The sequence below is a fragment of the Diabrotica virgifera genome, chromosome 2 (genome assembly GCF_917563875.1).
Source record: "Diabrotica virgifera virgifera chromosome 2, PGI_DIABVI_V3a".
Classification (NCBI taxonomy): domain Eukaryota; kingdom Metazoa; phylum Arthropoda; class Insecta; order Coleoptera; family Chrysomelidae; genus Diabrotica; species Diabrotica virgifera.
Genome location: NC_065444.1, coordinates 99,821,529 through 100,398,244, shown reverse-complemented (window position 1 = coordinate 100,398,244; position 576,716 = coordinate 99,821,529). Strand labels below are relative to the sequence as shown.

Genomic DNA, 576,716 nt, shown 5'->3' with positions numbered 1-576,716 from the left:
GTTTAAATCCATTTTTAGTGTATTCATATTTAAATAAAAAATTCTGCTTTTTTCCAAAAAATGGTACATGTTTGAAGGGCGGCTACTAGAGAATTGCCTAGGGCGTCAACTGACCTAAACGCGGCCCTGGATGCAAGGGGCACAAGATCAAAATAGATGGAAAATTATGACGGAGAACTATCTTACGCAGTGGACAAGCGAAGTTTGAATGATGAGACTTCGATACCAAACGGGATAAAAACAACTTAAATAATCTGCTATGCAGACGACGCAATACTAATTTCTCAAAGTGAAGATGATTTACAACGTATGCTGCACCAATTTAATATAACCGCCAGAAAATTTAACATGTTAATTTCCCCAAAAAAGAAAAAATGCATGGGTATAATAGCAAATCCAATAAGATGTAAATTGGAACTAGAGGGTCAGATAATAGAAAAAGTGATGGAGTTTAAATATCTAGGCATTACACTATCTAGCTACAGAAAGCTCAAAACAGAAGTGAAAGATCAAGTGAATAGAGCAAACAGAGCCGCAGGTTGCCTTAACGACACAATATGGAGAAATAAAAATATCGGAAAAGGAATGAAAGGCAGAATTTACAAAACAGTCACCAGAACAATGATACGCGGCAGAAACACGACCTGACAGTCCTGACACAAAAAGATTGCTCGAAACAGCGGAGATAAAAACCCTTCGAAAAATCGATGGCAATCAACGGTAAAACACCATGAGTCAGAGCTAGAAGTACAGATTGATATACGACGGAGATGCATAGTGGAGAACATTAATAACTGGGTAAATGACCACGTAATCCGAATGACAACAAATGGAGTAGTAAGGACAGCGAGAGACGGTCCCCCAATAGGAAGGCGATCAGTGGGAATACTCCGAAAACGATGGAATGACAACTTACTGGAGGCACATTGAAAGAACAGACATAGATGTCTATACAAAAAGAAGAATAATAAGACGCTGAGACTTCGATTATTCAATTACATATTCATATCGAGTCGGACAACTTTTCTAATACGAAAAATTTTCGGGATGAGGGAGAGGTGGCGGGGGGGGGGGGGGGCGTTTTTTGTGGGATTCAATGAAAAGTCTTCGATTTGATGTATTCAAAAAATGTATGACCTCAATGAATATTGAACTGATTCCTGATAATCGGAAGTTTTTTTTTGCAAAAAATGAACATAATTTTGTGGGAAAATTAAAGGGAGTATTTTTGCGCGTCCGACACCCGAAACAAGGTAAAGTTGTGGACTCTTTAGGTTTTTTCCATAAAATTATACTCCCAAAAGCTGATTTTTGGTACCTCCCCCAAAATTTTGATTTTTTACTTTTGATGCGAATACTTCTTATCTCGCAAAATCGTATTGAGCGTCATTCAAAAATCGTGACGCTAGTGAGCTAACCTTGAGGTATACCGTAATAAATATATCTATACACCTACTATATTAATATTTTAAACAAATTAAGGTATCGGTACGTTATATTAATGCCCATTACATTTTAGCAATTGCTGTTGATGCACAGCAGATTAGCATGCAAATATTCCAATGTGTGTGTTTCTACGACATAATTGGGTAGGACTTCAGTGTTAACAATTTGTAACAGCGCACCTAGTCCCTTTTAAGAGTTTTTTCGTGGTAGCAGTACTAGCAGTAGTAGTGGTCTGCTAAGTGGTTTTGTTACATTAGACTCTTGTACGACACGTAAGTACCATTTCGCTTACTAGGTTATCGCGCAACTTGTTGTTTTCCTGCCACGGTACCCCCAAAAAACGCTAATTTCTCGAGATATTGTGTGGTGTGGTGAACACGGTGTGGTGAATGGCTAATTTTGGTCATACTTTATGTTTTTTATGGTGCTGAGAACGAAAATTAGGTCTATTTTGAATTTTACGTAGGGAAACATTGGCAAAATCGCAATTTTACCCTAAAAATAAAAAAAATGAATTGACATTTTTTGTGAAATTACAACTCTGTTCCATTTTAATATTTTTTCTGAAATTTTTATAGTATATAGGTATTTGTTACCTTTCTGAAGACAATGGTACCTGTTTCAATCTTTCTGTCTTATTATAATAAAAGTTATGAATTGATTAAAGCAAAAGGTGTAAATTCTTGAATTGCAAAGTTTATTCGCAAAAGTTGAGTGAGAAAATTTGAAATTTAGCTTTTTAATCAAGTTGATGTTAAAATGTGGTGTACAGAGAATAAAATGTTTTATAGAAAAACAATGGTGCAACTTTTAATTAAAAAAAAACGTGATTTCATTTTTTTTATTTTTAGGGTAAAATTGCGATTTTGACAATGTTCCCCATCTAAAATTCAAAATAAACCTCATTTTCGTTTTCTGCGTCATTAAAAATATAAAATAAGACAAAAATTAGCCATTTACCACACCGTGGTCAGTATCTCAAGAAATAAACTTTTTTTTTTGTGGAGTACCACTCATCTATAAAGTCACATAACTTTTTTCCTGTTACATAATTTGACCTGAAATTTTCCAGAAAACATCTTTATGAAGTATATTTTATTGCTGTTGGTTAAAATTATAAATTAAAAAGTATGTCACTCAACTTTTTTAAGAAAACATGCAACTAACAAAATCTGAAAACAAAATTTTTAAGAATTAAGAACTCCTCTTTTAATTTGTCTAAACGTTTTGAACAAAGCTCGTTGTTATCTAAATACTTCAAAGATGACACAGTAAAATTTTCAAAAGGAAAGATTTACAGCGACCAAAGATACAGAGAGGTAAATAAGTTTACAATTATACAAATTGATTTTTCGCATTTTTGCATAAAATTTAATTTTTGAACATGTTTCACCAATTCTAGATAAAAATAATCTTCATATTCGGATTCAGCGACTTCGAAAATATAAATAATGACCAAAATTTGCCATTCACCTGTCATGGTCGCTTTTTCGATTTCTAAGCCTCAAATTAGGGGTGTGCCGCTCGCCTATTATCTGCTGTGAGCTCGTAGGTAGAGGGGATATTTAAAAGTTCGTGAGCGCCAGTAGTGACAAATCAGTGAACTTCGGTTGGAAATTTGACATAAATGTCAAAGTGATTAATGTAAAACATTAAAATTAAAAATAATAATAGGAAAAATATTAGTTGGCGAAAGCTGTGTTATATATTTTTCCTTAAGGGGAACGGAGCACAATAAAAAATTTTGACAAATGTCAAAATTTTCAATGTGTTTTAAATACATTATTTTTTTTTCGAATCCTGATATCGCTGACAAATATTTTTGAAAAATTTAAACGCTGAATGAAAGACCACTTTAGTAACGAAGGCCAAAAGTCTCTTAGAATAAATAAAAAAGTTTCTTTTGAATGAAATATTTGCAATTAAAAATCACACTAAATTCTCTCTTTTATTTTCACCCCTGTAACTTATTAAAATAAACATTATAGAAGTTTTCAGGGACTTTCGGCCCTCGGTAATAACGTAGTCTTTCATACTGCGTTTAAATTTTTCAAAAATATTCATTAGTTTTCTCAGGATTCGAAAAAAATTAATGCATTTAAAACATTCGTCAAAGTTTTGCATTTTGCTGTGTTTCCCGTTATATATACCTACTTATGTTTTAAATACTACAATTTGGTTTTAAACATTTTGTAATTTAATTAGGCCCGGTCTTCTCATCTCCGAATAACTATTTATTGGGAAGTTTATCCGGCAGATTACATGGAAATCCGTCAAATAAACCTCCTAATAACTTTTATTCGGAGGTGAAAAGACCGGGCCTTAATCTATTAATCTAAGCTCCATCTAAACGATAATTGTGAAAGTAACGGAAGTAAGAAAGAAGGAAACTAATATTTCATCAATAGAACGTCAAAATGATAAGCAAAATCTTACAAAAATAATCATTATTGGCGAGGAACCGCAAAGTGGGCGACGCCTAGTGGCGAAATTGAAAAGCATCAACTCAAGGAAAACATTGACTTTGCCATTAACTTGTGTACATATTTGCGGTCAGTTTATGTTGTAATTAACAAAAATTTCGACTTAAAAAAACTATTGCAGTGTTCCTCAGTATTCATTCCTATTATACTCTACGTAATGACTAGGAAGCGGATTTTATGCTAAATGCATATTGCATGCATATTTCGCATATTTAAGAGCTTTACTAAATTTTGCATATTTTTAAAAAAACATGCATATGTTGTGCCTATTAAAAACATTTAAGTCAAAAAAAAAATTTTTAATTCGACACAAAATATTTCCCCGTACAGGCTGTTCTATTAATTCGAGAACTACCTGAAGAGAGACGGCTCATTCACTTCCTTTTCATTTTTTCTTAGAAAATACCCGATCTTTACACAAAGTACTTATTTATAGTACGCCGTTATAAAATGATTGTAGGATGTAAAATGATGAAGGATGGTTTACCGGGAAATCCGAATTTTAATTACTTTTATTATATTTAGCAGGTATTACCTACAATTATTATTCTGGTGATTCTTTTAAATCCCCTATTGTTAAGAGAATTTACACATTTAACCATGACCATAGTTTTACGATTTTCTAACGGGAATTGAAATATTCATGCTTTAGATCAGATCCCGTCTTTAAACAGCTTTAAAACTTTGGAGAACATATTTATGCGAAATCTTTAAGGAAAATGTTGAAATTGATTTTGGTGCAGAATATTCGGCTTTAACAAGTTATTTTAAATACGCCCCCAATTACTTCTATTGATGTTGAAAGGAGTTTTTTAAGTTATAAAAATATCAAAGAAAATGTTTCCTCGTAAAAAATTTGGAAAAACACGTTGTAATGAATTACAATGGAAGATATAACAACAATATCACTATATATTATATAGTGATATTGTTGTTTTATTTTAAATAGGTTACTATTGGTATCAGTTTTTGTAAAAAATGTGACGAAATTGCTTATTATATTTAAAATAATGATTTTATTTGAAAGATAATAAATAATATTGCCGCCCCCTATAAAAGAACCCGCTAGAATAGAATAGAACAGAAAATTTGTAGTTTCTCGAAATGCGCATTTTTTGAATTTTTTTGCATATCTTGCGCATATTTCGTAATTTTTTACTGCATATATATGCGCATATTTCATCAAAATTGATCGCATATAAATCCGCTCCCTAGTAATGACCTAAATTAACCAATGCCAAATCACACATTTTGTTAATTTAACGTTTGTATTAAACGTAGTATTTTTTAATGTTTAAGCGACTGCAAAATTAAATAAATGAATAAAATGTAGTATATATTATGTACATAGAATGTACATTGTTATGAAAAATATCCCGACCACTTCGTAATTTCCAGAACACAATTATTATAAAATAAATTCACCTACTTAGTTTCCAAGTTTCCAGTTTTTATTTAATTAAAAATTGTTATATGTCGGTGTAAAATAAACTGTAGTGCACCTATTAATTAAATTAAAAACAAAATTAGAAATCCTAAGATAGATTAATAATTTTTAGAACGCTGTGTGATTATCGGGGGCCAGATTTTTTTATGAAAAAAAGGTAAAAACAAATCAGTAGTTAGCATCAAATTTTAATGAATGCATACAGATTAAACATAATTTTGAGTCGTCTTTAACTTATAAGATGTCTTAGTTGCAAAACTTAGTGGTTACTTTGGCAAAACACTCCTGTAAATGATTTTAATTTAACGTTTTAGAACTGTGAATTCAAATGACAAAATGAATTGTTTTCCTAGCGTTGTCGTCCATCTTTGAAATTTTGAGCGCCCTCTGTTGGAATTTAATTTTGCGAATGGGTGCGTTCGGACCACAAACCATACATACTTATAGGGCTTTTCATTCACAGTCATTTGTTTCGAGCTTCTGTCACATGTCGTATAATCCGTGTATATTAATATTATACACAGATTATACAATATATGACAGAAGCTCGAAACAAATGACAATCGATGAAAAGCCCTATAGATGTTTCACGATCATATTAATCTTTCGGATCGAATTAACGCCATCTCTTGATTGGAATGGTAACTAAATTGACAAATTTTAGTTATGTAGGAATTTAAAATTATAAATTTTGCGGGATTTTTGATGAAATTTCGCAGGAAATTAAAACAACAGAAAGAAAATTCAATGTTTTACTGAAAACTTTAAATGTTCCAATTTGTTTTCAAAATGATATAAACACTACTGCCATGTGTCACGTGAAAGCACTGATGTGTAATTGAGTTGAATGAAAATTTTTGAAAGAATCTTGTAGGATGATTGTTTAGATAAATACCTTATATTCTTTTACAAACTTCCAAAAATATATAGGCCCAAAATGTTGATGACACACTTGTCTATTAGAATAAACTGTTTCAGGATCTATTATATTCTTTTTTAAATGTGGAGAAACACAACACGGGATGATCAATGTAAACTAAAAATTCTACTCACAAAAACGGAGAGGAGGTTAATATAATTGATTAAACGTAACACCACTATAATAAAATATTTAAGCCACAAACTGTAAAATAAAAAGTAAATAACAAATTAATTTAATTGTCAACTGTCAGTTTTAAATATGACAAGAGAACTGACTGACAGCGACATCTCTGGATTGGAATGGTAACTAATTTGCTGTCTTGACCTTGACAATTTACGTGAAACGTCTACGGACGACCATAGCGGCTGGCTGTCAGCAGAAATCTGCTGAGTGGTTGTATCCAGCGGTGATAAGGAAAGCTAGTAAATCTCTCAGCGGCTGGCTTCCAGCGGTGACGTCTGAGAGCTACTGCTGGCTCAGCTGTCCAGCCGCTGTGGTCGTCCAAACGCACCCAATAATGATTCATAAAAAAAATATAGGGTTTGTTCCAACACAACGAGAACCGTGATGTAACGATCACTTTACTATAAAATAATACGTTCCATCCGTTCTCTGTCTGTATGGACCGTGATAGTGTGACGTCAAAACGTCAAAATTTTTCCAAACACGCTGTGTCTAGGGTATACGCTAACGTGTACGCAAATAAAAAAGTTAGGTAGAATGGGTAGAATTAAAGGTCATAACAAATATTTTTCTATCAAACAAACACTAAGGGCCGGTTGTTCGAACGCTAATCAACAATGATCATTATCAAATAATTAATTACTGTCAATGTCAACTTTGTTTGGGTTGCTAAAAAGTCTGTGGAGTCTATAATCAATTAATATAACAATAATTATTAACATAATTAATAATAAATCTCATAATTGTAATTCATTATGTTTTCAGCAACCCAAACAAAGTTGACATTGACAGTTTTGGTGACAGTAATTAAGTATTTGATAATGATCATTGTTGATTAGCGTTCGAGCAACCGGCCCTAAACATATCAAAATAGCGTGTATCAAAATATACAGTCACTGCCCACGCTAAATAGTCACTAGCTTGATGAAGTTTAACTTCTTTATTTGCGTACATTTTAGCGTGTACCTAGACACAACGTGTTTGGAAAACTTTTTTTTGACGTTTTGACGTCACGACTATGGGAGAGATTAAATATCCAGCACGCAACCGCGCTGTTGCCAGATTTACATCTTTTCTTTTAGCGGGAATTTTAAAATTTCTAATGCGAATTGGTTTAAAATTTGACATCCGAATCTTAACCTTACTTTTGTGATTATTTATTTACAAATATGTAAATAAATTGAATAAATTGAAACAAGTATTGTATGTACTGTGTTATAATTTAAAACGCTTAATTATGTTAGTCTTACAAAAATTAAGCTCAAAAAGATATACTTGTTTACAGTGCAAATTTATGGCAATAGGGATTTACGATTTCATTTGCAGGAAAAACATGGGCAACCTACCCAGTTGGTAAAATTTCAATTCAAAAACTCTTTAGGTAGGTATGGAATAACTTCCACATTATTATTTATTTTTTAAGTATTAAGGTTGATGTTGATATCAAAGGTAGTTTTATGTAGGTAGATACTAGATAAAAGTAAGCTATAAGTAGTATAACCACAGTATAGGAGGAATTCCTCCTATAACTAAGGAATATAGACTGGTGTAACTTCCCATGTAATAATCTGTTGTTTTTGTAGATTTTACTGTGTGGATGGCACAGGAAGAGAAACAAAATAATATTCAGTACTGCAGTCGCAGGAGTACAAAAACATGAAGCATCTCATTATGTATGTATGCCATTCTCAAACAATAATTATTGTACAAAACAAGATAGAGACAGCTTTAAAATCCCAAGGATCCTGCGAAAAGAAAAGTGAAAATGGTGTCTCAATTAATGTAGTATAGATAGACACTTTTCTTCATTTTAGTAGTAAATAGAGAGAGAGAGAGAGAGAGAGAGAGAGAGAGACATACTTTATTGATACAATGTACCAAAAGGCCATCGACCGAAGTCTTTCAGCCAATTTACACAATTAATATACATTATTACAATATATGTTTTTTGTTAATATTAATACAATACAATAATTAAAAAAAAATAAAAATATTTGTATGTGGCGGTAATCACAATATCACTGACAATTAGTTACAATACAGATGATGACTTGAATAAAGTTGTTTATTGTCTTGATGTGTAGCAGATTTCTTCAAAAAGAGTTCTTCCTGGACATCTACGGGCACTGTCCTCTGGTATCTTCACAATGTGGGGCTCAATCAAATTTTTGTTACTGTCATTAATAAAGAGATAATTAAACAGCTTATTGAGTCTCTCATTAATAGGTTCAATTCCAGTTTCCTCGTACAGCATTCTGTTGGATGGATTGTGAAGTGGATTATCAGGATGACGCATTCTAGTAATTTGTCGAAGGCTAGTTGTTTCAGCCACTTTTATATTATTTTTGGCAGGGCCTTTAGAATTATAGAAAATTGCAGAACCATACTCCAGCATGGGCCTGCAAATCATTTTATAAATATTGGCTGCTGTTTCAATCGTAATTCCCTCATTCTTGTATGTTAAACTTCTGAAGTGTTTTGCTCTAGTTATAATTTTCCTTTTTATAACTGCTGTGTGGTGGTTGAACGTCAATTTGTTATCTATTTCTATTCCCAAATACTTAACAGTTTGGGAGGGTTTAATAATATTGTCGCATATGTTTATAGTTGGTGAGTGATCTTGGATTCTATGGTTAAATATTATTAGTTTTGTTTTAGAAGGATTTATTGTTAATCTCCATTTATTCATCCAAGTAGTAAATAATTATATAATTATTTAGAATATTAATATGTATTAGTTTTAATAGTATTAATATGTATTGTATGAATAATTTCCATCATGTATCTGCTGGCTAAAGCAACAAAATAAATAAAAATGAAAAAACATTTCAGTGACGTAGCACCTTTACTTTACCTGGGGGCGAGGTGAGTTATTAGGTAAATTCTATTTTCTTACATAATATACTTAAAAATTAATGGTGGTATTATTCTGGTTTATATTGAAAGCCAAAGCAATTAAAATAATTTTTTGTTTTAATTATTTAACACATTTAAGTCATTTACTCCATAAGAAGACGTGGCTACATGCTAAACGTGTCCGTAAATGTGTTAATAATAATAATTTTACATCTATTGCGTTACACATACATTTTACTATTAAAGACAATTATGATAATGTCAAAAACGCCTACAAAGTGGCTTTAAGTTTTATTACACAGTATATGGACTTCAAATAGGACGATTATGTTAAGTATGAGCAGAACAAAGACTAACAATTTTGATGTTAATGTTTTATTGTCATAAGTTGTCTTTTTTATTATATTTAATGCATCTTTCTTTAAAATTCAGTAATCCGTGTATTTCAAATCCTCTAAATGACCAGCCAACAGAGTGAAGTGACTTGTTTTTTTAGTCTTAATTGATAGGCGACATAAACATGACTAAAATATGATGTCAGGTTTAATGACCAATTTGCCATCAATACATCACATCTAACTTGAATGACATTAAATTAAGCAATTAGTGACAACGTTTTATTGTGGTAATTTTGTGACGTAAGACATATAAATGACGTCTTTAGGATGAAATTTTGACCATAGAAAGACGTCTTTATGACATGTATTTACTTCATATTCATCTGTATTACATCAAGCTAGTTTTTGGGTGTACACAACTAAACAACAGTTTTTTGATTGATAGGTTTATTTGTTAAATCAAAACTTAAATGAATATAATTAAAATAAGATAATAATAACAAATATTATTTGCTACCTACAAATGGGTTCAAAAATACATAAAACATGACATTACACACTTTGACCTAAATCTAAACTAAAAAGTTATTATTGTTAAAATCGGAGTTAAAAAATATAGTAACAAAATTTATGAACGGGTTTAAGACTGTTCAATAAAGTAATTCCTAGCTATAAAAATAGTTTTTACTTATTATATATACAGGGTGAGTCATGAGGAACTGTACATACTCCTACCTCGTATAGAGGCTCCTATGGGGAATAACAAATGACCATTAAAAAGTGTCTGTTCCCATTGTTTAATAATATACAGGGCGAGTTTCGCATTTTGACAGAAATTTGTATTTGTCATAATTTTTGAACGGTCAGATCGATGTGTCTCTTATTTTGGCCAATCGTTACACTATTACCACCTAATCAACTAATTTATTCAAACTAGAAAAAAATCAGGTCCGGCTTTAAAAAAATTATTTCGTTTGGGTCTTAGAAAAAATTTCACCCTGTATACGCTTTTTGAAAACTCTAATATGAATTTTACAAATTAGACAAATAGGCAATTAAAATGGCATATTTATTTTTTTCCGCACACGATTACTTAATTTTTTATAAAAAATCAAATTTCACTATGAATTAAAAGTTCGGTAAAGTTAACCATAGATTTAAAAAAAATAACTTTTATTACAAAAATTATTTTTTTTTGCACAAATAAGTAATTTATGTTACCATCCAACCAACTGATTTATTCAAACTAGAGAAAAATCAGGGCCGGATTTAAAAAATTTGTTCGTTTTGGTCTTAGAAAAAATTTCACACTGTGTATACGCTTTTTGAAAACTCTAATGTGAATTTTAAAATAAGACAAATAGGAAATTAAAATGGCATATTTATTTTTCCCCACACGATTACTTAATTTTTTATTAAAAAATCAAATTTGTCAAAATCGGAATTTTAACCTAAAAATGAAAAAAAATGAACTCACGGTTTAACTCGCTACAACTCTGTTCCATTTTAATATTTTTTTTTCTGAAATTTTTACAGCACATACCTCTTACCATTGTGAAGACTATGAAAATTGTTGTAGACTTTCAGTCTTCTTCTTGTAAAAGTTGCAAACTTGTAAATCGCAAAAATTAGGTGGAAAAATTTAAAATTTATCAATTTGATCACGTCTATGTTAAACTATAGAGTCCAAAAGAAGTGTTATGGGAAGTTTTAGATCTAGACATGTTATAGAAAAGAAAAATGGTAAAACTTTTAATTTTAAGAAAAACGTTGTTTTTGTAAATTAATTTTTGTAAAAAAAGTTATTTTTTTTAAATCTATGCAAAAACTTTGCCAAACTTTTTATGCATAGTCAAATTTGATTTTTTAATAAAAAATAAGTAATCGTGTGGGGAAAAAATTAATAAGCCATTTTAATTGCCTATTTGTCTTATTTGTAAAATTCATAATATTAGAGTTTTCAAAAAACGTATACAAGGTGAAATTTTTTCTAAGACCCAAACAAACTAATTTTTTAAATCCGGGCCTGATTTTTTTTAGTTTGAATAAATCAGTTGATTGGGTGATAACATAAATTAAATATTTGTTCAAAAAAATTCATTTTTGTAATAAAAATTATTTTTTTTAATCTATGGTTCACTTTACCAAACTTTTAATTATTCATAGTCAAATTTGATTTTTTTTTATAAAAAATTAAGTAATCGTGTGGGGAAAAAAATAAATATACCATTTTAATTGCCTATTTGTCTAATTTGTAAAAATCATATTAGAGTTTTCAAAAAGCGTATACAGGGTGAAATTTTTTCTAAGACCAAAACGAACTTTTTTTTTAAATCCGGGCCTGATTTTTTTCTTGTTTGAATAAATCAGTTGATTGGTGGTAACATAAATTAAATATTTGTTCAAAAAAATTATTTTGGTAATAAAAGTTAATTTTGTTAAATCTATGGTTCACTTTACCAAACTTTTAATTCATAATCAAATTTGATTTTTTTATAAAAAATTAAGCAATCGTGTGCGGAAAAAAATTAATATGTTATTTTAATTCCCTATTTGTGTAATTTGTAAAATTCGTATTAGAGTTTTCAAAAAGCTTATACAGGGTGAAATTTTTTCTAAGACCCAAACGAACTAATTTTTTTAAAGCCGGACCTGATTTTTTTCTAGTTTGAATAAATCAGTTGATTAGGTGGCAATAGTGTAACGATTGACCAAAATAAGAGACACATCGATCTGACCGTTCAAAAATTATGACGAATACAAATTTCTGTCAAAATGCGAAACTTGCCCTGTATATTATTAAACAATGGGAGCAGACATTTTTTAATGGTCATTTGTTATTCCCCATAGGGGCCTCTATACGAGGTAGGAGTATGTACAGTTCCTCATGACTCACCCGGTATATGTCGTATACAAAAGAGGTAATTTCTTATAAATATATTTCCGAAAACATTTGTATCTTGTGCCGCATATGGTTGATTTATTAATTTTCATTATAAAAATAAAATAAGTACATAATTAAGATATTTAATACAAACAAGACAGTTCGAGAATTAATTACTAGACTAGATTACCTAGAGAAAGAGAAGAGAAATATGATTACGTCATCGTAACAGGTTTGGATATAGACACTGAGGAACCGGAAGTGTTGAAATTGTTCATGGGAAAAATGATAAACTTTACAGATACCTACAAGTAGAGATTAAATCAGCTCTTAAGATAGAAGAGAGAACATCTCTGCATTTTGTGTACTAATCAAATACTAATATCTAAAAATATTCAAACTGATTGTTGTGCAGGAATATTACAATACATACAAGTAACATATTTTAAAACACATTATGGGCATATTCAAAGATGTAAGTAAAATATTTACATATAGCTACACAATATAATTTAAAACAAAAATGTTACCAGTAATCCATTTTTTAAATATTATTGAGAGTTGATTTACTTACAAGAAAAGATAACACGAACATTAAACACTCCTATGACATTGATTTGAAAGATGGATGTAGGCATAAAGATGCCGCAACCAGTGTTGATTTGTGGGTAAGTGAATGCTTACAGACTGGGTTATGTCCAATATTATTTTACAAACAACAGGGCATACTAATTATTGATAATCCTCCCGAATTTAACAATAATGATTTTTGTCTTATGTGTTTCCATGAATGCTGTGCAAAAAGAAATATTAATTAAGTTTGGTAAATCGCTTATCGCAATTGATGGAACTCATGAGCTCATTTCTAATGACTTTGAACTTATGATAGTATGGATTTCCCATTGCTTTCTTATGTTCAAATACAAAAGATACTTTTATTTATCAACTTTTTTTGAAAAAATACATGAGTGTACTAATAGACTGTTATGTCCCTGGTACATAGACAGGGCATGGCAAGTAAATCTTAATGAAATATCTGATTCTGAAAAAATTCTATGTATACAAGACATTAAAAGAGCTGCAATACATGTTAGATTCAGATAGAGTATTAATAGGTGTTTGGGTAAAATTCTAAATGATGCAGATACATACAATTTTGGTAAGTATTTCCAGCAGAACTACTGTAATATCTTCCAACAATGCACCTATTGTTATAGAAAGGATTATGGAATTAAAATACCAATAATATGGCCATTGAAAATCAGTTGTTATTGTTTTTAAGGAATAAAACTATCGAAAGGATTATAAAGCTTAAAAAAGGTAAACCTGTTAAATGCTCCATAACGTCTAGATACCGAACTGTATTAGCTTGCTATTTTACAAGATAATAATGTGTATATACTAAAAGAAAAAAAAAACTGAATACCTTGTTGAAACACAAAAAAACTTGCTGCTCTAAAAAACTAAATGCAATGTCTGCAATATATTTATACATTAATTTAGTTGTTCCTGTATAGATTATTCAATAAAAAATACCATATATAAACACATTCATTATGTAGCAGTGCAAGATACTGCAGATCGCATTCAACCTAAAGACTTTTCATTTTCTAAAAACTAAACGGTGTCAGGTGATGTTGAACAGCTTTTTTCTTATATCTCTACTATGTACTCCTGTGACTACAGTACTGAATATTATTTTGTGTCTCTTCCTGTGCCATCCAGACAGTAAAATCTACAAAAACATAACAGGTGATTACATGGGAAGTTATACTACTCATAGCTTACTTGTATGGGCCATTCCACAAATATACGTCTGTTCATGGAATAGCCTCTATCTAGTATCTACCTACGTAAAACTACTTTTGAAATCTAACTTTTTGATATCAACATCAACCTTAATACTTAAAAAATAAATAATAATGCGGAAGTTACCCATACTTACCTAAAGAGTTTTTGAATTGCAATCTGGGTAGGTTGCCCATGTTTTTCCTGCAAATGAAATCCTAAATCCCTATTGCCATTAAAAAATAATTTGCACTGTAAACAAGTGTATTTTTTGAGCTTCATTTTTTTTAAGACTAACATAATTAAGAGTTTTAAATTATAACACAGTAAGTACCTACAATACTTGTTTCAATTTATTTACATATTTGGAAATAAATAATCACAAAAGTAAGGTTAAGATTCGAATTCGAGAAAACAACTGTCAAATTTCAAACCAACTCGCATTAGAAATTTTAAAATTCCCGCTAAAAGAAAAGATGTAAATCTGGCAACAGCGCGGTTGCGTGCTGGATATTTAATCTCTCCCCACGACTATCGCGGTCTATTTCGTGCGTTATATGGGTTGTTTTGTTTATTGCATGCTCAGGACAGTGATCATTAAATGGACGGTTTTTCGTTATGTTGGAGCAAACCTTTTCTATGTAGTTATTTATATTACCCATCGATTATAATTTAATTACTTCTTTGCACGATAAAAAAAATTTTTTAACCGAAGTTGCATTAGTACTCCGCTAGTTGGCGACACCAGCGAAGCACACAGAGTATACCGCGTTGGCAACATTGGCAATATGACAATCATGATTTTAGCTTTGACATTGACATTTGACATATGAAAGGTTAAGTCAAAATTGAAAAGATGACTGGTTAATTTTGCAATTTCAGAGAGATATACTTTGTTTTTAATAAATAAGTAGAACAAAAAGTGTACAATGGTAAGAGAAACATTCCTTAAGTATTTTGGTATCTATAATTTATTTTTCCTTTATATTAGGGACAAAATCAATCTGGACCAGGAGGTGGTGACAAGAAGGAAGAAAAGGACAAAAAGAAAAAGTATGAGCCCCCAATTCCCACTCGCGTTGGCAAGAAGAAAAGGCGTACTAAGGGACCCGACACAGCTTTAAAACTACCAGCGGTTACTCCTCATACAAGATGCCGGTTGAAACTATTAAAGTTGGAAAGAATAAAGGATTATTTGCTTATGGAAGAAGAGTTCATCAGAAACCAAGAAAGGCTGAAACCACAAGAAGAAAAAAATGAGGAGGAGAGATCGAAGGTTGATGATCTTAGAGGTAAATATAAAGTAAATTGTTTTATCATACACCAGAGGAGCTATATAAATGTGGTACTTAAAATTTGCCAATTATGAGATATTTTCATAGATTCATCAGACAACAAAGTTCATAAGATTTGGTCATTATACACTTTTCGAGACCACTTTACAACAGCTAAATTTATTGAGGTTTACCAAAATTTCTTATTACAAAGTGAAGTGATTTTTTGTTTTGGAATAATTTGATTTGTTTAACCCTTTCAGCCCCGCTTTAATATTTTCAACCCCAGCTCCACAGAATTAATTTCGTTTGAATACTTATGTGCCATGGACGTAGTTATGCATCCACTGGCACTGGTCTATAGTTATATTTGGATGCATGTACCTATCACCGGAGCTGAAAGGATTAAGTGTATACTTAGAGCTAGAGTATTACTTTATTTAGTAAATATCTTGTTTTCTGAGCTTAGTAGATCCCAGATGAACTTATGTTAGTCTTGTGTGAATCAGTGTACCTGCATTTAAGATTTTCGTTTAGAATGTGCACATTTATATACAGGGTGTCCCAAGAGTAGCGGGAAGGTCGAATATTTCGCGAACTAAACATCAGATTGAAAAATTGAAAAAGACATTTTCAATAATTTTTAAATATCTATTCAATGACACTAAACACTATACCCCACTCCACCTGCTGGATGTCGGGTGGAGGTAACTTTAAAATCTTAAATAGCATCCCCCGCTTTTATAGCAGCTTTGGATTCCTTATGTAAAAGTAAGCAACTTTTATTCGAGACATTTTTTTCGAATTCATATCGTGATGCTACAGGTAAATTATAGAAACAGTCTAATATCTCGAGAAATACACTTTCAAATGAAAAATAAAAAAACACATATTCGATATTTTTCAGAAACCTGTCTTATAACATCAAAGATGACCCTCCACCCCACCTCCTAAAGGTGGGGTGGGGGATAACTTTAAAATCTTAAATAGTAACCTTCATTTTTTTATTGCAGTTTTGGATTCGCCATGAAAAATTAAGCAACATTTATTTGAAACATTTTTTAGAATTATTGATAGATGGCGCTATAATTGGAAAAAGACAACTATTAGCGCCATCTCTGAACAGTTCCAAAAAATGTTTCAAATAAATGTTGCTTAATTTTCCATGATGAATCCAAATCTTCAATCAAAAATGGGGGTTGCTATTTAAGATTTTAGAATTACCCCCCACCCCACCTCTACGGTGTGGAGTGGGGTGTCGTATTTGGTATCATTCAATAGTTTTTTGAAAAATATTAAACGCTATTTTTTTGATTTTCATTTGGAAGTGTATTTCTTGAGATATTATACTGTTTCTTTAATTTACCTATGGTATCAGGATAAATGGTTTTTTCCGATTATAGCGCCATCTATCCATGGTTCAAAAAAATGTCTCAAATAAAAGTTGCTTACTTTTATGTACGGAATTCAAATCTGAAATAATAGGTTGGGATTTCCATTTAAGATTTCGAAGTTACCCACCCCATCTCTAGGGCGTGTTGTGGGGGGTCGTGCTTGGTGTCATTCGGCAGACTTTTGAAAAAAATTTAACACATATCTTCGAGTTTTTCGATACAATGTATATTTCAAGAAATATTCGACAGTTCTGCTACTTTTGGGACACCCTATATAAAAATCAAAATATTCTACTTGCTAGGTATACATTTTTATTCTATTGGGACCGTGCAAGTTCGGCAAAGCGACCCCTATTTCTTCGCTCTGTACTATTATTCGCACTTTTAATTATATTGGCCAATTATATTAGTCCTGGTTACTGGATAATTGTCAAGGCCATAGTCCAAAAAAATAGTATGAAGAAAAAATAAGATTCAGGTTATGTTATGAAAACGTGAACAATTGTATGTAGTAAATAAAATTAGTTATTAAAATGCAGTACTGCACTTAAAACACAATTAATTAAATTACCTTTATATAATAATTGCATATCATATCAATATTGTGGAGCAATATATAATTTTTCTGCTTAAATGACAGAAGGCATGAAATATACGTCAATTTGACAATTTCAATTGACAATATGAATTATTTAAGATAGTTGCAATATTTCTCCGTGACTCGCGCAGTTGTTTCTCGTTTCCCTTTCCAAGTACTTGCACACCGCGAATAAGTGCCTTCCTCCCCATATGTCTATTATGCCCATATAATCTCTGGTACTAAGGATCACCGAAGCATATGGATGCACTTATGTACAAATATAGATAAATAGGGAATTGTTTGAAGTTGCTGTGGTAATTAGGGCAAATATACCCTGTTCCACGAACATATGCCTATCTTGGATTATCGCGACAACGAATATTTTACTGTGCAAATTATGAAGAATGAAAATAAATTGCAAAATACATTGTTGTTTATTGGAACAATTATTAGAGCCATTTATTTTCGCACTTCTTATGTTGCACATTAACATATTCGTTGTCGCGATAATCCAAGACAGGCGTATATTCGTGGAATACACCATAATTCTGTTTCCTGAAATATTTCAATTTAAATAGTGTATTTAGCCTTACTACTTGCAAAAGCCCCCTTTAAGTGTCACCTACATAAGAATTGATATTATTTGTTGAAAATGTCAAACGAAATAGCATCTGTAGAACATCAGTTGTGAGAAATAAATAATTACAGTGGAACCTCGATAAGTCGGATTAATTGGGACAGCGGCCGATCTGGGTTATCGAAAATCCGGGTTAACCGGATAATATGGTAAAAATTAATAAAACACTCTATACTTCCAGGTACCTAAACTCCATTATGATTGCGAAAACATGAAATACATATGGACAATACATCAAAATTACGTACAGTTGTATACAGTATTGTTGATTTCTGGGTAAAAAACGCAGTCAAACTGAAAAAATGCTTGTTTTATCTGACGAAAATCGGTCCGGGTTAGCCAGACTTCTGGGTTATCGAAGGCCGACTTATCGGGGTTCCACTGTACTTATAAAATAAATAACAACATGTAGTACAATTTTATGTGGCACAGTAATCATCTTTAACCCCTTAAAGTACATACTTAAATTAACTCGAGCACACTAAACTGGCCAAAATGTGCACACTCGAGATAATTCGAGCGGCGTTATATTATATGTTTCTATAATTTATCACACTCGAATGCAATCAAGAATTGAAAATAACAATGTAAGAGCAAACAAAGCAAACATTTTATTGATATTTGTAATTTGTATGGGATTGTAAGCTACAACAATTATTACTTATTCAAATATAAAAATTTCATTTTGCTACTTATCACTAGGGACGTATCTCCTTCATATTCATATTCTGTTTCGCACATTTTTCAATATATGTACTCAAATAAAATATAATATAAATGTAATATAGTATATTATACATATACATATTATATTACACTGCGCGTCATAGAAAACAGGCACCCTAAAAAATGGGTCATTTTTGATCTCGCGTATCTCCTTAACGTCTTGTCCGATTTAAGTGATTTTTTGAATATGTTATAGTCTTATTCTTTGTCAATATCCTTGTAATAAAATTTTTGCTAAACAGGTAAATTTTCATTATATACCGGTTGTACGAATCAAACTGTGTTTTTTTCTCAAAGTTCGCAACACCCTGTGGAATATTTTAGCCTTTATAAAATACAGAAATAAAATCCCAACTATAGCCTCACGTTTTCTGAACATTCTGTTTTTTGATTCATTCTCTTATGTTGGACAATACAAAAGTTTTGTACTTAAACAACTAGTCATGTTCTTCATCAGTATAGGTTCTTTGTAAATAAGTGCGACAAACTTTAAGGGGCAATTCTGCATGAAAAAATAATTACCGTTTGCTTTATAAACTTATGTCCGCAAATTCTTCGTTTACGAGATACGGGATGTTAAATTTTTTTTACAAACTGACGATTTATTTTATTGCCCTAAAACCGGTTGAGATATGCAAATGAAATTTGGTAGGTTTTAAGAGATAGTTATTGCGAATTTTTTGACTTGCAATCAAGAATTTTATATTCACTATTGGCGTGCATATGGGTAATATGACCGATCATCTTACCCATATGCACGCCAATGGTGAATATCAAATTCTTAATTGTATGTCAAAAAATGTGCAATAACTACGTCTTAAATCCCACCAAATTTCATTTGCATATCTCAACCGGTTTTAAAGCAATAAATAAATCGTCAGTTTGTAAGAAAAAATTCAACATCCCCTATCTCGCAAACGAAGCATTTGCGGACATACGATTATAAAGCAAACTGACATTATTTTTTAATGCAGAATTACCCCTTAAAGTTTGTCGCACTTGTTTAGAAACACCCTGTACTGAAAAAGAACATGGCTAATTGATAAAGTACCTAACTTTTGTATTATCCAACATAAGCGAATGAATCAAAAAACAGAATGTTGAGAAAACCTGATGCTATAGTTGAGTTTTAATTTCAGTATTTTATAAATGCTAGGATATTCCACAGGGTGTTGCGAACTTTGAGAAAAAAACACAGTCTGATTCGTACACCCGGTATACAATGAAAATTTACCTGTTTAGCAAAATATTATTACAGGTATATGGACAAAGAACAAGGCTATAACATATTCAAAAAATCACTTAAATCGTACAACAGGTTTAGGAGATACGCAACCTCAAAAATTACCCATTTTTTAGGGTGCCCGTTTTCTATGACGCGCAGTTTATAATAGGTATATACAGTAAGACTCACCTTACTAGACACATGGGTATGTACCTAATTCCTATGCTTATGGGCTAATCCGGTCTGTTCTCAGATGTGACTTTCATCCCTGTCATGTTACTGTCAAGAAACTATTCAAAATAATTGTTTTTCGATACAAAACATACATTAATTAATAGTATTACTACTCTGTTTTAAAATAATTGTATTCAAACACCAAGCATAGTACAATACATTAAAGCTTTTACAACTTTAACAAAATGACAACTATAAACGTTAAAATTAGATTAGCTGTATTTAACACAGCTGATCTATTGATTTGTCAATTTTCTATGTTAATATTCAGTTTCTATACGCTGTGAGCTTCACTGGTGTTGCTCCTAGCGGATTACTAATTCAACTTTCACCAGTAATTTTTAAATTTATTATTTAATTGTTATCGCTTAATATTTACAATGCTAAAAAGTAATTAAATTTTAATAGATTTTTTTAAGATTTTGCTAATCATTTTGACGTTCTATTGATGAAATATTAATTTCTTACTTCGGATTCTTTCACCATTATCGTGTAGATGGCGCTAAGATTAATAAATTAATTTATAATTACAGATTACGGAACATTAAAAAAACCGTAAATTCAGTATTTAAAACGTAAGTATATTTAAGGTAAAAATATATACCACAGCTTTGACCAACTAATATTTTTTATAATTAATGTTTATAATTTTAATTTTAAATTAATCACTTTGACATTTATGTCAAATTTCCGGTAAACATTTACAGATTTGCCACTACTGGCGCTCGCGAATTTATAAATATCCCCTCTACGTACGAGCTCACAGCATATACCTTTTCTGACATTCTAAATGTCACTTGACATAAAAATAAACATTGCAGTGAAGGGTCCAGGACTGTAATAGCTCAATGTTGCTAGGTGTCTAGTACGGTGGTTCTTACTGTATATTTATGCATATTATATAATATGACAATATAATATAATATTATAAAAGTATCTAATATTCTGAAAATTAGAAATCATACCAAAATATACCTAATTCAAATTCAAATTCAAATTCAAAATATCTTATTAAAAAAAATTGTAAACAACATACTTACAGCAAATTGTCACAATTGAATAATAAGTGTCTAATATACATACAAAATTACAATTACAAATACTATGAGTTAAAAGTTAAAATGTGTGATTTAAAAACTCATACACAGAATATGGTTCTAAATCCAATAAAATGCTTTTTATTTCAGTTCTAAATATATTAAAATTCTGTTGAAATTTAATTCTAACAGGCAATTTGTTAAAAAATTTTATACACGAATATGTAGGTCCTCTCTCTGTTGCGACTAGCCTATGTATAGGAAAATTGAGCCCTACATACCTAGTGGGTATGCTGTGTTTTGGCTCAGAATGTGTAAACCTATCCCTATTCTTGAACAGGAACAGTAAACACTCATATATATAAAGCCCTGCCACAGTTAATAATCTTAACTCCTTAAATTTTCCCCTACAGGTCCTTCGAGCTTTTATCTTGAGCATTGTTCTTATTGCTCTCTTCTGAGCAATGAATACTCTATCAACATCAGTTCCTCCTCCCCAGAAAATAATACCATATCTGAGCACTGAGTAGATGTTTGCAAAATAAACTGTCTTAAGGTGTTGTAAATTCAAATACTTAGACATTACTCGTAATGAATAACATGCCATGTTGATTCTCTTGCGAACAACACACAGATGCTCTGACCAATTTAGATGTTGATCTATGTAAATACCCAAGAATTTTGTATTTGTTGATAATTCAACAGTTTGATCATCCAACTCAATCTCCTCTGGAATTATCTCATTATTTTGCTTTGTGTGAAAACAAACACAGTTAGTCTTCTCAGTATTTAAAACCAATTTATTTTTTAAGAACCAATTCTGAGCTGTTTTTAAGTGATCTGAATAAATACTCAGAAGATCCTCAAACGTTGATGCTAATGTTAATAAGTTTGCATCATCTGCAAAATTTACAAGGTGAGACTCACTGCTCAGTATTTCGCTACCAAGATTGTTAATGTAGAAAACAAAAAGAAGTGGTCCCATGACACTGCCCTGAGCAATACCAAGTTGTAAATTCCCTTCTTCTGAAGAAAACTGTTGTCCTTCTCGAGTTATAATAACTTTTTGTCGTCTGTCAGTGAGGTAATCTCTTATCCAGTCCCGAGCAGGGCCACGAATTCCATATCTTTCTAGTTTGTTGATCAAAATATGATGATCTATGCTGTCAAACGCTTTTGATAAGTCCAGGAACATTCCCAAGGAAATCTCCCCGTTCTCCCATCCATTCAAAATCTTATCCACGAATTCGTATGTAGCTGTTTCAACAGACCTTCCCTTGAGATATCCATGTTGTGATTCAGCAATTAGGTGGTCATCATTGAAAAAGGCTATAAGTCTTGTGCACATTGCTATTTCGAAAATTTTTGAAAATGTGGGTAGTAAACTGATGGGTCTATAATTTTCCAATTTGGTTTTATCTCCCTTTTTATGTAAAGGTTTCACTAGATCTAACTTTAGTTGGTTAGGGAAAATACCATACTTAAAAGAGTTATTAATAATGTGGCACAATGGTTCTGCAATCTCTTCTGCACAATGTTTCAACAGATTCGCCGAGATCCCATCATAACCTGCACTTTTTTTATTTTTTAGCTTTGAGATGATATTAAGAATTTCAGAAATAATTACTGGTATAAGAAAAAAAGATTTGGTGTTATATGGAATACTGCATGAAAAAGTGGCTTGAGGTTGAGTTTTTATTAAATTAGGACCTGCATGAAGTACAAATTTGTTAAAGTTATTACAAATATCCTCAGGCTTACCACTAATATTCGAAGTTTGATCGACATATTCTGTAACTGTACCATTAATTTCCCTAACAATCTGCCAAACGCATTTTGATTTGCTTTCACTGTTATTTATACGCTCTTCATAATGAGCACTTCTTGCATCGCTCAGGAGACGATTGTATTCCTGCTTCTTTGTTTTGTAAGCCTCACTATAGACCCTGTCAGACCTACTAAGCACTAGAAGGATGTCTAGCTCATTCTTACATGCAGCAACCTGCTGATTAGGTTTTAGTATTTTTTTTGCCGTACATTTTTGCTGAACTGAGACTATAGGAAAGCAATAATCAAAGGTAGACCCAACAATACTGACAAAAGCATCCCATTGCTCATTTACCAGTGATTCAGGGGTAAAAAACACTGAGTCCCATTTTTGACTAAAAAGCATAGACTTGAAGTTATTTTTATTTGTAATTGAAAAAATTCTTTTTTTAACTTTTTTGAGTTTTCCACTTATTTGCAAAGTAAAGGACACCTTCTGGGCAGTATGGTCAGACATATGAGTGCCTATCACCTCTGCATCAAAAACGTTTATATTAGTGTAAATATTGTCAATACAACTTTGAGAAGTCCTACTTACCCGTGTATATTCTAAAATAGAAGGAGCAAAATTAAAAGACTGCAACAATTCACTGAAATCTTTAGCATTACTGTCCTTAACATTCATTATATCTAAATTAAAATCTCCAGCAATAAAACATGTGCATTGCTCATTCAGTAGTATATTTAGAACTGACTCAAGTTTTACTAAAAAGTCATGAACAGGTTTTGTGCTTGTTCTGTATATACATATGATTATGACCTTTTTTTTATAAAATGAGAGTTCTACGGCAGAACACTCAAAACATTCTTCATCGCCAAATATGGTTATGTCACTTCTATGTACATACTCTATACCAGCGGTTCTCAATCTGTGGTACATGTACCACTGGTGGTACATTTCATTATTTGAGGTGGTACACAAAACGCAAAACAGCCAAAATCAGCACCACTATTAAGTTAATTAGATCGCCTAGCTAGATAAGAATTTCAGTTAGGTGGTACCAAAAATAATAAATAAATATTTGGTGGTACATGACTCAAAAAGATTGAGAACCGCTGCTCTATACCATTCCTTAAAAAAATTGCTGTGCCTCCATATCCATTTTGCCTGCAAAATGCTGATGCCAGTGAATATCCCACCAAATTATATGCGGACAATTGATCGATGGTTTTCCAATGTTCGCTCACACACATAGCAAGAACATTTTTTTCATCGTTTAGAAATTCTTGAAGAGCATCATGACTTGTTCCTATAGATTGAAGGTTTTGGTGCACTATACACACCTGGTCAGAAGCAATTTTTTCAAGTTGATTATTTAACCTATCTATTGAGGTGCTAGATTCTTCAGGTTTAAAAATTCACTAACATAAAGACCGACTGGCCAAAAATCAGGAGTTTTTTTTTTTTTTTTTTTTATTCCATTTATTAAAATACGTAATAACAATATACAAAAAAAAAAATTACATTAAAAAACCAAGAGCCGTAGCTATGCTGGTTTTGTGGTAACATAATAAACATAAATATAATTATAATGGTAACAGATTACATAACATAAAACTTTTTAGACTACTTTACACTGAAGGTTAAGTTTTCCTATATAGATTCATTAAAGAAATTGTATTAAAGTAAATGATTAAATTATTATTTATTATTAAATTGTTATAGAATTATATTCAATTAAAGCTATCTGTTGTAGTAGTTAGTAAGAAGTAACTCTTTTAATTCAGTTTTAAATCTTTCTAGCCTGCAGTCTTTGATCTTTGTGGGTAACTTATTATACAAAATCAGACCACTTGAGTATATACTTCTTTGTGCACCAGTAGTTCGCATTCTTACGGTTTGAAAACTACCTCCCTATCTGGTATTATGGTCATGCACATCTTCTATACGTCTTAGAGTAATATTTGTAAGTGTTTGAGAAAGCTTAATTTGATGAATGAATATACAAACTTGTAAAATGTATAGCGACTCAATGTTTAGAATTCCTCTCTGATAGTACAGGTCGTCAGTTGGATGAAGTCTTGACAGTTGAAATATATATTTCACAGCCTTGTTCTGTAACACCATGAGAGGATGTAGCTGTTTTTGATTTGTATTACCCCAAACAATAGTTAGATATGACAAATGTGAATTTATTAAAGAGTGATAGATCATTTTACGCTGTGGGATACTTATAAATTTAGCAATTCTTCCAAGCATACCCACTGCTGGAGCTATTTTTTGACACGTGTTCAATATATGCTGTTCCCATGTTAGTCGATTATCTATGTGTAAGCCAAGGTATTTGGTAACATTTTTTTTAACGAATTTGAATTTTCCAAAATTTAACTGTAACTCTCTGTGTTCTTCAATATTTGAAATTATTGTGTAACTACATTTATTCATATTGAGTGAGAGCTTGTGGTATCTGAGCCAGTCATCTATATCTGTCAGATCTTTTTCTACAACATATTCTAGCTTTTTGGGATCTTTGTCAGCATACAAGAGTCCCGTATCATCAGCATATAAAAATAGCGTTGATTTTAAAGGCAGATTGGAGATGGAGTTTATATAAATAAGGAACAATGTTGGTCCCAATATAGACCCTTGAGGAACTCCACATGTGATGTCTTCTGCTGTACTAAGTACATTATTACAGAGCACTTTTTGTATTCTGCCAGTCAAATAATCCCTGAGCCATACTAAGGACATACCAGTTATACCATATTGTTCAAGCACTGAGATAAGTAACTCATGGTTAACTGTATCAAAAGCTTTTTGTAAATCTAGTGATACAAATACACAGCTTAATCCTTTGTCTAAGTTACTATATATATCTGTAATCAAATCGGTAGCTGCTGACACTGTGCTGGAATTATGTCTGAAACCATATTGTCGATTAAACCAGGCACCAGTTGTATTCAAGAAGTTTACGATTTGAAGATTTACACATGATTCTAATATCTTTGACATAGCTGTTAAGAGAGATATTGGCCGATAACTTCCTGGCTGTTTTGAGTCTCCTCCCTTATAAAGTGGTATCACTATTGCCATTTTCATAGAGCTCGGGATTGTTCCAGTGACAAGAGAAAGGTTAACTAATTTAGTTATAATCGGTAGAAGCTCCTCTTCAAACTCCCTGATAATATCAACACCAAAGCCATCCCAGCCAGGAGATTTGCCTTTTTTTAGTTTTCTTACAACCTCTTGAACATTAATTTCTAAGACTTGTTGCCATTCAAATATATATTCTTTTGGTGATACATTTATTGGAGTGCTTGTTGAAGGTGTTATGTTTTTTGACAGAGATTTTCCTACTTGTGAAAAATATTTGTTTAATTGGTTTGATAGCTCCTCAGATTTATTATATATCGAGTTCTGATAGTGTAGTTCATGTATTGTTATTGTTTTTTTTGTATTTTCGGCATTATGAATAAGGTGATTGATAGTTGCCCATAATTTTTTACTATTGCCTTGTGCATCGGATAATTTATTCGTGAAATAGTCTTTTTTTGCTTTGCCTACTGCTTTCAGTAGTTCATTTTGCACGGACTTATAAACATCTTGTAAGAACTTACTATTAGGGAATTGTCTATGCCTTCTATAATGAAAATCTCTTTTTAAAACAAGGTTATGTAATGTGACATTAAACCATGGTGCACTTTTTTGTCGAAATCGATTTTTAATTGTTTTTGTATTAAGATTATTTAAATAAACACGTAATATTTCATCACATAAAGAATCAGGTTCATTCCAAATCTGATTTTGCAAGCTGTATATTTCATTTTTGAATTTCAGTTTGTTTAAAGTTGTTACTGTATAATACTTGTCAGTGGTTATAAATGATGTGTTTTTTACCTTTAATAGCTGCAGTTGATGATCACCGAAACCTTCATCTACTATATATAACGTTGCATCAAAGTTTAAAGTGTTTGTCATCACATAATCAATACATGTAGCCGAATGATTGGTGATTCTGGTAGGGTTAGTTTTATTTAATATACTAAAACCGTTGGACACAATTGTTTGACAAACTAATTTTTGTGGGATACTCTCTTGAATAAGGTCTATGTTAAAGTCACCTAGTATCCAAACTGGAATTTTTTTATTCACAAATATGTTTAGTGCTGTATCCAGTGCATCAAAAAGTTCATTGCAGTAGAAATCTTGAGGTCGATATACTCCACCCACTATAATACTTCTATCGATCTGTAAAAATAACATTGAACACTTTTTATTATATCTGTAGACTTCTGAGTACTCGTAACAGCTTTTAACAAATAACCCTACACCACCACCTTCTTTATCCCTACAAACAAAAACTGAACTATAACCATTCACATTAAAATATGTTTCTTCACCCACTCTCAGCCAATGTTCGGCCACTACAATTAAATCTGGCATATTTAACTTAACAACTAACGTTTCAAAGTTCAATATCTTATTTCTCAAAGACTGAGCATTCAGGTAGAGTATGTTAAACTCAGTACTATTATCACACTGTACTTTATCCAGTTTAAATTTTATTAGCAATTTACAATCATTATCCATTTTACTAACGTATTTTCCATTTTACTATAATGTTCACACAAATAATATTAAAGAGTTTTGATAATATCCTCATTGTGAATGTAAATTGGCTCAGAATCATCAGATTTTTTTACATATACCCTACCATTTTTTGTCCAACAGTATTTGTATTTCCTTTCCTTTTTTAATTTATATGCAATGTTAAACAAGTTTCTGTTTGTAAAGGTGAGCTGCTCGTTTATATAGATCTTTGAAGTATTCTCTTTGTTTTTGTTGCAACTCAGCATATTAGATTCCATTTTACGATTTTTTCGTGCTTTGATAAACTTAGTTTTTATATCACGTGATCTCATCTTTGCAACAATTATTGCTCCATTTTTGGTTTCTTGTTTGAAGCAGTCTGACACATCTTGACTATTAAAATTACATGATAAAAGATCATTAGCAATTTCCATTAGAACTTCTTTGGGATCTTAATTTTTGATTTGAGTTCCGTGAATCTCTAGGTTACAGGAAAATTCTTTGATTTCTAGTTCACAGATTCTTTTTTCCAGCTGGCTAACTTTGGTTTTTAATTGGATATTTTCTCTTTTCATATCTCGCAATTCCCGTAATGCATTTTGATTTTCCACTGTAAGAGTATCAAATTTGCTGCTCAGGAATTCCATAGATTCTTCCATTTTCTGAAATAACTTTTGAAACTCTGAGATTTCCTTTGATTTGTTTGAAGAAAAATCGACTTCATCCGACTTAACCTCACTTTTTGCACATTGACCACATTTGATTGTATTTCCTTTCATTGCTCCAGATTTTTCTGCACAACTCTCGTGAAAATAATTTCCCTTACAAATACTGCACATTACAGCATGAACTACCTTTTTTTTGCAGAAAAAACAAAATTTTTCTGTAGAGCTCATTTTTGTAATGTTTACTTGTACTTAACCTCCAAAAACCTCAACTGAGTTAGGACTGTGGGCACGCTCTCTTGTGTTACTCCAATTTTAAAAGAGCTAATGAACTTTTTCTTTGTGCGTAACTTTTCTATGACACTATTTTGAACCCCATTTTCTAGCATGTATGATTGCACATCCTTTGCTGTTGAATCGTCAGTGAGACCTGACAAGAAAATCCAACTATAACTAGACACACTGGGGGCAATTTTAAGATTGGAAGTTCCATTTCTTTTGCCTTGAATGGGTGCTGGTCGTTTATTTTTTAAGAAACCCCTTTTTCTTTGAGTTTCCCAACCATCCATATGTTGATTTTTACTTGACGATGATGGAGCATTTTGATTCGTTGTATTATTAATTTGAGTTTGTTTTACAAGATTTTCATGTGAAGACTTAACAGTTAGTCTTGAATCATCAGGTTTTATTGTCTCGTCGTTATTAATGTTTAACACATCATTCATTATTAGCTGAGTTTGTGTCTTCATAATTTCTAAACTAACAACTTGTTCATTTATTTTTGACTGACCTTGTATGACATTCTCATTAATTTTCGTAGAGTTTCCTTGAAGTTGTCCATGTTTGTCTGCTGAAGCCTCTTGTTGTTTTGTTAAAATCAAGGTAGATTGCTGTGGTACAACAAGACTATTGTTTTTATTACCCTTGGGCTGTTTTTTGTCCATCTGTTTATCTTTTTGTAACTGATTCATTTTTTCTTCTAGAGATACTATTTTCTCATTCAAAAGTTTTATTAAGACTTCCTTGTCTACTATTATAGTGTTTTTATCTTGTATTGTTGCTCTTAATAATTTATTTTCTTCTTTTAAAGAATATTCTTCTATTGAAGTTGAGGTTAGGTTGACATCACCTTTTTCAGCATGAAAATTTTCAGTAATATTTTCACTGCAGCACGTTTTTGCTCTCTCTGCGCAACTGGAGTGATAAACTGAATTACATTTAGCACAACACACACCAGATTTTACATTTTTGCTACAACCTTTACAAAGTTTCTTTAGGATATCTAAACCGCGAACTTTATCGGCGGCGGCCATCTTGTTTCTTCCACTACCTACTACCTACTCGGGTTTACTTTCTGTAATCACAAAATGAGTGACTGTTTACAAATAAGCTCATTGTTGTGTGATATTAAAATATTGGAGTATGTTCTGCAATCTTATCAAAATCCAAAATTGTAATAAAAATTTTGATTATTTTTATATGTTTGTAATTTCTTTGTCAAAACATTGTTCTAAATTGTCTCTTTTTACTTAAAAAAAAAATGATTTTTTTGGCCGGTATTTTTCAAAAAAATTGTGCATTAAGGGGTTAAGGTACTAGTACACTTTAGAAGACCAAAAATAATAATTTTTTTCAAGAATTTTTTTCTCAGAACCGTTATTAAAAATGAACATAAAACTTTTTACATAATAATATATAACTCTTAGAGAGTACAAAAAATATATCTTTTTTTATTTACGCACGTACACTACATATTGTAGAGGGCGCAAAAGTCGAGGCCTCGAAAAATGATGGCGGACAGTTCATCTCAGGATTGGGATACCTGAAACAAAAAAATCGTACTGAATTTGAAAAAAGAAGGTTCCTTACATGACAATTTACCACAATTTTACCAAAAAATAAAAAATAAATATTTTTTAACCATGAAAAACTAAAGAAAAACGTGCGATTTTTTCACATTTTTTAGAATTTCCGTAAAATCTTTTTTTGCGGAATTTTTCACTAACGATGGTAAATTGTCATGTAAGAAACCTTCCTTTTTCAAATGCCGTACGATTTTTTTGTTTCAGAGATCCCAATCCTGAGATTAACTGTCCGCCATCGGAACTACTTTTTTTCGAGGCCTCGACTTTGGCGCCCTCTACAATATTAGTGTACATGCTTAAATGAAAATAGATAGGTTTTTTGGATTCTCTAAGAGTTAGGTAGATATTAATATGTAAAAAGTTTTATGTTCATTTTCAGTTTTATGTTCAAAGGTTCTAAGAAAAAAAATCATGAAAAAATGCTTATTTTTGGTCTTCTAAAGTGTACTAGTACCTTAAGGGGGTAGTGCAAGATCTTGGTCCAATGCCATTTAAATGCAGTCTTTTTTTTTCGAATCGTGAGAAAGCTAATAAGTATTTTTGAAAAATTTAAATACAGAATGAAAGATTACATTATTACTGAGAGCCGAAAGTCCCTGAAAACTTCTATAATGTTTACTTTAATAAGTTACAGGGGTGAATAAAACGAGAAAATTAAGTGTAATTTTTAATTTCAAATATTTTATTCAAAAGAAACTTTTTGTTTTTTTCTGAGGGACTTTCAACTTTTGTTAATAATGTAAACTTTCATTCTTCGTTTAAAATTTTCAAGAATATAATACCCCCTTAAATAATAAAATGTTTCAACTGGCCTAGATTCAAATTAGCATCAACTTTTATTTTTTATTTTAAACCAGAAAATTCTATATTTTGGAGTGTCATTTATGCTTATATTTTTTCCCACCTACATATGGAAAAATTATAAAGAATATTGAAAACATGGTATATATAAAGTGAAAAGTAACAAATGGTGTAATAAAACAGAACAAACTCATAAAAGATTGTAACAATAAACTATTAGAGAAAATTGAAATACTATTGTAAATAATATTTCAATCAACTATGATAGTCATTATTTACACTAGTGTAGCTCAGTCTCTCAGGTTGTCTTGTCCTAATCAAAAATATGAACAATGAACATTTAAATGGAAACAATTAAAAACAATAAGTTAACTAATCATGTTTATTTTCCATTAATGACACAATAAAATAATGTATTATCAAATCAAAGATATATACAAAACCTTGCCGAAAGTTAACAGTTCAGATTATGCTTATGTAGGGTTACCATACGTCCGGATTTCGTCCGGACAGTCCGGATTGGCGTCCGGATATGAGAAATGTCCGGATTATTTTCTTTACTAAAAAAAAATGGAAAACACTTGGCCCAACGGTGGGAAACCCATTGTGGGAAATTTCATTCTGCGCTAAATCAAATGGTTAAGGCTACAACGTGATCATACCTGAAAAGAGATGGAAGAGAGCGCTTTAACTATAGTCAGCGTTGTACCGAATTCTGTCAATGTGGATGAATTATTTGATGAGCACTCGTCACTTCTACAAGTTCTAAAAAAGCTGAAACCTAAATGGAATTACTACCTAAAGAAGAAACCCCAAACACTCATGACAAATGGCAAGAAATATTTGAAGCATTTTCTAAAAGCAACGTTTCTTTTACAAATATTTTTAGAATAGTAGAATTCATCTTTTGTCTGCCTGGTACTTCGGCTCCTACTGAACGTACTCGTATCTTTTCGATGATTATATGGACGGCTGAAAGAGGAACATTATCTCTGCGCGTTGTAAAGGAGCTTTTCAATATTAAAGCAAATTCTGTAATGTCATGTTCCGAATCCCATGACAAAATAAAAAATGACAAGCCACTTTTGAGAAAAATTATGTCTATCCCTGGGCCCAGTACAGACTAAGCATTTAGAATATATTACAATGTAGAGGTAGCAACACAGTCAAATTCACATTTTACATTTTCTACAACCCCTTGGACTACCCCTGTCCGGATTTGGCCTTAATAAATTGTGGTAACCCTATGCTTATGGCACTTTGATTTGTCTGTAGCTTCTTGGTATCTTGGCTGCTGGTTGATTGCAGACCTGGGCTTAGATGTTGCTGGCCATCAGCGCTAATGTGCAGCTGCAGTTGTTTGTTGGTGTTCTAGTTGTATCTTGAAGTCATCATGGATGTATCGCTGGCGATAGAGGATTCAGGGATTTCTCCCAAAAGGAGAGACAGTTGCTTTGTGATTTACTTCCAAAAACTAGAACACAAGCTCTGTATTAGATTGACATAAAAAACTGAAAACTTTCCTTGCCATTCTTCAAAATGTAATCAAAAAGTAGCGGAAAGGCAAGGATAAATTAAATGCAAATTTTTAGTAATATTTAAGTAATAAATCCATTCAATATTTTAATAAATAATAGTTAAATTATTTATGATTTCTACATGCATATAAGTAAAGACACTGTACAAATTATGGGATCAACATGTGGCTTGGAGAGTTGAGGTTGAATATGAAAAAATGGTAATAAGAACTGTTAATTTAAATAAACTACTCACCCCAGGAGATCGTCTATTGGAATATAAATGAAGCTACCAGGCCAAACGGGGACTTAACAGTCTTATATTGTAATAGTACATAGCACAGTCTTGTATTGTTCGTTTCTGTTTGCTTAGGTTTGTGTTAGCGTGTTTTTAGTAATTCAGATGTGTAGGTACTGTGCATATACAGGGTGAGTCATGAGGAACTGTACATACTCCTACATCGTATAGAGGCTCTTATGGGGAATAACAAATGACCATTAAAAAGTGTCTGCTCCCATTGTTTAATAATATACAGGGCGAGTTTGTCATTTTGACAGAAATTTGTATTCGTCATAATTTTTGAACGGTCTGAACGATGTGTCTCTTATTTTGGTCAATCGTTACACTATTACCACCTAATCAACTGATTTATTCAAACTAGAAAAAAATCAGGTCCGGCTTTAAAAAAATTAGTTCGTTTGGGTCTTAAAAAAAATTTCACCCTGTATACGCTTTTTGAAAACTCTAATATGAATTTTACAAATTATACAAAGAGGCAATTAAAATGGCATATTTATTTTTTTCCCCACACGATTACTTAATTTTTTATAAAAAAATCAAATTTGACTATAAATTAAAAGTTTGGTAAAGTGAACCATATATTTAAAAAAATTAACTTTTATTACAAGAATTAATTTTTTTAAACAAATATTTAATTTATGTTACCACCCAATCAACTGCTTTATTCAAACTAGAAAAAAATCAGGTCTGGCTTTAAAAAATTAGTTCGTCTGGGTCTTACAAAAAATTTCACCCTGTATATGCTTTTTGAAAACTCTAATATGAATTTTACAAATTAAACAAATAGGCAATTAAAATGGCATATTTATTTTTTTCCCCACACTATTACCTAATTTTTTATAAAAAAATCAAATTTCACTATGAATAATTAAAAGTTTGGTATGTAAAGTAAACCATATATTTAAAAAAATTAACTTTTATTACAAAAATTAATTTTTTTTGAACAATTATTTAATTTATGTTACCACTAAATTAACTGATTTATTCAAACTAGAAAAAAATCAGTCCCGATTTAAAAAATTTGTTCGTTTTGGTCTTAGAAAAAAATTCACCCTGTATACGCTTTTCTAAAACTCTGATATGAATTTTACAAATTAGACAAATAGGCAATTAAAATGGCACATTTATTTTTTCCCACACGATTACTTTATTTTTTATTAAAAAATTTGTCAAAATCGGAATTTTAACTTAAAAATGAAAAAAAAAAAAAAATTAAATCACGGTTTATCTCGTTACAACTCTGTTCCATTTGAATTTTTTTTTCTGAAATTTTTACAGCACACATCTCTTACCATTGTGAAGACTATGAAAATTGTTGTAGACTTTCAGTCTTCTTCTCGTGAATTCGCATCACCTTTTATTTTTAAAAATTCATAACTTTTACGAGAAGAAGACTGAAAGTCTACAACAATTTTCATAGTCTTCACAATGGTAATGCTGTATAAATTTCAGCAAACAAAATATTAAAATGGAACAGAGTTGTAGCGTTAGAGTTAAACAGTGATTTCATTTTTTTTTCCTTTTTAAGTTTAAATTCCGATTTTGACAAATTTGATTTTTTAATAAACAATTAAGTAATCGTGTGGGGAGAAAATAAGTAAATTGCCTATTTGTCTAATTTGTAAAATTCATATTAGAGTTTTCAAAAAGCGTATACAGGGTGAAATTTTTTCTAAGACCCAAATTAATTAATTTTTTAAAGCCGGACCTGATTTTTTTCTAGTTTGAATAAATCAGTTGATTGGGTGGTAACATAAATTAAATATTTGTTTAAAAAATATTAATTTTTGTAATAAAAGTTAAGTTTCTTAAATCTATGGTTCACTTTACCAAACTTTTAATTCATTCAAATTTGATTTTTTTTATAAAAAATTAAGTAATCGTGTGGAGGAAAAAATAAATATGCCATTTTAATTGCCTATTTGTCTAATTTGTAAAATTCTTATTATAGTTTTCAAAAAGCGTATACAGGGTGAAATTTTTTCTAATACCCAAACGAACTAATTTTTTAAAGACGGACCTGATTTTTTTCTAGTTTGAATAAATCAGTTGATTAGGTGGTAATAGTGTAACGATTGACCAAAATTAGAGACACATCGATCTAACCGTTCAAAAATTATGACAAATACAAATTTCTGTCAAAATGCGAAACTCACCCTGTATGTTATTAAACAATGGGAGCAGACACTTTCTAATGGTCATTTGTTATTCCCCATAGGAGCCTCTATACGAGGTAGGAGTATTTACAGTTCCTCATGACTCACCCTGTATATATTTCATGTTATTTCAATTATAACGGAGTTTATCTGTAAGTATACCGTGTTTTATTAATTTTTACCATATTCTCCGGTTAACCCGGATATTCGATAACCTGGATCGGCCACGGTCCCGATTAATCCGAGTTATCGAGGTTACACTGTACATCCATGTTGAGATGAGCGGGACTGACTTAGAATTAGTTAAAGGGGGCTTGACGTTGATATGGAACGTGTTTAGAGCATAGAACGATAGAACAAGAATGTCCTGTCTTATAATAGAATAATTAGATGTTTGATACAGATATATGCCTATAAAAAAAAAGAAAGCAGGCGCTAACTAATTGTTTAACGAAAACGAGTAAAAACAAATAGAAGAAGATAACAAATGAACGAATTATTAAAGAAAATAGAATAAAATAATTATTTAAAAATAAAATAACAAAGATGCGACATTTATAAAGTTACAAGATTGGAACTGCAATGTGCTGCATAGCATAGCTGATGATTCTTTTGGAAATATGTACGTAGAACTACCTTGACAAAAACCAAAAATAATAATGTAATTTCAATACCAATGTAAATCTTTCAATTTTTATTTCGACTTTTGTGTAATATTTCTGGTTTAAAAATGATATTTAACAGTTCAAAATTTAATTTCTTTTTAGGAACTCCCATGTCTGTTGGTACATTGGAAGAAATCATTGATGACAACCATGCAATTGTTTCCACATCAGTAGGCAGTGAACATTACGTGAGCATTTTATCCTTTGTTGACAAGGATCAACTTGAACCAGGATGTTCAGTACTTTTGAACCATAAGGTAAGTGATTTTTTGGTATATAAAAACTTCCAACTATAACCTATTTTTCTCCATGAATATATGACTGTGGTATGAAGGTATGATTGTAATGATCCGTTGTGCTGAATTGTACAAAAGTAAATTCTTCCATTTTTTAAAATATGGTTGTAAAGTTTAAACCAAACCCTTCTTTCAGTGTTTATATACACTGTGCGTCATAGAAAACGGGCACCCTAAAAAATGGGTACTATTTGAGCGCGCATATCTCCTAAACCTATTTTCCGATTTAAGTGATTTTTTGAATATATTATAGCCTTATTCTTTATCAATATCCCTGTAATAATATCTTTGCTAAGCAGGTACATTTTTATTGTATACCGGGTGTATGAATCAAACTGTGTTTATTTCTCAAAGTTCGCAACCCCCTGTGGAATATCCTAGCATGTATAAAATACTGAAATTAAAACCCACCTATAGCCTCAGGTTTTCTCAACATTCTGTTTTTCGATTCATTCGCTTATGTTTGGATAATACAAAACTTCGGTACTTTAACAACTAGCCATGTTCTTTTTCAGTACAGGGTGTTTCTAAACAAATGCGACAAACTTTAAGGGGTAATTCTGCATTAAACAATAATGATAGTTTGCTTTATAATCGTATGTCCGCAAATGCTTCGTTTTCGAGATACGGGATGTTGAATTTTTCTTACAAACTGACGATTTATGTATTGCTTTAAAACCGATTAAGATATGCAAATGAAATTTGGTGGGTTTTAAGACGTAGTTATTGCACATTTTTTGACATACAATTAAGAGTTTTATATTCACCATTGGCGTGCATACAGGTAATATGAACGGGCATACGGGTAATATGAACGGTCATATTACCCGTATGCATGCCAATAGTGAATATACAATTCTTAATTGTAACTCAAAAAATTCGCAATAACTATCTCTTAAAACCTACCAAATTTCATTTGCATATCTCAACACTCGCGTCTAGAAATTATAAAATATTTTTGCTCCTTGGCTTTTTCAAGGTCATATGATTCAAACGTCAAATAAAATGCAGCGAAATTCAAACAAGATTATAAGGTTATGTTTTATTATTATTTGAATTTGAAATTATTATAATATGTAAGTATTAATAAATATTATTGGTGCAGATGAAATTACGAATTAATGTTACAAGACAGGCATAATATTATAAGTTGCTTTCAGAGTAGGTACATTATTAGTAAATGTTTTTAAAGTTTTTTTTTTTGTTTGGAGTTGTATGACTACGGGCCCTTCAAGGCTCATTCGCCGATTCACCAATTGTGCTCATTTATTTTGCAATATATTTTCCTATACTTATCTACTTAACATTTTCTATCCTACTTATTCTACATACTTTATAAGGAACGGCCACTGGTCAGTGGGAATACCACATCAGGCAAAAACACACACAGGTTTACTTATAATGCCTACAATATTTTCAATATTAATTAAAAAAAAATGAATTAGAATAGGTGAGAAAATCTGAAAATCAAACAAATTAATAATGTATACAAATAAAGATTTTATTCTAATTAAATGGCACATTATTTACTTGTAGCATTAATTGATTTGCTGTCAAATTTGTTTCGTCAGCATCTGGTTTTGATAACAGCTTTTTTTTGACTTTGTAGTTTTTTTCTTGGTGGAAAATAAACGTTTTTGAGGAACTTTTTTTATTGTGTGGAACGTTTTGTGTGCCATGAGATAGTTCCATAATATTAAGTTAATTTCCGGAATGTTCTGCCAACGTCCTTAATGTAGGAACCAAGGGTGCTGTAATACTTTTAAATGCCTTAAGTTGTTCAAAAGTTGTTATATTTTGAATTATTTGGGTTTGTATTTCTATCAATTTCTGTTTTTCAGCTTCCAGTTGTTTGGACGTTTTTTCTTGATTTATATTACAAGACTTACAAATTCCACAAATTTAGCTTGCTCTGTAGCTTGTTTAATTTTTACCTCATCTGTATTTATTATATGTTCTTCATCTGCATTAGTATCTTGAATTTGATGGCCTTTCATAAATCGACACACAAGATGTATGTGTTTGCACATATTCCATCTTATACTGTTATCCAAGCATGTACAGGAATATGAATGTAGACAGGATTCGCACAAATCACAGACTAATTGGCAGTCACAACTGGGTTTGTTTTTCTGAACTAAATAGATATCATTGGTTGAACTTGATGGTATCTCCCAGCCCATTTCATTGACAATGGTGTCCATATCTAAATTAAGACTTGTTTTGTGCCTTTTCCGTAACTCTCGTAATTTGCTAGATATTTTACTTTTATTCAACGTAATAAGCTGTTCAAACAATTTGTCTTTAATTAATTTACTCAAGATATTGATAGTTTTATCCAGCCTTCGTACTTGTCTTCCATTTAAATACAAATATTTAATCATTTGATGCATTCGTTGTATGCTCATATTTGTATTTATTCCTGCGTACAAGTGATAACAGTATGCCCAGGATTGCATATTGTGCAGATAACATTTTTGAAAATATTGACCAAATTCTTGTGTATTACCAGAAGATAGAAGAGAAATTTGAAAATTTTGTATCATATCCCTAAATGAAGTAACATCAGTCTCTTGTAATAAGGTACGTAGCTGTTTTTATGGGATAACCTAAAAGACGGATGATATGATGAGTGGGCAAAAAAATTAAATATTTAACACATTCGCGGACACGCTGTCATTGTATACACGTATTCTTATGGAGTAAATGACTTCATATGCAGTCATGACCGCGAATGTGTTAAGTTACCTTTTGCTCTTGGCCATCAATTTTATTTTAGATTTTTCCGCCACACTTTATCTATGTGCCAGGAACAAAGTAGCCTAAAATTTAATACCCATAATATAGATTTAAGAATAAGAATATATTGCACAGTTTTCTACCTGAATTTAGCTGGAGTCATAATTTTGAGCCATGCATTGTAGTAATATTGGGCCATGTCTGACATGAAAACCATGGGTTTGATTACTCTTCCTAAATTTTCTTTTATCTTCATGAAAAAAATAGTCATTATTTCCTCATCAGACCGATTTCCAATCATAAAACAACAAGGAAATCCCTCCCTCATATCATCCAATATTAACAATGTAGTAAGTTCAAAATCATGAGCATTAAGTCCATGTGTTCCGTCGATACAAATTACATCTTCTGAGTATTTGTAACACTTCCAGTTGACCAGGATGCATAACAATTAAAAGAAAATCTTCATTTTTTAAACAAGAAAAATCATTACATAAAGCCCCTTGTGGCTTGTAATATAAAATTATTCCACTATTCTTGGCTTTTTCAATTCAGGATTCAATACTTATAACTTCATTTTTATGGCGAATTCCATCAGAATTTAAATTAAAAGTTTGTGATATATTATGAAGATATTTTCTTGTTAAGATATGCATCATTTCCAACTTATTATTAGTTACAGAATCTCTAATATCATCTAATATGGAAACAAGAGGAATTTTCGAAGCAATTTTACTAGCTATTTCTATTTTTTCATTTTTAGTAATATTCAAATGACCCAAGTCATTGTCATGACCAATGTGAGTTTGTATAAAATTAATTTTAACATTGCCATTTTCTGGTAAAATACAAACTTTCAATCGAGAAGGGCATATTCCATTAATTTTTCTGCTTCCTTTGGTTTTTAAATATCGCATATCCTTACCCTTTTTCACATAAAAACCTGAACGATGGCAAATATAACTCTGTTTCTTAATGGCCTCTGCAGTCGTGTATGGATACACGAATTATGAAGACAAATGAAGACACTGACATGAAGAAAATTGTTTTTTTTCCATGTCACTTTTCCATTTTTGAAATTCTAGTTCACTAGAAAAGTGAAGATCTTGTTGCTCTATTTTAATGGCATGCTATTCTTCGAAATGAAAAATTAAATTGGATTTATAGAATGTTCGTAGTTCCACAAACTGCACTTGAAGTTTTGTTGCTTTTTTCCAATATCACTGTCTTTTGCAAGAATTTTTTGATGTTTTCTAAGATTTTGTAAATGTGAAAACTTTTTCTGGCATTCACTGCATTGATATGGGCAAATCTTAGATGAAGTCAGCTCGTTGATATTTTCTGAAACAAAATAAAATATGTTCGCTATTATTTCCTGTATAAAATAATAGCACTAAAAAAAGCACTAAATAGAAGTTTTGCTTTAGTTTTGTACTCACCTGGATGAAACTTAGTGACATGCTTTTTTAAATTGGAATATTTAGAGAACCTTTTGGGACATTTGTTACAAAGTGCAATAGACTTAAATGTTTTGTTGGGTGCAATTATGTCGAGTTTATCTAAAATTACAAGAATTAGGTATCATCAAAATGTAGATATAACAACGGGAAGTCATCAAGTTCGTAGATTGCACAGATATCCAGTGGATTGTAAAAAGGTGTGTTGTAAATCAAAAACAACTTACCAGGATGAAACGTTTTCAGGTGACTTCTTAAATTAGAATGTTTTGAAAATGTGAGCTTATACGCCGTTCATATATGTTCCATTATATATATATATTCCCACTTTAGCCGAAATAGTTTTAAAATAAGTAATCAGCACAAATAATATTTTTATTAATAAATATTTCAAATAATGTCAACAGTTGAAACATAACCTTAGATATTATACATATTTGAATTTCGCGGCATTTTATTTTACATTCGAATAGAACTGTCACAACTTTGACCTTGTGGAAGCCAAGGAGCCAAAATATTTTATAATTTATAGACGCGAGTTATCTCAACCGGTTTTAGGGCAATAAAATAAATCGTCAGTTTGTAAAAAAAAATTCAACATCCCGTAACTCGTAAACAAAGCATTTGCGGACATAAGTTTATAAAGCAAACAGTCATTATTTTTTCATGCAGAATTGCCCCTTAAAGTTTGAATGAAAAGAGAATGAATTAAAAAATGTTAAACCTGAGGCTATAGTTGGGATTTAATTTCAGTATTTTATAAATGCTAGAATATTCCACAGGGTGTTCTGAAATTTAAGAAAAAAACACAGTTTGATTTGTACACCCGTTATACAATGAAAATTTACCTGTTTAGCAAAAATATTATTACAGAACTATTGACAAAGAATAAGGCTATAACATAATATTCAAAAAATCACTTAAATCGGACAACAGGTTTAGGAGATAAGCGACATAAAAAATGACCCTTTTTTAGGGTGCCCGTTTTTTATGATGCGCAGTGTATTTTAAACTAACAAGGTCAAATATTAAATTCTTTTTCTGGTCTCTGAATCATTGTTCTGCCAATTTCTTTTCATTTATATTAAAAAATAGTAGATTTCTTTTCATTACAGTTATAGTAATAAAGTGATACATAGTGTAATATTAAAGAAACCATAAACTGATACCCTTCAGCAGGCCTCTTTAGTGTTTACATTTCACCGAAAGCCAACCCAAATGTCAGATGGAAGACATTGTATGAGCGTTTTCGTAAATTTTTTTGTTATTTTCGGATTAAATATCACAATAAATTTTGTGTCTACCTGAACATCCACCTATAACGTAACTGAAATCATTAAAGTTGTTAAAAATTTTAAGTTAACATATTTATTTTTTCCCTTCAATGGGCACCTCCCTTAAACAACACTTTATGTGGAATGACTACTGTCCATTCAAGCGAGAGTTCACTGTATTTAAAATTATTAGAGTTTAGTATGATATATTAAATTATCTTAAACTGACAGTAGATCCCTTTTATTGGATTAATATTAGACCAATTTACTTTCATACTTCTAGTTGCACAGTAAAATATTCGTTTTTGCAATATTCCAAAACAGTCATATATTGGTGGAATGACCTATAACTCAGAGCCCTTTTCCATCTTAGTTTGGCCAACTTAAAATTAATTGTTTGGCCATTGTAAACAATTGTATGCACTACATGCTTTTGTCGGTTAGTACTCAGTATACATGCGGATAGGTTGCTTTTATTGCTATATCGTAACAAAATTGTATATGCTTTAAAACTAAACGTATTCTATATCCAATCATTTTCAAAGATTTCGCCCCATAAATTGCCATATTGCTATAAAATGAAAGAACATTGTTCTTTCTCATAACTTATTTTTCAACTCTCTATATCACTATGGTATACACAACACTCGCCGAAGGCACGATTACAAATGATCAAGCAGTGTAAAATGTAAAAAATGCAAATCCACGAATAGACAGGTTGCAACAGGAAAGTGCCGCACTAGTTGCATGCGCGTGACCACAGCCAACAAAAATATTTCTTTATGTTCTGTGGCACTTAAGCTGTAGCGCAACATAAAAAATGTTTTATTTAACTGTAAAAAATAAAACTGTAAAACAGCTGTAAAAAAATGTTTTATTGGTAAAATAATACTGCAGCTTTTCTGAAATACATTTGAACCTCCTTATTGGAATAACCTTCGTGCCAAGCAAAAATATTGCTATAACTGGGATATTCTAATAACCGATAATTGGTGGCTAGTAATAACGTTTCGGTGACCTCAAATTTCTATTCCTTAAACCGGGATATTCCTATACCAGGTATTTTAATAAGCGGGTTAGACTGCATATTCAACTTAATATTGATGTGAATTTAAAAAATCACAAGGTGGCCTGGATGGTAATTCTTTTTTATTTAACTGGCGATTAATGTGTTAATAACATTCAATAGAAAAGAAAAAGCAGTTAATCAGTTATATCAAACAACAAAAGAAAATCAAACAATCAACAATCATTAGTTGATTATTTCTATACCACTGACAGAGAGACAGGAGAGAATACTAGAAACAGTGGAAGAAATTAGTCAAGGATGGCTTGTAGAAGGGTATATCTGGATTCATTCAGATGTGATGGTGGTCAGTACCTCTCTGTTCTTCTTAATTGTTCTGAGGACCTCCTCATTTATGACTCGGTCAGTCCATGGGTATTTAAGTATTCTCTGATATAGCCACATCTCAAATGCTTCCAATTTTCTGCACATATCTTTCATGGTCCACGATTCCATACAATAAAAAAGAACAGAAAAGACATATATCATCGCAACATTCTTACTTTTATTGCAAAGAGGTTGTGACTCTTAAAAAGGGCACCCATCCGGTTGAAGGTGTATCTAGCTTTTCCGATGCTCGCTCTTATTTCTAGGTTGTTGGTCCATTCTTAATTTATTATGGTGCTGAGGTAGTCGTAGTGCCTCACTCATTCTATAGATAGGGGTTTGGTTGACGTAGAGTTGACCGTTACCTTTTTCTTGGCAATAATCATAAGTAGAGAGCGGAATATATGCAAAGTGCATATATATGCATATATTGCATATTTTCAGACAACAAACACAACATTGCATATTTAAGCTAAACACGATTTATTTTGCATATTTTAAAAATAAATTATATAAAAGTTTAAAATTTTCCTCTCTTAGTTGGAATTTTATAACTTCGATATGAACGAGCTCGTTATTTATCTATCTATCGCTCATCTGGACTTTCCCATTACTACTTGAATTTAACAATTATGGGTGTTCCCAGAAAAATATTATTTTATTAGCGTAGCAAGTCGTAGGTACCTACCTGCTTTTAAGGGTCTAATATTTATTTTGTCAGTTTCCGGCCAACATTTGTTTAAAGTAAACGTTGTATCGTATTTAGTGTTTTTGAAGTGATTGGTATATATTAAATTTAAATATGTCTACCATTCAAAAAAGTGCTTGGATAAAGTGTTTTCCCGAGTTGAAGCTAAGTGGAGACAAAGTATTTTGCAAGGCCTGTTCCAAAATCGTAAGTTACATTCATTTTCACATTTCATTTTTTAAATCAGGAACTGACAAACAAAAGCATCATGTCCCACAAAAGAAATTTTTCTGGAAAGAGTGTTTTTATTCGACAAATTCGCTTTTACTTCTATAAAGACGGACATAGAGAGAAGCATCAAAATACAAAAATTCATCAAATTGTAGACAATTCCGCTTTTGTTCTTCAGCTTAAGTAACATACTTTGTTCTTTAAGTAACGTACAAATTGCTAAAGAACTTATGTTCATAAAAGTTAATTTTAGTTTTTTACCAGATCTAATAAAGTCATTAGAACAAAAATTCTTGGTGATTGCTCATTGTCAAAAAATTCCCGGAAATACAGGGATTACAATTAGAAATAAATTAAAAAATGTTTTAGAAAAAAATGAGGGCTTCGATTGTTTGAGGAAAGTTGTACGTATTTTTGAAGGCAACTTTTCTGAAGATCTTACGACTTAATATATTGTTTTATTTTTGAGTATTTTTAATATGCATTTGCATATTTAGACAAATTTAGAAAAAATACCTGCATATTTGTAGTAAAAGTAATGCATATATATGCGCATATTTTGGTAATGTTGTGTTGCATATATTCCGCTCTCTAATCATAAGCTTTGTCTTCTTGACGTTTATAGTGAGTCCATATTGTTGACTGTGATATGTGATTTTGTCAATAAGATCTTGTAGCTCTTTTAGGTTGTCCGCAAATACTATAGTGTCATCTGCGTATCTGATGTTTTTTAGCCGGTACCCATTTTTAATAGAATACCTTTTTCAGTTTCGTACAAAACTTTAATATATATTTTTTAAGTAAAGATTGAAGCTTAGAGGAGACAAAATACAGCCTTGCCTCACTCCACCCATGATCTTCACATATTCAGTGTGTTTACCTTCAACTCTGAGATTTTTGGTCTGATTCTAGTAAAGATTACTAATTATTTTCAGATCTTCGTTATTACTTCCTGCTTCTTTAAAAATTTTCATCATCTTAACGCACTGAACTCGATCAAACAAATTGCAGATATGCGCATACGTCGCAATTGATGTCTCTGCATCTCTGGAATAAGACTTGTATTGAGAACAAAACCTCTCTCGTCTCGTACAGTTCACCAAATATAGAAAGTGTGAAATTCCCATTGCCTGCGGTAACAATGAAGTGAGAACGCACATACAAACGGTCTGGACAGTCAGTGCGAGTGCGAGGTCCGTCTTTAGGTTAGGTTAGGTTAGCGCATAGGTTAGAATGCGCATCATGATCGTAGCTTTTTTCACACTTTCAGCTATATTTGGTGAACTGTACCAACAGCATTTATGAACCCAAACCAGTGTATTATACTATCTACAAAAAAGATTTTAATAAGTGGCATTTATATGGCATTAATATTGTTTGTTGTTTTAGGTGCACGCCGTTGTAGGTGTTTTAGGTGATGATACTGACCCAATGGTAACAGTAATGAAGCTTGAAAAAGCTCCTCAAGAAACCTATGCCGATATTGGTGGTCTAGATACACAGATTCAAGAAATTAAAGAATCTGTTGAATTACCTCTTACCCATCCTGAGTATTATGAAGAAATGGGTATCAAACCACCTAAAGGTGTTATCCTTTATGGCCCTCCAGGTACTGGAAAAACTCTTCTGGCAAAAGCTGTTGCTAACCAGACTTCTGCAACATTTTTGAGGGTTGTTGGTTCAGAACTTATACAAAAATATTTGGTAAGCATATTTAAAAAAAAATTTGCACTTATTTTTAAGATATTTCAACATTCGCAAACATTCGGTAAGCACATTCGTTAACGGTAAAATATTGCAAAACCTGTGAGTTTTAAAGAACCGTTTAGATTGACATGAAATTTGGCATACACATAGCTAATATGTCAAAGAAAAAAAGTGATATTATGCCGATGTGTGCTTTTGCCTAGGGGGTGAGTTTCAACCCTTCTTGGAGGTGAAAAATGTACGTTCAAAATAAGTTTGGAAATGGATAAACTGACTAATGCTAAACAACTTTTGTTTTATAAAGTTTTTTCAACAACTTAATAATTTTCGAGTTATTTGCGAGTGAGTATGTTAGTTAAAACAAAAAAAAAACACGTTTTTAGATGGTTTTTCGCAAATAACTCAAAAAGTAAGTATTTTCTCGAAAAAAAAACATTCGAGGTAAAAATATAGCATATACAGTATGTCCCTGTAAGTTGTAGGTATCCATATGGAAAACTTTTTTATTATTAATTTTACGAAAAAAAGTTATTCTTCATAAAAAGCTCTGCATGGTCCAAAACCTAAGATTCAACCATCAGATATAAAATTTGATGAATATTATACGAGGTATGTCAAAAAGTTTGAATTTCACTCAGAAGTAAAGTAGCTTCATTTTTCACAATATTGAAAATTCCTATTAGGAAAAGTTGTTTGGAATTAAAAACTATATTCTAGTATGCAATTACATCCTTCTAATTAATTTTTTTTTTTGAAAAATTATGGATCACTAACATTATTTTCAGTTATTTCAATTCTGATAACTCTTTTGTTATTAATTTTACGAAAAAAAGTGATTCTTAATAAAAAGTTCTGCATGATCTGAAACTTAAAATACAACCATCTCATGTCAAATTTTATCAATTTTATACAAGGTATGTCAAAAAATATGAATTTGGCTCAAGGGTAAAATACCTTTATTTTTCACAATATCGAAAATTGATATTATGAAAAGTTATTAAGAATTAAAAACCATGTTTTAGTTGTAATTACATCCTTCTAATTGAAATATTTTGAACTATAAAGGTACTTTACTTTTGACCTAAATTTATCTTTTTTGATAAACCTCGTATAAAATTGACATAAGATGGTTGTATTTTAGGTTTTAGAGTATTTTAGACCATGCAGAACTTTTTATTAAGAATCACTTTTTTCGTAAAATTAATAATAAAAGAGTTATTAGAATTAAAATTACTGAAAATAATGTTAGTTATCCATAATTAAAAAAAAAAATTTCAGTTAGAAGGATGTAATTGCATACTAGAATATAGTTTTTAATTCCAAACAACTTTTCCTAATAGCAATTTTCAATATTGTGAAAAATAAAGCTACTTTACTCTTGAGTGAAATTCAAACTTTTTGACATACCTCGTATAATATTCATAAAATTTGGTATCTGATGGTTGAATCTTAGGTTTTGGACCATTCAGAGCTTTTTATGAAGAATAACTTTTTTTCGTAAAATTAATAATAAAAAAGTTTTCCATATGGATACAACTTACAGGGACATACTGTATAAAAGTGAAAAAATGGTGCATGTATGAGGTCTTTGGACCCAGTATAATCAGAGTTATAGCTAATAAAAAATAGGTTTATATTCGTCAAATTCCAAATCAAATATTTCAACGTGAAATAACCAAAAAATTAAGCAATTTTTGGGGAAAACTCATTGCAACTTTTTTAAAAAAGCTCTCTTTGTTTTTTAAAAAGTTTCTAGCATTAATATTAAGCCACGTTCAAAATAAAGTTTGTCCCTTTTTTTGGTAAAAAAATCAGTAAAAATCACCCCCTAATAAGTATCTCAAATGAGATTAATCGTTACCGAATCACAAGTTGCTTTACTCGTATATGTATTGTTTATATTGTAAGTTTCATTGTATCAAAGTGCTTATTTTTGTGCTTATTTTTATTATTATTTTTGTATCAAAGGGCTGTAGTTGCAAACGCTTGAACGAGTTACTATTCACAAGTGTATGCAAATTTAGAAACACCAAATCTTTACACCAATTTTTCTCTCACAGAAAAAAATCCAGAATATTCAGAAAAGCAAAGCCTACATTTTTGAGATTTTTGGTATCACTAACAATTAGAAGTTATTTTGACAAAAAAAAAGCATTTTTTTTAAATTAACATTTAAAAAAAATCACTTTAAAACCAATTTTTTTCAAAACCAGCACTTTGAACCGATGAAACTTACAGATCATATAAATATAACATAAGTAAAGCAACTTGTGAAGCGGTAACGATTAGTTTAATTTGAGATGCTGATTAGGGGGTGATTTTTCCGATTTTTTTTTACCAAGAAAAAAGAGACAAATTTTATTTTGAGCGTAACTTGCTTATTTTTGATACAAGAGACTTTTTTAAAAAACAAAAATAAAGTTTTTTTTAACATTAAAAAGTTATAATTAGTTTTCCTCAAAAAGTGCTTCATTTTTTGGTTATTTTATGCTGAAATATTCGATTTGGAATTTGACAAATATTAATATGTTGTTCATTAGCTACAACTCCGCTACTACTGGGTCTAGAGACCTCACACAACCACTATTTTTTCCCTTGTTTATAGTCTATATTTTTGCTAAGAAAATTTTTTGTGAAACATTACTTATAGTCCATTGAAATGTTACATTTAGTGTGCATTTCTTAGAGGAGTCAATTTTATTTTTTTAATGTGTAGAGGGGTTCAGTAAAAGCTTAAGTTCAAGTTTTTGGGGTTGAGGCCCTTGTCCCCCGGCCGCCATCTTGGAAAAAGAGGTGCAAAGGGCTTTCGCGCTGTATCTCATAAACTAGCTACCCTACAGAAAATTTAATTTCACATAAAATGAAGCAAATTAAATTTTCTACAATTTTATATCTATTACTTTTTATCGTAAAGTGACCAACAAAAAAGTTATAAACAAAAATAAGAGAAAATTTTGTAAGAAATTTCTTTTTGGAGGTTATAACTTTTTTTATGTTCATTTCATAATAAAATAACATCATACCGATTTTGTAGAGGATTTTTCAATAAACAATTTTCACTATAAAGTTGTTTAATTTTATTTAATATCTAGGTTTTACAGCGCTCCAAACTTGACCAGATTCTGGAATTCTCGTAGAAAAATAATGCTTTTCTATCTATATATTAGACGAGCGGCATTAACCGTTATGCCAACCACGAAAATCAAATTTAAGGTGAATGATCAATTTTGGTCCATTTTTATGTTTTTGAGGTCGCTGAATTCAAATATGAAGTTTATTTTTATCTAGAGTTGGTGGAAAATGTTAATAAAATAAATTTTATATAAAAATGCCAAAAATAAATTTTGATGATTTTTCAAATTTACCTCGCTGTATCTTTGGTCGCTGTAAATATTTTCTTTTAAAAATTTTACTGTGTCATCTTTGAAGTACGTAGATAACAATGAAATTTGTCCAAAATGTTTAAACACATTAAAAAAGGAGTTGTTAATTTATTAACATTTTGTCATCATATTTCGTTAGGTTCATGTTTACTTAAAAAAGTTGAGTGACCAACTTTTTAGTTTATAATTTTAACCTACACAACAATAAAATATAGTTCATGAAGAAGTTTTTTGGAAAATTTTAAGTCAAAATATATAATAGGAAAAAAGTTATGTTACTTCATATACAAGCGGCACACCCCAAAAAAAGCTTATATCTCGAGATCCTGACCACGGTGTGGTGAATGGCTAATTTTTATCATACTTTATGATTTTGATATCAAAAATCGTTTTAGAATTTGCTCTGCTTAAGAATTTTGCATTTTGCGGTTGCGTCGTTCTTCTTCTGAAGCGGCGAATTTGTCCTCAAACAACTTCTTGGGCCTTTTCTATATATGCTTAGAGTTATAAGTTTTATAGTGGGAAGAAAGGTCAAAAACAGATTAATAATAGCATAGGATTGTTAAAATCATAATAAATTGTATGAATAAAAAATATATATAGATAGAAAAGTAAGCCTAACTTTTGTTTTTATTGTATCCCTATGAGCATTCGAGAATCTGGTCAAGTTTGGAGCGCTGTAAAACCTATATAAATAAATAGAATTAAACAACTTTATAGTGGAAATTGTTCGCTGAAAAACCCCCTACAAAATTGCTATAATGTTATTTTATTTTAAAATGAACAGAAAAAAAGTTATAATATCCAAAAGGAAACTTGTTAAAAAAAATTTACATATTTTTGGTTATATCTTTTTTGTTGGTCACTTGACGATAAACAGTAATTTAAACAAAATTGTGGAGAATTTAATTTGCTACATTGTATGTTTAATTAGATTTTCCGTAGGGTTGGTAGTTTACGAGAAATAGCGCGAAACCCCTTTGCACCCCATTTCCAAGATGGCGATCGGGGGACAAGGATGGCGACCCCAAAAACTTGAACCTAAGCTTCTACTGATCCCCCCTACACATTAAAGAAATAAAATTGACTCCTCTAAGAAATGCAAGGTACGGCCTAAAAAATGTAACATTTTAATGGACTATTACTTTTTGAGTTATTTGCGAAAAACCGTCTAAAAACGTTTTTTTTTTTGTTGAAAAATATTTACTCGCAAATAACTGAAAAAATATTGACTTGACTTAGTAAAAAATCTGTATAGAGTTGAACAAAAGTTGCTTAGAATTAATCATTTTATTCATTTCTGGACATATTTTAAAGGTATATTTTTTGACCCCCAAACTCACCCCCAGGGTAAAAGCGCACATCGGCACAATATCACTTTTTTCTTTGATATGTTAGCTATATGTATGCCAAATTTCATTTCAATCCAAGCGGTTTTTTAAAACTTAGAGCAAAAACCCGTGTGTAAACGTACTATATGTAAGTATTTATTAAGTATTTATGTACATGTTAAATTATGGATCTATGTAGAAATTGAATCAGATACAAATAACTATTGTGATATAATATCGCTAAAATGGGTTAATTATCAGGATGTGTGGGAAATGTGTATATTTAGTAATAGGTCTGGATCCGCGTATGAAAAAAAAGTTGATTAATAGCAAGCTGAAAATTTGTTAATAGCTTAAGGGTGTCTAGTCGGATAAACTTTGATATATGAGAACACTGGAACAGGGGAAGTTTTAATTGTGGAACAGGTTAAAAATTTGGAACGGTCAGACCACGAAAACGGCACATGTATTTTGTCCGACAGAACAGACTTAAACTCTCCGAACAGATTTTAAACTCTCAAGCAAAAATCAGACTGCTATTTATCATCAAATGGGCGTTTTAATGAGTGGAACATGTAGAATATGTCAAATGACAGGAATTATGACAGGTGATAAATAGCAGTCTGATTTTTGCATGAGAGTTTAATCTCTGTTCGGAGATTTTAAGTCTGCTCTGTCGGACAAAATAAATGTGTCGTTTTCGTGGTCTGACCGTTCCAAATTTTTAACCTGTTCCAAATTTTTAACTTGTTCCACAATTAAAACTGCCCCTGTTCAAGTGTTCCCATATATCAAAGTTTATCCGACTAGACACCATTAAACTATTAACAAATTTTTAGCTTGCTATTAATCAACCTTTTTTTCATACGCGGGATCCAGACCTATAAAACTAACATACGATAAGCTGTTTAAAGCTATAAACACACTGCTACGCTAATCTCGGCTTTGGAAAAAAAAGATAGTCGAAATTAGCATGTAATTTGAAATAAAGAAAAGAAAGTATAGAATAGAGAAGAAGGAAGGAAGAAGAATAGGATAGAGCACCGGCTAAGTAGCTCGAAAAACCAGAGACTAAAAGAAGGTGGGATTCGAGGGCCAGAAAAAGGAATAAAATTAAAACAGATTTCTTTCTGAAATAATTTTGGCGTGAAAGACGGGGAGCTGGAAGAATAAAACAGAAATTAAACAAATAAAAACAGACAGAGATCTTGAACAAACCAAATGGAGGGCGCCATCGGTCTTACTCTTCAGCAAATTAACAAATATATACATAACTAAACTTTCCTGATATAAAATTTATGTTGTTTCGTCCTAAATCAACTACCTTTTGAAGTGAAATTGGAAAGAGATAATGTAATAAGCCAAAAAAAAAAAAAGAAAATATACAATTTTACATGTGATACATATTACAGTGTTACATGTTACAGTGATACATATAGTTAATAAATAATTGAAAATAAAAATCCTAGTAAGATATGATGGTTGAAAAATGGAATAATCAATTAGTTTTTATTGTTTGTACTGTTCAATGAAATTTAAATAAACCCAAAAATAACATACAGGAATATTTGAGATATATATTACACTCAGACACTAGATTGTTACCAAGAATTCTGCATTCTTACCTAAAAGAGAATTTTCTCTTTTGTTTATATTTTCTTCTTTTTGTAACAGGGTGATGGACCTAAACTAGTCCGAGAATTATTTAGGGTAGCTGAAGAGCATGCTCCTTCCATTGTATTTATAGATGAAATCGACGCTGTTGGTACGAAGAGGTACGATTCCAATTCTGGCGGTGAAAGAGAAATTCAGAGAACTATGTTAGAGTTATTGAATCAGTTGGATGGATTCGATTCAAGGGGCGACGTAAAGGTATGCAACTTTTACTTTACTTGATTTATCATGAAACCAGTCAAACACAATTATTATTGTAATTTATTATTATATTATGTATGGACCGTTCACTCTTGTTAGAGTATCATCGTCATCAATCAGCCAATTGCGTCCACTGCTGAACATAGGCCTCCCTCAGTTATTTTCAGTGTTCTCTACACTGAGCCGCTTGTAGCCAGTTTCCTGTCACTCTTTTTATGTCGTCTGTCCATCTAGTCATGGGTCGTCCTCGGCTTCTTTTATAGTTTCTGGCCTCCATTCCATGATTCGTCGTGTCCACGTTTCATCTTGTGTTCTAGCTAAGTGCCCTGCCCAGTTCCACTTAAAGCGTCATAGCTCTTTCGATGACGTCTTGAACTCCTGATCTCATTGCCTGAGTTGTTGGTTTGTTATGTGGTCTCGAAGGCTCACGTTCAGCATTGCACGTTCCATGGCTCATTGTGTAGCTCTGAGTTTATTCGCGGATTTTTGCGTCAGTGTTAAAGTCTCTGCTCCATAAGTTTGTACAGGTGGTACAGTTTGAATGGTGTTATACTATAGGTCGCTCAAATACCATGAGCTCTTTCAATTCATTTCACGAGGTGGATTAGTCCGCTGTTTCCTTTAGTCGTCGTTCATAGGTTGTGATGTTTTTTTGCCTTCTCTACTATCTTCTTCCACTCTCTCCAGTCCTGAATCATTTCTCTCCAGTTTGCAATTTCCATCTTTGATATATCGTCTAACAGTTCATCTTCTCATCTTATTTTTAGTCTTCCTCTTGGTCTATTTTTATTGGTTTCCAGTTTATTATCTTCTTGATAAATTTTTCTACCCCCCTTCTTTGTTTGTGCCCAAACCATCTGAGCCTTTGTGCTTTAATGAATCTGACTATATTTTCTCCTTCAGTTATATTTAATATTTCATGGTACATCAGCTTTCTATCTTCCCCTGTTTCTGTCATTACTGGGCCATATATTCTTCTCATAATTTTTATCTCAATTATTCTTAACTTTTATTCGTCTTTTTCGTAAGGCACATTACCTCTGTTCCATAGGCTATCGCTGGTCTAATTGCATCTGTATATATTTTTTTGATTTTGTTGTTTTGTTCAGGTTTTTAGTATTCTATTTACTGAGTGTGTAATCATACAATGTTCATTCTTTTCTCTTATCTTTTGTATAAAGGGTCATTCCATATCAATTCAACACACCTATTTTCCGCCCCCTCTTCAGATTTGGAATACTCACAGTGGCTAATAAGAGAAACAAAAATTCAAAATTTTAAATTTTTATCTCAAGCCGTTTCCGAAATATGGTTATGTAAAGTTTTCCAAAAAGGTCCAAAACACCCCGATCATACTTTATTGGAATGGTTGTAGAAGCTGACCTAATTGAGCTAGAATGCTGGGAGAGGAATATCTTTTGTATAAAGGGTCATTCCATATCAATTCAACACACCTATTTTCCGCCCCCTCTTCAGATTTGGAATACTCACAGTGGCTAATAAGAGAAACAAAAATTCAAAATTTTAAATTTTTATCTCAAGCCGTTTCCGAAATATGGTTATGTAAAGTTTTCCAAAAAGGTCCAAAACACCCCGATCACACTTTATTGGAATGGTTGTAGAAGCTGACCTAATTGAGCTAGAATGCTGGGACAGGTATCATTTTGCAGCATTTTAAAAGCACTTTACAGTGATATATACAGCATGATGCTGCGATAAACAAGTTTTTCTCAAACAAAAAAAAAATATATTTTGATTATGTTTTTTTTTTCAAAAAGTACATAATTTAAAATTTTCATAATAGTGGAGTCAATGAAGGTTTTCACCTCCGATTTCGTTGAAACTCCATCGATTTTCATGAAAATTAGTACGTATGTAGAGGATACCTCAAGAAAGAAAGGTGACATGGTGCCAACTTGCGCTTTTACCCTGGGGGTGGATGCCACCCCTTCTCGGGGGTGAAAATTATTTTATTAAAAATAATACCACTAATCGATAGAGGGATAAATTATAAGTAAAATTTGTTATATAAAGTTATTTCAATAAATCAATAGTTTTTGAGTTATTAAAGATCAAAAGTTTTGATTTTTCCTGAAAAAATTCCATGTTTTAAAGCAGTTTTTCATAAATAACTCAAAACCAATAAGTTTCTTCAAAAAAGTTGTTGTTACCATAATCGAAGATAATATAAAAATAAATAAGCTCCTTATTCGAAAAATCCCTTTTACATATACAAAGTGAGTTATATGCAATTGAATGTATATTTTTTTTCCGCGAGTACTCAAATCTTATTATTCAAGCTTAAATAACAGGAAAACGATGCACTTTGTTAAATAGAGATACTAAACATTTTAATAAAGTACTTAAAGGTAAGTATCAAAAAGCTATATAAGAAGTCGATAGCATCAAAATTAAGCAAGTTATGATGGAAATAAGAGGACCCTTTCAGATTTTTTAGGGAAGAATGAAAAATGAAACCTACGTCATTTCCACAAAAATTAAAATTTATAGTAACCCATTTAAAACTTTATTTATTTTATAATGAGTAATAACTTCAACAATTTTGACCGGTTTAGAATGCATATTTTTGAAAAAAATACGATTAAAAAAAATTAGAATTTTTCAAATTTTCGTGAAGTTCATTTTCTTTTGATAATAACTCCAAAAATACTCGTTATACTTAAAAAATGGTAGAGAACAAAATTTTAGTTTTAACTTTATTTAAGCTTTTTCTTTTTTAATATTTTTTTATGACAAAAAATAACCCAGATAGAAACATTTAAAACGTAAATTTTACTGCGAGAACCATGTAACCGGGGCCCTTTCACCTTGTATTTAAAAAAAAAATAAAGGATTTACAAAATTATGTTTAATACAATGTCATAGACCTTTCACTTAGCTTTGTAATGGTTTTTGGATAATTCTCATATTTCAAAAATTAACAAAGTTATTTAAAAAAAACCAATAACATTTTCTTTGAAAAAATTTTATAGCGGAGATTTTGTATGTATACAGGTTGTGGGAAGAAGTCCAATTAGTCGTTTGTTGTAGGAGATATAAAAAAAGTTTATTTAGGTGAGATTGGGGCATATATAATATCAGAATTTAAATACATTTCCAAATATACAGGGCCACCCATATTGACAGGGTGAAACAAAATTATCTTTTGTTTAATGGAACAGCCTGTATATTTTTACATTTTTGGATTCTCCTTTATGTTTTATTTCTTAAAATATCAGGTTTTGTGATGTTATACGAAGTAGTTTAAAAGATAATTACGTTTTTTTTCAAATTTCATAGCAATATTCACCCCCTGTATAATTGTAGTGATTTGATATCAGAAAATCAATTTATGTTCAAGTGATTTTTAATATGGTCTATTATTGTTAAAAATTATTAATCTAGCAAAACGTTTAATTTTAGGTAATGCAGGGTTGGTCGAAACTGAATGAGTGAAACTGTAATGTGCATTGTAATGAAATGCTATTGTATGGCACTTTATTATTTCCCACCCTGCCAATGAGAACTGAATTTATTTTTGAAATTCCTAACTTTATATCTTTAATTATTTTAAATATTGTAAACGATTAAAAAACAATCAAATTAAATTGAAATGAATATCCAGTGTATATCTTCCACATTTACTTCATATTTAACGTAGCCTGTACCATAACATTGCACAGATTATTATCCCTGTATAGCAACGATATACCATGAATGTGAACTCATACTTGAGAAATGTCCTACATCCAGTCTCGCAAAAAAAGGGATTCCTCAAACATAATATATATGCAGACAAAATCAGCCAAAGTGATTTGCGATATCTAATGAAAGGTCTGTTCCGTTTGTTTGTAGAATTTTATTTGATTGGCTTTAATTACTAAAATAAATAAATTTTCAATTATATTTTATGTATTTGTGGAAAAGGAAACCTAGCATTAGTGGCCACATTTCCATAACGGCCAATTGTTTTTTATTTTTAGTTGCCGTTATTGACAGGTTTTACTGTACCAATAATATTTTATTAAATTATAAAACATTATTTAAATAAAAAATTTATAAACTTGATAAAAGAAAGTTTGTTTAGAATTTACTCCTCTATCTAATTATGGGGTTATTTTTAATAAAATAGTGTTCACCCATGAGAAGGGGTAACATCCACCCCCAGGATAAAAACGCAAGTTGGTACCACATCACTTTTGTTTCTTGAGGTATGTTCTAACTACTTACTAATTTTCATTAAAATTGATGGAGGTTCAACGAAATCAGGGGTGAAAACCTTCAGCGACTGCCTTTTTGGAAATATAAAAGAATAATTTTTTTCGTGATTGTCAATTTGCTAATTTTCTGATTTTTGGTTCCTATAAGGTTTGAAAAATTAACAAAAATTATAAATCATGCACATAAATGTAAAAAAATATTTATTTTACTTAATTAAACGAGATTGCTTGAGCCAGAATGCTGAAATCTGCATTTTATCATTAAAAAAAAGGTAGATTTCACCCCTAAAATGCAGAAAGCGCAACTTGGTGCCATATCACTTTTGTTTTTTGAGGTATCCTCTAACTACTCAACAATTTTCATGAAAATCGATGAAGGTTCAAGGAAATCGTGGGTGAAAACATTCAGTGACTACACTTTCAGAAATATAGAAGAATAAGGTTTTCGTGATTTTCGACTTGTTAATTTTCGGAATTTTTGGTTGCTATAAGGTTCGCAAAATAAAAAAAAATATAATTCATGCACATAATTATAAAAAAAATATTTATTTTTCTTAATTAAACGAGATTACTTGCGCCATAATGCGGAAATCTGTATTTTTTACAATTTAAAAATTAGGGGTGTATTGCACCCCTAAAAGGCAAAAGCGCAAGTTGATGCTATATAACTTTTATTTGTTGAGGTATCCTCTAACTACTTACCGATTTTCATGAAAATCGATGAAGGTTCAACGAAATAGGAAGTGAGAACTTACAGTGACTGCACTTTCAGAAATCTAAAAAATAATTTTAAAAATGGGGTGTATTTCACCCCTAAAATGCAAAAAGCGCAAGTTGGCACTATGTCACCTTTTTTCCTTGAGGTATCCTTTAACCACTCACCAATTTTTATGAAAATCGATGGAGGTTCAACGAAATCTGAGGTAATAACTCATATCCACCTTCATTGACTCCACTATAATATTCCTACAAATACATAGTACTGTTGTTAATAACATATAAAAATTTTATCATGGGATGGTGATGGGTTCAACATAAAAACAATAAATTTCACACATACAGTATTGTGCAAATGAAAGGAATAAATTCATAATGTCATAAGTTGGCAATTTTAAGGAAAAATTCCGAAACAGGTCGATTTTTATTTTTAAATTGTATATTTTTGGCATATATGTATCATACTATTGACGTCATCCATCTGGGCGTGATGACCTAATCGATGATTTTTTAAATGAGACTATAGGTCGTGTGTTAGCTCATTTGAAAGGTTATTTAATTCTCTGCTCAGTAATATAAACAATAACATAATTATTTATACAGAGTGGCAAAAAAGTTGTTTTTAATTAAATTAATTGACAAAAAAGAAAAATGTATGCAATTCATCTGTTTCTGGCAACAGTAAAATATATTTTAAATTAAATAAATTACATACACTCTTCTTTTTTTTGTCAATTAATTTAATTAAGAAAAAGTTTTTGCCACACTGTATAAATAATTATATTATTGTTTATATTACTGAATAGAGAATTGAATAACCTTTCAAATGAGGTAACACACGACCTATAGTCTCATTTAAAAAATCATCGATTACGTCATCACGCCCAGATTGATGACGTCACTAGTATGATGCATATGCCAAAAAATTAAAATTTAAAAATAAAAATCGACCTGTTTCGGGATTTTTCCTTAAAGTTGCCAACTTGCGACATTACGAATTTATTCCTTTCATTTGCACCATACTGTATGTGTGAATTTTTTTTTTAAGTTTAACCCATCAACATTCCGTAATAAAAATTTCATATGTTATTAACAACAGTACTATGTGTTTGTAGGAATATTAGGAAAAATTTAAATTATGTACTTTTTGGAAAAAAACTTAATCAAAATATATATTTTTTTGTTTGAGAAAAACTTGTTTATCGTAGCATCATGCTGTATATATCACTGTAAAGAGCTTTAAAAATGCTGCAAAATGACACCTCTCCCAGCATTCTAGCTCAATCAGGTCAGCTTCTACAACCATCCCAATAAAGTATTGTCGCGGTGTTTTGGATCTTTTTGGAAAACTTTACATAATCATATTTCGGAAACGGCTTGACATAAAAATTTGAAAATTTTGTATTTTTCTTCGCCTAATCATCCACTATAAATACTCTAAATTTTAACAAAATCTAAATAGGTCAGGAAAAAAAATTCAAAGTATTTTGATTTGACCTGGAATAGCTCTAAAGTGTTGGTTAAAAAGCTACAATAATAGCGATAGATTAAATAAAAGGTTTTGAAAGAATGGAGGACAAGCTGTTCGCTTGTTCTCCATTCTTCTGGTATTTTATTTGATCTTACAATATTGTCAATCAATGTTGACAGTTGATCCCTCATTACCGCTCCCCCATTTTTCAACATGGGGTACAAAATTTTCATGTAGTATCTCATCTTTATCTGCAGCTTTTCTGTTCTTTAGTTTTTCAAGTATTTTTTATACTTTATGCTTGCTTATGCGAACTTCTTCATTTATGGTAATTTCTGGTGTTTGTGGTTCCAACGTCATTTGTTGTTCTTCGTGCTCCAGTTGTTTGAGAAGCGTTCCCAGTGCTCGTTTTTAATTCTACTCACAAGTGCATGTTTTTATTTCTTATTCTCTTGTAACCCTCATACGCTTGTGTCTTATTTGAAACGTACTTCAGGTAAGCTTTTTCTTTTCCTTAAGTATTTTTCCTTCACCTCTGTACAGAACCACTATCATTTTTTACTTTTCCTACAAGTGCATGTATTCAGTTTTTTATTGTCTTGTAATTATCGTATGCTTCTTGTTTCTTGGTTGCGATGTATTTCAGGTAAGCTTTTTTTGCAACTGAATAAAAATGGTATACATTTTTGTTTTATATTAGTATTACTCCTTTAGAGTAACTAGGTCCATTTTCCGTTGGAACTTTACCAAGCTGCAGACGGGGGTTGTGAATTGCAACGTTTAGAATTCCTTCATTTTGTCTTTACTGTGGCATCCATCTGGCTTGCAAATTTTAGAAGCCTTGGAGGTGTCACCAGGGAAATGGACCAATAAGTTTTCAATTTAAAAATCTTTTAGTAATGTTTTTAATATTTTTCAATATTATTAATGTTGCTATTAGGATTGAAAACTTTACCTTACCTTTTTCTTTCTTTACATTTTCCTGATTTTTCAACTTCTGTGCAAAACCATGGAATGGATCTTCATCTTAGGAATGATATATTTCTCCGATAGAGTTGAAACCAATTTCAAAAATCAGAAGATTGCAACAGGTCGCTAGAAGCCGAACAGAAAGACGATGAATCTTGGAGCTGGCCAGGATCCACAAAGGATTGTCAAGCCAAAGATGATGCCGATGATCTTGTGGAGTTATCCTGTAGGCAGATCAACCATGACCTTTGTGGTATATTGGTGTATTCTGCTTTTTTGTTAATATCGTGTTTGTATTCACATTTTGCACAGTACCAATCTATGAACGCTTCCTATTTCTGCTGATATTAGTGCACTTACATCCAAGACTTGATAAGGGTGTAAGTCTCTGGCCGAGAAAACTTAGTCTATCATAGATATTTTGGTTTCAAAAGTGTATTTGTATTGCTCTTTGTGAGAGAAAAAATTATTATTAATACGTAATTCATTTATGCTGCAGAGGTCCATAAGAAGACCAGAATATTAACATATACACGTGACATTCGAATAGATTTTAAACTGTACTGATACAAACATCTACCCATTTAGCAGGATTTCTTTTCTGTTTCTGTTTGTATTGATGATTAGCCTTTGTATTTGAGACAAATAATTTTTTATTTTTAGGTTATCATGGCGACGAACCGTATAGAAACTCTAGATCCTGCCCTTATTAGACCTGGTCGTATCGATAGAAAGATCGAGTTCCCTCTCCCCGACGAAAAGACAAAGAAACGCATTTTCAACATTCACACGTCTCGTATGACCTTGGCTGAAGACGTCAACTTACAAGAGCTCATAATGGCCAAGGACGATCTTTCAGGAGCAGACATTAAGGTAATTATTTTTGTTTTGTAAGTAGTTTGGGGAATGATATTAAAATTATTAAAACCACTAACTGATTACATTTATCTTTGAAACAGTGTTTTTGAAGAAAAAGTCTTGAACTAAAAGTTTAGGCAAAATTATGAAACACTAGAGCGACTTAAGACCAGCGCATTTATAAATAGATTTTTAAATACAGCACCTATCAACTAAAAATACCAAACCCTTCTTTCAGTGCGTCACAGTTCATCGAATTCTCTCTAACGCATTAAATTGCAAGTGACAGAAAATAACGTACGTCCATGATTATTACACATAAAGAATTAGAACAGAACTCATAAAATTATGTATTTGTTGACGGTAGTCGCATACTTTCACGATGTCAAGGGTTAAAATTACAATTGCCATTCTATTAGGTTAGTACATTTCGACATTTTATAGTGAACATTTTATTTTATATTTTAAATTAATATTCAGACAAATATGTATATATAAATAGTTAGATAATTTATATAAATATAAAAATATCTGAAATATACATATAAATATTGTGGCAATTATCAGATTTGAGTAAAATGTCATGCAATGATTTGCAACATTCTTAAAATTCTATATGACGTCAAAATTAATGACGCATTGAAAGAAAGGTTGGGTACAGTTGAGTCCACGAGTCTTTACCCGTGCGTCATCATTGAAAGCATACGAGACATAAGTCGGAAATTTACTAAACGCAACAGCAAGTGACAGAAAGTGGGTATTACTCCGATCACGGGTTATAGTACACTATATTATGACGTTATCAAATAAATAGAATGTCAAATTGAAGTTTTGCTTTAACATTTTTGTGCATAATTACAGCTACATTTGAAGTAGCTTAATAAATTCTTTTATTATCATTGATTAATAAATAAATAAACAATTTATAAAAAAATTCAGCAAAATATTTTCTTTTTGTTATTTTATTCACTTAGGCGGAACATTAAACATAAGCATTCCTTAACTGTGTGAATTTATTTATTTATTTTATTTATCGTATGGCAATTACAACACATTTAGAACAAAATTACAAACACTAGTAATATAGGTATATGACAAACTTTAAATAGTTACAAACAAACATCAAGTGTATTAATATAATCAATTGACTCTGAAGTTGCAAACAGGAAGTCTTCAGGGCTACCATTGTAGGATCTTGAGGGACACTCTTCAATAATGTGGTCAATGGTTTGGTTCTCCCCACAGTCACATTGAGACGGGTTCTTTCCCCATTTATGCAGCATGTATGCACATCTGCCATGTCTGGTTCGGATCCTATTTAGAGTGGACCATGTTTTACGTGGAAGATCAAAACCTGGTGGCTTGTGGGTAATGCAGGGCATGTTATTTTGCCATGCGTTCCTTTCTTGGGACCATGCATTCGTGGTGTTGAACTCCTCATGTATCATTCTTGCCGTTTTTCTCGGTATCCTCGGTATCTTGGTGGATCAGCAGATTTATATTGTTCATGATCTTTTTGTATTCACGTGTAAGTGCGTCAACTCGTCGTAAATGTGGAGGTGGGATGTGACTTAATATTGGAAGCCATTGGGTGGGAGTTAAGTTAATTGTACCAGCTATCATCCTCATAGTGCTGTGCAGCTGAGTGTCGACCTTTTTTACGTGTGGGCTGTGTAGCCAAACTGGAGCACAATATTCAGCGGTCGAGAAAACAAGGGCTAAGGCAGTAGAGCGAAGAGTGGAAGCCGATGCTCCCCAGGTGGTACCGCAGAGCTTCTGTATGATGTTATTTCTTGTACTCAACTTTTGGGCAGTTTTTGTTAGATGCTCTTTAAATGATAGCGTTCTGTCTAGTGTTACGCCCAGGTAGTTAGGTGTTTTGTTGTGGGTAAGTGTGGTATTTTCAAACCGTATGTTGAGTTCCTTTCCAGCAAGTTTATTGTTCAGGTGAAAGCAACTAACTTCTGTTTTGGATGCATTTGGTTGAAGTCGCCACTTGCGAAAATATTTGCCCAATATAATATATAAGTCTGCCGTCAGAACTTCTTCGGACGTTTCTAGTGTTCTGCATCCTGTAGTGAGGGCCCAGTCATCAGCGTATCCGAACTTTCTTGATTGTGTTTCCAGCATATCTGCTAAGTATAAGCTAAATAGTAGTGGAGAGAGCACTGACCCCTGTGGTAGGCCATTCTTGAGTTTCTTTGGTGGGCTGATATCTGTGCCCATCACTACTTGAAACATTCGGTCGTTGAGCATGCTATCTATTAGGCGTGCTATTGGTTTACAGGGGATTGCACGGAGAATTTTGTATATGAGGCTCTCTCTCCATACTGTATCGTAAGCTGCCGAGAGATCAATAAATGCCGCTGAAGTTTTAAGTCTTCTTTGGAAACCCGCTTCGATGTAGGTGGTAAGTGACATTACCTGGTCCGCGCAGCTTCGTTCTGGTCGGACAACTGTGACAATGAGGTTAGCTTTGTACGTTGTCAAAATTAATCGTAAAATAACATAAACTTACCATAAAATTTCAAATTCCAATATAAAATAGTTGTGAAAACAACTGTTTGTATACTATAAAAATCTTTAAAATGCAAAAATTCGACAAAATGACAGCAAAAAATTCAACAAACCGACAGCCACAAAAGTAAACAAACCCAAAACGTCAGAAGTTGTACTTAAAATATGTGAAAACAGCCCCAATCGTCTTTTTTTTGTACCTATCTCTTTTCAATCATAAAAATAACATGTGTTTTTACTTAATAACAGACGGTAGCTGGTTTTCATCAGTTTAATGCATGGAAGAAAATGATGCTAGATAAAAAGTATGTGTTTTATCTTGCCAGGTATTAATGACGCACGGGTAAAGACTCGTGGACTCAAGTGTATAAACTGTAGCAACTTTTTGCATTGTGTTCGGGATGACGTCAGGAAAAAAGTACAAGAGAAAAATGGGTGGAAATAATTGCATTTGTGGTGCAAACAATGCATCCAAAAGTGCATAAATATGTCAAAATTAGTATATTAAGGGGTAGTTTTTGTTATTTCGGGGTTTTGGGGTCGCTGATCACGAATTTGTCAGCAGAGCCAACTCCCTGAGCACCTGGTGCCCACGGTCACTACTGAGACACGTCATCTTACGAAGTTTCGAGGGTTTTCGGCACTGAATTGATGCAAACATATTATTCTGTGGTTTTTGGGGTTGCTGAACACGAATGTGACATCAGAACCGACCCTCAGGGCACCTATCGCCCAAAGTGACTGATATGAACGTCATCTTCTGGAATTTTGAGGTTTCCCGATACAAAATTAATGCAAACACAGTACTCGGGGATTTTCGGTGTTGCTGATTATGAATATGCCGTAGGTGAAAGCCTGTCGAGTATCTGTCTTTCCTGCCAAAAACTCTCGAAACTCCAGAAGATGACGTACCTTAGCAGTGACCCTGAGAGAAATTAGAGAAAGCTCTCAGACTTTCGGTTCTAAAGTTGCATAATTGGAAGTAATGTTTTAAAGTCGCCGAAATAGTACAACCGATATATTTTTCGACGGGCCTTAGCAAGACGACAATAAATACACACCCAAACATGGAATCATCTGATATTTCTTACTATTTCTTGCGAATTTAAAAAAACGAACACACGCAGTCAAACAATATTTATTTTAAAGCAATTTAATAACAAATACATAACAATTAAATAAAACAATAAAGTATTTAACAAACAAATTGAAAGTATTTGCTTTAAAGTAAATAGCATACAAAATTTCAATGTAGAACGAAAAATGTTTAAATTGTTTTTATTTATTTTTTTTTGTATTTTGTGATAGTCAGTGTTATCACCTCTAGTCCTTTTGCAAGCTTCACTTTGCGTGGGCAGGCTCCTCATCAAATTATCAACATTTTGTTGGGATAGGTTGCTCCATACTTTAAGGGGTTACATAGGTCTTGCGGGTAAAAAAGTGACTTTTTAAAAAAATTTAATCTCAAAAACTAAAAATTATTTTTATTTATAATTGGAACATGTAAAAGTATAGTACTTAAGGTACTCTCAAAAAAATTTTCAGCCAAAAATATTCATTTTTGTAGAGTTGACTGCAATTTTTCGATTTTTTTGCGGTGGGCAGCATAAATAGTCCAGTCTCATTTAAAATCAAAAAATCAAAAAGTTTCTTGTAGTTTATACCTCTGGCTAGTGAATGAACGAAGGAATTTTTTTAGGTGAAGTCGTTTGTTTTTTAAAAATAAACTACTTTAAAAATGGTAATTTTTGAAAAAATGAGACAAATTGGTGTCGAAAATGTGTTTAAACTTATGTAAAATCTTCGAATTTAATTCTTTTTTACATTCCTTCATTCATTCACTAGCCATAGGTATAAACTACAAGAAACTTTTTGATTTTAGTTGAGACTGGACTTATTTATGCTGCCCACCCCAAAAAAAATGCTGTTGTCGAAAAATTGCAGTCAACTCTACAAAAATGAATATTTTTGGTTAAAATTTTTTTGAGAGTACCTTAAGTACTATACTTTTACATGTTCCAATTATAAATAAAAATAATTTTTAGTTTTTGAGATATAATTTTTTTTAAATTCACTTTTTTTACCCTTAAGACCTATGTAACCCCTTAAGAGCAACTTGTACTAGCCGTGCGGTATTTTGTGGATTATCCCGGCGAGCTCTAATTTTCTTTTAAGCATATCCCAAAAATACTCTATAGGATTAGGCTCGGGTGAGCAAGCAGGCCACTCCAAACAAGGGATACCTTATGCTTCAATGATGTCTGTAATCACTCGAATGGTATGTTGAGGTCCATTATCATGCAATAAAATAAAATTTTCCCCTGTTGCACCTCTCCAGAGCCTAACTACAGGTTATCAACATACCTGTGAGCAGTTAAATTTGATTGGATGAACATTAAAGGAGTTTTTTTACGGATCACAATTCCTCTCCAGAACATTACACTTCCCCTTGTATGTTTGTGGACAGATCTGACAATTTTTCATTCTTGCTTGTCTTCCTCGACCTCTAAGTACACGATTTCGTGGGTCATCTGATTTTACACAAATCCTGACTTTTTTTGAAAATAGCACATTTTGTCAATTCCCAATGTTCCAGTTTTGGTGGTGAGGACACCAATTTAGGCGATCAATCTTGTGCCGCCTGGATAACTCGGGAACCCATAACTGTCTCCTGCTGTATACTTCTTGGTACGAACTCTTCTTCTTATCTTTTCAACTGAAACAGTTACACCTGTAGCTTTCAAAAGCTGCCTTTGGAGCTGCAGGTGAGAAATGGTTGGGTGTCTTCCAGCTGATTGGACAATTAAACGATCGTGGAGAGCCGTTATTACTTTTGGCGACTTTCTCTTGCTTTATTTTTGAGCTTTCCTAGTTCCTGTTACGTAGCACAGGTTTCGGACAGAACGCCCTGTATTACGATTAATTATTTATATGGGAAATAAGCCACAATTAAAACGAAAAAATAATTTTATTAACGTTTCGACGCCCAAATCGGGTGCCGTTATTATTATTACTGTATTACGCCTAGCTCTACAGTTACGCCCATCTGAGAACATTACTTTCTCCACAAGACCAATAATTTTTCCTCGTTGTAAGGTTTATAACCCCACATGAGGCATATTTTCGTTTTTGGACGCAAAAGTTAGTTTATTTATTATCGTTCAATTTGCAACTCAAGCAAATAACCTATACCGTACCGAGCTGTACTATCCGATTGTCTTATATATTTGTTTATTTTCAATAAAAACTTTTATTCTTCACAACAATTACAAGTTTAAAAAAAAAATAAATATTACTTTTAAATACATGGTGATTCCATTATAAGTGTGGGTGTGTGTATACACTTATGGTTTTTTATACCACATCCGGTTAAAAAGGTGTAACCGGAAGTGCCACATTATAGTCGCAGAAATCGTCATGTGATATATCAATCATCGCGTGTTGAAAAATGGTGCTCGAATATTTAGTTTCGGTTTTGATGTCATTTCCGTTTAGAAAGTTATGATCGAAAATGTGGCAAAACTGACTCAAAATTAGTGAAATCGTATATCAATCGACGCAAAGTTACACGAATAGTTCAAATATCGACTTACAGCTCTATTTCTGGTCACGTTGTATGAAAACCTAGGACTACGAAATCAAATTGCTTGTTTTTGGTTGTTTTCCTCAAAATCATGTTTTTGCTGTCCTGCATGTATAAATAAATAAACTACACTCAGGTGCAAAAAAATCGATCCACTAAAAATTTGGTCATTTTTTGAAGTTTCGAATTTCCTAAACCTGTTGTTGGATTTAACTGATTTTTTTTTATCACGTTATAGCCTTATTCATTGATAATATCGCTGTAATAATATTAGGGGAGTGCAATTAGAACGAGAAGATACAATGTTTCGGAAAAAATCAAACAAGGTTATATTTTTCTAAAACTTTTTTTGTTAGTTTATAAATATGTTAAAGTAAAAAGTTCTACTCACAAATTGCGCCGCTAATTGTTTATTAATTTTTTAAACAATAACAATTGTTTTGTATAAATAATGTTAAGAATATGGGTGAATTCAACATTTTATTTTAATAAAAAATGTTTTTATTATAGTTTTGATTATGCTGAACCCGAATCTGACAATACAATTTGCAAATTCAAAATGGCGGATTCAAAATGGCGGATTTTTTCCTAAAATTCCTTAAAAAGCAGTTGTAAAATCCGAATTTTTTTTTAAAAAACGTGTTTGTTTACATATATGTGGATATTTTTGAGAGGTTGCTGAACCTGAATCAAATTTTGATAATTTAAATTATAAAATGGCAGATCCAAAATGGCGGATAACTTAAAAAATAGTTGTAAAATCATAATTTCTTTACAAAATGTATTTATTTCTACATATATTTATTTTTGAGAGCTTTGATAAACCTAACTTAAATGTTAACATTATAAACTATAAAATGGCGGATTTTCTAAAAAGAACATAAAAAAGAACATTTTTCTAAAACATTTATTGTCTTTATTTTTAACAGGTTGTTGAATCTGAATTAAAGATTAAAAATTTAAATTTCAAAATGGCGGATCCAAAATGGCGGATATTTAAATGAAAAACAAGTAGAATCCAATCAAACAAATATGGAACTTCATTCTTAAAAAAAGATAAACAAATAATTTTCACAAAAATATTAAAAATTAAAACTTATTAGAAAGAAAGAACCAATTATTCAAAATCTATCTCTTCAATATTCAAAAAATTGTTGGAATGGAATCATAAATAAAAAGTTATTCTTAGTAAAAAGCTGTGCATATTCTAAAACTTTAAATGCAATCATAAAATATCAATTTTTATCAATTTTGTACAAGATATGTCAATAAATAAAAATTTCAGTTAGTACCTATATTTTTCACAATACTGAAAATTGTTATTATGGAAAGTTGTTCAGAATTAAAAACGATGTGTCAATATGCAATTACACTTTTATGCAATTTTTTTACATAATACCTCGTATAATATTGATAAAATATAATATTTTATATTTGCATATTAAGTGTTAGACCATGCACAGCTATTTATGACGAATAACTTTCTTCATAAAATTAATAATAAATCAGTTATCATAAATAATAAGTGAAAATTTAATGAGGTTTGGTATAATTAATTTGAAACAATATTAAAAAAAACAAATTTTCGATTAGAAGGATATAATTACATATTGGAACATAGTTTTTAATTCCAAACAACATTTCTTTATAAAAATTTTCGATATTGTGAAATATAAAGGTACTTTACTCTTGAGTGAAATTCATATTTTTTGACATACCTCGTACAAAATTAACAAAATTTGATATTTGATGGTTGCATCTTATGTTATATACGATGCAGAGTATTTTATAAAGAATAACTTTTTTTCGTAAAACTGATATTAAAAAAGTTATCAATAGGTTCCAAGTTACGCAGACATACTGTATAAGAGCTAAAAAAAATTTTTTTTGTTGAACATTTATTATTTTTGAAGCTTATTATTAAATTAATTTTAGGTAAGTTTTACAGAAAAAAGTTTTGATCACTCTGTATATACATTTTTTCAGCTGGTAATTTTCGGTTTTTGTATTACATTTTTGTTATCTTTCTTAGTTTTCTCAAAAAGAAATTGTTTATTTCATTTTTAGTCTAAAATAATTCAGTGTTTTTTAAAGATTACATCCTAGGCTTTAAAAAAATATTAAAAAAATTGTATTAGATTTATTCAAACTTGAGTAATACCGTCTTAAAGTGGTGGGAATTCTGTAGAACTACGAAGTTTTCAAAAATTACATTTTTTGAGACAGCGTGTTATTTGAATTAGATTTTTGAGATTTTTTTTGAATGAAACATCGTTTAGTAAGATTATTGAGAGGTAAGTTGTGCAAATTTGAGAGCTTTGTAAGTAAAATTGTATTAGTTACACATTTTTAAATCATTTTTAAACAAAATTCATGTAAGTCTCACTTTCCGCCCACACCGTACTTATGTCCATACATTTTATTTCTTTTTATTACAACCATAAGATAGCTTATTTTATCTTCTTTCATGTCCAATTTGTAAAATTTCTTTTGATCCATTAGTTAAAGAATTACATTAAAAAAACTCAACCGTGCACTTCTTCCAACGCTAGTTTACATTGCGCCAATGTGTGTGAGAAGGGTGACTTTAGCGTTATAAATAAAAAATTACAGAAGCTAGAGATTTAATTTTAGAAAAATCTTTATATAAGGTTTTTTTTGTAAAATTTTCTGAATTTTTCAATGGTCAAGTCAGTTTTTTTCTAAAAATTATATTTTCGGAGTTATTTAAAAAAACATCTAACTTCGCTGTTCATTTGTTTAATAAAAAATGAAGCACCCACTTATCGAGTAGAACTTTTTGATATGTTGTTTATTAAACATTTCTTAATGAAATTACAAAAAGTTTTATCTTGTTTGATTTTTTCCAAAGTGAAAATCTAAATGCACTCCCCTATATTGTTGCTAGACAGTCAAACTGTCTTTGTATACCGGGTGTACGAATCAAACTGTGCATACATTTTATTTCTTTTTATTACAACCATAAGATAGCTTATTTTATCTTCTTTCATGTCCAATTTGTAAAATTTCTTTTGATCCATTAGTTAAAGAATTACATTAAAAAAACTCAACCGTGCACTTCTTCCAACGCTAGTTTACATTGCGCCAATGTGTGTGAGAAGGGTGACTTTAGCGTTATAAATAAAAAATTACAGAAGCTAGAGATTTAATTTTAGAAAAATCTTTATATAAGGTTTTTTTTGTAAAATTTTCTGAATTTTTCAACGGTCAAGTCAGTTTTTTTCTAAAAATTATATTTTCGGAGTTATTTAAAAAAACATCTAACTTCGCTGTTCATTTGTTTAATAAAAAATGAAGCACCCACTTATCGAGTAGAACTTTTTGATATGTTGTTTATTAAACATTTCCTAATGAAATTACAAAAAGTTTTATCTTGTTTGATTTTTTCCGAAGTGAAAATCTAAATGCACTCCCCTATATTGTTGCTAGACAGTCAAACTGTCTTTGTATACCGGGTGTACGAATCAAACTGTGCCTTTTTCTCAAAGTTCGCATCACCCTGTGGACTATTCTGGCATTTATAAAATACTGAAATTAAAACCTAACTATAGCCCCAGGTTTTCTTAACATTTTGTCTTTCGATTCATTCGCTTATATTGGATAATGAAAAAGTTAGGTACTTTAACAACTGGCCATGGTCGTCATCAGTACAGGGTGTTTCTAAATAAGTGTGACAAACTTTAGGGGGTAATTTTACATGAGAAAATAATCACAATTTGCTTTATAACCAAAATGTCCGCAAACGCTTCGATTCCGAGATACGGGATGTTCAATATTTTTTTACAAACTGACGATTTATTTATTGCTTTAGAACCAGTTGAGAGATGCAAATCAAATTTGGTGGGTTTTAAGACGTAGTTATTGCACATTTTTTGACATACAATTAATAATTTTATATTCACCATTGGCGCGCAAACGGGTATTATGACCCATAATATTACCCGTACGCACATAATATTACGTACCCGTAATGGTGAATATAAAATTCTTAATTGTATGTCAAAAAATGTGCAATAACTATGTCTTAAAACCCACCAAATTTGATTTGCATATCTCAACTGGTTTTAAAGCAATAAATTGATTATTACATATGACATATGATTATTAAGCAAACTGTCATTATTTTTATGTGTAAAATTACCCCTTAAAGTTTGCCGCACTTATTTCAAAAAACCCTGTACTGATGACGAACATGGCCAGTTGTTAAAGTACCTAACTTTTTTATTATCCAACATAAGCGAATGAATCGAAAGACAAAATATTAAGAAAACCTGAGGCTATAGTTAGGTTTTAATTTCAGTATTTTATAAGTGCTAGAATAGTCCACAAGGTGATGCGAACTTTGAGAAAAAAACACAGTTTGATTCGTACACTCAGTATACAATGACAGTTTTGTGTCATTGTAGCAATAATTAGTGACAGTGTAGCAACAATTGTCTAGCAACAATATTATTACAGCGATATTGTCAATGAATAAGGCTATAACGTGCTAAAAAAATCACTTAAATCGAACTACAGGTTTAGGAATTTCGAAACTTCAAAAATGACCAAATTTTTAGTGGATCGTTTTTTTTTGCACCTGAGTGTATGTTGTAATAAACTATTGCTTATTTGTAATAATTAATCATTATTTTTCACCATTTTTAGGCTATTTGTACTGAAGCGGGTCTAATGGCGTTGCGAGAAAGACGAATGAAAGTGATGAATGAAGATTTCAAGAAGTCCAAGGAAAGCGTGCTTTATCGTAAGAAGGAAGGCACTCCGGAAGGACTCTATCTTTAAATACTTAGTTTGAGTTGCAATTATACATTTTATTTAATTTTTGGTAATAAATAATTTCTAAATATTATTAGTTTTTTAACAGCCATAAAATGTCATCAAAAACCGTTACATCCGTCAATATATCGCCGCTTCGCAAGAACGTAGACTTAAGTCAAAATTTGACGAAATTGACTTAATAATTCAGATCTACTAAAAATAAAAGTATCTATCGCGTGAATAAAGACTGATTACGTTAATAATAATAGTCGCTAAGAGATGGCACCAAGTGTCTATATTTGTTTGGCGCGAAAGTAGTTAAATACTTAACATTTTCGTATGAATGCAGACCCAAGTTAGTTACGCCGCAGAATGTGAAGCAATTTGTGTGTTTACTTCTCGTCAAGGACGACTGTTCTTATATTTACGTTTAGTTTTTGTGAAATTATCTCTAAAATAAGGACCCTTTTTGTAGTTAGGTCAGCGTTTTAACAAAGTTGAAGTAAATGTTTTTAAGGAAAAAAGACTCAACTCTAATATGGGTAACAAAATGATAAAATTTAACCATTTTAACACTTTACAAATTTATCTAGTTATCACAGTTTGTATTTAGATATATTTCTAACAAAACTGTATAGGTAATTTCTTTAAAGTAATAACTTGTTCGAAGTTATGCCCATAATCATATCTATAAAATTTTAAAATGTCTCCTCTAAAATCGTCTTTTTTTACTTAAGCCTACGTTCTTGCGAAGCGGCGATATGTGGGTAAACGAAATATACATATAAAAAAAGAATGTGTGTGTACTTTATACGCACGTAGGAAGTTATACTTCTACATAAATTCAAAGAAATAAATATTCTTAACAGGTTATTTGTATTTTATTTAACAATTAAACTAACTTTCTTACCTATGGGTAACACTTTTAAATTTTTTTTATTAAAACGATAAAAAAACAAAAAAAAAAGAATATGAATCGTCCGGGATTTGAACCCGGGCCCTCTCGATCTCCGGTCACACGCTCTCCCACTGAGCTATATTCCCTTCGCTTTGACAGGTTACAAGATTTCTCATACTTAATAGACCAAGTGAAGTATACAAAAATACTTTAAATATACTTTAAATATGTTATTATAAAATATCTTATTCCCGAGGAAGACAAATCCAAAGACACAAAAATTATAATAAATAATACATTTACTAAAAACACTAATATATCCTTTTAATGACTTATTTGCGCTGACAGCGCTGATACATACATATCTTGAAAGATTAGCAACGAACTAAATACTGTGTCTCAGCATTTCATATCGCTGTCCACTCATTACACGTCCCAGATGTAACAACACCTTTAACGTCAATAATGTGCTTTGCCTTTTTAGGAGATAATGCAATCAACACGAGTTGTCGGTTGTCAGAGTTATTTACACAGATAAAAATAAATCGATTTTTAAATACAGAACCTATCGACTTGGAAGTTTTTGCGTTGTGTTCAGGATGATGTGATGTCAGGAAAAAAGTCTACTATAAAAAATGGGTGGAAATGCATAATTGCATTTTAAAGTGTAAAACATGCATCCAAAAGTGCATAAACATGTCAAAATAAGCATATTAGAGGCCAGATTTGATTACTCTTGTGTTTTTGGAGTCGTTGACAACGACTGCGTCATCAGAACTGACCCCGGAGTATTTGCTGCACAGGGTCACTACTAGTGATGTTGAAAAAGTAACTATTCGTTACAAAGTACTCGTTACTTACGAATACCAAAAGTAACGATTACTATACAGAGAGACAAATCGTTATTTTGATTACTTTGATTACTCTGATTACTTCGTACCAATCGTATCAGAGCGAGTACCTATTTTGATTTTGAGTATTTTATCTACTCGGTTGATATCGGAGTTGGACCGGTATTAAGAAGGGCGAAGGCTATGAAGAGTTTTACAGGATTACAGGGCGCTGAGAAGTAGCTGAAATAGAGGGAGGTATATCATTTAACAAAGCATGTACCCAGAAACAGATGTCTATACGATTTGTCGAGATGTATAATTCACAGAATTTCACAGATGTTAGTTCTTTTGAAAATGAAAATGCAACATCTTACATTTTAATAATAAATACACACTATTCTTATCAGGCCTAGAAAAAAATAGCTTAGATTGACCGGAAAATATGTAGAAATGATAATATTTCTAGACTATGATCATTAACTTTAATTTTACATGTATGTAGGTATGGCATTGTTTTTATTAGACCAGGCATTTAACACTAAAAATACCGGAATAAATCTATTTTTAAATATAGTAGATACATAGAGACTTGCAACTTTTTGCATTGTATTTAAGTAGGATTAGGATGACGTCTGGAAAAAAGTATACAATACAAAAATAGGTGGAAATGCATTATTACATTTTAAAGTGTATAAAACGCATCGAAAATTCATAAACATGTTAAAATCAGTATATTAAAGGCCAGATTTTCTTATTTGGGTCACTGAACACGAATTTGTAATCAGAACCGGCCTCCGAAGCACCTGCGTGCCCAGGGTTACTGCTAAGGTACGTCATAGAGTTTCGAGGGTTTGTTTTTGGCATTTAATTGATGCAAACAGATTACTCGAGATAACTGATATTGTGGAGCAGCAATGACAGAACAATTACATATCATTTAATTTCTATCCATTAAATAGATCGGTGAAGGTCGTTATATCGGATCTTATACTTATACGAAATACTGAGAAATGCGATTCTCGATATGATTATCGGTACTCAAATACAAGAGTAATCAAAGTATCCTACTAATACGAATACAAAATATGTACTGAGAAATGCGATTCTCGATATGATTACCGGTACTCAAATACAAAAGTAACAGAAGTAATCAAAGTAACGAATACTCTAAATGATTACTTTATACAAAAGTAACGATTTGTAACGAATACTCGAAAGTAACTATAATCAACATCACTAGTCACTACTAAGGCACGTTATCTGGAGGTTCGAGGGTTATTGGCACGTCATTTGGGGGTTCGAGGGACATCTGCACTAACTTGATATAAACAGATTACTTGGAGGTCTTTGGAGTCGCTGAACACGAATACACCATCAGAACCGACCCCTCGGAACACTTGGCGCCCAGTGTCACTGCTAAGACACGTCATCTTTAGTATCAAGGGTTTTCGGCATTAAATTGATGCAAATAGATTACTCGGGCGGTTTTTGGGGTTACTGAAAACGAATACGTCATCAGAACCTACACTCGACGCACCAGGTGTGTAGGGCCATGTCATATTCTGAAGTTTGGAGCGATCTCGCCACTAAATTGATGCAAACACATTACATTACGGATTTTAGGGGGCATTGAATACGAATACGCCATCAGAACTAACCCTCGGAGCACCTGGTACCCACGGCCACTGCTAAGGAACGTCATATTTAGGAGTTTCGAAGGTTTTCGACCTTGAATGCATGCACATAGATTACTAGGTGGTTTTTGGGGTCGCTGAAAACCACCAATGTCCAGAGGATGAACCTCTATTGATGGACTTGGATTGACGGACTTAGATGGCCATTTAAGTCCTTCAATAGAGGTTCATCCTCTGGACATTGCAACCCACATGTGTAGTGTTGGAAAATTTTCGAGAATGAAAAATCAGAGAATACTCTCGAGAATATTCTCGATATGGAGAATTTTCTGAGAATGAACCCTATGACGCACTTAGGGATATTGTTGAAGATGAAATAGGATATTAAAAATCATGAAATTATATTGTTCGTCCGCTATAACTTTTCATCACGATTAATTTTCAAATAAATTAAGTCAAAACATAAAGTGAAAAGAGCGTCGATGTGTATATATATTTTGTATTATACTGTATACTATATACTACACACATCGGCGTATGTTTCACTTTATGTTTTGACTTAATTGACTTTTAAGTTGCTTCTTAAAAACAAATAAAGCAATTAATGGATGTGGAGATTTAATCAGAAAAACATGAGTCCTCAGGTTCGGAATCTATTTCTATCATTAGCTCATCCTGGTCCTCTACATTCTGCATTTCAATGTACTGATGAGAAGTTGTGGGATTTTATTTTTCACGAGTCGTCAGCTCAGTCATGGATTGGTCTACGTCTAAAGGGGCATTTAGACGGGCTAGTTTTTGAAGCAATATGTTGCCGAAAATATATATTTGGTATGTTTCTGGCAACATTACAGCCATCTAATGAAAATATCGCCGTTTGGCTGAGCCATGTGGCCGAAATTTTACTGGTATTTGAACACTATTGCAGTGCCTAATGCGTTGCCGATAAAGTCGAACTGCTGTGGAAAATTTTGCATGTTACTCTGTATTTGCTCTTTATTTTCTGTACTCTGTTGAAATTTAATTTGGTTTTGTCAAAACATACAAAGAAAAGATGAATATGTGGTCAAATGAAATCACAATAAGGTTTATTAATGCAGTACATTTACGTCCACAGTCGTGGAACTTGCCATACTTCTGGAACTATGAGACAAATGGAAGAGTAGTGCACCTTGAATAAATACATTAAACTAAAACTGTTAGAAGGGGTGGCAGGCTGAGCAGCTGCCCGGGGCCCCCACAAAGCCCGAAACTTAAAAAAAGCTGCACATTATTCACATAGAATAATTTTTGACAATCAATTAATTCCATTTCGTTAGATACATGGAAGATATATTTAATTCTCTAATTCTTCTCTTTCAAGAAGATGATATCGATTTGAAAAACTGCATGGGACAGTCCTACGACAAGGCGTCAGTTATGAGTGGAAAATATTATGGTGTTCAGGCTGAAATTAGATAACATAATATCTTGGCGTTGTGGATTCCGTGTGCCGCCCACTCACTAAATTTAGTTGCAAAAGCTGCAACAGTGTTGTCCTGCTGCCATAGCATTCTTTGATTTCTTAGAAGCACTATATGAACTACATGTATTATTCACTTCCTCTACATATAGATACAACTTTTTAGTCGAATATTTAAAAGCTGCGTCTTTAAGCGAGAGCAGCGCCGACCGTGGCAGAAATATTATAGTTTCTACCTAAAGGAGTAAATACTACTAGATGGTCATCTAGAAGTTATGTCGCAGAAGCACGAGTTATACGTTATAATTTATAATCAGATTAAAGGAGCATAATCCAAAATTTCAGAAGACGACGAGAAACAATTTAAAACTCGTAATAATGCGAATGGTTTGTATAATCGAATGTTTTTACAGGAAACAGGAATATTTGCAATATTTTGGAATGAAATCTTAGAGAGGACAAACAGCACAATATTCTCCAATATCCAAATATTGACCTTAATTCAGGAGTGGCATAATCCAGTGACTCCACTGGATTATGGAACATCTCTAGAGACTGAAATGACAAAATCAGAGAAATTTAGGACTCAAAATTTTATCGCTATTATAGATTACATCATTTCGTCTTAAGTCAGAGGCTTTCTGCATATGAATCCGTTTATTCCAATTTTGGATTTTACATCATTTGGAAAATTTAACTGCCAATAAAATTGAAGCTCACTCAAGCTTACCGACTCGTACAACAATGATTTAGTTGAACACCTAGGTGTCGAACTGGTATAATTTGTAGAATTTTTCAATTCGTTTAAAGAGGAGGTTGGCTCATCAACAATAGGTAAGTACAAGTAAACAGAGTTAACAAAAACCCTCAAGGTCACTTGCCGCGCATAAACGAACGTCTGTTATCTCTTCTTCTCACGGTTGCAGACACATTGGTTTTACTGTAAAGAGCTTCAAATGTTCCGACTGATAAAAGAAAAGAATGTGAGTGATGCGTTTCCAAACGTTGAGGTGACACTTCATTTATATTTAATTCTCATTCTCAAAACTTCAGTTAATTAAAAATCTACTCCGGTCTATGATGAGCCAAGAGCGGTTGAATCATCTCTCTATAATAATGTGCATTTAACATGACGTTTTAAGATATCTAGACATGTCCGACATAATCAAGGAATTTTAAATTAAAAAATGTCGAAAAGTACCATGACTTTAACCATGCATCTTAACTATGTTTATTTTTAATATTTTACTGTAACAAGATAAAGCCCTTGTATTTTTTATTATTTAAAAATATATTCATAAAAGTAAATCAACATTTTTTTAATATTGTTCTGAAGCTATTTGTTTGTGGCATTTGTGTAATTTACTATTCTAACTGGGAAATAAGCCACAATTGAACTTGAAAAATGAATTTACTGACGTTTCGACTTCCACTTCGGACGTCATTATCAAAATACAAAATATTAATTTTATATAAATAAGTACATTAATATTTTGTATTTTGATAACGACGTCCGAAGTGGAAGTCGAAATTTCAATAAAATCATTTTATCGTGGCTGAATGGATCAAGCAATCCAAAGCCAATAAGAAAAGAAAAAAACATTTTTCAAGTTAAATTGTAGCTTATTGCCCAGTTAGAATAGTATTTTTTTAATTTCTAAAAGGGAAAACCCTGTAGTTGACTATGTAGGTACCATAGTTATAGCAACATTTTTTTAGTGGCAGGATGTAGGGCTCCACACCAATTCTGCCCAGGAGCCCCCACTGCCTTAAATCCGGCTCTGACTGTTAGTATATATAAATAACAATTTCTAATCTTGTTGAGATTGGTATTGCGTTTCTCATGTTTGATCTTTCTTCTCTATTCTTGGCCCTATCATATTTATTAATAGTTCGAAATCACTTTTTGACATTCTTGTAAAATTTTTAAACAAATAATTGTCTAGCATTATTTCCATAGTTAAATTACTCATTGTTTCGCGTTTACTTTTACAAAAGCCGTATCCACGTTTTCCGTTTTTCATTTTTCTTTCTTATGTATCGTCTTAGCACGATTAAGGACGAAGCAACTCTCAAGAGAATATTCTCGAGAACGAGAATATTCTGGCCGAGAATATTGTCTTAAGAATATTCTCTTCTTACATCACTACACATGGGGCAGAATTATATATTGCCTGAAGTTAAATCTAGGAAAATTTAAACATTCTAACTTTAAAATAACAATATGTACAATCTTTGTAAACATTAACTACTTTAAAGGGCTTTGACCCTAATATTTTGGTGGCTCGGGAATGCTATGCTGAATTTAAAACATGAAGATGGAATTCTTATTCCGAAAATGTTTGTTGTCTTGATGTACTTGATGATTACAAAAATGATATTTTTTACTTGTGTTTTTGAGCTTTGAAAATAGTCATCTTTCGTTTTTTTTTTCAGTTTTATATTGATTATAACTAGAAAACGATCAACTTTAGAGAAAAATCACAAAAGACCTTTTTTGTTTACAATGATCTAAAAAATGTGAAATAATATCTGCCAGGGTCGAAACTTTTTTTATTTATAAAAAAACTGTCGTTTTTTTATTTATAAAAAAAAATACTGAAAGCCAAGGGTAAACTAATGAACTATAAGCAACATAGAGTATACATAAAATGTGACCTAACATTAAAAGAGATAGAAATACAAAGAAACCTTATCAAGATAGCAGCAGATGAAAAGACTAATGGGAAAAGGACAAAAATTGGATATGGTTTCATATTTATTGAAGGCATTAAGTGGAAATGGAACCAAAAACAAGCCGGATAGAAAAAGTAACATAAAATACAGAACCAACTTGTTAAAAAAACTAGCTGAAGAAAACACAATGACGGACCGAGAAACAGAACAGACACAGAACAGGGACATGAGCAGATTTACAGATAATAGCACAAACCGAAGGAAAAACAAATTGAAGTACAACTTAAACACAGAAAAGAACAGAACAATATTGAAATGGCATCATGGAATGTAAGAGGTATAAATGGGGAGGAAATAGAACTGGGGGAAGAAATTAGAGATAAAAACATTGAAATAGTAGCTATAACAGAGACAAAGAAAAAAGGAAGAGGATCAATAATATTAGAAAACGGAATGTTACTAATATACAGTGGAGTCGAAGAAACGAAGAGAGCTCAGACAGTATCAACAAAGTAAAAAATTGGATATATTACTATGAACGTATACTAAGAGTAGACATTTATATGGATACAGTGGAAACCAATACAAACCTAATCATATGCTATGGACCAGATGAAGACGCAACAAAAAACGAAAAGAATGCGTTCTGGGACAAATTACAAGAAGTGATAAATGATTGTACAGAGAAAATTGTGATCACAGGAGACATGAACAGTAGAGTGGGGAAGAAAGCAGAAAAATGGAACAATGTCATAGGACCTTATGGGAAGGAAAAAATAAACAAAAATGGAAAATTACTACTTGAATTCTGTCTAGACAATAACCTGGTGATTATGAACACACACTTCCAACATAAAAGGATACACAAGATCACAAGAGAAGTCAAATCAAGAGACGAACAATCAATTATAGACTATATTATAGTGCAAAAAACAGAGAAGAACTGGATAAGAGACGTAAGGGTGAAAAGGAGTTATGAAATTGGTAGTGACCACTATCTACTAGAAACCACATTCAAAAGCAAAAGAAAAGAAATAAAAAGAAATGAGAACAAACAGAAAACACAAAGAAATAATAAAAATCTTTAAACTAAGAGAAGAAACAACGAAAATAAGATACACAGAAGGGCTAGAGAAAGAGATGGACAATGAACATGAAATAATAGAAACAATAGAAGAAGAATGGGGAAAATTTAAAAATGCGATGATAAAAACAGCTAAATCAATATGTGGAACTACAAGAAATAACAACAGAGGAAAACGAACATCTTGGTAGAACGATGAAGTGAAAAGAGAAATAAAAGAAAAGAAGAAATTATGGAAAGAATACATACAAGACAAAACACAACAAAAATATGAAAATTATAAGAGACAAAGAACAAAAGTTAAAGAGATAGTTAAGAAAGAGAAGAAGAAAATTTGGGAAAAATTCGGAGAAAAAATGGAAGAAAACAGCACAGAAAACGTAAAATTATTTTATAAAACACTGAAAACCCTAAGAAGCAACAAAGATACGAAACTGAAACAAATAATGAACAAGGAAGGAACAATAATAAATGACGATAAGACAGTAATGGAAAGATGGAGGGAACATTTCCAGCTGATACTGAATGGAAATCAAGCGCATACAATGAAGAAGGACAGCCACATCAAGAAAGTATCCATGAGAAACACGGAAAATCCAGAAACTATAGAAAAAGAAGAACTAGAAGAAGCAATAAAAAAGATAAAGATTGGAAAAGCACCAGGAAGCGATGAAGTAGCACCAGAAATGATGAAATATATAGGAGTAAAAGCAAAAGAAAAATTGTTATATATAACCTAATATGGAAGAGAAAAGTAATACCCAGAGAATGGACAAATGCAGTAATTATACCTATATACAAGAAAGGAAACACAAGAGACTGTAAGAACTACAGAGGTATATCACTACTATGTGTAGCAGCAAAAGTATACGAAACCATAATAGAAAGGAAAATCAGAAAAGAAATAGAACATAAATTAGAGGACGTACAAAGTGGATTCAGGAAAGGACACAACACACCAAAGCCATATTATATTCACCATGCAACAAGTAATAGAAAAAGCATTAAAGAAAAATAGAGAAATATATCTGAGCTTTATAGACATGGAAAAAGCATTCGACTCAGTCAAAAGAAAAGATATATGGGAAAGCCTAAAGAAGAAGGAAGTAAGTGAAGAACTGATAGAAGCAATAAAGAGTATATACATAAAAACAACAAATACAGTAAGAATGTTAAATATACAGTCAGAACCATTTGAAACAACTCAAGAAGATAGAAAATAGGGGAGTCTCAGCCTAGTGCTATTCATGAATGTAATAGATGAGATAGTGAAAGAATGCAAGAAATCTTTCAAGAAATACTGCATCGGTTGGAACAGAATGCAAATGATAAACGATGAGATGTGTATATTGGCAGACGACATAGTATTAATTGCGAAAACAGCAGAAAAACTGAAATACAACTTAGAGAAATGAAACCTAGAAGCAAGCAAATACAACTTAAACGTAAACAAAGAGAAGACTCAGATAATGAAAATATGAAGAAAACAAGGGACGGAAGATCAAATATAAGTAATGATAGACCAACAAAAAATATTACAGACAAATTCATACAAATACTTAGGAACAGTAATCAACAACAAAGGAGACATCGAGGACGATCTTAACAACAGAATGGAAAACACAGGAAAGCTATTCCAAGCACTAAATAGAGGATTCCTTAATAACAAAGAAATATCAACAAAGACCAAGATGACAATATACAAAAAAAATATATAGACCTACGGTGACATATGGAGCAGAAAATTGGATATTAAACAAAAGACATCAGAGCAGAATTCAGGCAGCAGAGATGAAATACCTCAGAAGAACGATCAGAGTAAAAAGAACTGATAGAATCAGAAATGAAGAAATAAGAGAAAGACTCAAAATCAAACCGATACTCGACTCAATCAAGGAGAAAAAATTGGCATGGTTCGGATATCTAACCCGGATGGACAATAATAGACAAGTAAAAAGAGTGTGGGACGCCAAACCAATAGGGAAGAATAGAAGAGGAAGACCCATTAAAGAATGGAACAGTGACATTTCGCAGATACTGCAGAGTAAGGGTAAGACTTGGCAGGAAGCAACACAGATGGCATTCAATAGGAAGGAATGGAGAAAGTTCGTTAAGAGCTAGGACAATTCAGAAGATTGTAAAATATTGTAGTTTAATGAATTGTATTATAAATGGCCCAACACCGAAAGGTACAAATGGGTCTACTGATTAAGTAAAGTAAAGTAAGTAAAATTTTTAAACAAATAATTGTCTAGCATTATTTCCATAGTTAAATTACTCATTGTTTCGCGTTTACTTTTACAAAAGCCGTTTCCACATTTTCCGTTTTTCATTTTTCTTTCTTATGTATCGTCTTAGCACGGGTCTAGGACATTTCGCCGTCGCCGTTTCGCCGTCGAGCCATTTCGCCGTCGCCGTTTCGCCGTCGAGTCATTTCGCCGTCGTCATTTCGTTGTTAGCATTCGTGCTTATAATTTCGGGATGATCATTACTTGTATATAGTCCAGAAAGCCACTGCGCATCCGCTAGGAAAAATATTCTAATTCGGATTTTTTGCACAATCTTACCCAAAAAGGATACCTTTTAACAAATTTTCATGTTGCCAGGACCAAAAGGTGGTCAAAAATTTTTTAAACGTTTTTTTTTTGTTTTTTTCCTAAAACTATTTTATTTGCATGGAAAAAAGTTTTTTTAGGTTTTTTGGATCATTCCAAACAGAAAAGGTCGTTAGTGATTTTTCTCTAAAAGTTATAGTTTTTGACATATAAGCGATTAAAAATTGAAAAATTGCGAAATCGGCCATTTTTAACCCTCAAAAACTATGTGAAAAACTGAAAATTTGAATGTTTCCAATATAGGCAGATATTCTTTAAACATCTATTGATGAAATTCCGAAGAGTTTTTTGCAATACAATATTCAAAACTCCTTTGTTTTTTAATTGCTAATCAAGCGTGCGCGACACTATTTTCCACCGACAGTATGGTGAAAATGAAAGGAATAAATTCGTTATTTCGTAAACCGGCGACTTTAAGGAAAAATCCCGAAACAGGTCGATTGTTCTCATGATCATTTTTCAGTGCGTCATTAATTATGACGTCATATACTGTATTGAGTGTGTCGAGACTTATTTCATGTAATTATTGACGAATCTGAGAGATGCCACAATCGTACTTAGCCATAGGTGAAAAGCTTGTGGAATTAAACTAATTAGTAATTTAGTAGATTTGATTTTTACACAATATGTTAACATGTAGGTATTTTTTATAAAGGGGAATAAAATTAAAAAGTAAACAGTATTGTTAATTAAATTTATAAATATGGAAACATTAAAAAATGACACAAAACTGTCCATAAACTGTGTTTTTATCTTCTTCTCTAGGTGCTGTCTCCGATTCAAAAGTTAGCAATCATCAGAGAGATCTTTATTTCTGAAACAGCGGCTCTAAATAATTCATTGTTATTACATCCAAACCAGTTCCTAAGGTTCTTCAGCCATGAGTTACGTCTCCTTACTATGGATCTTTTTCTTGCATAATGACCTGGAGTATTAGATATACATCTCTCATCACATGTCCCATATATCTCAGTTTTCTTCTTACTTATTAGTTCTCGTTCCTTATGCGTAAGTCTCATTACCTCCACGTTGGCTATTCTATCTACTCATGAGATATTTAACACTCTTCGGTATAAATCGAATGTCTCTAGTCTCCTCACGCCAATGACTAACTTTTAACGAACTAAATTCTAAACCAAAACACAAAATAATGCACAAAGACGTTGTGAAATACAAGTTAAGTCGAATTCGAAATTTCAAAATGACAGGTACACAAAATACTGACCTGAATAATAACCGTCACTTGACTCTTTGACACTTCTAAAAAATGGCCAAAATGGACGAAGTTTTTGTCAAATGTTCGTAATACGTGTATTTGATTGGCTAGAAAAAACGCGCATTCTAAATATCAACGAATCAAAGGTAGGTTAGGAATAGACATCTTATGTATATAACCATTGTAATGCTGCATTATTTTTGTGTTTAATCACGGAGCTACCGCTTTTTCCGTCTCATCTAACTTAATGCATTAGAGAGAAATCGAAAAACTGTGACGCACTGAAAAATGATCATGAGAACAAGAATATTATGGCATATATGGTATACTAGTGACGTCATCCATCTGGAAGTGATGACGTAATCGATGATTTTTTTAAATGAGAATAGGGGTCGTGTGCTAGCTCATTTGAAAGGTTCTTCAATTCTCTATTCAGTAATATAAACATTTACATAATTATTTATACAGGGTGTCCAAAATTTTTTTATTAAATTAAATTATTTGACAAAAAAACAAGTAGAAGGACACCCTATATAAATAATTATCTAAATGTTTACATTACTGAATGGAGAATTAAAGAACCTTTCAAATGAGCTACCACACGACCCCTATTCTCATTTAAAAAAATCATCGATTACGTCATCAAGCCCAAACGGATGACGTCACTAGTATACCATATATGCCGCAATATCATAACTTAAAAATAAAAATCGATCTGTTTCGGGATTTTTCCTTAAAGTCGCCGGTTTACGAAATAACGAATTTATTCCTTTCATTTGCACCATACTGTCGGTGGAAAATAGTGTCGCGCACGCTTGATTGCCAATTAAATAACAAAGGAGTTTTGAATATTGTATTGGAAAAAACTCTTCAGGATTTCATCAATCGATGTTTAAAGAAAATCTACCTATCTTGGCAACATTCAAATTTTCAGCTTTCACATAGTTTTTGAGGGTTAAAAATGGCCAATTTCGCAATTTTTCAATTTTTAATCGCTTATATGTCAAAAACTATCATTTTTAGAGAAAAGTCACTAAAGACCTTTTCTGTCTGGAATGATCCAAAAAACCTAAAAAAACTTTTTTCCATGCAAAAAAAAATAGTTTTAGGAAAAAAACAAAAAAAAAACGTTTAAAAAATTTTTGACCACCTTTTGGTCCTGGCAACATGCAAATTTGTTAAAAGGAGTCCTTTTTGAGTAAGATTGTGCAAAAAATTCCAATTAGAATATTTTTCCTAGCGGATGCGCAGTGGCTTTCTGGACTAATATAAGTTTTGAATGGTTTTCGAACGATTACTATCACTTTTGCATAGTGAAGTTTTTTTATTTTTGATGCAGTAAAAACAATTGAAATTGAAATCTGTAAATATTTTATTTTTCAGACGAAAACAATGTATAGTTGAATACGAAAATATAACTTGGTTTTACTAGCAACATCAGCATTTTATTTACACTGACATTTAGTATAAAAAAAGTTAGTATGTTATCACGTTCTTGCGACATTTAGTATAAAAAAAGTTAGTATGTTATCACGTTCTTGTAAACTTAACCAATGCCGGGATGGCGACGGCGAAACGGCCGACGGCGAACTGGCTCGACGGCGAAACGGCCGACGGCGAAGTGGCTCGACGGCGAAATGGCGACGGCGAAATGGCGACGGCGAAACGTCCCAGTCCGTCTTAGCACGATTAAGGACAAAGCAACTCTCAAGAGAATATTCTCTAAGACGAGAATATTCTGGCCGAGAATATTCTCGTTCTCGAGAATATTCTCTTGAGAATATTATCTTCTTACATCAGAATTACATGGGGCAGAATTATATATTGCCTGAAGTTAAATCTAGGAAAATTTAAAACATTCTAACTTTAAAATAACAATATGTACAATCTTTGTAAACATTAACTACTTTAAAGGGCTTTGACCCTAATATTTTGGTGGCTCGGGAATGCTATGCTGAATTTAAAACCTGATGATGGAATTCTTATTCCGAAAATGTTTGTTGTCTTGATGTACTTGATGATTACAAAAATTATATTTTTTACTTGTGTTTTTGAGCTTTGAAAATCGTCATCTTTCGGTTTTTTTTTAGTTTTATATTGTTTATAACTAGAAAACAATCAACTTTAGAGAAAAATTACAAAAGACCTTTTTTGTTTAAAATGATCTAAAAAATCTGAAATAATATCTGCCAGGGTCGAAACTTTTTTTATATATAAAAAATGTCGTTTTTTAATTATTAATTAATTATAGTTAGAACAATATTAGATCGGCAAACCCTTGTTTTTTGTAATTGTTAACATGCTAAATTACATATTCAATAATTTTTATCCATTAAACAGATAGGTGAAGGTCGACCTTATATCGTATCTTAGACTATAGGTATTTATGATATTTTAATCCCCATATTAAACTTGTTATAATGGCCTATGATTTTTTTTCTGTACATTTTTGGGGGTGGGGGTTCACATTTTGAGACAAAATTTGAAATTGATGGTCTATAGGCCAACCATCACTAGAAGACAGCCGGGGAGATCGACATTTTGAAACTTTATTTTTTCGGAACATCCTAATAAATAATATAGGCAAATTAGTTCATCGTGAAGAGTTTAAAATTATATCTTCCTTCTTCTTCTTCAAGTGCCGTCTCCTAATCGGAGGTTGGATATTATCATCACTATTTTTACTCTATCCACCGCTGCTCTAAAGAGTTCTATAGAACTGCATCTAAACCAGTCCCTTAAATTCTTTAACCACGGCACTCTCCTTCTTCCTATACTCCTTCAGCCTCTTATCTTTCCCTGTATTATCAGTCTGAGCATTTCATATCGCGGTCCCCTCATTACGTGTCCCAGATATTGTAACTTTCTTATTTTTATTGTGTTTACGTTTATGTCTTCCTAATAATCGTAAAATGATAGAGACAATAAGATTTGAAGACGACCCTATTAATTTATATTTAATAAATAGGTAACACTGGCGACGCGTGACTTTTTCTAAAGTGTTACCAGACCCATATGTAGAAAATCTTGTTTAAAAATACCTCGCAAATATAAGTCAGTGGCGGCTCTACGGGGAGCGAAAAGGGGAAATACCCCCCTAACAAGGTCCAAAATTAAGGAAAAAAATTATTGTAACATAAAAATATATTAGCTGGCATGAAACTTAAACCACGGACAGACAAATTCAACCCAATAAACACGCTAGTTGGGAAAATTAATGGAACTTAATGCATATAAGTTATTATTGATGTCTTTTATGTTGTTTTGGTTTATCTTTATTATGTTTTTTTGGTTGGTGTTGCATTGGAAGTTCCCCCTAATTTACCCTACTAAGGGAAATGTCTAGATCCTCCACTGATACAAGTTTTTGTTTATTTTATCTGGAAATATGTTAATAACGTTACTCAATGAAAATTAAAGAAATGACGACATTCAATCTTGCAATTGGGTATTTCTTTGGCATGTTTTAATCCGTATCATTGCTGAAAACCTTCTTTCAACAGATGCACTTGTAGCCGGAATTACTAAAAATAGGTTTGCCAATTTAAAGGGTTCCTGTAATGCATTATATCAAGTTCTGAAGACTTATTATCTGCCGAATACTGCCGAATTATCAGCTTTATTACTTGCGCTAAAATATATAGCCTCTGTTGGTATGGACAATTATATCATTTTCACCGATTGTAGAAGTATTGTGGACAAACTCACTTCTATCCAATCGACAAAAAGTCTAAACCACATTGAGATAGAAATTAAGAGTCTATATTATGATATTACTTCCTCGGGCAGTTTAATTATTATTTGCTGGGTTAGAGGACATTCTGGAATATTTGGAAATGAAGAAGTCGACAAATTAGCTAAATCTGCAGCTTTAACCAAACGAAACATAAACAACATACTTCTACCAGTAACCGATATAGATAATATCAGTAAAAACCATTGCAAACAAAATTGGCAACGTGTATATAACCAAAGTACAACGGGAATAAATTTTAGAAATTGCCAACCACTAATTCCCAATGAGAGATGGTTTAAACAAGAATCAAATAGGCTATTTATAAAAACAATAAACAGAATGAGGTCAAATCACGCACTAACCCCAGCATACAAACACAGCATAGGTATCAGTGATAACCCATATTGCGCCTGTGGTGGAATGGGAGATCTACAGCACCTCATACTGGAGTGTGGACAGTACAGACAAAATATTAAAGTGATGTATGAAAAGTTAATTGATCTAAATTGTCCTTTACCTGTCAATTTAAACGAAATTCTTTTTCCAAAAAAATAAGCAGACGTTAAAATGTCTTTACGAATATGTAACGTCCTGTAAATTTAAATTTTAAATGGGCTTAGTGAACAAACTCCCTTCGTTGGCTCAGTGTAGATGGTCTTTAAGTTGTGATGGAAACACCAAATAATAGTAGCAGAGTTTATTGATGAGACTTACACTATGGATGTTGACCCGGGGTACTTTGAGTAGAGACTTAAATGATGAGCGTTGAAGACAATCACTCGCGTTAATGAATTAATAATAATTGAATTTCTAGACAAGAGATCTTAGTTTTATATAAGTTTAAATTGGGTCAATGTAAACACGGGCCCCGCGTGATTTTGTGTATCTAATTAAGGTAAATTGTTTATCTTATGTCAGCAACTTTTGGCTGATGTCCAAATTATATTATTGATAATTGACCAAATGTGTATGTAATTTAATTAATTACGTATGTGTGTTTAATAACAAATAAATGCATTCGATCTACTGGGTGATAAAATGATACTGTCCAATTTCGGATATGAATACTCATACTGCGGAATCGGGCAAAAACTGGCCCAAGTGTCAATACTCAAAGTTTACATATAAGTATTACATAAAATAGTCAAATTCAAACATGTTAATAAATAAATAGTTTAAGAATAATCAACAATCTTCCAACCGTACTCTAGCTATCAATGTCCGACTCTATCTCTAGATTAAAATTAGGGCAATTGGATGAAAATGTGGAGAGTGGGATGTCGGCCTTTGAAGTCGACGGTACATTGTTATGCCGATTACTACTTAATACAGGTACTTCCTGTTCGTTAGTCTGAGTATGTGGATTCCCTGAACGACATAGTCGTACAACAGGACGGTATTTCCATAACGTGAGTATCCCAATTATTACCATTATAGTGATGGTCCCGGTGGCTACAAAATAATGCCAATTAGATTCTGGAATCGATTGCCACTGCGTATGCGTCATTTCTTGTTCTAGACTTTCCTCCTCAAGTAACGCGTGACGTAGCTCTCCTCCTGGTATGTTCAGGTAGGTGTTTAGAAGCATGTTAAACCTGCGGGGTGTCCTCGCCACCAATTGGGCCACGGGAGTGATTGGCGCCTTCAGGTAGCTTGTTACCGCTCTCTCCATCCCACTGCTAGTGGGGAGTAATGTAATATTTTTCGTTTGGGCGATACATTTGGGTGAAAGTTTCAGGAATGTGACTCGTTCCAGTACTCTTTCGCTCCGATTTCCATCGCAAATAATGGATATGTGTATCGTGACTGGCGTGATAACGAGCCAGAGGTTGGGGGTACCCATCTTACTCCATTGAGCTGTCTGTATTGTCCTGGCTACCACTGGACATGTGCTATTCTTAGATCGCTCATAAATTTCTTCAAGTATGCAGTTTGGTTGGGTATCCATGTTCCTTATAGCCGTTGGTGAGCACGCTATCTGCGTCTTTGTCAACAGTAAACATCTTTCCCTATCTTCTGCGGTCAATTCGAAGTAGTGCAGTGTGTTATAATCTACGACCAGTAGATTCCTTGGGGCGACAAATGTGCGCAACACCGACCCCTCAACGTTAAGTGGTATGGCCGTGACTTTCAGCATGCTGTACTTAATTTTCCCTGTCACTATGAAATAGCCGATGACTGTTATATATCTGTCGTCATGACTGACTTCTGTTTCTATAATGGGCTGTCGTCGTATTTCGACCCCTTGTGGCAGTATATGCCCTGCTTTCTCTATCAATTTGGTTATCTCACCCGGTTTCACTATATCAATGAAGTGTCCGTGGTTATAGTGAAGGTTTAATATTCCCTCGTAAAATTGAGTATATTCGTTTATGAATTCCATAACTTGCAACGCTATCGTTTGTATTCGCAACGTGCTATATTCGGTTTCTAGTCTCTGTGCTTTGTCTTCTACTTCGTTAAGTCCTTTAGATATTTCTTGTAGGCCTGTGATTAGTGCTTTGTTAAACTTGTTCATTTGCTCGTTTATCCTGTTCTCTGTGTTATTGATTGATGTTATTGTTTCTAACATTATGTTCGCTTGATGCTGTGATCCTTTTATTAGCTCCTTTTGGTTATTGTCTAATGCTTCAATGTTACTGTAGGCTTCGTCATTGACTCCAAATACTGAGGTTAATATTGTTCCTAATATTCCTCTTCTTTCCCTTGCTTTTATTTCTACTGTCAACCCCTCGCTTACTGATTCCGCCTTTCTTTGTCCTTCCTCTAACTTCCCTATTATATCCTTACAATTCACGATTTTTATATCCTGACACAGTTCTCGTACTCCTTGTATCATATTTCCTATTAGTTGGTGCTCTGTTCGAATTCTTCCCTTTTCTAGTAACACCTTTATTCGAAATGTTCCCCGGTCTATAACGACCTCTCCAAGATCTTCTGTGAAAAATCCTGGTTCCGGATTATATATTTTATACGGTTCTGCCTTTATGGGTTTTAACATCGTTAAAAACATTATAGCTACTAGTATTTTCTTCCATCTTAGTGCTGCTGCCTTCTTCGGCTTTTCCTGTTTCTCTTCTTCCAGTCGTATTAGTTTATGTATGGGTCTTTTTGTCAGTTTCCCGTTCGCCTTTCTCACTGTTACGACTCTGGTTAGTTCCTCCGCTCCAGGGTGTGTTTCTGTTACCCTCGCTAATGGCCATCTGCCTGGAGGTGTATCTTCTTCTTTTATTATAACTATTTCTTCTTCTTTTATGTTAGAGTGCGCCTTATGCCATCTATTTCTCTGTTGTAATTGGTGCAGGTATTCCTGTTTCCAAATTTTCCAGAAGTCTCTTTTTATTTTCTCCAATAATCTCCACCTCGTCGGCATCTTCAAATAAGTCGTAAGCTCTTCTTCCCGATTTGGTGATATAATTTCTCTCCCTATAAGGAAGTGAGCTGGTGTCAAGGCTATTTTCCCTTCAGGGTCTTCTGATGACCCACATAATGGTCTCGAGTTCATACATGCTTCTATTTGTGTCAGCACCGTACTCAATTCTTCATATGTTAGAACTGTTTCCCCGATGATTCTTTTCAAGTGATATTTCATTATCCGCACTGCGCTCTCCCATAGTCCTCCGAAATGTGGTGCATATGCAGGTATGACATGCCATTGGGTACCTAGTGCCAGTAATCCTTGTTTTATCTCGTCATCTATTTTTTGATTTTCTTTTTTCAACAAATTTGCTGTTCCTACGAATGTGGTTCCGTTATCGCTGTATACGTTGTTGCACTGTCCTCTGCGTGCCGTAAATCTCTTGAACGCCGCGATGAATGCATCCGTAGACATATCGCTTACTACTTCGAGGTGTACTGCCTTCGTTGACAGACACACAAATACTGAGATGTAGCCCTTATAGCTCCTCTGTCCTCTGCCTCTCGTGGTACTTATTTTTATTGGCCCGGCATAATCTATCCCTGTGTTAGTAAAGGGATGACTCGTGTTCACTCTGTCTTTCGGTAGATCTCCCATTAATTGTTGTGCTGCTTGGCTTTTATACCTCCTGCACCTTAAGCATTTTGCTAGATGATCTTTCACGGTTACACTTTTTATATACTGTAGTGTTTGTTGTAATCCGCTATGTAGATTTTTTGCGTGACTATCTGCTATAAGTAACTTTGTTAATGCACTATCCTTTGGCAAAATTATCGGATGTTTTTCTCCGTACTTTAGATTCGTGTGTCTCAGTCTTCCGGTGACTCTTAGAATTCCTTGTCTATCCAGGAATGGTACCAATGACGCTAATTTATTTTTCTTGTCTAACTGCTGTTTCTTCTCCAGCTTCTTTATTTCTTGTTTGAAGTAGGCGTGCTGTGTGTGCTTTATCACCTTTAATAGCGTTTCCTCTAATTCTTGGACTGTCAGCTGACTTTGTCCACTGTCCTTCTTTTTTCTGCATTTGTCTGCAAATCTCCTACAGTATGCAAGTACTCTTCTCATTCTTTCAAAATTTGAGAATCTCTCGCATATGTCCTCCTTTATCGTTGTCGTGTGCACCGTTATTTTCGTTTTGACTTCCTCCTCATTTGTCTCTGGTATTTCTTCTGATTCCTGCGTTAAAGTTTTGTTACTAGTCAGCCAAGTTGGTCCCTTCCACCATAGCTCTGCTTCTAATAATTCTGATGCGGTACTTCCACGTGAGAGGATGTCCGCTGGGTTTTCCTTCGTATCTACCTTATGCCAATTTTTCGGTCCTATAGCGCCTCTTATTTCCTCTACTCTGTTGGCGACGAACATTTTCCACCTTTTTGATGATCCCCTTATCCAAGCCAGGGTTATCATTGAGTCTGACCATGCATATACCTCAATGTTTTCCCTATTCAATGATTGTAGGGTTTTCTTCATTAAATTTGCTAATAGCACCGCGGCACACAACTCGAGCCTCGGTAATGTCGTTTTTCCTTTCAATGGTGCGACTTTCGATTTTGCTATCATTAGATTCGTTTTGATTTCTGGGCCTAACACCCTTGAGTAGATTACCGCTCCATATCCTTTCATAGATGCATCTGCAAATCCATGTAGTTCTACTCTGTTTGTCTTGCTTAAGTTGTTCCACCTGGGCAATGTTATTTTCTCCAGATTTACTAATTGCGCCTGGTATGTATTCCACCTGCTTTGTTGGTTGCTAGTTAATTCTTTATCCCAACTGGTTTTTTGCTCCCATAATTCCTGTATGAACATTTTCGCCTGAATTACTACAGGTGCTATCCACCCTAGTGGGTCGTATAGTTTTGCAACTTCTGACAGTACGTGTCTTTTCGTTATTTTCTTTGCTGTCGTTATCCCTATTTTGAATGTGATTATATCTTCTTTAGGGGACCAGTGTATTCCTAACGTTTTCCGTATTTCTTGTTTGAATGCCTTGGAGTCTACGTTCCTCATTTCCTCCGGTACGTTCTCCATTATTTTTTCTTCGTTGCTCAACCATTTTCTGAGAATGAAACCTCCTTTTCTGAACAGTTGTATTAATTCCTTTTGGGCTATTTCTGCTTCCTGCACTGTCTCCGCTCCTCCTAGTATATCGTCTACATACATGTTTTCTTTGACAATTTTCGATGCCAACGGGAACCTCGCTCCTTCGTCTTCTTGTAATTGCTGTATTGTTCTCAACGCTAAAAATGGTGCTGCGGCCGTGCCGTATGTCACCGTCGTTAAGTTATATTCTTGTATTGGGTCCTTTGTGTCCTTTCTCCACAAAATTTTTTGATATTTTTGGTCTTCTTCTGCCATTCTGATTTGTCTAAACATTTTTTCCAAATCCGCTGAGTATGCTATCTTATTGGATCTCCATCGTAATAGTATATTTGTCAAATCTTGTTGTAATTTCGGCCCTGTGTGCATAATATCATTCAGGCTTACTGCCGATGAGCTTTTACTTGATGCATCAAACACGGCTCTTATTTTCGTTGTAGTACTGTCCTCTTTTCTCACTGGATGATGAGGTAGGTAGTACCCATCTCCCTGGTTTTCTGCTATTACCATATGACCTTGGTTTTTATAATCTTCCATGAATTGTCTGTAATTCGCTTCTAACTGTTTGTCTTTTGCAAACTTCCTTTCTAGTTGCATCAATCTGGCGAATGCCTGCTGCTTAGATTCTCCTAGCTTTGTTACGTCTTCCTTAAACGGAATTCTCACTTCGTATCTCCCGTCTTCATCTCTTTTTACTGTCTGTCGATACATTTCTTCACATTCTTGTTCTTCTACTGATAAACTTGTTTCCTGATTTACTTCTTCTAATTCCCAGAATTTCTTTATTTGTATGTCCATCTCTTGTCTGGATATCATACAGCATACTTCTGCTTTTGTAGTCTCCTTCTCTCGTGCTATCCCCGAAACTATCCATCCTAGTTTGGTGTTTTGACTCAGGAGTCCATTACTTATTCTGTGCATCCCTTCTGTCAATATGTAACTGTATTCTTTTACTCCTAGTAGTAAGTCTATTTTCCCTACCTTGTAATATCTTGGATCTGCCAGTATTGCATTTTTCTCGTTATAGTCCGGTAGAATTATATCGTGTTCCGGTAAATTCCTTGTTATCTTCGGTAATACTAGTGCTTCTATTTCCATCTCGAAGTCACTTTCGTAATGAGTTTCGATTAAAAGTTTCATACTCCAATTGGCTGTTTTTTCTCCTGACGAGCCTATCCCGGATATGGTCGCCTGTATGGGCTTCCTGGTTGTTCCTAGCGTCGTCGCAGCTTGTTCCGTTATAAATGCGCATTGTGACCCTTGGTCGATTAATGCTCTCATTATGTGTGAATCTCCTTTCGCATCTCTTATGCGTACAACAGCTGTCGCTAGTAATGCTTCACCTTCCTTATGGCTTGCACAGTTTACTGAATTCTGTCCTCTTTGGTGGTCTTTGATATTCCTATGCCCATTGGTATCTTGTGTATTTTCTCGCCTTCCGTTATTTTGTTCTTTGGCGTTGTATGGATTATTATTTCCTCCTCTGTACCTATTAGCTTGATACCCGTTTCTTCTATTATTCGAATCTCTTCCATTTCTTTCTTGTGTTTGTTCTCCTTTCGTTTCATTGGAGTTTCTTTTGTTGCCTGTGGTTCCTTTCTCATAATGCAACATATGGTGATGTTCTCCGCCACAGTGTCTGCACCTATATTGTACATAACATTGTTTTTCTTTTTTATGTGCTAGGCAGTTTGCACACAATCCTTTTTCTTTTATCATCCTGTTTCGGTCTCTTACATTGAGTTCCTGAAATTCTCTGCAGTTCGGTACTCCGTGATCTCCGTTGCATATCACGCAACGTGTTCTTGGTTTCCTCCCAGATCCTCCTTGCTTCTCTTGTCTTTTTTCTGACTCCAGCAGTTCCAGTGTCTGGAATCTTCGCTGTAAGAATGTTTGTGTCGATTTGTACGTCGGTATCTCTCTACTGTCTCCAACGTGGTTTTCGTACAGCCTCCTGGTTTCATTGTCCCATTTCGTTATGATAATTCGGGCTACCAATGGGCTCCACGCTTCCGTGTCTGTTCCTAACCCTCCTATGGCTTCCAGACTTTCGTGGAAGGTGTCATGTAGTGATTTCAATGCTCTAGCAGAAGATTCCTTTACTTGCTGTGCTAGTAGCATCCTGTCTATCAATTTAAACAATATCATCCTTGGATTCTCATATCTATCTTTTAGCATGTTCCAGGCCACTTCGTAGTTGGCCTCGGATATGTTTAAGTGTTGTATCATTCTGTTGGCTTCCCCTCTTAGTTGAGTTTTTAGGTACTGCATTTTTTCTGCGTTTGATAACTGGTCGTTTTCATGTATTACTTTTGTAAACAGATCGTGGAAAGTTCTCCACGTTTCATACCTGCCTTCATACACAGGGATTTTTACCTGCGGTAATGTCACACCGTCCCTCCTCTGTGTGCTTTCTGACCGTTGCATTCCTGGCCTTATTTTCTTCAAGGTTTCCCTGACTCTCCTCTTTAGTTGATTTATTCTCTCTACTTCTCCATTATCTATAGCGTCTAGTTCCTCATTTACTGCTGCTTCAATTATTAGTGTATTCACCTTTTCCATGTATTCTCTTAACTCTGACTGCAGCTCTTCATCCTCCTGCAAATCTTGTTCATTTTCTGGCCGTAATAATTCCTCGATTCTTTGCTTCCTTATCTGTATCTCCTTTACTTTCGGTGCTTTTCCTCTTTTCAGCACCCTTCCATATTCTTCCAACAGGTTTTTCCCCTCAATATATGTCTTAAATACCTGATCATGGTATTTTGTTTCAAAATATTTTTCTTTCGTTATACCTCCTTCTAGCAGCTTTTCGTGGTTATTCAGAAATTTTGCCCAATATTCTTCTAATTTTTCCTGCCTATCCCGGATGTATTGTTGAGTCCTCCGAGATTGAGAATCCTTTTTAGTATTTGAAACTAGTTTCGCTAATTCTGCTCCTATCTCCGCTTGCTTAACGTATACACTTTCCATGGTTATTTTTATAAAATTTTAAATTCAGCGGTAAATATATTAAACAATATGAACTGTATTTTATTTATTAAGCAATGTACTTAAATATGCCTATAATGTCTGGCTAATTGGCTAGTCTAAGGATATCAAATTCACACAAAAAAAAATATCTGCTTATTAACAATTATATTTATTTACTATACCTGTACTATCACGCTCTCTCGTAAGCCAGAATGTATATAAATAAAAATGTAATTGTATGCCCTTGTCAAGTTTGCAATTTTTCAACGTTACCGTAGGTCGCTTGCCTGACTAAGTGATTTCTGTTTGTAAATAAACTGAATAGTATTACGATTTCACTAACGCTAAAATTGAAATTCTTTGGTTGGATAATTTAATGAACCTTTGTATTTATAAAAGATCTGTAAATGATATATGTAATCAGGCCCGGACTGGGCCGCCGGCCCACCGGCCCGCGGGCCGGTGCGCCTTTCGCTTTCGTTTATATGCCATTAAAAAATTAAACGCTGAAATTTTTTTTTAAACTTTGCACAAAGATCCGTTGAAGCAAAGATCAATTGAGCATAATGTGGTTGCAAAATAGAACTCTTATCGGGTATTAGATAATCAAAGTCTAGCACACATAGCTATCCAGGGTTTTGTGTTAATAGCTTAGATGCGACGCGCGGCGCCCTCGAAAACCTTCGGGCGCCTTTCGCCTGACTACATTATACATACAGGATTGTTGCGCTCCAGAATCATATAATATCGAAGACAGTGAATACAATAAAATACAACTCATCGTATCAGGTATCAGATAATCAAAGGCCATACATTAAGCTTTTCGCACTCTAGAATCCTACATACCGAAGTCAGTGGATACAACAAACCGCGTCCTTACACTTTAGGTTTTGCGATAAAATAGTAACCGCTAATTACTATATAACCAAAACTGTAGTCTCAGTAAATGGCACCCAAATCCTAACATTGTCTCGCACGCTGTTTTTTGCGCCCAATAAAATATACTCAATAGCTGCGAATTTTACAGTTTCACACTTGAGTTTAATTTAGAAGGTATAGTTTTGAGCCACTAAATTCAAAGCCGTTGTGTATTATGGTTTTAAGTTACTATTCACGATTTTTTGCAGCAATTGTATATATAAATATATTTAATACTTATTATTTTTGGACCCCTAAATTTACGCAAATATATATCGAACTTTATTTTGGCCACTTATGATTTTTAAATTCCAAAAAAATGAAAGTAATAAACAAAAACTTTCTTTTGAATGAAATATTTAAAATTAAATATTACACTAAATTTTCTCTTGTTTTTCACCCCTGTAACTTATTAAAATAAACATTATAGAAGTTTTCAGGGACTTTCGGCACTCGGCAATAATGTAATTTTTCATTCTACGTTTAAATTTTTTAAAAATATGTACTTATTAGTTTTCTCAGGATTCGAAAAAATGAATACATTCGAATAGCATTAGACCAAAATTTTGCGCCTACCCCTTAAGCAAGTTTATTTAGCAATATAAGAGACTAAATTTAATTGTATAACAAAATATAATATTTAAACTCATTTTATAAATCGTACTAGTCCAGAAAGCCACTGCGCATCCGCTAGGAAAAATATTCTAATTCGGATTTTTTGCGCAATCTTACTCAAAAAGTTAACAAATTTGCATGTTGCCAGGACCAACAGTTGGTCAAAAAATTTTTAAACGTTTTTTTTTTGTTTTTTTCCTAAAATTATTTTTTTTGCATGGAAAAAAGTTTTTTTAGGTTTTTTGGATCATTCCAAACAGAAAAGGTCTTTAGTGACTTTTCTCTAAAAATGATAGTTTTTGACATATAAGCGATTAAAAATTGAAAAATTGCGAAATCGGCCATTTTAACCCCCAAAAACTATGTGAAAAGCTGAAAACTTTAATGTTGACAAGGTAGGTAGATATTCTTTAAACATCGATTGATGAAATCCCGAAGAGTTTTTTGCAATACAATATTCAAAACTCCTTTGTTTATTAATTGCTAATCAAGCGTGCGCGACACTATTTTCCACCGACAGTATGGTGCAAATGAAAGGAATAAATTCGTTATTTCGTAAACCGGTGACTTTAAGGAAAAATCCCGAAACAGGTCGATTTTTATTTTTAAGTTATGATATTGTGGCATATATGGTATACTAGTGACGTCATCCGTCTGGGCGTGATGACGTAATCGATGATTTTTTTAAATGAGAATAGGGTCGTGTGGTAGCTCATTTGAAAGGTTCTTCAATTCTCTATTCAGTAATGTAAACATTTACATAATTATTTATATAGGGTGTCCTTCTACTTCTTTTTTTGTCAAATAATTTAATTTAATAAAAATTTTTTGGACACCCTGTGTAAATAATTATGTAAATGTTTATATTACTAAATAGATAATTGAAGAACCTTTCAAATGAGCTAGCACACGACCCCTATTCTCGTTTAAAAAAATCATCGATTACGTCATCACGTCCAGATAGATGACGTCACTAGTATACCATATATGCCACAATATTATAACTTAAAGATAAAAATCGACCTGTTTCGGGATTTTTCCTTAAAGGCGCCGGTTTACGAAATAACGAATTTATTCCTTTCATTTGCACCATAGTGTAGGTGGAAAATAGTGTCGCGCACGCTTGATTAGCAATTAAAAAACAAAGGAGTTTTCAATATTGTATTGCAAAAAACTCTTCGGGATTTCATCAATCGATGTTTAAAGAATATCTGTCTACCTTGGGAACATTCAAATTTTTAGTTTTTCACATAGTTTTTGGGGGTTAAAAATGGCCGATTTCGCAATTTTTCAATTTTTAATCGCTTATATGTCAAAAACTATAATTTTTAGAGAAAAGTCACTAAAAACCTTTTCTGTTTGGAATGATCCAAAAAACCTAAAAAAACTTTTTTCCATGCAAAAAAATAATTTTAGGAAAAAAACAAAAAAAAAACGTTTAAAAAATTTTTGACCACCTTTTGGTCCTGGCAACATGGAAATTTGTTAAAAGGAGTCCTTTTTGAGTAAGATTGTGCAAAAATTCCGAATTAGAATATTTTTCCTAGCGGATGCGCAGTGGCTTTCTGGACTATACACCTTTCATTTTTATTATTAATTGATGTTAATTAATATTTTTGTGCGGTCTCTATTTTCAACATGTTTAAATCATAATGGATTAACTAAACGTTATAAGTGTTTTTTGTACGTTTTTAAAATTTTAATTTTTCAGATTGCAAATTTAACTAAATTTTAGTTAAATTTGCAATCCTTTGCTAGTTTAAGACCTTGTGTATATATTTCATGATATTTGCTATGTTTAATATTATATTTTTAACTGAAGGGATAAGGGATTGAAGCAGGGTTGCTGTATTTCGCCTACCCTTTTCAAAATTTATTCGGAACAAACACTCAAGCTGTGGAAAATAAATTGTAAATGGCATGGGAATCGCTCTCAATGACGAGACAACATTATACACTTTATGTTTCACTGATAGCCAAATTCTGATTGATCAGGATCATGACGACTTGAGTTACATGACGCGGAAGCTAGTAGAAGAATATAACAAATGGGACCTCGCAGTCAACATTAAGAAAACTGAAGCCATGTGTATTGGAGGGGCAAAGCAGTTCATTACATTAGACGATGGGGTAGAAATTGAACACTGTGATGAATACAAGTACCTGGGCATGAAGATCATTCAAGATCGAACACTCAATTCTGCTATAAAAGACAGAAACATACAGGCTAGAAAATCCATATTAACAATGATGAACGGCATTCCGTGGGACCAAACAATATCTATAGCGAACAAAGAGCTCATGTACAATACCATACTTAAAATTGTAAACACATATGGCAGTGAAGTTTCGTCACTGAAACAAAGAACAAAGAAAATGTTACTAGTAACAGAAGTGGACTTCTGGAGAAGAGCAGTAGGCAAATCAATAAGAGATCGGATACCAAATGAGCGAATACGAGAAATGATGTAAGTCAGACATACAATAGTTGATACATAAAGACATAAATAATATGGTATGGCCATGTATAGATAGTGCCAGATGACAGGATCCCTAAACAGATTTTGGCGTGGACAGCACAAGGGAGAAGGAAAAGAGGAAGGCCGAGAAGAAGCTGAAGGAAGGGAATTAAAAAAGAACTAGAGGAAAGAGAAATCCCTCCAGGTCTATGGTTAAATAGAGAAGAATGGCGGTTAAGAGTCGGAAGGCGTCGGAGAACTCTGTAAACCGATAGTAGTATTTCTATTGTAGTACCTATGTATGTATTTCCTATGTAGTACCTATATTATTCTGTGTAGCAGTAGTTGAAAATTACTCACACTTTTCAAAAATTTGTTTAGTGTCTCCAGAGAGTACCAAAGAGTGTAACGGATTAAAAGGGATAGGTACCTACTGGGAAACTGAAGCTATTTTTTGTGGCATCGTAATAAGTTTATTCCAAAGTAAACCTAATATAACTTAAAAACAATCACAAGCAATATTGATTTACTGTACATGCATTGGGATCTCAAAAAAAGGTTGATGTAAAAAATTTAAGAAGGGTGGGTGAAGGGGGTGTCTGGCGCATTTTATTGAGATTGGGTTGGCGCCTTTTTTAGAATTTGGGTTGGCGCCTTTTTGATGAGCCAGTCCGGCCCTGTATGTAATATTAATACTGGAATCTTATTCAAATTTGGCAATTAGATATCTATGTGATTAATTTTTACAGAAATAGGTAAAATATTTTCATTTTCTAAAATAGTGAAAATTTAACTGAAATTATTATATAGAGTGGACTTTTATCGTTCTATAAGTTACGTAGTATTTTAATTTTTTCGAAATAAAGTATTTAATTGAAATTAAAGCAAGCTATATGTTTATGAACGTTTCTTTTTTTCAAATTATTTTTCAAATATATTTTTGTCTCTGTATTATTTATATGGTATACATTCTAAAGTACATTATTTTACTATTGATAGAGTGGAGATTGTTGTTCTAGATTGTTGAGTTATAATAAAAATACAAACTTGTTAAATTGTACGATTGTAACAGTTGGAAGATTTTGTAATTATTCAAAAACTTACGGTTTTTTTTCTTTTCTTAGACGTCTAGGGTCCCTCGCTTCTGGTAGGCTCTGCAATCGGCTCTCGGCTATGGTACTGCTCTTAGCTCTGCAATCGGTTCTCGGCTTTGGTACTGCTCTTAGCTCTGCAATCGGCTCTCGGCTTTGGTACTGCTCTTAGCTCTGCAATCGGCTCTCGGCTATGGTACTGCTCTTAGCTCTGCAATCGGCTCTCGGCTTTGGTACTGCTCTTAGCTCTGCAATCGGCTCTCGGCTATGGTACTGCTCTTAGCTCTGCAATCGGCTTTCGGCTTTGGTACTGCTCTTAGCTCTGCAATCGACTCTCGGCTATGGTACTGCTCTTTGCTCTGCAATCGGCTCTCGGCTTTGGTACTGCTCTTAGCTCTGCAATCGGCTCTCGGCTTTGGTACTGCTCTTAGCTCTGCAATCGGCTCTCGGCTATGGTACTGCTCTTAGCTCTGCAATCGGCTCTCGGCTTTGGTACTGCTCTTAGCTCTGCAATCGGCTCTCGGCTATGGTACTGCTCTTTGCTCTGCAATCGGCTCTCGGCTATGGTACTGCTCTTTGCTCTGCAATCGGCTCTCGGCTTTGGTACTGCTCTTTGCTCTGCAATCGGCTCTCGCCTTTGGTACTGCTCTTAGCTCTGCAATCGGCTCTCGGCTATGGTACTGCTCTTTGCTCTGCAATCGGCTCTCGGCTTTGGTACTGCTCTTAGCTCTGCAATCGGCTCTCGGCTATGGTACTGCTCTTTGCTCTGCAATCGGCTCTCGGCTTTGGTACTGCTCTTTGCTCTGCAATCGGCTCTCGGCTTTGGTACTGCTCTTAGCTCTGCAATCGGCTCTCGGCTTTGGTACTGCTCTTAGCTCTGCAATCGGCTCTCGGCTATGGTACTGCTCTTAGCTCTGCAATCGGCTCTCGGCTTTGGTACTGCTCTTAGCTCTGCAATCGGCTCTCGGCTATGGTACTGCTCTTAGCTCTGCAATCGGCTCTCGGCTTTGGTACTGCTCTTAGCTCTGCAATCGGCTCTCGTTCTCCCGGGTCTAGTGGTCTCTCTCTGAGGGTGTTGCTGGTGTGGACTGTATAGGCTTTCTCAAACTTCCTTGAAGTATTCTTTTTCTCGAAGGACCATGAACAAACTCCCTTCGTTGGCTCAGTGTAGATGGTCTTTAAGTTGTGATGGAAACACCAAATAATAGTAGCAGAGTTTATTGATGAGACTTACACTATGGATGTTGACCAGGGGTACTTTGAGTAGAGACTTAAATGATGAGCGTTGAAGACAATCACTCGCCTTAATGAATTAATAATAATTGAATTTCTAGACAAAAGATCTTAGTTTTATATAAGTTTAAATTGGGTCAATGTAAACACGGGCCCCGCGTGATTTTGTGTATCTAATTAAGGTAAATTGTTTATCTTATGTCAGCAACTTTTGGCTGATGTCCAAATTATATTATTGATAATTGACCAAATGTGTATGTAATTTAATTAATTACGTGTGTGTGTTTAACAACAAATAAATGCATTCGATCTACTGGGTGATAAAATGATACTGTCCAATTTCGGATATGAATACTGAATATTTGATATTGGACACTTAGATAATAAAATTAAAAATTGTAAAATTATCACACAAAATTGAAAAATCTATCCATTAATATATTATAACACCCTGTAAATTTAGATAATAAGTAGGCTTAGATATTAACTTAAAATTGTTATTGTAATACCATAAAAAAAAACCAAATAGTCTGGCTAATTGGCTATGTCAAAGCCATTAATAATAAAAAAAAGAGTTCTGAAGACTTTAAATATTGATACAATTCTTGTACATTTTTTTAAATATAATCTGGGTCATTATAAAGAACTGGCAATTCTGTTTTTTAACTTGACTGTGTCAAATTTTTGTCCATATAGCTGTACAAATTGATTAATATCTGAATATTTTTTGCTTTGAATTAGAAAACCTATTTAAATTGGATAATCATAGTGTCAACAATTTCAAAAAAAAGTCGTCAAAGACACTCTTCCATATAGTCTGGGCTGATTATCGGAGAATAGGCCATTTTTGGGAAAAGTTATTTACCAGCAATTTTATTGCTGGAATCGAATTATAAGATCCTATTTATTAATAATATAGGTATGCAAAGTCCTCAGATAGTGTGCTACTTTTTTTATAAACAAAATGGCGCCCGAAAATCGTGTTTTTTTCAATTATTGCTCTATAACTCCGAAGATTTTAACTTTACAACAAAAACACTCAAATAAAAATTCACCGTGATTAAATTCTGCATAGAGACGTGTTTTTCCCGATCTGCTCCGACGAAAATTTTCCTCGGAAAATGCGGGTTTTCCCAAGAAAATCTTTAACTTTCAAATAAAGTTTTAGATAAGTATTTATTTACCAATAATTAAATAATTTGGTGACTTAAAAGCCTTCTTGGTTTAGATTATAGTTCCAGAAGCTGGTGAAAATTAAACGAATATTTTAGCAACAATTCAATTGTTAATTAATAATTTACGGTCGCAATAATAACCAAAATAATTATGATACACTGATCAAACTTTGAAATCTTATAAAGATGAGATGCCTATTTAACATTTTGTCGACAAAATATAAATTTTTTATTTTTTTGCATAATCTTTAAATGTTAAAAAAAAATAGTTATAAACAAATTAACGTTTCTCAGAAAGTTTTTACTATATTATAATTTTAAGAAATAGCTAAAATGCGCATTTCAAATATCTTGAAAATGAATGCCTTAAAACTTTTTTGCAATCATTTGCAAAAAAGTTATGAAACAGCAAAGTAAACATACGATTACTACGGTATTTATAATTTTTTTTAATTCTTTCAAAGCGTAGAGGTGAGTTTAAAGTACAAGCTAATTATTTATAAAAAAATATCGATTATAAGTTTAATGGTTATAGTTTAATTAAAGATTATAAATATATTTTTTTGTAATTTACACGCGCGAAAGTAGAATAATACAGTACCGTAGCTACCCGCCCACATACACAACTCGCGCGAGTTTAACCGTGTCAGTCGCTTCGAGTGAACATTTTATCTCCGGCTCTGTATCAAGCCTACTTTCGCGCTAAAAATTACAAAAAAAAAGTATTTTTAATCTTTGATTAAAATATAACCATTGCACTAATTTTTGACATTCTTTGTGAGTAATTAGATTGTACCATAGACTCACTTTTAAGCTTTAAAACAATTAAAACAAATTATAAGCAACGGAAAATTCGTATATTTACTTTGCTGTTTCATAACTTTTTTGCAAATGGTTGGAAAATTTTTTTAAAGCATTCATTTTCAAGACCTATGAAATACGCATTTTAAGTATTTTTTAAAATTAGAATATAATAATCAATTTCTGAGAAATGTTAATTTGTTTATAACAATTTTTTTTAAACATTTAAAGATTATGCAAAAAAATGAAAAATTTATATTTCTTCATCACACCTTTATATTCTTTCTAAGCTTGATCAATGTCTCATGATTATTTTGGTTGTTATTGCGACTGTAAATTGTTAATTTACAATTGAATTGTTGCTAAAATATTCGTTTCATTTTCACCGGCTTCTGAATTTATAATCTATCACAAGAAAGCTTTTATTTCACCAAGCTATATAATTATTGATAAATAATTACTGGCCCAAAAAATTTATTTGAAAATTCGATATTTTGTTGGAAAAACCCACATTTTCCGAGGAAAATTTTCGTCGGAGCAAATCGGGAAAAACTTGTCTCTATGCAGAATTAAATTGGGGTGAATTTTTATTTGAGTGTTTTTTGTGTAAAGTTAAAATCTTCGGAGTTATAGAGCAATAATTGAAAAAATACGATTTTTCGGCGCCATTTTGTTTATAAAAAAAGTAGCACACTATATGCGGACTTTGTATACCTATATTAATAATATATAGGATCTTATAATTCGATTCCAGCAATAAAATTGCTGGTAAATAACCTTTCTTTGTACTTTACTAATTAGACCAGCGTATTATAACTATTTTTTTTTCAAAATTTAAAGATTATGCAAGAAAAAAGAAAAATTTATATTTTGTTGATAAAATATTAAATAAGCATCTCATCTTTATAATCTTTATAAGTTTGATCAATGTTTCATGATTATTTTGGTTATTATTGCGATCGTAATTTGTTAATTAACAATTGAATTGTTGCTAAAATATTCGTTTAGTTTTCACCGGCTTCTGGAATTACAATCTATACCAAGAAAGCTTTGATGTCACTAAGTTATTTAATTATTGATTAATAATTACTTACCTAAAACTTTATTTGAAAATTAGAGTTTTTGTTAGGAAAACCCGCATTTTCCGAAGAAGATTTTCGTCGGAGCAAATCGTGAAAAACATATCTCTATGCAGAATTTAATTGCGGTGAATTTTTATAAAGGTGTTTTTGTTGTAAAGTTAAAACCTTCGGAGTTATAGAGCAATAATTGAAAAAAATACGATTTGTCGGCGCCATTTTGTTTATAAAAAAAGTAGCACACTATCTGCGGACTTTGCATACCTATATTATTAATATATAGGATCTTATAATTCGATTCCAGCAATAAAATTGCTGGTAAATAACTTTTCCATGAATTTTGCTAATTAGCCCAGAGTAATATTTAATTGCACGCACACTGTAATAGGTAAGTAACCATTCCAAAAAGTGGTAACGTGCTTACTAATATCCACAGCGCGCTTACGCCTCCGCCTTTCAAAATTATCATATACGAGCCGTCTCCGACCGTTCGACCGATAGCCGATGGACCTTCATGCGTTTGTATCCACATTTAAAAGTGGTAACATTAACCTGCAACCGAGTCGCATAAATTCGCGAATATTTTCGTGCGTCTAGTTGGCTTTTTAGCGAATTACTATTAACGCTCATATTTCTATTGAAAAAAAAAATAAAATGGAATTATTCTACAGTAGTCATAAAATATTTATTTGCAAGATTTTTAACTGTTACCAATGGTAATAGTGGTTACATGGACGCTTCGCCAGTGATAGGCAATAATAAATTATCAATATTTTACATGTTTAATCATAGCCGCTATTGCGTAATAACTTGTTAACAGTATAATTTACTGCAACAAAACTAATTCTTGTATTGTAAGCTTAATGCTTACAGACCGTGATGTATATATTATTAAAGCTTTTTAATGCATTTAACAGGTTTTTATTAAAATGAAGTTCGCCATTTAAGTTATTTAGATCAATTATCTAATATTTTTATAACTGTCAAATAGGAAAAATTATATTTCATTCAAATCATATCCTGCAATCAGATATTGTTCCATTGTTGACGCAAATGTATATATTTATGATAAAGCAGAAGCACTTTCAACCAAATAGGTACATATAGTGAGAAAAAAAGTAAACTTGTAGTTTTTACAGTTTTGGTTGGAGTCTTCAACAGAAATATGAACAGTATTGTTTTATTGGCCGTGTGCCTGTTGATTGTCACCAATTACATGGTAAGTATTTTTATTTTTGTCTTATATACATAGTTTCAAAAGTTATGCATCACCCAAACTTTTCAGTAGTAATTACACGAGAGCTCTAAAATTATAGATTTGTATCCCGAGTGACATTTTGACAGTTTTAATTTCATGACCGGAAGGGGAGTGAAATTATGTCAAAGTGTCACTGGGGGAAAACAAATCACCAATTTTTAAGCGCTCGAGTGCAATTCGATAAGTTTATTTCAGGAATAAAACTTTTTGAAATATTTTAGCTAATATTTTATTGACATCTTCGCCTGAATATTTGCTAAACCTTGGTGTTCTCTGTGACAAGTAAAAAATTAAGTGTCATTAATGTCACTGAATGTATTTTTGCGTAGGAATAGGTCTTTTCATTCACAGTAATTTGTTTCGAGCTTCTGTCATATGTCGTATAATCCGTGTATATTAATATTATACACACATTATACAAAATATGACAGAAGCTCGAGAAACAAACGACAATCGATGAAAAGCCCTATGAAGGACATCTGACGTAATACTTGGCGACGGATGACCCGAGGACATTGATAATTGTGCGAAAAAATTTAATAACAGATTTCAAAAGCTTGTTTCTTAAAAATGACCGACGCTGTAGGCGGATGTCTGTTTACAATAAGCAACAAGCTTAAGAAATCTGTTATTCAATTTTTGGGGATTTATCAATTAGACTAGGAAGGATCTGTTTTTAGGTGGATGTGAGAGGTGGCATTCGGATTTTTGCGGATAAAGTTAGGTGATAACTTCGTTAATAATAATTGACTTATGCTCCTTCTCAAATATGCCCGGAACATTAATAAAAAAATCAAAATATTTAAAAAAATTTCGTTTTTTTTCTTCTAATTTCTTTGCTTATAACCTTAAACCGATTCATTTTGGAACAAAGTCGTATAGGAATATAACAAAGATAATTAAATTTTCTATCAGATACGATTGGTTAAAAATGTCTTAATTTAACACCCTTGCTGCAAAATAGCAATAAATATAAAATAAGGGGGCAAAACAAGCCTGTCCTTATTCAATGTTTTTGCATCACTTAGGTTACACTTGGAACCTTCCTAATTCGCTTAGAAAATTTTTGTAATGTGCTAAAACCGTTCACCAAATTTCATTAAAATTGACTTACTAGATTTTGCATAACAAATTTGCAATCTAAACTTTTTTAAAAAATTTAAATTTTTTAAAATCTTGCACAACAAAAACTAGAACATACAAATAGGCTAATGATTATGTTCAAAATAAGAGAGCTAAAAGGAACTACAACGTTAATGGGATTTTATAATCTCATATAGTCAATGGACCTCTATATTTGAAAAAACCGCGGAGTGCTATCATTTAGATAGGTGCGTTTTTGAGAAAGGGGCGAATTAGTCCCTAGGCTCAGGGTGAATTAGGGTGAGTTCTATGCACTTTTGGTACAAACACATCTACAGGAATATTATTCCAGATTAAATTTACTATCGAAATATCACATTTTAGAGTCAAAAATAGTTTTTTTTACAAAAATATATTCAAAAGAAAATCAAGAAAAAAACACCAAAGAAAGCAATTTTGTTTTTGCCCCATAACTTTTTTCCTCATGGATATAGGTATAGGTATTGCTTCAGTAAAAAATAACTTCAGTTTTTTCTCTTTAAAATGAGGTTTAGTAAAAGTTACTAGGATTTATATTTTCCGAAATAGGATTTTTCAAATTTCGCCGCTCACAGCATTTTTAGGGCCATTTTCCCCATTATTTCGCAAACATTGTTCTGTAACTTTTTTCTACGCATTTCTAGGTATATGTAATGGTACATTTAGTAGAAATAGAAGTCAATTACATTTAAAATGATCTATTGTATAAGGTTGTGCGACTATTTTTAAGCAAGTTATGCTTTTTCAAGGTTTTGTACTTTTAACGATTTTTGATATTTTTTATGATTATTGTTTAAATTTCTTATTATGACCTTTCTCTTGTTCATTTAAATATATACATTGTGCAATAAAAAGAGATTATTTTCTTTACTTTAAAATGGTGTATTGCAAAAAATCCTAGGACAATTTTTAAACAAGATATCCGTAGAATATCCAAGGGTATCCGTAATTTGAGAAAAATTTTAAAATTTTTTATTTTTTTCAATTGGAAGAATATAGTTGGATATTATTACATAATTTTTAATTCCAAATAACTTTTCTTAATAACACTTTTCGATATTGTGAAATATAGAGGTACTTCACTTTTGAGCAAAATTCATATTTTTTAACACACCTCGTACACTATCGATAAAATTTTATATCTGATGGTTGCATCTCAGGTTTTAGATTATGCAGAGCATTTTATAAAGAACAATTTTTTTTCATAAAGTTAATAATCAAAAAGTTTCCATATGGTTCCAGCTTAGTGGGACCTGTGGCATGTGTATTGTGTATATGTCACATTTTGAGAACGCATATCTTGTTTAAAAATAGTCCTAGAATTTTTTACAATACACCATTTTAAAGTAAAGAAAATAGGCTTTCTTTTTCTTTGCACAATGTATATACCTAAATATATAATAAAAAAATATATAATGAGAAATTTAAAAATAATCGAAAAATATATCAAAAATTATTAAAAGTATACAATTTTCAGAAACCATATCTTGATTAAAAATAGTCATACGTCCTTCTACACTAGACTATTTTAAAGGGAATTGACTTTTCTTCCTACTAAATGTACCATTGCATATACCTAAAGCTGCGTAGAAAAAAGTTACAGAACAATGTTTGCGAAGTAACAAGGAAAATAGGTCAAAATCGCTGTGAGTAGCGAAGTTTGAAAAATCATATTTTGGAAACTATAAATTATAGACACTTCTACCAAACACCATTTTAAAGAGAAAGGATGGAAGTTATTTTTCTGTGAAGCAATACTTATACCTATATCTCCATGGGAAAAAGTTATGGGGTGAAAAACAAAATTGCTATCTTTCGTGTTGTTTTCTTGCTTTTCTTTTGAATATAGTTTTGCAAAAAACAATATTTTTCACTTTGAAATATGATATTTCAATAGTAAATTTAACCTGGAACAATTTTCATATAGACGTGTTTGTACCAAAAGTGCATAGGACTCACCCTAATTCGCCCTGTGCCTAGGGACTAATTCACCCCTTTCTCAAAAACGCACCCCTTTAAATGGTAGCACTCCACGTTTTTTTCATATTTAGAGGTCCATTGACTATATTAAACAATAAAACCCCGTTAACGTTGTAGTTCCTTTCTATAATACATAATCAATAGCCTAAAAGATTTGTCAATTTTTTTACATATAAAGAAGCACTCCACCTATCTAATGCACTTTACAGAATTGAAATCGGATTATTTAAGCAGCCTCAGCAATGTTTTAAAGTTATAAACAATTTTTTGGCCTATAAACAAATTAGTGCTGTGTCCAGGAGGGGGTGCTACGGGCTCCTTTATTTAGATGGACTTACCCAAGTTTTTTTTATGTATTTTGACACGTAGAACACGAATTTTTTGGATAACAGTTGATCTGGATGTCGATAATATTGTTATAAACAAAGAACTTGAGGAATTACATAAAATCAATTTTTCGCAAAATAAAACATTTTTTTGTATTTCTGGGTAATTCTAAGCAAACAATGTTCTTACAAGTTTTTTCGTAGAATGCATAGTTTTCGAGATAAACGCGGTGAAACATTCAAAAAATCGAAAAATTGCAATTTTTGAACGAGAATAACTTTTGATTAAAAAATAAAATAGCAATTCTTCTGACAGCATTTGAAAGTTTAAGTCAAATTATACCGGTTTTAATTATTTGCATTGCAAAAAATTAATTTTTTTATTATTAAACAAAGCTATTTGTTTATAAGCCAAAAAATTGTTTATAATTTTAAAACATTGCTGAGACCCCTTAAATAATCCGATTTTAATTCTGTAAAGTGTATTAGATAGGTAGAGCACCTCTTTATATGTAAAAAATTAGCCAACTTCTAAATAGTCTACTTTTTATTCAGAAAGATTTTAAAAAATTTGAACTTTTTTAAAAACATTTATATTGCAAATTTATTATGCAAAATCTATTAGGTCGATTTTAATGAAATTTAGTAGACCATTTAAGTAAGTTATAAGAATTTTCTAAGCGAATTACTAAGGTTCTAAGTGCCACCAAAGTGGTTAAGAAATATTGAATAACAACAGGCGTATTTTGCCCCCTTATTTTGTATTTATTGCTATATTGCAGAAAAGGTAATACCTTAAGACATTTTTGACCAGTCGTATATCATACAAAATTCAATTATCTTTATTTTATTTTTCTACGACTTTGTTCCAAAACGAACCGTTTTAAAGTTATAAGCCAAAAAAGCAGAAAAAAATCGATGTTTTTCGAAATTTTTAAATATTTTAATTTTTTTATTAATGTTCCGGGCACATTTGAGAAGGAGCATAAGTTAATTATTATTACTGAAGTTGTCACCTAACTTTATCTGCAAAAATCCGAATGCCATCTCTCACATCCAAAAATACACGTTTTTTTTAAGATTAGTCCTGGTCTAAATGTTCTAAGGTTATTCGGAAGAACATTTTTTGCTTTTGACATGTTGAATTTATATTGATTTATGTGAAACGTCAAAATTGACATAACTTTTCCCATGCGGTACGATTCTTTTTCAATAAAATTAAGTCAAAACAGAAAGTGATACGTATGCCGATGTGTTTTATAGTATACAGTATACAAAATGTATATACACATCGACGTTCGTTTCAATTTATGTTTTGACTTAATTTGATTGAAAATGGATCGTACCGCATGGGAAAAGTTATAGCGGACGGACTATATCTATAGCAACGAAGTGAAAACAGCCGCCCATTGAGTCTGTTATCAGTGTAATGTTGCTGTAATAGGGCTTTTCATTCACAGTCATTTGTTTCGAGCTTCTGTCATATGTCGTATAGTCCGTGTATATTAATATTATACACAGATTATACAACATATGACAGAAGCTCGAAACAAATGACAATCGATGAAATGCCCTATTGGTTATTTTTATTCACATGACCTCAAATATATAAATTTCATTGGATTTCTAAGTAAGCAAAAAATTTTCACTAATAATACCACTAGAGGTCAAATTATTTTCGGAAATTTTTTTGAGATCATGAATATTTTGAAAATTTCCCGAGTCGCAGACGAGGGAAATTTTCTAAAAATATTCATGATCAAAAAAAAATTTCCGGATATTAATTTGACTTCGCGTGGTATTCGGTAAGAAAATTCCACACCAAATTTGCATTTGAAAATCCAAAGCTGCATGAACAGATTAATAGCGCGCCATAGCTTTGTCAGCAATTATTTAGGCTTTCAAATTCGTAATTTCTACTCATTGTAGTTGCATGGGAATACCATTTCAAGATAGAAAATAGTATATTCTTCAATTTTACATAAGTTTTGAGTAACTACAAGTGATAGAAAATGAATCAAAACTAAATTATGTAAACAAATAAAAACCAGTCTGTCAAAAATGTTCTGTTATTGTAAACGCCAAAAAATTTCCACTATAATTCGCTGTTGGGTACCCCACGAGCAAAAAATTTCCGATAAAATACCTCCGTTGCCATGGTGATCTGTCAAAATAACGTATTTTGATTGGTTCAAAATTACAGGTGTGGAATTTTCAGTAGTAATTCCACGAGAGTTCTAAATGTACCGATTTGTATCCCGAGTGACACTTTGACAGTTTGAATTTCACTAAAGGTTGTAGCTGAAAAACTATTATTGGTTGATGACTCCTCAAACTTGACTACAAAATCTTCTTATTGTCGTCAACTGTCGTCAGATACTCTGACTCCTGCCGCATGCCTGGAGTCTATTTGCAGGGGTGGTAAAGACATAGAAGAATTTCTCCGAACCTGGCTAATTGGCTCTGCCAAACCCATTAAAAAAAATTCTCCGAACGAAAATTTTGATATAACTATTCTGGTATTCATTGCTAACTCGGAGTCTATGAGGAGTTCTTATTCTATATCGAATTTGTCTCCAGAAGCCTATTCCATATCCGTGAGATATCACTCTAAGAAACACCCACTCTTTCCTCCACGAGCCGCATGATTGGCCTTCTTCAACTAATTTTCTTCTTCAAATGTTTACACCTTGGCAAAACCATCTCAATTAAATGGGTATAAAAAATCAAAAAGGTGTATTTTATATGAGAAAAATCTATTAAATATGTGATATTGATACGGATTTATAAAAGTATAAAAATAAAAAAGTGATGCATAACTTTTGAAACTATATGTAGGTCACTTGTCAATTTTTTAATAAAGTGTACCTAGGCACATTTGGTTATTTTGTATTGAACATGATCATTTTTGATCTTGTTATCTTGCTATTTTAATGTTTTCTTTTTTGCTTTATAAATTATTGCTTTTTAATTTTCGTTGTTTTTAATAGCTTTCATGTTCGAATTCATGTTTTCGTTTTATACATCTATAATATCAAAGGACTTTTTTTATATTCTGGCAGTCTTTAGCCAATATACACTGACCGGCACAAAAAACGGCCATCCCAAAAATGGGCAATATTTGATGTCTTGAATTTCCTAAACCTGTTGTCCGATTTAAGCGATTTGTTTAATATGTTATAGCCTTATTCTTGAACAAAATTTCTGTAATAATATTCTTGCTGGACAGGTAAACTATCATTGTATACCGGGTGTACCAATAAAACTGTGTTTTATTCTTAAAGTTCACCACACTTTATTGAATATTCTAGCATTTATAAAATACTGAAATTAAAACTGAACTATAACCTCAGGTTTTAATAACATTTTGTTTTTTCATTCATTCGTTTATGTTGGATAATAAAAAAGTTAGATACTTTAACAACTAGCCATGTTCTTAATTAATACAGGGTTTTTCTAAATAAGTGCGGCAAACTTTAAGGGGTAAATCTGCATGAAAAAATAATGGCCGTTTGCTTTATAAACACTTGTCCGCAAATGCGTCGCTTCCGAGATACTGGATGTTGAATTATTTTCTTACAAACTGACGATTTATTTATTGCTCTAAAACCGGTTGAGATCTGAAAATGAAATTTGGTAGGATTTAAGATACAGTTATTGCATATTTTATATTTTTATATTCTCCGTTGGCGCGCATACGGGTAATATGACGGGTAATATTATCCGCATGCACGCCAATGATGAATATATAATTCTTAATTGTATGTCAAAAAATGCGCAATAACAACCTCTTAAAACATGCCAAATTTTATTTGCATATCTCAACTGGTTTTTAGAGCAATAAATAAATCGTCAGTTTGTAAGAAAAAATTCAACATTCCGTATATCGGAAACGAAGCTTTTGCGGGCATATGTTTATAAGCAAACGGTCAATATTTTTTTATACAGAATTATTCCTTAAAATTGGTCGCACTTATTTAGAAACACCCTGTATTAGTGAAGAACATGGCTAGTTGTTAAAGTACCTAACTTTTTATTATTCAACATAAGCGAAAGAATCAACAAACATAATGTTAAGAAAACCTGAGGCTATAGTTGGGTTTTATTTTCAATATTTTATAAATGATAGAATATTCCATAGGCGTAACCAGGGGGGTTTTGGGGGTTATAACCTCCCCCCCCATTGGAATGTACTTTGAGCTCTATACGCTTAACACCATACCCTTCAGAGACCTTCCAGTAGTTGTAACCCCCTCTTTGAGGTAGTTGTAACCCCCCCTTAGGATCATTCTGGTTACGTCTATGGAATATTCCACAGGGTGTGGTGAACTTTGAGAATAAAACACAGTTTGATTGGTACACCCGGTATACAATGATAATTTACCTGTCTAACAACAATTTTATTACAGCAATATTGTTAAAAGATAAGGCTATAAAATATTAAAAAAATCACTTAAATCGGACAACAGCTTTAGGAAATTCAAGACATCAAAAATTAACCATTTTGTGGGGTGGCCGTTTTTTGTGCCGGTCAGTGTATCTTACTACATCCTCATTATTACCGTCTTCTTAAAATATTTTATACACACACTCTTTTGCTTTTCGCACTCACTTTCTTTCTCTCTTCTTTTTTTTTTGTTTTTTTATATTGAGTTCTCATTAATAACTTTAATTCATTTTGTTTTTAATATTTATGCCAAAATCACGAAGTCTTCGTTGAAAAATTATAGGGAAATGTAGGTATAACCAATAAATTGTTAATAGGTCATAATCTATTCTGTATAAGGACTTTGTATCGGTCTAGATTCCGGACTTATTTTGAACGTATATTTTTTCACCCCGTACCTACCTATTTACCAATTTTTGTAAAATGGATGGGATGTAGAATTGTAAACTTTTCCTTATATAATAATAGACAATTTCAACTACCTATTCCCAAATTTTCATCCTTCCTTTATTTTTTTGGAGGTTTTCGTAAAATTTTGTGTTCCCTGATCGGGCTAATGTGGCTAGTTAAGTTTGTAATGTAATGGGTCTAGTTGTTTTGTAATGTAGCATCCCAGATATTTAAAGTGTGACTCACTTAGGTGTACAAGACACATATAGCGATAATTTTAAAAATCATAAGTCTACTGCACACATATTTTGATTTCTGCAAACTCATTTGAAAGAGAATTTTTACATAAATTCAAATATCAACATACCAAGCATTTCGCAATATTACCAACCCCCTTGTGGCTCAGTGGTAAGAGCGCCTACCTTTGGCTAAAGCTCGTGAGTTCGAATCTCACCTGGGTGAAGAATTTTTCAGTTATTAAAAATTAACAAATGAAAATAGTTTCTATCGTTGAGGGATCGGTACTAACAGGAGGGACCGAAGAAGTTTGGATACAATTAGCGTCTCTTTGCAAAGACAATGACGTGGCCTTTGCTAAGTAACAAGACATGTACTCAATACACACACTACACATTACACTAGGTACCGGATTGCATAAATCCACGTGACCCGTCAAAATGGCCCGGTCAAAACAGCCCCGTCAAAAAAGCCCCGTTAAAATAGCCCAGATACAAAATAGCCTCGACAAAATAGCCCGCAAACAAAATAGGCCCGACAAAATAGATCGCATACAAAATAGCCCCGGTCAAAAGAGCCTCGGCTAAAACAGCCTCGGCTAAAACAGCCCCGGAGAAAACACCTCCAATAAAAAGTTTTACCTTTTAACGGAATACCATTTATTTTAAATTACTGTTCTAATTAAGAAATAAGCCACAATTTAACTTAAAAAAATTATTTTATTAACGTTTCGACTTCCACTTCGGACGTCGTTGTCAAAATACAAAATATTAATAAATTAAACAAAAATATTGTTGCTCAGTAAAAAAATTCTTTTAATAAATTAATTTAATCTGACTCAATCATATCGGCAATTCAGACGTACCTACCAGTATGGTGCAAATGAAAGGAATACATTCGTTATTTCGTAAACCTGCGACGTTAAGGAAAAATCCTGAAACAGGTCAATTTTTATTTTTAAATTACGATATTTTGTTTAATACGTCATACTAGTGACGTCATCAATCTGGGCGTGATGACGTAATCGACGATTTTTTTTAAATGAGAATAAGGGTCGTGTGCTAGCTCATTTGAAAGGTTATTTAATTCTCTATTTAGTAATATTAATATTTACATAATTATTTATATAAGGTGTCCAAAAACTTTTTTTTAATTTAAATTATTTGACAAAAAAACAAGAATGTATGTAATTTAATTTGTATGTAAACAAAAAAAAAAATGTTTATATCACAAATAAACATTGATTTTCGCTTAAATTAAATGTTCAAACTTCCAAGAGGCAGATGGCTGGCGGGAGCTGGCTTGAACATTGAATTTAATCGAAAAGCAGAACACATAATCGAAACAGAAGACAGGACTCGAGTTCTCTGAAAAGACCATTTTTATTTAATGTGGTTAAGATAAACATCTGAATAGAGGATAATTACCATTTTCGAAAAAATGTATTTTTAAGGGATTATTTCATGATGAATAATTCTGAAGGGAGCTTTTTTGTAGGGAGTATTTTGTCGGGGCTATTTTTTGGGCGGGCTTATTTTGTGGGCGGTCTATTATTCCGCGGCTATTTTGTCTGCAGGCTATTTTGTCGGAGCTATTTTGTGTGCGGGATATTATGTCGGGGCTATTTTGTCGGAGCTTTTTCGACGGGGCTATTTTGACGGGGTACCATAAATCCACTGTACCATGCAGATGACCATAAGTTGTCGAGGCATTAAGCTAAATAAAAAAATATTACTAACCAAAATCGTCATAAAAGATTTCATTTCTAAAAACAAGACAAGCAAGTTAAATTTTACTGACAATGTCAATTTTAGGATCCCAAAAAAGATGCAAAAAGGTTTGCCACCTCTACCCCCGGGCTTCTCCCTAAATTCTTCCTCGTAGGGTGGGAGGAAAAGGAAAATATCGATTTACTAGGAACCTGTACGTCGTAAAAAAAGTTTCAAATAAGAATTGTACATAAGATAATTTTGGAAAAAATGTTTATTACTACTTTTTGTGTAGAATGAACCATTCTCTCAGAAACAACGCTTGAAGCCACCGTCGGTTTTAAATGTCAGTTACGCACGCTAAATCAATTTTTAAATAAAATTTGTATCAACTCGACGGTAAAAATTCGTTATCTTTTCATCAAAGCGTCCTATCGACAAAAGTTAACAGGCGAAGATTGTAGATTTCGTACGCAATTTTTGAATTTTGTCACAAAGATCACAGTTTCTATAAAGCTGTTAAATAAATAAACGTAGGACGATTTTTGCTATTTTTTACGATTCTCATGAGATCAGTAAAATTTATTACCTCTACTAATCGATTGCTAATAAATTTTGTTGTTTAGATCGTAATCTCCAAAACCTGTAACACAAAATTTCGATTTTGAGTTTTGACAACAAATATGAAGAATTTGAAATATGCCTAAAAAACGCTTTTTCACATTAAAAATAATGATCTCACGTCACGGGAAATACTTCACAAACACGGCATTAGCTGAAGTTTGCAGTTGAAGTTGAGGCAGTTGAAAAGAGGCAGGACCTCGATTTTTGACCCTTCTCTTCGTCATCGAACGTATTCGCTTCGTATTTGTTTAGTGTACAGATAACGAATGATCGATAATGAAGCGAAGGGTCAAAAATAGAGGTCCAGGGCCTCGATTTTTGACCCTTCGCTTCTTTATCGAGGCCCTGAACGTTTATTAGATCGTTTGTAATATGAAAGTTTAAATTCACAATTTTTTATGCATATACTTCAAATGCCTCATATATTTGTTGCCAGAATTCAAAATCGAAATTTTATGTTATAAGTTTTGGAGATCAGGCTATTATATATTATAATAATGCTATCCATAATAGCTCTTTCCAAAAGAAAACTACTTTCTAAAAGCTTTCTAAGCGATCTAGAGTTTTAGACTCTAAACGCGAGACTTTAAACATGGCGCCCTTACAATCGGTTTAATTCAAATATCTTTAAAACGGTTATCGTCTAGGTGATATTATTCTGTAATATTGTGTAGGTATCTAGTGGAATGTATCCAATAGTTTGACGTGAATACGATTTTCTAATTCAGCCATAAGCGGCTCGTTTAGAAGGGGTATAAGACATTTTTAATAATAACTCTTTTTGTCTTTGAAAATTTCATTATGTCGAGCTATCTCTTCGGGTCTACCCCAAAATCCCGACAGCCAAAATCCCGACATCCAAAATCCCGACGGCCAAAATACCGACATGCCAGAATCTCGACAGGCCAAAATCCCGACACGCCAGAATCCCGACAGGTTTGATAAGCTCCTTTTTAACATATAATTACATTTATTTCTGGTTTTTTGTTTATGGTCATCTGTTTTTTATTTTTTGTTACTTAACAAAAGTATTTACCATTTAATATGAACTAATTTTCTAAATAAAATTTCTAACATGGGTATATAAATTAAATAATTTTTTTTGCCAATATATAGTCTAATAATATATGTATAATCAAATCCTGAATTCAAGTTTACTTTCTTATAATAGATTTTATCATGTCACTTACAACCTTCCATTTCAGTAAGTATAGCTTTTATATTATAAAATGAAGTGTTTAATGATTTTTTCTTTTAAAATACATAATAATTATCACCCGTACTTATTAGTAAGTAATTAATTTTTCAATTTCAATACTCTATAATATGATTTGGTATTGCATTTGAAAAGGAAACAGTAAATATTCAAAATGTAGTGGTCGGGATTTTTGCTTATGCGAGGATTGTTGCATGTCGGTATTTTGGCCTGTCGGGATTCTGGCGTGCCGCGATTCTGGCGTGTCGGTGTTTTGGCCGTCGGGATTTTGGCTGTCGGGATTTTGGCTTTTGGGATTTTGGGCGCCACCGATCTCTTCCTGTAGTATATCTCCTCCTACCTTTAACTGGCACTCAGCTTTCTCTCATGATTTTATTATTTTTAGGGCTCTTTTTCTTTTATTATCTCTTTTTCTGTAGGTTCTTGTGTATATTATTGTTCTGTTTCTTGTGTTCGTTGTTGTATTTGTTTCTTTTGGTCTTTGTCGTTTAATAATTCGTCGAAATACTCTGCCCATGTGTTTTTTTTTTCTTGTCTCCTAGTAACATACCATCATTATTTCTCCAAAACCCGTGATTTTATTTTTTGTCAACCGTGTCTTCTTTACTTCTTGACAAAAATGTCTTTCTTTTGCCTGCATAATCGTCTACCTTCCCTGCTTGTGGTTTTATAATGGTCTTTACTTTTTTCTTAATTACATCTAATATTTTCCATTTTCGCGTTGATCCTCTACGCCAGGATTCTTGTGCAGTCCTCATCAACCCACTGGTGCTTTTCTTTTTCTGCTTTCGCAATGCTACGGTCTGCCGCTTATCTGATGGCTGTTTGTATTAATTATTAATTCCTATTCTTCCTCTAGTTTCCTGTCGTGATTCTTCCTAATTTCTTGTTTATTTCTTCCACTTTTCTTTTTGCTACCTTATACGTTCCCACTTTCAATTCATTTGCAATTTGTTGGTTTTCTTTCTTGATGTCTTCTTTCCCTTCCGTAAAAATAATCGTCCTGATCGTACTCACACTTGAGTATTATATGATTTATTATAAGCATTTTAAGGGGAAAGGCGCAAAGTCTTGGTACAATGCTATTTAAATGAATTCATTTCTGTCGAATCCTGAGAAAACTAATCAGTATTTTTAAAAAAAATAAACGCAGAATGAAAGAATGCATTATTACCGAGGGCCGAAAGTCCCTGAAAACTTCTATATTTATTTTAACAAGTTACACGGGTAAAAAAAGATAAAATTTAGTATGACTTTAAATTCAAATATTTCATTCAATAAAAACTTTTGTTTATTCTAAGGGACTTTCGGCCCTCGGTAATAATGTAATATTTCATTTTGTCTTTAAATTTTTCAAAAATATTTATTAGTTTTCTCAGAATTCGAAAAAAATAAATGCATTTAAATAGCATTGGACCAAGACTGTGCGCCTACCCCGCTACTCAATATAATTAAAAGCCTTATCATATCTATTACAGGCAAATGGCGTGACAGCACCAGAATTAAAAAACCTCTGGGACGATTCACTTCAAAAGTGTAATATAGCGTCAAGCGCGGTTGACAAAAGTTTTGAGACTGGCTCCATGGATCCTTCATTAGTGAAAGGCATTGCTTGCTTATACAAAAATCTGGGAGTCCTCACTGCTGACAATGAATTTAACAAAGAATTATTTAAAGCACATTTATCGTTATTTGTGGATGACGCTGACCAAATTGAAGAAATAGCAGATGCGTGTCTTATAAAGAAGGCTACTCCGGAAGAAAGTGGCATGGAGTTGTTTAAATGTTCAACTAAGAAGATGAAACATTAAGAAGTTATTTGGTACTAACATATAAATGAAATTTCAGCTACTTGTAATTTGTTACTTGTTCTTATAAATAATAAAGTAAATGATTAATGATAATTCTTGCTATTCAGTAGTTCCCTGTTGGAAAAATTTTAAGTTTGGGACTTGGGATAAATAATTAAGGTTGGTAAAGATATGCCTTGTGCGATAATGTTGATCTTACACTCAATATCCACATTTATACACAAACTATCAATATTGCAGTCGAACCGGTAAATCCTCGATCACTATTATCGGTAGTGATACCTTACCAAGTCTTGGCCACTCAGTATTAGACCCCGTACACATGACAGCGTTTAACGCCATGTTTTACCTGATCTTCTTCTTCTTCTTATCGTTGTGTTTATGCCCTATAAGAGCGTCGGACTTTGGTATCACCTATCCATCTTTTACCCATTTCTTCCACGCCTTCCGGTCCTCTGCCATTTCCTTCATCTGTTGCACTGTTTCCCTCTCTTTGTTCCGATTTCCTCGATTTGGTCCATCCACCCCTTTCTAGGTCTGCCCCTTCTTCTTTTCCCCTGTCTTTTGGCATCTGTCACCTTCTTTACTAGTCTGTTCTCGTTCATCCTAGTTATATGTTCACACCAATTCAGTTTTCTTTTTTCAATGTTTCCTCTATTGGTTCCTGGCTTAGCACGTTTCTGATGTTTTTGTTCCTTTCCCTGTCCATCTTGGTCCTTCCAGCTATTTTTCTCAGTTGCTTCATTTCCGCTGCATTTATGGCACTTTCATGTCTTTTATTTGTGACCCATGTCACTGATAAAACCTGATAATCGCGCGTTGCGTGTTAGTCCAGGGCGCATCTGTTTTGAGATGGACGTTGAGAGGTGACTCATATTTTTTCAATTGGGTTATCCTCCCTCTCACAAAATGTCCGGAACATTGTTTATATAATCAAAATGTCAAAAAAAATGAAGGAAAAATTCGATTATTTTATTCGTTTTTTGATTATAACTTTCAAAGTATTCACTTTCCTGAAAAGTTGTACGGATATAAAAGTTGCGTAAATAAATTTCCCACAATATAGGATTGGTTACAGATTTTAAAAATTATCACCCTTGTTGCAAAATAGCAATAATTGCGAAAAAACCATAAAAAAACAAGTATCGGCATTTTACGTTTTTAACCATTTATGCTACACTTAGGACCTTCATATTTTACCCGGAAAAACTATATAATATAGTAAAACAATACCGTAAATTTGATAAAGATTGGTTCCATAGATTTTGCAAAATAAATTTTGAAATCCAGGTTTCGCAAAAAAAAATCATTTTTTCAAAATGTTGCAGGACTGAAAATAAAGCAGATAGCAAGTTGATTTTTTTTACGTATAGAAGAATACCGTACCTTTCATTTCCAATTTTTAAAATTAAAATCCATTAACTACCACGGCGTCAGAAATTTTTTTTAAATAAACATTAATATTTGGTGCTACGCGCAGGACAGCGGTGTTCGATTCACACAAGTTGATTTCCACCAAAATTTCTTCCAATCTTTATCTAATATATTATTTTCTTACACTATATTTTGTTGTATTTTAATATTTTAATTCCACAACAATCAAACTAATTTGATTATTGTCTGTGGAATATTGTTTAAACAGTTGCATATGTTTAAAAATAAAAACTTTTATTATCTAACTTAAAATATGGGAACAAAGAAATTTTTGCCAAAAAAAGTGGTATTTCAAAGGACAGAGCATGTGTTTTTATTTTGCAATAAACAAATTTATTTATTTATATCGAAATGTACTTAAAATTAAAATTTTTCAATCATTATCAAAGGTCATTGGAATGCCCAATCAGAGCAAATTATCCGCTGTCCTGCGCGTAGCACCAAAAAAAAATGTGTATTAAAAAAATTCCTGACGCCGTAGTGGTTAACCGCTTTTAACTTTGCAAATTGCAAATAAAAGGTACGGTACTCTTCTATAAGCAAAAAAAAATTAAACTTGCTACCTGCTTTATATTCAGTCCTGCAAGATTTTGAAAAAAATAATTTATTTTGCGAAAACTGGATTGCAAAATTTATTTTGCAAAATCTATTCAACCGATCTTATATTAATGAAATTCATAGTATTATTTTCTTATATCATAAAGTTTTTCTTGGTAAAATATGAAGGTCCTAAGTATAGCATAAATGGTTGAAAAACGTAACATGCGAATACTTGTTTTTTTTATCGTTTTTTCGCAATGATTGCTATTTTGCAACAAGGGTGACAATTTTTAAAATTTATAACGAATTCTATATTGTGGGAAATTTAATTGCACAAATTTTATATCAGTAGAACTTTTCTCAGAAATGAATACTTTGAAAGTTATAATCAAAAAACGAATAAAAAAATTGAATTTTTTCTTCATTTTTTGACATTTTGATTATTTAAACAATGTTCCGGACCTTTTTGAGTGAGAGGATAAATCAAATAATATTATATGAGTTATTTTCAAACAATTTCTGCAAAAAAATATGAGTCCCTCTCAACGTCCAAATGTACTAATATTTTTACAGATGCGCCCTGGTCTATGTGTACGATACCATTTCTTCCTTGGTATCTTGAAACGCGACGTTAGGCAAACGCGACGTGTAACGCACTCATGTGTTCAGGGTTTTAGACCAGAGAAATAAAAAATAAAAAGCCTCTCTCGCGACACTTTTTGATACAGGTATCTAATCACTGCTTTTGATAAATTTGATGATAATAATATGTAATAATCAAAATATGCAAAATTATAGTCACTTTTTGCTTATAAACCATATAGGTCTGGATCACGCGTACCAAAAAAACGTTGATTATTAGCAAGCTGAAAAATTGTTAATAGCTTAACGGTGTCTAGTCGGACAAACTTTGATGTACGGGAACACTGGAATAGGGAAAGTTTTAATTGTGGAACAGTTTAAAAATTTGGAACGTCCGATTACGAAAACGTCCCATGTATTTTGTCAGACAAAACATTCAATTAATTTGTTACCCTTTCATTAAACTCTCATGCAAAAACCAGACTGCTATTACTAACCAACATGATTCATGTCATTTGACATGTTCTACGTGTTCCACGCATTAAAATGCCCAAAACACCAGTCTGATTTTTGCATGAGAGTTTAATGAAAGGGTAACAAATCAATTGGAAGTTCTGTCTGACAAAATACATGAAACGTTTTCATAGTCTGACGTTCCAAATTTTTAACCTGTTCCACAATTAAAACTTTCCCTCTTCCAGTGTTCCCATACATCAAAGTTTGTCCGATTAGACACCTTTAAGCTATTAACAAATTTTCAGCTTGCTATTAATCATCTTTTTTTTGGTACCTACGCGAGATCCAGGTCTAATATATTATTGAAAAAAATATGAGATCGTTATTTAGACAAGGCGGGTTCGTTGGAAAAAATATTCCCATGAGATTTTTTTGCATAATCACATTTGTAATAGATCCCAGAATAAGGTTCAAGAAGTCGCCCACGAAAAAAGTGGTCCAAATTTTTTTTAACATTTTTTTTTTAATCAAATTGAAAAAAATATTATTATTGGTCTGGACAAATTTTTTTAGGTTTTTTAGACCATTCTGGACAAAAAAGGTCTCCCGTAATTTTTCTCTAAAGTTGATGGTTTTCGAGTTGCAATTTAAGCAATTTAAAATTTGAAAAATGCAAAAATGGCCATTTTTAAGACTTAATAACTCGGTTAAAAATTATTATTATGAAAGTGACTAATCAAAGTTTAAAGCCCGCTCCCCCTACATGCTCCTGAAGAAATTTGTGTCATTAACTTATTACTAGGCTGTTATTTTTAATTATTAACAATAAGCCGTAAGAGCGTATTGACGCGGCTGTAAATGTGAGTGCGAGTAAGATGCCCCATTGGACTGCCGGAATGGCACGTCTCTCGCACTCATCATAGACGGTCGCCTAATACGTGCTGGCGCTCATTATTATTACTTAAAAATAACAGATACGTAATAAAATTATGAACAAAATTTCTTCAGGATCTTGTAGGGGGGGCTTTAAACTTTGATTTAGTCACTTTATGACTTTCATAATAATAATTTTTAACCAATTTATTAAGCTTGAAAATCGCCATTTTTTGTTTTTTTCAATTTCAAATTGTTTATAACTCGAAAACGATCAACTTTAGAGAAAAATTACAAAAGACCTTTTTTGTCCAGAATGGCCCAAAAACCTATCAAAAATATTGTATGGGCCAAAAATATTGATTTTTGCAATTCGATTAAAAAAAATTGTTAAAAAAATTGGACCACTTTTCACGTGGGCGACTTCTTGAACCTTATTCTGGAATGACTCACGAATGTGATTATGCAAAAAAATCTCATGGGAATATTTTCTCTAACGAACCCGTCGTTTTCGTCTTGCCTAATTCGATTTTAAACACAAAAGGTGAAGACCGGTAAATTATGTATTATGGAAAAGTGACAAAATTTTACTGAAAAAGCATACAAAATCCTTTAAAATGAGAGTTTGTAAAGCTATTTTTGTTAATTTGTTGCTTAATTGTTGCAAAAACAGCTTCAAACAGCGACTTTTTTTGAATATTATTAATATCTAACTGTCAAAAATGCACAAAAACTTTAATTTCCCTGACAATAGGGACAATATTATGGTAGGGGAACCCAAGCGGGGATTTTTGCTGTTACTCGAGCGCGTCAGATTATTAGATGGGGAGAAACCTTGTACAGTGTACCCTGAAAATGTGCCTCTACCAAATATTGGCTCGTAATGCAGGGGAGTTCATTAAGGGGAGTGGGGGGCCGAAAAAAAATCTATCGTTAGAAAAACTCGAAATCGAGTAGGTACATGTAAAACTGTGTATAGTACGTTCTTTAACGGTAAAATATTGCAAAACCTCTAAATTTTAAAGAACCGCTTGGATTGACATGAAATTTGACATACAAATAGCTAATAAGTCAAAGAAAAAAGTGATATTGTGCCGATGTGTACTTTTACCCCGAGGGTGAGTTTCACCCCTTCTCGGGGGTGAAAAAGTATATGTCCAAAATAAGTTCGAAATTCGATAAACTGACTAATTATAAGCAACTTTTGTTCTATAGAGTTTTTTCATTAAGTCAATACTTTTCGAGTTATTTGCGAGTGAATTTGTTCATTTTTCAACAAAATAACCACGTTTTTAGACTATTTTTCGCAAATAACTCAAAAAGTAAGTATTTTGTCGAAAAAAATATTCTTAATAAAAATATATTTTTTATAAAAAAATGAAAAAAATGGTGCATATATTAAGTCTGTAGACCCAGTACAAGCAAAGTTGTAGCTAATGAAAAGTAGGTTCTTATTCGTCAAATTCCAAATCGAACATTTCATCGAGAAATAACCAAAAAACGGGACACTTTTCGGGAAACACTCATTTCAACTTTTTTATAGTGTTTAAAGGTTTATTTTGGTTTTTTAAAAAAACTTCTAACCTTAAAAGTAAGTGAGTTATGCTCAAAATATTGTTGGTTACTTTTATTTTTTAGTAAAAAGAATCGCGAAAAGCACCCCCTAATTAGCATATCAAATAAAATTAATCGTTACCGCTTCACAAGTTACTTTAGGTATTCTTTATACTATAAGTCTCAGCGGTTTAAAGTGCTTATTCTTGAAAAGGCTGTAGTTAAAATGGCTTGAACGAGTCACTAATCCCGAGTGTATGCAAACTTTGTACAGCCATAGCATAACCGATTTTTGTCTAACAAGAAAACAAAGAGTCCAAAATATTCATATAATCCAAACGTACCTTTTATTACTTCTTGAAATTTTTGATATTACAAATAATTTTGAAGTTATTTTGAAAAAGAGCATTTTTTTCAAAATTAAAAATTTTAAAATTTTTATTTTAAAATCATTTCTTTTTTCAAAAATACGCACGTTGAATCGATGAAATCGTACAGATCATATAGACACAACATAAATAAAGCAACATGTAAAGCGGTAACGATTAATTCTATTTAAGTTCTTAATTAGGGGGTGATTTTCCCGATTTTTTTATGCCAAATCAAAACGGACCAAGAGTATTTTGAGCATAACTTGCTCACATTTGATGCCAGAATATTTTTTTATAAAATGGGTATAAAGCTTTTTAAACTCTTTAAAAAAGTTGTAATGAGTTTTTTCCAAAAAGTGCTTCATTTTTTGGTTACTTCACGTTGAAATATATTTATTTGAAGTTTGGCGAATATGAACCTATTTTTCTTTAGCTATAACTCTGCTTCTACTAGGTCTAGAGACTTCATGTATACATATACACCATTTTTTTTTCACTTTTTTACAAGCTATACTTTTGCTAACAACGATTTTTTCGATAAAATACTTACTTTTTTAATTATTTGCGAAAAATTGTCTAAAAACGTGTTTGTTTTGTTGAAAAATGAACATATTCACTCGCAAATAACTCGAAAAGTATTAACTGGGTGAAAAAACTGTATAGAATAAAAGTTGCTTAGAATTAGGCATTTTATCGAATTTCGGACTTATTTTGAACGAATGTTTTTCACCCCCGAGAAGAAGTGAAACTCACCCCCAGGGCAAAAGCACACATCGGCACAATATCACTTTTTTTCTTTGACATGTTGGCTATGCGTATGCCAAATTTTATGTCAATCCAAACGGTTCTTTAAGATTTACAGCAAAAACCGTCAAATAATGTACTAGTACTAGTATATTTCAAAAATCTGACGATTTGAGCGGTGCGTAAGGAAGTGGGTGAGTCCCAAAGAGTTTTACAAGAAAAAAGCGAATATTTCGCGAAATGAATGACAGATCGAAAAACTAAAAAATACGTTCTCAATATTTTTCACAAATCTATCGAATGATACCAAAGACGACTTCCCACGGAGAGGGGTGGGGGCAAATTTAATATTTTAAATACGAATCCTTCGATATTTCGCGAAATGAACTACAGATCGAAAAACTGAAAATACACTTATTTAATATTTTTAAAAAAGCTATCGAATGGCACCAAAGACGACCCCTCACGGAGTTGAGGTGGGGGTTACTTTAAAATCTTAAATGGGAGCCCCCATTTTTTATTGCCGATTTGGATTCCTTACGTAAAAATAAGTAACTTTTATTCGAGACATTTTTTCGAATTATGGATAGATGGCGGTGTAATAGAAAAAAACCATTGTTGGAAATGGAGAATTAAATTAAAAAATGGAAAGTTCCCACTAAAATGGAAAACTTTACTTAACTCTTTTTGGTTTTAGGACCTAATCTTCACAACCCAATAGGTCCCTATAACGCTCGAGTGACTGCACATTTAGCATACTTTGCTCCCCTACAAGTTGAAATTGAAATTTCAGCAATATTGAAATTGTTTATTCCAGAGAGCTTTTATTTACAACGTTATTGTACGTAAACTATGAGATTTATATAAATATTTAAAGCACCAGATTAAAGAGAAAGGTATATTTTATTGAATTAAATCATTTTACGATTAAACAGTTTATATTAGACATTGTAAAATAGTAGGTACACTACAAGTACGCTGATTTTAAGGTTATAAACAATTAAAATAACTCAGACGCATTAACATGTAGGAAGTTTGTTTGTAGATGTTTTTATTATTCCAAATTTCCATTTTCACACGAATTAAAAAAAAAAAAATAAAATGTCCGACGACTCTTAGAACCCGAGTTAGCCCATTTTTTTTTTCATTTTTCGATTTTCCCGTTTCAAAAACTGAACTTCAAATCTATAAAAGTGATTGGTGGATTATTTATTTAATATTTTACCGAGTAATTTGTTTAAACAATTTGACATAGATGTTCATTTTGCAAAATTTTACTTTTTCTTTTTATTATATTGAAAAGATTATGAAATGATAGGTAACTAAAAAAATATTGATTATAAGAGTTATAAATATATGTACCGGGTGTCCCAATAAGAATGGCTCTCGGCCATATCTCAGGAACCGTTTATAGTAGAGCTTTGAAATAAAAAATTTTATAACAAAAGTTGCCTCAGGAAAAGCCTGGAAATTATTTTCATAATTGTGGGTCCACCGCTAGAGGGCGTAATTGAATATCAAAAATAAAAAAATCTAAATTTTACAAAATTTTCCTAATGAAGGGGCACTGGAAATCCGATTATTGTATTCTTCATCAAATTCTGCGCATATTTGATTTAACAAGTTTAACTCTACCTTTGCAAATAAGAGGTGGGTGTGAGTGGGAACCTTGTTATGAAAAAATGGCTGTAAGTCCGGTTCTGCTAAATCAAATTTTGAAAACTGGGTCTTGTTGAAGACAGATCTTTTTCTTCAATGTAAGCGTGATAATTTTGAACCATCCTAACAAGTAATAAGCCAGCTGGGAGGCGTTATTTAATTTTTTTCAGAAATCTAGTTTTCTTTGGAAAATATTAAATACAAGTATGCATTTTTAATCATACTTTATAAAATTAGATTAAATTAGCAATAGAATAGCGAAAACCGCATGTCGATATCTTTTTTCTATCTCAAGATATCTCGAGAAACGTGTAAATTTTATACATAACTGTTACTATCACCGGTAAACTAAGTTAATGAAAAGTAGTGTGCTGTGGAAAAAAACAAAACAACATTTTCCAGATGTCAACGTATAAAAATATAATTAATTAAAACAACAATATAAAGAGAAACAATACTATTAAAATTAAATATAACACAGAACAAAAAGAACTACTTAATGACGACCTAAATATTCAAATTGTTGCCCATCATACACTACTCTAGAATACATTATCCAGAGAATACTAAACGCCATTCAAAGCATATCGAGAGCAGAAATTGAGACTGCTGTTCAATCTACTCTTGAAAGAGTAAATGTTTGCAACGAAAATGATGGGCAAAAATTTGGACGTTTATGTATCACTAAATAGTTGTTTTTATTTCTTTGTAATAGGGCTTTTCAACGCTTCTCATTTGTTTCAAGCCTCTGTCATATGCCGTATAATCCGTGTATAATATTAATATACGAGATATGAACGAGGCTCGAAACAAATGAGAAGCGTTGAAAAGACCTAATATACGTTGACAGCTGGAAAATGTTTCTTTGTTGTTTCCATAGCACACTACTTTTAATGAATTTCGTTTACCGGTGACAGTAACAGTTATGTTTTTAAATTTACACGTTTTGTAAGATATCTCGAGATAGAAAAAAGGTATTAACATACGGTTTTCGCTATTTTGTTGCTAATTTTGTTTAATTTTGTAATATGGTATTAAAAATGCATGTTTGTATTTAATATTTTCCAAGGAACACTAGATTTCTGAAAAAAATTAAATAACGCCTTCTAGCTGGCATATTACTCAGTAAGTTGGTTCGAAATCATAACTTTTACATTGACGAAAAAGATCTGTCTTCAACAAGACCAAGTTTGCAAAATTTGATTAAGCAGAACCGGACTCACAGCCAGTTTTTCATAACAAGGTTCCCACTCACCCCCACCTCTTATTTCCAAAGGTAGACCTAAACTTGTCAAATCAAATATGCGTAGAATTTTATGAAGAATACGACGATCGGATTTCCAGTGCCCCTTCATTAGGAAAATTTTATAAAATTTAGATTTTTTAATTTTTGATATTCAATTACGCCCTCTAGCGGTAGTCCCACAATTATGAAAATAATTTCCAGGCTTTTCCTGAGGCAACTTTTGTTATAAAATTTTTTATTTCAAAGCTCTACTATAAACGGTTCCTGAGATATGGCCGAGAGCCATTCTTATTGGGACACCCGGTACTATCTTTTAACAATGTCTTCTACAAAGAAATTAATTGATTATTTAAAAGTCAATACGTGTTAGTTTTTCTTAAATTATGCCTATTATTTTTAAAATTACTTTTCTTGACTGAAAGACAATACAAATACACACACCGGCAAAATTAGCCGAACACCTTAAAAATGGGACAAGTTTGATGTCTCGAATTCCCTAAACCTGTTGTCCGATTTGAGTGATTCTTTTGGTATGTTATAGCCTTATTAGTTAAGAATATCGGTGTAATAATATTGTTGCTAGACAGTTAAATGTCATTTCATACCGGGTGTTAAAATCATACTGTGTTTTTTTTCTTAAATTTCGGAACACCCTGTGGAATATTCTAGCATATATAAAATATTAAAATTAAAACTCGATTGTAGACTTAGGCTTTCTTAACATTTTCTTTTTTGATTCATTTGCTTATGTTGGAAAATAAAAAAGTTATGTGCTTTAACAACTAGCCATACTTTTTACCAATAAATCCTCATAGTAGGGGAGGAAAGTATGCTAAATTTGCAGTTACTCGAGCGTTATGGGGACCTATTGGATTGTGAAGAGTGGGTGCTAAAACCAAAAAAAGGTAAGTTAAGTTTTCCATAAAGTGTGGGACTCTCCATTTTTTAATTTAATTTTCCATTTCCACCAATCGTTTTTTCCGATTAAAGCGCCATCTATCCATGATTGGAAAAATTGTGTGAATAAAAGTTGCTTATTTTTACGTCAAGGATCCAAATCTGCAATAAAAATTCTGGGCTCCTATTTAAGATTTTAAAGTAACCCCCCACCCCACGTCCGTGGGGGTCGTGTTTGGTGCCATTCGGTAGATTTTTGAAAAATATTGAATAGGTGTATTTTGCAGTTTTACGATCTGATGTTTAGTTCGCGAAATATCGCAGGGTTCGTATTTAAAATTTTTAATTTACCTCCCACCCCTATCCGTGGGGTGTCACGAGCCCCCACGGAGGTGGGGTGGGCGATTTAATTCAAAAACTTAAATAGGAGACCCCAATTTTTATTGCAGATGTGGATTCTTTACGTAAAAATGAGCAACTTTTATTCGACACATTTTTTCGAATTATGGATAGATAGCGCTATAATCGGAGAAAAATGATTGTTTCAAATGGAAAATTAAATCAAAAAATGAAAAGTCCCCCTCTTTATGAAAAACTTAACTTTTCTGATTTTAGTACATACCCTTCACAATCCAATAGGTCCCCATAACGCTCGAGTAACTGCAAATTTAGTATACTTTCCTCCCCTAATATGAGGATTTATTGATGAAAAGCATGGATAGTTGTTAACGTACATTACTTTTTTATTATCTCACATAAGTAAATGAGTCAAAAAGGAAAATGTTAAGAAAGCCTAAGTCTATAATCGAGTATTAATTTTAATATTTTACATATGCTAGAATTTTCCACAGGGTGTTCCAAACTTTAGGAAAAAAAAACACAGTATGATTGGTACACCCGGTATAAAATGATATTTACCTGTCTAGCAACAATATTATTACAACGATATTTTCAAATAATAAGGCTATAACATACTAAAAGAATTACTCAAATCGGACCAGTGGTTTAGGAAATTCAAGACATCAAACATGTCCCATTTTTAAGATGTTCGGCTAATTTTGCCGGTGTGTGTATATATTTTAAACAAATTAATTGTTATAAACTTTGTAAAATAGGTATAAATAAAAATAGTAAAAAATAAGTGTGTGCATTGTAATATGCTAATTATGTATACATATTAATGCCATAATTTTTATTTATGATTGTATAAAGTTTATAACAATTAAATTGTTTAAAATATATTTATAATGTACCTAATTGTAATTGTAAAAATAATATGCATTATTCAAGTTATTAATGCCTTTATCAATAATTAGTAAAAAATAATTAACTCGTATAGTTAAATTTAGTTAAATTTATTGTTTAAAGATATTATTTATAACTCTATTTTTGGCCTGCTTATGACTTCATAACCTTTTCTCCTAATAATAATAAAAGAAAAGTAAAATTTTGCAAAATAAATATTTACATTGTTAATGTCCGACTGCAAATAATGACACGATTTCGAAGTCAGTTAAATATGATATAATGCTCTAGGGTGTTATTTTAAAAAATAACGCCCTTGGGCGTTAAATTTAAATAACTAGTTAAATACTATGAAGTTGACAAATAAAAACCTAAGTTACCACAATTACGTTACGACTATTGCTGCTAAATGTACTTATTTGAAAACTAATTAATTCAAAATTCGTTCAAATTTTTTGCATATAAAGAAGAATTTAGTCGGACATTAAACGTTGAAGGCACCACGGGTATTATGGATAATATCGCTTTCGGTCAACGTATATTACCTCAAGCGTTATTATCCTTATAACTACCTTGGTACCTTAATAACTATTAAACAAATAACTCGGTTAAATAAACAATCTCAAATTAATTAATTGATTATTAATTAATTAATTGATTTATGATATACGTGACGTCACGGGAAAATGAAGATCATTTTTTGTAATGTGAAAGTCGGCCTTTTTAGACATATTTACAATGCCTCATAATTGTTGCCAAAACCCAAAATCTAAATTTTATGTTACAATTTTTGAAGATTTAGGTCTAACAATAAAAGTTAATAAGCGATCGCTCAAGGAAGTGATACATTTTATAGGCCTGGATCCCGTGTACCAAAAAAAGTTGATTAATAGCAAGCTGAAAATTTGTTAACAGCTGAATGGTGTCTAGTCGGACAAACTTTGATGTATGGGAACACTGGAACAGGGGAAGTTTTAATTGTGGAACGTGATTTTAATTGTGAAACTTGTTTTCCTGACAAGTTTCTGATTGTGAAAACTAGCAGGTTCAAAAAATATTTGTCCGACAAATATGTTGGGCATTTTAATAAGTACGACACGTAGAACATGTCAAATGACAGAAATTATATTGGTGGTAAATAGCAGTCTGATTTTTCATGAAAGTTTAATGAAAGGGTAATAAATCAATTGGAAGTTCTGTCCGACAAAATACATGTAACCTTTCAGAGCCGGATTTAAGGCAGTGGGGGCCCTGGGCAGAATTCGTGTGGGGCTCTACATCCTGCCAATAAAAAAATTTTTGTTATAACTATGGTACCTGCACCTACATAGTCAACTACAGGGTTTTCCCTTTTAGAAATATAAAAAAATACTATTCTAACTGGGAAATAAGCCACAATTTAACTTGAAAAATTATTTTTTTATCTTTTCTTATTGGCTTTGGATTGCTTGATCCATTCAGTCACGATAAAATGATATTATTGACATTTCGACTTCCACTTCGGACGTCGTTACCAAAATACAAAATATTAATGTACTTATTTATATAAAATAATATTTTGTATTTTGTTAATGACGTCCGAAGTGGAAGCCGAAACGTTAGTAAATTCATTTTTCAAGTTAAATTGTGGCTTATTTCCCAGTTAGAATAGTAAATTACATAAATGCCACAAACAAATAGTCTCAGAACAATATTAAAAAAAATGTTGATCTACTTTTATCAAAATATTTTTAAATAATAAAAAATACAAAAGCTTTATCTTGTTACAGTAAAATATTAAAAATGTGTGTGTTTGTGTTTTATTGGCACTGGTTTTCACAACCAACTGGCCAGTCAATTTCATGATTTTTTAGATTATAACTTATCACTAACTCAGGGGAGTAATGTGTAGTGTGTGTTGAGTAAGTGTCTTGTTACTTTGCAAAGTCGACGTCATTGTCTTTGCAAAGAGACGCTAATTGCATCCGAACATCTGCGGTTCCTCCGGTAAGTACCGATCCCACAAGGACAGAAACTATTTTCATTTATTAATTTATAATAAACGAAAAATTCCTGACCCTGGTAAGATAAATAGACATAGTTAAGATGCATGGTTAAAGTCACGGTACTTTTCGAGATTTTTTAATTGAAAATTCCTTGATTATGTAGGACATGTCTAAATATCTTAGAACATCGTGTTCAATGCTCATTATTATAGAGAGATGGTTCAAATCATGTAAAAATCCAAAATTGGAATGAATGGATTCATATGCAGAAAGCCTCTGACTTAAAAAGACGAAATGAAGTGATCTACAATGGCGATAAAATTTTGAGTCCTAAATTTCTCTGATTTTGTCATGTCTCTAGGGATGTTCCATAATCCAGTGGAGTCAGTCGAATATTCCTTAAAAGAACATAGATTCGTTAAGTGATCTAAGTGCCGCCACTCCTGAATTAAGGTCAATATTTGGATATTGGAGAATACGTATTGTGCTGTTTGTCCAGCAGACTTCATTTTCTTTGTCCAGAAGATTTCATTCCAAAATATTGCAAATATTCCTGTTTCCTGTAAACACATTCGATTATACAAACCATTCGCATTGTTACGAGTTTTAAATTGTTCCTCATCGTCTTCTGGAATTTTGGATTATGCTCCTTTAATCTGATTATAACGTATAACTCGTGCTTCTGCGGCATCACTTCTAAATGACCATCTAGTCCTTTACTCATTTAGGAACGATAATATTTCTGCCACGGTCGGCGTTGCTCTCGCTTAAAGACGCAGCTTTTAAATATTCGATTAAAAAGTTGTATCTATATATAGAGGAAGTGAACAATACATATAGTTCATATAGTGCTTTTAAGAAATCAAAGAATGCTATGGCAGCAGGACAACACTGTTGCAGCTTTTGCAACTAAATTTAGAGAGTGGGCGGCACACGGAATCCACAACGCCAAGATATTATGTTATCTAATTTCAGCCTGAACACCACAATATTTTCCACTCATAACTGACGCGTTGTCGTAGTTATCCCATGCAGTTTTTCAAATCGATATCATATTCTTGAAAGAGAAGAATTACAGAATTAAATATATCTTCTGCTTTATGTTCGTGATTTCGCAAAAATACATTTTCATCAGGAGAGAAACTTTCCATGTAATGAAATATCAGAGTTAATTGATTGTCAAAAATTATTCTATGTGAATAATGTGCAGCTTTTTTTAAGTTTCGGGCTTTGTGGGGGCCCCCGGGATTTGGAGGCCCCGGGCAGCTGCCCAGCCTGCCACCCCTTAAATCCGGCCCTGGAACCTTTTCGTAGTCTGACGTTTGAAACTTGTAACCCGTCCCACAATTAAAACTTCCCCTGATCCAGTGTTCCCGTACATCAAAGTTTGTCCGACTAGACACTGTTAAGCTATTAACAAATTCTCAGCTTGCTATTAATAAATTATTTTTTAATGTTGTTCTAAAGCTATTTCCTTGTGGCATTTTTATAATTACGTATTTTTTATGGGAAATAAGCCACAATTTTACTAAAAAATGAATTTATTAACGTTTCGAAGCCCAAATCGGGTTTCGTTGTCAAAATACAAAATACTACTAAAATAAAACAAACATGTTGTTGCTAAGTAAAAAAATTCTTCTAATAATTTATTTAATCTGACTCATTTATATTGGCAATTCAGACGTATATTATACATTTTAAAGTAGAAGACTTTAAAATGATATCGCCAATATTTATGAGTTGCGTTCCTGGGACGACTTTACTAAAAGATAGTTCATTCGATTACATGAAATCAATCCCAACTCAAGAATATCCGTCGCAAAAAAAATCATAGCATGTGATCTGTCTTTAAAAAGACAACCAAATGCAACGATGACAGTAAAATTCTCGCGTTAGAGATTCCATAGTAAATCACGAGGGAAAACCAGGAAAAAACCTCGTGATACTATCCCGACATCGTAAGTATTTGGTCTTACATTTAATCTACCTTCAAAAAACTAATACCAAATTCTGACTTTAATATGTTTAAATTATAAATAATATTAATATTACATAGATATACAATAAGTAATACTAAAATATAAAATTTGTACTAACTCGATATGTTATTGACTTACTAATCGTGGTATTTTCTTTCTATTGACTTCCTCTTTCAGTATGGGTAACCACATCTTACCGCATTCTACCGAGGAATTTGCGACACAATTGGTTTCATTTAGCATAATTAGAGCCGCTTCTTTGATTTTTCTCTTTTTACTATCTGATTCTTTCAGGACTATACTTGAATCTCTCCACTGAACTCTATGTTCATTATCCCATGCGTGTTGACATATCTGAGATCTATCAAATTCTCTGTTTTTAATATAAGACTGATGTTCACTTATTCTAACGTTTAATGGTCTTGATGTTTCACCTAAATAAAATTGTTCGCATTCACAAGGTATTCTATAAATGCAATTCTTTGTTCTTTCTTGTTCATTGTTAGGTTTAGTTTTAGATAGAATAGATCTCAATGTGTTTGTTGTTTTGAATGTTGTTGAAATGTTGAATTTATTTCCTATCGTTTTAAGTTTCTCGGATAGTCCTTTTATATATGGTATTGTTATTTTCCTCGTATTATTTCTTGTGAATGTTGTAGGATCCCGTTCTAAGTTGTTCTCTTCCATTCGATCTAATCTTGTCAATTCCTTATTTATAAACGATAAAGGATAATCATTTTTTAATAAAACAGATGTTAACAATTGTTTTTCTTCTAAAAATGAATTTTCGTTAGAACAAGTAATTTTGGCTCTATCATATAAGGATTTAATGATTCCCTTTTTAACGTTGATGTTGTGATTTGATTTGTAATTGAGATATCTGTTGGTGTGTGTTGGTTTTCTATATATAAGACTCAAGTGTATAGAAAACCAACACACACCAACAGATATCTCAATTACAAATCAAATCACAACATCAACGTTAAAAAGGGAATCATTAAATCCTTATATGATAGAGCCAAAATTACTTGTTCTAACGAAAATTCATTTTTAGAAAAAAAACAATTGTTAACATCTGTTTTATTAAAAAATGATTATCCTTTATCGTTTATAAATAAGGAATTGACAAGATTAGATCGAATGGAACAGAACAACTTAGAACGGGGTCCTACAACATTCACAAGAAATAATACGAGGAAAATAACAATACCATATATAAAAGGACTATCCGAGAAACTTAAAACGATAGGAAATAAATTCAACATTTCAACAACATTCAAAACAACAAACACATTGAGATCTATTCTATTTAAAACTAAACCTAACAATGAACAAGAAAGAACAAAGAATTGCATTTATAGAATACCTTGTGAATGCGAACAATTTTATTTAGGTGAAACATCAAGACCATTAAACGTTAGAATAAGTGAACATCAGTCTTATATTAAAAACAGAGAATTTGATAGATCTCAGATATGTCAACACGCATGGGATAATGAACATAGAGTTCAGTGGAGAGATTCAAGTATAGTCCTGAAAGAATCAGATAGTAAAAAGAGAAAAATCAAAGAAGCGGCTCTAATTATTATGCTAAATGAAACCAATTGTGTCGCAAATTCCTCGGTAGAATGCAGTAAGATGTGGTTACCCATACTGAAAGAGGAAGTCAATAGAAAGAAAATACCACGATTAGTAAGTCAATAACATATCGAGTTAGTACAAATTTTATATTTTAGTATTACTTATTGTATATCTATGTAATATTAATATTATTTATAATTTAAACATATTAAAGGCAGAATTTGGTATTAGTTTTTTGAAGGTAGATTAAATGTAAGACCAAATACTTACGATGTCGGGATAGTATCACGAGGTTTTTTCCTGGTTTTCCCTCGTGATTTACTATGGAATCTCTAACGCGAGAATTTTACTGTCATCGTTGCATTTGGTTGTCTTTTTAAAGACAGATCACATGCTATGATTTTTTTTTTGCGACGGATATTCTTGAGTTGGGATTGATTTCATGTAATCGAATGAACTATCTTTTAGTAAAGTCGTCCCAGGAACGCAACTCATAAATATTGGCGATATCATTTTAAAGTCTTCTACTTTAAAATGTATAATATACGTCTGAATTGCCAATATAAATGAGTCAGATTAAATAAATTATTAGAAGAATTTTTTTTACTTAGCAACAACATGTTTGTTTTATTTTAATAGTATTTTGTATTTTGACAACGAAACCCGATTTGGGCTTCGAAACGTTAATAAATTCATTTTTTAGTAAAATTGTGGCTTATTTCCCATAAAAAATACGAAATTATTTTTTGGTATGCGGGATCCAGGCCTATTATTGATCTTATAAGAATAGTAAGAAATGACAAATATTTATTTAACAGCTTTATAGAAACGGACTGAATTTGCTGTTAAACAAAAAAATCTCATACAAAAGATGCACTCTTGAAATTTAAATTGCATTGCGATTTTTGTCGATAAAACACTCTGATCAAAAGATATCGAATTTTTACTGCCGAGTTAATAGAAATTTTATTTAAAAAATTTATTTCGCACGCGACACTCAAAATCTCCGGTCGCTTCAAGCATTGTTTCTGAGACAACTGTTCAATCTACAGAAAAAGTGAAGACGTTCTTTTGTGAAGACTTATGGAGACAATTTCTTTGTACTCTAAATATTTTAACATAAATGTGATTAAAAAGCTAAATTTCAAATTTTGTCACTCAACTTTTCTGATTTAACTTTGCAATAATTCACGAATCTGTATCTTATATTTTAAAAAAATCATATCGTTTATTAAAATAAGACTGAAGGCTTGCAACAGGCCCCACAAAAGGTAAGAAATATATCTCTGCTATAGCAATTTCAGAAAAAACTTTTAAAACCGAACAGAGGTGTAGCTAGTTCGAGAAAACCGTGATTTCTTTTTGTTACAATATACAACTAGTCCATGTGGTGAGACCGCTCCCGTCTGGAAAAATTTCTGATTCGGTTTCTTTGTGGATTCCTATTCAAAAATGTCCCCTTTAAACAAATCTGAAGGGTGCCGGGCGGAATTATTGGGCAGAAATTGTTTAAACAATTTTTTTAAACAAATACGAAAGATCACCAATTTTTGATCTGGACCATATATTTTTAGATTTTTTGGGTCATTCTAATCAAGAAAGGTATCTTGTAATTTTTCTTAAAAATTGATAATTTTCGAGTTATAGGCGATTTAAAATCTGAAAAATGCGAAAATACGCATTTTCGAGGCTTAAAACCTCATATTTAAATTAGCATTTTTGAGGTTGCCAGGTACTTAAATTGAAGATTAAACATTCAGCTTCAAGATTCTGAAGAGTGATCGCGTCTAACCTTAATTTATACCGTTGTTTTTTAATTGTTAAATATGCGTGGTTATCCAATTTTTTGGCCGGTGCGGCGCGCTCTATTTCAAAAATCTCCTATTTACCTCCTAAAAATATTTTTTCTAGATCCTTTGGGACATTCTAAATAAAATAAGTTTCTTGACTTAAAACTGTTAACTTTTGAGAAAAATGTCAAGAAACTTATTTTATTTAGAATGTCCCAAAGAATCTAGAAAAAATATTTTTCGGAGGAAAATTGGAGATTTTTGAAATAGGGCGCGCCGCAACGGCAAAAAAATCGGATAGACATGCATATTTAAAAATTAAAAAATAACGGTTTAAATTAAGGTTAGACGCAATCACTCTTCAGAATTTTTTAAGTTTTTAAGCCTCGAAAATGCGTATTTTCGCATTTTTCAGATTTTAAATCGCCCATAACTCGAAAACTATCAATTTTTAAGAAAAATTACAAGATACCTTTCTTGTTTATAATGACCGAAAAAACCTAAAAATATATGGTCCAGATCAAAAAGGGTGATCTTTTTGTATGTATACACCGTTCTTAGGCGTCAACGCCCTTCGGTAGGGATCTATGGAGGAGTATCACCAAGCCGGAAGCCCTTATCCCTTCCCGTACCGCTCCTCCATAGGCCGATCAGACGCCAGTTTATTCCAGACCAAGCCGTAGACTCTATTGAGTTTTATACTACGGCGTTGGCCTTTTATAAATTTCATGACCTAGCTGAGGCTCGAACCAGCGACCGCAAATCGCAAATCCACTAAACTTGTCGATCGACTGAGCCCCAGCTAACTGGACCGTCAAGACCGACCTTGATCTTTTTTATTTGTTTAAAAAAATTGTTTAAATAATTTCTGCCCAGAAATTCCGCCCGGCACCCTTCAGATTTGTTTAAAGGAAATATTTTTGAATAGTAATCCACAAAGAAACCGAATCAGAAATTTTTCCAGACGGGAGCGGTCTCACCACATGGACTAAACGTTAAAAGTGGATGTTGCTCTATAGTTGTACATACTCTATGTAATGACAGTTTAGAAGTTGTAACGTAATGTCAAAAAAATAAGAAAATATAATGTCAGTTATGTTCAAATAAAATGCTTTCCTATTGTCCTGTAATTGAGTGAATTATAATCGTTGTTGGTCATTTACTCAGCTCACCTAACTCAATTTATAACAGGTTACGGGCCCAACTCACGTGGGAACTGAACAGGTGAAAAAATATGGCGACCAGCAATAACGATTATAAAATTCAAGACGACAAACTTGAGGCTCCTGAAGACTGGGCAAAATGGAAATGACACGTTTCGATGTTATTACGAGCGTATGCACTTAAAGACATTGTGAACGGTATGCGTAAGTGTCCTGAGGTTACTGAAAATTCAACTTCATTGGAAGTAGAGAAGCATCAACAATGGTTAAAAGACGATGCAAAAGCGGCAAGTTTGTTAGCAGGCACGCTAGGAAAAACTGTTGCCGAGCTCGTGTTGACATGTACTCACGCCAGTGAAATATGGGACAAATTACGTGCGCGATTTGAACGTAGTAGTACGCAACGGTTAAACATGTTAATTAAAACCTTCTTTAGAGTCCAGCGTGATAAAAAAGAAGATATTAGTACACATGTTGCGAAGTTGCAGAAACTATTTGTAGATTTGAATGATGAATTGCAGAAGCCTGATGAAAAGGTTTTATCCAAAAGAATGTTAAATGGTCGGATCTCATCAACTTTGGGTAAGGACTTTTATAATTTCAAAGATTTGTGGGACACGATACCATCAATGAATCAAACTTTGAACTTATTGATTAAGAAATTGTGTGCCATTGAATTACGTGACCAAAGTACCACAGAATCTTTGCGTTTGTTGCACGCAATAGCCGGACAGAAAAATACAAACAGAGCCAAAGTACAACTACTACGAAGTCAAAGAGAAATGTACATCGTGCAAAAGAGAAATTTCCATGTCACAAATGTAAGAAATTAGGCCATTGGGCGAGAGAATGTTCATTGAAAAAATATGCTGAGAATTTAGATAAGAATAAAAGTAATGATACTGCTTTTTTGTCCGTTGTGTCCGTATTGTGACAGTGGAGCCACAAATAATATCACTACAGATAAACAATATTTCTCATCTTATACATAATTTTCTGAACCCAAAAAGATATCACTTGATAAGAAGGGTGTATGTATGTTAGCCTAAGGACAAGGAACGGTGAAAATTCAAACGCGTCTGAATAATAAATGGAAAGATGCTGAATTTAAGAATGTTTTTTATGTTCCTGAAGCAAGCGCTCATTTGTTTTCTGTGAAAGCTGTTGTGCAAAGGGGGTTCATTACAGTACTCGACGAAAAAGGTGTAAATCTACATGATAAAAATACTCTTGAATCTGTAATGACTGGGTACTTCAGTAATGGCCCGTATGCACTTGATATACGTGTTATGAAACCGACCAATCCCATTCAAGCAAACTTGGTAGAGTTAACAGATATGTTACAAGTGTATCATGAAAGATTTGGTCATTAGCATAAGCAACACGTAAAGAAGGTCTTGAAGAAAATGAATATAGACATTGATGGTTGCAAAGAAAGCTTTTGCGATGGATGTGCAATTGGAAAAACGCATAGATTGCCTTTTGAAACTAGGATCAATCGGCCACAAGTCACTGGTGAGCAGATCCACGCAGATGTGAATGAACCCATGTCTATAGAATCACTAGGAAGAGCACATTATTACGTATGTTTTAAAGATGACTTTAGTAAGTTTCGGAAAGTTTTCTTTATGAAACACAAAAGTGAAGTATGTACCTCCTTAGAAAATTTTTTAAATGAAGCAAACACAAATGGCCATGTAGTAAAGCAACTGAGATGTGATGGAGGAGGGAGAGAGTTTGACGACAGAAAGGTATCTGAACTTCTTGTGAGTAGAGGTATAGAGCATTGTATCACTCCACCCTATACACCTCAGCAGAATGGTGTTGCTGAAAGGGAAAACCGTACCATTGTAGAGTGTACTCGTTCCATGTTAACCCTTAAATGCCCGTGATATGAAAATAACCATAAATGTCCATGTGAGGTCTCCTAGGGACCCCACTAAAATTTTCAATTTAGTAACGTCATTTAGCACTGACTAAAAGGAAAACACGGTTAAAAATAATTTTAAGCATATTTGAATAATTTTTATTTATTTTTCATACAAAATTAACGGCTTTTCTAGAAACAAATTATTTTCAATTCGAACAAAATTAAAATTAAATAATAATATAAGCATATAACTTTTAGTTGCAATTTTTACATACAATAGTTTTTTCTTCTTTTCTGTGCACCTGGCATATAAATTTTTTGCAAAAAGAGCAAACGGTATTCACTTTTCTGTCACAGTTTCGCGGACACTGGTAACAACGAGCACGTTTCTTAGCTGAATGGACGGATTGAGTTGCAACTTCGGTAGTTGGGTTTACCATTGGTATGCCACAATCTTTTAGAGCAGATTTTACATAGGCTTTATGTTTTATATATTTCGCTCTTTTTTCCATGTTGTTTCGAGCAAGCTCAGCCCCTAATTGTAACAGGAAAATACGTCTTCGTGAAAAATTATTTTTCTTCCAATCAGGATTTTTTTCAATGTATAAAATATAGGCATTTAGTGCACATATGTCTATAATATTCATAAAGAGCCTGAATGGCCAACGAGCAGTTCTTCTTTTACAGGAATATTCCCTAATCAGTTTGTCGGCATTATCAACACCACCCTTGGTATTATTATAGTCTAAAATCATCAAGGGTTTGTTTTGAGAGTCTTGACAAATTATATCACTATCGTGTTGACTTGAAAGAAGATGTACCATCCTGTGTATTTTAGGTATGTACGAAACCATAGCTAATTCTTTAGTAAAAGCAAATATTGACGACTCCGCAGGTCTTTTTGTCAAACTTAGTTGTGGTGGTGTATCAGGTTTATTTTTGCGGACGGTCCCAAGTAAAGTAAGGTTTTTAGATAAAAGATATTGAGCAAGAGGAACACTGGTAAAAAAGTTGTCAGTTGTAATTCCTCTCCAACTGCCATGATATGGTTCCACCAGATCTTTCACAACACGAAATCCCTGATTTTTCTCTATTGTACCACCTGGTAGTTTTCCAAGGTACACCTGAAGTTTTGATAAATAAGATGTTTTAACATCCGCGGCAGCCCAAATTTTTATCCCATAGCGGCAAGGTTTTGATTTTATATATTGTCTAAAAGGACACTTTCCTCTAAAACTCACTAACTGTTCGTCAACGGTTATATGTTCATATGGTTCAAAGGCTTTGTCACAGTTAGAGACGAACATGTCCCAAATTACTCGTATCGCCGCTAACTTATCCTGTTCCTTCCGCTCCACCCTGGTCACTTTGTCATCAAACCTCAAGAAACTCGATAATTCTTCAAATCGGTTCCTAGCTAATGCGGCTGTAAAAAATGACCGGCGTATTGAGGTGTCTGTAGACCATATCTCTCGTGTCGATTCTTTCCCACACCTTAAAGCACCAGCTTTGATAAGTGCTCCTAAAAAGCTATCCAGTTCATTGTTGGTAAGTACCGTCCACTCTTTTTTGTTATTCGGATGTTTTTCGTTCCACTCTTGATAACGCCTAACAGCTTCTTCATTAGTATGAAGGCATATGACATTCTTCATCTCTTCGGTCAAAAATAAATTGAAATAGTCTAAAAACGTGTTGGAATTTTTACTATAGTTTGTTAAGCCTGGATGTACATTTATAATATTTTTTTGTTGCCTCTTGGATCTCACGAAAGGTAGGCTATTCCACTGCATTCCAGATTTGGATGTATATGTTGGACCACTAACCTCACTAATATTATCGTCCACTTCGGTAGGTTCTGCATCTGATTCCTCGTCACTGTTGACTTCTAAATTGTCCTCAGTTTCCGAAACATTTTCCTCAAAAACATCTTGCTCTTCGCTATCTGATTCGTCGGTAATCTCATAGTCGAAATCGGAGTCTGATATCCCTTCTTCTATATTTCGGATAATTTTTTCATGTTCTTGGTCGCTTATTGTCATTTTCATTCTCTTACGGTCCATTTTTCAATGTAAACTGACGAAAAATGTTAAAAATAATAAAAATATTCTGGTGCCTCTAAATGCCCAATCGGGGTCACAGCGAGACCCCACTTATCTAAATCTCTCTTACAGACCACTGCACCTCACGAATGTTCGTGGTATACTAACAGAAAACGTAGGAGACACGTCCACACAAATACCTGATTGCGCGGTTGCCAAATGTTTCAAATAAAGATATTATAGCCAAAAATGTATGTCTGGGGTCCCATAGTGACCCCGATTGGGCATTTAAGGGTTAAACCCATGCAAGTTGTATAAAGAATTGTGGGCAGAAGCATGCAATACTGCAGTGTATCTGCTGAATCGCACAGGAAAGTCATCAATTGAGAATAAAAGTCCCTATGAATTGTGGTATGGAAAGCCAGTTGGGAGTTTGAAACATTTAAGAATATTTGGCACTGAATGTTATGTTAACGTAAACAAAAATTTTCGCAGTAAATTTGATGACAAGGCGATACATGGTTATTTAGTTGGTTACGTGAATGACAGGGATGGTTTTAGAATATGGATTCAATCTGAAAAAAGAATCGTATCGAGCCACGACGTACGATTTAAACCTGAGGTTACATGCAATTTGCAAATTTTTGAAAATAAAGCCGAATCAGTGAACCAGAATCAGTCGGAACGTTTTAGTGTATATGAAAACTTCGAAGAAGTGAAAAATGGTATCAATGAAATTGTGAAATCTAAGAATACGGAAAGTGCAGAAAGTAAAAGTGAAAATCAAGAAGTGAATAGAGAAGAAAGAAGCGATGATGGTGTTCAAGAATCTAAGCTTTACAATATGCGTGTTAGAAAGAAACCAAAATTGTTTGGCTTATCTACTTTTCACGTTGAGGGAGAGTGTTACAATATACAACGTCAAAAGTAGATGTTGCTCTATAGTTGTACATACTCTATGTAATGACAGTTTAGAAGTTGTAACGTAATGTCAAGAAAATAAGAAAATATAATGTCAGTTATGTTCAAATAAAATATTTTCCTATTGTCCTGTAATTGAGTGAATTATAATCGTTGCTGGTCATTTAGTCAGCTCACCTAACTCAATTTATAACAATTTTTAGGGATAAAATTGCGTTTTTAACAGTGTTCTCCCACTTAAAATTCAAAATAAATCTCATTTTCGTTTTTAGCACTATCAAGAATATAAAGTAAGGCCAAAATTAGCCATTCACCACACCGTGGTCAGTACCATGCTATTTTGGAGGTGTCTGCTGCTCGCCTACATATGGATATTGAAAATTTAACCTCAAATTAATTTTAATAATTATTATAGTATTATATTCAGTATTAAATAGTAGGTAGGATTAGACTTTTAAAGCAACAAACGATAGTACGAGGGCTGGAGCTCCGGATCGCAGCAGAGACTGTAACAGAAGAAACAGGACATAGTCCTTTAAAAGAAGAAGAACATAAGAAGAAGAAGACTTGCAAAGTTTAATAAGAAAAGCTCAAAATAGAGAAGACTTTGCAGAAGTCATCGCAAGTTAAGAAGACGACAACTAAAGAAGAAGAAGTAGTATTCAAAATATAAATGTTTTAACAAAATAATTAATTTAATCATATAACTACTTAATTAGTTTTTGTTATAGAATAAATACATAGACTTATTTATAAATATGTGAATATTTTTTTGTTGTGAATGATCATAGAAAAAATCATGTACCTAACTTGCCTTTATTTTTAATTATGATGCTCGTATTCTATAATAAACTCGCTCGCCTACATATGGATATTGAAAATTTAACCTCAAATTAATTTTAATAATTATTATAGTATTTAGTATTCAATAGTAGGTAGGATTAGACTTTTAAAGCAAAAAACGATAGTACGAGGGCTGGAGCTCCGGGTCGCAGCAGAGACTGTAACAGAAGAAACAGGACATAGTCCTTTAAAAGAAGAAGAACAGAAGAAGAAGAAGACTTTCAAATTTTAATAAGAAAAGCTCAAAATAGAGAAGACTTTGCAAAAGTCATCGCAAGTTAAGAAGACGACAACTAAAGAAGAAAAAGTAGTATTCAAAATATAAATGTTTCAACAAAATAATTAATTTAATCATAATTATAACTACTTAATTAGTTTTTGTTATAGAATAAATAAACTTATTTATAAATATGTGAATATTTTTTTGTTGTGAATGATCATAGAAAAAATCATGTTCCTACACAACTTGCATTTATTGAAACTCACATCGTAATGACTAGACTTAGGCAAATATGCAAATAAAAAGTTATGAAATATGCGCATAAATATGCAGTATTTTACGCATAAATTTGCATGTTTATCTAGAAAATATGCATGTAATAAAATATTAATTAACATTTACCTATGTATTTTACAAACTAAGTTTATGTAATTCAGTATTTAAGTTTAAACATTTTAACAAATACAGGACATTATTTCGAATTGTCGTAACAACAAATTACTCAATGCTGTTTTGGAGGGGTATATACCTCACAGAGGGAACCATAATTTGTACCCCTCCGACGATCCCTAATAAGGGTGAAACGTACCTAAGGGCGTTTATGGTCCTCTCTGAACGAACTGAAATGTAAGATGTCGCTCATTTTTCTTTTGCAGCGTATTCATTTAAAAATATTAAATAAAAATCGATGTAGGAATCTTAAAATTATCAAAATATTTTAACTTTTATTTGCATAACAATTACAATATTTAAATTAAAATATCCAATAAAAATTGGTCCAGTAACATAGTAATCTAAAAATCTAAAAACAGTAATCTTGAATATCTCAAGAAATGACTGCGCAAGAAGGAAGAACCCCCAAATGTTTGCAGGAGGCCGGAACCTTTCCTTTTTATATTTAAAGAAAAAAATATTATGAACATAAAAAAAATTAAAAGCACTTAATTAATTAAGTGCAATATATATGTTTTTGTGGTTAGTAAAATAAAGGCCAACTAATGGTATTGTTCAAGAAAAAAGTAATACCGACCTTTCAGTGGACTATTGAATGATTTGCATTTTGAAGATTTTTTCATCTCAAGAAATTTAAAAAATGCTTGAAAAAAATACATCAATTTCTTGCAAACCAGCCTTGTGTATGCACTTATTAAAAATATTCACAATTTTTGAAATATGTGTTTGTACCACCGTGTAAATATTTAAAATAAAATAACAAATAATACGTAGATACTTACGGTTTTGTCACAAAATGAGCAATAAACTTTATCCATATCTATAAATACCTCTTTGTAAGGTTTTATAATAGTTGAAGCATTATTTTCGGCATTTTCAAAGTACAATTATTCACAATTACAAAGACACGTGTTCACGGCTTCAATATTTCGACTTCAACAACAAAAGTGAAATTGGCCGTTAAAATAAAAATTTTTACCTAGAGATATAAACTGGCAGATTTTGGAACTCTTACATTCAGTCCCGGCGCTAGGGTATGAGACGCCTGCCTGCAAAACTAGTTTAGGCGCCCTTAGGTTTTTTTTTAAATTAGTATTTTGTATAACACCAGCACAAAAAAACTCACTTTGGCGCCCCCCAAAAAGGGGCGCCCGCCTGCAGTGCATCCCTTGCAGGCCTGTTATCGCCGGCCCTGCTTACATTCAAGGGCAAAACTATAAGCCTCTATCTTTTATTAGTTACTACCTTCGATACCTACCAAAAATTTGAATACTAATAGATTATAAAACAAAATATTGGGATTTTCAAGCTATTTGTTACAAGAATATAAATAATTACAACCAAAATTTCAAATTATATGCTCTTTATGCACACTTTTATAAAAATATGCAAAATTTTACATCTTTGCATATTTTATGCATAATATGCAAAATATGCAATTTACATATTTGTCTAAGTCTAATAATGACCATCATTAAATGCTCGTTGCTCAATATATACTATTATTATTGTCTATTTATGTTTACAGGTTAACGGTGAAACAAAGGCAGAACTAATACAACAATGGGAACAGGCCATTAAAAATTGTAATCTAAGTCAGGAAATTGTGGATAAACTCCTCGGGCCATCCTTGGATGCGTCTTTTGCCAAAGACATTACCTGCATATACAAATCGCTTGAAATTATGAATCCCGATGGCACATTTAACAAGGATAAACTTAGATTGCCTTTACAATATAATATATTGAACGATGACGATAAGATAGAAAAAGTGATGGATATGTGTGCTGTACAGAAAGCTACTGAAGAAGAAAGTAGTTTGTATTTGTTTAATTGCATGGGAAACATTTTCAAACAATAGCAAAAAATATTAACTTCTGCTTTGATTGTGTATTGGATAATCAATTAGTTCAATTAATGTTTTTAAATTAATTTATCACTTTAGATCATTTTTTTTTAAATTATGATTTTGTTTACCTTATATTTTATATAATATTGTATACAATTAAAATTATAAAATAAAAAATTATTATTTAAATAATATTTTATGAATTAAACAGAATTTTTATTTATTACACTATTTTCAAGATATGCTACAAAATCCCTCGCAATACAACATTGAAAGGTATAAATAGACAAGAAAACTAATAGAAAGAAAAAAGAGGGAGTACCGGGAACAAATAATCAGAGATATAGAAGAAAATCGGAAGAACGAGCAAGTAAGCTAATTCTTTAAAGGATTTTCAGAGATCAACGCCGGGTACCAAGCCAAAACAGGAAATTTTCTTCAAAACGACAGCGGGCAGTCTATTACTGATCCTAGGGAAGAAAATCTTAAAATGTTAAACGACAAATCTAGCACAAATACATCAAACATAGAAGTACATACAGCTGAAATAGAAGACTAATACCAGATATACGAAGAAGTAACTCGGGCAATTAGAAAACTGAAAAATAATAAGGCAGGAGGCAGCTATGGTATTGGGACCGTGCAAGTTCGGAACAGCGACACCTGGTTTCATAGCTCGGCAACATTTTTAGCACTTTTAATTATATTGGCCAATTATATTAGTCCTGGTTACTGGATAATTGCAAAGCCCATAGCTCAAAAAAGAATAAGAAGAAAAAGTAAGATTGAGGTTATGTAAACAAAAGGTAAACATTGTACTACAAGCAAAATACCATTAACTAAATTCACTGTAATAATTGCTGTAACAGATCAGCCCATTGCGCACCGTCTATGTAATAAGGGCTTTTTTATATGCAGGCGGTTTGCCAACGTCGACGTCGCGGTTTACCTGTTTTCCCCCTGTTTTACTTGGTATTAGGGTGAAACTTCAAAGGCGGCATTAGGGTGAGATCAAGTAAAACAGGTAAACCGCGCAGTCGACGTTGGAAAACCGCCTGCATATAAACAAGCCCTTGGGAATGCGTCGGTCGGTAAGTCTCCAGCGGGACATATGCCTTTCCGGGAACCGATATCTACTTGTGTGGGCCTAATGCATTAAAACAGAAAACTGACGGAGCGTGGCACTACATTCTGAGTGAAATAGGAAAATGTAACAGAAAAAGATAAAATCTGAAGACGGGATTCAACCCAACGTGAAGTAGAGAAATTTTTGTCAAAATCTGGTATTTATGACCATTAAGATAACACCAAATGCTAAAATTTATTGGCCTGTGGATCGTCTCGTCAACCGAGGGTACGATCAGTGGCGTGGTAATTTTATGGTCAAACTACGTTTTGTTTTAATTATATCCACATAAATATACATATTGGGACCGTGCAAGTTCGGCAAAGCGATACCTATTTCTACGCTCTGCAACTTTATTCGAACTTTTAATTATATTGGCCAATTATATTAGTCCTGGTTACTGGATAACTGTCAAGGCCATAGCCCAAAAAAGAATAAGAAGAAAAAGTAAGATTGAGGTTATGTTATTAAAGGTAAACATTGTATCTAGTAAATAAAATTAATTATTAAAATGCGGTATTGCAAGTAAAATACAATTAACTAAATTCACTTTAATAATTGTATATCATATCAATATTGTGGAGCAACATATAATTTTTACGATTTATAACATATCATTTGCGAGATTCCATTTTCTTCAATGACAGTAGGTATGAAATATACGTCAATTTGACAATTTTAATTAACAATATGAATTATTTAAGAAATATATTTTAAGAAAGTTGTAAGATTTCTCCGTTATTTGCGCACGATCGTTTCTCGTATCCCCTCCAAGTACTTGCACACCGCGAATACGTGCACGATCGTTTCTCGTATCCCCTCCAAGTACTTGCACACCGCGAATACGTGCACGACCGTTTCTCGTATCTACTCTAAGTACTTGCACACAGCGAATACTCGCAGAGTGCTTAAAACACGGAGGAGAGGAGTTGTACACATTTACATATACAGTGCTATACAGAGAAATTTGGAGAGAGGAAATAAACGGACGTAAGCTTCTCAACTAGTCGTAACAGGTGACGCAATAGTCACGATGACGTTACAGCGCCACTGTGACCGATAATTTTAAATGGCACTTTATGGCAAGTGATACCTCGTTTGAAAGGTACAGAAAATACCTATTCAAAGATACTAATTGAAGGGTCACTACAAAAAACGATCAATGTCAATTTTGTCCGAAATTAGGATATAAGCCCCATGTTGTAGAGGGTGTCAGTTAGTTTCGAACTATAAATAGCTACGGCAAGAAAAGATTAAGGTTTGTCAGAAAATAAGGGAAATATATATTGGCCATGAGCCGATGGGTAGAGGGGATTTGACAGCTTTCGCCAGCGCTGTTAGTGGCAGTTTTGTGCATTTATCTGATAAATTTAAATGGCGCGTCATGGGGAGAGGAGAGGGGATTTGACGGTTTTCTCCAGCGCTGTTAGTGCAGCGTTGCCACATTTAGTAGATTTCTACTTTTTTGGTAGATTTTTGATATTTTTTAAAAAATTCTAGTAGGCAATATTTTTTAGTAGATTTTTGGTATATTTCAACATTTTCTTATGACTAAAATAAAATTTGCTTTTTAATAGTATTTACCCCATTTCTAAATTAATTTTTAGACATTTTGTTACAATTTCCCAATGTCATTACCGAAAATAAGATTCAGGACAAAGATGATGAATATTAAACAGAAATGAAACTGCATTCTGGTGTAACAAACTTGGAGATCTCAAGTAGCAGTGCAATCAGTACCTATTTCAGGTGTTATTGAAGAGTTCTGGCATTCGGTGAGCCTGTTAGAAGCTAACGATGGAAAACTAAAATATCTAAGGCCCAGTCTTTTCACCTCCGAATAAAAGTTATTCGGAGGTTTATTTGACAGATTTACATGTAATCTGTTGGATAAACTTCCTAATACATATTTATTCGGAGGTGAAAAGACCGGGCCTAATTATAATAAATGTAACTTTGCAAAACAACAAATGTTGTGTTTGCGTGTTTCTAATGTAAAATGCGAAATAATTGTTTGAAGAATGTGATCCAGACATGCAGATGTTAAAATCAGTGGATGACAAAATATTATATACAAATATTAAATATGAAACTGATAAAAATTAATTATAGTTGGTCATTTTGTTCCTCAGTTAAGATATAAAAAAGTTTGGTTTTTGTTTACAGTCATATTAATTTCTAGTTAAACTCCCTCTGTGGCTCAGTGGTAAGAGCGCATACCTTTGGATCGAAAGGTCCGAATGGTCGTGAGTTCGAATCTCACCAAGGTAGAGAATTTTTCGTTTATTATAAATTAATAAATGAAAATAGTTTCTATCCTTGTGGGATCGGTACCCACCGGAGGGACCGCAGACGTTCGGATACAAATAGCGTCTCTGCAAAGACAATGACTTCGACTTTGCAAAGTAACAAGACACTTACTTAACACACACACACTACACATAACATTAGCTACCTGATTGGTAAAATCCACTGTACCATCACCATGCCAATGCCCATTAGTTGTCGAGGCATTAGCTAAATAAAAAAAATTTCTAGTTAGTCAGCTGTTATTTTTATTATAAAAAGTCCTAAATTATATACAAATATAATAATACAAGTTTTATAGTATATTTTAATTTTTGATAAGTAGATTTTAGTAAGCTAAACTTACAGTAGATTTTCTAAACAAAATGTGGCAACGCTGTGTTAGTGGCAGTTGGCAGTTTTGGTTTGTGCATTTGATAAACTTCATAAACTGAAATGCATAGAAAAAAGTGTTGTGTGATTTGGTAGAATGCGATCTTACCCTTCAAAAAATATGTCACGTATTTCAGCACCTGTTTAATTGGAAGGATACTACAAATCTGGCCTCCACATAAGTGGTCTGTAGCTTCTACATGATAGGTGTGAAATTTTAAACATTCTTGCTGTTGATTGGATAGGAAGAGTGGCATAATCTAGCCTCCATGCTAGGTACATCATAGCCTCCATACGGTACTTCCAATATTTAATATTTTATTTATTCAAGTGGACAATAAAGGTAAAACACAAACAACTTTTGTTTCTTACTTATTTATTTAAACAATAATGTGACATTTTACATAGAAATATTATTTGGATTAAATAAATGTTTACTTGTCGAATTTTTCCACCGTCTGCACAAAACAGCTGAACGGAGCCATTAGACCTAACAACAAAACGTGAAATAAAATGTGTATTTTAAAAATGTTGGATAAATAGTACCTACAATCAGAAAAACTTACCTTTAAAAAGGTACTCGATTATGAAATAACAAAAATATCAAAAAACACGACTGAATATCAGCTTTTTATGGTGACACAAACCAACACAAACACATCACATAACCGACCATATAAAATAAGTGAACGACAACGAACGAACACGAACACAGATTACAGATTCACAGATAGCGCAGGATTTGTCAAAGTCATGTTCCACCAATCACAAGGCCGACATCAGCGCCTCTGACTAAATGGAAGGAAAATAAATACGATTACATGTTTTTTATTAGAGTGAGCGGGGCATGCTGAAATGGCGGATAATATGGATTTTTCAAAAAAGAAAACAAGATATTGCAGCTGTTGTATTGATTCATGTAAAAATATTGAATATAACAGTACTGGATGCAGTTATTATATTCGGAAACATTGCGTACATGTCCTGCATCAACTAAATTCTTTCCTTTTTTGGTGTTGCTGATTGAAATTGGATATCATGCTGGGAAATAAGACTTGAATCCAGTATAATGTTTAATATCCATTTTGATAGAATTCAAACAAATTATAATTCATACAAATTACAAATTTTAATAAGCAAAGCAGTAAGCACACAAAAATAAACAGAGGTAACCTTTAAAATGTTAAATAATTCATATAAACTTATTCTTTTTCTCAATGGTCTCTTGCGTAAGCAGTCATCCAGTCGCAAGAACTTATATATTAAATATTAAAATTATAATGAATAAAATAAAAAAACATAATTAATTTTACTATTAATTCTGTGTATTCGTTTAGTAATCAGGTTACAATACCATTTCAGTTCATAATTTGTGTCTTTCTAGATAAGTATCTATTTTTCTCGTTTTGTATATTTCACATACATAAATTTTATCAGAAAAGTATAAGTTTCAAACCGCGAGATAGCGCTACCGTCGAAACTCACAGCCAATAGGGCTTTTCATTCACAGTCATTTGTTTCGAGCTTCTGTCATGTGTCACATAATATTAATATATCTACGACATACGGTATTTGTATATACAATAATACAAACCAAAGACGTATGACGTAGATATCTTAATATTATGTGACACATGACAGAAGCTCGAAACAAATGACAATCGATGAAAAGCCCTATAGGCTGCCGCCTAATAACAATCAAGATCCAAGCGATCACGGTACACCAACAGAAAGACGATACCCGACTGCAATAAATAGCATAATTGTTATTTATGTACCAAGTCAGTAAAGTTACTCTTTATTGAACGAGTCTGATATTATGAGCAGAGCGACGCGAATAACAGACGAGTTCGATAAAGAGTCTTTACTGAAATGGTGCATACAACATTTTATCGCCAACAATTTGATATTGGTTTTAACACTTACTTACAATTTACAATTTAAAATCTTTTTATATTTTACACGTCATAATAATTTCATGACAGTGATGACAGATAACGTTTGCAACATGGCCGCTTTCAATTTTTAATCGATAGTTATCAATATTGAATAATTACTAAATCGGTAAAGTTTTAATTTATTAAACGCTTTTATTTAGTTCAATAGATTGCGTCAAATTTTTGGATGTTAATTTGACTACCTTTTCTTCCATGCAAATGAATGAAAATTTGCAAACATATGCATTCGCAATGACAATACACGAATAGACAACAAAAAATTTTTGTTTATGTTTATTAATTGTTTAAATAAAAAAAACGATTTTAATGGAAAAAGGCCTAAATTCTCTTGTTTTTTACAATGTAGAAACTTGAAAGTTTTACGGATGGTAGCTAATGATATAACCTATACATAATTTCACTTTTTACGTTAATTGTTTACGTTATGCGTCATAAATAAACAATAAAGTTTTAATTTTGAACACTCATATATTTGTTTATACAGTACGATGCAAGTGAAAGGAATAAATTCGTTATTTCGTAAAAAGGCGACTTGAACCCTGGCATGCTACCTGGGGTACACTTGTACCCCAACCTTGTTTGTAAGTTACACCAATTTGCAGTAGTGGGTGTAGAAAATATGAAAATAAACTTGTGAATAATAATATAATAAAATATTTTTGTATACAAAATAAATTCTTAGCATGTTATCTTAAGATTGTTTTTGTCATAAGTTCTTAAAACATACATATATAAATATTTTAGGTCGATTTTATTTGGGGTACCACTGTATCTCGATGTAGCAAATTCAGTTTAGAAAATAAGTGTAGCAATCCAGGGTTAAGGAAAAATCCCGAAAGAGGTCGATTTTATTTTTAAATTACGATATTTTGGCATATATGTCATACCAGTGACGTCATCCTTCTGGGCGCGATGACGTAATCGATGATTTTTAAACGCTTTTATTTAGTTCAATAGATTGCGTCAAATCTTTGAATGTTAATTTGACTACCTTTTCTTCCATTCAAATGAATGAAAATTTGCAGACATATGCATTCGCGGGAACAATACACGAATAGACAACAAAAAATTTTTGTTTATGTTTATTAATTATTTAAATAAAAAAAAAACGATTTTAATGGAAAAATGCCTAAATTCTCTTGTTTTTTACAATGTAGAAACTTGAAACTTTTACGGATTGTAGCTAATGATATAACCTATACATAATTTCACTTTTTACGTTAATTTTTTACGTTATGCGTCATAAATAAACAATAAAGTTTTAAATTTTGAACACTCATATGTTTGTTTATACAGTACGATGCAAATGAAAGGAATAAATTCGTTATTTCGTAAAAAAGGCGAATTTAAGGAAAAATCTCGAAAGAGGTCGATTTTTATTTTGAAATTACGATATTTTGGCATATATGTCATCGTACTAGTGACGTCATCCATCTGGGCGCGATGACGTAATCGATGATTTTTTTTAAATGAGAATAGGGGACATGCGATAGCTCATTTGAAAGACAATTCAATTCTTTATTCAGTAGTGTAAAAATTTATATAATTATTTGTACAGGGTGTCCAAAAATAATTTTTTAATTAAATTATTTGACAAAAAGAAGAATGTATGTAATTTATTTAACTCAGAATACATTTTACTGTGGCCCGTAAACATAAAAAATGTGTATTACAGAAATAAACATTGCTTTTCGATTAAATTAAATATTCAAGCCAGCTCCCGCCAGCCACCTGCCTCTTGCAAGTTTTAACATTCAATTTAAGCGAAAGGCAATGATTATTTGTGATATAAACATTTTTGTCTGGTTTATGACAGCAGTAAAATGTATTTTAATTTAAATTTAATAAGTTACACACATTCTTCTTTTTTAAAACGCTTTTCTTTAGTTCAATAGTTTGCGTCAAATCTTTAGAGGTCAATTTGCCTGCCTTTTCATCAATGCAAATGAATGAAAATTTGCAGACATATGCATTCGCGGGAACAATACACGAATAGTCAATAAAAAAAATTTGTTTATGTTTAATAATTGTTTAAAAAAACGATTTTAATGGAAAATGCTTAAATTCTCTTGTTTTTTACAATCTAGAAATTTGAAATTTTTACGGATTGTAGCTAATGATATGAACTATACCTAATTTCACTTTTTACGTTAATTGTTTACGTTATGCTTCACAAATAAACAATGAAGTTTCAAATTTTTTGCCGGTTCCGACGACTTTTTATGTTTGTATATGATATGTTTTATATACATATTTTAATAAACATGACGGTATATTTTAATGTTTGAAAAGTGTAAGACTAAAAAGTAAAAAATAAAAAAATATGAAAAAAAAGTTTTTAGGAAACGCTTTTCTTTAGTTCCGGGTGACTAAAATTATAAATATTAAAAAATCAACTAAAAAGCAAAAAATTAAAAAAATTGAAAAAATCCAACACATTCGTTAAAGAAAAGCGTGGGGCGAAAACCGTTTATTCGATGAAGACGCCCCACGCTTTTCTTTGACGAATGTGTTGGATTTTTTCAATTTTTTTTATTTTTTGCTTTTTAGTTGATTTTTTAATATTTATAATTTTAGTCACCCGGAACTAAAGAAAAGCGTTTCCTAAAAACTTTTTTTTCATATTTTTTTATTTTATATGTATAAATATAATTAAAAAATACTACAGAAATTTACTTTTTGACATAGATTTCATTGATAAGATCGCAAATTGTGTACAATATTCTTAATAATTAAAGTAAATAAATTTTAAGTTCACTGAAATACTCGCTATTCGATTACTGCCATCGACCACTTATATTTAATCTCGGTTAATTTGATTATTCGCGCAGGTAAAGTAAAATTTTTCTTTCAGTACAATAAAATGTTACTTTACTGCCGCAAATGACGGCAAATGAGTACAATAATGAATGGCTTTAGTGACGGTTGGCGATAAAACATATTATTGGCTGTTTTATTTTTACAGTTTAACGGTGAAACAGAAGCAGAACTAATACAACAATGGGACCAGGCCATTAAAAATTGTAATCTAAGTAAGGAAGTTGTGGATAAACTCCTTGGGCCAGCATTGGATGTGTCTTTTGCCAATGACATTACCTGCATATACAAATCGCTTGAAATTATGAATCCCGATGGCACATTTAACAAGGATAAATTTAGAGTGCATTTAAAATATATATTGAACGATGAGGATAAGATAGAAAAAGTTATGGATATGTGTGCTGTACAGAAAGCTACTGAAGAAGAAAGTAGTTTGTATTTGTTTAATTGTATGGGAAAAATTTTCAAACAATAGCAAAAAATATTAACTTCTGCTTTGATTGTGTATTGGATAATCAATTAGTTCAATTAATGTTTTTAAATTAATTTATCACTTTAGATCAATTTGTCTTTAGCGCCAACTATTTCTTCGGCGTATGGTAGTAATCACACATGATTCCTTTTTCCCTTTCTTGTGTGTTGGTACAATAATACTACCACACAATTATTTCAGCATTATTTCTTCTTGCCAGGCCATTTTTATTAATTTATGAATTTTACTTATGATTTCATGACCGCCTTTTTTTAATCAACTCGGCATCAATATTGCCCAGACTAAGGACTTATAGTTTTTAAGCCTTTTTAATTTTCATGTCTAATTTCTTCTAGACTTAGTGGGGGTATTTCTAATTCGACTGTTTGGTATTCATGTTTTCCGTTGTTTCCATTATTTTCATTGGTTTTAACGTTTTCTACAGTGAAATTTTTGGATACTCCGACCTCTTCAAAATATTCAGCCCATTTTGCTATTGTTTTGTTTTCGGAGGTGAGCATTCCCCCATTTTTATCTCTCATGTAGTTGGGTGTCCTCATATACGAGCCTCTCCGGATTTACATTCAATCCAGTTGGACAGGGAATTAAGCAGGGAAGTGGGCAAAATGAGTGTGTAAATAGGTAACTCGCGCTTATACTGCTCATGTCGCTGCCATTGCACGGCGCTCCCTGAAAAGTCGGTTTTTCAGGACGGAAGTCAAAGGACAGGCAGCGCGAACGCGAGTCCGTGTTCACATTCAGCCATTCTCGCTCACTTGTCGCCAGTGAAGCAAGACGATGCTGTTTCACATACCTACCATCCCTAAGAGTCGTTCGGTAAATAAGTTGTGATGACTTTGATGAACACTTCACTCGCGTTGATATTGTATTTCGGGCAATATTTCCGGCAGTGGCAGGACCAGCGGTAACGGCTGAGTATAAATTCGGCTTCTTCTTACCTCTTACCTCTATGTAGAATGTCTTACTTTAACTGCATCTGTATTCTCCTTCTACCTTTTAATTTGTTGTTGTAGATATTGAATCTTTTTTTACCTAAATGTACTTCTAGCATGGGCTCTCTCTCTATTGAATCGCATACGTTTCTCACCTGATGGGTTCGACAGTCTTTTTTTTTCGTTGTAGCTTTTAGTGCGCTCTCGCATTCCTCGTCGAACTGTTTTTTCCTTTTTGTTTCCTTCGAGAAAATATGTAGGCACATAATATCTCAGATGGAGAATCTAACAATTCACAAAATCTAAAATATACGTTTATTTTTTAGCAATCTGCGGCCTTCCAATTTTTGGACCTAGTTTTATATAAACAATGATGTTACTGCCTTCAAGCGTTATTATCAAATAACGTTATAATAAAAATTATTTTAAGCATTGTAGTAATGTGACAGACCTTAGTCTTAAATAATACATTTAAATATATCCCAACCAGTCATTCGTCAAATCATTGAAAGTGCTTTGTGCTGCTCAATTGTTTAATTTGAACCTCCGGTCTGAAGACTGAATCAGTATGGAAGCGCTGTTGGTTCATCAGTTAAAAGAAATTTACAAAGGAAGCCACAATATTGTTTGTTCTTTTTGGTTTGCCGTTAAGAAATAACATGAAGATTACGATTTTCTGTGTTTGTTTTGCAGCTATTGTGTCTGCGGTAAGCACATATCATATTCCAAATATATACAATATCTTCCTATGAATTTTATTTATTTACAAATACAACACGAATAAAGTAAAGTTATAATTTTGATAATATCAAGATAAATTTCTATCGATTTACAGTGAATGATTATACATGTTCCAAAGTTTTCTAAAAATTTCACAATTTATTTAAGACTGCGCAGTTCACACAAATTACTGAATACTATAAATACGTATACATATTAGTATGTGTTATATTTTCTACAAGACCTATCCAGTTTTTCCTCAGTACCTCCAGTGTCTTACAGTTTATTCAATATTCAAAATTCCGTTGGCGAATATTTAAACTAGTTTACGACCGTCAATTCTTGAACTACTTAATTCTCTTTCAAGGCTACACTGATAGGTAATTTAGTTTCAAAGAAAACTTTAAATTATAAATATTATAAATTATAACTTTAAATAATTATAAATCAAATACTTTATTTATTTCCAATGAATTTATCTTTTTATAATAAAATTCTTTGATACTTGTATAAAGATACAAATAACTTTTTCTTTACGTGCCATCTCCGAGACGAATGTTGGCAATCATCATTGCTATTCTAACTTTTGACAGTACAGCCCGAAAGAGTTCAACTGAGCTGCATCCAAACCATTTTCTGAGATTTCTCAGCCAGGACATTTTTCTTCTACCTACGCTGCTGCGCGTTCCTTGAATTTTTCCCTGCATTAATAATTTTACGAGTTCATATCTGTCCCCAGGTGTTATATGACCCAAGTGTTGCAGTTTTCAATTTTGATGGAATCCAGTATCTCCCTGCTTCTCCCTTCTTAGTACTTCTTACTTATACACATAACAAAATATTATTAATAAAATTCCTACATACAGTGTTAGTTTTTAGTGCGGGATCGGGGATAATTAAAATTCTAGAAATAATGATTTTTCTCTGATTACAAAATATGACTTTCTGTTAAATGAAGCCTTCTTTGAGTTTTCCCTAGTTTATAATAAAAATCTTAATCTTTACATTATTTGCATCTATAGATCACCTGACTCTCCTGTGGAACTATTTTTTCAGAACCTGCTAAATTTGTTAGATGAATTGCCTCATAGAAGCAGAAAAATTCTATGCGGGGACTTCAACATTAATTATGATGCTGCTTGTGCTACCCAAATATCCTTGGTCAACACATTTGAATCATATGGTCTCTCAATGCACGTTAATTCTCCTACAAGGATTACAAAAACTTCATCTACCATAATTGACTATATTGTCTCAGATTTCTCACCCCTTGATGTCTGCTCTACAATTATTAATGCGGGATTATCAGATCATGAAGCAGTATTTACGAAGTTTAACATCTTCAGCAAACCCTCCTCGAAAACCCGACGTTTAGGTAGGATTTTTTCCGCTCGGAATTTTCATAAATTTCAAAATTTATGCTTAACTTCTGAGTGGCATTTTCCTTCTGCGGACGTGGACTATAATTTCAACGATTTTATAGAAAAGCTTGTCTCTATCTTGAATAAGGCATTTCCTTTAATTTCAATTAAGCCAAAACATCACAAACCCTGGACTACCAAAGGTATCCGCATATCAGCCAAAAATATGCGCTCACTATTGTATATCAAGAAATTTGCTACCAACGTCTCTGTCACTCAGTATATCACCAAGTACAGGGTAACCTATCTAAAACTCATCAATTCAGCTAAAAAAGCCTACTATCAAAATCGTCTGGGAAGCTCTAAAAGTGTTGCAAAAGAAACTTGGTCCATAATAAACGATCTTCGAAATAGAATTCACGCAGTTAAAACATTTGCCCTTCCAGACCCGGAAAATCTAAACGAATATTTCGTTAATGTGAGTAAAAATATAACTTCTACTATTTTGCCACAAAAAGATCCCATTTCCTATCTCCCCAATTCGGGAGTGTTCTCGAATTCATTCTTTTTAAGGCCAATCGATACATCTGAACTGATCCAAACTATCAATAGTATCAAAAGCAAATCATCCTGTAGTACTGATGGACTATCCATAAAAATCTTCTCAAATCTCACAGAAAATGTGTTGGAAATCCTCGTCTCACTAATTAATGATTCCTTTGAAAGAGGCAAATTCCCAGAGTGCCTAAAGATAGCCATTATTATTCCCCTTCATAAGGGTGGTGAAAAATATAATGCTTGCAACTATAGACCTATTGCCTTACTACCGGTACTTTCAAAAATTATTGAGAGAGATAAAAACCCGTCTTATGTCCTTTCTCATTGATAACAACATCTTATCCCAAAATCAGTTCGGCTTTTTAACTAATAAATGTACCACTGATGCCTTGTTTTCTGTGCTTCATGAGGTTAACCAAGCACTAAACAATAATCTTTATACTGTCACTGTTTTCTGTGACTATGCCAAAGCTTTTGATTGTGTAAATCACGACATTTTGATTAAAAAACTAAATTTCTATGGGATTCGAGGTATTTCTTTAAATTGGTTCCAATCTTACTTGAATAATAGGAAACAACTAGTTAGAGCAAATGATACTGACTCTAGTCTCAAAAACATTGTATGTGGAGTACCACAAGGTTCAGTATTGGGTCCTCTACTGTTCCTTATCTTTATAAATGACATCACTAACTTAAAAATCGATGGAAAAATTTTTCTTTTTGCTGATGATACCAGTATCACTTGGAGCAACTCAACTATTGCATCTCTTCATGCAACTATAACTTCTGATTTGCTTATGATAAAAACCTGGTCTGACTCTAATTTACTCTCTTTTAACGTGGATAAGACAGTAGCATTATCTTATAAAAGTGCTCTTCAACCCCAGCTTGTTAATAACAGCCAGATCTCTACCGTTGATTCTGTAAAATTTCTTGGTATTTTTTTAGACAGCAACCTCAAATGGTCCCTTCATATCGATTTGTTAAGTAAGAAACTCGCCTCAGCCTGCTATGCTATAAGATCTGTTTCGAAAGAACTCAATTTAGCATCTTCTAAACTAACATATTTTTCCTTGTTCGAGTCTCATCTTCGATATGGTCTTCTTTTTGGGGTTCTAGTACAGCTGCCCAATTAAATGTTATTTTTAAATTACAAACAAGAGCAATAAGGTATCTGTTTGGCCTCAGAAGAACAACACATTGCAGAAATTACTTCAAAGATCACGGCATTTTAACCCTTACATCTTTATATATTTTAGAAACTGTTTGCTTAATTCGTAAACACATGCATGTCTTTCCAGCAAGGCCTCATCATGACTACTCCACCAGAAATTCAAATTTTGATGTCTATTTACCGATCCCGTCCTCTGAGTTAATAAAGAAATCTATATTATATTCCGCAAAAAAACTATACAACCATCTTCCTTTACAACTCAAATCTGCAACATCTTTCCCCAATTTCCGTAAAATGACAAAAGCTCATCTATCTAAAAGACCATATTATTCAGTAGAAGAGTTTCTTAATGACTAACTAAGAAATTACAGTAATGTACAAGTAACCAAACTTATCTATATTTGGGTGTCACATGCAGCAACTTAAACTTATTAGTTCCTATGTCTATAAATAGTTTACTTTGTTGTATGTTCACTTTGCAATTTCTATAAATTGTTGCAATATATCGATTTTGTTTTTTTTTCTTTACTTTATTAACTTATATTTTGTATTTATGTATATTTTTTTATATTGACGATTTATCAAATTTCAGAAAATTGTATTTGTTATTGTTATTGTTAGATATTATTTATTTATTTTTTCTGACTTTAATTAAGCTTTGTCCATAAAATTTGTATAATTTTCAGTGACAATAAAGTATATTTCTAAATTATGGTATAGAATATAAAAAAAGTTATTTAGAAAAAATGTAGACAATGATATTCTACAGGCTTGAAAATATGCTATATTCTACAGGGTGATCCATAACTGCGTGGTATATCAATAATATAATTTTTTAAATGGGATACCCTATTGACCGTACATATTTTTTCATATTTATATTCCTCTCATAATGTTCTTATAATATTAGGTTTCGTATTACTGTACAGAGTATTTAAAAAGTTATAGTCCAAGTAATGAAGCTTAAAATAGGACAAAACCTCGCAATTTTTACAGAATGGATCGATTTGCTTGAAAATTTGAGAATAAGTATGTAGTAGATAGTCTAAGGATCAAAATCATATCATGCCGAAAGGCGCTTTTACCATGGGGGTGGTTGCCACCCCATCTCGGGGGTGGAAATTTTTTATTTTATTTTGACCGCAAAAGTTGGTAAAAACATTCATTCTAAGCAAAAAACGTTCTATACATTTTTTTGATAAAATTAACAGTTTTCGATTTATTCGATATCGAAAGTGTTAGTTTTATATCGCAAAAATCAATGTTTTTATTCAGTATTTTGCTAATAACTCAAAAAGTTTTCGTTTTATCAAAACAACTTTGCCTAACAAAAATGTACCTTTTGAAAAAATAAACAAAATAGTTTTTTTTGTTTCTTTATGACCAATAGTAATCGAGCTATACTTTATTATATGTTAGCTCTTCTTCGTCAAATGCTAAATATTGTAGTTTCAAATTGAAAAGACGAGAAAACTGTGCATTTTTTGAGGATAACTTGTTCAAACTAATTTAAAGTATTTAAAAATATCTATCTACGAAAATAAAAAAGTCTCTAGCTGAAAAATTGAGTTACTTGTTATGAAAAGAATGTCAGTCCCTATTTTTTTCAGTGAAAAAGTGATCGGAAACTTCCCCCTAATTACCAGCCTAATTAAAATTCGTCATTGACCTTATTTGGTTTTCTATATTTATGTATTATTAATAGGTTCTACAGGTTTGACCGGCTTATAATGATTAGTTTTTAAAAAAAATTGAGTTAAAAGCGAAAAACGAATTTTTGTAGTTTGGTAAAAAATGCCTTTTATTCAGAATAGAAAGATTAGCATCAGAGATACAAAAAAATATATAAACCTAAAATTGTCGCTTATTTAATTACCAACAACAAGGCTAGCAAAAATTTTTTCTATGGCAAAAGCTGAGTGAGCTATTGGCAATTAAAACTTATAATAACATGTAAAAACCACCTATACCAACCCTTTTAAAGTCACCTCTTTTTGCGACTGAGAATTTTAAAACGATTTAGTATTAACAGCCTTATAGATCTTGTAGAAACCTACAAAATTCTTTTTCGTCAAAGTTTCTAGGATAAAAAATAAAAAAGTTACGGTTAAAAAATCAATATATTTTTTTGAAAAAAAAAGAGAAATCCAATTGGAATCTTAATAATGTAAGTTAGCGGTGTTTTTAGTCATTGGCCGTATTCATACTTCTTTATATATGTATTAATAATAGATTCCAGAAGTTTGACTGGCTTAGAATGATCAGTTTTAAAAAAACTGGAGTTAAAAGCGAATAGCGAATTTTTGTAGTTTGTTAAAAAATGCCATTTTCTTCAGAATAGAAAGATTACCATCGGAGATACGAAAAAATGTTACAATATGAAATTGTAGGTTATTTAATTCCCAGGAACTTGGTTTAAAAAAAATTTTCTACGGCAAAAATTGAGTAAATCGTAAATGAATATAATATCGAAAAACATTGATTTTTTTGATATAAAACTAACACTTTCGATAGCGAATAAACCGAAAAATATTAATTTTATCAAAAAAATTTATAGAACATTTTTTGCTTAAAATTAATATTTTTATCAACTTTTGCGGTCAAAATATAATAAAAAATTTCCACCCCCAAGATGGGGTGGCAACCACCCCCATGGTGAAAGCGCCTTTCGGCGTCATATAGATTTTGATCCTTGGACTATCCACTACTTATTCTCAAATTTTCAAGCAAATCGATCCATTCTGTAAAAATTGCGAGGTAAAAGCTTCGGTTCCTGGACTATTATGACCATTTTTATTTCGAAATTCCCATTGAGATTAACACCATGTACATAAAGAAGTAATTCATAAACAATTATTTATTTTATATAAAAAGGTAAACAATATTCTACTAAATTAAATTTAATTGAAATCATTGACGAATATTTGTATACAGGGTGAACCACAAAATTAAATTACGATTTTCTCATTTTTTTTTAAATGGATCACCCTATATTTTATTTTTTAGAAATATTGTATGTATGCCACTCTTTCATTTTTATAGCATTCCCTATACCTTAACTTATTACTTTCGGAGATATTTTTAGTTTTCTCCAAATTTTGGGATTACATTCAATTATTTTTCTAGTAGAAAGTTAGTCTTGAGTGATAATAATATAACAAAATTATTTTTACTCAATACCTAAATAACTAAGAGAAATATAAACCATAACAATATTTAATGAATGTAACAATTAATGTGATATTAAGGAAATTTACGTGAAGGAAGAACATTAGTCTAAAATAAATGTTCAAAATGTACCTTCAACGTCTATGCAGATTTGTAACCGATATTCAAATGACCCAGCCACATTTGTTAACATTTTTGTAAGTCAATATTATTAAAAGCTTCTCTTATTCTATTTTTCATATCATCTGGCGTTATTGGACACTCATGATATACAAGGATTTTTTGGATATTCCCACATGAAAAAATCAATTTTGGAAAATTCCGTTGATCTCGGTGGCCAAACAGTTGGCCCTCCTCTGCCTAGCCACCTCTCAGGAAAGTTATTATTTATATACAGCTAATAATTATTTAGATGATTGTGAATAAAAGCAGTGTGGTGAACTGGAGATGTAATAACCACAATCGTTGTCGAATATTCAGTGGTACATATTGCAGTGGTATTGGCAAATGATTATTTAGAAAAACCAGATATATGACAACATTCCCACAGCCGTCAAAAAATGTGGACTAATTATTTATCAAAATTATCGAAAACTCCAAAAGCCGAGGTAAACAGTAGGTACCCTGGGCACCAGGTACTCCAGAGATGACTTCCGATGTCATATTCGTCTTCAGCGACCCCCAAAACCTCCGAGTAATGATTTTTGACTAATTTTGTAATGAATTTGCCGAAAACCCCAGAAGACGAGGTAAACAGTAGGTAGGTACCCTGGGAAACAGGTACTCCGGTGATCACTTCCAACATCATAATATTCGCTTTCAGCGACCCCAAAATCCTCCAAGTAATAAAATTGAACTCATTTCCGCCGATAATTGACGAGTTCTGAATTTTTTTATTGTTTGTTTGAAATGCACTTTAAGAATGCATATTTTTGTTGCAGTTTTTCAATATTATCTCATGGCTAGGGGTCACAAAGTTTCTTGGCGCATTCACTAATCGAATGCAAAAAGAATTAATCCATCGTGTCGTTTTTTTTTTCGGAGGTAATGCCGATTTGAGTGCTTTATTGCCTCGCCTAATACCATTATGTTTAGCTTTTGCTACTGCTACTTTTGCTTCCTTTGTTGTTACCTTATTACTCTGGGAAAATTAGAAAAAACAAGGAAAAGTTATTTACCAGCAGTTTTACTGCTGGAATCTTTTTCTTCTTCTTGTAATAGGACTATGTCCTGTTTCTTCTGTTACAGTCTCTGCTGCGATCCGGAGCTCCAGCTTTCGTACCATCGTTTGTTGGGTCTTCCTATGTGTCGCTTGGTGTCGGGCTTCTATGTCTTCGCTCATTGCGCCATACGTTCGGGGTCCATCCGATCTACGTGGTCTCTCCACATGCGTCGTCGTGCTCTTGTCCATCTCACTACATCTTGAACGCCGAGCTCAATGTGTGTTCGTTTCGTATTCTATCTCTGAGTGTGATACCTCTTATGGATCTTAGGGTTCATCTCTGTTGTTCTCATTATTTATTTGGTCTTTGTTGTCTCGGCTCTTTATCTCAGCTACGTACGGGTCTAACACATGTCTTATAAATGCAAACTTTGCTTTTGGTGCTCATATATTTATTCCGTCAGATTATATCCCTCAAGAAACCAGATATTCTCGCTTTGGTTGCCTGCTGTTTTGTTTCTTGCCACAGATGCCTGTCGCTAGATAATTCCACACTTAAGTATGTACAATCCATTACCTGTTCGAATATATGGTCGTCCACTACTAATTTACGTCTAATTGGGTTCTTGGATATTACCATCGATTGGGCCTTCTCTGTGGATAGTGTCAGGTTATACCTTTCGGTAGTTATTTTAAATTTTTGTAGTAGGCGTTGTAAGTCATCTTCGTTTTCGGCTATTAAGATTGCATCATCTGCGTAGCAAAGTATTCTAATGGTTCGGTTACCCATTTTGTATCCTTGATTAATTTTGGTAACACTACCTATAACTTCATCCATTATTAAATTAAATAGGCATGGACTGAGGCTGGTCCCCTTGTCTATTGTCGACATTGATTTTGATTTCTTCCGGGAGCCTCTGTGTGGTTTTTATTCGTGTTTTGTTCGATCTATTGAGCTCTTTGATTATGTTTCTATACCTCTGACCTATGTTTTTCTTTCCAAGGATAGTTAGCACGTCCTTTAATCGTACTCTGTCGAATGCCTGTTTCAGATCTACAAAGCATGTGAACATGGACTTGTCGAATTCTATTGATTTCTCAACTAAGTGTCGCATGATGAAAATAGCGTCTATTGTGGATCTGTTTGGGCGGAAACCCTGTTGTTCTTCCGATACACCGACTTTCTTGTATATTTTTTGGGATAGAATTTTTGTCAATAGTTTTGATGTAGAATTGAGTAGTGTAATTCCTCGGTAGTTCGTAGGATCTGTCTTTACGCCTTTCTTCTGATGGGTATTGTTATACGGTTATACTCTGTCTCCATTCCTCTGGTACTGCCATGTTGTTTACATTTTTTTGGAATAATGTTGTTATATCTTCTATTATTTTTGTACTTCCGTATTTAATTCATTCATTTGGTATATTGTACTGACCTGATGATTTTCTATTTTTTGATCTTTTGATTGCTTCGTGTACTTCTTTTGATTTGATGTTGTCATTCTCTGTTTCTTCTTGGTGAATGTTTTGTAGGTCATTTGTTTGTACTTCATTATTATCGTTTTCGTCTTTGTATAGATTCTCTAAATGAGTTACCCATTCTTCTGGTTTTATTGCGTTAATTTGTAATTCTTCGGTAACCGGCTTCTTCCTGTTCCTCAACATGTTCCATACCTTTCTTTGACCTCCTCGTAAATCATGTTCCATGTCATTTGAGAATTTTGCTGGAACCGAATCTTATAATTATACAGGGTGTTTCATTAATAATTGTCCATATAGTAACTGGAGAAACCTTAGCACAAAATACGACAATTTAACCTAAAACACTTAAATAAAATATGGTTCCTTACTAAGTTACAGGATGTTTTATCTAAAAAATTAAAAATTATTTTTCCTCAGTATTTTAAATCTATTCGATGTATTCTTTTAATGCTTGGCAGGAAGTATAGGTACTGTAAAAACTACTAAATTATGTTAATCAAACGTTTCTGGCTATTACCAGAGGCGTACGACGGGGGAAAGTGAATGGTTGGCCCTTTCCAAATTCTATGCCACAGGCAGAATTGCTATTTTAGTTTAATTTTTGGATTCTCCAATACTTTCTATCAAAATAATATATTCTTCATTCGTAACGATAGTCATTAGTTTTCGAGATCTTTGAAGTTAAAAATGAAACGACAAGGTCATTTTGATTATTGAATTGTGTCGCTTCATTTTTAATTTCAAATATCTCGAAAACTAATAATTTTATCGTTACGAATGAAGAGTATATTATTTACATAAAAAGTATTGAAAAATCAAAAAATTACACTAAAAGAGCAATTTTGCGAGTTTCGTAGAATTTGGGAAGGGTCAACCTGACAATATCCCCTGTCGTACGCCTCTGGTGGTAGCTAGAAACGTTTATTTGTCTTAATTTAGTAGGGTCTACAATACCTACACTTTCTGCCATGTATGATAAGGATACGCTTAAAGAACTAAGTAAAAATAATTTTTAAATTTTAATCATAATATGAATCATATCATAAATTAATTAAAATAACTGTACAGGTAAATTAGTCCAAGTAATGAAGCTTAAAATAGGACAAAACCTCGCAATTTTTACAGAATGGATCGATTTGCTTGAAAATTTGAGAATAAGTAGTGGATAGTCCAAGGATCAAAATCTATATGATGCCAAAAGGCGCTTTTACCATGGGGGTGGTTGCCACCCCATGTCGGGGGTGAAAATTTTTTATTATATTTTAACCGCAAAAGTTGGTAAAAACATTCATTCTAAGCAAAAAATGTTCTATACATTTTTTTGATAAAATTAATAGTTTTCTATTTATTCGCTATCGAAAGTGTTAGTTTTATATTAAAAAAATTAATGTTTTTAATCAGTTTTCTGCAAATAACTCAAAAAGTTTTTGTTTTATCAAAACAACTTTGCTTAACAAAAATGTACCTTTTGAAAAAATCAACAAAACCGTTTTTTTAAATTTTCTTTAAGACCAATAGTAATCGAGCTGTACTTTATTATATGTTAGGTCTTCTTCGGCAAATGCTAAATATTGTAGTTTCAAAGTCAAAAGACGGGAAAACGATACATTTTTCGAGGATCACTTGTTTAAACTAATTTGAAGTATTTACAAATATCTATCTTCAGAAATAAAAAAAGTCTTTAGCTCAAAAATTAGGTGGCTTATAATGAAAAGAATGTCAGACCCTATATTTTTCAGCGAAAAAGTGATCGAAAGCAAACCCCTAATCACCACCATGATTAAAATTAGTCATTGACCTTCTTTCGTCTTCTTTACTTATGTATTATTAATAGGTTCTAGAAGTTTAACTGGCTTAGAATGATTAGTTTAAAAAAAAATGGAGTCAAAAGCAAATATCGAATTTTTGAAGTTTGGTAAAAAATTCCTTTTCTTCAGAATAGAAAGATTATCATCAGAGATACAAAAAAATATATAAATATAAAATTGTAGCTTATTTAATTCCCAAGAACATGGTTTGCAAAAATTTTCTCTACGGTAAAAATTGAGTGAGCTATCGATAATTAAAACTTGTAATAACATGCAAAAATCACCTTTACCAACCCATTCAAAGTCACCACTTTTTGCGACTGAGTATTTTAAAAGGATTTGGTATTAATAGTCTTATAGATCTTGTAAAAACCTACAAAATTATTTTTAACAAACTTTCTAAGATAAAAATTAAAAAGGTTACGGTTAAAAAATCAATATATTTTTTTCAAAAAAAAAAAGAAATCCAATTGGAAGCATAAAATGTAAGGTAGCTTTGCTTTTAGTCATTGGCCTTATTAATTCTTCTTTATTTATGTATTATTAATAGATTTTAAAAATTTGACTGGTTTAGAATGATTAGTTTTTAAAAAACTAGAGTTAAAAGCGAATAACGACTTTTTGTAGTTTGGTAAAAAATGCCATTTTCTTCAAAATAGAAAGATTAGCATCAGATATACGAAAAAATGTTTTTATATGAAATTGTTGGTTATTTAATTCCCAAGGACTTGGTTTGAAAAAAATTTTTCTACGGCAAAAATTGAGTGAATGGTAGATGAGTATACATCGAAAAACATTGATTTTTTTTATATAAAACTAACATTTTCGATATCGAATAAATCGAAAAGTATTAATTTTATCAAAAAAATGTATAGAACATTTTTTGCGTAAAATGAATGTTTTTATCAACTTTCGCAGTCAAAATATAATAAAAAATTTCCACCCCTAAGATGGGGTGGCAACCCACCCCATGGTAAAAGCGCCTTTCGGCATCATATAGATTTTGATCCTTGAACTATCCACTACTTATTCTCAAATTTTCAAGCAAATCGATCCATTCTGTAAAAATTGCGAGGTGAAATGCTTCGGTTCCTGGACTAAATATGGAGAAGTGTACTATTGAAGTGTGTAAATTAAATACTTCCTAGCTGAGCACTTTCGGCTTATAAAGCCATTTTCAGAGCTATGGTCAGAAGGTTCAAAATACCACTATGAAGAGAGATGGATCCCATGTATGATATAAAAGTACTTCTATTTTTTATGCAGTTTTTTAATTGATGGAAAAAATTGGAAAAAAACCTTGTCTGATTGTTGAAAAATGCTCAACCCAGCTATTGTTTACTGGTCGGAAAAGTTAAAAACATCTATTACAAGCACAAAGGAATTTCACACGAAAAATTACATTACATGATCAAATACTCGTTTTATGTAATGTAATTTTTCGTGTGAAAGTCCTTTGTGTTTGTAATAGATGTTTTTAACTTTTCCGACCATAAAACAATAGCTGGGTTGAGCATTTTTCAACAATCAGACAAGGTTTTTTCCAATTTTTTCAATCAATTAAAAAACTGCATAAAAAATAGAAGTATTTTTATATCATACATGGGATCCATCTCTCTTCATAGTGGTATTTTGAACCTTTTGACCATAGCTCTGAAGATGGCTTTATAAGCCGAAAGCACTCAGCTAGGAAGTATTTAATTTACACACTTCAAAAGTACACTTCTCCCTATTTACCTATATTCATAAGTGTGTACAAAACTACTCCAGTCTTTACATTTTTCAAAATAACTGTGCCGTTTCATATTTAACTTCAAATATCTCGAAAACTAATGACTTTATCGTTACCAATGAAGAGTATGTTATTTACGTAGAAAGTATTGGAGAATCCAAAAATGGCAATAAATTAGTAATTCCTCTAGTGGCGTAGAATTTGAGAAGGGTCAACCATTCACCATCCCCTGTCGTACGCCAGTGGTAGTAGCTAGAAACGTTTGTTTATCATAATTTAGTAGGGTGTATAGTAGTCGCACTTTCGGCCAAGTATCAAAAGGATACGTCGAAAAGTTTTAAAATGCTGAGCAAAAATAATTTTTAAATTTTTAGATAAAACAACCTGTAACTCAGTAAGGAACCATATTTTTTATTTAAGTGTTTTAGGTTAAATCATTGAATTTTGTGCTAAGGTTTCTCCAGTTACTATATGGACAATTATTAATGAAACGACCTGTATATATTAATAATATAGGTATGCAAGATCGGCAGATAGAGTGCTATTTTTTTATAAACAAATTAGCGCTACGAAATCGTGTTTTATTCAATTATTGTTTTGTATCTTCGACAAACTTAACTTTACATTAAAAACACTCAAATAACAATTCACCACAATTTAATTCTGTATCGAGATGTTTTTTTTCCTATTTGCTTCGACGAAAACTTTCCTTGGAAAATCCGGGTTTTTCCAACAAAATATTTTATTTTCAACTAAAATAATAGTAGGTAAGTAATTATTTATCAACAATTAAATAACTTGGTAATATAAAAGCTTTTTTGGTATAGAATATATACCAAAAAAGCCGACTTCTAAGACACCGCCGTGCCACACCGTGGCACGCGTGCCGTGGTTTGGCCACCCCTGGTATAGATTATATTTCCAGAAACCGGTAAAAATTAAACGAGCAGTTTATCAACAATTAAATTGTTAATTAACAATTTACGGTCGCCATAATACCTAACCATAATAATTATAATACATCAGAGTAACTATGATTTTCGCACAAAAAGGCACTATACCTATCTAATGTACTTTACAGAAATACAATTGGACTATTTAAGCGGTATCAGGAATGTTTTAAATTTATAAAAAATTGTTTGGCCTAAAAACAAATGGAATATCTCTGAAACTATTAGGTTAAATTAAATTAAAAAAAATTAATTTAAGAAAATTGGAAAGGAAGTGGCAGGATGCTTTTTTTTAAAGAAAAAATGTTTAATCACGATGAGCGGTTCCTGAGATACGACCGGTCAAAGTCGACCGGCATGTGCGACGAAGTTATAAACAGTGAGATGGTCATTTTCGCACCATTACCTTTTTTATTTCGGTCCTCTTTCTATATACAAATTTTCATATCTTCAAGAGACTCATAACATATATTAAACTAATAACAAAGATCGGTATTACGCATTAAAAAATACCAAAAACACCAAAATCCCGTTCAAAAATTAGGTTGAAGAAAATACAATCTCAAAGTTCAAAATTATTACATCTTAAAAAATTCTATTTTCTCTGCGTCGCATGGAGCAAATTTTTTAATTTTGTTTTTTTCCCAAGTAACTCTAATAGATCCACCTAATTAACGCACTAGTAAATGCGAAAGGTCCTTTGGTTTTGTTACTTATAATAAATTAATTTATTTGTTAAAACAAAAATCTTTAATTTGTTTAAAAAAAGATTGTTTAAATAATTATACAGCTTTCAAATGAGAATATTTGTATTTTGAACGTTAAAAGGTACACGTGTGGTAAGTTTTTCTAAAAAAGTCAACAACTGGAAAAAATATGTAGTTTTATTTTGTTATAAAAAATTAATTTATTATAACAAACCTAAAGCGTCTATGGCATTTGGTAATAACTTTGGAATAAAAAAAAAATTAAGAAAATTGCTCCGTGGGAAGCCGAGAAAATACATGTTTTTAAAGTAGTTATACCGATTTTGAACTTTGAGATTAAGGTACATGCAGCCAATATGGCCAAGCAGGCAATATGGCCACTTCCTTATAACTCGGTAACTACCTTGAATTTGAAGTAGATGGCGCAATAGATATAAACAGTATGTTCGCCAAATACGACAGCCGCTAGAGTAATCAGCAGTGTTCTCAGACCTCCTGAAATTTCAGGAGACCTACTGATGGCGACCCTCGCCTACTGATCTACTGATGGCGTCCTTAAACCTCCTGATGAAGTGATGAAATTCTGAAAATCATCTGGTTTTGTTCCAACTCGATAGAAAACCGTTTTTGAATGATTACGAGGATGCGCAGTAACGAAAAATGTGTTACTGCGCAGCATTACTCGTCATTGCGCATGCGCGTAACGATTCAAGAACGGTTTTGTATGGAGTTTTAATTTTTCAGAATTTTATCCTATTTTATTTTTTTTATTTTTATGCTTTAGCCGCCATATAGCGTTGCCACAGCCGTCCCTTACAGATTTTATAGAGTTGCATGCCTACCTATAAACGTAAAAATACTCCACCAACTGATTCTACTGATTTTTCGTGGCGACATCTAGTTGCCAATCTATAACGTAAAGACTGAAACTACAGAATTCTACCAATTTTTGAGGCGAGCGAGTCTCCTGAAATCTCCTGATCGTTCGTGGCGACACCTCCTGATCCTCAAAAAAGTCATCTGGGAACACTGGTAATCAGTCTTAAGCCGACATTGTGAGTTTGTGAGTGTGTGCTGCATTACAGAAGAAAATAGTGCCTCGTAAGTGCGTCATTATAAACGTGAAACTTATTATATCTCTTTTTACAGTAACAATCACGTAAGTATTTTTTAAGTAGATATTACGTTTAGATTGTGCAAAGGTACGATGATAAATGAGTGCAGTTATTTTTTGGATCAGTTTATGATAGTGCCTTATATTTGAAAAAATAGTTGATTTGGTTCATGTGAGCAATATGGCCATTATCGATAGACAGCAATATGGCCATGGCCATATTGCTATGCATACATTTTCCTAATAGAGTATGTATCATACCAGTTTTTTTGTAATGTTTTCTATATTGTTTAAGGAATAACGATGGGTCGTATTCGCTCTAGAGGCATAAGAGGGCAATGGAGTGAAGAAGACTTAACCCAAGCGCTTCAAGATGTGAACGCGGGTATGTCAGTAAATAGGGCCAGTACAACTTATAATCTACCAAGGAGAACCCTTAGGGGCTATGTCGAGCAAGGTAAGACAGGAAAAGCCGCCATGGGTCGTAAACCCATCTTAACTCAAGAACAAGAAGCTGAATTAAGTCGAAGAATCATTCGGTTATCCGAAGTAGGTTACCCGCTAACTGCAAGTGTACTTCGTCGATGTGTTTACCGGTATACCAAGTTGAATAATATTCCAAATCCTTTTAGAGAAGAAAAAGAAAAGGCTGGGCGATATTGGCTAAAGGGATTTATGGAAAGAAACCCTCAAATTCGAGTTAGAAAAGCACAAAATCTAAATCCGCCAAGAGCCCAAAAATTAAACAAATTCATTGTAAATGACCATTTCACCAAGCTAGAAGAAGTATTGCGATCTTTACATATAATGGAACATCCTGAAAGAATCTATAATATCGACGAGAAAGGATGCAGGCTCTGTTTGCACCATCAGCAAAAGGTGTTAGCTGCAAAAGGGTCACGGCGGGTACATCTCGTTACGAACGAAAACGCACAAAATGTTTCAATTGTAGCCTGTGGTAACGCTATCGGAACAGCAATACCTCCCGTAATTTTATTTAAAGGGAAGCGCATGAAATAATAATGGAGTGATTCAATGCCTGCAGGGACTTCAGTACTTATGACCGAAAAAGGTAGCATGACACAAGCAGAATTTTCCTGTTGGATAGAGCATTTTGCAAAGTTTAAGGTTCAAGGTCAATGTCTGCTTATTTTTGATGGAGCCAAGTGTCACTTGGACTACAGTATTTTGGAAACCGCTGACAGATTTGATATAACGTTGTATTGTTTGCCCAGTAATACGACTCACGAACTCCAGCCAATGGATAAGGCTGTATTTAGGGCGTTTGAGTATTACTGGGACGATGAGGTAGTAAAATATTTTTCCACGCATCCAGACGAACGTTCAATTAGTAAGATGCGTTTTGGAGGCATATTTTCGGCTGTTTGGGATAAAACAATGACAATGTCAAATATTAAAGCAGGCTTCAGAGCAACAGGGACATATCCTCTAAATCGTGAAGCAATTCCAGAGATTGCATTTGCTCCAAGCACTGCAAGTCAAAATCAGGACCAAGAACCTCAACAGCAATAGCAAATGTCTTAAAAAACAGTTCCATCTAATACATCTAGTTTATTAGAGAATAAGGAAAATAATGTCGATCGCTCAATTTCTTTAGAAGCTGGTCCATCCACATCTGGTGTAAGATCACAAAAGAAAAACGGTAATAGAGCCAGAACTTGTACCCATGATGACAGCAGCAGTGATTCAGACAGTCATTTCAGTGTACACGATGAATCTAGTAACTCTTATTCTGACGAAGAAATTGTACAAGATCCTGCCTTGAACGAGAACAATTCGTTTACTGAGATGCTACCAACTCCAGATATGGTACTAACCAAAGCTAAGAAACCCAGAAAACCTGCTCTGAACAGTAGAGCCCAAGTTGTCACAAGAAACTTGTTCACTAAAGAAAACAAAATTCTTAAGGATATTTCAGTATCAAGTACGAATATAAAAAAAATCAAAAATATCTAGAGCACCAAAACCACAATGTAAAATTTTAAATGAGTCTTGGTATTGTAAACTCTGCAGGGAAGATAGACAAGCAGATATGCGCTTATGTGTTAAATGCAAGGCTTACGTCCATGAGGAGTGCATGGGACTAACTAAAGACGATGTCATAGAAATTTTCATGTGTCCAGATTGTGGATAAAATTTCATTTTTATGAATAAAAAATTTGTTTTTGCAGTTACCCTATATTGACCTGTTATAATAAATTAATTTTTGAGCTTATGTTTTTATTTTGACCTTTTATTTCAATTATTCCCGAATAACATTTTTTTGTAATTCTGTACATAATGAATATTTTTTATGGCCTTATTGCCATACACCCGGTTGGCAATATGGCCAACTCATATTATATCTTATATTACTCATATTTTTGTAACGGTTCTTACGGTTGACTTTTAATTACTTAGAATATCTGTCTAATAATGTAGTTTATACTATAGCATATCAAAAGTTTTGAAAAACTGAAAACATTATTATGTAAAAAAATAAAACGTATTAGCATGGCCATATTGGCTGCATGTACCTTATATTTTCTTTAACCTAATTTTTGATTGGGATTTTGGTATTTTTGTACACTATTTTTTTGACTAATATGTAGAACCGCCTGAGTGACCTCTATTCACCATTCAAGTATTTCCGATTCCCAATAAACCCTGTATAAATTTTATAATTAATTTTTAACGTAGTTAACAGCAGTAGTTATCTAATGTGTTTCATTTTTAGACTTTTGCAGATACCAGGAGATCTCCTAACTTAAAATATCAAGAAGCAAGAAAGAAATGCCAAGACGATCCAGTCACCAGCCTTGATCGAGAAACTCTAAAAAATGCTTTCAGAGGTGACGTTGACGTTGCTAGTTTCGGCGGCCATGCGCTTTGCATATACAAGAACCTACAGATCTTAGATGAAAAGTCTAACATCAACAAAGCAGAACTGAGAAGCAGTTTGGACTATATAATAACCGATGCACATAAACTAGATCAAGCTGTGGAAGATTGCGCTGTGAAGAAAGACACTCCAGAAGAAACTGCGGTTGAAATATTTAAGTGTACTAAGCGAGCTATGGCACCATATTTACCTCACTATGATATGTAGATTTTCCTAAAACTTTTTAACTTGTAGTTAGAGAGCTGGTAGCAGTAAAGGAATATGCTATAGGTGTATTCGCGGAGCAAATCCTGAACTTACCCAGAGGGAGAACGCCTGAGTATTAGGTGTTCAGATAGAGGAAAAAATTCGACCTTCACGCACGCCCAATTTTGAAATGCGCAGGCGTTCTCCCTCCGGGTAAATTTAGGATTTGCTCCGCGAATATACCTAATATATAACGCTCGGATCTCAGAAGTTTATTTCGATAGGGCGAAAGTAATAATATCTTATACATTTTACCATGGTTTTGTGACAGATTTGAAAAATAGCGGCATTATCGTCTTTATTTATTAAATTTGTTTTACCGAAAAGCATTTTACTGACTAAATAATCAAAGTTAACTACGATATGAGATTTGTTTTTAATATTTCTATTCAATATGCTGAAGTTAGATAAAGCAATATACATATATGGTAAAATACACTGCTCAACAATTGAACTGGATATTTTAAACACAAACTTAGCATTCTAACATAGCACCAGCAAATGGCAAACGTAAAGGTTGAACCCGTTAAATGTTTATTATATCGTTGTCCTCTTCCTCTCCACAACAATGGTCTAAATGGCCTGGTTTTATTATTTTACAAATGTAAGTTATATTTTAAAACAAAGTAAAAATTATAACAAAGCATAATAGTTATATTTTGAAAAGTAAAACAACTAAGAAAGAAAAAGTAGCATGTAAAAAGCATTGGCTACCAATTGTTGCTTAGGTCCGTATCCACTACAATTACAAAGTTACAAAAAATAAAAATATACTATCCAATTCTTAAGCAGTATATATTCTGATTTAAATCTAACTCCAAAATATGTACTGTAAAGTAGTCATAACTGTCAAGTCAGTAGAGGACAAAGCGTACAAATAATACCTACTTATGGAGTAAATTGATGCTTTTAAAAATATTTCGATTATCCAGAAGAAAAGTGTCACAACTCAAAAAACAACGTTTTTAGTATATAGTGTCTTAGTATATACTTAAAAGCAAGTAGTTATTGGGCGTAAATTCGTTTTAAACGATCTGCTAAAATTTATAAATTAAAAATGAAAACTATGGATAAGATAAGAGAATGTTTCTAATTGTGTAAGAAGCAAAACCAAAAATACTTAGATATTTGATTTAACAAAGAAACAAGATTTTGAGTTAGGTCACTTTTTTTAAAATATTCGTCACTTTTTTAAACATTAACGAAAAACACCTAGGAAACTTTTCGAAATACAACGGTTTTCGTGACAAATAACGATATGTTCACGTAGTACGTCACAGCATAACCTCAAAAGTGTCATGGTTCCGGAATAATATATTCATTTTACCGCCAAAAGAGTAATGACACTACTGCCATCCAGTGGCGTAGCGTGAGTGTCGGCTGCCCGGGGCGGAAGACAAGTTTGCCGCCCTCTTATTTAGGTATTTTAATTTAATGTATACTATACATTACGTAAATATATTAATTATTATGTGGATCAATAGACAAAATAGCCAAATTAGATAGTCTTAGAGTACTCATTGTCGACCTTAAATAATTTTTAATCAATTTCAATTTTGAAAAACTTCTCTCACAGTTGTCATTGCTTATAGAAACTATAAAAAATATTCGGAACATTATTAAAATATTTTTTAGTAGGTATCTTAAAGCTTGTATTTAACAATAAATTTAAATAATTCAAGTGAGTCTGCATTAAGGGAGCGTTCAAGTATTACGTAACGCGATTTTTGTTTTTTGACCCCCCTCTACGTAACACACTGTAATGGGCGTTTAACTATTACGTAACGCAATTTTTGAAGATTTTTGACCCCCCCCCCAACCTGCATTACGTAATATTTGAACGGTCCCTAATAAATTTATTTTCGTTACCTATAGCAGCAACGAAAGTCCGCAGTTGAACTCTTTCCAGCTTGAAATCCTGCTCGTCAATTTCGTCAGATGCGTAGTCTAGAATACATTCAGTGTTGTCTGGATCTAATAATATAGCCGCGTTACATAAGCAAACTTATCCGATAAATTCTGTAGCTGTTGAAAACGCTCACGAATTTCTACAATAACTCTATCTAACGAAAAAAAAAAAAACAGCTTCCGTCTCAACTCATTGTCACAAGACAAGCTAGCATCTCTATTTCCGTCATCAAAAATATGCTTTCTTGTTATGTGCCTCCTAGGTTTTATGGAAATTACAAGTTCTTCACACATATTTTTTGCATAACGTACAGCGCCATTTGTTCATTCCTCTCTTTTCTCTATCAATATCATCTGCAAAGCATTTACTTTCTGAGCGCACAATCTTATGTCAAGGTCCCCTTGTTTGTAAATATTTTTGTGCATCATTCACTTCATGTAGCATCGGTTGCCACAGGCCCAAAAAACAAAGAAAGGATAATGACTGCATCGAAACTAGTAAAGCACCTGCATCTGTCCTAGTGTTTAAGCTTTCACCTGCCTCTGTCAGTTTTTTCAAAGTGACGAGAAGGTCTTTGTAATGATGCCATGTCACATTATGCACTCCACCGCGTGTCTTGAACCCTTGTGCCACTGAATAACGTATAGGGTAGTGAAATATTTGCCGATGTATGTAATAGAAGTCATTTACGTTGATTGTTAGTCATAAACGGGGAATTCCCACAGGTCAGTATAGACGTTGTTGTCAGTTACCACAAAATATAATTCAAAGGAGAGGAATTCCCCGAATTCGTCACAAAATAAGTAATGAAAAATTCCGTGCTCCTTTCAATCGGTCCAAATTTGTAGTTGCGATCAAAATATAAAATGGTTCAAATATTTACAAAATATTTTTATTATTTATTGTTACATTTTGCCGCCCCCGAAGAAGTGCCCCTGCTGCCCCCACTACGCTACGCCACTGCACTGCCATATTACGAAGTTGGAAGTAAACATCTACGTGACACTTTTCCTTGTAAAAGTATAGGATTTTTGGGGTCAATTTAACAGGATAACTAGATTGCATTTTTTGAGTTGTGTCACTTTTCTTACGGACGAGTGATTTATGAATTTTTAATAAAGGGAATTTTTTTAAACTACTGTCTCCAGCTCCTTAGCTACCTGAATTTGTATCAAAAATCTGCAGTTTTTAAAACATTTGTTTTTTATTATGGTGGTGGCAAAAACAAAATGATATTTTTTGTATAAGATTTTAAAATTTTGTTTAGGTGTCATGAAATAATTTTAGGATCAAATTTGAAATTATTTAAGTTTAAAAGCTGTTTTATTTTATACTGTTTCCAAAGGAAAATTTTAATTAAAAGTTGTTTATTTTTATTATAATTTACTCAAATGAACATTATTCTATTCTATTTTTTGAGTTTTCTTGCAGAAACACAGGAAATAACGTGACTGCTTTTACAAAATACACTATACTAAACAACAGTCAAAAAGAGTGATATTTCATGGTAGATAAAATTTGTGAATATATTTATTTCTATTGGCGGTTTTCCACTAAACGGACAAAACAAAAACAAAACACAAGCTCGTTTCGAATAAAACAAAACTGCAAATTTTTCGCAAACTTTTTAAAGACTGGCGTGATTTTAATGAGATTGGGAGACACAAGGGAACATTTTAATTTAAACCATATTATTAGCCTTTAAACAAATTTAAAAATTTATATGGAAGATTTACATGTATATTTTTGTTATATGTGACATTTAAGAAAAACTAATTATAATAGAATATTTATTAAATAAAATTTAAAAAAATAATTTGGCTCCCATTACTGAGTCATGTTATTTTATGGCAATGGGAGTCACCAGTTATCTTAATAGTAAAAGTAAATATCATTTATAACAAAGGCCATATAATAAACTAAGGACCGGTTTTTCGAACGCTAATCAAAAATGATCAGTATCAAATATTTAATTACTGTCCCCAATTGTCAATGTCAACTTTGTTTGGGTTGCTGAAAACATAATTATGGATTACAATTATGAAATTAGTTAATCAATTATGTTAATAATTGTTATGTTAATTGATTAACTAATCTCATAATTATAATCAATTATGTTTTCAGCAACACAACCAAAGTTGACATTGACAGTTGTGAGAGTAACTAAATATTTGATAGTGATCATTGTTGATTAGCGTTCGAACAACCGGTCCTAAATCTAACACAAATGTTAAAAAAAAAGAACAAAACTGATAAACACTTTGTGGTCCACACTACATCGTCCTTTTTCAAAAATGATTACAAAAGTCTTAAAAATGGTTTTCGTTTAAACACGCCTAAACATGTAGCTCTAACGCGGTTAGGTTTTGTGATTGTTAGGGCCGGTTGTTCGAACGCTAATCAAAAATGATCATTATCAAATATTTAATTACTGTCACCAACTGTCAATGTCAACTGTGTTTGGGTTGCTGAAAACATAATTATGGATTACAGTTATGAAATTAGTTAATCAATTATGTTAATAATTGTTATGTTAATTGATTAACTAATCTCATAATTATAATCAATTATGTTTTCAGCAACCCAATCAAAGTTGACATTGACAGTTCGTGACAGTAATTAAATATAAGGGCCGGTTGTTCGAACGCTAATCAACAATGATCATTATCAAATAATTAATTACTGTCAATGTCAATTGTTCAAACATAATTAATTACAATTCTGAGACTATAATCAATTAATATAACAATAATTATTAACATAATTAATAATAAATCTCATAATTGTAATTAATTATATTTTCAGCAACCCAAACAAAGTTGACATTGACAGTTTTGGTGACAGTAATTAAATATTTAATAATGATCATTGTTGATTAGCGTTCGAACAACCGGCCCTTAAACTATCATTTTTAATTTTAATCAAAAAAATTATGCGTTAGAATAAAATATATTATTTTTGTCGGACAAAAAAGAGGGCGCGATCGTCGAGTCCTACACCCATGCGCGGTGTCGGACTAGCGCGGTACAGTTTTGTTATTCAAACAAAAGTCGTAAACATATCCTTTAAGGCTCTCTGCATGAATTTTTCTTTAGGGGTTTCATCATTTTTTATTTGCTCTTTTTACTAATTGTTTGGTATTATCACATTGTACTACCAGCATGGTACTACACCACTTTATATTATTACTACCACCTTGGTAAAACCATTGTATTTACCATATTGGGTAATGGAGGCCAGAGTGGCTCGTTACTTCAAGGTGAATTTTTATTTCACATGTTTAAAATAAAAAACAGCATAATTTAATAGAAAATCAGATCTAATGCAATGTACTTTTACGAATCTATAGCGATAAAATAATTTGGATCTGACAAAACCAGTAATACTAACGGCGCCAATAGTTATCACGTATCGTTATTATGGTAGGGAAACCCAAGTGGGCATTCTTGCAGTTACTCGAGCCCGTCAGATTATTACATGGCGACCAACCCTTTACCCTTAAAATGTACCTCTACCATAAATAAATTGACTCTTAATGCAGGAGAGTTCGTTAAGGGGGGCCGAAAAAAAAATATATCCTTAGAAAAACTCGAAATCGTCAGATTAAGATATAGACAAGGCGAAAATGGCGGGTTCTTTAAAGAAAATATTCCCATAAAATTTTTTTGCATAATCACATTCGTGAGTCATTCCAGAATAAGATTCAAGAAGTCGCCCACGCAAAAAGTGGTCCAAATTTTTTTTAACAATTTTTTTTAATCAAATTGCAAAAATCAATATTTTCTGCCCTGACAAATTTTTTTTAGCTTTTTTGGATCATTCTGGATAAAAAAAGTTCTCTCATAATTTTTCTTTAAAGTTGATCGTTTTCGAGGTAAAAGCATTTTAAAATTGAAAAAAAAAACGAAAAACTACGATTTTCAATGCTTAATAACTCGGTTAAAAGTTATTACTATGAAAGTCAGAAAGTGACTAAATCAAAGTTTAAACCCCCCTACAAGATCCTGAATAAGTTTTTGTCATTATTTGATTACTAAGCTGTTATTTTAAGTAAAAATAATGAAAATCATGCACGTATTAGGCGGCCGTCCATGATGAGTGCGAAAGAGATGCCACTCAGGCAGTCCAATGGCGCATCTCACTCGCACTCACATTTACAGCCGCGTCAATACGATCTTACCGCTCATTATTAACAATTAAAAATAACAGCTTAGTAATAAATTATTGACACAAGTTTCTTCAGGATCATGTAGGGGGCTTTAAATTTGATTTAGTCACTTTCTGACTTTCATAATAATAATTTTTAACCGAGTTATTAAGTCTTAAAAATGGCTATTTTCGCATTTTTCAAATTTTAAATTGCTTATAACTCGAACACGATCAACTTTAGAGAAAAATTACAAGAGACCTTTTCTGTCCGAAATGGTCCGAAAAATCTAAAAAAATTTGTCCGGGCCGAAAATATTAATTTTACAATTTGATTAAAAAAAATTTGGACCACTTTTCGCGTGGGCGACTTCTTGAACCTTATTCTGGGGTGTCTCACGAATGTGATTATGCAAAAAAATCTTATGGGAATATTTTTTCCAACGAACTTGCCGTTTTCGACTTGTCTAATAAGGTAAGTTAAGTAGGTACATGCAAAACGGTAACCGGTGAATTGCTCGAATGCAATTGCTCGAAATCAATTGCTCGAAAATCAATTGCTCGACATGAAAATTGCTCGAAATACAAATTGCTCGAATAAAACAGAAAATTATATATCTAAAATATTTATTCACAATATTACAAAATATAGACATTAGAAAGATTCTTGAAATAGGACAAATTATGTGATATTCCACGTATATAATCGTAGGTATATTAATTTATGCTGAAAAAGTATTTATTACAAATCTAAAATATCTTTGAGCTTCTATAATAATAAGAAAAATAACGGTTTTGATTTTCACTCATTATGATAATTAGGGATTATAATAATTTCCAGGTATTAGGGAAAGATTAAAATCATTAAATACCCATTAATATGCTTACCCTTTACCAATTTTACTTTATTGGGTATGTACTATTATTATTTTTCATTATTGTGAATAAATATTTTAGAAATATAATTCTCTTTTTTATTCGAGCAATTTGTATTTCGAGCAATTTTCATGTAGAGCAATTGATTTTCGAGCAATTGATTTCGAGCATGGACGTATAAATAAAGATGGACCGGGTTATTTACATCTTTACTTGAAGCCACGAGACCGTCACAGTCATAGCCACAAATCCTTAATTTGACTTTGTCATATTATTTTGTTTTCAAGTAAATATTTAAAAAAAATTTCAATTTTTAGTATACTTACTTAGTCCTAAGCCTTTCTACCTTTAGGTGTAAGGCTATTTTTAGTATAATTTACTTTTAATTTATAAATCAAAATATATTACTTAGTTACTAGAAACCATTTCTAAATATACTTATTCCGCAACCAAGGAATTAAAAGAAAAACATTAATTTTTTAATTATTAAATGAAACTATATTCTGATAATTTCAACTATTTGTGAAACTTGGCCCCACTGGTAATATCAACCAATCATAGTGCTTCAAGAAGAAGGAACGTGGCGTCTCGTGTTGTTTACATTTGTGTTGATAATTTCAGAATTTCCTTATTTGTGTCATTTGAGTGAATTTTTTAGCGTATTTTGACTTTGAATTGAACAATCGTAATCGTTAAGTGTCCTAATATAATCATGGTGCGTAACTGTGTCGTATGCAGGAAAACTGCATATTTACATCCACAACTGTCATTTCATTCGTAAGTATTTATCAAGTACATATTATAAACAACATCCATTGACGTAGCACAGGAATATGATATTACGTAATCCTTGAATTGAAATAAAATAAATAAATAAATAAAACTTAATAATTTTGTGAAGTAAAGTAAATTTTGTAGTATTATAAATACATTTATTTATTTATTTATTTATTCGAATGTACAATATAATTTCTCTAAATTTTCTTGTATATTATTATATTACCTATATAATAATATAAAATTAAGGTTTAATGTGTTTTATACATTGTTGTATATAGGATTTGTTGTTTTGTTGTTTATGTTCTGTTCAATAATAGTTTGTATGTTTTCTTACGTTTATTAATATTTTAATAATTAATATGGTTGACCATTCAAACAATTATGCTCCGTTTTTAAACCAGGAGGAGTAATTCAAATTTACTGCGCCGTAATCCTTATTTGAATTAGGTCCAATCGCAGGCAAGTGTACTCCACTGTTATGAAATTTTGACACTATTTACATTTATGAAATTTTAACACTATTGGCATTTTATAGGTAAATGAAGATATAATAGCGATTTTTGGTGTTTTCTGCGTTACTCCTTTAACTTTTAGATTTTTAGTCGTCCTTTTAAAAACACATTTTTTTACCACAGCAGCCAAGTTTACTCCACTGTTATGAAATTTTGACACTATTTACATTTATGAAATTTTAACACTATTGGCATTTTATAGGTTAATGAAGATATATTAGCGATTTTTTGTGTTTTCTGTGTTACTCCTTTAACTTTTAGATTTTTAGTCGTCCTTTTAAAAACACATATTTTTTTACCACAGCAGCCAAGTTTACTCCACTGTTATGAAATTTTGACACTACATATTTACATTTATGAAATTTTGACACTATTGGCATGTCATAGGTTAATAGGTGTTTTCTGTGTTACTCCTTTAATTTTTAGATTTTTAGTCTGCTTTTTAAAGCAGATATAAAAAATACATATTTATTTGCCACATCAGCTACCGGCTATACCTACTGGTTCTCTTTGTTCTTAAGAGTGTGAAACAAAGTTATCTATCTATACTATACATGTCAAACTCGTATTGTTCTATATAAGGTTATGTAAGATTTTTGTTTAATACATAATTATAAATGCGTAGATATATTAATTTGTAAAATATATTGGTATTATTATATACGGGCAATGTATAAATAACCTGCGATACCCTGATGACCCGGTTATTCTGCCAGATAATGCTGAAGCACTGTAACGTCTAATGGACCGAGTAACGACAGCCTGTAGAGAATTTGGAATGAAAGTGAATACAAAGAAGACAAAAACGATGGTCATCAGCAAGCACCAAAACAGAAGGGTGAAAGTCAGTGTCGACGGAACATCTCGCCAGAGTGACAAGAATAACTTACCTTGGAAGTAATCTTGATGAAACTTGGGACCACTCACTAGAAATAAGAACACTTCTGGAAAAGGCACGTACAGTATTTTACAAAATGCAAAAAGTTCTATGCAACCGCCAGCTGGGTATTTCATTGTGAACTAGAGTATTTAAGTGCTAAGTTTTCTCCACCTTGCTCTATGAATGAAATCAAAAGTGAATGAATTGCTCCCACTTATAATCTAAGGCAAAATCAATAGCAAAAGAGGACCATGACCATAAGAGACATTTGCAATTGACAACATTTTAAGTTTTCTTTAATTGATCTCAGATCGAGTTAGCACATATTTTATTCCAAATAAAATAAATTGAAATTTACATAAAAATCAGAAATTTAATAAAATTCAAGGTCGTTGGGGAGGCAGAAAATTTGTTTAAAAAAAATGAAAATACTATGTAATATGCTAAAAAATAAGACTAGCAACTTTTTCACACTATTAGATATAACATTTCAAACTTTTATTTTTTCGATGCATCCTATTATGTATTATTTTAGTTTAAATAAAATATTGTATAATATAGCATAATAGTAATTTGTGATTTTGAATACTAACTCATCTTTATTCTTTTGTGTAAAACAATGTTTGTAAATATATTCTTTACATTGAAAATTAAAATTTTTTATTTTTCGTTGTTTCTCACTTCTTTCAAATATTTGTATATGTTTACGATACTAAAAATACCATTAGTAATTATTTATTCAAATAAAAAAATTGTTTCAAATACCGTTCAATTATTGGAAGGTACGCCACTGACTAAGAATGAAATGTCACAGTCTATCACCTCGTCCCCTTCCTCGCGCCTATAAACTGTTTGGCTTCAAATTTCGGTGAACAGAGAGTAGAGCATGCCTAGTCCATCTTTATTTATACGTCCATGATTTCGAGCAATTGATTTCAAGCAATTGCATTCTAGTAATTGAACTAGAACCATGCAAAACAGTGTATATTTAAAAAATTTGACGATTTGAGCGGGGCATAAGGAAATGGGTGAAGCCCAAAGTTTTACAAGAAAAAAGATAATATTTCGCGAAATGAATGACAGATCGAGAAACTAAAAAATAAGTGCTCAACATTTTTCCAAAATATATACCAAACACGACTTCCCACGGAAAGGAGTTAGGGGTAAATTTAATATTTTAAATACTATTCCCGCGATATTTCGCGAAACGAACATCAGATCGAAAAATTGAAAAATACACTCGTTCAATATTTTTGAAAAATCTATCGAATGACACAAAACACGACCCCCCACGGAGGTAGAGTGTGGGGTTACTTTAAATTCTTAAATAGGAGCCCCCATTTTTATTGCTGATTTGAATTCCTTACGTAAAAATAAGTAACTTTTTTTCGAGACATTTTTTCGAATTGTGGACAGATAGCGCTATAATCTAAAAAAACGATTGTTGAAAATGGATAATTAAATTAAAAATGGAAAGTCCCCACTAAAATCTAAAACTTTACTTAACTTTTTTTGGTTTTAGAACCTACTCTTCACAACCCAATAGGTCCCCATAACGCTCCAGTGACTGCACATTTAGCATACTTTGCTCCCCTACCATTAGAACAATATTGCACAATTTCACTCAACTCCGGCGATTTAATACGAACTGATTTAATTAATCGCAATACCTACCATTGTATCATGGTACCTACCTACCTATGAGCCATTACTCATAAACTCAAGATCAACCGTAGAGTGCGTTCAGAAATTATTTAAGGTATTCCAATTCGTAATAATATGGTGGTTCCCATAACCCACTGGTTCTCATTACCCCCATCTCTCCCACTGTTCGGAAAGGGTCATATCAAAGGGTTTCGACGTATTTTGAAACTTGTTTTTTTAGTGGAAACAGTCATATTGTGTTTATTATTGTCACCTTATAAGTCTGAAAACGAATTTTTTACTAAATTAGTTATTATTTTGGCTCGGAGAATTTCTCCACATAACTCACACGTTTTAGGGAAACTAAAAAAGGGAGAAAAAGGGTAGGGAGAAAAATAAAAGAGGCTAATGCAGCAGTTTAAAATTCTAAATACTGAATCTGTGACTTAGACTGGATTATGCTGGAATTGGATCAGCCTATGGGGGAGCAGCACGTAAAAGAGTTATGATGATGGTGTGGACTTTAGAGCAATTTGAAGAAGAAGAACGATCTCAAACAAAAAAGATCAGAAAACAACAATAGTGAATCCAATTTAACAGAAACCGTTAACTTTTAATAGTAACAAAAAATAAAACAAAAACAACAAACATAATAACAATTTTGTTTAAATTTCTTATACTGATATTAAAAATAATAATTTAGGCTTAGTTATAGATATAAACCACTACGCTAAAATAAATTTAACGACGCAGGGTGTCCTTTACTCATTTCGCATTTCGAATGATTGTACATATTCCGTTTCCATATAAATAACGGACAAGTCGTCCATTGGTATAAGTTTAAGACTTTTCCATAGCGACAACGAATTTACATAAAATTCGATCGGGAAATAGCGTGCCGCGAAAAGCCGAACAGAACAAACAACTTCAACCCTCAGTCCGTTTTCAACTTTTGACAACATACACAACACAGGTGAGTGAAAGTTGGCTACTTTTTAGTTATCGTAAGCATCAAGTGTTTAGAACATTCTTTGAAATTTTGTTGTGAGAACTCATTCAAGACATTTTAGGTAATCAGCATTTTTAAAAACTGAAACAGATTTTTGGATTAAAATTCAGTTCATATTATTAACATGTTATATTAGGATAAGAGTCAACGACATAATTTCGTATTATATATTACAATTCATACTAAAATAACTGGGAAATAGTTTCCTTTTCTTCTTCTTCTTGTGTAGACATGACTCTGTCTGTTCTTCAATGGGCCTACAGTTGTACAAGTTGTCTTCGATCGTTTTCGTGGTCTTCCCACTGATCGTTTTCCTATGAGAGAACTGTCTATCGCCGTCTTTACTATTATATTTGTTGCCATTCGACTTACATGACCGTTCCATATTCCTTTTCTATTCCTTACCCAATCCTTGGTGTTTTCTATCTTATACAGTGCACTGGAATAAGTGTTACCCCCTCTATTAACTTATTTATTTTTAGCACATAGGCAAAACGCTCGGACAGGTCGATTTTTAAAATAATCATAGTATATTATATCATCAATGTTTCGAGCTTTACGCGATTCTTCTTCAGGTGACAGGCATAACTTTGATTTTTTTAAATGGGAAAGTACATCATGTCTGTGACACCTCACTTAAAAGATTTTGAAATACTGATTACAAAAATGTATGACACTTTAATCCTTTTTGCGAGCGTAGGTGCAAAATTTCGGTCGAAGTCATTTTAAATGCATTCATTTTTTTCGAATCCTGAGAACACTAATAACTATTTTTGAAAAATTTAAACGCAGAATGAAATATTACTGTATTACCGAGGGTCTAAAGGCTCTGAAAACTTCTACAGGGTGTCTGCGTAACTTGGAACCATATGGGAAACTTTTTTAATATCAATTTTACGAAAAAAATCATTCTTTATAAAGTGCTCTGCATAGTCTAAAACCTAAGATGCAATCATCAGATATCAAATTCTTTCTAAATTCATATTATTTGACACACCTCCTATAAAATTAACAAACTTAACTGATGGTTGTTTCTTGAGGTTTAGACCATGTACAGATTTTTATGAAGAATAACTTTTTTCCTAAAATTATTAATAAAAGAGTTATTACATGTCTAATAAATAAAAATGATGTTCGGAATCGGTAATTTAGGAAAATTTCAGAATTTTTTTTTCAAGTAGAAGGCTGTTATTGCATATTTGAATATGGTTTTTAATTACAAATAACTTTTCACTATAAAATTTTTTGATACTTTGAAATATAAAGGTAGTTTGCTCTTGAGCGAAATTCATATTTATTGACATACCTCGTATACTGTTGACAAAATTTGATATCTGATGATTGCATCTTAGGTTTTAGACTATGCAGAGCACTTTATAAAGAATGACTTTTTTTCGTAAAATTGATATTAAAAAAGTTTCCCATATGGTTCCAAGTTACGCAGACACCCTGTATAATGTTTATTTTAATGACTCACAGGGGTGAAGAGAAGAGGAAAGTTAGTCTCATTTTTAATTTCAAATATATCATAAGAAAGAAACTTTTTCTTTATTCTAAGGGAATTTCAGCACTCCGTAATAATGTAATTCCTCATTCTGCGTTTAAATTTTTCAAAAATATTTATTAGTTTTCTCAGTATTTTAAAAATCGACCTGTCCGAGCGTTTTGCTTATGTATAGTGGAGGGGGGGCAGGCACGGATCTAGAAATTCTTAATAGGGGGGTCCAGACTTACTTACTGATCGTTTGAAAATAAGAGTTGACAGAAAAAAATAATAAATAATACAAAAATGCTTATAGACTAAATACAATAGGGGGGTCCATGGCCCCGTTGACCCCCACTGTATCCGCGCCTGGGGGGGGGGGGGGGTACACTTATTCCAGCGCACTGTATATCCGTCGTATATTTGTACTTCTAGCTCTGTCACACATTGTACCATCGATTTTAGCATTATTTTTGTCCTGTCTGTGTCAGGTCGTGTTTCTGATGCGTATGCGTATGCATTATTAGTTTGATGACTGTTTTGTAAATGACGCCTTTGATTTCTTTTCCGACATTTTATTTCTCCATATTGTTTCATTCAGGCGGCTTGCGGCTCTGCTTGCTCTATTCAGCTGATCTTTCACTATTGTTTCTAGCTTTCCGTAGCTAGATAGGGTGATGTTAGTCCAAGCAATAAAGCACTAAACCTCCGAAAAAAAAAACGACAAGACGGATCTTAATAATTCATTTTGCATTCGACTCGTGAATGCTCCAGGAAACTTTGTAACCCCGAGTCATGATATAATATTGAAAAAGTGCATAAAAAAATGCATTCTTAAAGTGCGTCTCAAACAGACAATAAAAAGAATTCAGAACTCGTCAATTATCGGCGGAAATTAGTTCAATTTTGTTAGTCGGGAGGTTTTTGGGGTCGTTGAAAACGAATATGACGTCGAAAGTGATCTCTGGAGTACCTGGTGCCCTGTTTACTTACTGTTTACCTCGTCTTGTGGGGTTTTCGGCAAATTCATTAAAAAATTAGTCAAAAATCATTAATCGGGGTTTTTAAGGTCGCTAACGACAAATATGACATCGGAAGTGATTTCCGGAGTACCTGGTGCCCAGGGTACCTACTGTTTACCTCGTCTTGTGGAGTTTTCTGCAAAAAAAAATATTAAAAAATTAGTCAATAATAATTACTCGGGGGTTTTTGGGGAAGCATTTACTTCTTCTGGAGTTTTCTGCAAATTCATTAAAAAATTAGCAAAAAATCATTAACTTATGGGTTTTTTCTAGTAATAATTTTTGACTACTGTTTTAATAAATTTTTTGCCAAAAACTCCACAAGACGAGGTAAACAGTAGGTACTCTGGGCAGCAGATACTCCGGAAATCACTTCCGATGTAATATTCGTCGTTCGCGACCCCAAAAAACCCGGGTAATGATTTTTGAATAATTTCTTAATAAATTTGCCGAAAACTCCACAAGACGAGGTATAAAGTAGGTACCCTGGGCACCAGGTACTCCGGATATCACTTTCGACATCATATTCGTTTTCGGCGACCCCAAAAGCCCTCGAGTAATAAAACCAACAAAAAAACAAAAAAAATTGCGACTGATGTTCAAATGGCTGTAACGGGGAGTTTAAAGCGTCCTGAATGCGAATTCAAACACTAAAATTTTCCACCACGTATAGATTTTGAGTTATCTTCTTTTTAAGGTGCCGTGCATTTCTGCGTAGGGGTCTACGCATACATTGTCTTGTCAGGTGAAATGTTAGATGTTGAGTTATAGAATGCATCAAATATTGCTGTTTATTATAAAAATTCTTTTATACTATATACACATAAGTTCAGAACTAGAAACAAAAACCATAGTAAAGTCTTTTGTACACAATTTTCTGCCTATCCCAATTTTCCCATAACACTATGTGGATTAATACAAACACACATTTTATCCTGCATAGTAAAAAACTAGGATAGCTCCTGGTTGCGGTTCCTAAATATTATAAGTTTTACTGGCTAGTAAATTCCATTTTAAAAAAATCCATTCGGCTTTTTGGATGCAATAAGTTGCTTTTTCGTCGCTTTCGGGAAAATAAGAATCATTCTTCTCTGATACATCATCGGGTTTATTTTTATCTTCTTCCCAATTTGCCCGGGGGTCTTGGAACTGATAAATCTTCTCCATGTAAACCGGTTTTATTGCTGAGATAATATCTGGATATTCAATTTTATGCTTGCCTTTCCTTGGAAACCCAGACACTTTTTTTGTCATGCAGAAGTAACAGTCGTTAAAACGGTTTAGAACTAGTAAGTTTAAATGGGTAGGTTTACTGATTAAGGATTACCTTTGGTTTATTCTTTATTTAAATGTTAATGTGTTATTCGTAGACATTAGATATCCCAGTGTTGTCAAATTATGCACAATTTTTAGGAAAAACGTTAATTTGACATCACTCATCACTCACCGATATATTACAAATGACTGTTTTAAAAATTTTTTAGTAAAATACTCATAACTCAAAAATCGTTACTATTTTTTTTTTGAAAATTTGTAACTCAAAAATCTTACGTGCTAGGAACTTTTTTTATCATATTCATATTCAGAGAGAAAAAATTAACAAAAAACAACATTTTGCATTCCAGTCACAAATTGGTTGTAAACTAGTTAATTGGCGATTTCTGAATTTTTTTGTATTTTCTGTTTGAGATGCACTTTGAGAATGCATTTTTTGTATGCAGTTTTTCAATATTATATCATGGCTCCGGTTCACAAAGTTTCCTGGCGCATTCACGAATCGAAAGCAAAAAGAATTATTAAGATCCGTCTTGTAGTTTTTTTTTTTCGTAGGTAAGGCCGATTTTACTGCTTTATTGCTTCGTCTATATCTAGATATTTAAACTCCATCACTTGTTATATTATCTGACCCTCCAGATCTAATTTAAATCTTAATAGATTTGCTGTTATAACCATGCATTTTGTCTTTTGTGGGGAGATTAAAATGTTAAATTTTCTGTCACTACAGATGTTTCAGCAGAGTGCCTTTCTCAAGTGAAGTATTTTACTGTGTGTCTGCACTTTGAATAAAGTGTCAAACTGAATAGATTGAGGAGTGGGCAGCTGTTTGTCTCAAGTTGGTCATTCAGAATTATATCTGTATTTTTCAATTTATTAATTTCCATAGATGCTAATAAAGATAGCTTAAGGACTTTATGTCCCTTTTTGTGTTCTGATATCCGTTTGTCAAAGTTTCTGCCAGTTCGACCGATGTAAGTTTTTGGACAGTCGCCATATATCAGTTTGTAAACACCACTCTGTAATTGCTTTCTCTTCCTGATCTTACTGTTCTTAATGTATTTGCTTAAGTTGTTTCTAATTCTGAAAGCTGGTGTTATCCATTCCCTTCTTTTTTATGTATTTCGTTTGTTAATATCCTGCCTGTATGTATATGTGATAGATGAGAAGGTACTGGTTTTTTTCTATGTTTGTGGATAGACTAATTTCAGGGTTGGTTTTATAGATAAAATGAACTTTTGTCAAGTAAACATCGAATCCAACAATTTTCTGGCGTTTACAAAATTTGTACAACATACGTTGTCAATAATCTTCCCTTTGAGGGATTAGTATTACGTCGTTTGCATAGCAGATTATTTTAAGTTGTATTTCTTCCATTTCTTTCCATTTGGTATCCTTTTTTAGTTATTACCTTTTTAATTATTTCATCCATGAATAAGTTTAACAATAGAGAACTCAGAGATTCCCCCTGTCTTATTTCATTGCCAGCTTCAATTGGGTCAGTTAGTTCTTCCTTTACTTTTACTTTTATTGTGTTATTCTAGTAGATATGTTCGATCGTTTTCTAGAGGTATCTCTCTTGAGTATAGTAAACATGTCGGTTTGTTGTATTCTAATGATTTCTTTTGGACTTGCCTCATTATAAATATAGCGACAGTGCATGATTTTCCCGATCTAAAACCTTGTTGTTCTTCTGCTGGTGTCAGAATTTCATTCAGTTTGTTTGTTATCACTTTGGTTGTTACTTTTCTTGTTGGATTTAATAAATTAATTACTTTGTAATTCTGCGAGTCCGATTTGTCTTCATTTTTGAGGAGAGGGTTTAGGATGCTTGATCTCCCGTTTTATTCCATTATTTTTTGGATGAGTTTTATAGTTGTTTGGTCAGATCTGGTGCTCCATACTGTAGGATTTCATTCGGTACTCTGCCCTCTCCGGCGATTTTCTATTTTTAAATTTCCCTAATGCTTCCTTTACCCCTCCCCCGTTAAATTGATTTCTTTGTTTGTCGTCACTTTTGGTGTTGGTGGTTCATTATCGTCACCATTAACAAATAGAGATCGAAAGTAGTCTGACCATGTTTCAACACGTTTTTTTTTTGTAAAATTTTTGTTGGGTGTCCTTATAAAATTATGTTCCAATCAACAATTTTATTTAAAAATGTATAAACATTCTCAATTTCTTTGCAACACGAAAATTCAGCAGCTGCATAATACTACGGTCAAATCTGAGAGTGCAGGAAGAGTCCATACCGGTTTCGGGGGTTGTTTCCCCCTCATCAGTAGTCCCATATCCTCATCTCTCAGATTCTTCCACGTACCACACTTTGGGCCTTTCCGAATTGCAAAGAAAGAAATGTCACGGATGAACTAGGGCCATCTACCGAAAAACAAAGTAAGTTATCAATCGAAGTAGCACAGAAAACGACAATAAATATCGTCTCCATACCACCAGATTGACAACAGGTGGAATACTTTCTTTGGTTACACCTCCTGAGATTTTCAAAATTTATAAATCAAACAGGATGCCGAGGAAATTAAGATGAGAGAATTTTAAATAATTCACAACTCATCTGCTCAGCGTGGTAAAAGCTCCAACAAGAAAGATTCCTTAATACTCCTTAATAACCTTAATTCCTTAATAAACTGATAGTGTTAAAGTCTTCTCTGGTGTATTTTTGGTCGCTGAATCGAATGCGACTAGTCGCGATTACTCAAAATATGTTCTTATTTTGTTAATAACAAAATAATTGTTTATTCGCCCATAAGTTTGAAAAATTGCGCTATCTACAGCAAAATTGTAGTCTTTTTCATAGTATTTTTATACGCTAAATGATTTTATACTGCCACTAGTCGTGATAGCTTAAACTACGTTCCGACTTTGTTATTAATAAATTATTGCAAAAATAACGGTTTATAGCACGTTTACTCAAGGTTTTTGCTCTAAATTTAAAAAAACCCCTTGTACAGCATACACGTAGATAACATGTCAAACAAAACAAGTGATATTGTGGCGATGTGTACTTTTACCCTGGAGGTGACTTCCACCCCTTTTTGGGGGTGAAAAAATATACCTTTAAAATAAGTCCGGAAGTGGATAAACTGATTAATTCTAAGCAACTTTTGTTCCATACAGTTTTTTCACTAAGTCAATACTTTTCGAGTTATTTGCGAGTGAATATATGTTCATTTTTCAACAAAAAACCCACGTTTTTTTTCACAAGTATTTTTTCAAAATAAATTTTCTTAGCAAAAATATCGACTAGAAAAAAGTGAAAAAAATGGTGTATGTGTGAGGTCCTTAGACGCAGTAGAAGCGGAGTTGTAGCTAATGAACAACAGGTTCATATTCGTCAAATTCCAAATCGAATATTTCAACATAAAATAACCATAAAATGAAGCACTTTTTGAGGAAAACTCATTAAAATTTTTTTAAAGCTTTAAAAAAACTTTATTCTTTTTTTGAAAAAGTATCTAGTATCAAAAATTAGCAAGATTTAATGAGTTTATCTTTGGGTTTATGGTAATAATGAAAGGTTTATTTTTCTACACCCCCGAAAAGGGGCGACACTAACCCCCAGGGAAAAAGCACACATCGGCACAATATCACTTGTTTTGTTTGACATGTTAGCTACGTGTATGCCAAATTTCATGTCAATCCAAGTGTTTTTTTTTAATTTAGAGCAAAAACCGTGAGTAAACGTACCATAAACCGTTATTTTTGTAATTATTTATTAATAACAAAGTCGGAACGTGGTTTAAGCTATCACAACTAGTGGCAATCGATTTAGCGTATAAAAATACTATGAAAAAGACTACAAACTTACTGTAGATAGCGCATTATTTCGAGCTTTTCGGTGAATAAACAATTAATTTAAAAAAAGAACATATTTTGAGTAATCGCGACTAGTCTCATTCGATTCAACGACCAAAAATACACTAAAGAAGACCTTAATACCATCAATTTCTTTACAGGGCTTCTAATAATACATGGAAAATACCTAATTTTACCATAATTTGTTAATAACAATGAAACGCACCATACTTGGGCTTCCAGACCACGTCCATTGGATTCAGCCACCCAAAAAACCTATAATACCACCATCAAATCACGGCGAACTAGAATTTCCTACGGGACCCCCTATGTTGCGACTAGACTATCTAGTCTACGAGCTGTTCTAAGGTGTTATATACCAAAAGAGTTAAAGTCTGAAAATTCGTTTTACTATTTCTTGAGCTTTAACTTCCTGGATACAATGTGATAACTTTAGAATTCACATGTTGAGTTGATGTTTATAACTCCTTACAAACTATTTTTATTACTTTGTCGATAGTTTTCAACATAAGGGAATAATTCCAGTTCTTACACACCAATTAGATTTTATAATGTTGTTTAATTCTTTGTTTTGAAATTTATAAATCGGTGTTAATATTTTATAAAGGAGCAATAGCCTAGAATATTATCTCACTAGCCATTAAACAGGGTGTTTCACTGGGAAACGGAAATACTTGAATGCTGAATAGAGTCACTGAAGATATACTAAATTTACTTAACATTTAAATCTAAGATCTAAAGTGTAAGTTAATTTCGTGTAATCTAATTAACTGTCTTCCAATAAAGTCGTCCAGGAACGTAACTCATAAATATTGGCAATATCATTTTAAAGTAGTTTATTTTAAAATGTCTAATACAGTGATGAACGCGCTAATAACCGGCAAAATAACGCAAAAGATGGAAAACCTAATACATCTGAAAAAAAAAACAGAGATAAAACTAGTGGAGGTGTAAAATTATCGATAGCAACGTATAAATTTACATTACATTGCATAGTTTCCCACCTTTAGACGTTTGTCACAGTTGTCATACTCTGCTGATACGTCTAAAGGTGGGAAACTATGTAATATAATGTCAATTTATACGTTTCTATCGATAATTTTACACCTCTACTAGTTTTATCTCTGTGTTTTTCAGAATGTATTAGGTTTTCTATCTTTTGCGATATTTTTCCGGTTATTAGCGCGCTCATCACTGTATATGACTGAATTATCAATATAAATGAGTCAGATAAAAATAAATTATTAGAATTTTTTTGCCAAGCAACAAAAACAAAATTTGTTTAATTTATTAATGTTTTGTATTTTGATAATGATTTCCGATGTGAAAGTCGAAACTCAAATAAATTTAATTCCAAACTTAAATTGTGGTTTATTCCCAACTAAAATAGTAAAAAAAAACATAAAAATACATAGAAAAAGAATAAACATTATGAGTGGATATTGGATATATTCATTTCTGTATTCCTAAATCACGAAAACAAAAAAAAATTGTTTTTAATATTCTAATAACCTCTTCGGAAAAACCCCTTGCTAATAATAGCAGAAAAAACCTTTCCGGTCTACAATTAGTTCAAAAATTAGCTCTATATCACGTATTATTAAACGTATATTTCGTTTTCACGATCCAATGTCCTTGAAATAATCGATATTTTCAGGAGTAATAAACTTTCGTGACTGAATCGATACTTGGAAATTTTAGAGCAGACTTTAATTTACAGTTTTAGCGTCCTTTGATTGTAGTAGATGTTTTACTATCAAATTTATTACCTTTATCATGATTTGGCAGTAGAAATTCGGTGTTGGCTTGAGTACTGACGAATTACTTTCTGACAAAGAACACATTTGTAGATTTTTTCATTAAGAAGTTGGTTTATGAGAATCAAAATAAGGTCTATATTAAACCTTACAAGCATGCAATACGAGTATAATAAGGCTAAGACGGGTCGAAAATATCCTTTTGTAGGATTTCTAAGAATAAAAAAATCACTAAATGCGGTAAAAATTAGTAGCGCACACAATATTCCAGCTACATATGAATGATAGCTGATATGAAAATTACGTGGCGCAAAAATGTATTCTCATTTTGATGGAAAATAAACTTACAGGCTTACTTTGAAAGATTTTTCCATAGTATTTTACTTAAAATTTAGCAAATACTATGGAAAAATCTTTCAAAATACATAAAACTATAATTTTATGTTCCTTCAAACTGAAAATACATTTTTTGCGCCACGTAATACCTATTCATATCAGCTGTTTTGTAGCTTGAATATTGTATGCGCCACTCATTTTTACGGCGTTTAGCGGTTTTTTATTTTTGTTTCAGGGGTTTTTATGGTTTTTTATAAATTAAATTTATGAAATAAAAATAAAAATTTATATCATTTTTATTCAGGGGCAATGCGAAGGCAAAATAATCTTATTTTTCATTTAGAACAGGGAGCGCAGTCCAGCACTCTGAATCGACGATTTTCAATAAGAGTCATCATTGGAGAGGCGTAGGCCTGCTGCTCTCTACTCGAAGTGACCAACCATTAAAGCTTATCCCCACATTGCAACTGACATGTATGGATTAGGTGACTAGCGTCATCTGGCAATTGAAAGGTAAAGTTTTCAATCCTAATTGCAACATTAATAATATTGAAAAATATTAAAAATATTACTAAAATATTTTTAAATTGAAAACTTATTGGTCCATTTCCCTGGTGACACCTCCAAGGCTTCTAAAATATGCAAGCCAGATGGAGGCTGCAGTGGAGACAAAAGGGAAGGAATTCTACACTATGCAATTAGGAGTAATACTAATATAAACCGCAACCGCATAACACAAAAACTTGATTTATATCAACCGGTTGAACAGGCGGGATTTCGAAAAGGGTTTGGTACTAACGATCACTTACAAACCATCAGAACACTGGTAGAAAAAACCACAGAATATAATAAACCCTTACATATGGCATTTATTGACTTTCACAAGGCTTTCGATAGCATTGAAACCTGGTCCTTTTTGCCAGCCCTCTGGGATGCTCGAATAGACTCACGGTACACTACACTCATTAAAAATATTTATGAACAGGCCACATTCCACATCAAAATCAATGAAGACCAAAAAACCGAAAAAATACGCCTTGGTAAAGGTATTAGGCAAGGTGATACTATTTTACCAAAACTTTTTACCTTAGCATTGGAAAATGTATTCAAACAGCTCGACTGGGAGGAAAAAGGTCTAAACATTGATGGTGTACGTTTGAGTCATTTGAGGTTTGCGGACGACATAGTATTATTCAGTAGAGATATCAAGGAACTGGAGCAAATGATGAAGGAACTAAACCAGCAGTCAAATAAAATAGGTCTCAAAATGAATCTTCAGAAAACAAAAATAATGAGTAATGTACAAACTAATCTTGTTATTGACAACGTCAGTCTTGAAAATGTAGACCACTATATATATCTTGGACATACCATTAAAATCGGCAAAGAAAACCAAATAGCCGAAATAAAAAGACGCATACAATTGTCTTGGGTAGCTTTCGGCAAGTTAAGCTTTATCTTGAAGAATAGAGATATACCAATGTGTCTAAAACGTAGAGTTTATGACAAATGTATCTTGCCTGTAACTACATATGGACTGGAGACCATGGCCTTTACAAAGAAAACCTTAGAGCAGCTCAGTATAACTCAAAGAGCGATGGAGAGGGCCATGCTAGGGATTAGTTTAAGAGACAAAATTCGAAATATCGACATTCGTGAAAGAACAAAGATTACTGATTTCGCAGAACGTATAGCAAGGCTCAAGTGGCAATGGGTCGGACATGTTGCCCGAGATAATCCCGAAAAATGGACACAGAGACTAACAAACTGGAGATCAAGAGAGAACAGGCGAGGAGTAGGCAGACCGCAGAAGAGGTGGGCAGATGATATCAAACAAGTCGCGGGCAAACAGTGGATGAGAATTGCCAAGAGTAGAAATCGATGGAAGCAAATGGAAGAGGCCTATGTCCAGCAGTGGACGAACACAGGCTGAAGAAGAAGAAGAAGAAGAATAAGACTAATATAAAATAAAAATAAAAATGTATATCATTTTTATTCAGTTGCAATGCGAAAGCAAAACAATCTTATTTTTCACTTAGACTTACTTTTCACTTATGGACCTAGTTACTCCTTTAGAGTAACTAGGTCCATTTTCCGTTGGAACTTTACCAAGCTGCAGACGGGGGTTGTGAATTGCATAGTGTAGAATTCCTTCCCTTTTGTCTTCACTGCAGCATCCATCTGATTTGCACATTGTAGAAGCCTTGGAGGTGTCACCAGGGAAATGGACCAATAAGTTTTCAATTTAAAAATCTTTTAGTAATATTTTTAATATTTTTCTATATTATTAATGTTGTTATTTGGATTGAAAATTTTACATTTCAATTGCCAGATGACGCTAGTCACCTAATCCATACACGTCAGTTGCAATGTGGGGATAACTTTTATGGTTGGTCACTTCAAGTATGGAGCAGCATGCCTACGCCTCTCCTATGATGACAGTGAGTCGAAAATCGTCGATTCAGAGTGCTGGACTGCGCTCCGTATTCTAAGCAAAAAATAAGATTGTTTTGCCTTCGCATTGCAACTGAATACAAATGGTACCTATACATTTTTATTTTTATTTTATATTAGTATTACTCCTATAGAGTAACTAGGTCCATTTTCCGTTGGAACTTTACCAAGCTGCAGACGAGGGTTGTGAATTGCATAGTGTAGAATTCCTTCCCGTTTGTCTTCACTGCAGCATCAATCTGGCTTGCATATTGTAGAAGCCTTGGAGGTGTCGCCAGGGAAATGGACCCATAAAATTTTCAATTTAAAAAACTTTTAGTAATATTTTTCAATATTATTAATGTTGCTATTAGGATTGAAAACTTTACCTTTTAAATTTATGAACTTGAATGTAATGTTTCTTGATTACACGTTAAGAGTTCTAAATGGTCGCCTTTGTTGCATTACTGCCCAAATAGTCTAGGAGTTATGACACTAAACTTGTGATACGGTAATCCGAGTTCATATCTCAGCCATTCCAATACATATTTATTTTTAAATATTATTCTTTGTGTATATCGAATGTATACTAGATTTTTTTCCATTAGAAATGGATTAAAGAAAATTGGGGTGGCTGGCAAATGAACTCGGATTGTCCGATCAAGTTTAGCGTCGTAACAACTAGACCAGCGGTTCTCAATCTGTGGTAAATGTACCACCACTGGTGGTACATAACATCATTTGTGGTGGTACACAAAACACAAAAAAATTAAAATAGTAGTACTTAGTAAGTATTGGTAATACAATCTAAAAATATAGGTGGTACAAAAAATAATAAAAAGAAATTTAGGTGGTACGTGACTCAAAAAGTTTGAAAACCGCTGAACTAGACTATTTCGGCGATAAAGATTAAATGGATTTTAATGTTGAAATAATAATTATAATATTATTTTTCGATAACTTATAAACGTTTTAGCCGATTTTGATCACTAAACATGAGCTTAAAGGGCATTGACAAGTAGTATCTAATTCATAAAGGTCAAATATGATATCTGAAGGTATTATAGGAAGTACTGATCTTGAAAAACCGTTTTCCCATAGGAAATGGATTTGATCATACTTATGAGGCCAATAAATTAAAAATTCGAATTTTTACAAACATGAGGTATACACGCTTAGACACGTCTGGAGTGCCACTACAAACGCTTAGTTGTTGGTGCCATTTTTTGGTTGAAATTTTGAGTCATCATCATCATCATCATCATCATCATCATCATCATCATCATCATCATCATCATCATCATCATCATCATCATCATCATCATCATCATCATCATCATCATCATCATCATCATCATCATCATCATCATCATCATCATCATCATCATCATCATCATCATCATCATCATCATCATCATCATCATCATCATCATCATCATCATCATCATCATCATCATCATCCAGCTTCTTCTCTTGTCCACTGCAGGATATAAGCCGCCTAAGTACTGAAACGAAAAAAGGCGATGGACTACCCCAGCTAATTTATATATTATTCGAAAATATTATTTCAATCATCCAAGATAACCATCTCTACACCCTCAGCTTAGCTCAGTCTCTCAAGGTGTGTGTTCGTCTTGTCCTAATCTTAGAAATGAACTATGAAAATTCGGAATGAAGCAAACGAAACAGTATTTTTAACTAATCATGTTTATTGTTCGATAAAGGTATAATGAAAATGTGACTTATTAATTGCATTAACAAATATATTCAAATTCTTGCCAAAAACTAACAATTCTGGATTATACTTATGCATGGCTTGTGCTGTTGGTTCGATGGTAACTTCTTGCTGTCGAATGGTACTGCTGTAGACTTCTTATAGATCTGGGCAGATGTTCGGCGTCAGATCCCTGCAGCTGAAGATGTCGGGTGCTGTAGTCTAGACGATTTGGTTGCAGCTGTCAGCCTTGTAGTGATGCATCGCCGGCGATGGGCTTCATTCTCCCGAACGGAGAAAAGTAGATCTTATCCAAAAAACTATAAGATAAAAACACATATCAATCGTCAAGAAGAAAAACCAAAAACGAGCCTTTGCCAAATAATCGTAAACAATAGTCATTGGCAAAGGAACAAAATAAAATTAGTAGTGGCGGAATAGTTAATAGACCAGGGCGCATTTGTAAAAATATTAGTAAATTTGGACGTTGAGGGGTGACTCAAATTTTTTTGCAGAAACTGCTTGAAGATAATTCAAATAATAATATTTGAGTTATCCTCCCTCTCAAAAAGGTCCGGAACATTGTTTAAATAATCAAAATGTCAAAAAATTAAGAAAAGTTCGATTTTTTTCTTCGTTTTTTGATTATAACTTTAAAAGTATTCATTTCCGAGAAAAATTGTACTGACATAAAAGTTGCGTAATTAAATTTCCTACAATATAGAATTAGTTGAAAATTTAAACAATAGTCACCCTTGTTGCAAAATAGCAATAATTGCGAAAAAACATACAAAAACAAGTATTCGAATTTTACGTTTTTAAACCATTTATGCTACACTTAGGACCTTAATAATTCACCCAGAAAAACTTTGTGATACAGTAAAACAATACTGTAAATTTAAATAAGATCGGTTCAAAACATTTTGCAAAATAAATTTTGCAATCCAGCTTTCGCAAAAAAAAATCATTTTTTCAAAATGTTACAGGACCGAAAATAAAGCAGATAGCAAGTTGAAATTTTTATTGCTTATAGTAGTGTACTATACCTTTCATTTGCAATTTGCAAAACTAAAATCGATTAACCACCAAGGCGTTAGGAATTTTTTTAAATAAACATTAATTATTGGTGCTATGCGCAGGACAGCGGATAGTTTGCTCTGATTGGGCATTCCAGTGACCTTTGATAATGATTGACACATTTTAATTTTTATTACATTTCCATATAAATAAATAAATTTGTTTATTGCAAAATAAAAACACATAATTGAAATAACACTTTTTTTAGCAAAAACTTTCTGTGTTCATATATTTTAACTTAGAGAATAAAAGTTTATTATTTTTAAACATATGCAATTGTTTAAACAATATTTCACAAACAATAATAAAATTAGTTTGATTTTTGTGGAATTAAAATATTAAAATACAACAAAATATAGAGTAAGAAAATAATATATTAGATAAAGTTTCGAAGAAATTTTGGTGGAAATCAACTTGTGTGGGTCGAACACCGCTGTCCTGCGCTTAGCACCAAAAATTAATGTTTAATTAAAAAATTTCCTGACGCCGTGGTAATTAGTCGATTTTAATTTTGCAAATTGCAAATGAAAGGTAAAGTATACCTCTATAAGAAAAAAAAATTCAACTTGCTATCTGTTTTATTTTCAGTCCTGCAACATTTAAAAAAAAATGAATTTTTTTTGCGAAAGCTGGATTTCATAATTTATTTTGCAAAATCTATTAAACCGATCTTAAATAAATTTACAGTGTTCTTTTACTATAAAGTTTTTCTGGGTAAAATATGAAGGTCCTAAGTGTAGCATAAATGGTTGAAAAACGTAAAATGCAAATACTTGTTTTTGTATGTTTTTTTTTCGCAATTATTGCTATTTTGCAACAAGGGTGACTATTTTTTAAAATTATAACTAATTTTATATTGTTGCAAATCTAATTACGCAACTTTTATGTCAGTACAACTTTTCTCAGAAATAAACAGTTTTAAAGTCGTAATCAAAAAACCAATAAAAAAATCGAATTTTTCGTTCATATTTTGACATTTTTATTATTTAAACAATGTTCCGGACCATTTTGAGTGGGAGGATAACTCAAATATTATTATTTGAGTTATTTTCAAACAGTTTCTGCAAAAAAATTTGAGTCACCTCTCAACGTCCATCTCAAAACAAATGCGCCCTGGACTATAAATAATTTGATTACTAAAAGCATATTAATAGATGAAATGAAATATTCAAAATTAAGATACTAATACACGTAGAGAGTAACGTCGAGGTTAGGTAAAAAAAAATCATTATAAAAAATTAAAAGTAGACTATAAAAAACTTAGAATAAAAACTCACCCCAAGAGAATAATAAGTCTGGAAATAGATAGCTATTATCAGCTCTGTAATTGCCTTTTATAAGATTACCACCACCATTTTGAGAATTGAAATGACAGCGTGAACTGTAGAAAGGTAGGCATGTTCCGTATTAAGACAGATATTTACAGAGTAAGAATGTAAGGGGTACGTTCAGTATGTTCAATTGATGATTTAAGTGAAAAGAGATATAGTAAATAGAAGATAATAAAAGGGGATAATAAAAGATGGCGACAACGAGTTTTTAACGAAGAAAACAGGTAAAACAAATAGAAGAAAATTATTAATGAAATATTAAAGAAAATAAAGTAAAATAATTATTTAAAAATAAAATATCAAAGATGTGACGTTTGTAACGTTACAGTACCTCTCCAGGAAGTTCGATCTTGTGCTAATTGTATCCATCTACCATCTACCCTTTTTATGTCGTCGGTTCAGCGTGTTGGTGATCTGCCTCTGCTTCTCTTGTCCATGCGAGGTCTCCATTCTAATAGTCGTTTTGTCCACCTGTTATCCTGCAGTCTCGCTATATGTCAGGCGAAACTCCATTTTAATCTGGTAATTCTTTCTATGATATCTTGCACACCTGTTCTTTGCCTTATTTCTAAATTTCTCACTCGATACGTAAGTTTTATTCATAGAATCGATCTTTCTATTTTCCGCTGTGCTATTCTAAGCTTTGACACCTTTGCTTTGGTTAATGTCAGTATTTCAGCTCCGTACGTAATGACTGGAGGAACACATTGATTGTATACTTTCCTTTTAAGGCTTAAACGAATTTCACTGCTGAATATGTCTTTCAATCTCCATAGGCTGTCCAGCCTAGACCAATCCTTCTATCTATCTCTTGGGTCTGATTGTCTCTAGAACTTTCGATCTCGTGTCCGAGGACACACTTAAAGACAACATCATAAAAGAAATAAGTCAGTATAGACATCTCGGGCACTTTAAAATTTTGAGTAATAGTCAAAAAACCAAAATTTTCAAAGTTCAATTTTTCAGTTTTTCGGGTATAATATAGAGCCTTGTGTATGTCGATCTTGACCACTTAGGCACCATTTGAAAGCTGAACTCAAGCACTATTGATTTGGTATATTTGCGGTTTTCCTGTTTTATCCCAAAAATATGCCATGTTGCACCTACCCAGCCCTAGAGCGGGCTTTGGTATCAAAAGTCCCAAAATGCACCGGTCTGAATCGGCCCCAACCCCCTCTTATTCTTCTTCTTAAAGTGCCTATCCGTTCCGGATGTTGGCGATCATCATGGCTATCTTGACTTTGTTTACCGCAGCGCGGAACAGTTCAGTGGTAGTCCGTGTTATACCACTTTCGTAAATTTTGAAGCCAGGAAATGCGTCTTCTTCCCGGTCCTCTTTTACCATTTACATTCCCTTGGAGAATCAGTTGGGGAAGGCCGTAACGTTCTTGATTTCTCATTACATGTCCTAGATATTCTATTTTTTTTGTTTTGATGGTTATGAGAATTTCACACTCTTTCCCCATTCTACGCAGAACTTCCACATTAGTAATTCGGTCAACCCAGGATATACGTAAGATGCGCCTATAACACCACCTTTCGAAAGCTTCGAGCCGATTCATAGATGCAAGAGTTAGTGTCCACGCTTCCATTCCGTAGAACAGAACTATGAATATGTAGCATTTCAACAGACGGTATTTTGTTTTTAATGATATGCCTCGACTGTTGAAAATGGGTCTCATTCTAACGTATGCTGCTTTCGCTTTTATTATTCGCTGTTTAATTTCTGTTGAGTGGTCCGATTGGCTATTACATCGTGCCCAGATAAATATATTGCTCAACTCTTTCGATATTCTGTTGGTTGATTGTAAGTTGAGCGTTTAGTATTGGTTTTTTACTAATTGTCATAAATTTGGTCTTCTTTATGTTTAGAGCTGGTCCGTGTCTGTTGCTGAATTCTGTTATACGATTTGTTAATATCTGTAAATCATTCAGATTATCGGCAAAAACCATGGTGTCATCTGCATATCTAATGTTATTCAACAATTCACCATTTATTAATACTCCCTTCTCACAACCGTCTAAAGCTTCCTTAAATACCCATTCAGAGTAAATATTGAATAGTAGTGGAGATAAAATACAGCTCTGTCGTACTCCTCGTTCTATTGCAATTTTATCAGTCAACTGGTCTTCTAATTTGATTTTGGCCGTTTGATTGTAATAAATGTTTCTGATTATTTCATTCATAGGAGATTCTGACCAATTGAAAGCTACCGAAATCTAAATTAAATCGATAATTTTTGATAATTTCCCGTCGTCAAGTATATTACGTCAGATGCCCTTCGTTGCTACGAAAAAATACATTCAGTGACATTAATGACAATTAATGTTTTAAAAATTATAAAAGTGATGACTTTCAACCGTCAAATAAATATTTATAACAACTGTTTGTTTAATTGTACTAATTTGTTCTTACATAAATAAATTATAATACAATTTTGGTTTTGAACAGTTTTATTCATGAAATAATCGCAAAAAATTGCACTCGATCTCTAAAATTAATATAGAATTTTTGCCCCCGTGACACTTTGACATAATTTCACTCGCCTTCGGCTCGTGAAATTAAAACTGTCAAAGTGTCACTCGGGAAAAATTCAATAATTTTAGAGCTCTTGTGCAATTACTACTGATAATTCTCAGATATTTGTTGTCAATTCCAATTTCTTGCATTAGAGTTATTAATTTGTCATGTTTTAGTCGGTCAAATGCTTTCTGGTAATCTATAAAGCATACGTATATATCACAATTTACATCCCTGCATCTTTGAAATAGCACTTGCACAGCAAAAAGGGCTTCCCGTTTTCCCAGACCATCACGAAATCCGAATTGTGTTCTTGTTAGTTGTTCCTCGCATTTTGTATATAATATTCTTTTGTGAATGACCTTTAAAAATGTTTTAAGTAAATGGCTCATAAGGCTTATAATTCTATAGTCTTCGCACTTTCTCGCATTGGGTTTAACTCCATCTTAAAACATAGAAAAAAATTCAGATCGGTGTATCTTTTCCACATACATACACACCCACGAAGATTTTCCTATTTTTAAATAGAAATTGAATCAAATTTCTGAGCACGGTAACATTTGAATGGCATTGAACTCCTTAGTAGTAGATATAATTTAATTAAGAATCTTAAAAATCCAAATCGATTAAACAAATGTGTTCAGAACGAACGTTTTCGGACCTATCAGTCCATCACCAGTGAACTCTTGTACTTGCTAAATAGCCTCAAAGCCAAACAGTGATGATATGTAGAACTCATATGGTGTATAGGTAGACGTCAGTAGACCAAGATGGTTGTTTGAGATTTCGTGTAGGGATTCTTCATGTTACCGGAAGGTATCCATTAACATCGGCTTTAAGCCTTTCTAATTTTACAATTTAACAATGTAATTTGAATTCTACATATAACCACTGTTTAGTTTTGGGTTTATTTAGAAAGTACAAGAGTTCACTGATGATGGACTGAAAAGTCCGAAAACGTTGGTTCTCAACATATGTATGTAATTAATTTGAATTTTTAAGCTTTTTAATTAAATTATACTTACTACTAAGCAGTTTTTTACTTCGATGTTAGAGTTTTTTAAAATTTTTGATTTTATATAGATTTCTTGGTATATCATCTTTGTTTGTCATCTTCGTTTATCATCGGTTACTTAGGTTTTAATTTGTATCTATTATTTATAGTTTGTAGATGGTTAATTTTTAGTTATTCTCCTTTTTTAGTTTTTTTTGCGTCCAAAATTAAACATGGTTTTTCCTTAAATGTTTCCATTCCTGTCTCTTTTTTGCATCTCATTGTGAGTCTTCCTCTTCTTTTTTTTTCAATCCAACTTTCGTCTTTTATTCTTGCAATATGTCCTGCGTAGTCTCATTTTAGCTTTGTAATAATTATTTGTGTTATATCAGGTACTGTAGTTCTGTCTCTGAGTTATTAATCTTTAATTCAATCTCATAGAGTAACTCCTCTAATGCTTTTCCGCAGTCAACGAAACCTATTTGTAGCGATAGGTTGCATTCGGTTAACTTGAATTTGACATTTTAGTTACCAACTCTGTTTGACTGCATAGCATGTTTTGCATAGCATTTTAAATAATTTTATTATTTAAGCTATTTTTTCTAATGTTTCTTCAATATTCATCCAGATGCAGTCCAAGATGGATACGGAAACGGGCGAGATGATAGTCAAAAGAGTCAGTGTTCCGATAGGACTAGAGGAGCTCATGGAAGGGTTAGTAAAAGAAGTTCTCCTAAAGAAACCTGATGACATCTATCTTTTCGCAGCCCGATATTTTGCTCACCTACTTAGCAATAGGGATAAAAGTCAGATTCCACATTGCAAAGGTAAGCGGTTGTATAAGTTTTTATTTATTTAATTAGGTATAATAAATACATTTTTACAATTTGTAGTAGAACCCCAAATATGTTAATTATCAATTATAAATCTATAAATTATAATATATAAATCAATGATTTTATTATTATTATTTCCACTTTAGAAATCGAAACGTCAAGTATAAAGTAATTTTAATTATTATTATTATCCCGGTTATTAATAGCGTTCTTCGCCTTCCAGTTCCCAGTTTCCAGCTTCGTCGGTCGTTCCATTCGCCAGGGTGAAGATTCTTTTCCGACATTGCCTTCTGAAGCCAGTATTGTTTCAGCCTTCCTATCTTCCATCTTTCCCTTGGCATTCATTTTAGAATTTGTTTTGGCAATCTGCCGTCGTCCATTCTTTCTACATGGCCATACCAAATCAATTGTCTCCTTTGAATTTCGTCTATGATGGTTGACTTGACTTCCATTATATTTCTGATTTGGTCATTTTGTGTTCTTTCAAGCCTTGATTTTCTGGCCGATCTTCTCCCGAAGTCCATTTCCAATGCGAGTAAGCGTCGTTTCAGGGATTTAGTAAGTTTCGTATCCATAGAGCACTATACTTTTAAACATGGAGTTAAAGATAAGATGTTTTCTTTGATTAGATAGTTCTTTTGACCATATCATCGGGTTTAGGCATCCAATCACCCTTTTTCCTTTCACGATCCTCTGCTCTATCTCTTTTTCAGTGCCCCACTCTTGTTAATTGTTGTTCCCAAATATACATATTCCTCACAGTCCTTGATTGCTTCTTGTTCGTTAACTATTAGATCTTCTACTTCAGTCCCGATGCATAAGTATTGCGTTTTGTTTCTATCAAGTTGAATTCCCATCCCTGAACAAGATCGTCTCCAGTGTTTTAGTGCTTCATTTAAATAGATCTTAGATAGTACTGGGGAGAGGCAGCATCCTTGTCGTAATCCTTTTGTTACTGGAAATTCTTCTGATAAGGTGTTGTTTAGTTTGATTTTTGATGTGGCTTTATTGTATAGTTGTTTGACCGCGGCGATGATCGTGTTATTTAAGGAAGATCGTTCAAGGGACTCCCACAGCTTTCTCACAAAAATCGTGACATATGCTTTTGTGAGATCCACAAATAAAGATGTGTTTCCTGGCTTCTTGCAACTTTCTTTTCATTAAGTTTTGTTAGGTTAAATATGTGGTCTAAGCAAGATCTTCCAGCTCTAAAACCGGCTTGCTGTTAAATTTCATGAAGTTCTCATGATAAATGTAGTAGTGACCGAGGTACACCTGTAGTTTCCGCAGATATCTTTTGAACCTTTTTTGTGAGTTGCACTTTAAGATACCTTATTAGTTTTGGTGTTCCGTGTTTTAGAAGTTCTGCTGATATGTTCTCCGGCCCGGATGCTTTGTTGTTAAATTTAATAAATTAAAATTAATAAATTAACGTAATTTTAATTAAAACTGAAATACAGGGTGTTTCATGAATAATTGGAAATATTTTAACTGTAGATTCCTGAGCTCAAAATATTACGGTTTAATCAAAATGCTTCCTATCCCGAAAATGCTTGCTAAGGGAGCTAAATCTCTTTGAAGATAGCGTCTTTTAATTAGGTTTTTTTTAAATACCTCCAGAACGCTACTGTTTTGAAAAACGAAAACTGGAACACCTATTTATCTTCCAGAGATATCCATAATCGATTCCATAAATTGCAAATTTCTAGTACATAGGCTCACATAGGTGTAGAGTGTAGAGAGTTTCTAGTAGGTACATAGGTTTCACGGTCATAGGCTTTTGGGTAAGGCAACGGTTAATTTATTGCATAACTTTTTTGTCTTTAACTTTTAAGCATTTTTGACACTGGATTATTAAATTGTGAGGTAGTCGGTAGGACACACCGTGTTCTAGAAAAATCTTTTTGAAAATTTTTCGTTTTTTGAATTTGAAAAAGATAAAAAAATAATTAAAAGAAAACTGTGTATTTTGCCAACTTAAAAGCAGTAATCGTAACTTTTAGAACTAAAATACCTCATAATTTAATAATCTAATGTCAAAAATGCTTAAAAAAGACACAACAAGATAATGTGGTACAATAACCGTTGACTATTATAACGTTGATTATTAGTCGGATTTGTAAATTCGGCCTTTCATTTCTTTCCCGATATTTTTATTTTACCAGATTGTTTCAATCAGTCAACCTGAAGCTCTGTTTGTTCTATTCACTTTTGATCTTTCACTTCTCTTTCGAGCTTTCCTTATCTTGATGGTGTGATCCTTAATTATTGAAACTCCATCACTTGTTCTATTACATATTTGTTTTTCTAGCTCTAATTTTTATCTTAGTAGATTTGCATATATACCCATGCATTTAGTCTTCTGTGCGAAGATAAACATGTTAAATTTTCTGGTGGATGTATTAAATTGGTGTAGCATACGTTGTAAATCATATTCAGTTTGAGAGATTGGTATTGCGTCGTCTGAATAGCAGATTATTTTATATTATTTGCTCCCATTTGGTGTCCTTTCTTAGTTATTAGTTTTTATTATTTCGTTTATGATCATGTTAAACAATAAAGGGCTAAGGGAATCCCCCTGTCTGATCTTATTGCGAACTTTAATTGGGTCAGTTAGTTCTTCTTCTACTTTTACTTTTAAAGTGTTTTTCTGGTAAATATTTTCGATTGTTTTGATTATTTTTAGACGTATCTGTCTTACGTACAATAGATGGATATCATCCTTTAATTTGGCCTCGTCACATGCGTTGTTAAGGTCCACGAAACATATCTAGTTGTTTATATTTGTTTCCACAAGTTTGAACGAAATACTGTTAGGTACCAGGCACTATCTAGCTCTCTTTAGCTGGAGATAAGAAAATTCCTATGTATCTACACATAATATGTATACATATAAAATACACATGTATATGTTACCGGCCGAACCCGATTTCAGGAAAAACTAGTTTGGCCTAGACCAAACTAGTTTGTCCTAAGCGCGTTAGGATAAACTAGTATGGCCTAGGCCAAACTAGTTTATCCTGATATAAATACACACACTTCGGGCCAAACTAGTTTGGACTAGGCCAAACTAGTTTATCCTGATATAATAAAGACTCACACTTCAGGATAAACTAGTACGGCCTAGTCTAAACCAGTTTAGCCGAGTCGAAAACATTTAGCGAACATGTAATTTTACATGCGGGGTATTCCCAAATCACGTCCCAACGGGGATGTCAAAACAAATTATACATCAATATTATTGTATCATAAATATGATACATCAAATGAAGATATTGATACATGCTATAAATCAATATATTCTTGTATAATTAAATAATATAAAAAATAATAAATAAAAGGATGAGGTTTTCTCCAAAAATTAAAAGTAAAGATAGACTTACAAATAAAATCGAGTACGAATTAATATTGTTTTCACCAATTTTGAAAAACTGTGAAAACTTTGAATTATCCACGTCCGTCTGTCCGTCCGTCCGTCTGCCTGTCTGTCCGTGAACTCAACTTCTTTGTCATTATACCAGAAAGAATGACAAATGAGGTGTCAAATGAAAGCTTATAATCCAAGGATGGTACTAAAGGTGAGAAATTTGACATAAACTATCTGTCCGTCTGACCGCGAATATAACTCATCCGTCACTATATCAGGTAGAATGACAAATGAGGGATCAAATAAAAGCTTATAATCCAAGGATGGTACTAAAGGTGAGAAATTTTACCTAGGCTGTCTGTCCGTCCGGCCGCGAATATAAATCATCCGTCACTATTTCAGGTATAATGAAAAATGAGGTGCCAAATGAAGGGTCTAGGACGTTTCATCGCCGCCGTTTCGATGCCGCCAGTTCGATGCCGATGCCGGCCGATTCATCGTCAGTCAATTAATCGCTATCTGATATATTTCCGAATTTTCGACAGTTACAATTATTAGTTATTTTTAGTATTAATTAGGAATTCTAGGAAATGCGAGATATGACGGCGATGAAATGGACTGGCGATGAGCCGGCGGCATCGAAACGGCCGGTGATGAACCGGCGGCATCGAAACGTCCCATTTCGCAAATGAAAGCTTATAACATAGCACTCTATTCTCCAAGTCGCCATCTCTGAGGTCTCTATCTATCACAGCATTTCCTATGTGAGTTTTCCATCTTACAGCAGGTCTTCCTCTCCATCTTCTTCCCCGCGGGTCCCAGTCCAGTAATCTTTTCGGCCACCTGTGCTCCGGCATTCTTTGTACATGCCCGTACCATTTCAGGGCTCTATTTTTACTACCACAACTTTTTTGTAATTGACCATTCTACTTCTATTCTGTTTCATATTTCCTCTGTTCTTATTCTATCCTACCTGGTAATTTGTAGCCACCTTCTCATAAACTCCAATTCAATTGTTCGTATTTTATTTCGTATTATTGTTGTCACTGTCACTGGCCATTCTTTCGCTCTTGTAGGGCAATATTCAGCACTATGCCCTGAAAAATACTTTCTTGTTTTCTTTAGTTAGAGTGTTCTTACATATCACAATATCACTCCATGGAGTGCTTTCGTGGCTTGTTTTCCCCGTACTATTTTCATTTCTATATCTTTCATACAAGTGCCATATAGGTTTATCATTTACCCTAAATACTTCAAAGTCTTACATCTCTTAATAGTGTCTTCTAAACTTACGTTTAAATCAGCAACCAATCTGTAATCAATTATTTTCGACTAGATTAAAATGGTTTAGATTAGGCTAAACTAGTTTATCTTGATATAAAAACATACACTTCAGGATAAACTAGTTTTTCCTGAAATCGGGTTTGGCCGATAACATACAGTATGGTGCAAATGAAAGGAGTAAATTCGTTATTTCGTAAACCGGCGATATTAAGGCAAAATCCCGAAATAGGTCGATTTTTATTTTTAGATTATGTTTTAGTATATATATCACACGCGTGAAGTCATCTATCTGGGGGTGATGACGTAATCGATAATTTTTTTAAATAAGAATAGGGGTCGTGTGCTAGCTCATTTGAAAGGTTATTCAATTCTCTATTCAATAATGTAAACATCAACATAATTATTTATACAGGGTGCCCAAAAACAATTTTTTAAATAAATTAATTTACAAAAAAAGAAGAATGTATGTAATTTATTTAATACAAAATACTTTGTACTGTTATCAAGAAATGGAAAAAAATGTTTATTTGAAAAATCAAATTGCTTTTCGCTTAAATTCAATTTTTAAGTCAGCTTCCGCTAGGTACCTGCTTTTTGGAAGTTTTAACAATTAATTTAAACGAAAAGCAATGTTAATTTTTCGAATAAACTTTTTTCCTGTTTTCTGACAGTATTAGATGTATTTTGAATTAAATAAATTACAAACATTCTTCTTTTTTTGTCAATTAATTTAATTTAAAAAATTGTTTAACGATGTTAATGTTTATATTACTGAATAGAGAATTGAATAGCCTTTCAAATGAGCTAGCACACGACCCATATTCTCATTTGAAAAAATCATCGATTACATCATCACGCCCATATGGATGACGTCACTTTTATGATATAATATGCCAAAATATCATAATTTAAAAATAAAAATCGACCTGTTTATTTTTGTATTTTTCCGTAAAGTGGCCGGTTTACGAAATAACGAATTTATTCCTTTCATTTGCACCATACTGTATATACACAAACGAGATAGTTTTCTCCATTTTTTGTTAATTTTTAGCCTCTTGGGATGCTAAAGGATGGAGCTTTTTGGCAACCAAAAACTTCGAGTTTTTAGAATTATATATTATTACTTATTAGGATAATAATCAAATAATTTTGTTCATATTATTTATGTATTAAATAATGACTTTTCTTTTAGCGAAAACTTTAAGAAGTGTCCAAACTCTAAAGGATAAACCCGAGCCAGTGAAGTCCTTCAGAACCTCGAAATTATCCAAGCAATTAAGCATCAGAGAGGATCCTTTAGAATCGCCCATCGTTTCCCAAAAACCGAAAATGTATCACAGAAACGAGCTGAAATACAAAAGGAGACACACTGGACCACCAACAAATTTAGACAACAACCAAAAAGTCGACATTCGAAGAAAATATGCAAGAAGTGTATCTACTGAGAAACAGAGACCTCTACTTCCTTTAGTAGAGTCAAACAATAATAAAAATAATATTAAAACAAGCAAAGATTTATCTAGACGAGGTAATAATAATATAACTGAAAAGCTCATGAAAACTAGTGCAGTTAATGAAAAAGAAGACGAAAACATTAATAACAACAACAATAGTGAGACTATAAAAGATACAGAAGATAAGTCTAGTTTAAAAATTACCGAGGAAGATACATACGCATCAGAAATAAATTCAGAAAGAAGTGAAAAAAGCATATCAGATAATACAGAAATTACCGAAAGCATTATTAAAGAAGATCAGAAAGATGAAGACAAGTCTGCAGAAAGCAATCTGATTTTCTCAGAAAGTGATGAAAAGCCAAAAGATACAAACGAGAAAATATTTAAAATAGAAGAAGACACTCAAAAAGATTTTGATACAAAAATTAATAGTCCAACTAAGCAGGTAGAAAGATTGGAAGTACTTGAGAAGGAGTGCATAACTACACATACTGAGAGTAAAAATACAAGTGAAATAGAAGAAGATACACAAAGAGCTTTTGTTACAAAAATTGATAGTCCAACTAAGCAGGAGGAAAAATCGGAGGTAAATGAAAATGAGGGCCTCGTTACACATATTGAGAGCAAGAATACAACAAATGAAATAAATAATTCTTCCAGTACTACCGATCAGCCAACTTTTACCATAGAAAAAGAATATATCCAAAATGAAAATGAAATGCAGGAAAAGCTGACGTCTTCTAGAACTATCAATGATGAGGAAATCAGCAAAATTCTAATCTCTAGCATTTCAACAACTTCAGCAACTGACTTAAAAGAATCAAATAAAATTAAAAGCGAAAATGAAAATGTCACATACCTAAAACAAAATGTAATTATGGAAGGAAGTTTAAATGCAGAGACTAAGGAAGGCATATCTAATATTGACAAAAAAGAAGCTGCTAAAGAAAAGATACTACTAGAGAGTAAAATTAATGATGATAAAGAAGATAACCCAGATGGTATAAGTGATGATAGCTTAGAATTAAATCAAGAATACGATGACGATGTTTTCATTACCGAAGAAGTTGTAGAGGAAACGAACGTAAAAGATTTGGATAACAGTATTGAAGGAAATATAGGAGAATTAAAAACAACTGAAATAGAAGAAAACATTGAAAATCCAGATTTTCGTAAAGAAGTAGTAGAAGATACAATGAATACTAATCAAGTTATTTTGGATGAAAAAGAAATAAATAAAAACGAGCAGACATCTCTTCAAATCAGGGACACTGATAAAAATGATGCCATAAGAATAACTGAAATAGAAATTAATAAAGAAACTACTACGGACCAAAATAATAAGATTTCAGTTGACAATGAAACTGAAGGTCAAACTAAAGAAAAAAACAAGAACGAAATAAAATTTAGCAGCATTGAACAAAAAGGAGATTTAGAGACGGAAAAATCTTACAATCTTGAAAATGAGGAAAAAATGGAAAGTACAAATGTTGACAAAAATCAAGAAATGAACAAAAATGAAAAAAGTGAAAATAAATGCAATGAAGACCAAAATTTAGAGAATCAACCAGAAAAAGATATTATTAAAATTCTTACAGTTACTGAAAAAGATAATGGTAATAAAATAGAGGAAGATATAGTGAAAGTAAGCACCCAGCAGTTATCGTCTTCAACAGAAGTAGAAAATAAAAATACAGGCGACATCTTAGACATAAATACTGAAAATTCAGACAATATACACGAAGTTAGTAAAAACAGTGATACTAAAGTCGAAAATGAAATTAAATATACTGAAAGCGAAATCATAGAAAATAACTCTGCAGAGGATAAAACCTATATTATTGAAGAAAGTAAAACAACCGAAGAAATTGATGAAAACGACAAACTAAAAGAAGAACATGTAAAAGAAATGCTTGAAAATACCCAAGAAAAATTGGAAGTCAAAATACAAACTACAGACGGCACCTTCAAAATAGATAGCCCCATTATATCTAGTGATGCAACTAAGCCACCGGAAGTTGAGGAAATGAGATCTGATTCTAATGTAACTACTGACAAAACTATTTCTCCAACTTTAGAATCTATACCTGATGACAACAGTTCTTTGGAAAAATCTGATGGCCGCATAGCTGAAGCAATCAGTGAAATCAATGAAAATATAGAGCAAATTAATCGTAAAGAACATATTAAAGAAATGAGTGAAACATCTATAGACACTAATGATTCAAACGAGAAGATTATAGAAGATACCGACATAAAGCAAGAAGAAGCTGCAACAGAAAATAGGACTGAAACGAGTACCATTAATAAAGACAAAGAAGATAGTGCAACTTCTAAAAACGACTCTCACAAAAGTAGTGATACCAGTGAACTTATTCAAAACACCGACAATAGTTTATTTGCAGAAGAACATATAGCAAGTGGAGGTAGTTCATACAGAGAACCTCTCTCCGAAAATAACAAAGAGCCCAAAGATGATATAGTTGTAAAAGAAACTGATTTTAAAGTTAAAAATATTCCTTCCAGTTCTAACACAGTTAGTACAGAAAGTGTTAATGCAGTGGAAGAAATTACAAGTGACAAGGAAATAATTGATGAAATAAAAGTTGGTAATGGAGAGAATAATGTTAAAGATAAAGAAGAAACGCAAGTTTCTTGCGTTGATAATGTAGAATGCGTAATTGATAATGTAGAAGCAAAAATTGAGGCTGCTCAAACAATTAACAACAATGAATCCAATAAGAATGAAATCCTTTCAAATGAGAACGAGAAATTACTAAAGGCAGAAAAAAGCCATGAACAATGTAATAAGGATATTACAGAAACTAAGTCTGCTGAAGGAACAACTGAAGTAAAGATAGATACAGCAACTATAAAAGAAACTATATATTTAGGAAACGAAGGGTTATTAAATAATGATAATGATTTTACAAAAAACTCTCAAGATAATAACTTAAAATTGGAAAATAACAAAACAACTAATCAAAATATAATTGCAGTAATTGTGAGTGATGAAAACAAAAGTACAAATAATAAAACTGATAGTAAAGAAAAAGAAAACCTTTCTGAAATATCCTTAGATGTAACAAAAAGCAGCGAAAACTCTAATAAAGAAGCAATAGAAACAGAAATTGATGTAACTAATGATAGAATCAGTTTCAATCAAGGCACAAGTACTACTGAAATTGAAAAACAAATAGAAGATACAGCTGAAGATACACTATTAAGTACCGTCAACGAAACTGTTCAAAATTCTACAGATGGAGACTTACAAAAGGAGAATAATAAGAGCAAAAATCAAGATAAACCTGAAATTGATGGCGGTGATAATAACAAAAGAAAGAAAAGAGAAATTGGCGAAACTGAGACCCAGGATTTATTAGAAAATAGTAGTGTTAATATTAACGCAGAACATAATAATCCAAGTAAAAATGAAAAATCTGTTACTCAAAAAACTTTAGTAAGTTCAATGGAAACTGAAAAACTCCAACATGATATAGTGGAAACGACAGATTCCGAAGTAAAATCAGATATAAAAGATGAAGCTACCCAAGAACCTTGTGTGGCAAAAGAAATACAAGATTCAGAGCCAGACTTGGTAGATAGAGTAGCTAAAAATTACGTTACCTATATTATAGATAATGACAGATTATTAACAGTTGACAAGAACTCAATAATAAACGAGGAAGACATTGATAAAGTAGATATTCAGGAGGAAGTAAAAAATATAATCCAAGAATCAAATACCAATGAAACTATAGTACAAGACAACGTTGATAAAGATGTATTGAAAGAAAATGATAAGAAAGATGGTAAATTAGACGAAAACAAAGAAATTTCCCTAACAGAAATTATAACACAAAAAGGTAATGAGTTAGAATTACAAGAACAAACCCAGGAAAACAATGAATGTGAAACTAAATCCGAAAATATCGTAATTAAAAATAATTTAATAAATGAAGCAATAAATACAGACAATTTAAAAAACGTTTCTCAGTTTAACAAAGAAAAGCTACATGAAGAAATACAGAACGTACATGCAGAGATAATACAAAGTATAGAAGAAGATGCATCAGATAAAGGAGATGTAAATGACGATCCTTTAAAAGTTGCAAAGATTGAATCAGAACCAATTGAAGTTGAGGAGGCTATAACTAAAACAATAATCCATCCATTACATAATGAAAAAAATCTCACCAAATCTACTGAAAAAGACGAGATTAACAAAAACGTTGTGGATATTAAAACTGATAACAACACAGATACTGACAAGAAGAATGATAGTAACAATATAAATTCAAACAGTGAAGAAGCTAAAACTACTAACAGTGATACTGAAGAAGATTCTCATACACAATTAATCAACTCAACACTAGAAATTGCAGAATCTGGCCTTATAGCCCATAAAGTAAAAAAGTTTTTAAATGATTTTATAGACAGGGAACAAAACAATGTTCAACATTTATCCCAACCTTCAAGTGCTAATGGAAATTACCAAAATGAAAAGCCCAAAATAGCTACCGAGATTCCGCCAGTAAATGGAATAAAACGGACCATAAGTTTTGACAGTTCAAAGCTTAAAGAAGAGCTTAAGCGAGTAGAAGAAGAATCAAAGTTAACTAATTTCAAAAGCAGCTATAATCCATATTTGTTACGCAAAGAAATTCAGGATGCAGCAAAGCTTAAAACAGTTGAAGATTCAGTCTTAAATAGTGATGAAAATACAAACAAAGATACTACATCTCTTGAACAACTTGTACCTGCTGTTATAACAATTCAATCTTCTTGGAAAAGGTTTAAAGAAAGAAAACAAAAACAAAAAACTAAAATCATAAATGAACAAGGTATACCAACTGATATAATTAAAATGAATAAAAATAATGAAGCAAGGGAAACAAATGATGCAGTCAAAGTTTCCGAAGCGAATACTATTGAAAATATAAAAGATAACCTGGAAAATAATCCAGAAAATAAAAATCAAAATTGTGATGAAACTATCACCGTCAGTGATCAAGTCAGTGATGAAAAATCGAGTACTAACAATCAGTCTGAAGTTAAAATTTTTGAAGAAAATTTAAAACAAGCCATGGAACATACCGATAGCAATATAATACAAAATAATTTAAGAGAGAAAAGAAGTATTACAGAAAATCTAGATTTTGGAGCAACTGTTCAAGCTGCATTAGCTATCCAACGAATGTGGCGAGGATATAGAGTTAGAAAAACATTAACCAAGAACAACGAAAATAATGATGATAAAGTGCAGGAGCCAAAAAAGAAATCAATAGGTAAGTAATAAATTTGTCAAAAATACTCGCGTTCTTTCCCAGTCAGTCAGAAAAAGTTCTCAGTCACTCCTAAACCAAAGGTTAATCCTTTTAAATCTACAGGTTTAGCCATACAGCTCACACTCCCTCTAAAGGGAAAATTTACATCACTGATATCTACGGTATTAAAAGGATTTAGCTCTGGTGAAACTCTTTCCGTGTATCTCCTAAAAATTTTCGTACACATCTGGTCGTCGCGTCGCGAGTAGTAAAGCTTTCTGCATGGTCATATGTATAAAGATTATTTTCATTTAGATTCAGCTTTTTTATGATTTCCTGAAGGTTCTTCTAAATGACTCCAGTCATCATCATCATCATTTAACCCGGATCTATTCACTGCTGGATATAGGTCTCCCTCAGTCTTTTCCATGTATTCCTGTTTTTTGCTGTTTGCATCTAATTTTTGTCGATCAGTTTTATGTCATCGGACCATCTTGTTGGCGGACGACCTTTACTCCGATATGCTTCTTGTCTTGGTCTCCAGTGTATTATTCGCTGTGTCCATCTGTTATCTGACATTCTAGCTATGTGCCCCACCCAGTTCCACTTAAGGATCATAATTCTTTCTATGACATATGTCACTCTTGTTCTCCGTCTTATTTCCTTGTTCGTAATCCGATTACTATAGTCCAGTCGGGTTAGACCAGACGAATAACAGGCCTAATCTTGCATTAGGAGATGCCCCAAATTTTATTTTTTTAATCTTTAGGGGGGTCAATAGTAGTGTAAATTTAAAATCTCGACTGAATTCCGCCGTTGTGTTAGAAGCCATCTTGATTTTAAATAAGAACCGTTTTTGCTCAATATCTCCGCCATTTTCAACTTTTCGACAAAAAGTATAACAACTAAAGTTGTTGAAAATGTGATTTTCTATCATTTCTATTCTTACAATGTTTTCGTGTTGTCGATATTTTCCGAGTTATGGTGGAAAATAATGACAGTTAGAGCATAATTATTGAATTATCACCTTTATTATTAGTTTTATGACACAAATGTTCCTATACAAAAACAGAGAGAATAAAATTCTACACACTTTTAATCTCTTTCATTTTCTTGTCAAAGTTAATATTTAAGGTAGTACGTATGCAATAATGGCGCGAACGTAAGACCTGATTGCTTTGGTAGCAATTGTTTTTGTTCAATATCTACGTCATTTTCAACTAAAATTGTTCCAAATATGAGTTCCTACAATTTCTTTTTAACAATTTTTTTCATGAGGTTCATATTTTCCAAGTTAAGTGGGAAAATAGTAAAAAGTGGTGGGGGGAGCATAATTACTGAATTGAATCTTGTTTCCGAGCTGCCCTAAATTTTATAATTCTATCCTTTAGGGGAGATCAATAGTAGTGTAAATTTTAAATCTCGACTGAATTCCGCGGTTGCATTAGCCGCCATATTGATTTTAAAGGAGAACCGTTGTTGCTTAATATCTCCGCTATTTTCAACCTTTCGACAAAAACGGTAGGAACTAAAATTGTTGGAAACGCAATTCCCTACAATTTTTTTCCACATTTTTTTTATGCGATCAATATTCTCCGAGTTAAGGGGGAAAAGAGTGGAAGCGTAGGGGAAACATAAGTATTGAATTGTCTCATTTATTATCAACTTCTCGACATAATTGTACATAAAAAAAAATAAAGAGAATTATATTTTGTACAATTTTTGAAACTTCCAATGAAACACCAATTAAACTAATACATACATAAAAGACATAAATAATAACTTATATGCATTAAGTTCATTTACTTTTATTAATTAGCGGGTTTTATTGGTTGAATTTGTCTGTGATTATTAAGTTTCATGTCAGCTAACATATTTTAATGTTTCAACATTTTTTTTTTAATTTTGGACCCTGTTAGGGGGAATTTTCCCATTCCCCACCCCCTCGTAGACCCTCCACTGGTTCTCTCGAAAAATTGTAGTAAATCGTAATTGCAACAATTTCAAGTGTTACACTTTTTGTCGAAAAGTTAAAAATGGCGGAGATATTGAACAAAAACAATTGCTATAAAATCAATCAGGTCTTACGCTCGGGCCTTTACCGCATACGTACTACCTTAAATATTGATTTTATCAAAAAAATGAAAAAAATAAAAATTGTACAAAATTTAATTCGCTTCATTTTTGTACAGGTTAAAATTTGTTGTTAAACTAATAATAAACGATATAATTCAATAAATCAATAATTATGCTCTAACTGTCATTATTTTTCCCCATAAATCGGAAAATATTGACCGCACGAAAAAAATTGTAATAAACGAAATTATAGAAAATCACATTTTCAACAATTTCAGTTTTTATACTTTTTGTCGAAAAGTTGAAAATGGCGGAGATATTGACCAAAAACGGTTCTCGTTTAAAATCAAGATGCCGGCTAACGCAACGGTAAAATTCAGTGGAGAGTAATTTATACTACTATTGACGCCCCCTAAAGATTAGGAAAATAAAATTTGGGGCAGCTCATAATGCAAGGTCAAATGCTATCCCGACTCGCCTACTACGAGAAATGCAAATTATCGAGTGTTCCTTGGCTCTTTGTGCAACACAAATTTTATTTCTTATTTTCTTGGTTACTGTTAAAGTTTCTACATCATAATATGTAAGTACTGGCAACAAGCACTGATTAAAGACTTTTCTTTTGAGATACATATATAGACAGTTCTGACTTAAGGACATAGCTCAGCTTGCCGAATGCCACCCAAGTGAGTCCAATGCGCCGGCTTAGTTCCCACGTTTGATTATTTCCTACTATGTGTATCTCATGCCCGAAGTACTTAAAAGAGGTGGTTGTAGTTTCTCCACTTGCGATACTGCATCATCGATGTTGTCAACAAAAAGAACAATATCGTCAGCGAACCTCAAATGACTAAGTATTTCTCCGTTGACATTAATTCCTTTTTCACTCAGCTTTGCGTTCTTAAACTATGCTCTAATTATGTTGTTAACAATTTTTGGCGAAATTGTGTCCCACTGTCGCACTTCCCATTTAATTTTAAATGCGTTGGTCTTTTTATCTGCCAGTGCCAGTTTCACGCTGGGCTGGCTGTCGCATTTTGATAGATGTATTTATTCATGTTTATATAGCGATGATCTATACGGCACTCTGTCGTCCATATTCTCTATTGCCTCCGTATTTGAATTTCCAAATCTTTGTACTTGCGACCTTTTCAGTACGAAGATTATTGTTGTTAGGTATCGTCCCATCAATAATTATTGTTTGTCTTGTTAATTTCTTAACTAGTACGAGATCTGTAGTGGGATTACGAACAGTCATTGTTGGGCAGGATTCGAAAAAAATGAATGCATTTAAATTACATTGGACCAAGATTTTGGCCCTACACTCTTAAAGATAATATGTATTTACCTTTACATAATATTACTAAGATATTTTACTCTTAATCTAACTTTGATTTGGCTCCTTTTGCTATCGTCAAATCAATTATTTTCATGCTGAGAATATTTGAATTTTTTATTTGAACAATACTTGGTTTTACCAATTTGCTTGGTTTCCAATGAACCAATTCTCTTTAGTTTTTTACATACTTCCTAATAACACCAAACGTTCCATGTATGTTCCTAGAATGTACACACAGGACATTGAAAACATTCCTGGAATGTCCTCAAAAGCACAAGAACGTCCCCTAAATGTCCCAGGAAAGTCCTGTGTCAGCATTTTAAACATTCCTTGAATGTCTTGTTGGAACATTTCATGAATGTCTACGAATGGACATTCACAGTATATTTTTTAGACAGTCCCTGGATATAGCCGCTAATGTGACATAATACCTCCGATTTGTTTTTTCATGAGTTTTGTAAGAGAGACAAAAAACTTTTTTTACAGTCACCTTCTGTTTTCATATGATATTTTTTGACATGTTTTGTAGTAAATTCAAATATCTATTTACTACAAAACATGTCAAAATTTACATGTGAAAACAGGAGATGACCCCTAAAAATGGTTTTTCTTCTCCTACAAAATTCATGAAAAAGCAGATAGGAGGTATTGTCACATCACCGACGATATACCAGAAGTATATGTGGCCATACCAAATAATACATCCTTGATAAATATAAACATTTTTATTGCACACAATATTGTAATATATTTTTTTCCATAATCATCACTACGATGATGAATCATTGTATTGAACTGTACATTACAATTACAATCTCGTCATAACTGACCAATGAGCAATTTTGATTTAACCTAAATTACTACTTTTCCTTAAAATGAAGGGCTTACCCCATAGCGTCTCTTATCTAATCTAACAAAATCCTGCACTATTTTAACATAAACAGGCACACAAGCACTATGCTCTGCTTTTCACTATCACCTATCACTCAAACTAGTTCAAAAGGCTTTGTCCTCTTCAATCTTATAGTTTGCCCAGTAGTATCGAGGAGCTGGATTTCCTCAATATTCTCCTACTTATGAAGTTGTTGCTCGTGACTTCCTGCCATCTTCTTGATGATTATATCCGGGTCTAGGACGTTTCATCGCCGCCGTTTCGATGCCGCCATTTCGATGCCGATACCGGCCGATTCATCGCCAGTCAATTAATCGCTATCTGATATATTTCCAAATTTTCGACAGTTACAATTATTAGTTATTTTTAGTATTAATTAGGAATTCTAGGAAATGCGAGATATGACGGCGATTAAATGGACTGGCGATGAACCGGCGGCATCGAAACGGCCGGCGATGAACCGGCGGCATCGAAACGTCCCATTCCGTTATATCCTGGTTCCATTTCTAGGTCCTTATGGATATCACTGTTTGTCACATACCAAGCAAGGAGCATCTACAATATTTATCAGTATTTTGTTCTGGAATCTTTGTATAATTTTTATATTACTTGGTCTACTAAGTACCTACACCCCCATAGTGGGCATCCATAAGTCCATACAGGTCTTAATATTTGTTTATAAAGTAATAACTTTCTTTCCCTTTCTATTGCCTTTCATAGCCACAAGGCTATACGTTTCCTTCCTGGTTTTTTTGTAGACCACTTTCAGCTAATTCTAAAAAAAATTAAAATGGATGGTAATTTTTTTATTCTTTACAATTAAACATCAAAAGAAATAGGAACTATTTACAGGTAATAATATGCATAAATAATTCGTTTCGTAAAGAATAAAGAAAATTGAAAACGGATTTTATATTACTTACATAATTGTTTAAACAAAAGAGATCCAACCAGAGCAATACTAACATACAGAACAGCAAAAAAGCCGCTATAAATATAATTGTAATTTCCATTTTCCATCCAATAGATAGCGTCCTCACGCGACACTACTTACATAGAACACGCACGGCAAATTTGAAAATGAACACAAGTTGAATAGTAAATGGCCTTACTTAAAATATAGGACATTGGTAGTATGTTCATAGAATGTCTTGTGGTAACATTCCACCAATAATTTAATCAGATGTTCACCGAATGTTCCTTGAATGTCCAGGACATTCAAATATTAATAGAACTTTGATAGTACATTCCTGGAATGTTTTGTGTTGTTAGGGCTTTACGATATTTTTCTTTTGTCCCTAGACAATTTTTTGCGTTTAAACTATTTTTTATATTTCCATAATCAGAGCGTTAATTAAACACCTCTTGTGTCAAAACACATGTTTCTTGCTTTTGCAGAAACGTGTGTTGTTTTGCTACAGTTGGTAGTTTATAGTAAATATGATAAGTCTTCTACAAAGGTTTTAAATACAAATAAAAAATTTGTTTGTAGAGACCCCCGATCCTTCAGAAGAGATACCACAGCCAATGAGTCAAGAATCAGAAAACAAAGTAAAAAATTTGCTAATTGCTATACGGTCTATTATATTTTCTTATTTATTGTAGGACAAAACATCAGATCATCCAAGCAGTAAGGAAGTCGTCACCCTTTTTAGTAAAGATTCGTCTGATTCGGTACAGACAGTGATACATCAAATTGGAAATACTCAATCACCTTTACAACATTACTATTCAGGAGACATGGACCATTTATTGGATGAAATACTAGATTACCCAACAGTAAAAGAAGAGCACCTGCTCGATGATTATCAAAGCAAATTGCTAGATAAAATCTCAGGCAAAGAAAACGAAAATGACGAAGATATTAAAACACTCGAAAAAATCATATCGCCCAAACGCATTGAAGAAATTAGTCTCGTTGATTTAAAACCTAATGTGACTATTTTGCCTAAACCCGAAAAAAGTGACTCTAGAGATCGAAAATTAACCAGATCTATTGGATCAAAGTTGGAAGTATTAGAAGAGGAAGAGCCAACTAGTGAAGATGGTGTGCATAAAGAAGAGGACTCTACAAATAAAACTCATATAAACATTGAACAAAAGCATGATAATGAAATAAAACGCAATGATGACCTTGAAGGTAATTCAGAAAATCAACCAAAACCATACGAAGAGGAACATGACGTAAACAATAAGGCTAACATAAAAGATGACGACAAAGGAGCAACTTCGGAAAATGCAGATAGTATCATTTCTACAATCAGTACTGAGGGTACCTCACAAATTAGTAACAAATATAAAGCAGAAGAGAACAAGGATATGGATCAAAATCTCGATAGCACTTTAACTCAAAATTCTATAACAAATAATGAAGATCACCCTAATGTAATAAATGACCTAACAAAAAAATCAGTAAATTCAAACGACGATAATAACATAGATGTAAACGATAATAAGGAAAAGCAAAATATCGTAAACAATCATGAAAAAGAAGCTTCAATAGAAACTAATAAAGCTAAGGGTAATGCAGAAGACAAGATAGAGAATCCTATAGAAAATAGTGAGTCCGATAAAGCTATGCATAAAGATACAGAAAATTTGACAGAACAAGCTGCTAATTCCAAAGTTAATGATAGCAAAGAAATTAATAATGAAACAACAAAAGCTGTGCGCGATATTATGCAGGAAAATAAATCTGCTAGTAACAAAGAAAACAAAACAGATACCAGCGTTAATCAACAAGAAAGCGTATATCCCACAGGGGTTGAAAAAGCAGAGGACGATGATAAACAAAAACATATTTCACAAGGTAATGATATAATATTATCCGATAACAATGGCTCACAACAAAGTGAAACTTATATCGATAATGCAAGTAAACAAGAAGATATTGAAGACAAAATTACAGATGATAGCAATTCAACAACAGAAACAAAGTTAGGAAATAGCAATGATGAAAAGCTGTACACATTTTGTTCTGTTCCAACTCCTATACCAGGTGATGGAAAACCGTCACATCCTGATGTGGAAATTCTATCTACTAACGTTAGTCCAGTAACGTTATCTTCTGAATCAAAGAATGAGTCATCGGTCGAGGATAACAAAATCCTTACAAATATTAGAAATCAAGCTCTGGTTATTCCTCTTCCACTTGAGGTTCAAAAGACACTAAAAGGTAAGATTGTTTAAATTTAAAGAAAATTATTTTAAATGGTTGTACTTCCTTCTTTCAATTTATTTGTAGCTCACTTAATTAAAGTAGTTTTTTTACTGAAAAAGACATAGGTAACTTAGACTGGACAGATTATCGGCGGATAGGCCATTTTTGGGGAAAAGTTATTTACCAGCAATTTTATTGCTGGAATCGAATCCTATGATCCTATATATTAATAATATAGGTATGCAAAGTCCACAGATAGTGTGCTACTTTTTTAATAAACAAAATGGCGCCCGAAAATCGTGTTTTTTTTTAATTTTTGCTCTATAACTACAAAGATTTTAACTGTACACCAAAAACACTCAAATAAAAATTCACCGTAATTAAATTGTGCATAGAGACGTGTTTTTCCCGATTTACTTCGATGAAAATTTTCCCCGGAAAATTCGGGTTTTCCAACAAAATCTTTAATTTTCAACTAAAATTTTAGATGAGTAATTGTTTATCAATAACTAAATAACTGTGCAATATAAAAGCTCTTTTCATATAGATTATAACTCCAGAAGCCGATGGAAATTGAATGTACAGTTTAGCAACAATTGAATTGTTAATTGAAAATTTACGGTCGCTATAATACCCACAATAGTTATGATACATAAGAATAACTATGATTTTTGTATAAAAGGATACTGTACCTATCTAATATATTTTACAGAATTGAAATTGAACTGTTTAAGCGGCCTCGGGAATATTTTAAATTTATAAACAATGTTTCGACTTATAAACAAATAGAATATCTCGGTAAATATTAAATTAAATTAAATCACGAAAACGGTATTGGAAACAAAGCGGCAGGACGCTTCTTCTAAATAAAAAAACGTTTAATTGTGATGAGTGGTTCATAAGATACAACTGGTCAAATTTGACCGGCATTTACGGCAAAGATATAAACAATAGGATCATTATTTTTGAGCCATCGCCTTTTTAGTTTTATCCTATTTCTTCATACTAATTTTCATATCTTTAAAATACTCATAACATATATTATTATCATAAAATATATCATATTACAAGTGAAAATTGCCAAAAATAGCAAAATTCCAATCAAAAATTAGGTTGGAGAAAATGTAATCTCAAAGTTTAAAATCGGTATACGTTAAAAAAATGCATTTTCTCGGCTTCCCATGGAGCAATTTTCTTCATTCTTTTTTTGTTCCCAAGTAACTCGAGTAGAGTCATATAACTAACGTACTATTAAATGTCAAACTTGCTTTTGTTTTGTTATAATAAATTAATTTATTGATTATAACAAAAATTTTTAATTTGTTTAAATAAAGATTGTTCAAATAATTATACAGCTTTTAAATGAGAATATTTGTGTTTTTTACGGTAAAAGGTACACTTGTAGTAAGTTTACCTAAAAAAGTCTTCAACTGGAAAAAATGTGTAGTTTTCTTTTCTTATAAATAAATTAATCTATTATAACAAAACAAAAGCAAGTTTGACATTTAATAATGCGTTAGTTAGATGGTTCTGCTCGAGTTACTTGGGAACAAAAAAAGAATTAAGAAAATTGCTCCATGGTAAGCCGAGAAAATGCATTTTTTTAACGTATACCAATTTTGAATTTTGAGATTACATTTTCTCCAACCTAATTTTTGATTGAAATTTTGCTATTTTGGGCAATTTTCACTCGTAATATCGATAATTTTTATTATAATGATATATGTTATGGGTATTTTAAAGATATAAAAATTGGTATGGAGAAAGAGGATAAAACTAAGAAGGTGGTGGTTGGAAAAGTATGATCCTATTGTTTATATCTTTACCGTAAATGCTGGTCAATTTTGACCGGTTATATCTCAAGAACTACTTATCACAATTTAACGTTTTTTCTTTTAATAGAAGCGTCCTGCCGCTTTTTTTTCAATACCGTTTTTATGATTTAATGTAATTGAAGATTTCCAGAGATATTCTAATTGTTTATAAGCCAACAAATTGTTTATAATTTTAAAATATTCCTCAGACCGCTTAAATAGTCCAATTTCAATTATATAAAGTATATTAGATGGGCACAGTGTCTTTTTATACAATAGCATAGTTATTCTTTTTTTTTTTTTTTTTTTTTATTTAGAAAGTACAGCCGCATCCACTTTGATGGTGATTAGCGGCGGCTACAGAATACAATGCTAAATTTTATAAAATATTCCTGTGGATTTTAGAAATGTTGTAATATTGTCCGTTGAACAATTAGTGCCCAATAAATTACTTATACATTTAGGTATGTTAAACATGACGCGATAATTGGCAAAACGGGGGCATACAATTAACAAGTGATTAACAGTAATTTGGACATTACATATTTCACATACAGGTGGATCGCTTATAGACAGTAAATATGAATGAGTAAGTCTCGTGTGTCCAATTCTCAATCGAGTTATCACCAGCTGTTCTCTTCTGTTACGAGTTGACGGTTCCCAGGCTATAATGTCATTTTTAATTAGTCTCAGTGAAGTTTGAGACGATTGCCATTCGTTTTTCCACTTGCACAAAACACGGTTCTTAAAGTAAGCTTTTATATCACTCGCGGAATTTCGACACTCATCTTTTTCTATATCGGCACATACGGCAATTTCACTCGCGCACTGGTCAGCTTTTTCGTTGCCTGCAATGCCAATGTGGGATGGTATCCATATAAATCTGATTCGTCTAGCGTTTTCTTGAGCCTGCATCAGTTCGAATTTAACGTGTTTCTCAATAGGACCTTTGGGATAGATCTGTTTAAGGGTTTGAAGAGCGCTTAGTGAGTCACTTAAGATAACTGAATTAGAAATGTCATTAGAATTGATATGCATGATAGCTTTGAGCACTGCATAGAGCTCAGCAGAGAAAATCGAGAAGTAAGATGGGAGACGAAATTGATAAGTATTGCTATATATGCATAGTTATTCTTATATATCTTAATTATTGTGGTTATTATAGCGATCGTAAATTTCTAATTAACAATTTAATTGTTGCTAAACTGTTCATTCAATTTCCATCGGCTTCTGGAATTATTATCTATACGAAAAGAGCTTTATATTACCAAGTTATTTAAATATTGATAAACAATTACATATTATCTAAAATTTTAGTGGAAAATTAAAGATTTTGTTGGAAAAACCCTCATTTTCCGGGGAAAATTTTCGTCCAAGTAAATTGGGAAAAGCACGTCTCTATGAAGAATTTAATTACGGCGAATTTTTACTTGGGTCTTTTTGGTGTAAAATTAAAATCTTTGGAGTTATAGAGCAAAAATTGAAAAAACACGATTTTCGGGCGCCATTTTGTTTATAAAAAAAGTAGCACACTATCTGCGGACTTTGCATACCTATATTATTAATATATACAATCATAAGATTCGATTCCGGCAATAAATTTGCTGGTAAATAACTTTTCCTTGTATTTTGCTAATTAGCCCCGAGTAACAGGATGATTAATTTTGTGACAAAGTCCTTTATAATAACTGATAATATAGACAGATGATACCAAAAAAGTAATTTTTCTACGAGCGTGCATAAATGTCTACTTTCGCGCACTCATTTTAGTTTAGAAAGTTTCACTTTTCCGCACGCGTGTTACTTTTCCGCACGCGGTTTTTACTTTTCCGCACGCGTGTTAATTTAGATATGTTAATATGACTTTAAAGTAATTATATTACATGCAATAAACTAATATTTAGATATTATTTACTAATTTATTTCAAATATATCTTATTGTGTTCCTGTTTTAATGAAATTAACGCGACAATTCGATGAAATAAAATTATTTTGACATAATATTCGAAAGTCAAATCGGTAGACAATAACAGTCGTTTTGAATCATCGTCATGGAAACCAAGATCGTCGTCATGCTAACCAATTATGCTGAAACTTTGGTTTTGACAACCTTGTAAAAGAATTAATTTTTGTATTTATTTTCATATTAATTAAATTAATTGATTAAGATTTGGTCATTTTTTAAAGACTCGTAGAAAAAATATTGTTCCTAACGCTTGCAGAAAGTCTCTTTTCCGCACTCGACTGCTTGTCTAACTCCCGCTTCGCGTCGTTCGGCAAACTGCAGCCGCGTGCGGAAAAGTATGACTTTCTGCACTTGTTAGGAAAATAACTATTGTAGCTCACTTAATTAAAGTAGTTTTTTTACTGAAAAAGACATAGGTAACTTCGGATTTTATTCGCTTGCCCAAAGTGGCACATATGGCACGTACATAACATACATAACATACAAAACTTATTCTTTACAATCGATTGACAAAATGTTGTATATAATATGTTTAAATAAGCAATATCTACAGGGTGATTATTTTGTGACAAAGTCCTTTATAATAACTGATAATATAGATGATACCAAAAAAGTAATTTTAAAAAAGGAAGTAATATAACTGTAAGCTTTACATCTTACAACTAGTTACAAATATACGGGGTCTTTCATAAAATATAATACCGCATCAAAAATAAGTTATTTTAATACAACACACTATATTTTATTAAATTTTAAATTTTAAAGTTATAATGCTTCCAAATGTAACATAATGGATCCGAAATACTAAGGCTAATATTAGGCTAAACTTACAGAGCGTGAATTAAGCTTACAAATGAAGAGATTTGCTGAAGAACAGAAATAGAAGAAAATATAAGACTAAAATCGAAATTTGCAAGATATGTAAATGGAAAGCCTCAGTGATGATAGATAAGACTAAGATATTAGTGGAATAGAGACACCGTAAAAATAAAAAAAACCGGGGAAGACCACCGACGCGATGGACAGTTGAAATACGGAGAATAACTGAAACGCAACTTGCTCAAAAATAGAATTTGCTGGAAGCGTGTAGAAGAGGCTTGTGTCCAGAACTGAACTCGAGAAGTTGGATGATGATAATGTACAGTGTACGAACGATGTATCGTTCAGTTTAAACAAGTAGTTTCTATTAAATTTGATCATTCTTCTTCTTGAAGTTTCTATTCTATATAGCAGGGGTGGCCAAACTGTGGCTCGCGAGCCACATGTGGCTCTTTGAAGGATTATTTGTGGCTCTCAATAAATGTCCCTGAATTAATTTTAATTTTTGTTTCAAAATGTGGCAACAAATATAAAAGACTAACCATAACATCAGGACTTAACCAAGGAGACCCCGTATCACTGTTGATATTCAGTTTGGCCTTAGAATATCTAATAAGAAAAATATCATCTGAGCTGACAGGAGGATTTGCGAATCGAGGATCAAAACTATTGTTGGCCTTTGCTGATGATATAGGTGCAGTCGATCATTCTCAAAGAGACGTGAGAGAGGTGTTTTCACAACTCGAGGAAGAAACAGGTAGCCTGGGCCTTCGAATAAATGAAGAGAACACGAAATGAGTGCTAGTAACCAAAAATCTAAGATCAAGCGGTAGGCAGAACATAACTATTATTGACCGCAACTGCGAAGTAGTAAAAGAGTTTAGATATCTAGGAACGGTAATCACAGATGACAATCACATTATAAAAAGAAGTCTTAGCAAGGATAGCTGCATGAAATAGATCATTATACTCCCTATCATCATTACTAAGATCTAAGCTGCATGCGATGGAAAGAGCAATGCTTGGCATATCACTTAAGGACAGGAAAACAAACACATGGATAAGACAGAAAACCAAAGTCACCGATGTGCTACAAAAATTACTAAAATTGAAATGGTAATACGCTGGACATGTAGCTAGGAGCGATCTTAACAAATGGCACAGAACAATTCTAATCTGGAGACCATACGAACACAAAAGACCCAGAGGCAGACCTCCTATGAGATGGACAGATGATCTGAAACGAACTACCGGGAAGAATTGGCTACAAGTAGCGTACAACAAAAAACAATGCAAAGGAAGACTTGAAGAGGCTTATGTTCAGATGTGGACATGAATGGCTAGACGAAGAAGAAGAAGAGGAAGAAGAAGCTGCTAAAAAACAATCTAAATTAAGACACAGCCAATCATTCGCTCAATTGTTAAACATGGAAATAAAACTTGGACTCTACATCACCGGGAAATAATTCTGCTTCAGATGCAAATCCACTAATGGATGTTAGCGATCGCATTTTTCATTAATTCTTTGTTTCTTGCAAAATGTATCAGAGATAGATTGTCGTTAATCCCTGTCCATTGCCTTATGTTTCGGAGCCAGGACATTTTCTTGCGTCCCATTCTCTCTTGCCTTAAATTTGACCCTCGATTATAAGTTGGATTAACTGGTATTGTTCATTTCGCATGGTGCGAACTTGATACACAGTTTTCCTTTTCTTGATGGTTTCGAAAAGTTGGCGTTCTTGGTTGATTCTTTTAAGGACATCTACATTTGTGACTTTCGCTGTCCATGGTATCTTTAGGATAATATGGCGATAAAGCCACATTTCGAAAGCTTCTAATCTGTTTATATCCCTCGTTTTAAGTGGCCAGCCCTCTACGCCATATAGCAGCACTGACCATGCGTAGCACTCAGTCAACCTTAGTCTCATTGAAGATCGAACTCTGAACAGGTCAGTACCTTCCTGATGCGACCTTTTACTTCCCTGTCCGATAGTCCGATGCCCAGTCTTCAGAAAGCCACGTTCTCAGGTATTTAAATTTGCTCACTTTTTCAATGGACTTTGTATTCAGTGTTATGGTGGAGTTTTAAAATGCATCCATGTTTCTGAAAATGATCATGAATTTGGTCTTTTTGGTATTAATTTCTAATCCCATTCTCTTACTGTATTCTCCGGTTATAGTGACAAGTTGTTGAAGATCGGCTATGTTGTCACAAATTAAATAAATAAGCTACTCGGAAATAAATAAGCTGCTTATATTTGAAAGCAATGTCCTCAGAACGCTATTTTCGTCCTTAAAGAGATGAATTGATAGGAGAGTGATACTGAAAACATCGTCAGACATACAAAAGCTAAGATAAGATGGACAGGCCATGTGGTAGATCAGAGGAAGACAGAGTGTTAAAGACAGTGTTTTTTGAGAGGCGATAGAAGGTCAATAGGCCATCCCAGAAAAAGATGAAAGGATGATGAAGAATCGAAGTATCCTGAATTAGTAAAGGCTGCTTGTAGAATTATTTGCATATTTGAAACAACGATGTGAACCATTTTATTTCACTTTAAAATTCGTGAACTCCAAACGGCAAGAGAAAAATTTAATATCTTTTATCTACGACTGATACATAATATATGTATTATACTTGTGGTGTTTGCAATATAATGCCATATAATAATCCCTTAGGGATTAATAATGCGGGATTAATAGCTATTAATCCCTCTGGCACAACAATCACAAAATTCACCACGGAAACAAAATAATCAATCTCAAAAAGTGTCACTGTCAAACGAATAGTATATTTGACAGTTTGTGTTGAGATGGACGAAAATGAAGAATCTTTTAATTGTACACCACCAGAAATTGTAGAACTAGCTACAGCAACAGCATCTACCTTAATACCTGAAACATCGAAATCCATTTATAATAAAACGTACGCAACCTTCAACGAATGGCGTGTTCGAAACAACGCGAAATCATTTTCCGAAAATGTTCTGCTGGCCTATTTTGCTGAATTAAGTGCAAAATATAAACCGTCTTCATTATGGTCATTCTATTCAATGATTAAATCTATGTTGAGAATAAACCATGACGTTGATCTGGACTACAGCAGATACTATCGCTAAAGAGATAAACAGTAATGTACCATCTTCTTGTTCTACAGCAATCGAGATCCCAAATATTTGTATTAAAAACTCTACTAAAGTTAATGATGATTCTCAACCAATTCAGTTTATTAATTGTACTATTACTAATTTTAATGTTTTTAACAAATAAAGTTGTTCATTAAAAATCTTAAATTAATTAATTTGTCGTAGATAAAGTAGAGTATACTACTTGCAATAATGGCTCTCATTCCCTCGGAATGTTACTCCCTCGCCGCTAACGAGGCTCGGTTCGTAAATATTCCTCGGGAATAATAGCCATCATTATTGACTCGTGGTATAATCTACTATTATACACTTTTTAGATAATTGTTTAATTGCGGCTCGCGAAATATTTCAAATTTTGAAGAGTGGTTCGGACTATCAAGGAACTTGGCCACCCCTTCTATATAGTTTCGGATGTTGGCGACCACAATGGCAATCTGTACTTTACGCAATGTTGATCTGAAAATAATTGGGTTGTTGTACTGAACCACGTACGTAGATTTTTCAGCTAGGAAATCCTTCGCCTTTCTGGTGCTCGTTTCCCTTCTACTTTTTTAATTTTACGTTTAAGTCAATATCTTTGTTAGGCATTGAGTACCTACCCTCATCATTGGGGGGTTTGGGTTCGGGAACTTGGACTCGGGTGTCATGTTTTAGTTGTAATTTTTCTTTTTCCACTTTCTCTAATGTGATTGGTATGTAATCATTAGCTACGTATATAGGATGGAGGTATGTATTTGGTTAATAAGCAAATTTATTGATTTTTATCTGTGATGATGTCCTCTTTGTTAATCTCACAGTGTGCTAGCTGTGTTAGATTTCTGAAGACTAGCTGGTTTTTTAAACCTTTTTATGCATATCAAACGTATCGTGTTTTTGTTTCAACAATTCTACCCCTTCAGACTGCGATTTTAACCAATATTCTTTGTTCTTTAATATTTCGGTTATACGTTTCTCTTAATATTGTTGTACATTCTTTTGTGGATCGTTGACTTTCTTCTTTCTCTCATGAGTTGCAGTACCTATACTACCATTCATCCAATTTTTCTCTTCTCTTTCTTTTCTCTTAGATGCTCTTCTCTGATCTTGTTAAATATTTTATATATATTTTGAGGAAATTCTTGTGCATTATATGTTTGCTTCATGTTACTTCGCTTCTATGGAAGAATCCGTGTGACTGTCTCTGTTGATTCCTTATCTTTTAGCAGTCTAATATTGCATTGTTTGTTTCCATTCCTTTTTGTAACTTTCTTAAATCTAAACCTAAATTTACCAACAACATGAACATGATCTGACTCCCTATATGTCACCACTACAGCAACTTTTAACTGATAGGCATCCATTACAAAATCTCTTGTTCACCATATATAATTAATTTGATTCCATATTCCATTCCCAGGTTGATCTTGCGGATAGACCAGGTATAAAAGCGTCTTGGTGATATTTTTTTCCCAATAACCAAGATACTCAAGATACCCAATCAGGTATTTTTCGTATTTGATAATTTTTTCTAGGCATATGTCTTTTTTTCCTTTGGAGTTGTATGACTACGGGCCCTTAGGCATATGTTTTATCACATGGATATAAAAACATAATTAGCGAAATATACAGGGTGGGGCATTAGTGTGACAAAGTTCAATTACTCGTTTGTCGTAAGAGATAGGAAAAAAAGTTATTTAGGTAAAAGTTGGGGCACATATAGTACCATAATTTAAAAATATTTTCAATTATACAGGGGCGTGCGTATTGACAGGGTGACACAAACTTTGTTTTTTGAAATAGAACACCCTGTATATTTTTACATTTTTGGATTCTCCTCTATGTTTTTATTCTTAAAATATATGCTTTTGTAATATTATACGAGGTAGTTTAAAAGTTAATTAAGTTTTTTTGTTAATTTCGTAGCAATATCTACACCCTGTAGAATTGTAGTGATTGGACATCAAATTTTCCATTTATATTCAAACGATTTTTAATATAGTCTACTGTTAATCATTAACATTATAGCGAAATGTTTAATTTTAGTATACAGGGTGGGTCGAAACTCGGAATGAGTATTTTCTGAGTTTTCTTAAATGGAACACCCTGTATTTTAGTATGGTAATGAAATGATATTTTATGGTACTTTTTTATTTCTTAAGCATTCCCTATACCTAAGTGCTTTAATTTGTAAGTTATTCGTGATTTTTTAAGCCAAACATTAATTGCAACAAAAATTACGTGAAATTTTATTAGGTGGCCGTAAAAATATGCAACCAAAAATAATTTTTCGACAAAAAATACATAATAATCTAGCGTGATCCTTAATTTATTAATATTGGATGAGATATCCAAATACATTCGTAGTTAAAGTTGTTGGTGCTTAAAATATTAATCAAACATACAAAATTCTCTCTAGTTGGTTATACTATGACACAAATTTGCTTAAGCATTTAACATAATATTATTTATATAGTTCCAGTTAATTTTTATCATTACTAATATTAATTTTTCTAATGAGGAACCGATTGAAATGGCTTTGTGCTAGGAGGGTATAACAAAAATGAGCTACTTGCAATAAAAATTTATCATCAGCAATTCCCTGATAGACGACAACCAAAAAGAGAAACTTTTGCAAGTATACTAAAACGGTTTCAACAGACTAGATACTTAGATTGTAAGAACGGTTGTACTAATATGCAGATCCTCAGTGACACTAAGAATTACATTTAATTCCTGTTTTCTTCACTTACAATAGTTTTTGTTCGATCAGATTTATCATAATCTAAGTGTCCAGTCCGTTGAAACCGTTCTAGTATATTTTTAAACGTTTCTCTTCTTAGTTGTCGTCTATAAGGGAATTTCTGATGAAAAATTCTTATTACTAGTAGCACATTTTTGTTATACTCAATTAGCACAAAAATCTTATCAGTTCCTCATTAGAAAAATTCATATTATAGTAGTGAAACTAATTTAGTGTCATAACCGACTAAGTAGAATATTGCATGTTTTTATTAATATTTTGCGCACCAACAATCTTAACTACGAATTTATTTGGATATCTCATCCAATATTAATAAATTAAGGATCAGAATAGATTATGATGTATTTTGTTTGAAAAATTATTTTTGATTGAATATTTTCACGGCCACCTAATAAAATTTCACGTAAGTTTTCTTGAAATTAATATTTAGATTAAAGAATAACCAATAACTTACAAATTAAAGCACTTAGGTATAGGGAATGCTTAAGAAATAAATAAGTACCATAAAATATCATTTCTTTACAATACTAAAATACAGAGTGTTCCATTTAAGAAAACTAAGAAAATACTCATTCCGAGTTTCGACCAACACTGTATACTAAAATTTAACATTTCGCTATACTGTTAATGTTTAACAATAGTAGACTATATTAAAAATCGTTTGAACATAACATAAAAATTTGATGTCAAATCACTACAATTCTACAGTGTGTAAATTTTGCTACGAAATTAACAAAAAAACGTAATTAACTTTTAAACTACCTCGTATAATATTACAAAGTCATATATTTTAAGAATGGAAACATTGAGGAGAATCCAAAAATGTAAAAATATACAGGGTGTTCTATTTAAAAAAACATAAGTTTGTGTCACCCTGTCAATAGGCACGCCCCTGTATATTTGAAAATATTTTTAAATTATGTTCCTATCAATGACCCAACTTTTACCTAAATAACTTTTTTTCGTATCTCTTACGACAAACGAGTATTTGGACTTTGCCATACTAATGCCCCATTCTGTATACAATACAATCGATACTCTCTACCTATATTTCTATTTTAAAACTGTAACTTGCAACTATTGAACATGGACAACTATTTTTTTAATAGGGAAAGACGCCGAAGGCAAAAATACAATAGCTGAAGATCTACAAAACTCAACCTCCCTGGAAAATGTGTCTTCAATATTGTCCAGCGCTGGAATGAACCCCGGCGACGTACACGAAACCGTCATTCTGCCAATAAATCATCATCAGAGCGTGGATATCGGAAAAAGTCAACCCGTAGCTGTTCAGTTGTGCCAGACTTCAGGTCAAGTATTTCTTATAATAGTAAGTAAACTTCAACATCGCATGATCATCAATTTTATTAGATTTAAATTTGTATTTAATGCATTATAGAAAATACAGTAGAAACAACAAAGTTCTTTATAAAAAAATAGTTTACCCTAAAACGACACCTAAAAGGAAAATATTAAGTTGAACAAATGTAACACAAAATGTAGGATTCGACAGAAAAGGTCTTCGTCTCATGCGTCTCCGCATAATGGATCAAATCGACTTTTTTGCTTTTAAAGTTAAAAACATAGGATACCAAAGATTACAGCCAGTAAAAATAGAAGCCTTATTGTATGCGGATGGCATAGTCTATAGCAGATTCCGTGACAAAAATGCAAAAGCTTATAAACATGTAAACAGATAACCTAAAAATTAACATAAAATAATGGGAATAAAATAATGGTCATCGGCGAAAAGGAAGAAAATGAAATATAAAATGCAAAAATACTCAACTGGAAATTGTTATTTTAGAAGTATAATTACCAAAAATGGAAAAATAGACCTCGAAATAACAAACACAACAAAACAATTGAACAACTGTACTACGCACTAGCACCAATTCTGAGGACAAAAGAATTGTCCCAAGAAACAAAAATGAAAATATATAATACGATTGTGATACCGACGATACTATAGGTCTGGATCCCGCGTATGAAAAAAAATTTGATTAATAGCAAGCTGAAAATTTGTTAATAGCTTAAGGGTGTCTAGTCGGACAAACTTTGATATAAAGGAACACTTTAACAGGGGAAGTTTTAATTGTGGAACAGGTTAAAAAATTGGAACGGTCAGACCACAAAAACGTAACATGTATTTTGTCCGACAGAACTTCCAATTGATTTGTTACCCTTTCATTAAACTCTCATGCAAAACTCAGACTGCTATTTATCACCAAATAGGAATTGTAATGAGTGGAACACGTAGAATATGTCAAATGACAGGAATTATGACAGGTGATAAATAGCAGTCTGATTTTTGCATGAGAGCGTAATGAAATTGTAACAAATCAATTGGAAGTTCTGTCGGACAAAATACATGTGACGTTTTCGTGGTCGGACCGTTTCAAATTTTTAACCCGTTCCACAATTAAAATATCCCCTGTTCCAGTGTTCCCATATATCAAAGTTTGTCCGACTAGGCACCCTTAAGCTATTAAGAAATTTTCAGCTTGCTATTAATCAACTTTTTTTTTCATACGCGGGATCCAGACCTACTATATACGAGTGAAAATTTGACTTTGCAGAAAAAGTATAATAGTAGGATAAACGCAATGGAGATAAGACAGCTATAGCCGGAAAGACCAAATGGGATAAAATAAGGAATGAGACAATAAGAGAGATAACCAAACGGGAACCAATAGTGCACAAAATCATAAAGAGACAATTAAACTGGTGTGGACATCTGATGAGAGTGAAACCCAGTAGATTAACGAGAAAAATTCACGAAACAAGAAATATGACAAAAAAGGAAAAAGACAGATCGAGGAAAAAATGTATACATCAAATAGGATATGCGGGATAGACAGAAAACGCTTTAATAAATAACAATGATAGCACAATACAGAAAGAAATGTAAGAGATCGGTGAATATTTAACTAAACTAAACCCAAATCCGCCACCTGAAAGGGTATAAGGAAGGGGAGAAATAAAGAAAGAAATAAAGTTAAAAACTTCCTTTTGGTGGTCATGATATTCGCAAAACGCTCAAAACCAAATAGTCCTGTTAAGGTAAAATAAAGCGTAACTATAATTTTCTGAGCCTACACCAAATTGCACCAACATTTGACTATATGTTCTACTTACTCTCAACTTCAAAGTTGACCTTGTGCCGTAGGGTCAAAGTCCACAATTTTGTACTCTACAAATTTTTGCGTATTTCTAATAGTTTTTTAGGATAATAGAAAAAAGGATTTTTTTTAAATACAAAAATCGTTCTCTCATTTCAAATTTAATTTATTTCAAAACTAAGCATTTTATACCAGACAAACTTCTAGATCCCAGAGCATACTATAAGTACATCAGTAAAGTGAATTATAAAGGTTAACGATTATTTTTAATTAGGGGACGATTTTCACGATTTTTGTCGGCGAAAAAAATACGGACAAACCTTATTTTTGTCATAATTCCCTCAGGATTAGTGATGAAGACTATTACAAAAAATGAAAATAAAGATTTTTCAAGTACTATAAAGAAGGTTCTAAGAGTTTTTCGTGAAAAATGCATTTGTTTCTTCATATTTCACTTTGCAACTTTCAATTTCGGCGTTTGACGTAGAAGAACCAACTTTCAACAAACATGCCTCCGCTTATATTGAGGTTTAAATCGGAAATTAAAATAGATGTTTAAAAAAATCACATTTTTCTAAATTATAATAAGTTTTGATCAATACAGTAGTTAAGTTGTATAAAGTTTGTTGATTCTATTGTAAACCCTGTAATAATATAGTGCATTTTGGTTCAAATATTATTGATAACAGTAAAAATTATTAACTATAGCAATACAGACATCATTATGACATGTCTGGGTTTAGATAGCACAGGGATTCCTACGTATTAATAATTACAACAATTTAGCTCTTTACAGTATTTTTTTAATAATGGATGATGCTTTAATTAGTCACGGATACTGATCACTGGTCGCCGATCACCAGTCACCAGATATTTCACGCTAATTACACTGTAATGGTTTGTTTCAAGACCCAAATTGCATTTTTGCTTTATTTTTATTGATATATTATACTATTTGACAATATTATAATTATTTATTTGAATATAAACAAAATTTGTTCAAAAATACTTGTAAAAAGCCGACGAAACTAATACATTTTCATCAATGTCGAAAAAAATTTAAGAAAACCTTTACTTTACTAACTTTATCGTATTCGGACATGTTATTTATAAGGTTTGTTCCAACTCGATACAAAACTATTCTTGAACGGTTACGAGTATGCGCAGTAACGAAAAAGTGTTACTGCGCATAATTATTCGTTATTACACATGCGCGTAACGATTCAAGAACGGTATTGTATCGAGTTGGAACAAACCTATTGAATTTCGGCCCAGTATCGGGCTTCGTCGGTTCCATCTTTGTTCGCGAAGCAAAACTCTTCGAAGGTTTACCGATGAGGACAGTTTCTGCATGTAAGAAGATGGTCCATATTCTGTATTTCTCCACAGTCACAGTTCACATCATCTTGGTCTATTTTCACCAATTTTACTTTGTTTGATTTTATTGGAGCGACCCCCGTTCTAATCCTATTAATAGTTTTCCACGTTTTAAAATCTAGCGATTGGCTGTTCCACTGAACCTGGGAAAGAGGAAAATACTTAGGCAGTTCATCTTGCACTGTTCCAAGGAAGCTTTTTGTGGATTTTAGCCCCTTTCGTGATGATCGAGCTGTGTATAGGGCATGCCGCTCGTCGGCTATCTGTTTAATTTTCTCTATGTGCTCTGCGACGCCTCTGTGTCTTGAGGGTTCTGCAAAACCCGCTGCTTTATATAGATTTGAGAGTTAAGAGAAAATAAAGGCTCTTCATCTTCTTTTAATGTTACATTAGTATTTTATAATAATAAAATAAGCGAGTCTTCTACAGCTGGCGCCGCTTCTAGCATCCTAACTTCCAGCGTTTTCTGTCGAAGCAATCTTCAGTTTTTAGATCTTTGGCGGTCATTGCATCTTCGACATCTTCTCTCCAGAATCGTCTTGGTCGTTTTCTCCTAGCGGGTGGAGTCCATTTTTCTAATTTTTTGGCCATCTATTTTCAGACATTCTCTGAAGGTATCCTTACTAGTTGAGTCTTTTGGCTTGAATTGTGCCTATTATATCTAGACCAATTTCCATTTCTCATTAGTTCCCCCTAATTTTGGAAATTACATTGGCAAGTTGTTCAGGGTCTTCAACTAATCGTAATAGTTGCTCGGCACTGCGTATTCCTGTTCCAATCGCCAATCGCCATGACATCTGCTTCCTTCCAATGCGACCCTCGATGATAAGCTGAAGGATTCTGTACCGGTCTTCTCTGAGAATTTGCCCAAACTATTATATGAAATTTTTCTTATTTAAGTACGTTCTTTGAAGGTAAAATATTGCAAAACCGCTAAATTTTAAAGAAACGCTTGGATTGACATGAAATTTGGCATACCCATAGCTAACAAGTCAAAGAAAAAAAGTGATATTGTGCCGATGTGTTCTTTTGCCCTAGGGGTAAGTTTGACCCCCTTTTGGGGGTGAAAAATATATGTTCGAGATAAGTCAGGAAATTGATAAAATTACTAATTCTAAGCAACTTTTGTTTTACAAAGTTTTTTCACCAAGTGTTACTTTTCGAGTTATTTGCGAATGAATATGTTAATTTTTCTACAAAATAACCACGTTTTCAGACGGTTTTTCGCAAATAACTCAAAAAGTAAGTATTTGGTCGAAAAAAAATTCTTACCAAAAATATAGAACGTAAAAAAGTGAAAAACATGGTGTATATAATAGGCCACTTTACCTAGCAGAAGCAGAGTTATAGGTAATGAAAAATAGGTTCATATTCGTCAAATTCCAAATCGAATATTTTAACATGCGATAACCAAAAAACGTAGCACTTTTTTGGGGAAAACTTATTTTAACTTTTAAAGAGTTTAAAAAATGCTTATTTTTGTTTTTTAATAAAATTTTTTAGCATCAAAAGTAAACAAGTTACGCTCAAAATAAAGTTGGTCTCTTTTTTAGGTAAGAAATCGGGAAAATAACCCCCTAATAGCATTTCAAATGAAATTAAATGTTACCACTTCACAAGTTTTTTACTCGCGTATGTATTGGTCTAATGATCTGTAAGTTTCGTCGGTTCAAAGTCCTTATTTTTGAAAGATCTGTAGTTAAAAGGGCTTGAACGAGTCACTTATCACGAGTGTATGCAAATTTAGAAACACCGGATCTTAACCAATTTTTGTCTTACAGAAAAGCAAAAGAATAAAAAATACTCAGAAAAGTAAAGCCGACTTTTTTTATTGTTTAAGATTTTTGGTACCTCTAATAATTTTTAAGTTATTTTGAAGAAAAGCATTTTTTTCAAAATTAAATTTTTTAAAAATTTTACTTTAAAACCAAATTTTTTCAAAAATAAGCACTTTGAATCGATGGAACTTACAGATCATATAAACACAACATAAGTAAAGTAACTTGTGAAGCGGTAACGATTAATTTCATTTAAGGTGCTAATTGGGGGGTGATCTTCCTGATTTTTTTTGTCAAAACAAAAGGGACTAACTCTATTTTGAGCGTAACTTACTTACATTTGATACTAGAATTTTTTTTATAAAAACAGAAATAAAGCTTTTTTTAAACACTTTCAAAAAGTTGTAATGTATTTTCCCCAAGAATGCTTCATTATTTGGATATTTTACATTGAATTATTCTATTTGGAATTTTTCGAATATGAACCTATGTTTCATTAGCTATAACTCTGTTTTTGCTAGGTATAGAGACCTATTATATACACCGCTTTTTTAAATTTTTTATAGGCTATAGTTTTGCTAAGAATATTTTTTTCGACAAAATACGTTTTGAGTTATTTGCGAAAAACCGTCTAAAATCGTGGTTATTTTGTTGAAAAATGAACATATTCACTTGCAAATAACTCGAAAAGTATTGATTAGGTGAAAAAACTCTATAGAACAAAAGTTGCTTAAAATTAGTCAGTTTATCCATTTCAGGACTTATCTTGGACATACATTTTTTCTCCTCCTAGATGGGGTGAAACTCACCCCCAAGGCAAAAGCACACACCGGCACCATATCACGTATGCCAAATTTCATGTCAATCCATGTGGTTCTTTAAAATTTACGGCAAAAACCATGAAAGAATGTACTATTAATAGTTTTAAGTAACCCACAAACGATATTTTTACTGCAGTAAACACAGCTTGGTAAACACAGATCTGGTTGGTCTGCATCGCGGTCCAAGGTATCCAGAGCATTTTTCTATGCAACCATATCTCAAACGTCTCTCGGTGATCGATCGTATCAGCCTTCAAATTCCAGGTACTTGTGCTATGTAACAACACTTACCAAATATAGCATTTGATCATAATTTGACGTAATTTTAAGTTTAAACTGTGGTTGCAAAAGAATGATGTCCCTTTTAGAAACGTTGTGCGCGCTTTATTTCGGTTTGTGTTTTCTGTAATGTGGCATCACAGATATTAAAAGTAAGTAATTATCTCAATGTTTTATTGATTAATCTCTAGAGAAGCGTTATCGTAATCTTGGTGACTTAGTATCATATATTTTGTCCTAGAAGCATTCATTTTTAGACAAATTTATCTTTCTGTCGTGTGTACGTAATTCATTAACTCTTGAAGACCCTGGAGACAGTCCCATAAAATAATAGTCTTTATCTTGCAAAGCCTGTTTGAAAATTATATCCCAGTAGATTTTAAATAGCAACGGGTATAAAATGCATTTCTGTGTGACGCCAACTTGAATGTAACTTTCGTTGGTTAATCTCCTATCTACTTCTACTACTTTCTGACTCCAATACAAGTTTTCTATAATACGTATGTGTCTACCATCAATGCCTTTGTTTCTTCAAAAGCATTAAATAATATACCCTGTGAAACGCCTTTTCATAATCGATTTTTTTTCTTAAAAATGGCTTTGGTAGAGCCAATTAGCCAGGATGAAAGCCAAACAAATGCCTTTATGTTGATTGCGGCAATTTTCGAGAAGTCTACACATTACTAAATCCAAACTGGGTTTCATCTACAGTCGGAAAAATGAAAGAATACCCATGAACGAACATATAAAACACGCTGTATTTTCCTGTCACCGTGTCACAAAGAAAATTGCCCAGCACAAGTATATGTAAAAATAATTATTACATGTACTTGCGCTGGCCAATTTTTTGTGTGACACGGTGACAGGAAAATACAGCGTGTTTTATATGTTCGTTCATGGGTATTCTTTCATTTTTCCTACTGTAGGTATCTTTCTCAATGACTTCTTATTCTTCTTTGAATAATGCGAAGAATTCTTTTTTAATTTGTGGCTTATCGGACTAATTAACCCTTATTCGTCACATCATTTTGCCCGCTGTTTCTTCGGAATAGCTATTAAAACAGACCGAAGCTATACCTCGTGTATTTTACCAGTAATATACACGTCAATAAAAAGTTCAACTGGAGCACTGATGTAGTCTTCTCGTATTATTTTTAAGTGTGTACGATAAAGCTTGTACATTTCATCATCATCATCATTCTCTTTGTCTTATCCCTATGCGGGGTCGGGTTCCCTAATTGCATTTCTCCACACAATTCAATCTTGGGTCATATCAATGTTAATCCCCTTTACCAACATGTCCTGCCTCTTTGGTCTTCCCCTCCTACTCCTTCCAGGAATCTGCACTTTAGCTATTCTTCGTATTGGGTGATTAACGTCTCGATGTTGAACATGACCAAACCATCTTAACATATGCTCTCTCATTTTGGCATCAATTGGTGCCACACCAAGACTTCCCCTAATATACTCATTTCTAATTTTATCCCTTTTTGTCACTACACTCATCCACCTAAGCATTCTCATTTCCGCCACATGCATTCGTTATTCCTCTTTCTTTTTCACTGTCCAACGTTCAGTTCACTACATCATAGCCGATCTTATGGCTGTTTTATAAAATTTTCCCTTCAGCTACATTGGAATTTTTCTGTCACACAACACACCACTCGCTTCTTTCCACTTCATCCATCCAGCCCTAATTCTACTGCATGCATCTCCATCTATTTCTCAATTACTCTGTAATACCGATCCTAGGTACTTAAAACTATTGCTTTTCCCAATCATTTCACCATCCAAAAATATCATTTTATTTGTAGTAACTCCATCTTTAAACGAACATTCCAAATACTCTGTTTTTGTCCTACTAAGTTTTAAACTTTTTTCCTCCAGAGCTTGTCTCCACTCTTCCAGTTTTTGTTCTATATCTCTTTCACTATTTTCTATTAACACTACATCATCAGCATACTCGTACATTAGGCACCATGGAATGCTACCCTGTAGTTTTGCTGTTATCTGGTCCGAAACTAATGGGATTAAATAAGAACTAAGCACCGAGCCTTGGTGCAATCCTACTTTCACCTGAAATTTATCAGTCTCTCCCAGACCTGTCCTAACACTAGTCGTTACTCCCTCATACACATCTCTCACAATCTTTACATATTCGCTAGGGACTCCTTTCTTATTGAGTGCCCACCACAGAATCTCTCGAGGGACTCTATCATATGTTTTCTCAAGATCAATGAATACCATATGAGCGTTGGTCTCTTTATTCTTGTATTTTTCCATCAGTTGCCTTACAATAAAAATTGCATCTTTTGTTGATCTGCCCTGCATAACGCCAAATTGATTATCGGATATTTCGATTTCTTCACGCATCCATCTATCAATTACTCTCTCCCATATTTTCATGATGTGGCTAAAAAGTTTCATAGCCCTGTAGTTTGTACATTGTTGTATGTCTTCCTTGGTTTTGTAGACAGATACTAATATACTGCTTCTCCATTCGTCTGGCATTTGTCCAACTTCCATAATTCTATTAAATAGAAGTGCTAGCCAACTTATTCCTGTCTCTCCCAATGCTCTCCATACTTCCCCAGGAATATCATCTGGTCCGACTGCTTTTCCTTTGTTTATTTTTTGAAGCGCTTGAGCCACTTCCTCGTTTGTTATTCTGGTAAGCATTGCTGTTACTGTCTCCATTAACTCCACAGGCTGTCTGTCGAATTCTTCATTTAATAAACTGTCAAAATACTTTCTCCATCTCTTTTTGACATCCTTTTCGTGAATTAGTATTTTATTATTTTCATCTCGGATTCATCTAATCTAATTAAAATCTCTTGCTTTCTTTGCGCTCTGTTTGGCTATTTTACAGTCGGAAAAATGAAAGAATACCCATGAACGATCACATCATGCACATATTTTGTATTTGCGGTTTTTTTTCATAAATAACAAACGAGAGAGATATATTATTAATAATATGAATAATATGTGATTGATGTGATCGTTAATGGATATTCTTTCATTTTGCCGACTGTATACAGGGTGTCCCCGAAAATAGTGCGTTTCTTTAAGGTATGGTATGGTATATAATACACAATGTAGAACAAAAAATTCCTATAACATTTTTTTCTAAAGTTTACCGTTTCCAAAAAAAAAATACATTGTTCGCCATATAAGCGAACTTTTATTTTAATGAAATTAACTGATTTTACATTACTGTACTAGAACTGTTTGTGATTTAGTTTATTGTCACCACAAATTGTATGTCAGACAGGTACACCTGCAAAATAATTGTACCACCCCATGAATGAAATCCAACAAAACAAGAATTTGTTTGTTTGTTTAGGATGAAGACAGGGTTTAATGTAAATACTTATGGCTAAAATCGTTAAAATACTGCAACTATTTTTGAATTGTGATTTGATTGTCTGTTTAGATTTTTGTATACACAGTTGTCAGATTTCAATTTGCATACCAAAATATATTTTGGTTTTTTATAGTCTGGGCTGATTATCGGAGAATAGCCCATTTTTGGGAAAAGTTATTTACCAGCAATTTTATTGCTGAAATCGAATTATAAGATCCTATATATTAATTATATAGGTATGCAAAGTCCTCAGATAGTGTGCTACTTTTTTTATAAACAAAATGGCGCCCGAAAATCGTGTTTTTTCAACTATTGCTCTATAACTCCGAAGATTTTAATTTTACAAAAAAACTCTCAAATAAAAATTCACCGTGATTAAATTCTGCATAAAGACGTGTTTTTCCCGATCTGCTCCGATGAAAATTTTCCTCGGAAAATGGGGGTTTTCCCAACAAAATCTTTAATTTTCAAATAAAGTTTTAGATAAGTAATTATCTACCAATATTTAAATAATTTGGTGACTTAAAAGCCTTCTTGGTTTAGATTATAGTTCCAGAAGTCGATGCAAATTAAACGAATATTTTAGCAACAACTCAATTGTTAATTAATAATTTACGGTCGCAATAATAACCAAAATAATTATGATACACTGATCAAACTTTGAAATCTTATAAACATGAGATTCCTTTTTAACATTTTGTCGACAAAATATAAATTTTTTATTTTTTTTGCATAATCTTTAAATGTTTAAAAAAAAATAGTTATAAACACATTAAGGTTTCTCAGAAAGTTTTTATTATATTGTAATTTTAAAAAATAGCTAAAATGCGCATTTCAAATATCTTGAGAATGAGTTCTTTAAAACTTTTTTGCAACCATTTACAAAAAAGTTATGAAACAGCAAAGTAAACATACGATTACTACGGTGTTTATATATTTTTTTAATTCTTTCAAAGCGTAGAAGTGAGTATAATGTACAAGCTAATTACTTACAAAAAAATATCGATTATCAATTTAATGGTTATATTTTAATTAAAGATTATAAATATATTTTTTTGTAATTTACACGCGCGAAAGTAGAATAATACAGCACTGTAGCTGAAATTTTCACTCGGAGCGACGACCGGCCGCGCGAGACTTACACTTTTATAAAATAATATATGCTGCGTGTCAGTCGCTTCGAGTGAACATTTTAGCTCCGACTATGTATCAGGCCTACTTTTGCGCTAAAAATTACAAAAAAAGTATTTTTAATCTTTGATTAAAATATAACCATTGCACTAATTTTTGACATTCTTTGTGAGTAATCAGATTGTACCATAGACTCACTTTTAAGCTTTTAAATAATTAAAACAAATTATAAACAACGGAGATTTTGTATATTTACTTTGCTGTTTCATAACTTTTTTGCAAATGGCTGGAAAATTTTTTTAAAGCATTCATTTTCAAGACCTACGAAATACACATTTTAAGTATTTTATAAAATTAGAATATAACAAACAATTTCTGAGAAATGTTAATTTTTTTATAACAATTTTTTTAAACATTTAAAGATTATGCAAAAAAATGAAAAATTTATATTTTGTCGACAAAATATTAAATAGGCATCACACCTTTATAATCTTTCTAAGTTTGATCAATGTCTCATGATTATTTTGGTTGTTATTTTGACTGTAAATTTTTAATTAACAATTGAATTGTTGCTAAAATATTCGTTTTATTTTCACCGGCTTCTGAATTTATAATCTATACCAAGAAAGCTTTTATTTCACCAAGCTATATAATTATTGATAAATTATTGGCCCAAAAAATTTATTTGAAAATTCGAGATTTTGTTGGGAAAACCCACATTTTCCGAGGAAAATTTTCCTCGGAGCAAATTGGAAAAGACATGCTTCTATGTAGAATTAAATTGGGGTGAATTTTTATTTGAGAGTTTTTGGAGTAAAGTTAAAATCTTCGGAGTTATAGAGCAATAATTGAAAAAAATACGATTTGTCGGCGCCATTTTGTTTATAAAAAAGTAGCACACTATCTAAGGACTTTGCATACCTATATTAATAATACATATGATCCTATAATTCGATTCCAGCAATAAAATTGCTGGTAAATAACCTTTCTTTGTACTTTACTAATTAGACCAGCGTATTATAACTATTTTTTTTTTCAAAATTTAAAGATTATGCAAAAAAAAGAAAAATTTATATTTTGTCGATAAAATATTAAATAAGCATCTCATCTTTATAATCTTTATAAGTTTGATCAATGTGTCATGATTATTTTGGTTATTATTGCGATCGTAAATTGTTTATTAACAATTGAATTGTTGCTAAAATATTCGTTTAATATTCACCGGCTTCTGGAATTACAATCTATACCAAGAAAGCTTTGATGTCACTAAGTTATTTAATTATTGATTAATAATTACTTACCTAAAACTTTATTTGAAAATTAGAGTTTTTGTTAGGAAAACCCGCATTTTCCGAGGAAAATTTTTGTCGGAGCAAATCGTGAAAAACAAATCTCTATGCAAAATTTAATTGCGGTGAATTTTTGTTTGAGTGTTTTTGTTGTAAAGTTAAAATCTTCGGAGTTATAGAGAAATCATTGAAAAAAATACGATTTGTCGGCGCCATTTTGTTTATAAAAAAAGTAGCACACTATCTGCGGACTTTGCATAACTATATTATTAATATATAGGATCTTATAATTCGATTCCAGCAATAAAATTGCTGGTAAATAACTTTTCCATGAATTTTGCTAATTAGCCCAGAGTATTATCCAAACGGTTGCATTTAGAAAAAATGTTTTTTTTATAAAAAAAAGACTTTTTGCTCTACATGGTGCCTTCTACCTATACCTTTACGGAACGCACTATTTTCGGGGACACCCGAAATCTTTGCTTCGCCGTACCTGGTATCAAGTTGATCGTATAGGTTTGAATACGCTTCTGCTTTAGCTTTTGCTACTGCTACTTTCGCTTCCTTTTTGACGACCATATAGTTTTGAAAATCTATGTCCGATCTGGTTTCTTGCCACTTTCTATATAATTTTACCTTTTCTTTTATTTTTCCTTGTACTTAATTTGACCACCACCAAGTCTCTTTATCCTCAAACTTCTTTCCTGACGTTTTCCCAAGTATTTCAATAGCCATCTGTCTAATAATATTGGCCATTTTTCTCCAAATTGTATTAGGGCTTCCTTTCATGTTCCAACATATTTTTTCTACTATTATTTCCATGAATAGACCTTCTTTCTCATCTTTTAGCATCCACCACTTGATTTTTTGTGGTCCTCTCCGGTATTTTTGTTTAGTTTTGGGTTTTACTTTAAAGTCCAGAACAAGCAGCTTATGTTGTTGGATTACTGTCTCACTAACTATTACCTTGCAGTCCTTGCATTCACTCATTTCCTTATTTCCTTATCATAAAGTAGTCTATTTGAGATTGATGTTGTCCACTTTTGTAGGTAATAAGTTGAGCTTCTCACTTTTTAAAGAATGTGTTAACAATCGCCATAATCAATGCTGTTGATAAAGCTTGTACATATGTGAAATTATAAATATAATTTCAAGGTTGGACTCTATTAGGTTTGCTAGGTCCAAGTGGGAATATATAACGGGTTTATCAACAGACAATATTAATATATATAGAAAAAGTCTTACCAAATTTCTGTGAAACCTTGTCGCGCTTTTTTCTCGAGCACTAATGCCGGTCACATACGAATTGACTGTTCCACGTTCCACGTGTCTCGCGTTTTGACTGCCGCGAACTGACGTGTGCCATGACTCGCGAATTAACCGTTCGTGCACGAATTGTTATTGTTCGTATCGGTTAACGGTTGTGACTGTCTAATTATATTGTCTTATTTTGCGGAGATGTGTTCGCGACTTAGCGGTCGTAGGAGAAGAATTCATGTACCTCCAACGCGTGGTAGATGGCACGAGATTATACAAGTTGACCCTCGAGCGGGCAGTAGCAAAAAAGGTTTATGTACCCTTAAGTGATGAGTGGTACTCAAGTTGATCCTTGGGTGGATCGTAGTAAAAAGATGTCGTTGTTGATCCTCAGGGTGTATTGACCCTACTATTGGAGAGATTAATGTACCCTCAAGTAATGAGCGGTACTTGAGTTGATCCTTCGACGTATCGTATTGGAAGAGAGTTTTTTCTTTCACTCCACTATCCAAGCCGTAGTTGTCTGTATGGTTAAGAGTGAGGGTAAGAAAAAGGAGGGATAAAATGGTACTATTGAACAGGGCTGACTTTGTTATTATTTAAAATTGAGAGGTGTAATTACAGATTTAACACAGTAAAAAATATAATAATATTTTTTACATGTGAAAATTGAACAAAGAATGGAATGTTGTCTATTCCACTTTATTTTTTTGTTTTGGCTGATTTTATTAAATGAACAACTTCATATTTTAAAATCTAAAAGCTATATCTACCGACAAGGATACCAATGTATTGCATGTGTGGATGACTTTCTTACACATATTAACAAAATATTGATAGAGCTAAGGATATTATTTAAAAGGATATACAAAAGCGCTCAAGAATAAATGAAGAACAGAAAAAATATTTGGAAATAAGGGGCAATGAATAATATATTAACAAGATTTTAAAGATATGTATCCAGAAAATATCCACTTCACATAATCAGAAATCAGATAGATTATAAATATATTCTAATAAATAAGAGATTCAAAACTAGCGTTAACAGAATAACGACATATCTTAGTGTAGATATCAGTTTAGATCATAATCCTCTAATAGCTGAAAACAAAGTCAAACTCGATAAAATTTCAAAATGTCACAAAACACCAAAAATAAAAATAACAGTGGATAATTAAAGACAAATAGATAGGACAAAATCTAAATAAACAGCATAGTAAAATAAGACATGAAAACATTGTTATAGAAATATGGAAAATAATATCAACACAAATAATTTAAAGATAATATTTTACAAATAATAGAAGAATATACTACAAAGAATCAAAGACAAAAAACAATGGATGGAAAACTAAATTCTTGAATCGATAGAGCAGAAAAATAAACAGAAAAATAGGAGGGAGTTTAATAGCATTCTGAAATATTAAAAAAATTAAATCCAGTCATCTAACAGAGAAATTAAAAGTGTTACAAACTCAGTTTATTTATTGCGTTTTCTTTTAAGCATAATATGTTCAATATTTACGTTCGCTGTTCCCTACCAACGATTTGTTTTAATTAGATCTTCGTCCAAACGGATAGCCACAATAGCCAAATCACGACTACTGAAATGTTTCAACATTTTACACAGAGTATCTTATACGATAAACTGGCAAGATAGACTAATGTAAAGTCGGAAACGAGTATGATGCGAGTATGACAGGTGTACTCATTCCTTTTCGATCCCGCACCGTTCAGATTTTTACAGCATAATCGTACATGAGTATGAATGGAAAGCTGTGCCAAGCCTTTAAACATCACACGACAAGCATCCCACAGCATGAATAGGAATGGCCCGCAGTGTCGGTTTTATGATCGGAAACAACAGCGGAGACGGGTGGTAGCAGGAGTGGTCAAGTGACGCGACGGACAAGTGTGGGCTGCAGTATTAAAAAACACAGTGTCCTTAGTAGGATCGGAAGGCTGTATGATAGGTATGTCCAAGCCTTCAGAGGTGACCCATGAGCCAATCCCTTGTGTGTAATGTTGTGCCCAAATATTTGGTTCTGATTATCTCTCACATAGATGTTTTTATAGTGCTTGGTCTGGATATTTTGTTTCATTTGACCTGATTGATCTCGTTAATTTCTTGATTATTTTATTTTTTAATTAGCATATCACTATGAATCACGATTTATTCAATGTCTTGAATTAGTCACTGAAGGTCGTTCCATGCCATTATCATATTTTCCTAGACATAAAAGTATTTCGTATTTAAGTATGTTACCATTATATATTTATTGTACATGTATGTTTTCTATTATTATTATTCTGTAAAGTGCATTGTGTAATAAATGATCTTATATAAAATGTTTTAATTGTAGTTATATATTTCTAGAACTAATAATTGTCACTTTTCAAGTATTTTCCTGTCACCATAAAATTTTTCAACATGTTTATGCTTTTTAAAAAATCGTTAATAAACTTAACTAAAATTCATTATAGATTTTGTCATTTTTATACGGAGAATATATCATGCTTTAAACGAACTAGTGTTTTAAATTATAATAAATATTATTAATAGAGTAATAAAACCTATACTGGAGATATTGTTACGCAATAAATATCATCAAATATACCAACATCAGTTTCTAGTGGAATACAGCAGTTAAAAAACACAGTGCCTCTGCCGCTGTTCTTAAGATACCAGGACATGCACCCCATTTACTTTACCGTTAGTTGCCTCAGTCTGGGTTGTTCCTACTTTCCCTCTCGTTTTTATGTAATATTGCCTGTAAGTGAGGCACCGGTCCAGAATAACCCCAAGATAATATCCGGCAGGCCGCACATGAAAGAAACATGAAACGTGAAACATTAAACGTGAAACATGAAACAAATAAATTGTAAAAAAAGTAACCGTTTCATGTGATATGCTAATCGATGAAACAAAAATAAAATTTTTATAGTCGGCAATGGATAGTGACGTGGTCGTTGCTGTCGGCGGCGCACTTTAATTGCTTTTTAATATCAAAGAAACGTGAAACATAAAACGTGAAACATGAAACAAATAAATTGTGAAGAATGAAACCGTTTCATGTTATATAGTGTAGGAAACAGAGGTTGAACTTCGCAAATAACTCCGGTTTTATTTTTTTTTCTAGTGTATCAAGGGGTGCTTTTAATGAGACTAACTTTTTCTTAAAAGATTTTGCCCGAGAACACCAATTTTCATCCCTTTAAATGGGGTAGTTTGTGGTTTTTGCGAAACGTAGCCCTTCCTGTACGTTATTGCAAAAAATTCCCTAATACAAATACGAAGAGGACTATATTTCCTACAATTTCCTACAAATCCTATCCTACGTAGGAACCTACGCGACAGCATATATCTATCACATACCGTTTAGCGGAGGTGGCGCCCCAAAGTTGACGTGTTGTTAAAAAAGATGTTTAAAAAAAAATTATTTTTCCCTAACCTTAATGGGAATCAAGAAGCAACCCAGCGGCAATTAATCACAAATAAATGTCTGATTTTTTGGTATACGTTTCATTTAAGGACAATTGTCCATTTTTTTATTTATTTTTTTATTTTTTTTTATTTTTATAACAAGGCCTTTGATAAAGTGCGGCATGATCAGCTAATCAGACTCCTGGCAGAAAAGAATTTAGATAAACGAGACATTCGACTAATAGCAAATATGTACTACAATCAGAAAGCAGTAGTGAGAGTAGAGAATAATACCACTGAAGAAATTGAAATAAAGCGAGTGTGAGACAAGGGTGTATACTGTCACCAACCCTGTTTAATCTCTATTCCGAAGACGTAATGAATAGAACACTCTCTGAGCAATCCATAGGTATTAAAATAAATGGTGTTAGATTAAACAATCTGAGATTTGCCGACGACACCCTTCTGATCGCAGAAACACTTGAAGAGCTACAGACATTGGTGAATAAGATAGCAGACTGCAGTGAAAAATATGGACTATAAAATAATAAATTATGGTTTTGCTTGTTTTCGATTCAGAGGGTTGCACACCCGCCAGTGGCGTAGCGTGAGTGTCGGCTGCCCTGGGCGGAGGACAATTTTGCCGCCCTCTTATTTCGGTATTTTAATTTAATGTATATGTATACTATACATTATATACATTAATTATAGAGAACTTTATGGCGAGAACAGTCATCATTGTTTTGCATTATACAGGTTAGATTTTAACTAAAAAAGTTTATCTAAGTTTTACAATCACGTTTAATAATTCTCTGTCAATATTATCTGCAAAGCATTTACTTTCTGACCGCACAATTTTATGTTAAGTCCCCTTGTTTGTAAATATTTTTGTGCATCATTCACTTCATGTAGCACCGGTTGCTACAGGCCCAAAAAACAAAGAAATGAAAATGACTGTATCGAAACTAGCATCTGTTCTAGTGTTTAAGCTTTCCCATGCCTCTGTCAGTTTTTCCAAAGTGACGAGAATGTCTTTGAAATGATGCCATGTCACATTTGCGGCATATTTTTTAAGAAGCTTTTGCATGTAGCTGCTATCATAACTTCCCAACGATGTGCCGATGAGGAAAAAAAGAATAGCAACTTTCTAAAGTGCCAAAAAATTTACTGAATCCACCTCAACTGAGGCAGCGTGTAAACAAACTAGGTTTAACGAACGATTTGAGCAAGGTACGAATTCAGCTTTTAGGGCAGATTAGGCTTTTAGGGAATTCAGCAGAATTTAGGGTTTATTTCTTGAATTCTTTGCTGAACTCCTGAATACTTTCCAGCCATAACAGCAGCATTATCATATGCATGGCCTCTACAGTTGCTTATATCTAGGCCATCAGCTTGAATCTTGTCCAAATCATCTTTGAAATTCCTTCAGTAGTTTTTTCTTTAATTTCAATGAACTCTACAAAAGATTCCATTACTTTTACTTCCTGGTTTTCAATTACTACGTATCTTAATACCTGACTCGTTTGATCTTTATGAGAAAGATCTGGAGTGCTGTCGAATATAATTGAATAATACTTAGCCTTTTTATTTGCCCGATGATATGTTGGCGAACATTATTTCTTAAAATGGCAATAAATTCGTTTTGTATTTATGGTGACATATAACATAACACATTTTAGAACTTACATGATGTTCACGAAGTACAGGATCGTATTTTGCAATTAAATTAACCAATTCTAAAAAGTTTCCTCTATTGGTACTGGTGTCGTTTTCTATATGTCCACGTATAAAAGTAAATTTGTAGTAAAGCCAAATTTTGTTTGGTAAGGAATCTTATAATATCAAACATTCTGATAAGAAAAAAAAGCGTCTCACTTCCAACATGTGAACAAGTCATATCCAGACCTCCGATGTTACCTAGGGCAAATTATATAATATTTTAAACATCCAGGCTTAAGGTAGCATTTTATACCTATGTTTCCTTGACGGACTACTTTCACTGGGCTTTGACCCACATATTTTTGTATAATACCATCTTGGTGGTTAGCATGTACATTGCACGTAAGCACTGATGATGACTGGTAAACCAGTCGAAAACTAGTTATGTGAATTTGATGTGGCCCTTTTGAGGGTTTTTTAAATATACCTTTTATAGAGGATTTATTGTTTTTTGTATCACATGGTATACAGCCAACTAAAGGAAAACTTTTTCCTTATGGATTCTGATAAGAATTTCCTGCCATTTCCTTATTTCTTTTGCCACTATGTCTTGCTCTTTTTTGTCAATAGTCTGTCCTTTTTGAAGTCTGCTCTCCAACTCCTTCCATTTTCAATAATTTTGGATGTGTAGTGCACTTGATTCGTGACTTGAAACCTTAGGATTTAATTTCCACCAAGTATTGAATCCATCAGGTGAGCAAAATAATGATGCTTTAGTACATGATGCATCCAAGTACGTAAAACTTTTTCGCCGTTAGTCAATGTACGGTAAAACCATCCCTTAGTAAGCCGTCTTGTCTCTGCTTTTGATTCTAAAGATTCCGTGCTCCTTTCAATCGGTCCGAATTTGTAGTTGCGATAAAAATATAAAATGGTTCATATATTTACAAAATACTTTATTATTTATTGTTAAATTTTGCCGCCCCCTAAAAGTGCCGCCCGGGGCGGGCCGCCCCTGCCGCCCCCACTACGCTACGCCACTGACACCCGCTAGACAGGCTGTTTCTACCATTTCAGGCGTCATCAGTAGCTTTTGTTAGCGTGCACACCTCTGAATCGAAAAATAGCTCTACCATCATTTTAAAGGGAATCTGAAAAATAATTAAAATTTCCCATTAGACGCGATACAGCGACATCTCATAACAAATTGAAGAGTCTCAGATGCAGAATCCACCAATTTAATAAAAATTGAAATGGTAAATAGTAATTTAAACCTGAGACTTTTCGCGTTGGAAGTTCTTACTGGTACATCCTTAATCTGCCACTTTTTCAATTAATAAGACAGCAGACAACGAATATAGAAAACGAAAGGGAAACGATCACATTCCGCCTTCATTCGTCTCGGAAAAGGACAGCAGAGGAACTTTCAGTACTCAAACCGAGTAAAGGAAATAAAACAATAAATGATGGTTTTGCTTGTTTTCGATTCAGAGGGTTGCACACCCGCTAGACAGGCTGTTTCTACCATTTCAGGCGTCATCAGTAGCTTTTGTTAGCGTGCACACCTCTGAATCGAAAAATAGCTCCACCATCATTTTAAAGGGAATCTGAAAAATAATTCAAATTTCCCATTAGACGCGATACAGCGACATCTCATAACAAATTGAAGAGTCTCAGATGCAGAATCCACCAATTTAATAAAAATTAAAATGGTAAATAGTAATTTAAACCTGAGACTTTTCGCGTTGAAAGTCGTCTTTCACGTTTCATCTTTTCAAATTGGTGGATTCTGAGACATCTGAGACTCTTCAATTTAATATGGACTATCTTTGAACAAACTAAATTTATGGTAATATCGAAATGAACACGAAATGTCCAAAATTTATATTTACACAATCTTTTCGAACGAGTTAGCAAATACAAATATTTAGGCACTTTTGTAAATGAAGACAACGATAGCTCAGCAGAAATCAAAATAAGAATAGAAAAAGCCAGATCCATATTCACTAAAATGAAGAGAGTGTTCTGTGGAAGAGATTTGAGCCTTGAAATGAAATTTCGCCTGATGAGATGTTGCGTACTTTCTGTGCTGTTCTACGGAATGGAGTCATGGACGCTGAAAATATTGATATAAAAAAATTGGAGGCATTAGAACTGTGGATGTATCGCAGAATCTTGAGAATATCATGGACGGAGAGAGTCACAAACGTCGAGGTCTTGAGAAGAATGAATAAAGAAAAGGGAGTCATATTTACGATCAAAAAACGAAAACTGCAATACTTGGGACACATTACAAGAGGCGAAATATATGAACTGCTTCGAATAATAATTATGCAGGGGAAGATAGCAGAAAAAAGATCCATATGAAGAAGACGAAACTCCTGGCTAAAGAATCTACGGGAATGGTATAGCTGTAGCAATGGTATAGCTGTAGCAACATCGGTTACCCATGTACAAGTATTATTTACAAATTTGTATAATTCACCCCATATTTACCCCGAAACCACCCAAAAAAAAGGAAAATGAATAAAGAAAATATGCAAAAATTGAGTGTGGGCCATCACTGTGGCTTTAAGGTGCAAAGAAAGTAAAATATGTATAGGTCATAATATGTAGCAGACAGTGTGTTCTTTTATTTGTCATAAGTATTTTATTAATAAAATGAATAGGCGACGAAAAAAAAAAAAAAAAACAAAAGCTCGAGCCTGCCAAAGCATTTCTGAGGTTTGCGGCGCCATTGTGCCGTAACGGTTGCTTACACGAAAAAAATGCATAGGACCTTATTTGTAGAGAAAATAGAGGTCTTTAATTCTGTATAAGCGTTGTTTCAAAAAAATATATAGGCAATGAGAAAATCGTAAAAACATGCTTGCCAAATCTATTTTCAGGAATAGGGGTAGTTTCCGCAGGGATGTTGCAATAACCATAATATATATGTATTTATATAAAACCCTACTGATGGAGTAGGATTTTTCCCTACCCCCTTTAAAGAAATAAAAATGGGTGTTCCGGGGCAAATTTAAAAAAAAAGTTAGTCTCATAATAAGCACCCAGAAAAAAATATACCAGAAATGTACACTCTTAATAGTCCAAGGCGCATCTGTTTTGAGATGGACGTTGAGAGGTGACTCAAAGTTTTTAGCAGAAATTGCTTGAAAATAACAAATAATAATATTTGAGTTATCTTCCCACTCAAAATGGTCCGGAACATTGTTTAAATAATCAAAATGTCAAAATATGAAGGAAAAATTCGATTTTTTATTGGTTTTTTGATTTTAACTTTAAAACTGTTCATTTCTGAGAAAGTTGTATTGCCATAAAAGTTGAATAATTAAATTTACTACAATACAGAATTGGTTAAAAATTAAAAAAATAGTCACACTTGTTGCAAAATAGCAATAATTGTGAAAAAAACCGTACAAAAACAAGTATTCGCATTTTTCGTTTTTCAACCATTTATTCTACACTTAGGACCTTCATATTTTACCCAGAAAAACTTTATGATATAGTAAAATAACACTGTAAATTTCATTAAGATCGGTTTAATAGATTTTGCAAAATAAATTTTGTAATCCAGCTTTCGCAAAAAAGTTCATTTTTTAAAATTGTTGCAGGACTGAAAATAAAGCAGATAGCAAGTTGATTTTTTTGCTTATAGAAGTGTACTGCACCTTTCATTTGCAATTTGCAAAATTAAAATCGATTAATTACCACGGGGCGTCAGGAAATTTTTTAAATATACATTAATTTTTGGTGCTACGCGCAGGACAGCGGTGTTCGATTCACACAAGTTTTTTGACACAAGTCACCAAAATTTCTTCCAATCTTTATCTAATATATTATTTTCTTATACTCTATATTTTGTTGTATTTAATATTTTAATTCCACAAAAATCAAACTAATTTTATTATTGTTTGTGAAATATTGTTTAAACAATTGCATATATTTAAAAATAATAAACTTTTATTCACTAAGTTAAAATATATGAACAAAGAAAGTTTTTGCTAAAAAGTGTTATTTCAAAGTAGAGTATGTGTTTTTATTTTGCAATAAACAAATTTATTTATTTATATCGAAATGTAATAAAAATTAAAATGTATCAATTATTATCAAAGGTCATTGGAATGTCCAATCAGAGCAAACTATCCGCTGTCCTGCGCGTAGCACCAATAATTAATGTTTATTTAAAAAAATTCCTGACGCCGTGGTTGTTAATCGATTTTAGTTCATTGCAACAACACCGATCAGAGTAAATAAACAACAAAATTTGTGAAAAGTTTGTTATTCAATTCAAATGAAAGGTACAGTACACTTCTATAAGCAAAAAAATGCCATCTGCTTTATTTTCAGTCCTGTAACATTTTACAAAATTTATTTTGCAAAATCTATTGAACCGATCTTAATGAAATTTACAGTATTGTTTTACTGTATCATAAAGTTCTTCTGGGTGAAATATGAAGGTCCTAAGTGTAGCATAAATGGTCGAAAAACGTAAAATGCGAATATTTGTTTTTGTATGGTTTTTTCGCAATTATTGCCATTTTGCAACAAGGGTGACTATTTTATAAATTACTAACCAATTCTATATTGTAGGAAATTTAATTATGCAACTTTTATGTCCGTGCAACTTTTCTCGGAAATAAATACTTTTAAAGTTATAATCAAAAAACCAAGAAAAAATCGAATTTTTCTTTAATTTTTTGACATTTTGATTATAACAATGTTTCGGACCTTTTTGAGAGGGAGGATAACTCAAATATTATTATTATTATTATATTATATTATTATTTGAGTTATTTTCAAGCAATTTCTGCAAAAAAATTTGAGTCACCTCTCAACGTCCAAATGTACCTACTAATATTTTTACAGATGCGCCCTGGTCTATAATGAATTAAACTACTCGCCAAGTTAATTTAGAGATTTTTAGTGTATTTAGACAGAATGCTGCATTTTTATGAATGTTTTGCATTAAATATTGTTAGTTTTAGACTGGCAAATTAAAAAAAATCTTAGTCAGAAAAGTAATAGTGTAGTGCAACCTTTAGAAAACACTTAGCCAAAAACCAACTTAAACAGATATAAACATAATTGCATTGGTAAGTTTTGTCTTATTTAGTTACACAATATATTATGTAATACTTCACAATTATAATAATAATACACAATTATTTACAAAGGTAAGTGCTGCACTCGTTCTGCTACGGAATGGTTTAAAAACTTTTGAATTTGAGATTTTGTATAAGTATGTTATAAGGTTAAATACAATAAAATCTCAATAAATTTAAATTTTTCAGGTATTGTCTTTGGCAACTGTGGCAAAAGGTAAACAATGCATTTTTAATAAATAGTCCAAAAATATATACTTTACTATTACATAATAGCGTAATCACATAGTTAGACAGTGTGGCAAAGCCAAATGAAATAAATTCCTTATATCGTGAGTGAGCGATTTTGGAAGTAAATCCCGAAACATGGCGCGGTGACTCTTTATTTCCATGTACAGCAAAATCTGCCGATTGCTGTTAGGCTAAGGCTTCACGGGCGACAAAATTGCGCTAGCAGTAGCCGTAAAACGAACTTAAGGTTCCGCGGAACGGAATAGGAATAGCCGAACTGAACCGACCACAGAACTTGTGCGTAGTCGGTTCAGTTCGGCTATTCCTATTCCGTTCCGCGGAACCTTAAGTTCGTTTTACGGTTACTGCTAACGTAAATTTGTCGCCCGTGGAGCCTTGGCCGAGCCGACCGGTCCTAGCGGATTCAGTGCGCGACCTCCTTTATCCTTGTGCGCCCATCAGTGCCACCCAAACAAAACCTGGATTCATCACTGAAGCAGACAAAATTTCATTGGTCATTCCAGTTTTGCCGAGCTCTGCACCATTATAAGCGTCGAACCTTATACTGTGGTGTCAAAGGTAACACCAAAAGCGGACGGTAAGCTCTCAGTCCCATTCCAAGTAATTTTTGATTAACTATTCTTCTTGCTACTACCCTCCGTGAAGCTGGAACTAAACGATCTTTTACTTGATGTACACTGTCCCCTCTCTTTCTGAGAGCAAGAAGTCTAAGGCAAGCCGCACACCAAAGAAACATGAATCGAAAAACATGAAACATGAAACGAAAAACATGTCTCATGAAAAGAAAACACTGCTAAACAAATCTCAAAGTCCGTCTATCAATGAAACTAGTGTGATTCATGCTCATGACACATTTTTATTTTCGGATAGTCTCATAAATGGCCGGACGTATATTTGCTTAGCAGTGGTTTATTTCCATGAAACGTAATTTACGTTTCATGTTTCTTTGATGTGCGGCCTTAGATGGAGAAAATCACGGCCTTGCAATATTGTAGGACGTCCAGATTTCAACGTCTTCGTGAAATTTTTTGTAAACAAAACCGGCCTCTTTCATGTCCACAATGAGTCCTTTTCGAAGTCGCTTAAAAAACGATGAAATTGTCGACGACCACGAACTCTTGGCATTTTAAATTTTTGGATAAATCAGAAAGAATCCAAAATGACTAAAAATTACAAACAAACTAAATTAAATACACAGAAATAAAGATAAATTTCTTATCTTTTTTGTTTTTGAGAAAAGAAAGAGAAAAAACTTCAGTTAAAAAGAAGATAGCGAGGTAAATCCTTTATCAAATACATATTATATATTTGTAGATAAGACTTATAGTAGGGGAGAAAAGTATGCTAAATTTGCAGTAACTCGAGCGCTATGGGGAGCTATTAGGTTGTGAAGAGTAGGTCCTAAAACCAAAAAAAAAGTTAAGTAAAGTTTTACATTTTAGTGGGAGCTTCTATTTAAGATTTTAAAGTAACCCCCACCCCACCTCCTTGGGGGGTCGTCTTTAGTGCCATTCGATAGATTTTTTAAAAATATTAAATAAGTGTATTTTTCAGTTTTTCGATCTTATGTTCATTTCGTGAAATATCGCGGGATTCGTATTTAAAATTTTAAACTTACCCCCACCCCTCTCCGTGGGGAGTCGTGTTTGGTATAATTCGATAGATTTTTGAAAAATATTGAGCAGGTATTTTTTAGTTTTTCGATCTGTCGTTCATTTCGCGAAATATTCGCTTTTTTCTTGTGAAATTTTGAAACTCGACCATTTCATTACGCCCCGCTCAAATTGTTAGATTTTTGCATGTGTCACTGTTTTGCATGTACTTAACCTACCTTAATCTGACGATTTCGAGTTTTTCTAAGGATATATTTTTTTTTCGCCCCACCCCCCTTAACGAACTCCCCTGTATTAATAGCCAATATATGGTAGAGGTACATTTACAGGGTACAAGGTTTCTCCCCATGTGATAATCTGACGCGCTCGAGTAACTGCAAAAATCCCCGCTTGGGCTCCCCTATTGTTACAAAGGAATAATACTTTGATCTACTTGATCTTACTTTTGATCTAAATAAATAACCGTATACAAAATGTTGCATTTTTTTTGGCCATCAGTATACTTTATAATTGAAAAACTATATAGACAAGGCGGAAACGGCGGGTTCGTTGGGAAAAACATTCCCATGAGATATTCTTGCATAATCACATTTGTGAGACATCCCAGAATAAGGTTCAAGAAGTCGCCCACGTGAAAAGTGGGCCAATTTTTTTGTAACAATTTTATTTTAATCAAATTGCAAAAATCAATATTTTGGCCCGGACTATTTTTTTTAGGTTTTTTGGACCATTCTGGACAAAAAAGCTCTCTTATAATTTTTCTCTAAAGTTGATCTTTTTCGAGTTATAAGCAATTTAAAATTTGAAAAACGCGAAAATGGCTATTTTTAAGACTTAATAACTCGGTTAAAAATTATTATTATGAAAGTCAGAAAGTGACTAAATCAAAGTTTAAAGTCGCCGCTACATAATTCTGAAGAAATATGTGTCATTAATTTACTACTAAGCTGTTATTTTTAGTTAATAACAATGAACGGTTAGATCGTATTGACGCCGTTGTAAATGTGAGTGCGAGTAAGATGCACAATTGGACTGCTGGAATGGCTTCTCTCTCGCACTCAGAATTTACAGTGGCCGCACACGTGCATGGTGCTTATTATTATTACAGTGGAACCTCGATAACTCGGATTAATCGGGACCGCGGCCGATCCGGGTTATCGAAAATCCGGGTTAGCCGGAGAATATAGTAAAAATTAATAAATAACCTCCATTACAATTACAAAAACATGAAACACATATGCACAGTACACATCTAAATTACGTATAGTTGTATAGAGTGTAGAGTTTTGTTCATTTGGTAAAAAACTCAGTCATACTGTAGAGATGTACCGACACCATAATATGGTAGGTCTGGATCCTGCGTACAAAAAAAAATTGATAAATAGCAAGCTGAAAATTTGTTATTAGCTTAAGGGTGTCTAGTCGGACAAACATTAATATATGGGAACACTGGAACAGGGGAAGTTTTAACTGTGGAACAGGTTAAAAATTTGGAACGGTCAGACCACGAAAACGGCACATGTATTTTTTCCGACAGAACAGACTTAAACTCTCCGAACAGAGATTAAACTCTCATGCAAAAATCAGACTGCTATTTATCACCAAATTGGCGTTTTAATGAGTGGAACATGTAGAATATGTCAAATGACAGGAATTATGACAGGTAATAAATAGCAGTCTGATTTTTGCATGAGAGTTTAATCTCTGTTCGGAGAGTTTAAGTCTGTTCTGTCGGACAAAACAAATGTGCCATTTTCGTGTTCTGACCGTTCCAAATTTTTGACCTGTTCCACAATTAAAACTGCCCCTGTTCCAGTGTTCTCATATATCAAAGTTTATCCGACTAGACACCCTTAAGCTATTAATAAATTTTTAGCTTGCTATTAATCAACTTTTTTTTCATACGCGGGATCCAGACCTATGGTAGCATAATATCATATTATGATGCTGCAATAAATTTATTTTAAAGATTCGTCTTTATCAATCCTACCTAATGTTTCTAGTTTCTTTTCCATTGTCACTGCAACATTTTTACGTTTTGTTACCATTACGTAGACAAAGCAAACACAATCTGAAGCACGATTACATTACAGAACGGAAGTGATTAATAGGCTGTACTACACACAATACAAGAATTTTTAAATAGTCACGTCTTTTTTAAACAATGCTAAGACAGTTTGACATAAATAAAGAAAAAGGAATACAGACAGGTGTCTGTTCTTTCCGATAAGCTGAGACGGTCGCTCTGGCTGCCGCCGTGTGCATGAATCATTTTTACTATTGTACTTATGTGTTCAAATTACACAAATACACATTATCTCTGAAATATTATTTGGCCTACATACATTTTTATTTGATAAAATTGTTAAATTGTTTATTTGTTAAATTTTTGTCTGATGAAAATCGGTCCGGGTTAGCCGGACTTCCGGGTTATCGGGGCCGACTTATCGGGGTTCCACTGTACTTAAAAATAACAGCTTAGTAATAAAATAATGACAAAAATTTCTTCAGGATCTTGTAGGGGGGCTTTAAACTTTGATTTAGTCATATATTGACTTTCATAATAATAACTTTTAACCGAGTTATTAAGCCTTGAAAATCGCCATTTTTCGTTTTTTTTTTTCAATTTTAAATTGCTTATAAGTCGAAAACGATCAACTGTAGCGAAAAATTATAAGAGACCTTTTTTTTGTCCAGAATGGTCCAAAAAATTAAAGAAAAAATTGTTCGGGCCAAAAATATTGATTCTTGCAATTTGATTAAAAAAAATTGTTAAAAAAAATTGGCCCACTTTTCACGTGGGCGACTTCTTGAACCTTATTTTGGGATATCTCACGAATGTGATTATGCAAAAAAATCTCATGGGAATATTTTTCCCTTCGAACCCGCCGTTTTCGCCTTGTCTAATAGGATTTTAAGTAGCTCGTTTATCTTAGAGTTTCTGGATAATATAAAACTTCATCGAAGCTATAATTTGTTTGAAACATTATGATATATGCGTCAGTGAATGGTTTTATCATCGTTTTCGTTAAAATATTTAAAATCTATAAATACCTCTAAAATAACTGAAATTAGAATTTATGAAATATTCAGGAAAATGATATGAAAACCTTAAAAGACTTATTCAAGAAATATATAATATACTTATTCTTTTACAGCGGTACACACACAACAAGGTAAATCCCAAGAAAAATGAGATTTTCGGAGTAGGGTGCTCATGTCATAAGATTAAAGAGGTCTCACCTTGTGGAGGCGGTACCTCCCCGATCTCCAGTGGGGACTCCGAGGGGACCAATCGCAGCAGACATAACGTTGGGAAGACTTTACATGTTTTTAATCTTGGATACCCTGGCAAATCGGGCATACGGGAGGCCTTTCTGCTATGATTCCGCTTTCGTATGGGTGGTGTTAAGCGCCTTTCTCCCTTAATAGAAGGCTGCCGATTTAACAAACGGCCTTTACCTTACTCACCCGCCGAGCACCTGGAGAATCTGGCCATCAAACCCTTGCCTAAGGGTAAGAACAGAACTAGTGGGTGGCGGTGGAGGTGGAAGTGAAGGTCGCGGTCGATGTCGACATCCATGTAAAACAAACACATTGTAGTACTTACTTACTTTCCGTGTCCGGAACACCAACAACTTTAAATTCTATATTTCCAATGGTTGGCCACATAGATGGCCCTGTCATTTGCTATAATTAAGTCTTGTTCTGTGCAGGTCTCTCTCATCTCTGTGCATGATAGTAGATGCCGGCTGGTCTGAACCGCGCCACAGTCGCAGGTATCGTCCTATTGGTATCCCCATTTTTTCAGGTTACTAGCGCAACGTGAAACGCCGGTTCTTAGTCTGTTTAGCGCTTTCCAAGTCGGATACGGTAAATTGTGTCCAGCAGCCATTTCCTCCGAGGGAGGAAAATGTGTCGCGGTAGCTGACGCTTGCCATAGGTGTATTCGGCGCGTCTCTGGCGCTTCGGGGATGGATCTTGATGTTTTCAGGAAGCTTTTCCGAGATCTTAGTCTGCTTGGCTGAGTTTGGTGGTCATATAAGGGGTGTCTTCGGTCCGTCTCCTGCTTTTTCCGTTCTACCTCTGACGTGACCTTCCTCCTGATAGGTGGTGGAGCAATTCCAGCAATGGGGTATACCTCTTCGATAGGTGTCGGTTTCAGGCAACCCGATATTATACGGACCGTTTCATTTAGAGCCACGTCGACGTTCTTTGCGTGAGCAGAGTTTGCCCATACTGGTGCTTCAAACTCCGCGGCCGAAAAACATAATGCCAAGGCAGAAGTGCGGAGAGTGTGTGGTTGTGCTCCCCATTTTGTATTAGTTAGCTTGCGGATGATATTATTTCTGGCACTTACTTTCTTCTTGACATATTGACAGTGGTATCGGTAAGACAGAGTTCTATCCAGACGGACGCCAAGGTATTTTGGCGACTTGTTGTGTTCCAGCATCTGACCACGCTATTCCACCTCCAGCGACCTTCGGGCATGCTTGTTTCTCAGGTGGAAAGCACATACCTGGGTTTTTGTGGGATTGGGTTTCAGATGGTTTTTATCATAGTATAGAGCTAAGTCTCCCAGGGCATCTGTCAGTTTCACTTCGACTTCATTGAAGGTTCTTCCCTGAGCTGCCACCGCTGTATCATCAGCGTAAATAAATTGCCTTGTTTGTTGGTGTATGGGTTGGTCGTTGGTGTATATGTTGTATAGAATCGGCGCGAGGACACTTCCCTGTGGTAGCCCATTTTTTTGGTCCCTCCACCGACTGTTCTTGGACTGGAGCGTTACGTAGAAGCGTCTATTCTGGAGGAGACATTTCACTAACCTTGTTAGTCGGAAATCCTTTGTAGTTTCGTAGAGTTTTGCGAGTAGCCGTTGATGGTTAACTGTATCATAGGCGGCAGTTAGGTCTATGAACGCTACTCCTGTTATTTCCTTCCGTTCAAAACCATCTTCAATATGTTGGGTGAGATTAAGAATTTGACTGCAGCAGCACTTTCCGGGCCTGAATCCTGCTTGTTCTGGAATAATTTTAGTCTCCACATATTCTGCGATCCGGTTCAGTATCATTCTTTCAAAAACCTTGAAAAGGTGGCACAAGAGAGATACAGGTCTAAAACTCTTTGTATCCGCCGGATCCTTCCCTGGTTTTAAGAGGGCTACCACTCTAGCTTTCCTCCAGATTTTGGGGATTTGTAATGTACGGATGCAGCAATTCATCATTTTTACGAGCCACTCTACGGTTTTTAGTCCAAAGTTCTTTATTTGCTCTGTTCGTATGTCGTCCAGGCCAGCCGCTTTATTATCTTTCATTTGATGGATCGCGCCTCTCATCTCCTCTAGACAAAAAGAGGTACCTAGAACATCTCTTTCTTCGTCGATATTCCGTTGAGCTCTCACCTTGTTCTTTCTTGATGTCGTCTTACCGTTCATTAGAAGATGATGGGCTATCTGATCGGGTGTGACTTCTGTCATGTTGACTGCCGGAGCAGCGGGATCGTTGCCAAGATTCCGAATCAGCTTCCAGGCACGTCTGCTGTTTTGTTTCATGTCCAGACTCGTGACCAGCTTGCACCACCTTTCCGTTCTGTTGGCGGATATCGCATGTAACATTTCCTGCCCAGCCTGTATTGTCGCTTCCGAGAAAGGGTCTTCTTCATATAGCTGTTCGTATCTGTTAAGTAGGGGTTTAGATTCTTCATTGAGCCCCGCTATGTACTCAGTTCGACAACTTCTAGGGATAAATTTCCGTGATACTTGCTTTACGATTTCTACAAATTTATCGTATGAATCAGGGCAAGGTTCTAGCTGGGAAACTTCTTGATCCAATGTTTCAGAGAATTTTTCCCATTTTGCTTTAGTAAAGTTGAACCTTCTCTTGAAAGGAACAATTTCGTATCTGATTGCCGCGTTGGAAAGACAAATTATTGGTCTGTGCTGTGTCTTTGGGAGGGCGCTTCCAACGATTTTTGTCACCTGGTCTCCAATTCTGTCGCTGACAAATATATTGTCTGGGTTGTAACCTCTGCGCCATCTTCCGCTGTTGAAAGACGCAGGCTGCTTTGGATCGTGAATAAGTTTTAGGTTCATGCTTTCAGCCCATTTTTCTAGTTCTTCGCCATTGGAATCTGTTTCGTTGTAACCCCACGCGACACTGTGACAGTTGAAGTCACCCAGTACGAATTTGATTTGCTGTGATTGAAAGTTATTCGGTTCCTCAAAAGCAAAGTCAGCGTTTGGTGGTTTGTAGATTGACGTTACTGTACAGGAGTTTATCTCCACTGTGAGGATCTCGATGTCATTTTGATCTGTTAGAGATGTGAATGCTACGTCGATATCTGGTCTGACGAAGACTGCGCTACCATATTGGTCGTGTGGTCTCTCCAGTATGAGCTTCATAACCCGAATCCTTGGTCTGCGGCTTGCAGTACCTCTATGGGTTTCTTGAACCAGTAGAACATCGACACCATGTTCTCTGCACATATTAGACAATAGGTCTTCTTTATCTGCTGATAGTCCTTCAATATTAATTGAGGTCGTGATCAAAAATGGCCTTGATAAAGACCGTTTTGATTTTGATTGCATCTGTGTTGTTGGTGCACCGGTGTTGAAAGGATTAGCCGACATTACTCGTTTCCAGGGGACGCCGGATTGTATTCACAAGTGATCACAATCTACGTGGAGGCTCCTTTCATGTCCCCCACATGATAGTGAATGGTAGAGAACAGAGCAGGTAAATCGCGGTGGAAGTTTAGCGCGATGCCATTCAGGAGGTTTACATCGATGCTTTTTAAAATAAAAATAGTTTGTTTTACATGGGTGTCTACTGCGCGGCCTACAAGGATGCTTCCCTGTGATTCGTCCGTTCCAAGCCAAGTTGTCATTACCTGCGCTATCTGAGTTGATACTTTTTATATAATCCCTTTTTTGTATTCAGTTTATTTTTGAATTTCTAAAGTAATTAAATTCAAACAATTTTTGAAATATGAAGGAGGATCTGATTATATACAGCTGACATTTCATCACTATCATCACTTGACTGACACAACATCGCAAAAGGACAGTCTTTTTGTTATTCAAATTTCATTAAACTACTTTACTTGATAGTGATTCTAGCTCGACTGACAGCGCAGGTGACCTCCTTGCTATGTGCTGTTGACATCGACCGCGACTTAACTAGTAGCATCCACCGCGACCTACACCTCCACCTCGACCTACTTGTTCTGTTCTTACCCTAACGTTACACGGCTTTAATGCTCAGGATTAACAGTTGCTTCATCTGCGGTACTTTACTGGTGGAAAAAGAAAAATTTCTAGCCTCTTTATGATAACTTAACACTCAGATAGAAATTGCTCAGGTGACCTCCTTGCTATGTGCTATCGACATCGACCCCGACTTAACTAGTAGCATCCACCGCGTCCTACACCTCCACCTCGACCTACTTGTTCTGTTCTTACCCTAACGTTAGACGGCTTTAATGCTCAGGATTAACAGTTGTTTCATCTGCGGTACTTTGCTGGTGGAAAAAGAAAAATTTCTTGCCTCTTTATGATAACTTAACACTCAGATAGAAATTGTTTAAATGTTGTGAAGTACCTAGTAGTGTTTACCTAGGGGGAGGTCTGCATTCTCAGTTGTATAGTGTTTTTACATGCCTCGTGTATGTTTTTATATTTTTATAAATTTTTTTTCATAAAATTAGTTATTCTATATTATTTATTAACCTATTCTAACTACTTCACTTGCCAGGTCCGGTGCAATGCCAACCCATAGAGTCCCATTTCCTACTACAACTGCCTTTTCATGTTGAACTCTTCGAGTTGATACCTTACAATTTGGTGACTGAGCCCCTGTGCCTCGCCAGTCTATTTTCATGGCAGTTAGGCAAGTTTATTAGACTTTCATTTGGAAGATTTTTTAGTTTGTTGAAGATTCCGTACTCTTTCTCATTTATTTTTATGTGGGAATGTTCAGTTCAAGCCTCCCTTGTAATGTGGTTATAATTTGCTACTTGAACTTTTTCCTGTTGGATTTACAAGTTTGCCCCAAGCTAATGATATATTTATTATAGCTGGTATCATAACGTTGTGTGCCATTCTTAACTTCGTTTTCAGCCTTAAACTGTTATATTTTCCAATAAGAGATCCTAACATGCTTCTTAATGTCTTGCTCTTAGTGATAGCGCTGCTGACATGTAATATATATATATATATATATATATATATATATATATATATATATCGTTCTTTTGTCCAGTAGTTCTCTTAAATATTTTGTGAAAGATAAAGTGAAAGAAAGGCAATTTATGTTTTATTTCGCGTCAGAGGCAAGGCATAATCTGCAGACAGCCACTGTTTCTGGTATAACCTTCATCAGTACAGATGCTCCCCGCCTCTGAATCAACACAAAACCAAATTTAAGGAAAATTCCAAAGATAAATTAAAATCTTCAATTTTTCTACCTTTACTCAGATTGTGAGTACTAAGAACCATTTCTTGTACCTTTTCCTATATGAAGGAAAACGGGATGTGATTGAATATTGTAGAATCCTTTCAGTTTTCTATTTCGTCGTCTCTTTGCCTGGTAAATTGTAGAAGGCAGAGATGCAGGATGTTAACAAATAATGGTTCTAATTAAGGAAGGTTTCTAGATTTAAATTAGTGTATATTATATTTTTAATAATGTGTTCTGTATCTGAGACCTTCCTACTTTTTATTATCTTAAATATTTTGCTTGGTCAGACCATTCTATCTGTGAGTTGAACTTCTTTACTTGGCGGTCAGAACTTCCGAATTTTTTTGGAACATGACTGCTTGTGATTTGTCGTGGATTAATGCTATTTTACATTAAATGCACCTATTTTCCATTAAAAACTAATTTAAAGCAGGTTTCATTAATCCTATAATCCTCTAGGTTTGGGCCCAGACTTCTCGCTCCAATTGCTGCGTCATCGGAATACATACTGAGCATGGTTTGAGGGTTGGTTGGTGTCTCTGCGGTGCATATATGGTATTCAGAAATGGTGACAGTACTGCCCGTTGTGGCATACCAGTCTCAATCATTCCGACTTCAGAGAGGACATGTCCTATCCTGTGTTCCTATATTCCAAAGTTGTAATAGTTGGGACACATTATGAGAGATTAAAACTATAAACTAAAACTGTGAACGAAATTTAATGCAGGATAAAACCAAAGGTAGAAGAAGCGAAGACGTAAAATACTGTGGCTACGCAATCTCCCTAAATGGCTTGGCTCAATTCAATTTTGCCTCAATTTTGCCTCTAGTTCAATTGAAGTTTTCACATGCGTAACCTACAAATTATGATTTCTATAATGATTTCCAATTATTCCGATTACATCCGGCAGTGGAATTGAAGGAGAAAAAGAAAAAGAAGAAGAATAGATAAATGTCATATCATGACAATGCTAGAAGAAGTTATGGTGAAAACCTTGTTAGGTTAGGTACAAGTTTTTCCGGAATACCAGTAATATGTCAACGAGAAAAGACAAATTCCAATAACTACTCAGTTTCTTCTTCTTGTTCCTCTTTATAAGCAATTCTTTTTGTTCATTGGCGGATTGGTACCTCTATGGAAGATTGTCACTCCATCTTTTGCATGGTCGGCCGATACTTCTTCTACCGATTGATGATTTATTTCTTGCTATTTGACCACACGTATCTCCCCCATTCTGCTTATGTGGTTATTTCATTCTTTTACTTATTTAGTATCCACTCGTTTATATACTTCTCCTTCTTCTTCTTCTTTTTGTATAGACATGACTCTGCCTGTTTTTTTCAATGTGCCTCTAGTAAGTTGTCGTTCCATCGTTTTCGTGGTCTTCCCACTGATCGTCTTCCTATTGGGGAACAGTCTCTCGCTGTCCTTACTACTCTATTTGTTGTCATTCGGCTTATGTGGTGATTCCATTATATTCTTCTGATTCTTACCCAGTTATTAATGTTGTCCACCTTGCATTTCTGTCGTAAATAATTACTTCGCATATCTATAAGTTTATATATTCTATATGTATACTCTACGTTAGTTATATTTGCTTCTATGTAATGTCTTCACTTCTCTTTCGATCTCTCAGCCTATTTTCTGCAATTCTTCTCAGTACTCTCATTCCTGCCATTTCTAGTATTGTTTGTGTTGTGGCTGAATCGTGTCTTGTTTCTGATGCATATGTTATAGTCAAAGCCCGAATTTCAGGCACTCCTAGGTTTGACTAGGCAAGCCTCAGGTCCGACTGACGGTCTTAGTTAAAGCCCGAAATAAATTACAGTTTTGGACTTTGAATAGTCAAACCTAGGAGAGACTATAACAGCCGGTTTCCGAAAGGACGATCATCTCAAAAATTATGTAATCGATGGTTAATCGTTGATCAAATGCATTTTGAGTTTCAATAACACCAGTTAAACGGGAGTTCAATAACAGTCGATCATATGATTTAACAAACGATTAATCGTTAGTTAACAGCCGATCATAAGTGTTTTGAGTTTCCGAAACGCTGATTAACCAATTTCGCATGTCACACGGCGACCAAAAGGAACTGTCACCTAATTTGAGGTTATTGGTTGATTAAAGGGCTGTTAATGTTTATAAATAGTTGTTTAGAGTTATTAAATAGAGTTTTTTAGTTATTATATAGGTTAAATAGTTATTAAATAGAGGGTATTTTAGTGTTTACTTAAAATTATTAGTGAGAAGAACCAATAAAGAATTGGAAGAACTATATCAAGAGCCAACGATTACGACGACGATCAAAGCACAGAGAATACGATACTTGGGGCACATAGAGAGAATGGGAAGTAAACGAATGCCAAAAATGGTACTTTCACGAAGACCAATACAAAAGAGGAGGAAAGGCAGGCCAAGGAAAAGATGGAAGGACAGTGTATATGAAGACTTGAAGAAAAGTAACATTGAGAGATGGAAAGAACTAGCATTGGACAGAAGGAGATGGAGAGAGGTGGTGAAGGAGTGTGTAAAAAGACTGAAGTGTATTTAAATAAAATTTATAAGTTATATTAAGTTATTTACTATATTATTTATGTAATCAGAAATGTAAACATTTTAGCCCTAGGCCTACAAGGCCTGTTGCGCTTAATAAATAAATAAATAAATCAAATTATTAGTTATTTAATTATAATTTAATTTTTAAAATTAAATATATAGTGTAATTATACAGTGAGCACGTAAAGGTTGGAATAAATTCATTTTTTCATGAATGGGCAATTTTGGAAATAAATCCCGAAACAGGTCAATTTTTATTTTTAAGTTACGACTTTTTGGCCTATATGTCATACTAGTGACGTCACCCATCTGGGCGTCATGACGTTATCCATGACTTTTTTAAACGAGAATAGGGGCCTTGTGATAGCTCATCTGAAAGGTAAGTTAATTCTCTATTCAGTAATATAAACAATAACATAATTATTTATAGAGGCTGTCCAAAAAAAATTTTAATTAAATTTATTAACATAAAAAGAAGAATGTCTGTAATTTATTTAATTCAAAATACATTTTACTGCTATCAGAATACAGGAAAAAAATGTTTATTTGACAAATAAATATTGTTTTTTGCTTAAATTCAATATTAAAGCAGCCACCCACCTGCCTCTTGACACTTTGAACATTTAATTTAAGCGAAAAGCAAAGAATATTTTTCAAATAAACATTTCTTTCTGTTTTCTAAGAGCAGTAAAATGTATTTTGAATTAAATAAATGACATATTATATTCTTCTTTTTATGTCAATAAATTTAATCAAAAAAATTTTTTTTGGGCAGCCTGTATAAGTAATTATGTTAATGTTTATATTACTGATTAGAAAATTCAATTACCTTTCAAATGAGCCACCACACGACCAATATTCTAATTTAAAAAAATCATTGATGACGTAATCATGCCCAGATGGGTGACGTCACTAGTATGATAATAATGCCAAAAAGTCGTAATTTAAAAATAAAAATTAACCTTTCTGGATTTTTTTCCAAAATCGTCCATTCTCGAGAAAATTAATTTATTCCAACCTTTACATGCTCACTGTATGTTGGGCCACACATGTAGATGGTGCTACAGAGGAGCATTAGTTCAGCTCTATTTCAACATATTGTGTTAGTGTGAAAATAAAAAAATAATGTTTAATTTTAAATATTTAATTTAGAATTACTACTTACCTTTTGTTAAATAATTAAATAAAATAAGGACTCACTACATGGCAAGTAAGCAGATGCACCATCTGCAACTGTTGTATAAAGATTAGATTTGGTTGCCAACTAAATCCAACATTGGGATATGCAATATGATATCTGCTTGATATCACATACAATAGATGACATGAAGAACGTGATAAGGAAGCTGGAGGGAAAGGCAGATGAGGTTGGTCTTAAAATCATCACTAATAAGATAGTAGAGATGAGAATAGGAATAAGTGAGCATGGTAAACTATACATCAATCAAGAAGAAATAAAACAGGTTAAAGAATTCTGCTATCTTGATAGTATAATAGTGCAAAAGTTGGAGTTCAGGCAAACATTAAACATAGAATAGGAAAAAGAACAACAGACAACAGGCCTTTGAAATCCTCTCATATCATATCTCAACATAAATTAGCCAAAACACATTTAATAGTATCATCAAATCAATACTACTATATGTGAGGGATACTACGATATGGGAGTGAGACATGAACAATATCAGAAGGAAATGCAAGGAAGAGTTTTTGTAAATAGATTCCCACAAAATATTCTGAAGATGTATTGGCCCAACACCATAACAAATGAAGAATTGTGGAATGCATTAAGACAAAGAAGCAGAGGATGAAGCTAGTAGGTAATAACTCATTCTAACAGGTGGGTAAATAAACTTTGAAAAACACATTTTGATTAATTTTATTATTTAAAGAAATTACAATTTTTATTTAAAATTACTTTATTAGGTACATACCTAACCACTATTACCGAATAATTTATTGACATCGAATTTTTTTATTTGAAGCTCTACTTCTAAAATTTCTTTTTTTCTTGTTGAAAAATACTATCTTACTTCTTTTTTCTAGTCTTGCTGTTTCAATTTTTTTTGTAAAAGATACATTAAGGGTTTCGCTCCCTACATCTTTTACTTTTTTATTTTTTGAACGAGCCTGAGACATCTTGGCTGTCTTCTTGGGCAGGACAGCAGTTGTCGTGGGTGTACTGAGCAGCACAGTGGAAGTAGAGGGTACATTGGATGTCTGCTATGTGTCTTCCAATTGTAGGTAATCTACTTCCACTTGACTGTCTTGTGCAACTATAAAAATAAAAAAAAATTCAATTGTTTTAGATGTACCAGATAGTTTTTTCTTTATAAAAAAAATCTTTCTCGAATTAAGTAGGTAGTTACTTTTATTTATATACTTTAGCTATCTTAATAGCTAAGTGAATAATCTACCTTAATTTAGAATTGGAATAAATAATTATAATAATTAATTCATATTAATAATATTTATTGATATTAATTCTCATATTTTGAGTTTGCTTAAATTTGGTTTACAAAAGATCTTTTTTTTGTTTAATGATGTCTATAGATAGGCACAAGGTCTGGCTATGGGGAACCGCTTATCACCCTTGTTCTCAGATTTATTATTGATCAACATAGAAATAATATCTTTAACAATCAAACTTTAAACAATAATACCTTTCAAAAAATCTTAAATTGACTTAGAACTGTAGGATACAATATCCAATTTAGATGGAAATCTTTCAGATGCCAAAAACATTCTAGATTCACTCAAAAACTTACATCCGGATGTACATACTTACGGAAACAATGGATAAACTTAAGTTAATCTTTAGAAAACCGACTAGACCGACTATACCATACCTCCCTCTTCTAATCATCCTTTTTAACAGAAGGTGGCTTCTTTCTATTGCTACATCCATAGAATACATAAACCTAGCATTATCAGATAATAGTTTTAAATAGTTAAACTAATGGTCACTCTACTACATTTGTGGATAACGTGCTGAACAAAAAAATGTTCTAATTCAGAAGTTTTGTCCAGATCAAGACCATATACAGGTTATTGTTCAGATAATATTGGAAATATTGATCAAGCTTTATATATATAAATAAATTTAAAATTAGTTACCTTTATTTAAATAAATTAATAAAATAAGGACTCACCAGATGTGAAGAAACCAGATGCACTGTCACAACTGTTGGGTAAAGGTTGGATTTGATTGCCAATCAAACTCAACATTTGTGCTCCTACATCTGTGAGACGAGGCCTAAATGTGCCACCACCTGTTGCAAGTATGTCTTTCTGAAAACAATTCATTAGTTCATTACTGATTAAGAAATGAAAGGGTTAAAATCAAAGTGGTGTAAGTCATATTCTTGAAATGATGTAAGCCCTATTTTATAATCTTGATATTATATAGACAGACCTCTTCAGAGAAAAAGTGGTGTGTAAGTTTTTACTGTAAATACTTACACCACTTTTCCTGATGAAAAAATGTCTATTTATCAAAGTTATAAAGCAAGACTTCCATCATTTCACAAATATGACTTACACCTCTTTGGCGTTAACACCCTCAAATACTAAACTTCTATTGTCTCAACACTAGGTTAGTTCCCATCATAAAATTAGTTTCATTGGATTATATTTTTATAAAAATATTTCACTCAGAAATAGTGTAATTCGACTGACCTGGTGTTAAGAGCTTTAAATTTAAGTATACCTACTTTGTCCGCAGTTTGGTCTCTCTTCAACTGGTCCAAAACCTTCTGCTCATTATATTTTTGAATCTGCAATGTAATTAATCCATATAGCTCTAAATCAACCGAAAGTTTTATACACTTACATTTTCCTCTGCTACTTTTTGGCTAGTGACCCTTTTTAAGTTTATATATGCAGTGTTCAGCTGCTTGGGAGTTCTGGGAAATTCAGCGCTATTTTTCCCAGGTTTCATTGTTTTGGTTGGTGGACATAGCATTGGTACATTATTTGTTTTCAATTTAATATGCTTGTATCTGAAAACAAAAATACAATTAGAAATTTGTTCTGTAAGTTAGAAAATTTCGTACTTACTTTCCAATTATTTCCAACAGCAAACATTTCTCTCTCTCTCTCTCAGTATAATTTTTGCGTGGAGGATTTCCGTTTGTATTGCTCATTTTTAATATATTTTTTAATTATATAAATTATGTAGTTATTTACTATGGATTGAAATTTTTTGGTTATAAAATGAAATTTTGAAGGATGACAGCCGATTGTGACAGTATCGATACCAAATCGTATGTCAGATAATCGATTTTCTACGATCATATAATTTTAAGATGATCGACGTTTGAGAAACTCGTCACTGGTTAACAGTTGATCAAATCTAACAGCTCGATTAGATGATCGAAGATTTGAATAACGTTTCGGAAACCGGCTGTAAGTTGGTCAGGCAAAGGTCGAAATTTAATTTTATGTTTGACTAGTCAAACCCCGATCAGCTATTAAAATGTCGCAATTTGTTAGATTAGGTTTAATAAAACGTCAGTTTTTAATTTTGATGTTTATTATTTGTATACTGTCGTAATTAAAATTAAAAAAAAAATAGTGTTTATTCTCACATGTTGAGGCAGTAGGTATGGCATTTAGAGTTGCACAATACGTTAGACCTTTTACACTTACATGATTTTGAAGAGCAGTTTCCTTATTACAGTAACATTTTATAAAGCCTTGTCTTCCAAGTTTAGAATCTTTTGTTCTAATTTCTCTTAGAGACAGCTTAACATCTGGAACATCTTCGAAATTAGGAAAATTCTCTTGTCTTATTTGATTTCTTGAAAAAATTGTGTTTATTCTTCCGTATTTTATACGAACTCTATATAAACCGTCAGTCAATTTTTTTGATCTTGTATGATACCCAAAATATTTCGAACATCTCCTTTGGCTTTATCAAAGCTGGGGATAGGTATTGTTACAGTTTTTCCGATCGAAATTGAAGGAAATTTTTTTTCACTATATCGTTTCATAGCATTAGCCTACACATGAAGACCTTTAATCGCCTTTCATTTATTTATTTTAATCTTTTCTGTCTGTGCACAACGCATGCATGTAACTTATTTTTCAAAACCTTCATAGTATGCACCAAGTGTGCAAGCGCACACAACATGTACCACCTGATTACAAATTATGCACGTATATGCGTCAGAGCTCTCTTTTCGGCAAATACAACAAACCACATCTGAATAAACTACCAAATTACGTATAAATAAGAATTAAACTTTGTTCGATCAACTCAGACGGATTTTGATAGATTCAGAGTGGGAAACGTACAACACAAAATTTCCTGCCTCACAATATTACAAGCTCAAATAACGTTTCATTAAAAAAAAGAAGAAAAATTGAATATATTGGGAGTGTATAATAACTCATACAATTTTGTGGAAGCTATTTCCTTAAAATATTTTTATTTTGTGTAAAAATTTTATTAATATTTTTAAATATTTCATGAAATAATTTTCTCATTTGTTATGGTGTAACACACATTTGTTTGGTGTATTTTCCTCCAATTTCGATCGAAAAAATTGTAACAATACCTATCCCCAGCTTTGATAGAGCTAAAGGAGAAGCTCAAAATAACTTGGGTATCATACAAGATAAAACAATTGACGGTTTATATAGAGTTGGAACGAAATACGGAACAAAAAACACACTTTTTTCAAGAAATCAAGTAAGAGAATGCAAAGAGCATTTTCTTAATTTCGAAGATGTTCCAGACTTTAAGCTGTTTCTAAGAGAAATTAGTACAGAATATTTTAAATTTGGAGGACAAGACTTTTAAAAATGCTACTTCAATAAGAAATGCTCTTCAAAATTATGTAAGTGTAAAAGGTCAACGTGTTGTGCTAACACTAAATGCCATACTGCCTTAACATGTGAGAATAAACACTAATTTTGTGTGTATTTTGCTTAGGAAACCAGTCTGCACTGAAAGAGAAAAATGCCCCGAATTTGCAAAACAGAAAGGTATTAAGTATTTAATGGTAAATGAAAATTTACCATTTGAGTAAGCTAAAATAAAATATACCAACAGTTACACGGCAGCCATACAATCCTCAAATTCAGGAAACAAATACACAATAACTACTAAAAGAAAGTGGAATGAAGGTACGCAAACTAAATCAGTGTATCCATACATGGAAGAACATAAAAATATTTTAGAAACTCCTGGCACTTCTTCGTTTCCATCTCTACCAGTACCGAAAAACATCTCAATGTATCACAATAAAACGGTAGAACAAAATAAAAATCCAAATAAAAATATTAGTGAAACTATATTAGTATTAATTAAAAGCATTTTAGAAAAAAATTCAATAATATTACAAAATAAACAAATTTTGGAAGAATTTAAATCAAATCTTGAACAAATTTTCAATGGAACTAGCAAGTAGTAAAATTTTACAATGGAATTCACGATCTATAATACATAATAAGGGACATTTTGAAAAATTCGTAAATGAAAACAAATTTTTAGCTATACTATTAAGTGAAACGTGGCTAACACCAAAATTAAATGTTTCATTTTCACATTACAATGTTTTTCGCAAGGATCGATTAGACGAGTATGGAGGAATTGCAATTTTACTCCAGAAAAACATTAATTATCAAAATAATTTAAATTACTATAATATAAATAATGTAATGTGTATTGCACTACAGATTAATTTAAAAAATAGGGTCATGTATTTATACTCCATATATGTGAAACCTAAATTAGGTATATCAAAAAATGAATGGGTAACATTTTTCAATAGCTTAAGTAAGCCTTTCCTAGTTGGTGGTGACTTTAATTGCCACAATAAAGTGTGGGGATGTGATATAAATGATCGTGAAGGAATTAATTTATATGAAGCAATGGAAGAATGTGGACTTAATTTTTTAAATGATGGATCCGAAACATTAATTCGGGGAACAACAAAAAAAAATAAATCGGCTATAGATTTATCAATATGCTCTAGAGATATATATTACTTATTTAATTGGCGCACAGAAACAATAAGCTTAGGTTCAGATCATTATCCAATTATCATGGAAATGATAAATAATAATATAAATGATAATAATAATTTTAGTAATGACAATATTAAAACAACTAGCTATAGTGATAATAATGATATAAATAGATTTAGGACAAAATGGGATATGAAAAAAGCGGATTGGACACTTTTCTCTTATTTGTTAAATAACGAGAATACAGACGACATATCTGAAAATATTGAGCAAGAATATCACATCTTTTATGAATCATTAAATGCATCTATTAGAAGCAGTATTCCAGAGAAGAGAAAAGTGACCAATTCAAAATTTAATAAATCCTGGTGGAACAATGAATGTAAGTTAGCAATAAAACAACAAAAAGAGGCTTTTTTACAATTCCAAAGAGTATCAAGTCATGAAAACTATCTAAAATATCAGCAAGCAGAAGCTTGTAAAAAAAGAATTATTTTGAATAGTAAAAGAGCCTCATGGAAAACCCTATGTAACAGTTTAAATAAAAATACATCAACAGAAACAGTATGGAATGAGATAAGAAAACTAAAAAATGTCTATAACCCTCCGAAGAATCCAATAAATGAAAACGATTGGACTGAAGGATTTTTTAACAAAATTGCCAAGCCATGGGTAGCTGAGCAAGGATTTAGTCATACATTGGACACTACAATAAATCAATCAAATGAAGGAAGCATATTTTTTATTCAAGAATTTAACTTCGAAGAATTTAAAAATTGTTTAAGAAACAAAGACAATTCAGCCCCAGGAATAGACAACATCCATTATAGTATGCTATATAATCTACCTATCAATAAACAACTACACTTACTAAAAATAATAAATCAAATATGGGTCAGCATGTGTATACCCAGCTCATGGAAAGAATATGTTGTAGTACCAGTACTTAAACCACATAAACCTGCTGATTGTGCAGACTCCTACAGAGGAATATCATTAGCATCATGCATTTTAAAAACATTAGAAAGAATGATTAAAAACAGGTTAGAATTTTGGTTAGAAACTAATAAAAAATTGTCCCCAACACAATTTGGGTTTAGAAAATCGCATTCTACAATGGAAAACTTAACACACTTAGTACTAGATGTATATAATTCATTTTCAAACAATAAATCGCTGATAGCTACATTTATAGACGTAGAAAATGCCTATGATAATGTTAACTTCACAATTCTATGTCAACAAATGAAGAAAATAGGATTACCAGATAACTTTTGTTGGAAAATATACAAACTATACTGTAACAGAATTCTCTATTTGCAAATTAACAACAAGTTAATAGGCCCTAGAATTGCAAATAAAGGTATACCACAAGGAAGTATATTAAGCCCATTATTGTACGCTATTTACACGGTAGACTTAGGGAAAGATATAATACGCAGTAATGAAGGCAAAATATTAAAGTTCGCTGATGATATCTGTATATATGTCGATCAAAAAGATGTTGACAAGGGTTGTAAAAAAATAAATGACATATATAATCGTTTATATGTGAGGATTTGTACCAAATAGGGCTATCTATATCAGTAAAGAAATCACAAGTATGTATATTTTCTAGGAAACAAAAACTTCCAACGTTCACAAAAATAAAAAACGCACAGTTTCCAATCCAATCTAAAATTAAATATTTGGGTGTAATACTTGATAGAAAAATGAATTGTAAAGAGCACATTGAGTACCTAATTACACGAGCTGAAAAAGGATATAACGCATTACGTGCAGTAAGCTATACAACCTGGGGAGCAGATGCAAATATATCACTACTCATGTACAGATCTTACATTAGAGCAATTTTGGACTATGGATGCATATTCTACAATCAAGCAGCCAAAACACACCTGAAAAAAATAGACGTGCTAGCAAACAAATGTCTTCGATTATGTATAGGAGCACTGAGAAGTACACCAACATCCAATTTAAGTATAGAGTGCAATGAACCTCCTCTAAATATAAGACGACAAACTCTTACTGAAAAGTTTATAATTAAAATAATTGCCAAAGAGAGTTCAATAGGGGATAAATGCCACACACTATTCTTATACGATCTCACCTGTGAATATTGGAAAAAGAAACAAACGTTACTATTCGTTGATAGTTATAACAACTTAAGACAAATTAAAAATAAATGATATATATCACGAATGTCACCAAATTTTGAACTATACCTAAAAAATATTCCTACTATTCAACCACACTATCTCAGAAATTATTCAATATATCCAGTAAACCTCAGAAATATTATGTTTAATGGGGATATAGAAATACTCTTCCCGCAGTATCATCAAATTTATACAGATGCCTCAAAACTTGAATGTAAAGTAGCTGCCGCCATATGGGATCCTAGAACGAAGTATAAAGAAGGAATAAGACTTGACGAAAATACTACAACGTTTACAGCAGAATTAATTGCAATATTGAGGGCAATGCAATATATTGCTAGAATTACAGACAACAAAGACAATAAATTTGTAATAATTACAGATAGTAAAAGTGTTCTCCTTAAATTGGGAAATTGGCAAGATGGTATGAACTATATATTTATAGACATTATAAAAATTCTTATTGACCTGAAATCCAAAGATACGCAAGTCGCATTTGGTTGGGTAAAGGCACACTGTAATATTCAAAATAATGAAATTGTAGATGGATTAGCCAAGAGTGCCACCGAAAAAGAACCTAATTGCTATTATAAACTAACATTAAATGATTCATTCGCGCATATTAAAAATACCACAGTCAAGAATTGGAAAGAATGGTACAACAAATCTAATAAAGGGCAATTTTATAAAAATATTCAACCAGATATTCCAACTAAATGCTGGTTTATGTGGAGAATTAGGATCAGCAGAACATATGATATTAAATTGTAAAATTAAAAAACAGGAAATTAATAATTTTATTGATCAAATTGTTAACTGTAGTAACATACAAAAACCTTTCAATTTACAATCACTTATTGTCAGTCAAAATATAAATACATATGAGATCCTAATTAAACACATTCTTAATATTAAACTAAAATTGTGAAAACCTATATTTAAGATTCCTTTATTTAACCCAATTGTGTACCCATTTTCCGTGGTCTAATCATGTTTGTGTCTTTTGCTCTGAAAGACCCCTGAGCAACTGTGTTCCTCGTTAATTCCTCTAATCATTAAAAAAATAATATAATAATAAATAATTAAAAATAAAATAAAAAAAAAATAAAAAAAAAAAATAAAAAAAAAGAATACAAAAAAATAAATAAATAGAAAAATAAATAAAAAAAATTATAATAAAATAAAAAAAAATGAAAAAAAAAAAAATAAAAAAAAATAATAATAAACAGCAAAAAATAATAATTATATACATGATTAAATAGCACAAAGTAATTAAAAATAAATACAAATGTAAAAAAAAATATTGAAGTGTAAATCATTGTTATCACGGTAGATAGTATGATATAATACATAGTCAATGCTTGTAAACATATGTCTCTAGAGCAAAATAAGTTCGGCTAATGGATTAAGTCCACAGTCAAGAAAACCAAGGACACACACACAAACACTAATTTTTTATTAAAATAAAAAATGACGTTTTAATAAACCTAATCTAACAAATTACGACATTTTAATAGATGATCAGCAATAAAATTTCATAATTAAATTTCCACCGATTTCATAAAATTAAATTTCCACCTTTGTCTGACCAACTTAGTCTCTCCTAGGTTTGACTAGTCAAAGGCCGAAACCGTAATTTATTTCGGGCTTTGACTAAGACCGTCAGTCAGACCTGAGGATTGCCTAGTCAAACCTAGGAGTGACTGAAATTCGGACTTTGACTATAACACATATTATGTCATTGTTGGCCTTATAGTGGCTTTATAAATTCTTGACTCCATCTCAGTGTTAATATGTCGGTTTCGCCATATAGTGTTATGGATGCATCCTGCCAGTCTATTTGCTTTTTGTACCTGATTTGGCACTTCTCAGTTTACTTTTGAATAACAAACGCTTCTTCTTCTTCTTAAAGTTCCCTCTCCTATCGGAGGTTGAATATCATAATGGCTATGGTCACTTTGTTGGCTGCTGCTCTGAACAGTTGTAATGAACTACAGTTAAACCATTCTCTAAGGTTCCTCAGCCAGGAGATGCGTCTTCTTCCTATGCATCTTCTTCCTTGGATCCTTCTTTGCATAATAATTATCAGCAATTCGTATTTTTCTCCTCTGGTAATGTGACCCAAATATTCCAGTTTTCTAGTTTTTATACTCTTCATAATTTCTAACTCCTTATTTAAACGTCGTAGCACTTCAACATTTGTAATCCTTTGAACCCACTGAATTTTCAATATTCTTCTGTAACACCATATTTCGAACGCTTCTATTCTTCTTATGTGTTGTCTCTTCAATGTCCAAGCTTCCATTCCGTATAGAAATATAGAAAATATGTAGCATCTTAGAGCCCCCAATCTGAGAGGCAACTGAAGGTCTTTGTTTGTAAGCAGTGTCTTCATTTTTATAAATGCTTGCCTTGCAGTTTTAATTCGGACTTTAATTTCTTTGCTTTGGTCATTTTTGTCATCGACCCAGGTTCCCAGATATAAGTATGTGTTTACTTTTTCTATAACAAACGCTGGTAGTCCAATATTAAATAAAGCACTAAAATAAAAGATATTAATTATTATACCTGTGCAAACATTACAAAGAGTAGACTAATTATTCTTAAGCAAATATTTATGAACACCCGGTAAAACAAAAACATACAAGTTCTAGTTAAATATACATATTTATTTATTGCAAGTGTCATAGAAAAGTGCAATTTCGAAAATATTGTCGGTATATAAATAAATTACACTTGAAGGATAGACACAGACAAACTATCTGAGTTGTTTATGTATCTGCACCAAGTGGGTCATGGGGATGGTTTATGAGGCGATTAAGTGTAATGCGTTCATTAGGATTAGCACGTTAAACTTTACTGCTCTTCATTCTAATTGGGATTGTATTTATAAATATCAATTTGGCGTCAAGAGTCAAGAGGATTGGAAATTGTGGATCAAAACAGACGCACAATAGTCGTTTAAATGTATGTATTGTTGTTAAAGCTTCAATATATCTCTACTAATACTTCTGGGGTCTAACCAACCAAATCCAACTAAATAGCCAATTTTAGGCAAAATCAGATTATAAAAAAATTATTTATCGTGATACCCTAGGGAAATTATGAAAACGGTTTAATATCTCGAGAAATAAACTTCCAAATGAAAAAACAAAAAACACATGTTTAGTATCATTTAAAAATCCATGTAATAGGACTAAACACGACCCCGCATCCCCACCCCCTGGGGATGGGGTGAGGTCAACTTTGAAATCTTAAATACATACCCACATTTTTTATTGCAGATTCTGATTCTTCAAAACAATCTTAAGAAACTGTATTCAGTACCTTAAAAATATGTTTGCAGACTTCAAATCTGTATGGGTTTCTGTTATTATTAAATCTAAAAAAAAATCAGATGATACATGTTTAGATTATTGGATGCTGCACGTGGTCCAGTTGGTGTCCGTTCCATCTGCTATTTAGCTGCCTTTTTGCCTCGTGACAAAATATTAATAATTTAAACGTTTTTTAACACTATAATAATATATAACTACTCTTCCCTTTAGATATACTTTAAAAGAGAATAATTAAGATCTAATCGTTGAGCTCTGATATAACCCTACTTTCACATGTACATAATTTTTCAGTTACTTTCACATTTATCCTAACACTAGTTGTAATTCCATGATAACTATACAGGGTGTCCCGAAAAGATTGGTCATAAATTATACCACAGATTCTAAGGTCAAAAATAGGTTGATTTAACCTTACTTACCTATATACAATAGTGCACACAAAAAAAGTTACAGCCCTTTGAAGTTACAAAATGAAAATCGAGTTTTTTTGATATATCGAAAACTCCTAGAGGTTTTTTATTGAAAATGGACATGAGGAATTTTTATCGCAGCAACATCTTAAAAAAAAATTATAGTGAAATTTGTGCACCCCATAAAAATTTTATGGGGGTTTTGTTCCCTTAAACCCCCCCAAACTTTTATATACGTTCCAATTAAATTATTATTGTGCCACCATTAGTTAAACACAATATTTTTAAAACTTTCTTGCCTCTTAGTACTTTTTTAATCAGCCAGTGTTTATCGAGATATTTTGAATATTTGTCGTATCCACCACATATTTGTATATGGTTAAGTATGATTATAGACACCTGTTAATAATCTGAAAATTTATTTATAACTTAAATTTTTTGGTATATTTTGAAAAAGAAGCTATATCTCGATAAAAGTTGACTTATCAAAAAAAGACTAAGAGGCAAAAAAGTTTTAAAAACACTGTGTTTAACTAATGGTACCACAATAATAGCTTAATTGAAACGTACACAAACATTTGGGGGGTTTAAAGGAAAAAAAAACCCATACATTTTTTATGTAAATATAGTAAAAAAAAGCCGCATCTCGATAAAAACTGGCTTATTGAAAAAATACTAAGAGGCAAAAAAGTTTTAAAAACGTTGTGTTTAACTAATGGTACCACAATAATGAATTAACTGGAACGTACACAAAAGTTTGGGGGGGTTTAAGGGAACAAAATCCCCATAAATTTTTTATGGGGTGGACAAATTTCACTATAATTTTGTTTTAAGGTGGTCCTGCCATAAGAATGATACATACCCGTTTTCAATAAAAAATCTCTGAGAGTTTTCGATATATTGGAAAAAATCGATTTTCATTTTGTAACTTCGGAGGGCTGTAACTTTTTTTATGAGCACATTTGTACTAAGGTAAGTTAGGTTCAACCGAACTATTTTTGACCCAAGAATGTGTGGTATAATTTATGACCATTCTTTTCGGGACACCCTGTATATTTCAACAATTTTATCATATATTCACTTAATGGTGGTGGTTTGACCCCCATTAACTTGTCGTTATCTCAAATTCCTCTTTTTCTTAAATATTACTACTATGCTAGTACTTTTTTGTTACAATTAATTTTGCATTATAGTCCAGTCGGGTTAGACGAATAACAGGCCTAACCTTGCATTAGGAGCTGCCCCAAACTTTATTTTTCTAATCTTTAGAGAGGGTCAATATTAGTATAAATTTAAAATCTCGACTGAATTCCACCGTTGCGTTAGCCGCCATCTTGATTTTAAACGAGAACCGTTTTTGCTCAATATCTCCGCCATTTACAATTTTTTCACAAAAAGTGTAGAAACTGAAATTGTTGAAAATGCGATTTTATATAATTTCATTTATTATAATTTTTTTTGTGCGGTCGATATTTTCCGAGTTATGAGGGGAAAATAGTGAGAGTTGGAGCATAATTATTGAATTATTGAATTATCTCGTTTATTATTAGTTTTACAACAAATATGTACCCATACAAAAATGAGGAGAATTAAATTCTACACAATTTTGGTCTCTTTCATTTTTTTGCTAAAATTAATATTTAAGGTAGTATGTATGCGGTAATGGCGCGAGCGTAAGACCGGATTGATTTTATAGCAATTGTTTTTGTTCAATATCTACGCCATTTCAACTAAAATTGTTCAAAATATAATTTCCTACAATTTCTGTTTAACAATTTTTTTCATGCGGTTGATATTTTCCGAGTTAGATGGGAAAATAATAAAAAGTGGTGGGGGGAGCATAATTATTGAATTGAATTTTGTTTCCGAGCTGCCACAAATTTTATAATTCTATCCTTTAGTAGAGATCAATAGTAGTGTAAATTTAAAATCTCGACTGAATTCCGCGGTTGCATTAGCCGCCATATTGATTTTAAATCAGAACTGTTGTTGCTTAATATCTCCGCCATTTTCAACTTTTCGACATAAATGGTGGGAAAGAAAATTGTTGGAAATGCAATTTCCCATAATTTCTGCGGCACAATTTTTTTATACGATCAATATTCTCCGAGTTAAGGGGGAAAATAATGGAAGCGGAGGGGAAGCATAATTATTGAATTGTCTCATTTATTATTAACTTTACGACATAGTTGTACATAAACAAAAATAAAGAGAATTATATTTTATACAATTTTTGAAACTTCCAATGAAACATCAACAAAACTAAATATATAAAAGACATAAAAAGACATTATATGCATTAAGTTCACTTAATTTTATTAACTAGCGGGTTTTATTGGTTGAATTTGTCTGTCGATATTTTAAGTTTTATGTCAGCTAATATATCGTGATGTTTCAACAATTTTTTTTTAATTTTGGACCCTGTTGGGGGGAATTTTCCCATTCCCCCCTTGCAGACCCGCCACTGGTTCTCTCGAAAAATTGTAGTAAATCGTAATTGCAACAATTTCAGTTCTTACACTTTTTGTCGAAAAGTTGAAAATGGCGGAGATATTGAACAAAAACAATTGCTACAAAATCAATCAGGTCTTACGCTCGCACTTTACCACATACGTACTACCTTAAATATTGATTTAATCAAAAAAATGTGCGGCATCAAAATTGTACAAAATTTAATTCTCCTCATTTTTGTATAGGTATATATTTGTTGTAAAACTAATAATAAACGAGATAATTCAATAATTCAATAATTATGCTACAACTGTCACTATTTTCCCCTCATAACTCGGAAAATATCGACCGCACGAAAAAAATTATAATATATGAAATTATAGAAAATCGCATTTTCAACAATTTTAGTTTCTACACTTTTTGTCAAAAAATTGAAAATGGAGGAGATATTGAGCAATAACCGTTCTCGTTTAAAATCAAGATGGCGGCTAACGCAACGGCGGAATTCAGTCGAGATTTTAAATTTATACTAATATTGACCTTCCCTAAAGATTAGAAAAATAAAATTTGGGGCAGCTCCTAATGCCAGGTCAAATTCTATCCCGACTGGGCTATTAGTTTTTATCTTAAATATTATATCCTAAACCCTATTATTTTAACTTCTACCATTTTGTGTGTTATATTTTTTGTTTCTGATATACCTATTTTTTATTTCGCTTCTTACTTCACTGTAGAGTGTAGAGCATAAGCAATTATTTTTTTGCTTACATTATCAATATTTATTATATTGCTCTGCTTACGTTGAGGTATACCTCTCCTATTTTATTTTCAAAATAAATATATATTTTTATTTATTAAGCTCAACAGGCCTTGAAGGCCTAGGGCAAAAATGAATACATTTCTGATTACATTTTATTTTATTCTTATAAATTTTATTTAATTACACTTCAGTCTTTTTATACACTCCTTCACCACCTCCCTCTATCTCCTTCTGTACAATGCTAGTTCTTTCCATCTCTCAATGTTTTTTCTTCAGGTCTTCGTACACACTGTCCTTCCATCTTTTTCTTGGTCTGCCTCTCCTTCTCTTTTGTATTGTTCTTCGTGAGAGTACCATTTTTGGCCCATCTTCTCGATGTGCCCCAAATATCGTATTCTCTGTGCTTTGATCGTCATCGTTATCATTGGCTCTTTTATACAGTTCTTCCAATCCTTTATTGGTTCTTCTTCTCCACTGATTTCTCCATCTTTCTAAAAGGTCTATTTTTGACTGTTTCAGCACTCATGTTCCGCATACGTGTATTACTGTACGGTTGTTCAGTAAGTTTTGGGGTTCGATAAGAGAGGGAGCTGCTACTAGCCTTATTTTTTTTTGGTATGTTGGCACACTCTTTGTATGAACGTATGTGAAGTTTTATTTCAATCTGTCAATTCATTATTTTTTTAGAAGCCATTTATTATCGATCGGTCACAGTATTTTTTACAAATGATATAATCAAGTATCGTACAGTGATTGAATTTTTATTTTTGGAAGGATTAAAAGCGAATGAAATTTATGAACGGATATTGAAAGTGTATAAGCACTCTTCGCCTTCAATTATTATAGTAGAAAGTGAGTTGCTCAATTTAAACTTGGTAGTTCAAGCCTTGAAGATGATCTACGTCAATAACGCCCAAAAACGTGATTTAGTAGAATCCCTAGGCATTACAGTGGGCAGCGTAAGCAATATTTTGGCCGAAGTATTTGGTTTCAAAAAGCTGTGGTCACAATGGGTGCTGCATTTGCTGACAACGGAACACAAACACATTCGAATGGGACTTTCTCAGCAATATTTAGGGTGTTTTCGAAAGGATAAAGTAGATTTTGTGTGTCGATGCATTACAATGGATGAGACGTGGTCTATCACAATGATTCTGAATAAAAACAAGAGGTTAAATATTGGTAGAATCTGATTTTTCGGGGCCAAAACGAGTTTGTGTCCAGAAATCGGCCAAAAAAATTTTAGCATCACTTTTTGGGATATTAGAGGAATTTTTGTGTGGATTACTTGCAAATTGACAAAACAATAAATTCTGGAAATTATTGTAACCTTTTAGACCAGCTGAAGGAACAAAATCGTAAAAAAGACCCTCTTTGCAAAAGAATAAAATCCTATTTCATCAGAACAATGCACCGCATATGAGCATTTTACCAATTGCTAAAATCCATGAAGTAAAGTTCGAATTGTTGGAACACCAACAAATTTGGTTCCATTCTTATCGAACCGCAAAACTTATTGAACAACCTAATAGTAGACCAAGAGGCAGTGCTGAAAAATCTATTTGAATTTACTAAAGCTAGATTTTTCACAGTTGATTACTGTTAGTGTGTAGAGAAACATACTGCGGTCGGTCAAGCGAAACGTAGAACAGGGGTTACTGAGAGGGTATCAAAGTTGCTTTCCTACGAAGGTAATTATTTCCATTTACTAAGGCTGAAAATCAGTACACGCATTCTAAATTAAATATAAATAGAAGTTATTATAGTCGATCAGTTGTATGACGGGACAGAACCGGTCGGTCGGCCCCAATAGTCGATTGAGGAAATGAAGCATTTTGGCTCGCAATTTTTTCGTCCAGCATGGATTTGCTTAAAAGTTTCACATAAGGTAGGGAATAGCTTAAGGATATTTTTCTATATCATGCCGCTATCATACGCTAAAACCTTGGGGTGGTTGCCACCCCATCTCGGGGGTGGGAATTTTTTATTACATTTTAACCATGTAATTAAATGGAAAAAGTGATTCTAAGAAAAAAATGTTTTTTACATTTTCTTCGTAAAACTAATATTTTTCGAGTTATTCGCGCTTGAAAATAACAGATTTTCGACGAAAAAATCGACTTTTTTAGAGGGTTTTTTGAGAATACCTCGAAAAATATGCATTTAATCAAAAAAACTGTGGATATCGAAATTGTATCTTTTAGTAACTCAAACCAAATTCTTTTCCTATAATATCTTTAAGACCAATAAAAACCGAGATACGGCATGTTAAAGGTTAGCTTTTTTCGTCAAATGCACAATTTGAAATATTCAAAGCCAAATAATGGGAAAAATTTGCATTTTTCGAGGAAAACTTAAATAATCTTTTTTAAGTATACAATTAGTTCTTTCAAAAAAAAAAAAATAATAAAAAGTTTTCTAGCATTAATATTAAGCGACTTATAATCAAAAAATGTCGGTACCTGCTTTTCTCTACGAAAAAAATCAGTGAAAACTTCCCCCTAACTACCTTTCTAATTCAAAATTGGTCTTCACGAAATATCTCCGAAAATACTGAAGATATGAAAAAAAATATAAATTACTAAATTGTAGCTTTTTTAATGATTAAAATTACCCTGTCCCAGATTTTCATTACAGTGAACAGTTAGCCAGATATAGCTGTTTAAAACCTCTATTTACCAGTAAACACCCCCTTATTCGAGCCTTTTAACCCCGCCCCAATTAAAAACTAAGGCATCTTACGGAATTTAATTTACACAGTCTTATAGCTTTTTAAAAATCCTACAAAATCATTTTTGAGGCGTCTCATTACTGAGAGGGTATCAAAGTTGCTTTCCTACAAAAATAATTAAATCCATTTACTAATTCTGAAAATCAGTACACAGTGAGATATAATATTTTTCCAAAATTAGGCATTCTAAATAGGTCAAACTCTTTGAGTGTATTGATAATATAAATATAAAAGGAACTACAGAAAGGTGAAGACCAATTTTGAAATAGGAAGGTAGTTAGGGGGTTGTTTTCACTGATTTTTTCGTAGAGAAAAGCAGGTACCCACATTTTTTTGATTATAAGTCGCTTAATTTTCATGCTAGAAACTTTTTATTATTATTTTTAAAGGTCTAATTGTATACTTGAAAAAATATTATTTAAGTTTTCCTCGAAAAATGCAAATTTTTCCCATTATTTGGCTTTGAATATTTCAAATTATACATTTGACGAAAAAAGCTAACTTAACATGCCGTATCTCGGTGTGTATTGATTTTAAAGATATTATTGGAAAAGAATTTGGTTTGCGTTACTAAACAATACAATTTTAATATCCACAGTTTTTTTTGATTAAATGCATATTTTTCGAGGTATTCTCAAAAAACCCTCTAAAAAAGTCGATTTTTTCGTCGAAAAACTGTTATTTTCAAGCGCGAATAACTCGAAAAATATTAGTTTTACGAAGAAAATGTAAAAACATTTTTTTCTTAGAATCACCCTGTCCATCGAATTACATGGTTAAAATGTAATAAAAAATTCCCACCCCCGAGAAGGTTTTAGCGTATGATAGCGGCATGATATTTATAGAAAATGATCCTTGGACTATTCCCTACCTTCTGTTAAAATTTCAAGTAAATCAATGCTGGACGAAAATATTGCGAGCCAAAATGCTTCATTTCCTCAATCGACTATTGGGGCCGACCGACCGGCTCTGTCATGTCATACAGCTGACCGACTATAATAACTTTTATTTATATTTAATTTAGAATGTGTGTACTGATTTTCAGCCTTAGTAAATGGAAATAATTACCTTCGTAGGAAAGCAACTTTGATACCCTCTCAGTAACCCCTGTTCTACGTTTCGCTTGACCGACCGCAGTATGTTTCTCTACACACTCACAGTAATCAACTGTAAAAAATATAGCTTTAGTAAATTCAAATAGATTTTTCAGCGCTGCCTCTCCGTCTATAGGTCTGATAACAGCCATAAATTCTGATTTTTGTTTTTCTTGATACCTACGTATTTGGAATTTCATTAATGGTCGTAATGCTCCATACTTTTATTTCCTTTAGCTATTCTTGCCTTTATCTCTCCTTCCTCACATTCCTCATCCTCATTTTCATCTATTTTGGATCCCAGGTAATTAATTTCTTTGGCTCTTTTGAACGAGTATGTTTTACCTCCATCTATTTGTACTATAATGTTATATTCTTTTCCTTTTTGGATCTCCCATTATCATATACTTCGTTTTTTCTTCATTTATTTTTTGGCCAATTTTTTGGCTTCTGTTATTATGTTCTTCATTAACTTTTGTAGTTCTTTCTTACTTATTGCTAATAGTGAGAGATCATCTGCAAACGTTTTGCATTGGTGTCCGTTTTTAATATCGTTTCTTGTATGTTTATTCTGCTTTTCCTGATTATTCCTTCCAATGTCAGATTGAATGCAGTTGTTGATAGTGGGTCTCCTTGTTTTAATCCTTCCTTAGTTTCAAACGTTTTTGAATGTATACCCTTTCCACGCTATTTCGTTTGGTGTATATTCCATCGTCATCTATACCATCCTGACAATTTTACTTGAATCAAAATTCTTTCATGAGTTCGTACATCTGCCGTCTGTTTACTGTGTCGCAGACCTACTTAAAGTCGATAAACAAAGCATATTAGTACTGTTTTATGTTCGTAATAGGTAGTTTGTATTTCTTTGGCAAATATTTGGTTCGTCGTTTATCTGCTGTTTCTAAAACCTGCCTGGTATTCTCCCAATATTTTTTCCGAACATTGATTAGCCTTTTGCCTATACTTAGTGCCAAGATTTTGTAAATTATTTCTAGTAATGCAATGCCTCTATAGTTTACGCATAGCATTTTATCACCTTTTTTATGTATAGGTAGTGTGACCAACTCCAATTCAGTCGAATTCGGGACACGACTGAAAAAACACCTAAAATCCGGGACATTTCAATGAAAAAGCCATTTTTTTTTAAATGTTATAGAACACTAATATCATGCTTGTATTGATGTAGGATGAATTTCTATTGTTTCGGAATCGTCTTTTTACAAGACGACAATTAAACTACAGAAACGAAAAAAAGTTAACAGTTTGAGTTTTCGTGGACTATAAAGGCGGAGATACATATGCGCTCTGCTCGGTGTGCGAGCCGCTCGCGCGCAGCGTATTCGTCAGATTAGTACGTGTTTTCAAGTGACGCACAAACGGCACGCACACGGCGCACCACGATCTAAATTCTGTCGGTTTTTCAACAAACGCTTTGATGGTTGGCAATACGTATTTGGACGGGTTTGCGAGTGGTTTGTTGGTTTTGGCGCGCATGAGTTGAATATTTGTTAGTAATGGAATGGTCGGAACTGTCGGAAGGAAATTGATGTTTACCGTGGAAAATCATTATTGTGGGATCCTCAATAAAGAACCATTTAATTTAAAGAAACAACTTAAATCCGATCTGAACGGAAATAGAAGCTGAAATAAAAAAATGTACATGCGGACCTTTTTAAAAAATGTTAGTTCATTGTTGTACTAAAAATAACATGTATTCAAAATAAGATTTATTATTTTATTTGGGCATAAGCCACAATTCGAGTTTGAAATCAAGTTTACTTGACCTTTCGACTTTCACTTCGGAAATAGTTATCAATATCAAAAAAACATTCATAAGCAGATATATATTATGTGTCACCGGAAAGCGAAATAGGTAACGCACGACTTGGAGAACCTATAGTTTTCTACTTCGTGTCTGGTGAAGCAACGCAGTTGAAACAAGCGGATATATTATAATTGTGTCACCGGAAAGCGAAAAAGGTATGGCACAACTTGGAAGACCCAATAGTTTTTTAACTTCGCTTCTGGTGAAGCAACAGAGTGGGAACAAGCAGATATATTATAATTGGGTCACCGGAAAGCCAAAAAGGTAACGCACAACTTGGAAGACCCAATAGTTTTCTAACTTCGCTTCTGGTGAAGCAACAGAGTGGGAACAAGCAGATATATTATAATTGGGTCACCGGAAAGCCAAAAAGGTAACGCACAACTTGGAAGACCCAGTAGTTTTCTAACTTCGCTTCTGGTGAAGCAACGGAGTTTGAACAAGCAGATATATTATAATTGGGTCACCGGAAAGCCAAAAAGGTAACGCACAACTTGGAAGACCCAATAGTTTTCTAACTTCGCTTCTGGTGAAGCAACGGAGTTGGAACAAGCAGATATATTATAATTATGTCACCGGAAAACGAAAAAGGTAACGCACAACTTGGAAGAACCTATAGTTTCCTAACTTCGCTTCTGGTGAAGCAACGGAGTTGGAACAAGTAGATATGTTATAATTGTGTCGTCGGAAAGCGAAAAAGGTAACGCACATCTTGGAAGAGCTTACAGTTTCCTAACTTCGCTTCTGGTGAAGCAACTGAGTTGGAACAAGCAGATATATTATAATTGGGTAACCGGAAAGCCAAAAAGCTAACGCGCAACTTGGAAGACCAATAGTTTTCTAACTTCGCTTCTGGTGAAGCAACGTAGTTGGAACAAGCATATATATTATAATTGGGTCACCGGAAACCGAAAAAGGTAACGCACAACTTGGAAGAGCCTATAGTTTCCTAACTTCGCTTCTGGTGAAGCAACGGAGTTGGAACAAGTAGATATGTTATAATTGTGTCGTCGGAAAGCGAAAAAGGTAATGCACATCTTGGAAGAGCTTATAGTTTCCTAACTTCGCTTCTGGTGAAGCAACTGAGTTGGAACAAGCAGATATATTATAATTCGGTCACCGGAAAGCCAAAAAGGTAACGCACAACTTGGAAGAGCCTATAGTTTCCTAACTTCGGTTCTGGTGAAGCAACGGAGTTGGAACAAGTAGATATGTTATAATTGTGTCGTCGGAAAGCGAAAAAGGTAACGCACATCTTGGAAGAGCATATAGTTTCCTAACTTCGCTTCTGGTGAAGCAACTGAGTTGGAACAAGCAGATATATTATAATTGGGTCACCGGAAAGCGAAAAAGTTAACACAGGGCTTGGAAGAACCTATAGTTCTCTAATTTCGTTTCTAGTGAAGCTACGCAGTTGAAACAAGCAGATACATTACAATTGTGTCACAGGAAAACGAAAAAGGTATCGCATGACTTGGAAGTACCTATAGTTCTCTAATTTTGTTTCTGGTTGTAGGAACAAGCAGATATATTATGGTAGGGGAGCAAAGTATGCTAAATGTGCAGTCACTCGAGCGCTTTGGGGACCTATTGGGTTGTGATTATTAGGTCCTAAAACCAAAAAAGTTAAGAAAAATTTTCCATTTTAGTGGGGACTTCCCATTTTTTAATTTAATTTTCCATTTCCAACAATCTTTTTTCCGATTATAGCGCCATCTATCCATAATTCAAAAAAATGTTTCGAATAAAAGTTGTTTATTTTCATACAAACAATCCAAATCTGCAATAAGAAACGGGGTCTACCATTTAAGATTTTAAAGTAACCCCCCACCTCACCTCCGTGGGGGGTCGTGCTTGGAACCATTCGATAGATTTTTCAAAAACATTGATAAAGTGTATTTTGCAGATTTTCGATATGATGTTTATTTTGCGAAAGATCGCGGGATTTGTATTTAAAATTTACCCCCCACCCCTCTCCGTGGGGTCTACTTTGGTATTTTTCGATAGATTTTTGAAAAATATTGAACACGTAGTTTTTAGTTTTTCAATCTGACGTTCATTTCGCGAAATATTCGCTTTTTTTGTGAAACTTTTTGACACCCATTTCCGTACGCCCCGCTCAAATCGTCATATTTTTGAAATATAGACTCTTTTGCATGTACTTAACTTACCTTATCTTAATCTGACAATTTCGAATATTTTAAGGATAGATTTTTTTTTTGGGCCCCCCTGAACGAACTCCCCTGTGTTAAGAGCCAATATATGGTGGAGGTACATTTTTCTCCCCATATGATAATCTGACGCGCTCGAGTAACTGCAAAAATCCCTGCTTGGGCTCCCCTACCATTATATTTGTGTTGCCAGGAAGCGAAAAAGGTAGTTCCCGAAATGTTCCCAAACTGTGGCTTATTCCACATAAAATAGTAAATTGCATAAGATGACACAAGAAAATAGTTTCAGAACAATACCAAAATAAGATGTAGTAGAAGTACAGGACAGAGCCATGATTATCTACAATTACTAAACGTTCGTAAGTTTCCTCTGGATCGTCAAAATGAAAAATTTTAACGAACAATAACCGCGCCACGAACGCGCGGCGCACACACGGCGCGGAGTTCGCGGCGCGGATATGTATTTCCGCCTTAATACCACGATATAAAATGTGGACGTTTTGGATCTGGTATTACCTACACTCTAGAAACTTTCGACCTTTTTTCGTCCCACCAATTTAATTTGATGTGAATTCGTACAAAAATAACGTATTCAAAATCTCAAAGTAAAATTTTACCAAAACGTTGAAAATTCCGAAGCTCGGAAGTCTTATCTGGGACGCCGGGACACGACTTCGTAATTCGGGCCATGGCAAACGGACAATTCGGACTAGTTGGTCACACTAGTAGGGCATAGTCTTGCTTTGGTCTACTCTTCTGGCATTTTGTATACTTCCCATATTATTTTTATCAGGTCATATATCAGTCAATCATTTGTGCCGATATTTGTAGAGAGGGCAATACCCAATACTTAACCTAAAGAACAGTAAACTGTGGGCAATTAATTTTTTTTTGTTTTGTTTAATTATTCGAACAATTTTAATTTTGTTGCTTTTTTCTTTGGGTTATTTATTTTTCCTATTATAACTTTTTTTAGCAGTGACGGTTTAAGGCATCATGGGGCCCTAGGCGGCCATAAGAAGTAGGCCCTTTTATACCGATTATTTACTTAAAACAAATTTACAGATACTTATGTTGTTTTGGGAAGTAGTTACTCCAAAAATAAATTACGACAATGTAAAAAAGATCATTTTTCTTTTTTTTTACATTTCGCAACAACTTCTCATTAAGAGCCCATAGCTAATATGCCAAAGAAAAGAGGGATATTGTGTCGATATGTGATTTTGCCCTGGGTATGAGTGCCACCTCTTCGGGGGTGAAAAAAGATACATTCAAAATAAGTGCGGAAATGAATAAACTGGTTAAAGTAACTTTTGTTCTATCGAGTTTTTTCACTAAATCAATATTTTTGAGTTATTTGCGAGGGAATATGTTCATTTTTCAAAAAAAATTAAGTATTTTATCGAAAAAATATTCTTAGGAAAAATATAGCGTATACAAAATTTAAAAAAATGGTGTATGTGTGAAGTATGTAGACCTATAAGCAGAACTGGAGCTAATGAAAAGTAGATTCTTATTCGACAAATTCTCGGTGAAAAATCATCACAACTTTTTTAAAGTGTTAAAAAAAGTTTTGTTTTTGTTTTTTTTTAACAAGTTTCAAGTATCAAAATTAAGCAAGTAAATCTTAAAATAATGTTGATTCTTTTTTTGGCAAAAAAATCTTAAATTTATGAAAATCTTGAAAAAACTTATAAGTATTTTATTTATATGATCTGTAAGTTTCACCGGTTCTCAGTGCTTATATTTCAAAACATTGCTATTTAAAGTAAAACAAATGTTTTGGAAGTTTGAAAAAAAAATTGTTTTTTTTAATTAACTAAAAATTATTAGTGGTACCAAAAATCTTAAAGAGTAAAAAAATGTAGGTTTTGCTTTTATAAATATTTTAGATTTTTGCTTTTTTCGAAGATAAAAATGGGTTAAGATATGACTGTTCAAAATTTTCATACCATTGGTAGAGAGTTTTTCATTTATTAAAAATTAATAAAATTAAATGAAAATAGCTTCTATCCTTGTGGGATCGGTACTCACCGGAGGGACCGCAGACGTTCGGATACAATTAGCGTTTCTTTGCAAAAACAATGACGTATTTGCTAAGTAACAAGACACTTATTCAACACACACACACACTACCCATTACACTAGGTACCTGATTGGAAAAATTCACTGTACCATTCCATTGGCCATATAGTTGTCGAGGCATTAAGCCAAATCAAAAAAGTGCATACGCTCGTGATTAGTGACTTGTTCAAGCCCTTTCTACTACAGCCCTTTTATAAATAAGCACTTTACTCTTATAAAACTTACAGAGCATATAAACAATACATAAGTAGTAAAGTAGCTTGTGAAGCGGTAAGGATTCATTTCATTTGGGATGGTAATTAGACGGTTATTTTCACCAGTTTTTTACCCAAAAAATGTGATCAACTTTATTCTGAGCGCATCTTGCTTAATTTTTAAGCTATAAATAAAAAAAAACAAGAGTAATAAAACAAGTTTTCAGTGAAAAGTGCTTCATTTTTTTTATTATTTTACGTTGAAATATTCGATTTCGAATTTGACGAATAAGAACCTACTTTTCATTAGCTTCTTCTGCTTCTACTGTGTCTATACAGACTAAACACATACATTTTTCAATTTTTTAAAAGCTCTATTTTTGCTAAGAATATTTTTTCGATAAAATACTTACTTTTTGAGTTATTTGCGAAAAACCGTCCAAAATCTAAAAACGTGTTATTTTTTGTTGAAAAATGAAGATATTCACTTGCAAATAGCTCGAAATATATTGACTTGAAAAAACTCAATCGAACAAAAGTTGCTTAGAATTAGTCAGCTTATCCACTTCCGGACGTATTTTGACAGTATTCACCCCCCGAGAAGGGGTGGACTCAACCGTAGAGCAAAAACACATATTGGCACAATATCACATTTTTATTTGACATGTTAGCTATGCTTATACCAAATTTTATGTCAATCCAAGCTCTTGTTTCAAATCCAAAGGTTCTTTAAAATCCGGAGGTTTTGCAATATTTTACCGTGAATGGACTATAAGGCCCATCGGTGGGTAGAAATTGAAAAAAAAACGTACCATACCTAAATAATTACATTACCAGCTTCTAAGCGAAATTTACTTGCAAAATTGATTACCAAATTGAGGGAATGGTTAGAACATTATAAAAATGCCTTTGAAGATAACTGCTTAATTTGTCTTGAAGTCGGTTGTATTTTCCTGATATTTGATAGAAGACAAAGCAAAAAACTGAGTTTGATTGGGAATCATAAATTAACCATTCTGTTTTTTTTTTGTCGCAATTAGTCCTATTTGATTTTTTTAACATTTAAATTTTATTTTAAATTACTGCTTAAATAATTCAATATTACTCACACATGGAACCCATTAATTATTTGAATTCAATATTAATTAATGCATTTGTGTGGGTTGCGGGCCCCATCAAGTGCCCGGACCCTAGGCGGCCGCCTAGTCCGCCTAATGGTTAATCCGGCATTGTTTTTTAGTGTTTTAAAGAAACGATTTCCTCATTATTTAAACGACTTAGCACCTACAGAATTAAAAAATATACAAAATGCGAATATCCGGACTTTTTGACCAGGAGTGTAGAATATTATCTCCCGGTTTGCTTTCCATACAACTAAAACAATTCGTTCCTTCAGAAAATAATATTGATTGTATGAGGTTAATAACCCCACCAACATGAATGCAACACTTAAAACAAAATAAATGTCCTAATTAAAATACGTTCCAGACTTGAGATTTAATACTATCAATTTAACTTAAGGCTTACATTGTTTACTTTGAAACAATTTATAGGCTAAGAATCTCAGTGTTATAAATACTTTAATTATTTTAGTTTAGTTTAAAAGGATACGAGGCAGCATTTAGTAAACTTTATCAAACATACACAATTTAAATAATTCAAAAACAAATAGAAAATAACAATAAAACACTAAAAAACTTTGTTTTTCTACGGCCGTGCTAAAAGAGCCACTTTCACGCACCCATTGCTTTTCCGAAAGTTGCACTTTCCCGACCGGCGTCCGTGCACGCGGCGTGCGGGAAAGTAAAATACCTCGTAATACGGCATTATAATATATTATAATACATGCAATAAACTAATATTTAGATATTATTTACTAATTTATTTCAAATTTTTCTTATTGTGTTCATGTTTTAATGAAATTAGCGCGATTATTTCATTTATAGGAGATTCTGACCAATAGAAAGCTACAGAAATAAAAATTAAAGAGATAATTTTTGATAATATCCCGTCGTCAAGTATATTACGTCAGATGCCCTTCGCTGCTACGAAAAAATACATTCAGTGACATTAATTACAATTAATGTTTTAAAAATTATATGTGGTGACTTTCAACCGTCGAACATTTATAACAACTGTTTGTTTAATTGTACTAATTTGTACTAACATAAATAAATTACAATAAAATTTTGGTTTTGAACAGTTTTATTCATGAAATAATCGCAGCAAATTGTACTCGATCTCTAAAATTATAATCGAATTTTTGCCCTCGTGACACTTTGACATAATTTCACTCCTTTCGGGTCGTGAAATTAAAAAACTGTCAAAGTGTCACTCGGGAAAAATTAGATAATTTTAGAGCTCTTGTGCATTACTACTGTTTATTTCATTCAGAGGAGATTCTGACCAATAGAAAGCTACAGAAATCTAAATTAAATTGATAATTTTTTTATAAATATATTACGTCAGATGCCCTTCGTTGCTACGAAAAATACATTCAGTGACATCAATGACAATTAATGTTTTAAAAATTGTAAAAGTGATGACTCTCAACCGTCAAATATTTATAACAACTGTGTGTTTAATTGTACTAATTTGTACTTACATAACCAAATTACAGTAAAATTTTGGTTTTGAACAGTTTTATTCATGAAATAATCGCAACAAATTGCACTCGATCTCTAAAATGAATATAGAATTTTTGCTCTCGTGACACTTTGACAAAATTTCACTCGCCTTCGGCTCGTGAAATTAAAACTGTCAAAGTGTCACTCGGGAAAAATTCAATAATTTTAGAGCTCTTGTGCAATTACTACTGATAATTCGATGAAATAAAATTATTTTGACATAATATTTAAAAGTCAGATCAGTAGACAATTACAATGGTTTTGAGTCGTCGTCATGGAAACCAATATCGTCGTCGTGGTAACCCATTATATTGAAAGTTTGGTTTTGACAACCTTGTCAAAGAATTCATTTGTGTATTTTCACTTCTAAATAAAAAGTGATATAATTCTATTTTTTGTGGCTTTTTTTCAAACGTACGGCCCTAGAAAACATATTGTTCCTAACTCATGCGGAAAGTGTCTTCTCCGCACTCGACTGCTTGCCCGAACTCCGCTATCGCGTCGTTCGGGTCAACGGCAGTCTCGTGCGTGAAAGTATCACTTTCCGCACTAGTTAGGAAAATAACTATTTTCTATGACCGTTCTAAAACAGCCACTTTCCCGCACGCATTTCGTTTCCGAAAGTTGCACCAGTGCGGGAAAGCAAATTTTCCCGCACTACTGCGGGAAAGTAGAGTACCTTGTAATATGGCTTTATAATATACAGGGTGTAATAAAAATACAGGTCATAAATTAATAGTACATTGTTTACCGGGTAGGAAAAGCTTAACATTCCTGGACGACTGTGAAGATTGCTAAGTCGAGGCGCAAGCCGAGACTTAGCAACACAGAGTCGAGGAATGTGGCTTTTCCTACGAGGTAAACATACTATTTTTCCGCAAATCGTTTAAAATTCAACAGATATTGATTGATTTAAAAAAAACGCGATAATTTTATTCCCAAATAAATGGTGCTTTGAAATTCCTAATAAAATTACTTGGGTTACTATGGAAACGTATTGAGGTTGAATTGTCAAACTTGACGCTTATAAATTTAATTGCTGGTGTTCTCGAAAGTAAAATGATAAGTGATGATGAAATTTCCATTCCTGGGACTCCTCCAGAGCTGGTTGAGGCAGTGAATACTGCTTCATTAGAATTATTGCCAAAGAAATCAAGAGAAAAGTACGAAAATGCATACAGACGTTTTATGGATTATTAATAATTTTCTATCATTTAGGTAGAACACTAACAACTGTACGGAAATATCATTTCCTTACAGTAAGGAAATGACATTTCCTTACAGTAAGGAAGTCCTGACTTTTTCTTCAAGAAATTTTGACAGGAATGTCAAAATTTCCTGGCGATTTGCGGAAAATCACATATTCTGGGACCAAAAATAGTTCGATTGAATCTAACTTACCTTAGTACAAATGCGTACATAAAAAAGTTATAGCCCCTTGAAGTTACAAAATTAAAATCGATTTTTTCCAATATATTGAAAACTATTGGAGATTTTTTATTGAAAATGGACATGGGGCATTCTTATGGCAATAACATCTTTAAAAAGGATAAAAGTGAAATTTGTGCACCCCATATAAAATTTATGGGGGTTTTGTTCCCTTAAACCCTCCCAAATATTTGTGTACATTCTAATTAAATTATTATTGTGGTACCATGAGGCGGCACACATAGTGGAAGCGGTTTCCGCTTACGGGCAAACCGCGCGGATCTCGCGCGCGGGTTTGGTAACACAGTGAAGACGGGTAAAAGCGAGAGAGATCGTTCAAAGGGTACCCCCCGTTAAGATAGGCAAAATGCCCTCACTCCCAGAATTCAATTTTGTTAATTTTTTTACTTTCTATGCAACTAAAAAATAAGATAACGCGGATTTTTAGCTCGCCACCCCCCTTACCCCTCCCCCCACAGCCAAAAACGTAGATTTTTAGAATTAATTTTTTTTAGTTGGGTTGCAATTGATTTAAAAATTTCAAAAAATTTACACGTGTAGCTGAGGCTTTCACAAAACATGTCCATTTTTTATGGACCCATGGGTCGAGTGTACATAACCTCAAATTTTTTTTTTAACTTTTTTAAAACCTATAACTTTTTTTCGGAGAGAGCTACAGGTCCATTTTTTTTTGCATTTTGTGTATTTTATCAAAAGCTATGTATCTGATTTTTTTCAGATTTTTCTGTCAGGTGCGCCATCTTGAAAAATCAAGAAAACTGTTTTTTTAGGGGGTTTTTGGGGATTTTCTCCATTTTATAGACTGCAACATAGATCAACTCAAGGTTTTATTAATAGATTATGTATAATTTAAAATAACTGAGTATATTAGGATATTCAAAAGTTGGGCGAAACACTTTTAAACCCCCCAAAATCCATGTTTTTTTAAAGTTTTGTAAGGATTTTTGCGGGTCTAATTATATTTTTTGTGGTCGATACAGCCTGAATATTTTTTTAATTTTTATTACGTTCTATATGATTTTAAAAAATAGGAGTCACTGTAATTTTAGCCCACTTCCCCTATTCCCCCTCCCCCACAGCCAAAAATGTCAATTTTTCGATTTTATTTTTTTTTTAAGTTGGTTTGCAATTACAAATGTTATTCTGAAGCTATTTCTTTGTGGCATTCTTGTAATTAACTATTCTAAATGGTCATTTTTTTTAGTTAAATTGTGTAAATTTAATAATTAATAATTATTAAATTATAATTTACAAAAAATTCACACGCATAAGCTGAGGCTTTTACAGATCATCTATTTTTATGGACCCGAAGGTCGAGTGTACATATTATAACCTCTTTTTTTTTGTTTTTAATAGGTACGTATATTTTTTTGGTGATGGCTGCATGTCTATTTTTGTGTTTTGTGTATTTTATCAAAAACTATATTTCTGACTTTTTCAGATTTTTCCGTAAGGTGCGCCATCTTCAAAAATCCGCAAAACTGATTTGTTCGGTGCTTTTTAGGGATTTTCTCCATTTTATATACTTCAAAATAGATTCACTCAAGGTTTTTTTTATAGGTTATGTAGGAATAATTTGAAATAACTGAGTTTTTAGGTATATTTTATATAATTTGCTATTGAATAAACTTAAAAACCACCTGCTAGTTTTCACAATCATAAACTTGCCAGGATGACACGTTCCACAATTAAAATTACGTTTTACAATTAAAACTTCCCCTGTTTCCATACCTACGTCAAAGTTTGTCCGACTAGATACCATTAACGCGGGATCCAGGCTTAATATTTTTTGAGATAAATACAGCCTGAATATTCTTTTTTTCGTTTTTTTTTACGTTTGATGTGTTTAAAAATAAGCCTTAGCTCAATTTTAGCCCTCCTCCCTCTCAACCTGCCCAATAAATCATCATTTTTTCGTTTTCATTTTTTTTTTCTCAGTATATCTGTTGCTTAGTTTGTCCTCAAGTAAACTACATTTAACAAAATAATTTCAAATTTTTGCAATATTTTTGTATAAAGTAAATATGTCATTGTGATATCTTTTAGGTAGGATACAAAAAACCAAAATAAAACAGAATAATCAATTTAAGAAAAATACATTATTTTAATATATCATACTTCTTGTCGTTTTGTGAATCAAAACATTTTGTTCTTTGTTCATTAGTTTGTATTTAGTAGGTACCCTAATATTACCTTACATTATACATATTGTAATTATTCAAATATGTGCTTGTACCATCTACATAACCTATATCTCTGCTCTGCCTATTAAAATGTCATTTTGCTTCACGTTTACTGCCACGTAAAACACCATAAAAAGAATAAAGAATGTATTACCAAAGAATATATAGCTTCGTATATACCCTTAGCGTATTCGGAGAGTATATTCGTTGGTATTACACTTTACAGTTCTAAAGTCTTCATCGCTGTCTTCGTCTATTACAGGTATAACATCTGTATTGTCAAAGAGTTTTGTAAGATATTCTGCTGGCTTGATGATTTTTGTAAAATATCTTCCATGCGATAAATATCATATTATGGCAGCTACATGCGAACAACAGCCTATGGTTATGTTGCCGTTTCCGCAATTCACATCTACAACAGTATCTATCGTTTAATGTTTTCCAAACCATCTTCGTTTGGCTCATATTGCAAATAGTCCATGCTGTATGCTTGTCCCCATTAGGTAAATTATTCCGATTCATTTTTTTGCACAAACTTGCTCAAAAACAGGTCCTTATAACAAATCCACAAGGTGAAAGGCAGTACAGCGGTCGGAAAATTGTTTAAACAATTTTTTAAACGAATTCAAAAAATCAATTTTTTCACTTAGGACAAACTTGTTTTAGATTCTCTGGATCAACCTGAGCAAAAAAGGCCTCTTGTGATTTTTCTATAAAATTAACTGTTGTCGAGTTACATGCAATTTAAAATTTGAAAAACGCGAAAATAGCCATTTTCAAGGCTTTAACTCGATTAAAAATTATTATTATGAAAGTCATAAAGTGACCAACTCAAAGTTTATATGTTTTCGTTATAAAAGGTTTGTATATTGTACACTCGACCTACGGGTCTAAAAAAATCGATATGTTTTTTAGAAGCCTCATAAAATTTTTAAATTAATTGCAACTTAACTAAACAAAAAAAAATAGAAAAATTGACGTTTTTGTGGGGGCAGGGGAGGGGGTGGTGGGCTAAAAATGCGATTAGTCTTATTTTTTAATCACATATAACGTAAAAAAATGAAAAAAAATATTCAGGCTGTATCGATCTCAAAAAATATCATTAAGCCCGCAAAAACCCTTACATAACTTAAAAAAACATGGTTTTTGGGGGGGTTTAAAGGTGGTTTGCCCAATTTTTGATAATCCTAAAATAGTTATTTCAAATTATACATAATCTATTAAAAAAACCTTCAGTTGATCTATGTTGCAGTCTATAAAATGGAGAAAATCCCTAAAAACCCCCTAAAAATACAGTTTTCCTGATTTTTCAAGATGGCGCACCTAACGGAAAAATCTGAAACAAATCAGAGAGATAGACTTTGATAAAATACACAAAATGCAAAAAAAACTGGACCTGTAGCCCCCTCCAAAAAAAAGTTATAGGTTTTAAAAAAGTTAAAAAAAAATTTGAGGTTATGTACACTCGACCTACGGGTCCATAAAAAATAGACATGTTTTGTAAAAGCCTCAGCTACACGTGTGAATTTTTTGAAATTTTTAAATCGATTGCAACCCAACTAAAAAAAATGATATCTAAAAATCTACGTTTTTGGCTGTGGGGGGAGGGGTAAGGGGGGGTGGCGAGCTAAAAATCCGCGTTATCTCATTTTTTAGTTGCATAGAACTTAAAAAAAATTATAAAATTGAATTCTGGGAGTGAGGGCATTTTGCCTATCTTAACGGGGGGTACCCTTTGTCAGTTGCGTCTACTACTTGTAGCAAAATGTCGTCTTCCGATGATTCCGTTTCCTTCCTCTAGATTATGTTTTGACTAAACTGAAAAGAAAGAGAGTTGGTGTACATCCTATTAATCGAGAAAAATTAATTTATGGAGAATATCATCATCTAGTTCAAAAATTAAAGAAGATAATGAACCATTCTTCCTGAATATGACTTTTAATTATATTTTGGAGAAAGTGGAGTATCGTTTAACTAAATACCAACTGGTGTAATTTACATAAATACATATTTACATATTCATTGTAAAATCACTGAACTCGCGCGACAAAAAGACGGAAAAAACTAAATTCTCATTCTAGTAAAAGCGGTCAGGCGGGTTAAAGCGTTTGGCGCGCGCGAACCTGCTTTGACTATGTTCGTGTACATTTAAACACGTGCATTCATTTTGAAAACGTTTAAAAGCGGGTACGCGCGGTTTAACCGTAAGCGGAAAACGCCTCCACTGTGTTCGCCGACTTAGTTAAACAAAATGTTTCTAAAACTATTTTGTCTCTTTGTAATTTTTCGATAAGTCAGTTTTTATCGAGATATTTGGAACATTTGTAAAAAACACAAATTTTTACATGGTAAGTAGATTATAGGGACCTGGTAATAATATGAAAATTTTTATTGTGAACTTATATTTTTTAAGTATATTTTGAAACATATTAATATCTCGATAAAAAATCGTTTATCGATAAAACACTAGGAGGTTTATAAAAGCTTTAAAAACATTGTGTTTAACTAATGATAACACAATAATAATTTAATTGGAACGTACACAAACATTTGGAGCATTTAAGGGAACAAAACCCCATACATTTTTTATGTAAACATATTAAAAAAGAAACTGCATCTGGATAAAAACTGACTTCTCGAAATAGTAATACAGGTAAAAAAGTTTTAAAAACATTGTGTTTAACCAATGGTACTTCAGTAATAATTTAATTGGAACGTACACAAAAGTTTGGGAGGGTTTAAGGGAACCAAACCCCCATAAAATTTTTATGGGGTGAACAAATTTTACTGTTATTATTTTTTTGACATATCCCTACCATAAGAATACCACATGTCTGTGATATACTTAAGTGATGTATTTTACAACGTTCCTTCATATTAAAGTCTCTAGCTGAATAGTGTGAGGATTGGAGAGCTGTTTGGCTCAAGTTGGTCATTCAGAATTATATCTGTATTTTTTTAATTGATTAATATTCATAGATTCTAATAAAAATAGCTTTGATAGAAGAATTTGATACTGTTCATTAAAGGAATGATTACGATCTAGAAATCTAGAAGGTAAAGCGCGTACGTAGAATCTGTTTTTCTATTATTGAAAGCCCCTTGGTGTTCTGCTATGCTTTTATCAAAGGTTTTGCAAGTTTGACCGATGTAACTTTTTGGACAGTTATCACATGTCACTTTATATACACCACGCTGTAATTGCTTTTTCTTTTGGCTTTTATTGTTCTTAGTACATATGTTTGGCTTAAGTTATTTAATCTGAAAAAGTTTAACTTTATAGATAATAATAATGCATAATGAATTTTGTGGAAGCATTGAAAACAAAAGTTTTCAGTGTTTTATTGTTAAATAAAACGAATTTCCGCCAAATAACGGTCAAAACGGGCCCAAATCAATGCTAAAGTGTTACGTTTGGCCTATGCTCTTGTACGGAATGGAAGCATGGACGTTAAAGGTCAGTTCCATTAACAAACTTAAAGCCTTTGAAATGTGGTGCCTGCGTCGAATGCTTAGAATGTCATGGACGGACAGAGTCTTTTCAGAGAAAAAAAAAAAGGTTCTTTTTTTTCGCTACTTTTTGCGAAAACAAAGCCTCTCTTCTTCCCTTGTAAAAAATTATCTAAATAAAATATTTCCCAATGGATAAATTCGACGATGCTATTGATTGGCCAGGCAGATTACCATACCTTACGACGTTGGATTTTTTCTGTGGTGCTTTCTCAAGAGGGACATATACCGCAGCCAACTAGCATTGCAGATCTCAGAGAAAGAATAACAACAGAAATAAAAGTACTTCATCTGAAACTGTAAATATAGTTACAGACAATTTTTATATCCGAATGACTTATTGCGAACAGTCAAGTAGAAAATATTTTCAATATTTCTTTTAATGTTGTTTAATGAAAAAAATCAAGTATTGTTTTCATTCAATTTTGTAAAAAGTAAAAACGTTGAATTATCCACGTCGAATTATCCATAAACACTCCTCCGCCATTATACCAGTAGAATGACAAATGAGGTGTCGAATGAAAGATTATAACTTAAGGATGGTTCTAAAGGTGAGGAATTTGACCTAGGACTTCCGGTTTTAGAAATGCGACTGGAAGTACTGTTTTAAAGTCGCCGGAATAGTACAAGCGATATATTATTCGAGGCGTCTTAGCAAGACGAGAACAAATATATTGTTCTAAAGCTATTTCCCTGTGGCGTTTTTACAATTTTAATTATTTATAATGGGAAATAAACCACAATATTATTAAAAAATGATTTTTATTAACGTTTCGACGCCCAAATCGGGTGCCGTTGTCAAAATACAAAATACTACTAACATAAACAAAAATGTTATTGCTTAGTAAAAAAATTCAATAACATTCAAAACAACCAACACATTGAGATCTATTCTATCTAAGATTAAACCTAACAATAAACAAGAAAGGACAAAGAATTGTATTTATAAAATACCTTGTGAATGCGAACAGTTTTATATAGGTGAAACATCAAGACCATTAAACGTTAGAATAAGTGAACATCAATCTTATATTAAAAATAGAGAGTTTGATAGATCTCAAATATGTCAACATGCATGGGATAATGAACATAGAGTTCAGTGGAGAGATTCAAGTATAGTCCTGAAAGAAACAGATAGTAAAAAGGGAAAAATCAAAGAAGCGGCTCTAATTATGCTAAACGAAACCAATTGTGTCGCAAATTCCTCGGTGGAATGCAGTAGGATGTGGATACCCATACTGAAAGAGGAAGTCAATAGAAAGAAAATACCACAATTAGTAAGTCAATAGTCGAGTTAGTGCATATTTTATATTTTAGTATTACTTATATATACATGTATTATTGATATTATTTATAATTTAAACAAAATTATAGTAAAGTCAGAATTTGGTATTAATTTTGAGAGTAAATTAAATGTAAGACCAAATACTTACGATGTCGGGATAGTATCACGAGGTTTTTCCTGGTTTTCCTTCGCGATTTACTATGAGATCTCTAACGCGAGAATTTTAATGTCACCGTTGCATGTGGTTGTCTTTTTAAAGACAGATGACATGCTATGATTTTTTTGTGATGGATATTCTTGAGTTGGGGTTGATTTCATGTAATCGAATGAACTATCTTTCAGTAAAGTCGTCCCAGGAACGCAACTCATAAATATTGGCAATATCATTTTAAAGTCTTCTACTTTAAAATGTATCATATGTATCTGAATTGCCGATATAAATGAGTCAAATTAAATAAATTATTAGAAGAATTTTTTTACTAAGCAACAAAATTTTTGTTTATGTTAATAGTATTTTGTATTTTGACAACGGCACCCGATTTGGGCGTCGAAACGTTAATAAAAATCATTTTTTAATAATATTGTGGCTTATTTCCCATTATAAATAATTAAAACAAATATATTATACCTCCGGTTTAATAACTGCCTGTTCGTCTGGCCGCGAGTATAACTTATCTGTTATTAATACAGATATAATGACAAGTGAGGTGTTGAATGAAAGCTTATAACCCAAGGAAGGTATTAAATATGAGAAACTTGACTTCAGACTTCCGGGATTTTTAGAGTTGCAACCGGAAGTACCGTTTTAATGTCACCGAAATAGTATAAGCGATGTATTATTCGACGTACATTAGCATGATGAGAACAAACGTATACTTTTGGATTTTATATAATTTCCGGTTAAAAAGTTCTAACCGGAAGTGCCATATTATAGTCACAGAAATAGTATATGTGACATATAAATCGAAGCGTATTTGAAAGTCGAGCTTGAATATTTAGTTCTGGATCTGAAGTCATTTCCGTTTAAACAGCTATGACCGAAACTTTAGTAAAAATGATTCAAAATTAGTGAAATCGTATGTCAATCTACACAAAGTTACACGAAGAGGTCAACTATCGACTTCCTGTTCTACTTTCGGTCACATTGGGTGAAAACCCTAGGACTTACGAAATCCAATTACTGGTTTTTTCATTTATTTACCTATAAAAATTATAAGACATTTCAGAATTCCACTCTGAATTATTCATGTTAACCATAAATATTATGTTCTTTGAAGTCACATTTTAAAAATGTAAAACGATTTAGATCTATAACCTAATAGTCTAAGAGCTAGTGAACCCTCCGACTAACGGTCGTCCTGTAGGGCTAGAAATTTGTCTAGTGATAATTCATAGCACACCAAGGCTAAAAATCATGACCTGGCAGGCATCAGCCGTGCACGTGTATCTACCAGGTGAATCGAAAAGTGCATAGTTTAGGGGTAAAATAAACTTTCTCCTGTAAGTTTTAAATTTAAGTATGTGTTTGAGTAAGTCATTTAGAAAAAGTGTGTACAATGACAGGCGATTCTGAAGAGCATAAGACCTTGCCAGGCGAGGGGAAAGATTAGGGGTTTTTTCTAAAATTATTTTTTTTGCATCGAACAATTTTTTTTTATTTTTTTGAATCATTCCAAACAGAAAAGGTCTTTAGTGATTTTTCTCTTAAGTTAATAGTTTTTGTTATATAAGCGATTGAAAATTTTGAAACTTGCGAAATCGGCCATTTTAACCCTATATCGGACATTTATCTAAAAATTTCAAAAGTTGCCAAGGTAGGTAGATATTCTTTAAACATTGATTGATGAAATCCCAAAGAGCTTTTTACAATACAATATCAGAAACCCCTTTGTTTTTAATTGCTAATCAAGCGGGCGCGACACTGGAGTATAAAAGTGAGGACGTTTGAGTTGGCATAAATTCATTATCTCGAGAATGGGCAATTTTCAAGAGAAATCTTCAGGCAGGTCGATTTTTATTTTTAAATTAGGACTTTTAGCCATACGTATAATACTAGTGATGTCATCCATCTGAGTGTGATGACGTAATCGATGATTTTTTTAAATGAGAGCAGGAGTTTTGTGATAGCTCATTTGAAAGGTTATTTAATTCTTTATTCACTTGTATAAACATTGATGTAATTATTTATACAGGGTGTACAAAAAAAAAGTTTTAATAAATTAACTTTGATTAAATTTGACAAAGAGAAGAAACATTTTTTTGTACACCCTGTATAAATAATTATGGTAATGTTTATATTACTGAATAGAGAATTAAATAATCTTTCAAATGAGCTGTCACACAATCCCTACTTTTATTTAAAAAATCATCGATTACGTCATCACGCCTAGATGGATGACGTCACTAGTATTATATATATGCCAAAAAGTCCTAATTCAAAAATAAAAATCGACCGGTCTGAGGATTTCTCTTGAAATTTGCGCATTCTCGAGATAATGAATTTATGCAAACTCAAACGTCCTCACTTATACTACAGTGTCGCGCCCGCTTGATTACCAATTAAAAGAACAAAGGGGTTTTCGATATTTTATTGCAAAAAACTCTTAGGGATTTCATCAATCAATGTTTAAAGAATATCTACGTACCTTGGCAACATTGAAATTTTTAGATACATGTGCGATTTAGGGTTAAAAATGGCCGATTTCGCAATTTTCAAAATTTTCAATCGCTTATATAACAAAAACTATTAACTTAAGGGAAAAATCACTAAAGACCTTTTCTGTTTGGAATGATTCAAAAAATCAAAAAAAATTGTTCGATGCAAAAAAAAATATTTTAGGAAAAACCCCCAATTTTTCCCTCGCCTGGCAAGGTCTTATGCTCTTCAGAATCGCCTGTCATTGTACACATTTCTTCTAAATGACTTACTCAAACACATACTTAAATTTAAACCTTACAGGAGAAAGTTTGTTTTACCCCTAAACTATGCACTTTTCGATTCACCTGGTAGATACACGTGCACGGCTGATGCCTGCCAGGTCATGGTTTTTAGCCTTGGTGTGCTATGAATTATCACTAGACAAATTTCTAGCCTTACAGGACGACCGTTATTCGAAGGATTCACTAGCTCTTAGACTATAAAGTGTATTGAGAGTACCAGCCCTACGTCAATTACCCTATACAGGGTGTCCAAAAACTCTACCTGCAAACGAAGACAGGAGATTTCTCAGATATATTTAAGACATTTTAACCCAATTCTTTCTAGTCCAAAAATGCTTCCTTCCTAAGGGAGCTACAGCTCTTTGAAGATAGCGTTTTGTAATTAGTTTTTCTTAAATAACTCCAGAACATTTTTATTTAGAAAAATGAAAATTGGTAAGAATATTTATCTTCCAAAGATAAATCGACTACATTTATTGTGAACTTCTATTACCGGTCATAGGCGTCCGTTTTGGGTAGGGCAACGGGTATTTTATCGCATAACTTTTATGTCTTTTATGCATTTTTGACACTGGATTATTAAATTATGATTATAAGGTATGCTAGTACTAAGAGGTAGTTTTGCTTTAAGTCGGTAGAACACACCGTTTTCTAGAAACATCGATTTGGAAATTTTTCGTTTTTTGAATTTCCAAAAAAAAAAATTTAAAAAAAAATATTTAGAAAAACGGAAACTGGTACGTTAACTTATATTCCAGTGATGAATTGATTTCATTAATTGCGAATTTCTAGTACCGGTCATATGCGTCCGTTTTGGGTAGGTCAAGGGTTATTTTATCGCATAACTTTTTTTGTCTGAAATTTTTAAGAATTTTTGACTTTACATTATTAAATTATAAGGTATTTTAGTACTAAAAGTTACTCTTGGTATAAGTTGGTAAAATACACCGTTTTTTTTTTGAAAAATTTTTTCAATTTTTTTTCAAATTCAAAAAACGAAAAATTTTCAAATTGACTTTTCTAGAAAACGGTGTGTCCTACCGACTTAAATTAAGAGTACCTTTTAGTCCTAGAATATCTCACAATATAATAATCCAGTATCAAAAATTCTTAAAAGTTAAAGACAAAAAAGTTATGCCATAAAATAACCGTTGCCCTACCCAAAATGGACGCCTATGACCGGTACTACAAATTCACAATGGATGAAATCGATTTATCTCTGGATGATAAATATGCGTACCAATTTTTGTTTTTCTAAATAGAAGTGTTCTGGAGGTATTTAAAAAAAACTAATTACAAGACGCCATCTTCAAAGAGCTCTAGCTCCCTTAGGAAGCATTTTCGGACTAGATGAATTGGGTTCAAATGTCTTAAAATTATATAAGGAATCTCCTGTCTTCGTTTGTCGATAGAGTTTCTGGACACCCTGTATATTTATAGATTTATTCAGAGAATGTACGTACAATTATTACGTTCAAATGTTGACGTGTCTCTGTATTTACTATAATGTTGTAAAATAGCGCTTAAAATAAATAGAATTTAGCAAATTCAAATAAAAATTTACAGTTTATAGAAATAAAACTAACAAAGTGCTTAAAGTGTTATAAACGATGCAATCTAACGCGTGTTTTATTGCAAATGGAAGTTTTATAGACAATTCGAAATATATTAGGACGTCCTGTGCTATCTAAATATTTGATTGTAGCTCTGTAGTTTTAAACTCGTTACTATAGTAACCATTGCGTCAAAGTCTTAAATGCCTTTAAATAAGAAAATTATAACTAATAAAACTGATATTTATTAGTTATTACGAAGGTTGTACCATTAATTTTGCAATTGATTATATGAAATCCTACATTTTTTGTATAATAATTGTTTATTATACTCATAAATAGTAAAATGGTATTGTTTTATATACTTATTGATACTTATTTATAAATGTATAGGTATTTATGCAATTCCTGTAGTTAAAGTTATCCAATTTGAGGTCAAAGTACCTACTTAGTTTTTTTTCTCTGATTCTGGCCTTGGTTTAGAACTAGAACCTTTAGCCACGTAATTGTATAACTTATCACTAACTCAGGTGTAATGTGTAGTGTGTGTGTTGAGTAAGTGTCTTGTTACTTTGCAAAGTCGGCCTCATTGTCTTTGCAAAGAGACGCTATACCTACTTAGTTCCAATCAATATAAAATTAATAAAAAAAATCTTTTCATGAGCCATCTCTGTAATTGTGAATGTTTTACTGTCATTTTTATGATATGAATAATAAATAAAAGTGTTGTGTGATTGGGTAGAATGCGATCTTACTCTTCAAAAAATATGTCACGTATTTCAGCACCTGGTTAATTGGAAGGATACTACAAATCTGGCCTCCACATAAGTGGTCTGTAGCTTCGACATGATAGGTGTGAAATTTTAAACGTTCTTGTTGTTGATTGGATAGGAAGGGTACCATAATCGAGCCTCCATGCTAGGTACATAGCCTCCATACGGTACTTACAATATTTAATATTTTATTCAAGTGGACAATAAAGGTAAAACACAAACAACTTTTGTTTCTTAATTATTTATTTGCACAATAATGTGACATTTTACATAGAAATATGAGTATTCAATGTGGATTTAATATATGTTTACTTGTTGAATTTTTCCACCGTCTGCACACAACAGCTGATCGGAGCCATTAGACCTAACAACAAAACGCGAAATAAAATGTGTATTGGATAAAGAGTAGGTACCTACAATCAGAAACTCTCTATCTTACAATCAGAAAAACTTACTTTTAAAACGGTACTCGATTGCAAAATAACAAAAATATCAAAAAACACGACTGAATATTATTCTTTTTATGGTGACACAAACAAACACAAAATAATAACCGACCATAATGACTGAACACAGACAGCGCTGGATTTGTCAAAAGTCATGTTCCACCAATCACGATGTCGACATCAGCGCCTCTGTAAAATTTGAAGGAAACTAAATAGGATTACATTGTTTTACTAGAGTGCGCGGGGCATGATATGAATACTCGAATAAAGTTGACTTATGTGTATTACTCAAAAACTACTTTTGCACCTGCAATAAATTTCTCAAAGTGTAATACAAAAAATAAAATGATACAGAAAAGATCAAGTGTTGGAAAATAATTAGTGTTGCCCAAATGCAAGACCAAGACGAGACTTAGACAGTCTTGGTCTTGGTCTTGTGGCAGTACACCTGGTCTTGGTCTTGGTCTTGGTATTGCGCTCCCAGTCTTGGTCTTGGTCTTGGTCTTGCAGCAAGAGTCTTGCAAGTCTCGCAGTTGCCCATTAGCCTATTGCATATCTTAGAACAACGTAACAGAGAGGTACATTTTAAGCTTGAATATCATAGCCATAGTAAAGACTAGCCAAATTAATAAATATCTAAACAACTGACACCGGGTGGGGTTTGAACCCACGATCTAAAGTGATCGCTGTTATGTTCTAACTAACTAAAGTTAAAACTACCTCTTAAAACCCACAAAATTTCATTTGCGTATTTCAGCCGATTTTAGAGCAATAAATAAATCGTCAGTTTGTAAGAAAAATTTCAACCCCTCCCTATTTGGTAAACAAAGCATTTATAAAGTAAACGTTTATGAAGTAAACTGTCATTAGTTTTTCGTGCAGAATTAGCCATTAAAGTTTGCCATACTTATTTAAAAACATTCTGTATTGATGAAAAACATGGATAGTTAAAAAAGTACCTAACTTTTTTATTATCCAATATAAGTGAATGAATTAAAAAACATAATGTTAAGAAAATATGAGGCTTTAGTTGGGCTTTAATTTCAGTATGCTATTATTGCATGCTAGAATAATAAGTTAGCATAATGCTAGAATATTCCACAGAGTGAGAAAAAACACAGTTTGATTGGTACACCCGGTATACACTGACAAAATTGACCTGTCTAGCAACAATATCTATTATTACTGCGATACTTATAAAGAATAGAATAAGACCAAATATTAAAAAAATCACTTAAATTTAAATAACAACAGGTTTAGGAAATTTGAGACATTAAAAATGACCCATTTTTAAGGTGGTGCCATGGACGTATAAATAAAGATGGGTGGTGCGTTAATTTCTTGGAGAAGTGTACCTATATCGTTAAAATAATATTTCGGTATTATGTCTACACGATATCCGGCATATTATACGGGGCCTTGGCGCTGCATGTCGAAACAAAACTTCCATTGAAAAAATTGAACAAAATATTCTACAATTTCCCTAATAAAACGCTTTGAAACAGTGTATTGTTTGGATGTCGACTTTTTCGTATAATGGATTCTTTATCTATAATATTGTATTGTAAATCATAATACATATATCCATTTGCCGCCGTATTCCATAACAACAAAGAAGCTTTGTTTTTGTTTTCAAGTTAGGTACATTTCATGGTTCATTTACCGTTGGCGGTGACACACTGTAAAATGGCCAAATTGCAATTTTTGTTATCGCTTAATCTTGACGATTTGGAACAGTGTGTATATGTATTGTTTTGGGTATATTTGCGTGTACTTAATCTATTTATTGTTTAGCCCATTTTTTCATTGTCCAGTCACCCTTGGCTTATATAACAAGTGTTGTTGAAAAAACTGAATCTGTTTTCAAATCTATTTTTTGAGTTTGGTTTATTAGAGTTTATTAGGTTTATTAGGTTCAATTTGTGCAGTCGATTCAGAAAGTTTAAATTTTAAATTCTGAAAATATTGTGAAGTGAAAAAAATTAGTGAAATAAAAAGAGTGTAGCTAAGTGGAGCGATGAAAAGAAAATGAAACAAAAAAAGGAAGAAGTTTTGAAGAAGATAATACCCAAAATGTCTTCATTTTTCCATCAACCAGATTCTCAAAGTGATTTAGATTGCAATGGTAAGTACTAGATCTAGATCTCTATCTACTAATGAAACAATAATTAATTCTTATCTAATTGTCGTCTATAACAGGGGTGGCCAAGGTCCTTGATATTCTTTGATAGAAATTTGAAATTTTTTAGAAGCCGTCATTAAATGCGTATTAAAAAGTTATGCAAAAGATGTGTTAAAAATTTTTTTACAGAATTTTGTACAGAATATTTATTGAACACGTGTAAATAAAAGTACAACCTATTTGTACTAAATTTAAATATTATAAACTTATTTTACTTCTTTTGATAATTCTTTAAATCTTAGTGAATAAATGGTGACAGCACTTCTTAGTAATTCTTTCAGATGCTGGTTAGTTGGTACTGATGAGTAATTGAATTTCAGGAATTTTAAAGTGGAATAAAATTATTCACACATGTCTTCTTCTTCATGTGCCGTGCTCGATTATCGAGTGTTGGCTATCAAATTGGCTATAGTAATTTTGTTGGCGGCAGCTCGGAAAATGGAAGCTGGAGTTTCTCAAACCACTCTCTTAAGTTTCTAAGCCATGGCGTTTTTCTTCGACCTGACCCTTTTCTTCCGTCTCCTTTGCCTTTTATTATTAAATGGAGTATATTATAATTCTCTGGGTGGCGCATTCTTCTCTAGGTGCCGTCTCCGCTTCGAAGGTTGGCAATCATCAAAGCGATTTTTACTTTTGAGAGTGCGGCTCTAAATAATTCGTTGTTACTACATCCAAACTATGCCCTAAGATTCTTCAGCCATGAGTTAAGGTGATACGGTAGCGATCAATAGGTAGCCAAAACGCGTTCCAAGATTGCGGCTGTAATTTTGAATATTTTTTCGAGATATTTGGCACACTTATTTGTAATATAATAAAGAATGGCGGTACAGAGCCCAATTTGAAAAATATATTAATATTGTGGAAATTACTCTGTAATTAAATAAAATATTAAAAAACGAGGCTGTACCGCCACTAAGAAGAACAAAAAAATACACTTTCTTCAAATAAACTTTTTTATCAGATGCCTAGATTTTGTGTCATTTTGGAACTACTAATGAAATAAAAAATTTTAGTAGTTCCAAAATGACACAAAATCTAGGCATCGGATAAAAAAGTTTATTTGAAGAAAGTGTATTTTTTTCTTCTTCTTAATGGCGGTACAGGCTCGTTTTTTTTAATATTTTATTTAATTACAGAGTAATTTCCACATATTAATATATTTTTCAAACTGGGCTCTGTACCGCCATTCTTTGTTATATTACGAATACGTGTGCCAAATATCTCGAAAAAATATTCAAAATTACAGCCGTAATCTTGAAACGCGTTTTCGCTACCTGTTGATCGCTACTGTTTCCTCTTAAATCAGCTATCAGCTTCCTATAAATCTTTTTCCTGGATTTTACTTACATAATGAAGTGGAGTATTAGATATTTATCTCCTCTCAGCACATGTCCCATATATCTCAGTTTTCTTCTCTTAACTGTTAGAAGTACTTCTCTTTCCTTATGCATACGTCTGTCTCATTACTTCTACGTTGGTTATTCTATTTACCCATGAGATCTTCAGCACTTTTCGGTACACCCACATCTCAAATGTCTCCGGTTTTCTCACGTCAATTTTCTTCAGTGTCCACGCTTCCATCCCGTAGTATAATACGGATAGCACATAGCACCTCATAGCATGGCCAAAAAAATATTCAAGTTTGCGAGTTTTTACTGTTCTGATGACTTCCCGTAATTTTTCCCCTCCAATGTGTAACAACTTCGCCGACCTGAAGATGATCTGTATATTGTAGAGATCGAAACCGGTCGTCAAAGTATAATTAAATGATTGTGAGTAGGTCTGTGTTTCATTACTATATTTAATATGGACTCACATATGCAACCCATTCAATATTTGTAACAACTTTCTTTACGAACTCTATCCACCCAACTTATTCGTAGGATCCTCCGATACACCAAGGTTTCAAAGACTTCCAGGTTTTTGAGAAGGGTATCCGTTAAAGTCTAACCTTAGACACCATACAAAAGAGTACACATTCACATAAGTACGGTGTTCCATCGAGCATTTTCTAGCACTACCTTATATCAGTTCTTGAAAAGGGCCCCGCGAAAATCTTTGATACGGGGCCCCTGTGGGGTTAGCTACGCCACTGCTGCTGAGAAAGAATGTATGACTAAAAAATTTTATTTTTACATTATAATATTGACCTTTCAGTACATGTCAAGTGTTCTTTTAATGGATATTTTGATTCGCTATGTATGTTTATGGTATTGTTCGTAATGCGCATAAGTCCAATTTTCAAAATTTTTGATACAATTTTTTTGTTTCTCATAGAGTATCTAAGAATACAGCCGTACATATATACTCCCTAAAACGACCCTCAGTTCTAACTGCAAGACGCAAGAGTCTCGCAGGCTTAGTCTTGTTCTTGCTCAAGTCTTGCACGGTAAGTCTTGGTCTTGGTCTTGCTAAAATTAGGCGGTCTTGGTCTTGGTCTTGGTCTTGCGAAAACGCAAGAACAAGACCAAGACTGCAAGACCAAGACCGATTTTAGGCAACACTAAAAATAATCCAGTCGCCTGTCACCACAGTCCACCAAATCTCTTAGATCAGCATCTTTGTCAACTGTGACATATCCTCCGTATTGTTTCATTCCTCCTGCCATTTTTCAATTGGCCTTTCCCTTTTATTTTCTCATAGGTATAGGTCTATTCTCTCATATAGCTGTTTTCTTTCCACTGCTAAAATATGCAAAGGAACTCATTCACTGATGGCTCACAAGGCTGCCGCAGACACATGCCTGTAGACACATGCCAATCGCAGCAGAATTGTTCTGTCCACTCGTATGATGAGCCTCCTGTAGGCCAGTATCTATACTACCTACTCCAGACTGGTGCTGCGTAGAGAATGATCGTCTGCATAACACCGTGTTAATAAAATTACCTATACTAAATCTACAATAAAGATGCAATAGAAATAAAAAAACCAAGAGACGTTAAATGCTACTAGGAGCACTCCTAAATCATAATTTACAATGTATAAACTTTGGAAATCATGATTTGGGATTTACAATGTATAAACACTGTAAATTATGATTCGGGAGTGCTCCTAGTAGCATTTAACGTGACTTGGTTTGTTTATTTCTACTGCATCTTGATTGTAAATTTAGTATAACTTCATATATAAATGACGGAATTGAAAATTTTTATAGTTCAAGAAAACTAAACTAGTAGTAAGTATTGCGTTATCTGGTATTTATTACTCTTTGACAACGATCTCTTATACCCAATTAGCATTACCGTTCTTATTTCATCTTGATCAATTTGATCCCAAATTTTAACTAATCATAAAAACAGTTGATGTAGTGTGTTTGGTGCATTAGGTAGTTGTCGTAGTCGTCTCCCTACGATGATCCAGACCTGTTCTCTTGGGTTGGGGTCGGGACTTCTCGCAGTCCAAACCATGGCAGGAATCCCAACTTCATGACGTTATTGCTTGATATTGCACACGATATTGCACAATTCTTGCAATGCGTGACCTGGCATTATCTTGCAGAAGAATGAAATTATCCCCAATAAATGGTGCAAATGGCAAGACGTGCTCTTCTAAAATGTCTGTAATGTACTAACTAACTAACTCCAGATGCTCCAAAATAATCCCACCTTACACCATAACCGAGCCGCCATCATACTTTGCAGTCGCTAACGTATGTCCTTAAAGTTTTCTAAAAATTTTAGATTTAAAAGGATTACAAGAATAAAAAACCGCTAAACGCCGTAAAAATGAGTGGCGCATACAATATTCCAGCTACAAAAGATCTGATATGAATATTACCTACGTGGCGCGAAAATATATTTTCATTTTGATGCAAAACAAAATTATAGTTTAATTTTAAAAGATTTTTTCATAACATTTGCCCAATTTGAAATAAAACGCGCCACAAAAGAGTAACTTTGATACAGTTTGAATTTTGAAACTCTTTTGTTTACTTAAAATCTAGCAAATATTATGAAAAAATCTTAAAATAAATCTAGAATTTTGTTTTGCATCAAAATGAAAATACATTTTCGCGCCACGTAGGTAATATTCATATCAGATCTTTTTTAGCTAGAATATTGTATGCGCCACTCATTTTTACGGCGTTTAGCGGTTTTTTTATTCTTGTATCAGGAGTTTTTCAAAGTTATTTGTAAATTAAATGTATAAAGTTGAATGCAATATTTCTCGATTACACGTTAAGCTTTATAAATAGTCGCCTTTGTCGCATTTTCTCCCAAATGATCTAGTGTCCATCGCATGTACACTTGATTTTTTTTCTATTCGAAATAGATTCAAAAAAATATTGGGATGGCCGGTAAATGAACTCGGATTGCCCGTTTCCAGATGAAATTTTTGTTTACTAAACATGAGCTTGAAACATATTGACAAGTAGTATCTTATGCATCTAAGGTCAAGTATGATAACTGAAGCTATTACAGGAATTATTGTGCTTGAAAACCAGTTTTTCCTATAAGAAATAGATTTGATCATATTTATGAAGCCTATAACTTAAAAATTAGAATTTTCCCGGATATAAGGTATACACCGTTAGATTCGTCTAGAGTCCTTCTACAAACGCTCAGTTATTGGCGTAATTCGTAGGTTGAAATTTTGAGTAATTGTCGAAAAACCAAAATTTTCAAAGTTTAGTTTTTCAGTTTTTCGGCTGTACTGAGCCGTGTATATGTCTGATCCTAACAGATTAGACACCATTTAAAAGCTTGACTCAACGCTATTGATTAGGTGTATTTACTGTTCTCCTTTCTCTTCTTGAACCGAAGATATATACCGCCAAAAAATATGCCATTTTGTACCTACCAAGTCCTATAGCTGGCTTATGGGTAGCCAAACTCACAAACTACACCGGTTCTGAATCGGCCCTCGCCCCCTCTTCAAACTCAGAAAAAAAATTCAGATCGGTTTAACTTTTCCACACACATACATACGTACATACATACATATCCACAAACATTTTCCCTTTTTTAAATAAAAATTGACTCATATTTCTGAGCTCGGTAAGTTTTGAACGGTATAACCGATTTTCAAAATTAGACATGCGTTGGAAAGGTAATGATCGCTTCTATTAGAAGCTGCAAAGGTCGGAATTAAATTTTCGAAGTTTTTGGGAGTTTTGGGGACGAGAACGAAAAACAGACCCTAAATAGGAAGGGCCGTAAAGTCCACACACTTGGACCAAAATGGATGGTTAACATATGAATGGGTGAGTCTTTTCCTGAACTTTAAGATGGGAGTTGGCACAATTTTTAATTCAGTCAGATTTAGAAAATCGAAAATTTCATGTATATATAGTGTCGCGTGTAGGGGGTGTAGGCGTGCGCCACTGGCGAGAACTGCCGTTCTATGGTAATTGGTAGGAAGCATTGAATTAAGTTGCCGTTGTAAACCAAAGTTAGTAAACAACGTAAATTATATAAACAATGTCAGTTTTGATAAATAAGGTTCGTTAAGATACAAACTGAATATTCGTCAAAGCATTTAACCAGACAAGAGTGCGAAAATGGTTTACCATGCCTAAATTTGGCCCAAAAGTGGAAGACCAAGAGTTTTAACTCCTGCTCGGGAACAGAGATTAATTTAGAGTATGGAGAACCAATTAGGAAAGTCTTTGCGAAATGTTGGCCGAAGATATAGTGTTTCACGAATTACTGTAAGATATAAAAGAAAAAAACCTTCTAAGTACACATCAGTCAAGTTAGAAAAAATTCCTAGATGTTGCAGTGCATTGAGACGTATTCATTTTCCTGGTAAAATTCTCATTATGTATGATAAAAATTATTTTATTTTATCCAATTCCGAAATGAAGGGCAGCGATGGATTTTATACACGCAATATACAAGATGCACCGGACGAAGTTATGTTTAAGGGAAAAGTAAAACTTGCCGATAAAATTTTGGTATGGTGTGCCATTTCAGAAGCTGGTGTTTCACATCCGTTTGTTGGGCGTGTTCGCGGTGAAGCTCTCAATGCTGACATTTAGGTTGAGAGGTGTCTTACAAAGCTTGTTCAATTTATAATTACTCATCACCCCAATGATGAAATCATATTTTGGCCCGACCTAGCGTCATGCCGTTACGCCAGGAGAACGACAGATTTGTTAACTGCCCAAAATATAAATTTTGTTCCCAAGCGTGACAATCCTCCAAATGTGCCTCAGGGAGGCCTGTAGAAGAGTTTGGGGCTGTTTTGAGTCGAATGGTGTATAATAGTGGCTGGGAAGCCCAAAATGAAGATCAGCTAAGGCCAAGATTTTTGCAAAAATTTTGTGAGATCGATTTAGAAACAGTGCAAAGACTTATTGCACATGCAAGACCAAATTTACGTGCCATCGAAGATTACGGACCTCTTTCTGTTCTATAAAAATACATTATAGAACTTAAATATGTAAACTTAATTTCCTGTATTTGGTTAATAAAAGAAACCTAATTAACAACTAGAAAATACATATTTATTTTTTCCGAAAACTTTAGGGACATACGTTATAGTGTTACACTTTGCGCGCAGCGTTTCCCAGGCCTTTTGTACCCTCTGTTTATCCTGTCATGAGAAAACAGACAGTATCTGGATTCATCGGTGAACAATATTCTTCCCCAATCGTAATTATTCCAAGCAACATGTTCACGAGCAAAATGCAATCTTGGCCTTCTACGATCTCCGGTCAATAATGGGCGAGTGGGTGCCCATCCAAGGCACAGATCGTTTGATGCAAGTCTTCTCCAAAAATTCATTTAGTAGAGAAGTACTGGTAACAAACCTTTATCTCAGTATACGAAGTGTCAAAAACCGGCCTTGATTAGGAGTTGTAACCCTACTACGGTCTTGACAGGCTCTTTTCGAGTTACTCTTTTTGAGACCGGGTCTTTTGACCAGTAACAGTAAAACGCGTTAACACTCTTGAAATGGTTGACCAAGTAACAATACACCGTTCAGCGAGTTCAACTTGACGGTATCCTTCTTCGCGAAAAGTAGGTAACTATTCTAAAACAGTTTGAAAAATTTCGATTTTCTTGCTGATGGTGGTTCATTTCAGAGGAAACTTACTTAATAAACTTGAAAAACGCCTTTGAATATTCAGCACAACGTAAAGCCAACTAAAATCGAATTAAAATGAAGCACAACTAAATACTATTATTTTTAATTTGTTTGCAAAAAATTATAAAAACAATGTTTTTATAGTTCTTTCGATAAATGTTACCAGAGGTAACAATAATCTACTATCAAAAAAAAAATCGTATCATTAAAATTATTTGACTTACCATGATTTTTAAAATTATTCGTTAATTATGCGAAAAAGGTGACTGATTGGTTTGTATTTATGTACTTACCAGAAATGTGACAGAAGTAGAAAATAAGATTATTTTTTAATCATAATAATTTAAATTTTTAAGAAATATCAATAGCCCTTGTATTCTATGAAACAACGGTATTTACAAAATTATTGGTATAACCCACGTAATAATAGCGAGCATCATTAAAACTACACACATCCATTATTTTTTCGTTCATTTCGATTTTTCACTGCGATAATCCTCACCTTCAACTTGTCCAATGTTTCATTATGCAACAGATGCCGAAAACGTGACGTCGCTCCGTCCACCTTCGACGGCAGACGTCACCGACGCCTCAGACGCCGACGCAGAAGATAGGAATGCGCAGAATCCGGGAAAAGTCGACTTACCAGCGAAGGCGGAAAGTAGCGGCTGCAGCGATGTCAGTCTATCGCAGTCAGAGAGTATGGAAAGTGAAAAACGACGAAAAATCGACACGTCTGGAAAAAACATGGAAGCAGAAGCGGCTACAAAGATCCAAGCTGGGTTTAGGGGGTACCAGGTCAGAAAGCAACTGAAAAATAAGGTAAGTAATTTTATTTATAGTTTTAGATAAACTATTATTTGCACTTTTTATGAAAAGGTATAATTAGTAATTTATATTTTTTATTTTTAAAAAGAAAAATGGGTTCATTTTTAAATCCCTTTAATGATCTTTAAGCTTCATTTTAATCTTGCTATTTCTAAAAATTTTTTGACATTAATACAATTTAAATATCCATTATGTCTACTAATATCTACTCCAGTCAATGAGAGAAAAAATGGATATTACCCCCTATTTCAATCCTAATGAATAGATTTTGATGAAACTTTGGGAAAAGGCTGTATTTACCTCCCCATTTAAAGTCTAACCTTAGTCTATGCTCATATATGCTTATTATTTTTAGGGGTTAAACCTACCCCTTATTGTCAAAATTGAATAAAACGAGTTGTAACGTAAACCAAAATACAATTGAGGCTTTAATATCATTTGATGAAGTTAAATAAAGGTCTTTTTATACTTTAAGACATTACCGCTGGTTGCCTGAATAATTTAGCCCTTACAAACTGCCCCTTTGATAATTAAATGTGTAAAAAAGTGATTTACTAATATTTGTAATTTTTATATTGGTCTTTTGGGTCAATGATATTTTTAATTTTTCAACCCTTAAAAACAACCCCTTATGATGGAAAATATAAAAGTAGAGAAAAAAATTGTATTTGCAGAAAAATAATAATAAAATTTATACGAAAGATGTAAAGAAAATATGTAAAAAAATTTAAGATATTTAAAGAAAAACGGTCACGCCATTAAGTTATTCTAATCTACATCACTGTCATTCGTTCCTTCCTCATCTTTGCCGGAGATTGAAGCACTATCTTGGCAGTTAAAATCTGCACATCCTCTACATATATCTAGCCTTACAAAAAGTCCGATATTTCTGCAGGTGCATGACGCGCTGCATCCTTTATAGTGTAGTATAGTTGATCCAAAAGATGGCATAACCCAGACATCCAAAGTGAAAGTTATCCTTCAATACCAAATTGTTCTATATGGTCCACACAATGTCCAGAAAAAAGTCACACCATTTTGAGCGTCGAGTTTGGGGTTGGGGGGGAGAGGGGAAAGAAATCGGTAAATTCGTAGTTTTTTAAGTTTTTCGCCAATATTTCTAAAACTATGCGGTTTAGCATGAACAACCCTCTATACTAAATTGTTCTACATTAAATTTGAAATAAAAAAGGCCCTATGCATAATCTTTCTAAAATTAATGGTTCCAAAGTTACGGAGGTAGTATAGTATAACTGGTCCAAAAATAGGCCTAACCCAAACATCCAAAGTAAAAGTTTTCCTCCAACACCAAAATGTTCTATATGGTCCACATATTGTTCAGTAAAAAGTTACACCATTTTGAGCATCCGGTTTGGGAGGGAGATGGAAGAGAAGCCGGTAAATTAGTAGTTTTTTTAAGTTTTTGTCAATATTTCTAAAACTATGCTTTAGCGTAAACAATGTTATATACTAAAATATTCTACATGAAATTTAAAACAAAAAATGTTGTATACATAATTGTTATGAAATCAACGGTTCCAGAGTTACGGAGGGTGAAATTCGAGGTTCTCGATACTTTTTATAATTTTTGGGCAATATTTACGATATAAATATGCCAAAAACCCAGACATTAAAAGTAAAAGTTATCTTCCAACATTAAATTGTTCTATATGGTCCACATAATGTTCAGAAAAAAGTCACACCATTTTGAGCGTCGCGTTTGGAGGGGTGAGGGGGAGAATTCGGTAAATATAATAAGTATCGAAAACCTCCACTTTTCATTCTCCGTAACTCTGGAACCGTTGATTTTATAACAATTATGTATAGATCCTTTTTTGTTTTAAATTTTATGTAGAACATTTTTCTATAGAACATTCCTTACGCTAAAGCATAGTTTTAGAAATATTGACGGAAAACGTAAAAAAAAACTAATTTAGCGACTTCTCCCCCATCTTCCCCCCAAACCGGACGCTCAAAATTGTGTAACTTTTTACTGAACAATATGTGGACCATATAGAAAAATTTGGTGTTGAATGAAAACTTTTACTTTGGATGTCTGGGTTAGGCCTTTTTTTGGACCAATTATACTATACTACTTCCGAAACTTTGGAACCGTTCATTTTAGAAGGGTTATGCATAGGGCCTTTTTAATTTCAAATTTAATGTAGAACAATTTTATGTAGAGGGTTGTTCATGCTAAACCGCTTAGTTTTAGAAATATTGACGAAAAACGTAAAAAACTACGAATTTGCAGATTTCTCCCCCCTCTCCCCCCCAAACCCGACGCTCAAAATGGTGTGACTTTTTTCTGAACATTATGTGGACCACATAGAACAATTTGGTGTTGGAGGATAACTTTCACTTTGGATGTCTGGGTTTGGGTCTAACTATACCATACTATTGTTGCAGTTGCAAAAATGCAAAACATTATTTCTGGTAATTTTTGCGGCGAAGGGGATTTATTCATTTTTGTGGGCAGCTAATTCCCATTAACATTAAATTCTATCCCAAATCAATTGGATTGAGACCTTTATCGCCTAGCCAAATTTGAATTTGGTAATATACTTCTTTCTTAATATGCTTGTCCAAAGTATCTGATGAAGGTACGACTGATGCCAATTTTACAGTAGTGCTTTTCTCCAGCAGTTGTGTAAAGTGATTAGTCGGTATGCCGAGATCCCGTTCAGATCTGCTCTAAAATTGAAAAAAAGTTAAAAATCTAATAAGTCAGGAAATAAAATTCGAAATTATTTATTCCCTGAGCTTTTTAAGTTGGAAAAATAAAGCGTAACAGAGTGGCGAAATACTCGACAAGGGACATCTAAATTGCATTTCACGTCCCGTCATTCACCGTGATAATAATTTTAGCGAACTATTTCCTTTAATATCTATCAAAGGTGACTGAAGTATAAACTAAAAGACAAGAAAAGATAAGAAAACTTATACCGAAATAAAAACTTCAAGTTGTATAGTGGTATAAAATCGTTTATTAAAAACTTCATAAAATGTCGTGCAAAACGTTTTCATTCTAATTCAGAATATCTTCAGTGCATTCTGCCAAGTAGTTGAAACTAGCACACTAATTAAAGTGGTGACATCATAATATATGGTTTACATGTTAAATTTAATAAAAATATGGTGAATACCAGTCGATGTTAAAAGATTAAAATCAGTCTTGGTCTGTGCCCATTGAACTGGCAAGTACCTAGTTACTTTTTCGAGCAGGGAAGCATGTTGCCCTTTAAGAATGTACTGATTCTAATCTTTTAACATCGACTGGTATTCACCATATTTTTATTAAATTTATGATAAACCATATATTATGATGTCACCACTTTAATTAGTGTGCTACTTTCAACTACTTATCAGAATGCACTGAAGATGTTCTGAATTAGAACGAAAACGTTTTGCACGACATTTTATGAAGTTTTTAATAAACGATTTTATACCAGTATACAACTTGAAGTTTTTACTTCTGTATAAGTTTTTTTTTACTATGGTATACAACCAACTATTGGAATTTTTTCATTGATTTTAAAAGAAAAGATGATTTATTTTTCCAACTTAAAAAGCTCAGAGGATAAATAAGTAATTTCGAATTTTATTTCCTGACTTATTAGACTTTTGATTCATAGATGGTGCTAGTAGCATCTTTGGTAATTATTTTGATAATTACACGGAAAGGATGAAAGGATTTGATTTCAGTTCAGTGCCTCTACCCAGGTGCTCCGATGAGGAAACGGTTATTCCGAAATACGTATAAGCACAAGTAGAGGCTTTGTACTGTAATCAAATCTGAACCATCTTTTCTTATCTTTTAGTGAAAAAAAGTTGTTTGGTTTTTTACAATAACTCCGTTCATTTTAAAGATACTATATCTATTCAAAAACCATTTTAAAGAAAATTTTAAGGATTATAAAACCAAATTTATCACATTAATTTAAAATCTTTGGTTTTTAAAAGGTAGAGGGTTAAGTGGCGCAAGAAAGGTGATACTCGCGCTATCAATATAAATTAAAATAGTGATATTGCTAACAGTCTTTATGTTACACTAATGAAAAAAAGAGTGTGTGTATTTTGTATGCACGTAAGAAGTTATACTTCTATTATTATGATTTCAACGAAATAAATATATTTTAAAAAGTTTAATAGCATTTTTATTTAAATATTAAACTAACTTCAATACTTAAAATAATTACAATATTTAAAAATAACATTAATAGTTACGTCATTGTTTATGAACTGTATCATTCGGCAGTTGCTTTTGAATAATTACTAAATCGGTAAAGTTTTGATTTATTTTATATGAATATCTCACAATAAAACACTGAAAAACGTTTGTTTTCTATACTTCCACAAAATTTATTACAACTATGTTATTACTACAGCTGTTTCGGCAAAGTGCCTTTCTCAAGTGATATATTTTACAATGTGTTTGTCTTTTTAAGTCTTTAACTGAAGAGGTTGAGGAGTGGGGAGCTGTTTGTCTCGAGTTGGTCATTCAGAATTATATCTGTATTTTTCAATTTATTAATTTCAATTGATCCTAAAAGTGATAGCTTAAGGCCTTTATTTTGAATATGTAGAATTTGAAACTCTTCATTGAAAAAATGATTATGATCTAGAAGGTGAAGTGCGTATGTAGAAGTGTCTGTTTTTCTATTGTTGAAAGCCCTTTTGTGTTCTGCTATCCGTTTGTCAAAAGTTATGCCAGTTTGACCGATGTAAGTTTTCGGACAGTCACCACAAGTTAGTTTGTACACACCACTCTGTAGTTGCTTTCTCTTTCGGCTTTTATTGTTTTTAATATGTTTGCTTAAGTTGTTGTTAGTTATGAAAGCTGGTGTTATTCCTTTCTTTTTTATGTATCTGGCTATTTTTGTTGTTATTTTGCCAGTATATGTGAGAGAGCAGAAGGTACTGGGTTTTTTCTGTGGTGGTGGATACACTAATTTCAAGGCTTTCTTATGGAGTTTTTGGTTTAAAATGTTGTTAACTGTTTGTTCGTTATAGCCATTGTTTACTGCTATTTGTCTAATGATATTTAGTTCTGTCTCGAAGTTATTTTTTGTTATAGGAATTTCTGTCAGTCTATGTATCATGCTATGGTAGGCTGCTAATTTGTATTGTGTAGGATGGGATGATGAATTGTGTATAGTTGTGTCAGTATGGGTAGGTTTATGATATACAGAGAACTCATGTTTGTTGTGTAGTCTGGTAAGACCATGTCCATAAGATTTGTTGTCCATAAGAAAGCCTTGAAATTAGTGTATCCACCACCACAGAAAAAACCCAGTACCTTCTGCTCTCTCACATATACTGGCAAAATAACAACAAAAATAGCCAGATACATAAAAAAGAAAGGAATAACACCACTTTCAGAACTAACAACAACTTAAGCAAACATATTAAAAACAATAAAAGCCGAAAGAGAAAGCAACTACAGAGTGGTGTGTACAAACTAACTTGTGGTGACTGTCCGAAAACTTACATCGGTCAAACTGGCAGAACTTTTGACAAACGGATAGCAGAACACAAAAGAGCTTTCAACAATAGAAAAACATGCACTTCTACATACGCACTTCACCTTCTAGATCATAATCATTCTTTCAATGAAGAGTTTCACATTCTACATATTCAAAATAAAGGCCTTAAGCTATCACTTTTAGAATCAATGGAAATTAATAAATTGAAAAATACAGATATAATTCTGAATGACCAACTCGAGACAAACAGCTCCCCACTCCTCAACCTCTTCAGTTAAAGACTTAAAAAGACAAACACATTGTAAAATATATCACTTGAGAAAGGCACTTTGCCGAAACAGCTGTAGTAATAACATAGTTGTAATAAATTTTGTGGAAGTATAGAAAACAAACGTTTTTCAGTGTTTTATTGTGAGATAAAATGAACTTCCATCAAGTAACGGTCGAATCCATCAATTATTTATATGAAAGTTAAGAAACCAGAACTGCTAAATCACCAATAATAAAAGGACAGCGTCAGCAAGCTTCACCTCGACCACACCTCGGCGTCACCGAGCTTATAAATAAACTTTTGCATTGTATAGCGTCACTCTTATTTTGCATTTAACTGTAGTAAGTAGTCCCTTGTCAATAAAGTTCTTTTTAAAAACGTTGTTCTTGGACTTAGAAACTTCACTGGCGCAGTCAGTAGGATTCTTCGGGAATTACGTCGCAAAATTACGTTACAAAAATCGAACGATTTCGCGAGTAGTTTTTCGTTTTAACGATTTACCGGAAAACCGAACTTTTTGTGAAAGTGTCCAAGATCAGCTTTAGACAAGGTATCACCAAGACCTGGGGAGAGAACAAGAATCGTCGAACCCTAGAGGCAGTAGATTTTAAGCAGTAGTTCAACGAGACCTGGGAGAAGAACAAAATCGTCGAATCCTATAGGCAGAAATGTTGAAATTCTACATTTTAATGTAAGTGTTTCCTATTTTTTCCATTTTATTATTCCATTTTATATTTTCCTATACATATTTGAGAATACTTATAGTCAGAGAGCTAACGACAGTAAATGATTTTTTTTAAGATTTTATGATTTTACAAAGATTTTTATTTTAAATAAGAAAAAGAATATTATTATTATATTATATTATTATATTTTTGAAAATATTTGATTATATTGAAGTTGAAACATATTTAACATTTTATTATAACCTGATATATTATTTGAAAAAAAAATATTTAATGAGTGAAACTGATAGTAAATTAGATTTAAGTAGCCTTGTAGCAGAATTAAATTCAATTTTGGAACCAAATAGTAATAAAAATAACGAAATGGCTCAAACAAACTACCAATTGTTAAAACTATACTTAGATTCTATCCCAGCATATGATGGTAATCCACATACTTTAACCATATTTATTGAAAATTGTGAAAATTTAATAACTAATTTTGCTAGCCAAACAGATGGCACTTTGAATACATTTTTACTTCGAGCTATATTAGGTAAATTAAATGGAAGAGCTCAAATGTTAATAGGCTCTAGGACAGAATTAAATACATGGCAACTTGTAAAGGATGCCCTTAATCTTAGTTTTGGAGATCAGAGAGATCTCGATTGCCTTATCCAAGACCTGATAACGTTGAGGCCTTTCAAAAATGAAACCCCTTATAATTTCGGCATGCGATGCCAAGAAACACGTAGTTTAGTAGCACAAAAATTAAATACCCTTAATATTAAAGCACCAGAAAAATTAATTAGAATACAAAGTTACGATGACTTATGTTTAAAAACTTACATTAGAGGCTTACCCTTATCGTTACAAACAAATATTAGATTGAGAAACCCAGACAGTTTAGAGAAAGCTATGTGCTTCGTTATCGAAGAAGAGAATTTTCTATATTCGTTACAACGCGGAAATAATTTAAACTCACAAAATTCTTTTAGACCCTCATCGAGACATACTCCTACGAGAAACAATAATTCTAATCAAACTTTTATTCCTAGAAATAATTTTCAACAAAATCGCCCTAATATGAGATTTCCACCTTACCAATATCAAAATATCAGACCGCAATACCAAAATAATAATTTTAATCCTAACAATACTTTTCAACCACACCAAAATCATTTCCGAAATTTCAATAATTATAATTCTAACTTCAATCCAAGAAATTTCGATAATAATAATTCTAATTTTCGACCAAGATATTTCCATAATAATAATTCTAATTATCAACAAAGAAATGTTAATAATCAACCCCAAAATCAAAATCAATACCAGCCAGAACCGATGGATACAAATTCACGAAATACTTCTTTAAGATCTAAACCACATTTTACCTCCACGCAATTATTTAATCAACAAATTAATAACGATCAAATACAATTCGAAAATCCCTTTGAAAATAATAATATTCCCATTGATTACGAACACCCGACTCAAAGTTCATTACCCTATTCATTACCGCCTTACGAGAACAATTATGAAACTCAATCCAGTCCTTATCAAACTCAAGACAACACAAATGAAAGATCATATCACAATCCAACTCAAAATGTTGAAAACGTAAATTTTTGCATGACCCAAGAAAATTACAATCCGACATAATATACTTAAATACAACGATAGCAGATTTACCACATATTATTATACCAGAACTCAATGCCAGATTTTTATTAGATACAGGGTCTTCCAAAAGTTTAATCTCTCCACAGTTAGCGCATAAATATTATAAAAATTTTATTTCTTATGAAAATTTTAATATACAGACAGCTCACGGAATTTCCATGCACAATGAAATAATTAATATTCCAGCTTTTAACATTTTTAAAGTAAACCAATATAATAAGTTTTATGTTTTTAAATTTAGCGAAAATTTTGATGGATTAATTGGTATAGATTTATTACAAAAATTAAAAGCTTCAATTAATGTCAACACGAGACAAATGAGAACGCCTTATGTAACAATACCCATAATTTTTGAACCCAGTAAAAAGAATATATTATATCCCAAAGCAACTTTTAATCATACAATAATTATTCCCCCTAGAACTAAGCAAATAGTCAAAATACCGGTAAAATTAAATGAAGGATTAGGTATACTAGAATATAAAAATTTCGGTAAAGGAATCGAAATGCCTAAAGCAGTAGTTAACGTAAAAAATAATTTTGCTATAACCACTATTACGAATATGAGCGAATATAAGACAACGTTAAGTAATATTGAACCCTTAGATATAGAACCATTAGATATAGTAAATACTAATTTTATAAGAAAGATGGAAAATGACGAAGAAACGTCTATTAATGATGATAATATGTTAAAAAGGAATTTAAAAAATATAAGGATAAATCATTGCAACAAAGAAGAAAAAGAATTACTAAAAAAGCTTTGTTTCCAATACAGAGATATATTTTATTGTGAAGGCATACCCTTAAGTTTTACTAATAGTATTAAACATAAAATTAAAGTTACTGATGATTCTGCAATATATACAAAATCATATCGTTTCCCGGAAGTTCACCGAGAAGAAGTTAAATCCCAAATAAATAAGATGTTAGCAGAAGGTATAATAGAAGATAGCAATTCAGCGTTTTCGAGTCCCATTTGGGTGGTCCCGAAAAAACAAGATGCTACAGGAAAAAGAAAATGGCGTCTAGTAATAGATTACAGAAAATTAAACGAGAGAACCGTAGATGATAAATACCCATTACCAAACATAACAGAAATTTTAGATAAATTAGGAAGAGCAAATTATTTTTCGACACTAGATCTTGCAAGTGGCTTCCACCAAATAGAAGTAGACCCACAAGATGTTGAAAAAACAGCCTTTAGTACCCCACAAGGTCACTTTCAATTTAAAAGAATGCCTTTTGGTTTGAAAAATGCACCCTCAACTTTTCAGAGAGTAATAGACAATGTTTTAAGAGGACTAACAGACGAAACATGTATAGTATATTTAGACGATATTTTAATTTATAGCACATCTTTACAAGAGCACCTTGAAAAATTAAAAATAGTTTTCGAAAGACTTAGAAAAAGTAATTTAAAGGTACAATTAGACAAGTCAGAATTTTTACAAAAAACAGTTATGTATTTAGGACATGTAATTACCCCTCAAGGCGTAAAACCAAACCCTGATAAAATCGCAGCTATAAAAAGATTTCCCATTCCAAAAACCCAAACTGAAATAAAAAGCTTTTTAGGATTACTAGGTTACTATAGACGATTTATAAAAGATTTTGCAAAAATTACTAAACCAATGACCAAATGTTTGAAAAAAGGTTCTAAAGTAAACCACGATAAAGATTTTATTGACTGTTTCGAAACTTGTAAACAAATATTAACAAATGACCCTATTTTACAATACCCAAATTTTAGCGAACCATTTATATTAACGACAGATGCTAGCAATTATGCAATTGGAGCCGTATTATCACAAGGAAATGTACCAAATGATCGACCCATCGCATACGCCTCAAGAACACTAAATAAATCAGAGACAAATTATTCAACTATAGAAAAGGAGCTATTAGCAATTGTATGGGCCTGTAAACATTTTAGACCATACCTTTACGGAAGAAAATTTTTCATATACACGGATCACAAACCATTATCTTGGCTTTTTAGTCTAAAGGAGCCAAACTCAAAATTAATACGTTGGCGTCTAAAACTAGAAGAATACGATTATAAAATTATTTATAAAAAAGGAAAACATAATACAAACGCAGACTGTTTATCTCGAATTACAATTAACGCATTAGAAGATGAATCAATAGTAAATAATCCTGGAGACGTAGACGAAGATATTTTAAAGTACCTCCAAAATTTTGCAGAGAATCCATTAGACCAACAACCTTCAACAAGTAACAATAACGACTCAAGAAAAATTAACATTATTTCTGATATAAGAATACCTCCAGACAAAATAAATACACAAGACGAAAGCTCAGACGAATCTACACAACATACAACCGCAAACGAAACAACGAATCAAGGAATACCCATTTTAGACGAAATAATAAATAACAAAGTTCACCAAATCTTAGTATACCCTAACGTTTACCCAAAAACCGATATAACTCATGAAACTTATCAAAACCATAAAATAATTAAAGTAAAAATCCCTGAAACTGATAATGAAAAAGATATTTTTGAATTTCTTATGGCATACACGGACCTTAACACTACATTTTATTTGTACTTCAGTAAAGACAACCTGTATAATGATTTTAATAGATATTACCTAAAACATTTTTCTGAAAATGGTCCGAAACTAATTAAATGCACTAGATTAATTAATACAGTAGCAAACGAAGAGGAACAAATAATTTTATTAAAAAACTACCACGAAGGAAAAACTAACCATAGAGGAATTAACGAAACATTTGAAAAATTACGTCAAAATTATTACTGGAAAAATATGAAGACAACTATTACTAATTACATTAACGAATGTTCTATTTGCCAAAAAAATAAATATGGTAGACACACCCCTTATGTCCCACTAATGCTTACGGAAACCGCCAGCAAACCTTTTCAAATTATTCATATAGATATTTTTACATATGACGGTAACAAATATTTGACCCTCACAGACGCATTTACTAAATTTGCTCAAGCTTATTCTATTCCAGGTAAAAACGCAATTCACATTACGAAATCCTTAATAAAATACTTCACTTCTTTCGGCATTCCCCAATTAATAGTAGCAGACAAAGGTAGAGAATTTAATAATGAAGTAATAAAAGATTTATTAGCAATTCACAAAATCAAAGTTCATTTTACTACTCCTGGCCACCATGAATCGAATTCAATAGCTGAACGAATACACTCTACACTAATCGAACATTTAAGACTTCTAAAACAAACGTATCCTACCGAAGATGACCTAATGGACTATGCTCTTATAGCTTACAATAATTCTATTCATAGTTCCACAAAATTTACCCCATTTGAACTAACTTTCGGACATACAGACTCTAGAAACCCCAACGAACTATTTCTTTCCCAAAATTTCTATTCAGAATATATAAATAATCATAAAGACAAATTAAAACACGTTTACCAAAATGTACATGAAAATCTAACACAAAATAAAACTAAAGTAATTGATAAACGAAACGATCAAGGAGAAATAAATTCAGAATTTAAAATTGGACAAGTAGTTTATAAAGTTAATACCCAAAAACGTAACAAAAAACATCAACCATACTTAGGTCCCTACAAAGTAACCAAAATTCTTGACAGAAACCGAGTAGAACTTGTACGACAAAGACTTAAATATAAAAAAGACATTAACCAGACAGAAATTATACATATTAAAGAACTAAAGAAACCTCCCGTTGCAGGTTCGCCCTCTGGACAACAAACGTCGACGCAAGACGAGACACATCCAAATTCCATAACTTAAACGACAATCCCGGACTTTTACCCCTTCATTTAGGCACAGCCCGAATTCAGACAGATGTTTGGACTTTTATACATATCTATGACATTACAAACATTACTACAAATTTCCTTACTCTACAAAATCAATATAATTCCATGATAAATACCCTTTCAAATACTTCCCAAATTCTAAGCTTTAATAAAGAATTTCAAGACTCCTATCATTTAATCCAAATTTTAGAAAACAAAATTTATCTCGAATTAAGACAATTAAATCCCTTTTGGAATACCAGATCTAAAAGATCTCTATTTGATGGTGTAGGTTCCGCAATAAAATTTATAACCGGAAACCTAGACCAAAACGATGCAAAACGCTACGACGACGCTATATCAACTCTAACAAATAATCAAAATAATATTAAAACTATAGTTAAAAATCAAATCACCTTATTAAGATCTTCAATAAAGAATTTTGAAAATAATACAAAAATCTTAGCTCATAACCAGTTAATTTTAAGTTCACGCATAACAGAAGTTCAAAACTTAATTAAAGATATAAAAGTAGAAAAAGTTGAGACATTTCATTATTTTGCACTAGAAAGACTTGTGTCACAATTTTACACTAGTTTCCAAATTATTTATGATCTACTAGAAAAAATCGAAGTTGCTATCAGCTTTTCGAAACTAAATACATTTCATAATTCGATAGCCGACCCAGATGAACTATTTCTCGAAATATTAAACGTTAGTAAATTCCTTAAAAATAACAAATTCCCTTTTGAATTATCTTTGCAAAATATTTTGTTGTTCGAAAAAATAATAAAGATAAAAAGTTATAGTAAAGCAAATAAAATAATTTTTGTACTTGAATTACCCATTGTTGAGATCAATGACTATGATTATTATCATCTTTATTCCTTTCCGACCCGATACCAAACTCATTTTAGAACAATTATTCCAAAATCCAAGTTCCTACTTTCCAATCGATACCAATATGCACTTGCCAACGTTCAGTGTCAAAAATTGTTAGAAGAAGAATATTTATGCCACGATGTCCAGTCCATTGAAGTAACACCAACAGCCCCTTGCGAAGTTCAACTAATACAGTACTCAAAATTTGTAAATCAATGTCAATCAGTGCCAACAGAAATTAACAATATAAAAATTCAAAAACTTGAAAACAATAAGTGGATCGTAATAACTCTAAACAAAGTGATTAGTATTCAAAAATGCGACAAAAATTCGGACAATATTCCATTAAACGGTAGTTACTTAATCGAACTCAATAGTGCGTGCGAAATTTATATAGACAATTACGTTTTAAAATCATTTGAACTAAAAACTCCAAACTTTGTTAAAATGGAACTGCCAAATTTAGAAGTGTTACTAAAAACCCCGGTCAGTGATCTAAACTTTAAAACAATAAAAATAGACTCAATAAAATTAGACGAATTAAATAATGTTCAAAGTGCTTTAGCAGATCAAGAAAACAAAATAGACAATCTAGACACAGTTCCCATTCATTTTCAACATGTCAGTTTTTATACCATAATTTTATATGTCATAGCAATCATCTTCCTTGTCTACACCATTTGGCAAATATACAGAAAAAATACGAATCCAGAATCACCAAAGGAATCCACAGAACAAGAAAAGAAGGTACCAGAAAATTTTCCATTTCTTCGAACTATGCTACCCCATAGTTCTCATCTAGCCCCGGAGGAGTTAAGAAACCAGAACTGCTAAATCACCAATAATAAAAGGACAGCGTCAGCAAGCTTCACCTCGACCACACCTCGGCGTCACCGAGCTTATAAATAAACTTTTGCATTGTATAGCGTCACTCTTATTTTGCATTTAACTGTAGTAAGTAGTCCCTTGTCAATAAAGTTCTTTTTAAAAACGTTGTTCTTGGACTTAGAAACTTCACTTGAATATAATTACAAAATACTACAGAATTTCACTTTTTGATATAATTTTTATTAATAATATCGTAAATTTTGTACAACATTTTTAATAATCAAAGTAAATAAATTTTAAGTTCACTCAAATAAATAATCGACTACTGCCATCGACCACTTACAATCTCGGTTAATTTGATTAATAATCGCGGCAGGTAAAGTAAAATTCTTCTTTCAGTACAATAAAGTGTTACTTTACTGCCGCGGATGATGGCAAATTAGTACAATGATGAATGCCCTTAGTGACGGTCGGCAATAAAACTAAAACACATTTTTTGTTAGCCGCTATATTAGAATTTTTGACGTGTCATTTGAACACCCAATCAGAGCAATCGTATAACGCATCTGCGCGCAGCACCAACATTTTTTATGAAATCGCGCACATTTACATTCACTCCCTATCGCGCCTAAAGAAGTATACCTTCAAAAATTATAATTTTTGTCAAAAACCCCCTACTTTCTGCACTGAATAATTGTTTTCGTATCTGTTACCATTTTCAAGTTACACGGAGAAAAAGGCAGATTTAAAAAATATATAAAAAAGCGCTCTATTATTTGATCTTATTCTTTCATAAACCATTCACTTTCAACCAGTCCAACTTTTTGAGCAGATAAATAACATTAAAATGAAAGGAATTATAGAGGAAAAACGAAGTGTTTAAATTCTGGTGGATGCGATTAAAATATACTCATTTTTTCTTAAAATATATCTGTGACTAATCAATCTTTCTTGCACAGTACCTCGCTTAGTTTGAATGCAATCGACATATTAACAGTGCTCATTTTAAAGGTATTTTTAAGCACTATAAAATGTGCTGACAGCATTATACGCTGTGAGCTCGTACGTAGAGGGGATATTTAAAAATTCGCGAGCTCCAGTAATGACAAGTCTGTAAACGTTTACTGGAAATTTGACATAAATGTCAAAATGATTAATTTAAAATTAAAAATAAAAACATTAATTATAAAAAATATTAGTTGGTCAAAGCTGTGGTATATACTTTTACCTTAAATATACTTACGTTTTAAATACTGAATTTAAGTTTTTTAATGTTCCGTAATATGTAATTATAAATTGATCTATTAATCTTAGCGCCATCTACACGATAATTGTGAAAGTATCCGAAGTAAGAAATTAATGTTTCATCAATAGAACGTCAAAATGATTAGCAAAATCTTAAAAAAAATCGATTACAATTTAATTACAGTGGAACCCCGATAAGTCTGCCCCCGATAACCCGGAAGTCCGGCTAACCCGGACCGATTTTCATCAGATAAACATTTTGATTTTCAGTACATATTTTGTATTTTGACAATGACACCCGTTCTGGGCGTCGAAATGTTAATAAAATTATTTTTTCAATTTAATTGTGGCTTATTTCCCATCAAAATAGTTTATTATCAGATAAACATTTCAACAATAAAAATGTATGTATGTAATATAATATTTGAGACATAATGTGTATTTGTGTAATTTGAACTATGCGATAGTAAATGACTCATGACACAAGCCGGCAGAAACAACAGGCACCTGTCTGTAGTATTCCTTTATTTTTTATTTCAAACTGTATTAGCATTGTTTAAGAAAGGCTATTTAAAAAATTCTTTTTTAATCAATGGTCTTAGTTTTCACTGTTCTTAATACATAATAACAAAACATCGTTCCGATTATGACTGTATGAATACAGTATTGTATTGTTCGCTTCCGTTTGCTTAGGTTTGTGTTTGCGTGTTTTTAGTAATTTAGATGTGTACGTACTGTGCATATTTATATATATTTCATGTTATTTTAATTCTAACTGAGTTTATGTGTAAGTATACCGTATTGTATTAATTTTTACCATATTCTCCGGCTAACCCGGATTTTCAATAACCCGGATCGGCCGCGGTCCCGATTAATCCGAGTTATCGAGGTTCCAGTGTACTTTTTTGCTCTGTAAATATTAAGCGATAACAATTAAATAATAAATTTAAAAATTACCGGTGAAAGTTGCATTACTAATGTTATTTCTGTTATTTCAAGTGGAATGCACAGATTCGAGCATTTCACAAACACAAAAATTCCCCCGTCACTTATCATAACTCACGTTATTAGAACATTACAACTAGAAGATTTTTGAAATTTTTTTAGAAGTTACAAAAATGTTTTGTACATTTTTTTAATTACATGCATTGTTTTTAATTTATCATATTTATAACAAAAAATCGTCCGAAATCGTATAATTTTTCAATGAAAATGACCAATTTTAAATCATGGACAACTCAAAAACTATTGAGTTTTCAAAAAAAATATATATATGTTTTACTTACAATTAGGTTTTCTAACGACTTCTGGGGTTAATTTAAACAAAAAAATGTCTACCTACGAGAAGGGGTGGGAACCACCCCCCAAGATAAAAGCATATTTTGGCATTATGATAGACTTTGTCTCTTGAGCCATTCCTTACTGTAAAAATATCAAGTAAACCTAAAGCATCAAGCCACGGCCTCACTGGTAAATTTTTAGTGCGTATTGAACTAATGGTTCGTCGCAAGAATTTAACGTCGCAAATGTTTACCAGTAAGGACGCGGTACTCCACCAGCGAAAATGTAAAACATACCGACAGCCGATGGAGTGTGTGCGTTGTATGCGTCGAAAATTCTTGCATCCGATTTATGCCACATTAGCACAATTTACCTCGAGCACGCAAATATGTGCTACGAAAAGCTGGTTTGACGCAAATTTTTACCAGTGAGGACGTGCCATTAGGACTTAGAAATTCTGAGCCAAATCCAAATACACTCTTTGACTGCACTATAGAAAAACACTCAATGTGTTGAATAAAATAATACCCTATTGTGTTTGTCTATGCACTTTGTTCATTATACAATTAATTCTTCCATTAAAAATCTATTTATATATCATATTCGCATGTTTCACAATAGCGTTCATTCAGATAATCGATTTTTATATATTCCGCTTTTCTTTTGTTTTAAATCAACACTTAATTGGTTGAAAACTTGAAAACACATGTTTACATGTGAACAGTCTACCAGTAAATCAAAGAATTGATTATTTACTAATGTAGTCAAGGAAATTGCAAAAAAATTAGTATAATATCTAATAATCTTATATGTCACCATACTTATTTAATTTAATATTAATATTTTTTTTCTACAATCACTTGATAAAGAAGACTTTTTCGCTTGTCAATGGCAACGAAAAGTTGACGTTTACTGAGTACCGTTACTTTATCCCTCTAGCGCAGCGTTTCCCAACCGGTGGGTCGTGGGCGGATTTCAGGTGGGTCGCGGAGTGGCTCTTACAATAGCTGAGTAGCGTACAGTGACCGTACACAATCTGTCAATATCTCCAGTCCGACCAGTTTTCTCCCACTAGCTCTCTCACTCGAACCCAAACACTCGGTTCTTGTTCTCAGTCTGGCTCTTCTGGTATTTGCCTGCGTAATAACATATGACAGTGTAGCTTGATACTCTGTCCAGCGTAATTTTTGTTTAAAATTAGTGAAGTAGCGAACTATTTACAATGGACAATTGGCTGAAAAGTGGGTTTTGTTTTAAGAGAGAACTGCAATCTACTGGCAAACGTGAGCTTAATCGTCCATCTACTAGAAATGCCGCTAAAGTGCCTCCAATATTTTCAAATGTTAAGAAAGGGAAGAAAATGTTTCGAAAATAATGTCCTGAATACCTTAAATACGCAATACGGATTCACGTTGATAGATACGGAAGAAGAACCTATGTCCAATGCGTACTATGTTTCGAAACCTTGGCAAACGAAAGTATGAAGCCTTCAAAACAGAGTAAGAGGAAGAAAAATGAACTGATTTCGCCATGGCTTCGCAGAAAAATTACCATGGCCTCTTACTAGCTGTCTGTGCTAATAGTATGAAATAGGGCTCCGCACACAGCAGGCGAGGGCCTTATTTTGTCCGGGACAGAAATAATTTTGTCACTTCTACTTGACGATAAAGCAGGTCAACAGATATGTAAAATACCAAAGTCCAATCCAATATATCATGGGTGAGGGATGGGTAACGAATATGAAAAAACATCAGAAGGTGGGTCGCCAGACATAAAAGGTTGGGAACCACTGCCCAGCGCATGAAGTTTGATTTTACGCTCGTGTCCGTAGCAACCGTACAGCCATACAATACAAACACATTGAACATTCAAACTGAAAGATATAAAAGTTAATGTTATGACATTATAATGACAGATATAAAATAGTTACAATAAAGTTAATTATTTAAAAATAGTTTCATTTTATTAAGTGATTGTAGAAAAAATGTTGTATGTATTACAAGCGTAAAGTGACATTATTACTCTCAAGCAATAATGTATCACTTTTCGCTCTTAATACATAAATAACATTAAATAATTTTAAAGGGATACAGTTAATAAACTTCTGCAGTAATTTTTTGTTTCGACTCGACTGATCATATCGCATTTTGCAATAATTGTTAAGGTTTTATTTTGTGCGGATTTTTTTATATGTATACATTTCAACATTTCATTTTCTGCTAGTAATTTATATGATCATCATCCTGATGAAACATTAATTGACGTGGTAAAAACAAAATCCAAATTGCAAGGTTCAAAGTTAAGTCACGCGTTCTGTCGAGCAAAAGATATAAAATAATTTAAGAACATTGATTCAGAATCACATAGACTCTATAATTAGATAAGTAGTAAGTGGAAAGGCGCAAAATGTCGCCTGTCAACATTTTCAATGTGTTTTAAATGTATTTCTTTTTTTCGAATCCTGAGAAAACTAATAAGTATTTTTGAAAAATTTAAACGCAGAATGAAAGATTACATTATTACCGAGGGCCGAAAGTCCCTTAGAATAAATTAAAAGTCTTTTTAAATGAAATGTTTGCAATTAAAAATTACACTAAATATTCTCTTTTATTTTCACTCCTGAAACTTAATAATGTAATATTTCATTCTGTGATTAAATTTTTCAAAAACATGTATTAGTTTTCTCAGGATTCGTAAAAAATGAATACATTTAAAATACATTGATCATTTTGATATGCGACATTTTGCGCCCATGCCTTTTAAGTATTTACCGATACTCTAAATCTAAAAGATCCATAGAGCTTGATGTAAATGTCATCCATAATAATCCATGTTATGTTCCAGTTTGCTTTTTTAATATTTCGTTAGCTTTGGTAAATTTTTTTCGTTTGGACGGAATGTCTTTGCTACTGTTATTCAAATAAGTTACTGGTTCGAACCAGAGAGTAATATTTAACATAATATAATCATTAATATCAGGCCGATTGGAACATGTAGGTCCACCAGTATTTAATATTACTAACTCTAGATATCTAAACCATCTACAACCCTTTCTAATTGCTTTCCAACATTGTCAATTGTATAAGACACCAGCAAGGAATGAATATATCAGATACATAATAATATATGCAAATTCTAAGAAATAAACAGCTGCATTAGTTGTCTGTTCCTTACTAAAATCTACTTTATTTAAGTAGCATGCCATAAAGTAGCAATAGCTACATTATAAAACAGAGTGCTTAATGGAGCATCCTGTACATGTCATCAGGTCATCACTATTTGTCAACAAAAACTCTTATTGTCATTTATGATAGATTGCTGAATAAAGGAGTTAAAAATTTAAGTAGGTACCATGTTCTTCTCGAATGTTCTATTCGAATTTTGAATATTCTATTCGCTAATATGAGCGCATTTTGAACTTTGTCTACTGCCTTTCTAGAAAGTATCGATGTATGTATTATGCATTACTAAGAAATGAATAATTAGCCAGATGTTTAGAGCACATTTCAGGAACCTCAATCATAAGTGGGTGTTTGATTTGTTTGAATATTGGATGAACGTATTTGGTACGTCTATTTTTTGGGCAACGTATTTGCCGGAAAAAATTAAGCAATGGAATATTTTAGTGCGTATTTATACAAATCAAATTATGTTATTTTTTAAAATTTCGTTTCTATTTTTTACTTCAGTAAGCCTACTCGCATTTTAACCAACAGTCTTTTAAAACGCATTTCATATGCTTATTAAACATTTTGCTTTATATATAAATCTTATAGCTCCATAGTGGAACAAAGGGCACATCAGTGGTTCAATAGCAAAATAGTTAAACCAAAAGGTTTGATCAGTACCGGCGCTAGGGTATAAGCCGCCCGCCTGCAAAAGAAGCATAGGCGCCCTTCGGTTTCTTTTAAGTTATTATTTTGTATAGCACCGGTAGAAAAAAGCTCATTTTGGCGCCCCCCAAAAAGGGGCGCCCGCCTGCAGTGCATCCCTTGCAGGCCCGTTATCGCCGGCCCTGGGTTTGATGGTAAGATTGCTAGCCTCACGGATCATTGCTTGAGTACCGTCCGATTTTATTGATTAATTTTCTCCACTCCCTTCTGTTCCTCGCAATATTTTTTGCTTCGTTCCATGTTCAATTAACTTGTCTAAGTTCTTTTTCTATTGTTCTCTTCCGTGTAGCTAGTGGACTTTCTTGTTTTCTTTTGCCTGGTAGACTGTAGTGTAATGCTTCTCTCTATATTTGACAAGGGTTTCCGTAACGTGTGACTTATCCACCTCCATTTCCGATTTTTATTGTTATTTCTATATTTATACTTTTCTTTCCTTATTCGCCACAATTCTTCATCTGTGATTTTATCTGGCTTAAATACTTTCAATATTTGTACCAATAATTTGAAATGTACCAATAAGTTTTCAATTTAAAAATCTTTTATTAATATTTCTAATATTTTCAATATTATTAATTTTGCTATTAGGATTGAAAACTAACTTCATCTTTCAATTGCCAGATGACGCTAATCACCTAGTACCTTCACTTCGGTTGCAATGGGTGGGAAAAACTCTCGACGCTAGTCAATTAGGGTATGGAGAACAGTGCCTACGTTCTTTCCGATAAGGCTCCAATAAGAGCCGAAAATCGCGATTCAGAGGACTGGACTGCGCTCCGTATTCTAATTGAAAAGTAAGATTGTTTTGCCTTCGCATTGCAACTGAATAAAAATGGTATACATTTTTACTTTCAATATTATTCGTAGACATCTGTTCATAAAGGATTGCATCTGTTGAAAAAGATTTTTGTTATATTTCCACGTTTCATCTCCATATACTAAGACTTATTTCACATTTGTCTGCAAAAGGCCCAGTTTCATTTTTTACTAATACATACTTGTCGAGGCTTATATCTTGAGTAATGTGTTAAGGGCGTTTGTACTAAACCTATTCTCCTTGGTATGTCTTTTTCCATGCCACCCACTGCCGGATTACCCATTAGGCAAGTAGGCAGTTGCCTAGGTTCCTCGGCCCCAAAGGGGGTCTCGTAGGGCCCAAAACGAAAAAATAATAATTAGAATTAAATAAAAACTCTACATCATATATATATATATATATATTGTTTTGATTCTACTTATTGATATCTACTTTAATTGGGCTAGCTCAAATTAATAAATTTATCTCAAGGTTTTACATCATCCAATCGCAGAAATGCAAAACCAATACTCAGAAAAAACTCATGGAAAAATAAAAATCAAAAAAAAATTAAAATATAACCGTATATTAAAGAAAAATTAATTATACCAAAAAAAATTAAAACACAAATTTTTAATAATAGAATAAACTAAAAAAAACAGACAATCTATGAAATGCTTGTGCAAAATAATGAAAACAAATCTGAAAAATAACGCAAATTATTTTGAAATCGAAATTACCAAGTATGAATACAAATTGAATTATAACTACCTAGTAAACAAAAGTCCATTTAAAAATCGCGAAAAAGTTTATGTGAAAGTTTATGTCCTATTTCACTGGAGTCTTTACGTATAGGTCGATGCAACCAAATGAAACCAAAAGCGTGGCAAACAGAGACTATTTACGGAGAGAATAATGTATATGTTTGGATACCTTTGTACAGCTGTGTTCACTTGATGTTGAATTTACTTTTGACTTTTAAAATAACATTTTACTTTGTACTTTTTATATACGGGTGCCTATAAGGCTTTTTTATTAACGAAGACCGACATTCTTGTTACTTATTCTTCAACAGTACCTTCTATTTCAGCTCTCTAAAACACACCCTGACTCTCGTTCTTTTCTTGTCAAAAAAAAATTAAAACTTCTGACATCCTTCAAACTATATCCTCCCTTCAGTTCCATTCGTCCAAACAAATATCCTTACTACGTCATATATCAACGCCTCCAAACGCTTTTGCCGCTAATTGTTCGTAGAAACACTGTCTATTGAATGTAACCGCACTGTTAACATGATAAACGTATTTGTCCAAAATTCATAGAATTATTTTAACATTATAAAAAAAACTAATACCTTACAATACAATACTGGGTAATTGAAATCGGTATCTAATTTACATGGTGAATGAAAACATTAAATATTAAAAAAATTATTTTAACGTAATACAAAATTATCATACAATTAGATAATTAGATTTTCTTCTTTTTCCTCTCTGCTTTTCTTTATCTATGACAACTTCCCCGACCTTTAGTATGAACAAATTTTTAGATAAAAAAAAATTTTTTTATACCCAAATTACTCAATCCTTTTGCTTTTATCCTATCTCCTATTTCTATACTTAGTATCTAAATTATTTACATGTTTCTACAAGTTTTTATTCAAAATACCGGTATATATCGTTTATATTAAATATACCCCTAATATTGCCATTCTCTATGTGCCCTATCCTATAGCTATTTACCCCATTTGCTGTTTGCACGACGTATGGACCTTCAAATACTGGCATCAATTTCGCACAAACACCGTTATTCAAATTTGACACTCTCAGTGCTCTCACCATTACTTTATCACCTTGTTGAAATGTAACAGATCTTCTTCGCCGTTGTCTTTGCTTTCTTTGGATGTATTTTTCTCCACTTCTTCTTAATCTTGTAGTTACTTTGTTTATTACATCTTCGTATTCTCTTTCTGTTGGTTCTTCCCATGGTCTAAGTGGCATTCTTCCTTTCATAACATACATCGGAGATTCTTTGGTTATTGTGTTTGGAATAGAGTTTATGTATTCTTCTACTTCTTCCAGCTTTCTATCCAATCCTGTATGTTGTCCATTAGATGCAATTCGTAAAAACTTGGTTACTTCCTGTATATATCTTTCCGATGGATTGCTCTGGGGATGTCTGATGCTTGTAAATACAGCGTCTATTCCTCTTTGTTGTAGCTCACCTGTAAATCTATCGTTTCTAAAATACGTAGCATTATCTAGCAATATTTTCCTCGGTGTCCCAACTTCTTCTAAAAAATTGTCTATTTTTCGTAATATTTCATCTCCTTTTGTTGTTCGACAAGGGTATAATTTTACAAATTTCGAAAAAATATCCACCATCACCAAAATGTGCTTATTTCGACGGGGAGTTCTTATCAGTTCGCTCAACATATCTATGGCTACTAGATCTAATTTTTGGCCAGATGTTATATTCTTAGGTATGTTTTCATTTTTAAAGTTCCTCGATTTATATTTTTGGCAAACCTCGCATCTTTTCACAATGTCTTTTGCTAACTTATGATCGCCTTTGCAAATATAATTTTCTCGGAATACCAGAAAGCTTTTCCTACTTCCAACGTGTCCATTGTTTCGGTGTATATCAATCAATATTTTGTTAGCCAGTTCGTTTGTAATCACATACAGTTCTCTTTCCTCCTTTCTTTTTATATAAATTCCATTTTCTTGTATTGCTCTGTTTTTTTCCTGTTCTGCCAGATTCTCTTGGTCTCTCATGACCTCCTCTAATGAATAGATTCCGTCGTCGTCTCTTAGAATGTTCATTCCAACCTGAAATTCCATTTTTTCTTCTTTATTAAAATATTCATCTCTGGTGAGAGCATCGGCGACGATATTATCTTTTCCTTTGATATATTTGACTTCAAAATCATATTCTTGTAGTAATAAAATACCACGGTGTATTCTGTTGTTTACTACTCTATTGTTCATGATGTTAACAAGAGCGGCGTGATCTGTTTCTATGGTGAACTTTGATCCCAATAAATAAAAACGTAGTTTATTCACGCAGAAAAGAATACTGGCAAATTCTAGCTCGGTCGCGCTATATCGTCTTTCGTATGTTTTTGTTACTCTGGACACAAAGCATATTGGAACTTCTATTTCTTCTTGTATTTGGGATAACACCCCTGCAAACTTATTCATCGAAGCGTCTGTTCGTAAAATAAACGGTGCTGTGTATATCGGATAGTATATCTTACTTCCATTTGCAAATTCTGTCTTAAGATTTTGAAATGCTTCTTCCTGCTCTTTGCCCCATTTCCATCTTTCATTTTTCTTCAAAAGACCTATCAATGGCAGTTCCTTTTGGCTGATGTCTGGAATGAGCTTCTTAAAATAGTTTATCATTCCCAAAAATCCTCTCAGTGTTTTTAAATTTGTTGGACGTATGTATTCTTTTATGATCTTGACTCTCTCTTCATCTAGGCTTATGCCTTGCCTGTCTAGTTTGAAACCTAAGTAAATCACCTCTTTTTGAAAGAACTTGCATTTTCCTATGTTTAATTTTAAACCTGCTTTATCTAGTTCTTTGAGAACTATCTTTATGTGATTCATATGGCTAGACATATCATGGGAATAAATCAACAAATCATCGATATAATGTAAAACAAAATCACCGTGTTTATTTAAAATCGTGTGCAATGCCCTTACCAAAGCCGCGCATGCACTTTGTAAACCAAATGGCACTACCCTAAACCTATATACCACTCCGTCGATAGAAAAAGCAGTATAATCCCTACATTCATTTGCTAAAGGAATTAACCAGAAACTATGTTTTAAGTCCAATTTTGTAAAAAAACTAGATCCTGTGATTCTACCAAAAATTGAGTCTATATTCAACGGGGCCTCGTATTGGGGCACTGTACATGAATTCAAATTACGTGCATCTAAACAAATCCTTATGTCCCCATTACTTTTTTTAACAATAACTACTGGATTTATGTATTGTGAATCACATCTTTCAATTATTTTATCCCTCAACATGTTATCTATTTCTTGACCTACATCTTTTCTATATTTAAATGGAATAGGATATGTCTTCGAGCGGAAATTAGATAAGTTTTTCATTTTAATCGTGTGTTCGTATTTTGTCGCTGCTCTATTTTCTGTATTGATTAATCCCGTATGTCTTGCCAGTAATTTTTTTAAGTCATACGTCATTTCTTCTCCACAAACTATTGATGTCTCTTCTTCACTTTCGCAATGCCTTGTCGTTGTACACATATTTAACTCCAATTCTCTCTTCTCCGATTCTTCTTCTTCAAAAACTACAGCTTCTTCTTCATCCAATATTTCAACTTCCTTTTCCGTCATATTTGTACCCACCTTTTGCGGCGCTGTACTGATATCTAAATTTCCTTCTTCCTCTTCTTTCTCTTCTTGTCCTAAAGATGTGTCCACCTGTATCGGCGTCACACTTCTTTTTTTTCTATTTCTTCTCCTCCTCTTCTTCCCCTCTTTTCTTTCATCAGTGTCCATCGTTTGCGATGCCACACTTCTCATTTTCTTATATTCAAATTGTGTTGTCAAAACATCTACTTCATTTCCTGTGTCATCTTCTTGTACCTCTTTATTTTCATCTTTCTTGTCAGTTATTGATGTGCGTACCTTATTCGGCGCTGTACTGACTTCCTGCTCATCTTCTTTTTCCTTTAAACCTTCTTCCATTATGTCCTCTCCAAATTTTATATATTTGTTTGCAAAATTAATTTTCGTTCCATACTTATCCAATTCATCCACTCCAATGACAATATCATACTTCATGTCCTCAATTATAAAACAATTAATCAAATATTCTTTATTTTTAAATCTCAATGTCAAAACAATAGCCTCATTCGTAGTCGAAATCTTTTTTGAATTAGCACTCACTAACCTTATTCGAGAAATATTATACCTGTGAGAATCTAGTCCTAAATCCTTTATCAATTGTTTATTAACTAATGATACCTCTGAACCAGTGTCCAAAAGTATATCAACCTTTTTATTTTTAATATACCCCTGTACCATAACCAAATTATTACGCACGTATTCAACCTTTTTTCCCGCTAAAGTGATAAATTCCCTAGGGTGAGTATATATTCCTGAATTAAATTTTATCCTTGTTTTTAGTGAGTGCCCTCCTGAAAAGACGACCCTGCTCTATTGATTTCTACTTCCACATTGTCTATTTCTTGGTGTCCTTGTTCATTTTCTCCTTCTCTGATGAAACTTAGGCTGTTTATTTCTCTGTTCTGTTCTCTTCCTTGTCCATTGTTGTTGTTATATTGGTTTCCTCTATTACAATTTTCCCGACCTGCATTTGGCTGATATGGTTGATTGTTATAATTTCTCCCACTGTTTTGAAATCTATTTTGATGATATCCATTTCTATTCTGTTCATACCTATTTTGATTAAAATTGTTTGTATATCTTTGTCCCTCATTATCCCTATATCCATTGTATCGGTAAGGATTTTCATTACGAGACTGTCTGTAGTTGTTTGTGCGGTTTGTTTGGTTGTTCCCATTGTTTTCCGTTTGTTTACCGGTCCTTCTTTCTTTTCTTCGAGCTTCTCTTACAACTAAGAACTGGCATAAACTGTCCATGTCCCTATAACCTTGTAAGGTGACATAGTCTTCCATTGTATTGTCAAAATGTCTTGCTATCAATTCAACTAGCTGTTCTTCCGAATAATTATAATTTAAATATTGCCCACTGGCGTATACTTGCAATGCATATTTCTCTTCAGATATTCCTAGTTTCTCATCATATTTTCCATTTTGTAGTTCACTATTCACGACCATCTGTTTCTCTTTTCCCCAATAATATCTCAAAAATTTTCTTTCAAATTCTTCCCAATCTTGCAACTCATTTTGCTTACTCTCGAACCATAATGCTGCTCCATCCTTAAAATGAGTCCTTATCATATCCTTAGCCTCTTCAAACTCTTCATATCCTTGTTTTTTATTTTTAAGCATCCTAATAAACGGGACTGGGTGCTGTTTCTTTATATCCCCGCCAAATTGGACCTTATTTTCTGCTCCATTGTGTATAATTACTTGTCTTCTTTCTCCAGTATTATGTTGTGTTTTTACTTCCAATAGTTTCTTATCCAATTTTCTAAATCTATCCTCTATTTCCTCGTCTCTATCTTCTACATGTTTCTCCAAATTCTGTAGTTTCTTGGTATGTTTTTCTAAATTTTGGCTAATTTCCTTTGTTTTCTGCTCTACTTCATGTTTCATCTGTTTTACATACATTTGTACCTCCTCTTTATGCTGTTCTAGTCTCTGCTCCATTTGTTTAAAACCTAGATCTTGTCGTTTACTGTTTTCATCTATACTTTTTTTTATTTTTTCTGCTTGTCTTCTACTGTTTTCTTCCTGTATCTGTAGCATTTGTAATATCCTATCCATTGTTGACATTTCTATGGTAGTCTCCTTGATTGTTGTTTCTGTAATACTAATTTCTTCGTCTACATTTTCTATTCCTTCCTCGCTATAACGTTCTTCTGTTTCCTTTTGTTTTTTGTTGAGTCTTGTCTCCATTTTCTTTCCTTTTTCTGGACTTAACAATGTGAACTTACAAACCAACCGAACTATTATCTTTGCCTATTCCACAAGAATGTTGATCAAATAAAAATATCTGGTTATGTAAAAAATTGTTCCAAGATTATTCAAAGCGAAAAAGGTTTGAATAATAAAAATCAAAAATACTTTGTCGAAATTTGGCAGAGAGAAAAAAAATTAGAAAAATCCTGTAAGAATTTATATATTTTCCAGTACACTTTGTCTGGGTATTGGTGTTTCTGCTTTTGCCTCACACGCTTGGGCGACAATATTGTTTTGATTCTACTTATTGATATCTACTTTAATTGGGCTAGCTCAAATTAATAAATTTATCTCAAGGTTTTACATCATCCAATCGCAGAAATGCAAAACCAATACTCAGAAAAAACTCATGGAAAAATAAAAATCAAAAAAAAATTAAAATATAACCGTATATTAAAGAAAAATTAATTATACCAAAAAAAATTAAAACACAAATTTTTAATAATAGAATAAACTAAAAAAAACAGACAATCTATGAAATGCTTGTGCAAAATAATGAAAACAAATCTGAAAAATAACGCAAATTATTTTGAAATCGAAATTACCAAGTATGAATACAAATTGAATTATAACTACCTAGTAAACAAAAGTCCATTTAAAAATCGCGAAAAAGTTTATGTGAAAGTTTATGTCCTATTTCACTGGAGTCTTTACGTATAGGTCGATGCAACCAAATGAAACCAAAAGCGTGGCAAACAGAGACTATTTACGGAGAGAATAATGTATATGTTTGGATACCTTTGTACAGCTGTGTTCACTTGATGTTGAATTTACTTTTGACTTTTAAAATAACATTTTACTTTGTACTTTTTATATACGGGTGCCTATAAGGCTTTTTTATTAACGAAGACCGACATTCTTGTTACTTATTCTTCAACAGTACCTTCTATTTCAGCTCTCTAAAACACACCCTGACTCTCGTTCTTTTCTTGTCAAAAAAAAATTAAAACTTCTGACATCCTTCAAACTATATCCTCCCTTCAGTTCCATTCGTCCAAACAAATATCCTTACTACGTCATATATCAACGCCTCCAAACGCTTTTGCCGCTAATTGTTCGTAGAAACACTGTCTATTGAATGTAACCGCACTGTTAACATGATAAACGTATTTGTCCAAAATTCATAGAATTATTTTAACATTATAAAAAAAACTAATACCTTACAATACAATACTGGGTAATTGAAATCGGTATCTAATTTACATGGTGAATGAAAACATTAAATATTAAAAAAATTATTTTAACGTAATACAAAATTATCATACAATTAGATAATTAGATTTTCTTCTTTTTCCTCTCTGCTTTTCTTTATCTATGACAATATATATATATATATATATATATATATATATATATATATATATATATATACGTTGAAAAATTCAAATATCGCGCAATACCATAAACTTGGTTTCACACGGAAATTCACAGCTAGTGAACTGCAACCAATGAAAATGCACGTGATGAAATAGAAATAACTGAGAGAAACGTAGCTTCCGTAATTAAAGAAGATGAAAAAGCATACAATGGCAGTTATATTCCAGTTTAAAAAAAGAACCAGAAACCGAAACTAAGTTAGAAATGGAAGTTAAAGGTAAATTGGGCCCAGAATTCGGAAACAACATAGGATTATGGAATACCATAACTGAAGAAATATGGAAATTTTGGATTGGGAAAGGTTCTTCAAAATGTAAAAATCTTGATAAAAGTGTCTTAGCTTTAAAAAAAATTTGAGGGCATTACAAGATTTTTACACAATCTACGGCTTTTAGAAAATATATCAGTGTAACAAAAATTAAAACAGATTGGCTAACGTACTCTTCTTTAAATGCTAATGTTACTGCTCTCCATGTATACTTTTTGGCGAACATGGCGAAAGTTTGACGAACACTCATCGACAAGCAGCGCCTTTATGGCCTAATTGACAGCTCTTTGGAAATTGAATTTAATCAAGAACGAGATTACTGGATTCAAGTGATACAGACATCCTTCGTTCACAAAATAATGGGAACTACTTAGGCATTTTAGAGCTATGTTCTTGCAGAATACGATCCTCTTTAAGCTCTCATTTAGCTAACTATGGCAATAACGGTACTGGAAAGCCTCTGACTTATCCCCAAAGATCTGGGAAGAAATAATAGAGGTAATGGGAAAACCCGTTTTGAATACAATTGTTAAAGAAATTATGGAAGCCAAATACTACTCCTTAAGTGTCGATTCAATTCCAGATATGTCTCATATTGACCAGTTGACTATTTATTAAGATATGTAAATCCAGCTGATGGTAAAATATATGAGGGTTTTCTGATAGACATACCTATACTGGAGGAAATCTTTATTTTGCTGTTTTAATCGTTTAAAACGACTGTTGCATTGTTGTAAACGACATGAGGGGACAATCATTCAAGAAACATGTTAGTTAAATATAATGGTATCCAGGTTCATTTATCTAAGATTAACAAACGTGCAATTTACATTCCTTGTGCCGCACACTCGTTTAAAATAATTTAGTTGGAGTAAGTGCTGCTGAAAGTTGTGTTGGAGCAATATCGTAGTTTGGGTTTGTTCAGTCCGTGTACAACTTTTTTCAGCCTCTACCCACCTTTGGAAAGTTATAATCAAATGCTTAAATGAAACTCCACTAAGCGATCCCATTCGCCACGATCTAGTTATTAAAAGAACAAGCAGCATTAGATGGAGTGCAAAGGCTGACGTAACAAGAGCGTCCAAAGGTTACAATGTCTTTAAATCTGCTGTCCATTCTCTTACTGAAGCTGAAAACACTAATCAAAAGGATGAAATAGTTCAATAGACTAAGTGTTTGTTGAAAGAAATGTCAAAAAAGAAACATTCGTAATGAATGAGTTTTGGCATTTTGGGCAACATTTTAGAACGCATCAACGCTGTCAGTAAATCATTACAGAGAAAAGATATTGGCACTTAAAACTGCAGACGAAGGATGGAGATGGAGGGGTTAACCCTTTCATTACATTGGTCGTAAAGGAGCCTTATTATTTTTCTGATAGTCCGTAGTGTTTCAGTATATTCCACGTCATGTTTAGATTGACTCAAAGGCTTTTTCAAAGTCTATAAAATTAATAAAAATTTCTCGATTTTTTCCGTTACCTTTTCCAAAATGATTCTTATAGTGTTTACATGGTCTATACATTTTGCTTTATAAATTCATTAATTCTCTTCTTATATTAAAATATATGTGGTATTTACAATCTGTGTTAAATATCGTATATGTATTTGCACAATGACCATTATATTGTCATTGCGGTAAGTGCGAAAGATAAAAATACATACGAATTTCAACAGATCATATCTACGGCAAAGAGTACCATTTTGAGTAATGATGTAGAAATAATTACCCACATTACCAATCGAATTTTATGAGGTTGAATGTAGATGATAATCCCGTGACGTCACGTAGATTGACAAACAAATTAAACAAATTTGGGGATTTTTTTTAGTGTATTTTCCAACTACAAAATTAGTTTACAGTATATTTCGTGCGTAATTACTTCCTTTATTAGTCATTTACTTCTACTGTATATTTCATAATTTCAGAAGATATTCGGTGTTTTTGTATTGTGTTTTTCTGGTGCGATCTTGCTAGATTTCTTGCAAATCTAAGTCTTCCTATTTTTTTATAAGAGATATAACGTCTCAACTATCAGATATCTCTTTGTAGTATAGTATAGTTGATCCAAAAGATGGCATAACCCAGACATCCAAAGTGAAAGTTATCCTTCAACACCAAATTGTTCTATATGCTCCACACAATGTCCAGAAAAAAAAGTCACACCATTTTGAGCGTCGGGTTTGGGAGGGAGAGGGGGGAGAAATCGGTAAATTCGTAGTTTTTTAAGTTTTTCGCCAATATTTCTAATACTATGCGGTTTAGCATGAACAACTCTCTATACAAAATTGTTCTACATTAAATTTGAAATAAAAAAGGTTATATGCATAATCTTTCTAAAATGAATGGTTCCAAAGTTACGGAGGTAGTATAGTATAACTGGTCCAAAAAAGGCCTAACCCAAACATCCAAAGTAAAAGTTTTCCTCCAACACCAAAATGTTCTATATGGTCCACATATTGTTCAGTAAAAAGTTACACCATTTTGAGCGTCCGGTTTGGGAGGGAGATGGGAGAGAAGCCAGTAAATTAGTAGTTTTTTTACGTTATTCGTCAATATTTCTAAAACTATGCTTTAGCGTAAACAATGTTATATACAAGAATGTTCTACATGACATTTAAAACAAAAACGTTCTGTACATAATTGTTATAAAATCAACGGTTCCAGAGTTACGGAGGGTGAAAAGTCGAGGTTTTCGATACTTTTTATATTTTTTGGGCAATATTTATGATATAACTATACCAAAAACCCAGACATCCAAAGTGAAAGTTATCCTCCAACACCAAATTGTTCTATATGGTGCACATAATGTTCAGAAAAAAGTCACACCATTTTGAGCGTCGGGTTTGGGGGGGGGGAGAGGGGAGAGAAATCGTTAAATATAAAAAGTATCGAAAACCTCCACTTTTCACCCTCCGTAACTCTGGAACCGTTGATTTTATAACAATTATGTATAGAACCTTTTTTGTTTTAAATTTTATGTAGAACATTTTTGTATAGAACATTGTTTACGCTAAAGCATAGTTTTAGAAATATTGACGAAAAACGTAAAAAAACTACTAATTTACCGACTTCTCCCCCATCTCCCCCCCAAACCGGACGCTCAAAGTGGTGTAACTTTTTACTGAACAATATGTGGACCATATAGAACAATTTGGTGTTGAAGGAAAACTTTTACTTTGGATGTCTGAGTTAGGCCTTTTTTTGGACCAATTATACTATACTACCTCCGTAACTTTGGAACCGTTCATTTTAGAAGGGTTATGCATAGGGCCTTTTTTATTTCAAATTTAATGTAGAACAATTTTGTGTATATGGTTGTTCATGCTAAACCGCTTAGTTTTAGAAATATTGACGAAAAACCTAAAAAACTACGAATTTTCAGATTTCTCCCCTTCTCCCCCCCAAACCCGACGCTCAAAATGGTGTGACTTTTTTCTGAACGTTATGTGGACCATATAGAACAATTTGGTGTTGGAGGATAACTTTCACTTTGGATGTCTGGGTTTGGGTCTAACTATACCATACTATTGCATTTGTGGTATATCTCATAGTTTTACCTTCTCCTCCAAATACCGCTTCGATATTTGAGTTTGACCTACGTAAGATTTTGGGCAGTGACCAAATGTAAATTTGTATACACCACTGTGTAAGTGATTTTCTTTTGGCTCTTGGGGTTCTTAATACAAATTAATACAAATTTTGTTCTTAATACATCTGTTAAACTGGTACAACCTTTAGCAAACGTAAAGCAGAACACAAAAGGGGTTTCAATAATATAAAAACAAATTCTACGTAAGCACTTTACTTTCTACATCATAATCATTCTTTTCATTGCTAATTTCAAATTATCCATATTGAAAACAAGGCCTTAAGCTATCCTGATTAGAATATATGGAAAATCATAAATTAAAAAATACCGATACAGTTGAGTTCAGGAGTCTTTACCCGTGCGTCATCATTTGAGGGGTCTAGATTCAAAACCGAACATTTCCACTTTATACCATTCCGAGTAAACTAAAAAAAACTAATTTACAACTTTTCTGTTCCCTATCTCAAATTTAAGGAAAAGTCCACTTTTGCACCTGAACCAATTCTTTCACACCAAATTACTACTAGGATCTGTCCAATTTTGCTCTTTATCAAATTGTTTCAAAAGATTTCAGAGGTGTATTCACCTTATTTTGACCAAAAAGTGGAAATGTCCCGTTTTGCATCTAGACCCCTCATTTAAAGCATACGAAATAAGTCGGAAATTTATTAAGCGCAGCAGCAAGTGACAGTAAGTAGCTACTCCTCCGATCACGGGTTAAAATTTGACGTTATCAAAAAATAAAATGTCAAAGTAAGTTTTGCTTTAAAATTTTGGCGCAGAATTACAGCTACATTTGAAGTAGCTTAGTAAATTCTTTTAATATCATTGATTAATAAATAAATAAACAATTTATAAAAAAATTCAATAACATATTTTCTTTTTATTTTATTCACTTTGGCGGAACATTAAACACAAGCATTCCTCAACTGTCTCAATGAGGTTAGCTTTGTACGTTGTCAAAATTAATCGTAAAATAGCATAAACTTTCCATAAAATTTCAAACTCCAATATAAAATTAATTGTGAAAACAACTGTTTGTATACTATAAAAACTTCAAAATGCAAAAACTCGACAAAGTAACAGCAAGAAATTCAACAAACTGCCAGTCACAAAAGTAAACAAACCAAAACGTCAGAAATTGTACTTAAAATGTGAAAACAAGCCCAATCGTCTTCTTTTGTACCTATCTCTTTTCAATGAACTGAGGCTAGATCGTTCATAAAAATAACATGCGTTTTTACTTAATAACAGGCGGTAGCTGGTTTGTCTTTAGTTTCATGCGTGGAAGAGAATGATGCTAGATCAAAAGTATGTGTTTTATCTCGTCAGTTATTGATGACGCACGGGTAAAGAACCCTGGACTCAAGTGTACAATTCGGAATTACCAACTTAAAACAAATATCTCTCATCTGCTCGTCTTATTCTGTGTAGAGACATAGTACCTATAGTGACAATATATTGTGATACATTTTTTCTGTTAAAAACAAATTTTCTCAGTATTTTATTGTTAAGTAAAATCATCTGCCATCAAGTAACAGTTGAATCCATAACTTCTCTCTCTCTCTCTGTTCAAGAACAAAGAGGAAGGTGTACTCCTACAAATACACAAGTTAAAATGCATTAAAAAGATTGGTTCGATGCTGATTGTAAACGTAAGAAATCTCTCTCTCTCTCTCTCTCTCTCTCTCTCTCTCTCTCTCTCTCTCTCTCTCTCTCTCTCGCTCATATGGTGCTACAGCTCAAGTCGGGCCTCCCCCAGCATCCGACTACAAGTATCTATGGCCTTATCTCTCTGTCCTGCTCTCCTCCAGTTATCCATCCTCAATATCTCTTTATCATCGGCTCTCACTTCGTCTATCCACCTCTTACTTGGTCTTCCTTCTGGCCGACGTCCCACCATAGCTCCGCTAAGCGTTCTACTAGGTGTTCTGTCGTTATCCATTCTTATAAGGTGACCTGCCCAGCGCAATCTTTGTATTTTTGCATAATTTGCTATAGAGGGTTCTTTGTAATATTGGTATAAGTCGTGGTTGAACCTTATTCTTCTTATACCATTGTCGCAAATGGGTCACTTACTCGTGACCTAAGATCGATTGTCGAATTCATCACTTACTCCAGAACAAAATTTGAATTACATCCCTCTTAGCCATCTACTATCTATCCGTAAACCAGAAGAAGAAACAGGACTTCCCCAAGTTCAGGAAACTGAGCAAAAAACGTTGAAGAGAGCATGGTCCGTTTCCAAATGTTGTAATGACCACCCGGCTATGAACTCTCAACCTTGTTAGCAGCAATTTATCCCGTAGGCAGCCCTTGTGCCCCTAAGACAAGATAAAGAATAATGGCTGTAGCTAGTGTTGCCCAAGTGCAAGACCAAGACGAGACTTAGAGAGTCTTGGTCTTGGTCTTGCGACAGTACACCTGGTCTTGGTCTTGGTCTTGGTATTGCGCTCCAGGTCTTGGTCTTGGTCTTGGTCTTGCAGCAAGAGTCTTGCAAGTCTCGCAGTTGCCCATTAGCCTATTACATATCTTAGAACTAGAACAACGTAACAGAGTAGGTCAATTTTAAGCTTTAATATCACAGCCGTAGTAAAGACCAACCAAATTAATAAATATCTAAACAACTGACACCGGGTGGGGTTTGAACCTACGAAGCGATCCGTGTCTAAATTCCAACTAACCAAAGTTTATTAGGAACTTACGTATTTTTTCGAGTATTTGCCATTGACAATGTGTGATTTGAAAAGAATTCGAAGGGTCAGAGGGAAAAAGGATGAATGTAAATTTTTGGTCATTTTGAGATTTTTGTGCAATCTGTTAGCTTAGAAAGGGTACTATCAACCTGTGAATGTATAAGGGGGCATAAATATGATAATCGTCTTAAAATCACGTCACAAGATTGGACGCAAGGGGTAAAAACAACGAATATGTAACTTTATTTCTCATTTTACCGAAAATGCTTGCAGATAGACATTCATCGTTCTTTCCCCTGGCCCTTCATATGTTAACGCCAGTTCTCATTTTGGTACCGAATACCAAACCGAGAATAATACACTTCTCCAAGAAATTAAGGCACCTCCTTAAAAATGGAATGGGTCATTTTTGATGTCTCGAATTTCCTAAACCTGTTGTCTGATTTAAGTGATTTTTTAATATTATATAGCCTTATTCGTTAACAATATCGCTGTAATAATATTGTTGCTAGAAGTTAAATTGTCGTTGTATAGGTATCCGATAACTTATCGGTACTAATGAGTGTACCAATCAAACTGTGTTTTTTTCTCAAAGTAAGCATCATCCTGTGGAATATTCTAGCATTTATAAAATACTGAAATTAAGACCCAGTTACAGTCTGATATTTTTTTAACATTTTGTTTTTTCATTCGCTTATGTTGGATAACAGTAAAGTTAGGTATTTTAACAACTAGCCATGTTTTTTATCAACACAGGGTGCTTTTAAATAAGTATGGTAAATTTTAAGGGGTAATTATAAACAAACGGGTCATGTTACCCGTATGCGCGCCAATGGTGAATATTAAATTCTTAATTGTATGTCAAAAATGCGTAATAACTACCTCTTAAAACCCACCAAATTTCATTTGCATATCTCAACCGGTTTTAGAGCAATAAATCGTCAGTTTGTAAGAAAAATTTTAACACCCCCTATTTCGGAAACGAAGCATTTGCGAACATACACTTATAAAGCAAACTGTCAAATTATTTTTCGGGCAGAATTACCCCTTAAAGTTTGCCATACTTATTTAAAAACACCCTGTATTGATGAAAAACATCGCTAGTTAAAAAAGTACCTAACTTTTTATTATCCAACATAAGCGAATGAATCAAAAAAACAAAATGTTAAGAAAATATGAGGCTATAGTTGGGTTTTAATTTCAATATTTTATAAATGCTAGAATATTTCACAGGGTGATGCGAACTTTGAGAAAAAAAATACAGTTTGATTGGTACACCCGGTGTACAATGACAAATTTACCTGTCTAGAAACAATATTATTACAGCGATATTTATACAGAACAAGGCTATATTATTATCAAACATTAAAATCAAATAAATAAAAAATCAAATTATCAACCACTTAAATCGAACAAGTTTAGGAAATTCGAGAGACCAAAAATGACGCGTTTCTTGGAATAGTGTATAGCAACCAAAGAGCATAACAAAAGAACAGTGAGTTGATTGATAAAACAAATGACCAGTTTAATTTAACTACCTACAGAAAAAACTGCTATAAATGTTCTTTTGTTTTCCATGTATTTCACTGTAAATATTTCTTTGTTGAATGCCTCGTAGACTAAATATTTGGGTATGTATTTGATTACACGGTATAGACGGCACGGCATTATCTGTTATAGTCTGTCTCCTATCGTAATCACACTCAGCAGAAAAAATATACATAATAGTCTTATTATTCTATATATCGATATGATTTTTATGTGTTTAAATTCCTACAAAACTAATTAAGGAAAAAAATTAACTACTTATTGTAGGTATATTTTTTATCAGCATATGACATATTTTTAAAAAGTTTCGATACATTATAGGTCTGGATCCCGCGATGGAAAAAAATTGATTAATAGCAAGCTGAAAATTTGTTAATAGCTTAACGGTGTCTAGTCGGATAAACTTTGATATATGGGAACATTGGAACGGGGACAGTTTTAATTGTGGAACAGGTTAAAAATTTGGAACGGTCAGACCACGAAAACGGCACATTTATTTTGTCCGACAGAATAGACTTAAACTCTCCGAACAGAGATTAAACTCTCATGCAAAAATCAGACTGCTATTTATCACCTATCATAATTCCTGTCATTTGACATATTCTACATGTTCCACTCATGTCGTTTTTTATGTTTAAATTGCGTTTTTTGGCATATATCCACACTAGTGACGTCATCCATCTGGGTGTGATGACGTAATTGATGATTTTTTTTATTGAAAATATGGGTTGTGTGATAGCTAATATGAAAGGTATTCAATTTTTCTATTCAGTAATATAGATATTAACATAATTGTTCATACAGGGTGTCATAAAATGTTTTTTTGAATGAAATTAATTGAAGCAAAAAGAAGAATTTATGTAATTTATTTAATTCAAAATATATTTTACTGCTGTCACAAAATAGAAAAAAATGTTTATTTGCCAAAAAATTTTGATTTTCGCTTAAAATCAATGTTAAAGTTGCCACTCACCTGCCCTTTAGCAGTTTGAACATTTATTTTAAGCGAAGAGCAATGTTTATTTTTCAAATATTTTTTTTTTGTTTTCTGACAGCAATAAAATATATTTTGAGTTAAATAAAATACATTTTTCTTTTTGTGTGAATTTATTTAATTAAAAAAAATTTTGGACACCGTGTATAAATAATTATGTTAATGTTTATGTTACTGAATAGTGAATTAAATAACCCTTTAAATGAGTTATCCACGACCCTTATTCTCATTTAAAAAATCATCGATTACGTCATCACGCCCAGATGGATGACGTCACTATTATGATATATATGCCAAAAAATCGTTTCGGGATTTATCTCCAAAATCTCCCATTCTCGAAAAAATGAGTTTATTCCAACATAAACGTTCTCACTGTATGTGTTCATTATTAGAAAAGTGTTATAGTCTAGTAACCGAAGCTTTTCACCTCGCAATTTTTACAGAATGGATCGATTTGCTTCAAAATTTGATAATGAGTAGTGGATAGTCCAAGGATCAAAATCTATATGATGCAGAAAGGTGCTTTTACCATGGGGGTGGTTGACACCCCATCTCGGGGGTGGAAATTTTTTATTATATTTTGACCGCAAGTTGATAAAAACATTCACTCTAAGCAAAAAATGGTCTATATATTGTTTTGATATAATTAATAGTTTTCGATTTATTCGCTATCGAAAGTGTTAGTTTTATATCGAAAAAATCAATGTTTTTCGATATACTCATTTACGATTCACTCAATTTTTGCCGTAGAAAAAATTTTTTCAAACCAAGTTCTTGGGACTTAAATAACCTACAATTTCATATTTAACCATTTTTGGTTATCTCTGACGATAATCTGAAGAAAATGGCATTTATTACCAAACTACAAAAATTCGTTATGAGCTTTTAACTCCAGTTTTTTAACTGTAAAACTTCTAGAATCTAATAATAATACATAAATAAAGAAAAATGAATGAGGCCAATGACTAAAAACACTAACTTACATTACTATGCTTCCAATTGGATTTTTCCTTCTCTTTTTCAAAAAATATATTGATTTTTTAACCGTCACTTTTTTATTTTTTATCTTAGAAAGTTTGTTAAAAAAGAATTTTGTAGGTTTTTACAAGATCTATAAGCTTATTAATATTAAATCTTTTTAAAATCCTCAGTCGCAAAAAAAGGTGACTTTGAAAGGGTTGGTAAAGGTGGTTTTTACATGTTATTACAAGTTTTAATTATCAACAGCTCACTCAATTTTTGCCGCAGAAAAAAATTTTTTCATTTAATTAAATAAGCTACAATTTCATATTTAAACATTTTTTCGTATCTATGACGCTAATCTTTCCATTCTGAAAAAATGCCATTTTTTTCCAAATTACAAAAATTCGTTATTCGCTTTTAAGTCCATTTTTTAATCTATTCATTCTAAACCGGTTAAACTTCTAGAACCTATTAACAATACATAAATAAAGAGGACCCAATCAGGTCAATGACTAATTTTAATTAGGGTGGTGATTAGGGGGCTGCATCCGATCACTTGTTCGCAAAAAAATAGGGACTGACATTCTTTTCATTATAAGTCACTTAATTTTTGAGCTAGAGAAACTACATACAATATTTAGCAATTGACGAAGAAGAGCTAACATATAATGAAGTATATGTAGCTCGATTACTATTGGTCTTAAAGACAATTAAAAAGAAACGGTTTTGTTTATTTTCTCAAAAGTACATTTTTGTTAAGTAAAGTTGTTTTGATAAAACGAAAACTTTTGGAGTTATTAGCAGAAAAATTATTAAAAACATTGATTTTTTCGATATAAAACTAACACTTTTGATAGCGAATAAATCGAAAACTATTAATTTTATCAAAAAAATGTATAAAAAGTTATTTGCTTAAAATGAATGTTTTTACCAACTTTTGCGGTCAAAATATAATAAAAAATTTTCACCCCGAGATGGGTGGCAACTACTCCCATGGTAAAAGCGCCTTTCGGCATCATATAGATTATGATCCTTGGACTATCCACTACCTACTTATTCTCAAATTTTTAAGCAAATCGATCCATTCTGTAAAAATTGCGAGGTTTTTCCGTATTTTAAGCTTCATTACTTGGACTATTATTATAGTAATGTTTTATACTTTCTGCTACACATCCGACATCAATTTTTCCTTATTTTTCCGTTAGAAAATTATTATTGAATAAAAATTTGTGGTTTAGAATAAGAACTGTTCATTTGCCACTCTAAACGAATTTTAATAAAGCATAATGTGTATTACGCTCGAATTAGATATAGGCCCTTTTTAGACATGATATAAATAGTTCCGAAATTATTACAAGGTCTAACTCATACCAAAATTGACCTTGATCTATTAAGCGACAGAATTGTAATATAATGCAATTTAATATTTTGCAACATCCGGACATATTATTATTATTCCCGACGTTTTGCTCATACTTTGTTGCCAGCGTTTTCTTAAAATAATTTGGTTTTAATTTTTTTGTCATATTCATATTTAAAATTGCAATTCAAACTATGATAATTAAAATCGAAAATTTACATCCAAAGTTGTTTTTTAAAAGTTTAGTTCAGAATTTAATAATTTTTATAAAACGGGAGATGTCTGTCTAGTCTCTAGTCTAAAACCATTTTGTGCTACTTTAGATGAATAGGAACGTATAGTCCATTATTTTTCACAGTTGTTTTGCTCAAGATTTTAGAGAACCGTTTCGATTGACATGACGTTTGAAATACGCATAGGAAACGTATCAAAGAAAAAAAGTTATATAGGTAGTTATGATTTGTGCTTTTATCCCAGGGCTAAGTGCCACCCCTTCCCGGGGGTGAAAATATTGAACCTTTAAATAACTCCCGAGAACATTATTTTTTATTTTTTTATCTGAAAGAAACTAATCCGACGCCATAATAGGCATAAGAAAAAAAGACAAGAAGACGAGAATTAAACTGTAACTATAACAAAATGATTGTCTCATTAAAATAAAGAAGAATTTAGATTTATATTTTTTCCAAAAACTGAAAATTAATCTTATTCTACGTCCCGTTCCACGTGTTGTAACTTAATAGAATTTGTCAATTTTTTAAAAAATACTAAAACTTACGAGGTATCGAAAATATGCACGAATACGAAAATATAGTTTTTTCTTGATAAAAATCTTTAATTTTTTTATTTGTGTACGATTAAAACTAATTGAGATGTTGATATTTAAAGTTTGCGCATAATTGTGAGAAGTTACTTTTTTAAATTCTTTAAATCGCAAGCTTCAAATAGCAGAGACCTAAAAAAGTTTAACTTCTAAGATCTTGTAGTCCTAAAAATTCCATATGTATTCAGAAGTTGTGAAAAGACCCTGTAGTACTCCAGCTTCCGGGGCTCCGTTAAAGAGTTGGTTCTATTTGAAAACTAAACCTCAACTACCCTGAACCTCCGGTCGCTTAGGTACGAGCAGATGAGTTTCTTCATGATTCCTCAATATCCATCATCTCGCATTTTGTATGCCAATCCTTTATGTCACACTCTGTCGAGTGTGGCAGGATTTGGATAGAAGAAACCTTCCTTGATATAAGGCTTTGCTTTTATTCAGGAAGATTGCTTCTGTGTAAAACTCGCTGTACTATCTTGCTGACTGCTGGAAGTAAGTTAATCGGTTTGTCTCCTTCTTCTTCAGGTGCCGTGTCCGTATTCAGACGTTGGCTTCTTCTTCAGGTACCATATCCGCTACGGAGGTTGGCAATCATCATAGCTATTTTAATTTTTGAGGCAGTAGCTCTAAATAGTTGTTTTGAGCTGCATCCAGACCATTCTCTCAGGTTCTTCAACCATGAAATTTGTCTTCTTCCGATGCTTCTTCTGCCATCTATCTTTCCCTGCATTATGAGTCGTAGGACGCCATACTTCTCGCCCCGCATCACATGTCCGAGATACTGTAGCTTCTTTTCTATAATTGTAAGTTCAACTTCCTTCTCTTTACCTATTCTTCTCAGTACTTCATTGTTTGTAACTCTATCTACCCATGAAACCCTCATAATTCTTCTATAGGTCCACATTTCAAAGGCGTTAAGTCGTCTCATTGTCTCTACATTTAACGTCCATGATTCCACTCCATAGTATAGAACACTGTAGACGTAACATTTTGTTAGGCGTACTTTAAGAGCTAATGTTAAATCTTTGCTACATAGGATCTTTTTCATTTTTATAAAATTAGAACGTGCGTTTTCGATTCCGACTTTTATTTCTGCAGTGTAGTCAATATTTTCTATTATAAGTGTTCCTAGATAAGTGTACTTTTTTTACTTTTTCTATCTGCTGGCCCTCTACTATCAAGATTTCGTTAGTATTATGGTTGTTTTTACTAATTTTCATAAACTTCGTCTTTTTGATATGGAGAGAGAGTCCGTACTCCCTACTACACCTTACTATTTTACTCATGAGTCTTTGCAGGTCTTGTAAACTATCGGCTATTGCTACTGTATCATCTGCATATCTGATGTTGTTAACTAACACTCCATTTACTCTTATGCCGACTGTTTCATCTTCCAGAGTTTCTCGCATTACCTCTTCAGAATAAGCGTTAAATAATAGAGGTGATAGTATGCAGCCTTGCCTGACTCCTCTCGTTATTTCCATTTCTTCAGATATTTCTTTTTCAATTCTTACTATTGCTCGCTGATTGTAATAGAGGTGTGTTATTAGTCATAAATCTCTTTCATCTAGGTTTTTATTTTTTAGGATTTCCATGAGTCGATCATGTTTTACTTTATCAAACGCTTTATTTTAGTCTATAAAACAGACGTAAAGAGGATGGTTAACATCCAAATATCTCTGTGTCAGCACGTTGAAGGAGAATAATGCCTCTCTGGTACCCATACCATTGCGGAACCCATATTGAGTGTCACTAATATCCAGCTCCAGTTTAGAGTGTATTCTGGTGTGGATAATTTTCAATAGAATTTTCAAGGTATGTGACATTAAGCTTATTGTTCGGTAGTCACTGCATTCTTTTGAATTCACCTTCTTTGGCAAACACACAAAGGCTGATGTCAACATTTCTCTAGGGATGATTCCTGTAGTATAGATAGCGTTGAACAGTTCTACTATTATGTCCAGGTTTTTCTCGTTGACCAACTTTATCAGCTCGCTAGGCAATTCATCTGGACCAGCAGATTTATTGGTTTTCATAGAGTTTATTGCCTGACTAACATCTGATTTGGTTATCTCTGGGCCTACATCTCCCGTTTGGCTATCTACGGATGTACTAGCTTCTCTCTCGTCATGAAATAGTTCCTCGATATACTCTTTCGTTTTCGTTTTGTCTCCATTATAATATTTCCATTTTTGTTGAGCAATATATTTGAGGTTCTATTTCCTATTCCGGCTAGTTCTTTGACTTTTTTATGTAGGTTGAAGTTGTCATATGTGTTTTGCAGTTCTTCGTTTTCTTTACATTTTTCAGAGAAGTAGGTTTCTTTAGCCTCCCTAATTTTTCTTCTTATTTGGTTTTGAAGCTGTTTATAGCGGGTCTTATTAATGGTTTTGTTTTTTCTTCTTTCATTCATCAACTCTAGAATTTCCTCCGTCATCCATTCTTCTTTTTTACTTTTGGTTGTAGTAAGTACTTTCTTACTTGGTCCTAATATATAGGTTTTGAAGAATTGCCACTGCTGTTCTACGTTGCAATTATTTCCTGGGTTTCTGTCTAGATTTGTGTTGATTTCGTGTTTCAGATTTTCTTTTGTTTCTTCTGACTTTAGATTCTGTATGTTAAGTTTATTGTTGTTGCGACTTTTTTGCGTCTTTTTTAGTTGAAGTTAAAACCTAGCAATAAGAAGACTGTGATCAGAAGATACGTCTGCTCCTGGATATGCCTTTACTGCCTGAATTGAGTTTCGATATCTGTGCTTTATTAGGATGTAGTCAATTTGATTTCTGACAATTTTGTGCTCTTTGTCAGCTGGTGATTTCCATGTATACAGGCGTCGCTTAGGTAATTTAAAGAATGTATGTGCGGCTATAACATTATGCTCCTGGCAAAATTCTATTAGGCGATCTCCTCTGTCGTTTCGTTCGCCAAGCCCATATGGTCCTACATTAGGGTAGCATTTTCCTTCACCAATTTTTGCGTTGAAATCACCCATGATCAGACGTTGGCTGTCATCATGTTTACAAGTTTCTGAAACCTCTCTCTATCGCCTGCTGCGCGAAATAATTCTTCTACCGTGGAACCACACCATTGTCTAATATTACGTAACCATAAAAGTTTCTTTCGACCAATCCATCTCTTTCTCTCCACTTTTCCTTTTATTATAAAGCAAAGTAGATGGTCTAACAATAAAACACTGAAAACGTTTGTTTTCTATACTTCCACAAAATTTATTACAACTAAGTGGCTACAGCTGTTTTGGCAGAGTGCCTTTCTCAAGTGATATAGTTTACGATGTGTTTGCCTTTTTTAAGTCTTAACTGAAGAGGTTGAGGAGTGGGGAGGTGTTTGTCTCGAGTTGGTCATTCAGAATTATATCTGTATTTTTCAATTTATTAATTTCCATAGATTCTAAAAAAGATAGCTTAAGGCCTTTATTTTGAATATGCAGAATTTGAAACTCTTCATTGAAAGAATGATTATGATCTAGAAGATGAAGTGCGTATGTAGAAGTGTCTGTTTTTCTATTGTTGAAAGCCATTTTGTCTTCTGCTATCCGTTTGTCAAAGGTTCTGTCAGTTTGACCGATGTAAGTTTTTGGACAGTCACCACAAGTTAGTTTGTACACACCACTCTGTAGTTGCTTTCTCTTTCGGCTTTTATTGTTCTTAATATATTTGCTTAAGTTGGTGTTAGTTCTGAAAGCTGGTGTTATTCCTTTCTTTTTTATGTATCTGGCTATTTTTGTTGTTATCTTGCCAGTATATGTGAGAGAGCAGAAGGTACTGGGTTCTTTCTGTGGTGGTGGATACACTAATTTCATCGAATCCATCAATTATTTAAAGTAGATGGTATTTAGGCCCTCTAGAAAACATTTTCATTGGAAGTTTGTGAAACCCATCGATCTGTAATTTAAAGGAAATATGTGGGTCTTTCCTGGCTTCGGTATCATTATTAGACGGACTTCCTTCCATCGATTTGGAAAGAGCATGGATCTTAGTATTGCGTTTGATATGTTTGTTAAATATACAATTGCTTTCGAAAGAGTATATTTCAGAGCTCTGTTAGTGAGTTCGTATGACCACATCTGTATTTCTCAATATCTCACATTCGCGACTCTATCAACTGAACTTGCATCCGCAATAGACATATAAATTGTCTTTAATCGACATTGTGTGGGTAGCTGCATTTTCCACAAACAATTTGATAACAAAGTTCTAAAGGAGGTAATTTAAAAATCATTAGCGATTATAATTTGTAAGGTGACATTATCTATCGCTGTCCTATTATTATCTATAGAGTCGTACCTAACACGTTTCATTGGAAACCACGTTACATTCAATTTATGTGATTTTAACAAGGATCAAGGACTAGTTCTATTTGTTGTTAATTCAGGAAATTATTTTTATTGCTGGTAAACAGAGTCGGCCTAAAATAAATATTGTGAGTTTTTTATTTCGTATTTTCGCAGAGGTTTTCGTATATTATATTCGTAAAGTGACCTGCAGTAGAAGAGCGATATAACATTATTATTTCTTAAACCATACGTTGTTATGAAAATAGTCGTTTAGGTTGACAGGGTCATGAATTGTTCAACGTAAAACTGTATTGTGTTTGATAATATTATACGCCGTCACTGCATGCTATTGTTCATCTAAACAAACATACAATCTAAAACATCTAAACATACTCATTTATCTGTTGCGATCTATTATGCTTGTCACAATACTTACATCACACTAAATATCTATAGCAGAAATGAACAGAATTTCAGGGGAGAATTACTAAAAATATCTTTTAGATATCATCATCACGGCATCAACACTCCTGGCGGAGTGATTGCCACCCTCTTTGGTCTCTTTCAATTCATTTGTCGCTAGGAATCATTAACATTTTGGTTTTATAATTGGTTGTGTGGCTTGGAATCTTCTACAATATATCTCCATTCGTGCATGCTTTTGCTTATGGTTACAGAATCTCTAACTCCCATCTTATTAAGGTCATCCCTTAATTAATAACTATCTGGTTATCCCATCTATTTGTGGATCTTCCTTGTAGCCTGCCTAATACTGGTCTCCGTTTGGTAATTTTTTAACTGCTTCTAGATTTCTTCTTTCTATATATCCAAACAATCTGAGTCACTGGGCCTTGATAAATCTGACAATATATTTTCCTCTTAAGAGTTCTCTTACGTCATAGTTTATCAGTTTTTTAAATTCATTATTACCTATAAGTTTAGTGGGCCTACTATCCTCTGAATTATTTTTCTCTCTTCTTCTTGTTCTTCCTTCTTGTATGTAGGCTTTAAAACCTGTTTCTTCTTCAATATTAGCCTCCTAAATTTTTTAAGTTATCGCACTATCTTTTACTTGGTCTGCCAATACTTTTTCGTCCATTTGGTGACTTATCTCGTGCTATTCGTACTATCTTATCCTCTGCCATTCTACTAATGTGTTCGTTCCACTCCTGTTTCCGTTTTGTCACCCATCCATTTATGTCTTCTACATTGCATGATCTTCTTATGTTTTCGCTTCTCTCCCTATGCAACAGACTTTTCCCTGATATTAGTCGAAGTATTTTCATCTCTGTTGTTTCTAGTAGTCGTCTCGTTTTTAGATGTGTCAGGTCTTGTCTCCGCCGTGTATGTTAATATAGGTCTAGTTGCTGCTTTATAGATTCTTGCTTTTGTGTCTTGTCTCAGGTGTTTGTTTTCCTCATTGTGTCATTAGGAGATCCCGCCGCTTTACTTGCTTTTAAGCTTTGTTGTTGTACTTCCTCTTCAACATCTCTGTAACTGGTTATATCTACGACTATTCCCAGATATCTAAACCTTGCTTCCTGCTTTATTATTTTCCCATCAATTTCGATTTTACATCGTAGTGGGTATTTAGATGTTGTCATACATTTGGTTTTTCCTGCTGATATTATCTTATTGTATTTCTTGGCTGTTGTGTTGAAGATGTGTGTTAATCTTTGGAGATCGTCTTCTGTCTCGGCGATTAATGCGGCGTCGTCTGCATAACATAATATTTGGATTTTTTTGTACCCCATTCTTTAACCATGACCTTTACGTACTGCTTCTATTATTTCGTCCATTATTATATTAAAGAGCAGTGGGCTTAAGGAGTCACCTTGTCTGACTCCGCTTTGTACTGGTATAAACTGCGTTAGTTTTCCATTTATCTTTTCCTGTATTCGATTATGAAAGTAGATCTTTTCAAAGATTTGTATAATATTGATTGGTATGTTTCTTCTGTACAGTAAATGTAAGACGTCTTCGACTTGGATGCGATCGAAAGCCTTTATCAGGTCTATAAGACATAGATATGCTGGTTTATTGTACCCAATGGCCTTTTCTGTGATTTGTCTCAGTACAAATACTGCGTCTACGCAGGATCTTCCGGATCTGAATTCTTGTTTTTCATCTGATAAAGTTGTTAGTTTATTGATTTTGCTGGTTACGACTTTTGTGGTTAGCTTAAGTGTGGTGTTCAGTAGATTTATACCTCTATAATTGTTGAGGTCTTCTTTGTCTCCTTTCTTGAACATTGATAAAAAGAGGAGGGTAGATGGGCCAATTAGCATCCTACCCATTGTAAAAGAAAACAAGGCTCAAAGAACCGACACAAGCCTCGGAACCCGACGGAACCTAAGATGATTTATCTCTCTGGGATCTACAATATTTCTTCATCTTCCTGTGTCAGATACATTACTTCAGCACCATATGTGATTATTGGTTAGCATTCTGAGTAATCTTCTTATCTTTGAGGTAGTTGTATTTCCAGTAGGTTCTTTTTCCTGCCAGAATTCTTGTATTGATTACTATGCTTCTATTCTTCTATAATTAGTTCCATTAACTGACACCCCAAGATATTTAAAGTGTTCCACCTTTTCAAATTCATATTCGCCAATATTTAAACTTGTCACATTAACTGTCTTTTTCTTGAGCGTAATAGGGTAATTTGATTTATTTTGATTTACTGCTAAACCCTTTTTGGATGCTTCCTTACAGAACTACTTCACAAATTCTACCTTTAAAATGTTTATGTTTCTGCTAATCAATGCTATCTCGTCAACGTACTCCACAAGTTGCAACATCGATGGTATAATTTACCTTTTATTTCTGTAGCCCTTATTGTTCCTTCTATAGCGACATTAGATAGTGACGTTGATAGAGAGTAACCCTGTCGTATTCCACTTAGTATTTCTATATTTTTGGTGATCCTGTAATTTGTTACTATTGCTGCCGTCGATCCTTCCATTTTCATAAGCTTCATAAGTTTCATTGGGATATCTAGGTTTTTGATATCTTCTATTAGGTCGGGTCTTGTTAGGCTGCCAAATGCTTGCAGGAAATCTATAAAAGGGATCTGTAAGTCGATATCATATTCGTAACAAAAAACTCTAACATGAAGTAAAAAACCACTTCTATGTTATTGGTATATTTATTAAATTTTAAAAATCCCAATGGATTGAATAAAATGTGTACAATTCAGAACGTTTTCGGACCTATCAGTCCATCAGCAGTGAATTTGAATACTTGCTAAATAGCCCCAAAACCAAACAATGGTTGAATTTATAATTCGATCTACATTATGTCAAGGTAATATTGAACAGGCTAAACGCCGATGTTAAAAGATATAACCTCCGGGAACATGGTGAAACCCTACCAGGAAACTTAAACAACCAAATATTCGTAACACTTCTGAATTCACCGTGTGATTATGTGTATTCCGATTATTGTTGACCTTAGGTATATATTTTGTATTGTGTGGTGTCAACTTTCTTTAGAATGGAAAATATCCACCCTGTTTCCATTTTTCGGGCATTCTTTCTTCTTCCCACATTCCTATTATTAGGTCGTATATTTTTCATTGCAGTTTCTTTCCTGCATTTTATTAGCTCGTTTGGGATTTCGTCTGGGCCTCTCCTGGTTTCTTTTGCTTTAGATTTCTTATCTGACGTAGAAATTCTCATAATCCTCTTTTAGATAAATTAAACTATTATTGATGTATTGACCACAACTAAATATAAAAATATTATGAATCAATGTGACCAAAATATAATTAATTAGAATAAACACCAAAAGAATACTTTATATATAGTAAGAAACTTAATGTTGTGTTACAAATTAACTTATAAACAGATTTTCCGGATTGGCAGAAAATGAATTTTCCACTGTTTACAAATCAGATCTCATTTGAAGGATACACGTATTTAAATATAGAATGCCGTGTTTTTTCTAAAGTTTACGAGCATTTCCAACGGTCCAATCAATTGCATTCGTTACTAAACATCAACTGTTTTACTAATTATGCAAGCAGCATTGATAAGTTATTTTTGGGATAGTTTTCTGGTTCCTGGAAATGTTTCTTAAAGTAGTGCGAGTTTTTGAATGGAAATATTTTCAGTTGGTGTAGAGAAACATTTTAAAAGAGGTTGGGACTAATTTTAACTTCGATAATACCATGGGAGTGACGCACTGTGAATTAATTTTTTTTTTATTTAGCATAAATGTCCCGATAACTAATGACCATTGGCATGCTAGAGTTGATTTCTCAATCAGATAGTGTAATATGTAGTGTGTTTGTTAAATAAATGTTCTGTTACTTAGGAAAGTCGACTTCATTGTCTTTAAAAAAAGAAGTTAATTGTATCAGAACGTCTGCGGTCTCTATTAATTTTTAATAAAGAAACATTCCTACCCAGCTGGGATTCAAACTCACAACCCTTGGATCCAAAGGTAGGCTCTCTTCAGGGAGTTCGGAAGTTTTCAGGAACTTTCGGCCCGCGGTAATAATGTAATTTCTCATTCTGCGTTTAAATTTTTCAAACATACTCATTAGTTTTCTCAGTATTCGAAAAGAAAGCATTTAAAACACATTGGCGCGAAATTTTGCGCCTACGCCCTTAATGGCCCGGCTACACACTACGTCTTGCCTGACAGCATGCCTGCAGATACTGGTTTGTGCAGGTAAGAGCGTGTGTATGGACGGCAAGACGGTATCGCGGGCAGGCGTCTAAGCGCGGCCTGTACTCTCGTCGGCATGCTGAAGATTTTACCTGTGCAGTTTTAGGTTCTACACTGTAGAATCTACAATTTTACTTGAACGTGTGGCCGGAAGTTCAGTCCATTCTTCAGTTCCACAAAAGTCTTCAAGGTGGATAGACCATGACCATACGAAATGAGTGACATAGGAATTGTTTCAAAACAATTCTTAATTGTAAAACCCAGAAGCTGAAGGCTGAAGGGCCTATAGTTAATAAAGCTACTGTAGTTGCAGTGTTAGGATACGTTCACTTAGATCCCATATTAGGAATCAACGTATAAAATACCGTGACCCGTCAAAATAGCCCGGTCAAAACAGCCCCGTCAAAAAAGCCCCGTCAAAATAGCCCGAACACAAAATAGCCTCGACAAAATAGCCCGCAAACAAAATAGCCCCGACAAAATAGATCGCACACAAAATAGCCCCGGTCAAAACAGCCCCGGCTAAAATAGCGCCGGCTAAAATAGCCCCGGCTAAAACAGCCTCTTATAATCAATTACATAATTATTTATACAAGGTGTCCAAAAACTTTTTTTTAATTTCAATTATTTGACAAAAAGGAAGAATGTATTTAATTTATTTAATTTAAAATGCATTTTACTGTTGCCCGAAAACAGAAAAAAATGTTTATATCATAAATGAACATTGATTTTCGCTTAACTTAAGTTCAAACTTCCAAGAGGCAGGGAAGACAGGACTCGAGGTCTCTAAAAAGACCATTTTTATTTAATGTGGTTAAGATAAACATCTGAATGGAGGATAATTACCATTTCCGAAAAAATTTATTTTTAAGGAATTATTTCATGATGAATTCTGAAGGGAGCTTTTTTGTCGGGGCTATTTTGTCGGGGCTATTTTGTCGGCGGGCTATTATTCCGCGGCTATTTTGTCTGCAGGCTATTTTGTCGGAGCCATTTTGAGTGCGGGATATTATGTCGGGGCTATTTTGTCGGAGCTTTTTTGACGGGGCTATTTTGACGGGGTACCATAAAATACACCCTTTTCAAGAACTGAATGAGGATGACTATGACTGCCGTTCACAGTTTTGTGAAATAACGAATAACAATATATTCAATAACGACCTCTAACAAGGAAACAAATTCGATGGCGATTTAAGTGAACTTAAATTCCAAGCTTATTAGAAAGATGTCGAACTAGGTTAGGAATATGTATTGTTATGATCTGCTTTCTCTTACTTTTATAATAATTAGTATTTATTTAATTAATTAATCAATTGTCGCAAATCATACATAAAATTTAAGAAAAATCTCAGGGTGCCTTTTTATCATACAAAAAAAGTAACTAAATTATCTTAGGTTATACTTATCCTTCCTCGTGGTTTCAGTATCTCTTAGTTGATCCTTATCGGGATAAAATAGGAAAAGGAAATAAATAGAAATACCATAAATAAGCACATACAAATATCTTTTATTATCAAAAGCAATACTCTGAAAATTTATCAATTAAATCCTGTGGGCATAACTGTCCCAATGAAACTCTTACCACATAAATTAATTTTAATTTAACAAATATTTATCGGTTTGTTCTTGATAACATTGATAAAACAAACTAAACAAACAAATTTAGGTATTCGCAAAACTACTTATACTTCCTATTAAATTTTTGAAATATTGGAATCTTAGCTCATATGCTTTTACTCAAAAAAAATAACTTCTAAACATAAAGAAAATTTATCACATAGATTATTGACTGACCTTTTGATTCACACACACAATGATGTCTCCTCTTGACCCAAACAGCTCTTCCTTGTTGATTATGTTAGGCTACCCATCAAAGCCCTCTCCGTTCTCAGCATCAATCCAGCAGCATACCAGCAACTAATTCTCCAAAACACGAGCCAGGCCTCTTTTGATCAGTACTCGTTAAAAAAACCCCAAAATTCTCTCCTCTCTTTCTCACAATAATATTCTCTTCCTTGGGCTTTACAGGATCAAAGAGGTATTTCTTCTAAATTTGATCTGTCTCTCGTTCCACTTTTCAGCTACACTCTTCACTATCTAACAACCACTGGTACTTGCTTCTGAACTGTTCACGAAAACTTTGACTGCTCTTCTCCGATGCCGGTCACATAATAATCTCCTTTTCCAAAACTATCTGAACATTCAACCTTCTCTCATCCCCATTCCAAATTGCTAAGCCAATCAGAAACATTTCTCTCTCCCCGTTCCTCTCTTTTCATTCGAAAAAACCCATGCATCCTTCCAACAAATACTTCTACTCATGATAATTACTTTTCGCGAATTCTACAAATTTTCTTGGGGCTTAAACAAAGAGACTTAAAATTCCAACTTTCTCTACATTAATTTTCTAAATATAATAATTACCTGTGGCTTTTGGCCTTCCCGGTAACAAAGCAACCGTTTTAAAATTATAATTCCGAGATAAATTGTCTGATCACATCACTTTATTTAATAATGTCTTTAATTCTTCAGGGAAAAACTCATTAAGGATAAATCCACTGCTTAAAAGCTAACTTCTAATAAATAGTTACAAATCAATATACAGGGTGTATCAAATTTATGTGCCCGCGTTATATTAAAAAAAATAAAAATTTTATTTTATCTTTGATTGACAAAATGATACACAATAGTATATTCCATTAATTCATCAATAATTTACTCATATAACACAGTATTTAACAACAATGTATTACTGTTGATTGATAAATATACCATATAAAGACACTGCGAGGCAGAATATAAATTATGGATATAGAAGATAAATTATACCCATTTTCATGTTGATTTTCTCCTGTACAGATTGAGTATCCTGTACAGATTGTTTTTATTATTATTTAAAATTTTTCTTTAGTATTTACACTGTTGTGCAAAGGTTTACTCAAAATATTTTTTGTACTTATACCGGGTGGGGGAAAATAAATGTTTTCCTTATGTTAAATTTGTGACACCATGTAGGGAGGACGAGATATAAATGTGAGTAACATCGAAATCGTATTGTAGTCTCATATTTTGTAAACATTTTGTTTCTTGAATGTTCTTGATATCTTTAGAAACAAAGAAAATAAGTTGTTTTACTCTTTAACATGTGTTCTAACTGAAACAAAACTAAATTAACAATAAAAAATAACAGTTAACAAATCTTTAAAAATGGAAAGGCATAAAACGTAAATAATTCTTATCGACACCTATAAGAGTTATTTGTCGACCAGGTAAGCCGTATGCACAGCGCAACATAAGAGAGACGAGATTGTTTAATGGAGGCTCTGTGATGTTTTGGGGTGGAATTTTCTTGAGAGTAAGTACGGATTTGATGTCTAGATGATGCTCTATAAATACATAGCGAAAGGTACATTACACAGATTTTTTTCTTTGAATAGAACAGAACAGTATTTATGTAATTAACTTTTATGAATTGAATCAAAACAAAAACGTATAATTTTATTTTGTTTTACACTATACTTGGTGCAGAGTACAAAATGATAGAGATTTAAGGCGCGTTTATACGTATCCAATAACTGGCGCCAGTCACACTGACACGACAGCGCTGGCATAGTATTGGCATCATATAAACACTTTTTGCGCCAGTCCAGCGCTGTCTGCCAGCGCTGTCTCTGTTGGTCTATTTTTCAAGCCAGTGCCATGCCAGTGAGACTGGCGCCAGTTACTGGATACGTGTAAACGTGCCAAACCTGTTTGATGCATAGTGGAATAGATTTCTAGCATCTAGCAAGGGACTCGATTTTAATTAAAACGAAACCCTCTATTATTATTTTTATTTTATACTAAAATTATTGTTTGACGTTTCGATTCTCAAAAACTGATTAAGCGGTTGTGTTTTCAAACTGACCGGCTGTTTACTTTGGCTTTCATCTTGTAGGTAGGCCAATCATTAAAGACGGCTTTGTATAGAGATAAACACGATGACTATGATGATTCTGAAAATTTTATTCGTTTTTACACAAAAATAAATATAGTACATTCTTTCACGGTTTTTGCTCTAAATTTTAAAGAACCGCTTGAATTCACATGAAATTTGGCATACGCATAGCTTATATATCAAAGAAAAAAAAGAGATATTGTGCCGATGTGCGCTTTTGCCCTGGGAGTGAAAAAATATATATCCAAAATAAGTCCGGAAATGGATAAACTGACTAATGTGAAGTAACTTTTGTTCTATAGCGCTTTTTCGCCAAGTCAACATTTTTCGAGTTATTTTCGAGTTATTTTCGAGTGAATATGTTCATTTTTCAACAAAATAACCACATTTTTAGACGGTTTTTTGCAAATAACTCAAAATGTAAGTATTTTGCCGAAAAAAACGTTCTTAGCAAAAATATAGCCTGTAAAAAAGTAAAAAAAATGTTGTTCGCGTGAGGTATCTGGACCTCGTAGAACCAGAGTTATAGCCAAGTAAAAATAGGTTCATATTCGCCAAATTTCAAATAGAATATTTCCATTTCCAAATAGAAATTCCATTAAAACTTTTTTAAAGTGTTTAAAGAAAGCTTTATTTCTGTTTTTATAAAAAGTTTCTAGCATCGAATTTAAGCAAGTTACGCTCAAAATAAAGTTGGTCCCTTTTGTTTTGGCAAAAAAAAATCGGGAAGACCACCCCCTAATTAGCAACTTAAATGAAATTAGTCGTTACCGCTCCACAAATTATATTACTTATGTTGTGTTTATATGATCTGTAAGTTTCATCTATTCAAAGTACTTATTTTTGAAAAAATTTGGTTTCAAAATAAAATTTTAAAAAATTTTTATTTTGAAAAATATGCTTTTTTCAAAATAACTTAAAAATTGTTAGAGATATCAAAAATCTCAAAAAACAAAAAAAGGCAACATTGCCTTTCTGAATATCCTGTACTCTTTTGTTTTTCTGTAAGACAAAAATTGATTAAGAATTGGTGTTTCTAAATTTGCATACATTCGGGATCAGTGACTCGTTCAACCCTTTCAAAAATAAGGACTGTGAACCGATGAAACTTACAGATCATATAAACAATACATACACGAGTCAAGAAACTTGTGAAGCCGTAACGATTAAGTTCATTTGAGATACTAATTAGGAGGTGATTTTCCCGATTTCTTTACCAAAAAAAAGGGACTAACTTTATTTTGAGCGTAACTTGTTTACTTTTGATACTAATTTTTTTTTATAAAACAAAAATGAAGCTTTTAAACTCTCTAAATAAGTTGTAATGAGTTTTCTCCAAAATGTGCTTAATTTTTGGTTATTTCACATTAAAATATTCCATTTGGAATTTGACGAATATGAACCTATTTTTCATTAGCTATAACTCTGCTTCTACTAGGTATAGGGACGTGATATATACACCATTTTTTAAAACTTTTTACAGGATATATTTTTGCTAAAAATGTTCTTTTCGACAAAACACTTACTTTTTGGGTTATTTGCGAAAAACTGTCTAAAAGCGTGGTTATTTTGTTGAAAAAATGAACATATTCACTGGCAAATAACTCGAAAAATATTGACTTAATGAAAAGACTCTATAGAACAAAAGTTACTTACAATTAGTCAGTTTATCTATTTCCGGACTTACTTTGGTCGTATATTTTTTCACCCCCAAGAGAAATACACCCCCAAGGCAAAAGCACACATCGGCACAATATCACTTTTTTCTTTGACATGTTAGCTATGTGTATGCCAAATTTCATGTCAATCCAAAAGGCTCTTTAAAATTTAGAGGTTTTGCAATATTTTACCCTTAAAGAACGTACTAATAGCCAAAAAATTAGTACAGTATTGCCCAAAATAAACAGTACTGAAACTGAAACACAGATGTCTCTTTGTGCGCGCTGTCATATTCAAATTAACTAGTATAGAGCTGTCAAGAAATCCTTAAACAATTCATTATTAAGGCCTAATTGTTAAAAATGGTGTTAAGTACAGAGGAGAAAGTGTTTCTTATGGAGCATTATTTTCGCTCATACGGAATCGGCAATTTTGAAGGTTGTTGAAAATTACAGCATTACTTGGAGAATGTTTATTAAACCGTTGTGTGAATTGATCACACACGTATTGCAGACTTTCACTATTACGTCGGTCGATTCCGTATGAGCGAAAATAATGCTCCACAAGAAACACTTTTTCCTCTGTACTTAACACCATTTTTAACAATTAGGCCTTAATAATTAATTGTTTAAGGATTTCTTGACAAGTCTATACTAGTTAATTTGAATATGACAGCGCGCACAAAGAGACATATATGTAAAAAACTCTAACAAGAAGTAAAACCACTTCTATGTAAATTGGTATATTTATTAAAACTTAAAAATCCCAATGGATTGAATAAAATATGTCCAATTCAGAACGTTTTCAGACCTATCGGTCCATCATCAGTGAATGTGCATACTTGCTAAATAGCCCCAGAACCAAACAATGGTTGAATTTAAAATTCAATTTACATTATTTAAAAATAATATTCAACAGGCTAAACGCCGATGTTACAGGATATTGCCTATGGGAACATGGTGAAACCCTACCAAAACCTCAATCAACCATCTTAGGCCAACTTTGACTATAAAGTGTAACTTTATATAAAGTGTAAACTTTATATAAAGTGTATAAAGTGTAAACTTTATAGTCAAAGTTGGCCTAAGATGGTTGATTGAGGATTTGGTAGGGTTTCACCATGTTCCCATAGGCAATATCCTGTAACATCGGCGTTTAGCCTGTTGAATATTATTTTTAAATAATGTAAATTGAATTTTAAATTCAACCATTGTTTGGTTCTGGGGCTATTTAGCAAGTATGCACATTCACTGATGATGGACCGATAGGTCTGAAAACGTTCTGAATTGGACATATTTTATTCAATCCATTGGGATTTTTAAGTTTTAATAAATATACCAATTTACATAGAAGTGGTTTTACTTCTTGTTAGAGTTTTTTAACTATATGGTATACAGCCAACCTAGGGAACTTCCCTTTTAGTTTAGACATATATGTGTTTCAGTTTCAGTACTGTTTATTGTGGGCAATACTGTATTTTACAATTTGTTTATTTTATTTCAGTTAATATTTTTACTTTGCATTGGAAATAAAATATAACATTTTAGTGTTAGTCAAAATAGATAAATTATTACACAAACCTTATTTATTTTTCTGCTAACTACTAACTGCACATAATTATATCTTGTAATGGACAAGATGTGGTAAATATTATTTTTGAAATTCAGCCAAAACAATACGTTTATAGTGTTTTTCTATTATAATATCTCAAAAATAATGTAAGTTATTGCATTTCTATATTTTTACGGAGTCGACAGAAAATAGTAAATATTTTGGATGCTGCTGTTTTTTTAGAATAGAAAAAAAAATAATAGGAAGCTGGAGGCTTTCAAAAGTAGAGACAAGCTCCGCCGTTTTGTTTTCTTTTTGATTTAGTGGTTTGGAAATAGCTTGTGGTAATTGAAGTATTTTTACTCCAAGATGAATTTTGGAAAAAGTTCAGAAGTTTAACATATATGCCATCTGTTCACTGAATTTGAGGTAGCATATACCAACAAACGCAATATTTTTAAATGTTGCGTTCTAATGTAAAAAAATATTTTAAACATATAAAACTCAATAAACATGATTCTCATACAAGACTTAAAAGGGATGAAAATAAAGATGTTAAAGGTATAGGAAAGAAGTTTGAGAATAAATAAATTTGGTGGTGGTCAAACGAAATACAAGAAAAAATAAAAAAAGAGAAAATTATATAAAAAGGAACAAGGCAATAGGTCGGACTCAGATCTTCAAAACTATACGGTCGCCAAAATGGAAGCGAAAGTAGTCGTAGCAAAACCTAAAGCAGAAGCGTATACAAATCTATACGATGAAGTTGATGCCAGGGAAGGGGAACAAAGATATATAACATAGCCAAACAGAGAGTAAGGAAAGCAAAGGATTTTAATCAAATTAGATATATCCGAAATAAAAAAATACTAATTGACGAAAAGAATGAAGAATTCGACAGAAATCCAGTTAAGCTAACGGAGGCATTAACGGCAATGGTCAACACAATAACAAATGAGAAAGTGGTTCAAGAACTTCAAAAAATAAAGAAAAAAAAAGCAGTTGGACCAGATGATATTCCCGGGAAAGTGTAGAGAGCATTAGGAGAGGCAGGAGCAAGTTGGCTAATAGGTTTATTCCATAGAATTATGGAAGTTGGACAAATGCCAGATGAATATAGAAGCAGTATATTAGTATTTGTTTTCAAAAACAAGGGCGATGTACAACAATTAATACACAAACTACAGGGTCATAAAAGTACTTCGTCACATCATGAAAATATGGGAAAGAGTAATTGATAGACGGATACATGAAGAAACCGAAACAGCCGATAATCAATTTGCTTTATACAGGGCAGATCAACCACAGATGCAATTTTAATTATAAGGCAGTTGATGGAAAATTACAGGAATAAAGAAACAAATGCTCATATGGTCTTCATTGATCTGGAGAAAGCACAACAAGCAAGAGTTCCTCGAGAGATTTTGTGGTGGGTACTAAGTAAGACAGGAGTCTGCGGTGAATATGTAAAGATTGTGAGAGATATGTATGAGGGAGTAACATCTAGTGTTAGGACAGGTATGGGAGAAACTGATAAATTTCATGTGAAAGTAGGATTGCTCGGTGCTCGACCAAGGCTCGGTGCTTAATCCTTATTTATTCTCATTAGATTTGGATCACAGAACAGCAAAACTACAGGGTAACAGTCCCTGGTGCTTAATGCTTATGTATGTGATGATTTGGTGTTGGTGGGCAATAGTGAAGGCGACTTTGAACAAAAACTGGAACAGTGGAGACAAGCTCTTAAGGAAAAATGGTTTACAACTCAGTAGGACAAAGACAGAGTGGTAAAAGAAAGCGAGTGGTGCGTTGTGTGGCGAAACAATCCAATGAAGCTGAAGATCAAATTCTATAAAACAGTCGTAAAATCGGTTATGATGTACGGAATTGAATGCTGGGAAGTTAACAAGAAAAAGGAACAGCGAAAGCATATGGCGGAAATGAGAATGCTTAGATGGATGAGTGGAGTAAGAAAAAAGGATAAAATAAGGGATAAATATATTAGGCGAAGTCTTGGCATGGCATCAATTGATGCCAAAATGAGGGAATATAGGTTAAGATGGTTTGGTCATATTCAACGTCGAGACGTTAATCACCCAATAAGAAGAATTGCTAAACTACGAGTTCCTGAACTACGAGTTCCTGGAAGAAGCAAGAGAGGAAGACCAAAGAAGACCTGCGGGAGACTCTTAGACAGGACATGTCGGTAAAGAGGATTGATGTTGATATGACCCCAGATAGAAACTTATGAAGAAATGCAATTAGGAGAGCCGACCCCTCATACGGATAATGGCTAAGAGAATGATGATGATGATAGGTACAGGAGTAAAGGCAGTACCCACATGTACAAAACAGTACCCATAATTTATGTAACAAATCAGTATTATTAAGAAGAGTCATTACGTTTATAAATAACAGAAGAAGAAAACTAAAGTCTGGAATGGATAAAAAAATAGAGGGATAAAATATAATACGTATATAGAGTGACACGTTATATCCATTCTTTGTGGCCCTTCATTTCGTTCTCCAATTTTGAATACTCGTTTATTTAAAAATATAATCAGTCATGTATTTTGATTTTATACTTTGGGCTAATGGTAGGGGAGCCCAAGTGGGGGTTCTTGCAGTTACTCGAGCGTGTCAGATTATCATATGGAGAGAAACTTGGTACCCTGCAGGTGTACCTCTACCATATATTGGCTCGTAACACAGGGAAGTTCGTTAGGGAGGGCCCGAAAAAAAATCTCTTCATAAAAATACTCGAAATTGTCAGATTAAGATAAGGTAAGTTAAGTACATGCAAAAGAGTGTATATTTCAAAAATCTGACGATTTGAGCGGCGTAAGGAAATGGGCGAGTTAAAAAGTTACACACAAAAAAAGCGAATATTTCGCGAAATAAACGTCAGATCGAAAAACTAAAAAATACGTCTTCAATATTTTTCAAAAGTCTATCAAATGGTACTAAACATGACCCCCCACGGAGAGATGTGGGAAGTAAATTTAAAATTTTAAATACAAACCCCGCGATATTCCGCAAAATGAACATCAGATCAAAAAACTACAAAAGACACTTTCAAAACGTTTTTGAAAAATCTATCGAATGGTACCAAACACGACCCCCCACGGAGGTGGGGTGGGGTATTACTTTAAAATCTTAAATTTTTATTGAAGATTTGGATTGTTTACGAAAAATAAGCAACTTTTATTCGAAGCATTTTTTTGAATTATGGATAGATGGCGCTATAATCGGAAAAAACGATTGTTGGAAATGGAAAACTAAATTAAAAAATGGAAAGTCCCCACTAAAATGGAAAATTTTACTTAACATTTTTTGGTTTTAGGACCTAATAATCACAACCCAATAGGTCCTCATAACGCTCGAGTGACTGCAAATTTAGCATAATTTGCTTCCCTACCATTTAGCATATTTTGTGTACCGACAATATAGTAAATTTGTCTATAGTTCACATATTGTTGGTTTATTTCTTTTTGCGTGTTGGTATCAGAAGTGATCTGTTCCAAGCTGATGGCATCTCTTCCATTTTCTATATACTGTTAATATTCCCAAAGTTTCTGCACTTTTTCAACTAGTTTTTTCTCCCAATATTTATTAAGTTCGGCGTTTATTCGATTTTTTCTAAGAATTACATTTTATTTCGCAGTTTTAAATTACTTTTTATCATTAGTTAATACTTCAGAAAATGGGGAATGTAAATTTATTTCGTATTCTGTCCTTTGTTCCTCTGGTATCAGGTATCGTTACATATACTGTGTATTTTGTACTTCCTCAAAATATCCCGTCTATTTATATTACCATGATTTCTTCACCTGCTAGTAGTAAGATTTTTTCACCTCTGTTTTTACTATTTAAAAGCAAGGTCATGTTACAATATTATTATTACTGTTATTTTTTTAATTCTTGGAAAACATGTTTACTATGGTTGCATATAAATCGTATATAAGTATATTTTCTTTACACTTTGTTCATCGACTTTATTCTTCCTTAGACTCAATTTGCCTTTCTTCTTTTATTTTAAATTTAGTTTTGTCCTCTTCTTACCCGTTTCAGAGTAATGAATACTTGTACTAATCGCGCACAATAAAATTAACAAAAAGACATTAGGTTTCACACATAACTAGACAAAAAACAAAGAAGAAGACCATCATTCGTATGTTTTTACCTCCTTGTTAAACTAACACTTCGCTAGAATGTGCAATATTTATCTAATGATTTACGCTTGAGATTATTAAATTTGGCAAGCATACCATCAAACATGATATAAATGACATAAAAATGATTTATATCAAGATACGTTTAAGCTTATGTTTATTAACTTATCCGATATTTTTTAATCGCCTTTCTCAAAGATTGTTTTCAAAAATACCAGTTGGCAATTTTGGCAGCGTCAGAAGTATCTCTATCCAGTGAACTTCAATTCCGTCATGAAAAATTAAAATTTATATGCAACAGATACAAAAATTGTCAATATATTATCATTATAGTATTTATGACTTTCTGGTAAATTTGCTACAAAGTACAAAAGTAATACTGCCTTAGGAACATTTTTATTGTTTGCTTGGATCTATTAGTCATGTTTTGTTGAAGCGGCGATAAACAGGCTAAAATTAATAAAAACAAGGGGTAGATGGAATAACAGCTAAGACACTCAAAGAGATGTGAGAGGTAGGGACTGAAGTAGTGCTTGAAATTTGGAATACCGAAAAGTGACCAAATGACTGACTTGTGTTCCCATATATAAAAAAGGTTTCACCGAAAGATTGCAGCGATTTCTGTACAGTAGCATTGATACCTCATGCGAGCAAAGTCCTTCTAAGCATTATCAAAGAAAGACAAAAATTAATTCTCTGAGCACAAATTCTATAAGAATGATTCGTATTGGTACCTGGTAGGGGAACAAGGGAACACATTTTTAATATTCCTCCAATTACAGAAAAATCCTGGGAGTTTAATATATGTGTAAGCATATTTGTGCTGTGTTGATCACTACAGGGCATTTATGTACTTAAATAAAATTGGATACATGTGGCATATATTTAGACAAATGGGTACGCCTGAACATCTAGTCTATTGATTACATGACTTGTATGTAAATAATATTCTATTTAAGGGGAACGGAGGAAAATGCAAAATTTTTTTTTGGAATCCTGAGAAAAACAAATAACTATTTTTGAAAAATTTTAACGCAGAATGAATGACTACTTTATTACCGAGGGCCGAAAAGTCCCTTAGAACAGCAACTCTCAAAACTTTTTGAGTCATGTACCACCTACAGTTCTTTTTATCATTTTTGGTACCACATATACAGGGTGTAACAAAAATACAGGTCATAAATTAAATCACATATTCTGGAACCAAAAATAGTTCGATTGAATCTAACTTACCCTAATACAAATATGCACACAAAAAAAAGTTACAGCCCTCTGAAGTTACAAAATGAAAATCGATTTTTTCCGATATATCGAAAACTATTGGAGATTTTTTAATGAAAATGGGCATGTGGCATTACTATGGCAGGACATTATAGTGAAATTTGTGCACCCATAAAAATTTTATGGGGATTTTGTTCCCTTAAACCCCCCAAACTTTTATGTAACTTCCAATTAAATTATTATTGTGGTACCGCTAGTTAAACACAACATTTTTGAAACTTTTTTGCCTCTTAGTATTTTTTCGATAAACCAGTTTTAATCGAGATGCGGCTTCTTTTTTAATATGTTAACATAACAATTTTATGGAGGTTTTGTGCCTTTAAACCCCCCACATGTTTGTGTACGTTCCAATTAAACTATTATTGCGGTACCTTAGTTGAACACAGTGTTTTTAAAACTTTTTTGCCTCTTAGTATTTTTCCGATAAGGCACCTTTTATCGAGATGAGGCTTCTTTTTTAATATGGTTAAAAATATACCTCTATCTGTAATTTATAAATAAATTTTCATATTATTATCGGGTCTCAATACATAATAAACGTATTTAACAGTATACAAAAATATGTGGTGGATTTGACAAATATTCAAAGTATCTCGATAAAAACTAGCTTTTCGAAAAATTACTAATGGGCAAAAAAGTTTTAAAAACATTGTGTTTAACTAATGGTGCCACAATGATAATTTAGTTGGAACGTACACAAAAGTTTGGAGGGGGGGGGTTTAAAGGAACAAAACCCCCATAAAATTTTTATGGGGTGCACAAATTTTACTATAATTTTTCTAAGATTTTCACATGTCCGTTTTCAATAAAAAAACTCAAATAGTTTTCGATATATTAGAAAAAATCGATTTTTATTTTATAACTTCAAAGGGCTGTAACTTTTTTTATTTGCCCATTTGTACTAAGGTAAGTTAGGTTCAATCGAACTATTTTTGGTCCCAGAATACGTGATTTAATTTATGACCTGTATTTTTGTTACACCCTGTATTTTTATATTGTATTATGAAGACTTACTAAGTACTACATTTTTCTTGTGTTTTGTGTACCACCGCAAGTAATGAAATATACCACCAGTGGTACATGTACCACAGATTGAGAATCGCTGCCTTAGAATAAATAAAAAGTTTCCTTTGAATGAAATATTTGCAATTAAAAATCATACTAAATTTTCCCTTTTATTTTCACCACTGTAACTTATTAAAATAAACATTTTAGGAGTTTTCAGGGACTTTCTGCCCTCGGTAATAACGTAATTTTTCATTCTGCGTTTAAATTTATCAAAAATATTTACTAGTGTTCTCAGGATTCGGAAAAAATGAATACATTTAAAACACATTAAAAATTTTGAAATGCGTCAAAATTTTAGATTTTACTCCGTTCCCCTTAATATAATATCGTGAACACATAATTCGTCAGGCTTAAAACGAAAAACAGTATAGTTTTCGTGATGTCTGTAGAATTGTTGAGCATTTTCTTAAGAGAAGGTTGTTCAATACTTTAAACAGGTTGATGAATGTTTTGAAATTGGAGTATTTAGTGTGGTTAGTCTGAAGAAACGATGGGTGAGTTTGGTGTGGTATGGACTATTGAGCAGTGAAGATGAGGTCAAAAAAACCAAAAAAGTTAAGTTTTCCATTTTATTGGGGATTTCCCATTTTTCAATTTAATTTTCCATTTCCAAAAATCGTTTTTTTCGGTTATAGCTCTATCTATCCCTGTCTCCCTTGTTTGATATCAACATGGGGGTGAGACAGGGAGACGCATTTACAAGCATGCTGTTCAACCTAGTTCTTTAGGCAGTCATTAGAAAAACCAATGTAACCGGCCATATAAATATCAAAACAGTACAAATTACTGCATATGCAGACGAGCGATGTCGCCATTATTAGTAGAAGCAAGACACGACTAATATTAACGTTCAAGGAAAATGATCCTGAAGCACACAAAAAAAAAGAGTTTAAGAAATAAATGAAACCAAAACTAAGTATATGACCATCAGAAGAACCCCTGAGAATGAAAATAATATAGCAATAGACAACTATACTATTGAACGTGTGGATGCCTTCACATATCTGGGCACAGAAATCAATCAGAAGAATTCCGTAAGTAGCGAAATTAATGCACGTATTTCCAGTGAAAACGGTACATACTATGCTAATAAAAGATTGATGATATCGAAATTATTAGACAAAAGAACCAAAATGACTATCTACAGAACCTTGATTAGACCCGTGATTACCTATGGTTGTGAAACCTGGGTGATGACGAAAAGGGATGAATCCCAACTCAGGACATTTGAGAGAAAGATACTGAGAAAAGTATATGGTCCGGTGCAAGAGGATGACGGTACATGGAAAATCAGGAGAAACTACGAGGTTAATGAACTGAATGAAAGGTATGATATTGTAAGATTTGTAAAAAGTCAAAGACTGTCATGGCTAGGACATTTTCAGCTACAAGAACATATGAAAACGACAAAGAAGATTTTACAGTGGAACCTGGTAGGAAGGCAAAAAAAGGAAGGTCCAGGGTGAGATAGTTGGATGACGTGGAGGATGATCTGAAAACCATGAATATAAGCCAATGGAGAAGAAGGCACAAGAGAGATCTGAATGAAAGGACCTAGCCTGACAGCCAAAGACCCATCCAGGGTTATGATGCCAAAAGAGGAAGAGGAAGAAGAAGAAGAAGAAGCGCCATCTATCCTTAATTCGAAAAAATGTATTTAATATAAGTTTCTTATTTTTACGTAAGGAATCCAAATCTGCAATAAAAAAAAATGGGGATTCCTATTTAAGATTTTAAAATAAGCCCCACCCCACCTCCGTTACACCATAAAGTTACAATACTACGGACACATGCGAAATGAATCCAGATATGCCCTCCTACAAGCCATCTTGCAAGGAAAAATATTTGGAAAGCGAGGTCCAGGAAGAAGAAGAACATCCTGGTTAAAGAACCTCAGAACCTGGTTCAACACAACATCTGTATAGTCTAAGAGCTAGAGCCGAAAAATCATCGTCATAAGTAATATGGAGTTTTTCCTGTGAAATGTGTCCATTGTATATTGACAATTATGACCCCTCTCAGGCTGACACCTCAGTGGATACAGGAAGTAGCAATAAGGGATGAAAGGGGAAAGTTAGTGCAGTCATTAAAGGTTTTCACCTCCTATTTTGTTAAACCTCCATCTATTTGCATGAAAATTGGTGACTAGTTAGAACATACCTCAGGAAATAAAAATGATGTAGTGCCAACTTGCACTTTTACCCTGGGGGTGGATACCACCCCTTCTCGGAGGAGAAAACGATTTTATTAAAAATAACCCCACAAATCGATAGAGGGACAAATTTTAAGTAACATTTGTTATATCATGTTATTAAAATAAATCAATACTTTTTGAGTTATTAAAGATCAAAGATTTGTCTGTTTAAGAGCACATGCGTGAAGTTACGGATGATAAAAAGAAAATATTAATTAATTGTATATTACTAAAATATTATTTTTATATTATTTCGATATTATAAATTTAGCAAAAGTGTATTCGAATATGTCAAATGTACCCAGTATTGGACACCCCCACTTTCTGGACATATTCAGTTTATAATAAAAAAAAAATTCAATTAAATATCGAAATAATATAAAAATAATATTTTACTAACATACAATTAATTAATATTTTTATCATCCGGAACTTCAAGCATATGCTCTTAAATAGACAAATCTTTGATCTTTAATAACTCAAAAAGTATTGATTTATTTTAATAACATGATATAACAAATTTTACTTAAAATTTGTCCCTCTATCGATTTGTGGGGTTATTTTTAATAAAATAGTTTTCACCCGCGGGAAGGGGTGGTATTCACCACCAGGGTAAAAGTGCAAGTGGCACTAAATCAGTTTTGTTTCTTGAGGTATGCTCTAACTAGTCACCAATTTTCATGCAAATCGATGGAGGTTTAACAAAATAGGATGTGAAAACCTTTAATGGCTGCAACTAACTTTCCCCTTTCAGCCCTTATTGCTACTTCCTGTATCCACTGAGGTGTCAGCCTGAAAGGGGTCATAATTTTCAATATACAATAGACACATTCCACAGGAAAAACTCCATATTACTTATGACGATGAATTTTCGGCTCTAGCTCTCCGTCTAGTACAGCTTTTCCGTGTTGCTGCAGATAGAATATTGATTGCCATGATGATCGCAAACATTCGTCATGTTTGGACAAAATGGCTTAAAATTAGTGAAATGATACGTCAACAGACGTAAAGGTATAGGAAGAGTTCAAATATCAATTTCCGGTTCTACTTCCTGTCACGTTTGGTGAAAACCTAAAGAAGTCCAGTTGCTTGTTTATAACTGTACCGTTGGCATATTTACAGATGCTCCTATACTGCGGCACCAGAGTGCTGAAATCGGTTAGCCTTTGATATACACTATTACGCTACAAACCCTCATTGATTTCGGCACCTATTAAATTATAAGACATCTATTAAATTTTGGTGTCTAAGTTTGTATTGGAATTAATAATATTATTGTAAGTATTTAATATTTATATTTCAATTTATTGCTTGAAAAACAGGAACAGAAATGTCTTTTCTTTTCTGAAAAATGTCTTTGGCCGAGCCAATTAGCTAGATTTGTTTGTGATTGATTGCAAATTCATAGTCATAAATTTCTTATTAAATAACATAATTACTACACTATTATTTTTATAGATACATAGGTACATTTCGTTGCTTTACATTTATTTATTTTTTTATAGAAATGTCGAAATTTTTAATAGAAATGTCTAAACTGCAATAAACCTAGCATATTTAAGAATATGTTTTTTGGCTCTAATCCGAGAAACAAACAAAACAAAAATTATAAAAAACGCCATTGAATAAAAAAGAAATAAATATTTTTTATTTTTATTTATTTATAGGTACAGGTACAGATATAATTACTCGTATGACTCGTATACAGTGCGTCCATAAAGTATCGCATAAATTCATTATTAGCTAAATAAACAGCATTATTAGAAATTACCGAAACAGGTCGAGTTTTGATTTTAATTTATGACATTTGGCATATATATCATACTAGTGACGCCATCCATCTGGACGTGATGACGTAATCGATGATTTTTTAAAGGACAATTAACAGGGGTCGCGTGCTAGCTCATTTGAAAGGCAATTCAATTCTATATTCAATAATATAAACAAAAACATAATTATTCATACAGGGTGTCCAAATTTTTTTTATATTAAATTAATTGACACAAAAAGACGAATGTGCGTAATTTATTTAATTCAAAATACATTTTATTGCTGTCATAAAACAGAAATCAAATTTTTATTTGGCAAATAAACATTGCTTTTCGCTTAAATTACATGTTCAAACTGTCCAGAGGCAGGTGGGTGGCAGCTTAAACATTGAATTTAATCAAAAAGTAATGTTTATATTTGAAATATATATTTTATTTCTGGTTTCTGACGGCAGTAAAATGTATTTTGAATTAAATAAACTACGCAAAGTCTTCTTTTTGTGTCAATCAATTTAATTAAAAAATTGCTTTTGGACACCCTGTATACATAATTATGTTAATGTTTATATTACTGAATAGAGAATTGAATTTTATTTCAAATGAGCTATCACACGATTCCTATTCCTATTGAAAAAATCATCGATTAAGTCATCACGTCCAGACGGATGACGTCACTAGTATGATATATGCCAAAAAATCATAAATTAAAATCAAAAATCGACATGTTTCGGTAATTTCTAATAATGTTCTTTATTTACTTAATAATGAATTTATATCTGTACTTATAAATTAATAAAAATAAAAAATATTTATGTGTTTTTATTGATTGGCGTTTCTTTATTTTTGTTTTATTTGTTTCTCGGATTAAGGTCAAAAAACACATTCTTTTAAGTATGCTAAATTTATTGCACTTTCGACATTTCTATTGGAATACAATAAATTAAAATATATAATAATTACAATAATATTAATTGCAATAAAAATTTAGGCACCATAATTTAATAAATGTCTTATAATTTAATAGGTAACAGTGAACTCAAAAAAGTAGAAGAATAAGATTGTGTAATGGTCGACAGTTGCCCCTAAAAGCAAAAAGCTTTTGTCTTTGTTGTATTTGTCCCATGCCAACTCAAAATTGCCAGTAAACTAAAAAAGAAGTAGAAGAATAAGATTGTGTAGTAGTCGGCAGTTGCCCCTGAGAGAAAAAAGTTTAATGTCGTTGAAAAAAAGTTTAGTTGTTGTATTTATCCTATGCCAACTCAAAATTTCTACTAAATCAAAGAAGAAAAAGAAGATTGTTTATTGATATACAGTTACCCCTAGCGTGAATTTTTTTTTATCTTATCATGTTTTTCCCACACCAACCCAAATTGCCAGTTAACTAAAGAAGAAGAAGAAGAAGAAGATGAAGAAGAAGAAGAAGAAGAAGAAGAAGAAGAAGAAGAATCAAATTGTACAATGTACTAACTCCAAATGGTAAGTGAATAAGGGATTTTTCCCTTATTCCGCGACGATGAGCTGGCCAAATTCCCAAGTAGGTGGAGGCCAATAAACTAAAGAAGAAAAAGAAGAAGAATCTAATAGGTGCCCAAATCAATGAGGGTTTGTAGGGTAGGTAATACTGTATTTTAAAGGCTAACCGATTTCAGCACTCTGGTGCCGTAGTATAGGAGCATTTGTAAATATGCGTACCGTTGCGTTAGCAGTTATATCTCGTTGTGTTTTTATGCAGGTAGACAGCACTCAGTGTCATTGGACACCGATTTGTATTTCTTCTGACATCTCACTGTCTACTTTTACTTTTGTTTTCTGACGCTAATGTAGATTTGGTTTTATTCTTATATATCGCTCATTTAGATCTTATTTTCAGTAATTCGATAATTTTTTAATCTACAAAGCACGCGGTCACAACTACATTTGGAACAAAGCCACATAGTGTACCTATTCCATTTCTGAAACCGAATTGTGTATTACCCATATTCTCCTAGCATAATCCGTAAATACATGAATGAATAATAATTTTCTAAAATATTTTTGAAGTATGAATCATAAAACTGATTGCCAATAAATTATTTGCCACAACATGTGACATTTTGCTTGTTAGCTAGTGACACAAAGGTCAAAAATTACCTTCTTCTTCTTATTGGTGTCTTTTCGGAGGTTGGCGATCCAAATGTCAACTGTAGCTTTTAGCAAAAATTACCTAAAAAGCTAAAAAGGCTTTTGGGAATATTGCTATATTGGTACATACAATAAATTAAATAATTTCACTACAACATTAAGTATCGTTTGAAAAGTGGCTCTCTCTTCATCCCATTTCTCTCTTTCTTCAGTGGCGCTACAGTCCATATCGAGCCTTGGCTCCTCCAAACTCAGCCTCCATCCTTGCTGGTTGTGCGCCGATTTTCTCCAGTTTCTCATGTCTAGTATACTTTGCGCTTCGGCTGCCACTTCTTTTTCGTGGCCTACCTAGGCCTTGTGCCTTGCATTTTACTATCTAGGGCCCTTTGCGGCGTCGTTTTGGTCTCTATTCTCACTACATGAGCAGCCCATCGAATTCTTTGAACTTTAACCAATTCTATTCTAGATCGTTGTCTCTTTGAACAGTTGCTATACTTCATTGTTGGATCTGGATTTCCATACTCGGTTTTCGTTAATAGGTCCAAATATCTTCCATAGGACTTTTCTGTCAACGACTTCCAACTTTCTTTTGGTGTTTTCTGTCATCGCCCATGTCTCGCATCCTTAACATACTATTAGTGTTACAACTCTGTAACATATCGATAAGAATATTTCTTTACTTATACAATCTTAATATAATTTATCGCATCTTCTAATACTTCTTAAATGGATACACATGTTCGGCGATCTGTCCTTTGCAGCTTCCAATTAACTCGAATATGAGAAATGCCAATAAATTACTAATCCATTGAAGTCCTCCGTTTTTCTGTTGACTGTGAGAAACCTTTGACTTGGACATCTTTACGCTCTAAAAACAAATTTATAATCTCGATCCCCAGCTATTTCTTCTTTTTCAGACGTTTTAAACCTTCACAAAAACAATTTATTGGTCTATATCCACATACGGATTAATATAGCTTGGATCAGAAGCTCAAGCTCAGTTCGTTATTATTGCAATTTTATGTTCCCCGAAACTCTAAACGGCCTTTCATGTTGTGACCGCACTAAAAGGTTTTATTTGCTTATAATTTAAATTAGATACTCACAAATGTTAATTGATTTTCCCCCTTGTTGTAAAAATCCACAAGAAGCCGAGTTCTTATGCGGTTCAGAATTAGCGGTCAGTTGCCCGCTAGTCGCAGAGTTAGTCAGTCGCATTTAGCACAACCCAGAATGTAGTCTCTAGTATCGAACAGTCTCAGTTCACGACTCACAATTTTCTCTGTACTCTTGTACGTCCATAGCTTTGACAATATCACGTTTATTACGCTAATTATTCTCGATTCTCTCACTATCACGATTAAGTTTGACACTCAGAACGCGGTCCAAGTTTATTCACGGTTCGCTAAGTATAGCAAAGTTGTGTATTAAAATTCGTAATCGTTTCTACAGTGTTTGTGTTATAAAATAAAACAATTATATTCATATATTATTCATTTAAACACCAATTTACACCTTGATTTGACTCGACAAAGATAATCAGAGTCTTCATAATCAGCCACTTCAGAAGCTGGTTCCCGTCTTATGTAAAGAACAAGCCACATTCATCAAGTCAATTTACACACTGGTGAAGTGTTCTAAACAATTAGTCTGATTATTTCATTCATAGGAGGTTCTGACCAATAGAAAGCTACAGAATTAAAAATTAAACTGATAAGTTTAGATAATTTCCCGTCGTCAAGTATATTACGTCAGATGCCCTTCGTTGCTATGAAAAAATTCATTCAGTGACATTAATGAAAATTAATGTTTTAAAAATTTTAAGTGATGACTTTCGACCGTCAAATATTTATAACAACTGTGTGTTTAATTGTACTAATTTGTACTTACATAAAATAAATTACAATAAAATTTTGGTTTTGAATAGTTTTATTCATGAAATAATCACAACAAATTGCACTCGATCTCTAAAATTAATATAGAATTTTAGAGCTCTTGCCCTAATAACACCAAACATTCCATGTATGTTCCTAGAATGTACACACAGTATATTGAAAACATTCCTGGAATTTCCTCAAAAGCACAAGAATGTCCCCTAAATGTCCCAGGAAAGTCCTCTGTCAGCATTTTAAACGTTCCTTGAATGTCTTGTTGGAACATTCCATGAATGTCTACGAATGTTCTTTGGGCATTCACAGTATATTTTTTATACATTTCCTGGATATAGTCGCTGATGAGATATAATACCTCAGATGTGTTTTTTCATGAGTTTTGTAAGAGAGACTAAAAACTTTTTTTACAGTCACCTCCTATTTTCATATGATATTATTTGACATGTTTTGTAGTAAATTCAACTATCTATTTACTACAAAACATGTCAAAATTTACATGTGCAAACAGGATATGACCATAAAAATAGTTTTTCGTCTCCTACAAAATTCATGAAAAGCAGATAGGAGGTATTGTCACATCATTGACGATATACCATAGAAGTATATGTGGCCATACCAAATAATACATCCTTGATAAATATAAACATTTTTATTGCACAAAATCTTATATTTTTTTCCATAATCATCACTACGATGATGATTCATTGTATTAAATTGTACATTACAATAAATTACAATCTGGTCATAACTGACCAATGAGCAATTTTAATTTAACCTCAATTACTACTGTTCCTTAAAATGAAGAGCTTACCCATAGCTTCCCTTATCTAATCTAACAGGCACACAAGCACTATGCTCAGCTTTTTTAACCGCACTATTCTAACATACACAGGCACACAAGCACTATGCTCTGCTTTACACTATCACCTTATCACTCAAACTAGTTCAAAAGGTTTTGTCCTCTTCAATCTTCTAGTTTGCCCAGTAGTATCGAGGAGCTGGATTTCCTCAATATTCTTGTTGGTACTTATGCAGTTGTTGCTCCTAACTTCCAACTTTAAAAACAAATCCACCTGTAAAATATTTGTGTGCCTGAAGGCTTTTGTATGCTTTCATCGGCTGCTTAGAGTAGTAAATGTGAGACTCCATCATATATGTATAAATATCTATGATAGTAATCTGGTGCAATGCACTTTATTTTAAAATCCAATTCAGACTGAATTGTATATGGATCTAAATCCCCAATTATTTTAAGCTTCGTATAGCCATAAATATCTAAAACAATAAAAGAAATAATGTTAATGCTTGCAAAATTCATCAATATTGATAAATATCAGAGAAAAATGGACAGTAAATAAAAATTGTTTCCCCTACCTTTCTCCAAACATCTGGAGTTTCCAATAATAATTCCTTAAATAATCACTTTGCATTGTGGTAAAGTTTATAAAGTTCACAAAATACAGCAATCGAAATCCAAATGAATCCAAAATATCAAAATAGACAAAATAGGACGATAAACAATTGAAAAATAGATATTACAAACATAACATCTGTAACTTTTTGTATGCCAAAAATAAAATTGTCACGTGGTTTTGATTGCCTACTACATAGATACACGCGCGGCAAATTTGAAAATGAACGCAATTTGAATAGTAAATGGCCTCTCTTAAAATATAGGACCTTGGTAGTATGTTCATAGAATGTCTTGTGGTAACATTCCTTCAATAATTTAATCAGATGTTCACCGAATGTTCCTTGAATGTCCAGGACATTCAAACATTAATATAACTTTGATAGTACATTCCTGGAATGTTTTGTGTTGTTAGGGTGTGCAATTACTACTGATTATTTCATTCACAAAGATTCTGACCAATAGAAAGCTACAGAAATAAAAATTAGAACGGTAATTTTTTTTCGATAATTTCAGATGCCCTTTGTTGCTAAGGAAAAATACAATCAGTGACATTAATGACAATTCATGTTTTACAACTTGTCACAGAGAACACCAAGAAAAAGGTTCAGTAAATATTTATGTCAAAATATCAATAAAATATAGGTTAAAATGATTCAAAAGGACAGTTTTATTCATGAAATGATCTTACCGAATTACTCTCGAGCTCTTAAAAATTATCGATTTGTTTTGCCCTCGTGACACTTTGACATAATTTAACTCCCCTTCGGGTCGTAAAATTAAAACTGTCAAAGTGGCACTCGGGGTACAAATCGATAATTTTAGAGCACTCGTGTAATTACTACTGATTATTTCATTCATAGGAGATTCTGACCAATAGAAAGCTACATAAATCTAAATTAAATAGATAATTTTTGATAATTTCCCGTCGTCAAGTATATTACGTCAGATGTCCTTCGTTGCTACGAAAAAATACATTCGGTGGCATTAATGACAATTAATGTTTTAAAAATTATAAAAGTGATCACTTTCAACCGTCAAATTAATATTTATAACAACTGTTTGTTTAATTTTAGTAATTTGTACTTACATACATAAATTTCAATAAAATTTTGGTTTTGAACAGTTTTATTCATGAAATAATCGCAACAAATTGCACTTGATCTCTAAAATTAATATAGAATTTTAGAGCTCTTGTGCAATTACTACTGATAATTTTATTGTTTTGTAGAACCTGATGTTCACTTCACAGTTTGTGTTTTCGGAGCGGAAGACAAGGACAAGGGAGTGAAATATAAGCCTTGTTTCCCTTTAGTATCCTTCTTTAAATTTCTGATTCTTTTGTTCCATCCATGTTTAATGCAACTCCCAAATATTTGAAACTTTCTACAATTTCAACCTGACATAACATTTCAATTAAATAATATTGCGCTATTATTGGAAAAGTATTTCTGCTGGATTCCCTCGTATTTTCTCTGTTTAAAAAATAAGATGAATATTTATAAAAGTCGGCAAAAATTTTCAAATATGTCAAAGCATTTTTTCAAGCCTTGTTAAAAATTTGAAAAATATTTTAATATACTAATTATAAACCTTTGCTGATAGATGAAAAACGCAGAACTGTTGGGCTTTGGTATTTTTGATGACGTATTTTTAAAGGCAACGGGCTTCTATTTATAAAATAATTAGTTTTAAAAATTTTGGTGTTCGAAGACAGAATTATGTTTCTATTTATACGTCGGTAATAGCGAACGATCGTCAAAAACGCCTTCAGATTTATGGTTCTTAAAAGACCAACGAGAAGTTCAATATATGTTCACTAAAAGAATAAATCTTATGACGATTATAAGAGCTTAATTTGTATTAAGGAGATCGGTAAAAAGTTTCGGCTTTAATGCTATTTAAATGGGATTCATTTTCTTCGAATCCCGAGAGAGCTAATAAATATTTTTGAAAAATTTATACGCAGCGCAGAATGAAATATTACGTTCTTACCGAGGGCCGAAACTCCCTGAAAACTTCTATAATGTTTATTTTAATAAGTTACAGGGGTGAAAAACTAAGAGAAAATGTAGTGTGATTTTTAATTTCAAATATCTCATTCAAAAGAAACTTTTTTTATTCTAAGGGACTTTCGGCCTTCGATAATAATTTAGTCTCTCATTCAGCGTTTAAATTTTTTTTAAATATTGATTAGTTTTTTCAGGACTCGAAAAAAATGGACACCATGACCGTGGTGATATTTTCCAAATCGAACATTTGTTATCTTTGTCATACAACGCACTGAGTCGAATAGAATATGGTGACAAGACAGTGACAATTTTAAATACATATTTGATATGGCATCGATACTATTTTGAGTTGTTGATTAAATAATATTGATAGTGTATTCGATAAATAATTGATTTAAGAGGTGAACTTAATAAAAAGTTATTTTTTGTTTATTATTTATGGAAGATTCAAGCAGAGAATACACTAGGATATATTCTGTGATCCAAATATTTTGTTTTTAAAGATGTTCAAAATTGTAAGCGTTCCATAGTAACAATATACATATTATTAAAAAATCACTTTATCACTTTTCCTCTTTTCTAGATTGAGTATTAGTTTTTGTTGTACAGTATATAAATTATTACAATCACTGAATACATAGTTAGTGAAAAAAATTATCATATTAATTAGCTGAATTAATAATTAAGGTAATTCAAGTAACAGTTATCCAAGAACATTCAAAAGCTATCTCTTTAAAGTTAATGATGACATTGTCAAATAATGTTTACATATATATACCAATGAGAATTGTACTACACGTAATTTGCCGTGTAAAGACGGAAATAGTAGGGATAGCCGTAAAATATTTGCGCCTACACTCTTAAAAGACAGTAAATGATCATAAATATGACTAATATGAGTATTACTTGCAACAGTTATAGTAAAAAAGAAAATAAGGAAAACTAGCGTAACACTTCGGTAATGCCACAATATAGTTTATACATACATATTAGAATAAATGAGTCAGTTAATCGAAGAAGTAATAAACTACTGATATTGCAAAAATGCTATGACCAGAGGAGGGATGTCAATATTTGTTTTATCGATTACCATAAAGCTTTCGACAATGTAAGACATTCCTCTTGGCTCTCTGAAGGAAAAGATATGAGGATGACCCAACAGCTGTACCGGAACCAAAAAGCAGAATTTAGGATCTTAAACAGTCTACATACACAACAAGTAGAAATCAGTAAGGGTGTGAGATATGGCTGCATCGTCTCAAATGACTCAGCGCCTACTTTACAATAGTAGCACATCGCGCTGAGCCATTTGAATACACAAAAATATTAAAATGCCCATCGTCGCAATCGGTTCCGTAGCGAACAGTTCCGTATTAATGGGCGCCGGCCTTAAGATATTGCTGTTAAAGATTGGCATACACTCGTCACTAGTGACTCGTTCAAGTTCTTTCAAAAATAAGCACTTTGAACTGACGAATCTTACAGATCACATTATAAACAATACATATCGTCCAGGTGTATCGTCGCCCCCGTTAGGTAAATTATTCCGATTCGATTTTTTTGCACAAACTTACTCAAAAAGAGGTCCTTATGAAAAATCCGTAGGGTGCCAGGCGGTACAGTGGTCGTGTTTAAACAATTTTTTTAAGAAATGCACAAAAATAATTTTTTCACATCCAACAAATTTGTTTTAGATCATCTGGGTCATTCTGAGCAAAAAATATTTCTTATGATTTTTCTCTAAAATAGATTGTTGTTGAGTAATACGTGATTTAAAATATGAAAAACGCGACAATAGCCATTTTCAAGGCTTATTAACTCGGATGGTGGGGGACAAATATCTTCTGGGTGCTGGGGGGCTTTACATTTCGATTTGGTCACTTCTGACTTTCATAATAATAATTTTTAACCGAGTTATTAAGCCTTGAAGATGGTCATTTTTGCATTTGTCAAATTTTAAATTGCGTATAACTCGACAACAATCAATTTTAGTGGTCGCCGGCCTTAAGAGACATAATCACAAGAGACCTTTTTTGCTCCGAATGTCTAAAGTAACCTAAAAAAAATTGTGCGAAGTGAAAAAATTGTTTTTGTAAATTTGTTTAAAAAATTTGTTTAAATAACCTTGTGGATTTGTTATAAGGACCTCTTTTTAACTAAGTTTGTGCAAAAAAATCGAATCGGAATAATTTACCTAACGGGGGTGACGATACAGTCTGGAATAATAAGTAAAGTTACTTGTGATGCGATAACGATTAATTTCATTTGGTATGCTGATTTGGTAGATTCGGGGTGATTTTTACGATTTTTTTTTACCAAAAAATGGGACCACCTTTATTTTTAGCTTAACTTGCCTACTTTTGTTGCTAAAAACTTAAAAAAAAACAAAAATAAAGCTTTTTTTAAACACTTTAAAAAAAGTGGTGATTAGTTGTCCCCGCAAAGTGCTTAATTTTTTGGTTATTTTACGTTGAAATATTCGATTTGGAATATTACGAATGAGATCTCATACATACACTATTTTTTTCACTTTTTATAAGCTATAGTATTGCTAGGAACGTTTTTTCTGATAAAAGACTTACTTTTTGAGTTATTTGAGGAAAACCGTCTAAAAAGGTGTTTTTTTTTTGTTGAAAAATGAACATATTTAGGTACCCACAAATATCTTGAAAAGTATTGACTTACTGAAAAAACTCTATAGAACAAAAGTTGCTTAGAATTAGTCAGTTTATCCACTTCCGAACTTATCGGAACGTATACTTTTTCACCCCCGAGAAGGGGCGAAACACACCCCCAGGACAAAAGTACACATCGGCATAATATGTATCATTTTTTTCTTTTGACATGTTAACTATATGTATGGCAAATTGCATGTCAATCCAAGCGGTTCTTGAAAATCTGGAGGTTTTGCAATATTTGACCGTGAGTGGATGGACTATAATTAATAGGTATACCTTTTTACAACAGATTTAAAATAAATTATATTAAAATAAACTGCCAGAAATAAGGTTAAACTGTGTTCTTTACACTTGCTCCTTAAACTAGCTTAATAAGGTATCAGAGAAATTTTGTAGCCAATTCGATGCAAGCCTCGTTTAAAAAATTGCAATCGTTTTGATGATGTAAACAAATTAAAACGAAAAATCTAAATTTACCTGATCAAAAATATGCTTAGGAAATGAGCATAATAAAAAATAAAAAGAAACAAACACGATGCTAAAATTTTTAATAAATCAAGTTTAGGTGTTTTCAAATAAAATTGGAATGTTTAATGTTGTTTCTAAAGACATCATTGTTTATCGTTTTTGCTATTTTTCAACTTGGTGATCAAATATATTATACTTTTAAATAGACCAAAATAAAATAAGAATTTTCCAGTAGTTTCCATGTGTAAATCAGATATTATGTATTTACCTAGGACTTCTGACTGAAAATCATACACGACAAATACAGGGTGTCCAGATTCTCTACCAACAAACAAAGAGAGGAGATTCTTCAGATAATTTTAAGTCAATTTAGCTCAATTCACCTAGTCCGAAAATACTTCCTAAAGGAGCTAGAGCTATTTGATAATGGCGTCTTGTAATTAGTTTTTCTTAAATTCCTCCAGAACGCTTCAATTCAGAAAAACGAAAATCCGTGCATATATTTATCTTCCAGAGATAAATCGATTCCATCCATTGCGAATTTCTAGTATCGATCATAGGCGTCCGTTTTGGGCAGGGCAACGGTTATTTTATCACATTACTTTTTTTGTCTTTAACTTTTAAGCATTTTTGACACTGGATTATTAAATTGTGAGGTATTCTATTACTAAAAGGTACTCTTGCCTTAAGTCGGTAGGACACACGGTTTTCTAGAACAATCGATTTGAAAATTTTTCGTTTTTTGAATTTGAAAAAAATTTAAAAATTTTTTCAAAAAAAAAACGGTGTAATTTAACAAATTAAAGCAAGAGTAAGTTTTAGTACTAGAATACCTCATAACTTAATAATCTAGGGTCAAAAATGCTTAAAAATTAAAAACAAAAATGTTATGCGATAAAATAACCGTTGACCCAAAAACGGATGCATATGACCCGTACTAGAAATTCTCAATTCATGAAATCGATTCATCTCTGAAATATAAATAAACGTATACTTCATCTAATTTACTAACCGTTGCACGTCATCCGCGTCATAGCCTTTGATGTCGCATGATGCCAACACGAAATATTTAGGTGGTAGGTGTGTTCTTTTTTAGAATCACGTTGCCGAATACACTGGAATTACAGCCACTATACATATTTTATTATATACGCGTAGAAATAATATTTAAAGATTTCTATTAATGTCAACCTAAAGAAATACACAATAATATGTTTCATTTAATTTGTATAAATGGATTATAAAGCGTTTTTATGAAGCACATTTACTCGAATCACACTGTAACTGTAATCGAACGAAGGTGACATTTTAGAATAAATTGGTAACATTTATTTGACAGTTGCGGTGGTGACACTTCATATTTGTTTATATTCTTTACTATAAGTATCTGTTTTATTATATTTACTGTTTTTATTATTTACTTTACTATAAAAACATCCTCTACTATAAAAATATAAATTTCACCTAATTTTATCCCGACTTGGAATAATCGAGGTATCTGACAACTTTTTTTAGTTGTTATTGTAGACATAATATACAAAGAAACCTACCTGCTTCATGCCAAGAGTTCGGAGCCGTTTTTTAATTATTAACAATGCAGTGCAAAAACGCTTGCACTGCAAATCTTAAAAGATTATAACTTAATTCTTGTTCTCTATTTCTTAAGTTTTTACTTATTTACATTGAATATTAATTTGTTTTCTTGTATAATCCACGTTTACAATAATTATGTGATTTATTTTATTTAAAATGGATTCAGGATTTTTTTATACTTTGGTAACTATGTCAACTTAGATCTCTGGCGTAGATAATGACGTGCAACGGTAAGTAAATTAGACGGACTGTACCAATTTTCGGATTTCTAAATAGTTTTTTTGAAATTTTTTTGAAATTCAAAAAAAGAAAAATTTTTAAATCGATTTTTCTAGAAAACGGTGTATTCTATCGATTTAAAACAACAGTACCTTTCAGTTGTAAAATACCTCACAATTTAATAATCAAGAGTCAAAAATGCTTAAAAATTAAAGATAAAAAAGTTATGCGATAAAATAACTGTTGCCCTACCCAAAACGGACGCCTATGATCGGTACTAGAAATTCACAATGCACGGAGTCGATTTATCTCTAGAAGATAAATATGTGTACCAATTTTTGTTTTTCTCAATAGAAGCGTTCTGAAGTTATTTAAGAAAAACTGATTACAAGACACTCTCTTCAAAGAGCCTAGCTCTCTAAGCCCGACCGCACATCAAAGAAACATGAAACGTAAATTACGTTTCATGGAAATAAACCACTGCTAAACAAATATACGTCCGGCCATTTATGAAACTCTCCGAAAATAAAAATGTGTCATGAGCATGAATCACACTCGTTTCATTGGTAGGCGGACTTTGAGATTTGTTTAGCAGTGTTTTAGTTTCATGAAACATGTTTTTCGTTTCATGTTTCATGTTTTTCGTTTCATGTTTCTTTGGTGTGCGGCTTGGCTTAGGAAGCATTTTCAGACTAGGTGAATTGGGTTAAAATATCTTAAAATTATCTGAGGATTCTCCTGTCTTCGTTTGTTGGTAGAGTTTCTGGTCACCCTGAATATTCTACACACACAAGTAATTTTATTGTATGTAAATAAGCGCTACAAGCTCTTTTGGCTTTATTGTGTTCTTATGCTGACTTTGAGATCCTTGCAGTTTTATAACAAACTCTTGTATAACTCTAACTATTTAATTTATTCGTTTGTTCCTTTGCTTTTTTGGTACCACCTATTATTTTTAGATTGTATTATCAAGACTTACTAAGTACTGATAAGAAATAATGATATGTCATCAGTGGTACATGTACCACAGATTAAGAAGCGCTGCTGTAGAGCATACATAGGTTCAAGCCGGCAACTCACGATACTGCAGCGTCGTTAAATTTTGTCGAATTCGACTAATTGGCAAAAATTTTGATCGTATGTGACCGTACATTCAACAAAACCGTACAATTTTATCACAGACTAGTCTGTTTCCTACGGTACTGCAGAATTGATACCATCGACGATATTGTCGAAAGACATCGCTGTACCGTGAGTGGCCGGCTTTAGACATAATATAGTGTTTGCGATCTACCACAAAATATTTGGAAGACAAGCGATCGATTATCGATTACTACAACTTACACCATTGCATTTAACACTAAAAATATCGGAATAAATCGATTTTTAAATACAACATCTATCGACTTGAAATTTTTTGTAAAGTGTTCGGGATCACGTCAGGAAAAAATATGTATAAAATAAGAATGGGTCGAAATCCATAATTGCATTGTATAGTGCATAAAATGCATCTAAAGGGACATAAAAATATCAAAATAAGTGTAAAAACGCTGGACGGAAGGGCCGCCCGAGAACTTTATCGTACCGATCTATTATCGTTATCGTACTAGATACTGGCATTCTATAAAAATAAGAAAGTTACTCGTTATTTTGATATTTTAGAAACACCTTGTATGCTTGAAAATATTTTATGGTTCTACGCATCATTAATTCGGGGGACAATGTTCGGGGGAAAATGTTCGGGGACACACTATAGATTATTGTCATACTTTCATTTCAAATTAGTCCATTTTTCTGAGAAATTAATAGTTTAGAATATTTGCATTTTACTGCATGGATTGTAATGAAATTTTGGGAGTAGCCCAAAGCCCAATCTCCTAATTCAAAGTCTATCCTATATACTATGGCGCTTTTATCATGGGGGCGGTTCTCACCACTTCTCGGGGATAGAACATTTTTATTTTCGAATTGCATGGAGCAAAAGGAAGAATTTTAAGAAAATTTAAAAATGCGCTCTATAATTTGATCTTATTTTTTTCACCCGTCCAACTTTTTGAAAGTAGAAATAACACTATATTAAGAGGTATTGCAAAAGAAAAACAATGCATTTAAATTCTGGTGAATGAGGGGTTAAATGTATGTACTTCTCATTTTTCCTTAAAGTACATTAGTGATATATTTTTTTGCACCATATCTCGCTTAGTTTGAATGTAACCGACATTCAACGGTGCTCGTTTTAAAGGCCTTGTCAAACACTACAAAAGCATGAGCACTTTGAGCATGCACCAAAAAACAAACTCTTTTTACCTACCATATCTCTTTTTGTATTATAAATAGAAAATTTACGAAGGAACGAATCTCTTTGTTATTTATAATTAAAAAAAATTTTTATAAAGTGTTTTTAGTTTGATGCATAGTTTTTAAGGTATTCACAAAAAAACCGTCCGAAAACGTGTAATTTTTAAATGAAAATGGCCAATTTTCAACTACGCATAACTCAAAAAGTATTGAGTGCTCAAAAAAAGTATAGATCAGTTTTTGCTTAAAAATAGATTCTCTAGCCACTTCCATGCTTATTTTGACCAATAAATTTTCCACCCCCTTGAAGGGGTGGGAATTGCCCCAAGATAAAAGCGCCATAGTATATAGGGTAGATTTTGTTTCTTGAGCTATTCCCTACTTACTGTGAAAATATCAAGTACATCGATGTAGTAGGATGGAATTCGGAGCCAAATACCCTCATTGGCTGCCCTATAATAATGCTCTGCTATGATCGCGTGAGAGGGGACACACAAAAGATTCTAGCAAAATTTCAATTTTCTGTAACTTTTCGAGTTTTGAGTTACAGCAACGAGTTTTATGTCATTGGAAAGATAATTTTACATTCTTTCAAAATATGTAAAAATATACAGGGCGTATGTAAAAAATTAAGATTTTTTTTTTCATTTCCGGTTAAACCAGAAGCCATATTGTGGGTAAAATTTATTGTGCTAATAGACAACAAAGTACTATAATATATGTCTGCCAAATTTCAAATTTTAGTTTCTATTACAGAGGTAGTTACGGGCACTCGAATATTTTTTTTTATAAAAAATTCATAACTCCCCTCCTATGAGGAGTTAAGAAATTTGACCAATGTTATTCAATTTACCGATAGGATATCAAAAATATATCAAAAAATAAACAAATTCTTTGGAGTAATTTTTGAGAAAATTTAGTTCAAATTTATGTCAAATTTTGACCCCTTAAATATAGGCAACACATAACTTTTTCTGAAAAACGATAATATTCTTGTTATAGCCCCATCTTTAGGCTATATAAATGTTTTTTCAAATTAAATTTATATTAAACAAGTTTTTAGATTGGTAGGGAAATGTATCGGGTGGGCGGTCGGCCATGCTGGCCGCCATTTTAGATTTGGAAATGTCAAATTCCGTATTTCTATTTACCTATCGATGAGCTAACTTTAAGTTAAATTTCATTCGTTTCGGTCAAAATTTGCAAAAATGGGCCTCAAATAACCCCCCTATTTCGGCCCCCCTTTGAGAGGTTTTTTTCAAAAGCTTAGTTTCTCGACAAAATTCTCTTAAACTTACTCTTACTGAATTTCATCGAAATCGGTCCAGTAGTTTTTGCTGGGCTGTGGCGACATACGTACGTACATACGTACGTACGTACATACGTACATACTTCCGACATGTTTTTCTTATTTGCTTTTTAGACTCAGGGGACTCAAAACGTCGAAAAAAAGGGAAATCTGAAAAAAAATTTTTTGCACGATCCTATAACTTTACCTATTATACTCATACTGCGTATGTAGTACGATAAAATAAAAAGCCAGATTTTGTTACTCGGGGTTTTTTTTGGGTCGCTGAACACTACAACGTAATCATAACTAATCTCCGGAGCACCTGGTGCCCAGTGTCACTGCTGAGGCACGTCAGGTTCTGGAGTTTCGATGGTTTTCGGCATTAAATTAATGCAAAGAGATTACTGGGGAGTTTTTGGGGTTGGTGAAAATAAATACGTCATCCGACCCGACACCATGAGTACCTAGTGCCTACGGACACGTCATTTTCTGGGGTTTCGAGCGATTGCTGTACTAAATTGATGAAAACAGATTACACGGGGTTTTTTGGTGACAACAGTGACTGTTATTGTACTGACGTGATAATGCATATCATCTTCTGGAGTTTTGAAGGGAATGAATGTATGCAAATAGATTATTAGGCGGCTTTTGGAGTTGCTGAATACGAATATGTCCTCAGAACCGACCCCCGAACCACCTGGACCCCAAGGTCACTGCTAAGGCATATTATCATCTGGAGTTTGGAAGATTTTTGGGCATCGGGGTCGGTTTATGATGGCGCAATCTTATTCAGCGATCCCAAAATCCCCTTAGGCTATCTGTTTGCATCAATTTAACGCCGAAAATTCTTAAAACTCCAGATAACGTGCCTTAGTAATAAACCTGGGCACCAAGTGCTCTGGTGGTCGGTTCTGATAGCGTATTCGTCTTCAGCAACCCTAAAAACCCCCGAGTAACAAAATCTGCCACTTAATACACTTATTTTGACATACACTTAACCAAACTTATATGAAATCATCTGATATTTCTTACTATTCTAATCGAATTCATGCTAAATTAAACTTTCTTTCGTCGCATCTCTCAAGAGTCTAACTAAAGATTACACAGGGTGTCCCTAAAAGATCAGTCATAAATTATACCATAGATTCTGGGGTCAAAAATAGGTTAATTGAACCTCACTTACCTATATAAAATAGTGCACACAAAAAAGTTACAGCTCTTTGAAGTTATAAAATGAAAATCGATTTTTTTTCATATATCAAAAACCCTCAGAGATTTTTTTATTGAAAATAGACATTGTAGCAATATTATGGCAGCAACATCTTAAAAAAAAATTAAAGTGAAATTTGTGCACCCCATAAAAATTTCATGGGGACTTTGTTCCCTTAAACCTCCCCCAAACTTTTGTGTACGTTCCAATTAAATTATTATTGTGGCACCATTAGTTAAACAAAATGTTTTTAAAAAATTTTTGCCTCCTAGTACTTTTTCGATAAGCCAGTGTTTATCGAGATATTTTGAATATTTTTCGAATCCACCACATATTTGTACGTGGTCAAGTACGATTATAAAGACCTGTTAATAATCTGAAAATTTATTTATAATTTATATTTTAGGTATATTTTGAAAAACAGGCTACATCTCGATAAAAGATGACTTATGAAAAAAACACTAAGAGGCAAAATTTTAAAAACACTGTGTTTAACTAATGGTACCACAATAATAGTTTAATTGGAACGTACACAAACATTTGGGGGTTTAAAGAACAAAACCCCCATAATTTTTTTACGTAAATATATTGAAAAAGAAACCGCATCTCGATAAAAACTGGCTTATCGAAAAAATACAAAGAGGCAAAAAAGTTTTAAAAGCGTCGTGTTTAACTAGTGGTACCACCATATTGATATAATTGGAACGTACACAAAAGTTTGGGGGGGATTAAGGGAACAAAATCCCCATATATTTTTTATGGGGTGGACAAATTTGACTATAATTTTGTTTTAAGATGCTCCTATAAGAACGATACATGCCTATTTTCAAGAAAAAATCTCTAATAGTTTTCGATATATTGAAAAAAAATCGATTTTCATTTTGTAACTTCAAAGGGCTGTAACTTTTCTTATGTGCATATTTGTACTAAGGTAAGTTAGGTTCAATCGACCTATTTTTGACCCCAGAATGTGTGGTATAATTTATGACCAATCTGTTCGGGACACCCTACCTGGGAGCTATTAAAGTTGGTTGGATGAAAATTAAAGGATTTTTTTACCGATTTTAATTTCTCCCCAGAACATGATCTCTCTATCTTTTATATTTATGAACAAATCTGTCAGTTTTCGTTCTTGCTTGTCTTTCTCGCCCTCTAAGTACACGAATTTCTTAATCATCTGATTTTACACATCCTACTTTCGTTTGAAAATAGCACACTTTTCCAATTTCCAATGTTCCAGTTTTGGCGTTGAAGACACCAATTTACGTGATCAATATTGTGCTGCCGGGTTAACTCGAGATCCCGTAACTTCCTCCTGCTATATAGTCCTTGGGCATGGAAACTCTTTTTCTTATCGTTTCAACTAAAATATTTACAAAAAAGGAAATTATCGTTTCGTTTTGATTTAATTCGAGTCTCTTGTCTTCCTCTGACACCTGATATTTCGGAATCTATTCCTTGTTAAAGAGGCTTTGCAGGTAGACTGAATTGGACCATAACGAAACAAACAAGAAGTGCAAATATTAAAATATTTGCACCGGAGTATGGTTAGACTGTCCTCTAACGGGGAATGATGAAATGAGTGAAAAATAATTTCGACCACGAATCAAGTAATCTGTTAACTGAGGTACACAGTACCAAGCGGGGCCGCTAGGAGAACACTCCAATAATGCGTCGCAGATTACTTATATGGAACGTGAGCATTTTGTACTCTAAAACCGAGTAAGGTATGACAAAAAAAGAAAATAATCGTTTCGTTTTGATTCAATTCGAGTCTCTTGTCATTCTCTGACACCTGATGTTTCGGAATCTATTCCTTGTCAAAGAGGCTTTGCAAGTAGACTTAAATGGACAATAACGAAACGAAGAAGAAGTGCAAATATTAAAATATTTGCACCGGAGTATGGTTAGACTGTCCTCTGACCGGGAATGATGAAATTAGTGAAAAATAATTTCGATTATTTTCTTTCTGATTATGTATTTTCTACGATTATTTTCTTTTGTCATACCTTACTCGGTTTTAGAGTACAAAATGACCACGTTTCATATAAGTAATCTGCGACGCATTATTGGAGTGTTCTCCTAGCGGCGCCGCTTTACCTCGGTTAACAGATTACTTGATTCGTGGTCGAAATTATTTTTCACTCATTTAAAATATTTACACATATAGCTTCCAAAAGCTGCAGGTTTGAAATACATATGTCTGTAATGATTCCATATAAGTTTGGTTGAGTGTATGCACTTTTGGATGCATTTCATGAACTTTAAAATGCAACTAAGTATTTTTCTCTTGTAGACTTTCTTCCCGACATCATCCTGAACAGAATCCAAAAAGTTGCATGTTTCTAGATACTGTATTTTAAAATCTATTTATTTTGTGCCAAATGCCCTGATCTAATTAGGCTGGACGCAGAGGTGTAACCAGGATAACCAGGGTTACATCTACTTGAAAGTATCTGGGGGTATGGAATAATAACGGTATTAAGCGTATAGAGCTTAAAGTACATCCAAAAGGGGGGGTTATAACTCCCAAAACCACCACCTGGTTACGCCTATGGCTGGACCCAAGATACCTACTAAAATACCTAGATTTATGAAAATGCTTTAGTATATTCTTACAAATACAGAATATAATGTAGGCATCAACTGAAAATATACTTGAATGATATTTGGTATTCTTGTTCTCATGATCACTTTTCAGTGCGTCACAGTTTTTCGATTTCTCTCTAATGCATTAAGTTAGATGAGACGGAAAACGCGGTAGCTTCGTGATTAAACACAAAAATAATGCAGCATTACAATGGTTATATACATAAGATGTCTATTTCTAACCTACGTTTGATTCGTTGATGTTTAGAATGCGCGTTTTTTCTAGCCAATCAAATACACGTATTACGAACACTTGACGAAAACTTCGTTCATTTTGGCCATTTTTTAGAAGTGTCAAAGAGTCAAGTGACGGTTATTATTCAGGTCAATATTTTGGGTACCTGTCATTTTGAAATTTCGAATTCGACTTCCCTTGTGTTTCACAACGTCTTTGTGCATTTTTTTGTGTTTTGGTTTAGAATTTAGTTCGTTAAAAGTTAGTCATTGGCGTGAGGAGACTAGAGACATTTGAGATGTACCGAAGAGTGCTAAATATCTCATGAGTAGATAGAATAGCCAACGTGGAGGTAATGAGACTTACGCATAAGGAACGAGAAGAACTAACAAGTCAGGTAAATGAAGCTACAATTACCGTACCCAGAGAAAACTTCAATCTAGAGAAACCATTTGAATTATGGGAATTAAATCATGGACTCAAGCAAAATAATAGTTCATCTCCAGGGATGGACTGTATATCATATTCTATGCTATATTTTCTACCTACAGAATATAAACTATTATTACTACACATTTTTAACACTATATGGCAAAACAAAAATTTAATTCCCAAAGCATGGAAGAACTATATTGTATTACCTATAAAAAAGCCAGGAAAGCCAGATAACAAAGTTGAATCTTACAGACCTATATCTTTAAGTTCCTGTATACTAAAAACTCTAGAGAGATTAATCAAAAATCGGCTTGAATACTGGCTTGAGTCCGAAGATATCCTTCCCAAATCTCAGTACGGCTTCCGAAAATCCAGGTCTACACAAGATGCTCTCACTTCCCTAGTCTCTTCTTTACAGGTCAATTTTACAAATCAGGCGTCGACAGCTGCAGCATTTATAGATGTAACTTCAGCGTTTGATAACATAAATTTAGATATTCTTTATAAAAAATTAGTTGATCTTGGAATGCCACTTAAAATTTCAAATTTCATTGTATCCTTGTACAAGAATAGATGGACTTACTTAAAAATAAACGAGAACCTTTTACCACCAAGGTTAACAAGTATAGGTATACCACAGGGTAGTATTTTAAGTCCACTTCTCTTTTCATTGTACAATATAGATTTAGAACATATAGTACCTCCACACTCTAATATTTTACAATTTGCAGATGATGTTGTGTTGTACACCTCCCATTCTTCCCTAGACATTTGTAGACGTCAACTTGAATTTACATTAGATTGTGTAAAAAATGATGACCATTCTCTAGGCTTATCCATATCAACCACAAAGACTGAAATTTGTTTTTTCTCTAAAAAACGCCAAATTCCTCAAGGTACCTTCAAATTAGGTAGAATAGAATTTCCGATAAAAAATTGTGTTAAATATCTTGGGACGTATTTGGATCGTAAACTGTTATGGAAGGATAAAATTCATTCTATTATAAAGAAATCAGAAAATTCTATGAATATCCTTAGAGCTTTTTGTAGAACCGGTTGGGGAGCTGACCCGAATATTGCATTGCTATTCTATCGCTCAATGATTCGACCAATTTTCGACTATAGTTGTCATTTATATGGGTCTGCGTCAACAGGATATCTTAATACAGTTGAAATCCAAAGGAATAAATGTTTGAGACTCTGTCTCATTACTATTATTGAGATTGAAGCTAAGGAACCACCACTTACTCTACGTAGACAGTTTTGTACAGATAAGTTTGTAGCTAGAGCTATCTCAAAAAACGTCAGCTACTTAAGGACTATTCGTAACTTGAATATATTAGATTTAAGCCATAAATATTGGTGTACTAAAAAAACCCCCATATACGTTGAAAACTACAGGAAGTTGACAATGAATGAAAACCAAATGTACAAAAATAAAATACCTTTAATTTACACTAAACCTCCTGAAACTCTCTTTTCCAAGGTAATACAAACAAACTACATGGATTCAAACCTTCCAGGTAATATTATCAACAAAATAATTAAAGACAGGTGGCCTATGTTTCAATATATTTTAACTGACGGCTCCAAAATTCAAAATAAAACCGGATGTGCAATATATCACTGGAATTCTCAATACAAAGAATCATGCCGATTGCCTAATGAAGCTTCAATATATACTGCCGAATTATCAGCTTTATTACTTGCGTTAAAATATATAGCCTCTCTTGGTATGGACAATTATATCATTTTCACCGATTGTAGAAGTATTGTGGACAAACTCACTTCTATCCAATCGACAAAAAATCTAAACCACATTGAGATAGAAATTAAGAGTCTATATTATGATTTTACTTCCTCGGGCAGTTCAATTATTATTTGTTGGGTGAAAGGACATTCTGGAATATTAGGAAATGAAGAAGTCGACAAATTAGTTAAATCTGCAGCTTTAACCAAATAAAACATAAGCAACATACTTCTACCAGTAACCGATATAGATAATATCAGTAAAAACCATTGCAAACAAAATTGGCAACGTGTATATAACCAAAGTACAACGGGAATAAATTTTAGAAATTGCCAGCCACTAATTCCCAATGAGAGATAGTTTAAACAAGAATCAAATAGGCTATTTATAAAAACAATAAACAGAATGAGGTCAAATCACACACTAACCCCAGCATACAAACACAGCATAGGTATCAGTGATAACCCATATTGCGCCTGTGGTGGAATGGGAGATCTACAGCACCTCATATTGGAGTGTGGACTGTACAGACAAAATATTAAAGTAATGTATGAAAAGTTAATTGATCTAAATTGTCCTTTCCCTGTCAATTTAAACGAAATTCTTTTTCCAAAAAATAAGCAGACGTTACAATGTCTTTACGAATATGTAACGTCCTGTAAATTTAAATTTTAAATAGGCTTAGATAATAAAATTATAAAATTGTAAAAATAACACACAAAATTGAAAAATGTATCCATTAATATAGTATAACACTCTGTAAATTTAGATAATAAGTAGGCTTAGATATTAACTTAAAATTGTTATTGTAATACCATACAAAAAACACAAATAGTCTGGCTAATTGGCTCCGTCAAAGCCATTAATAAAAAAAAAAAAATAAAAAAAAGAACTAACAAATAAGAAGAAAACTGAGATATATGGGACATGTGATGAGAGATGTATATCTAATACTCATGGAGTACGTAACTCATGGCTGAAGAACCTTAGGAACTGGTTTGGATGTAATAACAATTAATTATTTACAGCCGCGGTTTCAGAAATAAAGATCGCTCTGATGACTGCCAACTTTTGAACCGGAGACAGCACCTAGAGAAGGAGATAAAAACACAATTAATGGATAGTTTTGTGTCATTTTTTAATGTTTCCATATTTATAAATTTAATTAACAATATTGTTTACTTTTTAATTTTATTCCCCTTTATAAAAAATACCTACATGTTAAAATATTCTGTAAAAATCAAATATACTAAATTACTAATTAGTTTAATTCCACCAGCTTTTCACCTATGGCTAAGTACGATTCTAGCATCGGTCAGATTCGTCAATAATTACATGAAATAAGTCTCGACACACCCAATACAGTATATGACGTCATAATTAATGACGCACTGAAAAATGATCATGAGAACAAGAATATAACTTAAATATTACTTTTATTCTAACCCCTTATCTCTAATTTGGTAGTATATCTCTTGATTTCAATAAATATTGGTAATTATTGTTGTACCAAATAATTTACCTTTATTGAAGTGTGAAAATAGAGTTCCTTTTGATTTGATACATACCCAGGCCGGTGATAACGGGCCTGCAAAGGATTCACTGCAGGCGGGCGCCAAAATGAGCTTCTTTTGGCTGTGATTATACAAAATACTAATTAAAAAAAAAACGAAGGGCGCCTATAGTAGTTTTGCAGGCGGGCACCCTATACCCTAGCGCCGGTACTGTACATACCTATTGCCAATGTTCTAAAAATCTCAACACATTTTTCCAAATATAGAACCATTTCTTTGTGTAAGAGGAATAGACCTTGTTGACGGAGAAACTGTCAATTAAAACTTAAATTTAACGTGTTATTTTTACGAAAATTCATATTAAAATTTCGTCAACCGAGATAGAATAAGTAACACCTGGTTGTCTCTGACGCACTGAACCTCAAAATGAATTTTTTTCGTGTAAATCGCGCTAGTGATTTTTTCAAATCGTAGGTTGATCTCTTATCTGTTCAGGAAATTGACAGAAATTGTATAAAATATCCTTTGACAGTGTATTCTAGGCGCCAAAGGGGTCACCGTGTCATATTCAATTCTGATGGACAAACTCAACGGTTTCTTATGGATTTTTGGCTGCTGATTACGAATTTCGAGGGGGATTTCGATCCGAGTGGTCAAACAATTGTTATAAACAATTTAATTGTTTATAAATTGTTTATAAGGCTCTGGCTCATAAACTAGAAGAGATAAAAAAAATGTTTCAAATAAAATTTGTTCCTTAATAAAAAACGAAGAAAAAACCGTTCACTAAACTTAAATCTAACAATTAGAACTCAAGATATTGTAAAATTAGTGCACAATGCAAATTGCAAATTGCAAAATAAGTATTTTTCGAAGCTTTATCGATCGTAACTCGCCTTCTACGCATGCAAATAAGTCTTAGAAGGTGTCGTTTTAAAGCTTAATTAACAGGCTTCCAAACAAGGTTTGTTAAGTTACTTATCTTCATTTGTTTTAAAGTTATACCCGTTTGAAGTTACAATTTTCTTAAAAATATTGTACATTCATTTGTTTATAAGGGTTTTAAGCAAATTTGAGCTATAAACATTTACACTTTAATGAACAATAATGATAGAAAAACTCAAAGGGAACAATTTGAGGTTATGAAAATGTTCATAAGTTTATTTTTGGCCAAGATGTCGATATTTTAATGGCGCGCGCTATGAGGCGCAAGATCGGCTCACTGCGTAAAGGTTCACGCGCTAACTTCTCGATGCAAATTATAATTTCTATGTATACATACGTTATCTTCATTTTTCATTTTTGAAGATCCTGATAAAATTTTATCATATAATTCTTATAATTAAATCATCATACTGTACCTCGTATCACCTTTCATTATACAGTCGAACCCGCTTATTAGAATACCGGTTATAGGAATATCCCGGTTTAAGGAATAGAAATTTGAGGTACCGAAACTGTTTTATTAGCAACTAATGATCGGTTATTAGAATATCCCAGTTATAGGAATAATTTTGCTTGGCACGAAGGCTATTCCAATAAGCGGGTTCGACTGTATTTATATTGTCTTCTATTTTTTGCACTAAATGAGAAAAAACATTAAAAACTAATATTTCAGAAGTATAACTAAAAAGTTAGTTGATATTATTTATTAATACTATTTTTACAAACATTTTTTTCATGCATCTGCAAATTAGTCCTGTCGCCAGGGGGGTACAACGGCCTCCTTAATTCAGATGGACTTACACAAGTTTTTTTTATATATTTTGACCCGCAGAATACGAATTTTTTGGGTAACAGTTGATCCGGATGTCGATAAGATTGTTATAGACAAAGAACTTGAGGAATTACATAACAGTGATTTCTCGCAAAACAAAACATCTTTTTGTATTTTTTGGGTCATTCTAGGCAAAAAATGCTCTGACAAGTTTTTTCGTAGGATGCATAGTTTTCGAGATAACCGCGGTTAAACTTTCAAAAAATCGAAAAATTGCAATTTTTGAACCCGAATAACTTTTGATTAAAAAATAAAGTAGCAATTCTGCTTACCGCATTTGAAAGTTTAAGTCAAATTATATCGGTTTTGATTATTTGCATTGCTAAAATTTATTATTTTATTGTTAAACAAAGCTATAAAAACCTAGTGCGTGAGTGATGTTTTCAATGATTTCTCATTTAAAATCGAAGGAGTAGGTAGAGTAGCTACAAGTGCAAGCGAGGCAATTTCTACGTAGCATGCGTTAAAACGCATGTATTAGGTACGGGAAACACTATGTGTTTATAGCTTTATTTAACAATAAAAAAATTTATTTTTAGCAATGCAAATAATCAAAACCGATATAATTTGACTTAAACTTTCAAACGCGGTAAGCCGAATTGCTACTTTATTTTTTAATCAAAAGTTATTCGGGTTCAAAAATTGCAATTTTTAGATTTTTTGAAAGTTCAACCAAGGTTATCTCGAAAACTATGCATTCTACGAAAAAACTTGTAGGAATATTTTTTACTTAAAATGACCCAAAAAATACAAAAAGATGTTTTGTTTTGCGAGAAATCGCTGTTAAGTAATTCCTCAAGTTCTTTGTCTATAACAATCTTATCGACATCCGGATCAACTGTTACCCAAAAAAATCGTATTCTACGGGTCAAAATATATAAAAAAAAGTTGAGTAAGTCCATCTGAATTAAGGAGGCCGTTGTACCCCCCTTGGCGACAGGACTAAATCTGAATAGAGATCTACAGGGAATATCAGCTTTTTTACATCTGCATAAGTTCTTAGCGAAATTTTAACAGTTACATGGTGGTACAAGTCTGTTCTTGTAGGCAGTAAAACTAAAACTTTTTGAGGCTTCAGAGTCTAATTATCTATATGATATCCATATAAATTGGATCTAGTTCTTTTCCAGCATCATCAAGGCCCGTCAATTGTGTGTATGCCGCCACCTCATAAATGCTCGTTTTATATGCAATGATGATGCTGCAAAAGAAATCGATCCATTTTTATATGGATATCACATATTGGCTCATTTTTATGCGTAGAGTCCGAGTTACGATCGATAAAGCGTCGAAGAATACATACTTACTTGACTGTGAGCCAATCTTGCGCCTCATAGCGCGCCATTAAAATATCGACATCTTAGCCAAAAATAAACTTACGAACATTTTCTTAAGCTCAAATTGTTCCTTTTGAGTTGTTTTATCATTATTGTTAATTAAAGTATAAATGTTTATGCCTCAAGTTTGCTTGAAAGCTTTATAAACAAATTAATGTACATTTTTTTTAAGAAAATTATAATTTCAAACGGGTATAACTTTAAAACAAATGAAGATCAAATAATTTAACAAAATTTGTTTGGAAGCCTCTTAATTGATCTTTAAAGGGACACCTTATAAGGCTCATTTGCATGCGTAGAAGCCGAGTTACCATCAGCAAAGCTTCGAAAAATACTTATTTTGCAATTTGCAATTTGCATTGTGCACTAATTTTACAATATCTTCAGTTCTAATTGTCGGATTTAAGTTTAGTAAACGGTTGTTTCCTCATTTTTTATTAGAGAGCACATTATATTTGAAACATTTTTTTTTTGATTTTTTTAGTTTATGGGCCAGAGCCTTATAAACAATTTATAAACAATTAAATTGTTTATAACAATTTTTTGACCGCTCGGATCGAAATCCCCTCTCGAAATTCGTAATCAGCAGCTCAAAATCCATAAGAAACCGTTGAGTTTGTCCATCAGAATTGAAAATGACACGGTGACCTCTATTTGGCGCCTAGACTAGTGTGCCAAGATCAAGAATTTTGAGTGCCTAGCGAATATGAATATATCGAGTAAACTTACAAAAAGTGTACAGAGACTAAAAAGAAGCAGGAAAATGTGTTATAAGTAAGAATATGACCTCTGAACGTATCATCACTAACAAAGGAGTGAAGCAAGGAGGTTGTTTGTGTCCCTTGCTTTTTAAAATATTTATAGATACAATAATTAAGACAGTTAAGCAACTGGCAAAACCACTATACATAGAATACTGAAATATTGAATTTGCTGATATCCATGAATATAAATTATAAATTAAACAGATTAGATATTAGTGCAGTCACTGAAGGTGGATATGAGCTATTACCTCCGATTTCGTTGAACCTCCATCGATTTGCATGCAAATTGGTGAGTGGTTAGAAGATATCTCAAGTAACAAAGGGGACATTGTGCCAACTTGCGCTTTTACTCTGGGGGTAAATGCCACCCCTTCTCGGGGGGTGAAAATTGTTTTCTTAAAAATAACCCCATAATTCGATATAGGGACAACTTCTAAGCACAATTTTCTATATAAAGTTATTAAAATAAATCAAAACTTTTCAAGTTATTAAAGATCAAAAATTTTAACTTTTCGTGAGAAAATGCATGTTTTTAACCGATTTTTTATAAATAACTCAAAAATTATAAGTTCTTACAAAATAGTTATAATTACCAAAATTGAAACTAATAAAAAATGAAATGAACACTGTACTAGAAAAACCTTTAAATGTTAACTAAAAGTGAGTTATAGGTAATTGAATGTAATACCTATATTTCTTTCGGGTAGTAACAAAATCTAAGTATTCAAGTTTAAATGACGGGAAAATGATGCAATTTATAACATAAACTTATTAAACATTTGTCAAAGTACCTAGAAATATCTATCAAATGAGCCCCCGAACAAGTTGATAGCATTAAAATTTATGCACCAAAAATTTCTCAAAATTTATCTTTTAAAAATTTTTCAAAAAGTGTTACTGTTGTTTTTTAATATAGTCTTGTCTCCACTGGGGGTACAGCGGCCTCCTTAATTCATATGGACTTAACCAAGTTTTTTTTATGTATTTTGACCCGTAGAACACAAATTTTTTGGGTAGCAGTCGATCCGGATGTCGATAAGATTGTTATAAACAAAGAACTTGAGGAATCATATAACAGCGATTTTTCGCAAAACAAAACATTTTTTTGTATTTTTTGGGTCATTCTAAGCAAAAAATGTTTTTACAAGTTTTTTCGTAGGATGCATAGTTTTCGACATAAACGCGGTTGAACTTTCAAAAAATCGAAAAATTGAAATTTTTGAACCCGAATAACTTTTGATTGAAAAATAAAATAGCAATTCTGCTTACCGCATTTAAAAGTTTAAGTCAAATTCTATCGATATTGATTACCTTTATTGCTAACAATTAATTTTTTTATTGTTAAACAAACCTATAAACACATAGTGATTGGATGATGTTTTCAATGCATTTCTTATTTGAAATCCAACGAGTAGGCGCGCATACAGACAATTTCTACGTAGATTACGTACATTAAATAAAACGCATGCATTGGGCACAGGAAACACTATATGTTTATGGCTTTGTTTAACAAATTAAAACTTAATTTTTAGCAATGCAAATAATCAAAACCGACAGAATTTGACTTGAACTTTCAAATGCAGTAAGCAGAATTTCTATTTTATTTTTTAATCAAAAGTTTATAGCAATCCTTACAAGAATTTCTTTATATTAGCATAAGTAATGATTTCAACAATTTTGACCGGTTTAGAATGCATATTTCTGAAAAATAGATAAACTTAAAAAAATTAAAGCTTAAATTTTGCTGCGAGAACCACGTAACCGGGACAATTTAACCTTTTATTTCTAAAAAAGTTAGTTTACGCGGTTTAATAGTCCTTGGAATTAACTTGCAAATTATTTGAGGTGAACCTGATATCGTAAAAACTAACGGAGTTATTAGTCCGGTCGCCAGGGGGTAAAACGGCCTCCTTAATGGTTAGATGGACTTACCCAAGTTTTTTTTATGTATTTTGACCCGTAGAACACGAATTTTTTGGGTAACAGTTGATCCTGATGTCGATAAGATTGTTATAAACAAAGAACTTGAGAAATTACATAACAGCGAATTTTCGCAAAAACAAACATTTTTTTGTATATTTTGGGTGATTCTCAGCAAAAAAAATGGTCTTACAAGTTTTTTCGTAGGATGCATAATTTTCGAGATAAACGCGGTTGAACTTTCAAAAAATCGAAAAAGTGCAATTATTGAACCCGAATAACTTTTGATTTAAAAATAAAATAGCAATTCTGCTTACTGCATTTGAAAGTTCAAGTCAAATTCTATCGGTTTTGATTATTTTAATTGCTAAAAATTAAGTTTTAATTTGTTAAACAAAGCCATAAACATATAGTGTTTCCTGTGCCCAATGCATGCGTTTTATTTAATGTACGTAATCTACGTAGAAATTGTCTGTATGTGCTCCTACTCGTTGGATTTCAAATGAGAAATGCATTGAAAACATCATCCAATCACTATGTGTTTATAGGTTTGTTTAACAATAGAAAAATTAATTTTTAGCAATAGAAGTAATCAATATCGATAGAATTTGTCTTAAACTTTTAAATGCGGTAAGCGGAATTGCTATTTTATTTTTCAATCAAAAGTTATTCGGGTTCAAAAATTTAAATTTTTCGATTTTTTTAAAGTTCAACCGCGTTTATCTCGAAAACTATGCATCCTACGAAAAAACTTGTAAGACCATTTTTTTGCTGAGAATCACCCAAAATGTACAAAAAAAATGTTTGTTTTTGCGAAAGTTCGCTGTTATGTAATTCCTCAAGTTCTTTGTTTATAACAATATTATCGACATCAGGATCAACTGTTACCCAAAAAATTCGTGTTCTACGGGTCAAAATACATAAAAAAAACTTGGGTAAGTCCATCTGAATTAAGGAGGCCGTTGTACCCCCCTAGCGACCGGACTAATAACTCCGTTAGTTTTTACGATATCAGGTTCACCTAAAATAATTTGCAAGTTAATTCCAAGGACTATTAAACCGCGTAAACTAACTTTTTTAGAAATAAAAGGTTAAATTGTCTCGGTTACGTGGTTCTCGCAGCAAAATTTAAGCTTTAAACGTTTCTGTCTCGGTTATGTTTTACCCTACAGAAATAGTTAAACAGGTAAAATATTTGGTACTTACAGGAAAAACTAAAATTTGGTTATATATCATTTTCTACGTATATCGATTGGGTATTTTTGGAGTTATTATATAAAAAAATGAAAATTACGATAATTTTAAAAACTCTGATTTTTAAAGTTTATCTATTTTTCAGAAATATGCATTCTAAACCGGTCAAAATTGTTGAAATCATTACTTATGCTAATATAAAGAAATTCTTGTAAGGATTACTATAAATTTTAATTTTTGTGGAAATGGCGTATGTTTTATTTTTCACTTTTTCCTAAAATATTCAAAAAGTTTCTCTTATTTTTATCATTACTTGCTTAATTTTGATGCTATTAACTTCTTCCGGAGTTATAAAATGCATCGTTTTCCCGTTACTTAAGATTGAACACTTAGATTTGAGTACTCGTCGAAAAAAATATACATTCAATTACCCATAACTCACTTTGAATTAACATTAGTCTAGTTCTTTAAGTGAGGAGTGATACAAATATATCGAATGTTCGATTTGGAAAATATCACCATGGACTTAGTGTTCATCGAGTCTTGAAAAAACTAATACATATTTTTTTTTAAATTTATTCGCAGAATGATAATTATTATTACCGATGCATGGTAGAAAGTCGCTTAGAATAAACAAAAAGCTTCTTTTGAATGAGATATTTGAAATTAAAAATCACACTAAATTTTATCTATTTTTCAACCCTGTAACTTATTAGAATAAACATATTAGAAGTTTTCAGGGACTTTTTACCCTCGGTAATAACGTAATATTTCATTCTGCGTTTAAATTATTTAAAAATATTCATTAATTTCCTCAGGATTCGAAAAAAATTAATGCATTTAAACAGCATTGGAGGCGAAATTTTGCGCCTATCCCCTTAACGTGTACTATCCCTTGCAAGATAATTCAAATGGAATTTCCCAGATTAAGAGACTGGGCCGATATCGATATCAAGCACAAAATAATCTGGAGAATTCCATCCGAATTATCTTGCAACGGATAGTAATCTAGAAATATTACATTCAAGTACATACAATTATTTTATAAAAAAAAAACTATGGAAAACTTTTAGATGCAAGAATGAAAAACCTCTAAACGCGGTAAATATGAGTGGCACACTCAATATTCCTAAAAAAGAACCAAAAAAGAACTGATTTGAATATAGGTGGCTCAAAAATGTATTTTCATTCTGATGGAAAATAAAATTCTAGTTTTATATTGAAAGATTTTTCCATAATTTTTGCTAAATTTGAAGTAAAATGCGCCACAAAATAGTAGGTTTAACTGTAGCCATTGAATAGTTTACACCGATTAATATCCAGTGGTCAATTTTTTGTATTTCTATCTCGTTTAAACGCACTTTTTACGTCAAAGTGACGTTACCAGTGACGGACCCAGAATACGTTGATTTAAATTAAAAAATCAAAATAAAATAAACTTATTTTATAAAATGTGACTAAATGGCAATTATAGAAAGAAGTCTTTTTGACTAAAATTGAGGTAAAATTATTGAGTTTGGCTTTACATTTTATTACAATAATTACATTTATCGCCAACCGTCATTAAGTCATTTATTATTGTACTCATTTGCCCTCATTTGCGGCAGTAAAGTAACACTTTATTGTACTGAAAGAAGAACTTTACTTTACCTGCCGCGATTAATCAAATTAACCACGATTGAATGTAAGTGGTCAATGGCAGTAATCGATTATTTATTTGTGTGAACTTAAAATTTATATACTTTATTTATTAAAAATATTGTACAAAATTTACGTTACATATTATTAATTAAATTTATGCCAAAAAGTGAAATTCTGTATTATTTTCATCATACAAAATAAATCAAAACTTTACAAAAGTAATTAGGTATTCAATATTGACAACAACTATCGATTAAGCATTGAAACCGCCCGTAATGCAAAGGCATTCTGTCATTACTGTCACTGTCATACAAAATTTTTATTACGTCTAAAATTTATAAAATTCTTAAATCTTTTAAATTAGGTACTACCTACTAATACAAATAATGTTTAAGATTGTGTTTTTGTTAATTCGATTATACCGGGTGGTGAATCGTAAAACGGGCCATAGAAAACTCAATGTAAAATTCTAAACTGTTGAATTCCTGCTTCCCTAATTACACTAGTCAACAAATAAACAAAAAAATTTTGCGACAGATGTTAAAATGGCTGTACCGTGGAGTTTAAAGCGCCCTGAATGCGAATTCAAACACTAAAATTTTCCACCACGTATAGATTTTGAGTTATCTTCTTCTTAAAGTACCGTGCATTTCTGCGCAGGGGTCCACGCGTACATTGTCTTCTCAGGTGAAATGTTAGATTTTGAGTTATAGAATGCATCAAATATTGCTGTTTATTATAAAAATTCTTTTATAATATATACACATAAGTTCAGAATTAGAAACAAAAACTATAGTAAGTCTTTTGTACACAATTTTGTGCATATTCCAATTTTCCCATAACACTATGTGGATTAACACGAACACACATTTTATCCTGCATAGTAAAAAACTAGGATAGCTCCTGGTTACGGTTCCTAAATATTATAAGTTTTACTGGCTAGTAAATTCCATTTAAAAAAAATTCATTATTGTAATCTAGAACCTAGAGTTATGCATGTCCTTTGGACAAGTGAAGGTCTCGAACTAAATCATGTAATTCGGCTTGTTGGATGCAATAAGGTGCTTTTCGTCGCTTTCGTGAAAATAAGAATCATTCTTTTCTCATACATTTCCAAATCTTCCTCCCAATTTGCCGTGGGTCCTGGAACTGGTAAATCTTCTCCATGGAAAACCGGCTTTATTGCTGAGATAATATCTGGATATTCAATTTTATGCTTGCTTTTCCTTGAAAACACAGACACTTTTGTCATGCAGAAGTAACAGTCGTTAAAACGGTTTAGGACTATATAAGTTTAAATGGGTAGGTTTACTGATTAAGGATTACCTTTGGTTTATTCTTTATTTAAATGTTAGTTAAAGTGCTATTCGTAGACATTAGATATCCCAGTGTTGTCAAATTATGCACAATTTTTAGAAAAAATGTTAAATTGATAACATCACTCCCCGATATATTACAAATGACTATTTTAAAAAAATTTTTAGTAAAATATTCATTACTCAAAAATCGTAACTCATTTTTTTGAAAAAATCATAACTCAAAAATCTTACGTGTTAGGAACTTTTTATCATCATAATCATATTCAGAGAGCAAAAATTAACAAAAAACGGCATATTGCATTCCAGTCGCAAATTGGTTGTAAACTAGTGTTATTTTACATCAAAAGTCACGAGAGAATATTTGTACAGGATTGAAATCTGTATTAAAATCAAAAGTTAAAATTGTCCTACGATTTAAACGCATTCCAAAATTTTGAAAAATATAATACCTACATTTGCCACAGTAGGGTATGTGTGTAAAAGTTAGGCCACACATTACTATTTAACTGACAGTGCTCACGCCATTGACTGAATAAAAAATCTTTATTATTAATACTTTCTCAACAACTGAGGATACCTTATCAAGTGTATGGTTTTTAAACAATAAATGATAAAATAAAAATATTGACAGCTCAAAAATATGTGAAAATAATAACTTCATTGTGACACATTATTGCAGTGTGTGCGGCCTAATTTTGGGGTGAGAAACTGAAAAATGTATAACATTTTTACAAAATTTTGGAATATGTTTAATTCGTAGAACAATTTTAACAGTGGTTTTCAATACAGATTTCAATCCTCTACAAATAGTTTCAAATATCTTTTGATGTAAAATAATTAGGGAAGCAGGAACTCAAAGTTTAGAATTTTACATTGAGTTTCCTATGGCCCGTTTTCCAATTCACCAACCGGTATACTCTGGGCTTATTTGCAAAATACAAGGAAAAGTTATTTACCAGCAATTTTATTGTTGGAATCGAATCTTATGAGTGTACATATTATTAATATAGGTATGCAAAGTCCGCAGATAGTGTGCTACTTTTTTTATAAACAAAATGGCTCCCGAAAATCGTGTTGTTTTCAATTTTTGCTCTATAATTCCAAATATTTTAAATGTACACCAAACACACCCCAATAAAAATTCACCGTAATTAAATTTTGCATAGAGACGTGTTCTTCCTGATTTACTTCGATGGAAACTTTCCCCGAAAAATGTGGGTTTTTCCAACAAAATCTTTAATTTTCAACTAAAATTTTAGATAAGTAATTGTATATCAATAATTAAATAACTTGGTATTGTAAACGTTCTTTCCATATAGACTATAATTCCAGAAACCGATGGAAATTGAACGAAAAGTTTAGCAACAATTGAATTGTTAATTAAAAATTTACTGTCGCTATAATAACCACAATAATTATGACACATAAGAATAACTATGATTCTTTTATAAAAAGATACTGTACTTATATATGTATTTTACAGAATTGAAATTGGACTATTTAAGCGTCCTCAGGAATATTTTAAAATTATAAACAATTTTTTGGCTTATAAACAAATAGAGTATCTCGGGAAATATTAAATTAAATTAAATCATGAAATAGTAGGGTATAGTTAGACCCAAACCCAGACATTCAAAGTGAAAGTTATCCTCCAACACCAAATTGTTCTATATGGTCCACATAATGTTCAGAAAAAAGTCACACCATTTTGAGCGTCGGGTTTGGGGGGGAGAGGGGGGAGAAATCTGCAAATTCGTAGTTTTTTAAGTTTTTCGTCAATATTTCTAAAACTAAGCGGTTTAGCATGAACAACCCTCTACACAAAATTGTTCTACATTAAATTTGAAATAAAAAAGACCCTATGCATAACCCTTTTAAAATGAACGATTCCAAAGTTACAGAGGTAGTATAGTATAATTGGTCCAAAAAAAGGCCTAGCCCAGACATCCAAAGTAAAAGTTTTCCTTCAACACCAAATTGTTCTATATGGTCCACATATTGTTCAGTAAAAAGTTACACCATTTTGAGCGTCCGGTTTGGGGGGGAAATGGGGTAAAATTCGGTAAATTAGTAGTTTTTTTAAGTTTTTCGTCAATATTTCTAAAACTATGCTTTAGCATAACGAATGTTCTATAGAAAAATATTTTGCATAAAATTTAAAACAAAAAAGGTTCTATACATAATTGTTATAAAATCAACGGTTCCAGAGTTACGGAGGGTGAAAAGTGGAGGTTTTCGATACTTTTTATATTTACCGATTTATCTCCCCTCTCCTCCCCAAATCCGACGCTCAAAATGGTGTGACTTTTTTCTGAATATTATGTAGACCATATAGAACAATTTGGTGTTGGAGGATAACTTTCACTTTGGATGTCTGGGTTTTGGTGTAAATATTGCCCAAAAAATATAAAAAGTATCGAAAACTTCGACTTTTCACCCTCTGTAACTCTGGAACCGTTGATTTTATAGCAATTATGTATAGAACATATTTTATTTAAAATTTCATGTAGAACATTTTGGTATATAACATTGTTTACGCTAAAGCACAGTTTTAGAAATATTGACGAAAAACGTAAAAAAACTACTAATTTACCGGCTTCTCTCCCATCTCCCTCCAAAACCGGACGCTCAAAATGGTGTAACTTTTTACTGAGCAATATGTGGACCATATCGAACATTTTGGTGTTGGAGGAAAACTTTTACGTTGGATGTTTTGGTTAGGCCTTTTTTTGGACCAGTTATACTATACTACCTCCGTAACTTTGGAACCATTCATTTTAGAAAGATTATGCATAGGGCCTTTTTTATTTCAAATTTAATGTAGAACAATTTTGTATAGCAGGTTGTTCATGCTAAACCGCTTAGTTTTAGAAATATTGGCGAAAAACTTAAAAAACTACGAATTTACCGATTTCGCTCCCCTCTCCCCCCCAATCCCGACGCTCAAAATGGTGTGACTTTTTTCTGGACATTGTGTGGAACATATAGAACAATTTGGTGTTGAAGGATAACTTTCACTTTGGATGTCTGGGTTATGCCATCTTTTGGATCAACTATACTATACTAAAAACGGTACTGGAAAAAAGTGGCAGGACGCTTCTACTAAAAGAAAAAACGTTTAATTCTCATCACCGGATCCTGAGATACAATCGGTCAAAGTTGACCGGCATTTACGGCAAAGACATAAACAACAGGATCATAATTTTCAAACCGTCACCTTTTTATTTTTGTCCTCTAGCAAGCAAGCAATTTGATTCAACCCGACCTGTGGGAGATGTTCACCCTATCGAAAAAGTACATTCGGGTATAACAATTCATTGGGGCGAGGTGTTTTGACCCGAGTAAAAACAGGGATCACCCCACCTCGCTCCAATGCCCCAGGCCATCCCTTCCCCCCCCCCCCATAGCACGCTGATGCGCGATGGGGGCACAATTATCGTAGCCAAATGCTCTTCATTATGGAATCCTGGGGTCCATTATTTTTCCACTCAATGGGGTTGTTCTGCAGCGTCAGTTGTTCTTCTGGCTGTTCTCTTCCTTTCTTGTATAGTACCGCTGGCGTCTTTTCGGAGTTGATGGCTATTTTCCACTTTATACTCCATTCCTCGATGTCTTCTAACGCTGTTTGCAGGTTGTTCACTGCTATATCTACGTTTCTATGTTTGGCCGCTATCGCTGTGTCGTCGGCGTAAAGGCTCATAGGGGTACCTGTTGTTCTAGGTACGTCAGCGGTGTATATTGTGTACAGCAGAGGTGACAGGACTGATCCCTGTGGCACCCCAGCCTCCGGGTTTCCGAGCTCGGACAGAACTTGTCCTATTCGAACCCTGAGACTCCGGCCGCCTAAGTACGAGGAGATCAGCCTCGTCATCGCCCCGCTGTATCCATAACCTCGCATTTTGTATATGAGCCCCTTATGCCATACTATGTCGAAAGCTTTGCTTACGTCCAGGAATGCTGCTCCAGTGTACTGCTTGTCGTTGAATCCAGCTGCTATGTACTTAGTTAACCTGAGTACTTGTAGCTCGCTGAAGTGCTCTGCTCTGAATCCGAATTGAGTTCTGGGATTATCTCTAATCTGTTTGTTTCCGCTTGCAGTCTGCTGAGAATAATTCTTTCCACTATCTTGCTGATCGCTGGGAGTAAGCTGATTGGCCTGCAGTTCTGAGGGAATGTGTGGTTCTTGTCAGGTTTTGGGATCATTATGACATGGGCCTCTTTTCATCTGTTCGGGAATATTTTATATCTTAGTATCGCGTTTACTATTACAATACACTATAGCTCTTATAGGCAAGTACTTTAGGGCTCTATTTGTTATTTCGTCTAGATCAGGCGCTTTTCTCTGTGAACTGTTTTTTATATGATCATTTATTTCTTCCGATGATGTTGGGGGAATGATGTCTTCTAGATCCTCTGGTCTTTCTTCTTGCTCGTCGACTTCTTCCATGAAGTCTACGTCCTCGTCTGGGTGGTAGCTTAACCTGCATTCTCTTTCGAGTGTGGACCTCATCACCTCTGCTTTTTCTTCTGTGGTATATACCATGCCATTTTCTCCATATTATGAAGGGATGGGTTTTCTGTCGCTTCTTATCATTTCTGGAGCTTCCAAACATTTTTCATGTTTGAGTCTAGTTATTTTTGTCCTCTTTCTGCACACCAATTTTCATATCTTTAAAATACTGATAACATATACTATCGTAATAAAAATTATCGATATTACGAGTGAAAATTGCCAAAAATAGCAAAATTCCAATCAAAAATTAGGTTGGAGAAAATGTAATCTGAAAGTTCAAAATCGCTATACGTTAAAAAAATGAATTTTCTCGGCTTCTCATGGAGCAATTTTCTTGATTCTTTTTTTGTTCCCAAGTAACTCGAGTAGAGCCATATAACTACCGCATTATTAAATGTCAAACCTGCGCTTTTGTTTTGTTATAATAAATTAATTTATTTATAAGAAAAGGAAACTACATATTTTTTCCAGTTGTAGACTTTTTTTAGATAAATTTACTAGAAGTTTACCTTTTAACGTTAAAAACACAAATATTCTCATTTGAAAGCTGTATAATTATTCAAACAATCTTTATTTAAACAAATTAAAAAATTTTGTTATAATAAATAAATTAATTTATTATACCAAAACAAAAGCAACTTTGACATTTAATAATGCGTTAGTTAGATTTCTCTACTCGAGTTACTTGGGAACAAAAAAAGAATGAAGAAAATTGCTCCATGGGAAGCCGAAAAAATGCATTTTTTTAACGTATACGGATTTTGCACTTTGAGATTATATTTTCTCCAACCTAATTTTTGATTGGAATTTTGCTATTTTTGGCAATTTGCACTCGTAATATAGATAGTTTTTATTATAATAATATATGTTATCAGTATTTTAAAGAAATGAAAATTGGTGTGTAGAAAGTGGACAAAAATAAAAAAGGTGACGGTTTAAAAATTATGATCCTATTTTTTATATCTTTGCCGTACATGCCGGTCAACTTTGACCGGTTGTACCTCAGGAACCACTTACCAGAATTAAACGTTTTTTGATTTAATTGAAAAATGCCGTTCTCATGATTTAATTTAATTTATTATTTTCCGAAATATTCTATTTGTTTATAAGCCAAAAAATTGTTTATAATTTTAAAATATTCCTGTTATAATTATTGTGGTTATTAAAGCGACCGTACGGCTTTTGGAATTATAATCTATACGGAAAGAACTTTTACATTACCAAGTTATTTAATTATTGATAAGCAACTACTAATCTAAAATTTTAGTTGAAAATTAAAGATTTTGTTGGAAAACCCCGCATTTTCCGGGGAAAGTTTTCATCGAAGTAAATCGGGAAAAACACGTCTCCATGCAAAATTTAATTACGGTGAATTTTTATTTGGGTGCTTTTGGTGTAAAGATAAAATCTTTGGAGTTATAGAGGAACAATTGAAAAAAAAACACGATTTCCCGGCGCCATTTTTTTTATAAAAAAGTAGCACACTATCTGCGGACTTTGCATACCTATATTATTAATATACAGTGAGCACGTAAAGGTTGGAATAAATTCATTTTCTTGAGAATGGACAATTTTGGAAAAAAATCCCGAAACAGGTCAATTTATATTTTTAAATTACGACTTTTTGGCATACATATCATACTACTGACGTCATCCATCTGGGTGTGATGACGTCATCGATGATTTTTTTAAATGGGAATAGGGGTCGTGTGATAGCTTATTTGAAAGGTAATTTAATTCTCTATTCAGTAATATAAACATTTACATAATTATTTGTACAGGGTGTCCAAGAAAACATTTTTTTAATTTAATTTATTGACATAAAAAGAAGAATGCATGTAATTTATTTAATCCAAAATACATTTTACTGCTCTCAGAAAACACAAAAAAATGTTTATTTGAAAAATATTCATTGCTTTTCGCTTAAACTAAATGTTCCAACTGTCCAGAGAAAGGTGGGTGGCGGCCTTGATATTGAATTTAAGCAAAAAACAATATTTATTTGTCAAATAAACATTATTTCCTGTTTTTTGATAGCAGTAAAATGTATTGTGAGTTAAATAAATTACACACATTCTTCTTTTCATGTCAATAAATTTAATTCAAAAAAAATTTTTTTGGACACTCTGTATAAATAAATATGTTAATGTTTATATTACTGAATAGAGAATTAAATTACCTTTCAAATGAGCTATCACACGACCCCTATTCTCATTTACAAATTTTTAAGATGACGTCATCACACCCAGATGGGTGACGTCACTAGTATGATACATATGCCAAAAAGTCGCAATTTAAAAATAAAAATTGACCTGTTTTGGGATTTTTTCCAAAATCGTCCATTCTCGAGAAAATGAATTTATTCCAACCTTTACGTGCTCACTGTATATGTTACAGTTCAAGTTGATTATCAGTTAGAGTTGACTTTTCCTAGTTCGAGTCAACTCCAACTGAAACGAGCAGTAAAAGTTGATTTGAAAAATTTAAATCAACTTTTACTAGTTGAAGTTGACTCTTCCTAACTCTTGTTAGTAAAAGTAGATTATACAATTTATACGAGTATAATCTCACGTGCATTTTTGATGAGTGTGCGTCTCTTGGATTTGACCGTTTCAACTACTTATTAGTCCAGGCTGTAATGTCGCCCCGCTAGGTAAATTATTCTGATTCGATTTTTTTGCACAAACTTACTCAAACAAATACATCCGTATAACAAATACGCAGTGTCATGCGGTACCGCGGTCGAAAAATTGTTTAACCAATTTTTGTTAACCAAATTCACAAAAATAATTCTTATCTACTCTACCTCATATTATGTATAAGTTTTTATTGTGTGAAAATTGTAAATATAGATAGCAGTACATGAAGGGTTTAAAGTGTGCCTGAAGTAATAATGTACTTTAAATGGGATTTACTTTTTCGCACTGTTTTTTAGCACACTTTAATATAATCAAATATCCTTAACTTTCGCCTTAGTGATGTCATAGTGATGACATGTGAGCAATAAATTACAAAAAAAGTTTTGACAGTTTTGTGGTTTGACAGAAGTTTGAATTTTTAAATGTCAAAGTTCTAAAAAATTGTAAAATAGGAATGTATTCCAGTGACGAAGAGTTGCAGTTTTTTTATTTGTTTTTTGGTAGATAAAATATTGTATGAAACTGTGCGTGAAGTACTTTTTGCGCACTTAGGCGATGTATAGCACTCGGCCCGCTCGTGCTCTAAACATCGCGTGCGTGCGCAAAAAGCATACTTCACGAACTGTTTTATAAATAACTAAGTATTTCACTGCGGGCAAAATTTTTAGGTTATTTTGGTCATTCGGAGGAAAAAAGGTCTCTTGTAATTTTTCTCTAAAATTGATAGTTTTCGAGTTATACGCGATTAAAAATTTGAAAAATGCGAACTGGCCATTTTTAAGGCTTAATAACTCAATTAAAAACTATTATTATGGAAGTCAGAAAGTCACCTAATCAAAGTTTAAAGCCCCCCTACAAGATCCTGAATAAATTTTTGTCATTATTTTATTACTAAGCTGTTATTTTTAATTATCAATTTTGAGCGCTCAAAGCGTATTGACACGACCGTCAATGTGAGCGCGAGTAAGATCCTCCATTCCGACCGTCCAATGTTGCATCTCAGTCGCACTCACATTGACAGCCGCTTCAATACGCTCCTAGCGCTCACTGTTAATAATTAAAAATAACAGCTTAGTAATACAATAATGACAAATATTTCTTCAGTACTTTGAAGGGAGGGGGGGTCGTTAAAATTTGATTGGTGACTTTCTGACTTTCATAATAATAATTTTTAACTGAGCTATTAAGCTCTGATAATGGTCATTCTCGCATTTTTCAAATTTTAATAACTCGAGAACAATAAATTTTACAGAAGAATCACAAAAGACCTCTTTTGCTCCGAATGACCCAGATGATGTAAAAAAATGTCCGAAGTGAATTTTTTTTTGTGAATTTGTTTAAAAAATTGTTTAAACAATTTTTCGGTTACGGTACCACCTGACACCCTGTGGATTCGTTATAAGGACCTCTTTTTGAGTAAGTTTGTGCAAAAAAATCGAACTGGAAAAATTTACCTAACGGGGGCGACGATACAGCCTGGGCTATAAATATGACGATTTGAACATAATATACAGTAACATTTAATTTCTAGAATCGGTTGTTTGTGTGAATCAACTTTTACTAAATGGCATTGGAAAGAGTATACTTTAACTAGTTGGAGTCTACTTTTACTAGTAAATGTTGAATAAAAATCTTCATTTTATATTTATAATCAACTTTTACTAAAACCAGCCGTTTGAGTCGACTCGAACTAGGAAAAGTCAACTTCAACTGGATAATCAACTTGAACTGTAACATATACACTCATGGGATTCGATTCCAGCAATAGAATTGCTGGTAAATAACTTTTACCAAAAATGGCCTATTCTCCGATAATATGCCCAGACTATATATTATATAGGACGGTAATATATTTATTATTAATTTGTTAGTAAATATATTTATTTAGATTGTCTACAATTCATCAAGAGAAACGCAACTGCGCAAAGATATACAGTTCATAAACGATGACGTAACTATTAACGATATATTTAATTTTTGGTAGATACTATTTTAAGAAAATTAGTTATTTAAATAAAAATACAATTAAATTGTTTAAAATATATTTATTTCGTTGAAATCATAATAATATAAGTGTAACTTCTTACGTGCGTACAAAGTACACACACTCTTTTGTCATTAGAAGGATGTAATTAAGTAAGCATTAAGTAAGTGTTAATGTTTTTAATGATTGGTGATAAAATTTTGTATGCATTACGTCACTAAAGACTCTTTATCGAACTCGTCTGTTACTCGCCTCGCTCGATTCGCTCCCTCTGTTCGTAATATCAGACTCGTTCGATAAAGAGTCACTTTACTGACTTGGTACATAAATAACTACTATTTTGCGCGACGTAGTATTTAGTATTCATATCAATTATTGTTCTTTTGTAGCTAAAATATGTGTGCAATCATTTTTTCGAGCTTATCGGTTTTTTTATTCTTGTAATGAAAATGCATGAAAAACACATAAACAGCAATTGTTTAGGAAGTTCTTACATTTACCAACGCCATTTAAGTATAACCAACAACAACACCAATAGAGATTTTTAATTTTAATATCAAGTCGACCTTTATCGACTATATTTACCCTAGATTTTGTTTACTAAAGTATTTATCCTGTAAACTATACAAAGACAACAACGGAATGAAATTTTTATTAGTTTGACCCTGTTCCCGATTTTAAATACGAAATTTCATTGAACATCTGTGGATAAATTTATCACAGTTTGATGGCTCTGACGAGCGTGACAAACAACGTATTTTTACAGAGAAAAAAAACAGAAAAACACAAATAGGTTATAATTTAAACTGAATTTAAACTATATTCTGGTACAAACAATTAAGCTAGAAATGCAGAGTTCATAATATAGTGTGTATTAGAATGGTTTAATATGTCTGTTAAAAATATTGTTTTCACCAATTTTGAAAAAATGTGAACACCTTAAATTATAAAAATATCCATGTCTGTCTAAGACTTTGTAAACAAAACTCATCCGTCATCAGACCAGATATAATGACAAGTGAGGTATCGAATGAAAGCTTATAATCCAATAATGATGGTATTAAGGGTGAGAAATTTAACTTCGGACTTTCGGTTCCAGGTTCCATAGTTGTATTGTTTTAAAGTCGCCGAAATAGTACAAGCGATATATTACTCGACGCGCTTTATAAAGATAAGAATAAATATATATTTCCGAATATTTTATATTACTTCCGGTTTAAAAGGTGTAATCGGAAAAGTCGAGCTCGAATATTTAGTTCCCGTTTTGATGTCATTTCCGGTTAAAAAGTGATGAGCGAAAGTTTGACAAATATGACTCAAAATTAGTGAAATCCTATATCAATCGTCGCAAAGTTACATGTTTAGTTCAAATTGCGACTTACAGTTCTACTTACGGTTACAGTGCTTGTTATATTATACTGTAGCGGAAAAGAAATCTTGGCCGATCCCCGTATAACAGTAAACACCTCGAGAATGACGTAATCGGATGTGCTAGGCCTCGCCGGAGAATTCTGGAAGGTACGTCACGTAGGCGGAACAAGCCGATAGCTCGAGATGGGAGTCGATTGTTCCAGAATAACAACTGGGTATAAATACGGGCATATTTTGTGAATAAGTTTAGTGTATAAGATAAATTCGTCTGTAACTTATATAAATAAAGTCGTATATAAATTACGAACCGCTAGTTTTATTGTAATTAGAAGTAATTACACTAATCACGCTACAGTTGGTGTCAGGTGTGGGGTTAACTTAGTGCGATATAAATAAGTGAATTACAGAGAGACTTTAAAAGACTTTTGAACTTTATTCGTCGGGAATAACCGGAGTGCGTTAATTGTTCGGTATTCGGAGAGACTTTAAAATACTTTTGGACTTTATTCGTCGGGAATAGTTAAAGTGCGTTGATTGTTCGGTATTCGGAAAGACTGTTAAAAGACATTTTGGAAAGTACGTGTGTGCCGACCAAAGATGTTGCTACAAGAACTTACAGTAAAACAGCTCCGTGAACAGCTCGAGGAACGGGATCTGGACAGCAGTGGGCTCAAGATAGTCCTACAAGCACGACTCGAGGATGTCCTCACGAAGAACGGAGAAGACCCAAAGACGTTCCACTTCCAGTCAGCAGAACAAGTAATCTTATCGAAATTAAAAACTGTTTCTGAAACGATCGATGAAACTTCTAGAAGAAGCGACGAGAAACTTAAAGAAGTTAGTAGAAGAAGCGACGAGAAACTTGAAGAAGTTAGTAGAAAAAGCGACGAGAAACTTGAAGAAGTTAGTAGAAGAAGCGACGAGAAACTTGAAGAAGTTAGTAGAAAAAGCGACGAGAAATTCGAAAATGTTGCTAAAAGATTCGATGAGACTTCTCAAATAATTAAAGAGGTCTGTAGGCAAAACAACGAAAAACTAGAAGAAGTTTGTAAACAGAACAATGAGAAATTTGAAGAAGTTTCTAGAACATTCGATAAGATGCAGAAAAGTGTAGAGATCGTAGAAGAAAAGATCAAACAGCTAGAGAGCAGGATAACCGATACAAAAGTACAACCATCAGTTAATGCAGCAACGTTAGATCCTTTAGTGAAAGATGAACTACCGAGAGACGAAACGTCGCATAATATGAGATTCAAATTACCACCATTTGATGGAAAGTCCTCTTGGTCCATATATCTTAGACAGTTTGAAGCTATTGCGACCGCCAATCATTGGACCGAACAAGAAAAGGCTGTTTCCTTGACTGCTGCTTTGCGAGGTGATGCTGCAGATATATTAAGATCAATTCCTAAGGGTCAAGAAAAATGTTACCAGACCTTGTTCACTCGTCTAGAAAAACGCTATGGAGATGCCCATCTACAACAAGTATACAAAGCACAACTGAGAAATAGAAGTCAACGAGCAAGTGAGAATCTGCAAGAATTTGAAGCAGATGTGGCTCGTGTGGTGCGGTTGGCTTATCCGGAGGTGCCAGACAGCGTTTTAGAAGAAATTGCGGTAGATACCTTTGTCAATGGGCTGAAAGATAGTGAACTACAGAAAGCTTTACGACTAGCAAGACCGAAAGTTTTAGATGAAGCACTTGCTATTGCCTTGGAACACGAAGCAGCTAGCCAAGCTTCACGAAACAATCGAGTAATAACCGTGGAAAAAGGCGATAAGAGAAAAGATGAACGTTTGGTGGAAATGGTACGGAGGGTGATTCGTGACACGATGCCGAAGAGACGCATGAAGAGGGCTGGAAGAGTTGGTTCAAATACAGATGCTTCCTCGATACGGCCATGCAGTGAAAGTTGTAATCACCGGCTTAAAGTAGATGAACAGCATTGCCCTGTGAGACGAACTACCGTCGTTAATGAGCAATGGCAGCCACAACAGTTACAAGAAGCCCAAGAAGACGATCCGTGTATAAAAAGAGTATTGGATTGGATGCGTCGAGGTGAGAGACCTAGTTGGCAAAACATTAGTGCATGTAGTCCGGAAGTCAAGGCCTACTGGAGCCAATGGAATTGCCTGATACTAAAAGATGATCTTCTGTACAGAACCTTTGAGAACGATGATGGTACAGAATCTAAGCTTCAGTTGATTGTACCTAAAAGTAAAGTGTCAGAAGTATTGCGTCAGTTGCATGACGGTACATCAGGTGGACACTTTGGTATTACGAAGACTCTGCAAAAGGTTCGAGAACGGTTCTATTGGGTGAACTGTAAAGATGATGTAAGAAGATGGTGCCAGAAATGTGAACTGTGTGCATCCGGTAATGGTCCAGTTGGTAAAAAGAGAGCACCCATGAGACAGTACAATGTTGGCAGTCCTATGGAAAGAGTAGCAATCGACATTGCAGGTCCATTTCCAGAAACTGATGCTGGAAATAAATACATCCTGGTAGCCATGGATTATTTTACGAAATGGACCGAGGCCTATGCATTACCAAATCAAGAAGCTGCTACCGTTGCAGAGGTACTTGTTAAAGAATTCTTCAGCCGATTTGGTGTTCCCTTGGAGATCCACTCCGACCAAGGGCGAAACTTTGAGTCAGCTCTTTTCCAAAACGTTTGTAAATTGATTGGTGTCAATAAGACCAGAACAACACCCCTGCATCCTCAATCAGATGGGATGGTCGAGAGGATGAACCGAACGATGGGTAAACACTTGTCCAAAGTTGTATCTGAAAATCAGCGAGATTGGGACCAACACATTCATTTATTCCTGATGGCCTACCGCTCGGCCGTAAATGAAACTACAGGTCAAACACCAACCTGCCTGATGTTGGGTCGTGAAGTTCGGTTGCCCTGCGACCTAGAGTTTGGCTGCGGACCTTCCGAGGAACATGTTGCAGGCGAAGACTATGTTGACCGCCTGAAATTACGAATGAACAACATTCATGAACTTGCCCGACAACACATCCAGATAGCCAGTGACAGAATGAAAGATCAATATGATTCTCGATGCAAGAATGAAAGCTTCGAAGTAGGTGATCTTGTCTGGCTTTATAATCCGCAACGTCGTCGAGGCTTATGTCCTAAACTGCAAAGACAATGGGAAGGTCCATATGAAGTTAAGAAGAAAATAAATGACGTAATATATAGAATTAAGAAGTTGCCAAACGGTAAACCAAAAGTTATTCACATAAATCGTCTTGCACCATATGCTGGCTCAAATGAAACAGAAGAAGCACGAGTCCTCCAACAGGAGATGAAAGATGTCGCACAGCCAAGTTTTAATCAATTTATGTCAAATTACGCAGCGAGAAAGAGTGCTAGATTCGGCGTGACCACAGAAGTTCAGCAAGATCTGTTTGGTGTTCCAGAAAACGTCTCTCCGGCCCACTGTGTTGCCCAAGACCTCGAGATGACTAAAGGAATATCGTCCGTATTCAATAGAAAGTTCGGCCGCCTGGACGAGTTAAGAAATCAGCAGCCTAAAATTGGAAGAGTACTGCGATTGGAAGATGGTCCTCGATCTTTGCTGTATATGGTGACCAGAAAGTCTTATACGGACACGCCAAGCTACGAGAACATATGGCGTGCTCTAACTAATTTGAAGAAAATCGTGTGTAATTATGACATCAAAAATTTGGCTTTACCAAAAATAGGCCATGCAGTAGAAAATCTGGATTGGAAGATTGTGAGAAGCATGCTTGAAGTGGTCTTCAGAGGAACTGGTGTACAAATCACTGTGTGTTGCATGAACCCGAAGATGTCGTACCCTTCAAAGACAGTAGACTGTTATTTCTTCTTGAAGGGTGTATGCAGAGCTAGAGAGTCGTGTAGATTCCGCCATCCTGGGCCTTCATTTAGAGTTGCTGATCGAGACGCTCAGATCTTAAGAGGGGAGCAGTGTAGCGGAAAAGAAATCTTGGCCGATCCCCGTATAACAGTAAACACCTCGAGAATGACGTAATCGGATGTGCTAGGCCTCGCCGGAGAATTCTGGAAGGTACGTCACGTAGGCGGAACAAGCCGATAGCTCGAGATGGGAGTCGATTGTTCCAGAATAACAACTGGGTATAAATACGGGCATATTTTGTGAATAAGTTTAGTGTATAAGATAAATTCGTCTGTAACTTATATAAATAAAGTCGTATATAAATTACGAACCGCTAGTTTTATTGTAATTAGAAGTAATTACACTAATCACGCTACAATACAGTGATGAGATCGCTAATAACTAGCAAAATAACGCAAAAGATGGAAAACATAATAGCTTATGAAATAAAAAGAGATGAAACTAGTAGAGGTGGAAAGTATCGATATAAATTTATAAATTAACATTACATTACATAGTTTCTCACGTTTTACATTACAAATTCTTCTGTCATAGTGACAGTTGTCATACTCCTTCGATACGTCTAACGGTGGGAAACTAGGTAATGTAACGTTGATTTATACGTTTATACCGATAATTTCCACCTCTATTGAGTTCATCTCTTTTTACCTCACAATGTATTATGTTTTCCATCTTTTGCGCCAATTTGCTGGTTATTAGCGCGCTCATCACGTATTTCCATTGGTTATTAAAAGCTGAAAATTGAGCGGATTTTAAACGAAGATCTAAATTTTATGATCCAACTTATACCTAGATGACATAAGCGCCGGACTCCACTTGCGATTTGTAGTCGCGCGATTGTTTTGTCGCGAAGGTTGAACACATTGTTTCAAATACAAATCAATCCATTTGCGACTAAATAATCGTGGATTGACTTGTATTTGCAACAATGTATTCAATCTTCGCGACAAAACAATCGCGCGACTAGAAAATCGCAAGTGGAGTCCGGCGCTAACTGATGGTACTCGTACAATACCTACTTGAAGGGAGAACTGTCCGCTGCAATATTATATCTCGGCTTCTATACTAGACTGTTAAATAGTACAAAAATATTATTTATCCTTATAAGCTACTTCAGAAATAATAATAGCTTCATTGAATGCAATTATAATAAAATTAATTATTTATTATTTTTTGAAAAACAGACTATAAAAAATAAAAGAATTATATTAAAGGAAGGAAGTATAATTATTAATATACAGTATGGTGCAAATGAAAGGAATAAATTCGTTATTTCGTAGACCGGCGACTTCACGGAAAAATCCCGAGGCAGATCGATTTTTATTTATAAATTATGATATTTGGCACATATATCACATAAGTGACGTTATCCATCTGGGCGTGATGACGTAATCGATTATTTTTTTAAATAAGAATAGGGGTGGTCGTGTGCTAGCTCATTTAAAAGGTTATTCAATTCTCTATTCAGTAATATAAACATTAACATCGTTATTTATACAGCGTGTCCAAAAACAATTTTTTTATATTAAATTAATTGAAAAAATACATTTACTATTGTCAGAAAAAAGGAAGAAAATGTTTATTCGGAAAATTAACATTGTTTTTCGCTTAAATTAATTGTTTAAACTTCCAAAAGGCAGATGCCTAGCGGGAGCTGGCTTGAACATTGAATTTAAGCGAAATGCAATGTTTATTTTTCAAATAAACATTTTTTTCTGTTTTTTGATAACAGTAAAAAGTTTTTTGTATTAAATAAATTACATACATTCTTCTTTTTTTGTTAATTATTTTAAATTAAAAGTTGTTTTTATACACCCTGTTTAAATAATTATGTTAATGTTTACATTACTGAATAGAGAATTGAATAGCTTTTTAAATGAGCTAGCACACGAGCCCTATTCTCATTTAAAAAGTATCGATTACGCCATCACGCTAAAATAGATGACATCACGCGTGTGATATATTATGCTAAAATATCATAATCTGAAAATAAAGATCGACCAGTTTCGGGTTTTTTCCTTATAGACCTGGATTCCGCGTACCAAAAAAAGTTGATTAATAGCAAGCTGAAAATTTGTTAATTGCTTAACGGTGTCTAGTCAGACAAACTTTGATGTACGGAAACACTGGAACAGGAGAAGTTTTAATTGTGGAACAGTTTCGGTCAGACCACGAAAACGTCCCATGTATTTTGTCGGACAGAACATCCAATTGATTTGCTACCCTTTCATTAAACTCTCATGCAAAAATCAGACTACTATTACTAATCAACATGATTCCTGTCATTTGACATTCTCTTCGTGTTCCACTCATTAAAATGCCCAGTTAGTGATAAACACCAGTCTGATTTTTGCATGAGAGTTTAATGAAAGGGTAACAAATCAATTGGATGTTCTGTCCGACAAAAAACATGGGACGTTTTCGTAATCTGGCGTTCCAAATTTTTAAACTGTTCCACAATTAAAACTTCCCCTGTTTCAGTGTTCCCGTACATCAAAGTTTGTCCGACTAGACACCGTTAAGCTATTAACAAATTTTCAGCTTGCTATTAATCAACTTTTTTTGGCACGCGGGATCCAGGTCTATTAGTGTCGCTGGTTTACGAAATGACGAATTGATTCCTTTCATTTGCACCGTACTGTATACTTATTTCAATTAAAGAATATTTATTACGAAATAGTAGTTAAATTCTATAACTTTTTTATTTAATTTATATAATAAAATAATAATAAAAATTTAATTTATTTATTTTTCCATGATTTTTAAATTGTTTCAGGAGGTGAAAATAGCAGAATTCTTATTATTGAGCTTAACCAATTTAAAAATGTTGAAGGTTCTACGTGTCATAGAAGCCAAAATATTTCAAATTTTGCCAGCGCGCTTCGATTTGAAGTTCTATTCTTCGCCAATAATCGATCTAGTTTTCTATTGGTTGGAAAAAGTTGTATTTTTTTAGGAAAATGGGTTTTTTCACCATATTTTTTTGAGCCTACCTACAAGCGTGTGACATAGAAAATATCTAAGTAATTATAAATGTTTATAAGCCAAGTAGTCAGCTTTTTTTTAAAATATTTGTAAATAACAAATTTTAATTTAGTGTTTTAATATAAATTAAAATGAAGTCTCAAAGAATCGATTGCAATTTGCAAAGTACCTCTAGAGTTAGAGTACCTAACTATTTGGGCAATAACAGTTGTTTAAATAAGCGCTGTCTGTGATAAACATATTTACTAACTAATAAACTATTAAATTTGAAATTTAGCACATTTTTATAGCTTATTAACTGCCACAATATTGACTAGTTAGATGTAAAGTTTTATATGTTAAAAATTTTAGATTCATAAATTACTGAAAATAATGGGTTTATTGTAATTATATTGGTCAATTGTTTATATATTTTAATTTGGAAACACTAAATGTTGAAAACACTACATGGAAAAGAACTTTTTTTATTTGTTGAACAATTTTTATGTAAAATGTATAAAAAAACGTTTACTAGACAAAACATTTTTTCGCCAAAAAAAAAAACAACAAAATCAGCTGTACGTCTTCGTGGATTTGTCATCAGCTATCCTTAATATACCTTTTAGAGCCTTTAAATATCGGTACTTATAATAGTAGGGGATGGGGAGGCTTGGATGCTAAATTTGCAGTTAATAAAGCGTCATGGGGACCTATGAAGTTGTAAAGATTAGCTCCTAAAGCAAAAGACGTTAAATTAAGTTTGAGTGAGGATTTTCCATTTTTTAACTTAATTTTCTAGTTCAAAAATGGGTTTTTCCTATTATAGGGCCATCTATCCATAATTCGTAAAAAAATACTAATTTTTATGTAAGCAACTCAAAGAGTCGTGTTTGGTGTCATTCGATAGATTTTTGATCAGTTTTACGATCTGATAAACATTTTGCGAAATATCGCGGGGTTTCTATTTAAAATTTTAAAGTAAACCCCGATCCCCTCCCTGGGGGGTGTTTGGTATCATTTGATAGATTTTTGAAAAATATTGAAGAAATATTTTTCTGTTCTTTGATCTGATATTTAAAACAGCGATAGCGATATACATATAGCCAAGAATACGGTCTAACAATGAACATCAAGAAGACAACATTTATGAGAATATCTAAAACTCAAAGAAATACCGAGGATCTCCTCATAAACGGAACCAATGTCGAACGAGTAGATCAATGTGCATATCTTGGAACAATGATCAACTCCACAACTGATTACTTCAAGGAGATTAACATTAGAATAGAAAAGGCTAGAGCGAATTAAAAAAAATGAGAAAAGTACTCTGCACAACAGATCTAAAGTTAGAAACAGTAAGGTTGGCTAGGTGCTACGTTTTCTCGACTCTGTTTTACGGAAGGGAAGCTTGGACCTTGAATGCGGCATCAATGAAAAAACTGGACTCATTCGAGTTGTGGGTATATAGAAGCATTCTGAAAATATCATGGACAGAACGCGTCACAAACAAAGAGGTTATGAAAAAGATGAATAAAGAAATGGAAGTCTTAAATAAAATCAAAATCAGAAAATGGGAATGTCTCGGACATATTACACGTAAAGACAGATACAACTTGCTCTAACTCATTATGCAGGGAAAGATTCAAAGAAAAAGAAGCATAGGAAGACTCAGAATATCGTGGCCGCGTAACCTGAGAGAATAGAACAGATGTACCGGGTATCCCAATAAGAATGGCTCTTGGCCATATTTCAGGAATCTTTTATAGTACAGCTCTGAGAAAAAAATTTATATAATAAAAGCTGCATCGGGAAAAGCCTGGAATTTATTTTCATATTTGTGGGTCCACCGCTAGAGAGCGTAGTTGAATACCAAAAATTAAAAAATCTAAATTTTACAAAATTTTCTTAATGAAGGGACACTGTAAATCCGATTATAATATTCTTCAAAAATTCTGCCCATATTTGATTTCACAAGTTTAAGTCTACCTTTGCAAATAAAAGGTGGGGGTGAGTGGGCATCTTGTTATGAAATAATGGCTGCAAGTGCGCTTCTGCTTAATCGAATTTTGCAAACTTGCTCTTGTTAAAAACAAATCTTTTTCGTCAATGTAAGAGTTATAATTTCTAACGAGCCTCACAAGTAATATGCTAGCTTGGAGGCGTTATTTAATTTTTTTAAGAAATCTAGTTTTTTTTTGGAAAATGTTAAATATAAGTATGCATTTTTAATCCTGTATTATAGAATCAGATTAAATTAGCAATAGAATAGCGAAAACCACATGTCGATACCTTTTTTTATCTCGCGATATCTTAAGAAACGTGTAAATTTTAAACATAACTGTTACTGTCACCGGTAAACTCAGTTAAGGAAAAGTAATGTGCTATGGAAAAAACAAAGAAACATTTTCCAGATGTCAACGTATATAAATATAATTAATTAAACAACAATAAGACAAACAACACTATAAAATATAACAAACAAATAAAAACAATACTTAATGACGACCTTAATATTCAAATTGTTGCCCATTATTTTCGATGCAAGCATTTACTAGACTACTCGAGAAAACATGATCCAGCGAATCCGAAACGGCATTCAAAGCATTTCGAGAGCAGAAATTGAGACTGCTGTTCAAATTACTCTTGAAATGGTTGCATCGAAAATGATGGGCAACAATTTGAACATTTATTTCTATTTTATATTTTATAATGTTGTTTCTCTTATTGTTATTTTAATTAATAGGGCTTTTCAAGGCTTCTCATTTGTTTCGAGCCTCTGTCATATGTCGTATAATCCGTGAATAATATTAACATACGGCATATGACAGAGGCTTGAAACAAATGAGGAGCGTTGAAAAGCGTTGATGATATACGTTGACATCTGGAAAATGTTTCTGTGTTTTTTTCCATAGCACACTATTTTTCCTTAACTTCGTTTACCGGTGACAGTAACAGTTATGTTTTTAAATTTACGCGTTTCGTAAGATATCTCGAGATATAAAAAGTTATCGACATGCAGTTTTCGCTATTCTGTTGCTAATTTGGTCTAATTTTGTAATATAGAATTAAAAATGCATACTTGTTGTTATTCTGAAGCTATTTCCTTCTGGCATTTTTATGATTAACTATTTAGTGGGAAATAATCCACAATTAAATTGAAAAAATAATTTCATTAACGTTTCGAAGCCCAAATCGGGTTTCGTTGTCAAAATACAAAATACTATTAAATAAACAAAAATGTTGTTGCTAAGTAAAAAAATTCTTCTAATAATTTATTTAATCTGACTCATTTATATTGGCAATTCAGACGTATATTATATATTTTAAAGTAGAAGACTTTAAAATGATATCGCTAATATTTATGAGTTGCCTTCCTGGGACGACTTTACTAAAAGATAGTTCATTCGATTACATGAAATCAATCCCAACTCAAGAATATCCGTTACAAAAAAATCATAGCATGTGATTTGTCTTTAAGAAGACAAACAAATGCAACGATGACAGTAAAATTCTCGCGTTAGAGATTCCATAGTAAATCACGAGGGAAACCAGGAAAAAACCTCGTGATACTATCCCGACATCGTAAGTATTTGGTCTTACATTTAATTTACTTTCAAAAAACTAATACTAAATTCTGACTTTAACATGTTTAAATTATAAATAATATCATTAATACATAAATATACAAAAAGTAATACTAAAATATAAAATTTGTACTAACTCTAAATAAAAAAGAGAAAAATCAAAGAAGCGGCTCTAATTATGCTAAATGAAACCAATTGTGTCGCAAATCCCTCGCTAGAATGCAGTAGGAGGTGGTTATCCATACTGAAAGAGGAAGTCAATAGAAAGAAAATACCACGATTAGTAAGTCAATAACATATCGAGTTAGTACAAATTTTATATTTTAGTATTACTTATTGTATATCTATGTATTAATGATATTATTTATAATTTAAACATATTAAAGTCAGAATTTGGTATTAGTTTTTTGAAAGTAAATTAAATGTAAGACCAAATACTTACGACGTCGGGATAGTATCACGAGGTTTTTTCCTGGTTTTCCCTCGTGATTTACTATGGAATCTCTAACGCGAGAATTTTACTGTCATCGTTGCATTTGTTTGTCTTTTTAAAGACAAATCACATGCTATGATTTTTTTATGACGGATATTCTTGAGTTGGGATTGATTTCATGTAATCGAATGAACTATCCTTTAGTAAAGTCGTCCCAGGAACGCAACTCATAAATATTGGCGATATCATTTTAAAGTCTTCTACTTTAAAATGTATAATATACGTCTGAATTGCCAATATAAATGAGTCAGATTGAATAAATTATTAGAAGAATTGTTTTACTTAGCAACAACATTTTTGTTTATTTAGTAGTCTTTTGTATTTTGATCACGAAACCCGATTTGGGCTTCGAAACGTTAATAAAATTATTTTTTCAATTTAATTGTGGCTTATTTCTCACTAAATAGTTAATCATGCATACTTGTATTTAATATTTTCCAAAGAAAACTAGATTTCTGGAAAAAATTAAATAACGCCTCCTAGCTGGCATATTAGTAAACTGGTTCGAAATTATAACTTTTATATTGAAGAAAAGGAGCTGTTTTCAACAAGACCAAGTTTGCAAAATTTAATTTAGCAGAACCGGACTTATAGCCATTTTTTCATAACAAGGCTCCCACTCACCCCCACCTCTTATTTGCAAAGGTAGACTTAAACTTGTGAATTCAAATGTGCGCAGAATTTTATGAAGAATACTATGATCGGATTTCCAGTGCCCTTTCATTAGGCAAATTTTATAAAATTTAGATTTTTTAATTTTTGGTATTCAATTACGCCCTCTAGCGCTGAACCTACAATTATGAAAATAATTTCTAGGTTTTTCCCGAGACAACTTTTGTTATAATTTTTTTTTCAAACTGTACTATAAACTCTTCCTGAGCTATGGCCTAGAGCCATTCTTATTGGGACACCCGGTACATCAAAGGAACTTTTCAGAGAAGCCGTCTCCAAAGTCCGAATATCTATGATGATTGCCGACCTTCGTTGCGTAGATGGCACTTGAAGAAGAAGAAGATTTGATTTTCACTTCGCGAAATATTCGCTTTTTTTGTGAAATTTTGTGATTTGCCCATTTCCTTACATCCCTCTCAAATGTACGCTGTCCTTCATGTACTTAACTTACTTTGTCTTAATCTAACGTTTTAGAATTTTTCTAGGGGGAGATTTTTTTACGGACTGCCCCAACTCACGCTCCTGTATTAAGAGCCAATATGGTAGGGGTACATTACAGGTACAAGGTTTCTCCCCATGTGATTGTGGGATCATCTACCATAAGGTTTTACGTGAAGTCAAACATTCTTCACAGATAGACTGGTCTCTTATAAGTAAAAATAAAAACATACAGTATAATATTTTATGAATATATTTAAAAATATTTCTTCGAACCAGGAAATTAATTTCCCGGTACTGGTTAATTGAAATTTGTCTATAATAAAATATTAATTGATAATTATGAATACTGTATAATATTTCAAAATTTTTTTAAACGTACTATTTCGGTTTGTGGATTCATAAAATAACAAAATTGCTCAATATCTCTTCTTAACGTTGGCTAATCCTCCACAAATCTCTCTCTCAGTTTGTTTTTATACCGCAGAACATGTACAGCTGTGTCGAAATCCTATAAATTTATCTAGGAATTAAACAATATACTATAAATTTAGAGCAAAAGAAATGAGGAAATGAACTGTTACATGTTTTTCTTATTCGGTCGTTCACTTTTAACACGAATACCTGCCAAAAGATGATAATTTGATCGATCTTGCGTCTAGCCGTTGGCAGCAGAGTTTTTTAATTTACTGAAAAATTAATTCCACAATTTTGACTATAAATTAAAGCTTGTTTAATCAAAGAATACTTTTATATGTGTCATAGCGAAATGGAATAAATTCATTATTTCGTAAATGAGTGATTTTGGAAATAAATTCCGAAACAGGTCGATTTTTATATCACACAAAATTGAAAAATGTATCCATGAATATTATAATTACGTATTTTTTATGGGAAATAAGCCACAATTTTACTAAAAAATGAATTTATTAACGTTTCGAAGCCCAAATCGGGTTTCGTTTTCAAAATACAAAATACTATTAAAATAAAACAAACATGTTGTTGCTAAGTAAAAAAATTCTTCTAATAATTTATTTAATCTGACTCATTTATATTGGCAATTCAGACGTATATTATTAGAAGAATTTTTTTACTTAGCAACAACATGTTTGTTTTATTTTAATAGTATTTTGTATTTTGACAACGAAACCCGATTTGGGCTTCGAAACGTTAATAAATTCATTTTTTAGTAAAATTGTGGCTTATTTCCCATAAAAAATACGTAATTATAAAAATGTCACAAGGAAATAGCTTCAGAACAACATGAATATTATAACTATAACACACTGTAAATTTAGATTATAAGTAGGCTTAGATGATTAAATTAATTGTTATTGTAATACCATACAAGAAACAAATAGTCTGGCTAATTGGCTAAGCCAAAGCCATTATAAAATAAAAAAAAGTTCGATTTTAATTTTTAAATTATGATTTTTTGGCATATTATATATCTTACTAGTGACGTCATCCGTTTAGACGTGATGACGTAATCGATGATTTTTTTTAACGAGAATAGAGGTCGTGTGCTAGCTAACAACATCAGATATGCAGATGACACCGCTACCATTGCTGAAAGTATCGAAGATCTTCAATTCCTTATAGATCGCGTTACTAGAGGATGCTCCAATAACAGACTTAGCATACAACAAGGACAAAGTTACTTGTGGTCAGTAAACAAGACGTCGGTCCTATGCAACTAATAGTCGATAATGAAGCTATAACAAAAGTTGCCCTTAGTTTATTGTCCTGCCTAGTTCCTTTAGTTTATTGTCCTGCAACAGGGCAAGTTCTAAAATGATCTTTGAACGATTCATATTGCAAATGAAAAATAAAATAATGCTACAATATAAAATAATGCTAAAAAATGATGTTAAATAGTATACACGGTAGTCGCGCGATGAGAGAATATCTCACGTGAAGCGCACTGACTTAAAAATCGGGCCATACTAAGTCAACTGAACCGCCATATAAGCAAATCTGAGTCTAGTCGATTGTAGAGGAAGGATAATTAGGAGACTAGAAGGAACTACAACATGTGTAATTTACTAGGAAAAAAGTTGTGTGCAATATTCGGAAACCGTGAGAGAAAATCTCAGATAGCGATCAATGCCGGGTTAACTGGGTATTGATATGACCCTCCTGAACTACAGCTATTGCCCTTGCAGAGGCCAACCACTAAAAGGGTACAATTTTTAAATTAACTCGAAAACAAGAGAATTTTTTGGTGCTTATCAGACGTAAATTTCTGAAAAAACATAAATTTATATTGATATCAAATTAATAATCCTAATTCTTCAAGAGTTCCAACTCGGAATATTCTTGCCTTGATGCCATCGATGTAGGTTATTTTCTTGTTGTTACCCCCTTATTCCCTTATTGCTTCTTTGTTCAATTAGGGGGTACACGACAATTAGACCGAAACCATTAGACCGAAAGCAGTAGACCGAACTCATTATACCGAAAAGCACTTTACCGAAACCTCACTAGATCGAACAGCATTAGACCGAAATGGTAAATTAATTTAAAAAGTTTGCAGTAAATTATGCTAAGATTTTGTATATCTGTCTTTTTGTTTATTGTATTTTTTTTGTATTATTTTATATATAAACTGTGTAAATTGTTACTTTGTACAGTCTGATATGAAATAATTTTCATCCGTTAAACAAATTAGTGAAGGTGAAAATAAATTAAGGGTAGAGTGACGTTAACACCATTTTAACTGTTTATAATAACCATCCAAATATCATTTAGTTGTAATTACATTAGTCTTATCTCTTTGACTGCGACAAGTAAAAAGAACTGCTTTACGGTCTAATGATTTCGGTCTACTGCTTTCGGTCTAATGATTTCGGTCTCTTTACAGTAAACCAATGAATAAAATCAAACAAACTACATACCCAACTTTTCTTGTTAAGTTGACGTACACTGCAAAGTTGACGTAAACTGGAAGGTATATCTGAATTAAGAATAGACATGTACTGTATAGCTATCTCTGTCGTTCAAAGCCACCTATGGTGACAATAATTTTGGATCACACGATATATCAAACATATAATTTTTTAAATGGGACACCCTATATTTTCTCATATTGATATTACTCTCATAATTCTTGTTCATATAATATTGGGTTTTGCATTACTATACAGAATATTTAACAAGTTATGACCATTTTTATTTCGAAATCCCTATGAGATTAACACCATGTATATAAAGAAGTAATTCGTAAACAATAATTTGTTTTACATAATAAGATAAACAATATACTGTAGTTTTTAAGTTAAGCCAAATTGAAAGCATTGACACCTATTTGTATATAGGGTGAACTACAACACCAAATTACGATTTTCTTAATTTTTTTAAATGGATCACCCTATGTTTTATTTCTTCAAAATTTTGCATTTGTGATACTCTTTCATTTTTATATAGCATTCCCTATACCTAACCTCATTACTTTCCGAGATATTTTAAGTTGTCTTCAAATTTCGGGTATACATTCATTTTTTCTAATAGAAATAAGTTAGTATTGAGTGATAATTAAACCAAATTATTTTTATTCAATAAATAACTAACACAAAATATAAACCATAACAATATGCAGTGAATGTACCAATAAGTGTGATATTAAGAAATTATCATATTTCCCTAATATACAAGAATCTTATAGATCCTACAAAAAAAATTTGTCTTGTATATAATAATATAACAAGATTATTTTTATTCAATAAATAACTCACATAAAACATAAATCAAAACAATATACAACTGATGTAACAGTTTTTAGATTGTTGTATCAACAGTATTCTAAGCCAAGAAAATTTTAGTAAAACATTCAATGTTATAAGCACTTTTAAACTACAAAACAAAATTACGATTTTCTCAATTTTTTTAAATAGATCACCCTATATTTTATTTTTTTAGGAATGTTTGTATTTATGATACTCTTTCATTTTTATATAGCATCTCCTATACCCAAGGGCGGTCATATATCTTAATTCAGGGGGGGGGGGGGGCATTTTGTACAATTAGATATTAGCTCTCAATTTCAATACAGACACAAAACGCAGAATGGGATGTTTTATATATTGAAAAGAGAAAATAACAATAACTCGAATGAAATGAAATTATAAACAAAAAACTAATATTCTACATGACGAACTTTATGTTTCGGCTCACTCCACTTTTAGCGAAACGTTCTATTATATTGTCTTCGTTAATAACAATGTCCTTGTGGACATGCATTAGTGCAAGGCCAGTTAACCGTTCTTCACCCATATTGGCCCTCAGCCAACTCTTAAGTCTTCTCAGTCCTGAAAAACTCCTCTCTGCAGATGCAACACCTACTGGAAGAGTACACAATATTTTTAAAATTTTATTAATGATTGGATACATCATTTCATCACATTGTATGAGAGCATTTAGATCATCGCTCGGAATTTCCGATTCTTTGCTGTGTTTCCATCTCATTTTCCATAAATGTAGCTCTGCAATAAAAGTTGACTTCAGCACGTCTCTAACTGTCTCAAACAAACTTCCATATTTTGCAATCAAAATTTCTACGGCGGAATGGATGTCATCTTCATTTGAATGAATTAATATAGCAGGAACACATATTTGCAGATTAAATACATCCATGGTTTCTTGCTGGAAACGACACTCAATGTCGGAAATGATACTTTCAAGTAAAGGAATATATATCGTTATTCGAAAGTATTCTGTGGAGGAATGAATATCTGGATTAGGTCGATTTTTCATGAATTTATTCACTCTTGGAATACATAAATCTATATTCAAATTTTCTAGACATGGCATTATTTCTTTAAGCAAAGCATTGAAATTTGTTTCTGCATTGTTGCGTTTGTCTTTCAAAACAAGCAGCGTATTTAGAACAGCATTCCGTGTAGAGCTTATAGCCAAATTTTTTGTTTGCAATAATTTGCTCAGAGGTAACGTTATTGCGAGTACTTCATTTAGACAAAACAAAGTGATAATAAAGCTGCAATTTGATGAGATCGCAAGTATATGCGTCCTAGCTTTACTGGAAGATTCTCTTTCGTTCCATTCGGAAATCAAATTCAAAGCTTGCAAAATTTTTTCAATCGATGCTTTAAACTGCAGAACGGAGTCGTGCCGTTCTACCCATCGCGTTTCACACAATCCAGAGAGCTGATCACCCAATGTTTGTTTGAGGACATAATTGCGTTTAGAAGAGGCTTTGAAAAAAGATATTATTTCCTTCATTACCCCTACAGCATTTCTCACACATTGAACGTTTGATGATTTCGACAAACTCAAATTTAAAGCATGATTGAAACATGGACATCGTACAGCTATATTCATTTCTTTTTGAATTTCTTGGACGGCTCCTTGTTGTTTTGATGTCATTACGCTGCATCCGTCTGTACAAATTCCTACACAATTTTCCAATGGTAAACGAAATTTTTGAACTTGTTTTATCACTGATTTTCCTAAAATAGTACCATTCAAAACCGGTTCCAACGTATCGGCACTGAGCTCATAGTTCTCAGAATGACAATCTATGAATGACACAAAATCCTCCCGCACGTTGTTACCTTCTAAGTATCTAATAACAATCGACATTTGGGAAACATGTGCTATGTCAGTAGTTTCGTCAAACATAATGCTGTAATATTTAGCATCACTAATTTTTTTCACGATAACAGACAAAATTTCGTCTTCAATCAACATTCAATCAACTCATTTTGCGTTCTTTTGCTAATATATGTGGCACGTGACGACGTGTTTCTTAAATGCTCTTCTAAAGTTTTGTCTTCTGCTTCGATTCTGAATCGAAGAAGCTCTCGGAAGTTTCCCTCATTATTTGTCACATTGCTTTCTTCTAATAATGGCCCGTCATCTCTATGGCCACGGAAAGGTATACATTGTTTGGCTAAAAAAATTATAGATCGAATGATTGGTTTGAGCCGATTTCGATTATCCTCTATCTGCCTGGCTCGAGCACTATCTATCAAATTTCTTATATCTAAAGATCGGTTTTCGTAACATTTTATAAAATTATCGCTCGATAAAACCGCTTCAATGTGATATCGATTTGTATTATGTTTATCTAGCACACCATCCATTCCAAATAATTTTGCAAATTTTGTAACTGGTGTGGTAACCAAACTTTGCAAACTTGTTGCTTTATTTTTACCACCTGAATTTGCGAAGATAGCACAGTGCTTACAAAAAAGTCCTTTCTTCAAGTCCGAAAACGCAATCCAGTTATATTTTTGGAGATGATCGTATCTCAAGTACCGCTTAACTAACTTGTTATTTTTGTTATGTTCAGAAAATGGAAATGAGTAGTTTTTTTCCGGAACCCACGTATTTTTTAAATAATTATATTTTTGAAAGTCTCCCAAACCACTCAAACCATCAACAACTCGACCAATGTCGTAGTTACTAACTTCATTGGACTTTTCTACAGCGACTTGCTTTAGAGTATTTTCATTATTAACTGATGTTTGTAATGTTGATACTGTTGTAAGTCGTTCTGGCACTACGAGATTATGTTGAGAAGACGATGAGGAAGATGACCGGGATGACCCATTATCACCCACATCTTTAATTACTTTCTTCGGAACAACAGAAAAATACGAATTCAACGTATTCGTATTGTTTGCCCTCTTCATTTTCTGAAAAAAAAAGAACATTTGTGATTCCGGCCAAACGAGAGATGGATATGCCCAGGTTTTTTAATTTGAGCCTAATAATAATTTGCAGTCACTTTTCGTTCAAATCGGAATCTATTAACTTTTGTATTTCGAAATAGCATCCTATATAGCGAACATCTGGGCTGGACGAGAGAAAACTGCAGAGTATTATTTACTCATTGCTGATGTATTCGTTCCGTTAGCAAACAGAAAATTATTCCTAACCTATCTATGGATTTTTACTCACCTGTCACCCTGGAATAAAATGATGATTACAATCCGGCAATATATATAGTGCACTGCACCTATGTCACCTCTATAACTACGATACGATAGTGTATATCGGGTAGACGATAGATACTTCAGAACGTTCAAATTTCTACACAATACACAACGATATAACTTCCATAAAAAAATATGTACATAGGCATTCTTATGTTTCTGTTTCTACACTGGACGTCGCCGGTGTCGGGATTCGCGCGGGAGGCGATGCACTTGCATTGGCGTAACCAGAGTTGAAGAGACAGGCATTATGATTAATTATCATTATTACAGATTGCAGTATCTAGGTATTTCAAAATCCGTATGTGAATCCATTCAAAATAATTAATTTACAGAGTAAATAATTTAAAATATATTAACATAACATTATCCTGTGTTACTAGACAAGTTTATTTAAGGTGCATTGCCACCTTTGGGGGAGGGGGCCATGGCCCCCATGGCCCCCCCTTATGACCGCCCTTGCCTATACCTAAACTTCTTAGTTTTTGAGATATTTTTAGTTTTCTTCATTTGCCGGAAATACATTTGATTTTTAATAAGTAGAAATAACTTAACAAATAAGTATTGTGTAATAATGTAACAAATATTTGCATTCAATGAATTTCTAACAAAATATATAAACCATAACAATATTTAATGAATGTACCAATTAATGTGATGTTAAGAATATAAGTCTAAAGTAAATGTTGAAAATGTCCACGCTCAACGTCTATGCAATTTTGTAACCGATAAATTCAAATGACCGAGCCACATTTCTTAACATTTTTGTAAGTTAATATTATTAAAAGCTCCTCTTATTCTATTTTTCATATCATCAGGCGTTGTTGGATGCTTCTAGTATACAAGGTTTTTTATATAGCCCCACATGAAAAAATCAATTTTGGAAGAACTGGAGCACCGTCGTGTAAAATCCTCAACCGTCAAAAAAAAATGTGGGCCAATCAAATAATCGCAAACAATAGCACCTTTAACACTTATAGATCACCTAGTTTGACTACGAGTGTTAACAAAGTAGGGATTTCTAGATGCATATTAATGAAAATTAGTATGAAAATTATAGTATTAATAACTGCGCGTCACAATCTGCAATTAGGAATGTGTTACTTAAAACTTCTTGGCTTAAAATACTGTTGATATAACAACCTAAAAACTGTTACATCAGTTGTATATTGTTTTGATTTATGTTTTGTGTGAGTTGTTTATTACATAAAAGTAATCATGTTATATTACTACTCACAAGACATATGTTTTTTGTAGGAATTTTACGATTCTTGGATATTAAGAAACTATGATAATATTTATTGATACATTTATTGCACATTGTTATGGTTTATATTCTGTGTTAGTTATTTATTAAACTAAAACAATTTTGTTATATTATCACTCAATACTAACTTATGTAGTTTTAGTAGAAAAATTGAATGTATCCCGAAATTTGAAGTACACTGAAAATATATCGGAAACTGACGAGTTTAGATATAGGGAATGCTATATAAAAATGAAAGAATATATATAGAAATATTCGTCAATGATTTCAGTTAAACTTAATTTAAAAACTACAGAACATTGTTTTTTTTCACTGATTCTGGCCTTGGTTTAGAACTAGAACCTTTAGCCACGTAATTGTGTAACTTATCACTAACTCAGGTGTAATGTGTAGTGTGTGTGTTGAGTAAGTGTCTTGTTACTATGCAAAGTCGACGTCATTGTCTTTGCAAAGAGACGCTAATTGTATCCGAACGTCTGCACAAAGACAGAAACTATTTTCATTTATTAATTTATAATAAATGAAAAAATTCCTGACCCTGGTGAGATTCGAACTCACTACCATTCGAAACTTTCGATCCAAAGGTTAGGCGCTCTTACCACTGCGCCACAGAGGGGGTTCAGAACATTGTTTATCTTATTATATAAAATAAATTATTGTTTATGAATTACTTCTTTACATACATGGTGTTAATCTCATAGAGATTTCGAAATACAAATGGTCATAACTTGTTAAATACTCTGTATAGTAATGCAAAACCCTATATTATATGAACAGGAATTATGAGAGGAATATAAATATGAAAAAATATATAGGGTGTCCCATTTAAAAAATTATATGTTTGATATACCACACAGTTATTGATCACCCTGTAGAAATGGACATATTTTCCAAGCCTAGAGAATATCATTGCCTACATTTTTTCTAAATAACTTTTTTCAATATTCTATACCATAATGGAATTATCGACCGATCCCGCACTAAAAACTCACCCTGTATGTGCTAAAAAGTATTTTGCAACATTTAGAAAAGATATTGATATTAATACATTTGTCTTTATTTTTTCAGAACGGTTCTTCTGACATGAACACAAGACGTCCCTCCCTTAAATCAAAAACATCCGGACCGCTAGATACCAAAAACACCAAAAACCAATCTCAGAAATCCGCAAACATAGAAGAACAATCTGCAGTCAAAATCCAAGCTGGTGTAAGAGGATTTTTAGTAAGACGAAGACAGAAGAAGGACGATAGCCAGCATGCATGATACGAAGTATCCTACATCAACTAAACATATTCCCGAAGAAAAATTAACTTAGGCCATTTTGGTAGAGACAATAAACAAAAACGTTGCTCCGCAGTTGAAAAAAACTATATTTTTATTGATAAATGTTGTAACTGTTGTATATAAGAAATAGGGTTGCGTCCCTTTTTAGGTATTTATGGTAGAAATATTTCATGAACAAGTTCAATGGTCTGTAAGAAAACATTTTAGACAATAAATGAAGTAGATTTTGCTCAATGCATCAACAATTTTTCAAATTTCTCATAGAAAAGCTAATAAATTGAACAATAAAATCGAGATCGAAAACATGTACATAAAATTGATTAAAATTACCATATTTATTACAAAATGACGGAAAGTTATTGTACGAATAATTGAAAAACATAAAAATATAAAATTTTAATATGTTATATTTGTAGCAGATTTCGATTTATGTGGATAATACTTAGGTACCTACTATATCAGTTGTACGTTAGTTAAAAATTTGTGCATAATATACCTACAGATAATGCCATAGACAGCAAAAATTAAGGTGAAACAGTAGCGATCAACAGGTAGCGAAAACGCGTTCCAAGATTGTGGCTGTAATTTTGAATATTTTTTCGGGATATTTGGCACACATATTCGTAATATAATAAAGAATGGCGGTACAGAGCCCAATTTGAAAAATATATTAATATGTGGAAATTACTCTGTAATTAAATACAATATTAACAAGCTGAAATTGCGAGCATTATCATAACGAAAACTTTGTTTATATACCTATTTAAATTCATAATATAGAAAATTGCTATTACGAAAAACTGTTTAGAATTAAAAATTATGTTTTAATGTGCAAGTACATCATTCTAATTTAAATGTTGTGAACTATAAAGATACTTTACTCGAAATTCATATTTTTTTACATACCTCGTATAAAATTAATAAAATTTAATTCATGATGGTTGCATCATAAATCTTAGACCAAGAAGAGATTTTTATGAAGAATAACTTTTCTTCGTCAAATTAAAAATACAAGAGTTATAAATGAAAATGATGTTGGTATCCATAATTTGAGAAAATTCGTCAAATATTTTTTTTTATTAGAAGGATGTAATTTCATATATCAGAACATACTTTTTTATTCCAAACAACATTTTAAATAACAATTTTCCAATATTGTAAAATAAATAATACATACATGATAAAGATACTTTTTACTGATGAACTTTACTTGGATCTACAGACCTAGCGAGTCTCGTAAATTGCACGGCTTTGCGCCACGCTTCACGCAACCGTATTTGCGTACTTGTGTTTTAAGTTGTGTGCGCTGGTCGCTGGTCAAGTGGAGAATTTACCAAATTTAAATATAATCGTTTGTACTGATTCATTATTAATATACCTAGTATAATATGTATTATTGCTTTCAAAATATACTCAAATTGTATTTTTATACATTTATTACACATATTATTATAATAATTAAATTCACTATAAAATGTCATTTATATTTTATTAATAGCTAAATAATTTAAAATTTAGTTTGACATTAACGAAGTGTCAAACTCAAATATAAATAATAACATTTGCTTTGCTTAACAAATTCAGATTAAAAAAGTAGCCTACTTCCTAATCAAAGATTTCAGCTGACGTTTAGTGCCTGATAGGAGATAACCGGATTGTGACGTCACATTTTAGATTTTGAGGTCGATTATCTCGAAGACGGTTTGAGATATCGAAATGCCGTTTTCAGATTTGGATTCAGAAGACAAAACTACATAAGAATCCATCGATACATCTGCTCTAAGTATTGTAGGAGCGGCGACGCAATAACACACAGACTTTTGCAAATTTATAAACGAAAAGTTTTCGTTGAAAAAAAACGAGCCTGTACCGCCATTAATAAGAACAAAAAAATACACTTTCTTCAAATAAACTTTTTTATCCGATGCCTAGATTTTGTGCCATTTTGGAACTACTAATGAAATAAAAAATTTTATTAGTTCCAAAATGACATAAAATCTAGGCATCGGATAAAAAAGTTTATCTGAAGAAAGTATATTTTTTTGTTCTTCTTAATGGCGGTACAGGCGCGTTTTTTTAATATTGTATTTAATTACAGAGTAATTTCCACAGATTAATATATTTTTCAAATTGGGCTCTGTACCGCCATTCTTTATTATATTACGAATATGTGTGACAAATATCTCGAAAAATATTCAAAATTACAGCCGCAATCTTGGAACGCGTTTTTGCTACCTGTTGATCGCTACTGTTTCCTCTTAATGATAAAACTTTTCATTAGTGCCTTCCTTGCAATCATCCGTTTTTTATCAATATGTTTTAGTTTAGTTTAACATATCTGAAGTTAATTATATCAAAGACAGAGATCATGATAATGGATATAGTACATAACAGACATTCACACATAACCAGGATTGACCGGTTTGAGGTTGTAAGCTCATACTTGGATATATCTGGGATAATTATTGATAAAAAACACAAGGTCACTACAAGAAGAAATAAAACGTAGATGGTCAATCAAATAAACCGTAGGAAAAATGGTCAAAATATGGAAGAACTCTCAAATTTCACGAGCTCTAAAAATTTTGGTTGATCAACTGCTTAATATGATGACCAATACTGACATCAAGATGTGAATCTTGGACCCGAAAACAAGTGGAAGTAAGAAATATGTCCAATGAAATGTTCTGTAGGAGAAGAATGTTGCGAATTTCTTGAACCGATCATAGGACAAACAGTTCAATTTTAAATTATTTAAAGGACAGCTCTCCAGCAAAGTCTATATCTAATAGTTAAAATGCTTTGGACATGTTGTGAGAGTAGACACAGAAAACATAGAAAGACTTATTATCCAAGGAAAAGTAGAAGGCTGAAGATCACGAAGAAGATCCCAATAAGATGGATCGACCAAATTATGCAAAAGAGACATAAATCTTTAAGAAAACTACACTACCTTCGGGAGTTCAGGACTGAAAAGAGAAGTTTTAAATTATATTGTTGGCTTCAGATTGTATGTATATTCGTTGGTCGTCCTACTTAATTAAATAAATTCCAAAATCTCTTTCCCAGTGGGATACAAACCCAGACCTTCCTGCAGTCAAGAATGAACTGTGCCCACTAAACCATTGAGGCTTACGCCAATATTTTTGACCCACCAGATGTCGCGACATGACATATTTAATACTATTACTTTTTTCAAATAAGAACTTTATTGACTTCATCAGATGTATAGAGCACATTACGTTGAAACTGGGTTGTGTGGTGAAAGGCAATTAATGCTAAATATACCTATAATATAGAAGAAAAATAAAAAAAGCTGTCTATAAGGTAATTTAACCTGATATTTATAATAAGCATGGTTTACATCTATTTATAATAGGTACTTATAAGTACTACATACCTATACAGTAAGCGCCATGCTAGTAGACACCTGTGTACCTTATTTCTAGGCTCGGGCTAAACCGGCCCGTTCTCACCTATGACTTTCATGTCTGTCATGTCATTTGACTGTCATGAAGCTATTCAAAATAATTGTTCTTTCATACAAAAAATACATTAATTAATAATATCTGTTGTTACCCGGATTAAAAAAAATGTATTCAAATACCAACAATATGACAATACTTTATAACTTTTACAACTTTAACAGAATGACAACTATAAACTTAACTATAAATAAAATACAACTGTTCTATAAACTGTCATCTTTCTCTGTTTATATTGGTTTATATACATTTTCTGACGTTCTAGACGTCCTAGACCTAAAAGTAAACAGCTCAACAAGTGAATGGTCCAGGACTGTATTAGCTCAAGGTACCCGTGTGTCTAGTAGCGCGGCGATTACTGTATTATTTATTATGCACTTTAATCCTTTTTAATAGCTGAATAAATTTAATTGTTTGGAAAATATATACATACATTTGTAATAAATTTATGTTAAAATAGAATTGAGAGTAGATTTGTCAAAATATTTTTAAATGGCCTAATTCCTTGTATTTCTGGCGTTTTAATGGGCGTTAAAATATTGGTTTTATGCGAAAAAGATCTTGATTATATAAATTTTATGAATAATTAAATATTGGTTATATAGAATAGAGCTCATTCAAACTGAAGCGGGTTACATTTTTTTAATGTGAAACATCACTCTATATTCTGAAGCTATGTCTTTGTGGCATCTTATGCAACTTACTATTCTATTGGGAAATACACAATATAAGTTATAAATGAAATTAATTGACGTTTTGACTTCCACTTCGGAAATCGTTATCGAAATACCAAATATTTTGTTATCAATCATTCATATTTTGTATTTCGATAACGATTTCCGAAGTGGAAGTCAAAATGTCGATAAATTTCATTTCCAATTTAAATTGTGGCTTATTTTCCAATAAAATAATCAATTACTCTATATAATATGAAAATTCTTGTTCTGTAATATATACCTATAAAATAAATATAAATATAATAAATTTAAAGTTTCAATAAAAGTTTTATTTTGGGTAATTCCATTTCAAATCACTCAATTTTGGAGCAAAAAAAATTTTGGACCTCCGATTTGTCTGAAAATTGGTATATAGCTTCTGCGGGACGTACAAAAAAGATATTTAAGGTCAAAAAATCTTCTTCTTTTTTTCTCAAAATGTTATTTTATGCGATTTTACAGTGATTTGGTGTTTATTTATACAAATTTGCATTTTCTATCGTAAAGTATCAATTAAAAACATTATCTTTTAATAGAAAGGACTCAAAAATGTCATTATATGGCATTATAACAAGTTACTTTGATTCAAAACAAGCTTTTGATCAAATTTTATAGTGTAGAAAACGTCAAAATACCGTTTTTTACATTTTTCTCCATTCCCAAAATACATCATAATCGATTTGGCTGAAAATTTGCCCACAGATAGACAAAACATAGGACTTTAAGTGGTGAGAAGGATTTGAATTATATTACAATACCAAAAAAGTTACATGCAATAGTATAGTCAAAAATAAAGGCGTCTACTGTAAGTAAAATTAACTCGAAAATATCGACCTCACGACAAAAATTGTTAAAAAGAAATTGTAATAATTGTAAATACGATTTATTTGGAACAATTTCAGTTCCTACCATTTTTGTCGAAAAGTTAAAAATGGCGGAGATATTGAGCCAAACAGGTTCTCCTTTAAAATCAAGATGGCGGCTAACGTAACGGAGGAATTCATTCGTGATTTTAAATTTAGGCTACTATTGACTCCCTTAAAGATCATAAAAATAAAATTTTGGGCAGCTCGGCATTCAAGGTCAAATGCTATCCCGACTGGACTAATATATACTTTTGAGTCTGATATTACTGCATGTAACTTTTTTGGTATTGTAATATAATTCAAATCCTTCTAACCACTTAAAGTTCTATCTTTTGGATATCTGTGGGCAAATTTTCAGCCAAATCGATGATGATGTATTTTGGGAATGGAGGAAAATGTAAAAAACGGTATTTTAACGTTTTTTAGACTATAAAATTTGATCAAAAACTTGTTTTGATTCAAAATAACTTGTTATAATGCCATATAATGACATTTTTGAGTCCTTTCTATTAAAATATTATGTATTATTTTAATATTACTTTTGATTTTATTGAAGTAAAACTTTCGCTTGTTGTAAGCACATGCCGCCACTGCGTCCGTATCTCTTTGTTTTGCTCTAATTCGGTACTAAGTGTCGGATTTGTTTTAGTTCATTCAGAGAAAGTCATATATTCCCTCTCTGATGATATCTAACTAGCTTGAAACCCGTTAGGGTGTTTATGGAATTTAAATATAAGACGTCTCTAGATTTCGTTTTACAGCAAAATTATTAGTTACTTCTAACAAAGTATGTCGGACCAAGATTTTGCTGGAATTTTTGCCACGCTGAGCAGGCTGGAAGTAAGATGCAATTCATAGATATCTCCTAGCCTTCTTTGTCTTGTCATTTTCATGATTTGCAAATTATAGAAACGGCGAAGGCGTTACCAGAAAATTGATCTCAATAAAAGTTTTATTTTAATCTGATTTTAATATTACTTTTGACTTTATTGAAATAAACTTTTCGCTTCTTAATTTAATTGTTTAAATTTTGCTTTAACGTTAAATTTTAAATAATAAAACACAAACAAGACTAGACAATTTTGTAAAAACAGCTAGATTCGTTCGTGATGTAAAAATACCTAGGAATAACATTAACAGAAGCTACAGAACATAATTTTTTATTCATAAAAACAAAAAAAAAAACATGTTACTTTATTATCTTCAAATATTTTTGTACACAGGTTCAGTTTGAGTGACCAAGTAGCAATAATTTTTACCTTTTTCACAAAAATATAGCCCGTGATACTTTAGCCGTAGATAGGTTGTAATGTATTGTAAAGTATTATCAGATTTTAGGGTAGTTACACAAATTGTACTTTTTGTAGTAAAAAATATTTTATATTATAGAATTTTCACGAAAATATAGAATTACGGATTGTATTGGTAGCTCTAAATTATTTTAAATTGTTAACAAGAGCCCAGTGTGTTAGTATGAGAATGAAATAGTATTTGGAACTCAATTTTTTATAAAAGAATGCTTATTTAGATAATTTTAGATTGAACAGTTTGTTGAAGGTTTTAGAATGGTATTAATATTCTGAATTTTTAAAATTTAGGACACAAATATAACTGGAAAAAATATTTTTTTATTCTTAAACCCCTTTAGAGATGTCCTACCCTCACCTAGATCATGTATAGCAAATTAGTTAATTGTTTATTCCAACTAAAACTTTGATAATTTTAGAAGACATAATACATGTCCTTATGGAACACTGATGCTACAACATAACAAAAATAGGAAGCAATACTCAAGAACTAGCAGAGCTAAGCAGGAAAATGAAATATATGTACATCAGAGATAAAAACAACCATATAAATACCGTGTGTCAAGAACTAGAGCAACATGCGAACAGCAATGAAAGTCATTAACTATTTAAAAAGGTTTAATATTTGGTCCGAGTGTTCGAGCCACAACTTCAAGACACTCAAGACCATCTCTCTCTAGTTCCATAGTAGTCCTTGTAGAGTATTTGGCGCTTATGTATTTCTTGTCCAAAACTGTAAGATTGCTGACGAGGTGGGTCTGCGCACCTTATTTTTTTATTCTCTAGATAAACTATGTAGTGGTTCCTTTCATTATTTTCTATTTCCTACTCTGTTTTTACTTCACCACATCTTAGTTAAATTTTTTGGTGTTGTCTCGTTGTACTTCCTTTCCAGCTGTTATCTGGTCTTTCTCTATTTTACCCTCTGGTTGGTATTAAAGTGCTTCAAGGAATGTTGATATATCCTCAAAGTATGGCTAATCAATTTCCATTTGTTTCCTTGACTTTAATAGATTAAGTTTGTTTTGTTCTTTCCCATGGTTTTGTATTAGTTATTCTCTTGAGCCAGTGAGAGTAATAGAAAAAGCAAGGGAACGCAACATACCAATATTACTCTGTTTCGTAGGTTACACAAATTCTCTCGATTCAGTCAAATGGGGTCTCCTCTTGAGTATAATAGAAAATACTGGAAAACCAAACCTACTAGTTATAGGTCTGGATCCCGCGTATGAAAAAAAAGTTGATTAATAGCAAGCTGAAAATTTGTTAATAGCTTAAGGGTGTCTAGTCGGATAAACTTTGATATATGGGAACACTGGAACAGGGGCAGTTTTAATGGTGGAACAGGTTAAAAATTTGGAACGGCCAGACCACGAAAACGGTACGTTTATTTTGTCCGACAGAACAGACTTAAACTCTCCGAACAGAGATTAAACTCTCATGCAAAAATTAAACTGCTATTTATCACCAAATGGGCGTTTTAATGAGTGGAACATGTAGAATATTTCAAATGCCAGGAATTATGACAGGTGATAAATAGTAGTCTGATTTTTGCATGAGAGTTTAATCTCTGTTCGGAGAGTTTAAGTCTGTTCTGTCGGACAAAATAAATGTGCCGTTTTCGTGGTCTGACCGTTCCAAATTTTTAACCTGTTCCACAATTAAAACTGCCCCTGTTCCAGTGTTCCCATATATCAAAGTTTATCCGACTAGACACCCTTAAGCTATTAACAAATTTTCAGCTTGCTATTAATCAACTTTTTTTCATACGCGGGATCCAGACCTATTAACCTCATAAGAAATCTGTGCGATAAAAACTATGCCAAAGTTAAAGTACACGGAATATATTTAACTAAACAGGGTTCCATATTATCATTCATCGTTATTATACTGAATATTTATATTCTGAATATGCTTAAAATGAGCACAATAATAGACGAATGGAATGGAGGAATCATTATGTGGATGAAGGTATCAGAATATGGATGGAGGATGGGTGGATATCCATTATATGAATGGAGCAATGAGAAAAATCAGTAACCTGCGATTTGCAGATTACACACTTATAGTAACAGCGAGCAAATGCAATCAAAATTATTACTAAAACCGAACGGATAATTTGTACACTTGGGCTCCTTGCTAACCATGAATGACGGTTGTTCCTCAGAAATAAATCGTAGACTAGTAATGACCCGCACTGCATCAGCTAAATTAGTCAAAATATGAAAAGGCCGAACAATAACAAGGAATACTAAGCTCAGTTTGGTTAATGCCCTTACTTTCCCCATTGTTACATACGCAGCTGAGACATGGACTCCCAAATAAATCGATAGAAGTAGATTCGAAGCCTTGTAAGTGTTGGGCTACCGAAGAATTTTATACGTGGCCTGGACAGAACACAGACCAACAGGTCAATTCTGGAGGAGCTGCATATATAAGAGAGGCTATTAAAAAAGTAATCCCACCATACCTAAACTACCTTGCCTTTAATGATAATGGAAAATCGGCACAGCTTAAGGGAATCTCGCTTTCAAACTAAATGGGGCAGTAACCTGCGTTTGGTCTGGGGTATTTAATGGACGTTTAATAGATTTATTATTAAGATTATTTAAATGGCCAAAAGTACCTTACCTGTTACTGCAGAATATTCCGTTATGCAAAATAAGAGTCATCGTGTAGCAACAAGATGGCGCTTCCCCAGAACAGCGTTATTGTAACCAATTACTTTCTATTATTTTTCTTCTTTTATTGGTTATTGTAAAAAATAAACATTAAATTGAAAATTATTAGGTATATTAATATTTTTATCCAGATTTAGCCGTACTGGCTACACTTCCTCTGAGGAGAAAATTCACTCATCCCAGATACCCAGGGTAACAAAAGGATTGAGTTCTGCTGCATCTCCCAAAAATTTTCGTACGCATTTGGACGTCCAGAGTAGCACAGTTTTCTGCATAGTCTTTTAAAGATTTTCGTTTAGATCCAGCTTTTTGATGTTTTCTGAGGTTCTTCGGAATGACTCTAGTAGTAGAAAGAACAGTAGATATTTTCTGGGTACTTTTTACTTGTATTTAGAGATCTCTATACCTGGCGATTTTCTCATTTTGCTTAACACGTTGACGGACAGTGCGTCAAATGTATAAGCAAGTATTGTGACACTATATGTATTTTATATAAAAGTAGAATAGGGAAATTGCTGAATTTCTTTTAGCGCTTACAGTTTATGGAAATAATGAGTTTATTAACATTATTTGTAAACATGGGGACGACTACCATTGACATCATGTCACATTTAATATGCATCTGTAGATGTAATGTGACTTTTTAGACCAAAAACCGTTTGTTTATAATTTTAAAATTATTGCACACTACACGAAACGTCAGACCGCGTATTTTAAATTTAAGAAATATTTTCCAAAAATTTAATATTTCTAAACTAGACATTATGCTTTCGAGGTGTGAACAGTTTCTGTTTTGCAGCAGTTAAAGTTTGCCACTAGTTTAGGGTCTTAACCTAGCTAACAACCGCCGGTGTTGTTGCTTAAGTGTTTGCATATAGGTAAGTTGAGCATTTTTGCTTATATTTTTTTAACAAGCGGCTTTCTTTTATGCTATTTTGCTTGCTCTTTTTATTTCTTTTTGCTTTCTAGTTATTAATACTTCATTGACTGGTTTTTTCTTACAATGAGTGAGGAAAAGGGGGGCTCAGTCCCCCCTTATCCTGATACTTCTTCTCCGGCTAAAATTGCAATGACTAATAATTCCGAAAAAAATCAAAATCAGACTTCCGACAATAATTCTCAGGAAGAAAAAAAGGTTAATACATACTCCGAAAAAGATCATGGACCTTTTGTAGTATATCTTGAATCTACAAATATACCGAATATAAAAATTGGCACATTCAATACAATTAAAATAGCTCGAGATATATTCAACCTCAAACTTAATGACGTTAAAAAAATAGATAGTAAAGGGCTCAATAGAGTTTCAGTTGAATTTGCCAATTTTCACTCGGCTAACATGCTACTTAATAACACTCAACTTCTAAATCAGGGATACAAGATATATATACCTTTTAACTTCGTAACCTGCAAAGGTATCGTCAGACAGATTGATACAGATATTGATGAAAAAGAACTTCTTCGGTGTTGCGATACAGGAAATGACATTGAAATTTTACATATAAAAAGATTAAATAGAAGAGTAATTAAAGATGGAGTAACTTCTTATGAACCCACAGGTACGACACTATTTACATTTCGAGGCGTTCTTATGCCCAAAACTGTGTTTTTTATGGCATACCAAGACTAGTGGACACATATATTGCCCCAGTGACACAGTGCTATAACTGTCTTAGATTTGGCCACACAAAAACAAACTGTAAAGGGAAAGAAAGATGTTTTAATTGCGGGGAAAACAAACATGAAGACGTATGCATGACAAAATGTTTTTACTGCAAGGACTCTCACAAATCTATTGACAAGAGCTGCCCAGAATATACAAGGCAAAAGAATATTAAAGAACTGATGGCGTATGAAAATTTGACATTTTTTGAGGCAAGTGAAGCCATTCCAAAATCATACATCTCAAATAATAAATTTATTTATAACCCGAGAGATTTTCCAAATTTTAAAAATAACAGCAGGCCATTAGAAAATACTCCAAGTACCAGTACAAATAATTCTAACACCATAGAACCATCGCAACGAAGAACAAACAATTTTAGATCATCTACAGTAAAACGTTCCTTTCAACAGGTGGTTCTGAACTCCGACAACAAACGGAGAGTCGTGCAAAAACGTCAAGATAAGCAACCAAATGAAAAGAGTACATATACACAGCAATTAAGACCAGAAAAGCCAACCTCTTCCCCCACTAGCTCATTTTCTCGTTCAGAACCTTTCAAATCAAGAACCTCAGCTAATTTATCACAAAACTCCAATCAAGCCTGGCAATCCAGTGCATCGCAAAACTTTCAAAATATTGATACCTTTTCTTCAAATGACTTTTTAAACTCATGCCTAAATTTTATTAGTAATACATCATCAGAAAACTTAAATTTACTTAAAAACCATTTATTTTCCCGATTAAACGTAGAGTCCTATATGGACCAAGAGGATAAATCTGATTCTGATTTTAATTAATTAAACATATATCAAATCACATAATCATGAATTCAAAAAAGAAATTAAAAATTATTCAGCGGAATATTAGAAGTATTAAATCAAACAGGGAAAACATAACGAACTTAATTTTCAAAGAAGACCCTGACATAATTGCTATTAATGAAACTTGGCTTAAACAAGATTTTAATTTTTCTTTGAAGTATTATAATGTTGTCAGACAGGACAGAGATGACGGATATGGTGGAGTAGCTACTTGTATCAAGAAATCTATTATTTTTTCTACAATTCAGAAATACAACTCAGACCAAATCCAATACATAACAACAAAAATTGGTAACTTATACATAATAAACATTTACTCCAATACAAATAATGCCATAACTCTTCCTTTCTTGAGCTCAACAATAGAAAACATACCTACAGAAAACTTAATTATACTAGGTGATCTAAACTCTCACCATCCCCTATGGGATAAATGTCCTACCAATAAGGGAGGAAAAAATATTTATGATTTTATTTTTGATAAAGAATTAATTATCCTAAATGATGGGTCAGCAACATTGTTTCAACCTCCTAATAATAATCTTAGCGCTGTAGATCTAGCCATAGCAAGTAATAATATGGCTCTATGTTCTACTTGGGGTGTCATACAAGATTGTGGAAATAGCAACCATTTCCCCACCTTTGTCATAATAAACAATTGTGAGTTTAACAAAAATGATAGCATCTATACACAAACATACAAAATGAGAAATATTAAAAGAGCAGACTGGTATACATTCCATACTGGGATGATAACAGGAATGCTTGATTTACCGGTAAACTCTAATTACAATGAGTTTTTGGAGGTAGTTAATCAAGTAGCAGATAACTCAATTCCCTATAAAAACTGTAGAACACAGGGTAAACCTTCAAATCCGTGGTGGGATGAAGAATGTTCACTTTGGATTAAAAGCCGCAAACAGGCAATTCAAAACTTTAAACAATCTGTTTCCTTAGAGAACTATATAAACGCTAAACGTATAATCGCCCAAACTAAACGAAACCTCAGAATTACAAAAAGAAATAAATTCATAAACTTCTGTGAATCATTAAATAAGGAATCTAACACTACCTATGTCTGGAATAAAGTTAAAAAATTCTCAAATAACAAAAATTACGGCCAGACATTTCATAACCCAGCAGATAACATTAAAACAGAAATTCTACAGAACATGTCTGCAGTTTTTATTGATCCAAATTTTGAGCTTGACGATATAAACGAGCAAGTTTCCCCTTTTACAATCTGGGAACTTAAAAATGCTGTAAATAATAAAAAAAATTCGGCACCAGGTATGGACGACATTCCTTACCTTATGATAAAACATCTACAACTACAAGCTAAACATTTTCTGTTGAATATCTACAATAATTGTCTAAATGGTGACAACCTTCCTGAAGATTGGAAAAACCATAATGTTATAAATATCTTAAAGCCGCACAAAAATCCACTCTTGGCCAGTAGTTTCAGACCAATAGTTTTATCCTCATGTGTGCTTAAAACATTAGAAATATTAATCAAGAATCGCCTAGTTTGGTCCTTAGAACATAACTGTTCATTCACCAACCATCAGACAGGTTTTAGAAAAGGAAGAGGCACTGCTGACAACTTGACCCTCCTTCATTCCACAATTGTGGAAGCCTTTGAATCCTCTCAATCGGTTTTGGCCATCTTTCTTGATATCAAAGCAGCATATGATAATGTCAATATATACAAACTTTATAGTAAACTAAAACTTCGAAATATTCCATCTGCAATAAATAATATTGTGTTCAAAATTTTACAGAACAGACTTTTATATTCAAGATCTAATGATGGTGACTTTTTGGGACCTTTCATGGCAACTAAGGGGCTACCTCAAGGTTCTCCCTTAAGTACCATTTTGTTTAATATTTATATAGCAGAATTGTTTTGTATTAGCAATAATGAAGTTAAAATATGTGGATATGCAGACGACTTGGTTTTGTATATGAAGAGATATGATATCCAAAGCATGGTAAGTAAAATAAACAAAGAATTGGAAAACACATTACACTGGCTTGCAGAACATGACTTGTCCTTATCCAAAGACAAATGTGAAGCTGTATGCTTCACAAAGGGTAGGCGAAGAGATAATCTAACAGAAATCAAAATCAACAACACAGCCATTCCTCTAAAAAATGAAGTGAAATTTCTAGGCATAATTTTTCATAAGCATCTATCATGGGACTTACATGTTGACAATATTATACTCAAGGCAAAGAAAAATATTAACATCCTACGTGCAATATGTAGAGTCTGGTGGGGAGCTGACCCACGAACACTCCTAATGGTTTTTAATGCCTTGATCAGATCTCATCTCGATTATGGTTCCTTCCTATTCAACCCAATATCACAAAAATGCAACAACAAACTCAATGCAGTATTTTTTGAGGGACTTAAGATATGTTTGGGGTGCATGAAGTCTACACCAAATTTGGCAATCTTGGCAGAGTCTGCCCAAATGGACCTAGAACATAGAAGATTATTGTTAGCCTCTAAATTTTTAAGTAAAATCATCATTATTGAGAATCATCCCATAATATTACTCCTAATTGAAATACGTAAAAGACTGATAAACAAACCTAATTTTTATACAAGGCATAATGTACCATACTTGGTTTCGGCATTAGAATATTTTTTTCCATATTTTAAAAATATATACAAAAGCCCAAATTTTCCATGCTATGAATTAGACTATGATACACTAATGAATCCACTTCCAATTCTAAATTGTAATATCAAAAAATATGACCCGATGATTAAAGAAAAATTCCTTATGACTACTGAACAATATGGAAAAGACCATACCTTTATATATACTGATGACTCAAAAAACAAAGAAAGGGTAGGTTTTGGGATATGCATCCCGAGTATTGAATATAATTTCTCCTCAAGACTTCCTGGAGCTCTAAGCATAAGCAAAGCAGAGAGTATAGCAATACATCAAGCGGTGGAAGTCGCAACTACAAAACATCTAAAGAAAGCTATAATATTTTCTGATTCGCTCAATGCAATAACCAATATTAAAACATGTAACATATCTGCTTCAGCAGATATAAGGGCCCTAAAAACAAAGAAACTTATATCTTCAGCCAATGAGAATGGTACCAAAATTCTCCTTTCCTGGATACCTGGACACTCTAATATATTTGGTAACACCCAGGCTGACATACTGGCAAAAATAGGAAGAGACCTGAATGTACCCATGGAAGTACAACTGAATTCCCAGGATGCCCTATCAGTCATCAGAGGAAAAATTACAAAAGATTACCAAGAAAAATGGAAATCTTTAGTCCAGAAGAAGACTTCGCAATACAAAACAATTCAAGACTTCTTTCCTACAAAACCTTGGTATTCAAATTTTCCATATAGAAATAGAAGACACACTACCACCATCATTAGAATGCGCACAGGCCATTGTTTAACAAAACAACATCTGTATAAAATGAATATAAAAGATAATCCTTTTTGTGAATGTGGTCGTCTCGAGGATCTAAACCACATCTTTTTTGAATGCCCGATTAATGTGATTCCTAATTTTGATATATACACAAAATTTATTTCCACGAACTTCAAAACACCGCTCTCTATATACAATATTCTAAGTTCCTTAACGGAAGAATCAGTCAATGTAATTATGCGTTTTTTTGCAATTAACCAAATAAGCTTATAAACTGCAATGCGTTTTCTAGCAATTAACAAAATAAGCTTACAAATTGCAAGGCTCACCTGTTTATATGTATCCGTGTTATATTATGTTGCTATTTGTCATTTAATTTATGTTTTAATTTTTAATCATACTTAACCTGACACAATTAATCTCATTTAATTATAATCATCACACCTCATCAAAAGCTTCCTTACAAGAACATAGTCAGCGATTTTGGTATGGCTTAGAGCCAGACTACGTCAAGATCGCTTATAAATCGTGCTGGTAATCGCCTTGCAGCGAAACCAAAAACAAAAAAGAAGAAGAAAGAAGACTTTTTAGACACCGATTTTTTGTCACAACTCGTTAATTTAAAAATGTCATCTATAGACGTTGTGTCACATTACATCAATGAAAACTAGACGTCTACAGACGTTCTGTCCGTCAACGTTGTCCGTCAACGTATTAACAAGCAGATTATTTTTATCGCTACATCTATTATGCCTGGTTGCACCAACAGATCTTAAGTTCCAGATTAGCTAAGCTCTACTTATAAATAGGGCCTCCTTGAGTATCACTTACGTTGCACCATAATTTTAGATCCTTACCTTATTATCAATTATAACTATTATTATATTATGGTATTCTTATTGTAATATATTATAACTATACAGTAAAACCTCGATAGAACGGACCTCTATTTAACGGACTTCGGATATAACGGACAAAAAATCCGATCGAATGAAAAAAAAAACATTTCAATGCAAAAAAATATGAAAATCGAATTCTGGAAGAAATATTAGCAAGGAAAGGATCTCGGGACTAGATTGTACTCAAGCCGATGGATCGCATGGATTGACTGTTATAATTATTGACAAGTCTCGTAAATCTGTGTAGAGTGGTCAAAGATATAATGCATCATCTGCCCGTTTCATATTATCGCTCTAATAAGGCATGGTTCACCACAGATATTTTCAAAAATAGTTTTTTTAAAGAATTTGTACCTGCATTGAGAAAATTTCGAGAGAAGAAACTGGAAATAGCGCCGAAAGAGGTGAACTGTTTATTGATTTTAGACAACACTCCTGCTTAACCTCTGAAAATATTCGTCATTCATAAGATGGTATTGAATCGTTTTTCCGAAAAATACATAGTTTATTCAACGCATGGATCAGTGACTAATTTTGGCAACCAAACGAGTATACTATTGTAGAAAGTTGTGAGATGAAGTCGAGAAGTAAAAAAGTAGCAAACAAAACTTAATTCCTCTCTTAACTTAGAGATTTGTACACTGTATCTAAAATACTACGACATATATTTTCAAAAAAAAATTGATTGATTTTAAATCTATTTTTATATAATGGACTTTCGGCTTTAACGGACATACCGTCCCCCCAATTAGTCCGTTATATCGAGGTTTTACTGTATTATATTAATTCTTATGATATTCTCGACTTAAGCTTAAGATCTGTTGGTGCAACCGGGCATTAATTTTTTATGCTAAGTGAGTTTATTAACTATTATAAGATCCAGTCTATTATATTATGCCACCCTCTGGTCTGTGAGCACAGTGCGATCCCAATATAGCTTGTAGTTGTCGTTTTCAAGTATTCTGTCAGGGACGTATTGATAATAATAAGGGATATTGAAAATACATATAAGGGAGATGGTCGGTCTAGTTTGCTAGCTAGTTCTTGGTGAAGAATCTTTAATACTGAATCATGGCGTTCTTTATAATCAGTTCCAATAAACGCCTGGCAGCCCCCGGTAAGATGTTGGATGGATTCTTTGGCTTGACATCCACATCGGCTTGTGTCGTTTTGGACCTGAGGATCTTTGTCAATGTATTTCAGGTAATTTCTAGTGGGAATAACCTGATCATGAATGGCAAGTAGGAAACCCTTTGTCTCGGGAAACATCTTTCCTGACGTCAACCAACAGTTCGACGCTGAATTGTCGACGTGTTCTTGGTTAACCTCATCCAGATTCCGCCCATGCAAAGGCTTACACATCCAGGTAGGCATTTTTTCTTGCTTAGACTTGTGGTTTAAGCCCATTTTTTGTTCCCTCAGTTTAAGCGGTGTTGTGTCATCTACTGCGCAGATTGCGTGATGTAATGGTTAATTTAATTATATTATTATATTAATAAGTATATAAACATTAATATCCTTTTTGTGTATGTATGTTACGGGCAATAACGTAAATCCGGCCAATAACGTTAATAACCGGTCAATATCGACAATGGCCTGTTGAATTAATCATTGTCGACAATGGACGGATATTAACGTTATTGTCCATAGAAACTGGACATGGATGATAATTTTAAATTCTTGATAACATTTCCATCATTGCCCGGTCAATGTCAACAATGCCCTTGTAAACAGAGACATGTTAAGGATAGATTAGGCTAGTCATATGCCACTCAATGCATCGGGGTGTAACGCCAATATCAAGGACGCTATTGGTCAATATTCATTTTGAGTGGTCTAGCCATCTTTGTTCGTCATATGAGCGGTATCGCTTGGTAAAAAGAGATAGATAGACCACCGATCGCCTGTCCGCGCGTTACGTTTTTTTGCTCAGTATGCCTTGTCTACGGTTAACATGTCTGTGGTAATAAATCGGTCAATGTTGAAATTTAGGCTAAAAGATAGGTTACGTTTATTATTTGCTTCATTTCTGTGCTCGTGCTGAAATTACTCGTAGTAAATTGATGTAAAAAGTGTTACAAAAGGTTCACTATCTTGTCAAAATAAAAATGATTAGCCTTCAAAAGCTATCTTATATAAAAAAATAATAGGACATCATAACTAATTTTATATATTTATCAACATTGACCATTTTCTTTTGGCCACTGTCGTTATTGACCGGTTATTGATGAAAACTCTAATTTTAGGTTATTTTTTACAACATTGACCAATAGCTGATGTTATTGTCGTTAATGACTGGGCATTGTCGCTAATAACCAGGGGAAATGGACATTCACGACAATGCCCGGTCTTTACCGTCAATTGCCAATTTACATCATTGTCCAACATGTAGGTACACCACTGAATTAGGGAAATAAAATCCTTTCATTTGAGCTAACTTTTATTTCACAGATCAATGTAATTTTTTCATTGTGATGACGTCATAACGCCTATGATGAGGTGAAAGCTTACAAATACACTTCAAATAATAATAATAGAGGTCCAATTAACAAATAATATTAATTACTTGTTCAGTACATCTTCGAACACCGTATATTATTCAGCAGGTTTTGTAATACTGGTCATCTATATTAAAGGAACGATTTTAAGTTTAAATACAGTGGAACCTCGATAAGTCGGATTAATCGGGACCGTGGCCGATCCGGGTTATCGAAAATCCGGATTAGCAGGAGAATATGGTAAAAATTAATAAAATACGGTATACTTACAGATAATCTCCATTTTAAATCCAAAAACATGAAATACATATGCACAATACATCTAAATTACGTATACAGTATTATTCATTTATTGGTAAAAAACTCAGTCAAACTGAAAAAAATGTTTGTTTTGTCTTATGAAAATTGGTCCGGGTTAGCCGACTTCCGGGTTATCGGAGGCCGACTTATCGGGGTTCCACTGTACAGTAGTTTACATATTGTTTCTTATTATTGAATGTACCCAATGACTGTACACTAAAATATTATTGAAATTGAAAGTGTTAAATTCAATTAATGAATAGGATCACAGAAGTAGGTCAGAGATATGAACTTTCACCAGACAATAAGAAAACAAAATGTATGATGATGATGATCTCTAAAGCGATTTGGACAAATCTGTTAAACCTTGATATAACTGTATTTCCCTATCATAGGCCATATAGGATTTTACCATATTTTTGTATTTGGCCATCCATTTGGCAAATTCTTGGCCATCATTCTTTTATACGTAATTTTTTCTGGTCTGTTTGCTCGTTTATTTTTCAATTTTTTAATTGCGTTTTTTCTGTTATCTCAATAATGTTTAATAATTGCTTTCTGTCTATGCATTGTGCATAGACGTCCCTCCTAGATATTGCTCTTGCTTTGTTTGTTTTTTATGATAATGTTACAAAAAATCGTTGGATATACCATACCATAGTATTCGTTTGTGACATGGTTAATTTAAATATATATTTAAATAATTTATAAACATTCTTTTTTAATTTTACAACAAAAAAAAATAAGAAAAAACAAGAAAAATCTATTGAAAATTTATTTATATTCAATATGGCCCACAAAATTACTTTTATCATCATCATCATCATCATCATCATCATCATCATCATCCTCCAGCCCTTTGCGTCCACTGCTGGACATAGGCCTCCCTCATTTTTGTCCATTGTGCTTTATTTTGAGCACTTTGCATCCAATTTCTAGACATTTTCTGGAGATCGTCAGTCCAACGAGTAGATGGTCTTCCTTTATTTCTTTTGTCTAATCTCGGCCTCTACTCAAGTAATCTCTTCGTCCATTCCAGTTCCATTTCAGGGTGGCAATTCGGGAAATTACATGGGTAACTCCTGTTCTTCGTGTTAAGTCTTTATTTCTAACTCGGCCACGAAGCGATATACCTACTCAGCATTGACCTTTCCATTTTCCTCTGAGATATTTGCAGCATTTTAGAAGTTGAAGCTGTCAATGTCAAAGTTTCGGCACCATAAGTCATCACAGGCAACAAACATTGGTCAAATGTTTTACGTTTTAAAGAAATTGGTATATTGCTTTTAAAGATGTCTTTGAGTTTTCCATAGGCTGCCCATGCTACATAGGTTTATTCTTCTTCGTAGTTCGCATGTTTGGTTGTCTCTTGTGATCTTTATTTCGTGTCAAAGGTATATGTATTTTTCCACTAGTTCTACTTCGTTGTCTCCAATATTGATATTTCCGCTAGGCACTAGGTTTGTCATGGATTTTGTTTTGGAAATGTTTATTTTAAGACCTACACTGAAACACACTAACTGAAGTTTATGTAGCATTGTACATATCTCCTTAAGGTTGTCAGAGAATAAAACTATGTCGTCTGCGAATTTCAAATTTGTTAATCTTCTACCGTCAATATTCAGGCCTCGCTTTTCCCAGTTAAGTTTTTTACAAGCATATTCTAGTACTGCGGTAAACAGTTTAGGCGATAAGGTATCGCCCTGTCCGACTCCTCTGCCGATTGGGATATGGTCCGTGTTTTTATGTAGTTTCACCGACATAGTTGCGTTATTGTATGTATTGTAAATTAACCTTGTGTATCGGTAGTCAATGCGGCATGCTTGTAGTGCTTCCAGAATTTTGTCAAATTCTACCGTGTCATAGGGTTTATGGAAATGTACAAAAGCCAAAACGGGTGGTCGATTGTATTCGATATTTTTTTCTATTACCGTTTTAATGCTCTGTAGGTGACCATTTGTTCCAAATCCGGTACGAAATCCCGCTTGCTCCATTGGCTGGTAGAAATCAAGTTTTTTCTCGTTACCAAGACGTTATCAAGACGATTCGTTACTATTCATGTAAGGAGTTTGTATAAGTGACTAAGAAGGCTTGTAGGTCTGTAATTTTCTAATTTCTAATTCATTCTCTAATTACTTTTATACAAAGGGCAAAAAAATAACTCTTCAGACACTGTTTTAAACACAATGGATGAAATAAATATTTACACGGTGTTATTCTAGCTTTAGGCATACTATTCAGACAAATGGCACATATGTCTGCCCATGCTAAAATATCTTCTCTTGTAGAGATTCTAAAACTTCTAAACAGCGTTTTCCCTATCTGTAGAAGTTTCCACTGGTTGTGGTAAATATCTTTTAAGCGTATGTAATAACTTAGGTAATACCTTGTTCTCTTAGCAAATAATTTAGCAAACTGCTTTGGCTTTTGTCAACAAATTGACTTTTTAACTATTAAAAGTCGCCATTTTGAAGATAAAAATGTGGTCAGATAACTGGATTATTTAAATTCCCGAACAGGGTCTTTTTCTGATTATTTCTCTGTAGTATTATAGCTATTAGGCCTGGATCCCGCGTACCAAAAAAAAGTTGACTAACAACATGCTGAAAATTTTTTAGTAGCTTAACGGTGTCTTGTCAGACAATCTTTGATGTATGGGAACACTGGAACAGGGGAAGTTTTAATTGTGGAATGTAATTTTAATTGTGGAATGTGTCATCCTAAAAATTTTGTGATTGTGAAAACTAGCAGGTTGTTTTGAAGTTTAGTCAATAGCAAACTTTATGTTATAATATATGAAATAATGTTTGTCCAAAAAATATGTTGAGCATTTACATAAGTAAGACACGTAGAACATGTCAAATGACAGGAATTATATTGGTGGATAAAGCAGTCTGATTTTTGCATGAAAGTTTTAATGAAAAGATAAATCAATTGGAAGTTCTGTCCTACAAAATACATGGGACGTTTCCGTAGCTTTCGAAACCTGTATCCTGTTCCACAATTAAAACTTCCTCTGTTTCAGTATTCCCGGTCATCAAAGATTGTCCTACTAGATACCGTTAGGGTGATAGGAGCAAACTTTCGGCTCCAATGCTATTTAAATGGGATTTATTCTTTTCGAATCCTGAGAAAATTAATAAGTATTTTTGAAAAATTTAAACGCGGAATAAAAGATTACGTTATTTAGACCAGTAAGGATCTGTTTTTAGGTGGATGTGAGAGGTGGCATTCAGATTTTTGCGGATAAAGTTAGGTGATAACTTCGTTAATAATAATTGATTTATGCTCCTTCTCAAATATGCCCGGAACATTAATAAAAAAAAATAAAATATTTAAAAATTTCAAAAACTTTCGTTTTTTTTCTAGTATTTTTTTGCTTATAACTTTAAAACGATTCATTTTGGAACCAAGTCGTATAGGAATAAAACAAAGGTAATTAAATTTTCTATCAGATGCGATTGGTTAAAAATGTCTTAATTTATCACCCTTGCTGCAAAATAGCAATAAATATAAAATAAGGGGGCAAAACAAGCCTGTCCTTATTCAATGATTTTCCATCACTTAGGTTACACTTGGAACCTTCCTAATTCGCTTAGAAAATTTTTGTAATGTGCTAAAACCGTACACCAAATTTAATTAAAATTGACTTACTAGATTTTGAATAACAATTTTGCAATCTAAACTTTTTTTAAAAAATTAAAATTTTTAAAATCTTGCTTAACAAAAACTAGAACATACAAAAATTTGTCAATTTTTTTACATATAAAGAAGCACTCCACCTATCTAATGCACTTTACAATGTTTTAAAGTTATAAACAATTTTTTGGCTTATAAACAAATTAGTCCTGTGGTCAGGAGGGGGTGCTACGGGCTCCTTTATTTAGATGGACTTACCCAAAATTTTTATGTATTTTTTGACCCGTAGAACACGATTTTTTTGGGTAACAGTTGATCCGGATGTCGATAAGATTTTTATAAACAAAGAACTTGAGGAATTACAGAACATCGATTTTTCGCAAAATTAAACATTTTTTTTGTATTCCTCGGGTAATTCTAAGCAAAAAATGTTCTTACAAGTTTTTTCGTAGGATGCATAGTTTTCGAAATAAACGCAGTGGAACTTTCATAAATTCGAAAAATTGCAATTTTTGAACGCGAATAACTTTTGATTAAAAAATAAAATAGCAATTCTGCTGACAGCATTTGAAAGTTTAAGTCAAATTATACCGGTTTTAATTATTTGCATTGCTAAAAATTAATTTTTTTATTATTAAACAAAGGTATTTGTTTATAAGCCAAAAAATTGTTTATAAGTTTAAAACATTGCTGAGGCCCCTTAAATAATCCGATTTTAATTCTGTGAAGTGTAGATAGGTAGAGCACCTCTTTATATGTAAAAAAATTAGACAACTTCTAAATTGTCTACTTTTTGTTCAGAAAGATTTTAAAAAACATGAACTTTTTTAAAAACATTTAGATTGCAAATTTATTATGCAAAATCTATTAGGTCGATTTTAGTGAAATTTGGTACACGGTTTAAGTATACTACAAAGAATTTATTAAGCGAATTACTAAGGTTCTAGGTGCCACCAAAGTGGTTAAAAACATTGAATAACAACAGGCGTATTTTGCCCCCTTATTTTGTATTTATTGCTATATTGCAGAAAAGGTAATATGTTAAGACATTTTTGACCAGTCGTATATCATATAAAATTCAATTATGTATCTTTATTTTATTTCTCTACGACTTTGTTCCAAAACGAATCGTTTTAAAGTTATAAGCAAAGAAAGCAGAAAAAAATCGACATTTTTCGAAATTTTTAAATATTTTAACTTTTTAATTAATGTTCCGGGCATATTTGAGAAGGAGCATAAGTCAATTATTATTACTGACGGTGTCACCTAACTTTATCTGCAAAAATCCGAATGACACCTTTCACATCCAAAAATAGACGTTTTTTCACAAATCCTTACTGGTCTAATTACCGAGGGCCGAAATTACCTGAAAACTTCTGTAATGTTTATTTTAATAAGTTATAAGGGTGAAAAACTAAGAGAAAATTTAGTGTGATTTTTAATTTCCAATTTGTCATTCAAAAGAAACTTTTTATTTATTATAAGGGACTTTCCACCCTCAACAATAATTTAGTCTTTCATTCTGCGTTCAAATTTTTTAAAAATATTGATTAGTTTTTTTAGTATTCGAAAAAAATGAACACCATGTCCGTGGTGATGTTTTGCAAATCTAACATTCGCTATCCTTGTCATAGAACGCACTCAGTCGAACATATTTTGCTGACAAGACAGTAACAATTTTAAATATTTGACACGGCTTCAGGTATATTTTGAGTTGTTTATTAAATAATATTGAAATTATTATAAAGTTATTTATTGTTTATTATTTATGGAAGATCCAAGCAGAGAATACACCAGGAAATATTCTGGAATCCAAGTATTTTGTTGTTAAAGTAGTAACTATATATTATTAAAAAACCACTTTATAACTTTTCCTCTTTTCTCGATTAAGTATTAGTTTTCATTGTATAGTATACATATAAATTATTATAATTACTGAATAGGTACATATATAGTTAGTGAAGAAATTACCGTATTAATTAACTGAATTAATAATTTAAGCTATTATACAAGTAACAGTTATCCAAGAACATGCAAAAGCCATCTATTTAGTTAATGATAACAATGTCATTGTCAAGTAATGTTCACGTATCTTTACCAGTGAGAAATTTACTACACGTATTTTGCCGTGCAAAGAAAGAAAAAGTAGGGATAACCGTAAAATATTGCGATAACTCTTAAGATATTAACACATTTTTAGCTCGTTCTTAATACTTTTTTTTATCCAGATCTATACCGTATGTTGTCCGATTTCACTTTTTATGGATTTATTTTAAACATTATCATATTTCCTATTCATGATGCTTTTACCCTATCTTTTATTTTTTATATTGTATTTGATCATCTATTTGGCAACTGCTAAACCATCATTCTTTTATGCGTAGTATTTTCCGGTCCTTCTGCTCTTTTATTTTTAAATGTTTTTATTTTTTTTTATTATCTCAATGTTATTTATTTATTAATTTCTTTCTATGCATTGTGCATAAACAGAAATCTGTCCCTCCTAGGTATTTGTTCTTGTTTTGTTTTTTTATGATAATAATGTTACCAAAAATAGCTGGATATCATATTATGCTCTCTACTAGTCTTGTGATATGATCAATTTCAATCTAAATTCAATTAATTTATAAATTTATTTGTTAAATCTTACAAACAAAAACAATAAAAACACAAAACAAATCTATTAAAAAATTTATTTATAGTCAATATGGTCCAGAAAATTACTTTTACACAAAGGGCAAAGAAAAGAACTCTTCAGACACTGTTTTAAACACATTGGATGAAATAAGTGCTTACACGGTGTTATTCTAGCTTTAGACATACTATTAAGACAAATGGCACATATGTCTGCCCATGCTATAATCTCTTCTCTTGTTGCAATTCTAAAGCTTCTAAATAACGCTTTCTCTATCTGTAGAAGCTTCCACTGGTTGTAATAAATGTCTTTCAAGCGTATATATAATAAAAAGTACATACTCAGAAGAAGAAAACTAGAACATTGTATAAAGTAGATATACATGCATGCAACAAATGCAACTGTTATTGCTATTAAGTTAAGGATCATTGGTACATAAAGGTATTCCAAGTTATCTAATGAATCTATGGCGAATATTTCTACTACTTCTGGTAGGGTTTCTGTAAAGATCTTCTCTGTACATAGATAATATATAAAAGTAACAATACTGTAAGTAATACTAGGACTATAGTTAATACCTTGTTCTCTTAAGCAAATAACTATCACAACTGCTTTGGCCCACTCTAAAATTAATTTAATGACCCAATGCAAAAGTTGATCACCAGATCGAAGTGACGTGAAGATTGTCAATCTATGTGTTTGAAAAATGTCCTTGACTCTTGTAACAAAATAACCGAATACTGAGTAAAAGAGAATTGACGTTAGTGCCATGATAACGCTTTTGTCACTTTTTAGATCTTGGAAATCTGAATTCTTCTCTAGTATAGAGTCCACGAGAATGAAAAAACACACCTGAAAATAAAACTGTATTATAGAAAGGCTATGCAGATTATAGTAAAAATACTCCAAGATATATACATATTATGTACATATACAGGGTGATTGATTAGTGGGGTAAAGCTCAATAGATCCGCTATAACTTTGAGCTTCACATTACAATATTAGTTAGAATGTTACAGGGCGTTCCATAACACAGTGGCAGACCAAACTTATGTTTTTTTAAATGGAACACCCTATATTTTATTTTATATTCGAAATTCTGTTAACTTCTCTATCACAAAAATATAAAGGTTTTTTATGTTATACAGTCAGGGTATTTACAAAGTTATAACCAATTTTATATGAAAATCGTAACAAGTTCAACTCCCTGTATAAATAAAAATAAGCACAACAGCACTGGCTTATTAATGCCACATATTTTTTTATTTATTGTCAAAATTTTTAAAAATTATTGACATTGCTAATTTGATTTATATCAAATACAGGGTGAGTCAAAACGCAAGAACATTATTTTCTAAGTAATTTTAAATGGAATACCCTGTATTTTATATCACTATTGAAAAGTACCATTGCCGTACTTTAATTTTTAACATTCCCTATGTCCAAATTTACTGGTTTTCGAGATATTTTCATGTTTTAAAGCAAATTATTTTAGGTGTCTAAATTTTTTCAAATTTTAAGTAAGCCATCTTTGAATTGTCAATTAATTGACGATTACAGATTATCAAGCCGGTAATAAATGTAACAATGTAGCAAATAAAGAAAGAAAAATAATTTATTCGTAATACATTTTACAAAAAAAAAACAAAACCACAACATGCAACATTTTTGAAACCATTAAAAACTACTTTTTTACGCAAATGTAACGGATAAAAAAGAAAAATAATTTGTTAGTAATAAATTTTACATAAAAACACACAAACACAAAATACAATATTAAGACAATTAAACACTACATGTAAATGTAACAATGTAACAAATAAAGAACGAAAAATAATTTATCAGTAATACATTTTGCAAAAAAAACATTTTTGAAAAAATTAAAAGCTACTTTTAATAAAATATTTTTATGATTTAATTACATAAGGTGTTCAAAATTAACTCCTAATACATTTATGCACGCATAAAAACGATCATTGAATGAGCTACTTACACTACGAAGTATTTGTAAATTAACACATCGAAATACACTTTGTATTCTATTTTTCATCTCATCCCTTGTTGCTGGAGGTATTTTATAAACTTCATTATTAACGTAATCCCAAAAAAATCAGTCCAGTTTATTAAATTCTGGTGATTTGGGTAGCCACGCTGAAAAATGAAAATATCTCGAAAAATAATAAATTTAGACATAGAGAATACAAATTAAAGTAGGGTAATGGGACTTTTCGATAGTGACATAAAATACAGGGTGTTCCATTTAAAATTACTGAGAAAATAATGTACTTGCGTTTTGACTCACCCTGTATTTGATATAAAGAAAATTAGCAATATCCATCATTTTTGAAAATTGTGACAATACATAAAAAAATATTGCATTAATAAACCAATGCTGTTGTGCTTATTTTTATTTATACAGCATAACAAACCTTTATATTTTTGTAATGAAGAGGTTAATAGGATTTCGAATATAAAATAAAATATAGGGTGTTCCATTTAAAAAAAAACTTAAGTTTGGTCTGCCACTGTGTTATTGAACACGCTGTAAAATTCTAACTAATTTTGAAATGTGAAGCTCAAAGTTGGCTACAATTTTTGATATTAATTTTTATTGCTATTTATTACTATAGCAGATCTATTGAGCTTTACCCCACTAATCAATCACCCTGTATACAGTGCTAGTCAAAAGTTCCCTCCCCCTCGTATCTTTTGAATGGTTATACATTCCTCTCCTGATTAAAACTTTTTGTAAATCAATAGTTGCATTACGAATAAAACACCTCTTGTATCCATACAATTTCTGAAATCAAATGGGTTTTGAAAATGCTTTTGATTGGCACTTATGATGATATGGCATACTCTGCAGAGATTTTAATGCTAAAATAGGCAAAGAGCCTAGCCTACACCCCACAATCGGTAAACACAGCTTTCACAATATATCCAACGACAATGGCTTAAGACTCACAGAAACTGCAGCAGCTAATAATATGTTAATAAAGTCAACTATGTTTTCGCATTAAGATATTTATAAGCAAACCTGGATCTGAAACGACCATATTACGCGAAACCAAATGGACCACAACATTGTAGATGCCCGACATGGGACCAATATCATAGACCTAAGAAGCCTTAGAGGAATAGACGGAGACACAGATCATTACTTAGTCAGAGCAAAAGTCAAATCCAGAATAGCTAGCCACAAATACAATAAAACAACCATGAACCCACAATGGAACATGGACGAAATGCAGAACACAGAGAAACATCAAATATATATATATATATATATATATATATATATATATATATATATATATATTTATTTTTAGCATCTCATGACGTCCCCCATGTTAAAACGTAGTCTCTCGTGGCTTCCAGGTCTTCGTGAACTCCGATATACGGTTGCCACGAGGACTTTCCCTAAAATGTATCGCAAATGAAAGGTACCACTTCCTACAATGCTTACACAAAATATTGGCCGGACGTCCTCAGTCACGTTATCTGTATAATAATATACACATTACTTGGAGCAATTGCCGTCAGGCGCGCCATGTTCGCTTGCTGTATATCTAAAATCACTTTAACGGTTTTGATGGCATCCAAATATATATTTATTCAGTTTGCGGTTGTGGTGGTCTCCGTATATTTTAGTTTATGTCCTCATGGCTTCCACTGCGCTGTTGCCACCTTAAATGTTGGAATTTAGACTTCGGATATTTTTATAATTGATTATTGTAGTATGTTAAAAAAAATATTGTTGTGATATATTAATGATATTTTTTTGTATAATTAACAATGTATTTTTTTCACTGCAAAAATAAAAAATTAAAAAGTATGTTCATTAAAATTGATGAATTTATCATAACCAGTTGCCGAATCTGCTGGTCTAATTGCTCAATTGTAACATATAGAAGTGTTAAAATTGAATTCTTAATTTTTTATTACAAAATTTTTACCTCGACAGCGTAGGGTACAAGAGGACGGCTTAAGTAAAGTAAGTACAAAATTTTTAATAATATATTTTGTTCAACTAATAGGTGCAAAGTTGTCTGGAAAATAATAAAAATGTTTAAAACATTGCTTACTTATTTCATACACTCAATGTATTTTTTTATGTAAGGATATAGAAAATAATATTTTGAAAAATATTTAAAATATAGTAAGTAAGTCTTAAATTTTACATTACATAAAGTAGTTAAGTCTGCTAGTCTACAAAATTAAAAACAAATAGAATACTTAAAAAAAATTAAAGCACTCATGCCATACCAAACGAACTACATTCTTACATATTTTAAAAAGAAAAATATTTAATTTTGCCCACCCCGACTAAACTATCGGCAGGTAAAAAGTCTGCAGTATGCGGGGGCCCTACTATTGAAATAAATTAGAAAATTAAAATAAACTTATCTACCATTATGAAATTCTAATTTGACACAAAAAACTGTATCCTGGATTAAGAACAAGTGTGTAGAATACTCTCGTGAATTAAGAAGCGTTTCTACTGTAGGGTGACCATATCATAAATTTGAAAAAAACGGGACACATCCAAGCAGCAGTAGCGCACCTATAATTTTTCTCTGGGGGGAAGGGGGTTGGCTTGGGCGTCGAAATCTTTTTCTATATTTTGTGAAAGACAGGTTACATTTTCCTGCTATTATTTATATATTTTTCATATGCCCTGGGGGAAAGGGGGTTTAACTCCCAAACCCCTCCTGGGTGCGCTACTGCCAAGAAGGGTTTGGAGCGATACCCAAACAGGGATTGAAACACCGTCTTTTAGCTAATTTGGAACCTATAAATCCTTTTCAATTTTAAATGTGTAATTTACGTACGATCAAGACTGCGAAACACGCAGAAAACTAAAAAACTACGCTAGAATGACGTGGATAAACAACCAATCCGTCAAAACAAAACAGGGAAGAATAAAAAATAGAGAGAAACACAGCAAACTCAACAAATAAAAAGAAGAAAAATGACGGGTTTCGCTGGAGGACATTAAAAAAGACAGAGAAAACAATCAAATATATCAATTTTACAAAATAGTCAGATAAAAAAATACGTCCAGCATTAAAACAAGAGTACTAAAAAACAAAAAAAAAAAGAGAAACCCTGTTTGAAGACAAACAGATCAGCAGAATATGAGAAGAATATTACGAAAAAATACTATTCGGTATGAAGGAAACAGATGAAGAAGAACAAGATAACAACGAAGTAGAAATATTCACAGAAGAAAACGTACAAAAACAAATATTAAAAACATAGAAAACGGAAAAGCAGCAGAAGAAAATGAAATAACAGTGGAATAAAATACAGAGGAAGAGAATTACATAAGGAAATAAACCAGCTAATACAACAAAAAATATGAACAAAACAGACTACCAGCCGATTGGAATGCAGATATTATAGTAGGTACCTATATACAGTAAAACCCCGCAAATCCTAATTGGGGGGACAGCCTGTTCCGATTCCGAAAAGTTGGGATTATCCGAAAGTTAGCCTAACTAATAATTGAAAGTTTACTTTGTCGTTGATTTTGAGTCGCTGTGCCTGTCTCTCTCCCTCTTCCACCCATCTCAGATTGATGTTACTGATGCAGAGCCAGTGTCATCATTTGTGCTTAGTCGTTAACTCCATGGCTTGATTTCTAATTTGAATAAGCTCCATTTTTCCCCGTTCCCCTATACAAGATGGATGAGAAAACCAAGAAGAAAGTGTAATTACAGAATGGATTGAAGCTGACGACAAATGGAGCGAAGAATTTACGGATGAATACATTGTAGACTTGGTTCAACCACAAGGCAACCCTAATGACTAATGAAGATGAAGAAAGCGAGGAAGAAGTTTCCCTGTCATATTGGGTGTCACACGCAGATGCCACTAAAGCTCTGGGTGTGGCTCTACGTTACGTGGAGCATAACTCTGCTGCGTTACCAGTAGATGTAATGTTTATGTGTAAATAGTTTGTCATCACTGCGTCAATTCGCTACACTTCCATGCGTCCGAAGAAAGTTACGGAGTCAAAGACCTGTTAAACGTAGATTGTGCAATTTTCTGGTTTTACTCTGTATAATAAACATGTTTCTAAGTTTTTGTCTTGAATTTTTTTCACTTGCCGTTGGTCCGGATTTGCCGAACGTTAGGATTAGCGGGGTTCTGATTTGCGGGGTTCTACTGTATATAAAAAAGGAGATCGGAAGGAGTGCGAGAATTACAGAGCAAGCACTTTATTTAACACCACATATAACATTCTAGCAAACATACTAAACATAAGACTTGAATCATGCGCTAAACGAATATTAGAAGAATACCAGAACGGGTTCAGACCGGGAAGGTCGATGATTAGTTCCATACATACAGTGGAGCAAATAGGTAATTCAAAAATCGAGAGAATAAAACAGAGAAATACACCTAATATTCATGGATTTCAAAAGTGCTTTGATACAATCAATCGGAAGAAAATGATGGGGGAGCTAGAGAATGTTGGAATCCCAGAAAATTTAAGACATGCTAACAGTGAGCCTAAAGAATACCAGAGCAAGGATCAGTTTCAACGGAACAACTTCTAAGAAGATTAATGAAAACAAAGGTGTGAAACAAGATGACTCTATCTCGCTACGACATGATTTAATCTTATATTGAAAGTAATCATGAGAAGGATAAACTGTGCAAAAAAACATTACAGATCAGCTTTAACTAGTAGCATAATGCAGATGATGTAGTCATAATAGAGAAGGCAAAGATGACACTTTCAAAAGCACTTGGAAAATTACATAAGGAAGCGAAGAGAATAGGACTAGAGATAAACAAACAAAAACAAAATACATGACGGTAGGGAAGGATGACACAATAATTCAGAAATATCTAATAACACAGAATGAGAATAATACTGGGCCACAAAGTAGCAACAGAGAGAGAAATACGAATGAAAACAAATGCCGCAATTGAAGAAAAATTAAAGAGAGAAAATATGGTCAGTTACAAAAAATCAACCAAAAGCAAACATTTGGGACATTTAGGCGTCCCGAGAGACTTTTTCGGGACCCCGGGACAAATCGTTAAAAAACGGGACAATCCCGTTTTTACGGGATGTTTGGTCACCCTATTCTACTGTTATAACGTCCTTCACTTAATCGTAATTGAAAAGTATTTGAAAAAGTTATTTAAAGTGGGTCCTTGTTTTGGTTCTTTATTTAAATTTGGTTCTATTCTTGTAATGTTTTCTAAATTTATAATGAGAAGTTTATAACTTTATTAGATAATACCAAATAATAAAATAAAATGAAGGCTGATAATGTGATTGTACGAGGTTGTTACCTTTTCTTAACAAAAAAATGATGACAAGTGAATATTTTGACTTTATGAACCTAATATCATCTTCAATCTTCAAATATTTTTCATATTCGCACCGTTAACCATAAATCATCGTAGACTAAACAACTAAATTCTTAATTATGTCACCAACTCTGTGTCGGCATGTATTAAAGATATAATGTGTTCTCGATTACTCAGCGGTGCGACGTCGACGCCCTGGTCAAATTATTTATCTACAATCTACAGACACGTCTTCAAATCAGTATTTGAATTGAAATTGTTTATGATAATGAAAACATTTTATATTTATTCGTATATTTACTACTTAAATAATTAAACATTAATTATTATTTTTATATAATATTTTATGTATAAATGGAGACTAGTTGCAAAACTAAACAACATAGTAGATAGAAACGCAGAAGCGATATACGAGGAGGTAAAGAAAGCCATTCATGGAGCAGCAGAAGAAGGGCTAGGAAAAAAGGAAAACATAAAAAGAGAATACCCAGAATAGTGGTCACAAGATCTAGAATCCTTGATAGAAAACAAAAGGAAAGTTTACCAGACATGGTTAGTTTCACAAGACGGTGAAGATAGAAAGATATATTATGCCCGGTTAAACAGAGAAGTGAAAAGGAAAGTTGCAGAAAGAAAAAACGAAATGTGGTAAATGAAATGCGCTGAATTGAATAGATATATATGAGAGGAACGAAAGTATCTGAAGTTTGGCAAACCCTTAGAAATTTAAGAACAGACGAAAAGCATAATACTAACGTACATTTAATTAAAATGGATCAATGGAAAGAGCATTATAAAATGTTACTAACAGAGGATAGACCGGAATTTATAGAAAACACTGAGTCTGATCAAGAAGAAATAACTACAAATATAGAAATGATCACTAAAGAAGAAGTTAGGAAAGCTATGAAACTATGAAAAATGGGAAAACAACGGGACCTGGAGGCATACCTATTTATAGAACTGGTGAAATATTGCTCAGATTTGCTAATAGAGAAAATTACAGATATTTTCAATAGCTGTCTTATAAAGGGATATAATATCCCGAAAGATTGGGAAAGGGCTTTTATAAGCTCAGTACATAAGAAGGGATGTAAAGAACATGTAGCAATTATAGGGGTATTAGTGTAACCAGTTCTGGAGGAAAGCTGTATGGTAGAGTTTTAAAAATAAGAATCGAGATGTTTTTCCCAGACATCGAAGAGCAAAGTCGATTTCGCGCAGGATGATCCTATTTAGGCAATACCTTTGTATTACAGCAATTGGTAGAAAAGATAATGAAAAGAAATTTGACAACTCATCTAATGTTTGTAGATCTGGAAAATGCTTACGACAGTGTGCCAATAAACAGGATGTTTAAAGTGCTCCAAAAATCTGGTTTAGATAACACGTATGTAAATGCTCTTTATAACATATACAAAAATTCGATTAGTAGGATAAAAATACGAGACAATTTATCAAAACCCTTTAAAACATCTAAAGGTCTACGACAGGAATGTTGCCTCTCTCCTACGCTGTTCAAAATTTACATCCAAAAAGCGCCACAACTACGGATTAAAAAGTGCTCAAGAATGGGAATAGAAATTGGAGAGGACTGCCTGTATACTTTGCTATTTGCAGATGACCAAGTACTAGTGGCAAATGATGCAGAAGTCATAACATTCATGACAAGAAAGCTAATCGAAGAATACGTTAAATAGGGATTAAAATTAAACATAAATAAAACGGAACATCATATAGTTTGAGGAAAACCAGAAAATATTCCAGTTGAAGACGGTATTATAAACAGCTGTAAAGAATATAAATATTTAGGAACTGTTATTGACGAAGATGGTAGCACAGAAAAGGATATCTATAAAAGAATAATTCAAGGACGAACGGCTATCCAAAAATTAAATTCTGTATTATGGTCAAAAAATATCAGGATGACAACAAAGATAAATCTCTATCACAGTATAGTAGAACCAATCACAACATATGGCGCAGAATGTTGGCAGATATCACAAAGAAACAGAGACAAACTGAAAGCACTAGAAATGGACTTTCTACGAAGATCGTGCAGAATCTGTCGATTGGACCACATAAGAAACGAAGTAGTTAGGGAACGAGCAAAGGTTAAGAGTAGCATTGACAACAGAATTGAATTCCGGCAACTGATTTGGTATTGATACGTTAAACGAACGAACAATAAACGATGGCCAAGAAAGATCCAAGCTTAGACTACTCCAACAACTAGACGAAGACGAGGCAGACCTCGTAAATCTTGGAAACAAGGAATAATGGATGTCATGCGAAAAAGAGAAATAGAAGAAGAGGATTGGCAGGAGAGACAAAACTGGAGATTGAAGTGCAGGAAGCAGCCAGAGCTGTAGGGCCCTCGCTATATATAATATATTAATATTTTTGCACGGCGTGCAGGCCTCATAGCTACGCGCGCCCACCTAGTCCGACTAATAGTTAATCCGGCACTGTATATTATATAACTAAAGCTGTTTAAAATTTAGAGACACGCAAGAAATAGCTACTTGGCATTACCTAGTAGTTACCTACCAACTAAAATTTTAATAACCTTAAAAGTTTACCGTAAATAGAAAATAATTAATAAGGTGTAATAACAATATAAGCAATAACAATGTAAGCAATAACATAATAACCACTATAAAAATCTGATACTGATAGAGCAAAGACCAGAATTCAGCATTGATGGAAACGAACAAAAAATAATGACCACAGAGGAAGAAAAAATAGTCATAACAGACAAAGAGATGAAACCAGCAATAAATTCCATGAAAAACAATAAAGCGGAAGGACCAGGAGGAATTGTAGCGGAACTCGTAGGCGTAACCAGGGTGGGTTTGGGGGCTATAACCCCCCCATTTGGATGGACTTTGAGCTCTATACGCTAAACACCATACCCCTCAGAGACCTTCCAGTAGTTGTAACCCCCCCCCTTTCCAGTAGTTTTAACCCCCCTTAGCATCATCCCGATTAAGCCTATGGTGGAACAAATCAAATATGGAACAGAGAAATTAAGAAGAATGATATGCTGAATCATGGAAAGAGCAATAAATGGAGAGGACATCCCTAAACAATGATAAGAATCCTACATAACATCAATATACAAAAAGGGAACAGAAAAGATTGCGAAAATTACAGGAGGATAAGCGTCATCACTACAATGGGAAGACTGTATGGCAGGATCCTCAGGAACAAAATAGATAAAAATATAGAACGTAAAATCGGACAAGAACAAGCAGGTTTCACAGCAGGGAAATCATGTCTAGATCATATCCATACATATAATACAACAGACAATAGAGAGAAAAAAAGAAGAGCTAAGAACAAAGATTTACACATGGTGTTTATAGACCTTAGGAAGGCATACGACACTGTGCCAAGGAAAGAACTGTACAAAGCAATGACTAAAATAGGGATACCACCTAACCTAACACAAGCATCAAGAACATGTACAGTGGAAATGAAGTAAATATAAAAATAGAAAACAAGGTAGTTGCTATCTTCAAAACAACAAGAGGATTACTACACAGCTGCCCAATTCCCAACGTTACTAACTGTATTTAAAATATTTTTAGAACACGCACTAACAACTTGGAAAACAAAAGGTAGGGGTATGGGAATGGGAATACCGATAAGAGACGATTACCTCTACACATCGTATTTCGCAGACGATCAGGTGGTTATGTCTCAAGATAAAGAGGATATCAGTTGCATGTTGCAGAGGATATCAGTTGCAGAAAACTAAAAGAGGAATACAAAAGGTGGGCCTGGAAATTTATGTGAAGAAAACGGAATACTTAGCAATATCGGAAGAAGACGTCAAAAACTTAGAAATAGAAGAACAAGTAGAAATAAAAGGAACGAAGAATTTTAAATATTCGGGCTTTATAATGTCGAAAAACGGAACAACAGAAGCAGAAATAAAAAATAGATTGGGACAAACAAGATCTTGCATCAGACAACTCCATAATGTAATCTGAAATAAGAACATTAAGGGAAATAAAAAAAAATGATATACCAAACAATAGTAAGAAGCATCATAACATATGCCGCAGAAATTTGGGTCATAAACAAAAAAGCCCAAAAGAGCATTCTGGCAACCGAAATGAAATACTGGAGAAGATGCTGTGGTCTCACCAGAAGAGACAGAATAAAAAATGAGGAGATAAGGAGAAGAATGCAAGTGGAAAAAGATGCCCTGCAATATATAGAAGAGAGAAGACTAAAATAGTACGGCCACGTACAAATACGGCCACGTACAATAGGGAACTTGCATAAATTTTTAAATTCGAAAAAAATGTTATAAATCACAACAGAACATAATTTAAAACATGTATCAAAGATAAAAAAAGTTTTGTTTGTCTTTCGTTTGGCCCCTAAAGACGATTAAAAATTCAAATTGAAACAGGTGGTCCAAAACGCATAGTGACGTCATATAGTTGTGCATGTACATTCTGCACCAACAAAGTAAACAAAATTGTATATAATTTTAAATTAGACATATAAACGTCAGTAGAAAATACAGTTATGTAACGTCACAAGCGTTTTTGATCGTTTGAACTATTTTACATTGGCTAAGGGTTCTTCTAAACCAAGGCCAGAAAACAGAAAAAATATATAGATTTTAAATTATCTTCTAAGTTATTATGAGGTTTTATTGCGTGAAAGTTTGGAAATATTATTTTTAAAGGAAACTGAATAATATTACGTAATAAAAAAATGTGTAAGTTCCCTCATAGGTTTGGCATTCGTTTTGACACTGACACTAAGTTTTATAAATATATTTGATAATTTCTATTTCTGATATATTTGAGTGTTTTTAAGATATATTTTTTAAAATGACCGAAGAGGGTTTTTGTAAAGGGCAGTCTGATAACTTACCCATAGTTGATATGTGTATGGTGGCTACATATTTTCAAAAAAGTGAAAATTTTTCCGTCGGAGAAGTTCGGGGAGTTAAAGCAGATAAGTAAGTAGGTACATATATTATGTATATTATACTCCCATTATACCTACTAATTTTATACTGTTATTTTATTCTGATTATTATTCTCATAAGTATTTAACGATAAAACTTAGTAGGTACACACTTCCTATTAAGTATAGTGGCAATATTATAAAACACAGAAATATGAAAAAATATACTTGTTTTATTTAACACTATTAAGCAGACAACAGACTACTTACGATAAAATGATCTTGACATACATGAAGACCTTGTGTATTATCTGAAATATATTTTTTCGACATGCAAATAACCACTTTAAACGGCGTTTTTTATCCCTTGGTAATCTAATAAATATTTTATTGGGGTTTTGAATGCTTGTACTTGTACAGAATGGCACTAAACAATACTTATAAAGTTTTTCTTTATTGTCCATCTTAATCTTTCTCTTTTTTCCTTCAAAAACTGTAAACTCCAATCCCAACAAACTGGTATATTTTTTATATTATTACAATGACATACGATAAAAAAATGTCATTACAATATAAATATTTTCCCATATTTCGCGACGATGCTGTGGCCAAATACCCAAGTAGGTGGAGGCCAATAAACTAAAGAAGAAGAAGAAGAATATACTTACATATAACCCTCCCACATCACTGATATAACCATATAAAAACCTAATGTAAAACTATGTGACGTCACGGGCCGTCTGAACTACTTTAAAATAAAGAAGACTTTAAATTTGTATTTCTAAGTTATTATGAGTTTTTGAAGCGGGAAATTTTGGAAATCTCATTTTTATACAAAACTGAACATTATTATGTAATAAAAAAAAAATGTGCAAGTTCCCCATTACGGCCACGTACCGTACGGCCACGTACCGTACGGCCACGTACGCAGAGTAGAAAATACTTGGATAAACAAGGTTGCAGAAGCTATTATAACAAGACCTTAGGATAGAAGAAGATTTTTTGACCTTAAATACAGTCGGAAAAATGAAACAATACCCATGAACGATCACATCAATCACTTATTGTGTATTTGCTATCTTTTTCTATTACTAACGTTTGTTATTTATAGAAAAAGACAGCAAATACAAAATAAGTGAATGAGGTGATCGCTCATGGGTATTCTTTCATTTTTCCGACTGTATTTAAGGTCAAAAATATTCTTCTTTTTTCTCAAAATGTCATTTTATGCGATTTTACAGTGATTTGGTGTTTATTTAACCAAATTTGCATTTTATATCGTAAAGTATCAATGGAAAACATTGTTAAAAAGAAATTGTAATATGTAATTGTAAATAGTTTCAATAGTAATTGTAAATAGTAAATAGTAAATAGTAAAATTAATAGGAACAGTTTCAGTTTCTACCATTTTTGTCGAAAAGTTAAAAATTGAGATATTGAGCAAAACAGGTTCTCGTTTAAAATCAAGATGGCGGCTAACGTAAAGAAGGAATTCATTCGTGATTTTAAATTTAGGCTACTATTGACTCCCCTAAAGGTTAGAAAAATAAAATTTTGGGCAGCTCGGCATGCAAGGTCAAATGCTATTCCGACTGGACTAATATACTTTTGAGTCTGATATTACTGCATGTAACTTTTTTGGTATTGCAATATAATTCAAATCCTTCCAACTATGTAAAGTCCTATATTTTGGCTATCTGTGAGCAAATTTTCAGCCAAATCGATGACGATGTATTTTGGGAATAGAGAAAAATGTAAAAAACGGTATTTTAACGTTTTCTACACTATAAAATTTGATCAAAACCTTGTTTTGAATCAAAATAACGTGTTATAATGCCATATGATGACATTTTTGAGTCCCTTCTATTAAAATATTATGTTTTTCATTGATACTTTGTCACAGAAATTTGTATTTGCAAATTTGTTTAAATAAACACCAAATCACTGTAAAATCGCATAAAATAACATTTTGAGAAAAAAAGAAGAAGATTTTTTGACCTTAAATATCTTATTTTTACGTCACGCAGAAGCTATATACCAATTTTCAGACAAATCGGAGATCCAAAATTTTTTGCCTGAGTGATTTGACATGGAATGTACCTTACATAATCTTCTATTCTCCATATTATTTGTTTTTAGTGTAACATTGGCCATTACCATTAAAAATCTAATTCTATTAAACCGTTTGATGATGCAAATACAAACTTTGTGAAACCGGTCAAGCAAAATACAACTACCTAATTATAAAATTATAATTTTTCCTGTTCATTCACATACAGAGCAAGTGTTTAAAGAATAAATTTAGGATTCTAAAAGATTTTTATATATAAAACCGATTTTCTATGACAAAACGCCAAAATAGCAAAAGATATAAATAGAATTTGTCTGGGTTCTTTAACTAAATTCTCACGTAAACACGACCAAGGTTAAATATTTTACCGGATACCATAAGTTCATTGTTGCCAGTATAACGGATGCCAAAACGAGCGCGAAGTGTATAGTATTATTCTTTGTATTCTGTCTTCATGCATTCTTTGTACGTGACCAAACCATCGTAGTTATATTTCGTTAATTTCGTCATTTATTGTATGTGTGACGTTCATTATTTCTCGTATCCGTTAATTGGTGACATGTTCTCTTCTTGATCTTCCTGCAGCCCTTCTCCAGAAATCCATTTCGGTGACCTCTAACATTCATTTTGATTTTTCCTTCATATGGCATACTTCGCAGCTGTATGTTATAATGCTTTTCACTACTGCGTTATAGATCTTTTTCTTGTTTTGGTTGTTTATCTGCTTGTCCCAGAGTACTGAGTTTAGGAGCGTAATTGCTTTCCTGCCCTGAGTATTTCGTTCTTTAACGGCTCCGTCCAGTGTTCCATCATTCGTGATTTTCATATTCATACCCAGGTATTTATATTCGTTACATTTACTGATTGTTTCTCCTCCTTCTATAGTCGAGGAAATGAAGCATTTTGACTCGCAATTTTTTTGTCCAGCATGGATTTACTTGAAATTTTCACAGAAGGTAGGGAATAGTCCAAGGATCATTTTCTATATCATGCCGCTGTATAAAAAAATTTAATACATTCCTCACTTAAAGAACTAAACTAATGTTATATCAAAGTGAGTTATTGGCAATTTAATGTGTATTTTTTTCGACGAGTACTCAAATCTAAGTATTCAAGCTTAAATAACGGGAAAACGATGCAATCTATAAAATATACCTGCTAAACATTTGTCAAAGTACTTCAGAATACCTATCAAATGAGCTTCGAAGCAAGTTAAAAGCGTTAAAATTAAGCAAGTTATGATGAAAATAAGAGAACCCTTTGGAATTTTTTAAGAAAAAGTGAAAAATCAATCATACGTGATTTCCACAAAAAATAAAATTTATAATAATCCTTATAAGAACTTCTTCATATTAGCATAAGTAATGATTTCAATAATTTTGACCGGTTTAAAATGCATATTTTTGAAAAAAAGATATAATTTAAAAAAATTATAATTTTTAAAATTATTGTAATTTTTATATTCTTTTGATAATAACTCCAAAAATATTCAATACACGTAAAAATAATATACAACCAAATTTTAGAATTTTTGTGACAAATACTTTACCTGTTTTATTATTTCTACAGGGTAAAAAATAACCGAGATAGAAACGTTTAAATCTTAAATTTTGCTGTGAGAACCATGCAACCGGGGCCATTTAACGTTTTATTTTTAAAAAAGTAAGGAGTTTAAGAGATTAAGTTTAACTTGGTGAAATAGCTCTTGAAATTAGCTTTTAAACGGTTTTCAGATGAACCTGACATCGTAAAAATGAACGGAGTTATTAAAAAAAAACAGTAACATTTTTTGGAGACATTTTTAAAAGATAAATTTTGAAAACATTTTGGAGCATAAATTTTAATGCTATCAACATGTTCGGGGTCTCATTTGATATATATTTTTAAGTACTTTGACAAATGTTTTATAAGTTTATGTTATAAAATGCATCATTTTCCCGTGATTTCAGTTTGAATACGTAGATTTTTTTACTCGCCGAAAAAAATATACATTCAATTACCTATAACTCACTTTTAGTTAACACTGAAAGGTTTTTCTAGTAAGAAGTTTATTTCATTTTTTATAGCTTCAATTTTAGTAATAATAACTTTTTTTGTAAAAACTTATAGTTTTTGAGTTATTGATGAAGAATCGGTTTAAACATGCATTTTTCTCAAGAAATATTAAAATCTTTGATCTTTAATAACTCAAAAAGTTTTGATTTATTTTAATAACTTTATATAATAAATTTTGCTTAGAATTTGCTTCGCTATCGAATTATGGGGTTATTTTTAATAAAATAATTTTCACCCCCGAGAAGGGGTGGCATCCAACCCCAGGGTAAAAGCGCAAGTTGGCACCATGTCTTTGTTCCTTGAGATAGCCTCTAACCACTCACCAATTTTCATACAAATCGATGGAGGTTCAATGAAATCGGAGGTAATAGCTCATATCCACCTTCAGTGACTCCACTATAGAGGGTTTTTTGAGAATACCTCGAAAAATATGCATTTAATCAAAAAAACTGTAGATATCAAAAATTAATCTTTTAGTAACACAAATTAAATTAAACTTAAATAATCTTTTTTCGAGTATACTGTTAGACCTTTTAAAAAATAATAATATGAAGCTGCTAGCATGAAAGTTAAGAGACTTATGATCAAAAAAAGGTCTGTACCTGCTATTCTCTATGAAAAAATCAGTGAAAACAGCCCCCCAACTACCCTTCTAATTAAAAATTGATCTTCACCTTTCTGTAAGTAGTTCCTTTTATATTCGTATTATCAATACACCCAAGAAATTTGACCTATTTAAAAGTCCCAATTTTAGAAAAAGTGGAGTTTAAAGAAAAATTGACTTTTTGCAATTTCCTATTTGTCACCTTTTACTTCAAAATATCTCCGAAAATACTGGAGATACGAAAAAAAATATGGACTACTAAATTGTAGCTTTTTATTTAATAAGTAAAATTCCCTTGTGCATAGATTTTCATTACAGTGAACAGTTAGCGAGATAAAGCTATTTAGTAGATCAGATGTAGAAAAAAGGATAGTAAAGGCAAAATATGCACTCATTATACATATAATCATAATGCATTAAGGAAAAACTGGAACACACGCGATATATCAGAATTAACCAAAATCAAAATATTTACAGGAAGAGACAACTAGCAAAAAATTACAAACCTTTATAAAAAATCGTTGAGGAAAATCCTAAAAATATACTGGCCAGATAAAATAAAAAACATAGATCTACGGAGAAGAACAAAACAAGAGAAAATAACAGTCACGATTAAAAATAGGAAATGGAAATGGATTATACGGACTCTGAGGAAGGATCGAAATAATATAACCAAACAAGCACTCGAATACCAACCAGACGAAAGAAGAAGAAGAGGAAGACCTGATAATAGCTGAAGAAGAACTGTAATAAGAGATCATGAAAGAATTGGCCTGAGATGGAGAGAAGTCCAACAGAGAGCGAGAAACAGAGAGCAATGGAAAATACTTGTATAGCAAATTTCGAAAGAATAAAACAGAAAAGGATGCGCTGGGAAGGGATTACAGGAAGAGATAGAGAGAGAGAGAGAGAGAGAGAGAGAGAGAGAGAGAGGGAGAGAAACAATACCGATTATTTATCAAAATAAAATTTAATAATATACCTAACCTAACCTATCGAAAGGCTCATCAAACAATTATTAACTTTAAAAAATAAACAGTTGTCAAGGGTATATAGTGGTATTGCTAAGTATATTACATTATAACTTATTCCATCGAAATCTTCCGAAATCCATAATCTTCTTCCATCGAAATAAAATAGAAAATTTAAAAGTTTAGAAAATACATCTTTCATAACTACACTCAAGAAATACGTTTTTCTAACCTGATTTAAGAGTATAAAAAAACGAAAACAAAGAATTTACAGCAAATCCTTATCGTATATCCGAGCAAAACCACCTAATTGGCAAAAGTTATAAATAGAATTTGTCTGGGTTCTACAACTAAATTTGCACATAAACACGACCAAGGTTAAATATTTTACTTGATATTATAAGTACATTGTTGCCAGTATAACGGATGCCAAAGCGAGCGCTAACTGTATGAAATTATTCTTGTTAATATACACGCTGTATATTGATCGGAAGTCACGAAGAGTCAAAACTATACAGAAGCCACGAGGGACGCAAATGCAATATATATATATATATATATATATATATATATATATATATATATATATATATATATATATATATATATATATATATACGTCTTCATATCAAGGCGAGATCCGACTAAATCGAGGACAACCCGAGATCCACCAATAGGAAATTAATTATTGGAGTATATTGTTCATAAGTATCTTTATAATTAACATATTAATCATGGCACACTTAGAGGGGAAAAGATTTTTGTTCTTAAATTTTTCTGATAAATTTACAGCGAAACGAGATCCGTCGCTGAAAAGTAAAGGGGAGGACTTATATACGAAATTTTAGATATTTACCGTTCAACGCGAGATCACACACTGATGCCAGCTCTAAAGAATATTAGTCGAGCGGTTGGAGCTCGTGTTGTATTGTATATTTCCCACAATATAAAGATATATAATGGGCGTAACTTCTAAGTATCGCTTCTTTTGTGTCTTTAAAGTCTACGATTGACCTTTCAGAAAGTCCCTTAGTTTTATTACATACATAAGGGTGTGAAAAAAGAAAAAGAATACTTGACAAATAATAACCATTTAATAATGATAATTATTTGCAATACAATATTTTAAAACTATACATTAATATTCTTAAAAAACACTTACTACGAAACCAAAATGTAATTATTATATTCTTAAATAATACAAATTGTTACAAAATAATTATTTAAATGATTGCTTGTTTTAAAAATACATTACAAGAAAGTAAAATTTTTTATAAATATTATTAAAGTTTAAAAAATAAAATAACTCCATATGTAATTATTATTTGATAGTTAAAAAATGATTTTAAGTAAAATGATTTAAAAGATAAAAAGAAACACACATAATTTTCAGGGTCAACTCCTAATTCCATGAAAATTTGGATTTAGATTCTACCCATCCCCCACTTCAAAGTTGAATTTGTGCCGTTGATTGCTTTTACTTAGAGGGTGAAAAAATATACGTTTAAAATAAGTCCGGAAACAGATCTGACTAAGTTTAAGCAACTTTTGTTCTATAGAGTTTTTTTAACTTAGGTACTAGGTTAATTTAGTAGTAGGTACTAGAGTCACTTGCGACTAAAAATATTTACTTTTCAACAAAAAAAAAACACGTTTTTCGGCGGTTTTACGCAAATACTCAAAAAGTAAGTATTATATCGAAAAAATATTCTTGGAAAAAATGTAGCATATAAAAAAAACGAAAAAATGGTATATTCTTAGTCTATAGAACCAGTAAAAGTAAATTTGTAGCTCATAAAAAAGACGATCTTATCCTTCAAATTCCAAATCAAATATTTTAACGTGATACATAGTCCCAAAAAATGAAGCTCTTTTCGGGGAAAACCCATTAAAAAATTTTTAAAGTGTTAACATAAAGCTTTATTTTATTTTATAAAAGTTATATACGGGTAGGAGAGACAACGGAACGAATTTTCGAACGTTTAAACAGACGACATCCCAGATTTACCAATTTCTGGACAATTGATCCAAAGGCTGGATTCTAACAACGAAACAGTTGTGGATTTTCAAGTTTTCAATGAGAGTTAGAATTAAAAAACATTAGTGACTTCGAGTATGATGGTTTGGAGAATTTGGCTGGTTATATCTGCCATAAATTGAAGGACTCCAGTATTCAATCCGAAGATGTTTCAACGTACACGTGGGTTGATCATTTGAGTAAGTGTGGTTTATGTAAACCATCAGACACTCTCTTGTCATATATTAAGTAACTGGAGACAATTTTTCCTTCCACATGAATGGTGATTCCATTTTGGTAACTAAAAATGATTTAGAAAACCTTATGTCCAAAAGTGTAACTGTAGACTGTTCTAACAAAGCGAACAAGTTATTTTTTAGGTCTCGGATGTACTTCCGAATTAAACAATTAAACAAGTCTCTTAACAACCTGACATTGCGTAAAAGAAAAATTATGAAAACTGCTACATAGTTGCTGTATGTACGTCTATTTCACATGCACAAAATTTAAATAAAGTGCATGGCATGAAAACTGTAAAACTTATTTTTGTCTTTTCCAAGCCTCTTACTTAAATCTGATGAAATACATTATTTAAAAAGTAAAAAATTTTGTTTTTTTATCAATCCATTAAATTTATGGTTTTATTTTGGGGCTTTTCTTCCCCTTGGTAAAAATTATATTTACTAATGTGTAGGCCACTAATCAATTTTTGCCAACTAACGAAATATAATAATTTTAGTAGATATCGATTATATGAATATTTTTATTTTCCGGATACCAATATAATCAAGAAACTGGGAACTTTACAAATAACTGAAAATCAATTTAAATAAAAGTAAATAGTTTAATAATTTTCCTCTACTCTAAACTATAAAAATCACTTAGTTTCTTTTAGTCATAATTCATACATTTGTACTATTCTCAAATTTCATTCGCGTTCGTATTACGAACGCATAGACGGGACTATGCTTTACTCTGTTGTTAACGTCATGCGCCAATCGGACGAGCTTACGTAACTAGAATATCAGGGTGTGCATATTTCCGGGTCCCGGTGAATTCGTATCTATTTTAATCCCCATCCTAATTACAGACCAACTGGCAACTCTGGTGCGCAGGTAATTTTTAAATAACGCATTAACTACCGGTGAATTGGTAACTTTCATTTTTTAAGTATTGTTGATAATCTAATATCGGTATTCCAGGTATTTAGCGCTGCACTCCTAGAAAATGGAAAAAATGTCACAGGAAGTGAAACCGATGATGAAACGAAACGCAAAAGAGAAAACTTGGATGATTGTTTTAATAGAAGTAAAATTAAAAAACGGTCACCAAGCAAAGCAGACAACGAAAACAAGGAAGACATGGAAAATGTTATGATTACGAAGAAGTGCTATGCACCCACCGAAGAAGCAAACCAAGAAGATAAAACAGAATTCTAAGACATCCTGGAAGAAACCTGTGAAAATATTCCGAGGAATGACATATTAATAATATTGGGTGATTTCAATGCAAAGATCGGAAAGGAGGACTATAATCGTAATGTAGCTGGCAAAGAAACCATTCATGAAACTACGAATGATAATGGAGGAGAAATCTGCAACCAGCAGCAGCAACAAATACATATATAGTTAGTACTGGGCATAAACATAAAAAAGAAAACAAAATAACATGGATGATACCAGGAAGAATGGATGGAAACCAAATAAATCATACTCTAATTTCGAAAAAGTGGACACAAATAGTACAAGACGTAAGGTTATATAGAGGGGCAAATGGAGGCACTGACCACATATTGTTGATAGCAAAACTTAAGATGAAAATAATCAAAGCAAATAATCATAAGGAAGGAAAAAGGAGGAAATGGAATATAGCCAATCTGAAAACGCAAGAAACAAAGCAACAATATACAGAACAACTGGAACAGAAATTGGGTCAGTACGAGCACATAGAAATAGAAGGAGAATGGAAAAACATAAAGAACAGCATAATAGAGACAGCAGAACAAATAATAGGATTCCAAAAAAACAAAGAATCGAAAGAATGGTTTGATGAGGAATGTCACCAAAAAAGTCAACTGAAGCACCTCGCAAGAAACAAATGGCTACAAAGTGCCGAACAGGAACAACTGGACCAATATAAAAAAGAAAAACAAGAAGCATTGAAACTCTATAGAAGAAAGAAGAACACATGGATCTCTGAACAAATGCAAGAATTAGAAACGAATAATAAAGACAACAAGAAATTGTTCGAATAGATAAAACAACAACACAGTACCAAAAAATCTGTCACAAAAATAAACAAAAAAGATTGGGAAAAACATTTCACGGACCTATACAAAAACGACAATAAGGCATATTCAGAGGATGAGGATATAAGGGATAACAGAGATGAAGAGGAAGTCGCACCTACTTATTAGGAATTCATGGAGGTATTAAAACAACTAAAAGTAAACAAAACACCAGGGCCAGATGAAATCAACAACGAACTGATCATCAACGGCGGAGAGGAGCTCACGAAGCGAATGCACAAGTTAATGGTTACAATTTGGAAGGACGAAAGCATGCCCATAGAATGGAAAAACGGACACATCGCACCAATCTTTAAGAAAGGAGATCCAACTAAGTGCTGCAACTACAGACCAATTATGCTACTAAATACAACGTAGAAGATATTGACCACAATTATAAGAAACCGACTAAATCAGTACACAGAAAAAATTATAGGACCATATCAACAGGGTTTTAGAACAATAGATCAAAGGAAGATCAACAATAGATGCAATACACGTACTGACACAAACAATTGAAAAAAGCTATGAACATGGCATAGAATTACACATACTATTCATCGACTTCCAACAGGCCTTCAACAGCATATACAGACAACAATTATTAAAAGAAATGAAAAAAATGGAGATACCGGCAAAATTAATAAGACTAACTAGAATGACAATAAAAGGCTCAACAGCAAAAGTTAAAACAAATGAGGGCGATACAAATGACATCAAAATAGAACTTGAAGTAAGACAAGGAGACAGTCTGTCAACGACAAACGACACTATTTAATATCGCTCTAGAAGGAGTAATTAGGGACACAGGGCTGAAAAAGACAATTATTCAAAGCTCAACACAGATCATAGGATATGCAGATGAACTGGGACTGGTAGCACGAGATAAAAAAGACTAGAAGAGGCACTTTTAACCCTGGTAAGAGAAGCAAAGACGAGAGGACTAATAATCAATCAGAATAAAACAAAATATCTTATAAGCACACGAGACAATGTAAACAGAATAGCAGAAATAAAGATAGGTGAAAATACATTCCAGAGAGTAGATTGCTTCAAATACGTGGGGGTGATGGTGGACGCCAAAAACGGAAGGAGTATAGAGATAAACGACAGAATTAAAGCAGGTAATAGAGTATATTGGAAATATCACCAACTACTCAAGGACAAAAACCTGAGCAAAAAAAACAAAATCAAAAATATACACAGCAGCAATCAGATCAGTGATAGCCTATGGAGCAGAAGTAATGTGCCTTACGAAAAAAGACGAAGAAAAGTTAAAAATAATTGAGAGAAAAATTATAAGGATACATGGCCCAGTAAAGACAGAAACAGGGGAATATTGAAAGCTGATGAACCATGAAATAATAAATATAAATAAAGAAGAAGATATAGTAAAATTCATTAAAGCACAAAGCCTCAGATGGTTTGGGCACACACAAAGAAGAGGGGTAGAAGAACTGATCAGGAAGATAATGAACTGGAAACCAGTAAAAAATAGACCAAGAGGAAGACCAAAAATTAGATGGGAAGATCAACTGCTAGACGATATATCAAAGATGGAAATTGCAAACTGGAGAGAAAAGATTCAGGACCGGAGAGAGTGGAAGAAGATAGTAGAGAGGGCAAAAAAACATCACAACCTATGAACTAAGACCTAAAGGAAAAGCGGACTAATTTACCGCGTGAAATGGATTAAAAGAGCTCATATTTGAGCGAACTATACTCTAACAAGAGTGAACGGTCCATATAATAATTCCAGGTATGTACCTGTATAAATTACCCTCATTGAAGTTGGTGTAAAAGGTATTCAACATTTATGTATTGTCTTTTGGAAGGATTACTAGAGAAAATCCAAATAAATTTTGAAAAAATGGCTGAAATCGCTGAAATTCTTGTAACAGATTCCGTAATGAGTGTACATGGGTGGTAAATGATTTTAAATTTCACTTAAAGATAGTGCTAAAAAGTCTAAAACATCTATGGTACTGTTCTGCATCTGGTTTCCAGGCAACCTGTTATACCGACGGTTAGTTTTTTTAATATTTTGAGTACTAACTATGTTGGTTATCAACAATTTGATGTCAAAAATGCACATTTTGCCATTTTTTGTCTACCAGTAAGAAGAAAAACATTCAAAACAAAATTTAAGATAACCGCATTATAGAGCATATAAACAAGGTTTTATAAATTTCGCTATACTTAATTGTTGCTTATAAAACTATAAATTAAGTCAGTTTAACGTTAATATAACTTATGTAAAAAATACAACTTATATCTCGATATTACGTGAAATAGCTCAAAGAAAATGAGTAAAAATACACGGTTTTTATGACACTCAGTGTAACTACGTAACAAAATTGTTTTAGTTTCTATATGGACGGAATAACAAAATTTATGTAAATCTGACCAATTTTTTCTCAATTTAATTATTTATTGACAATTTAAATGAAAAATAGCCGATTTTAAGAATTTTCGTCTATAAGTTACAATGTTTTACCAAAAAACTGAAAAAAGAACCGATTAGTTTATTGAAATAGCCTTAAAATGAGTTGAAGTAAAATAGAATTGGAGCTTTGTTTATCAATAAACATTAACTATTCAAATTTATTTCTTACGTTTTAAGCTAACTACCTGAGGTACCCCTAAACCCTAAAAATGTCATCAAAACGACGATTTTGAAGCTCTTCCGACTGGATTAAAGAAGCTATTATCGATTCCAACAAAAGTTGTGTATTTTTAATTCTAAATTTCAACTATTTAATTAAAAATAAAGTGTTTCAGTTGAAAATTCAAAGTTGCTACACCCACCGCTTTCGCAGGCAGAATAAGAACCCTGCTATTGCATAAGTATATAGATTTTGAAAAACCATTCAAAAAGCATTCCAAAGTTTTTTCGATATGCCGTCTAGTTCTCGAGATATTTGACAATCGCCTTTCTGGACAGAGCCCTTAAATAATGTAAACATTCTTATTCAAGCTAGACATAAGCCGAGTGAGAGAGCTGACCGTGAAATTCATTTGCGATGTTTCCAAATTTACCGGATCTCGGGTTGTCTGCAAAATATATATTTACCATATACACAACGGATCGCGCGCGCTGCCCTCTACAGCGGATTTAGTGGAACCACTGCAATATAAAATTCACCAAAAGGGGTGCAAAATGAGGTCCAGACAAAAATCGATTTCCTTGTACCCTAACCATTGTTACATCGAGACGTCACTATATACACGTGAATACAAGGTGAGATCCAAAATCGGATCTCGCCTTGCAAAACGGATCTCATCTTGTATAGCTTATGATACAAACGGATCTCGCCTTGATATGAAGACATATATATATATATATATATATATATATATATATATATATATATATATATATATATATATATATATATATATATATATATATATATGATTATTAATATATATATATATATACGTCTTCATATCAAGGCGAGATCCGACTAAATCGAGGACAACCCGAGATCCACCAATAGGAAATTAATTATTGGAGTATATTGTTCATAACTATCTTTATAATTAACATATTAATCATGGCACACTTAGAGGGGAAAAGATTTTTGTACTTAAATTTTTCTGATAAATTTATAGCGAAACGAGATCCGTAGCTGAAAAGTAAAGGGGAGGACTTATATACGAAATTTTAGATATTTACCGATCAACGCGAGATCACACACTGATGCCAGCTCTAAAGAGTATTATTCGAGCGATTGGAGCTCGTGTTGTATTGTATATTTCCCACGATATACAGATATATAGCGGGCGGAGTCAATGACGGCACCAACAGCGTTGTCTCGAATTCTTTATGTAACTTTTAAGTATCGCTTCTTTTGTGTCTTTAACGTCTACGATTTACCTTTCAGAAAGTCCCTTAGTTTTGTTACATACATAAGGGTGTGAAAAAAGAAAAATAATACTTCACAAATAATAACCATTTAATAATGATAATTATTTGCAATACAATATTTTAAAACTATACATTAATATTCCTAAAAAACACTTACTACGAAACCAGAATGTAATTATGATATTCTTAAATAATACAAATTGTTACAAAATAATTATTTAAATGATTGCTTGTTTTAAAAATACATTACAAGAAAGTAAAATTTTTTATAATTATTATTAAAGTTTAAAAAATAAAATAACTCAATATGTAATTATTATTTGGTAGTTAAAAAATGATTTTAAGTGAAATGATTTAAAAGATAAAAAGAAACACACATAATTTTCAGGGTCAACTCCTAATTGCATGAAAATTTGGATTTAGATTCTACCCATCCCCCACTTTAAAGTTGAATTTGTGCCGTTGATTGCTTTTACTTGGAGGGTGAAAAAATATACGTTTAAAATAAGTCCGGAAACAGATCTGACTAACTTTAAGCAACTTTTGCTCTATAGAGTTTTTTTAACTTAGGTACTAGGTTAATTCAGTGGTAGGTACTAGAGTCACTTGCGACTAAAAATGTTTACTTTTCAACAAAAAAAACACGTTTTTTTTGTTAAAAAGTAAGTATTTTATCGAAAAAATATTCTTGGAAAAAATGTAGCATATAAAAAAAAACGAAAAAATGGTATATTCTTAGTCTATAGAAGCAGTAAAAGTAAATTTGTAGCTCATAAAAAAGAAGATCTTATCCTTCAAATTCCAAACCAAATATTTTAACGTGATACATAGTACCAAAAAATGAAGCTCTTTTCGGGGAATACCCATTAAATTTTTTTTAAAGTGTTTACAAAAAGGTTTATTATATTTTATAAAAGTTATATACGGGTAGGAAAGACAACGGAACGAATTTTCGAACGTTTAAACAGACGACATCCCAGATTTACCAATTTCTGGACAATTGATCCAAAGGCTGGATTCTAACAACGAAACAGTTGTGGATTTTTAAGTTCTCAATGAGAGTCAGAATGAAAAAACATTAGTGACCTCGAGTATGCTGGTTTGGAGAATTTGGCTGGTTATATCTGCCATAAATTGAAGGACTCCAGTATTCAATCCGAAGATGTTTCAACGTACACGTGGGTTGATCATTTGAGTAAGTGTGGTTTATGTAAACCATCAGACACTCTCTTGTCATATATTAAGTAACTGGAGACAATTTTTCCTTCCACATGAATGGTGATTCCATTTTGGTAACTAAAAATTATTTAGAAAACCTTATGTCCAAAAGTGTAACTGTAGACTGTTCTAACAAAGCGAACAAGTTATTTTTTAGGTCTCGGATGTACTTCCGAATTAAAGAATTAAACAAGTCTCTTAACAACCTGACATTGCGTAAAATAAAAATTATGAAAACTGCTACATAGTTGCTGTATGTACATCCATTTCACATGCACAAAATTTAAATAAAATGCATGGCATGAAAACTGTAAAACTTATTTTTGTCTTTTCCAAGCCTCTTACTTAAATCTGATGAAATACATTATTTAAAAAGTAAAAAATTTTGTTTTTTTATCAATCCATTAAATTTATGGTTTTATTTTGGGGCTTTTCTTCCCCTTGGTAAAAATTATATTTACTAATATGTAGGCCACTAATCAATTTTTGCCAACTAACGAAATATAATAATTTTATTAGATATCGATTATATGAATATTTTTATTTTCCGGATACCAATATAATCAAGAAACTGGGAACTTTACAAATAACTGAAAATCAATTTAAATAAAAGTAAATAGTTTAATAATTTTCCTCTAAACTATAAAAATCACTTAGTTTCTTTTAGTCATAATTCATTCATTTGTACTATTCTCAAATTTCATTCGCGTTCGTATTACGAACTCATAGACGGGACTATGCTTTACTCTGTTGCTGACGTCATGCGCCAATCGGACGAGCTTAGGTAACTAGAATATCAGGGTGTGCATATTTCCGGGTCCCGGCGAATTCGTATCTATTTTAATCCCCCATCCTTATTACAGGCCAACTGGCAACTCTGGTGCGCAGGTAATTTTTAGATAACCCATTAACTACCGGTGAATTGGTAACTTTAATTTTTTAAGTATTGTTGATAATCTAATATCGGTATTCCAGGTATTTAGCGCTGCACTCCTAGAAAATGGAAAAAATGGCACAGGAAGTGAAACCGATGATGAAACGAAACGCAAAAGAGAAAACTTGGATGATTGTTGTAATAGAAGTGAAATTAAAAAACGGTCACCAAGCAAAGCAGGCAACGAAAACAAGGAAGACATGGAAAATGTTATGATTACAATAATGAAAGAGCTAATGAATAAAAACGATGAAATGCTTCAGGAAATAAAACAAATAAGGAAAGAATAACAACAAACCAATAAAGAGTTAATGGATGTAAAAGCAGAGAATCAAAAACTAAAAAAAGAAGTAAAACAGCTACATGAAAGAATGGAGCAACTGGAGAAATTTAGCAAAAAGAAAAGCTTGATCGTAACTGGATTGAAAGCAGAAAAAAATGATTATAAGAAATTAAAAGAAGAAATGGAAAATTTCATATCCCAAGAGTTGCAAATACAAATAAAACTAAGAAGTGCAAAAAAAATAGGAGAAACAGTATGCGCAATAGAAACAGAAGCCCTCACGGATAAAATGGAAATCCTAAACAAGAAACGTAAACTAAAACAGCATAAAGATCGTATCTATATAAACAACGATTGGACATCCAAAGAAAAAGAAATACAAAAGGAAATAACTAAAATAGCAAAGGACGAAAGAAGCAAAGGTAAGCAAACGAAAATCGGCTACAAGAAATTAATAGTGAATGGCAAAATCTAGATATGGGACGAAGAGAGAGAACAGCTAATAGAAAATTCAAAAAACTAATAAACGAAGAACAGCGGCTGAAATATGATATTGACATGGCAAAAAAAGACTCGGAAATGCAAACGGTTAACGAAAACAAAATAACGCACACAAAATAAAGAAATAATCTCAATAAGAAGAAAAGAACAAAACCCATTAGAATGGGATCTTGGAATATTAGAACCATGCTGGCAGTAGGTAAGATGCAAGAAATAGCTCTTGAAATGAAAAAATACCAACTAGAAATCCTAGCCCTACAGGAAATACGACGGAAGAAAGAAGGAAAAATTGAGAAGAAAAACTTTAGCATGTATTATTCGGGAGAAAACAAACAGGGAACGAATGGTACGGCATTTATGGTGAACAAAAAAATGAGGGAAAAAGTGATACAATTCAAAGCAGTTAATGAAAGGATATCTTACATAAGAAAATAAACAAGCCAACATCTCGATAGTCAATTGCTGTGCACCCACCGAAGAAGCAAACCAAGAAGATAAAGCAGAATTATACGACATCCTGGAAGAAACCTGTGAAAATATTCCGAGGAATGACATATTAATAATATTGGGTGATTTTAATGCAAAGATCGGAAAGGAATCGTAATGTAGCTGGCAAAGAAACCATTCATGAAACTACGAATGATAATGGAGGAGAAATCTGCAACCTAGCAGTAGCAACAAACACATATATAGTTAGTACTGGGCATAAACATAAAAAAGAACACAAAATAACATGGATGATACCAGGAAGAATGGATGGAAACCAAATAAATCATACTCTAATTTCGAAAAAGTGGACACAAATAGTACAAGACGTAAGGTCATATAGAGGGGCAAATGGAGGCACTGACCACATATTGTTGATAGCAAAACTTAAGATGAAAATAATCAAAGCAAATAATCATAAGGAAGGAAAAAGGAGGAAATGGAATATAGCCAATCTGAAAACGCAAGAAACAAAGCAACAATATACAGAACAACTGGAACAGAAATTGGGTCAGTACGAGATCAGAGAAATAGAAGGAGAATGGAAAAATACAAAGAACAGCATAACAGAGACAGCAGAAAAAATAATAGGATTCCAAAAAACAAAGAATCAAAAGAATGGTTTGATGAGGAATGTCACCAAAAAAGTCAACTGAAGCACCTCGCAAGAAACAAATGGCTACAAAGTGCCGAACAGGAACAACTGGACCAATATAGAAAAGAAAAACAAGAAGCATTGAAACTCTACAGAAGAAAGAACAACACATGGATCTCTGAACAAATGCAAGAATAAGAAACGAATAATAAAGACAACAAGAAATTGTTCGAATAGATAAAACAACAATACAGTACCAAAAAATCTGTCACAAAAATAAACAAAAAAGATTGGGAAAAACATTTCACGGACCTATACAAAAACGACAATAAGGCATATTCAGAGGATGAGGATATAAGAGATAACAGAGATGAAGAGGAAGGCGCACCTACTTATCAGGAATTCATGGAGGTATTAAAACAACTAAAAGTAAACAAAACGCCAGGGCCAGATGAAATCAACAACGAACTGATCATCAACGGAGGAGAGGAGCTCACGAAGCGAATGCACAAGTTAATGGTTACAATTTGGAAGGACGAAAGCATGCCCATAGAATGGAAAAACGGACACATCGCACCAATCTTTAAGAAAGGAGATCCAACTAAGTGCTGCAACTACAGACCAATTATGCTACTAAATACAACGTATAAGATATTGACCACAATTATAAGAAACCGACTAGAAATATCATAATTCAATACACAGAAAAAATTATAGGACCATACCAACAGGGTTTTAGAACAGGAAGATCAACAATATATGCAATACATGTACTTACACAAACAATTGAAAAAAGCTATGAACATGACATATAATTACACATACTATTCATCGACTTCTAACAGGCCTTCGACAGCATATGCAGACAACAATTATTAAAATAAATGAAAAAAATGGAGATAACGGCAAAATTAGGATATGCAGATGACCTGGGACTGGTAGCACGAGATAAAAAAAGACTAGAAGAGGCACTTTTAACCCTGGTAAGAGAAGCAAAGACGAGAGGATTAATAATCAATCAGAATAAAACAAAATACGAGTATCTTATAAGCAAACGAGACAATGTAAACAGAATAACAGAAATAAAGATAGGTGAAAATACATTCCAGAGAGTAGATTGCTTCAAATACCTGGGGGTGATGGTGGACGGCAAAAACGGAAGGAATATAGAGATAAACGAAAGAATTAAAGCAGGTAATAGAGTATATTGGAAATATCACCAATTACTCAAGGACAAAAACCTGAGCAAAAAACAAAATCAAAAATATACACAGCAGCAATCAGATCAGTGATAGCCTATGGAGCAGAAGTAATGTGCCTTACGAAAAAAGTCGAAGAAAAGTTAAGAATAATTGAGAGAAAAATTATGAGAAGAATACATGGCCCAGTAAAGACAGAAACAGGGGAATATAGAAAGCTGATGAACCATGAAATAATAAATATAAATAAAGGAGAAGATATAGTAAAATTCATTAAAGCACAAAGGCTCAGATGGTTTGGGCACACACAAAGAAGAGGGGTAGAAGAACTGATCAGGAAGATAATGAACTGGAAACCAGTAAAAAATAGACCAAGAGGAAGACCAAAAATATCAACTGCTAGACGATATATCAAAGATGGAAATTGCAAACTGGAGAGAAAAGATTCAGGACCGGAGAGAGTGGAAGAAGATAGTAGAGAAGGCAAAAAAACATCACAATCTATGAACTACGACCTAAAGGAAAAGCGGACTAATTTACCGCGTGAAATGGATTAAAAGAGATATTTAAAGGATATTTGAGCGAACTATACTCTAACAAGAGTGAACGGTCCATATAATAATTCCAGGTATGTACCTGTATAAATTACCCTTCTTGAAGTTGGTGTAAAAGGTATTAATCATTTATGTATTGTCTTTTGGAAGGATTATTAGAGAAAATCCAAATAAATTTTGAAAAAATGGCTGAAATCGCTGAAATTCTTGTAACAGATTTCGTAATGAGTGAACATGGGTGTAAGTTATTGGTGGTAAATGATTTTAAATTTCACTTAAAGAAAGTGCTAAAAAGTGGAAAACATTTATGGTACTCTTCTGCATCTGGTTGTCAGGCAACCTGTTATACCGACGGTTAGTTTTTTTTAAATATTTTGAGTAGTAACTATGTTATCAACAATTTGATGTCAAAAATGCACATTTTGCCATTTTTTGTCTACCAGTAAGAAGAAAAACATTCAAAACAAAATTTAAGATAACCGCATTATAGAGCATGTAAAACAATTTAAACAAGGTTTTATAAATTTCGCTATACTTAATTGTTGCTTATAAAACTATAAATTAAGTCAGTTTAACGTTAATATAACTTATGTAAAAATACAACTTATATCTCGATTTTACGTGAAATAGCTCAAAGCAATGAGTAAAAATACACGGTTTTTATGACACTCAGTGTAACTACGTAACAATTGTTTTAGTTTCTATATGGCCGGAATAACAAAATTTATGTAAATCTGACCAATTTTTTCTCAATTTAATTATTTATTGACAATTTAAATGAAAAATAGCCGATTTTAAGAATTTTCGTCTATAAGTTACAATATTTTACCAAAAAACTGAAAAAAGAACCGGTTAGTTTATTGAAATAGCCTTAAAATGAGTTGAAGTAAAATAGAATTGGAGCTTTGTTTATCAATAAACATTAATGAAAAGTATACATTTGCGATAGGCTCTGTGTTGGCTTAATCCGTTACTATTCAGATTTATTTCTTAAGTTTTAAGCTACCTGAGGTACCCCTAAACCCTAAAAATGTCATTAAAACGACGATTTTGAAGCAAACGACGATTTTGAAGCTCTTCCGACTGGATTAAAGAAGCTATTATCGGTTCAAACAAAGGTTGTGTATTTTTAATTCTAAATTTCAACTATTTAATTAAAAATAAAGGGTTTCAGTTGATAATTCAAAGTTGCTACACCCACCGCTTTCCCAGGCAGAATAAGAACCCTGCTATTGCATAAGTATATAGATTTTGAAAAACCATCAAAAAAGTATTCCAAAGTTTTTTCGATATGCCGTCTAGTCTCGAGATATTTGACAATCGCCTTTCTAGACAGAGCCCTTAAATAATGTAAATATTCTTTATTCTTATTCAAGCTAGACATAAGCCGAGTGAGAGAGCTGACCGTGAAATTCATTTGCGATGTTTCCAAATTTACCGGATCTCGGATTGTCTGCAAAATATATATTTAGCATATACACAACGGATCGCGCGCGCTGCCCTCTACAGCGGATTTAGTGGAACCACCGCAATATAAAATTCACCAAAAGGGGTGCAAAATGAGGTCCAGACAAAAATCGATTTCCTTGTACCCCAACCATTGTTACATCGAGATGTCACTATATACACGTGAATACAAGGTGAGATCCAAAATCGGATCTCGCCTTGCAAAACGGATCTCATCTTTTATAGCTTATGATACAAACGGATCTCGCCTTGATATGAAGACACATATATATATATATATATATATATATATATATATATATATATATATATATATATATATATATGATTATTAATATATATATATATATATATATATAATTGTTAATATGTAATGACTGTTGGAATTGTAATAAAAATTTTTTTGGGGAATGCAGTCAATAAATTTTTTGGGCTATTCAGTGAAACACTTTGAACTTATTAGTTCAAAGTGTTTTGAAAAAAAAAAAAAATAAACAAAAAATTTATTGACTGCATTCCCCAAAAAAAAATTTTTATTATATATATATATATATATATATATATATATATATATATATATATATATATATATATATATATATATATATATATATATATATATATATATATAAACAAACAAATGAAATAGAGAATGTGGAAAAATCCCCTTACGAATAACTCACACATCCACTATTTCTGGCTGGGAAAAATTTTTCGAATACAATCAAGATCCAAACACCAGTTCTTAGAAATGTGTTTCGCCCTCTTCAACCTCCGTGGGCTCATCCGTAAAGATGAGAGGTTGAATATCTTTAGACACATTCCATCAAAAAACAACATCCGAGACATAGACATAACAGGAGCGTAAATCTACGCCCAACCTGAAAATGACAGTCTCAAGTTTTAATTCCCTAATTACTTTAGAGTAAGTAAGATAATGTTTATGAAAAAACAAAAGATGTAGATCTTTGAAACACACTCAGTGATCAAAAGATCCACAGGTACTGGTTTAACGACCACTCGTACGAAATCAAACAAATGAAATAGAGAATGTGGAAAAATCCCCTTACGAATAACTCACACATCCACTATTTCTGGCTGGGAAAAATTTTTCGAATAGAATCAAGATCCAAACACCAGTTCTTAGAAATGTGTTTCGCCCTCTTCAACCTCCGTGGGCTCATCGGTAAAGATGAGAGGTTGAATATCTTTAGACACATTCCATCAAAAAACAACATCCGAGACATAGACATAACAGGAGCGTAAATCTACGCCCAACCTGAAAATGACAGTCTCAAGTTTTAATTCCCTAATTACTTTAGAGTAAGTAAGATAATGTTTATGAAAATATATTTTATATATATTTATGTTTATATATATATATATATATTTATGTTTATATATATATATATATATATATATATATATATATAAATATAACAAAAGATGTAGATCTTTGAAACACACTCAGTGATCAAAAGATCCACAGATACTGGTTTAACGACCACTCGTACGAAATCAAACAAATGAAATAGAGAATGTGGAAAAATCCCCTTACGAATAATTCACACATCCACCATTTCGGGTATATATATATATATATATATATATATATATATATATATATATATATATATATATATATATATAAAGAGTTTTACTTATCCTGCCCCTAAAAAAAAAATAAGTGACTGCAACCCCAAAACATAACTAATTATATATATATATATACAGAACAACTTGAACAAACCTTGAACTCTGAAACAGTTTACAATGATATAGAAGAGCTGTGGGAAACGACTGCCGAAATAATAACCAAGAAAGCTGACAAGATATTTGGAAGGAGTAGGCAGAAGAGGGCAAAAACATGGCATGACGATGAATGTCGAAAACAGCTGGAAAAAAGACAAACAGTAAGGAAGACATGGATACAACTACAAATAGACAAAAATAAAAAAGGAATAAGTTGACTGCCAAAAGAAACAAGAAAAATGGTACGCACAAAGAAAAGAAACTATGAACAACAAACATATGAAGCTATGGAGAGAGACCGACCCAAACCAGGCTCCAGAGAATTCTATAAAGCAATCTCCACTGAGAAAAGAGGACATAAAACCAATTCTATCTATACACTGAGAAACGATCAAGACTATATGATAATCGACGATAAAGAACTAACAGAAGAATAGAAGGGGTATTTCAGGGACCTTCTAAACATCACACAGTAGTAATAGCACAAAGAAGAGATCTATATAACAGCAGACATGCCCGTCGAAAATCCCTCTTTTGAAGAAATCCGAAAGGCCTTAAATAAGCTGAAAAATCACAAAGCGCCGGGTACGGACGAAATACCAACAGAAATTCTGAAACATGGTGGAGAAACACTACATCGCCAAATCCACCAACTAATAACATAGATATGGTTAGAAGAAAGGATATCAGCAAGATGGAAGGAAAACACCATTGTACCCATCCACAAAAAAGGGGACAAAACAAGATGCGCGAATTACAGAGGAATTTCACTCTTAAACACGGCATATAAAATCCTCTCAAACATAATTCTTAGTAGACTAACCCCTTATGCTGAAAATGTCCTAGGAGAATATCAAGCCGGTTTTAGGGCAAACAGATCCACAATAGATCAATTATTCACGCTGAGACAGCTTCTAGAAAAGTTATGGGAGTATAACAGACCCGTACACAATCTCTTCATAGACTTTCGACAGGCATATATGACAGTGTAGAAAGAAGCCAATTATGGAATGCCATGGCGGAGTTCTCAATACCAAAGAAACTCATTCGGATGACTAAAGTCTGTATGGAGGGTGGAATATTAAAAGTACGTGTAAATAATAAACTGTCTGACAGCTTCGAAATCAACAGTGAACTTATACAGGGTGATGCGTTATCTCCACTATTTTTTAACCTTAGACGCTGCAAAGCTCAGACGTTTTGAACGAAAACGGAACATATGAACGTTTTGAAAAATTTTCGGACCTCACCACGACATTAACACAAACCAGTATAGGATCAGAACTAACTTCGAATTAAAAGCACTCTACAATGACACCGATATTGTCCAAGAAATTAAATCACAGCGACTAAGATGGGCAGGTCACGTGCACAGACTTCATAACGAGAGACTTGTAAGACTGGTATGGGAGGAGATTCCTACAGGCAAAAGACCACTCGGACGTCCCAGAATGCGATGGCGAGATAACATCCAAGCAGATCTCCGAAAAATGAACATTCCATTTGACCCTAGATTGATGGAAGACCGAACAAATTGGAAGAAAGTTGTACAGTCAGCCAGGACCCACCCAGGGTTGTAGCGCTACGTGATGATGATGATGATCACTTATGATGATAAGTCTTCCATGGCACAAATCATTCCCGTTTCATGAATTGCTTGTTATCACCTGTATTAGAGGCATATAGCACCTGTAGGCCGTTTCAGCTACATCTCCAGGACTAACTTAATGACAATAACGCAGAAAAGGCAATTTTCGTGAATAACACCAGTTGCTTCAAATGAAAATACCGCTTATCATTGGTCTATTCTGTGGCTGTGGCAGTGTACTTACTCTCTCTCGTTCGCTATTTTTTATTTACTTGTATGTTACACTCAAACTCCGAATTCGGGCAATGTCCGAAATTTTTACTCACTTCGCGATGTGGACAACGTGAATTACCCACGTCGCGGAGTAAGCATTTTATTCGGACATTGACCGAAGCGATATACACAGAACGCGTTGTGGGTAAACGAAAGTACTCAATTGCTGAAATAAATACGTTCACCGAAGATGGAACAAAACCATAATACCCATAACCCGACATGGGTAATCAATTTTACCCACGTCGGGTTGTGGGTATTTATAATTTGCGCAATCGCCGAAAACCCTCCAAACACAACCACACCCTACAAATATTCCATAATAACAAGTAAAAAAAATCAAATTTTACTTGAAATTCCATTTATTTTAATTAAAAAAAAACTAAACTGTAAAATACAACAAGTAACTTATTATTGAAAATAGAAAAAAATTTAAGGAAGAAAAGGCAGTTTTTGTTTTTATTTGATTTAGAGTTGGACCACCATCTCCAGATAACTATTTCTGCATCTCATGCGTCCTCGGTGGAGCTATGCAGTCACAACTCTAAACCAAATATCAACACCCTGCCTATTTATTATTAAAAAAAATTAGTAAACGTTTTCATACATAGATACATTTACGTCTTTTATGTGACTCTTTTTCGTACATGTAGCACTTTCTCAATGTTTATTACATTTGTTTTCAGAAAATAAAAACTTTACTTGTTAGCACAAGAAGTGCTACTTGCGTGACATTTAGAATTGCATTTTTTGTTTGATTTTACACATTTGCACGCAAGATTTGCCCGAACAGTTCTTCTTGCATCCACATCTGATGAAACCTTGGTATGCCCGGATGACATCATTTCTTCTATACAGACATTAAGCTGTTCGTCAGGCACATCGATGTTATTAATAAATTTATTAGTAGCTACCTGAAATTGGTTTCTAGAAAACTGCTTGTATAACGACAGTGCACTAATGTCAATGAAAATAGACAGTAGGCCTATTCGTTGCTAACAGTGAGCCACTATCCTCAGCAACGAATAGGTCTACTGTCTATTTTCATTGACATGTCTCGATCTGCACGTCTGAACCCTGAGAAACGGATTTCAGCATTTGCGCATACTAAAAATACCCACAACCCGAGGTGGGTAAAAGAGATTACTCCCGTCGGGTTATGGGTATTATGATTTTTATCACTAGCCGGTGAACGCGTTTATTTCGGCAATTGAGTACTTTCGTTTACCCACAACGCGTTCTGGGTATTTGGTTTCGGCTGATGTCCGAATAAAATGCTCACTCCGCGACGTGGGTAATTCACGTTATCCACATCGCGATGTGAGTAAAAATTTCGGACATTGTCCGAATTCGGAGTTTGAGCGTAACATATACATTTGTAATAATCTTGATAATTGTCTAGCAGCGCAAAGATGTAGACACGGCAATGAAGACTTATCAAATGGTACTCGTGACATCTGTTTAGTTGCATTTCTTTAGGCAGCGTAACAAAATTGTATTAGAGCCATTGCCCGGGTATTTTTTCTGGGGTCCTTGCCTGGCTTTCATCTCTGCTGTTACTAGCAATCTTTTTGTTCTCTCTGTGTCCACATATGGCACTGTCTGCCGCGTATGTCATTATTGGTCTGACAACTATTTTGTAAATTTTGCCTTTCATTTCTTTTCCGATATTTATCTCCGTATTGTTTTATTCTGGCAACCTGCGACTCTGTTTTCTCTATTTACTTGATCTTCCACTTCTGTTTAGAGCTTTCCATAGAAATAATATGATATTTAAACTCCATCACTTCATAGTTGTTTTTCTTATATTATAAGGCAGTTGATGAAAGTTAATATAGGAGTACAGAAACAAATGCTCATAATATGGTATTCCTTGATCGTGAGAAACATATTGTTGTTATTCTAGATGGGTCAGGGATTAAGTGAACTATTACGGTGTTTTAAAAAGTTTATTATAGTAGATTATACCACGAGTCAATAATGATGGCTATTATTCCCGAGGAATATTTACGAACCGAGCCGCGTTAGCGGCGAGGGAGTAACATTCCGAGGGAATGAGAGCCATTATTGCGAGTAGTATACTCTACTTTATCTACGACAAATTAATTAATTTAAGATTTTTAATGAACAACTTTATTTGTTAAAAACATTAAAATTAGTAATAGTACAATTAATAAACTGAATTGGTTGAGAATCATCATTAACTTTAGTAGAGTTTTTAATACAAATATTTGGGATCTCGATTGCTGTAGAACAAGAAGATGGTACATTACTGTTTATCTCTTTAGCGATAGTATCTGCTGTAGTTGCCTTGCTTCTCATAGACTGATCAATGTATCCTTCAGCTACCTGTGTTGACTTCCAGCCCCCATGACGCTTTAATCTAGTTAAATCGCCTCCTCCATCAATATACATAGATTTAATCATTGAATAGAATGACCATAATGAAGACGGTTTATATTTTGCACTTAATTCAGCGAAATAGGCCAGCAGAACATTTTCGGAAAATGATTTCGCGTTGTTTCGAACACGCCATTCGTTGAAGGTTGCGTACGTTTTATTATAAATGGATTTCGATGTTTCAGGTATTAAGGTAGATGCTGTTGCTGTAGCTAGTTCTACAATTTCTGGTGGTGTACAATTAAAAGATTCTTCATTTTTGTCCATCTCAACACAAACTGTCAAATATACTATTCGTTTGACAGTGACACTTTTTGAGGTTGATTATTTTGTTTCCGTGGTGAATTTTGTGATTGTTGTGCCAGAGGGATTAATAGCTATTAATCCCGCATTATTAATCCCTAAGGGATTATTATATGGCATTATATTGCAAACACCACAAGTATAATACATATATTATGTATCAGTCGTAGATAAAATTCTTAATAAACTAAAGTACAAAATTAAATCTCTAAAAACCGTAACAAAAATAATGACAAAACTTCTAATTTGACAAATATACTTAACTGTCAGATCCATTACTAGTCTGACTTTACTAACTTACTTACACCTATGCTAAGGTGATTCATAAAATCACCCTGAACAATAGCTAAATGGACCAGGTCGGTGGATTCTGCCCTTCATAAGGACACAGTCTCTCTAGGTGGACAACCTTCGGCTTACTTCTTGACGTCAGTTGCACCCTTTACACAAGGTCGTTTACCTTCTTAATAACCAGGTACGGTCCCTTCCAGGGCCGCTGCAACTTGGGACTTAGACCTTTCCTTCTCGTTGGTTGGTAGAGCCAAACTGCATCATCTTTCTTGAAACTAACAGGTGTGGATTTCTGATCAAACCTAACCTTCATCCGGTTACTGGTGAGTTGAAGCTTGTTCCTGGCGAAATCGTGGACCTTAACCAGTCGATCCATTAGGCCGCTGATATACTCGGGGAGTGTCTCTTGAACCGCCTTTCCGTCTGGTAGATTACTATGTAGGAGATCGATGGGAAGCCTCATCTCTCGACCAGTTAACAGCATTGCTGGAGTGTAACCAGTTGCATCATGTTGGAAACTTCGGTATGCTAGCAGAAACAGAGGCACCAGTTTTTCCCAGTCTCTCTGGTTTTCGTCTACAAACAGGGACACGTAGTTGTTGATGGTCCGGTTATGTCTTTCTACCATGCCGTCGGATTGAGGATGGAGCGGTGTTGTTCTGGTATTCTTAATTCTTAACAAAGCCATCATGGTCTTTCAAACTGCCGATTAGAAGTTGCGCCCCTGGTCAGAATGCAGAAGCAGAAATGGAACACCATGTCGGGAAACGATATTCTCAAGAAAGGCTTCACCAACTGTGACTGCTTCTTGGTTGGGTAGTGCAACTACTTCAGGCCATTTGGAAAAATAATCCATAGCAACCATCAAATATTTGTTTCCTGATGTTGTTACTGGAAGTGGACCCAAAATGTCTACAGCAACTCGCTCCCATGGAGTTCCAGTAATATATTGTTGTAGTTTTCCCCTAAGTCTTGTTTTGGGTCCCTTCTTGGAAGCACACAGGTCACATCGTGTGCACCATTCGTCCACATCTTGTCGACAATGAACCCAATAATACCTCTCACGGACTTTAGCCAGAGTCCTATTGATTCCAAAATGCCCCCCGGAGCAACTATCGTGATGTTCTGCAAGCACGTCCTTAACACATGACCTTGGGAGAACAACTTGATAAATTATTGCAAAATTAACGGTTTATAGTACGTTTCTGATTAGTACAAAAAGGTGTCAGACAGGGTTGTATACTGTCCCCACTGTAATTCAATTTATATTCAGATATAATATTTAAGGAAGCGCTGCATAATTTGAAATGGGGTATGAAAGTTAATGGAATTCTGATAAATACAATCAGATATGCAGACGATACAGTTATTTTAAGTGATGGTATGAATGCATTACAACACCTTTTAAATGCCATTGACACAGTGGGAAGAGAGTTTGGCCTAAATATAAACTGTTCAAAAACAAAATACATGGTATTTAGCCGTTTGGCCCATCAAGATTCACGGTTATATGTTGATGGTCATATAATTCAAAGAGTACCCAGTTTTAAATATCTTGGTTGCCATATTACTGAACAACTAGATCCAGATAAAGAGATAAAATGTAGAATCGAGATAGCCCGCACGACATTTTTAAAAATGAGGTCATTCTTCTGTAATGATACCTTGCAACTTCAACTTCGAAAGCGTATGATTAAATGCTACATTTGGTCAGTCCTCTTGTATGGTGTCGAAGCATGGACATTAAAAAGATCCCTCATTAACCGTTTGGAGGCCTTTCAAATGTAGCTGCACAGACGGATACTGAAAATACCATGGACGGCTATGCTGACAAATGTGGCAGTCCTTAAGAGAGCAAATGCTACCCGCGAGCTGCTTGATAACATCAAATATAGAAAAATGGCCTATTTTGGACACGTAGTAAGGGGAGACCGGTATAATATTCTTCAACTTATTATGATGGGTAAAATCGAAGGACGCAGAGGAATTGGTAGAAAGCAGGCCTCTTGGTTGAAGAATATCCGGGAGTGGACAGGAATAAATAAAGCAGAACACCTATTTAGAATCGCTCGAGATAGAGACAGTTTCGCCATGTTAATCGCCAACGTCAAGGGGACTTGATAGGGCACGTTAAGAAGAAGAAGTACTATGTTTACTTACGGTTTTTGCTTTAAATTTAAAAAACCACTTGGATTGACATGAAATTTGGCATACACGTAGCTAACATGTCAAACAAAGCAAGTTATATTGTGTCGATGTGTCCTTTTACACTGGGGGTGAGTTTCGCCCATTTTTGGGGGTGAAAAAAGAAACATGTCACAAGAAAGACACAGTTATATCTATACAAAAAGAAGAAGAAGAAGAAATTTAAATCGAGCAATAGTGGATGCATATGACTTGGAAGGAGAAAAGGTTGAATTGAAAGTCATAAATATAGATAGGTATAATTATATGTAATATCATCATCATCATCAATAAGTCAATCACGTCCACAGCTAGACATAGGCCTTCCTCAGTTCTTTCCAGCATTCTCTATACTGGGTCGCGTGTCGCCAGTTCCCCGCTACTCTTTTTATATCGTCGGTCCAACTAGTCGGTGGTCATCCTCGTCTTCTTTTAGGTATAGTTTGTGGGCGTCCATTCCATTATTCGTCGTGTCCACCGTCCATCTTGTATTCTGGATAAGTACCTTGCCCAGTTAGTACTAATTTTTAAGGAGGAATGAAACATTTTGCTCAGCAGTAAGCAAATCACAAAAATACACAATTATTCCTTTATTCGTAAAGAATTCACCTGTTTAGACTTTGCTTCAAAGGCTATAGCGGGATAAGATGGTCAAAAAAGATACCCGCATCGATCAGCCCCGCTACTTATGTTTTCGATAAAAGATATAAAATTATGCCCTCATGCAAATTTTTAGCTTCCCAGAGGTCCTTGAACGTCTTAAATAGAGAAAAGAAGAATTTTTAGGTTTTATTTTTTTGTGAACGCAATTTTACTTTAAAAAATCTGAAAAAATTCAAGAGGTTGTATCTTTTGAATGCAAAACAACCTTTTTCAGATTTTTGTAATGAAAAATAAGCCCAGGAAAATTTTTTGAAATATTCAAAAAATTTTTAGGTTATGATGATATGATTTGGCCAACTTTTAAATAGTATTTTTTTGTATATTTTTGCCGTTATTTTGAACGGCAGAGGCACAATTTTTAATATCTGAGCGGAAAGAACGAAAACATCGAAAAAACCGTTTTTCGCTGTCTCGAGATGCATCTCGGGAGAGCAAATTTTAGGATTTAGGATCCTGACTACAATAACTGAAAATAAGACTAAAAGTGTCAATTTTGTCATAAAATTTGGCATGGGGGTTATAATAATATTTGGAACAACTTTTCGATATCTCTAACGCGAAGCAAATCGAATCGCATATCGAAAATTCACCCTGTTTGTAGATTCGCAGTAGGCCGCGTTTAAAATTTAAAGTTCAGTTGACTATTTTAAAAATTGTGAACCATCACCCTGTATGACTGTGCAAAATTTCAAATCTGTATATATTTTGATATCCCAAACATAGGGGTGTCTTCATCTTAAATGCGACACACTGTATCTTATCAATTTGATAATTTATTGCAACTAATATAGTCGTATTTTTCATATATTCAAAATATACAATCAAAATACTGACTAATTCACTAAATTTATCATAAAAAGTTCAAATTGATAGCATTGAATTATCGAACCAATTAAGAGCACACAGTATCGATCAACAGGTAGCAACAAACGCGGTCCAAGATTACGAAAGTTCTGCGAACTTTCAAAAGTGAGGCAACAGTACGTCGGTAATTCGACACTGACAGTGACGTTTATACTATCAAAAACAATAATTTTTATACACATTGGCGCGAAATGTTGCCAAGTCAGTGACGTTCGATTTCTTGTTATAAAAAAATCGATTTTTAGTAGTTCCAATGTGGCACAAAATCTAGGTATGGGATAAAAAAGTTTATTTGAAGAAAGTGTATTTTTTTGTCTTTCTTAATGGCGGTACAGGCTCCTTTTTTCAATATTTTATTTAGTTATAAAATAATTTCCACCTACTAACATAATATATTTTTTAAATTGGGCTCTGTACCGCCATTATTTATTATATTGTGAATATGTGTGCCAAATATCTCGACAAAATATTCAAAATTAGAGCAGCAATCTTGGAACGCGTTTGTTGCTACCTGTTGATCGCTACTGTTTGCTCTTATTGGGCAATAATAAATATACAGAGTGAGTTTTATGTATGGAAACCCTCAATTATCTCGGAAACGGCTTGCACGAATTTTATAGATTGTGGTGGTTAGGGATTTTCTAATGTGGACAATATCATAGTAATACTTACTTGTCAGATCTTCCGTTTTTCTGAAAATCTAATTAACTTTCTTATTTCAAATGGAACAACCCTGTATATTTTTTGCGTTTTCAAGTCCTTAAGAAATACTTATTATTACCCATGTTATATTCCCTATACCTAAAGTCCATAATTTCGGAGTTATTGCTACATTTATTTAAAAAAAACTTTTTATTTGAACAAATTATAAAAATTAATTTTTTCGGCCCGGGTAGATATTATTTTACGTTCTCTGGACAACTGGGAACAAAAAAATTCTCTTGTAATTTTTCTCTAAAGTTAATCGTTTTCGAGTTATAAATAATTTAAAACTGAAAAGAGATCGAATAATGACGATATTCAAGGTTAAAAAACACAAATCAAAAATAATATTTTTGAAACTGCGAAGTACAGAAATTCAAGCTAAAGCCGTATTTTATCAGCTACCAATAAGTAATTTGAGCTTGTTTCATTCTAAAATATTTTTTTTAGTTGTTGATGCAGCCCGATCGCCCGTCCTCTCAGATGCGCTTCAATAACAATTCTTAAAAAGCAATGTTTTAGAATAAAACGTGCAAAAAAATTTTATAGCGAGCCCCTGAAAAAAAGGGTTTAGCTTGAATTTGGGTACCCCGCAGTTTCAAAAATAATTTTTTTTATTTGTGTTTTTGTACCTTGAATGTCGTCATTATTCGATGTTTTTCAGTATTAAACTATTTATAACTCGAAAACGATTAACTTTAGAGAAATATTACAAAATACCTTTTTTGTTCCCAATGATCCAAAGAATGTAAAAAAATAATGTCTACATGGGGTGAAAAAATTGATTTTTATATTTTGTTTAATTTTTTTTAATAAATGTAGCAATAACTCCGAAACTATGGCATTTATTTATAGAGAATATAACATGAAAAATAATCAGTATATCTAAAGGACTTCAAAACGCAAAAAATGTACAGGGTGTTTCATTTGAAATAAGAAAGTTCATTAGATTTCCAGAAAACAGGAAAATCTGACAACAATGTAATTATCACTGTAATATCGGATGCATTAGAAAACCCCTACCCGCCAAAACCTATAAAAATCGTGAAAGCCGTTTCCGAGATACTTGAGGGTTTCTATACATAAAACTTAGTCCAGAAAGCCACTGCGCATCCGCTAGGAAAAATATTCCGATTCGGATTTTTTGCACAATCTTACTCAAAAAGGACCCCTTTTAACAAATTTGCATGTTGCCAGGACCAAAAGTGGGACAACAATTTTTTAAACGTTTTTTTTGTTATTTTCCTAAAATTGTTTTTTTTTTGCATGGAAAAAAGTTTTTTTAGGGTTTTCGGATCATCCCAAACAGAAAAGTTCTCTAGTGACTTTTCTCTAAAGTTGATAGTTTTTGACATATAAGCGATTAAAAATTGAAAAATTGCGAAATCGGCCATTTTTAACACTCAAAATCTATGTGAAAAACTGAAAATTTGTTGTTGCCTCAAAAACTATGTTGCCAAGGTAGGTAAATATTCTTTACTCACAATCGGTTAGTAATTTATGGATTTCTAACCTTTGAAGTAATCAGGAAGCGACTTATTATTTACTTTACTTTCCCAGCTAGCCGGGAAAGTACTTTGTCACTTATCTGTCACTTTTCTACCTGCAAATGTCAATGTCATTTTTGATTAAAAGATGGTTTAGAAAGAATAGAATCCACTCAACATTTATTTAATTAAGAAACAACAATAACAAAAAGAAAACTATTTGGAATTATAAATTTTAATAGTTACATTGGAATTATGATTACTATTAACGGTTAAAGTAAGACCGTGTTGCTCAAAATTATGAGTTTCAGAAATAGATGATGACGCCGACGTTTCTGGATTTTCTACATGAGACAACATATTAGCAATTTTTATTTGTCCATGTAATGAATTCTCCACATATCCCTCTGCTACGGTGTTGGATTTCCAACCCCCCAACTTTTTCAACTGTAGGATGTCTCCACCTGAATTTGCTAATAATGTTGCTGAAGTACGTCTAAAACAATGTCCTGTAAACCTGTTAACATTTTCCAACTTTAAATAAGTTGCTATTTTTTTGCAAAAACTTCCTATAGCATTATGCCCAAAAGGCTGTCGTGTAATTTTACCAAATCTTATTTGTAAAAAAAAATCTATCAGAGTCAATGTTATTACGAAGGTCACAGTATTGCTTTATTATTTTTATCCATTTCGATTTTGTAATTACAAATGTACGGGAAGAGTAGGTTTTTGTGACAGGAATCACTATTATAATTCGATTTTCTAAAATATCCAGGTCACTTATTTTCATTTTTAAAAGTTCATCGCACCTACAGGCTCCGGAAATGCCAATAATTAAAGCAACCTAAAAAAATTTAATATAACATTTATTTAATATGCACTAAATAAATTAAAATTACCTTTTGAGGAAGATATTCTATCGGGACATTGTTTAAAAATGTATCGATGTCTGTTTCAGAAAAAACACTTGACTTTTTAGCTTGATATCCCACATTCTGCCTTTTCAAAAATGCCCGCAATTTTGCGTATTTACTAATATCAACATTATGCCTAAAGTTTAATACTGCTCGCAACATCGAATATCTTGACCATAATGTGGAGGCTTTACTTTGTTTGCTCATTTCACAAAAATAAGCAAGAAGTACCGTCTCAGAGGTATGCTGCACACCTTTAGCCACGCACCATTTACTGTATAGTTCATAGGTGTTTTCATACCTCTCCCTGCTTTTTTCAGGAATTATTCCTTCAGTAGCTCTCTCTGCAGCTACCCGCAGTTCTGGTGGCGTACATTCAAATTCACTATCAGACATTTTTGTAAAATGAACACAATTTGATTATATGTACAATTAATGGCGTCGTGTATCGCCTAAACGTCAGATTCAACAAACTTGTTTTGTTACCTAGCAACGATCTCACAGGTTACTTAAAATAGTTCATCTTATCACATAATGAAAATGGATACAGATATTTGAAACGAAATTATTATTGGTAGATTGTGAGTATTAGAAATCCATAAACTACTAACCGATTGTGAGTAAAATAGTATACAAAAATAGTTGATGGATTCGACCGTTACTTGATGGAAGTTCATTTTATCTAACAATAAACCCCCGTCATATAAAATTTCAAAAAAACTGTCAGATATTATTACAGAATACACTAAATTTTCACCTAAATTTACCGTAAAAAATACACTAGAACTAGTTAATAAAATACAACATTTTCAATTGCCCAAAAACTCCAGACTAATTTCATTTGACGTAAAAAATCTTTTTCCTAGTGTTCCTCCTACAGAAACTTTTGTTTTAGTTAAGAATCTTTTAGACCATAATAGTACAAATCCGATCATTGCATCTGAAATTTTACACCTTCTTGAAATTTGCATAAATCAAGACTATTTTGAATTCAATAATCAAATATACGCAAACAACAGTGCAGGACTTATTATGGGTAATCCTCTAAGCCCATTGCTATCAGATATATTTATGAACCAACTTGAAACAACAATTTCTAAACATCCCGTATTTAAACAGTTCTTATATTGGTGGAGATACGTGGATGATATACTAGTATGCTTTACAGGAACTAACAGACAACTTGATCAATTTCTATCATATATTAATTCACTTCATAATAATATTGAGTTTACAGTAGAAACAGAACAGAATAACTCTATAAACTTTCTAGATGTAACGATTTCCAGACTACACAACAAACATGAGTTCTCCATATATCATAAACCTACCCATACTGACACAACTATACACAATTCATCATCCCATCCTACACAACACAAATTAGCAGCCTACCATAGCATGATACATAGACTGACAGAAATTCCCATGACAAAAAATAACTTCGAAATAGAACTAAACATCATTAAACAAATAGCAGTAAACAACGGCTATAACGAACAAACAGTTAACAAAATTTTAAACCAAAAACTCCATAAGAAAGCCCTGAAATTAGTGTATCCACCACCACAGAAAGAACCCAGTACCTTCTGCTCTCTCACATATACTGGCAAGATAACAACAACAATAGCCAGATACATAAAAAAGAAAGGAATAACACCAGCTTTCAGAACTAACAACAACTTAAGCAAATATATTAAGAACAATAAAAGCCGAAAGAGAAAGCAACTACAGAGTGGTGTGTACAAACTAACTTGTGGTGACTGTCCGAAAACGTACATCGGTCAAACTGGCAGAACTTTTGACAAACGGATAGCAGAACACAAAAGGGCATTCAACAATAGAAAAACAGACACTTCTACATACGCACTTCACCTTCTAGATCATAATCATTCTTTCAATGAAGAGTTTAAAATTCTACATATTCAAAATAAAGGCCTTAAGCTATCTTTTTTAGAATCTATGGAAATTAATAAACTGAAAAATACAGATATAATTCTGAATGACCAACTCGAGACAAACAGCTCCCCACTCCTCAACCTCTTCAGTTGAAGATTAAAAAGGCAAACACATTGTAAACTATATTACTTGAGAAAGGCACTCCGCCGAAACAGCTGTAGTCACTTAGATATAATAAATTTTGTGGAAGTATAGAAAACAAACGTTTTCAGTTTTTTATTGTTATACAAAAATAGTATACAAACCTCGCGGGAACTCATTCTAGCTTCGCGTCTGTAGTTTACCTCGGTGCTTCGCACCTCGGTAAACTACGTTGCCGCTCGGCTGAAATAGAGTACTTTCCCGCTAGGTATGTAATATACTATTAAACATCGATTGATGATATCCCGAAGAGTTTTTTGCAATACAATATTCAAAACTCCTTTGTTTTTTAATTGCTAATGAAGCGTGCGCGACACTATTTTCCGCTGTTGCATGTATATACAGTATGGTGCAAATGAAAGGAATAAATTCGTTATTTCGTAAACCGGCGACTTTAAGGAAAAATCCCGAAACAAGTCGATTTTTATTTTTAAATTATGATATTGTGGCATATATGGTATACTAGTGACGTCATCCATCTGGGCGTGATGACGTAATCAATGATTTTTTCAAATGAGAATATGGGTCGTGTGCTAGTTCATTTAAAAGGTTCTTTAATTCTCTATTCAGTAATATAAACATTTACATACTTATTCATACAGGGTGTCCAAAAAAAGTTTTTAATTAAATTATTTGAAAAAAAAAGAAGAATGTATGTAATTTATTTAATTCAAAATACATTTTACTGTTACCCGAAAACTAAAAAATGTTTATTTCACAAATAAATATTGCTTTTCGATTAAATTCAATGTTTAAGCCAACTCCCTCCAGCCACCTGCCTCTTGGAAGTTTGAACATTTAATTTAAGCTAAAAGCAATGTTTATTTATGAAATTAACTTTGTTTTCTGATTTGTGAAAGCAGTAAAATGTATTTTGAATTTAATAAATTACATACATTCTTCTTTTTTGGTCAAATAATTTGATTTAATTTCAAATTTTTTGGACACCCTGTATAAACAATTATGTAAATGTTTATATCACTAAATAGAGAATTGAAGAACTTTTCAAATGAGCTAGCACACGACCCCTATTCACATTTAAAAACTCATTGAGTACGTCATCACGCTCAGATGGATGACGTCACTAGTATACCATATATGCCACAATATCATAATTTAAAAATAAAAATCGACCTGTTCCTTAAAGTCGCCGGTTTACGAAATAACGAGTTTATTCCTTTCATTTGCACCATACTGTATACACATGCAGCAGTGGAAAATAGTGTCGCGCACGCTTTTTTAGCAATTAAAAAACAAAGAAGTCTTGAATATTTGTATTGCAATAAACCCTTCGGGATTTCATCAATCGATGTTTAAAGAATACCTACCTACCTTGGCAACATTTTCTACCATCGCAATTTTTCAATTTTTAATCGCTTATATGTCAAAAACTATCAACTTTAGAGAAAAGTCACTAGAGACCTTTTCTGTTTGGAATGATCCAGAAAACCTAAAAAAACTTTCTTCCATTCAAAAAAATAATTTTAGGAAAAAAAACAAAAAAAATTTTTTAAAAAAATTGTTGACCCACTTTTGGTTCTAGCAACATGCAAATTTGTTAAAAAGGGTCCTTTTTGAGTAAGATTGTGCAAAAAATCCGAATCGGAATATTTTTCCTAGCGGATGCGCAGTGGCTTTCTGGACTAACTCTATTATATGTATTATAATAATTATATAATAATATTATTTTAATACGCATTAATTGGTTCAATACTTCAATGCAATCAATTTAAATTTTTATGATAAAATTAGTGAATTAGTCAGTATTTTGATTGTATATTTTGAATCTATAAAAAATAGGACTATATTAGTTGTAATAAATGATCAAATTGATAAGATACAATGTGTCGCATTTAAGATGAAGACACCCCTATGTGTCTGAATTCTAAATTCTAACCTTTCATATTTCTTTTCATAGATATAATTATGTACTCATATTTTACTTTTGTTCCTAGAACACTAAGACTTGCTAACTCCCTAGGTGACCTTTTACTTTTTGGTAACTCTGTTGATGTTTTTAAGAACCATTTAACCAAATTAAATATTTAGCAATGTCATAACCTTGTTATTTGTTAGTAATTAATGTTTTGTAATTATTTTACTTTGTCATGTCTTTTTAAATGTTTTGTACTCTCTCATTTTATTCTTATATATTCAACACTGTAATTATCAATATCTTATTAATGTATTACCGAATTGGGCTTGCCCGTATAAATAAATAAATAAATGTTTCGGCTATCAAAATATATACAGATTTGAAATTTTGCACAGTCATACAGGGTGATGGTTTACAATTTTCAAATAGGCAACTGAACTTTAAATTTTAAACGCGGCCTACTGCGAATCCACAAACAGGATGAATTTTCGATATGCGATTCGATTTGCTTCGCGTTAGAGATATCGAAAAAATTTATTTGGAAAAATTGTTCAAATTATTATTATAACCCCACATATTAAATTTTATGACAAAATTCACACTTTTAGTTTTTTTTTTCAGTTGTTGTAGTCAGGATCCTAAATCCTAAAATTGGCTGTCCCGAGATGCATCTCGAAACAGCAAAAAACGGTTTTTTTCGATTTTTCCGTTCTTTCCGCTCAGATATTAAAAATTCTGCCTCTGTCATTCAAAAGAACGGCAAACATTACATATAAAAATACCATATAAAAGTTGGCCAAATCATAATATCGTAACCTAAATTTTTTTTTGAAAATTTCAAAAATTTTTCTTGGGCTCATTTTTCATTACAAAGATCTGAAAAAATCAGGTTGTTTTGTATTCAAAAGATACAACCTTTTGAATTTTTTCAGATTCTTTAAAGCAAAATTACGCTCACAAAAAAATAAAACCTAAAAATTCTTCTTTTCTCGATTTAAGAGGTTCTAGGACCTCTGGAAAGCTAAAAATTTGCATGAGGGCATAATTTTATATCCTTTATCGAAAACATAAGTAGCGGCGCTGATCGATGCGGGAGCATTTTTGACCATCTTATCCCGCTATAGCCTTTGTTCTATTGTAGTAAAGCCGACAACGTGTACTGTATTTATTAATTTCAAGTACATACATATATCTGAGCAATCTATATTGTCTGTTAAAAAATAAAAAAACAAAACTTAAAGCTATAGTCTGTTTTTAAACTAGGAGGAATAATTCAAATTTCCCGCTCTGTAATGTTTGTTTGTAATTGGTCCAATTGGTCCAACTTGCTCCAGGCAAGTTTACTTCGCTATAATGAAATTTTGACACTAATGAATTTTATGAAATTTTGACACTATTAGCATTTCATGGGTTAATTAAGTTATATCAGCAATTTTTTTGTTTTCTGTGCTATTCCTTTAATTTTTAGATTTTTAGTCTGGTTTTATACAGAGTGAGTCTGTAATTTGGAATAAATTCAATAGTTCAAATACTAATTGTTTTTTTGAAAAATGCTTAGACCTGTCGATTAGTATTTCAAATAGAATTTTTTTACATACAATAATAATGTATACAGGGTGTCCCAGTTGAAAGATATGACGTCATCGTTGATTTTCTTAAATGGCAACACTATCATCTGATAGATATTTTGATAGGGTGTGTAAACTTATACATAACTGCAAAATATCAAATTCTTATTCCCTACCGTTTACAAGATAATAAAAAATAAGAAAGGTATGGCTGTAATTTGTAATAAATTCAATAGTTCAAATATTAACTGTTTTTTGAAAAATACTCAGACCTGTCGATTATTAATTTAAATCGAAATTTTTTACATACAATAATAACGTATACAGGGTTTCCCAATTTAGAAATATGACGTCATCGTTGATTTCTTAAAAGGCAACACTGTCGTTTTGATAGCTATTTTGAAAGTGTACGTAAAGTTATACATAACTGCAAAATATAAAAATTTTATTTCCTATCATTTTATTATAAGATAACAAAAAATAACAAAGTTATGAAAACCATGTACCTAATCAAATAATTGAATTTAATTATTTCAATTAAGCAAATTCTTAAAATATCCTTAAACTCGATTAAAAATAATATAATTAAATTCAATTATTTGATTACTTACATGATTTTCATAACTTTGGTATTTATTATTATCTTATAAATGGTAGGGAATAAAAATTTGATATTTTGCAGATATGTATAACTTTACACACCCTATCAAAATGACAGTGTTGTCATTTAAGATAATAAACGATGACGTCATATCTCTAAATTGGGACACCCTGTATACATTATTATTGTATTTAAAAAATTTCGATTTAATATACTAATCGACAGGTCTGAGCATTTCTCAAAAAAACAATTAGTATTTGAACTATTGAATTTCCATGGAATTCCTAAGTAGAAGCTGCAGAGTAACAAGGAGAGATAGAATAAATAACATAGAGATTAAGAGAAGAATGGGAGTGAACTCAGACCTAATAGAATACAACGAACAGAAGGGATTAACCTGGTACGGACATGTCAGAAAAGCAGACCAAAATCGGTGGATAAACCGGATAACATAGTGGAGTCCGATAGGAAAAAGGAAGAGAGGCAGACCCCGAAGATCATTCAGAGATGAAGTAGACGAAGCAATGTAGAGAAGAAATCTACAGGAAGGGGACTGGCAAGACAGAAAGAGCTGGAGAGAACGGTTGAGTGAAGGAATACAGTGAAAACTTTGGAAATCCTTAGTATATATATATATATATATATATATATATATATATATATATATATATGTGTATGTATACTATTGAATTTATTCCAAATTACAGACATAACTTTGTTATTTTTTATTATATTGTAAATGGTAGGGAATAAAAATTTGATATTTTGCAGTTATGTATAACTTTACACACCCTATCAAAATAGCTATCAAAGTGACAGTGTTGCCATTTAAGCAAATCAACTATGACGTCATATCTCTTAATTGGTACACCCTGTATACAATATTATTGTATCTAAAAAAATTTCGATTTGAAATACTAATCGACAGATCTGAACATTTTTCAAAAAAACAATTAGTATTCGAACTATTGAATTTATTCCAAATTACAGACTCACTCTGTACAAAAAGAGTTACTTTTAGAACTCTTTAGCGACGTATTAGTATAATATAATTGAGGGGTCTAGATGCAAAACCGGACATACCCACTTTTTGGTCAAAACTAGTTGAATACACCTCTGTAATCTCTGATTAAAGATCCATATATTAACAATTTGATAAAGAGCAAAATTGGACAGTCCCTAGGAGTAATTCAGTGTGAAAGAATTGGTTCAGATGCAAAAGTGGACTTTCCCTCCAATTTGAGATAGGAAAAAGTAAAGTTGTAAATTGTTTTTTTTTTAGTTTACTCAGAATGACATACAGTGGAAATGTCCGGTGTTGAATCTAGACCCCTCAATTAAGGATTACCGTAGAAGGCCGACATCATCCACCAAAAAAGATGTATTTGGTGATTTTTCTAGGAAAATTATTGGGTGTAAATCTCTCTTTTTAGTTTATTCCTCCTGGTTTAGAAACCAAGCATAGTATTTATAATGTTTAGTTACCTGCGATATGAAAGCATAAAACTGTTTCATTTTTATGAAAAACTGTTCAACAAAATGTACTTCTTCCATGATTTCTGATGCGAGGCCCAGGGATAGTTCTCTCGCGAATAGTTGCCATCCTAAAACATATTTACACAGTAATAGATTTTTTAAACGATTTTTTTATTTGGATACGAGTACATATTATTAAAATAAACAATCATCATCATTCTCTTTGCCCTATCCCTACGCGGGGTCGGCTTCCCTAATTGCATTTCTCCATACAATTCTATCTTGAGTTATATCAATATTAATCCCCTTTACCAACATGTCCTGCCTAATCGTCTCCCCTCACGTCTTCTTTGATCTTCCTCTCCTACTCCTTCCAGGAATCTGCACTTCAGCAATTCTTCGTATTGGGTGATTAGCGTCTCGACGTTGAACAGGACCAAACCATCTCAACCTATGCTCTCTCATTTTGGCATCAATTGGTGCCACACCCAGACTTCCCCTAATATACTCATTTTTAATTTTATCCTTTTTTGTCACTCCACTCATCCATCTAAGCATTATCATTTCCGCCAAATGCATTCGTTGTTCCTGTTTCTTTTTCACTACCCAACATTCAGTTCCGTACATCATAGCCGATCTTATGGCTGTTTTATAGAATTTTCCCTTCAACTTCATTGGAATTTTCCTGTCACACAGCACACCACTCGCTTCCTTCCACTTCATCTATCCAGTCCTAATTCTCCTGCATGCATCTCCATCTATTTCTCCATTACTCTGTAATACCGATCCCAGGTACTTAAAACTATTGCTTTTTACAATCAGTTCACCATCCAAAGATACCATGTTATTTGTAGTAACTCCATCTTTGGATGCAACATTGCAAATTCTCTGTCTTTGTCCTACTAAGTTTTTAACCTTTTTCCTCCAGAGCTTGTCTCCACTGTTCCAGTTTTTGTTCTAAGTCTCTTTCACTATTTCCTACTAACACGACATCATCAGCATACATTAAGCACCATGGAATGTTACCCTGTAGTTTCGCTGTTATCTGGTCCAAAACTAATGAGAATAAATACGGACTAAGCACCGAGCCCTGGTGCAATGCTACTTTCACATGAAATTTATCAGTCTCTCCCACACCTGTCCTAACACTAGTCGTTACTCCCTCATACATATCCCTCACAATATTTACATATTAACCAGGGACTCCTTTCGTATTGAGTGCCCACCACAGAATCTCTCGAGGAACTCTATCATATGCTTTCTCAAGATCAATGAATACCATATGAGCGTTTGTTTCTTTACTCCTGTATTTTTCCATCAACTGCCTTATAATGAAAATTGCATATGTTGTTGATCTGCCCTGCATAAAGCCAAACTGATTCTCGGATATTTCGGTCTCTTCACGTATCAGTCTATCAATTACTCTTTCCCATATTTTCATGGTGTGGCTAAGCAGTTTTATAGCCTTGTAGTTTGTACATTGTTGTATATCTCCCTTGTTTTTGTAGACAGGTAGTAGTATACTGCTTCTCCATTCGCCTGGCATTTGTCCAACTTCCATAATTCTATTAAATAAACCTGCTAGCCACCTTGTTCCTGTCTCTCCCAATGCTTTCCATACTTCCCCAGGAATATCATCTGGCCCTACCGCTTTTCCTTTCTTTATTTTTGAAGCGCTTGAGCCACTTCCTCGTTTGTTATTTTGGTGACCATTGCTGCTACTGTCTCCGTTGACTCTACAGGCTGTTTGTCAAATTCTTCATTTAATAAGCTGGCAAAGTACTTTCTCCATCTCTTTTTGACATCCTTTTCGTGAACGAGTAGTTTATTATTTTCATCTCGGATACATCTAATCTGATTAAAATCTTTTGCTTTCCTTGCTCTCTGTTTGGCTATTTTATATATCTTCGTTTCGCCTTCCCTGGTATCAAGTTGATCGTATAGGCTTGAATACGCTACTGCTTTGGCTTTTGCTACTGCTACTTTCGCTTCCTTTTTCGCCACCATATAGTTTTGGAAATCTGTGTCGGATCTGGTTTCTTGCCACTTTTTATATAATGTTCGCTTCTCTTTTATTTTTCCTTGTACTTCGTTTGACCACCACCAAGTCTCTTTCCTTTCATGTTCCAACAAAATTTGTTTACTATTCTTTCCCTGAATAGACCTTCTTTCTCATCTTTTAGCATCCACCATTTGATTTTTTGTGGTCCTCTCCGATATTTTTGTTTAGTTTCGCTTTTTACTTCGATGTCCAAAACAAGCAGCTTATGTTGTTGACTGACTGTCTCATTAACTATTACCTTGCAGACCTTGCATTCACGTATGTCTTCTTTCCTTATCATGAAGTAGTCTATTCGGGATTGATGTTGTCCACTGTTGTAGGTAATAAGTTGAGTTTCTCTCTTTTTAAAGAATGTGTTAACAATCGCCATATCCAATGCTGTTGCTAATTCAAGCATGTCATCTCCAGCTTCATTTCTAGTTCCAAAGACTAATCCCCCATGTATTGTTTCATATCCTGTCTTGGCTTGGCCCACATGTGCATTGAAATCACCTCCTATTATAACTTTCTCCTCTGCTGGAATATTACTCAGTACGTCTCCTAATTGGTCATAGAAAGCTCTTCTTTCATTCTCACCCAGACCTGTTTGAGGAGCATACACACACACACACACAACATTCAATATCTCTTTATCAATTACAAATTTCACTGACATCATTCTATCAGTCGTTCTTACAACTTCTACTACGTTATCTTTCATTTCACTATGAATAATTATACCAACTCTATTTCTAGTGTTACTACTCCCTACATAACACAATTTATATCCTTCACCTAGTTCTTTCGCCTTTTGTCCTTTCCACCTAGTTTCTTGAATACAAGCAATTTGAACTCTTCTTCGTTTGAGCGCATCCACTAACTCCAGACTCTTACCTGTAAGACTACCAAGATTCCAAGACACTATCCTGATTTGACTAACCTGTAATGGTGTTCCCCCTGAGATAGTCCTCACCCGGAGATCCGAACGGAGGCTCATTTTACTTCCGGAATATTTTACCTCAGGAGTTGCCATCATTTCAGTATAAGTGTTTATTGCGTTGGAGAAGTTCTTTTCATTGTTATGGCCTGAAAAGGTTTTCTTTTGGATATTTGATGCCTGAATGTCTTTTCTATCAGCACCATACCCTGCCCTGCACGTTTAGCCAATACACCTACTCTGGGCTGATTATATCGGAGAATAGGCTATTTTTGGCAAAAGTTTTTTTTTTCTCTGATTCTGGCTTTGGTTTAGAACTAGAACCTTTAGCCACGTAATTGTATAACTTATCACTAAGTCAGGGGAGTAATGTGTAGTGTGTGTGTTGAGTAAGTGTCTTGTTACTTTGCAAAGTCGACGTCATTGTCTTTGCAAAGAGACGCTAATTGTTTCCGAACGTCTGCGGTCCCTCCGGTTTGGCAAAAGTTATTTACATTATATATATATATATATATATATATATATATATATATATATATATATATATATATATATATATATCAACAATACAGGTATGCAAAGTCCGCAGATAGTGTGCCACTTTTTTTTATTAACAAAATAAACAATAATTATGTATAATATAATATCTTATAAATAGGTCAAGAATAATAATGTAATTAAAATAGTTATTAAGGTACCAAGGGTATTATAAGGATAATACAGCTTGAAGTCAATGGTGTGAAGACCGAGGGCCTTCGGCCCGAGGTATATACGTTGACCGAAAGCGTTATTATTATAATACCCGTGGTGCCTTCAACGTTTAATATCCGACTAAATTATTCTTTATATGCAAAAAATTTGAGTGAATTTTGAATTAATTAGTTTTGAAATAAGTACATTTACCAGAAATAGTCGTAACGTAATTGTGGTAACCATAGTTTTACTTAGAGTTTTATTTGTCAACTTGACAGTATTTAACTCGTTATTTAAATGAAATAGGCCGTAGGGCGTTATTTTTCAATAACACGCCCTTGGTCGTTATATCGTACTTAATAGACTTCGAAATAATGTCATTATTTGTCAAATAATAGACCCGTCGGACATTAATATACATAACAAGCTGAAAATGCGAGCATTATCATAACGAAAACCTTGTTTAGTTGCGTATTTAAATTCATAACATGGAAGATTGCTATTATGAAAAGTTGTTGAGAATTAAAAGCTAATAAGCTAGCGGCAGGCACCCCCAAAATGACCAGGTACTGACCACGGAGAGGCGAATGGCCAATTGTAGACATACTGTACGTTTTTGACGGTGCTGAAAACGAAAATGAGATTTATTTTGAATTTCATGTGGGGGAACATTGTCAAAATCGCAATTTTACCCTAAAAATAAATAAAAATAATATCATGTTTTTAATTCCATTTTAATATTTTTTTTTGACATTTTTACAGTGTATAGCTCTAACATTTCTGAAATACAACGGTACCTGTTTCAAGCTATAATTCTTGTTCTGATAAAGGTTATGAATTTTTCAAAGAAAAAGGTGCGGATCTGTGCATTGCAAAGTTTAATCGCAAAAGTTGAGTGACGAAATTCAAAATTTAGCCTTTTAATCACGTTTATGTTAAAATATAGAGTACAAACAAGTTTTCTGGAAAATTTTAGATCAAAATGTTTTATAGAAAAAACAAATAGTACAACTTTTATTATCGACATTAGAAATCCCCAATATAACGGTTATTTTTAGAGATACTGACCAAGGGTGGTGAATGGCTAATTTTGGTCTTAGATTATGTTTTTGACGGTGCTGAAAATGAAAATGAAATTTATTTTAAATTTAAAGTTGGGGAATATTGTCAAAATCGCAATTTTACCATAAAAATAAAAAAAGTGAAGTCACGTTTTTTGTGTTTAACTCGCTACAACTCTAGTCCATTTTAATATTTTTTTCTGAGGTTTGTGCAGTATATATTGCTCACTTTTTTGAAGACAGCGGTATCTCTTTTAAGATCTTAATCTTATTCTAGTAAAAGGTATGAATCTTTAAGTACAAGGTGCAGATTCGTGAATTGCAAAGTTTAATCGCAAACGTTGAGTGGCAAAATTTTAAATTTATCTTATTAATCACGTTTATGTTAAAATATAGAGTACAAATAAGTTTTCTGGAAAGTTTTAGTTACAAATGTATAATAGAAAAAAAAATGGCGCAACTTTTAATATAGTATATAATGACGTTATACATCCCCAAAAAAACGCGTATTTTTCGAGATACTGACCATGGGCGGTGAATGGCTAATTTTGGTCTTATTTGATGTTTTCAATGGTGCTGACAATGAAAAAGAGGTTTATTTGGAATTTTATGTGAGGTAACATTGTCAAAATCGCAATTTTAACCTGAAAATTAAAAAAAAAGTGAAGTCACGAATTTTTACGTTTAACTCGCTACAACTCTCTTCCGTTTTAAGATTTTTTTCTAAAATTTCTACAGCATATATTTCTCACCTTTGTCAAAAGTATGAAAGCAACTAGTCTTTCAGTCTTACCTTTATAAAAGTTATGAATTTTTAAAAATCAGAGGTTTAGATTTGTGAATTGCAAAGTTAAATCGCAAAGTTAAGTGAAAAAATTCAAAAATTTATCTATTTGATTACATTTATGTTAAACCATAGACTTCAAAGAAGTTTTATGGGGAGTTTTAGGTCTAGATTTGTTATAGAACAAATATAGTGCAACTTATAATTTTAAGAAAAACGTGTTTTATCTTTGTAACATCTCACGGGATACAGGCAAAACTGTAATATAAAATGCCTTTCATCAATAGTTGCGATAGCAATTATTGACAATTTACAATAAGATGTAAACGGCCAAAAGACTCAGCGTAATTTTAACCCACCACCCCTTTCCCCTCCCCCACCATCAAAAACTTCATTTTTAGTTTTTATTTTTTTGGGTGGGATGCAATCAATTTTAAAATTTCAAAAAATTCACGCGTTTAGATGAGGCTTTTACAAAACATGCCTATTTTTTATAGACCCATAGGTTGAGTATAGGTACATAAACTCAAAAAAAAATTATTTTTTTTTATGAAAGCGTATAACTTTGTTTGGGATTGCTGCAAGTCTAATTTTCTTTTAATCTTGTGTATTTTATCAAACACTATATTATTAAGTTGTTTCAGATTTTCCCATAAGATTCGCCACTTTCAAAAATCCAAAAAACTATTTTTTAGGAGGTGTTAAGGGGTTTGAACACATTTCTCCCATTTTGAAATGTTTTAAAGGAATCATTTATAACCTATTTTAACCTATAAAAAGACATTGATTTGATCTAATTTGAAGTCTATAGCATATAAAAAAATCCCCAAAAACCCAAGAAAAACAGTTTTTCGAAGGTGGCAAACCTTACTGAAAAATAAATACATAAAAAGGCTTCAACTTTGCGTGTGCATTTTGTGAAATTTTAAAATTTATTGCATCCTAGCTAAAAAGAAAATAAAAACGAAAAATGAAGTTTTGATGGCGGGGAAAGGGGAAAGGAAGGGGGGGTGGGTTAAAATTACTCTGAATCTTATTGTTTAATCACATAGAACTTAAAAAAATGAAAAAAAAAATTCTGGGAGTGAGTGAGGGTATCCCGTCCATGGGTAGCGGGTAGACTCTCTTTACGATCCCAATAAAAGCAGGTCTGCTTCAGGGATGCGCCCCTGCCCTTGCGTACGCAAGCTTGGCTTTTTCTCCCAATCCTCTTCCGGGAGAGAAGCGGATCCTAGTCCCTATATCCTACCCACCAACCCAAACCTACCCAAATTCTTCCCTCCTCAACCCGCACTGGACCAGCGTGAGGAGATAACGGTCCAAACCTTCAAGTCAATGGATAGCACAAAAAAGAAAAGGCCCCCAGTCCCCAGCACTTCCCAAAGTCTTGATCAAGGCAGCGATCAAACAACAGACGGAAGAGGAGATGTCAAGAATCCCTGGGCAGGACCCGGCTGCCACAAGATATCAATCTGGCTATGTTCTTACAATATTCGAACATTGACGGACGACAATAGATTCCCAGAAATATAAAATGAACTAAAGGATATAAAATGGGATATCCTGGGTATATGCGAAACCCGAAGAAAAAGTGAAGGCGAATACACTGGAGTGGGATTCTTGGTAAAACAAAGCCTTACAGAGTATATCGAAGAATTCAAGCCCATATCAGACAGAGTAGCATATCTTATCATCAGAATTATTAAAAGAACCACTCTGCAAGTTATCCAAGTATACGCCCCAACCAAAAGCCACCATGAAGAAGAAGTAGAAATATTTTATGATGAAATAAGATCAGCTATAGAAACAAATAAAGCAAACTACGAAATACTACATATTAGGAGACTTTAATGCTAAATTGGGCAAAAAAGAAGAAGATTATGAACATTTAATTGGCAATTATGGCCACGGGAAAAGAAACGATAGAGGAGAAATGCTTCTCAATTTCATGAATGAACATAAAATGTACTCAATGAACTCCTTTTTCAATAAAAAAACAAGCAGAAAATGGACATGGATGAGCCCCGATAAAAAGACAAAGAATGAAATAGATTATATCTTAACGAAAAATGGAAACCTAGTAAAAGACGTATCGGTATTAAATCAGTTTGACCTAGGAAGCGACCATAGACTAATTAGAACAAAACTAGTAATAAACAAAAAACTAGAAAGAAAAAGAATACATGAAAAAAGATAGAAATGGACATCTGAAGAAATAAAAAATAGTGAATGTAATAAAAAGATAATGCATGCATTAAATCAAGTTAACATGCAGCAGATAAACTCCAATGATATTGATGATTTGAATAACCTTTTAACCGAAACAGTGAACAAAAGCATTCTGCAACTGAAAAAACCAAAAACAACACACAATGAATTAGACAAAGAAATATTACAACAAATAGAAAAAAGGAAGATCTTAAATAAATCTAACAAAAAGGGAACCGCAGAATATAGAGAACTTAATAGGCAGACTAGAAAAGGAATCAGAAAACAAAAAAGAAAAGAAGAAGAAAAATTAATAACAACAACTCTTGAAAAAAATAAGAGTATGAAATGCCTCAGACCGACACTAGGACGACGTCAGATAATATCATTAATGGGAAAAGACGAAAATGAAATCACCACTAGAGAAAACATACTGAAACGAATAGAAGAATTTTACACGGAACTCTACAGAAGACATCAAACAAGACGATGAAATGAGACCAGCACGGAAATTAATAAAAAATGTTGGTTCGGAAATAATGCCAAAAGTAACAATTTCAGAGGTATTTACAGCATTGGGAAACATGAAGAGAAATAAAGCTACAGGAGAAGATAGGATTACCACAGATATGATATTAGAAGGAGGTAAGGAACTCATTGCAATTGTAACTAAGCTTGTAGAGAGTTGTTTACGCCAGGGCAAAGTCCTTAAGAGCTGGAACAACTCTAAAGTGATATTATTACACAGGAAAGGTAATAATCGAAAGTTGGAAAACTACAGGCCCATCAGTATATTTTCACACCTATTTAAAATACTCACCAAAGTCATAACTACCCGACTAACAAGAAAATTAGATGAATACCAACCATATGAACAGGCAGGTTTTAGAAAAGGCTATTCAACTTCCGATCACCTGTTAACCACAATAATATTAATAGAAAAATGTAACGAATACAAATTTTCAGTTTTTATAGCATTTGTAGACTACGAAAAAGCTTTCGACACTATAGAACACACGGACGTAATAAACGCAATGCAAAATAAAAGAAACTATGAACCAAGCTACAGCTACTTACTACCTAAATGAAAATGAATACACGAACCCTGTACCATTAAAAAGGGGAGTCAACCAGGGAGACACTTTATCACCCAAACTGTTCACCTTAGTTTTGGAGGACGTTTTTAAAAATCTAAATTGGAAATATAAGGGAATAAACATCAATGGCCGCTACCTCATTAATCTACGATTTGCGGATGACATAATCCTGATAGCTACCGACCTACAAGAACTGCAAACCATGCTTTCAGAACTAGACACACCGAATCTTCTAAAATAGGACTGAAAATTAATTTAAACAAAACAAATTCATGCACCCCGAAGAAACGATGACAATAATAAACAACAAAGTTATAGAAAAAGTTGAAGAATATATATATACTTAGGACAAAAAATAATACTAAATAGGTAAATTCAAACGGAAGAAATAAAAAGAAGAAGAAAGTTAGCATGGGCAGCATTCGGCAAACTGAACTATATACTCAGAAATCAGCAAATTCAACTACATCTTAGATCTAAAGTTTTTGATGCATGCATTATTCCGATATTAACATATGGGGCACAAACATGGACAATCACAAAAAAGAATATGAACATACTCAGAGTCACTCAACACGCGATGGAAAGAGCAATGCTTGGCATATCATTTAAGGACAGGAAAACAAACACATGGATAAGACAGAAAACCAAAGTCACTAAAATTGAAATGGGATACTCTGGAAATGTAGCTAGGAGCGATCTTAACAAATGGCACAGAACAATTTTAACCTGGAGACCATACGAACACAAAAGACTCAGAGGCAGACCTCCTATGAGATGGACAGATGATCTGAAACGAACTGCCGGGAAAAATTGGCTACAAGTAGCGTACAACAAAAACAATGGAAAGGAAGACTTGAAGAGGCTTATGTTCAAATGTGGACGTGAATGGCTAGACGAAGAAGAAGAAGAAGAAGAAGAATATTCCGTCCATAAGTGGAAGGTTTGATGCGCCACTGTCGACTAAAAAGTGACTGCATAGTCACAGTATAGGAGGAATAACTATACTGTGGCATAGTGTCCATACGTTTTCTTTTAGGTTCTAGTATTTAAATTGGACGGGATTCTGCAGAAAGGAACCAAATCACAAATTATGTATTTTTCCTATTAAGAGTTTTATAGGTTGTAAAATTCCCCGTAGATACTTGTGCAGAAAAGAACTAAGCCACATACGATATATACCGTCCTCTATGAGCGAAAGAACCAACCAACATTATCATTGCAGCATGACAGCGTTCTGCAGAAAAGATCTATGTGGGTTGGTTTCTTTATGCAAATTCACTTAAGTTATATTTTGCAGAAGGACACCAAGCTACAAAAGTGGATTTTTTTTAAACAACTGTTTTCTTGAATTCACGGGACTTCCAGAACAAATTATTAAATCCCAGTAATTTCATATTAACATTTTCTTAGATTATACGCCTGATTATGTAACTCAATAATGGAAAATAAATGTTTGTTTACTTTGAATTCATTTAAGTTGTTTTGCAGAAGGGAACCAAGCCACAAAAGTGGATTTTTTAAAACTGTTTTTTTGAATTCACGGGTCATCCAGATTTTGGAATCGAACAAATTATTAAATCCCAGTAATTTCATATTAACATTTTTTTATAATATACACCCGATTATGTAACTCAATAATCGAAAATAAATAATATTTTTTAACTTTGAATTCACTTAAGTTATTTTGCAGAAGGGAATTAAGCCACAAAAGTGGATTTTTTTTAAAAGCAACTGTTTTCTTGAATCAAACAGTATGTGTGAAATCAAATCTAATGCATATATTCACGATTTTAATGTTAAACCATGATTATTTTTAATAGAGAATTTTAAATTTTTTCGTAAAGTTTTTGGCTAATATCTCAGTTTTAACAAAGTGTGGTTTGGATCCTTTCTGCAGAATCCCGTCCAATTATAGGTTCTTATCGTGCTTAAAATGATTAGCAAATTTCACCTATACCGGCTCTTAGGGCCGGTTGTTCGAACGCTAATCAACAATGATAACTATCAAATATTTAATTACTGTCACCAAAACTGTCAATGTCAACTTTTATTGGGTTGCTGAAAACATAATTGATTAAAATTATGAGATTAGTTAATCAATTAACATAACAATTATTAACATAATTGATTAAGTAATTTCATATTATGTATTCAGTAACCCAAACAAAGTTGACATTGACAGTTGGTGACAGTAATTAAATCTTTGATAATGATCATTGTTGATTAGCTTTCGAACAACCGGCCCTTAGGGCCGGTTGTTCGAAAGCTAATCAACAATGATCATTATCAAATATTTAATTACTTTCACTAACTGTCAATGTCAACTTTGTTTGGGTTGCTGAAAACATAATATGAAATTATTTAATCAATTATGTTAATAATTGTTAGGTTAATTGATTAACTAATCTCATAATTTTAATCAATTGTGTTTTCAGCAACCCAATAAAAGTTGACATTGACAGTTTTGGTGACAGTAATTAAATATTTGATAGTGATCATTGTTGATTAGCGTTCGAACAACCGGCCCTTAGTGTATTAATTGTAGTGGTAATTATTTGTAAATATATTTGCCAATAATTGAACAAATTTCGTACATTCAGAAATCTGCTACTTTTATGGATTATCAAAAAATACCATCTGAATTCAAAACTCATTTACACAAATTTAAACAAATTTAAAATTAAAACAACGAAAAATAAAAATAAACTTAAATTTGGCTGATTAGATAAAGTATTTGAATATATAAACTCATTTTTTTTAAATATTTTCATGTTAGTACCTTATACGATGCTGCTGATTACCTATAATTTCTTCTTCTGACTCTGTGTGAAACGATAATGATATTGTGGACATAATGAACTGATATAATTTTGAGAGTGTTTCTAAATACGATAAAACTAATGTTAAAATGTCAGTTGCTTCAGTTTGACTGACAAAATTTTGACTGGTCTCACAATTTTGACACCATATTATTTGTCACTATGACATTGCTGCTGAGGTTAGATTTAAATATTATAAACCGGGAGATATTAACAGAAGTTCAACCACGACTTTCTAAGTCCTGCCCTTTGCAATACTGGAAGGTTAGAGAAGGTACTTACAATTTGTGAAAAAATCCACGGGTTTCCTGTGACATTTTTCTGTGAAAATTAGATTTTCCATGAATAAAAAAATTGGGAGTTGCGATGAATTTTTAAGTCCTGCCATATCCATAGAATAACAGGATACTATCTATTTTATAAAGAAAATTTTTTGGGCAGGACGGTCGTAAAAGTACTTAGGGAGTATACGTATATACAAATATGTAATGAAAATAATGAAATTTTCATGATTTTCTAAGTCCTGCCAACTTAATAAATTAATTATATTTATTTCAAAATGACCAAAAAAAATATTGGCATGACGTCACCTAATGTTTAACTGCACTTGTTCCTTGGAAAATTTTGTATAAAATTTTCACTCTGGTTCCGTGATTTTCTAAGTCATAAAATAAATTTTGTTACAAAATAAATAATTTCAGTATACATTATGCAAAATGGCAGGATGTTTAGTTACACCTTTTTTACTATATATAGTTAAAAAATTTGTAAGAAAATTCGTGGAAAATTACACGATTTTCTAAGTCATGCCATTTCGCACATATCTCAAGAAGGTTAATATAAATCTATTTTCAAAGATTCAGGATGGTTGTATAGTTATTTCGTATAAAAAAATTAAATTATCTGTCTGTAAAATTATTTCAGGGTGTTATACAAACATATTCATATCACCACATTTTTCTTGAGTCATACCATGTCGAGTATGCTTAAAAAACACTAATCTAAAACCGTTTACAACTTTACAAATGTCATCAGACCATCTGGTTGGCGGACGACCTCTACTTCGATATGCTTCGTCTAGAAGAAGCATATCGAAGTCTTGTAATTAGTTTCTTTAAAATAGCTGCAGAACGCTTTTATTTGGAAAAACGAAAACTGGTACACTTATTTATCTTCCAGAGGTCAATTGTCAAATGTCAATTATCAATTGTCAATTTTTAGTACCGGTCATAGGGGTCCGTTAGGGTACGGAAACGGATATATTATCGAATAACTTTTGTGTCTAACTTTTAAGCATCTCTGACACTGGATTATTGAATTCTGGAATAGTTTTGTACTAAAAGGTACTTTTGCTTTAACTCAGAAGAATACGCAGTGCAGTGTTCTAGAAAAATCGATGTGAAAAATTTTTCGTTTTTTGGTTTTTTGAGTTTAAAAGAATTTAGAAAAATTCTATTTAGAAAAACGAAAACTGCTACGTTTATTTCTCTTCCAGAGATGAATCGATTTTATCAATTGTGAATTTCTAGTACTGGTCATAGGCCTCCGTCTATTTAAAAGTACGCCCACCAATAAAACGAGTGTGATTCATGTGCCTGAAACTTTTTTATCTTCGAGAGGCCCCACACCAAAGAAACATAAAACATGAAACGTAAAACACGTTTCATGAAAATAAAACACAGCTAAACAAATTGAAGTTCGCACACACAAGAAGCGAGTGTGATTCATGCACATAAAAAATTTTTATCTTGGTGAAATCTGTTTCAGGAAAGAGATCGTGTTGTATTTTTCGGTTTCAGTTTCATTGTTTTGGACAGTTAATTACGTGCATAATATGAATTCCAACCAAGAATTTAATATTGCATTGGTTTCTGTTGTAAAGTAGAACGAAGAGTTGTACAATTATTATAACCTGGAGAGGTACTCGAATAGGTAATGATAAGAAAATATAAGAAAATATCAGTTTTCTTTAAACCAGGACCCAAAATAAAACAATGTAGATGTTTGAATACTCAGTCTATAAAATTATTTAAATTTGGGAAGATGATTACTTAGTTCGTTTTCAACCAAATACGTACTATGATTATGATGTTGGGCAGTAATAAAAAGTTGCCGCAAGAGTAACAACCTCGTCATCATTACTTTCCATTGTTGGCTATACAAATTTTCATTTTGTTTCTTTGATTAGTATATAATATGAAACGGTTTCGTCCTTCACAATTCATTTTGTTTCATGTTTTACGTTTTAAGTTTTACTTCACGTTTCTTTGATCTGCGGCCTCCCTTAGAAAGCAATAAAGGTTTGCCATGACAGCAACGACCTCGTCATAACTTTCCATTGTCGACTATACAAATTTTATTTTTGTTTCTTCGATTAGTATATCACATGAAATCAAATGTTTTTTCACAATTTATTTGTTTCTTATTTCAAGTTTCATGTTTCACGTCTCATCTTTCACGTTTTATGTTATTTTAATCTGCCTTAGGAAGCATTTTCAGATTAGTTGAATTGTGTTAAATTGCCTTAAAATTATTAAATTTATTAATTGCCTTTATTGCAATTATTAATTGCCTTAAAATCAATTTGTTGTTATTAATTTATTTTGTTGCATAGCAATTTTATCCCGCCTTCTTACTTGTTCGAACACAAAATACACACGCATGTAACAGGCGCTGAGTTGCCGCACTCAACTCGTTTTCCTGATACTGTAGGATTGTAGATATTATCCTGATATTGTTTCCTATATTTGATAGCAAAATTTACTAACACTAACAACACCAGAATAAATCGATTTTTAAATACAGCATCTATCTACTTGCAACTTTTTGCATTGTGTTCAGGATAACATCAGGAAAAGGTGTATAATATAAAAATGGGTGGAAATTGCATTTTAGTGCATAACATGCATCCAAAAGTGCATAAACCTGTCAAAATCGGTGTATGAAGGGCAAAATTTTGTTATTTGGGAGGTTTATGGAGTTACGAATACGCAAGCAGAACCGACCTCTGAATCACCTAGTGCCCAGAGTTGCTGCTAAGGCACGCCATCTGGAGTTTCGTGGGATATCGGCAATAAATTTAAAAAAAAACAGAATATTCGATGGTTTTTGGGATGGCCGAACACGAATATGACATTACAACCGACCCTCGGAGCACCTGGTGCCCAGGGTGACTGATCTCGAATTTAAGAGAGTTTTTGGAGGTCGATTTTGATGGCGTATTAATGTTCAGCAACCACAAAACTCTTTGAGAAATCTACTTGCATCACTTTAGTGTCTGAAAGCCTCGAAATTTAAGAATACGGCGTGTATATCAGTCACCCCGAGTACTAGGTAAAGATCTGTTCTAATGTGACATTCTTGTTCAGAAACCCCAAAAACCACCTGAGTAATCTGTCTGTATCAATTTACTGCCGAAATTAATATATAAATATTGTATAGAAAATGCTTAGCAAATAAAAAGGTACCATAAAATATCATTTTATTATAATACTAAAATACAGGGTGTCCCATTTAAGAAAACTCAAAAAATATCATTCCGAGTTTCAAGTTTCAACCAACCCCGTATACTAAAATTAAACATTTTGGTATACTATTAATAACTGACAATAGTAGACTATATTAAAAATCGTTTAAACATAAATTAATAGAAGTTTGGATATCAAATCACTAACAATATGTATAGGGTGTGAATGTTCCTACAAAAGTAAAAAAAAAACGTAATTATATTTTAAACTACCTCGTATAATATTTCAAAACACTATATTTTATTAAAGAGAACATCGAGTAGAATCCAAAAATGTAAAAATATACAGGGTATTCCATTTAAAAAAACATAAAGTTTTGTCACCCTGTGAAAACGGGTAGCCCTGTATATTAGAAAATACTGTTAAATTATAGTCCTATCTGTGGCACATGTTTTACCTAAATAACTTTTTTCGTATATCTTACGACAAACGAGTAATTGGACTAGCCCACACTAATGCCCCACCCTGTATACAAAATAACCATAAAACCATCCTGCCTCTTTGTATATACACTTATATTAAGATTCTTGAAACATGTGCAAAATGGCATGACTTAGAAAATCGTTGACTTTTTCACGAATTTTCTTACAAATCTAGGACTCCTGCCGTCTTACAAGAACCGTTTAACCTTCCTGCCGAGTACCGAAAAGGTATTGATTGCATTTGAGTATTATAACTTTTTAAAGGCAGGACTTAGAAAATCACGGAATCAGGGTGAGAATTTTCCGCAGAATTTTCCAAGGGACAAGTATACTTAAACATTAGGAGACGTCATGCCAATATTTTTTTGATCATTTTGAAATAAATATGTTTAGTTTATTAAGTTGGCAGGACTTAGAAAATCATGAAAATTTCATTATTTTCATTACATATTTGTATATATGTATACTCCCTAAGTACTTTTGCGACCGTCCTGCCCAAAAAATTTTCTTCATAAAATCGATAGTATCCTGTCTATCTACGGATATGGCAGGACTTAGAAATTCATCGCAAAACCCTATTTTTATTTTTTGGGAAAATCTAATTTTTACAGGAAAATGTCACAGGAAATTTGTGGATGTTTCCACAGATTGTAATTACATCGTCTACCCTTCCAGTATTGCAAAAGGCAGGACTTAGAAAATCGTGGCTGAACTTCTGTATAATATCTCCCAGTCTATTATATTAAGGCTTTTTCTATGATATTTCAGTTATGGGCCATTCCACCACGAACATACGCCTGTGTTGGATTATTTCGACAACGAATATTTTACCGTGCAACATAAGAAGTGCGAAAGTAAATGGCGATAATAATTATTCCAATAAACAACAATGTAATTTGCAATTTACTTTCGTTCTTCTTATTTTGTACAGTAAAATATTCGTTGTCGAAGTAATCCAAAACAGGCTTATGTTCGTGGAATAGGGTATAGTACATCTTTCACGGTTTATGCTGTAAATTTTAAAGAACCGCTTGAATTGATATGAAATTTGGCATACGCATAGCTAACATGTCAAAGAAAAAAGTGATATTGTGTCGATGTGTGCTTTTGCCATGGGGGTGAGTTTCACCCCTTCTCGGGGGTGAAAAATATATGTCCAAAATAAGTCCGGAAATGGATAAATTGACTAATTTTAAGTAACTTTGGTTCCATAGAGTTTTTTCGCCAATTGAACACTTTTAGAGTTATTTGTGAGTGAATATGTTCATTTTTCACATCTCCAAAGACTAACACACATCTTCAATAGAACAGCCAAGAAATACAATATGATAATATCAGCAGAAAAAACCAAATGTATGAAAACATTTTAAATACCCACTACGATGTAAAATCGAAATTGATGGGAAAATAATAAAGCAGGAAGCAAGGTTTAGATATCTGGGAATAGATATAGCCAGTTAAGAGATGTTGAAGAGGAAGTACGACAACAAAGCTTAAAAGCAAGTAAAGCGGCGGGATCTCTTAATGATACAATCTGGAAGAACAAACACCTAAGACAAGACACAAAAGCAAAAATCTATAAAGCAGCCATTAGACTTATATTAACATACACGGCGGAGACAAGACCTGACACATCTAAAATCTAAAACGAGACGACTAGTCGTCACTACTAGAAACAACAGAGATGAAAATACTCCGACGAATATCAGGAAAAAGTCTGTTGGATAGGGAGAGAAGCGAAAACATAAGAAGATCATGCAATATAGAAGACATAAATGGATGGGTGACAAAACAGAGACAGGAGTGGAACGAACACATTAGTAGAATGGCAAATATAATTATTAGTATAATGGCAGATAGTACGAATAACACGAGATGAGTCACCAAATAAACGAAGAAGTATTGGCAGACCAAGAAAATGATGGTTCGATAACTTAAATAATTTAGGAGGCTAACATTGAAGAATAAACAGGCTTTAAAGCTTACATACAAGAAGGAAGAAGAAGAAGAGTTTTTTCGCCAATTCAACACTTCTCGAGTCATTTACGAGTGAATATGTTCATTTTTTAACAAAATAACTACGTTTTTAGACGGTTTTTCGCAAACAATTAAAAAAATTCAAAAAGTAGGTATTTATTTCATAAAAATGTGCTTAGCAAAAATATAGCCTGTAGAAGAGTAAAAAAATGGTGTACGCATAAGGCCTCTAGACCTAGTAGAACCAGAGTTATAGCTAATGAAAAATAGGTTCATATTCGCTAAATTCCAAATAGAATTTGCAACGTGAAATATCAAAAAAATGAAGCAATTTTTGGGGAAAACTCATGACAACTTTTTTAAAGTGTTTATAAAAACTTTACTTCTGTTTTTATAAAAAAAGTTTCTAGCATCAAATGTAATAAGTTACGCTCAAAATAAAGTTGGTCCCTTTTGTTTTGGCAAAAAAAATTCGGGAAGATCACCCCCTAATTAGCAACTGGAATAAAATTAATCGTTACCGCTTCACAAGTTATTTTACTTATGTTGTGTTTATATGATCTGTAAGTTTTATCGACTCAAAGTGCTTATTTTTGAAGAAAATTGGTTTTAAACTAAAATTTTTAAAATTTTTAATATTGAAAAAATGCTTTTTTTTCAAAATAACTTATAAATTGTTTAAAAATCTTAAAGCTTAAAAATCTCAAAAAATAAAAAAGTTGGCTTTGCTTTTCTGAATATTTTGTAATTTTTTTGTTCTCCTGTAAGACAAAAATTGGATAAGATTTGATGTTTCTAGCATATACTCGTGATTAGTGACTCGTGACAAGCCTTTTTACTACAACCCTTTCAAAAATAAGGACTTTGAACCGATGAAACTTACAGATCATATATGAACGAATACACGAGAAAAGAAACTTGTAAAGTGGTAACGATTAAGTTCATTTGAGATGCTAATTAGGAGGTGATTTTCCCGATTTTTTACCAAAAAAAAAGGACTAACCTTATTTTGAGCGCAACTAGTTAATTTTTGATGCTAGAAATTTTTTTATAAAACAAAATAAAGCTTTTTTTAAACACTTTAAAAATGTTGTAATGAGTTTATCCTAAAAAGTGCTTCATTTTTTTGGTTATTTCACGTAATAATATTAGATTTGAAATTTGATGAATATGAACCTATTTTTCAGTGGCTATTGACTTTGCTTTGCTATTAAATTTGATATACTCCACCTATGATTTCTTAAACTAAACGTCAATTCGCTATGAGTTTCGCCGGTAGCGCTCTCTCGCGGTTTGAGACTTGTACTTTTCTTATAAAATTGGTGTAGGTCAAATATTGCAGAACGAGAAAAAAAGATATTGATCGAGACAAACACAAATTTTGAACTGAAGTATTATTGTACACTAATTACTGAACGAACACACTGAATTAATAATAAAAATAGGTATGTTTTTGATTTTGTTCATTATAATTATAATATTTAATATATAAGTTCCTGCGACTGGATGACTACTTACGCAAGAGGTCATTGAGAAAAAGAAGAAATGTATGTGAAATTTAAAGGTTACCTCTGTTTTTATTGGCTGTGAGTTTCGTCGGTAGCACTCTCTCGCGGTTTGAAACTTATACTTTTCTGGTAAAATTGTTCAAATTCAATGCACAAAAATGCCACTAACACCGCTGGCGAAATAGTTATTAAGGTACCAAGGGTATTATAAGGATAATAACGCTTGAGGTCAATGGTGTATTTACCGAGGGCCTTCTGCCCGAGGGATATACGTTGACCGAAACCGTTATTATTATAATACCCGTAATGCCTTCAACGTTTAATATCCGACTAAATTATTCTTTATATGTGAAAAATTTTATTGAATTTTGAATTAGTTAATTTTCAAATAGGTACATTTACTAGTAACAGTAGTAACGTAATTGTGGTAACCATAGTTTTACTTATGTTGGTATTTGTCAACTTGACATTATCTAAGTCATTATTTAAATTTAATACCCAATGGCGTTATTTTTCAAAATACCGCCCTAGGGCGTTATATCGTACTTAACAGACTTCGAAATAATGTCATTATTTGTCAAATAATATACCAGTCGGACATTAACTATTTAATGTCTAACTGTCATTTCTATTTTCATCTAAATGTTTAACTGTCAAGTTGACAAATAACAACCTAAGTTAAACTATAACAACAATTACGTTACGACTGTTGCTGGCTTATTTGAAAACTACTTAATTTAAAATTCATTCAAATTTTTTGCATATATAAAAAATAATTTAGTCGGACATTAATCGTTGAAGGCAGCACGGGTATTATAGATTATAACGCTTTCGGTCAACGTATATCCCTCGATCCAAAGGCCCTCGGTATATACACCATTGACTTCAAACGTTTTTATCCTTATAATCCTCTACTCATTGGCTCACGGGCGCATATGAAATGCCTCCCGAAGAAGGGTGTCTTACCTGTCGCTAAAATGGTCACATACGAATTGCCTCCCAAGGTCTAAATAAATTACATTTAATTAATAAATTAATTCATTTTATTGTAGGTATTTATTTGAAATTGTATAATTATATCAATAAAATTATTAACGTTAGGATGGGGTCAGTAGAAATAAGAATTATACTTGGAATGAAAACTTTCGCATGGATTTGTGGTTCTTTGTAAGGATGGAGAGTGCTCAGCCCAAAGACGTGGAGGAAATATCGAATTTTCAGAATTATGCATTAACTGCATTAAGAATTGAAAAAATCAAAATATATAGTACCTATTTAAATTATGATTTGGCAACATTGTATAATAGTATTATTTCACGTGTAATTTAACATTTAATAGTTTGCATGAAAGTAATGTTTATATTTTGTAGCTGTCGCTAACCATTTCAGATGAAAGTTGGCATACCTAATTTAAGCAATACACTATTTTGAATTTATTTAGGTATAATACACTCACCAGCAAAATTAACCGCCCACCTTAAAAATTAGTCATTTTTGATGTCTCGACTTTCCTAAACCTGTTGTCCGATTTAAGTTATTTTTTAATATATTATATATACATAGCCTTTTTTAGCCTTTAGCAATATCTCTGTAATAATATTGTTGCTAAACAGGTAAATTCTCATTGTGTACCGGGTATATCAATCAAACTGTGTTTTTTCTCAAAGTTCGCATCAATCTGTGGAATATTCTAGCATTTACAAATTCTGAAATTAAAACCCAACTACAGCCTCATGTTTTCTCAACATTCAGTTTTCAAAATGATTCGCTTATGTTGGACCATAAAAAAGTTAGGTACCTATATTAACATATAGCCATGTTTTTCATCAATACAGGGCGTTTTTAAATAAATATGGCAAACTTAAAGTGATAATTTTGCATAAAAAATAATGACAATTTATTTATTGCTCCAAAGCCGGTTGAGAAATGCCGGATATACCTATACGGTTTTAGATCAATAAATAAATCGTCAGTTTGTAAAAAAAATTTCAACACCTTCTATGTCGGAAACGAAGCATTTGCGGACATACCTTTATAAAGGAAGCTATCATTATTTTTCCATGCAGAATTACCCCTTAAAGTTTGATATACTTATTTAAACACAGCCTGTATTGATGAAAAAATGAGAATTTACCTGGTTAGCAACAATGTTATTACAGCAATATTGTTAAAGAATAAGGCTATAAACATATTAAAAAATCAATTAAATCGGGCAACAGGTTTAGGAGATTCGAGACATCAAACATGACCCATTTTTAAGGTGGGTGGTTAATTTTGCCGGTGAGTGTATATAGCAGTTTAAATTAAATTATATATTAACATTAGAAAATAATGAGTTGGTATACCGACTATTGTATAAACATATTTTAGATATTAAACTTCAATAATTGTAATTGTAAAAATATAGAGTAAGTATTTCTTGTAAATTGTTATATGTTAAAAGAAAAAAGAAAAGAAAAAAAAATATAAATAAAAAAAATAAAAAGGAGAAAGAAAAAATATAAAAAAATATATAAAAAAATAATAGAACAAAATATAATAATTAAAAAATATAATAAAAAAATATGTACATAAAAATGAATGACGAACTTGGAAAGTCCATAGTAAAAAGCTTTCGAATGAAGTAGAGGGCTAAAGAAGAAAAGAAGAATGTTGCAGTTTTTACTGTGGAACTCTGAGAACATCATTTAGAAAAAAATAAATAAAAAAAATATAATATAAAAAATTATTAAAAGAAATACAAAAATAATTATTTATTAATAGAATTATTTATTAGAGATTAATATTAGTATTAGTTTTAGGATAAGATACGAAAAAATGACTAATAAAATCAAAAATAGTAAAATTGGCGAATGGATTTAGTGTCCGCAGTCATATAAACCCAAACAAACAACAAAAGGTGGGTGGTTAATTTTGCCGGTGAGTGTATATAGTAGTATTACTAGATTTAATTAAAACAACATACTATATGCTTACCGATTAAGTTATTTGTTGATCCATAACTTTTAATAGAGGAATATTTTTATATATCGTACACATGCAGTCGTAAACTTTCATGGTTAGCAAATATTTATCTACAGAAATATCTAGCTTGTTTCTATAAATACCCTTTGGCCAACTTGTATTTGTGTAAAGAATATACGTAATAACATCTAATGAACTTTAAAATCTACTTCTAAAAAATATATTTTATTTTTTTATACGATTACCTGGTGAAAGTAAGTTTTCAAAGTTGTAAATATTAAATTTTTTTAAACATGAATATCATCATCATCATCATCATGGTGCTACAGCCCTTAGAGGGCCTCGACCTTCTCAAGCGTTCTACGCCATTCTGTTCTGTCCCTTGCCTGCACTTTCCAGTTGCCGACTCCGGAGTCAGCAAATATGAATATATTCAATACAAAAAATTGGATGTGAGAAAGCCCGAATTTAATTAGCAATGAAGAATTTTTAGTCTAAGATCCCACTGAAAAATGTCTCGTTCATAACATTAAAATCACATTGTTATAAAAATTTAAGAATAGGGCTTTTCATCGATTGTCATTTGTTTCGAGCTTCTGTCGTGTGTCACATAATATTAATATATCTACGTCATACGTCTTTGGTTTGTATTATTGTATATACCAATAACGTATGTCGTAGATATGTTAATATTATGTGACACATGACAGAAGCTCGAAACAAATGACTGTGAATGAAAAGCCCTATAGGAGAATACATTAGGTTTGTTACAACACGACCGAGAACCGTCACGAAATGGTAACGCTCACAAGCTGTCCCAACAAAATGGATAATGATAGATAAATCAGTTATCAGTCAGATAATTGTTCCAACATCAGTTTCCAAATTACCGTCATGGGACGATAACTGGGCGATAAAATTACGAACATGCTCACAACAAACGGTACAAGTAGTTTCGTGACGGTTTCTGGACCGTCCAAAAGTTCATGTTGGAACAACCTATTGATAACAGGTTGCCAGTCAAAAAGTGGTCGCAAATAGTTTACCAATTATATTATTATCTAGATTTAGCCTAGTGGTCGGCAAACTTATTAGCCAAAGAGCCAAATTAGATCAGAGCATTTTGCATAAAAAAATTCAACTTTTTAAATACAGAAGATGACGTGCCTCAGCAGTGACACTGCAGGGCACCAGCTGCTCCGGAGTTCGTTTCTGATGACTTATGTATATTAAGCCATCCCGAAAATTTCCGAGTGATCTGTTTGCATCAATTTATTGCCGTTAGGTATCCGTTACACAAAAATGTATTGGCTGATGGGAAGAAAATCTGCATTGTCCACGCATAACAAAATATTTCTATACAAACAAATACTGAGACCAGTATGGACGTATGGTTGCCAAATCTGGGGCTGTGCCAATTCAAGTAATATCCAGATTAAAGAATAGAGATTCCAGAATAAAGTGTTAAGGAACATCGTTGATGCTCCTTGGTATATCCGAAATGTCGATCTCCACAAGGACCTTGAGATGGAAGATGTAGACAGAGTTATCAAGAAGATGGCAGGTAGTCACGAACAACGGCTCCATAGTCATGTAAACATCGAGGCCATCCAGCTCCTAGACAATACTAGGTTAGAAAGAAGACTCAAACGAAGAAAACCATTTGAGTTAGTGTAAAGTGTAAAAGCAGAGCATGGTGTTTTATTGTGTGTTAATTTTAAAGTGCATACTTCTTAAAAAAATAAGAGGACACCAGGGTTAAGATCTTAGATTATGTATTGTTATGATCTGCTTCTTATTAATTTTATATTAATTATTATTTATTTGATTAATTATTTAATTGTCGCAAATCATACATAAAAATGAATAAAAAATCTCAGGGTGCCTTTTTTATACTATTAAAAAAATCCAAATTATCTCACGTTATACTTATCTTCTCTCGTGGGTTCAGTATCTCTTAGTTGATCCTAATCGGGATAAAATAGGGAAAAGAAATAAAGCAAAATATTAAAATAAACATACAGAATTGTCTTTTATTTGTCAAAATCAATACTCTAAAATCTATCAAATCTAAAACCTGTGGACACAGATGTCCGAATGAAATCTTTACCAATTAAATTTATTATAGTTAAAAAAAAAACAATTTATCGGTTTGTTCCCGATGACTTTGGTAAAACAATCTAAACAAAATAAATTTATGTATTCGCAAGATTACCTATATTTACTATTTACTTTTTGAAATATTGGAATTTTAATTCATATGCATATGCAAACCTACACTATTTACTCGGGCTGAAACAAAGATATTAAAATTCCAAACTTTCTTTAAACCACCTTTTCTAGAAAGTGATAATTACATCTACCTGTGGATTCTATAGTTCTCGTAACAAACAATCTATTTCCATTTTAAATCTAAATACATCGTCCTTTTCACTTTAATTATTCACAAAAGTCTTTAATGATTCATCGGAAAGCTCATTAAAAGAGAAATCCACTTACATCCAAACTAAATTCTAATAAATATTTACAGCTCAATATACAAGGTGTATCAAATTTATGTGCCCGCGTTATATAAAAAAAAAATTAATTTAATTTTCATTTTGCTTTTGATTGATAAATTAAAAACACAATAACATACCCGCCCTGTTTTGAGATAAAATCAGTATTAATAAGTGCAACAAAAATATGATTTTCTCTCGACAAAAACACTTTTCTATTGTGTCAAAATATTGAGTCCCACCTGAAAAATAATTGCTTTCTTTTTCCGTGTCTGTACTTAGATGGGATAGAGTAAGTTTTCGATCGAAAATTTTCTAAGTCTTTAGTCTCAAATAAATTTTCATACTTTTTGGCTACTCTGTTTTCTTCATTTATTAAATTTTCACATTTCCTCAATGTTACACGCAGTTCCTTCTCCTTTTCTTCTCCACATATCAATTTTCTTTCTTTTTCCTCCGATTCTCTATACATGTTTATTGTGTATTCTGTCTTCTCCATTTTGCATACTTCCTCTTTAAATGCCGCAGTCTCAATTGTATCTTTTCCGCCTTCTTTTTCTATTCTGATCTCTTCTTCTTCTGGGCTCATCTCATCTTTTGAGGAATCCCAAGCTTCATTTTCCTGTGTCAACCATTTTTCTTCCTTTTCTTCTTCTGGGCTCATCTCTTCTTTTGAGGAATCCCAAGCTTCATTTTCTTTTGTCAATCTTCTTTCTTCTTTTTCTTCTTCTGGGCTCGTCTCTTTTTCGAGGAATCCCGATCTTCATTTTCTTTTATCAATCTTCTTTCTTCCTTTTCTTCTTCTGGGCTCATCTCTTTTTTCGAGGAATCCCAATCTTCATTTTCTTTTATCAATCTTCTTTCTCCTTTTTCTTCTTCTGGGCTCATCTCTTTTTTCGAGGAATCCCAGGCTTCCTTGTTTTTACTTATCTTCTGCTGCTTTCTCCTCTTTCTTCCCTGTCCTTGCTTCATTGCCAAATTCATTTCCACCGTTTGTTTTTTGTCTACATTTTCCTTTTTTCGTTTCTCATGTTCCTTGTCCATTTTCAAAATGTTCGGTTCTTCTTCTTTTTCATCTGCGATTTTCATCCTGTTATTTTTGAAATCTATCACCACATATTTTCTGACAATTCATTCAATCCTACGATCATATCATGCATCATGTTTGGCATTATAACACATTGTAGTGCATAAAATTTCTTCCCCAATCGAACCTTTATTCGTATTCCTTCATTTATTGTTGCCAAAGTCCGTTTATTTGCGCCCACTAAATTTACCCTGGGAATTTTGTAAATCAAATTTGTCAAATCAACCTCTTCTATCAATTTCCTGTTAATCAAAGTAATTTCTGAACCAGTATCAATCATAATTTTAATCGGTTTCTCATTGATAAAACCATCTACAAATTTTAAATTATATCCACTTCCTTTATCATTATTTCCTGCTAATTTAATAAATTCCTTCGGGTGACAAAAAATTCCTGTTTGTTCTTTTGTTTTTAGTGAGCGCTTTCGTGAAAAAACGCTTGCTGTTCTTCTTCGCTTCTTCTTCCGTCGCTTTGTCTCTCATCCTCATATTCATATATTTGCGTGTTGTTTACCGCTCTTCTGTTTTCTCTTTGTCTGTCGGATCCGTATCGGTTTCCAGGATTTTCCTGTTCATTCCTTCTATTATCATTTCTGTCTTCTTGATCTGTGCGGGTGTTATTTCTATTCTGGTTTTCTCGATATCTGTCTTCGTTCCATTGCCGATTTCTTTGTTCATAGTTTCCTCTTCCGTTGTCTCTATTTTCGTTTTCTCTTCTTGTATAATCTCTCCTAAAGTTCTGTCTCCTATCTCTATAGTCTCGATTTTCGCGTTGTCTATAATTATCTTGCGATCTTCTTATTTATCTTTCTCTCATTTTTGCTTCTCGTATTTGCAAGAATTGGCACAAACTGTCGATATCTTTGTAGTATTGTAGAGTTATGTGATCTTCTAAGGTATCTTCAAAATGTCTGGCTATCAGTTCTACTAGCTGTTCGGATTAATAATTGTACTGTAGATGTTTTGCATTATTATATAATTGTAGTGCATATGTTTTCTCTGAAATACCCATTCTATCATGGTACCTCCCATTTTGCAATTCCTTGTTTATTTCTAGCTGTTGTATTTTTCCCCAGAAATAACTCAGGAACTTTTGTTCGAATTTATGCCAATTGTCCAATTCTTCTTCTTTGCTATCGAACCATAAACTTGCCTCATCTTTAAGATGGTTCCTTATCGTTTCTTTGGCTGTCTCGAAGTTACCGATGTGTCGTATTTTCTTTTTCAAATTGTTTATGAAAATTACTGGGTGTAATTTTTTTACATCCCCGCCAAATCTTATTTTCACATCCTCTGTACTATGGATAATCGTTTCTCTTCTTTCTCCGAAATTCTGTTGACTCTTGATTTCCTCCATTTGTCTTTCTATTTCTCGCCTGTCTTCTTGTAATGCGTTTTCAAATTTGGTTTCCAAATTCTCTAGTTCCTTTTTCTGGCAATTGTTTATCTCCTTCATTTTGATTTTGATTTCTTTAATCTCTATCTCTTGTTCTTGCATGTGATCTTTAATTTTTATTTCATACTTTCCTATGCGTTCCTCCATTTTCTTGTTGTTCTCTTCTATTGCTTGTTTCATTTTTTGTTGTGTTTCATCCATTTTTTGATCCAATTTTTGTTGTGTTTCATCCATTTTTTGTTGTGTTTCATCCATTTTTTGATCCACTTTATCAATTTTCTTTGATGTTTCTTCCATTTTTTGATCCATTTTTTGTTGTGATTCATTCATTTTTTGATCCACTTTATCCATTTTTTTACCCATTTTTTGTTGTGTTTCATCCATTTTTTGTTCCAGTTTTTGTGACTGGAGTTGCATCAGTTGTAATAATTTATCTATTCCTGATAATTCCTGTTGTTCTGATGCCATGATTGTTGTTTCGAAAATGTCTTCCTGTTCTATATGTTCTTCTTGTTCCAAATGTTCTTCTTGTTTTTTGTTTTCTTTGCTTCTGGTTGTTATGGAGATGTAGTTAAAATTTATCCCCGCCTAATATGAAATTCGAAAATACCTTGTATGCTGTCGAGACGAAAATTTTTCTCTCCCCAAATATAATCAATTTATCCCACAAATTTTTAAATATTTCAAAATTCAAATCAATCAAAAATAAAATAAATACGTAAAAACTGTACCTAGATAAAAAAAATTAAGTCAAACAAATATTTCAAAATTTTTAAATATATCAACTTTTTCCGACGGGCAAATAAATTTTCCTTCACCTGTTTTCCGTTTCCTATTCCCTTCAAATTCACAACCAGAGATACTTTAATGTCCTACGTTGGCTCGCCATGTTGTTATGATCTGCTTCTTATTAATTTTATATTAATTATTATTTATCTGATTAATTATTTAATTGTCGCAAATCATACATAAAAATGAATAAAAAATCTCAGGGTGCCTTTTTATACTATTAAAAAAAAATCTAAATTATCTCACGTTATACTTATCTTCTCTCGTGGGTTCAGTATCTCTTAGTTGATCCTTATCGGGATAAAATAGGGAAAAGAAATAAAGCAAAATATTAAAATAAACATACAGAATTGTCTTTTATTTCTCAAAATCAATACTCTAAAATCTATCAAATCTAAAACCTGTGGACACAGATGTCCGAATGAAATCTTTACCACTTAAATTTATTATAGTTAAAAAAAAAACAATTTATCGGTTTGTTCCCGATGACTTTGGTAAAACAAACTAAACAAAATAAATTTATGTATTCGCAAGATTACCTATATTTACTATTTACTTTTTGAAATATTGGAATTTTAATTCATATGCTTTTTACTCAAAAATTTAGTTTCCGAACATAAAAATCTCTTTCACATAAATTGACTGACCTTTTGCTTCACTCACTCTGATGTCTTCTCGTGACCCAAAACAGCTCTCCCTCGTTGACTATGTTAAAGGCTACTCATCAAAGCCCTCTCCGCTCTCCAGCTTCAAAACTATCAGCATACCAGCACCAATTCTCCAACAAGCCGGGCCTCTTTTGACACGTACTCAATTCAAACAAAACTCCAAAAGTTCTCTGCTCTCCTTCTCACAATAATACAGAATCAAAGAGGTATTTCGTCTCTATTTGATCTGTCTCTCGTTCCACTTTTCAACACTATTCTCCACTATCAAACAGCCACTGGTACTTGCTAACTATCTATCCACGAAAACGTCGAACTGCTCTTCAGCGATGCCAAAAACATAATGACTTCTTTTTCAAACTCTCTCAATCATCCAATCCACTTTGCCCCTTCCACATTGCCAAGAATCAGAAAAATCCACTTTTCCATTCGACAAACAAACAGTCATTTTTAAAACTATTCCGACCATCCTACTTACTTTCGGAGAAACCTACACTATTTACTCGGGCTGAAACAAAGATATTAAAATTCCAAACTTTCTTTTAAACCACCTTTTCTAGAAAGTGATAATTACATCTACCTGTGGATTCTATAGTTCTCGTAACAAACAATCTATTTCCATTTTAAATCTAAATACATCGTCCTTTTCACTTTAATTATTCACAAAAGTCTTTAATGATTCATCGGAAAGCTCATTAAAAGAGAAATCCACTTACATCCAAACTAAATTCTAATAAATATTTACAGCTGAATATACAGGGTGTATCAAATTTATGTGCCCGCGTTATATAAAAAAAAATTTAATTTAATTTTCATTTTGCTTGTGATTGATAAATTGAAAACACAATAGTATATATTTACTAATTTAAGTTAAAGAAAAAGTGATAATTGGTCAACTGATGACCAGATTGCAGTAGTATAAACACAGCTTGTGTTTAATAATAAAAAAAAAATTAGTGCCGAAAACCCTCAAAACTCCAGATGACGTACCTTAGCCGTAACCCTGAGCACCAGGTGCAACGTGGGTCGGTTCTGATTGCTTATTCGTGTTTAGTGACCAAAAAACACCCTAAATAATATCTGGCCCTTAATATACTTAGATATACATATAGACATGTTTATGCTCTTTTGGATGCACGTTATGCACTTTAAAGTGAAATTATGCATTTCCAGTTTAGCAACCAGAAACCCACCGTATAATTTGTTTGCATCAATTTAGTGCCGAAATCACTCGAAACTCCAGAAGATGACGTGACCAAAAGACACCGGGTGCTCCGAATATCGATCTGATAGCATATTGGTTTCAGCAGCGCTAAAAATTCCTGTGTAACTTGTTTGCACCAATTTATTGACGCTGGGCACCAGGTGCTCCGGGATTAGTTCTGATGGCGTAGTCATGTTCAGCGACCCCAAAAATTCTAGGAGTAACAAGATCTGGCCCTTGATATGCTTCTTTTGACATTTTTCTATAGTAGACTTTTTTTCTGGCATCATCCTAAACACAATGCGTCTCTAGGTGCTATATTTAAAAATCGACTTATTCCCGTGTTTTTAGGGCTAAATACCCTGGTCTATATTAGCGTAAAAAAAGAATGCGACACAAACCTTTTATACAAAAAGTTATTACCTAATTTTTAAAAATATTCTTTATCCATATTTAAAGTTTGTTATCATTTGGCGTGCATTCGATTTTCGTAAACGAAAGTTGAGTACACGAAGAACTCTGTATAAATGGGTCAATGTATTTTGTTACAATGATACGTTCTCGCAGATTAGTACTGTGTACCGAACAACAACAAACAAAACAAGAGATGCATTCTTATTTAATAAGAGCATCATTTTTTTGTTTACAACTGTTCCTCGGTTCAGATACCCGTTTAAATTATTTTGTTATTAAAGTTTATAAGATGTATATTGTATTTTCCGAATATGTACTAACTTACATCTTACTCTTTACTAATGTATCTATGTGTATGTGCTCAGTTGTTTGCAATTAATGTAAGTCTATTTTCAAAGAATAAACAGAAAAATGGGTTAATCATAATAGATTTTTACTCTAATTATAATGACCCGTTTCGAGCTCCATAATTTCAGCACATAATCATGAAAAACGTTATTTACTAACAACCTGTAAATTATTCCAATACATTATTCAAATAGCCTTAAAACCGATACTTTGAAGCTCTGTAACTAAGAAATAATTGATTTTTGAGCCTTGGGACATTGAGAAATTTTGATCAGCATGTCCAAAGCTATCTCTCTATCTCTATCTCTATCAGAGCGAAAAATTTCGCGCCAATGTGTTTTAAATGCATTCATCTATTTGGAATGTTTTTTTAATGTTTCTGTTTAAGTTATAGCGGTGAAAAAAAAAAAGAAAAAATTTAGTGTAATTTTTATTTTCACATCTTCTAATACCGAATCCACTAATGAATGTTGGCTATAACCATTGCAAATTCGTCTCTATTTTTTGCTTTTCTGAAAAGCGTGTGTGTGTGTCTAACCCGATCCAGTCTAGAATGTTTTTTAACCAGAATATTTTTTGTCGTCTACCAGGACCCCTTTTTTCTTCGATTTTACCCTTTATTATTAGCTGCAATAACTCATATACTAATAATTTCTAAGTATGTGCCCCAAATAATATGCTGTTTTTATTTTTTTTTATTGGTGGTCAAAAGTTCTCTGTCTCTTCCCATTCTGTGCAACACCACTTCGTTCATAATAATATGATCAGTCCACGGTATTTTCAAAATTCTCCTGAAAACCCACATCTCAGAAGCTTCCAGCATTTTCATTAAGTGGACATTAACAGTCCAAGCTTCGACACCATAAAGAAGAATAGAGTGGATATAACATTTTACTATCCAATATCGGATCTGCAGATCAATTTTTGGTTACTCAGAAATTTCCTCATTTAAAAAAGGCTGCTCTTGATTGCTCTATTCTTGATCTAATTTCTGATTTCGAACTTAAATCTTCCGTAATTCAGGCTCCTAGGTATTTCATTTTGTCCACTTGTTCGATATCTTCTTTTTTATCTGAATCCTTGTGATGACTTTGATCCGCTTGCTGATCACCATGGTTTTGTTTTCTTTTTGTTTATTGTTAAACCAAACTGTTCCCCAGTATCACAAATTGTGCTAGAAAGGAGTCTTTCTCACTTTCAGCGATAATGACTGTATCCTCGGCATAACGAATGTTAATTATATTTTCATCATTTATCTTGATCCCTTCTGTGCTGTTTTCAAGTGCTTCGGAGTATATGTAAATTAAATAGTAATGTTGAAAGTACACAATCATATCTTACTCCTCTACTTATCTGTTGCGCATCCGTGCTATTTCTATCTAATGTTACAACAGCCTGTTGGTTCCAATCAAGATTTCTCACTATTATATATAATTTCTGTCGAGTCCTTTTTGTATTGGAGATTCCATGAAAATATTATGTTTATTTTTGTCAAAAGTTTTCTCATAGTCGCGACGAAAAGATCTTTTTATTGGGCTCGATATTTTTTGGCAAGAGTTGTGAAATTATACATAGCTTCCCCTATTCCGAAACAAGCAAGCAAGCAAGCAATTTGATTCAACCCGACCTGTGGGAGATGTCCACCCTTTCGAAAATAAGTACATTCGGGTGTAACAATTCATTGGGGCGAGGTGTTTTGGCCCGAGTAAAAAACAGGGATCTCCCCAACTCGCTCCAATGCCCCAGGCCATCCCTTTCCCCCCTATAGCACGATGATGCGCGATAGAGGCACAACTATAAGCCAAATGCTCTTCACAATGGAATCCTGGGTAATAAGATTCCAATGTGGTGCCCTAATCGAATTCAAAACTAGGCCAGCGTGAAGCGCTCTAAGCCTTTATCTTCTAATTATTTATCCGCGGAACTAAAATTGCTTGCTTGGGCCCCAAGTCATTGACCAAGCCCAACTGGGCTCAGTCCAATGGCTTGGTGCTTAAGTATTTTTTTGTTTTTTATATTTTTTTGGTGGCTTGCGCGTTTTTTAAATTTTTTTTGTATGCTGACTTTACTTGATCGTCTGTCTGGTGCCTTGGATGACTTTTTGGACTACCTTAGTCACTATGTTTGTTACCATTTTGACTAGGTCGTCTTCGTCTTGGAGTATCGCTGTGGTGTTTTGCGTCGTTTTGGCTTGTGTGGCTTAGGCATAGGATACCCCGGTTGTCTGCTGTCGTATGTTTGTCTGTTGTTGTGGCCTCTGTGGTGGTGGTCTTCCCCGGGTTGGGCATCTAGGGCATCCTTTGTAATTTGCGGGGTGACTTCCGTTGCAGTTGGCACATGTTGCCTTTATTTCTCTGTGTCTTTTACACAGCTTCGTGGGGTGATCTTCTCCGCATTTCACACACCTCGGATTCTTGTGGCACGCGTTCTGTGCATGGTGGTAGCCTTTCAACCACGACCTTCATGTGGCACAAATTGGTGATCCGTTAAGCCTTATCTACGTCCTCGTGATTCAGAGTCAGTATGAACATCGGAAGTTTTCTTTTGGGGGCGGCTCTGGTAGTCATATTCTTCGCTGCGTGACATACTATCTGGTGTTGTTCTTCCATTTTTTTTTGGATTGCCTTCTCGGTGGTGTTTGTGGGCAATCCTCCTAAAACCACTCTGGGTTTTATGTCCTCGTCTATTGGGAAGGCTATCCATTGTAGCCTCTTATCTTTGTACGTCTCTGCATACTCTTCTATTATCCTCACCATTTTTCGATAATTTTCCAGGCTTTTCGCCTGGATGAGTGTTTCCCTACCACTCCTGGAAATTCTGTTTACCGTGTAAACTTAGTCGTTGAGCTATAGTGAGGATAGCGCCTGTCTCGCTTACGCTCTTTAATTTAATTACAAGCGGCTTTCGGTGTGGTGTTGTCTGTTGTTCAGGCAATACGGTGGGTTGTTCGTTTGTTTCCATGTCCTCTGTCTCCGAATCACCAGGACGCTGCAAGGCAAGCGTATCTCCATCTGCGGTTGGCGCTGGGGGGGACTGGATCATTGGTTTGTGGATCGGTTCTGTTGGTCCTCGTGGCAGGGTGAGAATGTTCGTTGGTTGGATCGTGTTGGTTGCCAGTGGTGGGAAGTCCTCTTTTTCTTTTTTGGCTTCGCTTTTGTAGTCGGCGGTGACTTTTCAGTCGTTGACTTCTTTTTCGGTTCGGGCTTCGATTTCAACGGGGGCTTTGCCTGTTGTTGTTGGCTCTTGTTGTCCTGGCTTCGGGCTTCCATCAGCTCGTCTAACCGGTCCGCCACATGCTTTTGGGACTTGACCATCGCGTCTTTCATCTCCAGTATTCCTTTCTTCAGCTCCGCTATTTTGGCCCTCTGCTGGGCTATCTCTTTTTCCTTTTTCACCAGCCGTGCCTCGTACTGGGCTTCTCTGGATTTGGTGGCTTCGAACAGCTGTCCCATCAGTTCTTTTTGGGTTGCTAGCTCTTTTAGGAGCTCTTATTTGCCGTTGTTTTCTTCATCACTCGCCT

At 32.7% G+C, this 576,716-nt stretch overlaps 6 protein-coding genes across 10 annotated transcripts; 4 read left to right on the top strand and 2 right to left on the bottom strand.

Annotated features, from left to right (window-relative positions):
- Positions 1–15,127: 15,127 nt before the first annotated feature.
- On the top strand, positions 15,128–71,361 carry LOC114343822 (26S proteasome regulatory subunit 4). The gene is made up of 7 exons (XM_028294669.2): positions 15,128–15,279; positions 15,339–15,639; positions 35,885–36,039; positions 45,250–45,564; positions 51,956–52,153; positions 60,197–60,406; positions 71,160–71,361. The coding sequence occupies exons 1-7, from the start codon at positions 15,277–15,279 to the stop codon at positions 71,292–71,294; spliced, it is 1,317 nt and encodes a 438-aa protein (XP_028150470.1). The 5' UTR covers positions 15,128–15,276; the 3' UTR covers positions 71,295–71,361.
- Positions 71,362–106,254: 34,893 nt separating this feature from the next.
- Positions 106,255–148,852, top strand: LOC114343807 (uncharacterized). Of its 2 annotated transcripts, none has more exons than XM_028294657.2 (2): positions 106,255–106,499; positions 148,374–148,852. In XM_028294657.2, exons 1-2 carry the CDS (start codon positions 106,446–106,448, stop codon positions 148,704–148,706), a joined length of 387 nt encoding a protein of 128 aa, XP_028150458.1. In that variant the 5' UTR covers positions 106,255–106,445; the 3' UTR covers positions 148,707–148,852. The 2 variants fall into 2 exon arrangements, with proteins under 2 accessions (XP_028150458.1, XP_028150452.1); XM_028294651.1 differs by lacking the exon at positions 148,374–148,852 and adding an exon at positions 120,068–120,493 and having other exon boundaries at positions 106,308–106,499.
- A 10,378-nt stretch (positions 148,853–159,230) lies between these two features.
- LOC114343796 (uncharacterized) lies at positions 159,231–181,074 on the top strand. Its single transcript, XM_028294639.2, has 2 exons — positions 159,231–159,409; positions 177,373–181,074. Exons 1-2 carry the CDS (start codon positions 159,362–159,364, stop codon positions 177,742–177,744), a joined length of 420 nt encoding a protein of 139 aa, XP_028150440.1. The 5' UTR covers positions 159,231–159,361; the 3' UTR covers positions 177,745–181,074.
- Positions 181,075–209,928: 28,854 nt separating this feature from the next.
- LOC114343764 (protein PFC0760c) lies at positions 209,929–470,091 on the top strand. The gene is made up of 7 exons (XM_050643890.1): positions 209,929–210,143; positions 215,996–221,548; positions 227,327–227,385; positions 227,440–229,009; positions 240,589–240,789; positions 329,678–329,964; positions 463,183–470,091. The coding sequence occupies exons 1-7, from the start codon at positions 209,945–209,947 to the stop codon at positions 463,378–463,380; spliced, it is 8,067 nt and encodes a 2,688-aa protein (XP_050499847.1). The 5' UTR covers positions 209,929–209,944; the 3' UTR covers positions 463,381–470,091.
- LOC126880148 (uncharacterized) lies at positions 278,830–281,373 on the bottom strand. The gene is made up of 5 exons (XM_050643893.1): positions 281,026–281,373; positions 280,799–280,967; positions 280,680–280,742; positions 280,119–280,257; positions 278,830–279,242 (listed from the first exon to the last, which is right to left on the bottom strand). Exons 1-5 carry the CDS (start codon positions 281,109–281,111, stop codon positions 279,190–279,192), a joined length of 510 nt encoding a protein of 169 aa, XP_050499850.1. The 5' UTR covers positions 281,112–281,373; the 3' UTR covers positions 278,830–279,189.
- Positions 470,092–488,377: 18,286 nt separating the features above from the next.
- On the bottom strand, positions 488,378–564,895 carry LOC114343742 (RING finger protein 145-like). Of its 4 annotated transcripts, none has more exons than XM_028294597.2 (3): positions 564,809–564,895; positions 542,765–542,883; positions 488,378–489,185 (listed from the first exon to the last, which is right to left on the bottom strand). In XM_028294597.2, exons 2-3 carry the CDS (start codon positions 542,831–542,833, stop codon positions 488,391–488,393), a joined length of 864 nt encoding a protein of 287 aa, XP_028150398.1. In that variant the 5' UTR covers positions 542,834–542,883; positions 564,809–564,895; the 3' UTR covers positions 488,378–488,390. The 4 variants fall into 4 exon arrangements, with proteins under 4 accessions (XP_028150398.1, XP_028150392.1, XP_028150386.1 ...); XM_028294591.2 differs by lacking the exon at positions 564,809–564,895 and adding an exon at positions 554,359–554,516; XM_028294585.2 differs by lacking the exon at positions 564,809–564,895 and adding an exon at positions 554,381–554,516.
- Positions 564,896–576,716: the final 11,821 nt, after the last annotated feature.

Coding starts and splice junctions, on each gene's coding strand:
- LOC114343822 (XM_028294669.2), top strand. Junction 15,640..35,884: donor GAAGGTTGATGATCTTAGAG/GTAAATATAAAG, acceptor ATTTCTTTTTAG/GAACTCCCATGTCTGTTGGT. Junction 45,565..51,955: donor AACTTATACAAAAATATTTG/GTAAGCATATTT, acceptor TTTTTGTAACAG/GGTGATGGACCTAAACTAGT.
- LOC114343807 (XM_028294657.2), top strand. CDS start 106,446: ATGAACAGTATTGTTTTATTGGCCGTGTGCCTGTTGATTGTCACCAAT. Junction 106,500..148,373: donor TGATTGTCACCAATTACATG/GTAAGTATTTTT, acceptor TTATGTTTACAG/GTTAACGGTGAAACAAAGGC.
- LOC114343796 (XM_028294639.2), top strand. CDS start 159,362: ATGAAGATTACGATTTTCTGTGTTTGTTTTGCAGCTATTGTGTCTGCG. Junction 159,410..177,372: donor TTGCAGCTATTGTGTCTGCG/GTAAGCACATAT, acceptor TTTCATTTTTAG/ACTTTTGCAGATACCAGGAG.
- LOC114343764 (XM_050643890.1), top strand. CDS start 209,945: ATGCAGTCCAAGATGGATACGGAAACGGGCGAGATGATAGTCAAAAGA. Junction 210,144..215,995: donor TCAGATTCCACATTGCAAAG/GTAAGCGGTTGT, acceptor CTTTTCTTTTAG/CGAAAACTTTAAGAAGTGTC. Junction 240,790..329,677: donor TCAGTTGTGCCAGACTTCAG/GTCAAGTATTTC, acceptor ATTATGCAACAG/ATGCCGAAAACGTGACGTCG.
- LOC126880148 (XM_050643893.1), bottom strand. CDS start 281,111: ATGAGCAATACAAACGGAAATCCTCCACGCAAAAATTATACTGAGAGA. Junction 280,968..281,025: donor CTGTTGGAAATAATTGGAAA/GTAAGTACGAAA, acceptor TTTTGTTTTCAG/ATACAAGCATATTAAATTGA. Junction 279,243..280,118: donor ATCTGGTTTCTTCACATCTG/GTGAGTCCTTAT, acceptor TTATTTTTATAG/TTGCACAAGACAGTCAAGTG.
- LOC114343742 (XM_028294585.2), bottom strand. CDS start 554,432: ATGTCCACAATATCATTATCGTTTCACACAGAGTCAGAAGAAGAAATT. Junction 542,884..554,380: donor GTCAGAAGAAGAAATTATAG/GTAATCAGCAGC, acceptor AATATGTTTTAG/GATGGCAACTATTCGCGAGA. Junction 489,186..542,764: donor TTTATGCTTTCATATCGCAG/GTAACTAAACAT, acceptor TTTTATTTTCAG/GTGTGTTTTTTCATTCTCGT.